The 573,379-nt window shown below is 37.2% G+C and overlaps 5 protein-coding genes and 1 long non-coding RNA gene across 25 annotated transcripts; 4 read left to right on the top strand and 2 right to left on the bottom strand.

Moving 5' to 3' along the window:
- Positions 1-40,205: 40,205 nt before the first annotated feature.
- Positions 40,206-62,439, bottom strand: DYRK2 (dual specificity tyrosine phosphorylation regulated kinase 2). 2 transcript variants are annotated; one of them, XM_026699931.2, is made up of 3 exons: positions 61,783-62,439; positions 60,867-61,012; positions 40,206-49,145 (listed from the first exon to the last, which is right to left on the bottom strand). In XM_026699931.2, the coding sequence occupies exons 1-3, from the start codon at positions 61,862-61,864 to the stop codon at positions 47,550-47,552; spliced, it is 1,824 nt and encodes a 607-aa protein (XP_026555716.1). In that variant the 5' UTR covers positions 61,865-62,439; the 3' UTR covers positions 40,206-47,549. The 2 variants fall into 2 exon arrangements, with proteins under 2 accessions (XP_026555716.1, XP_087790571.1); XM_087934445.1 differs by having other exon boundaries at positions 60,867-61,005; positions 61,779-62,437.
- Positions 62,440-100,790: 38,351 nt separating this feature from the next.
- LOC113438349 (uncharacterized) lies at positions 100,791-114,967 on the top strand. Of its 2 annotated transcripts, none has more exons than XR_015744000.1 (4): positions 100,791-100,867; positions 103,641-103,733; positions 112,402-112,514; positions 113,946-114,967. It is a non-coding gene; the product is annotated as an uncharacterized LOC113438349 (long non-coding RNA). The 2 variants fall into 2 exon arrangements; XR_015744001.1 differs by having other exon boundaries at positions 113,593-114,967.
- Positions 114,968-128,516: 13,549 nt separating this feature from the next.
- On the bottom strand, positions 128,517-156,826 carry CAND1 (cullin associated and neddylation dissociated 1). Its single transcript, XM_026699942.2, has 15 exons — positions 156,402-156,826; positions 151,609-151,752; positions 148,858-149,012; positions 147,169-147,292; positions 146,773-147,029; positions 146,576-146,681; positions 142,866-143,011; positions 142,309-142,601; positions 141,764-141,905; positions 135,368-136,861; positions 133,802-133,897; positions 132,297-132,466; positions 131,001-131,165; positions 129,659-129,766; positions 128,517-129,070 (listed from the first exon to the last, which is right to left on the bottom strand). The coding sequence occupies exons 1-15, from the start codon at positions 156,467-156,469 to the stop codon at positions 128,846-128,848; spliced, it is 3,693 nt and encodes a 1,230-aa protein (XP_026555727.1). The 5' UTR covers positions 156,470-156,826; the 3' UTR covers positions 128,517-128,845.
- Positions 156,827-204,220: 47,394 nt separating this feature from the next.
- GRIP1 (glutamate receptor interacting protein 1) lies at positions 204,221-490,901 on the top strand. Of its 14 annotated transcripts, none has more exons than XM_087935571.1 (25): positions 204,221-204,626; positions 399,522-399,602; positions 418,846-418,981; positions 420,628-420,773; positions 423,517-423,600; positions 423,946-424,021; positions 426,418-426,563; positions 444,094-444,241; positions 445,445-445,614; positions 450,934-451,089; positions 452,411-452,563; positions 453,914-454,100; positions 460,799-460,944; positions 462,975-463,055; positions 465,233-465,302; positions 465,545-465,699; positions 467,549-467,726; positions 469,241-469,380; positions 472,460-472,645; positions 475,442-475,598; positions 479,917-480,019; positions 480,160-480,204; positions 483,541-483,774; positions 487,731-487,877; positions 489,164-490,901. In XM_087935571.1, exons 1-25 carry the CDS (start codon positions 204,572-204,574, stop codon positions 489,398-489,400), a joined length of 3,417 nt encoding a protein of 1,138 aa, XP_087791697.1. In that variant the 5' UTR covers positions 204,221-204,571; the 3' UTR covers positions 489,401-490,901. The 14 variants fall into 14 exon arrangements, with proteins under 14 accessions (XP_087791697.1, XP_087791700.1, XP_026560857.2 ...); XM_026705072.2 differs by lacking the exon at positions 204,221-204,626 and adding an exon at positions 284,582-285,083 and having other exon boundaries at positions 465,545-465,690; positions 467,582-467,726; XM_087935566.1 differs by lacking the exon at positions 204,221-204,626 and adding an exon at positions 284,582-285,083 and having other exon boundaries at positions 465,545-465,690.
- A 14,095-nt stretch (positions 490,902-504,996) lies between these two features.
- Positions 504,997-514,304, top strand: TMBIM4 (transmembrane BAX inhibitor motif containing 4). Its single transcript, XM_026699952.2, has 7 exons — positions 504,997-505,124; positions 505,963-506,071; positions 507,236-507,341; positions 508,257-508,290; positions 509,324-509,441; positions 511,372-511,417; positions 512,864-514,304. The coding sequence occupies exons 1-7, from the start codon at positions 505,031-505,033 to the stop codon at positions 513,068-513,070; spliced, it is 714 nt and encodes a 237-aa protein (XP_026555737.1). The 5' UTR covers positions 504,997-505,030; the 3' UTR covers positions 513,071-514,304.
- A 1,042-nt stretch (positions 514,305-515,346) lies between these two features.
- LLPH (LLP homolog, long-term synaptic facilitation factor) lies at positions 515,347-520,122 on the top strand. Of its 5 annotated transcripts, none has more exons than XM_026699980.2 (3): positions 515,347-515,492; positions 516,272-516,473; positions 517,316-520,122. In XM_026699980.2, exons 2-3 carry the CDS (start codon positions 516,284-516,286, stop codon positions 517,477-517,479), a joined length of 354 nt encoding a protein of 117 aa, XP_026555765.1. In that variant the 5' UTR covers positions 515,347-515,492; positions 516,272-516,283; the 3' UTR covers positions 517,480-520,122. The 5 variants fall into 5 exon arrangements, with proteins under 5 accessions (XP_026555765.1, XP_087791713.1, XP_087791711.1 ...); XM_087935587.1 differs by having other exon boundaries at positions 515,486-515,561; XM_087935585.1 differs by having other exon boundaries at positions 515,490-515,623.
- Positions 520,123-573,379: the final 53,257 nt, after the last annotated feature.

Raw genomic sequence — 573,379 nt, 5'->3', positions numbered from 1 at the left:
AGATGCCTGTAGGAAGGGGTCTGAAGCCGAAATGGATGCCAGGTTGATGTGTGTGACTGGCGGCAAGCAGTGCAGATGAAGTGGCTACAGAAGAAGATGAGGCAGGTGTCGGGGTGTACAAGGCCTGGTAAGTAGGGCAGCTCCACCACCCCCATTCCCACCCTAGCTTATTTTTTACCTGTGTGTCTCACCCCAGGCCCTGCACCTCGGGGTGGGCGGGGTCTTAATTAGGGCTAATTTTGTGGGTGGGACTTAATTTGATCGCATGTGCTAAAAAACATTATAGGGCTTCTTTTCAAGGTGGGTGTAAGGCATCCAGAAAGTATCCATGATATCAATCACTCTGAGACAATTCTCTCCAATTGATTTATTTAGAAACAGGTCCTGCATGTCAAAGGCAATTTTCCAAGTGAAACTATTTTCACACGTTACACAGAATCCACCTTCTCTCATCCCTTCTCTCCTCCCACTTCTACACTTCATAAATCAACTAACTGCCACTGGAATTTCTTAATACGACATACAGAATAATCTTGAACTTTTCAACTCCTCCAACTCTCTTAAAAAAATGTGGCAGCTGAATTTTAAAGCTGACCGGGTCGTCTTTTTGGAGAAACATGATAGGAAGTTGAAATTTAATTCATTATTGTTTACACTGACTGATGACCATCCTCCTGGATTTCAAATCATGGCCTTTGTAAGTCTACAGATGTTCTACCACCAGAGGACACAATGGTTAGGAAAAAGAAGGGATAGAAGATAGTAAAGGACTAATAAAGTATCTGGCAGTTGATTAGTCTCTTTAAATCGGAGATTTCCAAACAGTACAACATTTAGGCTTAACTTTATTTGTTGCCCTTATGTGGTTCAACCAGTGGTGGGATTCAAATAATTTAACAACCGGTTCTCTGCCTTAATGATTTCTTCCAACAACCAATTCACCAAACTGCTCAGATAGTTAACAACTGGCTCTCCCGAAGTGGTGCGAACTGGCTGAATACCACCACAGGGTTTAACCCTTTAGTGCTCTTTATTATGTAGCTTTTAAAATCCCAGCCAAGAATTTAGGATGGGATCTGGATTTCCAGAAGTCTCTTTATTGGGGCATATTGCATGCATTCAAAGTAGATCAGTTCAGTGCACTGTGCCAGATCATTACCAATACCTGGCTTAAAAACTGATGTTGGCAGAAAAACTTTAGAGTGAACAATGGATGACACTCCAGGCAGCTTTCATGGAATCAGCTGTCAGAGAAATTATCAAGCCATGTATTTTCTCAAAATTAACATCAAAGTGATGCCAATACTATTATTTGCAAAGCAATTGTGATTGATGATGCAGCTGCTTGCATCTTGTCTGACCAATCCACATTCTGGTGGCCAACTAAAAGTTGCTGCATCTAGTATGAGTTTAAAACATGATTGCTTTTTACATATTAGATATATTTTAAGTAAAGTTAATGGTTCTTGTTAATTATCCTGTTCTATCTGAGAAAAAAATGACATTTTAAAAAGCACATATAAGAAGAAAAAGCCAGCTGCTGATATGTAAAAATAAACAGAATGTGCATATGGCCAACATTGGTAGTATGGTTTACTTTAAGAAATTATATAGGAAAATCTGTATACCTATGAAGACTTATAGCTTTCATTTTTTAAAGTTCTAGTCGTAGGTGTATTATCATAAGAAATTATATTACAATACTCAGCACCCCATCGAGCAGTATGTTAGCCTCCTGGAACCTTCTTATTAATTGAAGATGTAATCTTTATCTTAAAAACTGTTTATGAACTATTCAGTTGAATCTATTAAAGTAAAAAGAATTGAACTCACTGAGACAATTATACTTGGTTTTGTAAAAAAAGGAATGGAGAAGTTTTATACACATGAGATAAATTATTTTAAAGCCTTCCCCATTGAGCAGGTGATATTATCTTGGGGTGACCAAGGTGCATGTTTTACCTCAGCTGATTCAATAATTTCAAATCAGATTTTGCAATCTATAACACAGATGACAAACTCACAGTTGCTGTCATGTGATGTATCATTTCAATTTTCCCCTTTGAGGAGCTGGGGTGGGCATGGCATCCAGCCCATGGGCTGCCAGTTTGACACCCCTATTCTAGAATTACTCAAAGGAGCAATCATTTGCCTTTGAAAAAGCCAGAAAAAAATAATATTTGTTTTAATGGATGAGTAAAACAATTATTGTAAAAACAGTCATTGTAAAATGGACATATGAGCCAGATATATTTGCAGTGCTTTAATCAGAATGATAAAAGAAGCCCTTAACTGTTGTGCTGCAAATTCCACTCCTATCATATATGTGTGTGATGTCATAATAGACATATAAAAGGGGTAGTGCTTGTGATACATTGATGCTATGCCACTTCCATCATCACCCCCCCTTTGACTTCCCCCAAGGACAAGAACTGAGCTGTGATCATGTAATTTCCTTTCCTTATCTGTAGTAGATTGTAAACACTTGAAATATATAAAACACATGGAAATACTGCTTTATTATTCAGAATTACGATTTATGTGCCACTCTAATCACTACATCTGCAATTAACACAGTTTGTAGGTAACGTGAAAGGAATATTATCATTTAATATGACTATTATCATTTAATATGAATGTGTGTGAAGTGATGTGCCCAAAACAGAAATGCATCTATGAATGCACATAGGCAAAGGTATATCTGTGTACTTACTAAACATTTGACAAATTGTACTGGCATTTATCCTGGAATCATTGCTAGGTCAATTACAACATCCCTGGAGGAGGTATTGTTAGAGCAATTTTAAAGATATTACAAGACAACCTCTTGGGTCATCCTTTCAGAGATATTTCCCTACCAGACTCCTCAATGCCATAAAATATGATTATGATATTCCCAATTCATTGGACCCCATTTTAAAAAAGAGTGTAACTTTTATTCTCTTTTCTTCCCTTTGTTTCCAAATTGGTGGCTGCCATTGCTTTCTTACCTCTTCTTCCACTGCCACTAAAGCATAGGATACCTGTGACCTTTATGTCTTGAGGAACTACTGGTCAAGATAAAGGATGCTGAGAGTTCTTCTTCCAGAACATACAGAACACAATGCATTTTTATTGACATAGACTGAATACATTGTTTACTTTTATCGTGCATCTTGAAACGGCTCTTCAAGGTGTCAAGTGATGGCACTTGCACAATTTCCGAGGGCAAGCTATTCCATTGGTTGATTGTTCTCACTGTCAGAAAGATTCTCTTTATTTCTAGGTTAAATCTCTCCTGATTAGAATTATATGGAAAGGTTAGAATGATATGGAAAGGTGACAATTAGCTCAGCAGCAGCAGGAGAAAGCATTATGCTATGTTTCTGAGTAGAATTAACAGTTGAAATTCTACATAATTCTACAACCATCATTATGTTCAGTCCGTGTGGATGGATTGATACTAATATTTTTTCAGAGCTATTGCATTTGTACAGATGTTTATAGGTATGTGTATAAATCTAATGAAGGGAACTGTATTTAATTAAGAGACAAGCCTTCCAAAGTTCAGCAGCAAAAAATATGTCAATTGTTGTGGTCCGCCAGTGGCCTGTAGAACTGGCAACAGTGGGGAGGAACATGGGCCAATCCTGGAATCTGGGGACGGCTCGGATGAGGGATTTGCAGCCAGCACAGAAATGGGGCCAGGGCCATCTGAGAGTTATGTGCTGACTCTGGAGCCTCCAGAATCTGACATCAGTGAGGCAGAGAAACAGGCGAAGTCTGTTCCCAGTGCTCGATTGCACAGAGCTGCCAGAAGGCAAGAACAGTTAAGACAAAAGGGGTGACTCAGGAGTTAGGCTTGGAGATGATTGGCTCCTCCCATAAGACATAAAGGAGGAGCAAAGGGAAATGAGCCTTTGCAGGAAGCAACTTTGTACATTCGGGTCAGTTTAAACTCTGAGGCTCCATGTTGACTTTGTGCTCCATTTGGCCTTGTACAGCTAATTGGCAATTTAGTCATTGGCAGCATTTCAAGGGAGATAAAATTAGGTGCTTATCAGTCTTATCCTGAAAGACTGCGCCAGACTTCTGTTGGACTATTCATAAACTGTTTGGGACTCATCATGGGCTGTGAATGCATATAATTCACAACCGTTGAAATAAAAACAAAGGTTTTGGGGAACAGTGTATGATTGTTATTGTCTCAGGAAGCCTTGGTCAGAATATCAATATGTCCCTGTGTTGAATCTGTTGTTGAATTTGGGGAATTCAGTGAGGAGGTTTTATGTTGCTATTTTTGTAGCTCCTATTGAGTTTCAGCTTAATTATTTTGAAGCCATTTTTGGCTTTTAACTCATGGTGGTATACTACTGGTTCAGACCGGTTCAGCTGAACTGGTAGTAAAAAAAGCCAACTTTCAGCTGAGAGGAAAACAAAGAGAAAAGTGCAGGATCAGCCTTCCCACCTGCCCTTCTGCTTTTCTCTTCTTTATCCTCTCAGTTGATTGGCGCTGCAGTTCTCAGCTGGTGTGGGGAAAGCTGCCCACCAGCATTAGGCAAAACATGTTCACCAAGCCATGCCCACCAAACTGGTGATAAAACAATTTGAATCCCACCACTGTTTCAACTCATTAGATGAAAGTGTAGCAATAGTCTTAGTCCTGCTTAATGGATTTCTCCATCCACTGAAATGTAAAATTGGACAGTAATGTGATCTCATGCAGACCTGCAGTTTATTGCTCTGAAATAGAAATATTAAACAAAGTAACAATACATTAAAATATGTAAAACCCCTAGACTACAATAACCTCTATTTTTTCAATTTGCCAAACATATGTCAGTAAAATTTACACTAAATATATTTTAAGCATTTTCACTGAAATATATCATATTTATTTCCAAGCAAATTTGCTTTAGATTTCAATGTCACCTTAATTGAAATAAATACTTAGAATCCAACTCATAAACTTGATCCATTATGAATTTGTAAAATTTTCATCTCATGAGTGTTTTATATATAATAAATGTAACATAAATTTAAAGAATGACAATACTTTCCTACTAACTGCTCTGTTGTAACTAAATTGTAAATAACATTGCCTCCCCAATGTTAGAAACTAATTTTGCTAAGGAATTTCAGTCATTTATCTTTAAGACAGATAATGAAAATAAATTAGAACATCTTTCCTTAGTCTGGTTCTTATAGGAATAGGTTTATGCAACGGTTTATGCAATAGTTTATGCTAATATGCATGCGGAGAGACATAAAAGCAATAAAGTCATTTACAGAAGAATTTCTAAAGATTGATGCTTATCTTTCAATATCAGAAAAAAGTGTATTAGAAAATTTACATTCAAATAGAAAGCCTAAGTACCTGGTTTAGCTGTATCAAGGAAAAAATGCACTAATCTGCTGTACCACATGGTCTGCTAATTTTACATTTATTGTCCCTGATGTTAACAGGATGAGAAGATACAATTGATTTTTTTAGAGGCAGTGATTACAAAACATATATCAAAAACATAAAACAACTCTATGATAGGGTTCCCTGCTTGAAGGTTGGATTAAAATATCTCCAAGGTCCCTTCCAACTCTGTTTTTCTGTTATTCTTTCTTCCTTTTGACTATATTACTGCTGTGCAATTTTTATGTTTGCTAAATTCACCTGTAAAATTAAAAACTTGTTTTTCAGCATGAAAAAAGAGATCTGATAAAAGCAATTATTATTTAATATTTATTGAACAATCTGGGAAATTCTCTTTCCCTTTCCTTCGTCTAAATCTATCTCACTGGATTCTCTAAAGATATATGTGTAACTAAATGTATGAGATTAAAGAATGTATGAATGTATACATATATTTATTAGATTCATCTCTATTTTATTACAGCTAGGAGGAGAGAGAGTGGCTACCTAAAATTTCCATGACCAAAGATGGAATTGTAACTCAGTTCCCCTGTTCTAATCCAAGTTTCTCACTTGGCCTGAAAATAGACCTTTTTTATTACTCTGAGAATAGTTAATTCCAGATACATTTTAATAAAAAGTCAAACAAATACTTGTATTGATATATTTTTCATTAGTAATCCTTTAGGCTAGTTCACAGAATATCAATTCCAAATGGAAGATTAATTAGCAAACTTCTTTTCTCATGCTGTAATTTTGGAAGGTCTTTGATTTCTTCCAATATATAAATCCTGCATTTATATCTCGCTTTGAAATTGGATAGGAAATTTCTGTAGAGCATGAATTCATTAGCTCATGGAAACTTTATTTTAACGGAGTAATGGGGAATGGGAGTCAGCATTATTTAAGACTGACTTGGGATCAAAGAATGGGACACCACAGGAATTTATGTCACCGTCCTCATGCAAATGATGCAAATTACAGTATTATTCAATATGCAAATGATATACATTAATGCAAGATGGTCTGCCGTATGTGAAGCCTTCAAATAAATGTTTGAGAAAACTAATGTCTCATTTTATCTGTAGTTTGAACTAACATTCATAATATTTTTTATCTAGGGTTTGCACATTCATTTTTATTTATTCATACAAACAAATACATTCTAAACTGTCTTTTCAATTTCAGTTGAACATAAATGTGATTTATTTCTATTGTACAGCATATCAAAATGTTTTATTATTTTAAAATGAAGTCTGTAGAATAGCTGTTGTCCCTAAATCTTCTGCTTTATAATAGGTTGTCACTTGTCCTATTCAAATGTCCTATTGCCGCTTGTCCTATTGCCTTCTATGCAACATGAGAAAAATGATTAGCAAACTCTTACCTCTGTTAGTTGTGCTGCTGATATAAATAAAAAAATACCTTTCACATTTACACTTACAGGGAAAATCACATACCATCCCATATGTACTGGACTGTTTGGTTTAGGAAATTTGTAATAGAAAGTTCAGAAAATTTGGACATGATGGGCAGCACATAAATTTAATGAACAAACAAATGAATAAATGAATGTTAGAAGTTGCCTTTTCCTGTGTCAGGCCCTTAATCAAAATTCTATGCTGTCAGACATTTTGTGGAGTTTCAGACAGGCTTTGGTTTTTATTTTATGTTAAGTTCAGGAGAACGGTGTTCAGAGACGAGAGACTCAGTTTCAGTAACAACAGCTCTTTATTAGTAAGCTAAATCAGACTGAGGAGATAACAGCACCGGCAGCTCTTTTATAGAGCTTTGCCGACACTGCTTTGAGTCTCCCGCGCTTGGATTTAACCAATCGCGGCAGACTCTTAGCAAGCCAATCACAAGGCTGACCAATTAGGTAGCAGTTCAAACGGACCAATGGGAATGCAGGGTTTCAAGCCTGCTAATACGGAACATTTTCCTTATCCAAAGATGGTGGGGAATTGAACTATAAACCTCTTTATTAAAAGCTGCTGTTTCACCATTGAACTTTAATCTTAAAGCAACTGATTGGATTGTAACAACAGTTACAAAAAGGAATTTGAATGAAGCATTTTTATTCAAATAGTATATGGAACTTTTACAAGCCTGCTTTGGCCAATTTGAAAACCCAAAATCAATGTTTCATATTTTTTCTACCTCAGATATAAAGTCCAGAAACCATTTCTAAATTGAAACTAAAGTACTTGTATTTTTTCTTTGATCAAAGCAGTCAATTTGGCTATCTTTGCTAACTCCATCAACTTTTGCAATCGTTCACCATTGTAGAAATTAGTCCTTCCATTTTTGTGCATAAACTAATCTTGCTGCCATCAACATTTATAACATCGAAGTTCCAAATTTTCTTCAAAGTCTTTTTTGATTAAACCCAGAAAAAAGTTTCTGTTTTTATCTTTATATTCACTTTGAGAACCTTTTGTATTAAGATCCTACTCCAATATTTCTTTGCTTTATCGCTTGTTGATATCTCCCTTGTTGAATACAAGTTAGAATATGTATTTATGTTTCTTCAATTCCCTAAGCTTGATTGAAGTCATTTTCTAGACCATGTGGGGGAAAAACTATAGTGAGCTAAATAATGTCTACGAAAATGCTATTAAAATGAAGGCTATATTTCTAAGATAAGCAAATATAATGTCAGTTGTGAATCAAATTCTCCCATTCCCCTCACCCTGCACCCAAAAAGTTGTTCTTTAGTGTAAAGAAACCCTCTAAATGAGCAATGGAGTACAGCAGCTGTGTGTGTGTGTGTGTTGTAGGAGGGGAAATCAACAGATTTGGGTAGGGGCAGCAATTTGGAAGAGCAGTTATGCTTTCCCTTTATACAGTAAATGTGGATCTAACCAAGGCATTAGTTCAATGTAGATTATGGGGTTCATGGAATGAAGGCAATAAAAAGGGAAAATGAAGAAATGAATAATAACCTATGCATCTTCTACATGAAGATACATCATAAATTCCAATTGTATTGCCTCTATGTTAGCATACGAAGTTCACAAAAGACTGTTTAATTGATTGAAAATACAACTGGAGGCATTTCTGATTGGGACTAGATACTGAAAGGGACAACATAAGCAACTGTAGACTAGTAACTTACCTGCATCCTGCGGAATGGAAGCTTCTCACTCTACTGTAGCAGAAATTTCTTTTCAAAGTGCAAACTTATTTTTCAGTGCAGAGAAAGCTTTGATTTTTCTGTATGCTTGGCTAAAACAGTCGCTGACAGAAACATATCAAGTACAATGCAGACGACTTTGGAAAGTCATAAAGGCTGACTTTTTTCAAAGCCTTGAAATATAATAAAGTTAGAACCTGAGAATTCTATGCTGATCAGTCAACTAGTTTTCTTGATTTTTCTTCCCCCCACCTGAATTTTCTAGTCTTTGGTTTCATTGTTGTGAGCTGTGCAGAGTTTTGTTTTGCAAGATGGGTGACCATGTAAGTTTTAAAAATAAAATAAATAATAAAATAAAACATTCAAAAATAAAATAAAATAGTGGAGATCCAAATATAGATTAATTTTGTAAAGTTACCAAAAGTCCTATTTCCAAAGTGTTCTTTTCACTCAGCTCCCACATTCCATTCAATGAAACAGAAGTTCTTTTTTACTCCATATCAGTGATGGTATGCTACCAGTTTGGACTGGTTCAGCTGAACCAGTAGTAAAAAAAAGCTGAGGATCAGCTGAAAGGAGGAAAAAAAATCCTCCAACAATCAGCTGAGAGGAAAATGACAAAAATGCAGGATTGGCCCTCCCACCCACCCACCCCTGCCCTTTTCTCTTCGTTATCCTCTCAGCTGATTGGCAATGCAGGTTTCAGCTGATGTGGGGAAAGCGGTGCAATGGTGTTAGGCAAAGCACACCCACTAAGCCATGCCCACAAGCCACACCCACTGAACTGATGGTAAAACAATTTGAATCCCACCACTGCTCTGCATAATCAATCAATTCAGTACTACTTAAGGATAGATTTAGCTTTGTGCTCTTTGGGCAATGCACAAGGCAGCTGTTATCAGTTGTCTAAAAGAATTTGTTCAGAAACTCATGTTGAAATGCCTTAATGAAGCCAGAGGTTTACCCTGGGCTACTTACTTCTTTGCCATTTTCATGGAGAGAACTAGACTATTGTCTATTCAAAAATAATTTTCCAATCTAAGAAAAGACTCCAGAATTGTCATTGAGCATTTATCTTCATGTCTGGTGTATTGCAGTCTCCAGACATCACATTCTCAAGTCACATTCTCAGTATTTCCCCTCCTGGTATTGCTTGGATGAGTCAAGCAATTCTTGGGAGCAAGGAGGGACAGGTTTGTTGATCTCACCCCATCCCAATTAGGTTCTAAAGCTAAACTTGACATCTGCCCCCCAATCGATATCCCCTTTTAAAACTTTGCCTTGACTCCAGACTGAAGAGAAGAAGAAGCAAGCGATCAAGTAGAGAAAATCCTTCTGCAGCACTTGTCCACTGCAATTTTTAAAAAATCCATAAAAGTTGTGCCAGAAAATGGAGGATGCTGAGTCTTTGCACGCTTTAGCTGTACATCTGACTACCTACAGTATAAAGGTCTTAAAGGCTAGATGGTAGACTAGCCTCTACAGGCAATCAAACTTACAACTAAAACCTGTAAAGCATCCTTCATTTTCTGGTCCAATTTTTAAGGGTTTAAAAAATTATTATTATTTTGTGGGCCAGGGGGGAAGCTATAGAAAGATTTTCTCTCCTTGCTCACTTCATTCCTCTTCTCATCAGTTGGAGACAAGATAAGGTTTTAATCTATTGGTAAGATGTGTGGCAAATAATAAAATAAAGTAAAATAAAAATAAATAAATAAAAATGAAATAATAAAATCAATAATAAATAAATATTTGTAGCTCTCGGTAGTAGATGTTTATGGAAATCATGTATTTTTAGTAAAATGTATTAAATAGTTCTGAATTCAGTGCTTAATCCTGCTTCCAAAGTATTTTGGAACATGAGCTTCAGACCCAATACAAAATCTTGGAGAGTGAGACTAGTCTCAATTTTCTTTAGTGGTGAGAGCCAACCAATTATTTCCTTTCCTAACTGTTCGTTTGATCATTATCATTCAGAAGAGGCCCACACTTTATTCCATGTCTCAGAAGCCTTTCCATAGTAAAGTATGTAGGTAGCCCAGGACTGAACTGTTGCATTCTAGATGTTCTCTTAGTGTGTTTCCTGCAGCTGTTTCATTAAGAGGCTAAATAACATAATTTGTGCATGACGTTTTCTAGCCTGTTAATTTCCTTGATTGCAGGAAACAAGGTCGGAGAACACCAAGTTGAGAAGCTTTTCCTAGATATATCCTCAGATATATCGTCATTATTGAATCCCTTTTGCCAGTAGCGTTCTCAAACAGCATCAAAAGATTGATGAGGTAGGATTTCCCAATGCAGAAACCATGCAGGTTCTTCATCAACAAAATTTATTCTTCTGTTACTTCAGGTTTTTTTGGGGGGTGGGGATTAGAATCAATATTAAATTGGACACTTAAAAAATCAAATCCATTCAATTATTCATTTTAACTCATCAAGCTACAGTCAATGAACAGGATATTAAGATTACACTGAGCCCCTTCCTACATGGCTTAATGACACAAAACTGTCTCTGCCTCACATTAATACTGATTTTTTTTGCAGGGTCCTGTACCATTAGATGCTAATCCATTCTGAGGTTCTGACTTTTTAAATAGATATAAGAGCTAATCTAAGGGCTGTAACACAGCTGTGTAGTATGTGTGTGTTGTTGAAATAAATTTAAAAGTGTCCTTGATTCTTTTATAGAATCTGGAAGTTATGAAGCTTTAAAAATAGAAGTCTCCTGTATCACTGCTCCCCCCACCTGGTACTGTACTGCTTTGATATCCAAGGAAGGAGAAAGGCCGCAGGCAGCCTTCAGAAGCTCTGGTTTCGGTCCATTAATATCAACTCACAGGAATAGCAAAGGGTATCTAAGATGAAAGACAGGAATACTTTTTTAGTTCACACCCTTTAATTTGTTTAGAGACTTTTATACATGGGTTTCTTTTGGAAATTATACTACCATCCTCCCTGATGACTTCCAGACTCCAGCTGCTATCCTCCATAGGTGCCTAGTCATAGGAGCCAACTTTTGGTTGGAAGTGTAGAGAACTGTAACTAAACATAAGTAGAGACTGCTTAGTGTAGGAAATCTGGTGATAGTGGGCACTCATGTACCCCAAACATCATCCTAAATTCTCACTGGAGTCCCTGTCTCATTTAATTTTTTTTTTAAAAGTAGGAAATTAAGGAAAGCATGTGTCTGTAAGACTGCATCTGAGTCATTTGTTTAGATTTTTAAGAAAGAAAGAGTATGTGACTGACATCCTCTGCTTTGTTAGGAAATATGTTAGAAACTATGACAAAAATGCAAAGTTAGATGAAGTAATAGTAAAAAATGTCCTCAATTTGCTCATAATGGGAGTTTTGTCACTGGTCATATTTGCAGAAGGCAACATGTGAACAGAAAGTTTTCTGGTAACAATTTTTGTGAGAGCACCAACAACACCCATGTTTCCAATATTTAAATGGTGTTCAAACGATACTGAATTTTTCCCCTATCTCTGGTGTAGAAAATCAAGTATTTTTATCAGCCAGAGATAAGAAACATAAGGACTTTCTAACACCAACCTGACCATGTAAGAACAACCAGTCATGTCAGATCCCATGATAATTTATGTACAACACAGGGGCGGGATTAAAAAATCCTAACAGCCGGTTCACTGCCCCGTTGCTGGGTGGGCATGGCTGTCGCTTCGAGCGACCGGTCTGTTGTTTCGGCTTACTGGTTGATTGCTGAATTCCTCTCAGAGAATAACCCTAGCAAGGGTGAGATAAAGTAACCCTCGCAAGGGTGAGAAAATAGCCCTCGCAAGGGCGAGATAGCGCGGGACCCTCGCAAGGGTGAGGCTAGGCAAGACTCTCGCAAGAGTGATTGCCAAGCAAGCGCAAGAAATAAAACACACGAAACACAAGCGATCTTCAAATGAGGCAACACTTTGAGCCTGGGAGAGATCGGATTCCCCGGCTGCGCCTGGAACAGATGGAAAATGTCCCGGCTTCTCTCCTTCTTCGCTCCTTCTTCCTCCTCAGGCTTTTAGCTGTCCCCTTTTATTGTGCTAATTCAAGGGAGGAGGTGAGAGAGGAATTTTACAGGAAGATAAAGAGATACAATGTTAATCTTTTAGACCAGGCTACGTGACATGAGCAACGAACTCTGTAACTGCTACTTTGTAACTGCTATAGATAAGCATATCTTCTTTGAATACACATTCTTTGTCTGCGGTTAATCTTTTATTAACTCCCTTCCTGTCAGTGCTTTCCTGCTATAATGTTCTGAACTGAATACGTGCTTTTTAGCAAGATTTCTTCTTGTGGAAAAATACAGGACAGAGCCAAGGTAAAATAGTCACACATGGCCATGGTAGGCGTGGCCTACCAGAACTTCTGGAGGTCTGGTTTTCACCTTCCTGAGGGTCCAGAGGCTTCCCTTGGGCCTCTGGGAGGGTGAAAATGGCCTCCCCCAGGCTCTGGAGGCCCCCTGGAAGTTGGAAACAGGCCTGTTTCACAACTTCCTGTACTTCTAGTAGGGCCGTTTTTCCACCTCCCAGATCCTCTGCATGAACCCTGCACTTACTTGCAGAGTATATAATTGCAGCATGGATTGAATGTTCAGGTATCTAGTTTCTTCTTGTATCTTCTATCTTGGACCAAATAATTTTGGAACATTGCTTTGTGCATCTAAATCAATATAGCTCTCAGATGCTATTAGCAAAGGCCAATTTTGTTTTTGGAAATGGAGAAAGGATTATTTAGTCTTTCAATAATTTGTCAATAGTTGTTACTGACTTCTGCAAAGGAGGAACGGGAATATAAACTGAATCAGGCAGTGCACATATTCAACAACAATTGGTTACTCTTCTCTCATGTTTAATGTTCATAAGTGACAAATTATCAAAAATAGTCTATTGACGGCATTTTGTCCTAGATGTAGTTTAAACATTTCTGAGAAGAAAATTTTAATTTTTAAAAAATGGAAATCAATAAATAATTTAAGAATTTAGGTAGTCTGCAATGATTACTTTAAATCAATTGATTATGTGACATTTTATTCAAGGGCATGAATCTATAGGAAGAAAAAAGGTGCCAATAATACTAAAAGTGGCATTGCTGAATATGTGTTCAACTAAAAACTAATAAAACAACAGGATCATATCCATTAAAATTTTATTAAAATAGTATTGTAATTTTATTGAAATATCTATAGTTTATTAAAATAGTCTAATGAAGATCAGTGTTGTGTAAGGGTAAGTCCATATGCTGTTGAAATAGTGGTAGACATTGAAGAATTCTATAGGAAGCTGCAAGAAATACTGGATGGATATCAGGAAAGGACTTAATATTTGGTGATCAAACTGCCAAAGGTAAAGTCTTCCCTTAATGACAGACCCAGAAACAATTCAGAGTGGTATGAAGCAAGGGATTTCCTTCTCATAGTGAATTTATGTCACAATAGTTACTGCTTATTTGCCATGTATTCCAAATCCCTCCTCACAAAAGTTGGAAAGATCAGTGATATTCAGATTAAATAGAAGAGAAAGTATAAAAAGCCTCCAGTCAGACTGATATTCATTTAAACCCTATTCTCTTGCTCTAGCCTTGTAGACGTTGCAGATCGGAAGGCAAGGCAGAAGAATATAGGGCAGTGTTGATGAATCTTTTCAGCATCAAGTGCAGAAACAGGAGTGCGCAAGTGGAACACCAGAAACTGGAAGAGCATGCATGCCAGGGAGCTGCTCATCCAGTTTTTGGTGCGCATGCTGCATCTTGGGCAAGTGGAAATCACTCGTAAAGAAGAGCCAGGGTCTGAGTTTCAGAGCCCCAGGATGGACAGCAAAACCAGGGTTTTAATGCCTTGGAGAGGCTAGCAGGGCAAGCGGCGACCCCCAATCCTTTCCGCAGCTAGTGGCAGAGAAGGTGAGTGAGGGCTGAGCCATTGCCACTCAGCTCTCCCCCAGCCCACATCTCGCCCCCTGTCTGGAATCTCTGCAGCTGTTGGGCCTTGCCTGCTAGCAGGTGGGGGGAGGGGCGACCAGGGAGCTTGAGGCTGCACTGCCCACATCACCCCTCTGCCAGGTCGCTTTTAGGCCCTGCTCTGGGCTGCTACCTGCTTGGTCTCCCCTCCACCTCGGGTCCTATATCCAGCCTGAAAAAAGGGGTCATGCTGCTTCCAGCCCAGCTGGCAGATGGGTGAGCAGGAGGCCCTCAGGGGAGGCATTTCTCTCAGGCCTCCCACCTGGAGGTCCCACAGAAGCCAAAGCTGGGCTCAAAAGACGGCTGAGCCTCACCATGTCCTCCCCACACCAAAGCAGCCCTTCAGCTGAACGCAGCAAGCCTGGAGAAGATTTTCCTTCCCCACCGTCAGCCTTATCTTCCAGTCCACGGGGCTTGCACCATGCTCATAGCAGTGGCCCACACTCGGCTGGCAGAGTTGTGATGCAGGCAGCATAGCCTTGTGCTTCCTGGTTGCGGCACTGGCAGGCAAGGCCCTGCAGCTGCAGAGAATCTGGGTGGGGGGGCGAGATGCAGGCTGGGGAAAAGCTGATTGGCAATGGCTCATCCCTGGCTTGCCTTCCCCTCTGCCACCAACTGCGGGGGGAAAGTAAGGGCATGGGACAAAGAAAGAGTGGTCATGGGGGAAGAAGTGGGGAGAGTGAGTAAGGGGCCTCTGAAGGAGGGAAAACAGGACAGAGGTAAGCAAGCTGATTGGACAAGGGGTAAGAGACTGTGGTGGAAACATGCCAGAGCAAGTGGGGTGGTGGTGGTGGGAAATGTCCCTTTAGAAAGGCAGGAACTGGTGCAGGAACCTGAGGCGAAGGGTGAATGGGCGTCATCCACCCGTAGACCATGGGGAAGGCCAGAGGCAGAAACTGACACATCCTCCAACCTAAGGTGAAGGGCGAGCTGGCTGCATCTGCCCGTAGGCCCCGGGGAAGGCCAGAGGCAGGAACTGGTGCATCCCCTGACTTGAGGTGAAGGGCAAGCAAGCAGCACGTGGGAGGAAGTATAGCGAAAGCCAGGCCCAAAAGAGAGCTGAACCTCGCTGTGTACACCCTGAGGCGGCTTACCTTCATGGGCAGCTGCGGTAAGCAGAGTGGGCAAGGTGTGGAGATCATTTGGGCTGCATGACCAGCATGGTAGGCTGCGACAAAGGCAGGCGAGCAGGCGAGGCGTGGAGATCACCTGGGCTGCATGGTCTGGGCAAGCGAGCAAGCAAAGAAGCCAGAGAATAGCTGGGTATGGGCATGACTCTAGCCACTGGCCAAGGCAGATGAGGAGAAATAGGGTGGGGGGGGTATGGTGGAGTGGAGTGGAGTGGGTGTGGCCAGCTAGCGGTGGGATTTGCCAGTTCGCCAAACCGCGCAGAATCTTAACAACCGGTTCACTTTAACAACCGGTCTGAACCAGCTGAAGTCCACTTCTGGTGAGAATAAAATTTAGAATGTTGCCATGCATGTAAGCTTTGCCTCTAGTATCCCAAACAGTTTTCCATATCATGTAAGTTCAGTGCAAAGGGTTCTTTAAGTGCTTTCACTTATTATTGTATAGAGATCACATCAGTGAGAACTTTAAGAACCTGGAGCGAGTGGAGAAGGCAACCAGGAAATTCTCCTTGGATTCAGTTAAGGAGAAGGAATATGACTTGGTCACCATATAATCTTTTATAGGACATGACTGATGCTGTATTTAATACATTTGGAAGTGTTGGCACTAAAGGTCATCAGGTATCCATTTGTCCTATACAATGCATCCTAAAAAGAGACATGGGTGGGGGGAGGTTCTAGTGTTACAGAACCTGTTACTTCACCTTATCATTTATGGCATTCTCTTCTTTTAAAAATATTTAATCCAGAAATTGACTCAAAGCCCTGCCGGCCAGATTTAAGCACCCCGCGGGCCAAATCCGGCCCCCGGCCCTTGAGTTTGACAGCCCTGATCTAGAGCAGGATCTCATATACTGAATGGAACATGTGAGGGATATATATGAAAATGGCAATCTATGAAATCCACAGACACTATACCATTTAGTCTCTGTGCGTCTGTGTGTATACAGAGACTCTCATAAACTAATACCTTGAATTGCACCCACAAATTATTAGCTCAACAATGAAAATAACACAACTCTGGTCCTAACATCCAGTAATGAACAGGTCAAATACTTTTCAGAGACTCAGGCTGTGCTCTCCAACTTTTTCCTTGATTATATTTGCTAAGTATAAAAATGGATTATATGCAAAACTTAAGTATTTTTTCAAAAGAGAAATTTCTTGGATAACTTTCTTCAATAAATCTCTGGCAAACTGCTTGGGAAAATATCTTCCCATCACCTTTCCATATGGGTGTAATTTATTACAAGCAGGAATCTATTTTTCCACATCAGCCTCCATGGTTTGTGCCTCTGGCAGGTGAAAGTTGAGGGAATCCTAGTTCTATTTGCAACTGACCTTGAAACAAGCATTTTAGTGGAGAGAAAAATTAGTGAAAACAAACTTCCAAACCACTCTGGCAATTTCTGAACATAATTTTGTCACTGGATAAAAGACATGCAGTGTTTTTCTACAAACCCTTTTTGCTAATCATGCAGAGACTGATGCCATTTCAGATTCACAGAAGTAGATGATGTACTGTCTATGATTTTCTTGATGAATCATCTCTTTCATTTTGAGACACAGGAGAAGAAATTAGTGCTATATAAATAACCTGCCTGGATGTAAATATTTTAGTCTGATTTCAGATGTAGCTCTTGTGTGTAATGGCTTTAAGAAATAACACCATTATAATCATTATTTATTAAAGGATTTATTCTTCTTTCAAAACATGATAAGCATAATTATAGGACATAAAAATAAACTTATGCAGAAGGTCAGTTGAAGAACATTTTCTGTAGATTGCATGTGTCTTTGCCTTGCATTGTCTGGTATCTGAGAGATTTTTTAATACGGTTCTGCTTCCTGCCCAGCCCTGCTCATGGTTAAACGGTTATTCTTTGTGTTGCTAAATATAGTTCAGATGGCAAAGAGTTACTATGGATTGGACAAGACTCCTGATCTATTTTTTACACATACCTAATATGGTTCAGAAGCAGCCAATCAGGTGTTGGACAATCTCTCTAATGAATAAAGTGGGCTTGGTGCTCAGCCCCACCCCCCCTTCATCTGAGCTATGCCACGGAAAGGACAACAGTAGCAGCTGCAAAGCCAGGCACCTGAAGCTTCATTAACTGTGTGTGTGTGTGTTTGTCAACAGATCACCCTTTAAAGAAAAAGTTTCTTATACTTTCAAGTATCAGAATTTATCAAAGTGTGCAAGGTCCCAAGGAAATAGTCCTTAAGGCAATATATCCAAATGGATCAAATCCAAAATTCAGCATTGATGCTGTATAGGCACGTGTAATCAACAGGAGGCACATATAAACAAAGGCTTCAATCACATGGCCAGGTCACCATCTTGACTTTTTTATACCCCCACATCCCACTAAAGCCCTTGTTATTGCTGATTCTGCTTTCAACAGTCATGTCTGCTATATAAACAAAAGGTTACGTAAGCATGGTTTCAATATTTCCAATATAAATTTACTGGAATTTGATTTGAGCAATAAACAAATCTCACAGTGGTGGTCTAATAGGAGTGAAATTGTGTGCCCTGAATTCTAATATTTAGTATTTTACCTCCACAAGGTAGTTTACTTGAGCGTCTTTCTGTTTTCTTCTAGGTATGCCATCTGTTGGTTGAATAAAACTGTACTAATCCAAAAATTGTGATGCAGTTGGTAGACAGCTATGTTCAGGAATTCTCCAATTCCTAGAGCAGACTTATCAAAAATATCAGTGCACCTTTGGTAGTGTCTGGAAGAAAGAAAGTTCATTATATTCTACTAAAAAAAGAGGCAAAAAACCCCCATATCTAACAAAGATTTGGGTCAATTTTCTGTGTTTTTTTTTTAAGTTGCAAAAACTAAATATCAAGCATTATATACAAAAAGTCATGGTCCAATCTAAACATTTTGGCCCCTCTTCGGAAAGATGCACATGTGGATAATTTCTCCCCTATCAGTGAATCAGTTGATTTTTTTTTCTGATCAAAAACTGTCTTTCATTTTAGTTTGAAATTATTGATAGACTATTTGAATTTCTAATTATAAATGGAAGAGGAAAACTAAAGAATTGACTATCTCACCCCTTTTACCTGTCTAATAATAGAAACATACAGGCATTTGAAATAGCTCATGAAAAAAAAAATCATTGCCAATATTTAATATTGGAATCTCAGGTGAACTTAATGTCCCCTTGATATCCAATGTGCAATCTATTTCACTGTAGTAAATGTAGTTTTAAATGAATGAGATTACAGCCACTCAAATTTTTCCACAACACTAGCTTTCAGTTTGGATTACATTTTCAATCCAGTCTTCATTGTTCACTGTGAACGTGACCATTTTTATTCCAGATAAATATTTGCTCTGGTATATTTCATCCATAGAATTAAGGTTTTCTTTTTTAAAAAAAGTAACTTTTCTATTAATTATTAGCATCAAACCAAATTAATTAACTGTAGGGTGAATCATTCATCCTTATTGAAGATTATGAATTGGACTCCATCATTTGGTTCAATGCAGGTTAGTAGATTTTAAAAAAAATATTTGCTAGTAAGATTGAGATAGAATGATTGGTCCAAAGTCACCTGGCCAGTTTCTATGCCTAAGGGAAGATTAAAATCTGGATCTCTTAGTCTTACTCCCTACCCTTCAGTGGATCTTTCCCTATTAAACATGTTCTCCAAAATACTTTGAACAAACAATATCTTAAAATTTAGATTTTTAGAAAAGAAATATTTCTTTTAAAATATTATAGATTTCCTGGAATGTGATAGTAATTGAGGGGGAACATGAAAAAAAGCAAAGAGATCAGTATCTGAGAAGGACAATGTTTGTTCTGATCCAGTGCAGGTATTCATTAACCCAGACATCTGAAGCTGGATTGAGAAAGAACATGACCTTTGCAATAGAATAAGTGGATGAACTTATAACATGTCTATTCATTTTCCTCATGATTTCATAAAAGCCTTAAGCAATATTGCTGATATCTAAAGTACAAAAAAGACCTCTACTAGGTCAGATTCTTCCCAAAACTATTTACTCTATTGGTAGCTGTCTATCTCTTATTCCAGATGGCCTACAAACCATGTCATTCCCAGCTGATATTTCAGGTGAACCTCAAATCAGAAGGAGGTGTGTTAATAGTCCATCTAACTAGAGTTGTCTCCAAGAGATCCTACATTCTGGTACTTGTAATACATGTAATTAGATACGTAACCATGTTACATCCCTGTCAAAAAGCCCAATGCAACAAAATGGATTATTCCTGCATGTTGAATCGTTTAATACAGAAAAGGAGATTTCAGCCAATGCAGGGTGATTTTAACCCCCTCATTTAATTGTTTTCTGGCCTTTTATTTTATTTATTAATAAATACATATCCCATTCATCACACTGTCCAGAACTACTCCTTTCTTCATTTATATACATTCTTTGGAAACAAGCCATACTATTTTTTTTACAAAAACACACAAATACATATGTTACTTTTTAAAAAGTAAAATGTCTTGCCACTTGTGTCCTTGCAATAAAGTATTTTTTTTTTAAATAAAAAGATGCTGCAGTAAATAGTGTCAGCATATACTAATCCTTACCTTAAAGACAGGTTTTCTGCTTTGGAGCCTTGTCCTTTGGACTCTGCCTGCTCTAGTGACATTGCAAGGATTTTCAAAGGACTTTCAAATGCTTCCCTTTTAGTTCTACACCTTTACTTCAGTTAGCTGCTCAAGTTGATGACTACTATGGACCAGATCCTTAACAGCCAGCAATTAACAGTCTTCAGTCAAATAAAATCTACTTCTAAACTTACTGAGGCATGTTAGAATAGATCTCAGATGGTCAAGCAAAAGTTCCCCTATTCATTTAAACCCAAGAGGTTTCTAAGGATTGTGTGCTATGTGTTTTGATAAGGAGAGTTTTAAGTGTCCCAACAGTTTCCACGTTTGCAAATAGAGGTTCTTTTATTTTTGTAAAATAGCAGTTAAAATGTTTTTTTTTCTCAGCACAGAAGCTCTCCTGGGGAGTCTGGACCAATCTGTCTATCTCAGCCTAGGGTACCTCACAGGTACATTTGAAGCCTTTTTTGTCTAGAGAACTAATAAAGATGTCAATCTGGGATAAACTCAGCTATAATAAACACCTGCAAGGTGATACAGTAAATTTCTGTTGTCAAAAGGAAAAAATAAAAGGAAGATATACAATTTGAATATTTACAGGAAAACTAAAACATTTTGAAATAAGAAAAGAGAGCAAAAATAACACAAGAGAAATGAAAAGTATTAATAATAGAGACCAGGCAAACAAACAAAAAAGAAAGAAATGTGAAAGTAAAAACTGTTGGAGATGGGGAAAATGAAATAAAAATCCTCCAGTATTCCCAGATGGGGCATAATTAAATAATAGTGGAGACATTTTTTCCATCAGGCAGTTTATCCTGCTCAAAAAAGTAAAAAAAAAAAACATTTTAAAGACTTCTATTTCTTCAATTTAGATAATGTTATGAAAATAAGCTTCTCAACAGCAATTGAACCATAACACTCTTACAATCTTATTTCTTACTGTGCTTCTACTAAATCAAAAAGAAGTATTTGTGAAGGCAATATTATATACAAAGTAGGGGGCAATTCTTGGAGACTGTTGTAGCAACAACTAAAAATGTGACACTCCAGTCTTGACAATCAGTTTAATTTATTTTTGCAGATCAGCAATACCCATACTTTACTGAAATTTTATGTTTTAAATTATCTAAACTCCAGGGTGCATCAGGTTACAAATCTTTGGTGTGCCTATAAAGTAGAAATGCCCAGAGTATCATTCTGTGAGACAACACAAATCCCTTCTTAACAAGCTTCAATATATTTCTTTGTAATTTATATAACATGCTCAGCTATCAAACCTCTGTAAGAAAACTGTCCTGAATGGCTAATGGGATGGTGTTCACAAACTGGAGGATTTATTTTTCTCCCAAAGCTCACACACATTTTCATTTATCAAGAAGCATTTCCCTGTGTGCTTTAATTACATCCTAAAGGTATACCTTGTTAAATAGAGCATGAAAATCTCTAGTGGAGCCACCCTGCGGAGATATAAATAAATATTAAAGCATCAAACTGCCAGCATCTACTTCCCCCCTCTCTTTTTTCCCCTTTGGTGTTTGTACAGCAGCAGTTCCAGTTCTGTGTTCTGCTGAGAAAGATATGCTTCTGAATTCAGCTATTGCAAATTCTGAAAGGCAAAACTCCCATCCAGCTGTAATCTTCCAATCTCCTGAAATCAAAACATACAATGTTTGACAGACAAGTAGGCACCAGTTTTCTCAGTTGAAGTCAACCTGTGATAGAAGATTTCTGTTTCAGATTATGTATCTTTCTCATAATCATGCAAGACACAACAGCTTCTCTTAAGAGCAACTAAAAATTGTTCTTTGTTCTTATTTCCCTGCTGATATTTCATCTTGCCTCCTCTGTGGGTGACTGGATGTCTAGGGCTCTTTATCAGATTGCACAGCTTCCCCCGCCCTGGAAGAACCGCTCTCTGTATCATCCATGCATCTGCTGTCAAATCTGTTCAGCTTTTGCCTGAGAAGATGGCTTGTGCTAATAATACAAGGCAGGGGAAAAAATAAAGTTTATCTTAAAAAATAGAGGGAGGTGGTAAATTTAAGGAAGGGGAGACTGTCTTGTGTATCAAAGCTAAATTAAGAGTTGATATACAGATTGAATTGCAGGAATGTTTATTTTATTTATTTAGTAATCAATTTTTCACAGCTCTCACTGAAGTTGGCTGTGTAATTGGCCACAATCAATGCCAATTGTCTAAGAAGTGAATCTGTTTGGCAGAAGCTCATATTTCCAAAAGCCTGTTTTTCAGGGACAAGCATGATCTGTGATGGGATAAATATTCTCACACTTTATTAAAAATGGAAAGGCATCCTGAGAATATCAAATCAGTGACAGACAGATTGGAAGAAGCATATAGATTTTTCTCAGTATCACATCTTTTCAATTCCTCTGACCTCCTTTTTGAGAGAAAATGCAAATTATAATGAGATGATGTAGCACAATTTCTACATTTGAAAAAGTATACACATATACATTTTTGTTGCTATTACTGTTCCATTCTGATTACTTCAGTAATCTGATGTTCTGAAGTACCAGTAGAGAAACTGAGATAGAAAATCTATACATAAAATAAAACCTATAAATGATGGGGAGCCACATAAACAAAAAAACTTAGCAACCACTACCAACTGTGTGCACATGTCATTGGTTCAGTGGTGAAGAGAAGAAGGAAACAGACAGAACGCTTAATAATTTTGCCTGAGTTACTGCACTGACTGTTCTGTGGGGAGTGCAGTGGTGTGTTAAAATCAGCACAACAATAGACAGTGTCATAGTATAATCCCCACCTCTTTGCATTTCTGGATAGAAAGTTAGGAAGGCATATCCCCAGTGGTGGGAGTCAAATAATTTAACAACCGGTTCTCTGCCCTAATAACCAGCTGGATAGATGTGGCTGAATGGGCATGGCCAGGATGGGTGTGGCCAGAGAGCATGACAGCACTCAGCCTCCTGCAGCACTCTGCCAGCCAAAATGCGGTGCAGGGGTTCATTACAAAATGTGAGCTTTGCTTTGTGACATTCAGATCCAGCGAGCAAGGGGGATGAACTGCACAGAAAGTACACTTTTGTTTGATTATGAAGAAATATCCCCAAAGTCAGATATACACTAAATGTAGACTGACTTTTAGCTACACACCTCCCCAGCAAACAGCAAATTTTGAAGCTCCAGGTAAAGAGGATTCATTTTAGACTGAGTAAGCACAGTTTGCATGTTGGAGGTTCCTAAAGGAATGCTGGAAAACTCTGTATTTTAAAGAACATTTGAGGGAGGGGTACAGAATAGTTCTTTCCTGCCTGAGGCTGTAGAGACCCGGCACCAATCGAAACACTTTTTTTTTGAAAATTTTATTGATTTTTAAAAACAAACATAAATAACTCATAAAGCCTAAAAACATAAAACATATTTTTTGAAAGCAGCTTGATCCCGGGTTACATCTTTTCATACAGACACAAATGTTCATGCACATTTTTATATTCCATTCCATATCTTATTACCATTCTACATTTTCTATATAGCTTCTCCCCTCTTTTAACTTTCTTAATTTTATTTTATTTATTTCATCTCAATTCAGATCATTATACTTATATTTTTTGTCTGTCCTGTTTCAGCTGTCTATTATCTTTTCTCATTAAACAAAATTTCTCCTGTAATCACTGATTGGAGTATGGCGCCTTTATATCTTTCCCCTAAAATTATAACACTTAATATAATACATAACTTCTGTTCGGATTCTGCTTGGTACATTCTAGAACTACACACTGTATTTTAAAAAAAGAAAAAATTATGAATATATAATATAATTAAAACAAAAATCCACACCAATTCAATTCTATCATTAAAATTAATATTCATTTAAATCTTAAACATTTTACACATTACTTTTCAAATAAATATCATACTTCGATGGGAACACTTATAAACTTTCCATAGTTACTTCCCCCCCCCCACTTCACTTATATTTTATAAAACATTGAGTAGTTAAAATGTTCCCATTCCCTCCTTATTCAATTCTCTCATTTATTTCATTTTATTTATTTTGTTCACAAAAGTTTCACTGAATTACACTGACTATGTTATCCCACTTTTTAATCATATGTTGTTTCCAATTTTCTAACATTATTTCTAATACAAATATAACAATACAATCTTATGTACCTTTACAGAATCCCTTTTTCAGTTAAATATTCACCCATTATCTCTGAATAAGTCCTGTTTCTTTACATCTTGCTCCAAGCCTTTGTAACTTCTCTTCCCTTCCTTCTTCCCTTTCTTCTCTTCTCTCCCCCTTTTACCCCCTTGTCTCTCCACCTCCATTTTCCTCTTCTGTATTCCCCTTTTCTTTGCTTTCCAACATTATATCCACTTTTCACGTTATTTTTCCCTTTTTTGGCTGTTTTTTTAGGTCTTAAATTCTCCATTCTCTTTCCCCCCTTTCCCCTTTCCTCCCCAGATAAAGTTACTTGTTCATTAAAGATGGCTTCTTCTTTGTCCCAATCTTCTTGTTGCGCAGTCTTTTCTTGTAGTTTCTCATAGGTACAAATTGCCATTTCTAAGAATTGAAAAACGGAGCCAAAAGAGCCCTTCTCTTCTTGTGCCTATATTTTTAAAATTCCATTTTCAGTTCATCGAAAAGTGATGCCATTGTAGAATTCAATTGAAACACTTTTTTGAAGCAACTGATCAACACTGACAAGGTAAGCCACTAGTATATGAAAATAGGAGCAAATTCGACTCTCTTCTAGTACCGATGATGTTACCTAGTTTGGTAATGAAACATCTGCAAGAAAACCATCAAGCTCAGAGAGCAAAAAGGACCTCACAGTTCAACCCTGAGCTACAAATATTCTCTTCTATTGATAAACACTTTTTGGTTAGAAGAACTCAGAGACTGCATAATATGAGATGGCTCCCAGTGGATTTCATTCTAAATTTTGATATGATTTTTGTAAATAAGGAATGTAGAATTATCATGGCTGAGTCTTTGATCCCTCACACATCAAAAAAATACAAAGCTAAAGGATAAACAAATAAAAAACATTTGAAAAAGAGGAAAGAAAAAGAATGAAAGTGAAAGAAAGAAAGAAAGAAAGAAAGAAAGAAAGAAAGAAAGAAAGAAAGAAAGAAAGAAAGAAAGAAAAGAAAGAGAGAAAGAAAGAGGAAAAGAAGGTTCATATCACTTTAATCACTATTTATTAAGGAAACCACAACTGATTTATTTAATTGCACAAAACTCTAAATAAAACAGGAATGGAAAATCCTAAGCTTTAGTCTAGACCCATGCTTCTCAACTTTGGTAACTTTAAGGTGTATGGACTTCAATTCCTAGAATTCCCCAGGCAGCATGAAGTTCATCCATCTTAAACCTTGCAAGACTGAAAAATGCTGATCTACAGTTACAGATTTTTCCATTCCTCTTTTACTGGTTCCTACTTAGAGCAATCATAATGCAAAATCCACATTCCCAACTCTCCCTAGAGCAGGAGTTTGGGGCTGGAAGGCCTCCTGCACCACCCTGGAAGCTAAAATGGGATATGTGGGGAGGGTGAGAGGAGGGGTGGGTGGTGCCAGCCAGAGGTGAGATTAGCCGGTTCTCCGAACTGGGCAAAAAGTTAACAACCAGTTTGCCTGAACTGATGCAAACCGGCTGAATCTGCATATCTCTCAGCAGAGGAATTATCCAGCGGGAGGTCATGGTAGCTTGTAGCTTGGTTTGAATATTTTGTTAGCTGTTGCCAAAGGACCTCTCTGAACAAGATTTTCTTAAAACTCCTTAGACTTGAGCTGGTAGGAGTGTGAGGTAGGACCAGCTTAAGGATGCCATACAAATATGCATCTGCCCAAAGGGTAGTTGGTCTTAGATTTGGGGTAAACTAGCTGGTAAATGATGAATTAATTACTATAAATCTACCAAGTCATGGAAATAGCATGCTTCTCTTGGTAAATATTTCCTCTAGATGAGAAAATACTATGTCAGAGACATTTTTTCTTCATTTGTTCTGTTCAATATGATCAAGGCTGTTAATCAAATACAAACTTTTATTTAAGATCAAATTATCTCAGGACCTAAAAAAAATTGTTTTAAGGTTTGCCCTACTTGCTCAAGGAGAGAATGGACATCATTATTCTGATCTAACGACAATATAGATCTGGCATCTCAGTATTAGAAAACATTGAGTCACATTATTCTACTGTTTCTTTATAGTTCAAAATGCGTTTACTATTTATAATAAGTTCAAACTGAAAGCATTCGATTTATGATGATCACAGTGGAAATGCAGATGAAGATTCTTTAAGTATGAAATGAACATTGGTTGCAGTGAGAAAAGGATGACACAGTGAAAAGGTAGGCATATTTTTAAAAATATAAAGAATGACAGGTTAAAATAATATATAGCTTAGCAAACAGCATTGATCCCTGCAAACAAATTTCAATAATGGAGGATCCCTTCCATTTTATATCTTGCAATGGAATTTAAAGAAAAATGAAAAGAATAGTACTATTTCAGTTAAGGAGATTCCACTGATACCTATCATTCAGATTTTTTTAAACAAGATGTATTGAACATGTGGATGAGAGAATGTGTAGCAAATCATTTCTTTCCCCTTTCTTTTGTATGCCTTGGGGGAGATGGGAGTTTTGATATTTTTGGAGATGATGAAGCAGATCACTGATAGACAGCTGGTGTTGTTTTGCATTCTCTTATTAGTCATTTATAGGAAGCATTGATTGGCACATGATATTTTCTGCCTAGCTGCAGCATTTTAAAGTTAGGAAAAGTGAAACTCATTCAGAGACAGATTCAAACTATTTTTGAGTGTTTGGAAAGCAAAAACAATGATGATGTAGAGTAGGGGTGTCAAATTTGTGTTGTCACGGCATTGTCACATGACGTATTACAAATTTTTCCCATTTGCTAAACCAGACATGGGCATGGCCAGTGTGTGACACATCTGCCTGTGGGCTGTGAGTTTGACAGCCCCGATGTAGAGGTATCTGTGATGACAGAAACAAGAAGCTATGTTTAACCTTTCTTTCTTTTACAATCTACAAAGAAGTTCATTTATTGATCTATGAAATGGACGTTCTTTATTCTGGGAATGGTAAATCACTAATTTGGTCAATTAGCTTTGAGACAGATCATTTTCATATAATCTCCAAGGGACTATTCAAGCACCTGCCAACTTTTGCCTTCTATAATGTAGGAGATTTTCAAAGAGTGCTGAATTAGAAGAAAACATTTATTTATTAAGAGTGCTATGGCCAAACAAGCAAACAAGAAAAGCAAAAGCAAGCAAGAAAATAACATGTGGGATAAAAGCAAATGAGAGAAATTAGGCAATCTAAATTTAAATTTGGTAGACAGGAGACTGAAAAGAATAAACCCAGAGTTGAGTCTGAGATCAACACCAAACAGCCTTGTTGAGTAGGATGGACCAAGATCAGACATTTTAGATTCCAAAATGATTGGTGTGAAAGGACTGGCAAGTAAGTCACAATAATAAACTCATGAATATTAATAGAAAAGAATATATTGTAGGTCAGCATTGAATTGTGAAGTCTCTTTAAGGATTCCACAAACTTAATAATAGCTTTGAGTAAAACTTTTGTCCCTCTGAAAAGAAGGAAGATTTATCCTCATGAGAAGGATAAAAGGGTACAATTAAAAGGGTACAATTGTTGAATGCTTTAAGATAGTCAGATAGTGATAATAGTCAGATAACAGATAATCAGAGTTGGAAGGGACCTTGTAGATCATCTAGTCCAACCCCCTGCCCAAGCAGGAGACCCTACACCATTTTTGACAGATGGGTGTCCAATCTCTTCTTGAAAGTCTCAAGTGATGGCGCTCCCACAACTTCCGAGGGTAAGCTGTTCCATTGGTTGATTGTTCTCACTGTCAGAAAGTTTCTCCTTAGTTTCAGGTTAAATCTCTTCTTGTTCAGTACTCTCTTGCTCATATATTCCTCAGAGTCAGTCTGAGGAAGGAAGTCTAGTGGAATATGTGTGAACTTTGTGGATGCTGAAGTTCGGGGAATCTTACAATAAGAGAAATTGGGTCTTATATCTGAATGGAAAAGACATTTGTGAATTCTGAACCCGTTGAATGCTAACTGAATTTTTAAAAGAGATACAGAAGATAGAAATGTCAAAGCTATTGGTAGGGGAAAAATGGCTCAGGAAAATATACACGCAAATCTATGACAAATATAAAAATGGGATACTAAAATAATCCTTATGGATATAAAACTATACATCAGTACCATCAAGACTGGTCATGGACTATGCTTAAAGATGAAAACCTTTTTTATATCATATAATAATTCAATGCATTTTGCAACTTTATCAATGTCACTTATTTATTTAGCGTATGGCAAATACATGGATTTATAGTGGTTCAAATGTTAATGTTCAGTCCACCCAGCCATTCAAGGACAGGGTGCTCTATGTTGAAAAAATCAGACATTGCGCTGGTGTAAGCTCTTGATGGTGTAAGCTCTTGATGATCAATGTCATGCTTAGTATTAATTATACAACTTAAACAATATTAGTTCACTGATGCTTTGAAGATCATATTTCATACTGATGTATACTTTTCCCCTTATCTTTAAAAATTTAATTTATCTGAATCATCAAAGTGCTAAAGTTTTCTAGTTTCTATTGTATAAATAGTACTCAGCTATTATCTATGTTCTATAATGAATTATTTGCATTTTATAATACAATAATACAATTGACTTGAAAAAGAAAGTCTGTTCATGGAAAATCCAAGCAGAGGTAGAGATAAATTTTCATTCAGAATCTGTTGCAGTACATTACAGAGCAGTTGTTCGGATGTGGCAAGGATGTAGCACCTGGAGGAATTGTACAGGTTCATTATGCCTACATGATGTTACATCTTTGTTATCTGTCAATTCTAATTTTGTTCTTTTCAGCAGGAAGTCGCTATTACTTAGATATTTGTATTCAGAATGGTATGGATAAAACATTTGCTATCCTACTTCACTTTTTAAAAACAGAAACAGTGTTTCAAACGAGGCATTGCACAATTCTATTTGGAGAAGTAGGTTCCAGGCAAAGGGCCTCTGAGCACCCCTTCTCTAAGTACCTTAAGCCAACTTCTCTAGGCCAATCTATCTCAGAAATAGTGACATATAGAGCTTCATTTATTTATAATTAATTAGTTAGAATATTTATATCTCTTGCTTCAGTTGGAATGACTGCCAGTGCTGTGTGTGCAGAGCAATAAAAAGGCAGAACATAAACAGATAAGGACCTGCAGGAGGAAAAGAAAAATAAGAGTCTTCAGGCATAATAAAATGTCAAATTTAATGGATCATTTGGGAGAGAGAGTTATCTGTTCTTGAATTGTCATTAAATCATGCTGATTTACATCATTCACATAAGACCTTATGATGCAAACAATGCAACCATTTGTGTCAATTTACATTGTCTACCTACAGTCATTATGTCATTCCATAAATGACATATTGATGCAAATGATATAACTATATAATGACATTGTTACACAAATTATGTCAATAGCTATGAATAAAATAATTTGTTTTTAAATGTTTAAGTGCTCCATCTGGACTACTTTGGCGCAAAGGACATGTCTTTGGTGGGTATACCCATTTTGCCAATTGTATCCAAAGTCTGCTAAATGAAGAATCTCTAAGTTGAGGTCCCATTATGCATTTTGAAGTATTATATAGACACTTAATCTCTCCTTCTCCCTCTGTTGCAAATTGGTGGAACAGCTGTTGGTGGATCCTTAGGAGAAAAAGGAGTATGTAAATGTTATGGAGCTTTCCTTTCCTTTTCTCCCTTTGTCATAGCCAGATTGAATGGCTGCTATGTCCACCTTCTGTGTCTAGGAGGTTTCCTCTGAAATGTTAAAACTCTTTTAACAGAGATCAACTTGGAGTCAAAAAGAGAAACTGAAAACCAAGATACAATTACTTATGTTGATTACCCTTTAGTGTTGGCCTCCAAACATTTGAATAGCTCAAGTCAAAAGTTATTTCACAAAGTTCTTCATGATTTAGTTAATGTACTGCATTATTTGCTGTTTAATTATGGCTTATGTATTCTATTAAAAAAACCATAGTCAGTCCTATATCTGACCTTTGCAAGTGCTATTCTGAATGTGAGCAACCTTTGGAATGGACTTTAATATTTTTAATACTGGTGAAGCAGCTGCATCACTAAAGAGAAACACGAAGAACATTTTGCTATAGGCTTTCATATTTGCAGCTGTGTCTTATAAAAATAATCCCTGAAGGCGATTTTTTTTCATGTCACTGCTTTCTTCCAGAGGGAATAGGAATAAAAACACTACCAAAGTCATGTTTAATTTTCTTTTAAGTTAAATATTGATTCAATTTTCTTAGCAAGTGTACTATCCTAGCAATATTTATGACATAGAGTAGAACATTTTAGAAAAACAAATGAGTTCTATGAACAAAAGAAACCAATGATTTAGACTCTCTTCCAATTTTAATATAGTCCTTAAGCATGGTAATTGTCAAGATGAGAACCATTACTTATATTCTTTTCAGTAGTACTAGGCAGAAAAATGCTGCCTTTTTCTTACAAGTTCTCATTCAGTTTGATAAAAGACTATTTATTTTGAAAAATCCTTTCAAAGAAAATGATGATGATTTTAGTGATTTTTTTCTCAGTGATTTTTAGAGTTCTTCAACACAAGATGGGCAAGACTATTTATTTGAATCTTTTATTTTACAATTGTACGTATTATCAAATAAAGTATCCTTGGCTTCTCACTGTCCAGTTAAATCCCAAGGCATGGCTTTAGGAAGACAACTTCCTACAGAAATTTTCATACTTGGAAGTATGCGCAGCCATGGAGGTTTAAGAGTGATAGGAAGGTGTGTAACAGACTACAGCAAAACTAGCAAGATACATTTAAAATTACCTATCATGTATCCTGAGCATGAGATAAACAAACAGTAAGACTAAAGCAGTTCTGGTTTCAGACCAGCATTTTATCAAGTATGATTGTAAGCTGAGAATGGATGTATTATATAAATTAACTGTCGTCCTTTAGGCCTCCTCAAACTATTACTGCAATGTGTCCTTCATATTTTGCTCATATCAAGTTCCATCTCCCACCTCTAGATAGAAATAGCTCTACTTTTTAAAAATTATGCTACAGAATTCTATATTGGTCATCACTAATAAGATATACATCGATCTGTTAAGTTTGCCTATTGTATTTGAGTGCATGCTTGAAGGAGGAGGTAGCAGTAGATGGGAGCTGTCCAAAATGAGTCTTCAGTTTTCTGGTAAAGAAACATATTTGCTACAACCTTGTTTTTGTTCTATGGCCAAAAAAATTTCATGAGACTCTGAGAATAATAAATTCTAATAATATTTTATGCAGAAACTGCAATATTTTCACCGAATTTCCTTTTTAAGTCATAAGGTGTCCACCGAGCTATCCAAATCAACCACAACAATCGCACATATTCAAATGAAATAATTGCTTTGCTCATTATACTGTTTATTTGACTGAAGAAAATCTTTAAAGAAAAAATACAGAACTTTTCAGCAAATGATAAATTAGCAGAATGGCAGCAGAATGACAAAGAGATGCAACAGAACTAAATATGCAGTTATTGAGAAAATTGGTCATATACCATTTTCATTGAAAATAAAAATATAATTGTAATTAAATGACAAATTGATTCATTGAACAAGAGACTTTCTGATTTTGAACAATTACCTCAGAAAAAGTGTACAGATTTAAGACTGTTCGCCTAGACGGCCCTTACCTTTAAAAGAACCTTTGTTAATTAAATCATTAATTATAAACTGAGGACTTTAACCTTAAGCTGAGTTTGTTGCTTTTATTTACCAATTTGACTCTAAAGAATCATTATAAGCATAATCCATTCTATTGCAGTTTGAATCTTCTTAAGACTCTTCTTAAAACTGTCAAGATTGAAAAATGCCTAAGCATCTTGTGCCTCTTATTGCTTTTCAACTTGCCAAAGAACTGGGGGAGAAGGCAAGGTGAGATGGCAGGGGTGGGATTCTACTGGTTCTATCTGGTTCTATAGAACCCCTTGTTAACTTTCTAAGCAGTTCGGAGAACTGGTAGTTAGAAGCAATCTCCTTTTGTTTTTTTCCACCCTTATTACATTCTTGCCAGTACGCCTAGACTTCCTGTCTCTGGAACTTCTGGGGCTTGACTTTCTTAAAGGGGAAGGGTTGTTTTAAGATTTTTACACTGCTATTGGGAGGAAATACTTCCCTGGACAATCAGCACTTTGAAGAAATAATGGAATAACGAAGCAAAGTTTTTAGTGACAGAGAACCCTGAGTGACATTCAGCAAGGCTTCTTGGCTAGCTAGAAAGATTGACATTCAAACATGAGTTTACATATTCTTTCTGAGTTTTGGTCTAAAACTGATTTTTGGTGAAGGTTAATTCTGTGCTTGGTGACGTTTAATCCTGTGTTTATTGATGGGATAATTTTCCCTATTCAGCTTCAACAAGCAACAGCTACTGTTGTGATTTAATTATTTGTATTAAAAAAAATTTCCTGCCTCATGGTTTCTTTTTCTATCTGGGAAGGGGTCTTCCTCACTGCTTTAGTACTTTCTGGCACTAGTCCTTTTGGGGTATACTTCCAAGAGGCAGGATGCAAGCTTGGCACATTCTTTTTATTGCCTTTCTAGGGGGCATGTGACTTTTCCTTAAATCTGGATGATTTCCTTAGGATATCTTGTGAGGTGAGTGAGTCCAGCTTTAAGTGGTGCAAATGGATCTAAGGATTGCTTTTCCTGAGGGTGCTTTTTTTGGAGACCTTAAGTGACCTCTCCACTAAAGAGTTTCACTTTATGAGCAAGAGTTGGCTGCTTGATAGTTATCACTGCATTTTAACTATTTTCATTCCTCAAGGTGCTCTGGCACCCTGCCTGATTTGTAACTCTGGCTTGCAGGTATTTTTAATCCAATGATTGTATTTAGGGCAGCTTTTTGCAAGCAAAGAAGCTTTTTATATTTTTGTACAGGTAATCCCTGACTTACAATAGTTCATTTAGTGACCATTCAAAGTTACAATGGCACAGAAAAAAGTGACTTATGACCATTTTTCACAGTTATGACCATTGCAGCATCCCCACTGTCATGAGAGGCCAGGCAAGGAGAAGCGCCCCTTGACATGAGTGATGTTGAGTTAGCCATGCCCACCCAGTCACATGACAAGCAAGCCACACCCACCAACTAAGTCACACCCACAGAACCAGTTGTTAAAAAACCTGAATCCCACCCCTGTGAGATGGAATGTGGAGGCTACAATCTTCAACCATGAGAGCCAAGGACATGTCTCCAGCTGTCGGCCAAGAAGTGAACTGTTAACAGAACAAAAGGCTGATTCCTAATTGGATAGTGTGACCTGTTCCATGGGAGGAGGAGGAGGTGAAACTCATTTTTAACTATGCAGAGTTGCCTGTGAAAATTTACAGTTGGTTTTGCTTTCTTCAGTGCCAAAATGATGTACTCAATAAAGCTTTACTTTTGTGATTTTAAAGTTCCTGAAAATGCCTGCTTTTATTGGGCCATTAATTGGACAGTTGACAAAAACTATGAAATTTCATTGCAGTTTGAGTCTCAGGACACAGGACTATCTGTGTCTCAGGACACAGGATTGCTTTAGGCCCATCTTCAAAGTCACAGAAGATCATGAAAAAATGTAGCCCTCCTTTAAAGAAAGCTGCTGATATAAAATGATCAAAGCCTAAATTATGATTCATGCATATGTGAGTATACAGCTATACAGCTTATTATGATCCTGTAGAGATATATTAAATGCTTATATAGTACAAATGATATTGCTCTCCTGTAATATCTTCCTTGGCTAAAAAATTCTGAGGTTTGCTGACTGCAGCAAAGACATCACATTGATAACAAAGATGTATATTGTCAAAGTTATAATTTTCTCAGTTGTAACAAATTGCTATGAAATCTGGATCATCAAAAATACAGAATGAATACTGATGCCTTGAATTGTAATTCTGAAGAAAACTGTTGAGGACATCTTGGACCTCCAAATCATGAAATAAAACTAGATTGCTCACTGGAAGCACTAATCTTGGAGCTAAAGTTTATAGCTTTAGGAAGGCATTGAAAAAAAAACTGGAGGAAATTGAAAAAAAGAATCTGTCTCAAAATATAGCTAGATTCTTTGATGGAAGAGATAACCAAAACTTACAAAGTTTCTTAGCCTTGGAAACTTGAAGATGTGTGAATTTCAACTCCCAGAATTCCTCACCCAGACATACGCCCAGTCAGAATTCTGAGAATTGAAATCCACAGTTGACTTCAAGTAACCAAGGCTGAGAAACAATGATTCACAGGAACCCAAGGCAGTGATTGCTGACACACAATCCTGACAAAGTAGTCCATCATGTTGTCCTACATTTGGAAGAACAAATGTGGAAAACAGAGTGAATGTTGTGCCTAAAGATATATATGTCAACTTTTTATTCAATTCTATTTTCAATAAAATATTCTCAGAAAATAAATACAGTATTTGGCATGTAGATTGCTTGAATCAAATATCTTTTAGTCCATTAACTTATATTTCTTTATAGGATTAGGCTTACATTCTCTTAAGAAACTAAAGTAGACAGTATGAATTAAATATGGAATATTAGTCATTCCCAGTTTCTGCTAATTTTTTTCCGTGTCTTTTTACTTGTAATTATTGAAATAAATTGATATAACATTTTGGTTAAGGTAACAAAATAAATATTTAAGACACTGGACTAGTACAGAAAGTAATTTTCATATATCAAATGCTTTTTTCTCTCATAATATGAAGTATAGTATCACTTAGTATTCTGATTTCACTGTTAGCAGGCACTTGTGGATGACGTTTTCATAGCTTAAGAGATACAATTCAACGCAGAAAGGTGGGACTCAGGACACATATATTTTATATCAGGTTTATATACTAATACATTATCAAAAATGTAGGAAGGCACATTAAGCAGAAGGCCCATCCAGTCCATGAGGCAATCAAACGCTTTTGAGAACCTGAGCCATAGAGTATGAGGAGGATGGTCTACTTCTAGCTATTTCTTCTTAACTGGTAAGCTTAAATTGGTAGCCCCTAATACCAGAAGCCAGAAATTTGGCTAGGTCCCCAATTTAAATATTAAATAAATTGGTGACCACATTTAATTGCATCAAATTCCATAATTCAACTAAGAAAAGTAGGGTTTCCTTTTATTAGTTGAAACTCTCCACATTTTGTATCAATAGATGAAATCAGAGTTCTGGTTTAGAATTCATTGTTAAAGTCTGGCAGCATAGAATACACTCCTACACCCTGATTGGTTGCAATAGCTAAACCACACTTCCTACTTGGTCAGTGGATTTTTTTTTTTTTTTTCTTCTTTCATATAAATTTTATTGAATTTACAATTAAAAAAATAACATAACAACATTACATAAGAAACAGAGAGAGAAAAAGAAGAAAGAAAGAAGAGAAAGAGAGAGGAAAAAAAAAACGCTCGGTCTTGCGACCGAAAAAGGAGAAGAAGAAGTATAAAAGAGAGAAAAACAAAAAACAAAAAAACAAAGAGACAGAAGAAAAAAGAAAATACGTTAAAACCAGACTAATATTCTTTTTGACAGTCTACAAGATCCAATTCTCCTACCTTACTTTAAATATACACATCTTATCGCTATTTATGGATATTTATGCTTATTTATGCTCATTAAACAGTTTATCTCTGATATAACCAATTATACCAAATTTCATTCCCAGGATCCAGACATTCTGTAAATTAGCCCATTGATTACCCTAGTTCAATAATTGTTGCCTTATATCTCCAGTTTCGCCCAATTGAAGATAATAAATGGACACACAAGTTTTAGTAATACACAGCAAATAACAATTTTCCCTACTGTAGAATTTTTATTTTAATTGAAATAATTTAATTGTTCAACATTTCAAACTTAGCTTCATTTTTTTTTACATTGGGCCCCAGTTCTAATTATGTGGTCAAATATTGCCACCACCTGCGTCAACAGCAGATTCCTTTTCTTCATAACCATAGAAGTAGGAAGATGCAAACAAATACAACTTTAATTCTATATGTTTTGAGTGGGGAAAATTTCCCCAATTCATGAAAATGTTTATTAAGGACTTGGCAGTTACAAACAAAAATCAAGGATGCTGTGAGACATCCTTTTGGATGGTTGATGAGGAAAAATAACGCAAGCAGCAGGACGCTATTTCAACACCAGCTCCATCCTTATATATGATTGTGACATTGCATGCATGCACAGAAGGACCAGAGTTTGCATCACAATGGCAAGAAGCTGCCATTTTTACCAAAGCTTGCATCCTGCAGTGATCTCACTATAGGAAAAAATGAAATGGAAACTATCCATTTCATGATTAGATTTTCCCCATGTTTCAGAGAACACTGATGAGTAAAAGTTCTCAACAGTTCACTGTGGGTAGTTAACTGAAGATCAATCCATCCTTTATCCACTTTCCAGAATAACAATTTCCTTATGCAAAGCTCCAGAATCAATAGGTTATGAATGCTTGAAAGGTACCAGCCTCCTCTATCCAAGGATAATTTAATTTTCTTCTGATATCTTTGAAGCCTTGAACATTTGTGATTTTTCTTTTTTACTTAAGGGAGGAACAGCATAATAAAATAGTAGAAGAATTATAATCCGCATTTGTTACACCTCTATATATACCACAGAGATGAAGACTAAATCTGGGAAATAATTAAAAGCCATCCCAGAGAAATAACTGCTTAAGACAAAAATAGCAAGAAGGCTGGCATTTAATTGTATTTTCCCCTCCCTTTTCTGTCACTTGTTTGTTGTTTGTATTGAAAATGCTACTTAACACTTTTTGAAATGTGCTAATGAAGGAGTAAAATAAGAGGGAAATAAATGTGCTGTTTGCAAAAAGGAAAGCTGAAATGAGACACAGAATTAAAAAAGAAAAGAAATGAGAAATAGAATTCTTAAAACTCAACCAACAATACAATATTTTTTTTTCCTGGCATTGAAAAGAGTATAATAAAAATGGCAAACCTTTGATCTCTATTTATTGACATCAACATAGCTCTTAGCACCTTAGACCTAAAGCTGATTAAAGATGAAACCTTTGCTCAAATTCTATAGTCTGATAGGGGGTGTATAATAAATCCAAACAAAATTTTTAAAAAAACCACTATACAACAGACATCACACACACACACACACACACACACACACACACACACACACACACCACCACCATCGCCACCATACCACAACATATAACAGAACAATAGGAAAGGAAAAAGAAAACAGGAATCAATGGCAAGCCCAACATGCAGCTTCCACACCTCAAATTTAGTCAACAGCTCCCCCAACCAACCTAACCCAAGGCTAGGAATGTATTCAAAGGAAAATCTCCTAAATTTCATTCAAACAAAGTGTTTCACCAGCAGGCACATGGATGATATACTTCAATTATTAGCAGTCCATGGTCATGCTGATATTTTCCTGCGAAGCAAAGAAATTGGATTCTCCCCCCCGCCCCCCAGTTTTTTACATGATTGGAATCTCAGCATCAAACTTACCTGATTAACATAGTTTTAAATAAATGTCAAGACTTTCATACCACTAAGATTTCAACCAATTCCAGTTGTACACATTTGGGAAGCACCATTAATGCTACTGATGTGAGGTTTCAGTATATGTGGCTAATCCAAGACTTAAGATCTGTTTCATTGTCAGCTATAATTTGTGTATAGAAAAAAAAAATCTTCAGATTTTGAAAAAAGAAATTGAGCTTCGAACAGCTAGGTTCTGATGGGGACAAACTAGTTTTATTGTCATAGAATCATGTTGTTCCTTACTTTTAAATCATAGGTTTTCTGGATATGGCAGTTTTTAAGTTATTGGCCAAGTATTTGAAAACCATGGCTATTGTTGTTGAAAAGTAAGGTTACCTTTCATTCTGTTTTTAACTTGATAATTATTTTGAGTTTTTGGCATCTTATTTTGAGTAAATTGTGTGATGGCCTACAGATTCTTGCATTATAAAGTGGCTTGGGCAGAGAGCGGTATGGGAAGGAATATTTTAGAAAAGTGAAAATTGTAACTGCAATTGTGCAATTAAAGCCCAACTCCTTTTTCTACAAGCAACTTGAGTTTGCAAAAAGAGTTTCAATCATAGGGCCACCACTATGTTCTAAACTTTTTTGATTCTCCCATATTGTGGACATTCCTGGTGATGCAAATGCCATTTTCTTAGATATGATTTAATTAACTGAATGTAAATAATCTAAGCAGTAAATCATGTAGATCCATATTTTAAATTATTCCACAATCATGCAGTAATGTGCATTGAAGTTCAGCACAGGTTCAGCCAAGGACCAGCAATCTATATACTAGAATATGATATATAGAGCAGGGTTCCCAACCCCTGGCTGTGGTGCACACCAGCTCACTAATGCAAGGGCTGTGTGTGTGCACACATGCACACTAGCCCACCGCTCACACAACCCAATTCCCCCTTCCCCACAGTCAGACTGCCAAGCCGCAAAGGTTGGGGACCACTAGTTTAGGGGATCGGACAGACACTTGCAAATTACTTAGAACAAAGTTTTTGACAGCTGGGAAATTCCGAGAGTTGACATTCACATATCTTCAAGTTGCCAAAGTTGAAAAACATTGACATAGAGATCTAATGCTGTGGAAAGAATGTTTTACCAGACCAAACTGCCAGAATTTTTTTTTCAGAATCTATGAATAGCTGAATGCCTGAAAATCTTCAGTATTTAACAGGTTTTGTGTGAGAAAGTTATGTCACAGATAATTGAACATTTGTTAACTTTTCTTTTAAAATGCTATCTAGTCAAAAGTGTTTGTAGACACAATTTTTTAATTTTAAATTGTTGAATTAATTAACATGAATTATCAGATTGTAATAGTTCCACTGGGTTGAAAGACCTACTTTTGGGCACTTCTGGGAAGATGGCCAACTGAAATGCACACCCGGGCAGAGATCTCTGAAGGTTTTCCCCTGGGTTGTAGCTCTCTAGCTTTACAAGTGAAGGAACTGGCATATATACATATATTTGTGTGTGTGTGTGTGTGTGTGTCTTAAGTAATTCTTAAAGTAGGCAAATGTTATTGAAAATGTATTTGAGAGTATTTGTATTAAAAGAAAGTTAAAGAAAATGATGTATCCGTTTAAAGAAAACATCTCTGTTAAAAAGGATGTTTATAAAAAAGAAAAAAATTCTGTAAGGGCAGGGATCTAAATGCAATACTGAAGTTTAAAACTTGTATGTCAAGAAGTCAGAGAAAAAGATGCATTAGAAAGTTTTGACTTAAAATGTGTTTAAAAAAAGTTTAGTATTTTTTTAAAAAGGGTGAAAAAAAGAGATTTTTTTTTCCAGTAAGGTCAAAGAATTTGAAAGAATACAATGAATCCTGTTAATAAAAATGGTGACAATTAACAAAGATTATTTGGTGCAAATAGAAATACATGCTATTTCCATAAGAAGGAAGATAAAGAAAGAATGGTTAAATAGATTTATTTTTTTCAAAGTGGAAAATATTTTTTTCATTTGGGTATAACTTCTGCATTTTGTGCTTGTGATAAAAAATGAAACTTTGGGTTTGTTGATCAAAAAGATTTGTCGTTATAGAAATAGCGAGTTATATATTAATATTTAAAAGCAAAAAGTTGAGGTTGGAGTGCTTGTAACTTGTACTGTATTCTAAGCAGTGTGAGAAGTCAATGCGTTTTCCTACCCCCCCTTTTTTATATCTCACACCCCACTTTTCTCGCTCCTTTTCTTTCCTTAATTTCCTATTTCTATTTGTTTTTTCTTCATATTTTGTATAATAAAACATTTTTTAAAAAGGAAAGTGATATACTTTCACAGGAAAAAATTCAGAAATGCAGGGGAAGAAAAATTACATAGGACATAAAAATTTTTATTCTGAAATGATCTCTGGCCACAACAATGAATGTAACAAATATTCACTAAAACAGTCTTAACTCCTGTCATCAGCTATACAATACAGAAGTATCATACAACTGGCCACAAGAATTTGAATTAAAAAAACCTCCTACAACATATTCAATGTGAAGTGGCTATGACAGCAGCAGTGTCCCACATAAAAATTTTACATACATATATATATATACACAATACACATTCAGTCATTTTTCACATGTTTTCAGTACACAAGAGTTGCAGCATACCAATCACATGTCTAAATTGTTGCTCATTTTAAAGAAAGTGGAAAAAAGCAGCTATTGAGCTGAATGAATACATCTTTTTCATATTTTGCAGCAAAGATGTAAATATCCCCAGAAACAATACCATTAACAAATATTTTTTTAAAAAATCTTACTCATAGCTTATCCAGTTGATAATGCTCAATTTTCACCATCTTAAACCCTTTTTTCCTGACATAATGTTTAACAGCTACTTCTGTTTGGGAAAATCATTAGGAAAAATAGATGGATTCAAAAAATTCTGACATGTATTGAAAGGGTCTAATAATCCAGTTTGTTGCTGTTTGAGTAGACATAATTCCTTGAACTTTGCCACTGCCCAGTCCCTATGGATTTTCATGGCACCTGCTTCTGGTGTCGCCCAAGACTCATTCTAATCAACAGAGACTACTTGGCAATAGTCATGAAATGCTTTTAAAAAATAACAGTTAAAAAAAAGTCAGGAGTCCTTTCTGACCTCCTAACTAACCACAAGGTAAAAGTGGCATTAAATGCCTTGCACCCAAGTTGTAAAAATCCCTGGCCACATTTACTGAAGCCAGACACATAGAAAAAGGAATGCACTTTGGTTCATACCAAATGCCCTGGGATTAATTCTCACTATAAAATTAAACAGTTTGAGGTAATTTTCCCTTTATATAAATACAGTTGACTCTGTCTAGTGCTGTTATAACAGCCAACACAATATTGTTCTTAAAAAAAATTAATCAGATCTTATGATTTCAGCTAAGTAATATGTAACACCCTATTTAACCCCCGAATAAAAATGAAAATCTTTGCAACAGAGGTCTGTTCTCTAGTAAATAGCATGATCGCCTTATGATATACATTAAGGCCTTGAAAATAGCAGGCAAAATCAACCAGAAACCTTTCCAATTTCTGTCCAGTTTATAAGCTGGATATGTAGAAAACCCAAGTAGTCTTCTAAAGCAATCATTAATTTATAATGGTGTTTCCAGAAGAGGTTTCTGGTGAATTATGATCACAGAGGCATATTAAAAAGAACTGTAGTACTTCAAAAATAGATTTTACTCGTACTACATAACACAGTATTCAGAGGGTTAAAGAGACAAAGTTGCATGCTCCATCACATGGTATTGTTTATAACAAAAGGCACATTGTTAATATCAAGGGCACAACTTTATCCTTCACGGTTCTTTTGCATATCTATTGCCCCCTGACTATTCCAACACATTGACAATGCAAATTATCCAACCCTCTCATGGTGCAAGAACTGAGTAAAATAAGACTGCAGCCAAAGATATGACATATTTGTGTTATTACTAAATCTTCAAAGATACTCTGCATTCTCAGACAATTGTAACATTTATACTGAACAAAATTTTCAATCAATGCACCCAAACTAATTAAACCCCTTAGAAATAAAATCATGTCAAAGCAAGAGGCAACTTTTTCTTCTTCGTACTTCATTTCCTTTTCTCAGTTAAAAATAATGGTAGAGAAGAAACATGTAAGTCATTGAAACTGGCAGCCTCTAGTTGGCTAACTTTTTTTAAAACAACAACAACATGTGTTTTATTTTTAAAGCATATAGGAAGTTGTATTCTGATAAAAGCTTTTTAAAATAATTCTGCACATGGTATTGTGGCCAAAAAGTTTCCTGTAGAACAGTGAACATGGTCAATCATAAATGCAAATTGGCATTCTAAATCTCATGTATTTATAAGAGATTAAACTGGTGGATTCAACTCATGAGTCATTCATGAAAATTATGAACAATTTTTGTGAAACTTGTTACCATCTTCAGGTAAAAATGTAACAGATGCAACCATTTATTTAGCGCAATGATTGGGATTTTTTTTGATGATTGGGAGAAATATAGAAGTTTACCATCTTACACAGAAATATATTCCTGTGCTGATGAAACCCTCATCAGAGTAGAAATATCTTCATTAATTTCAGGATGCAGTTCTCTATGTATAACATTTTCATCTGGGAACTACCTTAGCTTTTAAGTAAATGGGAAAGTACAAATGCAAGAACTCAATCTCAGCTTTTATGGGTCAGTTGAGATTACTATTAGAGCCACAGATTGCAATGAATTCTATGACAGATCATGAATGATCCTATTTTACTTTTACTAATATACACATTGCATAGCCACACACTATTGAAGCTACATTTACATAAAAGGGAAATCAAATGTTAGGTGATTATTGAAGTTGTTAAAGATGAGTAAATAGTTTTCTAGCCAAAATTACTAATAGTGAGAAAAGGGCCTCTTTAGGTTCTCCTTCCCCCCAATAGGATATATTTTTGGCAAACAGGTTTTTGTTTATTTCCTGAGAATTCTTCATTTTTCATTTATGCCAACTTTCAAAACATAAAAGTAAAGCATGTTGCTTCTGTTTCTTTGTTTTGAATGAAAAATCTGCATAAAAAGAAAATAAATTGACCGGAAACTTTTTGACTTTCTGGGGACCATGTTTTAAGTTTTCAGCACTCTAATGAAAGTTGTCATTATACTAGCATCGACAGTCCTTTAAGCAGCCCTGTTCAAAAATTATCAATCTATATGCAACATCAATTTTAGCAACATTTGTTTCCTTTGAAAAACTATGTTGAAAAGGAAGTTGACATGTTTTCTGAATCATATTCTATTCGTCCCAATATGGAAATCTCAATCTGGTAGTCATTACCCCGGCTGAATTGTTGAGAAAAATGTTACATTGGTTAAAGCATGAGGAAGGAGAGTAGGAGTAAGGAGAGAGGGAAGAGTTCCCACCACTAGAATAGACCACTCACAAATTCTGCAGAGTTGCTATGCTTCAAGTGGAAAGACCAGCTTTTTTGTGATTAATCATATTCCACTGAGCCAGTAATAAATCATCCTAGGTTTTAGACAGCAGAAATGGTGAGATTTCACATTCTGAAGACCATTGATGTACTCCCTCTGCAAACTATCACTGACAAATCACCCTCCTTCTCATCTCCCATTCCTTTTATTTATTCAATCAATGCTAACACTGGATGTTTTCCTGTTTTTATTTTTTTAATTAGTAAATAGGTAATGACTAAAAAAAATTAGAAGGCAGGGTAAGTGAGAAGGCTGTGGTTTCTTTTAGTCATTCATACCTCTCTTCATCCATCTCAGTTCTTTCTTAATGGTTTGACTTTTGAAACAGAGCATCCACGAGTATAAAGGACTCTAAATCTACTTCAGCCCAACAAAGGACAATTTCAGCTTTATCTGCCACTTGTAAAATTCATACTCCATAAGACTCCTGGGTTATTGGGCAAGATATTGGGATAAGATTCCCGTTCCCCTTATAATTTTCTATTGAGATGATTCTAATTGAAAGTCTCCAATGCTCCACTATGACAAAGTAGAAGCCTGTGAACAGTTTGCTGGGCAGCCTGAGAAAGTCCCTTTACTCAAGATATGTATGTAGTTGTGCAGATGAAGATGTGTATCAGTGGCTAGATGAAAAGGATGTATTCAACAATAATTTATTTCTATATTTTAGAAATTGGGTATTTTATACTTAAATAAATTTAATAATAACACAGAGGGAGTAGTTCTAGTTCATATAAGTAGTTTTATACTACATTCTAGTATATTCATTTATTTTTCTTGTCTGAAACATTTTTTGGAATGTGGCCTTTGATGTTATAACTCAAGGCACCCTACACATGAAAGCCTGTATCTTGCTTTATATAAAATCTAATATTAATAGAATATAAAGAACATCTTGGCATTGTAAATTGTATTTTGATTTTCTGTCCATGTAGACTCTTTAAATAGAGTAAATATATAACTCAGATATTAATTTCATTTCATTTTTAAGGTTCTTTTACTTCTTCATTTGCTCTAGAAACGTAAAGACATAAAAACTTGTTTTACCATTCAGCAGTTAGAACCTTTGAAAAGACTGAAGGAATAACTTTAAGAAAACTGAGGCATTTTCATTAATAGAACGTCTCATGTATCATCTTCATGGGGCAATAAATTCAGATGTTGATGACATAGCTACACAATACAATTTTACAGGAAACAATGAGATGGAATGGGTGTTTCCAGTAACATAACACTTGAAATGTTGAAGTAATAATGATACTATATACATGGAGATTTAAACACCACTATATACATTGGAAGGAAGTTGTCCCATTTTCCCAGAGTATGGAATTTTGCATATATGCCTGGAGGGGAAAGCTTTGCTCCTGATATTCCAAAAATGAAGACAACAGAATAATTTCAATTGCAAGTGATAGGAAGAAAGTAAGAAAGAACAAAATATGAATGTCATGCTTTTACATTTTTAAAGTCCAGCACCAACTGCTATATAGAAATCTTTTTAAATTTTTGACCAGCATTCTCTCCATCTTTTCCTCGTGTTCCATTTGAAATAAGTTTGTGGGGAAAATGGTTTTTGTTCTCACAGTGAAAATTTATGAATTCTGGGAACACACAACCACAGAATGCATTAATTGGACTATATTAGTTGTAAACCAAGCCCCGGATTATTATTGTATAATAATCTGGTGAATAGTATAATGAACACGGGACAAAACATGGTATGTTAGATCAGTCTTGGCAGGAAATAATCCAGTTGGTCTACATTGTTTCTGAAGCAAAATCAATGTTGCCTCTCCATCCCTTTATATCTGAACTTTAGTTTTAAGTATGGAATAGGATAAAATTAGATATCGGTCAGCACAAGATTTTAGTTTACAGTGACTAATCAACTTTGTCCTTTATTTGATGCAGCTCAGTATTCATAGCCTTAAGAAACTTTCATTAAATGAACTGCTTCATTTAATTTAGAGGCTTGCAATTATATAGTGGGAGGGGAAGGCAAGCTTTTGTCAAAACAGCTTTGTTTCTTGTATCGGTAACTCCAAAATATGGAAAAAACCAGAAGAGCAGCAATACTACTTGGCTATCAAGCTGGTTAGCTTGGCAGTTGGCTTGGACTCACATTCAAAAACTGTCTAACTTTATTTCCCCAGTACAATCTACTTCTCAGCATTGTAGGAGGTAAAGCTCAAGATGTTTTGCTTTTGCTTTTCCTATTGTTGACTTTTTCTTTTAAATGGAAAGTTTGGAGAACATTGAAGTTGTTCCTGTGATATATTTTCAGTGTTGAAATGCGTGAAATTAAGACAGGGTTTTATGCATTTATATCATATTAATCCGTACCTGTAAGTTGATAGTAATTTTGGATTGATAGTATTTTTGGATGAAAGATAGATCTCTTATGTCCAGGCTAAGCCCTCGGGATGCTACAACTCCTACAGTTCTTAACCTGCATGACCACTGACACCTCCAAAGGGAATAGCTTGAGAATCACAAGGCTGCTGCAGACATATATATCATTCCAACCCAAGGCAGACTCCTACAGCTACAGCAAGAGCATCATCAATATGCCCAGACACCTTCTTTGGTGCCCAGAAGTTCTGTGTCTCCCCTAATTATATTTTCTAAAATGTGTGCATGTATGTAGGGGTGTTTGCATATATACACACAAAACACACACACAAACACAAATATGTGTGTGTGTGTGTGTGTGTTGAATGAAACTAGCATGCTGCAACGTGTGATTTTTTTAGATTTATCAGAATTTACAAGAATGTCAGTTTTTATAGCCCCATATTTTTTTTTCTTTTGGTAAAACAAAATTGTACAGGGAATTGAAATACTGTGCTTGGCTTGTGATCAGGCCATCCATGCAGGGGAAGGAGAAGGCAAGGCAAAGTTTTTGAGGGACTTGGGGATAGATAAGCATATTTCCCTAAGTTTGACTTTTTATATACATTGATGCCTTGTGGCTACCAAGAATCACATTGGCTGCTATCTGCTGACACAATTTATTCTGAAACATCCAAATGTTCCTACTGGCAGTTCTTAGAATATGTTACTGTTTTCTTCAGAACTTATTAGCTCTTCCCAATAAGCCTTCTTGGAAACAGAATTGCAAGTAATATCTTCCTATTCTTATTTGTCCCCTCCCAGGTGGCTGTTCTCTTTTATCTATGGTGCCAACTGTGACTCAACCAGTCTGCCACAATTTCTGTGTTTCCTATTTAGGAGTAAGTCTAACTTAATTCAGGGGAACAACTTGAGTTGCAGTCTAAAGTATTTAAGCTCTTGACCTCTATTTTTTGTTTTATTTTATCAGATTTTTATTATTTTTACAAATTCCATTAAAGAGTAGAAATTATTTCCAAATCAACAGATTCAGGACTGTTCTCTGAGGTTCATAAATATGCCAGATAGCACAATTTTATATATTTTATAAATGTTTAGTTTTACATTGGCCAAATAGTGGAATTTCATTTTTAATGTAAATATTGCATATTCACAAACTTTACGTCAATTTCAATATTTTTCTTCCTGGATATTTGACAAAGAATTGTTAAAGGAGTGTTATGAGCATGAAGTAAGCCCTTTGTGGATGTTCTATTAGAAAATTTTAACAATTATTATGTGGCATTCTGTAAATAATCCATACTACAGACAGAACCACAAACAGTCATGTAAAACCTCACTTATAGCCCTGAATATTTTCTAGATCATTGCATGAAAATATGAAGAAATGCTTATAGGAATGGAACCTAACTGCTATAACAAAAGCAATGATAAGAAAGTATTAAAATTTACTCCTAAGAAAAGCCATGATAAGGAAAAGGAATTTACTCCTATCCTCACCTAGCTAAAAATATCAAGCTAAGATAGTAACCAGTGGCCTGCCACTGACACACCGTTGTGCTATACTAATTCCACAATAAGGCTAATTGTTGTTTACAAGAGAAACATTTCATTTTAAAAAGTGTAAAAACTTAAAGCATTGTCCCCATGTTGTTTTTTATAAAATCAAAACAATGCTTAACACATTTAAAGTAATCAATGAAAAAATACAAATGTTTAAAGGTATTGATCAAATAAAAATAGAAATTTGAGCTTCTTTTTCATGTGAATAAGGCTCAGCAACATAATTGCGCACTCTCTCTCTCTCTTTCTTTCTCTTAATCAGCATTAGATTATTCAAACCTCAGCTCACAAGCTTTGGCAACACTGTTCTCTGCTGAATATTCCCATTGGCGTCTGTCATCTGTGCCAGATTAGTCCTCAGTTTTGAAGCTGAGTTTGAAGTTGGAGGTAACTTGGAAATGGATGTGATAGCACCAGTGCTTTCCGTTATTCTTTTTGCTGAAGTCTTCTCCCCAGTTGGTGGCTTTGGCAAACGTCTCCTGAGCCATGGATGCCGTAAAGCCTGACTGGGTGTCATACGCAGCATTGGATCCCACTCTAAACACTGTTTCAAGAAGTCAAGGAAGAGCGGATCATCACATCCTTTCAATGCGCTCCCCCATTCTCTGCTCTCTGGGGGGGCACGCAATTTGCCCCGCCTGGAACGGCTACCATTAAGCACAACAGAACCATCAGACAAGGTAGTAATGGAACAATATCGAGGGTAACCCTTGGAGCTCACAAAATTTTTTGCTCTTTTTGATGAATCCAGTAGCTTCTGGGAAGGCATGCCCAAGAGTTCTATCATACAAGCCAGCTGATCCCCTTCATCTTCTCCTGGTAAGAGAGGATAGCCTGTTAAGAGTTCAGCAAGAATGCAGCCCAGGCTCCACATGTCTATTGGCATCCCATATCGAGCACCAAGGATGACTTCAGGAGCACGGTAAAAACGTGATTGGATATATGTATAGACGCGCTGGTGCTCATAACAGCTAGAACCAAAATCAATCACTTTAATGCCACTCCTACCCTGTTGTTTTAACAGAATGTTTTCTGGTTTAAGGTCACAGTGAATTATTCTGTTTTTGTGCAAAGCATCCAAGCACTGCAAAATGGAGTGGGCAAATTTACGAACCAAAGGCAGGCTAAAGCCCTGAAATTTATTTTTCTTAATGAGCTCATAAAGGTTCATGCTCAGCAACTCAAATGTCATACATATATGGTTGCGGAATGTGAAGTTCTCCAGCATGTGTATAACATTCATGTTATTATCTTTGTCCTGTTTTTTAAGGTGCTCCAGAATTTTAATCTCTTCTGCAGCTTGGCGGTGAAAACGCTTCTCATTTCTCACCATCTTCAGAGCAACATGTTGATGCATCTTGTGATCATATGCCTTTACCACTTGTCCAAAACTTCCTTTTCCTATAACTTTAAGAACTTCATATCTGTAAGCTATATGATCATGGGGTATTTGCACATAAGATCCCTGGTCATCATCATATCCACAATTGTCTGGACCACTAATGACACCTTGCCTTTTCTTTGCGTTTGGACCCACAAAATATATTTCAGGGTAGCTGAAGATCTCATGATGCTCAAAGGCTGTTAGCTTTTGCATATATTGCTTCATTGCTTGCTCAGGAGTCATGGGAGTAGCTTTTATCTTTCCTGGCCCTTCGGTAGATTTCAAGGAGTTGTAGCTCCCTTGACGCCTATGACAGCTCTCAAGTTGCCTATCTTGTACCATTGGCAGTCCTGATTTTGCTAGTGTTGCAAGCCCATTTGGTTGTGTGGATAGAACTGTCCTTTTGTTACTATTATCTTCAAAGAGCTGTTGTATCTGCCCATGACTGGTAACATGTAGATGCTCATTCATGGTGTGCTTATTTCCACCAACCTAAAACACAAAGCATGATTTTTTTTATTAAAAAACTGCAGGCTGATAATGGTTTCCAAAATTCTATGAAAAATCAAATGAAATTAATTCAGGACTTATATGTCTTGCATGTCCTTCTCTTTCCTAAACTGTACATTGAGACCACTAATGGTCCAGATTACCAGTGGAATTCTTCTGCTGGAGCACAGGTGTCAAACTCACAGCATCACATTGTCATCATATGACATTTCGTGACATTTTTCTCCTTCGCGGAGCTGGGATGGACATGGCCTGCACGTGATGCATCCGGCCTGCAGGCCATTAGTTTGACACCTCTGCGCTAGAGGAAGACATCCCTGTGTGACCACTCAAAAGCTTCTTTAGGATCATAGAACACTCCAAAATAGTAATAAATACTATTTTTAGAGGAATTGTCTGCTGTACTGAAATTTTCATGGGAACTTCAATTAGTTCCCAATCTTTTTCATATTAATAAATTATAAATCTAGATCCAATCCATTATATCTTATGCACTGGCTTGACCTCCCAGGGTCCTTTCCTCATACTTGGCTATATAATATCACATTATTAGTAACTCACTGAAATCATTTTACATTAACATTTATTATTTCAAATTAACTCTCATAAGTTCTGCAAAACTACTAAAGAAATATATAATTTTAATAATTAAAAGTGAACAATTTTCTTTTTGAAAGAAAATCACTGCACACATTTTAGTCCAGAAGTTTAAAATCAGGTTAGCTTACATCAAAATAACAGCACTCTGGCACACTCCTCCCCTAAGATGGCTGCTGGAAGGTAAGGGAATTTTTCTCTCTTGCTGACAATCTCTTGATTTTGGAGCAGTTTTTGACAGCATTGTTTCCTGGATATGAATGGGAAGACTTAGGAATGACCCAAGACAATGTTAGGATGGCCATGGACCAGGAAGAAAAATCATGAAGACTGTAGTCCCCTATGGATGTGGCCACAAAGTCACCAATCACTTATTTATTTTTTTCCTCTTGGCAGATTGTTCTCATAAGCAAACCTGGGATAAATACACTTATTGAAGTTTCTGTTTGTTATGCTTTTTAATCTCTAAAAGTTAACTGGTTGCATGCAGATTTATTTTAACCCCCTGCTGGATTTTATTTGGAGGAGGTTTTTTGTCTCATGACTTATAAGGAAATCTACTGGGTGTTTCTAGGTACTGAATTTACATTTATATTGGACTTTCACTACAGGGATCTTGCATTTCCTTAACTTGTAAAAGGGTTTGAGATTATTTTTTAAGTCTTGGCTCAAAATATCAAAAAATATCCTCCCTGTTTTTTTATTTATATTTTCACTCTGAGGAATATTACTTCAACTTTCTATGCTCTCTGTCTCTGATGACTCCTCTGATCTTTCTCTGCTAACTTTCATGAGAGCAACAACATATCAGATTACAGACAAGGAAAACTGGCTGGCATTTGAAAAAAGACTGGTAACATACAAATCCAAATTGAAAGTTTGACAATAATAATAATGGTTGCAAAAAAAATACCCAGCTGCAAGTAACTGTAGATGAAGCAGATTCACAAAAGAAATTTTATTTGGAAGTAGATTCAATGAAGACTAAAAGAAATATGTCTTTTACAGGCTTAGAACTGAGTGGATTGCACACAACTTCCTGTAGTTCAGGCCTGCAATCTTTTACAACAGCAGAAAACTGACTGGGTGGATAAGAGATTGGGGAATGGATTTATCATATTAACCTGGAAAACAATTTTATCTGGACTCCTTTGGGAAGACAGATCAATTTTGGAGAACAGAATTTATTTTTTTAACCAAACAACAATAAATAAGAGAGGGCATTAAGAAGAAAAATAAATATTTGATCTAGGACAAATTAGTGTTAACTATTGGATTGATTTGGGATAGATAAGAACCTGTGGTGAATTTTCTACAAGTTGAATACAGTGTTTGTTAACAGAGGGTTTTGATATTTTACTCTTACCTTTTTTGTTGCTTTACTTGTTAACTATTTTTTCATAGGGTGATGACAAGCTAATAATTTGCAAACAAGTTTAAAATTTGGGGAACCTGTTTAGCAAGTGGTGGGAAATGCACGTTTTTGCAATATACTATCAGTATTCAACTAGGGAGGATAATACCAGTATGTGTTTTGGGGTTTTTTTTTTACAGTGCATCTTTTTTGTTTAATGTCTTATCTGTTTTGTTTTTTATTTTTTTCTCTTTTGGAGTTGTATATTTGGTAATAGAATAAAAATTACATGGATAAAAGTATTCTAATTCCGTAGCCATCATTTTTAAAAATAACGTTTACTTCTTTATATCCATTTTTGTCAATTCAATATTTCTTGCCATTTCTGAATTATTAATCTGATTTTCCTCAATTTAACTCTTCCAAATGGAACTGAAAATTTATTTTGTCAAGCTGTGTGAGAATTTGCAGAATAGTTCTGAAGAGGGACTAAAATCCTAATCTATAAAAATTAGATGGCCTATATATGTTTTTTTAAAAATCAAAGTGGTACTGCTCCATTGATATTTTATACATACATACATACATACATACATACATACATACATTTTTTCTCTCTCACACACACACGCACACATACACACTAAACAACCTGCATAATACCATAATATATACACCACACAGCCAAGAAGCCTATGAAAGGAACGTGTGAAAAACAGCATCCAATAAATATTAGTTTGTAAATGTTTCAAATAACTCTCTATTTTTTCTCACTAAGGTTTTTTTAAAAGCAGCACAACAGCTGAAATCTTAGAAAGTAAAAGACAGTGTTATACTGACATCATTTCATAAGGGCAAAATGGGGACTAGCTTCCAATGTGCCCAGACTGCCATATGAAACATAGAATCATATATTATGTGATAAATATATCACCATCCCCATGAACCTTGGCTGATAACTAATATAGATATAACTTACACAGCTGATTTTATAAATTACTTGTAATCTCCTGGTTTACTTTTCCAAGACTCTCTTCTATGCCAAACTGTCCCTCTATTATTACAAACATTAACTACCAACTGCTGTTTTTGAAACTTCCGTTATGTATATTTCACTTGCTAGCATGAATCTAAGTTCTACTAGAAGGTGCCGGAGGAGAGCTCTCATTCATAGGCAAAGTTCAATGCCACTATATATGGCGTTTGAAATAATCAGTGATTGGCAGTAGAGAAAAATGTATTATATTAGTTTGCTACCCATCAGCAAGCAGATTAATTTCAATGAAGTAAACTTCCCTAAAGGTATATTTTATTATGATTTCCAATACTGATACAAAGTTAGGATGTCTAGAATAATTTCTGTATTAAGCAAGATTAACAACTCTCAATTAGAAAGATTTAAAAAGTATCCTCATTCAAATGTTGTCAACATTTACTACTGAAATTGTAAAAATGGCTAGAGGAGAATTCTCTCTCTAAGCCAAAGACAGAGAAAACAATATGCTTTCATTCCATTCCTCACCCAAAACTTTCAGGACAGAAAACTTTGTGGTACTGTATCAGTATCTTGTCTCTATTTAATAAAAATGCATAAACAGTCTAGGAAACAATGTTTTACAATCTCAGGTATAAAAGTGATCTTATACATAGCAGCACCTCATTTTCAATATGCTCCTGATTAAATTTTCACAGTTGCATGTGACCACAAGGATTGTGTAGCATAGCAACTACTTGCACTATTGAAATATTACAGACTAGTGAGTTTATGTTATGGCCTGCTAGGAGACTAATTCATTCATTGTTGAATCCCTGTTTATCATGCCAGACCAAGAAAGAGCTGGATCCTAGCAAATATACAAAAATCATTGCAATTATTTTCAAATTAACCAGTACATAATTCTTCTCAGTTAAATACTCTTCAAGTATATTCTTGAAATGATGTTCATCATTCTGAGAGCATTGGCTATAAAACAGTTTACATGCTAAATGATAGAATGGCTAAATAATCTTCATACCCAGAAAAGCCCAGTAGTATAATTAAAGTTGGCCCATGCAATGTGCTTATATATAATGTATTTGAATTGATTAATTCTTAGTAAGTTCACAATATTCTTCTTTTATTATATAACCTAGATCTGTTAACAAAATCTATTGATTTCATTGCCACTCTAATGACATTAGTTGTTATTAAGATCATAAAATTACTGTCAGCTTCAATCAGACACTGTCTGCTAACATATTGCCAGCTCAAAAATAGGGCTCCTGAGTATCGCTTAGGTACATACATAGATATAGTAATGTAATATGATTTTCTTTTTTCTCTCATTTACACATATAATTTCTTTCTTTGCAAACAGTGTTGCAAAATATTACACTTTAAAGGGAAGAACAGAACAATAATTTATCTTTCCCAATTTATTCTTGCCATCTTCTGCCCTGATGTACTCTTAAACCACAGCCTAGATCACATACTTGTCCCATGGTGATAGTTCTTTTTGTAGAGTAAGAAATACAATAGGATCTAAATTATGTAGCCAAGAGAAAGTCTGGAAAACTAAACAACTTCTCAAGTAAAACTTGTCGATGTTTAGCAGGGATGAAAATGAGAAATCTGTAGCTTTCCTGGGGTTGTTGAACATCAGGAGTAATCATTCTGGCTGGGGATGAGTATCAGCATCTGGAAGGGCATATTTTCCACATTCTTAACACACCGAATACTTGTTAGAGAGATATCTACCTCTTTAATCAAAGAGATGCCTCAATAAATATAGAGCACGAAGAATAGGCAGGGGCACTCTGCTGATTCGTCTGATTAATATGCATTAATGCACAAATCTGAGTTTATATACGTAAGCTGTCATAGGAAGCCTGCTGAAACTATTCCTTTGTACAAAAGGTGCTGAAACTGAACTGGTCAGACTGTAAAAGGCAGCAACAGCTCACTGTGTTATGATGCTTCTATATCCTTCCCAATCTTCAGAGCAAAACTAACTACCACCTTTCCTCCAAGAATAAGGCATACGAAGCAGCATAATTAAGAGGAAAGATGACCGACTGGCAAAGGGTACCTTTTAAGAGGTACCTTCTCCATAAGAGCTAGGGTATTGTTTTTTGCTTGTTCGTTTAGTGCAGGCGTCCCCAACTTCAGGGCCATTGCCCTCTACTAGGCCGTGGTCTATTTGGAACTGGACCATATGAGTGGTGTGCAGCTCAACTTGTACGAATGGTGAGCCAGTGCATGTGCACACATGAAGCAAGTTTGAAAGAGAATGTTTGGGGGGATCATATTATGAAGCACCATTTGGAAAACAAAAGTAAAATGGCGAAAGGGGTGCAGTATACATCTGTGATGAAGTTGCAATGGAATTACACTAAGCAGACCACCATTGTCCCCAGGAAAGGGAACAAGGAGCCATGGCTGCTTTCTAAGAATCTTCTAAAAACTCTATTTTGTTGGTTAACCGATTATTTTAAGGCATGGATAAGTATCCTGGGGCCCTCCAGATGAGGGGTAGTGTAGCCTCAGCTTGAAGGCCCAGAGGTTCCCACTCTTACTCAGCTTTGTACTTAAATGCCTGCTTTGAACAATAATTTAGAAATAAACATATTTTCAGCTTTTATTAATCCAACCAGATAACATTATCAGTGCAAGTAAGTGTGCAGTTTATATATAGCAGCTTGTCCTGCCAGTGTTGGTGGGGATATGGTCCACAAAGAAAAAAGCTATCAGAAAAACATTAACCCAATACAATTATGTTGCCTCCTACAATGAATAACATTACATAAACATATTAGATTAAGGCTAAGGAAATTTGGGTTTAAATTCCCACTCAACTACGAAGCTCACTGAGTGGCCCTTGGTGGGGCAGTTAACAGTTCTCATCCTAAGCAACCCTATAGAGCTATTGTGATGATAACAATGTATGTCACCTTGGAGGAAATGTACAAAATAAATGATGATGATGTGGATGATGACAATTAATATGGATTGGATGCAAATTTAGGTAGTTGCAATGAGGCAATGAAGGTGAACTTCCATGTCCCTTCCTTCCAATAGAGCGCCTGAGGCAGTCCATCGAAAGTTGTACTTGGGTCAATTTTGGAGAATCTCCTACATCACTCCCCCTACATCAGTCGATCACATGACCACGGGATACTGCAACCATCATAAACATGAGTCAGTTTTCAAGCATCTGAAAGTAAATCACATGACCGTGCAGATGCTCAACAGTCGTAAGTGTGAAAATTGGTCATATGTCATTTTTTTCAGTACCATTGTAATTTCTAACCATCACTAAGCAGACTGTTGCAAGTCGAGGACTGCCTGTATATGGTTTGGTGATTTGTGTGAACTCAGGCAGTTATGATTTATTCAGTTAACAAGGGTGAAAGAAACAATGGTATAAGGTAGTGTTTGTATATAAACAGTGCAAGGAAGGTTGTTTTTACTGTCATACTTGATTATGCATAATTGGACTTTTTTACCATATATAAAGGATTTTTTTTAAAAAAAGAGCAATTAGTAATAATTGGATTTTAAAAATTAATCTGATTCCTTTTAAAATAAAATTAAAAATGGAATTCATTATAATACGGTAATAAACTGTGTAATATGAGAAACGAAATTAATATAATTGAATTTTATATTATACAAAGAAAAACACCAAACATATTTCTTTTGTCTACCAGGGTAAGCAAAACATTTTGTGTATGAAGGAGTCCATGCCAGAACAGCTGTTTTTGGGTGGTTTGATCAAGAATTGAAAATGCATGTTTCCATGCAGAGACAATAATGGAAACTGTTTTGCTTAAGCTAAGAGCAGTGGCTTAAGGAGCAAGGGAAATGCCCACGATATGGATGGCTTTGGAAGGAAGAAATAAGGGGAAGGACAGCACTGGGAAGACCAGGAGTGGAGACAGAGGGATTTATCAGACTGGGATAGGAGCAATGGGAGCTGAGAGAAAAGAAAGTGTAGGGAAGTAGAGTGGCAGTCAGCCCAACAGGATAGGCTGTGTTGAGACACTGGCAGCAATAGAGGAAAATATGCTGGGAAGATTGGGAAAAGGCAACTGGTTGAGGATATACAATGCAGTTGAGGAGAGGGAATGAAGGTCTTAGGAAAACTGGAGGCAGGTGGAGTAGTAGGGGGACAGCAACAGGAGTAATGAAGGAGGGGAGGAAAGGAAAGAAAAAATGCAATAGGAAGGTGATGGGTAGCGGGCTATACCATCCTGGGAGCTGCTGAAGGGAAGGGTGGGGGACATCTACCAGCCTTGTCCCATTTGCCTGCCTAACTCAGAACAACCAAAGCATTCAGCACTTGGGGAATCCGGAGTGGCCTGTCAAACAATTTGTCAGAATCCCTGGAATGAACTGGTTTGTTCCAGCTCACGTCCCAAGTGTTTGTCCACTTTCAGTCTCTACAGACCAAATGCGGAGCAGGTAATCAAGTTAAAATTTTTATGTCACAGGGGGAAAAAACCCAATGGGCGGGAAGGAATAAAATAACTTCAGTGTTTAGGTATAGTAACTTATTTTCAATAAATAAATAAATGATTTAGGATCATGTCTTATTCTCCCTTCAGATGAGTAATTGGATACAGGCACTAAGGCCTACTGGAAACAGAATGTCACAAAATATTGAATGGGATAGGGAAAAAATGGGAAGGAAAAGGAATGGGGAATCCCTGAAAAGAACAGTTGATGCAAAGGGGAAAACTAAATAGGAATAAAATGATGTCATAATTCTACCTGATATATAGATTAGGATCTCCTATTCAATCAAATGACAATAAAGTTATATTAGGATAATCTATTATTGTAGATATTCTTGTGTACGTCCACTTTATATCTTCTAATGACAGCTTCATAAGAGTTTTCAGATCTCAGATTGTGAATGTAACTGCTAGTCAAATGAAAAGCATTCACATTTTTTCCCAAGGAAAAATATTATGTGGCTTATTTCCACTACTCCCTGCCTCTAAAAAATTATGGGCAATTGTTATAGCTTAATTATGTGCATATTCACTTGGAAATAAATCCCACATTGAACAACAGATATTCTGAATAAATGAGGATTGCAGTTTTAATCCTAAACAGTACTGCTTATTATGCTTGCATTTATAGAAAAAGAAAGACTGTTACAATTGCTATCCAGGATCTGCTCTGTTCTGTGTTTCCAAGAAGGCATAACTCTTCAATGATAATATAATAAATGTGAATGATCTAAATCCAGAAGTTTTGGATTGTGTTTTTAAGTTGTATAGAAGTGTAATTTAATTGCAATCTGCTGTATTTATGTTGTTATAGTAACAGGCAATTACATATTCTATTTCAAAAACACTTTTATATAAGAAAATTATTGTTACCTGCATATATTTTAAAATAAATTAATCATTGTTTTGAATCATGTTTTCAATAAAATTAAAACATGATCTGGCAATGCTGAAACTTTCCTAGTACAAGCATACTATAAATGGTTTAAAAGATGATGAAGAGACTGATATGTGCTTAGACTGAATAATGTTAAGTTTTATTGTGATTGGGATGGTTTGGGCCGATGTAAAAATCCATTTTCTATAATTAGTAAAACAGAATTTCTTTCTTTCTCTCCCTCCCCCCTCTAATATTGACAAGTAGAAGAGAGAATATAGGGGAAGTCATTATTTGAGTGCAGTAAGTGCAGCAGAACCTAAGGATTTTGTTTTGGGGCAGCTATTGAAAACCTGATTCACATAAATGTTCACAGGACTCAGCTAGATGAATCAGTGATCAGACTCAGTTTCAGACAACACCCTAAGTAAACAAATAGATGCTGAATGACATTTTTGTGTGATTGTACAAAAAGCAGTGGAGAAGAAAGAGATAATGACCCACCCTACTGGTTTACGATCTTAATAAAGATTTAACTTGATTTTAATGATCCAATTTAAATGAACCCCAACTACCAGAGACCAAAGATAGGATTCTTCCCACTGGATCAAAGTAGTTAGGAAAAAAGAGCTGAATTAGAAATGAATGCCATGAAGTATAGCAACAAAGAAATAGAAGAATTTGCAACTTGATGAGCTACTCAGCGAAGTACGTTGAAGTTACATTGTAATGGAGATGTGTTAAGGTCTGGATAGAAGCTGTGTAGCCTGAGTTCACTCCATTTGTAATGGCCAGCTCTTACTATACAGTACGTACACTTCCACGCACATACTCACTTGAGCATCTGAAAAATCTTCCATTGTGTCTTCACACTCCCAAAGAGTCTTATGTTAGGAAACAAACCAAGGAAGCACCTATTCCACTAAAAGGATGAAACTCACTAAGTTACTTCTATATAAGGGGAAGTCTGTGTTTCATAGTGTATTTCCTTGTAATATCAGCCTTTTCAAATGTGCATATCTAGGGCAAATATATACTGTATCAACATGGTCAAATTATTATGTAAGATGAGCTAGACATATTGAAAAGAGGTGAGAATAGCTCAGAAAAATTCTCACAGAAAACTTTAATAATAGGATTCTGACAGTTAAGAAAACTTGGGAAAATCAAGAACAAGTTCATGTTTACATGTTGTTTATTTATCTTTAATTAATTATCAATGCCTACCTGATTTAGCTTATAACTAGCTATGCAGTGGTTATCATTGGATTAAGGCAATAGGTATATATCTTGATCATGCACATTTTAAAGTATTTTTGTTAGATTGATATCCTGTTTTTTATCCAGGAGCTTATGGTAGCATATGTAGCTTTTCTGCCTTCTATCCCGCCCCCCCCCCCCCTCAAAAACACCACATAGGGTGTGTTTTGAATCAACTGAGGATGGTTTTGAATCAAAGTCTCCCCATTGCCAATCCAACAGCACATTGCTTGTCATACACTTATACATTTACATCTACTTATGTATACATAACATAGTAATATGTCTGATGAGACAGCATTTCTTAATTACCTCTAGCAACCTCATGACATAAGTGCAATTCCTGTTGAGTATGTGCATAGTAATATTATTAGATTCTAAAGCTGATAACAAAAACCACAGGAGCATATGAAATCAGTGAAGCGATAAATATAGGAATTCATATAGTTTTTCTCTTGTTGTAACCACCTCTTGTTTTACTAAATACAAGTTTTACTAGATTAATTCTGCTACTGATTTTTAGGATAAGTGTTCAATACAAAGCATATGAGCTAATCAAAAGAAAGTCCCAGACAGAGCAAATTGTTTGTCCTCTTCTCACATCAACAACCAGTTTTCCATGCATATTGGAGAAAAGGAGCCTTTCAGGTAAACGGAAATGCTTTTTGTAAATAAGTGTGATTCTTAAAATCTTGTGGTATTTTAGGAGTAATGGTTTTAGTGACAATTAAGAATGTGTAACTGCCTTCCAATTCTATCCAGTTAGATTTGTCCAGGTATAAGCATCTATAAGGTCCAGTTGGATCTATAAGTATTCTCAAAAAAGAAACTTATTTGAATTAAATGTATAGGATTTTTTCATATAAAGTGCAAATTATGTTTTTTTTTTCAAGTTCAAATCTGGTGTTAAATACTTTCCTCCAAGCTATCTATTTATTCAAGTCTATTCTTCTTCAGTACCTCAAATAGAGCATTATACCTAGGTCAGTCCATCTCTAGCAGTAGAATGGCAATGAATGGAAGTGAGAAGCCTTTAAATAATACCACCAAGGGACATCTGATATCTAGTTAGATTGTAAGAGTCACTCAGCTCCCCATTAAATGCCTCTCCACTTGTACCCCATTCTTCTGAGTTACTCTGATAATTAAGGGAACTCTTTAAATTTTTTACTTTTGATGAAAAAGCACTCTTAATCACAAAATGAAGTGATGTTTATAGTCTTTTTTTTTAAGAACGAACTAACCATGCAACAGACTGAACAGAAATGTTGAACAGCTTATTATTAAAGAAAAAAGTGGGTGGTATGTATCTTCCTCAATCTTGGGTCCTCTGGCTGTGTATCTCTTATGCGTGTATGTATGTATATATCCCACATAGGTGCTATAAACATAAATGCATAAGGTATATATGCTTTTGTTGGTTACAAGGACCTATTGTCCAGGCATGGCAACTTTATCATTTTGTTTTGTTTCATTTCCACAGAGCTCAATTTGCATTAGCCTTCCAATATCAATAACCCAGAGACTTATTTCTCATTTGGGAAGCATGAACAACAGTTCCTACATATGACCCTCCCTGTTTTTCCCAGGGAGGAAGGCAGGAAACTCCATATTTACATCCTCATACAACAATATGGAACTACCACAATTGCACTTTATCGACTTCCCTCACCTAATTTGCACATTACTTTCATGGCAGACAATTCCTAAGTGGCTCTAAAAGTTGCCTTTCCTTCTCCTTAGCCCAAATACCTGCTGAAACCAGACCGGGAACAGGACCAGGACCTGTTGAGACATGCCAGGGATGATAATTAAGAGGTCTTCTCCACAACCAGCTGGTTTGGCTTTCGCTGCCTCATTCACAGACCCTAACTCAGACAGGCTGCCTGACTGTACCTAGCACATTTATTGCTATTAATGCCCGGGAGAGGAGGAGCAATTGAGGTGGGATGGCAAAGGCGGGGGATGGAAGGGGTTTAAAGGGCCGGCATAGGATTTAGAGCCGAGAAGGAGGGAGGAGCTGCAGAAATGGGAGGGGATTAAGAGATAATCCACATCTCCTCGCAAAGCCATACGGTTCTCCAACCCTCCCCCACCCACCCTTGACCCTCAGTCTCACCGTGTGGGCTGCGTTGCTGGACTTCAGCGGCGGCAAAGCGATCGGGGACGGCGGTCCGGTCCCAGCACCCGTCCGGGAAGTCCCTCCAGCGCCGATCCCCGGGGAAGGCTGGAACTGGCGGCTACTTTCTCCTCCTCCCCTGCTCCCTGCCGTGGGAGGCAAAAGAAAGCAGCTGAAAACAACGGGGGACCGAGCAGGATCCGGATCGAAGACAAGGGGGAGAGGAAATGAAAAAGGGGGCCCGAAGTTGTCCCTTCCCCTCTTGTTCCTCCGGCTGCCATCGCAATATTGTCTGAGGGATCAGCAGGGGTTGATCCCAAACCAGGCGTCGAAGCGCGGGGGGAGGGGGGGAAACACATCAAGTGTGTCCATAAGGGGCGGAAGACGTTCCCTCAATAACCCAGCTAAACCTTCCACAAATGCTTAACCCCCCCAGCCTTTAAGAGCGTCAAAGGGAAATCCAATGTGGCCGCAAATGGAGGAGTTTTGCAGTAGTCCTCCAAGCTAGCCGGCCCGCTGCCTTGCTCCGCTCCCCCAGCCACGACCCCCTGCTAGACCATTTCTACACAAAACCAGGGCAAGAAGCCGCTACTCTCCGGCACGTTTGCCTAAACTTGCCTTGTTCTCACGCCGAAAAGCTTGTCAACCGCTAGAAGCTCCAGGAAGCTCCCTCCGGGGGATTTTAAAACGGGGGTTCAAAGGGAGGCTGCCCGCTTTGGCAAGAGGGCCTTCAGTCCGGGAGGGGGGCGATCTTTCTTTCAGCCAATTGCGCGCGCCCGCGGTCTTCCCTCCCCCCCCCGGCCTCGGCCACGGCCACTCCGGCCTTGGGATGGGAGGAGGGGACCGGGGCATCCCGGGAGAAAGGCGGCAAGGAGGCGAATCCGCTTCGGTTGTGGCCAGCTGCTTCCCTACTTACCGGCTGGGCAAGCGGCGGCCGAGGCGGCCCCACCGGCACTAGCACCAGCGACACTGGCAGACGGTTTCCTGGTGGTTAACATGGCCGCTGACGGGGACGGAAAGGGGAATACATTTCAGGGCTGCCGTGACTTCTCCGGATTGTCGCCGCCTCTGTAGTTCTGTCCCCGCCGTCTTCCCGAAGGCAGCAGCCGTCTTCCAGAAAAGAGCAGCTACACCGGGCAGCCGCACGTTCCCCCGTGGCATCCGTCGCCGCCGAGCCCGGGCCCGCCGGGCAACAGCTATTCTCGATCCCAGCCCCCGCCGCCACCGCCTCTTCCTCGTCTTCCTTCTCCAGCGGTTCCAGAGACGACGGCGGCAGCAGCAGCAGCAGGAACGCCGCCGCCGTCCCCCGCCCGAAACACATCACCTCGCCAGTGTACAGGATCCCCGGTCTCTCACGTTAAACAACTGTGTGGTGGTGAAAGAACAGAAAACAGCCCCTCCACCCACCCACCCCCTCCTCTTCCTTCCCTCCCTCGGAGAGACGGGCACAATGACCGCCGGCTTCTCCCCTCCTCGCTCTCCTCTGGCCCTCTCCTCCCACGCCGTCGCGCAAGCCCTTTCAGACGCCTCAGCGCGCCCACGACACTTTCGCTTTCCAAAAAACGGGCTTGAGGCTCCGCCAAACCCAGTCTCCGCCCCACAGCTCAGCCGCCCGGCAGCCTGTCTGGGCCCTCCTCCTTCCCACCGAGGACTGCAGCTGTCCTCCGCTTGAAAGAGGAGCAGGAGTGACCGTTCCCTCCTCATCCTCTGCAGAGCGGGAGTGGAGCGAGGAAGAGTCTAGGAGCGCAGGCACTGCAATGGCAATGTTTGGCGGTCCTTTCACCACCAGCCCACCCGGACAGAGTTCAGATGGCCAGCTCATGTTTAATGCACAAGCGGAGGCTATCCCCTTCGAGGGTCAATATGTCGGAAATCTCAGCCTATTCTGTCTCTAGTCTTGTTTCAGGGCCTTTAGTGCAAATAGATCTTTGTCATCAGCTATGTTCTCTGTTGGTGGGACATAACAATGTCCAGCTTCTTTCAGAAAATGCTCCACTGGCATTCTTGCAAAGGTAAACCTTCCTTTTTTAGAGAGAGAACACCCAGGAAAAGAAAAGAATAAGAAAGTAATGAAAGAGAATACAGATGACCGCTAAGAAGGAAAGCAATGGAATGCTCTCAGGTTATGAGCAACAGTTGCCATAAACCCTATTCGGGTATTGTAAGTATTTAAGAAGCATGGGAGGTATAGCTGAAAACATCTGGAAAACATTAAGCCAACAATCCCCATTTGAGGAGAAACAACTGAAAGTGCTTTAAGTGGAGGCTAAGAAACACTGACCAGGAGAACATATTTGAAAGACAATGTGTTTGTACTGCTGTTTTTCAGGTGATAAGAAATTCTTAGAAAAAAATGGAACTTCTCTTCCAAAATCACTAATCTCACTACTGTATGTCCTTAATGTTCCTTTTTAAAAAGAAAACAGCTATGATGAAAACAAACATCTTTTGATGCTGATAAATTTATTATCTCTATGGTTAAAACAAACTCCTCCTCCTTAGAAAGCAAGGAGCAAAACACTCATTTTGACTTGTGGCTTCTGTGTCTTGCTGACTGCAGATATTTGTGAGGGGAAGGAAGATAATATTAGAATTTAGTTACAGTACAATTTGTAATGAGAGGTTTTCTCTTTTGAAGAAGAGAATAAGGGAGTGTCAACATATAAGTTTTGTTTCTATAGCATAATCCAATTTCTACAGTACAGTACAGTACAGTGCAGAAATAAATGTGCAGAGTGATCATTTATGCTATCAAACGAGTGTGTGCGTGTTTCAAACCAATTGATAACAGCTGTGGGAGTAGTAGTCAATGTAGGGTCAGGATTCCAATATCAGAGGGTAACAAATGTGTGCTGAAATAACTTCTCAAATGAGAGAAACAGCTGTCTGACCCAGATATGTAAGGCCAATACATGAATAGGATTCTTGAAGAAATAAAAAATTCCAACTTTATATTTTTATTAATGAAGTTTTATCACTGTATAATTTGTCAAAATATTAACAAAGTTCGTATGCATAAAATAGTTCTCACTGAACTTAATATGCTTTCAGAATTTCTTTCAAAAAGAAAGAGTCTTGTGGTTCTTGTATTTACTCAGTTGGACGAAAAATGTATATGAATATTCTGACTTTCATTATACAATAAGCAGTACAATGGCCTGCAGCTTCCCACAGTGCAGCTGAACCTCAAGCCATAGGGAGGAAGGCGTTGTGAGGGAAGTTCTCAAACTGGGCATTCTTAGCCTGAGAAATGGGGGCAGCCAGGGAGGTTTCAATATGATTTTATTTTTATTTAAAACATTTATATTTTAACAAATCTAAGACACAATAGGAAATAAAAACACGAGTCTTCAGGAATGACCTAAATTAAAAATACCATGAAGACCAAGCGGAAAGAAAAGAGGTAGAAAACTCTTGCAAAAGAACACTTTGGGGAAATGAAAGTAGATTTTTGAGATCACCTTTGGCACAGCATTAACTGAAACTATTCTGGGTAAATTCAAATTTACCCAGCTGTTGGTCAAAAAAAAATTCAGAGATCTGGAACAAAACATTTCAAAGTCTTTTAATGTCTTCTGAAATATGTAAGCTTAGTAATACCGTAATTGGACACTTATTAATAGTAACAGAGTTAACCCAGGATAAGAAGGGTGGCCAATAAATTTTACGAACAACAAATAATTGATAACTCTGCTGTCTTCACTTGGTTTAAATTTTAGAGCAGTGTAAAATTTGACATGAGAAGATCTTCTACTGTAGATTCTTTATATAAGGAATGATGCCAATCAAGCAGACATCAGGTTTGCCACAAAAAGGCTTTATTGTGCAAATTTATGCAAAATACTTCAGAAACACTAATGTTGAATACTGAGGTTTCTAATTTGTGTAACCTTTAAAACTTTACCTATTTATCTCTAAGGATTTCCTGTTTTTCAATCTTATTTTAACTGAATCCCTTCTACTTTTAGTTTTTAACCTTGGAACTTTCTCTGCATAACAAGTTCATGTATTTCTTCACTTCATCCCTCTTGTTCCTCACTCTTTGATTGTTTTTTTTATCTCTATTGCCATTTTCTTAACTCTTTCACAAATATCTTGGATTTTTATTACTTTTATTATCTTGAATAACTTTCTCTTCCCAAGGTCACTTGCTCTACTTCTTCCTTCAAGCTTCTGGCTTTGGGTTTAGTTCTTACAATAGAATACAGAAGTCATTCCTCCTGTTCCCCAGCCTTCATCATTCTCTTAAAGGCATCTGTGGGAATTTTCACCCTTGCTATAGTTCTAGCCCATTCCACACAGCTGTTTTATGACCTCCTTTTTTTGTTTGCCCCATTGTCACCATCCTTAATGGACTATAAATGGCAAAGCTCTCCTTTGAATATCTATTCTTCAAGTCATCTTTTGCCTGGGACACCTGACACTTTTGATCTGCTGGGTTACTGATTACAACTTCTCTGCTCCTCTTCTCATCTGCAGATACACACACCTCCAACAGCACAGTCCTACAGCTCAGAAGTTCATCTTCATTCATCTGAAATGTCTTCTGATTCTTGAAGTGATTATTTTCTACTGGGCTTTGTGACTTCTGACCTCTTTTTCCTTTTTCCCAGCAGTGATCTCCAACTACCTTTGTGGTGCTCTATCAGCTACCCCTCCTCTAACCCAACAGTCCCTCTCCACTATTAGATCTCAGCTATCCCTATTTAACACTCTTCTTTAATACTTCTCAGCTTTGCTGAGTTACTTCTCAGTGTGCCAGATATGCAGTCCTAGGAGACATTCACAAGTGACTGACAACTTTAATGATGGACCAGCAGGGATTGCTTTTTGATAACCCTCAAATCAGCCATGCTGTCTCAGAATATGCTTTTAAAAACACCTACATTTGGGGTTTGCTCTCCATATAAATCTTATACAAATTTCACACTCTGACCATAGTACAAAATGACATCCACATGAAAAATGACAGGCTTTCTTACATAATTTTTGCCTATTTGCAGATTTCAGAAAAAGATTCATGGGCAATGTGCAGTTCACAGCAAAAGGCAAAGCAATGTAAATAATGAAACATGAGACACATGTTCATATGTATTGTCTATGTCTGTCTGTCTGTCTATCTATCTATCTATCTATCTATCTATCTATCTATCTATCTATCTATCTATCTGATATGTGCTATCCATTTTGTCAAGAAGCAACTTGTTTGTGATTGGTTTCTTTGTAAAGGATTATGTGAGGCTTTAAGCTTACACTGATATGTGGAATATGCAGCCCCTAAAAATCAAAGAAATGATCACAAAAAAGTGGATAGCTAAATGTAAATGTGTTCTTATTGAGGATATCACATGCAGTATCTACCAAATGACATTTCATGGCATTTCCAGTACAGAATATGTGATATTCCAGGAAACATATAGCAATAATTTTGATAGATGAGCAACAACTGCAGCATCCTAATAATTGCCACTAGGAAAATGTTATATTCCTGAGATATAACCAGTTGTTCCAAGTTTTTTTCCTCCCCCCAGCAGTCCCCCTCAAAAGAGATCTGAGGAAAAGAGAATCTGCCTTAGTGGGAAAAAAAACTATATAATAATGAACATATTAAAAAACAGCATTGTGCAGCTATTTCATCTTTTAATATTTAATGGGTTTTTTGCTGGAAGGAAAAATAAAATGTGTACAAACATAGAAGGTGTCATTTGGAACCACCAGTCGTGTAAATGTTCTGTGATTTGGAGTGGATAATTACACAATACATTAATCATTTGAATAATCTTGCTCCATTTGCTTGAATCAGAATTCAAACTTGAAATAAATTCAGTTTGAACCTTTTGGATAGAGATAATTTCGCAGAATATATTTTTAATATATTCTTCATTGCTTCCTTATCATGATACTTCTAATTGATGTGCATCAATTAATTTCTTTAAAGCATTGGAGTGCTAGCAAATTCAAACTACAGCAACTATCCACAGTGATTTGGTCTTCAGAGAGAAAGAAGAAAAAGGAAATCACACATGTTGGGTGGCAACACCTGGTAATCTTATCTGTCAATAAATGTTTAGCCAAACAAGATTGGACCAAGAATGAAGCATAATGTCAGTTGAAACCAAAATCAAACTATAAAGTTATTACATAGATAAGGAACAGGTTGGAAATTAAAACTACTTGCTGCATTAATTTTTAAAATGATCAAGGCATGAATGTAATGGATTGCAACAATTGATGTTATTAAGGTTATAAATATTATCCAATAAATCCCTAAACCAGGAACTCATTGTGTACAAAGTACACCTGGGTGAACAGCTAGTGCAGTTCCGGCAAAAAATAAAATAAAATAGCAAATATTGTGCTTTGAATGAAACTTTTCATGCTTCTTGTCACGAGGTCACTTGTATCTGTTGCAGCTTGTTGACAGGGTAACCTGATGGTCTTTCAAATGTTACTGAGCTCAACGTCCAGCAGTCAAGCTAGTTTTGTCAAGGGATCCTGGGAGCTGCAGTTCAACAATATCTGGCAGACCTCCATGTCCCACTTCTAGAAAGCCAGAACCCTACAAGAATAGAATTATTTAAATGCCACTTAATAAATTCCAGTGGAAGCCACTTACAACAGAAATAGACTATGTTCTTTCACACACAAACACTCAGCAGTTTTACTAAAAGGAAGTTACAATGTCCAAATAAATGTGCTTGTACAGTATTTTATGTGCTGAAATATGTTCTGTTATTTTCATCAGTATAAACTGTATGCTCTTCATTTGTTTCAGTTTAGAAACTACACTCTAATCCAATCCTGTACAATTTAGTGCTGTATAAGTGCACCGGACTCTCATGAGAATGGTCAAATGATCTGGAGATGGCTACAACAGATCTGGAAGGCACCAAATTGAGGAAAATGAATTCTTGCTAAAGAAAAAAAAAGTATTTTGCTCCTTATGCCTCCATGTTTTAATACTAGGCATCTTTTTCTGAGAACTGAAATATAAATATTAATGGTTGAATTGATATGCCATCAAGCTAGAATCTGGAGAGAGATGTCCAAAGCCTCACTTAGAAAAAGGAACAAGCGGAAGAAGCCAATATGCGAAGCTTGCATATTTTAAAGCAGGAATATGAAACGTTGGACTAATAGTTACATTTAACAACTGACTATCATAGCAAGAGCCACATTCCAAAATATAAGCATGGATAGGATAATGAAATAGGCAGGGCAAGATAAAAACTAAATTTAATTAAAATTTAATTATTCAACTATTAATATGAATACTCTCCACATATTTAAGAATGTTCCCCTTCTGCCATAGCAAAAATTACAATTCGGTATCTTTTGCAGGACTTGTAGAGATTCCATGCAAGATTGCTGCACCTTTGTTTAAAAGAAAATGGAACGAAATACATTTGTTAGCTGGAGAAGGAGTCCCATTAGGCAACTGAGTTTATAAGCTCCAAGTTACTACTGAGGTAGAAGTTAAACTCTGTGCATCGCTTGTTCAGTCATCATTACTAATTCTGCTGAAATCTACAGAAAATACCAAATACCAAATCTACAAATCAATACCAAATGCTGTTTGAGATATTGTTGCGCTACCTGTGCTTTGCTATGAAACTATGTGGTCAGGCTTAGTTTTTGGGGAGGAAAATAAAGAGAAAAAATTCTGCCTCTGCCTACCAGCATCCATCAGTATTCATCTGGCTAGGGTCCTGTCAGTGTGTGTGAGAGAGCTGAGGGTTGTTTGGAAACTGAAACAGTATTTGCTGTGTGAGCAAAACTGAGACAGCAAGGAGCCTGGGCTCAACTGTTCTGTGTTAAAGCTGCTTGGTGCTGTGAAACTAAAACTGTAAATCCTCTGCTTGTGCTTTGCATTTGGAGCAGATTTCTTTTCAGGTGGGGAGTAGAACTCCTTAGCATCAGAGCGTGTGAATAATAATATATGAAATAGCAGTGCTCTGATGGTCATTTCGAAAAATCCTTTCTTAGTGAGCACCTAGAAGCCAAGAGGAACATATGTGCCAAATTTCAAGTTTGTATGTTTTATGGTTCAGGAGATTTTGTGAGTGGTATTTTGATTTTATATATATAGATTTAATATTGTTTCTGTCCCATTCTCCCCTTCCTGCTCTTTTTTCATGAAACATATAAAAACAAATCTAAAACAGTTTACTCTGTACTGGTTGAAGAGCAAAAAAACCTATAATCTGTTATTGTATCAAGAATCTTATGAGCCATTGCTCCTAGGCAATGAAAACCTTACTAATCCTGAAGGGATGAAATACACCAAATAGTAGAAAAATATAACTTTCTGCAGGGCAATCATTCACTGTTTTAGTGGCAGAGTGGTTGAGAGCCAGAGTGCATTTTCTCACATTTCAAGCTAATTTGAAAACTGTCTGTCTTGACATTTTAGAGAAGCTGTCATTTTTATAGCACAGTTGAGCTAAATAAGTATTTAACTGGTCCATGAGGACTCTCTAGAAACCATTATGTATGAATCTAAGATTCATTTTTGACCCTTCCAGGGAGCTTCTGAGGCTGCTGTCACGATTCAAAAACCGGGTGGCGAACAAACCCAGTCACAGCAGTTTCCCGTGATGTGGCCCCTTCCACACATGCGCAGTCAACCGTGCTTCCAGTCACAACTACATCGAGTTGTGACTGTGGTCCTGGAACAGATTACAGTCATGACCCAAGGTTCCACTGTACTTCACTGGACTGGAGACTAAGACATATGAAGAACGGTTACAGGAACTGGGCTTGGCTAGTCTAGTGAAGAGAAGGACCAGGGGAGACATGATAGCAGTCTTCCGATATTTGAGGGGCTGCCACAGAGAGGAGGAAGGGGTAAAGCTATTTCCAAAGCACCTGAAGGCCAGACAAGGAACAATGGGTGGAAACTGAACAAGGAGAAATTTAACCTGGAAATAAGGAGAAACTTTCTGACAGTGAGAACAATCAACCAATGGAACAGCTTATCCTCAGAAGTTGTGGGAGCGTCATCACTTGAGACTTTCAAGATGAGATCGAACTGCCATTTGTCAGAAATGGTGTAGGGTCTCCCGCTTGGGGGGGGGGTTGGACTAGATGACCTACAAGGTCCCTTCCAACTCTGATTATCTGTTATCTGTTTATAATTCCCATCTCAATGTCATTATTCTAAGCCAAGAGTAAGCAAACTACAGTTTGCCTGAGTTCAGCAATAAATGCTGGCTAACAGCAAAGGATTGTCGGGTTTTACTTCAAAAACTTATGTTACATATCTTTACCTCTGTATCAGTGTTTGTCAATCTTGGTACTTTTAAGATGTATGGACTTCAATTCCCAACATTCTCCAGCCAGCAGTATTGTTTTTTCCTTATTTCCAAAATAAATATTCATTCATTCTAAAGAAACTAGAAGTTGAGAAACTCTCCTCATAGAATATATTCTCCTCCTCCTCCTCCTCCTCCTCCTCCTCCTCCTCCTCCTCCTCCTCCTCCTCCTCCTCCTCCTCCTCCTCCTCCTCCTCCTCCTATTACACACACACACACACACACACACAACTTATTAGTATCCTATGACTATCACTAGGTGTTGTATCTTATGATTCTTGATGAATGTATTTTTTTCCTTTATGTACACTGAGAGCGTATGCACCAAAGCAAATTCCTTGTATATCCATTCACACTTGGCGTATAAAGAATTCTATCTATTCTACCCATATACAAATACACATAATAAATAGATAAACCTTTACCAAAGAATATGCAGAAAGATATATCAGTAAAAGAGCCTTTTCCTATTCTGATGCCTTCCAGATAAGAGTTATACTTCTAAGAATTCCCATTTTGGAGAACAAATAGTGGCTGAGAATCGTAGGAGTCATGGTCCCATGATATCTTATAGGATCTTAGAAAAGATGAGGCTGAAAGGATAGTAATGGATGATAAACAGCCTCAGTAATTAATTTACTTATACAAGTAACATATAAAGAACACAGAGGAATTATATTATTTTTATTCCAATTCCAGTAGTTGCTAAAGTTGGCCAGCCTTATCCAAGTATCTAATCATGCATTATTATTGTCACTACTGTATATTATATAAAACATACTATTCATTTTGGGGTAAACAATGCACAAAAAATGAAGAATGGGAATAAGAACTAGTAAAGCTTGAGAAAAAGAAAGCAAATAAACCTAGTTTATATCAGTACTGTTATATCCATCTCCATGCCTTTCTGTTCTTTTTGTGTACTACATAATATTATTTATCCCAAAGGTTACAGTGTGTTGGTAAAGTATATAAGTTACTCAAGAAAATATATTATAACTCTTTGAATTGTATCTTTGACTTATCTGGAGGGCATTAACCTGGAAAAACCATTTTATCTGATGCATCCCCCGGAATATTATTTTAAAATACTCTTTGGAGAAGGTTTATCCATTTTCTTATTTTTAATTGCACTTGCATCCAATTGAAATCATACACATTTTAACACGTGCAGATATGCACTTCTAAATCATTTTTTTCTATCCTTTCTAAACTCCTCTAGTCTAGAACAGTTGTGACTATATTTATTAGGTTTTTTCAGTGCCACATGTTAGTTCTAGTGAAGTTGATCTGATATCTACATTCTTTTTCAATTAGTTCCATTTCTTCAAATAAACTAATGGAGCTTCATAGAACTTAAACTTTTTTTAACCATAACTAAGAATTTATTCCCAAACTTGTGAATTAATCTGAGAACCCAGGTTGTTGAATGGTTGTCATTGTCCTTTGAACAAACAGATGTCAGAGTGCATGCTAGCAATAAAGATCTTTACATTCACATTTATCCCCAAAGTCATGTTAGAGCAATGAATCATTCAGGGCATCCTGGCTCTTGAGTTTTTCTGTTAATTTTATAAGAGACATTGGAGAGAGATGAAAAGTCTTTCTATGCACATCTGCCAACTGCTGTGTTCCTCAGCCCAAAGGGGGATTTGGGCATGTAACATTCCTCAAAAATGTCCAGTCTTACAGGAAGATTATTTTTTTAGATGTTTAATCCCATCTTTACATTTTTATAAATAGTTCAAGGTGGCAAATATATCGAATACTTCCTCCTTCTGTTTTCTCTACAACAAATTATCATGTGAGGTGAGTTGGGCTGAAAGAGACTGACTGGCCCAAAGTCAGTCATCTGCTTTGATCCCTAAGGTGGGATTTAGCTCAGAGTTTCCTGGTTTCTGGTCCAGTGCCCTGCCCATTAGATCAAACTGGCTTTGTGCCAATTGGAATTGGCACAAAGCCTGTGCAAAGTAATGCCACAATTCTTGTTTACAGATAAAGCAAAGGAAGGGCAGATGCAATAAAAAACACTAATCAGGTTCAACTAGGAAAGAAATTGACACCAGGATTGAAAGGTTAACTTTCATTTGCTGCTTTCATATTCTCTCTCTCTCTCTTTCTCTCTCTCTCCATATGCATGTATGTATCTCTTTAAAACCTTTGAACACTGCTTGCTTTGCTTTTCTTCAGCTATTGTCACATTATATTTTAGCAATCTATGTAAGCCTGCCTGCTTTCCAGAAATTGTTTTCTTCTTGTTTTTGTATGAATCATTTATACAGAATGGATTTGTGTGGGATTAAGAAAATATTTGTGATTACTCTTTCTTATTTCATAGTTCATCAGCTCAGGGGAGAAAGCAGTAAGGTATAACACTAAAGAAAGGCTGTGTCTTTGACAGCGGTAATATATCTTACTTTACAGTCAAAATGCTTTATAATGCTCTGGTTCCACTAATGACATTCAGAAGTGTAGAGGGTTTTCCTTGTACTTTTCTGAAATATGTTTTCTAATTCCTTAAAAATCAATTTCCACTGCAAAACAGGCCTCTGTTTTTCTTTCTTATTCTTACTGAGCTTTGAATTTCTTTCAGTGGATTTTTAAAGGCTTATTTGTTGCTATGAGAGGGCAGAGGCTATTGTTATTTTCTGTCATGTTATCTCTCTGTCCCCTTACAGCATCCCTGAGGATCCCCTTATGATGTCTCCTCTTGAGACTTAATTAAGGGCCAAGAGCCAGGGAAGCTGCAATTTGTTGAATACACGATTAGGTAGTCAAAGAAAAGACGTTACTTCATACCCCTCAGCCATCTCATCACAAAGATAAGCATAAGAACCCGTTACCCACCAAAGGGTTCTTCTCAGAAAAGCTCCCTTTTTCACCAAATGAGAATGGCTGAAAACTCAGTCAAAGAAAAATTGGGTGCAGCATTTGCTTTTCATGATAGCTATGGGGCTCATTAAGACATACCCTCTCTTTGGGGATTCCTCCATTTCATATATGAAAGGTAAAAACAGCCCTTGGTAGACTCTGATTCTTGATATATATCATGCAAAAGTTCATTTATTTCAGTGATGCAACTTAAAAGGTGAAACTAATATATGAGATAGACTCATTACATGCAAAGCAAGATAGTTCAAGCTGTGATTTGTCATAATTGAGATGATTATGGCTTACAGCTCATGAAAACCCCAAATCCACAATCTCAAAAAATTAGAATATTAGATGCAATCAATAAAACAAGGATTGTACATAGAACAATATCGGACCTCTGAAAAGTATAAGCATGCATGTGTACTCAGTACTTGGTTTGGGCCCCTTTTGCAGGAATTACCACCTCAATGCGGCGTGGCATGGAAGCTATCAGCCTTTGCCACTGCTGAGGTGTTATGGAAGACCAGGATGCTTCAATAGCGGCCTTCAGCTCTTCTGCATTGTTCGGTCTCATGTCTCTCATCTTTCTCTTGGCAATGCCCCATAGATTCTCTATGGGGTTCAGGTCAGGTGAGTTTGCTGGCAACTCAAGCACAGTAATTGCACTGTCATTGAACCAGGTTTTGGTGCTTTTGGCAGTGTGGGCAGGTGCTAAGTCCTGCTGGAAAATGAAGTCAGCATCCCCATAAAGCTCGTCTGTGGAAGGAAGCATGAAGTGCTCCAAAATCTCCTGGTAGATGGCTGTGGTGACCCTGGACTTAATGAAGCACAGTGGACCAACTCCAGCAGATGACATGGCTCCCCAAATCAACACAGACTGTGGAAACTGGACTTCGAGCATCTTGCAGTGTGTGCCTCTCTATTCTTCCTCCAGATTCTGGTCCTTGGTTTCCAAATGAGATGCAAAAGTTGCTTTCATCAGAAAAGAGGACTTTGGACCACTAAGCAACAGACCAGTTCTGTTTTTCTTTAGCCCAGGTAAGACGCTTCTGACATTGTTTATTGTTCAGGAGTGACTTGACAAGAGGAATACGACATTTGAAGCCCATGTCCAGGATCCATCTGTGTGTGGTGGCTCTTGATGCACTGACTCCAGCCTTAGTCCACTCCTTGTGAAAGTCCCCAACACTTTTGAATGGCCTTTTCCTGACAATCCTCTCCAGGCTGTGGTCATCCCTGCTGCTTGTGTGCACCTTTTTCTTCCACACTTTCCCCTTCAACATAACTTTCTGTTAATATGCGTTGATGCAGCACTTTGGGAACATCCAACTTTTGCAATTACCTTTTGAGGCTTTCCCTCCTTATGGAGGGTGTCAATGATGGTTTTCTGAACAACTGACAGGTCAGCAGTCTTTCCCATGATTGTGCTTCCTAATGAACTAGACTGAGAGAGCATTTAAAGGTTCAGGAACCCTTTGCAGGTGTTATGGCTTAATTAGCTGATTAGAGTGGGACACTTTGAGCCCAGAATATTGAACCTTTTCACAATATTCTAATTTTCTGAGATTGTGGATTTGGGGTTTTCATGAGCTGTAAGCCATAATCATCTCAATTATGACACATCATGGCTTGAACTATCTTGCTTTGCATGTAATGAGTCTATCTCATATATTAGGTTCATCTTTTAAGTTGCATTACTGAAATAAATGAACTTTTGCACGATATTCTAATTTTTTGAGTTTCACCTGTAGTATTTGCATGGGCACATGCATGCAATTGACTCGGAAACAGTACAGAAGGATTTGCCTTTTCTTCCTTGCAGGATATTTTTCCTTTATTGCCTCTTATTTCCAACGTAGTTTTGAGAGATCTGTAGCTGGTTCTCATAATGCCTCTGTCCTTGAAAGGGAGATGCCAGAATAGTCAGGTTCTTACACTGAATTGAAGCTCAGCAATTGAACTGAAAAATTACCTTTCTTTAGTCATTCTTAAATAGCATTCTTGAATTCTTGTTGTTGAATAAAAACCAAAGCCAAACCAGGATCCTTTTTTCATTTTTCTTCATTTTCATCAGGTTCTGAAAGGTAGACTGCCTAATATATTTGGTATGTCTCAACAACTTTTGCAAAAATGCTTCAGGAGACTTCATTTTTGAGTGTTTTGATTTGTGCATCTGAAGCTACATTAGTTGCTGCAGAGGGGATATCTTTGTCCAGTTGAAAATATCAAGTTAAAAAAATGAGTCTATAATGTTCACAAAAAAGAGAGGGATTTTTTGTCATATTCACATCACGATCCAAGAGATATTTACACAAAATAGGTCCATAAATGTCTGGCCAAGTATGGCCACAAATGATTGAAGTCTTTGTTAATTAGCCTTATTTTAGCTGGTATTATTGTATTGTAGACTGATAATTTCAATTTTATTAGTTTTAATTATTTCCACTTGAATGAAAATGGTTAAGAGAGATGATGCAAGCTGCAATATTTGAATAGCTACATTATAAAATAGACCAATTGTAATGCAAGAGCATTTTAGCCTCTAGAATAGGGGTGTCGAACTCAAGGCCCAGGGGCCATATCCAGCCCAATGGGGTACTTAAATCTGGCCTTTAGCACCACCCTAGAAACAGCAAAGGTGCCTCTGCCAGCAAAAACAGAGCTTGGGAGGGGTGTGCGTCGTCCTCCAAGGCTCTGTTTTCAGCTGTGATGGCCTTCTGCCACCCTCTGCCAGTGAAAATGGAGCTCAGGGGGCCACACACACCCACTGAGTCCATTTTTACTGGCAGAGGGCAGCAGAAGGCTGTAGCAGCTGAAAACGGACCTTCGGAGCCCTTTTTCGCTGGCAGCATTCGTGGGCCACCACAGGCGTTTCCAACATGAATGACATTAAGCTGACTATGCCAAACCTGACCATGCCCACCCCAGCCTCCAAGGTCAAACAAAATCTTGATGTGGTCCTGAATGAAATCAAGTTTGACACCCCTACTCTAGAGCAGTGATGGTGAACCTATGGCATGTGTGCCAAAAGTGGCACGCAGAGCCATCTCTACAGGCACGTGGAGCCATTGCCCATTGCTCTTCCCGGTTCCGGCATGCCGGCCAGCTGGACTTCATGTGCACATGTGCACCAAAACCCAGAAGAGCAGCATGTGCCAGAAAGATGGTCTTGTTTCGAGTGCATGCATATGGGTCGGCCACTTGGTCTTCTGGTTTCTGGTGCACATATGGGTGCAAAGACCAGCAACGGGAAGAGTATCAGGCACGCATGCCAAAAGACACAGAGAGGGGCAGAGCAGTGGGCCAGGATGGACAGGGCGGGCCTTCCCTCCCTTCTCTGCCCTAGTGGGCTTCTTGCGTGGCTCCAGCCCATGATGCATCTGGGCTCCAGAGTGCCTTGGGTGCCCCAGAAGAGCCAGCCGGCTCCTGCGCAGCCCCCCTTCCACCACTTTTGCCAAGGAGGTGCGACCGCTTCCTGGCCACTGCACTGTCTCCAGCATTCCTCCCACCTGGATCAGCTCCTGTGCCTCCCCAGAAGAGCAGCAGCAGCACCGATAGAGGGAAGGGCAGGAGTGACTAGCCAGCCACTGCAGCCACTCCCACACTTATGAGCCAGGCCCTCAGCGGCATCTCCATGCAGGCAGCTCGCAGCTCTTTCTCCAGCATCCCACCCAGAAGCAGCAGCACAACAGCTGCTGCTCTTGGAGGCAAGGGTGCAGTGAAGGCATGGACGGGCAGGCTGGGGCTTTCCTCCCCCACAAGCGGGCTTCTTGTGTAGCCCCAACCCTCCAGCCCATGGCACATCCGTGGTCCAGAGCCCCTGGCCAGCTCAGGTGCACAGGGCAGCATTTAGGTGGTTGGGTGGATGACTGTCTCATGCCTGAGCTGGCCAGTGCACCAGAACCCAGAAGAGCAAGGGGAGCAGAGCTGCTGGCCAGAACATCTGGGGCCATACAAGAAGGAAGAGCCCTGGCACTCCTGTCCTCACCTCTGTTGCACTGCCACTTCTGAGCAGGATGCTGGAAGAGGAGCTGCAGGTGGGGAGGCGAGCTGCCCACATGGCTTGCTGGTGTAGGAGCAGCTGTTGTGGCTGGCTGGTTGCTCCTGCCTTTCCCTATGCAGCTGCCACTGCTGCTGCTGCTCTTCTGGGGAGGCGGGGCTTCGCAGGAGCTGAGCTGGGTGGGAGGAACACTGGGGACTGCATGCCAGCCAGGAAGAGGTAAGAGATGCACCAGCCGGGAAGCTGTTGCGCTCCCTTGAAAGAAGTGGCAGGAGAGGGAGGTAGCTGCACTGTCTTGTTCTGAGGCCAGGAAGGGACTACAGCTTTCCAGCAGAGGGAGGCCACAGTGTGTATGTCCCACCACCTCGATGGGGACTGGGGGGGAGGGAGGCACAAGGACCCCAAAAAGGCAAGGCAGAGTCAGTGCATGCACATAGGACAACTGGACTTTGTGCGCAAATGTATGCCAGAAACCAGCAAACCAGGTGGCCGGTGCGCATGCATGCACCAAAAACCAGAAGATCTAGTTTTTGGCATGCGCATGCGCACACCCATTATGGCACTCAGTACCAAAAAGATTTGCATGCGCTCCTGTTTCAGCACTCAGTGCTGAAAAGTTTTGCCAACACTGCTCTAGAGTATGTGAGAGTAGATCGCTTTTCCCACTCTTCATTCATTGCATTTCAATAGTAGATGCATATGGAACCTCTATTTGTTCGTTGATTACAAATGTCTCTATCGTACTTCATTCATATGACTCTGAGTATTTTACAGCACATCATACAATACATGTTAGATGGGATAACTCTTTTCAGGTTGTTTGCTGCCTCTCTTTCTCTCACTTTCGCATTCTAACATCCCTTAGTCTTGTTTGTCCTTTCCAAAGAGAAAAGACCAATAGTATTTGCCAAGGATATGAACTGAGAATTTTGAGACATAAAGTCTCATATGTTTCTCTTTCTTCCTTAGTTTGGGTTTGAATAGAAGTGGAGACCCTTTGAGAGCTGTATGCAATCAAATTTCATTTTAATGTATGCCAGTTAGCATACATTCAAAATGACAAAGTTATTCTATTCTATTCTGGTTTGGTCTATTCTATTCTCCACATCAATCAATATTTCTTAACCTCAGCAATATTAAGGTCTGTGGACTTCAATTCTTTTTAGCTATGTTGATTTTATAGTATGGTGATAAAACCGCTGGAGTCTGCCACTTAAAATCTTCCATTTGCTATAATAAAATATTTTCAAATGATATTATGAAGTTTGCCTCTGAATATTTGCGTGTATGACCTAGGAACATTTTTATCCACCACCCCTTTTAAATGAGTACAGGATGTTAACTTGAATTATGAACTAAGAAAGTTGGCAGAAGTAATGTTATTACTATAATATGCTTAGAAAAAAATATGATCATAGCAAATGACATTTTAATAAAACTAGGAATTAAAAAGTTGTAACGGCAGCTTCATTCTATCATGAAATCGAAATTGTTTTTTCATATGGAAATATATTCAATGACTTGCATTGCTTATCTAGGAGCAGCAGTTAGAATGTCTGGAAAATAATTTTAGGAAGTGCTAGAAAATGTCATTCCCTAATATCAAATCAAAATGGTGTTCAAGGTCATAGACCCCAAAACCATATCAAAATAAAAGCAAAATAGAATATGGTAAAATGAGATAAGGAAGTAAGCAGGAAGGATAAACAAAGATGCAGGAAAATCAGATAAAAATGATGGAACACCCAGCTCTATAAACTATAATTCCAAATCAATCCAAAATTTATTTGCTATTAATTAGCAACAGTTTGTGTATTTTAGGATGTTTCTCTACTAGAAAGAAGATTGACACCGAATTCATCTAGTTCTCTAGGAAATGGCCTAATGACAGTACTTAACAGGTTACTATGTGCATCTCTATAGAAGTTACAAGAGCAACATATGGACCAGCGATTCACTGTTTTCAGACTGATATGAATATAAGATTTCTTTGCATAGTATAGCTAATAGCAAAATATGATATCAAAACATGGCAGAGTAAAGGCCCTATGGAATTTATTTACTGGTTAAGGTTCCAGGTGATTATGAACTTAACTATAACTATTTAGAATTATAAGCCACCCAAGTAACTTAGTTGAGTTGGTGGCAATAGAAATTGAATAAACAAATAAATAAATGTCCCAGTTTTATTCTTAGTAGAGGTCTAATAATGCAAAAATATAAATATAACTTTCCTCAATTGTGCACCCCAACTTGTGTGGTACCACAACTTCTAACTACTAGCCGATTACAAGTCTTCCAGAGAGCACAAAGCTGACACTTAAATCATCTAACAATTTGACCAAGAAGTTTGAAAAAAACAGAATTCATATTTTACTTTCCCAATAATATTTCATCTATATAATGTTTTTATAGAATAGGACAACTTGTGAAAACTGGTTGATTGAGCAAAGAATCACAGATCTTCTCCTAGAAGCTAGCTTTCTATACACAATAAAACTGGATCTAGTGCTCAAGGGAATGAAGAAACAAAGGAGAAGGAAGACAGTACTGAAGCAGAAGAACCAGATCATAACATCCATGAGGATGGTGGTAGGGCAAGTTATTAAATGTAAGTTGAGGCATTGGGAAGTAACACCCACCTTTTCATACTTTCATGTAAGGCTGGACTTGCAACACAAGTACTAAAGGGAAGAATTTGCATTGTAATGCCACTTTTTCATTTTGGTGTCACTGTGGTTTGGGATATATGCATGTTCTAAATGGTTACAAAGTTGTATTGGAATATGAAATTTTATGCATGCAGGTAAAATAGACAGTATTAATCTTATCTGGAATTTGCGTCTGGGTATATCTGTGCCTGTATACCTGTGATTATTTCCCTTTTCTCCTAGATTCCCTTTTCCATAATAAACTTTTACGTATTTAATGATTTGATTGCATTAATTTAATGATGACATTACAATTTTCCCACAGGAAACCTGTACATTTAAAAATATCTTTTGTGTTTCAGGACTGGCAGAAGATTGTTCAGTTTAGTATTGTTGATTCTGCGTGGAAGATCCAATACCATATTCCTTTCTATGTGGGAAGTATACCCAAAAGGACAGTGCCAGAAACCTCAAAGCACCAGAAACCTCAGAAAACAGTGCCAAGAAACTCAAGCCAGCCCTTTCCCCTTTAAGAAAACCAAGAATCACCAGCTGAAAGAGAAAACTCAGAGCAGCCCTGCTAACAGAGCTGACAATAGAAACAGTTAAGTAGAGCCATTAAGATAAGGAGAATCCGGAGAAAAATAACTCACCAACTCAGGAAATTTCTTCCAACACTATTTTTCCAAATGTTAGGCTAATGAGACAGAGGAATAGTAAAAGGTTAAGGATGCACCAGGATATACCAAGAAGTGCACTTGGTTGATGAAGCCTAGTTTCACTGGGGTGGTGTGGGGAGGCTTAATGATGTGGCTGATGTTTCTAATGTACCATTATACCCAGTTTGTTACAAGAGCCAATTGTGAATTCTGGGTGTTATAGACCATTATATTTAGAGTTTGCCTGATTGGGAAGGTCTGTATTATAAATCTATAGAGTATATAACCATAATCTGAACTAAACTCCCAATTTACCACTATCAGTATTTTAGCTTTCAGATTAAGATAGAGGCAATCCTGAAATATAAATAAACTAGTAAAGATTAATCTTGCAAAACTGGGAAGCAAAGGAAAGTGTGGATGTATATTTTGAGCTATGCTAATTTAAGAGAGGAATCTAACCTTGAGTCGTGTAATCTCCCAAGTGAGAGCCTTTCCATCACCTTCCTTTCCCTTGAGTGCTGATGTGAAGGCCTTGAAGTGACAGTAATTGCTGAAGAATAAAAAAAAAAAGTCCAAGGGCACAGCCAAAGACTTGGCCCTAAGGGCTTATAACTTGCAGGGGCTCTGAAAATGATACACACCAAACTACAAGCAAGTTATTCTTCCTTATTCCACAAATACAAGCAGTTGACAATTTGTAAACAAATCACTTTTACATTATTTAAAGACACTCTTTGCATAGTATAAATTTGTTTTTTTTTTTAACAATGAAAATACTCTGGTCTTCACCTAAAATACAGAATAACAATTATAACTAAATAACACCAATTTAAATGTTCATTTATTCATGAAGTCCATTTTTAAAAGGTTTTTGCAAGACAATTTTATGCAAAAAAGTATCAATTTAACCTAAGAAGATAGAACAATATCTCAATGATAAAACATATCCTCAAATATTTATTTTTCTTATATACAAGATTGCTTTAGATATTCTTAGGATTGTTTTCCTCTTAAATATAAAGCCATATGTATCAAGTGAGCTCTGATTTTACTGTGAATTTTTTTCTTGAGCAGTTTTTAAAACTGCGTGATTAAATCAGTGATTAAAGCATTGTCATTTTTATTTGATAAAACATAAATAAGATTTTAAAAAATCAACACACATTTTTTAAAGTGGTACTGATAATAGTATTAGTAGATCATTTGCTTGGGGATTTAGGCTATAATCCTTCAATGTGACCATATTGATGCTCAAAGGTGAAATGGACAAATGATCCAACAACCTGTCCATTTTTTCCTCTTCCTGGAGTAGGTGATTGGAGCTATTACAATTAACCAGAATAGGAATATGCTGCTCAGCCGGAATCACTTTTTATTTTGAGGTAATGTACATGCATCATCCATTTCCTGTTAACGTGCACTACAAATTTGACAATGACCATGATAGCATAGTTTCCAATAGCAGAAAGGACATTTCCATCTCTTTCATTTCTGTACTAAGGATCTACAAATATAGCACCATTTTTAATAGACTAGACTGTCCTATCTGAGAATATAGACGCATGATTACATTCTAATGTTTTTAAAATCCCTACCAAAAAGAGGACAAGAGTAATTGGCTGCAATCCTGGCGGAATGTTTTTCTTCAATGAAAGCTTTTACAAGAAAGATACATAACAAAAGCCATCTGCTTAGCACCATTTTTGCATCTCTTCCTTCAACTTATGTCCTTTAACTCCCATTCATGGTGGTTAACGAACTGATAGTGAAGTCAAAGAAGTTGAAAATCAACTTCTGCCATATTGCATCTGCTAGAGTTGATGCATAAAGTAACCTTAAAAAGGAATTCTGTGTAGCCATCTCTTTTTTAGGTGCTGTTGTCTTTTGGACAAGCCGTCAGCTGCACAGGACTTAACCCAGTGTCCATATGGGTTTTTATTCTATTGAAATGAAATGACATTATTTACCAAAACAAAGTCTTACCACATGATTTTTCTGTGCCTCTGCTGCCTACACATCAGAGGTGGTATTCAGCAGGTTCTGACCAGTTCTGGAGAACCGGTAATGGAAATTTTGAGTAATTTGGAGAACCAGCCGTAACCTTCCCTCAGGAGTGGGGTGGGAATGGACATTGTACAGTATCCTTCCTCTGCCACGTACACCAAGCCACACCACTCCACACCTGCCATGCCATGCCTACCAAGCCACACCCACAGAACTGGTAGTAAAAAAATTTGAACCCACCACTGCTACATATCATTGTACCTATTGCACAATGCTGACATCAAAGAAGCAGTAACATACATGATGTAAAAACAAGAACATGATGCAAAAACAAGAATGCCCACTGATTCAGGGCATTCATAGAAAACCAGCTTTTTAATTATATTTTTGTCTTCACACTTTAGCATCAGATGAAATGTTTCTTTCATCATGTTTCATCTGTGCTTGTCAGTATATTTGTCTGAAGACTGCCTGCCTTGTCTCTGCCTTCCAGCTTACATTTTACTCACACATCATTGTCTACAACAGTATTTCTCAATCTTGACAATTCTAAGATACTTAGATATCAACTTCCAGAAATCTCCAACAAGCCAAGGCTATGTGGGGAATTCTGGGGGTTGAAGTCCAGACATCTTAAGGTTACTAAGGTTGAAAAACATTGCTTCAGAAAGAAATTCTAAAATTGAGTTTTAGATTGCTGCTGAAACAATCTAAATCTAATACTTATTCAAATCTCCAAAGAAAGGCGCACACACATATATGGTAAAATACCAGAGTGGAAATCAAGAAGTATAAGCCTCGTCTAAAAATTTCCCACTATATTGCCTTCATTTGCTCCCAGTCTATGAGTGAAACAGTCCTAAGTGTTTCTCAAAGTTAGTAGTATTTATCTTCTTATTTTAACACCACCCAACTGTATTCTTTATTATATTCTAATAGTAAATTCTGTTAATACAGTTAATATTTTTATAAATCATAGAAGAGATCACCACGTTCCCTAGAAGAAATCCACTGTGTGGAAACATTGTAGGATGTTGTTTCGTTTTAAGAACAGGTGAATCATTCTCTTTGTGCTTGTCACATTATTTCACAAATTAACCCATTTATCTGTTTCATTCTATTTCTACATTAACCAACATTTTTGGAAGACTGTAGGGAAGTGACCTTTCAATATTTGTTTTAAGGTGTTTCCTGTGTTCTCAGAGTTTTCAGTGGGGTTTTTTAGACATTTATTTTTTAAAAAATAAAAACTGTATCGGAACATTTATAAAGATAGAAAACAAAAAATAATTGAGGTCTAATCCATAATGCCTATCTCAGAGATATGAACAAGTACCATGCTTTTCAGAATGTGAAAAGATCAAATTTGAAACTCATCCTTTCTTACTTATTTCCTGTTCTAAATCCACTGCCAATCCAGTTTCTTTGGATAATTCTATCTTGGGTTATGAGAGAGATTTCCCTCCCTCCCCTTAAAATTTATATTTGTTCTTAAATGAATATTAGGGAAGGAAAAATGCTTTTACTTCAAATCAGATCTTGCTAAAAGTTTAAAAAATGTTATATCCCCTCTTGCATTATAGAATTTTTAAGAGAGAACATTTTCCAGTGAAGCCTAGCTTCCTGTTGCTCCAAGTTTAATTTCCAAGTAATTACGAAGCTACTTTACTTTGAACAGACGGATTTCACATTGCATGATAAAATAAAATTACAGGCTTAAAAATGTGTCTGTGTGTGTCTCTCTGTGTAAGTGTATATATATGTGTGTATGTCTGTACATTTGAGTGCATTTTATTTTCTGAAATTTACTTTAGCATGAATCTGAATATTGGAAGAGTAAAGGTAAAGATTCCCCTCACATATAGGTGCTAGTCATTTCCGGCTCTAGGGGGCAGTGCTCATCTTCGTTACAAAGCCAGAGCCAGCGCTGTCCAAAGATGTCTCCGTGGTCATGTGGCCAGCATGACTAAATGCTGAAGGCACATGGAACACTGTTACTTTTCCACCAAAGTGGTCCCTATTTTTCTATTTGCATTTTTACATGCTTTCGAACTGCTGGGTTGGCAGAAGCTGGGACAAGCAATGGGAGCTCACTCCGTTGCACAGTGCTAGGGATTCGAACCACCAAACTGCCGACCTTTCTGATTGACAAGCTCAGAATCTTAACCACGGAGTGAAAGCTAATTCTTCTATAAGTGCGACATTCAGTAGAATGTAATGGAAAAACACTTATACCAAATGTCATTAGATGAATCTTGAGCCCTTTATTGGGTCTACACAGTATTGGGAAGATGCTGAAGAAATACTTCTTTTCCACCTCCATTGCATCTTCTGAAGTGTCACCTGAGCAGATTTTTTTTCACTGTAAGGGGCCTATTACAATCTGGTTCAAGAGTGATGTTGCTGTACCCTCGACAGCATGTTGTGAGAAATTTGTGAGGTACTTCGTTCACATTCACAATTATTTATCCTTTAGGTTAATGTCCATCCTGTCTTTTTCTATTGCACAAGTTTCAGTTGTTCAGGCCTGAAGAGGTGGCCAAGGTATTCAATATGCTCAGCCTACCACTTAGCTGCCCAACTTTTAACTTTCTTGGCTTTTCAAATCTAGCAGGGGATGTGTGGGCGGTCCAGCTAGGTCCAGGAGATTGCAAACATCTTGTTGAGAGAGGATGCAACTTTCACCCCTTTAAAAGATTCGGTGTTCTTGAAGAAAACAAATCTTGACTCAAGGGATAAAAACAGCTATAGGCCAGCAGCTAATCCACCTTCCTGGGTAAAATGCTTGTATGAATGGTGGATTAATCATTGGCTCCAACTCCAGGATCTTTGAACATGAAACTGATTTTTTTAGATCCATTTCCATTTCCATCTTCATCGACTAAAGAACAGAAATCACCTAGATTAGGATGACCTGTATAGGGAAAATGACAGGGAAAGTGCAACCCTGTTGATCTATCCGGACCTCTCAAGAGATTTCAATGTCATTTAGACAAGACAAATATATCATTGGTAGAGGGTATGTCAGCCAGTTGAGTGAAGGATTACTTTTGGACAGAGATATCCCATTTGTATATTAGTTATATGATGGGGTTCCCTTCAGGGGTGGGATTCAAATTTTTTTACTGTGGATGTGGCTTGGTGGGCATGGCAGGGAAAGATACTGTAAAGTCTCCAGTCAGAGATGGTATTTGCGGCTTCTCTGAACTACTAAAAATTTCCACTACCAGTTCTCCAGAACTGGTCAGAACCTGCTGAATACCACCTCTGGTTCTCTTTAAAAAAAAAAATTCACATTGACATTATTATGGAGCCAGGCAAAACCTTTATATTTTTGTAGGGTTATCATTTTAATTTTATTCAAATTTTATTTTAATTCTTATTGTTTTAGACTTTCACAACTGTCCTGCTACTGTCTATTTTTTAAGTTTGTATATTGTCCTTATTTTTTATTTTATGTTATTGTATTTGTTTTAAATCCAATTCCATTGGGATACATCCAAAGAGCTCTGTCTATTGGGCAATTTAAAGTTTTAGATAAATAAACTAGGTTCTAGTGATAAAATATTGAGGATCATTTCATATTTTTAATTAGCAGTATTCAGATTATAGAGAGGCCAGAGTCAAACTATAAATAAAGTGGTTAACTTTTAAATTTTGGTTGCAAGCAGCTATAAAACTCGGAACAATCAGAGGACCAGGCATGTGAATTTTATTAATAGTACCTTCTTACCTTTCTTGTCATAATTCAAAGCTATTTAATTAAGTGATACTTGTAGCACATTATTATCTATTCCATGTCCTGTGTGTGGAATTGTCCATTTTTAAAAATAAAAAGCCTATATGTTATTGAGCTATAAGTAGGACCATGCAGAATAAATAAATGGTTTAAAAATCCAATAAAAACTAATGCAAAGGGTTTTGTTTTTGCAGAAACAAAATGAATAAGAATTATACGAGTGCCTTGCATTAAAACCTTATTTATTTGTTTCATTTCTGTTCCTAGAGTCTGTTGCTCCAGTGTACCCTAAATGTGGGTATTTTAATTAGTTTATGGTCACTGCTTTATCTGCAAAGACTTTGTTCTGCCCAAGAGGCTTCTGTTATTCTGAATCTCACACCACACCTTTTAAACTATCCTCCCACACCCAGCACCAACTACTGTACTTATGCAGTGGCTGAAACCACTCACTTCAGAATTCTAAATTGCTCTGGTGTTTAGCTAGGTCTGGGCACAATTTGATCTAAAAGGACTCAAAACTTCTTGCAAGGAGAAACACCTAGAAATCCTCCAATAAAAGATATGATTGCTAGGACCGGGGCTGTTAGAGCAACAGAAAAATACTTTTTAAAATGTATCATTCCTTACATTTATAATCTATAGAAAGCCAACATCACATCCAGAACTCCGGGTGTCAAGTATTGGTCTAGCAAATGTTTTGTATGCTCTAGTTAGTAGTGTGATATTACCAGAGAAAAAGCTACGTAGGATTAGGTTAACAACTCTTAATGCCTTTTTGGCAATGTAGTTAACAGTGGGCTCTGTCACTTAGATCATTAGAGATGAGTACTCCAAGGTCCTTGACAGAGTTTGGATCATCAACAAGGTCTTGACTATTCAGCTTGTATTTTATTTTCTGGGTTTGCTTGGTTTTTTTGCCAATATGTAGGACAGAGCATTTATTTGTTGAGATTTGAAGTTGCCATTTGCTTGACCATTCTGATACATAGTCAAGGTCTTTTTGAAGGGTAGCAGCATTGTCTGTGGTGTTGAATAGCTTTACATCATCAGTGAAGAGACTGCAGTTGCTCTTAATATGATCACAGAGGTCATTTATGTGGAGTATGAAAAGAGTTGGTCCTAGAACACTTCCTCGGGGGACACCACTGTTGACAGTTACAGAATTTGATAGGACGCTCCCAATTTTGACCATTTGTTGTCTGTTTGACAGGAATGCTTCTATCAAGTTATGAGGTGTCCAGAGATACCATAAGATTTTAGTTTTAGGAGTAGTTTCTTGTGTACCACTGAATCAAAGGCTTTACAGAAGTCTATGTAGATTGCGTCTATTGTTTTGCCTAATCGAGTTGTGTAGTCCATATGTTTTTGCAATGTAAGAGTTGCAGATTGCAGGATAGTTTTTTTCTGAAACCAAATTGTTTATTAGAGAGTAGATTGTCTCTATGTGGAGGATAATGGATTGGTTAATAATTGATTCCATGACTTTACAGGTGACGCAGCATAAAGAGATTGGTCTGTAATTTTCAACTAGGCTGGGGGCTCCCTTTTTGAAAATGGGGATGACCGTGGCTTGTGACTTTTAAATAATGGAAAGTTAGCTGCTTGGTTTAAATGGTTCTTCTTTAAAGAAACTTATGTTTAATCAGTTCAGAGTTCAATTTTATGCTGAATGGGCTTTTAGGTATGACCTTCCCTAAATTCATGTGCAAAACACAATCAAATGCATAGAGTCAGCTTTTTAAAATATGTATTTATTTATTAAGTTTATATGCTGCCCATCTCACTCTGAAGGAGGGCATGGTGGCTTAGCAGTTAAAATGCTGGGCTTGTTGACTGGAAAGCTGGTAGCCCATTTTCAAGACCCAAGCATCACATGATGGAGTGAACTCCTGTCCTTGCTCCAGTTCCTGCCAAGCTAGCAATTTAAAAGCATGAGTAGATAAATAGGTACCTCTTCAGTGGGAAGGTAACAGCGCTCCATGACCTCATGCTGGCCAGATAACTACAGAAATATCTTCAGGCAATGTTGGTTCAATGGCCTTGAAATGGAGATGAGCACTTCCCCTTATAGTGATCAACAACTAGCAAAGTAAAACCTGCCGAGACTCCTTTACCTTTACCACCTCAGTCTGCAAAGTGATTCTGGGTGGCTAACATTAATTTAGTTTTTCATGTTCTTATCAGGCAATAAAAAAGAATAATTAAGAATTTGCTACAGAGACTTGTCTAGTCTGTGTAGAAAAGAGTTATGCCCATCATTATGATAACCACCATCACAGCCACAAATATTATCATGATCCAGATCTTGTTTTTTACTTACACACACAGACACAGAATGCTGGGATATCTGTGCAAAAATTGGCTTCACTTTTTGTAATGCGCTCTGAGAAAACAGCTTTGCATTGTTTACACAATTCAATTTGTAGAGGAAGAGGCAGCTCACACAGGGTGAGTTTTACATTGGTTTGTATTACTTACACAGTTGTCCCCAGCTGTGTACAAGAAACCTAAAGTAGAAACCTAATAGCTCTCCCCCATTGTTGTTTCCTAGCAACTGGTATATTCAGAGATCTAAGGCTTCACATCTTGCACTTCCTGCAGTTCCCAACTAAACCAGTAGGAATATTTTTTCCTGAGTTTGGAGCAAGCTATACATTATGCACAGATGTCTGAAATATCCCCACGACATTTTTTTCAAACAAGAAAAGATACCTCCTGGGATGTTAATGGGATTGGAGAAGTAACAGGGGAGGACCAGCTTAAAACAGATCAACTCTTTCCCATCTGTCATTCTGCCATTTTTAATTCCTGTCCCCGTAACAGCTTCTTTGTGGGTTCCCAGACACTGTATGTATTTGCTTATCTTTTGAGTGGGAAAGGGGCAGCAAGAAAGAACATTGTGCAAGCACAAAGCCTCTTTCCTCATCAACTTTTTAATTCTGGTCACTTTTCTAAATGCTGCTAATTTCTGTTTTTAAAGTATGAAATGGCGAGGGCATGACTGGATCACTGTCATTTCATGTAATGCCAGTGCACTTGCATTGACATTGCATTTGCACTTGCATTCACATACAATATGTGAGCCTTTATTGAATACAATATTTTATATACATGCTTCATGAAATTCATCATCCACAAAAGCCTTGATTGTATTCTAGGCATGGAACGGAATTTTTCCCATTGAATCACTGACAGCTGTACAGAGTTTGATATCTTTCTATTAGCCTCTAATCAGATGTTTTAAACTATGAACTATGAAAACAGAAATGAATATTTTGACTTTCCTAGGACAAGAATATTTTTCATGTTATTTTTGAAGAGCAAAGTGTAGTAACTCCAAATTCCTTCCAAATATAGATCAGTGCTGACTAGATAGTTGATGGCTACAGTACAAAGAATGGCACTGGAGATAAATGCAACAGGAGATAAATACAATGCCTAACTGGAATTGCCCTTATCACAAAATTAGCAGGCCTGGAGAAAACATGAGAGAGTGCTTGGAAAAACTTTATTTCTGTGAAGGAATAAGATTGCCATGTACTTCAGGGGGCTTTCAGTGTGAGACATAAAACATCATTGTATGAATGTTTCAGTGTTCAAGGGTAAATATAGTCTAATCAACATTCATGTTAATGACAATTCCCCTCCCATTTCCAGGCAATATTATATTTAATTGATCTCATGCCCAAACAACTAGAACCCAAACTTCCTTAGGTTGTTATACCAAATAAAGCTGAGAATTCTTTTTTTTCTCAAAATGTTTCCTCATATATAACTACTGAACATAAAACATCTTGGAAGGAGGCAGAGCTAAGACCAAGAATTCAAGCCAGGGGTGGTATTCAGCAGGTTCTGGCCAGTTCTGAAGAACTGGCAGCAGAAATTTTGAGTAGTTCGGAGAACCAGAAAATACGACCTCTGACTGGAGATTTTACAGTATCCTTCCCCTGCCATGCCCACCAAACCATACCCATAGAACCAGCACTAAAATTTTTTGAATCCCACCACTGACTCAAGCCATTTATAATAGTGGATATGTATCACAAAATTGCATACAGGTGGCACCTCTGGTTGGCAACCAAACACATATACGGCAATTTGCCGTTCCACGCTGATTTCCCCTTCTGCGCCGCGTCATATTTTTTTGTGCATGCGCTTCCGGGGATGTCAAAATTGGGTGATGACCAAATTCTCAGAATGGATTATTGTTATCACCTAAGGTTCCATTGTATTTTGAAATGCTATTTCAAAACTTCAAAAGTACTATTCATAGATTGAGTCAATATGAAGGAGATTTACTTACTTACTTATTTATAAAATTTATATGCTACCATCTTACCTCAAGGTAACTTGAGGTAAGTTAACCATGAAAAAACATCCCTAAATTTATACAAAGAGACAAATAAGTAAGCACAAGAAATCTGTACTTTTCAGAATACTTTGATACATAAGAAAAGGAAGAAAATAATCAAGCAATGTAATATAGTATAAGTTTACAAACAGAACAAAGTAGCCAATACAAGGAAGTGCATATCAGGGAATACATGAATATATATAGTATATGCAGGCTTTCAGGTGCAACTGACAGAAATAGGCATTCAAAGCCTGAGATACTTTTTTTTTTCTTCAGTTATTGCAGATTCACTTAAGGAATAAATCTCTTGAGGCTCAGTCTGCTTGCCTAGTCTTTGGAAAGCCTCTGCATATTCTAAATATATGTCTTTTTTTTCAAAGCCAGTGAATCATTCTGTAAACCATGGCAATTTGGATTACTGGCCTGTTTCTTTTTATTGCTCTTTGCAAGGCAGAACAGTACTGACCTTTTCTCAAAGTCCGACTAGAATAAAGATCAAATTGTATGCTGTATCATCTGATAATATAGAGTTGGAATGGCTTGTTCCATCCATCTCCTTTTTATTGCCATTAAATTATATATGTAACAGAGTAAAGCAAATAAATAGATGGAACTATGTATTTCATGTGCAGGAGAAAAATATTTAATCCTTGTTTCTCTAAGTATTATTTTACAAATATAAACATTTAAAAATTAATTGGCTTAAAAATATTAAACAGTCAACAAACAGATTCAACCAAGCCTATTTCAAAATGACATGAGGTTGATTCTCACATAGCTGCTAGAGCAGGGATCAAGCACTATTTCAGCACACTAGTGTATTGTATTGCACAACTGGTTAAATCAGTATCAGATAAATTGCTCCTAAATCCATATTATGAAATCTGTGTCTTTTGAAATAAATAATACTATCAGGGACATTTTTCCCCTCACTTTTCTTTTGTCATACTTATAAAGATTGCTCTAGGCAGGTCTTAGATGTGTGATTCTCAATCTTGGCATCCTGAAGTTGTGTGGACTTCAACTCCCAGAATCCCCAACAAGAAAGCTAGATTGAGAAACATGATTCTCTCAAAATGTCATTTGGAACTGCATGGAGACATTACCATAGGACAATATTTCTTAAAGTATGGTTTTTAGACCCCTGTCCTACCAAAACTCTCTAAGAATGTGTGAAATCAAAATAATTTCCCAGCCTATGTTCTGTTACTTTTTAATATTAAAATCCTGCCAAATAATCATGAGAAACAATACTGGCAACAAATGCATCATTTAAATTTTTTAATATTGTATGCCAGGGGTCTCCAACCCCAGTACGCAGACGGTACTGGACTTCAGCCTATTTGAAATTGGGCCATGCAGGCAACATGCGAGTATACAAAGCCCCATTTGCACAAGTGGCGGGCACATGCATGAAACCATCCCCTCCCCCATCCATTGACACTGCCGCTGCTGCTAGTCCTCAAAGCCAGAAACAGGGGTGGGATTCTACCAGTTCGGACCGGTTCGGGTGAATCAGATGTTAAATTTGCATCTGGTTATTTGAACCGACTGGTTGGCCCCGCCCACCCCTCCCCTCCCCGGAGTCTCCACGCGGCCCATTTTCAATGCATGGAAGCTCTGGGAGAGGGAAAAACAGGCCTTCCAGAAGTACCGGAAGTCTGGAAATGGGCCTGTTTCCAGCTTTCAGAGGGCCTCCAGGATCTGAGGCAGGTCATTTGTGCCCCTCCAGGGACCCTTGGGAAGGTGAAAAATGGCCCTCCCAGAAGTTCTGGTAGGCCATGCCCACCATGGCCATGCCCACCCAGCAACTGGGCAGCGAACTGGTTGCTGGGATTTTTAAATCCCACCCCTGGCTGGGGGCCATTGCAGTACACTAAATATCAATAAATATAACCTAGAAAAAAATAAATCTCTTTTGGGGTCCTCCATATTTTTAAAAAAGTAGGAGGGGATCTTGAAGGAAGAAAGTTTAAGAAATATTGCTATAGGACAATGGCAATTTTCTGATGCTGTTTCAAGCAGAGGTTGAGGGTATTCCTCTTAAATAAAGAATAAAAATTCTACAACCACCAGGAGACATACTTTTTCATTTCTGACCTTTGCCATTGTTACTACTATGTTTAGAGTCTGATTGAAAGATCAGAGCATGGATAGATACATAAGAGGATAGAACATTTGTAATGTACTGATTGCCTTCAGGATTTAGTCGCTTGATTGTGCCACTCTAATGGGGAATTGCTATAGATTCACTAAGGCAGCAGGCAATTGGGACATGGGAAAAATGGGGCTGGAAGAAAGCTAAAGTAAATATAAACAAGCTCAGAAAGTCTGAGTAGCACAGAATATAGTCAAATAGCTGTTTTTAGTTCTATAGTTAAATTTCTCCAGGCTGTGAAAAAAAAAGTGAATTATTCAGTATTTTTCTTACTTTGTTGGCGAGGGTTGATCATTATATAGTGAATAAGGGACATAACTAAAATAGGTATTGGGAGGCCTGGATGAGGTTTACAATATATTAACCCAATGGACCGTACTTGTTTGGTTTTTAATTTTTCCTCATTCTTAAATTGAAGATTGACTACCTGATCCCACATAGCTTCTTGATATGCTTCATGTCCAATGAGTGTCAGCAGTAACCTTTTCCCTTTCTACATGTGAAGATTAATATGGCATGCAAAATGGTAATCTTCCATGAGGTTTAACTTCAAAGAGTGCTTATAAAGAATACTAAGGATATTGAAGATATATTGCCTTATGAGCGCTAAGCTTCAGTGGAAACTCAAGTGTATTAGCAGAATGTGAGGTACATTACTATCAAGAACATAGAAAGTGTGAATAAATAAAGCAAAATGCCCAAGTCAATTCATCTCATTACAACAGAGTATAATTCACCTAACAACAATATATACTGCTAATTTATAAACTCTACAGAGATAAGATCACAACTGTGGATCATACCATTCTGTGTACATGTTGTATGCTGCCCAGAGCTTTTGAGGTGGGTAGCTATATAAATTGGCTTTATAAATAAATAAATAAGTAAATAACAGGGAATTTAATGAGAGGACACTATCAATCTAGAATCTCTCTCACATACATATGTGCGCGCACACACACACACACACACGCACACACAAACAACAAGGAAAGAAAAGGAAAATTAAGGACTACTTTAAGGTATTGGAGAGATTTAATAGCTGACCAGCTGTTGTAAGGCTGCTGACACAATGAGAATGAGTCAGCAGGGTATTGCTGCTTTAAGACTGAGGATAGGTCAGCAGGGAATTGTCACTTTAAGAAGCTGTCTATATAAGTGAGGCCATGAGAGGGTGTATCTCTCTCTCTCCTTGTGTTCTATCTTCATTGTAGTACTCTGTGCAGAGGAATGAAGATTGCTTGCTTGCCTGATATGTTCCTAATATGCATATGTATGTATATAGCAGTCTTGTATATAAATCACTTTTAAAGGACAAAGCCTCTGTAGGCTGTGTTGTGCTCCTGGTTATCTCACAATAGTGGGCATGCTACAAACACTCTGACAGGTTATGGGCCCAGTACAGAAAGAAGACCAGAATGACTAGAGAGCCTAGAAAGAAGAGAAACCCAGCGGGAGCTTGCACCAGAGCCAGAGGGGTTGTGTGACGTGGTTTAATCACGGTTAGCAGCTTGTGAAGGAAGAGAGGCAACATGGCCTCTATCAGCGTAATGGGAGGAGGTGTCTTGGGGTTTCAACTGAATGAGACAAACTACCTCTCCTGGAATGTGAAGATGGAGATGTACCTGCAAAGGGAGGAGTTGTGGATGATTATTACTAATCCATCAGCAGTCCTGGATGATGGGACCAGAGAAAAAACAAAAAGGCATTAGCCAATATAATTCTGGCTTTAGAGGACAGTTGAGGGGCTTCCAGTCTGCAAAAGAGTGCTGGGAGGCATTTCACATCATGTACGTGAGAGAAACTGTGTGCAGTAAAGTGTTGCTGACTAGGCGACTGCACAAAGCGCAGCTGAAGCCGGGGAAGAGTATGTTCACAACTGCAAAATATGAGAAGGACATTCCTTTAGTTAGAAGAAAGAGAAATGACATTTACTGAGGCACACAAGGTGTATGTGGTACTCAGTTCATTGGACAGTTCATGGGACGTTCTTGTGACCAGTCTGGAGTCTATGCAAGAGCGGGATTTAACCATGGCATATTTAACTGGTTGATTGTTAGAGGAGAAGCAGAAAAGGTTGGAGAGGTGATCAGGAAAGGGAAGAGAGAATGCTCAGCACAGACCAGCATCTACAACATTTCAGGATATTGGCAGAGCAGCTGAGACAGTTAACACCGTGAAGAGATGTTACAAGTGTGGTTCTACTGAGCATCTCCAGAGATGCTGCCCTGAGAGGAGAAACAGAAGAACAGTGAGACAAGGGTGCAGGACGACTCAGCACATGTGGAGCAATTCTCCAGCATCGTTTTCCCTGGCAGCATCAATGACTGAAGACATCAGGAATACTTGGCTGTTGGACAGTGGGGCGAGCCAGCATATCGCTAACAATTTACAAATGTTTTCTGGTTTGAAACCAGGAATGCAAACATGGGTTAGCCTGGCCAATGGTCAAAGAGCTGCTGTAAAAGGGGAAGGAGTTAACGTTTATGTATAGGAGAAACGTTGTACAATGTCCTATATGTACCTGTGTTAGATCATAATCTATTGAGTATATCCAGGTTAGACTGGCAAGGTTATGAAATATTATTTGCAGGAGAACAATACTCCATTAGGAAAAGTGGAAGGATATATGCACATGGGATTAAAAAGGATGGCCTTTAAATTCTAGGAAGTCAAGAACATAGTTGTGCACATGCACTTATGAATGCTCCCACACATGACAATTGTGTACATTTCTTGCATAGGAGATTGGGACATGCAAGTTTTGAAGTACTGCAGAAGATACCAGGCCTAGCTGAGGGACTTAGGTTAAAGAAATGTGGTGTGTATTTAGATTGTGTTGTTTGTAAGGAGTCAAAGTCCAGTCTTATCCTGTAAATAAGAAAAGCTCAAGGAAAACAAAGTGCTGCAGTTGGTGTATGCTGATTCGGTTGGACCTATGGCACTCTCTTTAGGAAGAGCTAGATATGCCTTAGTCATATTAGATGACTACAGTAGATATGGATTTTGTTGTCTGCTAAAAAGAAGTATTGCAACAATTCAGGCAATGGGTAACACTTGTAGAACAATGATATGGTTATAAGGTATGCCAGCTGCAAACAGACAGGGGAACAGAGTTTATGTCTGACAAGTTCCAAAGATGGTAAAGCAGTTTAAGTATAGGGAATAGGCAAATGAATCCATATTCACCAGCTGAAAATGGAGTTGATGAAAGAAGGAATGGTGTGATAGAGACCAAGAAGGATTCATTGCTTGCTGATGCAGGCATGAATAAAGTATACTGGGTGAAAGCCATGAAGACAGCAAATTATACTGTATAATTAACAGGATATGGAGTGTGACAATAAAGGAAATGGCATATTTCATGTTGCATGGAAGGAAACCCTCCTTGGCTCATCTAAGGACATTTGGCAGTTATGCCTGGGTGCATATTCTAAAAGGCACCAGGAGAAAAGGACAAAAAAGGCCAGGAAGCTTAGGTTTGTTGGATGTGAGCCAGAATCCAAAGGGTATAGCTTTACAGATGGAACTAGAAAGGTAGTGATTTCAAGATCTGTTAGTTTTGCGGAGCAGAATACTTGGGAAAAGGTACATGCTAATCGTGAAGTGTTCATGCCAATGCATAACACTAGTTTACCGGAAAGTCCCCCACCCCACGAGACTTCCCTGAGGCCCAGAAGGCCCAAAAATGGAGGGGGGTGCTGCAAAAAGCAAAAAAAAAAAAAAAAAAAGAGGCATTCCCACCTAGTCACATGGCTACACCCCCTAGCCATGCCCACAGAACCGGTAGTAAAAAAAATTGAATCCCACCACTGGTAAGAACACATTTGGAATACTGCACCCAGTTTTGGTAAATGTAAAAAAGATGTTGAGACTCTAGAACAGTGGTTCCCAACCTTTTTTTCACCCCTCACCCCTAAAGAAATTTCACTCGAACCTCACACCCCCTGAAATTTAGACTTTAGGAACTACTGAACGCGTTAAATATATGATAGGATTGAATCTTTTCAGCTATGTATGTGACAGCTACTAAATAATGATAGTTAACTCTAAAATGAAAACAAAGTTAATCCATTGCAAAAGAAAATAAAAATGCCAACATATAGCCAATATCCTATTATTTACCTGGACTTTTCTCGCACCCCCTGGAATATCGTCTCGCACCCCCAGGGGGTGCGAGCATCCCAGGTTGGGAACCCCTGTTCTAGAAAGAGTGCAGAGAAGAGCAACAAAGATGATTGAGGGATTGGAGGCTGAAACATATGAAGAATGGTTGCAGGAATTGGGTGTGTCTAGTTTCATGAAAAGAAGGACAAGGGGTGACCTGATAGCATTGTTCCAATATCTAAGGAACTACCACAAAGAAGAGGGAGTCAATTTTCCAATGCACCTGAAGGCAGGACAAAAAGCAATGGATAGAAACTAATCAAGGAGAGAAGCAATCTAGGATTAAAGAAAAATTTCCTGACAGTTAGAACAATTGATCAGTGGAAGGAACAACTTGCCTCCGGAAGTTGTAAATGGTTAAAAACTAGGCATTTTAAAGAAGAGATTGGACAACCATTTGACTAAAAAGGTATAGGGCTTCCTCCCTGAGCAGGGGGTTGGACTAGAAGACCTCAAAGGTCCCTTCCAACTCTGTTATATTGTTATTCTCTTATTTCAGAAAGGTAACAAGTTTTGGAATGATCTGATGTTCTATTCTAAGAATATAATGCAACCAAACTTTTTCATTGGAATGTCTTCAGGTGATTGCCACTATTAATAAATAATCCAACCATTTCATTTGGACAGCTTACTTAGCAGTCTTCATTAGGTGTCATTGGGAGCAACCCCACTGATTTCAGCTGAAGCCATTTCAAAACAGCCATGTTTTAGATAACATCTTGATTTACGATATCAGACAACCAGCTACATGACAATGTACCGGAAATATTGTGGGTTAAATTGCTATTGAAACTATAAATGAGAAAACAGAGACTTAATATCAATCATCCTTAAAACAAGAACTAAACATATGACGTAAATTGAGGCTGTTCTCTTGATGCCAACACGTTCTTATTTTGTAGATGGGGCCCTGGGAAAACAAGTCAGGAGTTTAGGATTACAAGAGAGTGGCTGGTGCTTTTTGGTGGCTCCATACTTCAGCAGCTCACTTAAGGGCTTGTCACCTTGCCTTTGCTATCAACGCTTGTTCTCACAGCTTCGATAACTCAGCTGGAAGGAACTCCATCAAGAATTCCCACACAACTCATTCTGCTCTGCATAATGCATTGCTCTCTGTTTACAGGAATACGTTCAGCAATATTGTATCTTCTCCCAGTCACATTTAGTCTTAAAATACCCTGGTAATGTCCACAGAAGCTTCTCTTGCTCCTTCAAATCTTGCTCTGATCCCTCATAAAGTATCCCTAAAATACAGTATTCCACAAGTAAACTCTTCCAAAGGGTACAGATTATGCACCATAGCATGCATGGCACAGAAAACATTGCTACAACCAAATAAACTGTCAAAAACTTGGCATTCCTTTAAAGTGATACCATACAGTTCAGGCTTGAGGTCTATCTGTACCTTCACACTCTCTCTTGGTATGTAATGGTTTTGGCTCTCTTACAAATGCATGGCATGCAATAATAGCAATGATAAAATTCACGAAAACAAAAAATATCATAGCATGAATATGAGAAATATTTATTTCTGATTCTATAGGAAATTACTGGCTTCTGCTGCTGAAGCTGCTTAAGACACAAGAATAAAGACCCTGTTGCTTTTTCCTGTAAAGTTGGCAAGAGAACATTCCAATTTGATGTTTGGGGTAAGCATGAAGCGGGGCTTCAGAGTCGATCAGTCTTCCCATGGCAGTGCCATTCAGATGTGCTGAGAAGTGGTGCCAACCACCAGGGAAATCAGGAGATTCAGGCATTTCAAATGAGTATAAAGATTTATTGCAAGCTTAATCTCTCTACAAGAATCTGAGTTACTAATGGTCAAAGTAAATCGGTGGTAGATAAAAGTCAAAGGAATTCAGGTGGGCTGGACTTAGATCTCTTGTGGGCATGGAAGGATTCATAACTGATGACACATTTGACTTCTCTCCCAGGCTCAGTCTAGTGGTCTCCTACACGTGGAAAGCTAATTAAACACCCGAATGCTGAGTGCGAATTTCTTTCTGCAGGAAGCTTGGCAATGTATATCATACATAGAGCCTCGGTGGTGCAGTGGTTAGAGTGCAGTACTGCAAGCTACTTCTGCTGCAGCCAGCTGCCTGCAATTTGGCAGATCAAATCCCACCAGGCTCAAGGTTGACTCAGCCTTCCATCCTTCTGAGGTGGGTAAAATGAGGTCCCAAATTGTTGGGGGCAATATGCTGACTCTGTAAACCGCTTAGAGAGGGCTGTAAAGCACTACAAAGTGGTATGTAAGTCTAAGTGCTATTGCTATATATCACATCAGCAAAAGATATCAGGGATTTAAAGCAGTTTAACCATTTAACCATTTATAAATTTAAATAGTTGCTTTTGGTAATTTAAATAGAATAATAATCACTTTTGTTATAATTGAGATGACTGTGCCACAGTAATTTACGTACCTGTTCAGATACTTACATGTTGGTGAATAAATGAGGGCCCTTCTGTCCCATCAAATGTCACAAAATATATAGACAAATGCTTAGCTGATGTCAAGGTATTTTATACTTATAGTATTCTCACAATCTAGAATCTTTTCAGGATTGTTTATTAAGCAATCTTACTGTAACAAGAGAGGAAAGAAGTAACAGTAGTCCCAAAGAGATATAGAGCAATCCATTGCTTTCTCAAAAATTTACTGTGAAGCTACAATTGGCATGTCTTGAATAGACCCTGGGTTCAGACTTGACTAGAGTATTCAGATGTCTGACATGCTATGATTCGGTAAAGAGTCAGACTAGAAAGAAGCCACCAAAAGAATTGCTTTCTGCCAACCTGTACATGCACTTTCTCTTTATTCCCACTGCAAACAAATGTTACTTCTTTCTCCTGCTTTTCCCATGGATTAAAGGACTTTTTGTCTATTCTCCTCAGCCTTGAAGTGGGCATCTATCTGAGAAATTCTAGTTCTCAGTGTGTTCTGAGGCTTGTAGCTTAAAAGGGTTAGAGGGGGCCCAATTGGGAAAGACTGATCTAAGAAATTGGTTTGGGGAGGGACCAGATACTAGACTCCAGTGGACTCCTGAAATATTTACTACCCAGCTGATGTGACAGTTATGTTAATTGTAAACAGATAATTGTCTGGAACAAGACTGTAGCCCAAGCCCTAGCAATAAAAATAAAATAAGTAAATTAAATGAAACAAAGATATAAATTTAGAGAGACTGCAGAAGCATCTGATAGTATCCTCATTCATGGCTGAAAGATAGTCTGCTATCGTTATGAAGTCAGTTAAGGATTTCATTTCCAAAAGGTCATTTCTGTGATGTAAGGCTATCAATTGTACAGCAGTTGATAAGAGGTCAAGATTGGTGCCTTAGTCATTTCCATGCTAAAAAAATGTAGTAATCATTTATTTATGGAAAGGGGAGTTAAACACACAGAACGTTTGAAAGAAAATTCAACTTTAAAAATATACTGAAGCTATTTACTTGATCAAAATATTTAATTACAAAACATTGTTTCTAAAGTTGTCAGTTATTTTGGAACCCCAAACAATGCAAGATTAATGTTAGATCAGTTTTCCCCTGGTAATTTAGCTGACTCCTTTCTTTGATACAATCTCATAACTAAGCATGCTGTTAAAAAAACAAGTGTGAAAGAACACCATTCTATAGAAAATACGACTTTTGGTTTTGTTTTGTTTTTAAAAATAAAGAACAAAATGGAAAAAATAGTTAGAATAAAAACCCAGGTTTCACTTGGGGTATAACAGACTAAAGAGTATGTTATTTTTACAAATTACTTTTTAGCATTTTTCATAAATAAATCCTGGCTTATTTGTCCCCTAGTCTTTCACTGTTTTTCTTGAAACATTAGCAGATACTTAACTGAATAGTTTTCACCTTGATTTACATCTTGTTTATTACAACTTCTTAAATGTATCTCTGTTACCTTTTCCATTATATAATTATGCTTCCCTCCATGTCAACATTTGTTGTGAGCCAAGCTTGCTTCGTTTCAAGCTTTCTATTTATGGACTATATACTTACCTCAGCTGAAATCTGAAACAGTTTTCTGTGTGGGAGATGACACTTTTAATTGCTGCAAACAGGTTTGTATTTTTTCCTCTCTGCTACATTTCAAGATGGGATTACTCCATCTCCCTTTTCTTAGGTATTTAAAGTTTGTAGACTTATTATTGCAATAATGGATGTTGCTCAGGAAGGAAAAATTCAAAACTCTGTGACAGATTCTGGTTTTCTGACATTTTGTGAAAAGTGTCTAAATGGATAATGTTATTCTGTTTGTAAGCTATTCAGTAGTATCTTAATAATTTATTCAGGCATAAATTTTATTTAATCTCCTCATTTCAAGAAAGGTGATGTGCACAATTACAGAGATAAAAATGAATAATTGCTGTGAGCCAGAATTAACATGTCAGAGGTGGTGACAAAGTTTGTTGTAGTATATTGTACTATCCTACATTGTAATATAGTATATTCACCATTTCTTTCAGTCTGAATGGTTGTCCAAGCCATTAAATGTTCTGCTAGGGATGCATACATCTTATCTTCTGCCCCCAAATTAGGCTGGGACAAAGAAAAACTGGATTGTCTAGAATAAGATTTGATACAATTTAATACACTTAAAGCTCGGTTCATTAAATGCTGTTGTTCGAAGAAATATCCTTCTGGGTTCAGTTCCAAGTGGGGAAAAAGATACTGGAACCATGGAAGTTGCTTGGAAAGAAGGTTTATTGATGAACAGAATCACATGCCTTGAAACTTCTGGGCGAAAGGGGAAGAGATGCTGAGAGTCCCTGGGTTTTATTCCCTCTCTGGGCTTTGCCATAAACTGTAAACGGTGCAGGACTTTTTCACACAGCTGTAGTTTCTTCTTGCTTTTTTCTTTGTTTTAATGTTCAATATTTCAGGGTCATTTTCCAGGGTCTCTATTTTATTGTTTCAAAATCTCAGTTCCTTTGTATCAAGTGAAGCTTTAGGACAACCAGGCTAAAAAAAACCCACACACAAACAATTTATTTTGCCACTGGATGAAACTTTCCATTATGACCAAATTTGACTCTTTTTTCCTCCTGCTTTTTCTCTCTATTTGAGGCTTTTTTGTTAAAATTCAAAAATCCAATAAGTCTGAATGTGAAAGCTGATGTAGACTCCACTCAGCTGACTTACAAAACAACTTTTAGTTTTTCTACCAACTGCACAGCATTTTTAACCACAGTTCTTAACTATGAACCAATTCCTATTAATTTGCAGAGATAAATAGGAAAATCAATACATTCAAATCAATAATTTTAGAAAATACCTTTTCAAATTTGGCAACTTAAGATATATGGACTTCAATTCCCAGAGTTCACTAGTCAGCATGCTGTCTGGGGATTTCTGGGAACTGAAGTCACTCATCTTAAAATTGCCAAGTTTGAAAAACATTGTTTTAAAATGAAACCTGAACAGGAAGGTAAAGGGGGGGGGGGTAACAGGGCAAACTGTAGATTTGCTCTTCATTACCTCCGAGTCAGAGGTGGCATTCAGCAGGTTCTGACCAGTTCTGGAGAACCTGTAGTGGAAATTTTGAGTAGTTCAGAGAACCAGCAAATGCCACCTCTGACTGGAGATTTTACAGTATCCTTCCCCTGCCATGTCCACCAAGTCACGCCCACAGAACCGGTAGTAAAAAAAAATTGAATCCCACCACTGCTCTGAGTCACGTTTCATCAGATTTTTGAAACTACATTTGATTCAAAATTATTTTTTTAAGAAGGACTCATGAAAAATATGCACCAGCCACTTTATTTCTTTTCTTTGTATCCTTCTCCTATCTGTTCCCAAATAAATTGCAGTTAAGAGGAATTACTAATTTACGAATGCAAATTAATAGGATGAGCTATTTTATTTGCAGTTAGATGCAGAGAAAAATAATTTAATATATACTCTGTTTACGTGTGCATCTATGTATGTATCTGTACATACACACACACACACACACACACACAGACACAGACACAGATTTGTGCCTTATGAGTCCCCAATCATTCTTCAAAGGTTTCTTGTCACTACATTTTATCTCACATTTTTCTGGCTAGCAACATCTAAATACAAAACCAAGCTACAGGCACCAATCATTTTCATTTTTTTAAGACCATCTCTGAATCCAGAGATATTCTCAAAAATAAAAATGTTAGAAGGGTATGTGGTTTTGTAGTATATCTATTCTTCTTTTAAAATGTGTAAAGAATTTATTAAAATTGTTTGCAATCAGGAGAGGCAAAGAGACAGAAAGGTGTGTAGGCATTTTTTTTAATGAAGAGCTATGGTGGTACACTAGTTAGAATGCAGTATTGCAGGCTAATTCTGCTGACTGCCAGCAGTTTGATCCTAACCAGCTCAAGGCTGACTCAGCCTTCCATTCCTCCAAGGTGGGTAAAATGTTGGGGGCAATATGTAACCCACTTAGAGAAGGTTCTAAAGCACTGTGATGAAGCAGTATATAAGTCTAAGTGGTATTGCTATTAGCCGTTGGTTTAGGAGATTCTGGAAAAGTGAATTTCAGGCTCCCTCTTTGCTACAAAGTTTGTTTTCCATCAATATAGGGGGACTTTGGACTGGTCCTATTCTTGCTCAACAAGTTTGCCAAATTGATGGAATATACCTGCTTGTATTTGATTACCCTGAACTCTAACTGAATGTAATGTTAATTGGATTATTTGTTTTGTTTCTCTGGTTCATCCACCAGTTTCATTTCTGAGTTCTGGTATTGCTGCTGTTGATAATATTCCATTTGAACTATAATTAAGAAAAAGCTGGTGCCGTTTGATCAGAGGAGTAATAAAGGGACAATGTCAGTTTTATTTTCTTCCTCTATAGGACTGCAGATGTATATTGTTCAACCAGGCATGCTTTGAAAAGTGTTGGCAAGAAGTGCCTCAGCCTAACATGGACACAACACTTCTCTTTAAGGTATTCAACCTTTTCATGAACCTGAAAGATGACATGGCTGCTTTAAGAGTTACATGAGTTGACTGCTAAAAACACAAGAAAATCTTTTTATTCAGGGTTGCACAGAAGCATGAAAAAACTAGATTGCTTTAATTGCAGGTAGATGCTGAATTTCTGTGATATCCAAAACACTTTTCCCAAATTATTTTTCAAGTCTGCAAAGCCCTAATATACAATCTTTCTCTAACAAATTGCTTTATGGAAATGTTTTTGTAAGAATATATTTCTTGGTAGCAGTTATATTGTTACAAGCTTGCAGTATCTACCTATTTTACCCCGTTCTTTCATGAATTACCTTTTACTGCTCATGTTGATAGAATAGGCAATGTCATATAATTTCAAGAAAACTGATGGTAGAAGGAAGTGGCAGTGGGTTGCTAAACCCTTGTACTGGGCTGGTTTACACTGAAGGCTTTACTAGGCCAGGTCAAATAGGCCTTTTCAAACTGGAGCATGGAGTCAAAAGACCATTTCTCAGCATGAACATTACCCTTGTATGCCCTTCCCATAAATGCACCCAGATGGCATCGTTTAGTTCAGCACATGTGCTCTCAATTGACTGAATTCAGTATTTTTTTTTTCAAATGCCACATTCAAATGCCTCTTAGAATGTAGTGGATGACAGATCATCTACACTGCATTGCTGCATTAGACCAAGACTATCATAAAGAAAAAGATTTTTCATGGGCACATGCAGTCTCTTTACAATGGTTATAAGCTGCACTAAAAACAAATAAAACAACTTTGATAAAGAAGTTTTATAACTCCATACTGATGAAGCTTGTTTTGGGATTTGCCCCCTCCCCTCCCCCGAAAGGTTGAAGAAGCCTCCAATTGTCTAAAATCATACATACAAAGATAGCCTTATAATTGACACTATTTCTTGACCCATAAATTTGAATAGGTGCTATGTCCTCTGGTTGGCTGGTTTGAGCTGCAATCAGTTTTATTATTCTGCCCTTGCTTTCACATTCTCACCTGGCTAATAACAAACTTTCAGAAAGCTCTCCCCTGGGCTCTCACAGGCCCCTGAAGGGAACTAGATGTCATCTGCACTTTGTGTTAAAATTGCTCAGGTTCACATGTAAACTACTAATTATCCTTTCCATAGAATTCTAATAACTCATTAGAACTACTTCATAATCAAGTGAAATTAATGACATGTTTAACTACTACTAGTTATTTTTTGATACTTAAAGCATCAAAATTCCCTCTAGTCAAACTTGACTTTTGGTGATTATGTGTTTCTCTGTAGCATTTAGAAATGCTTTAAAATGCTTTATTTGGTGATTTGTTTCACCATTTTCCAATTAACCTACAGTCCTGGATTGTCCTGCTTATTTGCCATGCAAATATTATCCAACTCCAAGCAGGGTTAATTTTTTAAAGATCAGTTAAAGTCACTTACTTGATACCACCTGCTGTAAACTTATTTGCTAAGAAAGAACAAGAAAAAAAAGCCATCAAACATCAGAATCATGCAGGGTTTTTTTCCCGAGACATTTAGAAATTATTCTGAATTTTGCTGAATTCAGAATTCATTAACAGAATGGAAATGGATCTACAGAAATAGAAGCCATGATCCTGATGTAGCTATCCATAGAATAGAACCATTGCTTTATTATGCTAATTGCATCTGGATCCAGTTACCTTCTGTGTGATATGAATGCTTTTCCATTGGTGAAAATAAGTTCTCTGAAAGGTGCTTGATTTTTCCAGAAGAGATGGGCTGCCTTTCCATTTTTGATTCATCATTACAATAAAAATTTACAGGTTAATGATGATTTACAGGTTAATTATGGGTTAAACAAGTTTATAGGTATATTCTTGGAGGCTAAGGAATGAATATTATACTCATCCACCCCAACTGAAGAAGGTAATTCATATTACAGAATTATTAACAGCCAAGTATTTTTGCTTTACCCAACAGTGGATGAGTAGCTAGTTTTGTCAACCAAAAGTTCAGTACTTCCACAGCACAGCTCAGGAACAGTGGGGTTAGTAAACCGACACCAAGGCTTATCCTTTTTGTTTTGAGAAGTTAGTAATTCTGATGGATTAACATTTGCAATAAACAACCTTATATACTAAATGAAATACATAATAGTCTGCCTCTCAATGTTTCACTCATAACCAGTTGTTAGTATGCAATTTCTACTTTTATCGATTATCTTATCTAATTGAGTGCTAAGATCATCTAATGCATGGGTGTCAAACTTGTGGCGGCGCATCACATTGCCATCACGTGATGTTTTGCAACATTTTCCCCATTTGCTGAGCTGGGGTGGGCATGACGCAGCCAGCCCATGGGCCGCCAGTTTGACATCCCTGATCTAATGATATTGACACAAGCATTTTTAAGGAAGTGCAAACCTTGAATGAGTCATTAACAGTATTTTTCCTTAGTTAAATAATATTCTTATTAATTCAGTTAGTTTATTTATGGTGAGTTGCTCTATCACATGTAAAAAAAAAATGGCTACTACGTTTCTTGATCTGAAGTTATATTTGCACTGAACAGGGTGGACAATAATTCTGAAAAGACCAGATAGTTACATTTATGATAAGAATTAAGAAATAAATATTTATACGTACAATGATTTTTGTCTACAGATGTAGCTTAATTTAGGCTAAGAGTAACACTGCAACTAGAAGCATGCAAGAACTAATGACACTTCACTTCCTACAGTCCTTGATAGAAATCAGATGCTCTTGGAACAATAAAACATCATTGATAAAGCTGCAAGTCCAAAGGTTTATTGCATTCCCAAGTTGTCTATCATTAAAATAGGTCAGAAACTGTTTTTGAAGGGCAGAAGCAGATGTCATTGCTTCCATTATTCCTCTTTCTCCATTAAAGCAACTTTTCCATGTTAGGACAGTTCAAGAACTCTTGTACATTTCAGATAGCATGCTCAGTTAGATGTAGTAGGCTAACTCCAGCAGTTCAGCAGTTGCTCATAGAATTCCTTCTCACCTGAATCAATGGTAACCATAGCCACTGATACCATTTATGGCAGTGTTTTTCAAACTTGGCAAGTTTAAGCCATGTCGACTTCAACTCCCAGAATTCCCAGCCAGCAGAGTTACCTTTATCAAGAATGCTGCAAAAGCACATTAGTTATCACTGATGTTTTAAATAAAAGGTTGCTGCTTCAAAACCAAGTAGATTTTTAAAATTATTACAGTATTATTTTTCTTGAGCTGAGCTTCCTAATCTTCCCTATAGTTTTGTTTTTAACAAAAGAACAATATCTTCAACAGTGCACCATTTCATCATTGTTCCTATTCCTCAACCTCAGATCTCAAATAGCAATAGCACTTAGATTTATATACTGCTTCACAGTGCTTTACAGCCCTCTCTCTAAGCAGTTTATAAAGTCAGCATATTGCATCCAACAATCTAGGTCCTCATTTTATCCATCACGGAATCAACCTTGAGCCTGGTGAGATTCTCTGGCCCATAGGCAACCATATTTTAACAATCTTTGAGAAAAAGTGGCATTTAACTACAGGAAATAATCTACATGTTGAACATAAAATAATTTATTTTACCCTATATTTGGCAGTCTTGGCCTTTTTCCAGATTCCCATCAGTGCATGATGACACAATGGCTTTGATTCCTATGTCCACCCTGCCCTATATTATGGCAATACCTCTGAGAGATCAGAACTAGTGTTTCTGGCTAAATAGGATTCATGGGAACTATGGGGCTCATATTGGGGAGATTGTAATTTTACTAAAATCATTATTGATTTATCTCATGTCTGGGTTTCTGCAATGGTTTCCTATTATTGTTCTGGACCTGCCTTGTGACTCTCATGTTTTGTTACACCACTGAATTCTACCCTGGTTCTCTATCTGAGCAAGAGTACAAATGATAGTCCTGGACCTTGAACCATCTGCCTCCTACCACAGGACTAAGAAGCCATATTTGCTCCTACGTCATGCTTGTTCCTTATGTTCTTCTTGGCAGGACTTTTTTTTTCTGTCTCTCATTCCCAGGTCACAATTTCCAGATATCTGGCCTTCAGAGATTTGACCCACCACTGTAGAATCACCCTTTTCCCCCTCCTTTTTGATAGCCTGAAGGCTTTCAAGACAGATTTAAAGACCAATTTATTTGGCTAGCTGGTTACTGCAGAATCTGCTTATCCACTCTGTTCTCATTAATAACAGTAGTTCCTAGGTTAGTATATGTTTTATATTAACATTTTAATTAACATTTGTATTAATTACAGTTATGCATATATATTATGTCATATTTCAGAATTCAGAAGTCTTGCCAAGAAAACTGCAGGGACTTGTCCAGGCAGTCACTAGTACTCAATATTGACTGGGAAACATGAATATGCACCTGTACATGTATACACACACCTGCCAGGAAGCTGGCATAAGATGTGGTGGTGGGGAGATGCAATGCTCCTACTAGATCATTTCACCTTTTCATATAGGTGTAATGTTTCTTAGGGCAGGAGTTCCCAATCCCTGGGCCATGGCCTATTCAGAACTGGCTGTGTGAGAGATGGGACAGTGTGCAAGTGCAGCTCCACTCGCATGAGCAGCCAACTGGCACAAACATGCAAGTTTGTACAGGTCCCACTGGCATTTGAGCTTTGGCGGTGCATATCTGTCTGCCTGCTGCTGTGAGTGGCAATGCACACATGTGCATGCAGACCCAATGTTTGCACACTCCAGTTCCCCTCTCCTCCCATCCCCCCACAGCCAGGCTGCCAAACCACAAAGGTTGGGGACCGTCTTAGGGTTTTCTTCTTTTAGTGTGTGTGTGCTTAATGTACTAATATCGCTATTATTGCAATAGGCATTTTGTGAAGACTCCTCTGAATAATCATAAAGGATGGAGTCAGTGGCATACATTTTTAATGGAGTGGAATCATTTTTAATTACTATTATTAGATTCAGTAAAGTAGAAATCAATAAGGACCACTTAATGAAGAAAATATAGAAAACTTCAGTGCAAAATGACACATAACTACACATAAGTGTTGAAAGAAAAAGAACACCCAGCAGGTCACCCACTCTCACACTTAATAGTTAGAAAAAGAAACCCAGATCTTTACAGGCAGGCAGAATAACTTAGTCTTGGGGTAAGTAAAGTAAGTAACCCCAATCCTAGCCCTCCAAAGGCAGGAGCATTTGATATACCATATTTATTACCTTTAATTTATCCTTTTAATTAACTACATACACAGGCTAAACAGGGTTGACTTCTATAAACAGAAAACTAATCAATATTCTGAAAACAAAATGTATAAAATAAGTAAGGAAAGAGAAAGCGACTACAGGAGCTAAAAATATTCAGGAATAAAAGAAAAAGAATTAAAAATTTAAACTCTCAATGAGGTTGCGCAGATCATTTAAACGCCAATCTCATTCTTTGCTGGAGCCAGTTTGGGGTAGAGGTTAAGATTAAAAAAAAAAAAACCTTGTAGGAGGCAGTTGCCAGGAGGCAAAAGTAACTTGAAAAGGCAAGTACTTTCCTCTGCTGGTTCTGTGCCACCAACTGCCAAACAACTGGTCAGCACTGGACAGCAGCAACCTGACTCTATGTTGATCTAGTGATTATGGCACCACTGGACACCAGGAGACTGTGAGTTCTAGTCCTGCCTTAGGCATGAAAGCCAGCTGGGTGATTTTGGGCAAGACATACTCTCGCTGCCCAACTCACTTTATAAGGGGAAAAGAGTATTAAATATAATTGTCATCTTGGGTTATTTATAAAAATAAAAGTAGGATAAAAAAATAATTAAAATAAATTGGCATTAGCCTCCTCACCTTTTGCACTGCACCCCCACCCCACCCCCTCTTTTTGCCGGCATTGAAGCAGATTTCTCCTTCCACCCTACCTTGGTCTGCCATCGGGTAAAATAAATATTTTGGTAATAAATGATAACAGCACATGCATTCAACTTTTGCATTGACATAGAATATTGATCAATAGGGAGTAATTGCATATTAGGATAGAAGAATGTCAAAATATTTACAAACATTTTCTTTGATGCCATGAGCCAGCAGGGCCAAAATATAAATTTACAAGATTGGTTATCTCCATAACATTTGTCTGCTTCTGACCTGTTAGTGTCTTATTTTTCCTAAGGCAGAATGGCCATATCAGATACTGTCCACAATCATCCAATTTTTCCTATCCCAGGTGTTTTTCTCCTCCTTATTTCAGTAAGATTTTTTTTTTTACCTAGGAAAGGAGGACATAGCATAATATGCAAGAATATATCTATATAATACATATCATATGTATCTCCCTGCATTAGTTTTTTTTAATGGCATTTAATAATAATATGCTGTTCAAGCTTTTTAAAAAAAAACAGTTGTGTGGGTTTACCGAGTAATTAATAACTAAATCTTATGGGATCTAGTAGCATCTTTTCTAAAATGTGTTAAAGTTTTATTTTAAGACATAAACTTTTGTTAGTCAGGCAAAGTGCTACCAGGCTCCTCCTAATTTTCTACCATAGACTAATACAATAGGAAAGTAATGGCACAGTTTTATAAAGATGGCTAAAGGCACAGGGAACTGCTGTCTTCCATTCAAAAGCAATAAAAAGGTTCATCACACTTATCTCTTTGGGTCTTGAATTGTGTTCTTGACTAGCCTTCCATGATCTTGAAGAGAGATAATTTCCAGTGGGACTCTGATCCCACCCCCCCATGAAGATGTCTATAATGAACCAGAAAACTTCATGAAAAGGATATGCTCTGTAAGGTTTAGGGCCTTCTCAAAGTTGTTGGTGTGAATTTATAGATTCCGTATCACTAATCAATTGGAAAAATTGTAGCACATAATGGCTGGTTCATATTTTATGCCTATGCTTCACCCATATAATTAGCTTGTATTGCCAAGAAGAAAAACTGAAAGGAGCTGAATTGAAGTCCCAAGTCCAACAATTCATCATAAGCTACACATCTTTTTCATTTTTGCTGTGGAAAATAAAAGCCCAGCTAGAAAAAGAAATGACTGTATCTAAAGCCAATGGATTTGAAGGGGTACAAATGGAAGAAAGAACAGCATTGTTTAGCTTTCATCTTTAATGGGCAAAGAACTTGGGCAACAACGAACCCTGGAAACTGTTGCATAAACAATCTATGTATCTGTTTGGAAGTAACTTGTTTGCAGTGAGGACCAGTCACTCAGGAGGGAACAAATGTTTTGCTGGCAAAAAAATCCCTAGTGTCTTTCTGAAAAAAAAAAAAAAAAGCTCAGGTAGTTGGCCTGGAATGCCTGAGTCTCAAATCTTGAGTTGCTGCTAGCAAAATTAACACTTCTCAGCACTGGTCTCTTTAGATCAGTGCTGAGAAATAGATGGGGGAGAATTTATTTTGCATTTAAAGAGGAACTTAGATCATTATGTGTGTGTGAGTTGAAATTGTGATATATATAGATTTCAGATTTATGCCATTTAGATTAACAATTAGAGGAAACTGTTTTTTAAAGCTTATATTCATGAAAAAACAGCAAACATTTATAGAAATGAAGATAAGCAGGCCAGATACATGTGCTTGGAGAATGTTCACAAAAATAATTTGGATTTAAAAAAAATTGCAGAGTTTGTTGCACTGAGGATGACATATTAAAAAAGGAGAAATGGAAACTGATAATGGTAGTAGCCAATTCAATAACTATTTCTGAGGCACTAACAACATTATTATTCCTAGTAAATATTATAATAGAAAGAGGCCCTGGTGTTCATGTAACCTTACTGTGACATCTTACTTGGAAAGGGATATCCCATGATGTACATTAGCAGAGCAGTCTGCCTTTAAAAACTCAGCAATTCTTTCCAATTGTAGTTAATATTAGTGCAGACAGGTAAAGATTCAACAGCTCCTTACTTAGGACTGTAACTATAATTTCACACTAGGATTCAGCTGAGCTTTCAAAGGCAACAGTTCACTTTCCAATGAATCCCTGTGGCAAATTATGGGAATAGTTACAAGTTAAATGAGCTCTTTTCATTTCCTATTTCTTATCTTGAGCAACTGTTTATTTTTCTCTCATTCTTCAAAAGCTGGGAAAATACATGTATTTATATATATGTTGAGTTTACAGACAAAATAAACCTAAGGATTCTCAGAAAGTGGGTCTCTGACTATGTCCAAGGGGAAGTTTCAAATTGTTTATGTAGAACTGAATGTGTAGTTTATACCTGAAATGGAAATAATAGGTCAAAGCAGGTGCCTCTGGAAGGCGTGTGGTTAAAAAAAAGAGTAAAGGGCTTCAATCCCACAATCACATATGCTGCCTTGATTTTTTTTGATCCCTTCCCCATTCACATCTTTTAAAACCGAAAGACCTCTTTGCTTGATGCAGTTTTGTTCTCACAAAGGTCTTTTAGGTTGATTAATTGGAACAAGAGTTTATTCAGTTGCTTCAGCAAGCAATTTTCCACCTAATTATTATCTATGCTTCTGTGTTACTTTCTTTAGGTTCCTTTGTATAGGATGGTCTATGATATTCCTTCAGGTTACACCATAACTTAAAATAGGTAGAGGAAAAAATATAACTTGCTTTCACTGCCTCAAAGACAGGTGCATTGCTTCCAGCATGAGCAGTCATAATGCATTCTGCTGTCATTCTGTTCCCTTCTTAAGATTTTTGTGATGAAGGAAAAAAAAAGATGAGGGAGAACTTGAGAACATTACAAAAGGAACATGATATTGGGACACTCCCACATCCAGTAAAGGTATATGAATGAAGCAGTGCAGTAAGTATGCTACTATGCTATTTGCTTGGGTCAGGGACAGCTGGGGATCTGTTTTCATCCTCCTATCCATTGTTCACATTGCAACCAGGATTTGAGGGGGGCAGATGCACAAGGGCTCCCAATTTATTTTTGGACATTGTTTCCAGAAATTCAAAACTATTGCTCTAAATATTTAAGCCCTTCAGAAATTTGGAAGGTGCCACTTAATGGATGTTATCTGCTCATGAGACTTTTGACAAGAGTGAGAGGAGTGTGTCCTTTTCAGCACTAAACTTCAGAACAAAATTATTTCTTTTCAGAAAAAGGACAAATCTGATTTTACTTCTAGTAAAAAAATAAGCCCAAGATATTAATTTTAGCATGTATTAAGAAGCCACAATTTGGCTGTTTCATCAGCTAAAGAGGAATTATTGTGATTTCAACGATTCCAATGAAAATGATATGATCTATGTTACTCTGAATCCCCGTGATGAGATAGTAACTCCAAAACTAAATAAAACAAAATAATAAAATAGATAATTTGGCAGATGGGCTAATAGCAGTTACATTAATAAAAACAGCAATGTACATTAGCCACACACCATGCATTTTTAGGATATGTTTTCTCAATAGTGATAATCACCGAGGATAATGAGCTTACCTTCAAGTAAATAAAGGTAATAACACTTTTCCTTTTCTTCCATTCATTTGTGTCCAATTCTCCAGGACTTCTGGATAAATCCTTGCAATTTTCTGGACAAGGTTTTTCAGAAGTAGATTTCCATTGCCTTCTTCCTAATCCTAGCCCTTAGTCACGAAGTTGGCTTTGTACCTACTGTAGTATGGGGCTAGAGTTCAGTCTTCCAGTTTCTAGCCTGATGCCTTAAACACTATTCCAAACTGACTTTTATCATGACATATAATTATTCTTAGTGGTTGGATCCACAGTATAGACCAACTAGAATCAATGGACACTAAATCGTCCATGGTCCATTTAAGTTTCATGGATTCATTGACTGTATCCTTATTACATTTTGATTCAGTATATTTTGTTTTTGTTTCCAGAAATGAAGAATACTTATTGGATTTTCTGTTTCAGGTATCATAATAGCCTGGTTGCTTTGTGAACTGTGCAATTGTTTCAAGTGAGGGCATTTGTTACTACACTTCAAGGGTAAACAGCTGCAATTGCACTGCTACAAAAAACTGCACCAAATAGTAGAAATGCAATTTCTGTGCTGCTTGAAGAGCCTGCCTTATCTTGATGACAAAAACAATTATCCTCTGGAGCTGAAGATACAGAGTAGATATAGTTCCAATCTCCCTAGTTTGTGTGCGTGTGTGTGATTAGTATAAACTGGTTAAGGGTTATATAATATTGTGTCACCTCAAGGCTTATAATTGTGAATGCTTATATTTTAAAGTTGTGTGAAATGTTCTTTAAATTCACAGCATTCTGAAGCACCTGGCGTTTGGGAAGAGAATGTCTATTAAACCACCTCCATGACCCTTGGAGTGTCTGCTTCCACACTTGTCATAATTTCATCATGTTGAAATTCCAAAATGAGTCTATTGTAATTACTGGCAATTTGCTTCTTTATCTAGTAACTCTGCCCCATCTCTTTGCAATTAACCTGTGCAGTTGGTTAATTAACTCTGGACTCATCCAGTTCTTCTATTTCAATCACTCTGTTAAACATATATAAATCCCAACCTACAGTTGCTTTAACTGTAGCATATGCTGAGGATAGCAGCAAAAGCAGAGGTAATCAGTTGTTGACCTGCAGGTGGAAAAAATATGGGACAAACTCTCCTCTACTAACTTCTAGTTAGGACAGACTGTTCCAGGTAGAGTAAAGCATAATATGTGGTGGTTTCGTTTCCATTCCAGTTTTCTCATTAGGGTACTCCATTAGTGTTATCTTCATATCCTTGGTACTCTTAACAGCAGCATAAAATGAAGAATTGGGATTTCAAGAGTAGTGTTATTGGAGGAGAAAAAACACATAAGGAATCTTGTATTGCAAAACTTCTCAAACCTGTGACCCCTTAAAATAATGAAATTATGCAACTCGCACACCTAGAATAAACTAACCATTTCACTGGGATTTTTATTACTTAATATCTAAGGCTGCGTACCTGTTGACATCTCCAAGCAGCTTATAAAAAGAATAAAATAGTAAAATGTCAAATATTAAAGAGTAACTCTGCTGTAAAGAAATATATATACCGTACTTCAGGGTCCTGTTGTATTACACTTAACTCAGCCTTTAAGGACAGAAGGTTTTAAGTACCTTCCTGAACACCAGCTGAATTGGAATCTTATAGTTTTATAATGTTGGCCAAGAAATTAACATAGCATTTCTTTCAGGAATTCAGTGTTGATCTGTATCTTCTAAAGATTCTCTCTCTTTGCAAATTGCACAATAAAAGCTCAAACTTTGTGTATGCAAGCCTGATCAGGTTTATAAAACTGCTGCAATCATTCTCTAAATTGCTCATGATCTTCTGCAATGTCACAATTCTGTTTGAGGATTCCTGTGGTGCTGCTTTAAAGATCATTGTGTGCTTTTTCTTGACTCAAGTTCACTTCTGATTTATGATGAATCTGTTGGTAGATAGATGCACAAAAGGATACTTCAGAAGAGTTCTTTGTGCATTTGCATGTGTATTTATGCATGTTAAAAAAGTAGCACATGTAGATTTTATCTATAAGTAAAGTTTCCTACTAGGACTATGAGACCACAAACCAGCAATGCTGCTGAGATATTGAACAACCACATCCAAATACCTAATTTTCAGCCTAGTACAACTTTTGCTGTACTTAAATTATATTTTCCTGTGCTGGGTGAAGCTTCATTTAATTCTTAGTTAAAAATATTATTAATAGAAAACACAGTCACTCCTTCTTGAGGAGTATGGGAGAATAAGGATCATGGATCTGCTTGACAGATTGCATGCTATTATGGGACTGGATAATAATATGATATTCCCTTGCCAAAGTAATCAGCAGTCTGCAATCCTATACTTTGATGTTTCTATCTTGAAAATCTATTCTGGGTGACAAGCCTGGGCAAGTGTTTACAGCAGATGTAAGCACCCAGCGTCCTCCAGATATTTGGGACCACAACCCTCATAACTCATGCTTGTTGACTACGGAGTTGGTACTTATTAAAACTATTTCTTCCAAAATCTGGAAAGCCCCAGGTTTGCTTAACAAGAAGCGTGAGATTAATTGAACAGGAAATGAATTGTTTTGCTGCGTGGAAAAAAACCAGCAGGAGCTTGCTATTTTTATTTAGCTAAATAAATCTGATTCTGACTAGGCTGCCCTAGGACTCCTTTCAATAGAAGCCCATAAATGAAAGTGGTGTCAGCAACATACAGCCCAATGGGATTCTTTTTTCTTTAAAGAATCAAACCTGGCATAGATTCAGATTTTAACATGAGCATGAGCTACAAGTTATTTTAGTGTGTGGGAATGGAAGTAAGAGATGAATTGGAACAATGTAGGACTTGCTTGCTTAAAATAACAAGGCAGTTCAGAGTCCCCATGTCCTGCCTGTGTAATTCTCTGGTGCTGCAAGCAAGATTAAAGCTGTTTTTTTTTCCACTGCATACCACAGACGATTTTGCACCCAATGGAAGACTTTTTTTTCCTATCTTTTTTCCACTGGATTCTAGCTGCATTTCACCAGCGACCTATTTTTTTCTGCATTGAAATCAGCTGTGTATTGTAGGAGGTCAGCAAATTGCCTCTCCCCATCCCCAGCTCTTTCTTTGGCCTTGGACTACAAGTTATTGATCCAATCTGTCTTCTCCAAAGCAGAATGTTATTTCATACCGATCTATATAGGGGAATGTAGAAGAGGGATATTCAGATAATCTGAACTGTTAGAAAATCTGCCAGACAGTACAAGCAGCTCAGATGACCAAACCTGGAAATAATGTCATCTAATTGAATTAGACTAAATTTAGCAGAACCCTGGACTCTTCTGTATGAAGTAGGAGCTGTTGCTGGCTGATGACTGATCTGAGGCTGGGGAAGTACATTAAAGAGAGATGTCCAATTTCATGAAAGCACCAGACTATATCAGACTTAATCTTCAAAATGTGCTTTCAATCTAAGATGACAACTTGAGAAAACCAGGAATGGCTCCTCCCTTAAATGCAGTTTTTACCTTTTTGTCCCCCACTATCACAGGACCAAATATACACAAGACAAGTCTTCTAGACAGAAAGGGTGATTTCTATGATAAATCTTTGCAGGGCAAGCTATTTACTTAACATTTATTAGATAATGTGTTCCTAGAGACATCAGAACAGAGTTTCTCAACCTCAGCAACTTTAATATGTGTGGACTTCCAGAATTCCCCAGCCAGCATGTTGGGTTTCTGTTTTAATTCTCCAGTTCTGCAGAAGCAACTTGAAACAAACCCAGGTTGAAAATATTGAATAAAAAAGCCAGTTGCATTTCTGGAAGAATATGAGAAATTGCATGAAATCAACATTCTCTCCCTGAGTACTGTAACAATAATCCCCTAAAGCAGGGCTGTCGGACACGCTGGCCACACCCACACCCAGTTTAGGGAAGGGGAAAAAGTCATGATATGTCACATGACACTGTGATGATGTGGGTTTGATAGCACTACCCTAAAGGAAAGACATTCCATTGCCAATGCCCCCCCTTCCTTAGAAGTGAGTGGCAGGAAAACACAAGGCAGATGTTTAGGTTTGTTTATTTCTTGTTGAGTGACATTGTTTCCTAGAATATGTTGTCAATTGAAGTGTTCTTATAGCTTCTTTGGCAGTGTGTCTCAAACTTGGCAACTTTAAGATGTTCAAATTTCATTGGAGATTCTGGAACTTGAAGGCCATGCTTCTTAAAGTTGCCAAGATTGAAAAACATTGTACAGGAACAGAAATTAATGGCAGTCTTGAGTTCAAGAACCATAAGGTGAAGTGATTCCTGCCAGTGAAAAATTGCTCAGAAGCACTGCATTTTAAAAGTTTTCAAAAGGAAATACTAATTTCAATGCAGTTAATTTGGGTGCGTATGTTTACTTTTCTTCTGTTATGTTCTCATCATATGCTAAATAAACACTAATAAATTTTAGTGCAGTTTCAACTGAGCCAGAAATAAATTAGCTAGCTTTTATCCACTGCTAATGTTGTGGGACTTGCTTAATTGCAGAAATCTAGATGGACATGATGGCCTAGGATAGGGATACAAAAAATCTTTCCTGCATCTAATGGCTGTCTGAAAGTTTGCAGCCCAAATATGGTACGAAAGCCAGTTTGATGTAGTGATTAAAAACACTGGATTAGAAACCAGGAGAATGTTAGATCTAGTCTTGCCTTAGGTGCAAAGCTACTCTTTCTCAGTCCAAGGAAGAAAGCAAAGGCAAACCACTTCTGAAAAAGTTGCCAGGAAAACATGCCAAGTTCATGTAGTTGCCAGGAATAAAAATTGACTTGATGGCACTAAATAAGTAAACAATATGCCAAGAAATGATGCAAAATTTATTAAATTTATTTCCTTGGGTTTGACCTATATTAAATTAACTAAATTTATATGTGAAAATATTGGGATAATCTCATTGTGAATCCCTTGGACCTCAGTAAGAACTGAGTTTGACTCAGTTGCCTACAAGTTGTATTAATTGAATGCAATGGATTCACTTTTCAATAAACATAAATAGGATTGTGTTGTGAAGTGTTGTAAAGAGTTTAATCTTGGTCCAACTAAGTACAATCAAAACATTAATATTTTAGTTAAATTCTATTCCACTGCTATTACAATAGTACTGAAATGCATTCCAAATACATTACAAGAAATAAACTATTACTGTATTTGGAGAGTTGTTTTGTTGTTTGCTGCCTCCAACAGGATGGTTCCAGAATTTTCTCAAGCATATAATAAAAACATGTTAATTGAACATGCAATAGATGTTAGAAGCAACATTCAGGAATTTTCACATAAATGCACAAGAGTAACATATCCTGCATTATTATTTGGAATGTCTCAATCCCTAAATAGACCAAAAAGATTAGGGGATCAGCTACACAGGAGGCATATGATGAATTTGCTACAAATCAATATATGCCATTGCTATGATATTAAGTGTCAGCGCAAATGTTCTTTATCTATCCTTGAAGATATTAGAAATAATACCCAAACGAAAATCACATCAAGAAGAAGACATTTTAAAAACCCTATCTCTATAAAAACCAATTTGAATATAATGGATGGGTCAAAAAGCAATCTTTCTATAATTCTTTTGATGGTGTCAGTGTATGCAATTCTTATTCTATGTAATTCCCACTGAGCAAAATGAACAAGAATACCTAAAAGAACTATGCCAGAAGGACTTCAGCAAGACAAAGAAGGAGAAATGACCGGAGAAACTGTGTGAGTTCTGAGGTAACGTGTCCTGAGTTGTGAGGAATAAAAATATCTACTGAATAGGTGATGTGGGAAAAGTAAGGTCCTTATATCTGGGGGTTGCAGTGTGGTGATCCTACTGAATAAGCAAAGACCAAAATAAGTAGTTTCTTGGGCAATAAAGCAGAGAAATTAGTTTGGTGGTAATGTTCAGCAGGGGAATTAAGTATAAGTCCCTCAAAGACATTCCCTGTAACTCACAAATTTCGGAAATGTCTTCTTGCTATAGTAGCATGGCTATAAGAACAATCCAGAACAATAGACCCTTTGCAACTTGCATTTGTTTATTGATGCTACATTACAGATATCTTTCAAATAGCAAAGACATCTAGAAAGAGGGATTCTCAGCAGTTACTGTACATATGAACCATTTATGGGGAAAAATCAATAGTCTTTTGATGAGATATTTCCATATGCTAGAATTGGAAAGGAGTAACTATTGATACTTCAAGCAGTCTTGGACTACTTTCATCACCCATGATGCTGAGGTACACTTTTTGGACTGAATGGTGCAAAATATCATCCTATCATCATCTGAAAAAGAGATCATTTACTTCTTCTCAGCAATTTTTTATCCTCTTAATGTTTTTTTTAATTGCCGAATGATGATATCTTTATAAGGAGAAAAATAGTAAATAAATGTCAATAGAAGAGTTAGATTTCCAGAATCAGAAAGACCACATTTCTGAATATTTAAATAACAGGTACAGTCTGGCTGGAACAACATTTATATGTGGTTTTCCTGCAGTACAGAATTTCATTTGTGACAGAAAGGTATTTTGTGTCTCTGTTGTAATAAAATAAAGCAGCAATCATTAACTTAATGCAACTGCTCAGGCAGACTCTAATTCCTTGTGTGGTGTCTAGGAAATGTTGAACATTGGGGTGGGATTCAATTTTTTTTATTGCCAGTTCTGTGGGCATGGCTTGGTGGGCGTGGCAGGGGAAGGATACTGTAAAATCTCCAGTCAGAGGTGGTATTTGCTGCTTCTCTGAACTACTAAAAATTTCCGTTACCAGTTCTCCAGAACTGGTCAGAATCTGCTGAATACCACCCCTGGTTCCCTTTCAAAAAAAAAATTCACATTGACATTATTTTGGAGCCAGGCAAAACCTTTATATTTTTGTAGGGTTATCATTTTAATTATATTCAAATTTTATTTAATTCTTATTTAGATTTTCACAACTGTCCTGCTACTGTCTATTTTTTAAGTTTGTATATTGTCCTTATTCTTTATTTTATGTTATTGTATTTGTTTTAAATCCAATTCCATTGGGATACATCCAAAGAGCTTTGTCTATTGGGCAATTTAAAGTTTTAGATAAATAAACTGGGTTCTAGTGATAAATATTGAGGATCATTTCATATTTTTAATTAGCAGTATTCAGATTACAGAGAGGCCAGTGTCAAACTATAAAGTTATTAACTTTTAAATTTTGGTTGCAAGCAGCTATAAAACTTGGAACAATCAGAGGGCCAGGCATGTGAATTTTATTAATAGTACCTTCTTCTTTCCTTTCTTGTCATAATTCAAAGCTATTTAATTAAGTGATACTTGTAGCACATTATTATCTATTCCATGTCCTATGTGTGGAATTGTCCATTTTAAAAATAAAAAGACTGTATGTTATTGAGCTATAAGCAGGACCATGCAGAATAAATAAATGGTTTAAAATCCAATAAAAACCAATGCAAAGGGTTTTGTTTTTGCAAAAACAAAATGAATAAGAATTATATGAGTGCCTTGCATTAAAAACTTATTACTTGTCCCATTTCTGTCCCTAGAGTCTGTTGCTCCAGTGTACCCTAAATGTGGGTATTTTAATTGGTTTATGGTCACTGCTTTATCTGCAAAGACTTTGTTCTGCCCAGGGGGCTTCTGTTATTCTGCATCTGTACATCCTAATTAGCTTTTTGTATGTAACTAATACTACATAGCAAATAATATAAAATCTGACTGTAGAAACAAATGATTGTGTTTAAAATAAGAAAGAAAATCATTAAATATTGTTTTTTAAAAAATCAGTCACAATCTGTCATGGTCATTATCTGGATCTAAAAGAACTCCATTCACTACAGTATGCCTTTGTGTTGCCCTGCAGTTACATGAACCTTTGCAGGGGGATCAAGCATAAATCAGTCCTCCTCTGAGCTTTAATTTTAGAATGAATGTGATTCTGTGACCAATATTTGCTTAACAGATGCATTAGGCTTCATAATGCATCAGTGACTTAAGTGCGCCATCTTCTGGTGGGGGAGATCAAACTGCTCCAGGAAGGGTGAATATAAATTAGATGCTAATTTTCATTTGACAGAATGATGAAGATTTTTTTCCCCTGTTTTGTGAGGAACACTTGAAAATTATACACATAAAAGGGCTACAGCCTATCCCATTCACAAAATGAATGCAAACACTAATAAAATTCAAGTTAATTCCTATTCCCTGCTATATAATCTTCCTCTGAGAGAAGATGTTTGTGCTCCATTTTGGTGAGATGACACCATCTATGAGGCAGCAGCACTCTGGGAACAGAAGTCTGATCTCAGGTGGCCAATTTCTCCCCACAGTCTGCTCCAAACAGAATTTAACACTCATCATTGTATCCTGATATTATGAGAAATAAACATCACATACTGTTTATTTCACATCTTCCAACTGGGTAAAAGACATGGATACTATGAGTACACTTACTCTATTCAGACATTGAATTGATCAAACAGAAAATTCTTTCCCTAGATAATTTGTGAGTTGAGAGAATTATCTTTCCTTCATACATAGAAGGAAATGGAAAGAATAGAAAAAGCTGTTGAAAATGAAAGAATGAGCGGAAGGTACTGCTTCAGAATATTAACCTTTTTTCTAAAAGAGCTTTTTTATTTCTTTTTGTTTAGTAACCGCGTCTTTGTTTTTGCTCCATCTTGTTTTGCCTCACACCCTCCTTTCTTCCCCCGAACTAGACTTCCATTTTATTTTTATTTTATATTATTATTTTACTTATTTTATATTTTATTATTTTTCTTTACTGTTGGAAGGATGAAGGGGGATTTTGTATACGTGTGTGCTGAATGGTGCCCACAAGCACTCACTGTTTTCATCAGATGAAATTTGCACCCTTTGGGGAATGCATGCGAAGTCATGAGGCATGCCAAAAAGGGGCTTGCATCACAATGCTGCAATGTTACTGATGTCAGTCTGACTCCTCTTTATCTCCTGAAGATGCTACAATATATACAGTATGTTTCCGGGAGAGATAATGATTTATGCGTGACGAGTAGTTGATATATGAAGATCGGGTATCTTAATTTAAAGGTAATTTCTTAAAATTGCCATCGTTTGTTTGTTTTGTTCTGATCAAAGCAACTATCTACTATGTAGTGTATACACCTACAAGTCCATCTGTAGATAACCAACCCTTGAAATTTTAACCAAAATGCTCCAAGGATAAGACAGCCCTTGAAATATTCATATATTTTAATTTTTACAATTGGCTTATCTTCAGCTTTAAAAGATTGACATTTTAGATGGCTAGAGAAAAAGTTGTATTGATTCTACTGAAAATTTTCTATCATATGTTTTAATTCCTTGCCATAATGCATGAAAACTAGAGTAGTAAAATAATAAAATTCTGAACAGGAATGTCAATAAGAGATCTTCCACACACCATTTCTTACCATTGAATTTCATTTTGTTAGATAGGGGCCAGTGTTCAAGTCTGTCAAGATCTTTCTGTACCTTGAGCCTATTTTCTGGAGTGTCGGCTACTCCTGCCAGCTTGATGTCTACAAATTTTATTAGTTCACCTTCTATCCCCTCATCTAAATCATTGATGAATGATATTGAAGAGTACTGGGCCTAAGGCAGAGCCTTAGGATACTTTCCTCCATGTAGGTACAGTTCCATTGAGGACTACATGTAGAGTGTGGTTGGTCACCCAGTTACAAATCCATCTGGTGGTGATGCTGTCTAACCCATGTTTTTCTAACTTACCAAATAATAGATTGTGGTCTACTTTATCAAATTCCTTATTGAAGTCCAAGTAAATTATATCCACAGCATTATTTGTGATGTCGATGCTTCACATAAATAACAGAATATAGCTTCAAATGCTTTAGAGGAGGGGTAGGTCCTTATGTGAGAAGTGCTAACAAAACATCATAAAAACAGTTTTAGCTAGGACATCTAGCCAACTTTGAAAGAGAAGGAAACATAAATGGCCAAGATAGATGGAAATCTGATGCTGCCTTAGGTACGATAATTAATGTTATACTGAACAACTTTATTTAAAAAAAAGCAAAAAGAGGGGAGGTTCCATTTTTAGAGCAGCTGGTTTAGTGACTTGACAAATCCAAGTGATTGCAAACTGACCAACTTGTCCATGTAAATATTAGGAGGGAAATGACAATAAAGCCCTGAGGCATCATATAATTTTCTCCTTTAATTACCATTGATTAAAATTGTTACAAGAGGAACACAGAATACTGCTATAAAATATTGTGTTCCACTCTACACCCATGTAATCATTCTAATCTAATGTGTACCACAATTGATAGTAACAAAGACTAAAAAAATATCAGATCACCTTTCCCAGTCCCACTGTCATCCACAAGAGAGATCAATGTAGTTTGGTACCATATTTTGTCAATTGAAGTCTCAGCAACTTCCTAACCTTTGCTATGAAGACAAGTTAAGAAATGGTACAAGAACTATTTCTCTGGTACAGTATGAGGATACCTGCCCTGGCAGGGCATTGGACTAGAAAAAATCTAAGACCCTTTCTAACTTTATGATTATACTCCAGATTGAACTGAATTGAACAATTATTTATTGAGGAACATTGTTCAGAGCTTGAAGCTCAATTTCCTGTCAAAGATACATATACTACTTTTCTAATTCGGTTTATTCCTTATCTCCCTAGATGCTTTCAGTAGCTAGGAAGAGTAGGGATCCAATCAACAGGTGGCAGAGCTGATTGTCCTATTCTAGACAAAACAATTACACCAAGGCAAGTTGCAATTGGCTTAATGATGAAAGTCTACTTCAAAAAACTAAAATAGTAGATACAATTCCTGGCTGAGCATTTGTACCCAGAGATGACCTTGTCTAGTAATCAAGGACTACTCCTGTTGGAATCAGTGCAGCTCCAAAGCTGAGAATTCAAATCCAGCGCAGAGGTCCAGAGACTTCTGGACAGCCATAACCATGAGAGACAAGAAGGCAGGAGTAGAAGGCAGGCAACCTACAGCATGCAGGATTGGGAAATCAGGTCATGACAACCGCAGAGAAACAAAAGTGGCCTGTTTCAGTCCAGAATTTAGGTCAGAGTTCCACAAACTAGTCCCAATCATATAGCTGAGACTTCATGAGCAGAGCAAGGATACAGGAATGCAGGTTGTGTGATGGACAGTAGTTTCCCAAGGTGTGCAGGGTCCTGCTGGCTGTTCTTAAGTAGCCCCAATTACAAGCATGGCTTAGTTAAGGGCCTTATCATTCTTGCTTCCCAAGTAGCAGGGTACATTGCCTTTGCTGTTTTTCTGATTTTGAAGGAAAAATACTGAAGGAACAGGAATGTTTTAATCACTACAACTGTAAAACATAAAGAGAACACAAGGCACTAATAGCCTGTGTGATACATTATTGCTGAATAATGTACAGTATAATGATGCCATTATAGCTGAAATTCAGTGGCATGATTTCTTGGTATTGTGAGGCAGAAAACAAAGGGTAATTTAAGTATTAAAATAGAAATATTGAAAATTAAACAAATGCCTTTTAAGAGTCTAGAATAGACTCTAGAATACTGCATGGGCATTGGTCATACCTATACTTTAATTTTTTCAGTTGACAATAAGGACTATACCAGTCAGATTTTAGTCATATTTAGGCCAAAATGCAAGAAGTGCAGTTTTAACTTAGCTGTGCGCACAACTGTCTAAGCAAGCAATGATCTCTAATCTGGAGACTAATTTATATTTGTAATACTGTTGCCTGCTTACCAAAGATATACATGCAGTACATCAACATGCTCAGGATGCAATGTATGAATGTAAGAAAGTAAGTTTATTAGACATTTGTTGATTTAGAATATATGATATAGTGTATGATAGACTTAAATTCTGGAACATTTTGCTTAATGAGTTTACAATTGGTTGTCAAATGCACGAATTATACAAGTGAACATGGAATGCCTAGCAAATGGTTCATTTGTGTAGGAAATAAAGGACATATGTTTTCATTGTTGAATGTATTTATGAATAAATATGTAACAATGTGTATGGTGAAGTAAGATAGCCAGCAATGTGAACACCCATGCATCTTTCTATGCAGATGTTGTGCTGCAGGAAACCCAAATGATATGCAATAAAAGACAGATGAAAGACTAAGTACTATGAATATGAAAATTGATAAATTGAAGGATACAAGTTCATTCTGAGACTATGTGCATATTATGTCAATAAAAACATTTTACGCTGGAATCTCTAGTTAACAGCATGCTACTATGTATTTTTACTTTAAACTATATAGCATTGGAGGCTCAGAGGAACTGTTTTGCAAAACTGTAAATGAACGCAGCCCACCTTTTTGTTCACACAATACAAAATGTAGCCAATTTTAGCAAAAAGCTAAAAAAAAAACCCTCTTAAACATTTCTCAATAATTATAATGGAAATTTAAACAAAACTCTCAATTAAAACTAATAAAGCTACAGAACATTTGATGTGTACTTTACTACTGCATTCGAAAGCAGCATTTCTAAAATCAAACTATTATACAGAGCATACTGAAATAAATAAAATCTGTGTATGACTTTAGATCAGGTCATTTTTTTAAAGACAAAAACAGATGTTAATAATTTTATAAGGCTTCCAAAATTCTTTGAAGTGCATGTTGGTATACTGCATTTATCTCTGGAATTCCATTTTGATCTGGGCAAGCAGCAAATCAGCATTCTTAGTTCATTCAGAATTACCCAACTAGTACGAGTATGTCAGCATATAAATATATATAAAGTTTTAAGAGTTACAAGTCCAGAGTGAACTATGAAAGATTTCTTTTTAGTCTGTCTAAAACATATATTTGGTCTATTGGTAGACTATGCTTTGTTATAGCAATATTGTTTTTTGTTTTCAAATTTAATACAATATTGGGGGGCAAATTACATAAAGAAGGTCAAGACCGTCAGCAGGATCTCCAAAAACTGAAGAAGTTTGATGCTGGAGAAAAAATAGCAAAAATGAGAACTGAGTTGAAAATGGGTAAGAACATTCCAGGAGATACCTAATGGAGAGGTACTTTAATATTGCCAATTGTTCTATTCTGGTTCACCCTGGTTCCTTCTATCTAATAGAGGTGGCTAACCGTTTTGGGCTCCTGTGCCAAAAATTATGTACGTGCTTGCATGCCAGCATCCAGGTGATGTGCACGTCCCCCCACGCCCCCTGCGCATGTGTGCGCAATCCCCCCACGCCGCCCCCTTACCTGCACTGTGCATCACAGCTGATATTCAGCCAGTTTGAGGCCTTTTTTGCCCTCTGAGAGGCTTGAAAAAAGCCTCTGAGGTTTTGCAAACCAAATAATAGGCCCATTTTGTCACTTCCGGTATTACAGGAAGTGACAAAACAGACCTATTATTCAGCCTGTAAAGCGTGCAGAGGCTTTTTTCAAGCCTCTAGGAGGCCGAAAAAGGCCCCCAACCTGCCAAAAATCAGCTGTGAGACTCATACATGCGCCGTGAGGTAAGTTTGCCTACAGCTTGCATGCCAGCACAAATGGCTCAGAGTGCCACCTGTTGCACACATGCCATAGGCTCGCCATCACAGACCGAATATAGCCAGAATGGAAGTCTGCTTCACAGTGTATGCTTACACACAAATAATGCCCCAACAGAAGGGGCGAACAGAAACACACAAACGCAAATGCAACATGTTACTGCATTACACAGAAAAAGAAATAGAGCCTCTTATAACCATTACTAGTAAAAAAAAAGTTGGAGTGAATCCCAGAAGCCATAATCAGCATGCTTTCATTGTTTAATTCTGGACAATTCATTCAGAGGAATGATGAAAACCTTTGAGTTAAAATCTAGCATTGTCTGTTGTCCTAAGTGAAGATAAAAATAAGAGCAAATTTTTATATATATCCATAAGAGCTGTTATTCTGCCTGCTAATTAGTTCAGAACACTAGGCTTGTTCATACTTCTTGGAGGATAGGTAATTCAGAGAAAAAAGATAAAAGAAATATTCCCCTCACAGATTTTCCTAGCACTGGGAATATAGAAGGATGTCAACATAGCTACAGAGCAATGAAAAAAAAAAGGGGGGGGGGAGATAGTTTATCTGCCCCCCCCCTCCTCCCAGTCACCTTCTAAAACAGCTCTATGTAATGCAAGGTACAGGAAAAGAAGGTACAGGAAAAGAAGGTGAAACCTTAATTCTCATAGCCTGAATTTTTTCCCTGCTATTGTACTTGTACAGTCAGGTCACTTATCTTATCTTACCCTCTTTTTAACTGATTCTATCCTTCCATTTTTTAGCGGCTCCGATACAAATGTAGATATAAGTGAAAAACTTGGCATCTTCATTGACAATCGCATATTTGGCAAACCTTTACGTTACAGAAGAAATCTAACTTTGGCCCCAAGTAGCAGTCCTCACTATTGCTAGAATATCACAAGATTTGTTACCAGAAATAAAGGCTGGAATGAGCACCAACTTTTTCATTCCACTGATAACTACTGTACCCCAACTATTAAGAGGAGGCCATAATAAATTAAAAATAATCACAGGCTGCAAAAGAATACCTAGGACCCCAATCAGCAAGCTAATGAAGCAGCAGCAATGCAGGAGCTGATGGCAGCAATGAGGCCTGCAGGCACTCATTGCCAGTAAATGTAATAACTTTTTAACAATGCTGGTGGGTCATACAATGAGACTTGATGAACCACACGCTGTGCAAGCTTGGTTAAGAATGTTCAATGTTGTCTTTTGAAAACCATTTTTAAATACCTTGATTTCGACTTTTCAAATAGATATATTAAACATCCAAATATATGAAAACTAAAAACAAGTTTAAAAGAATATCTTTTGCTCAAGTCAGCAGTTTCTCATTCCATTTGTATAAGCTGTCCTGCAGGAACTACCCTACCCGTATCTTTCTTTGCTTAGAGTACTCTTCGTTGTTAATTGTTTTGTATATAGCTGCTTATGATTTTTTCTGCTCATGAAAAATTGTCTTGACAGGATATATATGTAAATAATTGCAATGAAACAAACCAACTGCATTAGCTATGAAGGAGAGCACTGCCTATATCAATATATTAATCTGAATTTAGTTAGGAATAAATTGTACATACTGCTTTACACACATTTGTAAATTTCCTCATACAAAATTAGTGTGGACAAAAATTGTTTATTCCCACATATTTAAAAAGGACATTTACTTGCGTTTCCATTTTAAAATTGTACCTAAGATGTACGATGGTAACTCTTCACAGTTTTTTAAAGCCTATCTACTAGGCAAAGTTAGATAAAACACAAAAGTTATTTGGTTTGGTTTCAAGAAAAAAATGAAAAGAAAAATCATGGCCACAAGTTTTTAAACTTTTAATCCTAAACATTACAGGGCAAATGGATGTTGGAATCTATTTCCATACATCATGCGTTTTAACTTTTATTTCTATTTAATGGGTATCCAAATCCACTAAAACATGTGTGGCTTACAACTTTGGAGTTATGGAAATACATATTTTGGAATAAATGCTAAAAAAACAACAATGGGAAAAAGCCAAACTGTCTCCATAAAGGTAAAATGGAACATTGTGAAGATTCGATATTTTTCTGGTTTTTCTTTTAAAACTTGTAAATTCAGTGCATTGTACGGTTAAAATTAATGGTCCCTGTTTGAATATCTAACTAGTGTCCATTGATTCCAAATTAGTGGATGATGAATCTTTCTGGATGCTTTCGAAGATAGCTGCAAGCTCAGGATTAGAGCTTATCTGTGACTGAAATTCACTCATTAGTGGACTCTTTTCTGCTTCTGGAATAGTTAATAATGCTGCTACTGCCCTCATAGCTGATCGCTTCAGTTCATCTTGCTTTTCAAACTCTTGCTTCACAGAGTTTGCTTTTACCTGTTTTATTTAAACAAAATGATGTTTAGGTAATAATTCAACAACAAAATTAAATTAGAAAGACATGCAATCAATATAAATGCACCACACTATAAGTTGTTATACAGTATGATCAGAATAAAAGTTCCTCAGAATGTCTTGCAACTTTCATTATATGAAGAATTATTATCAATGACTGAAGGTTTTGTTTCTCTACCTTTTATTCACTGAAGCTGTTACAAAATGTTATCTTACAATTAGAAAAAACTCATGGTAGTGTCCTGATTCTATGCACATTAATAAAGATTAAAAACAATTTTGATTAACAGAACCAGTTGGAGGGGTACAATGTCTAGACAATGAACAGAAAACCAGAAATAAGGCTATTTTATTCTCATGTAAAAATAGAAACTGGTGATAGGTGGGAAACAGCCTGATAGGAATGATGCTTTTAAAATGTATCTTTCTTCTTGGAGAAATCATACAAATTACTCTCATAAGTCACAGTTTTAGAAAAAGCGAGGTGTGTTAAGCTTAATATGAGGGGTTGGTGATTCTGAATTAATGCTACACAAATTGTATATTAAGGTAAATAAATTCATATAGTACCTTGGTTGTACATGTAGCACGCAAAGGTTCAACCAGTCTATCCAGCCTCTGCAGTACCGCACTTGGACACAAAGTAGATAGTCTCACCAGCATTAAAAATGTTAACATCTGGTTAGGAGAAACATAACTTAAATAAACTGGACACTGCAATGAAATGTTGCACTCTATGTACTACTCTTCAGAAGATCAACCATTCCTTTCTATTTTGTCAACTCCTCCAAGTTAGTGCTCTGTACCCATTGAGTATGCTGTTAACATATGTAATACAATGTATAAAATGTAAGTAATACATGGCATAACATATGTAATATATGTGTGTACTCTTGTGTACAGGTAGTCCTCAACTTACGAGTACAATTGAGCCCAAAATTTACACTGTTAAGTGGGAAATTTGTTAAGTGAGTTTTGCCCAATTTTACAACTTTTTTTGCCATCTTTGTTAAGTGAATCACTGAAGTTGTTAAATTAGTAACATGGTTAAGTGAATTTGGTTCCCCCATTGACTTTGCTTGTCAGAAGCTTGCAAAAGGTGTTCACTGCAACTATCATAAACGCGAGTCAGTTGTCAAGCATCTGAATTTTGATCACATGACCATGGGAATACTGCGATGGTCATAAGTGTGAAAAATGGTCATAAGTCACTTTTTTCAGTGCCTTGTAACTTTGAACAGTCAGTAACTGAACTGTTGTAAGTCGAGGATTTTTCTGTGGACATGTATTTGTAAGTCTTATTTCTATTTTAACACAATTTGTCAACAACTATCAGAAAATAAAATAATGAATTTTATACTTCATAGGCCATCCTATCTAGACACTTAACACTGGTTCCACCTCGATGTATTTTTTCTTCAAGGCAATTATTATCTACTGCCAACTGCCACTTTTTGAGCAAGACCCAATGCCTTCATGCCTCCACTGCTAACTGGTACATGCCAGTGCTGATGGCATTTCTACACAAAGAAGTACCAATAGGATTGGTGCTGCTTTGCTTGCACTTTGTCCTATGCGAAGGTGGAAAGACAGGTCTCTTGTCAGGAGGTCTGAAAATAGCTCAAGCCATCTTCCATTAATATGGGTCTGTGTCTCTGCACATTTTCTCTAATTAAGGAAGATGTAGACTGAAGCAGTCTTGCTCAAGACAGGGCAGTTGTTTTAACCCATCTTCAATTGTTAACTGACACAGAGGAGCTCCCCTGATGCAATAACAAATAATAGAAACTGGCATTTGGTGTTAAAAACAGCTATTTAACTGCCCAATCTTTTTATTCCTAATACATGTGGCATTTGCACCAAAAATTATGTTACTATATTACATAGAAAGATAGATATATAACAAACTAACCTTAATATCATAGTGATCTTTCAAACCATCCTCAACGTGGTTTAGGAATTCAAAGATGTCTAGTCTATCCAGACAACTATCTAGCAGAGTATACATACACTCAAAAGCTGCCTTTCTAATATCAAGACCATCATCAACTGTATGTTTGAATGGCCCCATTTCAACCTGTAACCAAATCAGAAAATAGGAGCATTCATTAAATTTAATTATCAGTTCTTAATAATCTTTGGATGAATGTACTGAAAAATGATCACAAGGAAAAGTCTTTAGAAAATTCCAGAAAAAGTAAGGCTTTAGAAGTTAACTTCATTACAAAATTCCATTACTAATTCCATTTTCATGGCACTGTATTTCAGTTTCTAGTTTAAAACTAAATGGATGTTTACAATAGCCACTCATCAAGAATTAGATTAAGTTCTTAGCTGGCTCTCAAATTCTGCAGACATGTTTTAAATGATTTAAAACATTTAATGATATTCTAAGGCAGGTGTGTCCAACTTTCAGCTTGCATATGGCCCTGGGCAGGTAGTAATGCAGTCCCACAAAATTGTAAACTTTTACCATTATGTAATTTTGAATGATATTTATAGACATTAACTAATATTTTATATGCAGCCCAAGACAATTTCTCTTCACTCAATGCAGCTCAGGCAAGCCAAAAGGCTGAACACCATGCTCTAAAGAATAACAAGCAACATAAACACAGCTGCAATTCCATACACACACATGCACATACACCCAAGAATGAACAATAAATAAGAACAGAGAATCTAGGAATTATCCAAGTAAAAAAATAGACCAATGAATGGAAAATTATGTCTACTACTGAACTTCTTCCTAGCGTTATTCCTGTGCTAAGGCAGGGTCCACAGTATTGAACTATTCAAATGAAATTTGCAAAAATCAAATGACACCCCTGAATAAAATTCCTTGAATTTCACTAATTCCTAAAGTGGCATCACTATAGTATTTAACAGTTCTTAGTAATCAATCAGCCCCTTATTTATCAAAGAGTCAGCAACTTTTCTCAAGCAGTGGGGATGTTACATGATGGGCTTGTGTATGTATGTGATATAAAGAAATAATAATTGAAACTTTGCAATGTTTATTTAAAATATGTTGCACTTCATATATGCCATTTAGTGTGACACTACTGGATAATATGCCTGCAATTGCTATTGTAACAAAACAGCTGTCTTCAAATAAGAGGCCAAACTTAAGGATCTGAAACTTTAAATAGAAACAAAATTATTCTTTGGACACCACTACTTGCTTCAATCAGTAGAATTTACATACCTCTCTTATTAGTTCCTTTCTCACTTTTGTTTCATTATAAAGATGTGGAAGCACAGTGTCTAAAAGGTCTCTTATTAGTGATGGTTTATTGTGTGCTGCTGAATTAAATGTTACCAGAGCTACTCGTCTCACATTAAGATCTGGATCTTCCAATGTTTTTAGAAAATCACCTGTAATAATTAGAAACAATCAGTGTTTGGTCTTGTTCAACATTTTATGAAAAATAGAAACACAAAATGTGTACCCTGCTAAACCAAATTTAGAGCAAAACTGCGGCAAGCCTTAGGCACATGTCTTTCCCCTCTTATCCCCTTCATGGTCAAGAAGGTGATTTGGATTGTTGTATCTAGGGATAAATAGTGAGTCTTGGTTCAGATAAGAAATACAGCGATAACTTAAATCAAATATCTTCATTCTCAATTATATTTATAATTTATTCTCAAAATCTTCTTTACAATTGTGTACAATGCAGTCATAAATATATAAACTGATTTCAAGCAATATATGTAGTTTTTGTTTGCTTGAAGCCAGTTTATATATAAACTCACAGCTACTCTATTCATGCCTTAAAATACTCCTTCTTTTAAACAAATGCCACATTTATTCTTTTTAAATCACAGATCTGCATGCTTGGCTTCATGATTTAAGAACTTAATCAAGCAAATAAACAGGATGAACATAATTTTAAAAAATCAAATGGGAAAATGTCAGTAAGCATTGTATTTTGACAATTACTTTTGTAAGAATCTCTTTTTTTTTCTCCCTAAAATTGAGATTTCCCCAAAACTGTATTAACAGTTCAGAAGAATACATGAAGTAAGGTAGTTATACTTAGAAAACAAAAGTAAAAGTGGCTTCTTGTGACTCTGCCAGACATTTTTCTTTTTGGATATTTTAATATCTGGTTATTCACTCTGCTTTGCTATTACTATCCATATAGGAGTAACACATAGGGTCCACTTGTCGTTGGACAGCGAATAAATTTAAGGAAAGATAAAATAAAATAGATTGGCATCATATTCTATTGTTTGTAAGCTGCTCAGAGTCACTGAGACCGAGTGGGTGGCCATATAAATCTTATAAATAAATAAATTTTGGACTCAGAGAGAAAAAAAGGTGTTTTGGAATGTAGTAACTTAGGAAACATGTGTTGGCAACTCTAAGACCACATGCATTCCAAAGACCTTTGCCCTTTGAATCTGAAGTATGGCACAGCTCTAGCAATTAATGAAAATTATATATAGAGTTATTTCAAGAGCTAACAGCTGCTTCTGATGGAAGCATTTGTTGCTTCAAGGCATGAAAACAGGCGTCTGTATCACCTAGTATCTACCATTGTCCTGCATAAAAGTTCAGTATTCCCAAAAGACAAATTAAGCAAAGCACACCTGCTAATGTAATAGGGCTTTAATCAAAGTCTTCCCCATCCTTAAAACTATTCTGGAAATTATATTACCGTATATATGTTAAATACTCCAGTTAAAATTACTGTGATCTCAACTCACCTATACAATTCTTTAAAAGTGGGTCTATGGGCTGTGGGTGATCAGAGATAGTGAACTTCACGGCAGTAACTACCGAACTCCGAGCATATGATGATCCTAATAGTAAATAATTGGCATAGATAAAAGAACATTTTTATTTTCTGTGTACTGTACTGTGGAGTTATAGAAATTACAAACATGTTAGTAATAATAATATTGGTGATTTATCTACAAAATTCTATAGTATTTCCATATAAATAACAGAAATTACTTCATATACTTGGCACATGTATTATTATGACACCCTGTGTAGTATTATAGTTTAAAACTTTCCTCATTTTCAAAAAGTTATTCTTTATTTCACAGTGCTTGGCTTGATTTCTGTTTTTAAAACCATGGTGTTTTATCTTTGTTTCAATTTGATAGTTTTTACTTTAATTTCTAATAAGCATCCTGGGAACCGATTTAAAGAGCAAGGTATAAATCCAATAAACCTATTAGATTGGCAATGCCTCACTCCAAATTTCCCCAAATCTTTAGTAGACAATATTGTCAATCACTATTTACCTGAACTTATCTCAATAAGGAATAATTACATATGCTGACTTCAGCTATGAAGGAATAGTGAGAATAAACCAAAATGTACCAGTGCTTTTGAATAGAAGCCAACTGTGTATTGCCATTAGTGGAAGCAGTTTTAATGACAGAACAAGATAGGGACAATTATTCTTCCCCTGTTCAATATATAAAATTCATCAAAATGCTCTGAAATTATTTTCTTGAGAAGGGGAAAGGACAGAGAAGAAATTTCATTGTGCCAGCAGAACTTGTATTAATACATTTGATTAGATCTCTCATATCCATCAACATGGGTATAGATTTTTCCTACACATGTCTGCCCAAGGTGACTGTTCAGGAAGAAATAGAAATGATCAGGTGTCTTGTTGCTGCCAAGTATTTTTTATTCTTTACAAATTTATCCAAGTATAGTTTACTGGTTACAGCCAAAATAAATTAAATCTACCATATAATATTTTAAACCGTATTATTCCTTGATAGGGTGATCCTTTTAGAGAAATAATTAAGCTTCAAAAAACAGGAAAACCTTGAGAATTTCTTGCTCCACTGATCCTAACATAAATTGGACAGTTTTAATTATTCTGTAAACTCTTGTATAGAACGATAACAACTGTCATCACCCATTTTTCTAGCACATCTTTTCCAACAATATCACCTCTTGCATATTTCATCTATCTTCCATAAATATTAGGCATTGGATTGTCAACCTGTTCTCCAAATGATAACTTATTTTTAATAATATCCAATTTATCAGATATTGCATTTTGTCTGTACTAAACCTTACAAACCTCAAAACATTTTAACAGACACAACAAAGCTTTTTTTATGTATTAATGAGATCTATTTAAAAACTGGACAGTTGAAGACTTCCTCCTCTTCCTTTATCATTTAAACCAATATCAAAATCCATTTATTCAAGTCTGCATTCATTATTAGTATTGAATAATTCAATAATCTTCTGGATGTTATTTCCAAAAGAAATACAAGTATATTTGAATATCTACAAACCTGAGACCAAATATCCTTTGAGGCGTGGAAGCAGAGTTTCTGGATCTATTAAAGTAAGTTTCCCCAAGCATTCAGCAACAACATTTCTGGTACCCTCTTCTGCACACTCACAATGTTTGAGTAGCAAAGACCAGATGCTCTCCACATATGATTTGAGACCTTGCACTGTTGCAGAGCTAATTATTTCCTTTAAGGAATGAAGCAAAAGGTATTGTCTCTTAGGCTGACTAGTTATTTCTTGCAAGACAAATGGGAGATATTCTGGAAGATTGCCGACACTAATACTTCCCAATGCATATGAAGCTGCAGACTTTACTTCTTCACTAGGAGAGGAAAATGCTTCTAAAATTACAGATTTTAGTTCTATTTGTCCACTTAAATCAATATGATGTCCAACTTCCCCTAGAGAAAGCAAAGCTAAGAGACGAATGGAATCTGTAGATCTTGAGTTCTTGACATCCTGGATAAATTGACCTACAACTGCTGGTCCTTCTTTAGGACATGCTCGTGTAAGAGCAGCTACACATTTGGCAATTGAATAATAAGACTGCTTGTGAGTAAGTGCTGTACTTTGCGAGTACACTGGACCTGTTAACATGCGCAATAAATCCATATATCCTAAGTTGCTTGTTCCAGTCACAACCAGAGCTTGGAAAAATTCTAGCATGGCACTAAGTGCTCCACCTTGCAATAATGGTGACCGTACCAGCCCAATAAGTTCATTCAATATAGAGCCACTGATTTTTGACAGCGAGGAAGGATAAACTTTAGCTAGAGTAGTCAGAAAACTGATGGCCATTTGTGACACATGCATATCACTCTCACTAATAAGGGGTGGAAGTTCATCTAGGACAGCATCAATCATAGCAGCTGTCAAGCTATCACTGTAGTTTTTAATTAATATATCTAAAGCAGACAAAGTTCCAAGTTTCAAAGCACGTTGGTTCTTTCTGAGGAAAGAAGCAAGAATAGGAACACCTTCTCCTAAAACTGGCCTCAGATCAATCTTCAGAGGTGAACCAGCTATCAGAGTCAAAGCCTTCACAGTAGTTAGTCGAGTTATCTCATTTTTTAGTCTCTCTAGAAATATCTGAAGAGTATTAGGTAGATCAGAACCAAGATTGTCTCCAAGGCTGCAAATGATTTGGCCCATACAAGAAATTGCTCTCTCTTTCACTTCTTGATCAATGTCAGCAGCTTTCAGTCTCTTGATTGTACAAGTAAACAAATCTTTGATATATGGACTGGCATCAAAAGAAGAAGGCTGATCCAGAGGACGTATGACTTTAACCAGCTGTTGGGTAACTAGAAGTGCCTCAGATGTTATTTTATAAAATGGATCTCCAACACATGCCACAACAGGAGGCACCAATGCTTGAACATGAGGATGAAAAACTTGAGGAGCGTGATTACAGAGGATCACATACAAACAAGATAAAGCATCTATCTTCAGATTAGAAGAACTTGATTTGTCATTCAGTGAAAAAATTATGCCTGTAAAAGAATGTATAATTAATTTGCATAATTTAATACTTACAATATACTTTTCTTATAATTCCAAACATCTGATTTAAACTAAACCTGTATCAATAATTCTATGAATTTATATTTAAGTAACACAAAAATTAATAAGGGAAATATAACAAATTATCTCCATGTGCTACCCGCATCTCAGTAAATATTTTGTAATCTGTATTTCAATAAACATTTTTCTACTTTCACACTATGAAGTCTGAGAAGTGAGAAAATACTGAATTCTTACAGAATGGCACCTCTTCCTGAAGAGGTTGGTGGCTATCTTAGTAAAACTCTATGATGCAGCTATTTTTTCACCAAAGGCCCAGTGACTACAAAAGCAAAAAGTGCTGAAAAGTAAAAGTAAAGGTTCCCCTCACACATATGTGCTAGTAGTTTTCAGCTCTCGGTGGCAGTGCTCATCTCCATTACAAAGCTGTAGAACCAGCACTATTCAAAGAAGTCTCCGTGGTCATGGGGCCAGCATGACTAAATGTCGAAGGCGCACACAGAATGCTGTTACCTTCTCACCAAAATGGTCCCTTTTTTTCTACTTGCATTTTTACATGCTTTCGAACATTTGGCAGAAGCTGGGACAAGTAACAGGAGCTCACTCCGTTATGCAGTACAAGGCATTAGAACTGCTGAACCTTTCTGATAGACAAGCTCAGAGATCTTAGCCACTGAGCCACTGTGTCCCTATTATAAAGCGCTTACTGATATATTAATTGCCTATGATAATTTCTTTTTCTTTCTAATATCATAGTAAATTTTCCTTTTTGGAACAGTCAGATAACAGTGACTTTGTATCAGAAAAGCCATGTATCCAAACTATATATGGGCATCAGCAGATACTTAATCTTTCTGCTTATTTTCTAAGTAGCACATAAGATCAGAATTTTATTGCACCTATAATCCACTATCTGCATGAATAGCCATTCCTTTCGAAGCTTAGTTCAAAGTTTTCTTCTCACTTTTTGAGGCCTTTTTGAGGCCCTTCATTTACTGGAATATTTATCTTATACATGCCAGCCCAATCTTTATGACCTTTGAAATTGGCACAATGGTGGCATCAATGGTTCCATAGCCAACTATCCAAACTACAGCATTCTCAATTACATCATCCTCACTGTGAAAGTCCTACTCCTCAGAGATGCACTTCAACCACTTCTTCAACATTGCAATTTTATTAACTCGTTATTTCACATTTCTCTGCCAAACTTTCAGTTCTTTCATGATATTCTGCTAGTCATCTGTCAATGATTTTATCAAAAGAAAATTAAGATTAAAAAATGGCAATGATTACACACACACACACACACACACACACACACACACACACAAGTCTTGGCATGTTTGGTCTTTTCCCATGTAAGATTGAGAATATCTTGGCAACATTTCGACTAGGTTCCACTCGCCATCTTCAGGCTGGTGCTTTCAGCTTTGTGCTTGTGCGAGCAAAGCGTGATCGGAGCTGCCACAGCCCATTACTCAGGTCATTACAACACAGGAGGCTGATAGACAAACAGCCAATACCTCAGCCACACATATTCTTAAGAAAAAGCCAGCCAGACTTCCGGTTGGGCGCTGTGTCGGTGCGGAGCTGAGGAGAGGACCGCCGCTCTGAAAGATTCCAATTTTCGCTAGTTGGTGGCTTTGGGGAGCATGCCGGACCCCGGAGGGGTAGGCAAAAGAAAGGGGAAGACACGGGAGTTCTTGGGGAGGTGCTGCGATCCCAGAGACTGGAAGAAGAACCCCCTGAAAACCAGCGGCAGAAGAGGGAGATTGTGACAACTGTGACAATCAGAACCAGACGCAGCAGCCCAGCCAATTAAAAGGAGTGAAAAGAGAAACAGCAGGCTGAGCACTGGAAAGGCATATTTAAAGAAGATTGGTGTATACTGTAAAGAAAGCTCTGAACTGAGTGGTGTGGTGAAGCGGCGGAGTTTTTGACAGGAGCACTGACTGAAACAATGGCAGAGATTTATGCTGACTAATGGATCGTGAAACCTGAGGAGACGAAGGGTGAGGAGGAGTGAACTATAGAACTTTAATATCCATTTACTTAAGAAGTGGGGGAAGAAAGAAAAAGAAGTGAAAGTGATTAAGTGTTATAGGAAAACGAAAGGACAATTAAGAGTGTAAAACTTGGGAACAAACTTTTACTGCATTGAAAGATCGGAAGAGGAGGGGAAAAGAAACTTTAATCTGATAAATATTAATAGACAATCCTGACAACAAAATAAGAAAGACTTATCTAAGGTTCATAAGTGAAACTGTGACTGTGCGGGAATAAAAGAATAAAAGAGCAACAAGAAAATACACAAACGGAGAAAGTGACAGTGCAATTTGGAATGAGGACATTTTGAATTAAGACCTGATGTAAGACAATTAACAAAAAAAAATTGCTGGATCTGATTTAATAGATATTGGTAAGATACAAATCTATTTAAGTGAGGTTGGTAGAAAATTAATTTGATAGAGGTAAATATACGAGAAATTTGTATATATAATATTGCTTAATGCTGATTGAATTTTTTGGATTAATTGTATAATTGTTGGAAAGTGATTCTATAAACATATGAATTAGATGGTCAAAGAATAATTATATAGAATTATCATAGTATTATTATTACTCTCATTTTATTGTTCTACTGATAAATTATACCAACCAATCCCTGTTTAAAAGTATTATACAAGAAATCTAAGGAAAAAAAATTAGAATTACTTACTTTGATTAAATATATATTCTTTAAGGATAAACCCAGATATTTAAATATATTAATTAGCTGGGTGCTTTAACTATTTACAATATTTTTGTGATTACATAGATTTGATGTTCTTCTGGTTAAACATATTAGTATTTACTTGTATTTATAGTGGATTAACTAAATATATATTGGGTTAATATTTAAATCTCTAAACCTTAGAATATATGACCACTTAAGAAATTGAAATAAGATCTGTCTGGGATTACCTATAATAGAAAATTTTTATTTAACAACATATGTATAAATACATGTACAGTATTTAAAGGAGAAGACACTATAATTCTACTAGGATAGTTGATGGTAGATTGGAGAGAGCTTCTACAAATAGTTAAAATGGCAACAATAACTACAAATGTAAAATCAGGGAAGAAACCTACAACAGCGACACCTTCACCTCTGGGACAGAGATCGATTGACACAATGTTATTGGCAGAAAAGACAAGTTCCGCCCAAAGTTTGCAGGCAGTAGAGTCAACACTTGCCATGATGCAGGAAATGATGGTAAAAACCCATGAACTGCGAGGAATCACGAAGACATGAAATTAGAAATGAGAATGGAAACAGGAGGAGTGAAGAATGAGATACAAAATTTAGATAGTAAAATCGGAAGATCCAGGAGACAATGACAAAAAATGAACAAAAATTAAACATAGTAGAGGCAAGAACTGAGGTGGTGGAAAAGAGATCAGAGGAATCGGAAGAAAATTCCTAACACTAGCTGTCCATTTACTCAGAGCCAAGCTGCACTAAAAGCCTCCAATACAGGAACACAATGTTGCCAGCCAATCAAGACAAAAAAGCCACAAAACAGACAGAAGATATTAGAAACACCAATCAAGCAGAACACAGCAAACTCCAAGACTAATAAACACAGACCAAGACTCCCAACCAATCAGGATGAAGAAAAAACCATTCTGGCACAGCAGTAGGCTAGCCCCAAATTTAAAACTGAAACGGCTGTGAAAGTCAGACTCACAGACGAACACAATACAGAAGCCTGATGATGGCAGATGAGATTCTGCCGAAATGTTGCTACAACTTTAAAAGCACAGCTATAATGACGTGGGAAAATACCCGAACAAAGCTGAATACCATACACGTAAGTACCCGCGAAAACTTAAGAAAACACACACACACACACACACACACACACACACACACACACACACACACTACTTTGGTTCAATCATCTACCAAAACGTAATGCTCCAAAACCCTTTATACAAAGAATGCCAACATATTTAATCTTAGGTTGCTTCTGATAAAACAACAGCCTAGTTACTCTATATAAACAGAGAAAACCCATTTCCTTCTTGCACTTGAAGTTGTTACTTAGTTGGGTAATGAAATGTTTGTATGAAAACAAGTCAGGAAGCACCAAGGACTCCGCATTAGCTTCTCAACACTGAGCTACATGTTTTCTCTCCTTTTGTAATGCCATATCTTAGTAGCAACCATTTAAACCTTTACTTCATTTAGAGCTTGGTCTTAGAAAAATAGTTTGCAGCAGAGTTCCTATCTACAATTTAATTGTTGTCATGATTTTGATACAATTTTAACATAAAACCAACAGCTGTTCCATGAAATTGAAAAGATTTATAACTATTTTACTTAGAAACCTCTTCTCTCAATTCTGTCCTTTCCAGTCTTTTCTTTGCATAAATATTTACTTCCATTACTTCTCTCCAATTTCTCTATAGAACATTTCTCTAAATCTTATCCATGTATTTGCTCCTTTCAACAGATCAGAATAATAGAAAAATATTTCAAAATCTTTAGCATTAAAATAAGATATTCCATTTGGAGAAAAAAATTATTTCTTTGCTGCTCTATTATTATTTATCTTAGCTATGTGCTTTGTGTTCTGAAATTCAGGGGTCAAATCAATCATGCCAAGAAAGTCCAAGCATATGATTCAATTTGGATATTTAATTGATCCTATTTGGAGACTCAACTGCCAAATAGCATTTCTGAATTAAATTCTCACATAATTCTATAGCATAGCTGTACAATGGCTGAAGAAGACATAGTAGTGACTCAAAACTAAGCAGTGCTTAAAAATATGTTAAAAGTTCGCAATAGTTTTAAAGCAAAATCCACAAAATCATACCTGGAACAAGTACAGGAATGTGCTGTGTGAGAGCACCAGGCAATACATTGACCAATTCAGTTAGCATATTAAAACAGCACTGACGAGTCTTCACACTTTTTTCCTTCATCTGTTTATGCAAAGCTCTAACAATATTGGGAACCTGTAATTATATGTTCATAAAATAATCCAACCATTACTCTCCCTATACAAATATGCAAATTATGAATGGTTTTTAATATAATGATAGAAATAAGAATACAAGATGACCCCTGCTGGATTAGGCCAAGGGCTCACCTGGACTAGCAGTCTGTTCTCAGAATATTTCCACATTCAGACACTAAGTATCTTTGTACCTTGTATTATGATGCAGCAGTTAACCTCCACAAATCAAAAGTAGCTATCTAAAAGCTGGACAGCATAATGATTCAAATTCTGTATCAGAAAATATTTGTATTTGATCTAGACGGTTCATTACAATTAAGAGTAATATAATTGTATACTGCTTTGAACACACACGCACAGCACTTTGCATGTTGGTGCTATGGATGCTTTTCTTTACTAACCTGACTCTGAAGCATTGTTAAAGGTGTTTCTCCTTGTTCCATTGCATCAGGATCACAGAGCCAACTCTGAACAGGTCGAGTTTGTTTTAGAAGGGAGAGGTATGCATGGAACACATCTGCCTTTACATTTTCCTCCCGTTCTTTGAATCTTCCAATTAAAGCAGGGGATACTGTCTTATAGAACTCTGGCAGCATTTCATGTCTTGTACTGACTACAGCATCCAAGCATTTTGCAGCTGCACGTCTAACCTTCCAGCTCATGTCATCATCATCACTATATTCATCATCACTCCCTTGAAAAGAATAAAAGGATACCAGGTTATATGTAGTCATGATTAAAAATCAGAGATAACACTAAACTACTTTATGTCATATATGTGTATGTGTGTTTGTGTGTTACATTTAGCAACTGCTAATACAGATAGACTAATACTAGTTTGCATTTTACAGAATTTGTTTCAGTCAGTATAATTTCCTATTTACATCCATAAAAATACTGCTTTAGTAATATGTATGTTTACATTTAGCTATTAGGCTTTATTTCTAACGCAAACTACCTTGGTCATCATCATCTCCACCATCAGCATCCATAGCATTCTCATCTTCATCTTCATCATCGTAATTGTAATTGGGATCATAGGTAAGGTACTTAAGACAAATGTTTATAATGGTGGTTACATGAGGATAAACTTCTTTAGGGCATCTGTATAATAAAAGTAATAATTAGATGACTATTAATAATTAAGCATTATTACATTACTTAGCCATAGAAAGAGAATGTAAGTGCTGTTATTATGCTTATGCCCTGAAGCATTTATACATGGCATTCACATTTTAACATTATCTGTAAATGTGCTCCTTTTATTCTCCTTGAGAAACTGAAATTCTCAGGTCAAGCTGTTGGAATGGTACACTTTTTTCTAAAAGTAAGTGCCTAACATCTAGGATGAACTGAGAGGACGTAAGTTTTCTAGGAAAGTGTGTTTATTTAAAATATTTGCACAGCTGACCATATTGTATAATATATTTCTGGATGGCTGATCAAAATCTCAAGCAAAACTACTGGTTTAATATGGCAATGTGCTAAGCTGATGATGTCAGCTCTCTTTATTAGTTAATTAGTAAACAGTACCAATCTCTTATCTGTCCAAATAATTTGTAGTTTCTCATTTGATTTATTATAAGTGTAAAATATATACTTATATAAGAAAAAAGAACCTCTCTCTCTTCTGAGGAATCAGCTTTAGTTTTAAGCTTGGTATGGACCAAAAAAAAAAGGGGGGGGGGGAGACTTTCTAACAGAAAGTGAAAAAGTATCAAATTAATCTATATGGAACTTAACTCTCTTCAATGTTTAGAAAGATATACAATGACAGAATTTATGCATAAGAAAACCATAAGAGCTTTCTGGATGCAGATCAGAGACTCCAATGTAGCTCCGGATTAGATTGTGGGATCCTTGGTGCTCTTCTAGTTCTTGCCGACATTTCATTGCTAAACTAGGTAACATCATCAATGCTAGAAGGGAGTGGGTTTGCTCTTACTTTTATATACAAGTGGCTTGCCTTGTCAGTGTGGGCGAGGTGACCTTGGTGGTTTCTTGATTGGCTATTGTTTATTATTAGCTTGTTTTGTCTGCATTGGCAATCCTTGATTATATTGCTTGCTTCTTGATTGTTGGTCTAGTATTAATCAAGGTATTAATCTCTGCTCATGGAGTGTTGATTGCTGGTGGGAAGGTGCTTGTCATGTTTCCTTTTTGGCTTTTTGATTGTCTCTTTTGAGCATCATGTAGAAATTGTTTGTTTCTATGTGCCTGCTGATGGCTGACTTGTCTGAGTGCCAGGTTTCCAGGAGTTCTCTAGTGTTTTTGGACTTGGCTTGGTTTAGGATGGTCAGTTTCCCAGTTGATACTATGGTTGAATCTGTCCATATGTTGTGAAATTGCAGAGTTTTCATCATGTCTCCTGACTGCTACTTCGTATTCAGGGATGTGCTCTGCTAGTGTTATACCTGTTTGTCCTACATAGTGGCTTTTACAATCCTTAGTGTATATTGTAGATTACTCCTGTTTGGGGGTGTTTTTTTTTGGAGGGGGGGGCTGAGTTTTTGGGTTTACCTAAGATCTTTTGGAGGCCTTTAGTTGGTTTGTGTGCTACAGTGATGCCATGTACTGTAGTTGTAATAGTCAGTTGGTGGTTTCTGAGATGTTGGTATGGCAGCATTATTCTTTTTAAGTTTGTGTTGGTTGTACTATAGTAGACTGAGTAGTCAGGCAGTTTTTTATAAAGTCACCTAGGTATCCATTTTGTTGGAAGATGTTGTATAGATTATCTGATTTTTTCCAATGTTCAGAGTTGCTGTAGTGTGTTTGTGCTCATCTAAATAGTATTCTTACACAGCTTCTCTTGGGGGAGGTTGGATTTTTACTTTGGTAGTGGAACATTTGGTTGGTGTGGGTAGTTTTATGGTAGACTTCTGTTTCTAATTTGCCATCACTACCTTTATTGATGAGGATATTCAGGAAAGGTATCGTTGTGATTTTCTTCTTCTCTTGTGAATTTTATTCCTTGGAAGATGCTGTTGATAGTTTCATGTGTTTTCTCTAGTTGGTCCTTTTTATTATGATAAAGGTGCCATCTATGTACCGGATCTATATTTTAGATTGTTAGCGTGGGAGTGCTATAGATTCAAGGTGTTGCATTACAGTATCTGCTATAAGACTTGAAAGCCATAATCCTATGAGTGTTCCTTTGATTTGTTGGTATATTTGTCTGTTAAACTGGAAGTATATGGTTATAGGTTAGTAAAGGTTATAAAGTCCATGATTCTCTGTATTTCAATCCAGGGGTATTTGGTTAGGCCTGGTGTGCTATGTAGTAGTGCTGTCATGGATTCCTTTTCTAGTTCTGGGTCTATGGATATGTAGACTATGTGACATCAAATGAGACCATGATTTCATCTTCTATACAACTGGATCAAACTAGACAACCAAATCAAGAGAACTTTCAATGCCCTTACCAAGAAAGGTCAAATCACTAAAGAACAGTGGTCGATGAAATAGCAGGGGACCTGTCCTCCCATGCTCTACGGACACCCCAAAACACACAAGCCAGACATACCTCTCCATTCAATTGTATCGTTACTACTTACAACTTCGTTAAAGAACTGACAAAAAAGCTTGGACAACTCACAGAGAGAAGTAAATATTCCATCAACTTCCCACTATAGTGCCTCCAAAGAATCAAAGACCTAACTGTAGATGAAGATGAATTTTTCAGCTATTATTGACAAGACTTCTTCCCACCTCGTAAGACCAAAACAACAAAAACGCTCACTTCTTTTATAGATAAGAGTATAAATAGTAGAAACATTTCTCAGGTTTGATTAACACTTTTCAAAAGAACCAATTGGAAAATCTAATATAAAGAAATTTACTATTTTATATATTCTATATGATATTCTATTGTATATATTTTATACAGGTAATCCTCGACTTACAATTTATTTAGTGACCATCTGAAGTTACAATAGAACAGAAAAAAAGTGGCTTATGACTATTTTTCATTCTTACAACCGTTGTAGCATCCCCATGGTCATGTGATGAAAATTTGGATACTTGGCAACTGGTTTATATTTATGACAATTGCAGTGTCCTGGGATCATGTTATCACTTTTTGCAACCTTCTGACAAGTAAACCCAATGGGGAAGCCAAATTCACTTAACAACTATCCTACTAATTTAACAACTGCAATTCACTTAATAACTATGGCAAGAAATGTTGTAAAATGGGGCAAAACTCACTTAACCAGAGTCTCCTTAGCAACATAAATTTTGGGCTCAATTGTGGTTGTAAGTTGAATACTTTACAGAATTCTAAATATATGTCAGATAACATCTTAATATATAAATGTAATATTTTATATTAAATATAAATGTTTTATATTAGATTTTCCAACTGGTACTTTTAAGAAGTACCATTAAGAAGTAAATTTCAAGTCACAGCACATCTCAAGCACCAGATAAGCATACTCTATTAATTAATTTTGCATATTAAGAAGACAGCACTTTGAAATAGTTATATTCTTTACCTTACCAAAATAATTCAGAATTAGCAAAAGAACAAGGAATAAAAATTAGTTCAATGACAAACACTGGAAGGACTTCATGATTTCACAAGAAAATAACTTTTTTCTGTGACTCTACAATTTTTTTCATACTATACAGGTAGCTAGGAGAAATTAAATAAAGCAATGAACACCTTACCTCCTAACAAAAGATTCAAATGCTTGAATGCAGTATTCTCGAAGTTCATCATCATCTATGTTACAAAATTTTACTACTAAAGGGATAATTTTCTCAAGATATTCACCTGATGGCAGAAAAGTAAAAATATAATTATGAAATGTTTAACACATCACATGAAAATGAGAAAGACTGTAGTATTATATAAATTTATTTACCTATCCTATGACCTGCTTGCCTACTGATGGCAGCAATACATTGTATATAGGTTCTTGTTGTTGACATGGAATCATTTTTTGATAGCTCAGTCAAGAGATGTTCAATGAGGTCCACAAACACTATGTTACCACAGCTCATAACAAGATGACCAAGAGCAATGATGGTTCTTTTTCTCACAGCAAGCCTTGGACTAGTTAGCTGAGGAAGCAGACACGTCAGAATAGAAGGATGGAAGTTCACAAGCAGTCCTCCTTGCCTTAAAACATTTAAAAAAAAAACAGGGAAAAGAGCCAATATAACAAATTATATTGTCAAGACATTTTTGAAATAGGCAAACATGAACAGGGCAGTTTGCAGAAATACCGCCTAAGAGCATCTTTAATGTGTATGTTTACCTGCTCAACATGTCAGCCATGATGTCCAAAGCCTCTAACTGAACAGACACATCCTCTTGTTTTGCAATAGCACTAGTAAGTCGCCCAGTAATTTTTTTACAAACATTAGCTGCCAATGCAGAGCCTGAAAATCAATACAATGTCATCAATATTAAACTAGTAATTATTGGTAAAGATCTGTAATATTTCCAAAATAAAATGCTACTCATTTTGTAATACATGTAATTGAATAAATTATATAACAAATCTGTTTTTATTTCCTAGAATGGTATAAGCATAAGTGCATAGCACACAAAACAGCAGACCACATGCATGTGAATTTATACACAACTTCTTACTTAAGCTTCCAGTTATAACTCAGATCTTTTCGAGAACGATCTAGAAAAGAATATTAGAACACCACGCTGGTAAAAGTAAGTTGCACCATGTACAAATTATTTTACAAGCTGGACCAGACAAAAAGCTTTTTCTTCCCTCCTGTTCCCCGCTCCTTTACCAGATTATTTGTTCTTTTGAATACATAAAAATAGCACAATACCTAATGTCAAAAATAAGAGAATTATGACATCATACAAACTAAGTTTTACAAATCAATTATAAATTGCAAATATATGGGACTGCATAAGTGAGCCAAGTTATTCTCACTGATGTTTGTTATATCATTTGAAGACTAGTGGCACAGAAGCAGTAATACTTTTGCAATATTTAATATTCACTATTAATTGACAGATATTCTCAGGATCCGAACTGGAAAATTGTTAAATAAAATTAGAGTAGTCACTATGAATTATGGATACTTTCCATTTGAAATTGATGTTAATTTGCCCATTTCTATTAATTTCATTTTCTAAAAGTACTATTAATACTAGAACAAGAAGGATAATTTACTCCTTTGAAAGTGTTTTTTTATTTAAATGATCAAGAAAATATTTTCCCGTAAGAGAGATAATTCACATATCAAGTATATGGTGCAAAGCAGATACATTCAAATTAGAATTTTACCATTTATACAACAGGATAAGTGTAGTGTCATATCGAAATTTGGATGAAAATTTGTGTGATTTAACATCAAGGACAAACATTGTTTTAATTGTTGGTCAAGCTGATAGCTAGGATAATGAGACTAAGTAAGCAGAAGCGTAAGAGCAGATGAGGATTATAAAATCTTTAATTACAAAGTATCTATCTCATAATGGCTCATATGGGGATACTGAGAGAAATGAAAAGTTTTTGGTAAAGGCAATTTAGATGCACTACTGTAATAGACTGCTCTGGGTGAAATTTCATGTCACCTTATATGCTCACAAATGTCACACAGTTCAGGCAGTGTGTGTTATTAAAAATGAGCTGAGTTATAATGGAGCATAAATTTGCAGCATAAATCCTGGGCCATGCTGCACAACACAACCATGTCACACAATATCATATGGATAATATTAATCAGGGACTAAAATATCTATCGGCTTATTTTTTTAACTCTTCCTGTTTCCTCTTGAAACACATAAAATTCAAGCTGGAAATTAAAACAGTAATATAAAGATACTTAAACAGCAAAGAGAACCAATTACAAATCAAATATTTAAAAATAAAATAATTATTTGTTAGAACTTCATTTGTATTCACATTGACTGACTAAAATCAAGCAAGATAATAATGAATGATCAAGAGAAGGAAATAAGAAAGATTTACCGCTAGATGCAGGAGGAAGTTCTCCAATAACCGTTTTTAGACCAATGCTTGAAATATCACGTAGCTGCTCTTTGTCAGAAAGCATGTTGGTACAGAGAGTATCAACAATTGTCTCTACTTGGTATTCTTTCACTTTACTCACCAGGGGTCCAAGACTGCAATGAAATCAAAACAATTTAAATTGTAATTGAAAATGTTGAAATATTTATTCATTTGTTTTCTGAGGTTCTCGCGGGTATTAGTATGTGGATCTTTGGTTATTCGGGTTTTCTCCCGCATAAGATTGGAAGTATCTAGGCAACGTTTCGATGAAGTCTCATTCATCATCTTCAGGCTTGTGTCTTTGGCTCTGTGCTTCTCAGAGTGAATGTTGAGGAGCACAGAGCCGAAAACACAAGCCTGAAGATGATGAATGAGACTTCATCGAAATGTTGCCTAGATACTTCCAATCTTACGCGGGAGAAAACCCGAATAACCAAAGATCCACATTTATTCATTTATATTTATAAATAAAACTTAAGATACACATCAACACAAAGGTTTGTTTCCCTTCATTTAAATCAACCAGTTTCAAATCAAAGAATGTATTAGATTTGCTTCTCTTTGCATATTTCCATTTGCTTCTATTGTATATAGATATTAAAGTTATTATTTAGTTACTGATTGATCAAAGGTAATCATTTCAAGAAAAAAAGGGAGCATTGCTAAAAATATATTTGTTACATTTCTTTAGTGAATACCAAAGTATACATCATGTAATTTTGTGGGTTTCACAAAATAAGTTTTATTAAGAAAATAGTACTGGTAGTCATTGGTTAATTATGGCATTTGGACCAGAAACTCCATCACTAAGTAACATGGTCCTAAAATATACTGAAGAAAGCAATGACCAGTTTCATATTTTTACAAAACAACAACAACCCCAAACCCATGGAAATGTCTATAATGTTACCAATAATTGAATGTGACTTGAAGGAGACTACTCTACTTTAGAATTACAATCTATTGGAAATTTTTATATCAAATATTTGGGGGCTATAGACTGTATCTGAGACAGATAAACAAATTAAGTAGCTATGTGTAATTACCTAAATCTAAAACAGAAAATGTGCTTTGGCAGGTACACAGGCATTAACATTGTACCTGCTGCCATTTTTTAGGATAAGTTCATAGTTGACAGGATGCAAGTTTTAGTTAAGAAGGCACATCCTACAGTCACTTCCTGAATGCAATTGTCAATCTACCATCATATGAAAAGAAACCATATTTTTATCTTTAATCTGAAGAATAGCATTCTCTAATAGCTTTTAAAATCAAACATGCATATATTTTTAACATTAGTTAGCATAAATCAAGCAAACAAGCATTTACAATTTTTTGAATGCAGCTAAGAAATGTATCATTTTTGAAAGAAATACTTATTTTAGTAACTTTGCCAAGATTTTGTATAAAGCCAAGAAACTGAAATTAACCAATACACTCAAGCAATTAAATTATTTTGTAAAATAAAATCTAACAAAAAATAAATCATAAAAGAGAACTTATTAGCAAAGCCATTCATTTTGCTATTTTCAAATTATTACATTAACAACTGTCACTTTCTATAACAGAGACTACTGAAGAAACAGGCTGTTCCATGAATACTTATCATCATATTTCAAGTATAAATACAACCATGGAAAAACAGAACCGTGGTAAATTGATTATCTTGGGAAATATTAAAATTATTTAACAATGAATTTGTAGTAAAATCACTCAATGAAAGTTTATGTTATTCATGATTAATGATTAATTCAATTTGAATCTTTATTTAAAAAAACCATTTTTACTCAAAGATAAGTTTTGTTCCCATTTTTATTTATGCATAATCAACTATCATTACTTCTAAGAAATCATAATTCTTAGAATAAGGAAAATATCTATTTTTTCTTCAGTATAAATAAATGTAAGGTTTGAACATTTTTATAGAAGTTAAACTTTTTAAAAAAATCTATATTATGTTTACCAATGACAAAAATTTCATATGTAAAAATATGTAGACATCTGATTTATAGGTGATATATTCTCAGAATACAAAGGCCAATCCACGGTTGTAAATAAGCCAATGGGAATTTTTGCTATAAAAATCATTATACTTGGTTTTATTGTATCACTACTTCTGGATTCAAATAATAAAATAATTGTTTTTCTTTTATGCAATAGTCAATTACTATACTCTCTGTTAGCTAATTTCAAAATGACTGCATCTTCTCATGTCAACAAATAGAATTTTACGTCTTTTTGTAGACCATATGCAAGTATTATTTGGTTCTATATTATATAATATATTAAAAGGAATTACATTTAATTCTCCGTTAGTAACAACTATAATCGGATGTTGGCCTTCAAAGAGATGAGAAGGAATGAAATGAACATCTTTGTTTCCCTTTGTAGTATGTAAGATTTGACTGAAGTTTATAAAACTATCAATGACAGGATGTATGTGGATGTAATTATATACATACATTTCCAGTGAAATTGGATTCAAAAAACTGTTCAAAATAATCAACATAGATTCATACATATTATATCAAAACTGCTTCAGAGAAAAAAAAAGAATATCTTGTTATCTCTTACCATGTAACGTTGGAGATTGTAAGATCACTGGGCTTTCCTGACTTGCTCATAGAATAATGATAGAACAGACAAACCAACTCATATTTTCTCAGTATAAATCAAGACAACTGGAATGCCTGATCAGAAAATACGTACCATTTGACTGCTAAATTTTGCACTTCACCGTTTTTATCTTCCAGCAACTTCAAAATCATTTTCACAACCTTCCTTTCACTATCATCATCTAACTTGATAGAATCCTTTTGTAGTTCAGTCATCAAGTCATTTGTTGCCATAAACCTTTTTTTAAAAAAAAGTCATTTTAATCAGCCATCACTTTTACATCAATCTAATAATTAATAATCTCAATAGCTTCAAATATGTTAGTCTTTATGGGAAATAAAGTAATATACAATTCTGGAGAAAAGACTTCATAATAGAATGAAAAAATGGGGGGAAAGCGTGTTAGATCAAACTAATCTTCTCTCATCTGCACAAGACCACCAATTGTCATAAAAATGAAGAGAAAAAGAAGGCAAAGATAACATCAAAAATCTATTTTTGTTGAGCTTTTCAACCACCTTTCAGCCTAAATCCATTAAGTAAATATCAGCAATAGAAAGAAAGAAAAAAGACGTTAGCTATTTAGCTATCCAGGTAAATAGTAAACTGAAAGATTAATTATATCTGAAAAATTGACTAATTCATCATGTTACTAGCAAAATAATAATAATCACAAAACCAGAGAATTGGAATAGATCAAACAGAGTCCATGTCTTTGTTTTGAGGCATCAGTTTAAATCAGTGTTTTTCAAACTACATACGGAACTTTAAGATGCTGGCTAGGGAATTCTGGGAGTTAAGATCCAAATACCTTAAAGTTGCCAAGTTTGAAAAACACTAGTCTAAACTAAAGCACTAAGTCAGATATGTACCTGGCATCTATTTTAACACATCTAGCTATTTTAAAGGAAGTCTATCAACTCCTTCGTTAATCTGTTTCGTTCTTAGATTCCTATACATATTCCATTTATTTCACCATCATTATATATTACTTACGCACTAAATTTTAGATAATTCATAGGAATAATCAATGTATTACACCATATAAAACCAGTCACTAAAATAAGTAATACCAAGTTAAACACAGTGTTCACAATTGTAAGCTGAATAAAACACTGAGCTCATAAATGTACATACTGTTCAAAAAGTTTTTTAGAAATGACCTTATGTCATAATTTAGGATGACACCAAGATTTCAGGAGAACTTGACTCAGAAGGATGAAGCTGCCATTAAAAAGATTGGAATTCAGCCTTTCAATCCCCGTCTCCTGAGGGAAGGAATCTATAATGTCCCCAATTGGGCTGAATTCTGGAGAAGATGGTCTGAAAATTACGGTTACCATTAGAAAGCTCTTTTTCACCCTAAAATTCAACTGAAATTTGCCTTTCTGTAATTTAACCAATATTTCATGTCTTGTATACTGAGATGATAGAACTGATTTCGATAGAAAACAATAACCTTTTTCTACATGGAATTTCCCTAGATACTTGAAGCATGCTAGCATATTCTCAGTCTGTTTTTGTTTAAAGCTAAACATATATTCTCAAACTGTCTTCATTGAACTTAAGCCAAGTTTCTCTAAATCTTCATTTCAACCAACAAACTAATTTCAGCCAGAGAAGAATCATAAAATTTTAAAATCTGAAATAGATTAAGTAAACTTGAGAACATAAATAATGCAGATATATATTCCCATGCAATATAAAATCACATATAATTTGTAAATTAAATATTAAGTTGCATGTTCCAGCTATAATTAGTTAGAAATATGAAAATTGCATAAAAATATTAAACAAAATGACTAGAAAAACAGAACTGTTTACGATACCAAGAACTTCACATAAGCTGAATTGATAAAGTATCTTCAAAAAACAAAATTTTAATAGGTGATATTACTTTCCTTTCTCTGCATGACTCTTTTATAAAAGTCTAAGTGAGAAACTTGAGTTGATTCAGTCTTTTTGTCTAAATGAAGGTTGATCTAGCCATATGACAAACTGTGGATTCTAAGTGAACTTAAATTTTAGAAGACATTAATGAAGTCTACTCCTCAACAAGGGTGTGTGTGTGTGTGTTCCATTTCATATTTAATCTTAACACCTTGTTAAATTACTAGTAAGATATTAAATACTACCTCTAATATTATCATTAAAATAATGTTTGCTACTGTTACCTTCGACTTAATGAAACTAAAAGCTATTAAAAATTTTTTTCCTACAATGTGACTTGCAACTATTATAAATATCTATTTTGTTGAATAAAGGCTTAAAATAAGTTGCCTTATATACATATTTCAAGGAAATATTTAGGACAGCATTTTCCAATTTGCTGTTTTCCATACATACTGAAATTATAACAAAAAGAAATAAGGGCATACATAGCAGTAGTAGATATCACAATGCAAAAAGATGTCCAATGTTCTATTAAAAGGTGAAATTGGGATGTCTTTGAAGTGTTTTTTTAAAAAGATAAACATCTTCTCCACTATTAGTAGAAAGAAGCCAGAATGAGGAAACTGTAACAATATCATATAGGAAAAACAAAGGTTTAAAGAGCCCACAGCATCTGACCATGAATATGTAGTAATATCTGAAAAAAAATGCTAGTCATTACCTTAAATGTTTGCCTCATTCAACAATGAAAATGATACACGGGGTTTTAATCTTCTTATATGCACAGTATATAGAAGCATAGTGCATTTGAAAAAAAAGAGAGGACTGAAGTGGCCTGGAAAAGTCTGCTGCGTATGTGAGAAACATGTCACATTCATGCATTATTTAATTTTGTATTTACTGTTTCATTGTGTAATATTTTATGTGTATTATTATTGCTATTACCCGTCTTGAGCACTGCATGAGTGGAAAGGACTTGTAAACATTAGATGACTACTTCCATGCTTCTTTTACAAATATCCAACTTTCTTTTAATTAATGACAAAGTGGCATCACTTTGTATAATTATGCTTTAAATTTACTAATATTAGGACCTACACCTGACTGTTTCATTAAAAATTATAAATCTGACTCTAGTTTGACTTTGGTATTGACAGTGGTGAAAACACAAATGCATCATGACTAATACTGAAGCTGATGCAGTAGAGCTACACCATAGTTAAATTGAAATGGAAAATGAGAGTTCACGCCTGATAAGGAATTACAGTATGTATTTAATTCCATACTGAACTTCAGGAAACATGAAGTACTTTACAAGGTATGTGTGAGTGTGTATGCGTGTAAGTTGTATATATAACAAGTGAAAACATAAAATGTTAGAATAAATGCAGATAGTCCTTGATTTACAACAGCTTCTTTAGTAATTGTTCAGTTATAACACTGAAAATAGTGACATGACCATTTTTCACACTTATGATCATCGTAGCATCCTTGTGGATGTGATCAGGATTGAGACACTTGACAACTGACTCATATTTATGACAGTTGCAGTGTCCCAGGGTCATCTGATCACCTTTAGAAATCTTCTGACAAGGAAAGTCAATGGGGAAGCCAGATTCACTTAAAATCCCATACTTCCTTAAAAATGGCAGTGATTCACTTAACAATTGTGGCAATAAATGTTGTAAAATGTGACAAAATTCACTTAACAGTTGTCTCACTTAACAACAAAATTTTGGGGCTCAATTGTGGTCTTAAGTAGAGGACTATGTGTATTTTATAATTTAATGGAATCAATCTGCCAATAGCAAACTTAAGAAAATACCAATACTTAAGCCTTTTCTTTTATGTTTAACAATAGACCAACAAACGATCAATCATTGTCCCTCCATGCTGCTATATTGTGACATATTGTTGATGAATTTAACGTCCTTTACACATAGTTATAATTCTCTATGTCCTTATATGACTTAAATGTTGATGCAAATAAAGAGAACCATTTATTTCATTCATGCAAAAGAGGATTGACAGTATAAGCAGTAATCTATAATACAAACTGGGACTATATTCTGAAAAATATTAAAATGAATGACAACAGGAAAATGAACTTGCTTTAAACTATGCATCAGATACACCAATCCAATCTCATACTTTTATTCAGAGAAAGTTTCAATTAATTTATTAAATTATAACAGCAAAATTTGTAACAGCAAGATTTTCAGCAGTTTGCAAAACTTTTGTTTTACTGCAGTATTAAAAATATTAATGTACAATCAGTTATTGCAGCAGGCATGGACAAGATATACGCTTAAATCACTTTGCCTTTCATATCAAAAGAAAAAGCAGTAAGATACTGTAATATTTAACACCAGTGACATCAGTGGCTAAGCCAATGAATATTTCTAAACGAAAATTCAGTTTTTATTATAATATCTTAAGATATAGGCTTCTATTGAGTATTCGAGGAAAGTTATATTTATACTTTAGAAACAAATTTCAAAAAGAATAAAATTTCAGAAAGATGCAACATTCATCACAACTGCTTCTGGTTTAAAAAGGCATTTTAAGTAGGACTGCAAAAAAACTAAGAACAGGAATGGTTACAATCCTAACACAAGTAAGCGTCCTGCTGGTAGAGAACGGGCTCCTAGGACAAATTACGGGGCGTACAAGAGTCATAGAGAGCGTAACAAAAAGAGGGAATGCGGTTAACAAACTTCCAGACAACTTCTAGGGGAAAAGAGCCGCCTCAAGGCCGGGCTCTAAATCGCAGCCATAAGCGAGGCACAACAAGGCCAGGATCAGGGACGCAAGTTCTCCTGCTTTGACGAGCCTCAAATCAGGCAAAAGACAGGTTGGGTGGGGCACGAAGCAGCTCGGGCCTGCCCGCTCTAAAGCATCCCAGCGCAGACATGGGGAGAATCTCCTTCAGCCTAAGGAGGCGGAAAGCTATCCACCACTCAGAAGTAGGTAGGCCAGTCTCGGCCTCTTACCTGAAGTCCTTATCACTCGATGTCATTTTCTCCAGCAGGTTGGAGATGTGGTATGAGGCACTCGCCATGATGATGGTCCCGGTGAGGGAAGCGTTTGGCCGGCTCCACGTCGCCTAATGCTGTGTGCGGGGGAAAGAGAAGGTGAAACGGGCGGGGGGAGCGAGGGCTCTGTCTGGCAAGAGAGACTGGCGGCGCCTGCTTGGTGGCGACGAGCCGTGCTTTCCCCGAGGCTTTCCCCGAGGCGGGGGTAGGACACGATGACGGGAGGATTAGCGCGCGCGCGCCTATGGGGAGATCAGTATCATCGCCAGCGGCTGCTACTCGCGCGGGAAAAGGCGAAGGACAATCGCGAACGATCTCGCTCAGGCGAATGGAGGCGGACGTAAAGTCCCACCGTCTGTTGCCTCGCGCGAAGACCTAAGGTCAGGGTTCAAAGAGGGCCTCGCTAACGTCGCTCTTCCGAGCCTCCGATTGGCTTGCCGTGAATAGCGTAGGCGGTCCGTTTCGCATGACGTTGGCGACGTACGCGACGCAGAACGGCGCGAGCGGGTTGGTTAGAAAGCAAGAGGGGAGGAGGCGTATTCGGCGTCAGGCTTTCGGTGTCTTCGGTGGACGCGGACTAAGTTCTGGAAACTTGGCAGGGGGGAGGAGCTTTTTTGTGTCATGAAAATAAGGCAATACGATTTAAATTATGAACTATCATTTTAGATACGTATACAGTGCCCAGTAATTTGTATAATTGTATTTAAACAGTGGCACTTTATTATATTAATTTCTTTATTTTTATCTCACCTTTATTATTACAAATAACTGAATATCCAACACTTCCTATTTTTTTCTTCCTATTTTCCTCACGACAACAACTCTTGAGGTGAGCTGGGCTGAGAGAGTGACTGGCCTAACGTCATCCAGTCATTTCATAGCTAAGGCAGCACTAGAACCCAGGTCTCCTGATTTCTAGTCTGGACTATAGCCACTAGAACAATAGGTAAATACAATATACAAACACTTTGATAAAAGTAAACAGATGCACTTTGTTATGTTATACATTGCTGCAGTATTAAAATGCAGGCTATAACGCTTAAAATAAAACCAATTAAAATATATTTAAAAAGAGTGAGTTTGAATAGTGAAGTGACACTTTAAAAAAATTATATGCTGAATTTTTGTTCTGTTTTTCCTCTCAATAGGGCTGAGAGGTTTTTTTTGTGCTGTAGTGTGTTTTATGTTTTATTTAACTTTAATTTGTCTGGATTCACAAAGTATACTAAGCTACAAACCACAGTGGATGGGCTTATGTAATATGAAAATAAGAAGACCCTAGCCAAGACTGTGCCTGAAACTGGTGTCCTAGCCAAGTCACAGATTGGTCTACTTGCTCTAAAACACATTTTAATTTGAATTGTTTCCCTTCAGACTTTTTATAATATTGGAGACTGCTTAGTACACCTAAAAGGCTGGGTATCCCACTAAGTCTGAATCAGGAAAAAAAGCTTTAGCATAGTGAATAAACTTGTTACAATAGCTTTGCCCTAAATCTAATTGATTAATGATTTATTCTAAAACTTTTCTCCATCTCTGCTAAAGAACATAATCTAAAAGGGATAAGTCTTTGTGAACTGCATTTCCTATATGCATTGCTTTTTTCCCCACAACAACCCTGGGAGCTGGGTGGGCTGAAAGTGAACAACTAGCCCAAGGTCATTCAGTTGGCTTTCATTGCTTGGGGGCAGGGTGTGTGTTGTATATGCATACGCATAAACACAAACACACATATTAAAAATTAATAAAGGATTCAGCTTTTGCTTCCTAATTTTAGCTAAATATTATGGCTACATATGTTTTGAACATGTGCTTGAATAATGAAACATCTTTTTGAAATTGTTTTAAGAAGCCCTTGTTGACTCAAAAAAGTGAAGCTGCTTTGTTTCTATGGCCCCAATAATCAAGTGGTGATAACTTAAAGCAAGTAAAAGTTTAAACACTCATTTAATAGGTAGCAGAAAAAAAAAATAGCTTTAAAGAAAAATACTTCAAATTCTGTTTGTACTATGTTATTAAACAAAAAATTAATTAACACTTGCTGTACAGAAAGAAAGTTCTGCAACACTAGTAACAGGAAATGAAGTGATAAGAACAGAGATAACACCAATATAAGAACTCAAAGTTTATTAGTTTGAGGTAGCAACAGAAAAAAAAACTATCACCCAAATAAAAATATATCAAAAATATATATGCATTCAGTTTTATCATAATTTCCTTCAGCCTGTTCAGTAGCCAGAAAAAGCTTCAGCCCTGTGTTATGTTTTATTTGCCAGAGAGTGTTTAACACCTTTTTGGGTACATAATGTTATTGATGACATGACATGTAACATGTCCATGCTGCAAAGGACATCTCAGAGGCAAGTTTGGATATATTGTATAGGCCTATTGAAAATGATGATGTATTTAAATGAGGTTAACTAATGCTAACATAGTGTATTATACCACCCTGTATAAATACTAGAATCCAGTTTCAGTATCCTTAATCAAAAATGGAGACAAGAAGCAAACCAAAATGTAAGCAAATGATTAGACAGAATTATGGCACTTATCTTGAATTTATTTCTCGCTCCTTTTCCTTCCCAGGCCAAGATGACATTTATTTAAAGTTTTTTCATTCCTTCTTCAAGGTTGTCTTTGCTACATATGTATATCTTTATTTATAACTTTTGGATATCTATAAAGATTTTGTTCTCTGTCAAGTGTATTTTAATCTTTCATTATAAAATTTATTAAAATATATTACCACTTGATACATATTTATTCTGAGCCTCTTTCTCCATAGCTCTGTTATTGAGAGCTATCCAATCTTTTGCTGGCAGAAAACTACTGTTCTCATTGCCAGAAAAATAGCAGCCATCCTAAGAAACTCCAAAGATAAAATTGACCTGGAAAACCAAGGCATATATGAAGTCCCTGTGCATCATGTCCTGCCACATACATTGGACAGACCAATAAAAGAATAAGTACCCGCCTGGATGAACACAAAAATGCAGTAAAAAAGCTGGAACACACTTCCTCATTAGTCCAACACATGAAAGCCATAGGTCATAGCATCAACTTCAATGGCACCAAAACCCTAGCCACTATAGAAAACCCCAGCCACAGAATTATCAGAGAAGCCATAGAGATTGAAAAAAAGACCTGAAAGCATGAATAGAAGAGATGATTCCACCAGACTGTCAATTATTTGGAAGCCTGCACTCACAAACAAAAAATCTCCACACCACAAGCCAGGCAAACACCTGGGCACAAACAGATCCCCCGTGATACCTCCAGCTCAAACACACCCCAACCAGGCACCCAGATGAAACCCAGTTTCCTAATAAAGGATAGCCGTCCATTTACTCGGAGCCAAGCTGCACTAAAAGCCTCCAATACAGGAACACAATGTTGCCAGCCAGTCAAGACAAAAAAGCCACAAAACAGACAGAAGATATTAGAAACACCAATCAAGCAGAACACAGCAAACTCCAAGACCAATAAACGCAGACCAAGACTCCCAACCAATCAGGATGAAGAAAAAAACATTCTGGCACAGCAGTAGGCTAGCCCCAAATTTAAAACAGAAATGGCTGTGAAAGTCTGATTCACAGACGAACACAATACAGAAGCCTGATGATGACAGATGAGATTCTGCTGAAACGTTGCTACAACTTTAAAAGCACAACTATAATGACGTAGGAAAATACCTGAACAAAGCTGAATACCATATTTATAAATACCTGCAAAAACCTAAGAAAACATATCTATATATTTTCATAAATTTTCACAGGTACAGGTATGCAGGTCTTGACGTGTTCCGGTCTTTTCCCGTGTAAGATTGAGAGTATTATATGGAAAATTAAATATTCGTTTCTTTTGTATAATCCCCTTTTAACTCACTGATAGGAAGTTTTTTTTTAAAGGAGGGAGAGGTGTGGATCCTCCAATTCATTTTAGTTTTCTCTCATGATAATAAGGCATAGTAACATGGCACCAGGCTTGAAGTTTATTTAGATATCTGTGGCATGTACCGATTTTCTTCTGATCCTGACAAGCTTGGGAGGCTTGAACCTGGGTCCCCTATATAATTTGTTAACTTGTCTCTTTAGCTCGGCATTTTGTAGCCAAAATATGCCCACCCACTTCTGGAGAGCTTAAATGAACTCTCTGCTAAAGGGGTTCACTTTATGAGCAAGAGTTGGCTGCTGATAGTTATCACTGCATTTTAACTATTTTAATTCCTCAAGGTGGTCTGGCACCCTGCCTGATTTGTAACTCTGGCTTGCCGGTATTTCTAATCTAATGGTTGGTATTTAGGTCAGCTTTTTGCAAGCAAAAAAACTTTTTGTATTTTTCTACAGATAATCCTTGACTTAAAACACTTCATTTAGTGACCATTCAAAGTTACAATGGCACAGAAAAAAAGTGACTTATGACCATTTTTAACACTTATGACCGTTGCAGCATCTCCACAGTCACGAGAAGCCAGGTGAGGTGAAGCATTCCTTGACAAGAGTGATGTTGAGTTGGCCACGCCCACCCAGTCACATGACTACCCAGCCGTGCTTACCCAGCTGGTCATTACGGCAGAGAATTGGTTGTTACATTATTTGAATCCCAACACTGGAAGAGGCTGATCCAAAAGGAATATCCTCTATAGATACTTTTTTTCACCTTTCTCTTTTCAGGAAACAGTTTTTAAAATATTCAGGTTTTAATTTTTTAAAGTATGCTTCTCCCATCCAATTGAGTTTGGTGATAAACTGGTATTAAATATAAACAAATTTAGCATTATAATTGAGTCTTTAAGACAATAACAATGATAATGTATACTGTACTAAACCATGAATTTGGCCTATTTCACAAAATCTGTTAAGCAAAAATGTTTCTTTATTGTCTTGTTCACATACTGTATGATGATACACTCAGTTATTTTTAGTTTTATATGTAGTATAAATTTGAAACTCAGTAAAATTATGGACATTTTTGTCCATAATTTGTTAAATTAGTTAAATTAATACAGATTTAAATCCCTGAAATTAATTTATGCAGCCTATCCATAACATTAGCTCAGTTTTTCAGCAGCTTTTCCTTATGTTGCATGATCTGAACAAAGTAGATTGTTTAATTAGGATTTTCCCTTTGGTAGGGAAGAGAAAGAGATTTTGCTTTACTCATTTTCACTAAGAAAATGTTTTTCAAAGAGTGACATTTGGCTGAATTGTATTCAGGAAAAGGTCTACCTGCAATTCTAATTCAAAATAAAACTTCATCTGATTCAAAAATTTAGAAGATGGGCTCATTCAGAGAAATTATGTTATTTTTGCAGAACCAGAATTCTGGTCTAATTGCTGCTTATGTTGGTCTAATCCAATGGCTCAGGCAGCAGGCTACAAAGCAGGAGATCCTGAGTTCAAGTCCTGCCTGAGTCATGAAAGCCAGCTGGATGGCTTTGGACCACTCACTCTATTTCAAGCTAACTTCCTCACAGCCTTGTTGTGGAGAAATAGAAGGAGGTATATGTATTGGATATGTTCACCACCTTGAGTTATTTGTAAAAATAATAAAAGTGGGATACAAATAAATGAATAAAAAATAGAAGGCAAAATGAGTTGTTTGTGTAGTAATTTTGTGTGGTCTGTTCTCAGAGTTTTCTTATATAAGCCAGAGGTTCACAATCTATCCCAGTTCATGTTTTCTTAATGTCTTGGTATTTTTTAAATATAACCTTGTTGAAATTCTGTACATAAACAGAGGAGAAAACAATACATAAACATACTGTACAAAAACATAAATTTCCAACTGCAAAACTAAATACCCAATTTTTTAAAAAAACATAAAATCCATTTCTCCCATTTCCTTTCTTCATGGATCAATTACAATAAACATTTCTTATTTTATATCATTGTAATTACTATGGTATTTAAATTTTCTGTTATTGTCCCTTATAAAATATTTTATGACCAAGCTATTTCTGTTTCTGTAATAGATGGAATCCAGTTTTTAATTAGAGCTCCTATAATTTCTTGTTCCTGAGGCCTGTCACATTTTGCCACATCTGCCAAACCTAGGATTTTAAAAATCCAAACTCTTCAGCATTTGGAACTTCTTTTATTTTTCTATTTTTGTATGTATAATCTTGCAAACATAATCATACATAATAATAATAATATAACATGGGGTTTTTTACTCAATTCTTCTTTCATAAGTCTTAGTAAGTACAATTCTGGTTTCATCTGAATAGGGATTCCTATTATGTTCACCAATGACCTTTGGATTATCGGCCAATTTTTTTTTCACCATTTTAAAAGTCCAACACACAGTATCAGAGTAATTTTTTCTTGGTCCTCAAAGCGAAAACTGAACCATCCAAAATGGTTTCATTATCAGCACCTCTGTGAATTCACTTTGCTACTCTGGGTGCCATAGCTCAAAATTTGGGAATCATGAATATAAGCTTTTATAAAAGGAATATACAGCAGGTGGGATTGGATAGATAGTGGGAAGGGTGTTGTAGGAAAATATTGATAAAAATTGATCTGGGTATAAGTATTATTTTATGCTGAAACTGATGGCTTAGATCCAAATAAAGTTGCAATTCCTATTCCCAAGTATGTGTCTGTAAATCCAACTAGAATTCAGTGGTGCTAATTTCATAGTAAGTATGCAAAAACTAATTTTTTTGATTGCCAGATGAAAAGCTGAATAAATTATACTGAAATATTATTTGCTATTATGGTGTGCTTTTAATCAAAATAAAGATAAATTAAATTAAAATAAAGATAAATTATTGAAGTTACATTTGGGTATTTTGGCTCAGTAATTCATTTGTCATTTACTGTCAGATATTGTTAAAATGATTAAAAGATGCTTCTATTGCTTTCAGCAAAAAGCATTCTCCCAAGATTATTAATCATTATTAATCATTAAATGGTATCTTAAAATACATCAAATAATGAAAATTAAAGTTCACATAACAGATCAAATTAAATATATAATCCATAGGGCAGTTAAATAGTTTAACATGTAGCATAAAACAAGAATAATGCAAGTTTCTGTCAATTTATCATTTCAAGCAAAACCAATTGCAATAAAACATTTATAACTTGCTTGAAATACTAAGAAGGTACTAAATATACTTTTCTTAAGGAAGTTCAATACTTAAGGAATTCCACCAAATATCAAAATACAATAGATTTTTTTTAATTGTTTGTGTGCACCTTCTTTGATACTCTATTGAAGTTTTATTAAAGTATGATAAACATAATATTAAGGCAAGAATTTTCTGCTTTAATGGCAGCAATGATGTACTGTAGCAATGGTACCAATCACCATATGCAAAGATATTATTGAGCAGCTTAGATACTCATCTTTATAATTCCTTCTTTTGTACAAATCTCAGTTTTCATATGTACTGCAGTATTTCTTAAGTTAATATGAATGCTGAAAGGTTATTCTGACTTCTACTTCTGGACATCTAAAGCATCATGCTTAAAAGCATTGCTCAATTATCTTGATGTGGCAAAGCATCTGTAAGTACTGTTACTGAATCATATACTTTTAAAGAAATTGTAAATACAAAACAATATCTACATTTATGACTGACTGGAAATCCCTTATAGATTTTTTTGCATAAAATGGAAAAAATGCCCTCATGATATGTGATTTTGATAATTAGAAAAATCAGGATAATAGAAAAGAGTAAGCTTTCTTTTGTAATCTTGGAGTAAGGGAGAAGAATTACAAAATGTTATTTGTTATTGTGATGGTTTGTTAATTGATAAACAATTACAAAAACATGTTGAGACTGTGGAAAAGTGCAAAGAAGAGTAACTAAGATGACTAAGGGCCTGGAGACAAAAACATATGAAGAATGGTTGCAGGAATTGGGTATGGCCAATCTAGGAAAAAGCAGGACTAGGGGTAATGTTATAGGGGGGTCAACTTATTTTCCAAAGTACCAGAAGGCAAGACAAGAAACAAATAACATAGTTGGAATATTATCCCTTCCTTTATTTCGTCCATCCAGAAATGCATTTTAAAGGAGATCTGCTGTGACCCTCGATAGCAATGTATTTCTATTTCTCTTTAATCTAAATATAAAATTACTATTGATTGAATATTTATAAAATTAAGGCTGCTTGGTTAACCCAATTTAATGGTATTAGCAAGCCAAAAAAATGTAACAGCTCTTTTCCCCCTTTCATTTTCATTTTTGAAATGATGGGTTGTGCCACTTTTAAAACCTCATAATTGTGAAAGCTTACTTTCTCTGAAGACAAATTCATACCAATCAATAAATGTTAACATTTTGTAAGATCTATGTTATTTATTATTCTCTCTGTGCTTGCCTCTTTTCATGTTTACTGAATAGAATATGACTCTACAGATTCTGAAATGGGAAGGCAAATATTTAAAAAATCCTCTTAGTATAAAACTATCAGTTGTGTTTCATCTAATTAGCATCTCAAAATAGAGTTCATTAAAAAACTGCTCTGAAGATAATACTGTTGATTATTTGTCATTCTTTTCTTTTTCTTGCTCCAAAAAGCTTCTCAGTAGGATAAAAGTATTTATTCTTGATATACAGATAACCCATAAACATGTCTTTCCCTATCTGGTAAATGAGAATAAAACAAACTCATTTTCAGAGTTGTGATTTTGAGAACAGTTATTGTCAGATGTTGGTGAACATCAGCCAGAATGTCATGGTGTGTCACCTTTGATGTCTGTCATAGGTTTACCATCATTGACTTAAGCTAAATTCCAACACCAATGCTATTGTAAGCACTATATATGTTTAAGCATGTCATGTAGGGGGCAATGATTAACTATGGGTGCTCTATTTTAATATATTATTCTAAGCTATTTAATATAATCAAACTTAGATTCAGCCCATATGGTAATGGTACCAAAAAATCATGATTCTTGATGACATTGCACCCACTGAAAGCAAGCCAAAAATGTGAGTTTTCATATAGAGTTCTTCTATAGTCTGGCTCCAAAAATGAAGAGCTTGACTACTCTGTAGCTCAGTGTGACTCATTTGAAAGGAATATTGTGGATTATATCATAACTTTTGTGTCTACAATTAAAGCAGTACAGTATCCAAAGGTAAAATTTTGGCATAAGCTTGAGATGAGAGTGGAGTTGGATTCGAATCACCAGTGCTGAAAATTGCTCAGCACAACCAGCATCACTAAGCCTCTGTGCCACCTCATCCCTTAAAGGCAGTAAAAGGCAGCTATAAATATTCTAAAAGAATAATGGTTAAAATATCAACTTTGAACTATCCTGATTCAGAGCAAAGTAAGTCAGCTTCAGTGTTCTATGAAGTAATACGTATTTGATTTTTCTTAATGTGCAAGTACCATGTTTCTCCAACAATACGGCCTCCACCAATAGGAAGGCCCAGCATGATTTCTAGGCAGGAGGTGAAATTAAGCCCCACCCCCAAAATTTAGGCCTATTTAATCCGTGTGTTTCCCTGCCATTTCTCACATCGTTCGTTAGAACTACATGAGGTGAAGAGAAATGGGGGGAAGGGCGGGGTGGGTGGGGAGAAAACTTGCCTTTAGGAGTGCCCTGCAGGTAGCCTAGGCTAGAATACCCCGATCTACCGATAGAACATCAGCCGATAGAAGCTCCCCGAAGGCAGAGTCCCCAAACGCTTCGTGGCAAGGCATGGCTGCCTGGTAGAAGTGGCCTCGGGGCGAGCGCACACACACACTCCCCTCACCGCGAGGCCACTTCTATCGGCCGATCGAAGTGCTGGTGATTGCCCTTGGGGAGCTTCCATCGCCTGAAAGACACTGCCTAATGGCGCGGGAACACTCCTTGCCCCGAAGTGGCTGGGGACTCCTTGCCCCGAAGTGGCTGGGGACTCTGCTTTCAAGGGAGCTTTCGTCAGCTGATAGAAGCAGCCTCGCAGTGTGGGGAGTGTGCATGTGCATTCGCCCCGAGGCTGCTTCTACCAGCCAATCGAAGTGGCTGATGACTGCCCTTGGGGAGCTTCCATCCCCCGAAAGACACTGCCTAATGGCGAGGGAACACGGGCAGCCATGCCTCACCCCGAAGCGGCTGGGGACTCTGCCTTTGGGGAGCTTTCATCAGCCGATAGAAATGGCCTCGTGGAGAGGTACTTGCGTATGGGCCGCTCTAGGTGGGGAAGGAAATTAAGTCAACCCTGAAAAGATGGCCTAGCCGTCTTTTGGGGGCTCAAAAAAAATAAGGCCCGGCCTTATTTTGTGAGAAACACAGTAAGAAAGTTCCTTGCTTTTTTATTTTTGGTAGTACTTTGAAACTTACCATGATATGATATCAGTCAGTAGTGATTTATTCAATAAAAACCATATTTTATTTTTATTTATTTATTTGTCAAGCGATTATAAGATAACAGGTATAAGTATAAACATAGTTATGAATGCATGAAATGGATACCTATAAGAAAAAAAACAGTAGGACAGGGAAGGTAGGCACATTGGTGCGCCTATGCACGCCCCCTAAAGACCTCTTAGGAAAGGGGTGAGGTCAATAGTAGACAGTTTTTGGGGTTTGGGGAAGAAACCACAGAGTCAGGTAGAGTATTCCAGACACTGATCACTCTGTTGCTGAAGCTGTATTTCCTGCAATCAAGTTTGGTGCGGTTTACCTTGAGTTTGATTTCATTTGATTTATTTGATTTGTCAATCGCTTACAAGATAATAGGTATAAGTATAAACATAGTTATGAACACATGAAATGGATACAAATAAGAAAAAAAAAGAAACAATAGGACAGGGATGGTAGGCACATTGGTGTGCTTATGCACGCCCCCTACAGACCTCTTAGGAAAGGGATGAGGTCAATAGTAGACAGTCTAAGGTTAAAGGTTTGGGGGTTTGGGGAAGAAACCACAGAGTCAGGTAGAGTATTCCAGACATTGACCATTCTGTTGCTGAAGTCGTATTTCCTGCAATCAAATTTGGTGCAGTTAACTTTGAGTTTGTAACTATTGTGTGCTCTTGTATTGTTACGGTTGAAGCTGAAGTATTCATTGGCTGGTAGGACATTGCAATGTATGCTTTTATATACTATACTTAGATCGGACCGAACGCAGCATAGTTCTAGGTTTTCTAGGTCTAGAATTTCAAGTCTGGTGGCATAAGGTATTCTGCAACAAGTAAAGGAGTAGAGAACTCTTCTTGTGAAATATTTCTGAACTTTCTCAACTGTGTTAATATCAGATACATAATGTGGGTTCCAGACTGATGAGCTGTATTCCAGTATTGGTCTAGAAAATGTTTTATATGCTCTAGTTAGTAGTGTGATATTACCAGAGAAAAATCTATGTAGGATCAGGTTAACAAGTCTTAATGCCTTTTTGGCTATGTAGTTACAGTGGGCTCTAGCACTTAGATCATTAGAGATGAGTATTCCAAGGTCTTTGACAGAGTTTGGATCATCAACAAGGTCTTGACTATTCAGCCTGTATTTTATTTTCTGATTTTTTTTGCCAATATGTAAGACCAAGCATTTATTTGTTGAGATTTGAAGTTACCATTTGTTTGACCATTCTTATACATAATCAAGGTCTTTTTGAAGGGTAGCAGTATTGTCTGTGGTGTTGAATAGCTTTACATCATCAGTGAAGAGAATGCAGTTGCTCTTAATATGATCACAGAGGTCATACATGTAGAGTATGAAGAGAGTTGGTCCTAGAACACTTCCTTGGGGGACCCCACTGTTGACAGGTACAGAATTTGATAGGACGCTCCCAGTTTTGACCATTTGTTGTCTGTTTGACAGGAATGCTTCTATCCAGTTTTAGTTTTAGGAGTAGTTTGTTGTGTACCACTGAATCAAAGGCTTTGCAGAAGTGTATGTAGATTGTTCCTATTGTTTTGCCCTGATCGAGTTGTTTAGTCCATATGTTTTTGCACTGTAAGAGTTGCAGATTACAGGATAGTTTTTTTCTGAAACCAAATTATTTATTAGAGAGTAGGTTGTTTGTCTCTAAGTGGAGGATAATGGATTGATTAATAATTGATTCCATGACTTTACAGGTGACGCAGCATAAGGAGATTGGTCTGTAATTTTGAACTAGGCTGGGGTCTCCCTTTTTGAAGATGGGGATGACTGTGGCTTGTGATCATAGGTTAGGCAAGGAGTTGGTCCTGAAAGATTTTTCAAAGATTATGCTTCGAGGTTTGGCTATGGCAGTGGATAGCTTTTTAAAGAAGTAGGCACATATTCCGTCCGGTCCAATAGATAGAGATGGTTTTAGATTGCGCAGTGCTTTTTCAACAATGTCTTCTGTAAAATCGATATGTATTAGATCATTGTAGTTGTCTATGGTTTGACTAGAAAATACTGGGCATGATCCATTGCTGTTTACGAATACTGAGCCAAAGCATGTGTTAAAGAGGTTGGCTTTAGTGGTGTCATCATTGCAGTCTTTACCATTAGGTCCTTTCAGGGGAGGGATGGAACTTGAGTCCTTTATATTTTGTTTACAAAATTGCAGAAAGCACAGGTGGAATTGTTGCGTAGAAGGTTTTCCTCTTGTTTAATGTGATAATTGGTGCATTCAGTCTTTATCTGGTGGCATACATTTTTGTATTAGCTTTTGAAGTTGGCAACATGACCAGATATGTTTTTCCGCCAAAGTGATCTCTTTTTGGATTGAAGTTTCCTTATTGTTACGGGTAATCTGTTTTTTCTGGTTTTGGGAGTTGTTATTGATACATATAGTTTGATGACTCTTTTGACTTCAAGTAAAAATACATCGTATTGGTCTTCAACAGTATTGCATCCAGTGAATAGAAATTGCCAATCAAGGGATGAGGGATCATTTTCTATAAGATCATAGTTACCTTTTTTGGAGTTATAATTGGGGATCACATCGTTGTGATGATTTTTGTGTGGACGTATGTTGAGACAAAAGTCAATCATGTTGTGGTCACTGTTGGAAAAGGGTTCTTTAATTTGTATTCCATAAATTGAATTCAAACTATTGCAGAAGATGAGATTGAGGCAGTTGTTAAGTCTAGTATTGTTGGTTACTAATTGTTCCAGTCCTAGATTTGTTACTGCATTGTAGAAGGTTGCATGTATGGGTTCAGTTTTACATTTGTTTAAGGTCCAGTTAATATGAGGTAGATTGAAGTCACCAAGAAAGATAAAAGCATGTGGGCAGGATTTTGCCTATCTTAGTAGTGAATTTAGCTTACTTACATGTTCGATGTCATAATCAGGGGCTCTGTAACAGAGTAAGAATTGAAATGTGATATTTAAGGACAGTTCACAGACGATGGTCTCAGGAAGAGCAAGCTCCTGAGTAACTTGGATGTTTTTTTAGATGTAAGGACTTTTTATAGAAGATAGCACTACCACCTCCTCTATGGCTTTCGCGATCTGATTGGTAAACATGATGGTCTCTTACTGTAGTAATGGAGTCAGGGCGAGATGCATTGAGCCATGTTTCACAGACAAATATGGTGTCAAATTTAGCTGTATTTAGTAAGAGGAGAAATTCAGGTATTTTATTCACACGGCTTCTTGCATTGGGTAGGTTGCATTTAAGGCCAGTTGTAGTTGGAATTGAGGTAGTTAGGGGCATGCGTGCCGTGTCTTGGGTGATGGTGGATTGGTTGAAGTAGGGTTGGATGCTGAGTTGTGGGTTGTGTGACTTACTTTTGATACAGTCAGCACGGTAGTTGATGTACAGGTCCTTCTCTCCATTGTCTAGACGTTTTTTGAGCTCTCTGTGGAGTTCATGGGAGCAGGCACGTTGTTGTATGGTTAGGTCAGGGAGAGAATGTAGGTTCTTATGGTTGGTGTTGCTTTTGGTGACTGAATTTATAGTATAAATGAATTTACGTTTGCTTGATTCATTTTTGCAAATGACCCTGCAGAAGCGTGGGGCCACCGAGCCATGTTCTGTTTTTGAACTCTGGGATGATGTGGGAAATGTCAAGTTATCAGGGGAGATGGTTGATGCTTGATATTCACTGATGATGTTGCAAACAATTGTGATGTCATCATTGTCATTGATGTCCTCTAGACCAAATAAGATGGCATTTGGATGCTTTTGTTCACTCTTGACAGCTTCTCTGACAAGGATTGGGATATCATTATTTTTTGGATATATGTTTTTTTGTGGATTGGGTTGCAGTTGTTGGGTAGAGATGTGGTTTGTAGCTATTGGATGTTCGGGTTTTTGTGTTGTGTCTTTTTTTTCAAGGTTAGTTAATCTTTCTTTTAAAGTGTCTAGGGATGCTACTATGGTGTTAAGGGATGTTATTCATGTTTCTATGGTATCCACTCTTTCAAACAGAGCTATATATTTGTCCAGTTTGGGTCTGCATGATTGGCAGAAATATTGAAATGCATGGTTGGATGATTCTAGGAATTGAATCATTTGTTTGGGTAATTCCCAGCAGCCACGGTGAGCATAGTTGTCACATCGAGAACATTAGGTGGAATTTTCATTATCCTTTAGAGTTTCACAGCATATAAGGCATGTGCAAGAGTCTTATGGTTCATTGGTGGGGATTTCTTTTCCTTTAGGTTGTGGTTGGCATTGGATTTTTTTTCTTGGCATGGTAGGTTTATTGAGATAGTATGTTGATTAAATTGCTTAATGGAACAATTTTGGGTAATCAATATAGCCAATATCACACCAATTAATCAATTACAATAATCTCTCTAGTCAAATAATTTTTCTAAGCAACAATCAGCCTAATCAATTAATTACACCAATCACTAATCACACTGTTCAATTAAATTCACTAAATCACTAATTTTACTAATCAATTAAATTACATGAATCCTGCTCTTTTAAACTAATCAGTAATCACACTTCATTGACAGGTAGGACATTGTAATATATAATTTTATGTACTATACTTAGATCAGACTGGAGGCAGCATAGTTCTAGGTTGTCTAGGTCTAAATTTCAAGACTGGTGGTATAAGGTATTCTGCAACAAGTAGAGGAGTGGAGGAACTCTTCTTGTGAAATATTTCTGGACTTTCTCAACTGTATTAATATCAGCTACGTGATGTGGGTTCCAGACCGATGAGCTGTATTCTAGTATTGGTCTAGCAACCAATATTAAACAAACATGACTTAGCACTATGTCAACCAGTACTTTTGATAAGATAAACATTGCAAATAACCTAACATAGAAACTATATAACTTAATATATATCATGCATTCCTGTACATACTAGCAATCTTGCTGCCTCTAATTAAATATACAATTGGCTTAAAAGTATGGTTAACAGGTTAAAGATGGATGTAGCATTAGAGGTGATAATTGTAAGTTGTTAACAGAACATATTCTACATTAGAAAAATTGTTATAAAATAGATTCTGATTATTTAAAGCAAAAACTATTCTACTACAGCACTTAGTCATGATGAATATAAAACCATTTACATCTTGAAACTTTTAAAATAATCCATATTGCAATGAAAATCAAATGATCGTTATTTATATGAAAATTCAACACCTTGCCACTAAGAATTTCTCAGCTTTAGTTGCCACTTTCATAGATAATCAACTGAGTTCTGTTAGTGTCTATTTATTTATACATTTTAATTTGTTTTCAACTCTGTTTTAAACTGTTATTCATGTACTTATATGGGTAATGTTGTTTTAAACCACCTAGAATCATTTAGGTGAGATAAGCAGCGTAGAAATGTAATAACAAAATATTAATACGTTGATTATTTCATTGTTTTGATTTTTTTAGATACTTTTTGGTTTGCTCATGAATACTCAGGATTCATCAGATCGGGACAGTTTACTAATGCTGTTAAACAATAAATAAAATTTAACTTTAAGATATATATAAGCAAACTGCAACAAATCATAGGAACTATTATTATCTAAACAGGAACAATGCATTTTTTATTAAAGTAATGGTAAGCTGGGGACAGTATGTCAAATGGGGGGTGAAACAAGGAGAGTGAGAGCACTTTATATGATTAGCTAAAAACAGATCAACAGACAAAGGCAATGATATCATAAGTTCTAAGTAGCATCAAGAACAAGTTAAAGTAATATTCCCATTTTTATTATAATGTCACCTGTGCTCAGCAGTCATATTTTATTATCTGATGGGAAGGAGCAGCGAGAATAGTAGACTTTGTGTTCATTTACAACAACAAAGTTGGATGTGTATAGAGATGAGGATCACTTCAGTTGATAATTTTTCTCATATATTTCCATTCAAAAATATTTTTGAAACAATACATTAATAGGAAAGTGTGTGTGTGTGTGTGTGTGTGTGTGTGTGTGTGTGCGTGCATGCAAGAGAGGGAGGGAGGGAGGGAAAATCAACAAGACTCCTGGAGGAGTAGCTGAATTTTAAGTCTCATGTATAGTCTTCAATGTAACATTATATAAAACTGTCAATAGCAAAACCATTTTGTACATTTACCTCAAAACTTATTATTCCAATAATAAAAGCAAGTTTTCTCAAATCCTGTAGCTTTATTATCACTTCCAACAAACTCCAGGAACTGATTGTGAAGAAAATGTGGAAAGTCTGCATCACATTAGTTAATAATCTAAATCTAAATAGGAAATGATGTTACTCTTGAAGAAATACAAAGTTAAGACAATGTCCTTAGATATGACTTGTTTTTCTCTGAATTTAGAAAACAGCAAATGCATATTAAAAATGCCATGCCTTCTAGCAAGTTTTTTAAGCACAAAAGCATAATTAAAAAATGCTATGCCGTCTAGCACATTATCTGTCTCTTTACTAAGACAATAATTTAATAAAAAGATAACATCACTGTCAATAGTTAAAACTGAGGCCTCCGAGACATAACACTTACTCATTTTTATTTATTTTATTTTTACACAGCATCTTTAATAAATATCTGACTATTTGAAAACTATGCATACAACAACATTAATGTATATAAAAGACTTCTAAACATTAATTTGGAAATTGAAATCTCAAAAACCATAAATATGTATTTAATGCATATTATATAGGAGGCATCCCCAGGTGTTTGGGACCAAGTTTTTATCTATCTATCTATTTATCAAATGTAGACACTGCCCCTCTCACTATATAAGTGACTCTGGGTAGTTTTCAGATACAAGCAATAAAACGATATAAAGAAATAGAATTCAAAATAGAATTATAGGTAGACCTTGACTTATGTCCATAATTGGGACCAGAATTTTTGTTGCTAAGCAAGGTAGTTAATTGAGTCACACTCTATTTTATGACCTCTTTTGTCATGGCTGGTAAGTGAATCCAGTTTCCCCATTGTCTTTGCTGGTTGGAAGTTGGCTGGGAAAGTTACAAATGGTGATCACATGACCCCAAAATACTGCAACCATAGTGAATACATGTTAGTTGCCATGTTGCCAAATTTTGATCATGTGACTGGGGATGCTTGTAATTGAAAGGATTGGTTGTAAGTCATTTTTTCAGTTCCATTATGTTTTTGAACGGTCACTAAACAAATGTAAGTTGAGGACTACTTGTAAAACACAATAAAAAAACAAATAATTCCCACAATTTAGTAAGGCTGTATTACTATTATTCTTCTCATCTTTCCTATTTTCTATCTTCTTTTCTACTTATGACTATAAATTTTTGTTTGTGTCTTTAAGATTTATATTGTTTTATTTACTTTCCTAGTATGATTTATGTTGATTGTTTATTTGGTATCCTATGACTATCAGTAAGTGTTGTATCTTATAATTTATGATGAATGCATTTTTATGATGACTATGATCGTATTTTATCACTTGCAGCTTTTATGTATATTGAGAGTTTATGCACACAAAATCCTTGTGTGTCCAATCACACTTAGCCAATAAAGAATTCTATTCTGTTCTGTTCTGTTCTATTCTATTCTATTCTAAAAAAAAGGAAAAAAGAAAATGTAATTCAATGGTCTCTATAATTTTGAGAACATGCTTTAAGCATTCTTACATATTGATAGCGGTGGCCTCAGCCTGAGTTCAATTTATCAAACTTCTCAAGATGGTTTCATGTTTCATTTCTAGCCTCCCAAATGCTCAGTAAGCCCACCTTCAGTTGTTTCTTCTCCTCCTTCTCCATCTCCTTCTCTGTCTCTGTTTTCTCCTCCTCCTCCTCCTCCTCCTCCTCCTCCTCCTCCTACTACTACTACTACTACTATTACTACTACTACTATTACTACTACTTCTATAGCAGATATGTGGAAAGCACTGTGTTGTAGATTCCTTTCACAGGATTATTATTAGTAATAAAATAATAGTTTTATTTTATTTCAGTAAAATGCTGTAATAAAACATTTTTCCATTCTATTTTCTAAAAATGTCTCCAGTATATGTGAGTTGCTTAAAGCAATCTTGGGAAAAAATAATTGTACTTGAAGCTGGCATTTTATTTTTTAGAATTTTAGCTCCCCCACCCCCCCGCCACCACTTTAAAGTAGAATGAAATAAATAGGTGATGCCTGGAGCCAAGAAAATGACAAGAGGTTATTTGTATTCTTAGCTGGGGGAACTATTCTATATACAGTTTTGAATTATGAGCAAAAACTGGGAGGGAAGAATTTGGAATGAAATAATGGAAAAGATTTGAGGCAAAAATCCACAAAGCCATGTTTTGCCTTGAAATGCAACCTTTTTAAAAAAAGTATTCCTTTCATTTTCAATGCTGAATCTACACCTTTTTTTAAAAGTAGAAATTAAATATTAGCAAATGTAAGATTCTCCTATAACTCCTTAATCTCAAATATTATACAAGCAGCATATAAATTCTTGTGTATGCTATAAAAAGTTTTAAATGCAAGGTTTATGACAAAAGCCCTATATATGTTCACGGATGTATTTTTAAATCTAGTCACTTTCCAGAATAGGTTTATAAATTGTCAGTAAACCAAATTCCTATTCTGTTGAATACACTGTTTTTTTAATTAACAACTGGCAAAGTATGTCTAATAGGTAGCACTTCAAAACTCAACTTTATCATCAATCTACAAAATTATTATTTATTTTTTATTTACATATCATATTTGTATAGCCACTCATCTCATTTGAAAGTGGCTCTGGGCAGTGTACATGTATGTATTAATTAAAATACATAAAAACAGTCACAATTTAAAAAATGATTAGAAAAAAGGCATACAGCATTTGTCTGTCTTTGTCTGTCTACCATATTTGTATTTAATGGACCAGTAGGTAAAATTCAATGTAGATAAAAATGAGGTTTTAAATTTAGACAGGAAAAATCAACTATATACAGGAATGTACAGGCTAGATGAAACTTGGCTTAATGCCAGTAACAGTGAACAGGATCTTGGAATCCTAGTGTGCAACAACAGTCAAAACAGCCAATGCAATCCTACTTGCATTAATACAAGACCACATGAAGTTCTAATCCCACTTTACAAAGCCTTAGTAAGACCACACATCGAATGCTGCATTCAGTTTTGATCACCGCAATACAAAAAAGATGTTGAGATTCTGGAAATAGTGCAGAGAACAACAACAAGAATGATTAGGGGACTGGAGGCTAAAACATATGAGGAAAGATGACAGGAATTGGGTATGTCTAGTCTCATGAAAAGAAGGAATAGTGGAGACATAATAGCAGTGTTCCAATATTTGAAGGGGTCTTACAAAGACGAGGGAGTCAAACTATTTTCCAAAGCACCAAAAGCCAAGGCAAGAAACAGTGGATGGAAACTAACCAAAGAGAGAAGCAGCCTAGAACTAAGGAGAAATTTCCTTATGGTGAGACCAATTGACCAATGGAATAGTTTGCCTTCAGAAGTTGTGGGTGCTCCATCACTGGAAGCTTCCAAAAAGAGATTGACAGTCATTTATCTGAAATAGACGCAATCTACATAGACTTCTGCAAAGCCTTTGATTCAGTGGTACACAACAAACTACTCCTAAAACTAAAATCTTATGGTATCTCTGGACACCTGCATAACTAGATAGAAGCATTCCTGTCAAACAGACAACAAATGGTCAAAATTGGGAGCGTCCTATCAAATTCTGTACCTGTCAACAGTGGTGTCCCCCAAGGAAGTGTTCTAGGAACAAATCTCTTCATACTCTACATAAATGACCTCTGTGATCATATTAAGAGCAACTGCATTCTCTTCGCTGTTCAACACCACAAGACAATACTGCTACCCTTCAAAAAAACCTTGACTATGTATCAGAATGGTAAAACAAATGGCAAATTCAAATCTCAACAAATAAATGCTCTGTCCTTCATATTGGCAAAAAACAAACAAACAGAAAATAAAATACAGGCTGAATAGTCAAGACCTTGTTGATGATCCAAGCTCTGTAAAGGACCTTGAAATACTCATCTCTAATGATTTAAGTGCTGGAACCCACTGTAACTACATAGCCAAAAAGGCATTAAGAGTTGTTAACCTAATCCTATGTAGCTTTTTCTCTGGTAATATCACACTACTAACTAGAGCATACAAAACATTTGCTAGACCAATACTTTAATACAGCTCATCAGTCTGGAACCTGCATTACGTATCTGATATTAACACAGTTGAGAAAGTCCAGAAATATTTCACAAGAAGAATTCTCCACTCCTCTACTCTTTGCAGAATACCTTATGCCACCAGACTCGAAATTCTAGACCTAGAAAACCTAGAAGTACGCCGCCTTCGGTCCGATCTAAGTATAGTATATAAAATCATACATTGCAATGTCCTACCAGTCAATGAATACTTCAGCTTCAACCACAACAATACAAAAGCAGACAATACATACAAACTCAAGGTTAATCGCACCAAACTTGATTGAAGAAATAAAACTTTAGCAATAGAGTGGTCAATGTCTGGAATACTCTACCTGACTCTGTGGTTTCTTCCCCAAACCCTCAAACCTTTAACCTTAGACTGTCTCCTATTGACCTCACCACTTTCCTAAGAGGTCTGTAGGGAGTGTGCATAAGCGCACCAATGTGCCTACCATCCCTATCCTATTGTTTCTTTTATTTTTTTTCTTATATGTATCCATGTATTCATAACTATGTTTTTACTTATACCTATTATCTTGCAAGCAATTGACAAACCAAATAAATAAATAAATAAATGATATAGGGTCTCCTGATCAAGCAGGGATTAGACTAGAAGACTTCCAAGGTTCCTTCCAACTATATTCTATTTATAGTCACCCATGTCACATGAAAGTGACTCTGGAGAAATCATCCACATGTGATCAGATGTACAGCAGTCTATATCTGATCAAAGAGAATATCCCAGGAAATGTTTTTCAGGGTTTGGTAAATTAGGGTCAGCCGTGAACAAAAGAGACTAGCCATTTCAGGCAGTCAGACATTGGTGTTTAGTCAGCAAGGGTAGCTGACAGAATAGAAGGAAGCTAACAGGTCTGTCAGTACGTTCCCTGCTTGCTGAAAGCTACTGGTGATCAGAACTATTCTATTTGGACACCAAGCAAGTTTAACAAAAGGAAAACATATCTATTCTTGCTTCTTTAGTTTCTATTAAAAACTGGTAATTACCTTGAGCTTAAGCAATTTATTTAACTTGTTCTGCTGGGAAAACAAGTTTCCCCTGACAGCTGTTCATTCTCCTGATTAATTGCAAAACCCCATAGCTCCAGTGTTGTAATTTTTGTTCACTTTCTTTATTTTATGGTAAATCTCAGCAAGGTTAGACCTACAGAAGTTAATGAAATCAACTATTAAAGTTATGTAGCAAGCATCCAGTTATAAGCAAATAGTTTGCAAAGCAACCATTCAAGAAACTTGGCAGAAATACTTTAAATATGCGAGTGCGTGTATTTATTTATGTATTTGTAAAATATCTTAATAATGTAAGTGATAATGGGTTGCTTATGCATGTCTTAATTACTTAAATAGTGGAAATCCACAGATATTAGTATAATTAAATTAGGCATACGTAGTCTGGTTGAATTCAGATTTGGACTTCATTTCCCATTATCCCCGGCCAATATGACCACTGTTCAGGAATTGTTGGAATTATAATCCAAAAGTGCACTGTTATGTATATGTAAATAACGTAGTTGGGTTGACAATATATGAACTACAAATATATATGTTTGTAGCTTTAAGGGAAAATACTATAATGTATTATGCTGTGTTCTGATTGGTTAATTATGCTTCAAGTTGCCCTAAGAGGGAGCTATAGATCATGCTTTAATTCTCTTTCTTTTTCTCTTTTTCACTGATGATCTCTCTTTATACTGATACTAACTGACTAAGGACCGATACTGACTAACCCTGTTTATTTTAATATTCTGTTGATATTGAAGGTTATCTGTTGCATTATGGTTTGATATTTGTCTGCTGTAAAAGACGTGAAACTGGTAAGAAGACTTTATAATTGGGTATTTCTGGACTGTTAAAAACGTGTATGACATGGACTATTTTTTGGACTGCGCTATTTCTTCAAGTAAACATTAATACAACTTGTTCAACTCTGTGTGGCTGTATATTCATAACTGTTCTCATAAACCATTTCTGTGTGCATATCCTTTTTATACAAGGGTTACTCTGCACATATCCTAATATGCACCATGTCACATACCTCTACCATAAGCCAACAAAAGAGATCTGCAAAAAGTTTTATTTTTACTAAAACCATTGCTACTTCAAATTCTTGATTAATCATGATACTTATGAAAAGTATATCTATGAAAGAGAACAAAATACTGACTGATTTTAGAGTCAAAGAGATTCAGCTTTGGAGACATCTCTCTAATGGTAATGTACAATTACAGAAGATCAGTTATGCCTTTATCTGTGTTTATTTTGTTTACTTTAAAAAAAAATCAGATATTCTACAAATATTCAAAGAAAGCTATAATAAGAATAAAGGTTCTTCTGGACTCAAGGACATCTTCACGTTAACAGTTTCCAAGTTTTGCTTCAATGATCTATTGATAAAATACCCAGGCTTCTTCTATTTTATATACAATTACTCTAATTTCTGTTTTTTCTCTTGATTTTCTTTTAAGCTGTATTAGATGAGACTTTTTAAAATTATTTTTTAACAAAATGCTTATTTTAACTGAACTTTTATTTAACTGAAGATTAGAAGTGTAGATAAAGCCAATACAAACTTTAAAAAATAAGGTAAAAAATAGAAAAAGTGCACATACAAAATTTAAAGAGAAAGAAAAAATAACTTCCTCCTTTGATCCAGCAGATACAAGCAATTTTAACAACATCTCTTAAAATATAACAATCAATCCAGAGGTGGTATTCAGCAAATTCTGACCAGTTCTCAAGAATCATAGTGGAAATTTTGAGTAGTTCGGAGAACTGGCAAATACCACCGCTGACTGGAGATTTTACAGTATCCTTCCCGTGCCACACCCATCAAGCCACGCTCACAGAACCGGTAGTAAAAAAATTTGAATCCCACCACTGAAACAATTTCTTCAGCCCATAGCTCACTTAATTCTCTGTACAAACCTTCCAAAACCTCATCATCCATCCTAAATGGCAAATGCCCATTAAGGGTTACCAGAAATAACTACCTATTATAAATGTAATCTAATAAACCCAATTGAATTGCTTTCTTTTACATTACTATTTCATTTTCCATTATTAAACAGATCCTCCAAATCTCATCATTTAATTCTAATCAGTACAAATCTAATAAAAGTTACCAGAGATTGCAACATAACTATTTTAACCTTAACCAGAGAAATTCAAAATACAGCAAATGAACTCTTTCCCTTAAAACTTAATCTATGAATCTATGGGAAAAAAAAACACTTCAAACTTAGTCATCCAGTTCTGATAAAAGAAAATACATTAAAAAAAATCTCAGAAATAACAACCTACCTATTTTAATCTTGTTCAAATAAACCAACTTTATATTCCTTCCCCTTGCTTCCAATAATCATAATCTTTAATCTCTTCAAATCGTGTCCAGATACTTGGTTTCCTTGCATTTTCTCTATGTCTTTTCTCACAAAGTCACTCACACTGAAAGTAGACTTTTGTACGTCTAATATTAAAAAGGTTATCAAAAACACTCTGCTTTAACAAGTCATTTCTGTAGATCCAATATTATATCTATCTATCTATCTATCTATCTATCTATCTATCTATCTATCTATCTATCTATTTATCATCTATCTGTATGTCTCCAAGTCATTCTTATGGGCTATTATTTGTACATCTTTTTTAGTTACTAGTCACCCAGTTTCATCTGAAAATATCCCAGTTTCATCTGCATGTTCAGTATTTCATCTTTTTCCATATCCTTTGTATAGCTTATCTTTTAAGTCCACATTTAAATCATCCATCTTGTCAAATAAAATTTGTTCCCCTTCCATACCATTATCTAATTTATCAATAGTCAGAGATCTTTAAAACTAATATCTGAAACCATTATTCACCAATATCTTTCAATGTATCCTTTGTTTTATTTCCCTCTAGTATCCTCTAGTGCCCAGACTTCAATTCCCATCATGTTGTTCATCCTCCCAATGCAAAAGTATAAACAGTTTCCCCCAGAAATAGAATTTCCAAATTTTATTAAATCCATGGGCTTCTATTTATAACTTTCATTAATCACCCGTTTGCTGTTAATTCTGAAAAAAAAAAATATTTTTATAAATCCTTAAAACTTCTTATGTAGTGGTTTAAAGGAAACTCACCTACTGACATTCAATATTAAATGGCTAAATCCAAAGCAATTAACAAATGAGGATCGGCTGAACTTTTGATTCTAAGACTAATGAACTTAGATGCAATTCTTCAACTCCCAACCACCCAACTTACAAAAAGCAGGTGCTAGAGTGTATGTGGGCTATCTCACAATTTCCCCTTTCTCTGGGCAGATGTCAGTGGTGTGAATCCTGTATACAGCTGTGGATTTTAGCTGTAATATCCCAGTTTTTTCAGGCCAAGCAATTTCTAAACCAGTTGGTGAGTAAAGTTGATTTCTAGACAAAAACAGCTTTTTCAGAAGTACGTCTCTTGGGTGAATTTCATCTAGCTTTTTAAGTATCAGGCTTGCAGAATGAATACTCTACTTTGTGCAGAGTTATTAAGATGATAAGTAGACAGTAGTCCTAGCCTGTAAAATCCCATGTAATTGTTTACTTAATCTATTCTAGAGGCCTCCAGTTAAAAGTTGATTAATATATGCTTCTGTGCCTGCTGCATTTAATTGTTTTCAAGGAGAAGTAGCAATCCTTATTCCTGTTTAATTATGAGCAACATGCCTGTTTTGATTCATGGAAACAAATATTAAGTATTTCTGACTCTGAGCCATACTGCATGAATCTTAGAAACTAAGGAAGATTGATGATAGCTGATAATTGGATTGGAAATCGTTTGGGAATTTATTTATTAAATCTATATGCCACCCACCTGCTATCTAAAAGATCTCAATTCCAAGTCTGTAAGTTAGACTTGGAAATTAAGATCAACAGTAAAAATGGCTGGCAGTTTTGGTGACCAAGAGGTGGAGCCCTTGCCTCACAATCATGAAGCTGTGCGTTCAATCCTAGGTAGAGGCTAATATTTGGATAGTGGGCTGTCCACATGGCCCGCAGGAACGCTTCCCGCCCACACACTCCTTACCCGGCAAACTTGCCTGCTAAAATTGCTATTTTTCTTTTTTCTGACCATCAGCTGTTCTGCTGTGCCAGGGGATTTAGATTAGCTAGGAAGGAGGAAATGGTTGGATTTCTTGCTTTCTAGCTAGTCTTTAGATCTTTGGCTCGGCTTTTAAGCACAGCTGAACCTCCCTTAGGACTGAAGATTCTGTTATTCAGTGCAGACTCATGGCAAGCAAATTTGACTCAGCTAGCTGATGGCAGATAGATAGATCACTGAATGATTCTGTGAGCAACTCAATCTGCCTGCCTGCTTTGCCTGATTTTGGGTAAAAGTTGCTCTTTTTTATAAAAAAATTCAATATTATATAAATATTTAAAATATTTACATACAAGCCATGCCCAGCCACTCACATGACCACCAAGCCACACCCACAAATTAGGCCATGCCCACAGAACCTGTTAATAGTCCCTGGGATTTAAAATTATGAGTTTGGTGGTTGACGACCCCTGGACTAGATGACTTCCAAAGTCCCTTCCAACTCTATTATTCTATGTTCCTTGAAAGAAGGCAACAGCAAGTTACTGTAACACTGCCAAGTGAACTACATAGAAGCAGTTGTCCAGAGCTGAGCTGTTTAATTATTTCCTATTTATGTTATTTCTGATCACCAAGAGAATATTTTGACTTTATTTCTGAACAGATGGGTAATGATGTTCTTATGTTCAGATCTCAATACCTCAAATATCTCCCCAAATGGCAATGAGCCCACTGCTTCCTGCAATAAAGGAATTGCCAATTCATTTAGATTATTTAAGCAACAAGCACATACATTATGCAAAGAATGAATTGCCCTGTGTTTCAGACCTATTGCACAATGTCCACAGATAATGGCTAGTTCAGCTCTGAATGTAAGACATTTCCTTGAAATAATTGGTATTAGATCAATAATATAAAGGATTTAGTATTTTTTTCATAAACAATTGTACTGTACAAGCACTATATTTGCTTGCTATATAGATAGATATATTACTAACACTATATTGTTGGATATATTGCCTTTGTTTTTATTTTTAATATTTCTTGAATACAAGTAGTCCTTGACTTACAACAGTTTGTTTAATGACTGTTCAAAGTTACAATAACATTGAAAAAAGTGACTTATGACCATTTTTCACATGACTGTTGCAGCATCCCCATGGTCACAAGATCAAAATTCAAACACTTGACAGCTGACTCATATTTATGACGGTTGCAGTGTCCTAGAGCCCCGTGATCACCTTTTGCAAACTTCTGACAAGCAAAGTCAACGGGGAAGCCGGATTCACTTAATAACTGCAATGATTCACTTAACAATTATGGCAAGAAAGGTTGTAAAACAGGGCAAAATTCACTTAATAACTGTCTTCCTTAGCAACATGCATTTTTGAATCAATTATGGTAATAAATTGAGCACTAACTGTACAAAATAGCTTTTATTTTTCCTGCTTGTTATATACATATACATATGCGTATACATGTGTGTGTGTGTGTGTGTGTGTGTGTGTGTGTGTGTGTGTATTTCCCACATTATACTTTGAGCTACCTCCTCAAAGTGAAAGTTATGTAGGAAGCAAAGTCCTTTTTCAACATTATTTAATGAGGCATTCAGCAATCCACCCTTTCCAAAGAATACTTCATCATGGGGTTTATTTAAGTCTTCTTCCATTAGCCATTCAGAGATTAGAATGTACTCTTATGGTTTCACAGGGAAAAACAATAGTTTTGCTGACACTCTGCTTCTTGCACTGCCTGAGAAAAAGACTATTTTCCTCTTCAAAGATTATTTCCTATTCCCTTGTTCCTTCAGTGAACATAATAATGGGAAAGGGCTAAAACTGGGAATATGGTGTAGGCGTTCTTCTGATATTCAGTTGCCCCAAATGTTAGGAATGGAGGAAAGACTGTATTCCATAAGTGAAGAATTTTATAGCATACATTATTATTTCTTAAGTTCATGACATACATAAACAGGCAAACACACACTTACTTTTTGAAGCTATAGGAAGAGCTTGCTTAGGAAATAACTACTCATTGAACACATTTCTCAAAATGTAATTATGGCTTTTTAATAAAATACTTATGACTCAAAGATCCATTTCAGTTTTATTTTTACACTTTGGTCTGTAGTATTATTTCCTATGGTTATTAAATTCACTCTGATAATTACTTCAAAAGAATCATTACAATAAAATAATTTGGTTATGCATTTAAAATGCCTAGTTATTCAGAGATTAGTCAATTTTCTCTTCCAATTCCACTGGAAAAAATATTTATGTTATGTCCTGAGAACTCTAGGAGTTCTCACTCAGGTCCACTCACTTTGCGTGGGCGTTCTTCCCTTCACCCATTGGTTGGTTCTCCCCAGCAGCCAGCTATAAAAGCAGGCTGCGGGGTCCCACCAGTTGCTGATTGCTGCGAGCCAGTTCCAGGCGTGGCAAGCACGGTCAGCCCTTTATTGTTTCAATAAAGTATTCGTTGCATTCATGCTCTGGTTCAGCCTCTCTTTTCCCAAACTTAACAATTTAGATAGAAATGTTGATGAAAAAAGCATTAAATGAAATAAGCATTAAAGTTCATTTGCCACGATACTGTGCAGATATTTAGCAAAAGTTACCCTTTTGATTTGTTTATTCTCTATAAAACTGAAAATATGGTATGCTTCCCACTGAAGTCTTTTCAAACGTAACATATTATATTATATCTATGAACTTTCCAATCTGATTATTTTCTTCATGGAAATTAATTTCCTTCACTGAATTAGGCCATATAACAATTTTATTATAAACAAATATTTAAATATAATAATAAACAAATGTTTGTTTGTAGATGAATGATGAGGCAGCCATCCAGGACCTGATTCTAGAAGACTTATTGATTTCCCTTGTATTATAAAAATCAGGATAGCAAAAAAATTATTATCTCTACAGTTAATATTGTGTGGTATACAAAATTAATAGAACGATGTTTTTTTTTCCAGCCATGATCTATAGAACTTTATGGTTCCATGGAATCTGAGTTGAAAAAAGCTGTGCTAAATAATAACAGGAAAGAAACAAGATCATCCTACACTCTTAGTACATGGGGACAAAAACTAATTAAAAGTATAGATCTGGTAGGATAAATCCCATGACTGGAATATAGCAACTGGTGGATTCCATTTGTTCCAAAGGACCAGAAGTAATAGAAAGGGAGGAGGTCAACAGGGTTATTAATAAAACCAATCAGCGGACATGTTAGAGCTTCATAATATGACATCCCCAAATAAACAATAAACAGAATTAAATCTGAATGTTCAGAAATGTTTCTCCTTATTTAACTCCCCGTCCATTTTAAAACTGCTGATAAGATACAAAGTAAACTAATTAAAACAATTTTAAAAGCTTTTCTAGTTAAGAGACATCAGCTGCAATTCTAAGCTCGTATTTATTTTTAGAATTGGGTTGATGTAGTACAATTTGGGGACAAGCTGGCTCATCCAAGCATTACAGAAAAAAATGAGGTTCTAACTTTTAACTGTAATGTATGTGAAAATGTAACAGCCAATTCTCATGAACCGGACGGAACTGGCTAAATAACACTACTATGGGAATAGTTGCATTGTATATCAAAAATATGCATTCCTGAACTGAAATCAAATTAAAGAATTTGGCAGTGCAATAGAGTTATCTGGGATAAAATGAGTGATGGACCATATTAAAGTGATAAATTGTCTGCTATCACTTCCACAACCAAGGAGATTATGTGGATGATGCCTAAAATACAAATCTTTCAAAAAGACATAAAATCATAGTGATAGGAGGCTTAATTATCCTGACATTTGTTAGGAAGACTGACTTTGCCAGACAGGGTCTTTTAATGACAATTTTGTTTTATCCCACTAATAATAATCTTCTTCAAAGAGTGGTGGAATATAGAACAGAATCAGCTATATTTGATTTGATAGTAATCAATAGGGAAAATAGGGCTGAGCAGGTACAAGAAACAGGAACACTTGAGGAAGTGACTATGTAATGGTGTAGCTTCAATTTTAAGAGCAAAATATGGTCAAATGTTCATGTTCGACTTCAAAAAGTGAATTTTGATAAACTCAAAGCAGTGATAAGTAGGATTCTATGGAACATGCTCAAGAAAGGTAGGAATTTCACAATAATTCCAATTAGGACAAAATGGATGACAGCAAAAGAAGCCATTGTGTCAACATAAAAAATTTAGTGAAGACTAGAAAATAAAAAGATAAGGAAAGATCTAGCAAACTTCAGAACGGTCATTCTAACCCAGATTCTTGGAAAGATTTTAGAGCAAATCATAAAGGTAGAATCTGTAAGCACTTAACTCAGTGCAGTAATTACCATAATGTATCATGGGTTTTTCAAGAAAATGTTTTGGCAGTCTAATGTTACCTTATCAAATAATTTCCTTACCAGATTGTGAAAATGCTAGTGTCTATATGCTGGATATTGTAAAAATTAAATGGCCTGAAAACTATACAGAAAGAATTGTCTTCACTTTTTTTTTTTTTTTGCATAACTGAAGAAAAGTATTGTAAGGACAGTCCTGGATTATGTACACTTTGCTATTTCGTTAGTTAACAGAATGGAGAAGTGGAAGGAATGCTTATTAAAATTAGCAGACAGTACAAAATCGCATGAAGTAACTAATATAATAACAGCTAAAAATAAAATTGAAAATGTTTTTGATAGGTTGCAAGAATAATGATATTAAATTTAACAGAGATGAGGATGAAATTCTTTACTTTGGGAATCAAATTCACATATACAGATACACAAAGATAATACCTGATTTGGTGGCAGTATTTGTGAAAACATCTTGGAAAAAGTACTTGATTACAGATTGAGTAAGAGCCAACAATATGATGTGATTACAAAGAAAACAAATGCACTGCATCAACAGAAGTGTAATTTCCAAATCATGAGGAGAAATAATTCTACTTCGTTCTGCTCTGGTTCAATTCATCTGAGTATCATGTCCAGATCTTAGCACCAAACTCAGCTTCAAAGCTATAAAAGACGCATAGTAAGAATTAGTATATATTAATGCATTGTTCTAGCTATTTTTAAATAATTGTTGAATTAATGATTAAGCCTCCTTACATCCTGTGGTATCAATAAGATCTACGTAAGATAACTGGATATAGAACAGAACTATAATAGAATCCCAAAGGTGCTTTTTTTCAACGGCAACTGAATTTTGTTTTTCTTTGAAGACCTTTTGCTTCTCATCCAAGAAGTTTCTTCATTTCTGACATTAGAACTGAAGAAACTTCTTGGATGAGAAGCAATAGGTCTTCAAAGAAAAACAAACTCCAGTTGCCTTTGGAAAAAAAGCACCTTTGGGACACCATGACCTGATTGACTGAAAATCTCCATATACACCTGTATTAGAGCCTTTTTTCTCACAAAGATACTGTAAATAAAGTGAACAATTCTTTTCTATCAATTGAGTAACTAATACAATAGCTTACGGTTTTATTTTAGGGAGGATGAACATTTTTCCTCTGTATTACTGGTCAAGTGAAACCAGGAACAGATTTATTTCTGGGCTTACAATGATGGATATCTAAAGAGAGTCTTCTACCCAAGGCCTTGTAAGATGCGTTACCCAAACATAAAATATATGTCAAATTTAAAGTATATTTGTACAGAATCTCTTTAATGAGCAAAAATAGTCACTTCCATTGAACAAAAGCTTAGACAGCTCAGGATTACATGAAAAACCATTGCCTTGAAGCATAATTACATTTTAAGATTATAGGTTTTTTAGACTGTTATTTGTTTGTGAAGTGACTTTTTGGGTATGCTGTGTGAGGCAATCAATGTGTGCTGACATTTTGCTAGCCATGCTGCTAATTTTTCCAGAGCAGATCTGAAACTGAACTGATAGCAGACATCAAGTCTTTATATATTTTCTTGTGTCCAATAGAGCAGAATGACCACATTAATTACCAACTGCGACGAAGATGATAGCTGATAATTGTTCTTCCCATATAAATGATTATGAAATTCAATTGCTTCTGTGATAATTCTGGGGAGGTATCTATCATTGTGCCCAAATGTTAAAGTACTGTATTGTGGTTTGGCTCTTGTAATCAGTGTTGAGGTAATGCCAAGTGCCGTGTGTTTTTCAGACCAATGTTCCTTTCTTATGCTTTAAATCTGCCTTCTGTAGGGTATTTAGTTTGTCTAATAAAACTGTCTCCACACTGGCAATTTTGTTTATACTGTATAACTCCCTAGCTACTTAGTTTTGGCAGTTTATCTTTATTAGCAGGCTGGTATTGTTGCATCTTGTCCACTATCCCTGATCTTACTCTTGTGCTTTTCTTTCCAGTATTTTTGTTATTCTGTCAGTCATGCCTGAAATATATCAAAGATTTGCATATGGTATTGCTCATCATCTTTCTTTTCTCATTTACATTCCTTTTGGTTTGCTGGTTGCAGTATTTTGTCAGGCCTTTGTGACATAATCACTGATCTTTTTCTGTTGAGACTGGCACTGTGATGTGGTATACGTAAAACTGTCGGTTTGCAACTCCTACACTGTGTGGTTTAGATATGCCTTGTTAGTATCATCTGTTTGGTGTCTAGCAACTGATGATGGGCCACTGAACACAGGGAGAATGTAAAGAAATGATATCAGTTGCCAACTTCGGTTTCAGATCTGCTTTAAAGAAATCAGCAGTCTGGCTAGCAACTAAGATGTATTATTGTTTCATTGCCTAGAAATTATTTTACCAGCACACCCAGATGTTACCTTGTTTAGTAGCTTTGTTCCTATTCTGCCAAGTGCCAGCTTTTTCCCACCACATACTACTAACACAATAAACTTAACCATAACTTTAATATAAAAAGCAGGATGTCACACAGCTAGAAGATTGGGTGAAAAAGAAGGCTGAAAAGTTCAGTATGTGGATTAAGTTCTCTTTCTCAATGTGAATTTGAGGATATGACAGGTGCTATGGGGCCTTTAGCAACTTTCAAGGGTGAGAGGGTATTTGGATCAGATGTATTGTGATATACTTGATGCATTAGGAACAGAAACAATGAATGCTATGTTTTAGTGTACAGTAGTGAGCTTCTCCTGTGTAAAGGAAAGGATATGGTTGTGAAAAGCACTAGAAAAGAGGGTTTCACAATTGGTTCAAAGCATTCCTCCTTGAAGAATTGAAGCAAGCAAGCATCTTCCAGGAGGCTAAGTATGATTGCTACAAACCCTACAGATACACATAAAATGTTTTTATGTGTGAATGCAACTAGAAAGTCTTTGAAGCAACTATGCCAGGCCTTCTGAATGACATGGGTATTCTTCCCTGCCAGTGCATTTTATGAAAGGTCCTTTTTAAAGCTTTGCACAATCCCATCAAGAATACTGTTCTATTGTCTGAGATTCCTTAAAGACTGTTTGAAAAGATGGTGCATCTATATAAAATATATTTTAAAATTAATTTATTTTTTAAAAAAATTCTGAAAAAGGCACAGAATGATCAAATGACTTTACTGTTTCAAACTTTTTCTATCAATCTAATAACAATTAGTAATTATTTTAAAATAACTGGATGGGAAGAAACAAAATCTATTATATCATAGACATAGAAGAAATAACTGAGCAAATGAAGTTCACTAGATAACATATGTCCTTGCATCACCAATAGCCTAATAAGTTTCAGATGTAATAAAATGGTGCTATGGCAAGTGCTTACTTTAGCTTTTAATTTGTAACACTAGTGGATTAATAATCTATAATGATAAACAATAAATTCATCAACTCATTGTTGACTTCTAGGACAGTTAGCAGTCCAATTTAATTGAAGATAGTTCTTTATTTGAAGACATCTTCTATGTACAAGAAGAAAAAGCAGGGCTGTGAAGTTTATTTGCCACCAATAGAGGAGCTAGTAAATGATTGTCAGCAGGTGCACAGATTACTCTTTCTACCCTATTGTGAATGCAGTGTAGTTCCGTAAATTATTTATAGATTTACACAAATACACATATACATATTTATTACCATATGGTAGTTATAAAAATAGATACATTTTGCTCATTTCTTGTGATATGTAAGTAGGATGGAGAAAAGTCAGGTTCAACAAAAAATTCTTCTGATAAATATCATGTTTTCACAAAATAAGACCCAGCCTTATTTTGGCGGGGGCTCCAAAATAAGCATATTTTTTGAGAAACACAATATCAGGGTACCCTACCCCCGCAGTGTGAGCACAAGAAGTTGTTAGTGCATGGGGGTCAATGGTGTCCAGTGGCAGCTGCAGCCTGCTGGGCCCTTGGTCAGTGCACTCTGGTGCTGTGCAGCTTAGGTGAATTGATTACCTGTCCAAGCAGCAGACAGGGACAGAGGCGTGGGGAGGGAAGTCATGCAATCCGGATGCACTGTGCAAGCTATGGAAAAGCTATGGGAGGCTCCTCTTTATGCAGTAGCACCAGCAGCAGATGGAGGCAGATGAACAGGGGGAAAGCATGTGATCCTGACACACTGTGCAGGCCACAGGCAAGCCGAGAGATGCAAAGATGAGCCTTCCACAGCTGACCGGCCACTCTTAGCTTTCCCACAACCCTGCATGGCATGTCCAGATCTCCTGCCTTCCCCTCTATACCTCTGACTCTGTCTGCTGCTGGTGCTTCTGCACAAAGAAAAGCCTCCCGTGGCTATTTGTCAGCTCCAGACCACTTACTCTTGGCTTTCCTACAGCCCACATGGTGCATCCAGATCACACACCTCCCCCTGCCTCTGCCTCCTGCTGCTTGGACAGGTAATCAACTCACCTGTGCTGCCTTAGTGTGCTAAGGGGCTGGTGGGCTGCAGCTGCTGCTGAACACCATTGGCCCCAATGCCCTCGCTGCCTCAGATGCTGGGCATGCTTATCCACCCACCCTCAGCCGATGATGATCTTAACTGGGGCTTATTTTGCGGGTAGGGCTTATATTAGGAGCATGCTTTAAAAGCAAGCTAGGGCTTATTTTCTGGTTAGGTCTTATTTTGGGGAAAACATGGTATCTAAGCAATCCTATAAAACCAATATTTTCAGCTAGTACTCTTGAATATGTTGTTGATTCTTCAGTCCCAATATTGACATAAATATGAACAAATGTTAGGAAGGAGCTACTGATTTTATTACTTCATGTTCAATAGAGCAAGATGTCAGGATACTAGAAAGAAACAGCACAATCAGAACACAATTTCAATAAACATGGTTGCTTTTAGATAACATTCGTTAGGAGCTATTTTTGAAGAACCCTCTTGATTTCAACTTCAGTAACTACTAGACTAATTTATCCCTCATTAGAAAGAATACAATAGGGAATTGACTTGGCAGGGTATATGGAAAAACAGAAAGAGAAGGAGTTAAATATAGAGAGTACACTCTTGAGAAGATTACAGCTCATCTTTCAAACTGAGGGGCTTGGACTATTTTAAAATTCTTCACAGTTATCAAAATATAATGTCATTAAAATAAAACAAACTTTCTTATTAATGTTGTTTTTTATGTAAAGATTCTATGCAAATGACTGTGCCATAGTTAAATGAAAAAAAAATCTGATACAATTTATTATGATGAAATAGAGCACTATGTTTATAACATAACTTTAAAAGTGAAAATAGAAGTTTCTCACCATTTATTTGTGTAATTTCTAAATGCTTTTTACTTAAATCTTTACCTATATAGTTACTAATATTTTTCAGACTAATTTAATGAAAATTAATTAAATTAATTACATATCTGATGTAAATTTTTTATTGTTGTTTTTAAATGCACCATTCTCTTTTTTCACTTCAAAAATCAGGTGATTAAGGTAACATGAAATTCACTAAAGGTATATATTTTTAAAAAGCAATAGTGATTAATAACAATCTTTTAAAAGTCGCTTCAAAAATACGAATCCTCATTTTATTCACAGAGAATCCCAACAGAATTACTTCCAATTGGAAGTGTAAAATTGTAAGCTAAGTAGCTCTCTTATCAAAGCTCACACAGATTTAACCAGTGGTGGGATTCAAATAATTTAACAACCGGTTCTTCAACCTAGTGGCTGGGTGGTCATGTGACTGGGTTGGCATCAGTGGTGGTATTCTACTGTTTCAGCTTGGTTCAGGTGCACCAGTAGTAAAGAATGTTACAATTCAGCTGAACTGGTAGTAAAAAAAAAACAGCTACCGGTTCAGCCGAACTGGTATTTCTTTCTTTCTTTCCTCCTGATGATAAGCTGTGCCGGGATCCCTCTCGTTGTCTTATTGCTTCACCCAGGAGGCTTCCCTGAGGCCCAGGAGGCAAAAAACAAAACAAAACAGTGTGTGTGGGGGGGGTGCTGCATGGCCCCCCACACTCCATTTTTGGCCATCTTCTTGCTGTAACATCTGAAGCCTATGAACATCATGACACATATCTGGCAGTGTTCATCTTAGTGTTATTTTTCCTCAGAGTGTCTTTCAAAAGATGCTATTGCATAATTGTAGAACTAATGTGCTACTGAGTAAAATGTACTTCAGATCAGCACTGTTATAGCTTGTGTTTTCAAAAATCTAGTCGACAGAGGATTGCTAGGACCTCTGTTGTAGGAAAGGAATTTAAGATCAGTAAATTGTGAGGGGTTGATGGGTGGTAGAGTAAAAGCTATTTCTAAGATAGAGTTGTGTGCAACTGCACAATTAATGTTAACATTTTAAACCTTTCTACATAGATTGGCATGTTCACTATTAATAGATTAAAGAAAGAACATGGCAGCATTTGGAGTCTGTAGTTATAGTGCTATTTATTAAACATAAAATAAACACTTTTTATTTATTTAGCATATGGCATATCATACATGGACTAGCAATGTATATTAACATTCACCAAGATTAATAAAACCCAATACAATATAAATGTTAATAAGTTTTGCTTCAAATACCAATGTCTAAGTCATCTAATCATTGAAACTCTGCATTGTTTGTATAAAAAAATCAGATACTGGATTGATATATGCCCTCAGCTTACAGCCAGTGATAATGTGATCTACAGTTTGATGTAGGACCCCACAGTCACACTGAGTGGAGGATACTATGTCCCATTTATGGAGAGTCCTGGCAGATGCTATGTGAGGTATGAATCCTACTCAGATTGTCCATTGCTGATGTGGTAGTTCAAAACCTGGTATCTTTTTAAAGGATCATTTGTGTCTACTTACAGTATATCTGGGTGTTCAATGACCTACTCACTTTCCATTGGGAATCAGTGTTAAAGTAGTCGGGCAGATGTTGTGCAAGTGCCAGTGGGGCTTTCTGGATTTGGGGCTTCTGGCTGGTAAATGAGGAAGATCAGCATGCAACGGTAGAAGTGAGTTGTTCATATTTTCTCACCAGTGTATCTTGCCTTCATAAAGCTGGCAGTACTATATGGCTCAGAACAGGAAACCAGCAAGTCAGAGTGGTTTTACACTTATACACATACACTTATAATCCTCATGGTGTTGTTCAGTCTGTGTATAACTTATTAGTATGGCAGCTGTTAAGCTATACAGGGGCACAGTATTCTGTGGACTAGACCAACCCTAGTGCTGATGACCTGAGGGTGGGCAGCAGAAACTCCTCATTTAGTTCCACATAATTTCTGGAGTATGTTGTATTATTCTGAATTATGGAAAGTTACGTGTGGTTCAATCTGATTTGTGAGAAGTAATTATTAAATTAAATTATTAAATTATTGCACACATTGCAACTTAGCTGAAATTTACATTTATTCAAGCAGACCAAGAAAGAAAATCTGGAGCATGTCTAACTGCTGGAACAGCAGCCCCCAAGAGATTGGGCTATGGCAACATATATACTTGTTTTATGCTGGGTTTGGTTGTCATAGTATTTGTTGTCTCCCCATGCAGCCATCTTTTCTCTTTACATAATGTTTTTTTTATTATTGTTTGACTTTTTATGGTTATATGCCAAACAGAGATGTTCTGAATGGTCATCCAACCTACAAATGCAACGATTTCCATTGATTCCAAGACTTTCCAAGAAAGTCAGCTATAACGTTTATTTTAAATGTTAGCATCTGTCCTTGGAGGGTAATTATGTAAGCACAAATGAAAGACTCTCAAAGTGTGTGCACAGAGTATTTCCTGATTACTGAATTACTCTACTTCAATTAATCAACCATCAACAGAAAAGGAACAAGCATCAAGAAACATCCTGCAGTCAAGCACTTCATAGAGCAGTCATGAAGGCCTTGGAAAAATTTCTCAAATGCTGTCAATGCTTATAAAGATCAGAATCATGTATGCAATAGTTTTACATGTAATACTCTACAAAATGAAACCAAAATGGACTTTGAAGAAGCAGGAGAAGAAGATGACAGCTCGCAGCAAGATAGATGGACTACAGTGAAGATGGGTAGCATTGGAAAAACGGAAGAATGAAGTTGGAGACAGATCTTCCAGAAGAAAAGGGAGGATATAAATCTAACAAATTAATAAATATAAATGCATGTGCATATTATACTATCATGTTGGCTCTTTCTTGGGAGCTGGAGAGTCACACACTGCCTCTTCCCTGTTCTAGTGAATCTTTGTGCAGGAATGCAGCTCATTTGTTTTAAACAAACCAAAGTAGCAGCATATTTTTAACCTGGAAATTAAACACTGTTCAAAGAACCTTTTCTCATTGTACTTAACTATGGTACAAATATGCACCGATAACATTTTTGGAGTGTTTGCAATAATGCCATGTCTTTGTTTTTATCTTTTTCCTAGCTGAAGAGTGAGACTTGTTTCAAATGTTACAGAATTAAACATAATATTTTTCCAATTATTTTGATACTAATCAAGGATAACTTAAGATATATAAAATGTGTGAAACTTATCACAAAATCCTTGAATGATAGTTCTTTTTTTTCTTCTAGAAATAAAGATAAGCATCTATATGCCAGCTGATTTCTTTCATTCTATAATGGTTTGCAAAATGACTGAACAAGTATATGAATATATGAGTATTTACATTTATTCTATATTTTTCTGAATTGAGGTATTAGTATAATGTGAATCAGAATTTGGATACTTGAACAAAATAAATTGATTATGAAAATGTTCCTTTCAAAGGCAAATCTCTCAGTTAATATGGAATAATTTGGACATATTTTTAAACAATAAAGAACAGTAATATTTTGTTCTAGAAGTGAAGCTGTCTAAAACAAGAAGAGTTGTTATGGAAGTTGAAACAATTGCTGCAAGTATATAATGTAGGATTGGCAATTTTGGTACTTGATACAAAACTGTATTTGCTTCTGCTATGTGCTTTGTGTATATAAAGCAAATGTTCCATTTCTAATATTGGCTCTGAATAGTTCCTCATTTAGAGAAATAGAACATGTTGAACATATGTAAGCATTTGTGGATGGCCATCAAAGCTAATTTCAACTGCCTGGTCTCTCATCAATCGATTTATTGCAGACTAAAGTTCAATCTAATTTTATTTCTTTAAAAAGAAATAAAACCCTTTGAAACCCTTTAAAAAGGGTTGCAAAGTAGCTTTAGTGATTCCATACATTTCATTTGAATAATTGTTAAATATCTGGCACGAACTGTTAGAGCAGTTATATTTCTGGATAGGTAGTCCATGACTTACAACCATAACTGAGCCAAAATTTCTGTTGCTAAGTGAAACAAATGAATTTTGCCCAATTTTACAATCTTTCTTGCTACATTTGTTAATTGAATCACTGCAGTTGTTAAATTAGTTACATGGTGAATCTGGCTTCCACACTGACTTTGCTTGTCAGAAGGTAGCAAAAGGTGATCAAATGTCCTTAAGACTCTGCAATCATCATAAATATGAATCAGTTGCCAAGCATCTGAATTTTGATCATGTGACCATGGGAACGCTGCAATAGTCGTAAAGGTGAAAAATGGTAGTAAGTCGCTTTTTTCAGTGATGTTGTAATTTTGAATGGTCACTAAGTGAACTGTTGTAAGTCGAGGATTATCTGTATAACATTAGAGTCTGGTGTCATCTCTTAGTATATTCCAGCCTTCAACTGTCCTTTAATTTTCTCAGTTGGGGCTCAGCAGGACTTGAGCTCTTGAGAACATGGAAACTGGATTTTGGAATGCTGTAGCCACATCATATTTTCTCCTCTGAGGTATTTACTGAATGCCAAGCACTGTATAATAGGAGATAAAATGAGCCAGCTGCCTAGATTTATTCTTGTTCTATTACAGTATCATCTCTAAGAAAAGCCAATAGGAATAAAGATGAATGGCAACTAGAACATTGATGATATAGAGGAAAGTAGTGTGGAGGGAGTTCATTAGCTCAGAGGATGCCCATCAGCAGCTATGCTTGGGGTCTATTCAAATCTGGCATTGTATCTGCAATGCTCTCTGCATTAGCCCTTTTCTCTATTTCCACTCAGCTGCTGGCAGCTTTTTTAATAAACTACCTCACTGGTTAATTCTGATATTGTATAGCAAAGGTTTCACAGTAGTTTCTGCATGAATGCCCCATTTGATCTTATAGACAACGATCTCTCATTCCGTGATTGGCAATCTCTATTCACTGGATGCAATACTGTTGAAGACCATTACAACATATTTTTACTTGAAGTCAAAAGAGTCATCAAACTATATGTACCAACAACTCCCCCCCTCCCCCCCAAAAAACAGATTACCCATAACAATAAGGAAACTTCAATCCAAAAAGAGATCACTCTGGTGGAAAAACAAATCTGGTCACGTTGCCAACTTCAAAAACTGATAAAAAAATTTACGCCACCAGATAAAGACTGAATGCACCAATTGTCACATTAAACAAGAGGAAAACCTTCTACGCACCAATTCCACCCACACTTTTTACAATTTTGTAAACAACAAACTAAAAGACTCAAGGTCCATCCCACCCCTGATAGGACCTAGTGGTAAGACTGCAACGACGACACCATTAAAGCCAACTTCTTTAACACATTCTTTGGCTCAGTATTTGTAAACAGCAATGGATCGTGCCGAGTATTTCCTAGCCAAACCACAGAAAACTACAATGATCTAATACATATCTATTTACAGAAAACAATGTTGAAAAAGCACTACACAATCTAAAACCATCTCTTTCTATTGGACCGGACAGAATATGTGCTTACTTCTTAAAAAAGCCATCCACTGCCATAGCAGAACCGCTAAGCATAATCTTTGAAAAATCTTTCAGGACCAGCTCCTTGCCTAATCTATGGTCACAAGCCACGCCTAGTTGAAAATTACACCCCAGCCTAGTGAAAAATTACAAACCAATCTCCTTATGCTGCGTCACCCGTAAAGTCATGGAATCAATTATTAATCAATCCATTATTCTCCACTTAGAGATAAACAACCTACTCTCTAATAAACAATTTGGTTTCAGAAAAAAACTATCCTGTAATCTGCAACTCTTACACTGCAAAAACATATGGACTAAACAACTCGATCAGGGCAAAACAATAGGCACAATCTACATACACTTCTGTAAAGCCTTTGATTCAGTGGTACACGACAAACTACTCCTAAAACTAAAATCTTATGGTATCTCTGGACAACTGCATAACTGGATAGAAGCATTCCTGTCAAACAGATAACAAATGGTCAAAATTGGGAGCGTCCTATCAAATTCTGTACTTGTCAATACTGGTGTCCCCCAAGGAAGTGTTCTAGGACCAACTCTCTTCATACTCTACATATATGACCTCTGTGATAATATTAAGAGCAACTGCGTTCTCTTTGCTGATGATGTAAAGCTGTTCAATACCACAGACAATACTGCTACCCTTCAAAAAGATCTTAAATGGTCAAACAAATGGCAACTTCAAATCTCAACAAATAAATGCTCTGTCTTACATATTGGCAAAAAAAACAACAACAGAAAATAAAATACAAGCTGAATAGTCAAGACCTTGTTGATGATCCAAACTCTGTCAAGGATCTTGGAGTACTCATCTCTAATGATCTAAGTGCTAGAGCCCATTGTTGTAACTACATAGCCAAAAAGGCATAAAGAGTTGTTAACCTAATCCTACGTAGCTTTTTCTCTGGTAATATCACACTAACTAGAGCATACAAAACATTTGCTAGACCAATACTCGACCAATAGTCAGTCTGGAACCCACATTACGTATCTGATATTAGCACAGTTGAGAAAGTCCAGAAATATTTCACAAGAAGAATTTTCCACTCCTCTGCTTGTTGTAGAATACCTTATGCCACCAGACTTGAAATTCTAGACCTAGAAAACCTTGAATTATGCCGTCTTTGGTCTGATCTAAGTATAGTATATAAAATCATACATTGCAATGACTTACCTGTCAATGAATACTTCAGCTTCAACCATAACAACACAAGAGCACACAATAGACACAAACTCAAGGTTAACTGCACCAAACTTGATTGCAAGAAATACGACTTCAGCAACAGAGTGGTCAATGTCTGGCATACTCTACCTGACTCTGTGGTTTTTTTTTTCCCAAACCCCAAAAACTTTAACCTTAGACTGTCTACTATTGACCTCACCCCTTTCATAAGAGGTGTGTAGGGGGCGTGCATAAGCGCATCAACGTGCCTACCATCCCTGTCCTATTGTTTCTTTTATTTTTCTTATATGTACCCATTTCATGTATTCATAACTATGTATATATACTTATACCTATTATCTTGTAAGCGATTGACAAATCAAAATAAATAAAATAAATAAAAATTTTATTCGGTTTAGCCTTATCTCTAGGAAGACAAACTTTTCAATTATTTTATATACGGTAAATTTTAAAACCAGAGTTTCACCATGTCAAATATCATGGTCAAATCACTGTGAAAGTCAACCTTAAAAATAATATATGAGCTAGTTCCTAGTTGTCCTACCCTGCCCTGCTCTGTTCCATTGCACTCTAGGTCCAAGAGAAGCAAAGTACAATACACTAATCAGTAACACACTCAGAAATTCACATCAGAACACTGGAGTAAAGTAACATTTCCTACAGCTGTTGTCTTCTGAAAACTGACTTCTATGTTCTGATCTTGATCTTTGGTTATTCTCGAAGGGCATTTAAAGGTTCTTAAAGGGGCTGATTCTGCAGTTACTGATTCCAGGGATATGGAATGTGATGGGGACTAAGCATGCATTTTCTGTAGAATACAGACAAATCATTCTTCAGCCCTTAAGAAAGTGACAGCTTCCTAGGAGATGTCATTTTCTATCCTCCTTTGAAATCTGGAAGTTGCAAATTAAGGCCAGAGGCAGTCTAGTTTTATCTCTGTCCTAAATCCTATCTCGTTGTTTATCTTCCTGATTAAATTAGTGTTACTTTTTTCCTGACTTGCCCATGACATGATGGCAGTCTTCAGTTTAGATATTATTCTATACAGGACTTGCAGAATGCAGTAACTTTGTCTCTGTAACCTAATAGGAGCAAAGCATTTTCATCATTTCTGCTCAGAATAATAGTGCTAATGTAGCACTGACAGAGATTCAAGAAATCAACAAAATGCATGCTAATTTCAGATTTTGTCACATAAAATAAACTTGGCTGGTGAAACACTAAGGCTCCAAATTCACAGCTGCATTGCATTATGGATCAGTAATAACTAATTACAAAATTATATGGCATCCAGGAATTTTATTCTTAAAATGTACTACATGTGGATTTTTTAAAATAACTATAGTAAGAATAACCATATATTGCTGTTGGTTTGAGAACAGATAAACTGATCTCATATGACTGATACAGTTGACAGTTACAGGCAAATAGCTAAATAGAATTACAAGTTTGATTCTCAAATCAAAACTTTATAGACTAATATAGGGTCATCTAAATTGTACCCAACAACTATAAGATGCAAAGTTCAGTTTGCATTCCCTACCATTCCATTCTATTTGCTAGCTTTAGCAACCACATTTTCATTCTATTCTTTTTTCCACTCTCAGAATTCCTTTGATTTGACAGTTATACATATGAGAGGACTATACATGCCTAATAGTTTATGAAAAGAGCTAACTGGATTGAATTCAATCAATAAACGCTAACATTATTTATTTTCAGCAGGTGCCTAAGGATTCATATTTATTTATAGTTAATTAGAAAAATACTCATGCAACATTAGACAACTCTGTTATTTGTCAAAGTTTGAGCCCAACCTTACTTTATTTGAATCCTGTCCTGTTCACCAGAATAGGGAACACCAGACATTACTAGGTGGGAAAGTCGTATCTCAGTCTGAGCAGCTCACCTCAATGCTTTCAAAATTCAAAATTTCTTTAGTTATGGAAGACTCCCTGAACTGAAAATGAGAGCCAGCTTGCTTTAGTGGTTAATTCATCTGGCTAGAAATAGGAGGTGCAAGTTCTCCAACATGAAAGTCAGTTGGTTGATTTTGGGTCAGTCACTTTCAATCAACCCAACCCACCTCACAGGGTTGTTGTTTTGGGGTAAATCTTACAAGAAAGAAATATTAGTTTTGGTTGCCATCTTGAATTATTATAAAAATAATGAAGATGGAACATAGATAAAATTAAAAATTAAAATAATAAACTGTTCTGGTACTGTAAAGCCACTGGTCTCAACCTCACTTTCTGTGCTTGGATTTTAGCGTTACATAGACTATACACTACTGTTTTCTCTTAATGCATATGAACTAAAGTAGCTGAAATTATACATTGTTATTTTGAAAAGAAGAAGCCCTATGTCACATTTTACATCAGAGGAAGGTTATCTAATTGGTTTTTTTTAATGTGGTACATATTTGCATATCTCCAACTAAGTTTGCTTACTCTCTAGAACAGAGGTCCCCAAACTTGGCAACTTTAAGACTTGTGGACTTCTTGGCAACTTTAAGACTTGTGGACTTCTTGGCAACTTTAAGACTTGTGGACTTCCAGAATTTTCCAGTCAGCATAGCTTGGGGACCCCTGCTCTAGAATCTTATCATATTATTTGGAAATAGAATGTATTAATCAATTGAGTTTACAGACAACAATGAACACAGAGCATTAGTTTAATTACTTGAGCAAATTGTGAACACAGGAAAAATAATGTTAGTTACTCAAGCCAATTATAGGCTATAATGCAGTATAGCTTTGTAGAAGCATATTTTACTGTATATGTGAAATGTAGGTGGGAATTGACTTAGCCTTGCATCATTATATTTAAAACTATTATTTATTAATCTTATCAAGATAAGTATATGGTTTGAACAATTAGGCTTTAGGCTGCCATAATCCATAACATTCATGCAGAAAAATGTACAAGTGTATTTATGAAGTTATTTAAATCTACATCTATTTATCAGTCATTTTGGATTTATAAAAGTCAGTTAAATGTTAAAGGGAGGAGGATAAGATAGGGAACAATCAACAATGCCATTGATATTATTTTTATTTTCAATAGAAGTATCAATTGTCGCAGCATGAATACTCATGGTACTCTTTAATTCCTAGCATTCTTGTATTTAATTTAAACACCTTTATCTCCCTTGTCCTTTTCCCCAATACTCAGAGCTGTTTAATACTCTAATTAGAAATATAACTCACCACTGCAAACAACAAAGGGAAATGCATTGTTTTACATTGTCTCATCACATGATGGTTTCATTAAGTGGGTTGTTCACATGTTGTTTAATTGTTTAAATAATTAATTTCCTATAACAGAACAGTGACTAGCTTGTTCATTTTATTTTAATGATATATCAAAGTATACACTTGCTGGCAAGATGGGCCCAAGAATCAGAATCTGCTATTATGTTGCTATAGCTGATGTTCAAATAAGTGTTTGGCTGGTAACAAAAATCTATCTGGAATGTAAAGAAGTTATATTGTACAGGTTAAGTGGAGCAAATGGTCTGCTTTTATAAAGAATAAAAAAGATGTTACTTTATATATTTTATCTGATTAGTTTTTATTTCCTGCAAATGTTAGTATATCAGGCAATAACAAATGAATATTGTAGGGCAACTTTTCTTAAAGAGGTTACCTCAATATGTTTCAGGAGTTCAGCTCCTATAATCTTCATCAGAACGGAGCTGTATTACAAAAACTTGGGGAGGTTTATTTCACTCAGTTATCTCAGTGCATGGATATTCTTTAAAGAGTTATTCAAATTATCAATTTCCATTGCCTTTGTTCCTCAGGAATTCAGATCCAAGATCTACTTACCAGATCCCATTCTTAACAGAAAGGATGAGAAATTACATTTAGAAAAGGGGAAAATCCTACATTGCGTGCCTACCCGATCACTTTCTATAGACTGGAAAGGAAGTTCCCTTTGACTTTGCATGGAATCCTTGCAATCCTAATCTTCAAGACATTTCACTTTAATTAGAACAGTTTCCCCTCTTATTCTAGGAACTAAATGGATACTTTGTTTCTGACATTTTGCTTTATTTTTCTTACTGGGCACATTCTATCATGTAATGTTATTCTTGAAAAAAAAAGACAAAAAATGAAATAAAACCTAGGTCAACCTTTTTTTTAAAGAAGTAAACTTAACAAGCATCTGATTTATGATCTGAAAAATGCAAAAATATATAATTAGGCATTGATAATTTTAGGAACTTGCTGTGCATATCATTTCACTTGAGAGAAACAGAGTATCCCCTGAACCCTCTCAGTTAAACCCAGGATGATGAAACTTAAAAAAAGCCACAGTACTGCACACATTCAATAAATATGCAGAAGAATTTATCCTGTGATCTAGACCTTGTTGGGAATAATAAGGTGTAAGCCCTAGAGGACTAAATAAGAAATACGGTAGTTTTACTTCAAAATATTCTGTAGTCACCATAATTATCTTAATTAATAATAATAATATAATATAATAATAGTTATTATTATCTTCTTCATGCAACTTGTTTATGTAAAAATCTTACATACAAAACTGACAGAGAGCAATGTCCAGCATTAAACTGTGCCAGAAGCAACACATCAGCAAGTGTTTCATTCTGGGATACAGAAGATGAATCCTTATAGTTCAAATAAACTAGTCAAAAATATTTCAGTCATCTGGACACAAAAAGCAAGTGACACAAATGGTTTGGACAATTGTAGTGGCAGAATTAGGTTATCCTTGGAACTATTTAACTCTGGAAAGATTGTGCATTGTGTATTTGTGAGTTCAGATTCAAACAAAACACGTTGAAATAAATATTTTGTTTAAAATAAAACGAGAGGGATCTTTTTTCTTAATCCCCCAGCATTCTTTTTTTTTATTTTTTTATTTTTTTTATTTATTTTTCCAGCTTTTATTACTTTATAAGTAACTCAAGGCAACAAGCATACCTAATCTTCCTTTCTCCTATTTTCCCCATAATAGCAACCCCGTGAGCTTAGTAAGACTAAGGAGTGAGTAAGATCTGAGGGGAAGAAATCCTATTCACTTGTTGGATGGAGGGACAAGCTTTAATTTATTTGTTTATTTGTCAAACATGTACAAGGTAAGTATAAGTATGAATATAAACAAGAACAAAGGAAATAAATAAAGATAAATGGTGATTGATACAGTAAAGGAAGTAAATACAGATAACTGATCTTACTAGGGGTTAGCTTAACTAACCCCACAATTTTATGTCGTGTGTGTGTGTGTGTTCCATGGTTGTTTTAACTGACCTTGTAACTGCCTAAAACTGTACAGCAGATAGGCGGGATAAATAAATTTGTCAAAAGCAGTGTTGCATCACATTAAACTGTGCATTTTCTCCCAGTTCAAATGAGCAGAAATACGGGTGCAATTATTACCGAAGATCCAACTACATGGAAAACAGTACCGAAGGAGACCTGGGACTCAGGTGCAGGAAAAGCGATCGAGGGAAGAGTCGGGACTATGGAGGGAAAAGAGACGATATTCTCTTAGCTAATTAATGTTGACACGAGGCGAGGGCTGAGGCGAAGTCGCCTGGTACATTTTGGGTGCACCTTTTACCCAACGCGTGACCGACTTCGCTCCCGACTGGGCGCGAGAGGATCGGGGGCGCGCGCGCACGCGGCGCTCTTGACTTCCTCCTCAATCCGCGACTCCTTCTTCTCCGGGGTCCCCGTGTCCCGCTCTTCCCGGGCGTCGAGGGGAGGCGTCTCCAATGAAAGCAGCTCAACTGCTCATTCCTCCTTCCTTCCTTCCCGCCCTTCGTCCATTGTGCAGCCGGCAACTCCAGCACTCCCACCTGCTGGCAGCGGCGAGGCGAAGCAAGCGACGTCCCCCCCCCGTTTCATTCACCCCTCTGCGCGTCCGTATGTCCCCAGCTGAACCGGGGAGAGCCTCCTCCTCCTCCCGCCAGCGTGCGGAGTCGCCCCCTTGCCCTTCCTTCCTCTTCCCCAGCAGCACCTTCCTTCAAGTGAGGCAGCGTTGCAATCAGCAGCGCCGTCCCCGCCTCGCTGCTTCTCCTGCCCAGAAGAGCCGCCGCCGTCGCCGCAATTCCCCGGGAGTGCAAGCGGGGGAATAGGGGCCGGTGGTTGGACTGCCGCCGCTGCCGCTGCCCGCCTAGGGCTGTAATGTGCTCCCCGCTGCTGTTGTTAGTGCCGCAGCAGAAGCAGAAGCAGCAGCAGCAGCCCTGAAGGAGCCATGCCGGGCTGGAAGAAGAACATCCCCGTCTGTCTCCAAGCCGAGCAGGAGAGAGGTGAGTGAGCGCAGGGGGCGCCGAGCGGGAGCTGCGGGGGCGCCGCGGGAGGGAAGGGCTGGGCTGATCGGGACCCCCTTCCCTCGGCGCCCCTCCCGGGCCCCCCTCCTTCAGGTGCTCTCCGCCTTGCGCCGCGCTCTCCTTCCCCACCAAGAGGCAGGGAAGCGAGGCGGGGAGGCAGGCTGCCAGCAAACGGGGGAGTGTCTCGGCAAAGGCTCCGGTGGGCTGCGAAAGCAGGAGGGGGCGCCACTTTCTCTTCCGCGAGTTAACTTTTCTTTGCCTAAGCGCCTTGCCTCGTCCCTGGCTTCTACGGGGCGGGGAGAAGTGGGTGCTCCTTGAGACAAATGCTCTATCGGGCCTGGTCTCCGTCTCTTGATACCATTGGTCTCCTTGAGAAGTGTAAGGACTCGGCAAAGTTGAAGCCTCTGCTGGGGGATGACTAGGGGGCTCTAGTCGCTCCCATGCGATAGTGAAGAAGAAGAGATGGACACACACACACACAGAGAAGCTGCGTTTGGTTAGGGTGTTGGAACGAGGCTTCCAAATTGTCCTGATTTTGGGGGGCGGGGGGGGGGAAGAAGAGTTTAAGTACCTCCTTCTGGTTTGTGATTTTCCTTCCAAATGGATTGGCCTTTGGTTCAGGCCACCCATTCTCCACAACCAGTCCAGCATCCAGCCATAGGGTCTGATGCTCTCCAACAGGATGCTGGGCAAATTGTGGAATTTTGAGATTTCAGAACGGGGGTGGGTGGGGGTGGGCACAATCCTTGGGGTTCTGGTTCCTATAGGAGTAGATTTTGTAGCAAGGAAACAATGATTTTGTGCTTTTCTGAAAGTATTCAGATTTCTAGATTCTCCACCATTTCAAGGAATCTCTCTTTTTTTCAGATAAAGTTGCACCAGAGAAATCATGCTCCTGTTTTTGAGCTGGGGTCTTTCTTGGTCCATCATGTAATAAAAAACTTGTCCTGAAATAAGAGATTACTTTATATCCATAGCCTTAAAGTAGCCAACAGGAAATCCAGATAAAAGAAAATTTACAGATTTCAGTTAATAGGCTCTACTTAACTTTTTAAGTGTTGTGAAGTTAATAGATTTTGTTAAGCAGGGTAGGGAAGGTTGCAGAATGTTCATTAACTGCTATTAAGATTGAGCTATGTGCTTCATCCATGTTAAAAACAATCTGAAAAGAAAGACTGTGTGTGTTGGTGTCAGAAAGAGTAAAAATAGGACTTGATTAAATTTGCAAAACTATCATTTATCTTCAAAGACTATTTTTATTTCTTATTCAGAAATAATGCAAAATATCTACAAAAATTACATATAGAGCTCATCTTCAGGAAAAATTGGAATTGCTAAAACTTTTTGAAAAATGTTTCATAATTTATCTCTACTGTAACAATAATAGCTGCAGTGTGATTTACTGGGTGGGGAAGGTTGTAAGCCAATTTATTGAAAGACAAATTGACTGCAGCAAACAATGTTTGTAAATATGTGGTTGCTTTGGTTATTTACTGCACTGTATAATTGTAACACATTGGCCTTGATGTTTTCTGGTAATTTTTCAAAATCAACAAACTTTTAAATGCATTGCTCAATCAAACAGCTTTTCAAAAGCCACTGGGTTTACTTTATACAAACTGTGTGCTTGTAATATTTATGTGTGTGAGAGCTGCGGTATACTATATCTGCAGGCTTAAATGTATTACTGATCAAAATGTAGTTTATTTAACATGGGAGATCTTTGGTTTGTAAGATGTGACTATAATGAGATGGGGAGGTTATTTAAATTTCATTTACAAGGTAATCAATGCAATCCTATTTGTTTCTACCCAAACTAATTGTATTGAATCTTAATCCATATTGGCAACCTAAAATAAATTAAATGCAAAAACAATATACATTTGAATGAACTTAAATTGTTTGGGGGAAAAATCAATGACCATAATATTACAAAATGATACAGCTAATTTTTCATGGAAAAAATTCAAAAGGTTTCTGTAAAGTAAAGGCAATAAATCAATTTTGTGCATAAAAAATAGGATCGATGATACTGTATTTTATTTTTGCCTGTATTTTTTTATTTTTATTATGATAATGAAGTTCAACAATTGCTTTGACTATATTTTTATATGCTGTTCTGAACCAATAGGTACACTCTTTTTAAACAGTTTATAACCTTGTTTGCTTAATTTTTGCTTTGTGTTTATGCAATTATCATAGCATATTTTACCAATTTTTGTTATTTTTTCTCCTTGGTATAAATAAATAGTTTGAGTTCTGAGATGGTTCCATTTATAATGCTCTATCTTCATGAATGGGTATAGAAAAACGTCAGTGCTGTTTTAGATTAATTTTTTTCTCTTTCTGCCGAAACATACTCTCTCTATAAGAATAGATAAAATGATCAAAATACATAAATTGGTGTTGAATTAGGATTTGATGATGAGAGAAGATATTTAAAAAAAAACCTCAGAAAAATGGCTAGAGTTTGCATGTAATGAAGATCCAATTTCACTGTGGTGTTGACTTAGAAAGCAATTATAAATACAAATTCTGATTCAGAACCAGTTTGCTTATAACTCCCTCTGCTGTTAGTACATAATATTTTTATTCTGAAGATCAGTTTTAGAAATCAAGCCAACCTGTTTGTTCAAAGAATAAGTAGTCCTTATTTTAAATATGTGTATATTTATTGTGGGCAGTAGATATACAATAAACTGAAATAATGAAAAAATGTGTTTAACTGGTGCTTAGAAAAAGGTGTCTGAAAGAGAGAATGAATTCCAGCCATATCATTTTCAATACAACAAATTCATTCAGCTGGAAGAAAGAACTGTATTGAATTGCATTTCATTGTTAACACCTAGAAAGAGCCCTAAATAATTCAACAGCCAGCTTGAAGTTCACTACTGAAGTTATTTTCCTCATAATAATTTGTAGCTGTCTATCAGTAACTCTGTCTTGAAAAAAAAAGCTTATGATTTACATAACATTTGCCAATTCATACTAAAACATTTAAAATAAAAATAATACCAAATATATAATAATAAAATGAAATATTGGTATATTTACATTTTAGCCTGGCTTTGACTTATTTTAGAACATTTTTTTCCTGGACAAAAACAGAAGTATTTTAACTCATTGGGAGAAAATACTATTCTGTCTCTATAGTTCCAAACTCAACCTTTTAATTGAATTAAGTATGTATTTGTGTGTATATATTCCTATTGGATTTTACACCAAGATATTTAAAGTTACAGCCTCAATAATTTAAAGTTATTTGAAACAGTTTTAATCTTTTTTTTAATTTGAAAAGGCAACTAAATATTTTTTAGAAAAATGTTGTGTATAAAATATTTGAATTATAGTGTCTTCTGTATGTATGAAATGTAGCTTCTGAGATATAACCTTCCTGCTTCACAGATGACATTTATTAAACAGATTTGTTTAATAGCTGCCCAACACATGCACAGTGCTCTAGACAGCATATAATACTACAAAAATCTATAGTTTAAACCAACCCTACAGCACTAACAACACAATCAGGCAAACTTCTCAAGAAGCTCTGTATGGGTCCTCAAGAAAATTGTGTCTTCAATGCCTTGTGGAAAAGCAACAAGGTGGGAGCCAATCTTATATCTGGGAAAATAATGTTCCAAAGGCAGGGAGCCACCACAGAGGAGGTCCCACCAGATGTACAGTACTTTTTGTTGGGAACTGCAACATGCTCTGCCTTCCTGCTCTAATGGGTTGGGTAGATGTAATTGGGGAGAGGCAGTCCTTCAAATAACCTGGCCACAAGCCATATAAGGTTTTAAAGATGATGTCCAAAACTTTGAATAGCACCTGGAAGCAAATAGACAAGCAATGCAGCTCCCACAACTGAGATGATGCATGTACACATTTGTGAGGAATGTATATGGATCCTTATAAGTTGCACATGCAACTTTATTGCATCACCTAGCCCAGTGGTTGCCAAACGGTGGGCCGTGGCCCACTGGTGGTCCATGAGAAAATTTTGGTGGTCTGCAGAGAAATGTCATCCACAGAGCACCCCCCAAAGCAATTAATCCAGGCTGCACAGGAACACAAGGCTGTGCCACCCATATGGCCCCCAGGAACCCTCCCTGCCCACTCCTTATCTGGCAAACTTGCCTGCTAAGTTGCTATTTTTCCTTTTTTCCCCCCAACCATCAGCTGTTCTGCTGTGCTGGGAGATTTAGATTAGCTAGAAAGCAGGAAACCATTGGATTTCTTGCTTTCCAGCTAAACTTTAGATCTTCGGCTCTGCTTTTAAGCGGAGCCGAACCTTCCTTAGGACTATAGCTTCTATTATTCAGTGCAGGTAGCCGATGGCAGAATCATAGATCTCTAAGTGAATCTCTGAATCTCTGAGCAACTCAATCTGTTTTGCCTGATTTTGCCTGATTTTGGGTAAAAGTTGCTCTTTTTTAATAAAAAATCAATATTTACATACAAGGCATGTTGTGAGTTAATTTTGTGAGTTTGCTTGCTAGCAAATTTTATGTGACAGAGTCAGGTAGCCAATGGCAGAAACACAGATCTCTGAATGAATCTGTGATTCTTTTTTTTTTAATAAAGTTTTATTGAGTTTTAACAAAACAAATAAAACATCTTATTTGAGTACAGCATTGTTCCATACAGACACAATTTCTTATGCATATTCATCTTATGTATTCAACTTCATATCTTATTATTCTTTTTCCAACTTCTCACTATTTCTCCCTTTAATTCTCTTAATTTTCTTTTATGGTTATCTCATTTTCTTCTTATTCAATTGTATTTCTTTTATCTAAATTTCTATATCTTTTTATTCATTGTACTTATACTTTCGTCTGTCTTCTTTACAATTTCATATGTTCTCTTCCAACATTCTTAAGAAGCAAAATTCCCCCTATGATTGCCAATCGAAGTGCAACACCTTTAAATCTTGTTGTTATTATCATATGAAATCTCATTAAACATTGAATTTGTGCATTCTAAAATTATCACATTCAAATTTCTAATATCTATTTTATATCATGTAGATCTCATCATTCAGACTCTGCTTGGTACTTCCCCTTGAAAATGTAAAAAGAAAAATTCTAAAAACATAGCAAAAACAATATATATATATATATATATATATATATATATATATATATATATATATATATATATATATATATACACACACACACACATACATACACACACACACACACACACACACACACACACACATTAATAAACAAAATAGTTATTCAAAATCATTCCATCAGATGGAACACTGTTGTATGTTAGAGGGAGTCTTGATAAATTAATAAAAAAGCTTCCACACAAGGTGATGAGAGCTGGTGATCCAAACAGGGGAAGGGGTATATTTGACTATGGGAAGAAACAGGGAAAGAGATACTAGTATCAAATTGTTGAGATTTGTTTTCCTAAGTATACAGTGTCTAGTTTAAATATTTATAGTTCTGTTTATTCTGGTTTTTTTTAAAGATTTAAGCACATAAGAGTGGAGTGGTTGCATTTCAGATAATATATGGTTTTTAAACTTCAGGATGGGGAACTCTTTTCAATCTGATGGCTGCATTCCAGGGGTTGGGAACCAGTTCACCAGTTTGTGATCTGCATGGCATAGCAGTTCCTTATCTTCTTTCTCTTGTTCAATCTCTTTTCCCTGTTAATCCTTTTGTTCATTGTCTCATTTGTTCTGATTTTTCGCTCTTCCAACTAGTAATTAGGCTTTAAAACCTTTCATTGGAACAGTGGAGATTAAAAGACTATGTTGCAAATGAAGACAGTTATTTTAACCCTTATTTTTTGGCACAAAAGCAAGGTGGATGAGGTTTAGGAAAGGCAGCTGTAGGCCACATCTGCTCTATAGACTGGTGATTCCACACTCCTGCTTTAACACTTGACAATATTAAAATGAAGAAATGTTGGTCATTTTTCCCAGAAGAATTTAGTTGGGAAATTTTCCTTCAAAAAGAGTATCCCAACCATTCTCCATTTGAATATTTTTTATACTTTGACTTCTTTGCCCATGCTATAGTAAGTTTATGTATTGCTATTTTTTTTTTGGGCAAAGTGTTTTCACTTTGGAGAAAAGCAAGGTGATTGACTAAACATTTAGAATTATTGCTACAGTAGCGGGTTTGCTGGAAAGTAGTTTATGATTTTTATGCCACATCATGTTAAACTATTAATGGGTATGTATTGCAAATTAATGTAACTTATTTGCTAAAACTATTTAAGTGCTTAAATAAAAATTAGCATGCATAATATTGCAATATTAGAGATTCAGATTTTGAAGAAATATATGGTAAGAGTTAGCAATGCACTAAACCTCTACCTAGACATTTTATTTACATTCCTAAGCCCTTCAGTAATTTTATTATTTATTTCAGTATTTCCAGTGATTTGCATATATATGACCTACAATTCTGAGCTTCAATCTTTTCTGCATTTTTCTTTTACATTTTTAAACAATAGTACTCTCCATTCGCTTTTTTCTCTGGCTTTAATTTATAGCTTAAGTTTTTCTGGAGATAAAAGGACAGAAATACTTGTTCTAGGACTTTTTACACTGAATTTGCTCTATATGTCATAATAGTACACATTAAATTCTATAATTTACAGATATATGAATATTTAGTTTCTTTACTGAAAGATACAGTTTCTTCACTGTAAATTCCAAGATGATTTACAACATAATCAAAACCAACCATGTTAAGTAACAAGCCAACTACAATTCTGTCTTGTATGTGCTATTTAGATTCATTGCTGTTGTGGAAAGATTTGCAAGGAATGAGGAACAGGAGAGTGAGGAACATATCCTGGTCAAGAGTTTTGTCTTTGTCACGATGGGAACAGAATGGCAAACCATATAAGATAGCCTTCTCTAACCAGTATACAGTCCTAGAAACCGTTAATTTGTTTAACTATTGCAGATAATTCTAAACATTGAGTTCACGTTGGAGGATGGTAAGTTGGTAAAGTTGATTTAAAGAACTAAAGTTGAGTGTAAACAACTTTGGACTGATCTGCATGGATCTTCTTATGTTTTTATAATTCTACGGAAACTTGATCATGGTAACGAAGTAATTTTGCAAGTGAAATGCTGTGATTTAAAATGCTTTGTCCCTCTGTACTCTGCATCTCCATCTCTGCTTTGAGGATCTTAATTGAACAAGTTTATATTGGAGTAGCTATTCTTTATGTACCCTATTTTCAAGATCCGAGCCTTTGAAATAGATCAAAATAACCTGGAATTATAGTTAAGAAGCAAATTGGTGGCTAGTAAAGCTCTCTTTGTATTGGAAAGATATATTCCATTTAATAGCTTTACTGCTGTATTTGAACTAACAGTCTCCAAAGATAGACCATTTATAAAAATAAATACTAATTCAACTTGAACGTTGTAGTAACAGGTCTTGTTTTAAGATGATAAAAATAATAGTAGCAAAGAAATTGAACACCAATGTTTATATCAGATAATGTTTTGCGAATAATTTTGCAATGCAAATTCAATATGCACATTCCCACTGTTTTTGTTTAGCATATAAATATTTCATTAGCTTCTTCTAAAGCAGATTTGAGTGTGGAAATACAATACAAGCAACAATTTTAACTTGTACACCCAGATCCTCACTCTTTTCTGTAGGGTGGCAGAACAATAATCAGCTACTTCCTTAAAAGAGTCTCTAAAAACTCTCCAGTGCTGCCACTTTTGTCCTGTTTCCTCCCCCTTTCCTCCATAATAGAAAGACTATTTTTATATCAAGTAAAAAAAAAATTAACTACTTGGCAGAGAGCTGTTTTCTGAGAATAGTGTGAAACAAATTTGACTAATAATCTACTTCTTTCTTATCTAACTTGGGTATGCAAGTTAAGCAAATGCACTAAGCCAGATGCTAAAGCTCTTAGTGATTACCTTCACAGTTGTCCTTTTAGTCTAATGAGGAAGCTAGCAGCTGTTAGCTCTTATGCCCTCTTACAGTACTATCTCTGGCTATCCCATCCCTCATATTGCTATGTGTTGTTGACCTGCTGCCATTTTCCCCCTTCTACTTTCCCTAGAAATGAATCTTGGCCAGTTTTCAAATGGTCAAATATAATTTAGATGGGTGCCTTCTTCTTTTTCCATGGAGAACAATTCTGTCTCTCTGTCTGTCTGTCTGTCTGTTTCTCTTTCTGTTTCTCTGTCTCTCTGTCTCTCTGTGTGTCTGTGTGTGTGTGTGTGTGTGTGTGTGTGTGTGTGTGAGAGAGAGAGAGAGAGAGAGAAGGATTTTCCTACTACAATTGAGCAATTAGTGCCTGGATACAAGTTCCCCATCCCTGACACAAGTGCTTCTCTCACTCTCAAATATGAGTGAAAAAATTAAACTTCATTCATTTCTACCGGTAGCAATTTCTTTTCAGATTTGGAGTTTATTTTTGTTTTTTTTGTTTTACTTTCTGCCATATTACAAAATATGCTTACAGTCAGGGATGGGATTCAAATGGTTTAACATCCGGTTCTGTGGGTGTGGCTTAGGTGGTGACCACGCCACCTTGGTGGTCATGTGACTGGGTGGACGTGGCTTGGTGGTCATGTTATTGGCTGGATGTGGCCAACTCAATATCACTCACATCGAGACACGCATCGCCTCGCCTCTCAAGACTGTGGGGATGCTGCAACAGTCGTAAGTGTGAAAAATGGTCATAAGTCACTTTTTTCAGTGGCATTGTAACTTTGAATGGTGACTCCACACAAGCAAAGTACCAGCAAAAGAAGGAAAAAAAACTCCAGAGACGTTCCTGAGACAGGAAGTCTAGTCCTGCCAAGAATGTAATAAGGGTTAACGGAGAGGCAGTTTCTGTAAGCAACACCAGAATGTTTCCTTCCTGCCATCCTTACAGGAATAGGCCAGTAATTTTTTCTAACAACCAGTTCTCGGAACTGCGTAGAATGTTAACAACCAGTTCTAGTGAATAGATGCGAACTGGTAGAATTCCACCCCTGCTTACAGTAGTTTTCATCATGGATGTGAAGGAAGGAAGGAAGGAAGCAAGGAATTCCTCAAGATGTATTTTGCTGCATAGTACCATTGAAATCGAATGGCTCAAATTATATTTCAGTATAAAAGTTCAAGTAAAATAAGTAGTACATAAATAGTCTATAACTGGTACAATATGCAGATATATCTTCAAATATGTAAATATTCAGTAGAATTTTGAAATGTGTGTTTATAGAAAGTAGTCTATAGTTTTGTTTTCTAATAACTATGATCTTTTAACCATTTCTGCTTGGATGCATTTTCTTTAGTCAAACGCAGTGTTATGATGAAGACATGATTTTGTGGAAGCAGTGGATTATTTTACTGAGATTTTTCTCATCTGAAAAACTGCAAGAGAAAAACATTTCTGGCTAAATAACATTTCTGTCTGATATGTACAGTTCACATTTCCTCCAATGAGACTACTAGAGACTAATTAGTATGGCATGTCATTAATTTGCCATTAACAATCATGAACAGATTTATTTTTTGAATATTCTACAATCAAGTAAAATATAGATGTATTACTGATATTGGAATGATATATGAAGATATACTGATACTGACATAAGTTACTATTATCCTGTTATGTTATCTCATAGGGTTATGTACATAAGTTATATAAACTGTATTTCTGTCTTGCTTTTTATTCTAAAAAAGCAAAGTCGTTTACATAAAATAAAACAATTTTGAGATGAGATGCCGCTGTATATGCTATGTATGCCTGGATGACTCCCAAGGAAGAATAAAACTGAACTGCTTCCTGATAGTCAATATAGACTGCATGAAAATGAAGTTGGGAATTGGGATGGAACTGGAAGTTATATAAAGCCTAATAAATAAAGATTATGACATAGGCAAATCCATATCTCTCTGGTCCAAGATTTTAAGAAAGGAAAGATAGATTATGTTAGATCTGGGAGGATGGTTCAAGAACGGAGGCAAGACTCAGATAACAACAACAGCTCTTTATTAGTGACTTCAGATCTGAGCGAAGAATCCCAGCCGCAGCAGCCCCTCATGTAGGGCTGGCTGCAGCTAGGCAGCCAATGAAGGCGATTTGATTTTGCCGCTCTTGGCTGGGCCAATCGCGGCAGCCCGTTTACTAGCCAATCGGATCAGTCTGCGGTGACCAATCACAATCTGCTATTCGTGGGCCAATCAGAGTTGCAGGCTTTCGAGCCTGCTAGTCCGGAACAGATTATATAAATATCATTCTGTGGATACCCATATTTAGTTACTGTACCAGCTTTACCCTTGCCTTGCCTGGCATCTCCCTTTTGATATTCTGATGTCACAGATTTATAGGTAAAATAAAAAACTTACATTGTACAGAGCCCTAGGCCTGGCGTCAGTGGTAAAGTCAGAATAGATAATATGGTGCTGTCTTGTTTTCTAGTGCGCAACTTCCACAATTTCTGATACTAGGTTTAGTTTAAGAAAGTTGGATATTTTGACTTTGAAAGCTGGCCAGAAACTACTCATACTAGGTTTGAAAATTGCATCCTTTACTTTTCTCTTTTATGGGAAAGGATTGAACTAAACTAGCTCTCTTCCAGCTCTGAACTGAGCAAGATAAGAAACTAAGCATTTGTTTTTCATTATTTTTCAAAAAAAGGAAGAAAGGCGTGTGCATTCTCAGCATTCCAAGACACCCATTCCTTATCTTTTTTCAAAGGAACAGCATTGGATTGGGTAAAGGGTGATTTCTACCTGAGTCCTAATGGAGTCTCCATTCACATAAAACAGATTAAGCAACAAAATATACTGTACTTTCCTTGAGGCCCAAATCTGATGCATTTGTATTAAAAGGAAGAAAGAAGGATAATTTTATGGATTGTGACAAGTATAGAGAAGAAGTTAACTCCTCCTGAAATCCTAGAGAAATTCCTTTTGTGAAAATGCTATTTAAATAGGAGGACGAATAGGTGAAATTGTATTTTATGTTTGTTTTTACAATTTCTCTCATCAGTTGCATTTAAAAAAAATCTTTAAAGGCAAAGATTGATATATCTAATTAGGAGTAATTTTAACAAATTATCATTCTTAAGACCCATTACTTTCTATATGACATTATTTATAAGCATGACACTTATGAATACTTCGCTATTTTTGATGGACATTTTATGTTGTACTTCATTTTATGAAGTAGATTGACACAATCTACCAGTAGTTGTGGTTACCCATAATTTAATGAAAGACCATTTTGTGGAGTGAGTAGGTGACACCTGGCTGACCTTGTTTATTGTTGAAAGCTAAGCTAAATATGGCTCAGTACTCAATAAGAAATCTCCAGGGTACATCAGAGCTGGGGGAAAAAAAGAATCCCAAAAGAAGGCAATGGCAAATCACTTCTGCATGATTACGTAGAAAATGGTGATGATGTGTCTATGAAATTGTTAGAAGTCAAACAGGACTTGTAAGAAATTATACTACTTTGTAGGAGAATTTTTTAAAAAATGTGCTTGTTTTCAAGAGATCCTAGAATAAATGAAAGGTAAATTGATTCTTTGACGCTCCTAGATTAATCTATATATTATTAAAACTTTTATCATGACATTTAACTGGGTAAAACAGTGCATCATAGGACTTTTGAACCAAGGTATATCAAATGGACTAACTTATAGAATCTGTCCAGAATCTAGGACCCATGCATAACTCCCAAGAGAATGAAACCTATCTGACCTAGCACCGGGACCTGACTGATAACATCCCAGAGTTCAGAATCACTGTATCATATCTTTTAAAAATCCTGGAGCGCCCGGGAAATACCTGAGGATTGGAAGAGGGCTGGTGTTGTTCCTATTTTCAAGAAAGGAGCAGAAAACAGACTAAAGATAAGGGGGGGTGTCAGGTGATTATTCAAAGCACCGGAGGGCAGGCCAAGAAACAGTGGAAACTAATCAAAGAGTGAAGCAACCTGGAATTAAGGAGAAACTTCCTAACAATGAGAACAATTAACAATTAATCAATTAATTAACCAATGGAACATCTTGCCTTCAGAAATCGTGGGTGCTCCCATCACTGGAGGTTTGTAAGAAGAGACTAGACCAGGGCTGTCAAACTAGCGGTCCGCACGCTGAATGCATTACGCACTGGCCACGCCCATGCCCAGTTTAGTGAAGGAGAAAAAAGTCCCAATATGTCACGTGAGGCTGCCGTGATGACATGAGTTTGACACCCCTGGACCAGACAGTCACTTGTCTGAAATGGTATTTGTTCTCCTACTTGAGCAGTGGTCTGAACTAGAAGATCTCCAAGGTCCCTTCCAGTTCTATTCTAAATTTGGGGAAGTTGTGGCTATTTCGGTGCTACTGGTAGCTGCTGCACTACTGCTGCAGTCATGTAATCTTCATTTTCAACTTTCCATGACAGTTTCTCAGCCTTCGCTTCCTCCCTCACCTAGCAGCAGCCATTTTCTTGCCTTCTGTAGGGGAAGGAAAAGGGAATGAGAAATTAACTTTACATTTTAAGCTTGTTTAGTTTTTGCAAATCTTGATGTTTCTGTATCTCGCTTACATCTTTTTCTATATATCTGCATTTTTAATTCTTTAATGCAATTTCCCATAAACAATATTTTCCAGCTTCCACATTCACTTCTTTAAAGAATTCTCAAGTGAGATATTAGTTTTTATGCATGAATGGACTTTTTTAATGGATTGATATATTCAAATGCAAGTTGCCAATATTTTAATTTGTTGACTTCTCACAAGTTTCTCTTGGGACTGAGTGGAGAAAAATACTTGCCTACAGTATTCTATTTTAACTTCTTTTTGTTAAGACTTCCTACTGTACATTGGAGAAGGGACACTTCTCCCTTTCTTCTTTCTGGATATGGTCAGATGGCATTTAATTTACAGAGTGGGTTGTTTAGCAAGGCACGGAAACGCCTTGTGGTAGCTCCAAAAGAATAGCAGCTACATTTGTCAATCCTTGAGTATATGGCTCTTACAATGAAAGGGGAAATTGTAGCTACTGCTTCTGATAACTACTAGTTATCTACTAGTGTAATAAATAACTAATAAATTTATGAAATAATACTTAATTTCAAGCATTGGTTTCATCCCACATGTTCTCCCTCAATTAAATGATTCAGGAAGGTTCTCTGCTGATGCTTCCTTTTTTTCCCTATTTAGGGAAGTATGTTGCCAGAGAAATTCTGCAAGAACTGATGACTTCTGACAAGTGATTGAAGTGCATGCACATACACCATGTGACTGAAACACTTATGTATGTTTCCTCATGTGTATGTTAAGAACTTGGTTAATTTAGTTCATGACATATGAAAACTTATTCAGAGGCCCATTGATTCCAATATGCTTTCCTCCCACTCCAAGCGCTGGTCACTCTACCCACTTCTCAAGGTCAAGTAAACCTGTTTGAATCTTGTTTTCCATTTGATCAAAGGATTATTGTGGAAGTCCTGAATTTGGTTTTCCATGAGGCTGATCTTCTCCTTACTAAACTATCCCCTGCAAAAAGGAAGTAATTGCAGTTGAGTGTCTGCTGTCTCCTGTAGTCCAAGCCCAAATGGCCACAGAAGCATTCAGCTGAATAGCCAGATGGGAGGGGATAATCTTTTTGAGCTCAGCAGGTAACTGACCTCCAAAGTCCTTCTCCGTGCAAACTACAATGCCTGCATTTGAGCTTTTCTCACATGTTCCTAGGGCACACTCTTATCAAGCCAGCACACCTTAGGCTTTATTCTGCCTAGCAGTGGGCTGGTTATGAAATGAAGGCTCCATTGGGAAGACATGAACTTAGTAAATTTATATTGGGGTATCTGGAGGCTCTGTGGATGAGTCCATAGAATAGCAGAACATTCTCAGTTCTAAACAAAAGTAACATGAATATGATACAGATGTGTGCATGTATGTAAGCATAAAATTTTGTATATATATTTTAAAATCATTACATGAGAAACCACTCTTTTCCTAAAAGAAGCCAAATATATTCTGCTAAAGCTGCTCTATTCCTCAAAAAGATCTGATGGCAGAACAGTTTTTCCAAATCAGAATTTAACATATGCAATAGCTTGAAAGTACTATTTTCAAAAATAGCTGAAACAAGAAAGGTAAGTAGAGATAGAGAAAACTGTTTACAAAACAGCCATACAATTATGATGGTTAAATTGTTGTGTTTTTCTTTCTTTTCTTAGATTTCAAAATATTGCAGTTCAAAGAAGAATAAATTTATGTATCGACTAAGAAATTGGGCTTTTTTAGAACCCCTGAAAAACGCACTCCAGAAAAATATGAGATAAAGAGAAGTCATTAATTGATTCTCAAAAAAAGGAATCACAAAGTATTTTTCTTATTTAATCTTAGGGAATGAAATAATTTTAGCAGCTCTTTTTAGAAAGTAGAATGGAAAAGGATCATGTTGCTTTTTAAATTATTAGTTTATAATTATTGTTACAGTCTTGTATTGTTACTTAATCACTTTGGGGCATCTATATTTTAATCCATTATTTCTCTAGAAATGTCGGTAGACAGCTGACAAATCTTTGGACTCAAGCGCTTTCATCAGTAGAAAAGATCCATCATAAAGATTAATATATATCTGACATGTATCCTATTTTAATCATAATAACTGATCATTAATTAATTGTGTTCTAATTAAACTTGGCAGGACAGTACTGAAAGGAATAGCTCAGGCAAACATTTACTGCAATAGATTTTTATTAATTTGTATTCATCTAGAATGCAAAGAATCTAAAGTATAGTATGGTAAGAACTTGCTAGTTGGTCTGTAATTTTTTACTTTTTAACATTATAAGGAGCAAGGAACGGCTTTATATTACAAAATTCAAATCCATTAAAAGGCAAATCAAGCCAAAAATACAAAATCTCCAAGGATCTAGGTTTGAAGTAAGAGTAACATTCAAAAAAAGGAAGAAGAAAAGTAGGCCTAAGGTTAGTGGATTAGAATTACACTTCTCAACAATTTTCTGCAGTCTGTTCAATGGTCAGTTCAACCTGATGAACATAAATTAAGTTTGCTCGTAGGTAAGCAGTTAGAATATGGGAGCCTTAAAAAAAAGCTTCAGTGCACATTTAATACCAAGGTTGCACATTTTGAAAATGTTTAGAAGTGCTTTGTATCTAGCACAGAGTACATTTCTCCATAATTCAACAAATTGGACTTTTTTCAGGCTTCCGCATTAGCTTGAAAAAAACTAGGGCTTCTTTAAGCATCATATTAACTTTAGGCAGTGGACCTGAAAAAGCATCCTTTTTCAAGTTCATACTAAAACTTGAAGGAGCTGGGCATAATACTGGGTCCAAAGCACTGTTAAAGTGAGCCCTAATTGCCTAGGTAATGCCCAGGTTGGGGAGAGACAATTCTATGAAGGAAAACACCAAAGGCAATCCAATACAGTGTGATTGCATACATAATCAAGAGTATCACCACGATACCCTTTTATGCAGATCAGATGTCTCTTAATCCAGATAAGATATTGCTGGAGAATATTCTGCTCTAATTTGGAATAAAGCAAAAATATCCACATTCATATTGTTTCTGTGAAAGTTGGATGTGATAGAAAATGAAAGTTGTTTTCAAAACCAGAAATAATTCCAGTGATTCAGCACCAAAATAAAAAGAGACTGTATTGAAGGGGAACAAAAATCTTAAAAGAATTGCCCAGATAATTTTAATGTACTTAATAAGCCATTAAATAAGGCTCAAAAGCTCAGCCCATTGCATAAGGGCAAAACACATTTCCCTTTGCTCCTCATACTATAGTATAGTATGCTAACACGTTAGTAAACTATGATGGAGTAAAAATTACAAGTGACTGAAAAAAGCTTTGACACATATATGACACTTGAATAATTTAGACTAATTAATGTGTAAAATTAATTTAGTAAAGAACAGTCTCATTATTATACTTTAGTAGATAACCCGTGCCCTCTTGGGTTATTGCTTTAAAGATAGTTCCTTCCCTAAGCAAAAAAGCAGTCGGAGCAGGAGCAATTGATTACTTCCCGCTGGCTTCCCCACTGAGTTTCCTTGTGGAAGCTGGCAGGGAGCATCAGAAATCTCCCCTCCCCTTCCTTTCTTTCCTTTCCCTTCCCTTCCTTTAACTTCCATTTCAGGTTGTATTTTTTTTATGTAATCCAAAAAACAGTTTATGGGCAAATAAGCCTTCTGGTTCTTCTTGTAAGGGGAAATCTGTTGATTAGTTAAACAAGATGTATGAATAAAGAATGCCACCCCCACCCCCAAGAAAACAGAAAACAAAGCAGCTAAAGTGAATAGCAAACTTTCTTCTTGTTTCACTCTAGGATGACAAACCTAGAATCTCATGTTTACATCTCACATTAAGCTGATCTAGCCACAGGCAGCTCATTAATCATAGCCTCCCATGGACAGACTCACCATATGTGAGTGGGCCTGTTTACTGCTGAAATTGTTGGCTGCTAAGGTAGTCTTACAATTTAGATTTATGTGTGAAGATAGATAAAAATGGATCACCATGTATTGAGTAAGACTTGCATAGGAATGGATACAGTTTATTTTATCTACACATTACTATGCATGAGTAATACTTAAAATAAAATACTTAAAATAAAATACTTAAAATAACACTTATGTTTATTTAAATTACACAAAGGACTATAAAATAAGTGGTGCATGATATTTGCTGTATTATATCCCCTTTATCTATCACTATTGTTGAAATTAAGATCAAACTAAGTAATCAAAAGTCAAAAATTTCAATGGGTATTACTTTTTCACATGACTGCATAAGCAGTTGCTGTGAGCTCATCCCCATTATTGTCATCTGCCAATTTGAGTTACAGATCAAAACCTTTGTTTTTAAATAAGAAATCATGACTGCTCAAAAAATAAACTGATACTTTATAAAAATAATTAAATATAACTATGTTTCTGAAAATGAAGGATTTGATAGCAGCATGAGTTTTGAGAGGGGTGAAGTTGAATATTCAACTCTTGTTTTGAATCAGTGGATAATTTTATGCAGATCAGATGTCACTGTTTTTCTAGTTTCTCTGGAAAGATTTCACGGCGTAATTTCCTTCCATAGTACAGTTAGAATGAGTTTATACAGTATTGAACTTTTCTGCTACCAGTAATGATAAATAAAAAATTAAGAATAGTTTTTAAAGAATGTATCAGTTTCCACTGAAGACTTTTTAAAAATTTGAGGCTTCAAGAATAGCAGTTTTTTGAGTGATGAATAAGTCAGATATAATTTAATAAAAATTGTTCAAGCTGAATCCAGCACCTTACAATATAGAGTAACTGAAACAATGGTGCTTGAAAATATTAGTTTGTTGCTTCATTTTAACTTCTGAACAAAGCTCCTAAATTACAGGTGTTTTTATGGATATTTGCATCCTAGTTACTTTGCAGATGGTACTTCTCTGGTGTTGACAGTTGAATCCAAGTAAAGTTTTTAACATTATTTTATTTTAGCCATGAAAAGGGAACATAAGCATCTAGTTGAAGAGTCCCCATCCTCAAAATCTCCTTTTGGGTTGGGACGGCTCCATTAACTCTGTGATGATGTGAATAACTTGGAAGCTATATTTTGTCTTTCTGAGCTTACATTGCCACTCCAAAAACATTTTATTAAATCAGGTTGAATATTAAAATTTTTAAAAAGCCTGACTGTTTGAAAGTCATACAGTTTCATTGTTTTTATAATTAATTCCAGTGATATTCTCCATGTTTTCATAAAAATATTCAACTACATCTGCCATTTAAATTAAAAATCTCCAGTAATTCCTTATTGTAATAAATATACTATTATTATATGGTTTTATTAACACATACTTAACATTTGTTATTGTAATTAGATAAACAGCATACATCATACTTGATAAATATTTTAAACTGATTTGGAATGCAAATACACATTTCCTACCAATTGAATATTTCAGCAAAAGAGATAATAGCACACAATTACAATCACACCTTAGCTTTACTTTGTTCCATTTTTTCTGTTTATTATTTGTAATAAATTACATAATAACAACTTTCCTCAATTTGTGCCCTGAGATGTACTCTTCTTGACTGTAGATTCTAGGAACTGAAGTCTCAGCACATTTGGTGAGCATCAGTATACTCTGGAATATTGTTCACATTGCATTATGGAAATCAGTTGCAGTTGTGAATGCTTGATGGTTTATTACTTTCAAACAATCCCACTCCCCATAACTTAATAATACAATGTAGCATACCCATGCACAGGTAGTCTTCAATTTACAACCACAATTGGGATCGGAACGTCTGTTATTAAGTGATGTGTTAAGTGAGCTGTGCTCAATTTTATGACCTTTTTTTTGCTGTAGTCATGAAGCAAATCATCATGGTTATTAAGCAAATTGTGTAGTTTTAGTGTCATGCCCTCAGGGTCAGATGTGGTGCAGTGAAGGCTACCCAGGCGCTCACTTGGCACCTCATCCCACACCCTGCAATTCCTTTGGGAATCTCTGCACTTTGCTATAATGCATGACTTTGGGGCAAGCAGCAAGACAATTAACTGACCAACAAAGCTTAAGGAAAGATTGTCAGTATGCTGAGCACCTGTGCATGCTCAGCAGGGAGATAATTTAAATCTCACAAGAACAGGTTTCCCTTGCTAGAAGCAACTTGAGCATCTGGCTTTCTCCTCTGCAACAGTTGCCTGGAATCCTGCTATTTTAATTGTTTTGGTTTCATTTTTTAATGTTAAATTTATAGTACATGGATTGTATCCAGGAATGTCTTTCTCATGGCATAACCAAGTCAGGAATATTTCATCTTCCCCTGTGTTTTGGAACTTTCTGAAACAGATCTGGGAAATGAAAGGAATCATCTGGAAATCTGTTTATCTAATTTTGGATGTAGCTTTGTTCTTTTATTAAATTGTAATATACTGACATTTCTTAAATGAATTACTAATGTATTTTTGACTATTAATATTTATACATTTCTAGAAAACAGTTCTTTGATGAATATATAATATATTGTATTTTGTAAGGAATAGATAATGTTTTGTAATAATAAATGCAACTGAATATGCATTTGCTGTAGAATATGTGAAGAATATCATACACTTGTTAATTTAAAAGAAATCTATTTAATGTCTAGTGGAGAAAAATACATTCCATATTCAACATTAAAAAAAACAATTTAAGCATGTGCTGAGTTATTTCACATAAAACTATTGGTGAATTTAAATATACATATATTTCGTTTATCCCTTTTATGCATTAATTTAAACTGTTCTCTATTTGTTCATTCTTTTTGCAACAAAGAACCATTCCTATGGCAATATTGGTGTGTATATTCTTGAGAGAAAATAATACTAATATTTTGTCTTTTTTTTAAATAAAGTTTTTTATTTTTAAACACGTACACATACAAAAACATAAAATCCGTTTCCATTTTATATACATACAGTGTGTCAGTTGGTTACGTATCTTTTGTGCTATACTTTTGTAATCATTTACTCACAATTTATATCAGTCTTCACATTGTCAAACTAACATGTTTATTTATTTATCAGTTATTAATCATCCATGACTAAACTATTTATTCCATCATTTTATACAAGATGTTCCCAGTTTTATCTTAAACTTTATGTTATACTTTCAACCAGTGGTTATATATATCTATATTATGTTTTATATCAATCTATTAGATTTCTATCACAAAATTATCTAGTCTTATTATATTACCATGTCTTTTTATCTAACCATTGATAAAGCAAATCCCATATCATATAAAATTGCTTATCTTCTTGTTCTCTAATTTCAAATGTCAGTTTACTCATTTCAGCGCAGTCCATAATTTTTTTGATAACTTCCTCCTGCATAGGTATTTTGTCATTTTTCCAGTTCTTCACAAATACAATTCTAGCCACTGTTAAAACATTTACAATCAAATATTTCAGTTCTTTATTGTATATGTCCGGTATGACTCCCAATAAAAAGATCTCTGCTTTAAAGTCTATTTGTTGTTTTATCATTTTTACCAACCATGTGTGGATTTTAGTCCAATATTTCTTTGCATATGAACATGTCCACCTCATATGGGAATATGAACCAGGTATCTGATGACATTTCCAGTATTTATCCGATTTATTCTTAAACATTCTTGCAAGTGTCATCGGGGGTAGGTGCCACCTGTCAAACATCTTATACAAATTTTCTTTATATGCAGTTGACATTGTCATTTTATAATTTTGAGGTCACAATTTGGGTGTTGTTTCCATTGGGTCTTCTAATATAAATACCAGGTCATCTGCAAAAGCTTGCAATTTATACTCCTCCTTTTTAATTTTCATTCCTTTTATTTCTTTTTCTTCTCTGCTATTCCTGTTCAGCACTTCCAATGTTAACACAAACAGCAGAGGCGATAATGGACAGCCTTGCCTTGTCCCTTTTCTTATATCTATGGATTCTGTTAATTCTCCATTCACCATCACCTTTGCAGTTTGTTCATGATATATTGTTTCAATGGCTTGGATAAATTTCTTACCGAAGCCCATTTGTATCAGTTGCAGTAACATAAATCGCCAACTCACATTGTCAAAGGCTTTTTGAGCATCTAGAAACATCAAGGCCATTTGCTTCTCAGGGTGTGCTTCATAATATTCCATAGTATCCAAAATGATTCTCTCATTGTCTTTGATTTGTCTCTTTGGCAGAAATCCATTTTGATCAGTATGAATAAAATTATTTAAGTATCTTTTTAGTCTTTCTGTCAGAACTGAAGCAAAGATTTTATAGTCTGAGTTCAATAAAGATATAGGTCTATAATTTTTAACTTGCTGCAGGTCTGTACCTTCCTTTGGTATAAGTGTAATGTACGCTTCTGACCATGTTTTGGGTATTCTTCTCTTTAACGTAACTTCATTCATAACTTCTAGAAGATGAAAATTCAATATTTCCTGGAAAGTCTTATAGAATTCCACTGGCAACCCATCTGGACCAGCAGCTTTCCCAGCATTCTGTTTTTTTAAGGCTTCTGTTAGTTCCATCATTGTTATACTTCCTTCTAACATTGTTTCAATATTTTTGGGTATCTGAGGTAAGTTTGCTTTCTGAAGATATTGCTTGATTTCTTCTTGAATATTCTCTTGAAAGTATAGTTTTCCATAGTAATCTTGTATAATTTTTTTCTTCTCCTCATTTCCATAACAAACCCGTCCTTTATTTATCAATTGGCTAATTCTTCTTGCTTCTCTTTCCTTTCTCAGTTTATAAGCTAGCCATCTGCCTGGTTTGTTTGCATCTTCAAAGTAATTCTGTTTGGCATTTTTAATTTTTTGTGCTAATTCCTCTTTTTCCATTAGTCCCATTTTATGTTTAATTATATCCATTTTATTTTTAATGTTTTTTTTTGTGAGGATTTCTGTAAGTCTTTTTCCAGTCTTTTATAGCCATCCTCTAATGTCTTAAATGTCTTTTTCTGTTTTCTGTTTCTTCTCCTAGTATAATCTATTATCAAGCCTCTTGTGTAGGCCTTCATCATGTCCCAGAGATTCTGTGAAGAATGTATCCTCTTTTCTATTTTCTTTAAAGAAAAAAACAAGTTCTTTCTCTATTTTCTGTTTAAAGTCTTTTTCTTTCAGAATCATATTATTTAGAGTCCATCTAGATCTCCTCTTGCATCCTTTCCAAACAACTGATACTGGATTATGATCTGCCCATGTGCTTGTTTCTATTTCAATCTGTCTTACATTAGTCAATAATTCTGTTGACATCCATATCATATCTATTCTAGACCAGGATGTGTGTTTATTTGAATAGAAAGTATATTGCTTACTTTCCGCATTTCTCTCTCTCCATGCATCTTTTAAATTAAATTCTTCTGTTATTTGAAGAAAGGATTTTGGTAGTATCTTTCTAACTTTCTTTGTTGTTTTCTGTGTTTTGTAGTCCAACCAGTCATTAATTATTTCATTAAAATCACCCATCATAAAGATGTTAACATAGTCCAAATCAATTATTTTTGTATGTAATATCCTATAGAATTCTTCTTGTTTATCATTCGGGTCATAAATTGCAATTAAAATTGTTTTAACGCTGTTATCCATTATCTCCACCATCAAAATCCTTCCATCATCATCTGTATAAATTAGTTCTGCCAAAATTGTTTCTTTAATATATAATGCCACACCTTTTCCCCCCGATTGTGCCAGTGATGTAAATAATTTCCCTAATTTTCCTTGTTTTTGTATATATTCATATTGCTTTTTAATATGCACCTTTTGTAAGCAGATTATATCAAATTTTAATTTATCTAATTTGTGAAATACTTTTCTTCTTTTAATAGCCAAATTAAGTCCATTTATATTATTCATAATCAGTTTTCTTTCATCCATATTAAGCTTTATAAGAAGGTTTTATTGCTCTAGTAGATCTCAATTCTCAGTTCACCACCTATTGCACCTTCTTTTTCTTTTTCAATTACTGCTATACACTTCTCTTGGAATTCAATTAGTGACCCTTTCTTTCTTCTTCCTCCTTTCCTCTAAAGTATTCTAAGTAGAATAGCTAAGTAGAATAGCTCAGTTTTTTTCTAACTGTGTCAATTCTGTGTCTTTGTTCCTGCTAAGTGAACAAAAGGCCTTCTGGCATCAGCTATCTGTAGTTTACTCCTCTTTTAAGTAGCTCTTTAGTCAAGAATAAATATTCTCTTCTCATCTCTCTTACTTTTCTTGGTATCTGTTTCAGCACTACAATTTAGTGTTTTCACTCTTGCCACCTGGAGTATCTGTGTCTTAATAATCTTCTTAGTAAATCTGATGTGAACTTCTCTTGGTAGTCTATTCCTCATTACATATCTTGTGTAGACACGAAACACTTCATCCATCCCATCCATCATCTTTAGTTATTTCCAGTGCTTCTGCCAATATTTCTGCCATTATTTCAGCAAGGTTTTCACCTTTCCCTTCTTCTATATTTTGAAATCTTAAGTAAAATTCTGATTTATCTATTTCCCATCCTAACGGTTCACATCTGCCCTTTTTGATATCACTCAAACGAGTATCAATATCTTCAATTTTCTTATCTCTTTGTATATCTTCTTCAATTTTGAACCTGGCTTCATATTTCATCATCATCTGTTGAATATTTTCCACTTTTTCATCTGTCTTCAATTTTTTGCTCAATTTTCTGAATTCTTTGCATGATCGTCTGTAATGTCACTTCCTTCTCTTTCTCTTTTTCCTGTTGTAATATTGTCTGTTTAGATCATTGTCCTCCAGATGGTGAGTGGGTTGGTATCAAAGAAGCTGGGGCTGTTGTCTTTCTACTCATCTTGTAATGCTTATCTGTAAAGGAAGAGAAAGAAAAAAGAAAAAAAAGAGGAAAAAGAAAAAAACCCGAACAAACAGTTGCCACTCCAAAGGAAAAAAGGAAAAAGAAACTCTTCAGGCACTTGTATACCTTAATCCAATTATTTGCAAGGTAGATGTAAAAAATAAAAAAAATAAAAAGGCAAAAAGAAAAATATTCTATATGTTTCTCTTAATAAACAAAAAAATAAAAATAAAAGGTTTATATCGTAGTTCCTGGTTTAAAAAGTTAAAATCCAATTAAAAAGAAAAAAAAGAGCCCCACTAGTGGGGGGGGGGGGATAGAAAGGGCGGCAAAAGGTAAAAAGCAATTCTAATATAAAACAAGCCTCTGCCACCAAATATCCAAGGCTCTTTGATAAATCAGCTCAGAGTTTTTCAAGGTCACTTCAATCTTCTTTCTTTCAACTTCAACTCCAAACTCCAGCTATCTGTTCAGAAATGAGCACCTGAATAAACAAACTGCCATGCTCATCTCTATTTTTTCCAATACACAGCTCATAGTCCTTGATTATAATACAAACTAGTGAAAGGAAAAATAAACAATGTATCCAAGCCTCTGGGCCGCAGTGCAACTTACTTTCCTTCACTTTCACTTCCCTCTCCTCAATCTACAACCAGGAACTAAAAGGAAAAAAAAAGTAAAATCTCCCCCTCCCCTTTTTTTAAAGGGAGAAAAATAAATCTTAAGTCAAGCAGAAGAGTCTTAATCAAAAAATAATTTTCAAAAGGATTGTTAAAAAAAGAAAGAAATACAAACAGAAATAAAAAGATTAAAAAGTACCAGTCCAGCTTAAAGTAAAACAGCTTTGCCAAGTTCAAAATTCCAATAAAAAGGGGAAAAAAGGGACAAAACTTTCATTTTGACAATTAATCACGCCACTTAAACTCTTTCCTTTTCACTTTTAGTCCACTTTAATTTTTTCAGGGTGTTCTCTCCAAGAAATAATAAGTAAAACTTCATCTCACCAAGCTGACAAACTTTCTTTCAATCTCGTCCATTCCGGAGCTGTCTCAGCTTCAGCAGGTGGCAAAAAGGGCTTTTTCTGGATCAACCAGGGACTTTGCGATGTCCCTGGGATCAACAGGACGTGCCCTTGTCAACCACCGTCTCTACGGGACGGTTTAGATCCATGGGGACCAACCAGCAGCTGAGATATCGACGGTGATCTTGGAGAATCAAGATCTCCCGTCCAACTGCCAGGACACCAACTCTGCCCTCTCCCCAATATTCTTTTTGCCACAAAGAGGACCCATTCCTATGGCAATATTGGTGTGTATTTATATTCTTGAGAGAAAATAATTGATACTAATATTTTGTCTTTTTAAGGGTGTCGTACTTTCAAATCGAATCTAATTGAGAAATTTTAGGCACAGAGCATTTGATTTTCCATAGCAAACATAGCAAAATCTGCAATGTATCCCTATTCACTGGAATGTGTTATCATCGTGCTTTCAAATGTTAGAACAGTAGAATTTAATAATACAAATGGATTGAGAGAGTACTGAATCAGCAAATCATTTATGGAATGAAACCTCTATAGCCTTCATGCACTTTTAAGTGCTATATTGCCACCCACAATTTCTCAATCTACCCATCATTACTATTTCCGTCTCTTTTAGTATTTTAGAGAAGCTTTATCTTCAAAAAGATCAAATCAACATGCAGGCATTACAGGTGAAACTCAAAAAATTAGAATATCATGCAAAAGTTCATTTATTTCAGAAATGCAACTTAAAAGATGAACCTAATATATGAGATAGACTCATTACATGCAAAGCAAGATAGTTCAAGCTGTGATGTGTCATAATTGAGATGATTATGGCTTACAGCTCATGAAAACCCCAAATCCACAATCTCAGAAAATTAGAATATTGTGAAAAGGTTCAATATTCTAGGCTCAAAGTGTCCCACTCTAATCACTAATTAAGCCATAACACCTGCAAAGGGTTCCTGATCTCTCAGTCTGGTTCAGTAGGAATCACAATCATGGGAAAGTCTGCTGACCTGACAGTTGTACAGAAAACCATCATCGAACTCCTCCATAAGGAGGGAAAGCCTCAAAAGGTAATTGCAAAAGAAGCTGGATGTTCCCAAAGTGCTGTATCAAAGCATATTAACAGAAAGTTATGTGGAAGGGAAAAGTGTGGAAGAAAAAGGTGCACAAGCAGCAGGGATGACCACATCCTGGAGAGGATTGTCAGGAAAAGGCCATTCAAAAGTGTTGGGGACTTTCACAAGGAGTGGACTGAGGCTGAAGTCAGTGCATCAAGAGCCACCACACACAGACAGATCCTGGGACATGGGTTTCAAATGTCGTATTCCTCTTGTCAAGCTGCTCCTGAACAACAAACAACATCAGAAGCATCTTACCTGGGCTAAAGAAAAACAGAATTAGTCTATTGCTCAGTGGTCCAAAGTCCTCTTTTCTGATGAGAGCAACTTTTGCATCTCATTTGGAAACCAAGGACCCAGAGTCTGGAGGAAGAATGGAGAGGCACACACTGCAAGATGCTTGAAGTCCAGTGTGAAGTTTCCACTGTCTGTGTTGATTTGGGGAGCCATGTCATCTGCTGGTGTTGGTCCACTGTGCTTCATTAAGTCCAGGGTCAACGCAGCTGTCTACCAGGAGATTTTGGAGCACTTCATGCTTCCTTCCGCAGACGAGCTTTATGGGGATGCTGACTTCATTTTCCAGCAGGACTTAGCACCTGCCCACACTGCCAAAAGCACCAAAACCTGGTTCAATGACTGTGGGATTACTGTGCTTGATTGGCCAGCAAACTCGCCTGACCTGAACCCCATAGAGAATCTATGGGGCATTGCCAAGAGAAAGATGAGAGACATGAGACCGAACAATGCAGAAGAGCTGAAGGCCGCTATTGAAGCATCCTGGTCTTCCATAACACCTCAACAGTGCCACAGGCTGATAGCTTCCATGCCACACTGCATTGAGGCAATAATTGCTGCAAACAGGGCCCAAACCAAGTACTGAGTACATATGCATGCTTATACTTTTCAGAGGTCCGATATTGTTCTATGTACAATCCTTGTTTTATTGATTGCATGTAATATTCTAATTTTCTGAGATTGTAGATATGGGGTTTTCATGAGGTGTAAGCCATAATCCTCACAATTATGACAAATCACAGCTTGAACTATCTTGCTTTGCATGTAATAAGTCTATCTCATATATTAGTTTCACCCTTTAAGTTGCATTACTGAAATAAATGAACTTTTGCACAATATTCTTATTTTTCTAGTTTTACCTGTAAAACAAAGCTTTTCTACTTTTATTTTAAAACTTGGTTTTTGAAGCCTTCTGAAATGCAACCTCTCAATAAGCAAAAGAACCAATTATCCTCAACTTGACTGAAGTGAGATAGCTAATTTTATATACTATTAAGAAGCTATGTTTTGTTGTGTACTTTATTATTAATTCATAGTTTTAAATAGCATGTTTTGAACATTCTTTTACTGATTAGAACTTCTCATTAATAATTAGTGGTTGTTCAGACAGTCATACAATATTCCATGCAGTCATCCAGTTTCAAGTAATGCAAAAAGCGGAACGTATATTCATTATACATGTTAGATCTGTTTGATATGTCACTGTCTATGTCACTGTCTATAAATTATAAGGAATTCAATATTGTGTTACCTTGATGTATGAGTACATTCATTCTCTCTAATATGTTGATAGGCTCAAAAATAGGTCCAGCAATGTTGCACAAATTCAACCAATATATCTGTGTGATTAACTTTATCTCTTGTCCATTGTGGATCATACCTTACTTTCTCTATCTGGCTTTATTCAACAATAGAATGTATTACACGTTTTTCCTCCCTATAATAATGTTGCTAATAAAAAAGGAAGTAATTTTCTAGAAATAAAAAGCTGGAAAATCTTTTCCTTTGTAATGTAAATTTAAGATTTACTCCACTATTGATGTCTACTTAAGGCTGTGATCATTGTGATGATTCTAAAAGCCATTGTTATTCATTTTAAATCTCTTCTGTTAGGCAAGTACCATTTTTACCATTGATTTGCAGCATGTAATTCTAATATTGTTAAACAAAATATGAAATAACAAGTAGAATAGCTTTTAAATTTATTTTATTATGCTTTGGAAACTAAATATACTGTAGATAGTCCTCGACTTACGACCACAACTGATCCTGGAATTTTGGTTGTAAGACACTGCAGTCATTTAGCAAAGCATTCACATGACTTCCCCACTCAGCAACCGCAATCCAAGCTCTTCCTGTAATGGTCATTTGTTGCGATATGACACATCAGTAGGAAGTCACGTACACAGACAACCCAATACACATACAATACATATATAGGGTGACACTATAGGAACAGCTACGTGTAAAACCTGAGTCACTAGGGATTAGTCATATATGGCAATGTTTCCTGTTCCTGTACAAAATCCTGAGTCAGCTATAGCATAAGGATTAACCATATATGGCAGTGTTTCCTGTTCCTGTCTAACCTCATGTAACCTAAACCCACCCCCCTGCTTGCTGCACAATAAAAGAGAGGGGCAAAGTTTGCTCTGGGCTCTTTTCCTCTCACCAAAAGAAACCTTTGTGTCTGTCATCTTTGCCATCAAGAGGAGCCCACCCAGACAGTCTGTCTGGGTGCAGGTCATCAGCTGATTCATCCTGGTACTGGGACCCGCAACTCATCAACTGGTGACCCCGACGTGATCGCTTCTACGATACGTCCACTTCACAACGTGCTCCTTTTCTAGGGAGACGTCGCCTGACTCCCGTGCTACGCCACTGGGCAACAGCAAAGCGCATTCGTAAGTATGGGCTCCCCACTTTCCAAAGTTCTGTCCAAGCATGTGGATGAACTTCATTTTTAGTCAGGAAGGCCAATGCTCTGCAAAGAACTAATGGCATGACAGTCTTTCCTCTTTCAAGGAAAGCTATAATATCTTTTCTCCTCTATCTTCAAAAACATTGCCCAGCTTATTCCGAGGATGGCACTCTTAAACGCTCCACATGGGAGAAAATTGGGAAATGGATCCATCAACCTCCTCGGGCAGCGCCACATATTCTCTGTACCTGGAGAGCGCTCATGGCTGCGATTGATATTTTTATCCTTCTCCTGATTCAACTTCGAATCAACAAGATTCCCTCCTCCTTCTTCAAATCCCCCACTCCTCTTTCGGCAGCTTCCTTGCCCAATTCCCCCCTGCTCTTTCAGTAGCTCCTTTGTCTAATCCCCACCTCCTCTTCCAGCAGAAACTTCACCCATCTCCTCTTTGTCTTCAAACACCCCCCGCTCCCCCTCCCTCCTCCCCTTCAACAAAAGCCTTACATTCCTCGCATTCCTCTCCCCCTTCCCCCTCCCCTCCCTACAGCCTTTCAGCCTCAAAATCTTCCTTTACAAAACCTGACTCCTTCCCCTCTAATACCCCTCCCCCCTTGCTTCGTAACACCTTTCAGGAAGCTTTAGCTAATGGGAAGATTAATGCAGAAGATCTTTCTTGCTTCCCCATGATCCTTCAAGCCCCAGCAGCAGGAGGCAATCCAGTTGCTCAGTATGCCCCCATGGAATGGAATCTTATGAAAGATCTTAAATCTGCCACCACCAACTACGGTCTAAAGTCACCCTATGTGCGTGCCATGCTGGAGAATATCTCTAACAACCATAATATTCTCTTTTCTGAATGGCAAACAATGGCTTCAATGCTTTTGACGTCCTCCCAGCTTGCAGCGTGGCACAACGATTACCGCTTGGCCGTCTCCATGGCTGCAGCAGCAGGGCTTCCCCAGGGTGTCACCTTGGATCACCTTTTGTGCCAAGGAGCTGTGATCACCCCACAAGATGAGATTCAAATGGCTACTGAGGGCTATCCTATCATGCGTAATGCTGCTCTTAATGCCTTTCGTAGGGTTCCTGACCCATCTCAATCCTCTTTGTCTTTTCATAAAATTCTTCAGGGTCCTTCTGAACCTTATACCTCTTTCATTGACCGTCTATCAGATGCACTCAACCGGCAGATAGAAAACCCCCATGCGCAAGCTGAGCTTCTCTCAAAGCTTGCAGTGACTAATGCTAATGATGATTGCCAACAAATCCTGAAACCTCTTCAGTCCATTCCACATCAGACCCTTGCTGACTATATTAAAGCATGTCAGAACGTGGGAACTGAGGCGCATAAAGCCACTGCCCTTGCCTCAGCCATTACCTCCTCGTTTGCCATGACCACCCCCCGTGCAGGGAATTGTTTCAACTGTGGCAAACCAGGTCATTTTAAGTCTCAGTGCCGTTCGCCAGGAGGTGGCAGTGCACCCAAGGGAAGGGGACCTCCTCCTTCCTCTGTCAAGCCAAAAACAGTTTGCCCTCGCTGTCGTAAAGGTTTCCATTGGGCTAGCCAATGTCGCTCTAATCCACATCCCTCTCCAAATGCCCCTCGGAAACTAATTTCGGGGCCAGCAACTAGCCCTGCCTCCAAGGTTGCATCTACTTCGTCCCAGACAGCTTTCCCTGTTCTGCTTTCAACTGCTATCATCTATGAGGATCCTGGATCTGTCTTTACCCTCCCTCTCACAGTTACACTTCCCGCCCACTCTCACCTCACACGCCCATCTTGCTCATCCCAAACTCCTCTTTGATCATGGAAGGGTGATCGCCGCCCCTTTCTTTATGACTCATCCGCTCTTAACTGCCTCTCTCTTACAGCAGTAGGTGATAGACCTTTCTCATTACCTGCTAACACTATCGTAGCCACTCTTATTATTCTCCCCTCCTCCATCCCCACTTCCTCTTCCCCCTCCCTCATGGCTATTGACTGCTCTATAGAAGCTTCAAAACCTCTGCTAACAGTGTCTCTTAATGGTCGTCCTTTTACAGGACTGGTGGACACTGGAGCAGACGCCTCGGTAATTTCAACCACTGAATGGCCCCCAGAATGGCCCCTTGAACCTTCTGTCCAAGGTGTTGGTGGAGTTCAAAGCGCTCAGGTCAGCTCTAATTGGCTTACGGCCATTACCCCTAATGCTTCTGCTTCTGCTCTCATCAAACCTTATATCCTTCCCCTTGCTTACAATCTGTGGGGTCGGGATCTTTTAGAACAGCTTGGAGCTACCTTTCACATTCCTTGATTGTCATCATGTCTGTTTCTCTCCCTCTTACCCTTAAATCATCCATTCCTGTATGGGTAGATCAGTGGCCACTCCCCCAAGAGAAGCTGCTTGCTCTGACTGCTCTTGTCTCTGAACAATTAAGTGCTGGTCATCTTGAACCTTCTACCAGCCCCTACAATACCCCAGTTTTTGTTATAAAAAAGAAATCTGGGAAATACCGTCTCCTTCAAGATTTAAAGGCCGTAAACTTTATCATTCAACCAATGGGTGCTTTGCAATGTGGACTTCCCAATCCAAACCTTATCCCACAGCATTTTGACCTTTTAGTTATTGACCTTAAGGATTGCTTCTTTTCCATCCCTCTTCAACCCCAAGATAGGCTTCTATTTGCTTTCACTGTCCCAGAACTGAATAACTCCAGACCCACCAAAAGGTATCAGTGGAAAGTCCTTCCTCAAGGGATGCTAAACTCTCCCACTATGTGTCAGCACTATGTTGACATGGCTCTCCAACCATATCGCAACCTATATCCCTCCTTTCTTGTATACCATTACATGGATGACATCTTGGTCGCAGCTGAAGGCCCTAAAGGCACAGTTGCAAAAACCCTTCCCATCCTCACTAAACTCTTGACCACAGCAGGCCTCCACATAGCCCCTGAAAAAATACAATCTCACTATCCCTTCAATATCTTGGTCACAAACTCCTGTCTTCTGCTGCCACTCCTGCCTTACCTTCTCTGACTCTCCCTTCCTCTCCAACCCTTGTACAACTTCAACAATATCTTGGCACGCTCAATTGGGCACGGCCTTATCTTTCTGTCACTACTGCAACCCTTTCCCTCTATTCCATGCCCTTACGGGCTTGAAACATCCTTCAGATGTGGTCCATCTTACAAGACAGCACTTGGAGGCACTAGCCCAAGTCAACAATACCTTAAAGCAAGTGTGGGTGGATCGCATCATCCCCAACTGTTTGCTATCTTTGGCTATCTTGCCCACACCTGCTCTCCTCACGGCTATTCTCTTCCAAACAGCCCCCAAAACAAAGAAGCTGTGCATCATTGAATGGCTTCACCTTCCTCATACTCCTAGGACAACTATTACCTCTCGGGCCCTTCAGCTCGCCTTGCTCTGTACTAAGGGGCGTCACCGAGCTAAGGCCCTACTCGCCATGATCTCCAGGCAATACATGTTCCTTTCAAACTGTCTCAATGGGACCCCTTTTTCAGACATCTGATGTATTACAGGACGCTCTGGAAAATTGGATTGGTCCCATCTCTTGCCATCTCCCTTCTGACCCTCGTTTGCAGCTAATAAAACGGTACCTATTACCTTTTCCTCTCCAGTAGTTGCTTTTCCACTAACTCAAGCCATCACAATCTTCACTGATGGCTCTAAAACTCATGGTGCCTGTGTCTGGTATGATCAAGGCAACTGGCACAAGCAATTGACAAAGCCCCAATCTTCAGCACAACAAGCTGAATTGGCTGCCTTTAACTTGGCTTTGAAAACATTTCCTGAACAACCAATTAACATCATAACGGATAGTCTATATGTCTCCCAATTGGTCTTACATATTTTTGAGGCATATCTATCTCCTTCTATACAACCATCATTAATGACACTGTTGCTTCAGCTGCAAATGCTCATTCAATCTAGGACCCATTCTCTATTCGTAGCCCACATACGTAGTCATCAACATCTCCCAGGTTTCCTTTCTGAAGGGAACCAGGTAGCTGATACTGCTTGTAAAATACTTCCAATCAGTATTAAGATGCCTCAACCTCCCCCTCTATCAGCAGGGGAAAGTCATAGTTATTTTCATCAAAACAAAAAGGCTTTGGTTAAACAATTTGGCATTTCTCTGGAAGAAGCAAAGGCAATCATCCAACAATGTCCCACTTGCAGTTTGCAAGCAAAAACTTTTCCTCAAGGGATTAATCCCAGGGGCATAGAGGCTTGTGAGACATGGCAAATGGATGTCACTCAATTCTCACCTTTTGCACTTTGGAAATACCTTCATGTGTCTGTTGACACCTATTCAGGGTTCATCATGGCAACCCCTCAAAGGGGAGAAACGTCAAAGCATGTTATTAATCATTGTATTCGGACCTTCGTAGTGCTGGGATCGCCAAAAATTCTAAAAACAGATAATGGACCAGCCTATATCAGCTCTCAATTCTCTGAGTTCTGCTATCACTGGTCCATTATCCACAAGTTTGGGATTGCCTACAATAGCCAGGGGCAAGCTATTGTTGAAAGGGCTCATCAAACCTTAAAATTGGCATTGCAACGATACATGGGGTCAAAAGGCCTTAAAGGCCCCCCTAGCCTCCCAGTATTACAAAATGTGTTAAATGTTTGTCTGTATTATACGCTTAACTTCCTCAATCTCACTGGCACCCCTCCCCTGTCTGCTGCATCTCGACACTTTACTAAACCACCTGTTCCCACTTCGAGACCACTAGTCTATTATAGACAGTTACCTGATCCTGCGTGGAAAGGACCTGCCGAATTGATCACCTGGGGTCGAGGCTACGCAGCGGTCCAGCTTCCTGACAGAACTCTCTGGGTTCCTGCAAGGTGTGTCCGCCCATATCACCGCCCACAACCAGCGAAGCCATCATCCGAAAAAGATGACAGCACTCCTCTTCTTCCTGCTTGGCTGTTCGTTTCGCTGGACTGATGGAACATCCACCAGCCTTAACGCCCACAAACCACACAACATCACATGGGTCATCAAGGACGCTTATGGACAAATACTCAACTCTACAACTAATTACACCATGATTTCTTCCTATTTCCCCAAATTACATTTTGACTTTGCTGAAATGATTATGTATTATTGACAAAAAAATCATTTTGTATTCAGGTACAATTGTTTCCCAAAATTGATGTATATAATTCAGAAGATTTTGTTTCTTTACTAGAACCTAGACAATATAACCTTAGGGCAAAAAGAGAAGTAGTAACTGCTTTGATGCTAACTGTACTGCTGGGATTGGGGGCTTCTGGGACGGCCACAGGTATAGCTGGCCTTGTTACTTCTGATCAGCATCTTCGCCAGTTAAGTGCCACCATAGATGAAGATCTTAGAAGGGTCGAAAAATCCATTCTTGCCTTGCAAACTTCTCTTACCTCTTTATCTGAGGTGGTCTTACAAAACCGCAGAGGCCTAGACCTCTTGTTTTTGAAACAAGGGGGACTATGTGCTGCTCTTAAAGAAGAGTGTTGTTTCTATGCTGATAGCTCAGGAGTTGTCCTAGATTCCATGAAAGAACTAGACACCAGATTAAAATTAAGAGAAAGGGAACGAACTTCACAACATACTTGGTATCAAGGACTATTTAACCTTTCCCCATGGTTAACAACATTGTTATCTGCTATAGCTGGTCCACTTATCCTTCTCTTGTTGGCATGTACCATTGGACCATGTGTGATAGGTAAATTCTTAGAAATCCTTAAAAGAAAATTTGGCCAAATTGATTCGGATTTATACTCAAAACAAAAACAAATTAATGCGCTAATAGAGAAAAAGGCCCTCTTGCAATTCTCCTCAGATTCCGATGACTCTGATAACGAGTTCACCAAAGATGCTGCCAAAGGGGAACCACGAATTCTCATGAACCTATGACAGGATGAGTCGGAGGACCTAGACTGGACATAACAGTGAGGATAGTGAGTAAATAGCCCTAAAAACAAGATAAAAACAGAGGAGATGTTGCGATATGACACATCAGTAGGAAGTCACGTACACAGACAACCCAATACACATACAATACATATATAGGGTGACACTATAGGAACAGCTACGTGTAAAACCTGAGTCACTAGGGATTAGCCATATATGGCAATGTTTCCTGTTCCTGTACAAAATCCTGAGTCAGCTATAGCATAAGGATTAACCATATATGGCAGTGTTTCCTGTTCCTGTCTAACCTCATGTAACCTAAACCCACCCCCCTGCTTGCTGCACAATAAAAGAGAGGGGCAAAGTTTGCTCTGGGCTCTTTTCCTCTCACCAAAAGAAACCTTTGTGTCTGTCATCTTTGCCATCAAGAGGAGCCCACCCAGACAGTCTGTCTGGGTGCAGGTCGTCAGCTGATTCATCCTGGTACTGGGACCCGCAACTCATCAGTCATTAAGTAAATGTGGAAAAGGGCCTGAGGGCATGGCAAAAGCCCTAAGAGGCCTGGTGTCCACCGACACACTGAAACTTGCCATGGATGGGGAGACATCAGCCAGCTAGATCCACCCGTGTGCATATTCTCTCCCTCCACTGCTACACACAGGTCCACTTAGCTTTCCATCACCTTGCTCCATCCTGCATGTGGGCCCATTCTCAATATGGTTTGGAAGTCTCCTTCTCCAAACTTCATGATTTGGAGAAGCAACTTTCCAAACCATCGTGAGAATGATGGCAGAGTGTTTTCTCCTCTGGAGAGGAAAACTCAGCCAAGCATTCTGAAAGTCTCTGGTTCTCAATAATTCAGAAAGCCGCTGTGGCTCAGAGTCTTTACTGTTTTATCCTTTGGAATATCTTTTGCTAGCATCCTTCTCTCTGAAGGAGGGAACACTAGTGAAGCCAGGATTCTGAAAGGCTCTGCTCAGAGCCTTTCAAAATGCTGACTTTGCTAATGTCTTTGCCAGATTAGAGATCCTAGTATGCCAGCAAAGGCATCCCATAATTGAAGTTCTATTCCCAGGAATTTCAGATTCAAGCCTGTAAGTTAATTATTATTAAACATTTTCTTCCATTTCATAGCCATGAACAAATACTGTGATTTATACTCACAGAATTTTAACTTTGATATAGTCCCATTAGGCTTATTTATTGATTGCATTTATAATCTGTGTTCTGTCAGACACCTGTACAATATCTTGCTGAGGCAGTAATTTATGAACTAATTGGTTGCAAACCTTCAATGTTCAATGACCTGGTTACCTTTGAAGCAAAATAGTTATATGCATTACTTAGTTAAATTAGGGTTTTCTGGAGGTTGTCTTTCTTTTGTTATTTAAGAAAATGAAATGAATAAAAACATATGTAGATCAGCAAGAATAAAGCAGTGTCACAATGTTTAAATGTTGACTTGGACTACAAGAAGTCACTTTTTAAAACAAATTCTGCGACATAGAGTTATTGCTGTAGAAATAAAAGGAGAAATTCTAATGCAGTTTTTATCAAATTTGGCAGCTTTAAGATATGCAGATTTCATCTGCCAGAATTTCCCAGCCAGGTAAAAACATTGCCCTGATGTTTTTTACCTTGAGCTCTTAGAAAAAAGGTAGGCGATAAAAATATGGAACAAATATAACTGATACATATTCAATTTTTTTAAAAAAACCTTTTTGCTCAGCACAGATAGTCCTCAATGTACGGCCACAATTGTAAATCCCTGCAGTTGTTAATAACATGGTTGCTAAGTGAATATGAGATCCCCATCGTCTTTGCTTATTAGAAGGTTACAAAAGGTGATCATATGATTCCAGGAGACTGCAACCGTCATGAATATGAGTTAGTTGCTATCTGAATTTTGATCATGTCATTATATGCCTACAATGGTCGTAAGTATTTAAAACTGATAAGTCACTTCTTTCAGTGCCATTGTAACTTGGAACAGTCACTAAATGAACTGTTATAAATTAAGGAATACATGTATACAGTTCATGGGTATCAAACTGTAAGTTTGCATAAACCCTCTTCCTTGCATTCATGCCTGCGTCATTTGATTTCTGGTCTGTAGTGATATAGTTTATTAACATTTCATGTGCAGATAATAGGTACCACTAATTATGATATGTTTCCAATGAATCAGAAACCAAAGTTGGAAATTGTTCTGGTTTGGTGGTAAATCATTAGTTTAATTATAATTTATCCAATTTTGCTCCTCTAGGCCATGAATGCTCTGAATTAGGAGATGGAGGAAGAAATAAAGGGAAGGAAAGGAAAACAAGAGAAAGAAGGCTTTAGCTATAACCTGCGGAGAGAGGCAGAGCCTTTCTGAAGGGTTTATGGAATGAAATTGTACAAATTGCTCTTTGGAATGCTACTGCCTGTTTGACAGCCCCATTTAAGTCCACAGTTTCTCTTTATAGTGGGCTCCATGGAATTTTCCATTAGACAAGGAAAGAGAGGTCATACTATGTTTTAGCTTAAGAATAATCCGTGATTTCCTTTGATCTATGGATCACTTAATTTCAGTGTCACTATTGTTATATTAAATGTACACCTTGTTTCATTTCTAATTTTGAAATTGTTATACCTCAACCACAGACCTTTTTCAGTGAGGCTTACAACATACTGTATAAGCCATCCTTTCCTGTTTTTACATACCAAGCCTGAAGGATTCCTCAACCTGTAGAAGAAAACAAAAATCTGTCAAAATGATAGAGTCTAACTTTAAATCAGATTACGGCATATATATTTGTGTGTGCTCAAATACAGACACAGACATTGGTTTTAAAGGATGTTGTTTATGTATGTTGCTATGCCCTGCACATTCCAAGGGGACTTACAAGCGAGGGACAATATATGATCAACAGATCATTTTTGTTTTTACAAGCTGAAATAAGCAGGTTAAAACAAGATGCTGGCTCTTCTGCTGAACAGTTGAATATATTGGCCAAAGGTGAAGGCACTTGTGCAGAAGCAACATTTGGCTCTAGCTTAGTTTGGCTGGCTAGAGACATTTCTTAATTTTAATAATAGCCTTTCAGATGTATTGCAATTATAGCACAGTTATCAGAATTCTCAGCAAGGGTGTCCAGCACACTGGAAATCCTGGGAATTCTAATAGAATTTTACAGTATTGAAAGCAATAAATATTGTGATGCAGCAAATTTCTGTGTAAGAATCCTGTTTCAAGAGCTTTGGAAACTGAAAGAGTTTTAAACCTACCCACCCCAAATCCCTGACTTGCAATCAATAAATGGAAGGAACACTTGAAGCTTAAGAAAATCAGCTGGGAGGAACCAGTCAGAAACAGTAATGTTCTTAGGTGGGTTTATTAAAGGAAAGAAAGAGGGAGGCAGCTCAATTTGGCTTTTGTTTTTGTTCCCCGCTTGAACAAAGGTTGGAAAAGCCCTGGTTGGTGAAGCCAAAGAAAGGGATTTGATTTGGTTGGAAATCAAAAAAATTAAACAGCTGGCTAGAGACTAATGAAGCTAGACGTGAATTGGAATTTTGATTTATTTTATAGACTGTGATCTGTGCCTTCATTGTATGCCTAAATATGTAGTCTACAAATGGCTAACTCAATTCAGCCTGTTCAGATGTAATTATTTTTCTTCCTTGAAAAGAGATCTTGAGGTGCCACAGTTATAAGAGTTTGTGGCTGGTAAGGAAGAGAGAAGGTGAAAGTAAACAAGTCAATTGACAGATTATCTCATAAACAGCAACTCAACCCAGTTGTGGAAGTATCTGGGAAAAAGCATTTCAAAATATTAAGAAACACTGCTTTAATTAACATTCTGAGGCTGGAAAATTCTTAAGCGTTACCAAGATTCTGTATTAATCCCAGGCTAGCATAATTTACTGAATAATTTACTGAAATCTGTGTAATTCTTGCTTTCTGGTCATGCCAACTATGTGAGACTTGAAAAGAGCTGAGAGATCTTTGTTCTAAATCAGAGGTGTTAAACTCACATCATCATGTGACATATTGGGACTTTTTTCCCCTTCACTAAACCAGGCATGGGCGGGCCCAGCACATGATGCTAGTTTGACAGCCCTGGTCTAAATCAGCCACAGGAATATTAGTGCACTGTGCACTCATGCAAGTGCCATTGATTGTATGTATGAATGTGTAAGTTTTATATCCCACCTCTTTTCAAGGAATTCAAGGTGGTGTATGTGGCATATGTTCCTCCATTATTTCCCTAAACCAAGCAACTTGAGAGATAGTCACTCAACTGAGCTTTCATGGGGTGGGTGGAATTTAGCCTATTTACAGCCAAGTCTATGGTTCAACTGCTCTAGAGACACATTATGAAGCAGATGTTTTGCCAACCATTGTTGGTTCAGTGGTATTAGAAAACAAAATAGATTGATTCTCAGGAATGATCTATGATATGACAGAGCCAGAATGCCATTGTCACTATAGTTTTCCTTTAGCACAATTCAGGTTTTAATCAGTTGGTTGTTGTCCATTCTGAAAAGTGATACAGACAATATGGTGCAGATGGCCACCAACCTAGAACAGTTATTGACTATCAACAACAAATCTTGAAATGATGATATACATAAATACAATAACAAAATCTGGATAAATCTGAATAGCACAGCTTCCAAGCCTACTCTGGCAGTATAGGAGCTAATAATGTTCCTTCACAAAATCAGAGGATATAGCTGCTTATTTTCCATGTAATATATGTGATCATCTGTCACATACAGATGCCCCACAATACTTACATTAGACAAACTAGCCGATCTCTGTGACCTATCAATGCATCCATCCATCATCTCTGAATTCTAACAGCAATGACAATATCCAGAAAGTAATGGATTTTAATTTCAATTATCCAGGACTTGCAATCCTTGCCCTCAAAAATTGCCCCTTTTTAAAATAAGTACTAAGTACTAAGATTGGATCTTTGTAAGATAATTGAGATTGTCTTCCTTAAGAGGGTTAGTGTTTTAGTTCTCACAGTAAAAATATATATATATCAAGGTTTTATTTGCATTAACTAGCAGGATAAGAATATGCCACACCTATTTGCTTTTTTGATAATGGTAACTAGCCAAGGTAATTCTTTTTCACCCATCTTAATTAGCTGGTAGTCACAGCTCTAGTATAGGTAGTCCTTAGGTTATGACCAGTGGTGAGATTCAAGTAATTTAACAAGCAGTTCTTCCTAGGACTTGTTGGGTGGGCGTGGCTGGGGGGGTATCATGTGATTGACTGGGCATGGCCAACTTGATGTCACAGCAAGGTAGGGCGGTGCAGGCAGAATGATGCTGCAGAAACAGGGTAATTTCCTACATACATTAAGAGCCCTGCCCCCCCCTTGGACTGACAAACCCATCCATCTAAAGATTGTGACTGCCTACTGAGCCTTCTGGTGCATGCTGGCAAAAGGAGGCTACAGGGGGGAAAAAGAGAAAGGCTGACTAAAATGCCCCTTTTCCGCTTCTATTGGGCTGCCACACTGGATCAGGATGGGGTGGTGGGAAAAAAAGCAAAAAGCCCACTTGGTCCGTACTCACCAGCACAATGGCAAATCTGTCTTCCAGTTCACCCGTTCGGGCATTGGGAGCTTGAAGGGCAGATTGTGTGTCCTGAAGTCTGTCTGCTGCTCCTCCAAGCCCACCTCTGGCTGCATCCCACCATCCAGATACTCAGACACCAGAGGGCTAACAAGGCATGCAATATGCATTCTCCAAGCTTAAACCACCTTTTAACTTTGCAGAAGACTTTTGAATCCTTCAGCCAATCAAATCAGCACAATATGTCCCTATCAGACAGTAAACAAAAGTCTGAAGCTTTTTTCACTTGCTCCTATCTCTTCCCGGTTTCATCATACATAGATTAAGTGAAGGGTAGAAGCCAACTTTCTAAGATACTCGATAGCCTCCTTCCAGCCTTCTGTCTTAGTCCCGAGGCATGTCTTCAGAGTTGCAGGGATCTTGGCCTCTGGATATTGCTGCTTAATGCTGTGTCCACTTGTAATAAGTCCCACCTTATCCATGATTTTGGATAAAAAGATAATCTGGTAGGCATTACCAAAATTAGATGGCACAAAATATTGTGTGTGTCTCTTGTCAGAAATGTGATCTCCGAGGATTCAGATGTGGCAACAACTGTGGACCCAGGGCAGGTGTGTAGGAGTGGCAGCTGTCATCTGAGAATCTTTTCGGGTGCTGCTACAGACATAGCTGGATTTGAGATCCTGTTTGTGAAACAAGATCTTAAGACTCAGATGGGATTGCTGCTCATATACCAGGCTCCATTCTGCACAACTCCCTGCCTGAGCATCCACCCATCTATCTGTATCTCCCTCCCTCCCTCTAATTTCTATAGCTAACCATCTCAATCAAGTTGGCAATGGAGTTCTGTAGACTGGTGATTCAGGCAGATTTCAACTTGCATTCTCTGTGTTTGGAGTCAAAGGCTGCTCAGGAGTTTGTAACACTATGGTGTCCAAATTATTAATGGGTGAATCACAATGACAGTCACACTGTTCTGGGGTATGTTATCACCAGTTTCTGCCATTGGCAGATCACTCCATTCTACTGCAGAGAGAATGGATCTATTTGATTGATTGATTTGATGGATGGATTGATTGATTTGACCAAAGGTGAATGATGGACCCAATCAGGTTTCAGAAGAACTTGGGGTTGGTCCTAAACTCTGAGGTTTTAGTCACTGCCTGGAATGAGCAGATGATAACAGTCTTAGTTGTCCCTCCTGCAAACTCACTGTGGTTAGGGAACTTTAGGAGATGAAAAGATATGCCTAGAGATGCCTAGAGCACCACTACAGGAAGATGAGTGAGTTGAGAATGGGCAAGAGCTTTTGTTAAGACTTGCCTGGTGGCAGAAAGTGTGAACCTACCCACCACCCCACCATTAGGACCAGGATGCTAAGGGAACCCAGTATATGTGAATGTTTTATGAAATTATCAAGTGTGTTTTTTTTCCAGAAGGCAATTGGACTTTGTTTTTTTCCTTGAAGATGATTCTCTTCTCATCCAAGAAACTTCATTGGTTCTGGCAAGATGGGCAGGGGCAGATGGAAGGATTACTGCTGACAGGATGGGTGGGGATGGAAAGATCCTAGGGTTTTTGCAATCATTGGTTGTTAGTACTCTGAGAGCCATTGAGGCTACTTGGGGGTTTATCTGTGCCTTCAGGATCAGAGTAGAAGTGGAAGTGGAAGTGGAATCTTCTTGGAACTGCTGAAAGAATTGTGTTGTAGACAGGAGATAGGTGGTGTCATCTCCCTCCTCCTCTGTTGAGAAAGGACTGCTCAATTTTAACACAGAGGGCCTCATTTACCCCTCTTTCAAACCAATGATCTTCTCTGTCCAGAATGTGGACTTTGCTGTCTTCAAAAGAGTGATATGTGCCGTGCATTTGTGAAGTGGTTGTTTTGTTTCTCCAGTGTACAGATCTGCTCATGTCTCACTGCATTGTATTGCATATATAGCACATTGCTCAGGTAGTAGGAAGGCTAAGAAAAACAATAGTATGTTGTGCTGATTGAAAATCCTCCTGAGCTTCTCTTATATTCCTGCAATGTGTGGAGTGACAATGTTGCTTCCTTTGTTGTTCTCTTCTTTATCTGTTATGGAGGAATTCCTGTTGGGCCTTTGTCTGAATTTGATGAAGGCCAAGTTGGGATAGCCACACGATCTGAGGATTTCCTTTACATATTTTAGTTCTTTTTCTTTTCCTTCTTTCCCAGTAGGCAAACTTTCAGCCCAGTGATGTACGGTTTTGATCACTCCCATTTTGTGCTCCGGTGGTTGGTGAGGATCAAAATGTAAATATCTTTGTGTGTGTGTGTGTTTGTGTGTGTGGGGGGGTGGTATTCTGTAAATTTCAGTGTTACGGCTTCTGTCTTCCTTAACGTGCACTGCAGTCCAGGAAAGCCGGATTTCCTTTCCTTAAGAAAGCCTTCCTTCCTTAATGTGCAGTGCAGTCTGCACCAACTTGCCAAAACCAACGAAGCTTCTTCTTTAAGGAAAAAAAACCTAAAAATCCAGTTGCCTTTTGAAAAAAAGTACCTTTGAGACAAGCCATGATCTGGATGGCTGAGAATCTTCATACACGTTTTATGGAATTCTTTTGTTTTTGTGATTAGTCAGTTATTTAGTTGGTTTTTATATTGTAGTATTTAGTGGGCTAGGGCATTTATATTGGTTTGTACGTATTGTTTGCTCTCCAGAGTTACGTATTTAAGCTAGGTAAATTTTCTAAATAAATAAATGTGTGTGTGTGTGTATGTGTTTGTGTGTGTATATGTATATAAAATCAACATGTGTACTTTATGTTAGAAATATTTAGCACTAAGAGTCTAAGGCATTGACTTTTCATAAGACAATATGTTTATTAATATTTTATGAAGATATGTCTACAAACTCTTGATGTAGATATAAAAGCTTTTTTCCTATGAAAAATGAGAAACAATGTTTCCTGGATTGTAGGTTCATGAAAAATATACATAGCTAAGTTGTACATTGAAAATTAGCTTATAAATATTAGTTGTTTTTGATAGTAAAAGTTTCAAACAGGGGTAAGGGAATGAATGTCTTTGGTGCTTGCACGGAGGTAGTGGGATGTTAATTAGAAAAAAACAATGTCCAGCAACAAATGAACAGCAGATGGCACTCTTCTGTAACCGTGCAGTTATTTTGGCTATTATTATTTCAGCTTTAATATGTTTTTTATGATTTTTGAAGAAGTACATTTTGAAATGATATTTTAGAAGGATAGATAATTGCTATATTATGAAGCAGAATGATTTTTGCAATACCAACAAAAGAACGGAATAATGGTCAGATCAGATTGTAGTATTTACTTAGCAATAGAGGCTTTCTTGCTTACGAGCTTTAACTAAGGTGGTCAGTCATGAAAAGCAGTCTCTTCTTGAGATATTGCTTACCTCTGCATTAGATCAAACTATTTTAATTCTGTACTTGTTACAGGACAGGAAAGACAGAGACACTGAAACAAGTACACGGCCTTCCAAATAGTTTCAAAATGGATCTTCTAAAAACTAAGGAATGCGCCTGATTTTGAAATCTAGTTCTTATAAATAGCAAAGGAGATGAAAAATTGTACGATTTCACCTACTCTTTATAGATAGGGTCTGGGGAACCAAAAGCGTGGATTCGACAGCAAACTATACTGTGCAGACTAATGGCAAAGCTTATAGATGTTGAGAGGATTCCCAAGCGGCTGCCAGAAATTCAAAGTGCCTTTTCAGTTTCTCTGGTGCCATTAGATGTTAAGATGAATGGAGATCCGCCTTAAGTTATAGCAGCTGAAACTGATAGAGTCAGCATGCTATCTCAAAATCAAGATGTAAATAAAGCTGGCTAAGTATGGGAGAGAGTAGTGCCTTTAATAAAAGCTCTTAAGGAGACCCACCTCAGATATAAAGGACATTATATAAAATTAGTTGCTGGAATAGAAGGTGTTGTCAATACTGTATTTAAAAGAAGAACTCATTACTAATGCTCTTGGGTGTTTTTCTAAATGCTTGGTGATCTCATCTATCTAAGCTGTGTTTAGTATGAAGTTGGCCTCAGAAATAGATCACATGATTTTTTAACCCTTTCCTTAATTATGGATTAATGTAAACCTTTCCTTAATTATACAAAGAGAGAGAGAGAGAGAAATACATACATACATACATATATACATACATACATACATCTCCAGAACTTAAACTATATTATCCACTTAGCTTTCGTTATCCTCTGCTAACGTCGTCAGAGCGTAAAAACTACCATTGAAGAGATATTCGCCTTTATGCATCATTGATCAATTTAGCCATTGCTAAATATATCCCCATCTACTTGCTTCATTCTCTACTTCTGTGGAAAGACAAAAAGCACATCAGTATAAAATACACCAACTTCATTTGCTTTTAGATTTTTAAAATTAATATAGAAGGATTTATAATTGCATTTTTCACAAGTTTTTCTTTCTTCACAGGATAATTTTTAAGTTTTATGCTGTATACTTTTGAATATTTAAAATATCTCTAAATATCTCTCTAAATCAGGGGTGTCAAACTGCAGCCCATGGGCCGGATGCTTCATGCACAGGCCACACCCATCCCAGCTCCGCGAATGGGAAAAATGCTGTGAAATATCATGTGACAGCAATATGATGTGGCGAGTTTGACCCCCATGCTCTAAATTGTTTTTTAAATTAAGATTTACTACTTTACTAGACTTCTTCACTAAAGAATCTTGAGGAATTAGCATTAATGGCTACTTTGGTTTTTAAAAAACCCTCTTGTTTCTGATTATATCTCACTAGGCATGGTTTAAGGAATAGTGTTTAAAATTGGTGCCTGGTCTTAAATCCCCCCCCCCCTTTCTTCTTAGTCCTTTTTTCTTTTATTTAAAGTTTATTTTGGTCAAAGACTAATATAGAACATATTGATTAACAATTATTTAAAAGTAAAAGGGGAGGACCAAATATAAAATAAAATTTAAATAAATAATATAGAATATTATTATCACTGTTATTACCAATATATGCTGTCTAGAACTGAGAAGCAGAATGTTATTTGCCTAAAACTAAAACATAGAGCTAAAATTCTAAGATAAAAGTAGGTTAAAATGAAATGATATAACTCTATACATATACATATTTAATGTTCAAAAGTTAGCCATAGTTGCACTGAGTTGAGAAATGGAGCTTAGTCCATTTGAATCATATCTTACTAGCAACATAACATGATTTGAGAATATCACCAGGAGTAGAATCCCTTTGATCAGACAGCAGAATTTAAATCTAGAAAATATCATAATGACTTGGGTATTTTATCAGATGATGGGAAATGTAACAGATTCTAGTTTCTGTATAAAAGCAGCAGTACTTTTATAAAACATGGACAATAAATTCTACTGAATCTGTATCATATGGACATAACTGAGCAACATGCATTTTTAAACTGGTTTTCCTTTTTCCTTGTATATTGTTTCTGTTAGATTGTGGGCTTCAAAACAAAAATTCTCTTCTCTCCACTGATCAGACACTTCTAAGTTTTGGGATGGAGAGCTGTATGAGAATGATAATTTTCCAATACCATTTTGAAACTTTGAAAAAGTGAGACCAGGATGTACTACTTTATTCTTTGCCTGAAGTCAGATAATTTAATGGCTGCACACATGCAACTTCATAGCAGTAATATCTCTCTATGACCTTGGAAATTCTGTGGTCCAATGGATTATTTCATAGACATGTCAATGGACTTTCTGAAAGGATTAACAAACTTTATGTTGAAAGGCATTGACTTCTGAATATGTTTAAATCACAGCCAAAGAGTCATACTAACTCCATCAGATTATCAATTGTATGATTATCTTTAACAAAATAAATTGAAACAACACCCAGACCTTTGGTGAGGAAGTGTGAGGCTCTTTGATTCATTTCCATCCATTCTATCATTTTTGCCATCTTTTATATTTCATTGTTTTCTTTTTAATTGCTTTATGGTGATTTCTCTGCTTTGTTTGTTGTGAGCCACCCAGAGTTGTTGGGAGTCAAGCAGCATACAAGTTTGGTAAACCAATATATACATAAGTACATATCATAGGAAGGAACAGGATTTATCCAAACCAGAATATTTATAGCGAGGTTGAGAAATTTAACTATTTCCTTCCCCCAATCATGTATCCACGAATCATGAACCATGTGTTCATGATTCAATTTCCTATTATATGCACTAGAAAAGAGATTTGCACTGAAATAACTGGAAGCTTTGTTTCTAATGCAAAAGGTAACGGCAGGAAAACTCGTTTGGGCCTACCTGTTTCTGCAACTGACTTTCAAAATTGACATTTACACGGTTCTTACATGCATGACTGTTGTTTTATTATATTTGATTAGACTGTGGTAACTGGACATTACTAATAAATTTGTTATACATAAATTAGACCACAGCTAACAAATTTCTTGTGTTCTTCTCAGGGGACAAATTATTTTTACCCTTTCTTGATTATGCAGCCTAATACTTATGGAGAGGATACTTAATTTGCAAAATACCACAAAGCGTTTGGAAGATAATTTAAGCAATAAACACATTGCAATGTTACTTGTACCATATGCTTTATAGTTATTCCTCCACAGATATATGTAATAACTTCGATGGACAAATTATGTTATTATTGATAGATAGTGATTTTAAATTACAATTTTGGGCTGTTTATATGATTTTCATTGTACTTCAAGAATATTTTTTTTCCTTGCTGTGTAACTGTGCTACACTATTAGTATTTTAAAACCTTTTTTCTGTACTATTATTCATAAATTTATCTTTTTATATGAATTAGCAGTAACTGTATACTTTTTAGCTGCTTGATAAGAATTTTGTCCTTCCTTTACTTATTTTGTTGACCAATATTCTTCATAGTAAAGTCCTTGAAGATAGTCAGTTGGGAAGTACTCAACTATATATTGGATGTCACCTACATTGTTCATAGACCTAGTAAGTTCTTTGTCTAATCCAGTATTTCTCAACCTGAACTATTAGAAAATCCTGCAGCAATCACTGAAACTAAAGTTGTGAAGTTAAAACCAGGTATGCTGTTCTGAAAGCATATTTTGATATACATCACATTATTTTTACTATATTATTACAAAGCATTTGAAAGGGAAATGTTTGATATACAGTGTAGGAATGTAATACTCAGAACATTAAAACAGCAGCAGAGGTATTTTGTATGCATGGACATTGATATACTAATAACCAGTGAAAGCCTTTGAAGAGTATGTGTCAATTCTTCAGGAGGACAAAAGTTCTCTAATGCTTTGATTAGGGGTGTTTTTTGGATGCAGTAGGCTTTGTGAAGCACTCTTGTGTAATACTTTATGCAAATTCAATTTCAACTTTATTTTGCTCCATCTCTACAGACTTTACAGTAGCTGTTATTTGTAGTTGAGGATAGAATTGTCAAGTTCCTTGAGGATTTATTAATAAATGAAGCAACTGCAGATTTCCTGAAACAGAATTATCAAAATATTTTATTAGCTACCTGTTGATCAGATTGGTTATGGCATGGATGTCAAACTTGTTGCTTCACATTGCCGTCACGTGATGTATTGTGACGTTTTTCCCTTAGTGGAGCTGGGGTAGTCATGGCTGTGTGTGACACATCTGGCCCATGGGCTGCCAGTTTGACATCCTTGGATTATGGACTTCATAAATATATTATGCTGGTCTATGTGACTTGCAGATCTTTGCTTTGAAGAGCCTCCAGGTCTTGGCTGTTTGAATGTGCATGCTGTTGCTATATTGTTTGTATTTTTAATTATTGTTTTAATGGATTTTTAACCTACTGTTGTAAGCCATCCATAGCACCAAAATGGGAATGGCAAGCATATAAATGATTCAGATAAATAACCTGTTGTGGATCGAAGGAAAGGAGAGGCTGAGGCCAGAGCGTGCAATGAACAGACTTTATTCAAAGAACAAGGGTTGTCGCGTCTGCCAGCTAACAGGCAGACTTGCCAGCGATCAACGGCTGGCTCCAGCCCGACAGCCGGCTTTTATAGCTGACTGTCAAACAGAGCCAACCAATGGGAGCTGCTGGTGCTCCCGCTTAAAGAACGGACCTGGTTGGGAACCCCAACCAGTCCCAAAGACATAACACCCCTTCCCCCTAGATGGGAGCATGTATAGTCCTTGAGATACGCCGGTGGTCTGTGTTGGCGACCGGAGCGTCGTAGCTCAGGGGAGTCACTGGGTGGCCACAAGTTCGTGGAGCCCTGGTTAGAGGACGTTGGGGAGTGAGCTTGGCTTGGCGCAGGATCATGGACCCGGGGAAGGTCCCTGCCTTCGGGCTGGCATGGATAACAGTCTCTGCCCGAATGGCCGGTGACCACGCTGGGTGGTGGTGGTGGAGTCTCAGGCTTGCAGTCCCGGTCTACTGCCGGCTCCCTCTGCTCTGTTGGGAATGGCTGGTCCCTTTGGAAACTCTCGACTGGACTCTGGTGGGGAACTCGAAAACTGTCCAGTGGACAAGGCTCTGAGTTGGTCAGACTGCTCCGTCGCCTCCTCAGTTGGTCCAGGCGCCTCCGCCACATGCGACCGTCTTCGAGCTGGACCCGATAGGATCTCGGACCTGTGACCGCCACGACCTTTCCCGGCACCCACAGCGGATCCCCCGCGTAGTTCCTAGCGAAGACTAGGTCCTGTAATGCAAAATCTCTGACCAGACTGTCAGACCCCAAAGGGGTGTCTGGGCAGTAGTGGGGGTGTAGCCTGTCTAAAGTAGTCCTCAGGCGTCTCCCCATTAACAGTTCGGCCGGGGACTTGTTCGTAGTTGTGCAAGGTGTAGTATGCTGGCTTAGGAGGAAACGAGACAGTTTAGAATGCCAGTCTTCTTGGCCGAACCTGACCAGCGCCTCCTTAGCCGATCTGACTGCCCTCTCTGCCAACCCGTTGCTAGCAGGGTGAAAGGGGGCCGTGAGGATGTGTCTGATGCCCAGATTGGTGACATACCTGCTAAATTCGCTCAAAGTGAACTGGGGGCCATTGTCGGAGACCAGTGTGTCAGGAAGTCCGTGAGTCACGAAAAAACGAGTCAGGGCTTTAGCAACTGTCTGGGTGGTGGTCGTGGGAAGTAAGGCCACATCTATCCACTTAGAGTATGAATCCACGACCACCAAGAAAGTCTTGCCATGCATTGGCCCGGCCAGGTCGATGTGAAGCCGTGACCACGGGGCATTGGCACTTTCCCACTTGGTGGGTGTGGCGGCTGGCGGGGCTGCCCTAGATTCCTGACAGGGTCGACATGAGCTTACCCACTTGGCGATCTGATCGTCCATCCCGGGCCACCAGACGTAACTGCGAGCCAACGCCTTCATCCGTACGATGCCCGGATGGCCCTCGTGCAGCACCTTCAGGATGGGTATGCGAAGGGTGGTTGGGATGACGACTCTGGTACCCCACAACAGGCATCCCTGCAACTTAGAAAGCTCCTGCTGGCAAGTTTTAAATGGGGTGAAATCAACTGAATAGTTAGTTTCCGGCCACCCCCTCCCTACCCAGTCCAGAACCTGGGCGATTGTTTTGTCCTTTTTTGAATGTGACGTGATGTCGTCCGCAGTCACTGGCAGCTTGAGTTCGTTGACCTCGAAAATAGCATGCACAGGAGCTGGGTCCTCGACTGGGGCCGGCAAGGGACAGCGGCTGAGGACATCTGCGTGGCTCAGATTCTTTCCAGGACGATAGACCAGTTTGTACGAGTAAGCCGCCAGGAATAAGGTCCATCTAGTCATCCTGGGCGACAATACCTGTGGGGTTTGCTTGTCCCCTGATAATAGTCCTAGAAGCGGCTTGTGATCGGTAATGAGTTCGAATTGGTGCCCGAATAGAAATTCGTGGAATTTTTTGACTGCTGCTACTGCAGCCAGGGCCTCCTTATCAATTTGGCTGTAATTACGTTCAGTCGCTGAGAAGGTTCTTGAAAAGAAGGCAATTGGTGCCTCGGAGCCATTGGGGAGTCTGTGGCTTAAGACAGCTCCTATCCCAAAAGGGGATGCATCTGTGGCTAGGACCAAGGGGAGGCGTTGGTCAAATTGGATTAAGACAGCCTCAGAGGTGAGTAGAGATTTGACTGCCTTAAATGCATGGTTTTCTTTGGGTCCCCAGTGCCATGGTGTGTTTTTGTCTAAGAGTCTGTGCAATGGTTCAGCGACTGACGCTTTGTGTGGGAGGAATGAAGCGTAGAAATTCAATAACCCCAGGAAGGCTTGTAACTCGGTTTTGTTGGTAGGCGTGGGTGCCTCGTGGATGGCCTTGACTTTAGATTCCACCGGGTGGATGCCTGAGGCGTCTAGCCTGTATCCTAGAAAGTCCACCTGTCTAGTGGCGATGGCACACTTCTCCCGTTTTAGTTTGAGGCCATGCTGCCTGAACTTCTCTAATACTGCCCTGACTCTCTGGATGAGTTGGGGTCTGTCCTTGGCTGAGACCAAAATGTCATCGAAATATGGCACTACGCCAGGGAGGCCTTGGAGAATTCGCTCCATCAGTGATTGAAAAATACCTGGGGCTACACTTACGCCAAACTGGAGACGTTTACATCTGAATGCCCCTCTGTGTGTTACTATGGTCTGTAAGTCAGCCGTTTGATTATCAACAGGGAACTGTTGGTATGCCTGTGACATGTCCAGTCTGGCGAAAATGGTGCCAGGTTCGAATGTGTGTAACAGGTGCTGAATGACTGGAACAGGATATGCGCTAACCTGTAGATAACGTTTGATTGATGTCTTGTAATCAGCACAAATTCTTAAATTACCGTCTTTTTTTAGTGGGGTGACTATGGGGGTCTCCCACTTAGCGAAATCAGTGGGTTCAATCACCCCTTGTTTGAGGAGCTTGTCTAGTTCCGCGTCCAATTTGGGGCGGATGGCGAAAGGTACTCTACGTGGTTTTAAGCGGACGGGGACTGCCTGGGGGTCTACTGAGAAGGAGATGGGAGTGCCATTATAACAGCCTAACTCGCTACTAAAAACGTCGGAGTAGTCTGAGAATAAGGAGTCAACATCGGAAGTTGAGACAGCATGGATCCCTTTTATACTAAGGCCAAGAGAAGGGAACCAATCCAACCCCAAAAGACTAGGGAGGGCACCATTAACAACCACTAAAGGCAAATGGCCTTTGAAGGCTTGGAATTTAACGAGGAACTTGCCTTTCCCGAGGACAGGGATGTTCTTTCCTTGGTAGTCCCTCAAGGTGAGATGGCAGTTTTGAAGTTGGTTCCTTGTCAGTCTGGGCTGGATCTTCTTAAGCGTGTCCCAGGAAATGATTGAGAGTGCTGACCCCGTGTCTACCTCCATGCGGCAGGGATTACCTTCTAAGAAGACAGAAAGTGTAATTTTATTGGGGGTATAAAATGTGTGGTTAGCGTGGTAGCAAGTATAGCAGTTCTCTACTTGCCTTTGGGAACCAGGAGAAGAAGGAGATTTTTGTGGAAAAACGCGCGCTGCCTGGCAGACTCTTGCGAGGTGACCTTTCTTGTGACAGTTGTGGCAGCTGGCGTTTCTGAACCTGCAAGATGCCCGGGAGTGGGAACCTCCACAGGTTAGGCACAAAAGAGTTTGTTTTGGGCCACTGTTGTTTCTTTGCCTCGCTCCTACCTGTGGCTGTCTCATCGGCTTGAGACGATGAATGTCGGAGTATTCTGCAGGGTCATCTTCGCCCACCACTTCTTCAGAGTGGACGGTGGAAGTGCTGGGCTTGGGTGCGGTGCCCTGGATCTCAGCTGCTGATTGGGCTGAGAGTTCAGCAGCTAAGGCTTCCTCAACGGCCTGGGGAAGATTTAAATCTTTTCTGGCCAGCAAACGTCTTTGGAGCCTTAGATCTCTTATCCCACAGACGAGTTGATCGAGCAGCATATCGTCCAAATAGTTCTTAAACTCACAATGTAGAGCTGCTGTCCTCAGGGCTGCCATGTATTGGTTGATGGATTCCCCCTCGGCTTGCTTCCTCATTCTAAATGCGAAACGTCTAGCGATCTGGGACGGTTTCGGTGAGTAGTGGTTGGAAAGTGTTTCCAGCAGCTCAGTCCATGGGACGTTCCTGATCTCTCGTGGTGCTAAAAGTGCTGTGGCGGTGTCGTAGACTGCAGCCCCACAGTAGCTGAGGAAGTAGGATTTCTTCCTCTGCTCCGTAGCATCAGCCAATCCGATGGCATCGATGAAGTGGTTGAAGCGATTCTTATATGAATCCCACTTTTCCTCATCGGGTTTGAATGGTGGGAATGCCGAATTGACATTCATTCTGGATCCCTCAGTCTCTTAGCAGACTGGTTTGTCTCACTGGGTGTTCGTGGCCCTGGTTTAATGCTAACCGTGAGCGTTGGCGGCTGTGGCTACAGCGCCCTAACTCGCTCAGTGACTCCAGCCTTCGTGAAGGCAGTTTGTATTTTCGCGCTCTTTGCGAGCGTTTGGCGGCTGTGGCTACAGCGCCGTAACTGACAGCAATTCAAACTTCGCGCCCCCAGGAGAGCGTTGGCGACTATGGCTTTAGTGCCGTAACTGACAGCAGTTTGAATTTTCGCGCTCCCTAGAGAGCGTTGGCACTGTGGCTACAGTGCCGAACTTTCACTTGAGTGGTTGAATTCAAACGACAGCGGTTTGAATTTCGCGCTCCTTTGCGAGCGCGGGCGGCTGTGGCTTCAGCGCCCGACTTTCACTAACCGTAGTGTTCTAACTCGAGCGGCTCTAACGCTCGCGACTTTCACTCACAGCGCCTGACTTTCACTAACCGCAGCGTTCTAACTCGAGCGGCTCTAACGCTCGGGACTTTCACTCACAGACAGCAGCGATCTGAGTCCGAGCTCTGCGAGCGATACGGCTGCGGTTCAGCGCGGCGATTCTGTCAGCGTGATTCTTAGCTCTTTGAATAAGTGCTTCTGGCTAGCCTTCCGATCCCATCCTCGTCGCCAGTGTTGTGGATCAAAGGAAAGGAGAGGCTGAGGCCAGAGCGTGCAATGAACAGACTTTATTCAAAGAACAAGGGTTGTCGCGTCTGCCAGCTAACAGGCAGACTTGCCAGCGATCAACGGCTGGCTCCAGCCCGACAGCCGGCTTTTATAACCGACTGTCAAACGGAGCCAACCAATGGGAGCTGCTGGTGCTCCCGCTTAAAGAACGGACCTGGTTGGGAACCCCAACCAGTCCCAAAGACATAACATAACCAATATTCACTGATTGGTTGTGGAGATCTAATTTATTATTTTGCAAAGGTCAAACTATCTATACCGTAATTTTAAAAGCGCCTTGTTCATAATTTACAGGTTTAAAAAATGGAAATAGCATTAAGTTGGGGGGAGGTGATAATTAATGGTTTCAGAGCAGACATGGGAAAAAAATATTTTTTCTTGCATTCTGCAGTTCTAAGAAAATCCTTCTTTTACATTTGTGGGGAAGGTATTGGTGGGACTTAGTTCCAATGCAAATAGCAGGTAGTTATTCATTATTCATTACCACCATTTTATCTCTTTAGACAATTAGGAAGTCATTTAAAATGCACAGAGGCAAGGAAATTCACTGCCTGTATAACTTATATCTGCAGTAGTCTGCCCTTTTCTAGAGACATATATATATATGTTCATTTTAGTTTTTTAGCCAGTAAGATATCTAAATCAAAGAACTCCACATTTAGAAAAGCTCTAAATTTAGCACATTTTAATCTACTCCCAGTGCTGCTTTTGGAGGGAAAATTTTAAAAAGGTTTGTAGACATTAAGATTTAACCTTGAAGTGAAAGGACCACATCTATAGCTCATGTTCTGTTTTATTGCTCTTTTTTTTTTAAAGATGTGGGATTATATTTCATAACTTCTGTTTTCATGTTTTCATTTCAAGGCCATTCAAACCTTTTTTTTATATAGTTGCTGCTGCCTGATCAATATAGTTCTGTTACTTTGAGTGTGACAAAATTCTGCTTTATTGTTGTAGAACTTGCAATACTTATATCTGCTTTCATTTTTGTTTCTACTTAATATTCATTTTGTTGTCTATTTGTGTCACAGTACCTGCAGTTGAGAACATTATGCCCCCTGACATTAGGTTAGTCCCAACCTCATTGGCCTTTGGGAAGCTTTTAAGAGCTGGCTCTTTTCCCAGGCTTATAGGTTTATTTAGCCCAGATGGGTTTGGTTGCTGGTTTGCTTGGATGTCATAGCATGTTTTTCCTTGTGTTTTGATATTGTTTGTTTTTTACAGTTTTAAAATCTGTTAGCTGCCCAGAATGATATTTGCTAGATAAGTGCCACATAAATTGAGTAAATAAAAATAAACAAATATATATATCATTTGTTCTTGTTATGAGGTCCATGAGAAATTATTCTCTGTGGGTTCATTTTATTTCAGCAAAAATCTTTTGGATAAACAGTTTGAATATTAATCTCCCTATTCCTGTATTTAGACTACAAATCACTTCTCTTAATTAGCCTTCACCATACAAGTTGATCACAGTTTTGACTTCCTTTTTTCTTTAGCCTTCAGCAGAGCCACGTGGCCTTTCTGTTAGCCCATTATGGGCAAGTGCAATAATCAATTTTAATTGGTGAGTAGTGAATAGCAAAGAGCGCAATCTGATTTCTCACTATGCTTAGGAGCTTAATCTGGTTCACTTTATCCGTTTTCATATAGCATTTAAACATTTTAGATAGTTTAAAGTTTGTTTTAAGCCAATTTTTGTCTGCCTAGGAAGTTTTGTGTAATATTCCCTTTCTTTCCTGACTGCCATTGAAATAAAATAAATAGGGTTTGCTCTACTTCTGTTATACAGCTTTATAGGAAAAAAATCTGAAAAATAAACTGCTGTTAACATTGTATGTTTCATTATAATATAATGAACTATTACACCTCCATTTCTCTTGTGAGTTGAGTCACAGTCACAAAACTTTTCTGGTGATGTATTTTGTCATAATCCAAATAATGCAGATGCTCTAACCACCCAACCAGCTGTCCTTGCAGATGCTGGAAATTTTACAGCCTCAGAGACATGCTTTGTCTCCAGGGTGAACTATTTCCCCAAGAGATAATGCATGAAAGACCTGCTGGAGGTTATATTACGTTACATGTTGTATGTCAGTAGCTCAGCCTCTCTAGAGAAAAAAGTACTCTTGAATACATTTGGGTAGATTCATATATGACCACTTTCAGAATCAAAGTTACAGATAAATAATTTGACCACCTTCCACAAAAATAAATGTTCCTGATCACCCTAAGATTTTTCCTAAGTTATGATGAGGTAGGGAAAGTCATTTTTATTTCTGTTATTGGCAGCCAGAAGGAAACAAAAAAGCTTTGCAGATTTATCTATCACTATTACTACTTCATTCTAGATTATCTTAATGTTCCTTACTAGTTGCTATAGGAGACAGTTTTCCCCTTAAAAATACATATAATTGATCATAACAATAAATTTGATATGATCTTAAAAACACAGATTGTATCATCCCATTTTGAATCCAGGGAGAAAAAATGAACATTAATTTCTTTAAGTGAAGTTATTAAATCAATCCATTAGTTGACATTTCTTCCTATAATAGTCCTTTTTTTAGATTCCAGTTTACTCCAAAGTTGACTGTGTATATGTGTTTGCATGTAGATATAAATATAAGCCTATTACCTATAGAGAAGCAGTGCAGATATCTTTCTACTTCCTGTCTCTTAACAAATATATAATGTGGCTGCTCGAGTCAAAAAGCTGTATTCATGTCTACATGATTTGTATAATTTCCACTCTTATGCAGATGGTGTGAATGAGGCATTCAAAAACTCAAATTTTCATGAAAACATTTATACCGTATGATATCTTAGCTAAATTCCAAATAGGAGATCAACATGTCATTCAGTCCACTTTATTATGGTACCACAGATAATTTTAGTGTTGGAAAAAGTGTGCATGTGTGCATGACTGTCTGTATATATCTGTTTAGTAGAGTCTAGTGTTAGAATATAACATTAACAATAGCTGCCATTAACATTTCTGCTGCTCCTCTTCAACATCCACTGGGAAACAAATAGCTGAGAAAAAACTGCATTTTCATCCATTATTAATCAATTTTCATTGTAAGCATATACATTTTTTAAAAAAATGAATCTGTTTATGAATGCAAACATCCAGCATTAACTCTATTATGCGTGTTTTAGAAAGGATCCTTTGTTGATCATCCATCGATTTTTTAAAAAAGCATTTTGCCTATTAAGTTCATTGCGAACAATGTTTCCAGAGAAAGTGAACACAACTAATTCTGTATTAGTCTCTCAAGTTGGGCACATGCAACCATGGTGCTTGAATTAGTTCCACTAAGGGCAAGTATTTAGGACCTTGGACAGTTCCTAGTAAACCCTAATAGAATTGTCTCCTTATTGTAAAAGGAAGGAAGAGTAACAAGATTGTTTGAAAATCAGAGAACTTTTGAGAAGATAATGTTGATTTTACATTCCCCTTACCTGACTTTACATATGTCAGCTTCTGTGAAGACCTGGAGACGAAGCAGCTGTTGGCATGATGTACTTCTATAAGAAGTTTTCCATTGGATGAAGCAGCCTTTAACAGCATCTCAAGATTTTCTGGAGGTGATAATCCTTGAAAACTTAATATATATTTTGCATTTTGGTTATCTATACACAAATGCAAAAGCCTAATGATAAATATCCATGATGTGGGAACACTTAAACACTGCTAAAGTTCTTGAAGACTTTTCTTCAAATGAAATTGTTATCTTTTAAAATTTGCATTATCCTATTGTTCAGTGTGATCATTTTTAATACCTTATATCATTCAGATTCTGGTACAACGATAGCTAGTGAAATAACTAATGTAATCCATTTCAGTCTAAAAATAGGAGCAGGAAAACAAATTCATTTTGACTTCTTCTTTTTTGAGTTGACTGAAGTGCTGAGATATTGTGGTAACAATGAATTTGACCCAAGGTAATGGTCATGTGACCTGTCATTCCTAACAAAATATGACTTGGCAGACAACTGTGAACATTTGTGCAAGATTGTGATTCATTGCTTTTTCCCCTTATGTAGGTTCAACAAACTAAAAGATCTTTCAATTTGGTATAGATTCAACATTGTAACAAACACATAAAAAAAGTATTTATTTAGCATTAGGCATAATTTTTCATCTAATAAGAAACCCCATTTTGGTTTGTTATCTTTGTTAACTTTGTACCTTTTCTTTTATATTGTTTTTAATTATTTAAAATGCTTTTAACAATTTGTAAACCACCCAGAGTCACTGGGAGTCCAGTGGCACATAAATTTAATATATAAATATTATAAAACTTATCTAACCAAGCTGTAAAAACTGAGCCACATACATAAGGAAGAACATGATTTCTTCTTCCTTAGCACTGCTAAACAAAAGTATTTAGTAAACTGATATTTTTAATATATAATTTTATTAAATATTTTTAAAAGGAAGATAAAAATTAATACAAATTAATATAAATAAGAATCTTACAACAATATAAAGTAAGGGGAAACAGAAACAAATAAAGCTAAAATCCAAGAGAGGAAAAAAGTAAAAATAGAAAAAAAAGAATGAAGTAGCTTTCTATCTTTATAGCAGTTATAAGTACAATTATAATGCTTGCCTCTTACACTGTGATTACAGAATTACTCTCTTCTGTCTTTAACCTGCACAGTGGCACAGTGGTTACAATGCAGTACTGCAGACTACTTCTGCTGACTGCCAGCCGGTTGCAATTAGGCAGTTCAAATCATACCAGGCTCAAGGTTGACTCAGCTTTCCATCCTTCCAAGGTCAGTCAAATGAGAACACAGATTGTTGGGGGCAATATGATGATTCTGTAAATTGCTTAGAGAGGGCTATAAAGCACTGTGAAGGGGTATATCAGTTTTAGTGCTATTGCTATTGCTGTCTATCCTGTCTATAAATAAATTCTTGTTTTTGTGTAACATAAAAATTTGAGATTTTCAATTAGCAATAAATGTAGGTATTTTCTCTGATGAAGGAAGTCAATTTAGCCATCTCAGTAAGTTCTATCAACTCCACCAATTTCAGTGACATCTTCCATTCTGAATCTCTCCCCAGTGTTTTCTCTCAATGGAAGAGTACAGTGGCTTTATTCATTTAAGAAGTGAATCCAAGCACTTTTTATCTTCCAGAAAATCAGCAAATTCTTCCATCATGCCCCTTCATGGCTATAGCTTTATAATGCTATAGAAGACCTAGAATCAAGGGTAGCTTATAATCCACTTATGACAGTATGACTGTAACTTTGTTGCTTGTATCCTTACGATTTATATTGCTTGTTTGCTGGTATGATTTGATTGCTTATTTGTACCCTATGACTATCATTAAGTGTTGTTGTATCTTATGATTCTTGACGAATGTATCTTTTCTATTTATGTATACTGAGAGCATATGCACCAAAGACAAATTCCTTGTGTGTCCAATCACACTTGGCCAATAAGGAATTCTATTCTATTCTATTCTATTCTATTCTATTCTATTCTATTCTATTCTATTCTATTCTATTCTAGTCTAGTCTATTCTAGTCTAGTCTAGTCTAGTCTAGTCTAATCCATCTCAGAGTCAATATGTGAATATTAATTTCTTTCTCTTACATTCTTGATTTGTTTTAATAATTTTATTTGCATTTGCCTTAAAGCCAGTTTGGTCTTGTGGTTAGGTTTAGAAAGCAGGAGACCATGAGTTCAAGTCCCACCTTAGCCATGAAAGTCAGTTGGGTAACTTTGGGTCAGCTACTCTCTCTCAGCCCAACTCATCTCACAGGATTGTTGTGGGGGAAATAATATGAGGTAAGTGTGTTGGTATGTCCACCACCTTGAGTTATTTGTAAACATAAATAAATAAATTTATCTTGCCTCTAACCCAAAGGTTAATTCATTTATCCTAGTATCAGGTGAATATACAATATTTGAAATAACATCCAGGACTAAATATTTGATGCTCTATGTTAGAGATAGGTAGTGATTCCTTGTGTTCTCTAATGAAACCAACCTTCTTATTTTGTAAAATTATTTTTCCCTTGAATGAACGTGTTTTGAAACCACTTAGACTTCTTGCTTCCCTGCCTATGATTTTGTCTGTTCAGATCTCATTTTTCAGATTGCTCTTGGCAAATAGAATTTATGTCATCTTAAAAAAGACTTACATTAGTAACCCTTATTACTTGGATTGCTTTTATTCAGGACATTGCACAATTTTCAACCACGGTTCTGTCATTATCACTATTCACTGTTCCACAACATGAAACTATCATAAAACTTTGGGCTCTTATTTTCATATGCACCCTCACTAACCCTTGCTTTTTAACCTACATTTTAGCCCCTTCAGTTCATAATAATACACCTTCATTTCTATGGAAGGATTCATCAACTGTACACCAAGTGTATTATTTCCATATCCTTTTGTTTTTGTTTCATAAATATGTAATTTATTCATGGATCTTTACAATATACTCCTCTTATATTTCAAGTTGCACTCTTCCATATGCCACGAGCATCATGAGACAGACCATTAATATTGACCTCTACTGCTTATTAGGAGTTAGGTAGCAAAGGTTTTTTGCAGGGGATTCTTAGACAAAGAATGCAAACACTATCAATATCCAACTTCTTTCATAAACAGTTTCAGGGAGTGTTCTAAAAGAAATTTCTCTACATAAGGGAAGTGTGGGAAAAGAATATGAGAGACTTGAAGCAGGAGTGCTTATAAGTTCTGCATTATTTCTCCTATCTGCTTAGAGTTGGGCAATTAATTGCAATGGCTTCATTTTCTGAATTACAGTAAATGTTAGTTCATAGACAGATTTGGCCAAGTTTCTAAGAGTTTACAATTTAGTTCCTATCTTTCTTTGGCAGAGTGCAAATTTCACATAATGTTTTTAATTAAGATAAGGAGCAAATTGCATTGCCTGCCTTAAATGTATCCAATCCTCAGGTAGCAGCCCCTGCTCTTGGTAAGGACACAGTATAAAATTACCCCATGCACATTCAGTGCAAACTAGGATTTCTACAAACTTATTTTGCAAGCCAACAATTATTGTTGCCCTAACAATTTCAGGCTGGGATTTTGAAGAGGAGAAAAGCTGCTGCAAAGAGGAAAAAGTGGGAACAAATGTTTGTCCATGCAAGAATACTGTACACAGCACTTTGGAATTTGGGTGTTGTTACATATTTCAGCAGGAAAAATGTACAGTTCAGTATATTTGTTTTCCTAAAAGTTCATCTACTGTTTTGCTTAGGATGTGCAGAATATTTCTATTTCCAAAGATTTGAACATTAAAATTATTATTTCAAATCTGAGATAAAATGCATATGTTTTGAGAAATTTATTCTGTGGTTATGTCTTAAATATTATATAAAACTTGATTGTTTCAAGAGGCATCATCTTGACTGTTACAGCTGTTTCTAGCCTAGCCAGTATATTAGAAGGAAGTAATCATTCTGCTTTTGGTTTAGTTTGGATGAGTGATGTGGGAATGGAGAGGGAGAAAAGCACATAGCCAGATGGAATATGACTGTTTGCAATTGTATGCCTGCCAACCTGCTTGGTAAATTATGAATTCTTTTTTAGCTCACATGCAGAAATTAAGCATTCATGAACGTGGGACAGCTTTATGAATGCTGTTGTGTTCCACTTTACTGGCAGTCAGGCAATGCAAATGTATAAATGTGTTTAGACGTGTGTGTATTTGTGTGTGTTACACTATATGTATATATGTATGCATCAATTTGCTCTACACACATGCTGGTGCAAGTGATAGAAATATGTTTGATTGGCTTGCATGTAAGCTGATGCAAACACAAAATAATGACAAACATGAGAGTCTTCATTGCCAAGTTGTAAATCTTTTGACAGTAATGAAAAGGCAAGTATTTAGAGAGACAGCAATTAAGGTGGTTGGAAAAGATGATAAAGCAATATACAGATTTAAAACCTGAAATATTTCTGTTGGGGATGATACCTGAAAGCATAAAGAAAAGACATATTTAATTATTCATGTATTAACTGCAGCTATAATAGTATTTGCTCAAAACTAGAAAAGTGAAAAAATTCCGATAGAAGAGAATGTGATCAGGAAAACATTAGAATGTGTAGAAATGAACAGATTAACACTGATAATTAAAGAAAAAGAACAAACTGAATATTATATGATATAGGAACTATTTTATCAATTGTTGAAAAATAAAAATGGAAGTTAGAAATTAAATATATGAATATAGAGTGGAATGCGTAAAGAAGGGGATCATTATAATAATAAGCCATGTTATATATAGTAGTTTGAAATAAGAATAGAGTTATTGTTGTTATGGTAAGAAATTTGTAATAATTATAAATGTTCTTGCACTAGATATTTGTACTCAGATGACACACTGTTTAAATGAAAGATGGACTTTTTGTAAAAATTAAAAAAATATATGAAGGAGAAATGTTGTTTACACACAATATCCACACTATTGACCATCTACACCTTTGTTATTATTTATTTGATTGGTTAATTTATATCTCCCTAACATTCAGAAATTCAAAGTAATGTGTATGGGGCCTGCCTTCATTTTTTTTCTCTACATTAGCAACCCCAAGGTAAGTTGGGCTGGGAGAGACTGGCTGTAGTGGTCCAAAGTTACTGAGTTTCCATGGTTAGGGCTGTCAAAACAGCATAATGACTTTCTAAATATTTAGAATACATTTTCTCACCTTTTTAGAAAAAATGTAGAAACGGGGCTTCATATGTTCATAGTTAAAAATTGGTACACGCTTCCATTGAGAAATCTGATGAGTAAAAACCCAAATGTAAAATATGAATTGGTATATATTTGCCGTAATCCTTGCAAGAATCCTCTACGTAGATCAGTATTAAACTGATCTGAGAAAAGAATTGAATTTTGAGTTCCCAGGTTTAAAAGTTAGTCTCAGATAAATAATGCAATATTTGAAATGTGTATTAGCTTGTTCATTCTAAAAATATAATATTACAGATTAAACCAGTGTTTCAGACTTTCAGTTCTGCAGAATGTGCCTATTTCTTGTTTTAACTCTCTAAATGCAAATTCAGATAATTTATGCAGTGCATATAAATAATTAGTACCAATAATACAGAAAATAGCTTACATATGGAATAGTTTACATATGGAAATTGAATTTTTTATTACAAAACTTAAATTGGTTTCTTTTCTTAATTCAGTCATTTTCTGCACCCTCCTAAAAGCAAAACACTCTGATTCTCATCATTTATTTATTGCAGAAAGAACTTGTCTGCTGTATTGTTCTTTGAATTTCTTCCTACCATTAGCTTAAAAATTTTATAAGCAACTTTGCAGATGATCAGGTGAAAATAAAGCAGAACCTCTCTTTCAGAAAAAGACTGATTTTGACCTGTGAGGCATTTCTAACGTTGCCAGATGAAATGCCATTTAACTATTTCATTTATTTTTAAGGTTCAAAACAGCTGTGACTGAATGCAGGGCAAGTAGCCATATTTGTGGATTAGCCAACTATAAAGTGGGATGGGCAATCAGGTATAAATCCACCTATTTCTCTAAAGTTACACTTTCAGTGTATCAGAATCAACCTGGGAATAAGAAAAATCCCAGGGCTGGGCTGGAGAGATAATTAATGAGAAAAAAGAATATTTGGAAATGGGCAAGTAATAAGGCCATCCACAAAACAGAAATAACTTCTTGGTCATATTTGTTTGGACATCTATGTGTTATGTCTCCTCTTGGAAATTCAAACGAACAAACTCAAAGCAGCCGTTTCACAAACAAATCAAACTGAAGGAAAATAACAAGATAACGGCTGGCAAAAACTGTTAGGACTCCCATTCAAAATTCAAACAAACAGAGATCTCTTTGCAGTAACGTCCTCATTCAAAATAGACATTTTGTTTCTGGCAAAAGGCACCAGCTCAGCTGTGTCCTTTTATACCCATTAAGGCAACATGCTAATTAACTGGCTTGCCCTTCAGATTAACGTTTCCTGGTTCTGACGTCAATCCACGATCTAACAGTCATCAGATTCAAAACTCCTGACAGGACCGATCCTTCCAATCACAACACTATCCCCCACCGCAGGGCCCTTCCCCCGAGTCTGATGATTAACTTGACGATGTTTCGTTGACAACCCCACTCTGTCTCCCACAGCCAATGGAGGTGTCGCTCGTTCCAATTGTCTCAGGTGGTCTACACATTGGAGACTTGGAAAAGAAATACCGTTCTGCAACCAAGCCACCAACGGATTGTGCAAACGCAACCAGGACATTCCGAGCACCAAAGGGAGATGAAGGTTCGAGGTGATATAAAACTTATCGCCTCCTCATGATCCCCAATGATCATACGCACTGGCTGGGTGGCGAAACGAATGGGCCCAGACTTGAGCTCACGCCCATCCACGGTTTCCACCTTAATGGGTGGATGTACAGCAACCAATGGGATCCCATAGTGCTTAGCAAAAGCTCAGTCCATAAAGCTGGTTGTAGCCCCTGAGTCCACCAACGCAACAGCGGGAATTCCCTCCTTCTGTGACTGTAGAAAAATTCGAGTGTCCAAAAGTAAATGCCGAGGAGGGCCAGGATTTACTTCAGCAATTTGAGGTGGGGATGTGAAATGTGTCCGACCTAGGGTTTCCTTGAGGTCAGGTCTACCCTTTTTTCCTGACGAGCCAAGAGTGGTTTCAGGTACGGGTCTGCGGTTCCCTCTCCGTTTGCAGGAATTAACAAAATGTCCCAGACCCCCGCAATAAAGGCACAAACCTTCCTGGAACCTTCTCGTACGTTCTCGCACCATTAAGCGAGGGCGGAGTGCGCCTAACTCCATCGGCTCCTCAACATTAAACGTGGGTTGTGCACGAGAAAACGAAGATGGTTCCATACCGAGCCGTTTGCGTCCACGTTGCTGTAAACGAGCTTCAATTCGTAAGCACTGAACTATCAATGCATCCAAAGTTAAAGCCCTCTCTGCATGGACCAGCTCATCTTTGATGGCATCAGACAAGCCTTCCTGGAATGCAGCCATATGAGCCGGTTCATTCCAGTTGGAATCCAAACACAACAAACGAAATTCTGCCACGTAATCCTGCAGGGAACGTTTCCCCTGAGTAATGTCCCGTAACCGTCTGTCCACAGTTTGTATCTTAATTGGGTTCTCAAACATCACTCTCAGTTGTTGAAGAAAACCCTGGAAATTATTCAACAATGGGCTATCTTGAACTAACAAAGGAGTAGCCCAATTAGCAGCCTGCCCAGATAAGAGGCTAAGAATGAATCCTGTCTTGGCCCGATCATTTGGAAAGTTTTCAGACCTCAAGGACATAAATAATTGACACTGCCCCAGAAATGCCGGAAACATGTCCGTTTGCCCAGAAAATTTCTCCGGCATGGATACTGGGCTTTTCCTCACAGGAGGGGCAGGGGGAACAGCAGCAGGGCTTGGTAAGCTGGAAACATAATTCAGCAATTGTGTTACCTGATTCTGAAGTGTCACATTGCTTTGCAGTAGCTGATTTATTTGCTGTTGCTGCTGCTCTACCAAACGCTGCAGTTGATTTAAATCCATCTTGCTTGAAAGATGGTTTGTTTAGGCCAGAAACAATAATGTTATGTCTCCTCTTGGAAATTCAAACGAACAAACTCAAAGCAGCCGTTTCACAAACAAATCAAACTGAAGGAAAATAACAAGATAACGGCTGGCAAAAACTGTTAGGACTCCCATTCAAAATTCAAACAAACAGAGATCTCTTTGCAGTAACGTCCTCATTCAAAATAGACATTTTGTTTCTGGCAAAAGGCACCAGCTCAGCTGTGTCCTTTTATACCCATTAAGGCAACGTGCTAATTAACTGGCTTGCCCTTCAGATTAACGTTTCCTGGTTCTGACGTCAATCCACGATCTAACAGTCATCAGATTCAAAACTCCTGACAGGACCGATCCTTCCAATCACAACATCTATGCATGTTTCTATACAAGATTTTCAGCAAATTAATGGATTGAATTTTACAGCTACCATGTTTTCCCCAAAATAAGACCCTGTCTTATATTTTTTTTTTGCCACCAAAAAAGGCACCAGATCTTATTTTCGGGGGATGTCATCCACTGACTAACCTCACTTGCATGTATTGCCTCCAGCCTTCTTTTCGCTGCCAGAGGCCTTCAGGAACTTGTTCTGTGGCCGGCAAGGCTTTCCTGAGGCCTCTACAGCCGATAACAGAGCTCCAGAGCTCTGTTATCTAGAGCTTTGTTATCAGCTACAGAAGCCTTCAGGAAAGCCTTGTCAGTTGGCTGCAAAAGAAATGGGCTGGCAAGGCAGATGTCAGGGTTTGCGAGGCCTGGCTACAACTGTCCAAAAGTAAGTTCTAGGGCAGCTCCAACCCCCCATCCCCACTGTAGCTTAATTTTTACCTGTCCACTCTGGAATGAGCAGAATCTTAATTAGGGCTTATTTGGGGGGTAGGGCTTATATTGGGCACATGTGTAAAAATCAAGCTAGGGCTTACTTTCAGGGTAGGTTGTATTTTTGGGGAAACTGTATGTATATCATTTTTCATGGAATTTTTATCTAATTTTAGCAATATTTGAGGTGTATGTTTCCTAGAAAAAGTTTTATGAAATGTAAAATAAAATATGATCCATCCATTATCAGTCTGCTAAATTAAATCATATTTTTGTAATGAAAATGTTTTCCATAGAGCTGTCTCGAGCGTCCAGGTTGGGAGGAGCTCCAGTCTCGGCTCTTCCAGGCTGAGCTTGAAATTGAGGAACGCCCCCTCACCGTCACGTGGTCCTCGGGCGCTCCCCAGTTTTTTGCTCAGCCTCGTGGCTAACAGGCTGTTTTTCCCTTGCTCCGGTCGTTCAGCATTCTAGGCCTCTTCTCTCATCGCTTTTCACGTGGATCACCGGCAGGCAGCGCAGGAACTCAGGTTTGAACTCCCCAGGGAGTGTTTTTAATATCCGAGCCGTTTCTTTAAGGGGAGAAAACGAGCGCTTCGAGCGCTCCCCCCCCGCTTCGTTTGCCGCCTAATCGCTCCGCGTGAGGCCGCTTCGTTTCTGCCTGCCTCTCCTCGCCTTAGCCGCCGTTCCCCCGCGAACGCCTTCTAGCCCAGGGTACGCTTCCCTGGTTCTCCCAAAGGCTCTAATCTTCCCTGGGAGTTTACCGCCGCTGGGGCTGCCTCCGTTACTTGCGGCCTCCATCTTGGGCCCCCTGTGGCGTCCGCCATCTTGGGTGGGCCCTGGAACGGCCGCCATCTTGGGTGTGCCCTGGAACGGCCGCCATCTTGGGTGTGTCCTGGAACGGCCGCCATCTTGGGTGTGCCCTGGAACGGCCGCCATCTTGGGTGTGCCCTGGAACGGCCGCCATCTTGGGTGTGCCCTGGAACGGCCGCCATCTTGGGAGTGGCCGCATGGCCGTCCGCCATTACTAGAGGCCCTTTTACAGGCCGCAGCCTTAACTGACTATTAGGCAGCCTGGGATTCCCTCGTCTCAGCCTGTCTTTCATTCTACCAACAGGCCTCCTGCAGAAATAGGGCCCGTTGGCCCTGCAGCCTTTTTCCCCAGCAGGCGAAGTAGCAGCTCTGCCCCCCCCCACCCCTTCCCCGGTCCGTCCGGCAGGGGTAGCTGCCTGGCGTTCACCTTTCTGGCTGATTGGTCTCTGGGCTAGGCCCTGGTTCGTACCAAACCTCTATTTTAAACAGAAAAAATTTTTTTTGACTAAAAGGGGGGCGTGGAACGTGCGTTGGGATTCCCGGCCTCCCGTAGGCCGCATCCAGACCTGGTTTCAGCTTACATTATTCCCTTCTGCCTGCGGCCCCAGGGTCGTTGGTTTTTATCAGAGGCCTACCAGTAGGCCGCATTGTTTCCCTGACTCCTGGGCAGATCCTGGGACTGCTCAAATACCTTGCAATCCTGCCTAAGTCTCCCCAACTAAGGAGTTAGTTGCTTGCCATGTCCCTTCCCCGGTTCGCCCGGCAGGGACAGCTTGGCGGTTTATTCTGGCTGATTGGCCCCCGGGCTAGGCCCTACTTCCCAACACGTTACAGAACAATTCTGTGGCCTTGACAAAAAAGGGGGTGCAACACGAGCACTGGGAGTTCCAGCCTCTGCTTAGGCTGTACCCAGACCCGTTAACCGCCTCGCATTAACCAGAAAATTTTTTTCCTTTTTCTCTCCTCTCCAGATGGCAGACGACAATACCTCTCGTGGCACTTCTCTGAAGGCCAAGGCCAAATCCCACCACCTGCGCAAACAGGCACAGGAACCATCCAAAGCTTCCCAAAGGGATGCCCTCAGGCGACACAGGGCCCTCGAAAGGGAAATTGACAGACGCTCTCAGGAGTCAAGCTCTGTGCCCCGGGACCCTTCCGTTCCATCAACCTCCACCCATCCTCCTCTCCCCTCCCCTCCTGCTTCTGCTTCTCCCCCACAGCCTGGACAGGCCCCTGAGGTCACCTTGCCCACCACTGCTGTAGAACTGCGCCCGGAGGAGTCTCTCCCCATGGCGGAAATACCCGAAAACCTAATGCAGGCTATGGAGCTGGCCATCCGGCAAAGGGTAGCGCAACAGATGCAGCAGATGGCCGGTCCGGCCCCTCAGCCCAGCGCCCCGAGGCCCTAGGATCAGCGGCCTCGCATGGTCAGGCAACTCCCCAAGAGGACTTAACCTTACCTTTGGAGATGGAGGGAATGGAGGCCCAAGAACCCGGGACCCTTCCCTCTTTGGGGACGAGAAGGACCTTGACATGAGGTCCCTCATAGGCAGTGAACTCTTTTGGGAACAGGTCCCCTAGAAGGGGACATGTCGGAGGACGAGGGCCTCCTCCAGGTCAGCCCGCTTTCTAGGGCTCTTTAAACCGCACCTATTTAGGTCCCTCCTGTTCAAAGCCAGGACCACCTCGGGCCTGAACCCCCTCCCCACCCAACCCAGCGGCGGCAGGGGTTCCTCCCGACTCTCTCTTCTCTCAGCCCGTGGCGGAAACTGAGGTGATCCCTGTCCCGCCCATATTCTCAGACATGGTTTCTAGGCAGCTGGCCTCCTCGGGGCCCCCTCCCCCCCCAACGCCCAGGACAAGCGGTTTTTTAACCTGGAACCGCAGTTCTCCACCTTGCTCGATCCCCTCCCCGTGGACGAGCCCGTGGTAGGCCTGGTTTCCCGCTCTACTCCCAGCGACTCACTCGATGCTCTCCAGCCCGAGGACAAGCGAGCTGAACTGGCCCTGTGCCGCGCTCACCTCTCTGACGCTTGGGCAGTCAGGGCTTCCACTGCCGCGTCTTTTTTCACCAGGTCTTCCATCAAGTGGCTCCAGCAGCTCAAGCAGCATGTTCCCACAGCCAATCTCAGGGCGCACCAGGACATTGCCAAGATCCTGGCCGCGGCCGAGTTTTCGGCAGACGCCACCTTCCAGGCGGCAAAGTTCTCCACCAGGGCCATTTCGTCCCAGGTTACCGCCCGCCGTCTACTCTGGCTCCGCCACTGGCAAGCGGACGTTAAAAACAAGACTAAGCTAGCAACAGCCCCCATCTCTGGGGGAAGTTATTTGGACCGGTTCTCGACCCATTCCTGGCCGAGACCCGGAACAAGCGCAAGTACCTCCCTTCCCTCTCTAGGAGGTCCGACTTCAGAGGCTCCCCCTCTCCTCGCCAGGGTTCTTCCCATTCCTCCTCCTTTGCCAGATACTACCGATCCTCTCCCTATAGATCTCCCTACCGAGCGGAGCCGGATGGGTCCGGAGGTAATTCTTCCAGGAAGCCCTCCCGGGATCCGGGAGAGTTTCGCTCCGTCGTTCTCGATAATGCAGTCGCCCCAGGCGCTTGTCCTTTTAAATAACAAAAAAAAAAAAGAGAGAGGAAGGAGTGCGAGAAGGCCTATCTCTACTCCGACCTTTAACCCCTGCTTGCAACAGGCTCCTACTCCAGGAGCACTCTTGTCCTCCTCACCCTGCCCTGGGCAACTGGTCGGCAACACATCTACCCCCATTCAATACTAGCCGGGTCCCTTCTTGCGCTCCCGGGCCTCACACAGATCTCTGCGCCTCCCTCTCCTTCTCTCTGTCCCAGAGTTCTCCCAGGGGAATTCCCAACACAGGTCGATCTTCCCAGTTTCTTGAATCCCGGTCCCAGTGCACACCTGTTGGCCTCTTTGGCGGGACTGCCTCCCGGATAGCTCCGCCTCCTCCTTAGGCCCCTTGTTGAGACATTCCAATATCCAGGGTTTTCTCCTGTTGGGCATGCCTTCCAGCGGGTCATCAGGGTTCCAGGAGAGATTCTATACCAGACGGGGCCCCACCCGCAGGACTAGCCAAGCTTTGGTATGTCCCAACCTGACGCCGAGACAGCTCTATGGAAAAGGGCGTTGGTTCTTACCTGATACGCTTCTTTTCATGGAGCTGTCGAGAGCGTCCAGCCCCACCCGTAGGCCGTCTGGTGGGAAACCTGGCTGTTCGACCGAGCAATCTAATATATTTTTTTCCTGAGTGTGATGAGAACAGGACTTTCCTTCTCGTCTGTGCAAAAACCTGGGGAGCGCCCAAGGACCACGTGACGGTGAGGGGGCGTTCCTCAATTTCAAGCTCAGCCTGGAAGAGCCGAGACTGGAGCTCCTCCCAACCTGGACGCTCTCGACAGCTCCATGAAAAGAAGCGTATCAGGTAAGAACCAACGCCCCTTTTCTACTTAAAACTAATAGCATTTGATATAAAGTATAACAAACTAATTTATCTTTAATAAACTAATAAAACTAATTTATCTCACCTTTTTATAGACAATAGCTTGATTTTAAAAGTGGGGTGTGTGGAATTAGAATTATGCATATATTCGTTTCTAATTCTAACTATTGAGGATGTAATTCATAGCTATGGTCAACACACAATGTACAAAATAATAATAATAAAAAATAGTGAAATTAAACAACTTCTAACCTACAACCAAAGACAAAAGTTGGAAGTATGAGTATTGAGCTTGAGTTTTTTAAAAAATATGTTGAGACTCTAGAAAGAGTGCAGAGAATAGCAATAAAGATTATTAGAGGGCTGGAGGCTAAAATATGAGGAACAGTTACATGTGTAGTCTAACAAAGAGAAGGACAAGGAGTGACATGATAGCAGTCTTCCACTATTTGAGAGGCTGTCACAAAGAAGAGGAGACCTTATTTTCCAAAGTACCCGAGGGCAAGGACAAGAAGTAAATAGATGAAAACTTATCATGGAAAGGTCCAATCTAGACCTAAGGAGAAATTTCCTGACAGGGATAACACTTAATCAGTGGCACATTCGGTGTTCAGAAGTTGTGATGCTGCCTCACTGGAGCTGTTTAAGAAGAGATTGGAAAGTCATTTGTCCAGAATTGTATATAGAGTCTCCTGTTTAAGCAGAGGTCTGAATAGCAAGATGCTTCCAACTCTGTTCTGTTATTTATCTTCAAGTTTGCAAATCAACAATCTATGCTACCATAGATACCAACATCTTTGGTTTGATAGGAATGCTGTAAGAAGAATAAAGTTCAGACCCTTTGCTTGGAAATAGTTTAGAAGTGGTGTAATCAAAATACTTTAAAAGTGGTGTCCCTTTATAAAATGGGCAGAATAGAGAACCTAATTTAGCTTTTTCATCTCACTAGTATAACCAGGGCAAGAGATGCTACTCCAACAGTATATTCCGGTTTGTGCAGATCATATTAACTGAGAGGAAAACATGAAACAGAGCAAACATAAAAGTTCTACATTTCTTCAGGGCTGGGATATGGGAAAGATAGACAGTAAAGGCAAAGCTGTAAATTACTCTTGCATACCAATTATTGAGACTACTATTCCTTTGTAAATCTAAGTCCCAGATACATTCTTTTAGCATTTCCACATTAGTATAAAGAAAAAAAAAATCCTGTGAGGAAACTTCAGACTAGAAAATTTTCATCTAGATTTAAATTTGTCTTCAAAAATTGTAAGGGCCAAACCATTATAAAGATTAAAGAGCAACCAGATATGTCTTTCCACTAATTTCATCTTCAACCATAGCATTGTGTTTAATGCATATTTATTGGGGTCTATGACAACACCCCACAGCCAACTTGCCACGGCCAGCTTGCCATGGCCAACTTGCCATGGGACAGTTCACCAGAGACAAGTGTTACACTAATATTGAAGAAATTGGAATAGAATCATGAAAAAAGGATGCCAAAGAAATGAAATGTGAAAGACAAATATTAAAATAATTTTTGAACTATTGTAAATGATTAAATTGAATTGTTGAATTGACCCACAATTAGTTATCCTATGGTGAGTTGGCCGTGGAAAGTTGTCTGTGGTGGGTTGTCCCATTCCCATGTATTTTATTGAATGTACATCTCAGCTTACTATTAGAAAACAATCAAGTTGATTCACAATAATTTAAAAAATACAATCTGGGCTTTTAGAAGAAGAGAACTCAGGAACTAATAGTGAACTATCTGCAGTTACCCATCTTCTCTCTAGGATCGGATCTGGACTCAATTTTAACAGCTGAGGAACAGCCTTTGAACATTTTACTTTCTTTTCCACATGAGTTTTTAAAAAATGCATAGATATTGCTTAGCTCTCTGAATAATTTGAACATAAATCTCTGTGATGCATTTAATATGTGAATCATAATATATCTCACTGGTTCTCTTAATATATCACATAATAAAACAAATGTCCATTCTGAATAACTAAGATATACATTTAAATATAAATGAAGAATTTTTAAACTAATCCACATCTATCATGCTAGAAGATAACACATCTTTTCAAAACATATGGTACCCCCACTGCCACAAAAAATGACAGTAACATTTAGATTTATTAGAATAACTGTCATCAAATTGTAATCTTTATTATTCCATGCATACCTAAAATGGTGAACCTGGTGTCAGGGTTCCAAAAAAACCCAACTACAATTAAAAACTTAGAGACAGGCATTTTCTCAAAGTTTCCTTTTATTACAGTAGGTATACTGGAACATCTGGGTAAACCCGAATCTGAAAGTTCTGGGTTTTCCTCCAATAAGTAAAAATTACAAATCCACTCCCTGCACCCATCATTCCATCACATGCCCCAATCACCATCCGTTCCAACTTGAGGCATCCCCTTAACCACTCCTCAGCCAGGTGCAGGAATAATAGGACCTTGACTTTAAAGAAGAATGTTATTATGTCTAATCGTATACGTTCCATGAAATCCCGCCCTCCCAACTTCCCAAGCTCAAAAATGTGGTAGCATGGAAGCTTCTGGTGCTAATATGGCTTCCAAAGCTGACACTTGGATAGGAAAAATGGAATGTAAACAAAAGACACAAGTTGCTAGGAGACTGTAGAAAATTTAATAAACTGATTTAATTCAACCTCTCATTTTTATATGTGTGAAAAAGAAATATTGGTTATCCAAACTAGGCTTCTGATGACTTTTTTCTTCGTGTGGTAATAATTGTTCTGTATGATTGATCTGAATGGTCTACATACAATATTTTTTATATGAAAAGCAGACTGATTGAGGGGTGGTTGGTTTTCTGAAAGATCTCTAAAGCCCAGTAAACATGTTTGTTGATAGTTTTGGGAAGCACAGGTTGGTTCCTAAGTTTGTAGCTTTCTCTTTTTTAGATGCTAAAACTGTTTTTTTTTTTACTCATAATGGCCAGGAAAGTGAGAGTGTAAATATTAAGTATTGAATGGCAATCACCAGTGTTTCCATGTGGAGATCAAAGGCAGATAGCTTCTCTTCTTTTCTCCTCCGTAAGAAGAAAAGAAGTTCTGTTGAATGGATTTTTTCTGGAAGTCCCTTAAAGCCTTTGAGCTTTTTTTGTTTTTACATTCTGAAATACTATGATAGGAAATTGTCAGCTCTGTGAAGTAGCCAAAAAGCAAACACAGCAGGGTTTCCAGGGTGGCCTTTATTGCAGTATGATAGAATACTAAAAATTTGAAAGCCTGACTAAGTTTCTCTCAATCCCATCTAGCTTTCCTTTTATATGGTTACCTCTTTTTCAGGACTGAGTAATTTTTCTCAAACACCCTCCATAACAGTTCATTCATTTCTTCTCTGTCCTCAAGTTGAGATCTACATCCTTGATAGAAATGTCCCTACTTATTTTTAAATTAAAAACAGATTTACAGATATGGGAGATTGATTGGATTGTTACCATTATCCAAAGAACTAACAGAATATATCATTCAAAATATCTATTTATTTCCTATTTTAAGACAAATATTTTATATCCAATATTTTCAAACTTTGGCATATTGAAACTTGTTTGAAAGCCTGTGAAGAAATCCTAGAGTTGTAGGTTAGATCAGCGGTCGCCAACCAGTGGGCCATAGAGAAATGGTGGTCCATAGAGAAATGTCACCCCTGAGCACCCCCCAAAGCAATCAGTCCAGGCTGCAGGGAACACAAGGCTGCACTGCCTACATGGCCTGGGGGAACCTTCCCCGCCCACTCACCCCTTACCTGGCAAACTTGCCTGCTAAGTTGCTATTTTTCCTTTTTTTCCCCTGACCATCATCTGTTCTGCTGTGCCGAGAGATTTAGATTAGCTAGAAAGCAGAAAACCGTTGGATTTCTTGCTTTCTAGCTAATCTTTAGATCTTCAGATTGAAGCTTCTATTATTCAGTGCAGGTAACCAATGGCAGAGTCATAGATCTCTAAGTGAATCTGTGATTCTGTGAGCAACTCAATCTCCTGCCTGCTTTGCCTGATTTTGGGTAAAAATTGCTCTTTTTTATAAAAAAATCAATATTTACATAAATATTTATAATATTTACATACAAGCCATGCCCAGCCAGTCACATGACCACCAAGCCACACCCACAGATTAGGCCATGCCCACAGAACCGGTTGTTAAGAAATTTGAATCCCACCCCTGCCTGTGTGTGTGAGAGAGACAGAGGGGGAGAGGGGGAGAGAGAGGTTAGATCAGATCTCTCTCTCCTATCTCCCTCCCACCAATGTCAGCAAGCCACCATCAGTCAAAATTCATATTAGTGGTCCCCGGGATTTAAAATTATGACTTTGGTGGTCCCTGAGGTCCAAAAGGTTGGCGACCCCTGGGTTAGACTGCAGAATAAAAAAAGAAAAAGGAAATATCAGAAGAAGGTTGCAATGCCAAATCACTTCCATGTTGTTTTCAAGAAAATGCTTTGGATTTGAGTCTTCCTAATTTTAGAATTAATATGCCTGAAAAAGAAGATATCCTCCCTTGCAGTCGGGTTTTGGAGCAAAAGGAAAAATAGGAAAGCAAGCATAAAGGAGATGGGATTTTTCTAAGAGATAAACTTGTTGTGTAGAGCCCATATTTGGTTAAATTGTTGTTAAAATAGTGATTCTGATCTTAACAGAATAATCAAATTTCCTTTAAAAATTCAGTTTTCTTTCCATACAGATTCATACTCTCTGAATTGCTGTATTTCCCACCTCTTTCCTCCCCCTGCACAAGATTTAAGATGAATAATTGCAGCTTCCTTGAAGCAAGCGCTACACAGAATTTTAGAAAGTACTTGGAAGATTTATTGAACCAACCTCAGTATACATTATGCGTATGTGTTTCAGGCTGTAAAGTTCTTCTTTGGGGAAAAATTATTTGTCAAGTGTGGCTACATCGAACATTCATTAGACATAAATGCCTTAAATTAGAACAGTTCTCTGTTTCATGAATCAGAAAGAGCTGCATTTCCTGGAGTAGTCAATGCACATGCTGAAGGTGATCCCAGGGTATTGAATGAATGATCTTTTTTTGTTTTGGTGGAGAAGAGATTCTTGAATGTAGGTGCATGCTATATTGCTAGGCCAATGGCAAAAAGAAATGCAAATACTACATTACAGTGTCTACCAACTTGAATTATTTACAATAGCAATTTATCTCAATAACTTCTAATGTTTTTCTTCCTGTAGAAATGAAAAAATGCTTCTACTGGAAATTATCTGAAATAATATATTCTTGTAATTTTTAAAATTAAAAATAAATGACAAGTACTACTTTCTCTTTGACTGAACTCATACTCAAAAACTAAGGAAATCTTTTGATAGTACAATATTACTTGATCGTAGTTCTCCTCTTTGTTTTTCTTCTTTAATTTCTACTATTTTATTTTATATGTTAGATTTATATCCCACCATGTTTTATTTTATCATGATAAATCAAATAATTGTTTCCATCTAACAAAGCAGCTGCACTATAGGGAAGAGGTAGACTAACTTACAATGGGTGTGAGCAGTTTGCACTGCTGTAGCTGAGGATCTTTGACAACTGTATCACCTTGAAGAGTTTGAATATAATGCTTACAGTCCTCCTGTTTGGCTGCTGTGTATATCAGAATGCTTTTTTAGAACAGCCATCAGGAATGGCTTATATGAAATCTCTTTTCAAGGAGCTGTAATGTTATTGACTGGACTATATATTTAGAACTTTTTGATTCTAGGAGAAATTGGTCAGTGAGAAAGATGACCTTTGAAATGGTGGAATTGATTTTTTAAAAAGAAGACAAGCTATTAGGAATAACTTATACCCTAGAAATCCTTCCACTGCATAAAGATTGGATCAGAGGGCTCAGAGGTCACTATTCCATCTAATATGCAGTATGGGTTTAAGGTAACAGTCATGGATATGATACAATAGATATGATAGATATATGCAAAGAATGTTGCTTTCTGACTGTTTAATTATTCTTTGTTTACACTAATTAATTATTTAATTTAATTTAATTATTCTTTGTTTACACTTTTAAATGTATATTTAGACCTGTCCAGGATGTAAGCTGACATTGCTTTTTAAATACAATTACCCTTTCTTCTAAGGATAAGAAAAATCTTAATGTCTAATGTACTGGTAAATACTGCATCTGGGGAGGAGGTGTTCAAGTGTACGCTTAGATCTAGAACTTGGATGGGTGATTTGGGGCTAGTCACTCCAACTAACCTGTAGGAGTGTTGTTGTTCTAAGGATAAAGTTAAGGGAGATCTCCATATTAGCTGCTTTGATATCCTGGCTGAAAAGGGGATAAGAATTTAACAAATCTGACAAACCTATTGAGTAACTATTAAAGAAATCTAGAGAGCCAAACAATTAATAAAGGACTCCAGTGAATTAATAAATGCCAGATCTTTATTTTATTGAAAAAACCTGGACATCTATAGTGTGTTAAGAAATTGCATATAAGCTTGTTATTTTTATCCCTAAGCCAAACATGCATGCTTGAGCTCACTAGGAATAAAATCCTTCAATTTATCATTGTCATCACTGTGCAGCAATAACTGGAAGAAGCTTTATGACTGCAGGCTATTTCTGCTTTCAAAACCCTTCTTGGGATTTTTTCAATATTTTAACCTGAGTTTAACATTTCCCTTAAAATTCTTGATGTCTTTTATGAGACTGAAGTATAATATTTCAAAATATACCCACTTTTAAGACAGGGTTTCAAATTGAAGGTACATGGATTCTATAAGAATACAAACCTTTTACTGAACTCATATTCTTTATTCTTGGAATATGATGCTTACTTCCATCATTTTGAAGAAGAAAAAAAGAAAAGATGATTACAGGAAATACAGAGTTATTATGAAACCTTTTATGAAGGGAATTTCAGACTTTCCAGTATAGTAATCACCTAAAATAATAAAAATGTTTTGTGACTCTTCCAATGAGTAATGCTGCTGTTGCTGACATCAACAGCAGCAATAATAATAATTGTGTTGGCACTTACTGGAACAATTATGTGTGGTCTTTTGCACTGTACTTTGTAAAATCAAGATGCCAATTCCCATCATTCCAGTCAGGTGGCCTGCGATGATGGGATTGAATTTTTGTCATCTGGAGGCAAGCCAGTGGGAAGAAAGCTCCTACTAAAACCTTTTTTTGTAAAAGATCAGCCTCTGATGGCAGTTAGTGAGACTTCCTTCAAAAAGCAGCATACTTCACTACATGCTAATGAATGGAGATGCCTCCAACACACTATTCTATTAGATGCAGTTATCTTCTGCTAAAAATGCCACCATGGCTGTGGTGACCCTTCTAGAATGGAACAGATTTTAGAATGGCCTTTCTAATCTCTAATCTCTGTGGCAATGGTTGGAGCCTCCCATAGGGGAAAGTAAAAATATTTCCAGAAACAGGGTTTGGGTGTCCTTTGCCTTTGGAGGAAAGCTAGGAACCTCAAAGTGCCTGTGATGACTCGGGGCGTGGCCCAAAGGCAACACAGTCACATAAATAAGAAAAGTCCCTTTAATACCTCCAACTTTGCCCCCATTGTCCAGTTATCTTTGGCTGGAGAAAAAACTCTCCCAAATCAGTCTTTAAGTGGAAGAAATTCAGTCCAAAAACAAAGTACATATAAACTGTAAATAAAAATCCACACAAACCACACTGCAGCAATTAACAAGGCAGGATAAGGAATTGCAGACAAGGCAGGATAAGGAAGGATAAGGAATTGCAGACTTCAAAGGCTAACAAAATACACACAGTTGGGAAGATGGCAGGAACCCAGATAAGCCTCGACCATAAAAGATAACTCACGATTTGCTTCCCATGAGGAGTTGTGCTCAGACTCCCTTTTAAAACACCGTGTTCCCAGCTGCAGCTCATGAAGGGAATCAGGGCTCTTTCCTCCCCCATAAGCCACGCAATTCATGTTGCTCCCTTCTTTGTTCCTCCCTGTGTGCCCTAGGATGAAGGGGGGCCTGGATTTTCCTCTGAATTCCCTCTGCCTTGTTCTACCTCTTCCCTGCTCTGCCCAGCCGGACTTTGCCCTTCCCCAATTTCTTCTACAGCCACCAGAGCCACACTCGCATTCCCTATCAGCTGCTTGGCCTCCCCCTTGGAATCAAATTCCGTCAGGGGCATGACAGTGCCTGAAGAACCTTGCAACCTGTCCAGAGTCCTAACTACACATGTCCAGCTGGATAAGTATAAGAAACTTCCTAGCTGAGAGTGAGTACAATAACACTCTTCTATTTATTTTCCATAGCAGTTTGTATTCATTGCCATGCTTTGACTTTATGGTGATGAGAGATAGGCGGATAGTAAATAAAAGCTACCATGAGTTATTGTGCTTGCATGTTTGAAGTCAGTATGATAGCTTGATCTCTCATATTGTCTAAAATAATTTGATAAGGTAATTGACATTATGCTGTACAATACTTGCAATCTGCTGGTATCTCTATTCTCTTCTTCCTGAACTGGAAGTACAGATAATCTCTGGGTTATGAGCGTTCCCTTAGCAAATGTTTGAAGTTATGCAATAAGCGCCCCCTCGCATTTACGAACAACTCCTGAAATTACAAATGTTGCAGCACCACAGCAGTTGTTCGCTCTTATGAATGACCACAAAGTCCCATCTATCCCCCCCCACGTCAAGCCATTTGGAAGTGAAAAATGTGGACTGGAAATGTGCACAAACAGCTTGAAGAAGCTTCAGCGATGAAAAAGGAGGTACAGAAGGCTATGCGTGGCCTCCAGGCCTTTCCTGCCTCCAGAGCCTTCATCAAGCCATTTGGCAGCAAAAAAATACAGATCAGAAGTGCATGCAAACAGCTTTGGCCATGAAAAGGGGGTACAGAAGACTGTGCATGGCCTTCCAGGACTCCTTTCCTACCTCCAAACCCTCCTCAAATCATTTAGCAGTGAAAAATGCAGATGCACATGAATGGCTTGAAAAGGGCTCTGGAGGAAGAAGGGCCATGCTTTGTACTTGAAGCCTTCTTCAAGCTGTTTGCATGCACTTCCAGTCCACATTTTTCACTGCCAAATGGGTGCTAGAGGCGGGAAAGGAGGCCCCGGAGGCCGTGTATGGCCTTCCCTGCCTCCTTTTCATCGCCGAACTCTTCTTCAAGCCACTTACTGACAAGAAAGGAGGAAGCAAGCAAAGAAATAGGCTGGAGAGGAGACAGATAAGGTAAATCACCAGGTGTGGCAGGGTGGGGGAGGAAGCAATTGTGGAGACTCCAAGGGAAGATAAATGAGGTATCTGTGGGTCGGAAGAGGCCTTGGGTGGTCTAAAGTAGGTAGCCTGTTCCATTACTAGGCCCCTCATGGCCTTCCCCACCCCGAGATACCTCATATTCACTTAATGAGCTACATATTTGATTAGCGAATGCATGGGCGAAAGGAGGAGTGATTACGTTCATTGTATGAGATTCACTTTTACAAATCCTCAGGCTCCATTACATAGGAATGGGCAGGCTCCATTACATTTGTAACTTGAGGACTACCTGTAGTTGTTGTGTTCACAGACTGACGGCAGTCCTCACTCCGGTCCGCCGCCTGGGCGGGAGCGTCGACCGCTCCCATTGGCTGATGCCGTTTGACAGCCGTCTATAAAAGTAGCTGTCAAATGGCATCAGCTGTTGCCGCCAGCTGACTGCCAGTTAGCCCCGGCAGCCGCGGCAACCCTTCGTTCACGCAAATAAAGCCTTTAAAAGTCAAGCCTGTGTCCGCCTCATATCTGCCGCCGCTCTACAACGGTAGTCTTCGCCAATCATTATATTTACTAGCTACTTATACTCCATGAATTAGTTTTAAGTCTTCCCATATGAAGACCAGCACCACCTATTTTGTTAGCAGCTTTCATAATTTAATATATATTATGTGAAATGCTTCCTTTTTTTCTGTCCTGAATTAGTTATATTGCAAAAAATATTAATAATGGTACTGTAGGTGTTGGTGAGGGTTTCAAAATCATTTATTGTATTTAGGTATGTTTTCAAGGAATAACTTCATAGCTAGCACATGCTTTTTTAAGTTTTGAAACTAGGGAAAAGATTTTTAAATAAGTAACTTAAATCAACTGAGACATGTTTAGTTCTAGTTCCCTTTGATAATTTCTTTAAGCCTCCTTGAATTCATAAGAATACAGATTTTTATATTGTAATATTTGTTCACATAATGATTGAGATGTATCAGTGCCCAGTGTGTAATATTTTTTTTATTTAAAAAGTCTGCCAGGCTTTCCTCTTGCTGCTCCAATTAACACATTCAGTGCACGCTTGCCATTGAGTGGTCTGTGTATATGGGTTAAACCACTCTGTTATTTGTTCAGATTGCATTGTTTTGTAGCAAGAATGAGCTGTGCACTGTTTGTTCTGTAAACCAAGCAAGCAAAAGAAGAAAGCAAATAAAAATATATGGAATCTTAAGTGATCGGAGGTTGTGTGGCTATAAATAACAAGCAGTAATTATTAGGTTGGAGAAAACCTCTTGTGTTTTCACATGTGGTCCAGTCCATTGAGTAGCATTTATCTCCTCCCCTCTGGCCCCACTTCAAATGATGGAGAGAGAATAGTGAAATCCTAGTGCTAGGATTCCTCTTACTGTCAGGTCCATTGTTAACTTTATTTCATTTATTAAAGTGTTCTTGCCATGAAGATCCTATCTTTTTAGCTTACCATTTCTTCTTTTTAAGCATTTGCTTTAAGGTATAGAGATAGCAGCTTTGATTATTTTAATGCAGAGTCAGATGAAGGTAAAGCAGTGTCCTTTTATTGCGAGAGCTGAAGCTGATTTTTGAGTGGTGGCAAGCTGGCTGGTCAAAGGGGCCAATTCTCTCTCCTGGCTATTAATTCTTTTGCTACCGGCTGTTTGTGAAGTGTAGCTCTGGGCAATAGCAACAAAAGATACACAGACCGGAGCCGGTGGGCTGGTGAATGAGATGGAGCGTTTCTTGGGGTTGGTCAAGCAGATAAGGAGATCGAGGAGAAGAAAAGGCAAAAAGTACCGTCCAGAGGAAGATTATCATGAGGGCTATGAGGATGTATATTATTATGCCTCAGAACACTTTCCAAGTAAGGACTGTACAAATGTTTTTCTTCTGTTACTATGACAAAGGGGGTCACTATTGTTTTAAGCTTTAAAAAAGGCATTGCAGCCTCTTTTTCTTTTTAGACATGTTGAAGGTGGTGGCTACTATATTGTATGAATGAAAGGAAAGCTCTGAAAAAAGGATTAATATTTCAAGTGCAGTTAATTGATTTCTATTGTGCAAGACTTTTATTAAATTACTCTAGTGCTTTAAACTCAGACTGCAGACAATTTATAACCGTACACGTGTGTGCCTGTGTGTTTGCTTCAGGGCTCCGTCTATATACAGTATTATAAGGAAATATCATTTTAAAGCGCTCTGAAAATGGGCTTGCTTACAAAAGATTAAGGTTGAAGTTAAAAATAAAACTGAATATAAGTCATTCTTTTAACATTTTTTAGCATTTGTTAATGTTTTTCAATAGAAAGTAAACTGGTTTATTTTTTCAGGTGTTTGTTCATAGTATTGTTAGAGAATGAAAGAACTATTCTGTTAATTTATTCTGCAGCCATGTGCCTGGAACTGCATTTTATAAAAAATTGAAGCAATTCAACATCAGTATTTGAAGCTAGAACAGACAGTCTTCATAATATTCTTTGTGCCTGTATATTCCCTCATTTTTTTGTCTTGTACCTATTCGAGTAGATTTAAAATGCCCACAAATTCCTACAGGAACAATGGGCAAGGGAACGACACATTGACTTGTCTGAATTTACTGTGCCATGCTTAAGCTAAAAAAATTGATAATATGAGCAGCCATAAACTAACAAATGTGTAGGAAAGACCATCTTTGTAACCAACAGTTCCTGTTTTGTTTATTCAAAAACATAATACATTTCTTTAAAAAATGTGTATATCAGTCTATGCTTTTTTATTCATAAATATAATGGTGTATAGATGGCTTATAGTCTACTTTGCTGTGTGTTGCAGTTTATCTCCTTTTCCGGGAGGAGGAAGAAACAGAAGTTTTGCAGTTTTGGAAAAGTACATTGCTGGAATCATGTGGCAATGCTATATTTATCAACAGCACAGTTTTTGATATAGTATTGTCATTTTTTAAAAAAGTTGATAGCATTGTATTTGCCAATCTGTTAGTCCTACATGTAAAGCAATGAATTCATGATAGGATTAATAGTATAACAGTATACTTAAATATACAAATATATATATATACAATATATCAACATAAATATACTATGCAGAGTACAGAATCTGAAAGTGATTAAAAAGGTAATTTGTACAACTTCTGTTCTTGTACAATTTTAGAGTCTACAACTATTTAAACTATGTTTTCCTTTAGCCTGGAAAATAAAATCAAAAGAAACAAGTAGGCCACTTAATTCTATCAAAGCAGCTGTTTTTTGAATAACTTTATTTTGCAAGAGTCTCTTCATTTAGAATGAACTGACAGATTCTTTTTCACATAATTTTCCAGGTTATGAATATAGTCATTCCAGGTGGATTTATGTTACCAACTAATTTGCCTCTCAAAAGAAATCAAGAAAATAAAAAATGCTTTTGCTATTAGTAATTTATTATACTTAGTTACAGAGCTGTTATAATTTGGTTTATAACATTTACAGATTGCAAATGAATTTTTGTTTTGAAGTTGGGAAAGACTTTAACAAACAAAACTGATTTTAGTAAGGTTCAATTATAAATATATGGTTAGTCATAAGTGATCTTAAAAGTAACATTTCTAGGATATTTCATAATTGTCAAAAGATTTGAATGTTTTATCATATGATTTCTGGTACTCTGTTGAGTATTGGAATACGTAGTTACTACTGTATAGAAATGTCATCTCTCATACTTTACTTATTTGTACAGTAGTTACATTAAAGTAATTTATTTCTATGGTACAATTGTTATTATTTTATGTTGATATTTTCTCAAAAAACAACAACAACCCCACCCCACAACCGCAGAATACCCATTACCTTTATATTCATTTTAAAGTGTGAATCTTTGTGTCTTCTATTCTATTGGAAATCTGCCAATTATTTTAACTTATTTCCCCTTCCCACTGCAGGCATCTTTAGGTGTCTACAAGCATCTATGGGTATCAACCCTCTCAAGTAAACCAGCCAAGAAATAATAGGTGAACTAATTCTATTTTATTGTAAAGTTAAATTTGCAAAATCTTGCAAGTCTGAAAGTACAACCTTCCTGCCCATGACTTTTTTATGCCTGATCCATTCGGGCGAGTCCTTTCTCAGTTTCTTTCTGTGACTGTTCAGCAATTCTGGGCTCCCGCCCCTCTTGTCTGATTGTTTCCAAGGCATCGTCTCTCCTTATTCCTCAAGGTTCCCCATGCATTCTATTATATTGAGTCTTTCTTTAGCAGCAGTGAGAAAACATATCATGTATGTTTATGTATGCGTGAAATGAGAAAGCAGCCAAGTTAGAAATAGTTAATTATATATTTTTTGAGAAAAATATAAAATAAAGCACCATATCGGATGGCCTTAAGCACTATGTACAATGTTGTTAATAGCTCTGTCCAAAACTTTGTTATGCAAGTGTAGTATTGCTGCTGGTCTCTCAGTCTTAGCATCTTCAAAATCTTAAATATTAATTACCTTAAAATGATTAATTATATATCACCAAATTGGTATAGACTCTTTGTGACCATATGGATAGATTTTCTCTGTGACAAGGACAGATTGTCACAAGGACAGATTATCCTGGTCCTTCAGGTCTTCCAACAGTGCACCCATTTACACTGTAATTAAGTCCATCCACATTGCTGTTGGTCATCTTCCTTTCCTTCCTTTACCATTCCCAGTTTTAGAGCCTTTTCTAGAGAGCCAGGCCTTCACTTAATGTGTTCAGAATAGGATAATTTCAGCTTGGTCATTTGTGCCATGGTGGCTTAGTGGTTAAGATTCTGGGCTTGTCAGTTGGAAATCCAGCAGCCCAGGTTCGAGATTCGAGCACCATACATTGGGGTGAGCTCCCATCCTAGCCCCAGCTCCTGCCAACCTAGCAGTTTGAAGCATGCAAATGTGACTAGATAAATAGGTACTACATCAGTGGGAAGTTAACAGTGCTACATGATGTCATGCTGCCCATATGATCACAGAACTGTCTTTGGACAACACTGGCTAAATGGAGAAGAGCATTGCCCCCTACAGTCGGTAACAACTAGTGGACTAAAATCTGCAGGGACTATTTGTGCCTTGGGTGAGAACTCTGTTGATCTGTTGATTTGCTTCCATAGGAATCATTGTCACTGGGAATACAATTGACTATTCTAAAATAAAAACAGAGGTTTAAAACATATTGTCTGGGCACACATGGAGCTAACTTAGGTAACACTGGCTTAAACAAAACATGAGAAGTTTGTTAAAGCATTTCAAACGGTGTTTCAAATTGGACATTTTTCAAGTTTAAATGGAATGTTCCAACCTTACTAGAAGTTTTCTGTCCCAACATTTCCAAAATAACTGAAATTGCTCAAATTTGAAATGCATTGCATACCACTATTTGTAAATATAGAGAGCATTTAAAACAGTGAACATATTTTGTTGCTACTCTGAGCAGTTCCAATGGGAAACTGCTGCCCAAGCCCTTTTGGGGTGGGATTCTACCGGTTCTATCCGGTTCTACAGAACCCCTTGTTAACTTTCTAAGCAGTTTGGAGAACCGATAGTTAGAAGCAATCTCCTTTTGTTTTCTTCCATCCTTATTACATTCTTGGCAGACAGCCTAGACTTCCTGTCTCCGGAGCTTGGGAGACTTGACTTTCTTAAAGGGGAAGGGTTGTTTTAAGATTTTTACACTGCTGTTGGGAGGATATACCTCCCTGGACAATAAGCACTTTGAAGAAATAATTGAATAATGAAGCAAAGCTTTTAGTGACAGGAAACCAAGATGAGTGTCATCCAGCAAGGCTTCTTGGCTAGTTAGAAAGATTAACATTCAAACATGAGTTTACATATACTTTCTGAGTTTTGGTCTCAAATTGGTTTTTGGTGAAGGTTAATTCTGTGCTTGGTGACGTTTAATCCTGTGTTTATTGATGGGATAATTTTCCCTATTCAGCTTCAACAGGCAACAGCTACTGTTGTGATTTAATTATTTGTATTGTTTTTGAATTTTTTCTTGCTTCATAGTTTCTTTTTCTATCTGGGGAAGGGGTCTTCCTCACTGCTTTAATAGTATCTGGCACTTTGAGGGTAAACTTCCAAGAGGCAGGATGCAAGCTTGGCATTGATTTTTTTTTACTTTCTGGGGAGCACGTGATCTTTCCTTAAATCTGGATGATTTCCTTAGGATATTTTGTGGGGTGAGTGAGACCAGCTGGTATATTTAAGTGGTGCAAATGGATCTAAGGATTGCTTTTCCTGGGTGTACTCTTTCTGGAGAGCTTAAATGACCTCTGCTAAAAGGTTTCACTTTATGAGCAAGAGTCGGCTGCTGCTAGTTATCATTGCATTTTAACTATTTTAATTCCTCAAGGAGCTCTGGCACCCTGCCTGACTTGTAACTCTGGCTTGCAGGTATTTTTAATCTAATGATTGGTATTTAGGGCAACTTTTTGCAAACAAAGAAGCTTTTTGTATTTTTGTACAGGTAATCCTTGACTTACAGCAATTCATTTAGTGACCATTCAAAGTTACAATGGCATTGAAAAAAATGATTTATGACCATTTTTCACACTTACGACCATTGCAGCATCCCCAGTGCCATGAGAGGCCAGGCGAGGAGAAGCGCTCCTTGACATGAGTGATGTCGAGTTGGCCATGACCACCCAGTCACATGACCACCAAGCCACACCCACCAACTAAGCCACACCCACAGAACCGGTTGTTAAAAAAACTGAATCCTACCCCTGCTTTTGATCGTGGAGAGTATCCAAGTATTATTGTTTAGAAAAAGGAAAGGAATGCATTTCATTACATTTCACACCCTGCTGTAATTCTATAAGTGAGTCTGAACAGTGAACCAAATTATATGTTATTGTATATATGAATGCAATCTTGTTTTTGTGGGGTCCTTGGTGCTCTCTAAACCTTGTGGATTCCTGGGAGACGTTTCATTACCAATCTAAGTAACATCATCAGTCTAGTTTTTCTTAATAAATCTGTAGCTTTTTAAAATAAAATGTTATGACTCTGGCAACTTGATTTTCAATAATCACGATAATAGGAATGCACCATTATATATTTAATGTTATTAAAAATTTTAAAAACAAAGATTAAAACCAGTACAAACTAATAGATATCAAGGAGGAAAAAGGGAGAAGGAAATCTTTGCGAAAAGAAAAATGCAAGAAAAAAGGAAAATGTAAAGGAAATACAGAAAAGAAAGAAAAAAAGATATAAAGAAGTGGCTCCTTTACAGCAGTTATAACTGTAATTATGATTTTACCTTTCTCTAAAGTTATACCATTATTCTATTCTTTCTATAACTACCCAATATAATCATCAAAACCATACCATAAATTATACATTTTTTCTGTCTTAAGCAAAAAATCCATAAGCCGTATAAAAGGAAAGCATTTAAATAGATGCTGCTTTACCTTAGTCTGTGGCAGATCATATGTTGTTGTTCACTGTGTCTATATAACCTACTTATATGGATTTTTAACAGATTACACTTTCAAATAGAAAATTTGCTAATCACAATTGCTTAACTTATGTTCTGATATCTACTTTGACTAACTACACTAAGTTACATCACTTAATATTTTGGACACATTTGTTAAATCTTGAAGAAATGAATCACATTATCATTCAGTAAGCAATTGCCCCAAGTCAGGCATCCACACTGTCCAATTATGGAGCTTCCATTTCAATATTTGTAATAATTTAAGTAAAACTCATGGAATCACAGAATTTGTGGGAACCTTGAAGATATTATATGCATCTAATGAAGTGTGTGTCACCCCATGAAAACATATGCCTTTTAATAAAATTTGTTAGTTGAAAAATGTGCTACTAAGCTCTGGCTAATGTCTTGCCAAGGGCAGGAATCTTCAGTGTATCCCACACAAATGACTGCCTAACCTTTGGCTGAAAATCTTCAGTGACAGAGCAGTCATGACTCCAGATGACTGGTTGTTACACTGGCTGATTGTTCTCATGGCTGGGATATTCCTTCTTATTTTCAAGATTTGAATTCCTTCTAAAACTACATTACTTGTGATTAAAATTAACAAATGAGACAGTAAGAAAGGCAGTGACTATATGAACTTATGCTCTATTATTTATATTTATTCATTTAATATATTTGCATCTCAGCCTTCGCCATGTTAATCTTGCAACAATTCTGAGTGCATATTCCAAAGTCACCCATTGTGCTTTGTAGATATGTAAAAAGTTAATCAAGTTAACATTTAAATCATGTAATCAAGTAATTTATAAACACTTATTTGTTTGTATTTGTGGTAAACATGAATAATTGATTGAATTTGACATTTATATAATAAAATGCTGTAAATAATCATAGGCTCAGAAAATAAAATTTTGAAAGAACTATACACAATGTAATCATATAGCTGTTGATGCCTAGTTAGAATTTTGATTTCAATTTTCTGTCAATCCACCTTTGGATGTAGGGTTGCAGTTTCATTCGAAGTCATTGCCCAGATTTCATGGAAACTTTTGTACTCAAAGAAAGCCAGTGTGTTATCTTGGTAAATAATCTGGTGGGTTGGTTGATATATGTCTTTTAGATTCTCCACAAAAAATAACAGAGCAATTGTTGTTGTAGCACACAGCAGGAAAAAGGAAAAAGACTTTGCAGCCTGCTACATTCTATAATATTCCTGAAGCTGTTTCACAATGTTTGGGAGACACTTAATTTTCATATTAATTATGATAATGGCTGCAGTGTTGTGAGTAAAGGATCAAAGAAACATTCTCAGAGTCACGAACATTTGCTAGAATTTTAAGTAAAAACTCGAATATAGACTCTGATTTCTAAACATTTAACAGAAATCTATCTTAAACGTTTATATTTTCATGTAGAATGTATTTTTCAAGTATTAAGATCAGAGGTAAGGACTACAGTTCAGAATCAGAGGTAATATCATGGAAGTCATCATTTCAAAGGTAGAATTGCCAAAGGAAGAAAATAGTAGTAATAGCATTATTGACTTTTGTCTCAATATACATCCACACAAAAAACAACACAACGATGTGATCCCCAATTATAACTTAAAAAAAGGCAACTATGATCTTATAGACAATGATCTCTCATCCCTTGATTGGCAATTTCTATTCACTGGATGAAATACTGTTGGAGACCATTACAACATATTTTTTACTTGAAGTCAAAAGAGTAATCAAACTATATGTACCAATAACAACTCCAAAAACCAGAAAAAAAGATTACCCATAACAATAAGGAAGCTTCAATCCAAAAAGAGATCACTTTGACGGAAAAACAAATCTGGTCACGTTGCCAACTTCAAAAGCCGATACAAAAATTTATGCCACCAGATAAAGACTGAATGCACCAATTATCACATTAAACAAGAGGAAATACTTCTACGCACCAATTCCACCTGCGCTTTCTACAATTTTGTAAACAACAAACTAAAAGACTCAAGGTCCATCCCACCCCTGAAAGGACCTAATGGTAAAGACTGCAATGATGACACCATTAAAGCATTAAACCATTAAAACAAACAACCTACTCTCTAATAAACAATTTGGTTTCAGAAAAAAAACTATCCTGTAATCTGCATCTCTGACACTGCAAAAACATATGGACTACACAAATCGATCAGAGCAAAGCAGTAGGCGCAATCTACATAGACTTCTGTAAAGCCTTTGATTCAGTGGTACATGACAAACTACTCCTAAAACTAAAATCTTATGGTATCTCTGGACACCTGCATAAGTGGATAGAAGCATTCCTGTCAAACAGAAAACAAATGGTCAAAATTGGGAGCATCCTATCAAATTCTGTACTTGTCAACAGTTGTGTCCCCCAAGGCAGTATTTCTAGGACCAACTTTCTTCATACTCTATATAAATGACCTCTGTGATCATATTAAGAGCAACTGTGTTCTCTTCGCTGATGATGTAAAGCTATTCAACACCACAGAAAATACTGCTATCCTCAAAAAGACTTCGACTATGTATCAGAATGGTCAAACAAATGGCAACTTCAAATCCCAACAAATAAATGCTCTATTGGCAAAAAAAAAATCAGAAAATAAAATGCAGGCTGAATAGTCAAGACCTTGTTGATGATCTAAACTCTGTCAAGGATCTTGGAGTACTCATCTCTAATGATCTAAATGCTAGAGCCCACTGCAACTACATAGCCAAAAAGGCATTAAGAGTTGTTAACCTAATCTTATGTAGCTCTTTCTCTGGTAATATTACACTAATAACTAGAGCATACAAAATATTTGCTAGACCAATACTGGAATACAGCTCATCAGTCTGGAACCCACATTACGTATCTGATATTAACACAGTTGAGAAAGTCCAGAAATATTTCACAAGAAGAGTTCTCCACTCCTCTACTCGTTGCAGAATACCTTATGCCACCAGACTTGAAATTCTAGACCTAAAAATCCTAGAACTATGCTGACTTTGGTCTGATCTAAGTATAGTATATAAAGTCATACATTGCAATGTCTTACCTACCTGTCTTACTTTCAGCTTCAACCATAACAATACAAGATCAAACAATAGATACAAACTCAAGGTTAATTGCACCAAACTTGATTGCAGGAAATACAACTTCAGCAACAGAGTGGTCAATGTCTGAAATACTCTACCTGACTCTGATTTCTTCCCCAACCCCAACCCCCCCCCAAAAAAACTTTAACCTTAGACTGTCTACTATTGACCTCACCCCTTTCCTAAGAGGTCTGTAGGGGGTGTGCATAAGGGCACCAATGTGCCTACCGTCCCTGTCTTATTGTTTCTTTTATTTTTTTTCTTATATGTATCCATGTATTTATAACTATGTTTTTACTTATACCTATTATCTTGTAAGCAATTGACAAACCAAATAAAATAAATAAAAATAGCACTTATATACCACTTCACAGTGCTTTACAGCCCTCTCTGAGCAGTTTACAGAGTCAGCCTAATGCCCCCAACAATCTGAATCCTCATTTTACCGATCTTGGAAGGATAGAAGACTGAGTCAACTCTGAGCCGGTTAGGATCAAATTCCTGGCAATGAGCTGAATTAGCTTGCAATACTACATTCTAACTATTGTGCCACCACAACTCAAAATAATGCTTTATTTTGTTTTTCTACTTTTTTAGAACTGAGTTCCCCAACCTTTCCAGCTTTGCGGATTGGCGGGGAGGGAGAAGTTGGATCTGTGCAAGCAGTGAGCACATATGCACACGTGCAGCTCCACTTCCGCAGCTCAGTTTCGAATGGTTCACGGCCCAGTAGTAGGCCATGGTTGGGGGTTGGAGACCCCCTATTTTAGAAGCTTCTAACAATGGGTAAATTAACAATATTGTCTATTATTATTAAAGGTGGATGCTCAATGTAAAGTTATAAAAACCAATTGAAATGTTGACAATTCTATTTAGCTCTCCTGCAATTGGAAGGATGAAGTTAATAATTATCACCAAATGGTGTAAAGTCTCACAATACTTGAGACATAATAACTGAACCACAACAGTAGTTTTTAATTTCTCAACTATTCTTAAAAGGTAGTACTGGTTGTTCTGAATTCTGACTACATACAGTATATCACAGATATGAGAACGCCCCCTCACATTTTGTAAATATTTAAGTAAATCTTTTCATGTGGCAACACTGAAGAAATGACACTTGGTTCAATGTAAAGTAGTGAGTATACAGCTTATATAACAGTTATACAAATGTATAATTTTTGTATATTTTCTCAGCAAAAAGAGCTTGGGGGCGGATAGTGACATTAAAAGTACCTGCATTTTGCAAATAAAAGCTTAAAACTATAGTTCTAGTATTTACTTACATTTTTCAATGTAAGAGCTGTTGTGAATAAAAAACATAATATCTCAAAGCAGTTTCCAACTTCATCTTAAAATTTTTGATTCTACGGATATTATTAGCCAAGCAAAGAAGGCAAACAAACAAATGTAATTCACTGAGCACTGAATTGTTAAAACTGTTCCTGGGCTTGTATTGCTTCAACCCTCAGAGCTGGACTCACAGAAATCAGTGCTTGTCCACTAAAAGAGGTAGAAAATGTACAGTGAAAATTTACTGAGACAGGTGGGGTAGAGGATGGCAGGCAGGAGTCAGATCAGAAATCACAGCATACAGAAACTTAAACTTAGAACAAAATACATTTCATGCTCTGGGAACTTGTTTTGGGGAAATGTGAGATAAGGCAACTCTTCGATTGTGGAAGTGTTGCAATTTATTATGATTTAAGAAGCATTTGGCAGCTGAATTTCAAAGCTGATATCATGGATACTGTTTGGATGCTTGACAGCATTGTGCTGTGTGTATGTATGTTCATGGTTTTAAGAAAAGGCAGATTTTACTTCCTCCTCTGGATATTTGGGTAAATTCACTTGTCTGGTTAAATGTCCCTAGGAGACTATTTCAGAGGAAGTCGGGGAAAGGGTTAATCTGGTATATTCAGTTACCTTATCACAAAGATTATATTATAATATGATAAATAGAGTAGTCCAGGCTACTCCTAGTGAAACCTACAGGAGCATCTTCAGGGGAATAAAAAAGGTCAAGATGTCAATCATATCTTTGTGATCAAAGACTTGCCCCATTTTAATGGGACCCAAGTGAAAAAGAGGCCAGGCTTTGACTGCACAGTCGTGACTTTACATTCTAATTGTTTTGTTCTTTTTTTTATTTAGTATGTTTGTTCTTTTGGATTTTTTTGGATTTTTTCATAGACCTTCTACCTATAATCCAAATAATGAGAATTCTGTTATGTGTAAGGTTCTTCAGCAGTTGCCTGAATAGAAAGATTTAACGACATGAATATAATAGCAGATACAAGATCAAAGTATTTTTGATTTAGAAGACACTACTATACATTAGAGCAAAGCCTTTCTAATTCTCTGTCTTTCTGTAAGTAACAAAAAGGCAAGACACTTAAACTGATAACAGAGAATTTTGCAGCTGATTGTTTCTATAATAATATCCTTAATCAGCCTGTGAACCTACTCTAACACAATGTAGCAAAACCACAGTGGATCCTTTGGAAAGGATGTGGGGAAACATTGCTCTAAGTGAGCCATTTTGGTTTAATGTTAACGCCATGAAGGTACAAAAAGCTGGTGCAAATTACATATCCTCTTCAGTTCTGAAATAATTGCTGCATAAAATAAAATCATGTATAATATTTTTCATGGCATATAAGCAATCTTGTGATAAGTTCATGTATATAACCTCAATATGATTCATAAAACTTTTATGGAATAAAAACAGAATTCTGAGTCTGTCTTTTCCTTTGTTGAACATTGTATATTGAATGACATAGGCTCTACTCAGTCAGGAAACTAGTTTAGGCAAACAGAAGTGTAGATTGTTATATGGATACAGATTTATGACAAAACAGCATCTAGGCCATATTGCATATGCTAGATAATAGTTCAAGCAGCTGTCTCTACGTTTCTGTTCAAGTCATGAATGCAGTTTTTATAACAGCCAGGCCTCATTAGTTTTTAAGGTCGCAGAAAAAAAGAGCACAACCCTCTTAATACTTTTATAAATGTGATGAAATTAATAACTTAGTTCAGAATAGAGGGGAAATTGTTTTTCTCGGATATGCCATTTCAATTGCAGAAGACCCACCTGTATACATAGGTTGCAAGAGGAAATGGACAAATGATGAGATGTGATTTAGAAACTTCCATCTGATGACAAGATGCAAATGTGAATGGTCACATTTTGCACTGTGAAATAATGATGCAAATTTCATCAAATGTTTTTTAAATTTTAGTCTGTAGTAGAGATATATGTCTGAATGAATTATGCTTCTTTGAAGAATGACTTTCTCATTAAAAAAATATATCAGGAAGTTGTCATCATGGGAGTGTACCTTGGAGGGTTTGTGAGAACTGGGGTTGCTTTGTAATGTTGTTGAAATAAAAAACATTAATTTAGTTGCATGTCTGGAGACCTCTAGGTACCATCATTTGATTCTGAATGTCTGTCTCTAATGCTGTACTGGTTTAAAGTACCTTCAGTAATCAAGACTTTGAAACATTATTCTGCAGAATATTATTAGCTAACAAGTTAGCTGTATAAAATAAAATGAGTGTAGAAAAATGTGCACAGGAAAATAAAAAACAACCAAACAATAAATAACTTATCCTTGAAGAGAATATTTAAAAAAAATATTTTATTTATTTTGTCAAAAGCTTACAATACAATAGAAATAAGAATAAACATAAATTTCAATATAAGAAATAGGAACTAACAATTGGGGACAATAGGACAGGGACGGTAGGCACAATTGCACACTTATGCATGCCCCTTACAGACCTCTTAGGAATGGGGTGAGGTCAATAGAGGTTAGTTTGAGGGTAAAGGAGTGGGGGTTTGAGCAGATGACAACAGATCAGATAGTGAGTTCCAGACATTGACCTCTCTGTTGCTGAAATCGTACTTCCTGCAATCAAGTTTGGAGTGGTTTACATTAAGTTTACATCTGTTGTGTGCTTTTGTGTTGTTGAGGTTAAAGCTGAAATATTCGTTAACCGGTAAGACATGTAACATATAATTTTATGTACTATGCTTAAGTCCAGTCTTAGCCAGCATAGTTCAAGGTTGTCTAAGCCTAGAATCTCAAAACTTCTGCAACACATTGAGCAAAAAAAAAAAGTATACTGTTTGTTTATAGTTCCTGCTGTTTTTGTTTGTTTGTTTGTTTAACCAAATCCTTAATGGTCTTCTTTTGAGATATATTCATGTGTCGAGAGGAAATTTAGGTATGATACAGTTACAGGATTGAATCTCCCTTTGAGAATGTCCTTGGATTTCATAGGCTAAACAGATGTAAAATTCATTTTGAAAACTGACAAGTTCACTAAATTATTCCATACTCAATATGATATAACAATAACTAATGGCATCTAAGTCAAGAAAGGTGAAATAGTTGGACCATGAGTTCTCAATTTCAATAAATTCTGATTAGATTGTGAAAGGCTTTCCAATCGACCACATGAAAAATCAATCCATTTATTACTTTGTGTGATTTCATTCTCCTTGTTTAATCACCAGTTTCCTTCTTAAATTAGTCATGACATAAAAGGGTTTCTTAACTAATACTGCTAGTATAATGGCTCTCTTACATTTTTGCTTTTGGAAAATGTACTTCTCCGTTTTTCTTTTTATGGATATCTTATTTTACTTTAAAAAACAAAGGTTAGCCGGTTAAAAAATAACCCAGGCTGTAGATGAATGTTGTAGAGCAGTGGTGGTAATGGTGCTACTGTTTATCAGAAATCTGCTTCAGTCGGTTTGGACCGGTTCAGGCAAACCAGTAATTATGAATTTGTACTGTTCGGAGAACTGGCAAATTCCACCACTGTCTGGCCCCTCCCCACCCCACCCAGTCACTCCTCATCTCGTCCGCTCACCTGTCATAGCTGCTGCTGCACTCTGTCTGGCTCCCTCACTTGCCTCAACCACATGGTATCTGAGGGCCAGCCAGCTTGCCTGCCTTCGACTGTATCTCATGCGGCATGCTTCCCATGGCCCAGCTGAGCCGCCTTGATCTGCCTGGCATCTTGGTGAGTGACTGCAAACAGCGAGGTCTGAATCCCAGCCTAGCTGCCTCCCATGTGGCCCAGCCAGCTTGCCTTCCTTCCTTGCTGCCTTCCCTGTTGTCCCCAAGACCCAGCCTGCTTGCCTGCCTTCTCCACTACCTTCCCTGTGGTCCCTGAGGCCCAGCCCGCTGCTGCCATGGCAAGCAATGGATGCTGCAGAGATTTCCTGTGTACCATTCGGAGGCCCTGCCCTTGGGTTGACAAAAGCCCATCTAAAGATCATAACTGCCTGCCGAGCCTGCATGCTAGCAAAAGGAGGCTAGGGGGAAAAAAAGAGAAGGGCCAATAGAAACATCCCATTTTCTGCCTCCATTGGGCTGTCTGCACCATGCTGGATCGGGAGAAGCAAAAAGCCCACTCAGTCCGTATGTACTCAACAGCACAACTGAGAATCTCTCTTCCAGCTTGCCAGTTCGGTCATTGGGAGCTTGAGGAGTAGATTGTTTGCCCTGAAGTCCGTCTGCTGCTGCTCCAAGCTCGGGTCTGGTTGCAGCCGACCATCCAGTGCTTGTGCCGGAATCCCAGGCATGTTGCATACTTTTCACTCCAAACAGCTTGAACTGGAAAACGGATGGCTGGGGGGGTGGGGGGAGAAGTGGTCCACCTGAACAAGCTCCAAACTGTTGCTCCTACTCCAAGACTGGGTTCCCCGCACAAGCGCTGGAAGTCTGTTACTACTTCTCCAACCAGTTAGCCTGTGCTCCCCTCTCACTACAGGCACTGATTCCCCTGGCACTCCAGGTGTGCAACTCCCAAATTTTTAAAGAATTAGAGCTGTGGGGAGGCAAGGCACACTCATCTCTGTTTCCCTCTATGACCAGCCTTGGAAAAGCCCACCCTCACAATCACATGCCTGCAGCCAGAGCCAGGCTTGGAGCAGCAGCAATGGTTTGGAGCTTGTAAAGGTGGACTGCTCCTATGCCCCAGCCACGTGTTTTCCAATCTGGGCTGCTTGGAGTGAAAAGCATGCAATATGCTGCCGCTCCTGGCATTCCCTGCATGAGCACTGGAAGAAAGGGGGTCTGAAGAGGGTCACCCAAACAGAAGCCTCCACCGCATCTGGTGCTCATTCCTCAGCCAGCCTGGATTTCTCAAAGGAAGAAAGAAAAGAAGTAGCGAAGAGCCCCAAGGAGAACTTACTGTCTTGGCCCAGCTGTGGCTTTCAGAGAGAGAGAGAGAGAGAGAGAGAGAGAGAGAGCGCTTCTTAAAGCAGGCCCATCCCACTCTCTGTCATCCCTCCACCTGGATCCCATTCTCACCCCACCAGCCCTCGTGTTAGGGAAGACGATATCAATCACAGCTGGGTTGGGCCAATTTCTTGGGGCGGAGAGGAGGTTGCGTGTCTCCCAAGCAACTGAGGCATGCCCAGCACCAATAAGGGCCGGAAGAAGCTCCAGGAAGAGTGAGATGCCAGAGAATCAGCACCGGCTGCTTCTTGATCCCCCACAATCACCCTTACCTTCTCAGGCCAGGCGAGGAAGGAGAGGGGCAGGGCCAGCCAGTGTTGTGGTTAGCTGGCAACAGGTACAGACAGCTGAGGAGAGTGAGGACTCAGATGAGGGGCCAGGACCATTAGGGAGTGGACTGCTGCCTTCAGAGACTGTGAAGGCTGGCAGCAGTGAGGAGGTTCCTGAGGAGCCTGTGCCAAGTGTGCGTGCGTACAGAATTGTTCGGAGGAAAGAGCAGCACGGGTGACTTGGGAGTAAAGCTGCAAGGTAATGAACCCTCCTTCAGGAAGATAAAAGCCAGCTGTGAATGAATGTACTTTGCAGAAGGCAAAAATGTTTTGAAACTCCAGCCTCGTGGACATTCCAGTATCCTGAGTTTGTATTTGAAGATTCTTGTATTGCAAATTATTTCTTGTCTGTGATCTTTTGGCAAGTCTTGCACAGTTTGGCAAGGCTTGTGCTTATCACAGCTAATTGTTTTGCAAAAGCATTACAAGGTTTCTGTTCTATTTCGATTGTGTTTGATTTGTTGGAAAAGGGCATGGGTCAGAACAGCCAGTGATGGGACAGAGAGCCGCAGCAGAGGGCCCAAAGAGCCACATGTGGCTCTGGAGCCATGGGTTGCCGACAACCATACTAGGAGAAATGGTTGTTAAATTATATGAATCCTACCACTGAAGTAACCTACCCATCCTTGCAAATGCTTTAAGCATTATAAGCTGCCAATGTCAAGCAAGGTGGAGTTATTCTTCCTCACCATATGTGGAAGTTACCAGCCAATAGTGGAATTGGTGCTAAAGAATATGGAGCAGAAAGCATAGAATTTGAATGTAAGATACAGCTAAATTCAGCTTTCTAAAATCACACTATAACTACAATGTGCCATACAATGATTATCTGTGATTTTGCATTTTTTAAAAATATGTACTTATTCCGATAGGTTTAGTAAATGTATCTGGTGTTTCTATAACATGTTTTTTCCATGAATATGTGAGTGAATCACTAAAATGAATTCATTTAAATAATTGTCAGCTAAGAAAACATCTAATTTTTTTCTTGCTTGTTATTGAATGCTGTGAAGCAGCTTAGAACTGACATTTATTACATGACACAATATAACAAAAGTTCTTTCAAAACTGAATGTGAATAATAATTTGCCTTTATTGTTTCTTTACTTCATCATGACAAATAGAATGTGTATTTTATTTTATCTTTAATGCATGGAATTTAGTGTATCATAGAAAAAGGAGAAGGCAGGATATTGCACAATTTGAGAAATAACTTATTGCCCTCACTGAACTAGCACAGTTGTGAATGCCTTCATTTAAAGTTAACGCAGAAAGCAAATTGCTTTAATGACCTGTGCAGGATTATAGTATTATAACATCATCTGACTGGCAAATTCAGCATTTTTAATTTGTAGGCTGCAGTTTGTAATGAGTGCATTTTGAAATGCAAACAAGCACTACTTTCAAAATGCAAAAATTTTGATTAATGAAAGAAGGTAAACAATTTTAGAGAATCTTGTAAGAACACTGTTGTTCTGTTTGAATAGGTTATCATTTTCTTTTAAACAGTTCCTCATTTCAACATTTGTATATAAAGTCACATTTTCTCTTAAAATGTGAATTAATAAAATAAATTGTGATTGCTCTGTAAGGATGGATTTTTGGTACACCTTGATAGATATTTCAAGATTTCTTTTCATTGCCTTTTTTATAAATGGAAAATAACTATCTAGCTTAGCATTTGAAAACAGATTTTGGTTATTACATACAAATATTTTTCTTCCCTTTCCCTATATCTGTGATGGCAAACCTATGGCATGCATGCCAGAGATGGCACACAGGGCCCTCTCAGTGGGCATGCACACCATCGCCAGCTGCTCTTCTGGTTTCTGGCATGTGTCAGCCAGCTGGTATTCAGAGGTGCCAGAGTGCTGGAAAATGGCCAAAAACCAGGCCATTTTTGGCACAAAAAATGGCCAGAAAACAGCCAGAAAACCAGCCTAAAAATGGCCAAAAAAACAGGACGTTTTCCAGCCATTTGGGGGGGCATTTTTCATGCCAAAACCGGCCTGAAAACCAGCCTGAAAACGGCACCAAAACCATCCAAAAATCAGGCATGCACACACCAGTTAGCCGGTCTTCAGTTTTCTGGCACTCTGGCACATGCACATGCACGTACGTTCATTTGGGCACTCGGTGCCAAAAAAGTTTACCATCACTGCCCTATATCATTGTTTCACAACTTAACACGTGGGATGGGATTCTATGGTTTGGACTGCTTTGGGTGAACCAGATGTTAAAGTTACATCTGGTTTGCTAAATGGTATTTCAACTGACCCGCCCACCCTGCCCCTCCCAGTAGTCTCCACACAGCCCATTTTCGATGGAGGTAATTTCAGGGCCCACGCGGAGGCTCTGGGGGGGGGAATGGGTCTTCCGGAAGTTCAGAAATGGGCCTGTTCCTGGCTTCTAGAGGGCGTCCAGAGTCTGGGGGAGGCTGTTTTTGCCCTCCCAGTTGAGCTGTTCCTCCAGGCGAGCCTTGTTCCTTTTGTACAGGCATCATGTCTTTGGCTAAATGTCCAAAAGGGCCAGAGCTAATAAACCAGCAGGGAATTCTGGGAATTGAAGTCCAAACATCTTAAATTTGCCAAGACTAAGAAATCCAAATAATGCATGTTTCAACACTGCTTTCATCATTTTGACAAAAGCAGCCATATTCTGCAAACATGGGCATTTAGGCAATTGAATGCAACTGTCTGCTTGTTGCAGAAATCTAAATTAAACTATCCACAGCAGATGATTCTTTAGCTTCTGGCTGAATGGTATTTTTCTTTCACCATCTGGAATTGCAGTCACCTCTATTCCATTCAGCTAAAAGTAGGAAGTTGGACAAATGAATAACAGAAAGTATAACAGAATAACAGAGTTGGAAAGGGATCTTGGAAGCCTTATAGTCCAACAGGCAGGAGACCCTATACTAGCATTGGCAAAACTTTTTGGCACCAAGTGCCAAAACAGGAGCACTCATGCAAGCTCTCACTCGCCCACGTGCCGGAAACAGAAAGAGCAGATGAACTTCCAGTTTCCAGTGTGCCTGATCTTCCAGTTCCTGGTGCACATGCGCTCGCAAAGACCAGCTGACCAGCTCCACCTGGCCTTTCAGTGGTCGTCACACCTCCCTGTCCACCCCCTGGTCTCCATTGGGGTGGCAGGACATCCTCACTAACGACCTGGTTCTACAGCCCCAGATAGGGAGAGCTGGAGGTCTTCCGAGGTCAGGAAGGGGTGTTGTGTTCCCAGGGCTTGGGTTGGGGTGCCAGCAGATGGGAGAGCTTCTCCCTAACTCTGGTGGGGAGGAAGCACCCTGTTCCAGCCCACCACCAAGATCAAGCTAGTGGACCCCCCCGCCAGTTTTGCCAAAGGAGCATGATTGCTTCCCGGCCAGCGTGCCTTTTAACCCTGGCGCTGGACAGACGTTCCTCCCATGTGGATTCAGCTCCTGCACAACCCCACAGCCCCAGAAGAGCAGCAGCAACAACCACAACACAGCGAGAGACAGAAGCGAGAACCACCTCTGCCCTTTCACCCCCAGTGGCGGCAGGAGCAGCAGGTGGGGCAGTTGACCACCCAGCCAGCAAACGCTGCCCTGCCTGCTGCTCCTGCCAGTGCTGGGGGTGAAAGGGCAATGGTGGTTGTCACTCCTGCCTCTCACCCTGTTGTGGCTGCCACTGCTGTTCTTCTGGGGTGGCAGGACTGAGCATGTGAATCACCGCCACCCCCTCGACCCCGGAAGAAGTAGGAGCAGTAGGCAGGGCAGCATTTGCTGGGTGGGCAGTCAACTGCCCCCATGCCTGAGCTGGCTGGCATGTTGGAACCTGGAAGAGCAAGGGGAGCAGAGCTGCCAGCCAGGACGGGAGGGCCGGGGCTTTTCTTCCTCCCCGCTTGAGTGGCGTTCTTGCACGGCCCCAGCTCTCCAGCCCACGGCACCGACACGTGTCCGCAGTCCAGAGCAGCTGGCCAGCAGCTCTGCTGGGAAGATGATCTTCTGGTTTCTGGCATGCATGCACACCGGCCAGCAAGTCTTCGTGCACACATGATCTCCAGAAACGAAAGGCCAGGTGGCCGGCATGCATGTGTGCTCTGGGAACCAGAAGATCATCTTCTCAGCATGCACATGCCCATTGGGTGGCTGCTCTTCTGGTTTTTGGTGGCATGTGCATGTGAAGTCCAGCTGGCTGGCATGCTGGAACCCCGGAAGAGCAATAGGCAATTGCTGGCATGCCCAAAGAGATGGCTCTGCATGCCACTTCTGGCACACGTGCCATAGGTTCACCATTACGACCCGATACCATTTCAGACAAATGATTGTCCAATCTCTTCTTGAAAGCTTCCAGTTTCACTGATTAACTGTTCTGTCAGGACACTTCGTCTTATTTCTAAGTTGGTTGGATTAGTTTCCATCCACTGCTCTGCCTTCGGATGCTTTTCAAAACAGGTTCTCCCACTCTTCTTTGCGGCAGCCCTGAGATATTGGAACACTTCTATCATATCACCCCTAGTTTTCTTTTCATTAAATTAGACATATCCAATTCCTCCAACTGTTTTTTATATGTTTTAACCTGTTTGTCTTTAATCTGAGCATTCAGCCAAGGCCACCTGTTAAGATAGGCATGAACAACAGTTAAGTTTTTGCCTCTATACTCTGCCATCAGGTTCAATTTACCAAGCAAGATAATAGAATGAAAGCAGGAGGTAAAACCAGAAATTTTTAAAAATACTCCCTATTCTCAAAAATGCTGTCATTTCACAGGACCCAAGCCGCCATTTAAACATCAGTGCTCACAGGATAAGCATAATGTTTTTTTTAATATTCAGAAAGTGAAGACCCCCTCTTTTCCCTTTTAAATAAAACATAAATATCTTCCTGTGTTTGTTTACATTTGGCTTTTGAATCTCCCATTTCTCCCCTGCTACTGTCTGTTTTGAAAGTACAAATGAAACTCCTTGAAAATTAACAATTTATGGAATGTCAACGGGACTTTTTCACATATCAGTGAATGGATAGGAAAATTAGATTTTTGTTGAAATTATAAATACTTCTTTTCTAAAAGGAGAATGAAGAATGTATTTCACTGTTATCCAAGTAGCCAGTCAGATACTAATTTATAGTAAAAACAACATTTTTGAAGTTTTGTAAGGGGTTTTCATTTGGGCCTCAGCTGAAGAATGGGAGAGTGGTCTTTATGTTTTAAGTTGCCAGATTAAACACAAGCAAATTTCAGCTTTTTTTTCTGCTACCCACTTGTGTAAAATCATATATTTTAAATACACTGAATAGTGTTTCCAGGGGACTAAGTTAATTATCATGCTGTTCTACAGTAAATATTGTTCCTAGTGTTATTTGATGAGAAAGCAATGGTTTAAGAAAGAGAACTTATTTATTCATTCAGTCAGTCATTCTGAGCACACAGCTATAGTTATGTTCCCATGAACAAAGGGTTTCAGTTTCACGTTGATGACTGATGAGAGGCTTGATAGTTGATATCAATTGTTTTACAAACTCCAGACTGTTTCTGAATGTATTAATCTGTTTATTGCCTGAGTTTATTTCCCATCTTTTATACTAGAGCATTCAGTACAGCTGTCAATTCTATGTAAAGCAGGTACACTTTTAAGTTGTTATGTTCTTGATGATTCTCCTATAGTGAAAGAAAAAAATCAAATTTCTGTGAAGCAATTCATTTTGAACAAGCTATTCATTTACAAGGCGCTGCAAATGAATAATAATAAATATTTAATTATTTTCAGTGCAAATGTATTAATTGTTTCATAATATCTGCTGTGCTTTGTTTTTAATTGATGACACAGATAATGTTATGTATACTAAATCATTATGGTTAAATAAATGGCTGCTTCCTTCTAGTTCAATATGCTAAATTTCTTTCTTAGTATTCCAAATTGTTCTTTAATAGGTTACTTCATACATGAACTTTTGTATTGAAGATTTGGCAGGGTACTTTGCATGGAATTAAATTTGACAGAGTTTGACATTCTGAAAGTAATTGGTATAGAAAGGAAGACAATATTTTGGAAGTCTAGAGTGCAATCATTTGGATGCATGTAAAAAAAAGGTATTTTCAATAGAATGCTTAATACATGACACTAAAACAGTAAAGAAGGGAAGCTAAATGAAGTTACTGAGAGATTTAGATTGTTCTATTTGTTCCAATAAACCAGTACAAAGGATTAAACATAGTTATTAATGTGCTGGTAAAGAATACATTTCTTCCTTTAAAATATAACAAGTGTGTTTAATATAATACTCTCAGCCCAACTCATTACAGTATTGTGGGAAAAATAGGAGGAGGAAGAACTATTGGTATGTTTGCTGCTGTGAGTTGTATATGAAAAAAAGGCTGTATAAAAACTTTAAAAAACCTCCTTACCTAATGTGAGAAGATTATAACTTCCCAATATTGTTTCTTAATTCTTCAAGTTTATAAACATATACATAGTCCATGTGCCATGTAATTCCATGAAATATTCTCTAATGATTTATGCTCATGTTTGAGAATAATATCTAATGTTTTATTCATAGCAGTGGCTGATTTTTGTACAACTTTATACAATAAAACGCTTATGTAGATTAAGCCTCAATTACTCCTGATGTATTAATGATTTAAATCCAATTTTTCTATGGCAAAATAGTTAAAATGTCTTACACATGTAAATCTTGTAATAAGATTTTAAAAAGATATAAAGTGCAAGTGCTCTAATCCACTCATATACTGTAATATAAATAATCCATACTGAGTCGTGCAAATGTTCCATCTACAGTTCAGTTCAAATAGTTTGGAAAACCACTGCAATTGTTCCCAGACAATATGATCCCCCCCCCACTTTTCTTCTTCCGCTGAAGAAATGACAGATACAAGGATCTGACATGATCATTGGAGAATGGCAAATTAGTAAACATATTAATTTGGTGGACACTATATTGGGAAAGACTTGTTAACACTGATTTTCAATGGCTTAAGTTAGTGATTATTTTCCAGAGATTCTTTGAACTGAACATGTCATGAATAGAATGCAGGATTTTATTAATGCCTACTAAAGATAAATGTCTATGAACCATAGCTCATAAGAGTGTTGCCTCTTCCGTCTTCCCTTCTAGTTGATTCACATATCATATATAGCTAGTAAATGTGCTACAATTAGTTTCAAGGTGATAAAGGAATTAATTCATGTTGATTTAAAATCCAGTGAAGATGGTATGTCTTTGTAGGGTAGCAGGGGTTCTATTTCAGGTGCTGACTAATAGTGCATAGTACCTTAAAAATCGACAGGCCTAAAAGTATTCTAATCTAGTGGTTTATTTATATTAATTGGGTTGCTATGAATATAAAACAATTGGTTGCATTTTAAGAAGTGAAAAATAAATTTAGAAAAAACATAGAACAGTCGAATCTAATCAAACCATGCTGTGCACTGATAATTCCAGATATTTCAGCACGGTACTTTTTTGGAATATTGTAAACATATTTTGTATGCTTGTTTATAAATGAGCAAAATGTGACATCATTGTTCATTGAAATACTAATCTACTTTTTAGCGGAAGCATATTGTAATTTTATCATGCACACCTTTCCCACTTACTTTTAAAACTAATTTTGTTGTATGCAATGAAAGAAGAAAATAGGAAAGTGGCTGATAACCACTTTTAAATCACTTTACTAAGTATATTTAAGAGCTCCGAGAAAAGAATTGAGATAGATTTTATTCCAGTAACAAGATTTTGGGCTCTGAAGGCATAGTGGCTGCCAAAGCCTTAATTTGCCCATGTCTGGAAGTACTGAGTGCCTTTTTGCTCCTTTCCCATCTGAAGCAACAATTATTATTGACCTACTTTCTTACACAAGTAACAAACAGCCTCTGTTAGTTCTTGGCCTTTAGAACAATGAATTTTTAGGACAATTCATTTCAAATGCCACATGATTAAGGAAATAGTCTTTAAATTGTGACATAATATCTGGCGTAGTTTTCCCATTCCCTGGCTTTCTGCCATAGTGTTTATATAAATTTCATTATACAAGAATATAATAGATTATGTAATATTTAATAGAAGATTAATTATAATAGTTGTCATGAGCTGAATATGTTTTTCTTTCATTTTGGAATGCCAGCTGAAAATACCTTTGTGTGGAAACTTTCTGTTGTTATTTGGCAATTATATGATTGTGGTTTATGCTTTGGTGAGCTTTTATATTTATTATTGAACAGAGTGTGAGAGGGAAGATAGACTTCAATATAGCTGCACTCTAAAACGAAGAAAATTATTGCCAAGAAAATTGAGACTCCTCCAAATAGTCAATCATCAACACTGACAAAGGGACCAAAAATAATTTATGTTAAGTCATATTGGCAGTATTCTTTTCCTGGAATATGGCAAGAATAGATTATTATAGTAGATGTTTATATTGATCTGCATTTTTCTATTTAGAAGGCATTGGTATTTTTAAAAGACTTTTTAATATCAGATTAAATCAGCCCATTGCATCTGATCGTGAAAACAACTATATAATATTCTCATTAATGAGTAAGCTTTTCAAACCACTTGACTCATATAGGTCTTGTAGGTATGTCAAATCAGCAGTTATTTGACCAGTGGAAGATGTGGACATAGAGGAAATTGAATTGAATTACCTAGTTAATGGGGCGTTTTTACATATAATACTATTAATAGAAGAATGTGACAGGAGTCTTTCGGGCTGTTTTGTAGCATTTACAAAGTGTTTAGAAAAATATTAGGAATGATATGCATCTAGAATTTTAAAAAGAAATAGTTAACAGGATAAGTGGATAAGATCCTTCTCCCTGAGGATGATTATGAAGTGGAGAATCTAGCAGAAACTTAGCCTGTAGCTGGGAAGTCAAAATCTATCAGCTGGCTGGTGAGGATGACTCAGTTTCAGCATAAGTGATAACTGATTCAGAGAACAAGGAACTGGATCCTGAGTTTGGAAGACTTCCAAGACTTAAAACATGCCATCAAACTAAGCGGGAGTGAGGAGCAGAGATTGGCAACTCTCATTTAGAAGAATGGATTTCAATTTCTCTAATTAGGCAAGTAGTCAAACTCCAACCATTCTTTCCCCAGATTCCCTCCCCTTGTTGGAAATAACTGTCCGCTTCTGGATCTGCTGCGTTCCCCTGGCTTTTCATTCTTGGTTTCTCCCAAGTCTTTGCCCAACAAATGGATCTTTGGTTTATGACTGGTTATTGTGAACTATATGTTTTAGGTTGTTGGGCTGCATCCAGATTCACTCTTTTTGGCTTCAGTCAAGTCACATTTATGAGCTTCAGGCAAGAATTGGGTGACTTTGGGCCAATCACACTGTTAAGTTTGGGAAAAGAGAGGCTGAACCAGAGCATGAGTGCAACAATACTTTATTATAACAATAAAGGGCTGACCGTGCTTGCCACGCCTGGAACTGGCTCGCAGCGATCAGCAACTGGTTGAACCCCGCAGCCTGCTTTTATAGCTGGCTGCTGGGGAGAACCAACCAATGGGTAAAGGGGAGAAACGCCCCCGCAAAGTGAATGGACCTGAGTGAGAACTCCTAGAGTCCTCAGGACATAACACACACCCTTTCAGTCCTAGGAAGCGGAGAATGGCAAATACCTTCTTTTCTTGCCAATAAAATTGTAGACACTAGTCCAGGCAGGATTTCTTTGCATCTCTTTCCCTCTAAAATTTTAGAGGGAAAACCCATATTATCTGGTAACTAATTTATGATCAAACTAATAAAATATTTGGAAGAGTGTGAAATAACTCCTGCTTGTTGCCATTTGGTGTAGTGCAAGTTAATAGTAAACATAGTACCTAGCATATAGGCAAGAGTACTGTTTTCAGGGGTTTGGAATTATTGAGGCATGTGACTATGTGAATAAGTATAAAATAATTATAATTATTTATATAATTATAACATAATTCTGTTTCTTCTGTTGGAGTTAGCTCTTTATTTTGTACCTTACTTCCAAAACATTTTCGTTTCTTCGTTTCTATCAAAATCTATATTTTCTCCTCCTCTCTTATCTTTGCAGTTTGATCTTTCTCTTTGTCTACCTTCTTTGCAAAAATATTTGCAATTTATAACATGTATCATAAAATATTTTTCATCATTTCTTCATTTTCTACTCCCCTCCATCACATCATTTCTCCACAGTACTGTGAATTTCTTTTACCATGCTGTTCTTTCATATAGCAATTGATTGTTTCTTCTTTTGTCCTGCTCTCCTGCCTATTTTCCTATAGCCCTTCAGTAGTTCTTAAAATTTTGTGAACCCTTTTGGATTTTCATTATTTCTGCAAAAATTTGACATAAGATGTTATCTGATGTCCACATGTTTCAAAACTAGATAAAGTGAGAACCCAGTTAATTGAATGAGCAAAAACATTATACTTGTTCATTGATTAAAATTATGCAAACCTACACATTCAGTGTTATCAAGCAAAGAATGATGTAAGATAAGTGATCTATCAAAGCTTGTAGAAAAATATTACTGGGTAAACTAGGTCTCTTAGGTCAAATGGCATCTACACATTACAGAGGAAGAGCTGAATATCTTTCAATAGTGACATTTATGACATGACAAGATTAAAGATTTTGGGAAGTTTAGTTGCTGATGGTGCCATGCATGAAAAGAAAAACCAAAGATGGAAAGACAGAATTGCAGTGGGAAAATGGAACATAGGAAGTATAAATATGGAAAAGCTAAATACAGTAAAAGATTAAATCAATTGACTATATTGACAACTCAGGTGATAGCAAATTGAAGTGGACTAGAATTGGACACTTTTAGTGAGAAGATCATACCATTTACTAATCAAAACATGAAAAATAAAGAAGAAATGGTTTTATATTTATGAACATATATCAAGAATAGTCCTTGTCTACAATGCAATAATGATTGAGTAATGTCAGTTAGAATTTGTAAGCAATCCTTCAGTATGATGATGATCCAAGTTCATGATCCAATCACAGAAGAAGAGGACTTGCTGAGTTTTATGGGCAAGTTGAATTTGAAATTCACAGAACATGCAGGCAAGATTTGCTGCTTGTGATTAGAGGCTAGAGTTCCAAAGTTGGAAATCATCAGGAAGAAAATGTAACTGAACTTTATGGATTAGGAAATACCTTATCAATTTTTGTAAATCCAATAAAAGTAGTCCTCAATTAGTGACAGTTTGCAGTTATGATGATGAAAATGTAACTTTGTGACCAGTCCTTGTATTTACGATCTTCACAGATCTGAAAAGCAAAGGAAAACTGAAGAAAAATTGCAAGTAGTTGCAGTTTCCCTTAACAATGCCTTCACTTAATGACCAGGTTGCTGGTCCCAATTGTGATTGTTAAACAAAAAATTGCTAATAAAAGAACTGTGTTTTTTCACTGCTCACACAGCCATTAATCAAAATGATGCTTATATATGTGAACTTCCCTAGATGGAGCGCACAGAAATAAAATTGACTGTATTGTTCAAGAATGAGGTAGAAGAGTCTAGCTATAACAGCAAAGATATGGGAAAGGTCTGACTTCAGAATATGTTACAAAGTGCTTATGTGCAAGTTCCAAATTCAGCTAAACCAGAAGAAGAAAGTCAATCAATTGCCACAATATGATTAGTACATACCCTATTGTCAAGGAGATTATTAGCAATCACTTTGAAGTCCTAAACCTTATTGATGAGAAACTGTAGATTGAATTCAAGACTTTTAAAGAAATGAATGTGAAAAGAGACTGCCAAAGACCAAGAAACAAAAGAAAGAAAACTAGATGTCAGAACAGATGGAGGAAATTGCTAGTAGGAGAACAGAAATGAAAGACATGGAAAACAACTCCCAGGAAGAAACTTAACAAAGACCTGTCAAAAGAAACAAGAAGCAATATTCCAATGACATATGTAAAGACATTGAAGATTGAAACAGATATAAAAAAACAAGGAAAGTTTTCCTGAAGATCTTTGAACTCAGAAGTAGATTGCAACCTCATATTGGATATGTTAAAGGATGTTATTGAAATTCTGCATAGTAGAAATGTCCAGGATACTCTAAAATTTCCCGAAATGTTTCCCCTTTTGCATTTGAGCATGCAAGAAAGGAGAAAGGGAAAGAGGAAAGACATAGAAAAGGAAAGATGGGAATAGAGCAAGGAAGGAAAAATAAGGAAAGAGGGGAAGAAGAAAGGAGAATGAAGAGGGAAGGAAAAAGAAGAAAAGGAAGGAAGGAGATTATAATGAGAGTGAGGGAGAGTGAGTCTCAGGGAAGTCCTGCCTTAGCTCTTGGCCACCACAGGTGCTCCCGACACAAATTCCATGTCATGCCCACCATGGCCTTGCCTGCTCCTGGCCACATCCACCTTGGTCATGCCCACCCCCCATCCCTCCGAGGTCAAACACAACCCTGATGTGGCCCTCAATAAAATTGAGTTTGACTCTGCTGTTCTAGAACATTCGTCCTATCAGTTGTGTCAGTTGCATAGGATGCACTGTGGGTATATCTCCTAAACAATACAAAAATCTGATTTTGTGATGAATTTTAAGCATAAAGTAATGAATTATAAAACATAGTATTTAAGAGGAGAGTCGTAATGGGTATGGATAAATAGGTACAACATGAACTGAAATTCTGAGAAATTAAAAACAGAATGAGAAACTGTATTACACCAGATATTCCGATCTTCTAACACGCTGGATGATTTTGGCCCATTCTCTTTTGACCCAAGTCACCTCACAGGGTTTTTATTTTGGGGAAAATAGAATGTGGGGAGCATTGGATACGTACACTGCTGCCCCAGGCTGACTACAATAAGGGCAGGACAGAAACAGAAAGGCTGAAGGTATGGGAATCATTCTGTAATAAGTAGGTTATTGTAGATGTTTTATATTTTGAGCAAAATCATACTATTCCCATTTCTTTTAAATATTTTCCCATTTTAGGTCTGAGATAAATGAATCAGCCCAGAAGCTTTATATTTCATATCAATGTTTTACTGCTCACTTTATAACGGTAACAAGAATTACTTTAATTTTTAGCACTACTTGCACTTGTGATAATAGGGAAGTCAACACTGAATCACTCTGTGGGTACTTTAAAAATGCTGCAGAATATAATTTGCTGAGTTGGGCATTTATTCTATCTAATGGAAGGTGTACTATAAATTAAAACAATTCCTTATAAGGAGGGAAGTAAATATGAGTATGTTTTCTGTTTCATTTATTTCCCTTTTACTGCTTGTCAATTTATCTGAGTAATTAATATTCAGGTAGAACAGTGGCTTAAGAAATAACTTAGTACAAAGCTAAGTACAAAAAACCCAACTTTTTGTAGTATTTTATATATTTTTTAAGATCATCTTAAATAGAAGCATCTTTTTGGTGGAAAGGAGGTAAAGTAGATACTGCCAAAAAATCAAGGACTGAAGAAAAGCATGGACACTAGAACTACTGAATGCAAGAATAATGAAGGGGAACTTTACAAGCAGGACTTATACAAATGTAGGATTGGGGATTGATAATCTTAAAAGTGCATTAAGAATGAAATCCTTAGGGATACCAGTTCTAATTACAATAATAATTAAGGAATATAAATATTATCTTGATACCAGTAGATTAATACCAAGATATGTAATAAAATGTTCTGATATAAAAACTGGCTAAACTCCAAGTAAGGATAGTTTTGGAGTTGATTATTTAAAAACAATTAATAATCTTGCTTTAATTGATTAGATAATAATATTAAATGGAAAAACACACTTTTCATTACTTATACCAACCCCACCCCCATTGTTTAGATTAGAAGATAGTTCCCAGTTTGATTTTTAGTGTTAATGCCAGGTTTGATTAGAAATATTAATACAAATTAATATTTGCAGTAAATACCGTGTTTCTCACAAAATAAGGCCGGGCCTTATTATTTTTTTTGAGCCCCCCCAAAATGGCTAGGACGTCCTTTCAGGGGTGAATTAATTTCTTTCCCCACCGCACATCAGCACCATCTCCAACAACAGCCTCTGAGTCACTCCCGCTTTTCCCCCATCCTGTAACAACAGAAAAAAAAAACATTTTGAGGTACCTGGGAGCGCCGCGTGCTGCATTTTGGTTTAATCCCGAGTGGCTGGGTGGGCGTGAGAAGAGCCGAGTGAGCATCTCTTCTGCTGCTACGCTTGGTGCTCCAGCCTCGGGCTCTGCAAGTTTGCAAAAGTCCCGGTGCGCAGCCCATTCCTGCATTCCAAGCGCCCAGGCTGAGCAGTAGGAACTGTGGAAGTTACGGAGGTGGCTCCCCCACCCAAGAAGCGGCTGAAATGCTTCCACGGTAACAACCGTGAAGATGGGGATGACCATGGCTTATGACCATAGTTTTGGCAAGGCGCTGGTCCTGAAAAATTTTTCAAAGATTATGCTTAGAGGTTCAGCTATGGCAGTGGATAGCTTTTTTAAGAAGTAGGCACATATTCCATCCAGTCCAATAGATAGAGATGGTTTTAGATTGCATAGTGCTTTTTCTTTCTTTCTTTTTTTTTTTGACTTTTGTTATATATAAATTTTATTGAATTTACAATTAAAAAATAACATAACAACATTACATATGCAACAGGGAGAGAAAAAAGAAGAAAGAAAGAAGAGAAAGAGAGAGGAAAAGAAAAAAAAAACGCTCGGTCTTGCGACTGAAAAAGGAGAAAAAGAAGTATAAAAGAGAGAAAAAAAACAAAGAGACGGAAGAAAAAAGAAAATACGTTAAAACCAAACAGATATTCTTTTTGACAGTCTGCAAGATCCAATTCTCCTACCTTACTTTAAATATATATTGCTGACCAATTTTCTTATTACATAGACTAGAATATTGTTGCAGATATCTATTTATGATATAGGGGAAAAGACTGTGGAGTGAGATATAAAATTGAAATACGTGAATAGTCTTTCAAGTACAGGACCCAAATACTGAATGGTGATTTGGGATAATATATTTAAAATTGTGCATCAACAAAAACAAATACTTAGAGAGATGACATCCACAACAACTATGGCCTTAAAAACAGGAAAGAAGGCTATCCCGACCCTATCGACTACGTTGACAGCCACCCCACCAACATCTCAAAAAACTATCGAGGAGTCTTTAATAGGGGAAAAGCAGCCCAATGTCCCCAATATTAATATACAAACTTCCATATTAGCCTTGCAGGAAGCTATATCTAAAATGCAAGAAATGATGATTAAAAATCACAAAGAAACTAGAGCAGATATAAGCGAATTGAAAGATGAGATGGGGAAACTGAAGGCTGAAATGAAAGCGGATATATCGAAGGTGGAGGGTAAGATAGGGTCTCTACAGCAGGCCATGGAGAGAAACGAAGTGAAAATAAAAGATATAGAGAGTAGAACAACACGCATGGAGACTAACTTTGAAAGGATGGATGAGGAATTTAAAAATGTACTTAGAGAAACGGAAGACTCTCTGGTCCACCTCGAGATGGACAAAGCAATGGCGTATTTAAGATTCCAGAATGTGACGGAAGCCAAAAATGAAGAATTGGAACATTTGATGGCAGAAATATTGGCTGAATGGTAGGAAAGGAAAAAGATGATCTAATTAAAGAGTTTGATGAGGTATATAGGGTTAGCACAAGCTACGCCAGGCGTAACAACTGTCCAAGAGAAATTCATATCCACTTCTCTAGGAGATGTCTGAGGGATTTAATTTTGAAAATGTCTAGGGAGGAAACAATATCATATAAAGGCAGAGAAATTAGGATTTTAAAACAAATTCCAAAGAGAGTGAGGATGATAAGACAAGATTATAAATTTTTAGCTAATGATTTAAATAAAGAAGGAATCCATTTTAAATGGTTAATCCCGGAAGGGATGTTAATTACATGGAAAGAGAGGAAAATCAAAATAGAATCGATAGAACAGGCCCAAGTTTTTCATCAACAGCTCACAGATAAGAATAGTCAACCCACCAAAGAAGAACCCAAAACAAGACCACAGGAGGTCCGATATTATCACAGAACCCAAAAGGAACGACTTTCTCCAATTTCAGGAAGTGATAATCCACAACATGGGAGAGAAGAGCAAATCCCACAACAACAACAACAAGAGAACCGAATCATTACTAGGCAAAAATCTAAGCAGAAGTAGATAAATGGTGGAGGGGAAGAAGTTGCTCTCCATCAATATAAACGGATTAAATTCATTATCAAAAAGAAAAAGGATATTCTCAAAACTTATTCAACATAACGCAGATATAATATGTCTTCAAGAGACACATATTTCGAAAAATGACGAAAGACATCTAATTTGTCCAAAATTAGGTAAACTTTTTACAGCACCGGCCGACAAACACAAGAAAAAGGAATTGCAATTTACGTAAAACAAGATGTAAAGGCAGAATTAATCTGGTCGGATCCCGAAGGAAGAACTCTGGTTATACAAGTTTGGATAAACCACATCACATTTTTACTTGTAGCAATCTATGCCCCAAATGATGACCAGGGGAAATTTTTAAACACCTTCACCAAAAAATAGTAGGCTTTGAAAAAGAAACATTTGCTTGATTGGCGATTTTAACTCCATTGCAGACTACCAGAAAGACCATAGTAATATGGGGAAAAACAAGAAGGGGAAAAGGGAACTTTCTGCGGCATGTAAGGAAATGTTGAGAGAGCTAAATTTAAAAGATCTATGGAGGGAACGGAATCTTGAAGGAAAACAACTTACATACTATTCTAACCCACATAAGACTTGGACCAGAATAGATATGGCTTGGATGGATTTGGACTTGGCTAATGAAATAAAAGAAATCAAAATCCTACCGAATGAATGGGCTGATCATAACCCAATACAGCTAATTTGGAGAGATAGGAGACGAATAAAAAAAAGATGGACACTAAACAACCAAATTGTAAACGAAGAAGAGTATATTAATAAACTGAAAGAGGAGCTAAACTATTTTCTAAAAGATAATAATAATGAAACAACTTCAAAACAGAACATTTGGGATACTATGAAAGCAATTATAAGAGGCACAACAATTTCCTATAATGCTATGAGAAACAAGAGAATTTATGCCCAACAAAAGGTGTTACAACAACAAATCCAAGACTTAGAAATACAATTACAAAAAACCCCTAAGATCCAAGGACTACAAAATCAGTTAATACTAGCCAAACATAAGCTGAATTTAATTGAACAAGATAAAATAGAAGTTAGCTTGAGAAGGTCCAAACAAAATTATTTTGAACACGCCAATAAACCAGGAAGATGGCTATCTTATAAACTTAAAAAAGAAAAAGAAAAGAGATTGATACACCAATTAATAGACGAGAAAGGCATCCCACAACATGAGATTGAGAAGAAAAAGGATATTATATTAAACTATTTTCAAAGATTATATAAAAAAGAAGAAATCAATGAGGATAAAATAAGAACTTATCTGGAGAATACGAATGATAAAACAATAGGGGAAGGAGACAAAGAATTACTAAATAAGGATATTACATGGTCTGAGTTAAAATCTGCAATGGAAAATCAATGTAATAATAAATCCCCTGGTCCAGATGGGATTCCAGTAGAATTGTATAAAGCCACAATAGATTTAGTAGGGCCTCTGATGCTGGAAGTGTTTAACGAAGTACGTTTGGCTGCCAAAATGCCAGACTCATGGAGGGAGGCGTTGATTGCGTTAATTCCGAAGGAGGATGTGGATGCCAGATATATCAACAATTATAGACCAATCTCACTTTTAAACGCCGATTATAAATTATTTACCTCAATTATAGCGAATAGAGTAAAACAAGTTTTAAATTTATACATTCATGAAGACCAAAATGGTTTCCTTCCATTCCGCCAAATTAAAAACAATTTAAGAACCGTTATTGACGTCTTAGAATATTATGAAGCTCATCCAGAGAAACAATTTACACTCATGTTTCTAGATGCGGAGAAAGCATTCGATAACTTACATTGGCACTTTTTAATACAAAAAAATCTATAACATGAATCTGGGCACTAAATTCGAGAATATTATCTCAACAATTTACAATACCCAACAAGCCAATATACTAATTAATGGTGAACAAACAGGCCCACTAAGCATTGAAAAGGGCGTTAGACAGGGTTGCCCTCTCTCACCCCTCTTATTTATATTTGCTTTAGAATCATTGTTAACGCGGATAAGACAAAATTCTGAAATCCAAGGAGTTAGGGTCAAAGCAGAGGAATATAAATTACAGGCATTTGCAGACGATATGGTTTTCTTCCTAGAGGATCCCATGGAAAAAGGACATAATCTAATAAAAGAACTAGAACAATATGGCTCAGTAGCAGGATTAAAGATTAACAGAAATAAGACGAAATTACTGACTAAAAATCTAACAGAGAACCAGAGGAAAGAATTAGAAAAAACCATGGGGATACAGGCAACAAAAAAGGTCAAATATTTAGGCATATGGTTAACACCACATAGTAAATCACTCAAAGAGAATAATTATGATAAACTGTTACAGCAAATTAAGAAAGATCTAGAATCTTGGAATAAGTTGCAGCTTTCTCTACTGGGCAGGATTGCCACAATCAAAATGAACATCTTACCAAAACTCCTTTACTTATTCCAGACAATCCCAATAAAATTACCAAAAATTTTTTTGATGATATAAATAAGGTAACTCTTAAATTTATTTGGCAAGGGAAAAAGCTAGAATCAGTATTAAGGCCTTACAAGATGCAAAAAGTAGAGGTGGGCTAGCGCTTCCAAACTGGGAATTATATTATTGGGCAGCCAACTTATTATGGTTAAAAGACTGGGTCAATTTACGGAACAAAAGAACTCTAGTCTTGGAAGGGCACGACCTTCAGAGAGGATGGCACGCATTTCTATGGGATGTGGGGAAAACTAAACAGGCGTACTTTCATAGACATCTTATTAGAGATTCACTATTAACTAATTGGAAAAAAATATGTAAAAACATTATTTAAAAATTCGATTTGGCTTTCAACAATGGAGGCAATGGTTCATCCCAACAATTTGGATATAACAAAAACAACTAAATATAAAGATTTATTAGACCCTTTAGGAAAATTAAGAACTCGACAGGACTTACAGGAACAGGGATTTAAAATTGATCAGTGGTTATATATACAAATCCATAGTAGATACAAACAAGATATCAAAGAGTTTGGAATCTATAGCAAATTACAACACTTAGATAAAATCTTATTAGGATCAAATAAAAAGAATATCTCTAAATTTTATAAATATTTATTGGAGGTAGAATTAGAGCAAGAGATAGTGAACGGGAACATGATAATGTGGAGTAGGAATATTGGAAGAAGCATTACATTAACAGAATGGGAAAAGATCTGGAATAGAATCATTAAGATTACGAAATCTGCGGCGTACAAAGAAAATATGTATAAAATGTTATATAGATGGCACTTATCCCCTTCGAGGTTAGCGAAAATGAACCCAAACTCTAGTCCAAAATGTTGGAAATGTAAAAACATAGAGGGAACCTACTTTCATATGTGGTGGACCTGTAAAGAAGCCCAGAAATACTGGCAAAAAATTAGAAAATGGCTGGAGGAGATAACCAAAGAACAAATCGAATACAAACCAGAGTTCTTCCTACTAGGGATCTCTGATAAACATTTTCCTAAAAAGACAAAATATATAATAATTCATATTCTAACTGTGGCCAGATTAGCATTTGCCCAGTGCTGGAAATCATCCTGTTTACCTACAGATCAATTGGTCATTCAGAAAATATGTGACTGCGCAGAAATGGACAATTTAACCATAGCTCTTAAAAATAAAGAGTCTTCAGCATTTGATAATAATTGGAATGCGTGGTATAATTGGTTATATCAGAGATAAACTGTTCAAGGAATAATGGGTAATTTATGCATAGTGCTTTTTCAACATTGTCTTCTGTAAATTCGATCTGTATTAGATCATTGTAGTCGTCTGTGGTTCAATTAGGAAATACTGGGCATGATCAATTGCTGTTTACAAATACTGAGCCAAAGAATGTGTTAAAGAGGTTGGCTTTAGTAGTATCGTCGTTGCAGTCTTTACCGTTAGGTCCTTTCAGGGGTGGGATACATACCTTGGTATATGGAAAATTGTTTTCATTTATTATTATAGGGAATCTTGGATTGGACAATATAAAAGTATGTTGATGGCTTACAGTAGATTTACTGAATTTGGAATACTATTTTAAAGTCTTGTAAAGATCATTCATATTATTAGAAATGGCTTCTAGTTTGTGTGCAAATATTCAGTGGATACAAATAACAGTGGACTTCTGAACAGTTAACAGTATCAATCAGAAACTAAAAGCTGCCACATTTCATATCTTAACGTAAAACTCTCTCTAGATATTTTAACAACATTGAAACAATTATTTTCTCTTGACCTCTCTCCCCTTCTCTCATTGCTTGATTAATCAGCACTTTGTGAAGATAAATTTATTCTAGATTTACTCTAGATATGAGCTTTGAACTTCATGAATCTTATTGGAATCCTCTATCCTCTATCTATTTAAAGAATCTACTATGAACATAATACAAAGAAGGCATTACAGTTGTTTAAAATATATAATAAAATTGTTTTATGAAGTATATATTTTGATAAGGATATAAACAGATTGGTTACTGTTTCTACTCACTGAATTGTTTTTGTGGTTGATACTTTCTGAAGAAATTGAGAAAATTTCCAAATAGTCTTTCCACAATGAAACATGCTGTCAATCTATTCTTTAATGTTTATATGTCAATGCAACAAAAGAAATTAAAATTTTACTACTAGTATTGTAGTGAACAAACACTGGAAAACTGAAATATATCTTTCATTGGATCATGATCTCAAAAAATATGGAAAATTATATTAATATAAAAATTAAAACAAGGTATGAACAATGAAAGTAAAATTTTGTCATCATATATTACTGATATTTACAATATATTTCATAATACACATTTTGAGATATATAAATTTTGTTTTTGATTTACATTCAGAATATGAATAATTTTTTCTCAAAACAATGTTTATAGTTCTATCCCCTTTCAATTATATTTTATACTGGATTTTCTTTAGATACCATAGTGTATAGTTACTCTACATTTTTTATTTGAATTTACTTTTTAAGCAAGAAGTGGTTGTACCGATTTGAACTACTGTAAATAGTAGGCTTTATAAACTTTAAGTTAAAAGGCAGTATCTTTATTAGGTAAAAGCATGAGATATTCCAAGCAATATTATTCATAGTCATACAAACTATTGGATTTAATATTGTATATCACTTTCTGATTTTGCCTGTATAATTCAAAATAACAAGTGTTAGAAACAGTTTAGCTGCTTTGAATTTCTAACAAAAGCAGTCAAAATTCTGATAGCTCTGCAAGCTTATTTCAGAATTACAAATTTCTCAATTTCTTGAACTGAAGCCAAAATTATAGCTCAGTGAAGTCCCTAAATACTGCAATATCAGTAATAATTAATAATTGGAATAATAACACAAGTTGTTATGTTTCAAGCAGCAAATGTAGCCAGTGATACACAACACAGCACCTAAAGAAAGCAATAATGTCTGTCAAAATATATTTTGGTTTTCATTTTCCACCAGACATCAGTAGGCTTTTAAAGAAGTTCTCTTCCTGTGGTGTTTTTGCCCATACATTTTCTAGTTCTTCAAAACATTACTGATCGGTATAAGAAATAATTGCAGTTTATTGCAAATCATCAGACAGATGTGACATAATAATAATTAATTGCAGCAGCAAAGAATCTGCTTTCACAGGAAGGATTCTTTTCATAGGCTAATGTCCAAATAATCTCATAAGACTATAGTAAACAATATCAAGTATGTCATCTAACTGGCCCTCATGTCACTCCTTAATGTCTCTAGAGAAAAACCTGCCTGTCCCTTAACTGCCTCTCTGATGTGTTTTTTGCTTTCTAACACCTGAGACCAAAGACAAGGGGGAAGGGAGGTGGTGTTTGTCTTAAACCTCCTTAAATTACTTATTACATTTTTTCAGAGGTGATTTAACATTTATAACACCATTTCTTAATTAGAATGTTTAGACTTTTCATTTTCTGGTATTAGGGATTTTTTCTTGATGGGCAAGAGTGAGAGGCATCATACTCTATGCAGAAATAGGCAGGGCTCCTAAGAGTCACTGCTTCTTAAGCATTAATAAAGACTAGAGGCAGCAGCTTATGTATAGCAGTAGAACATTTGTGTCATGCCAGATAAGGAGGTTAGCTACATTTCTTAGAAAATTGAATTCTCTAGGGCAAAGCTATTTAATACTTCCTTTTCTATAGTATATATATTTAAGTTCATTTTAGAAGATAAATAAAATTAAGGAAAAAGAGAAGAATAATTAGCCAAGAGTTTGCAAATAAGGAGTCAGGTTAGATAAAACACACTTGCATAGGATCAAAAGGAAAAAGGAAAATAGCAGACATTTTACTTTTATAGATTAGAATAGAATTCTTTATTGGCCAAGTGTGATTGGACAAATAAGGAATTTGACTTTGTGCAACTGCTTTCAGTGTACATAAAAGAAAAGATACGTTCATCAAGAGTCAAGAATCATAAGGTACAATACTTAATGATAGTCATAGGGTACAATAAGCAATCAAATCATACTAGGAAACAGTCAATATAAATCATAAGGATACAAGCAACAAAGTTACAGTCATACAGTCACAAGTGGGAGGAGATGGGAGATAAGGAGTGTTGAGAAGATTACTAGTAATAGTAATGCAGACTTTGTAAATAGTTCGACAGTGTTAAGGGAATTATTCGTTTAGCAAAGTGATGGTGTTCAGGAAAAAACTGTCCTTGTGTCTAGTTGTTCTGGTGTGCAGTGCTCTATAACATTGTTTTGAGGGTTGAAACAGTTTATGTCTAGGATATGAGGGGTCTGTTACTTTTATAGGATGAGGTATCTAAATATACGACTTTACAAATGCATTTGAATAACTGGGGATTCAACTGAATTTTTTAGAATATTTCAATTCTAGTGCCTCTAAAACTATACATTGTAAAATTAGGAAAAAAAGTATAATGTTCTTCTAAAACTTTGCAATGTAAAAATCATATATCTTGAGTTCCAGCTGATCGGTTGGGTCTTCTTTTGTTGCCCTGCACAGGAGAATGGAGCTGGAAAGCAGGTTACTGGAGTGGAGAGGAAATGGGATTTTGCAGTAACCTTCCCCCAGGAGTGGGGAGGGAATGGAGATTTTACAGTATCCTCCTCTTGCCACGCCCACCAAGCCATGCCCACAGAACTGGTAGTAAAATTTTTTGAATCCCACCATTGTTATATAGTCACCTATCTTCCAACCAACTCTGGGCGGGTCCCGATCAGGAGCTAAAACAACACATAAAGCCATATTAAAATTATAAAGATACAGATACAGGCAGGGGTGGGTTTCAAATTTGTAACAACCAGTTCTGTAGGTGTGGCTTAATTTGTGGGTGTGGCTTGGTCTTGTGACTGGGTGGCCATGGCTTGGTCATGTGACCGGGTAGCCATGGTTTGGTGGTCATGTAACCGGATGGGCATGTATTGGTGGGCGTGGCCAGGTGGCCATGTGACTCACAAATCAAGTGGTCCTCACTTAATGGCTGGTTGCTTAGCAAGTGTTCTCGGTTATAACTGATTTCCCCAGAGCTACTAGGCCTGTTTTTGGAGTTTTGACAGCTATGCGCGCGTGCGCGCGCACACACACACACACACACTCCCTTCTAACCCTACTATTCTTTGATTCTGTAAGGATCTCCTGCTGGAGCAGGGGGTTGGACTAGATGACCTCCGAGATCCTTTGCAGGCAAGCCCTAGATTGCTGTGCTGCTTCAAAGAGTCTTCTGAAGCCAGAGTGTCATGCCCCTGGTGGAGACTGACTCTGAGGAAGAGGAGGAACAGTCAACAGGGAATGGGAGTGTGGCTCCAGAGGTGGTGGAGGAGGCTGGAGAAGGGCAGAGGCCGGCTGACCAATCAGAGGAGGATCCAGGCCCATCCCCTATCCATCCTAGGTCACGTGTTCCCCGGTGGAAGGCAAGTGGTGGTGGTGGTGGGGGAAGGCGACAGGCAATGGCGGCAAAATACAAGTGGTGGAGGGAAGGGTGAAACAAAAGGCAAGTGCTGGGGGAAAGGTGACCAGGGCTTGCACTCACCCAGGGAGATCATCACATCGGGAAGGGTTGCAGCGAAAGGCAGGCAGCAATGGCTGGCCAGGTAGGCAAAAGCAGCTGCAGGCATGTTACGCATGCACACGATGTTGCACATGCGCAATAGGGACTGACCGTGCAGGGAGCAAAGAAGCAGGCGGAGAGAGGCGGGTCCACCCAGAGGCCTGATTTACCGGTTCTCCGAACTATGGAGAATAATAACAACCAGTTCTACAGAACCAGTCCAAACCAGTAGAATCCCACCCCTGGATACAGGGCCACTGAAGGGCAACTTTAAAAAAAGAAGACTAAATTTATAGAAATCCAGATTGGAGGTCAGCACATTGAAAGCCAGCAGAACTTTAAGTAGTATAGATTTTTTTTAATGGATTTTGATCTATGCTGTGATACTTTGTTTCATTGAGAGACATCCTGGACTGACAGAGCATTTTGTGGCGGATTCTTTGGAAAAATGGTATATGGTATAAAAAAAAGTAGTGTCAACTTTCCCGTGTTTCCAGGAAGGCTTTTATTATACAAATTTGATTAATAAACATAATTTTTAACTTATCACTTAACTGTTATTATGTATACTGTAGGTCTGTTCCTATGTGTTGTGTATCTAAATCCTAAAGATTTCTATGCAGTCCTTGGCTCCTTTAACTCATAAGTGTGCTTGCCTGATTTATGATTAATTATTTAACACAACTTAGCCACCTTGGAGTTAATTGGCTTTTGTTGCTTACTAGCCTTTTGGAATTATCAACTCAGCACTGCTGGCTGCAGCTTTGAACTACTGCCAAATATTGGCTTTGCAAAGTCTTCCAATCTGTGTGGCGAGGTCAGGAGCTGCTGACTGGCTGTAGGCTGTCAGGGTCTCCCCTGCAACGGAGTGGCTGCCAGGCTTTGCTTCACCTTTCAGCTCTTCTGCTGTTGGGTTGCTGGAATCCATGCCCACTCCTCCCTTTCCTTCAGTCACTTTCTGTACTGTACTTTATCCTGGTGTTTGCTTCCAAATTTCTTATCCTGTTCTTCTACACAATAATGATCTTCTACCTCACCCAGATGCTAATGGTATCTTCCTTTTGTATTTGGTACCCTAGGCGTAGTCCAGAGGTCCTTAAACTCTGGGAGAGGAGACAATGAACAAAGTTGCCCAGAGTCACTTGACAGTGAAATTGGTGACATATAAATTGAATAAACAAATAAATAAAAGGAAGGCCTTGCACTAGCCACTGCAAGGTTCTCCTTCCATATTACCAGCAGAGATCAGTGTCTTCTGAAGCAATTGTTCTAACCCTAACCTCTTATGCCTTTCAACTCCTTTCTGGTTCTTTCTATATGTAATAGATAAGTTTTCATAAATCCCAATGCTTATTCTGTAGAAAAGGACTTTGGAACATGTACTCTTGTCAGGTCAAGCTCCTGAAGGAATGAGGAATACTGCTTGCCTCCTTCTGAGTCAACCAGAACAGACAGGTATTCATTGGGAAGGAAGTAGCTTGTGACAGTGATCGTTACTTTTCAGAAATAGTTGGGAGACTGTAATAGGGTTATGGGTAGAGAGAATTTAAAGAGCCCCTCGGATCTTGCTAGGGGCAGCTGATCACTACGAGTGCATGAGTGTATTGCACCCCATTAATGCAATAATGAAGAAAATATAGGTTGTTAGGGAAATAAGTAGAAATTGCCAGGATGAGTAGATTTAAAGTCCTAAAAAGGGTGTAAAAGCTTCTTTATTTGTTCAGGCTTTTTCATGATCTTCTTTTTCCTTAGAGGTAAGAATCTGTAGCTTCCCAGATTGTTAAATCACAATCCCTAAAAGACTCATAATTCTGAAAAACATTGGAAATTACAGTTTATAATTTTCATGAAAAATTGATTTGTACTGTACTTTTTGCACTTTTTCTTTTTGCCTTAACATTTTGGTTTGCTGATTTTTGAAAGTTCACAGTTTATGCTTCAAAAAATATAAACAGCAGTAAATAAGCTCTTTCTATTTAGCAAAGGGCATAATTTATGGTAAAGATAACTTGGCACTTCAATCACAATTCTAAGCACCTCCAGATTTCATATACATGTAAAATAGGTATCCATTTACAACAGGTAGACTCCACAGATTCTGTGGCTGAGAATAATATATCCACAATTTTCAGTTTTATATTAAAGATTAACAAAATTGTATTCCTACTTCTCTCCTGCCAGAGGTCATCCATTAAAGTGCCAGGCATATATAATTATGGTATGTGGAAAGCCTATAGCTTACCTAAAAACTTGAAATATAAATGAAAACATTTTAATTGTTATAGAAATCAACTGGGAAATACGTATGTTTAGAAAATATATAAACTACAAATGGTGAATTTTGTGGAAACCACAAATTTAAAACAAACTTAAATCATAATCCGTTTAAAACTATGACAATGCTACTCTCAGGTATTAATTTTTGAAAGGGACAAAAACAATATTGTAAGGAGATTATACTGAAACAAAACAATGATGTTTTTACTGCAATAAATTCGTACTCTTCAAAGTCCAATCATCCAGAAGCTGGATAAGAATTTCATGCTGTGTTTAATTGGTCAGTAACTTATTAACTGCAGGTTTCTGGAACTTAGTGAATATAACAAGTATGTCAGCTTTCAGCAAGTATTCGCAGACAGATTGTCTTTACTGCTCCCCACTATGCATCAACTGACAGGTACTGAAGCTATTCCACCCCCCAAAACAACATATTGAAGGTTTAAGATCCAAATTACAATGCTATTTTTTCTGCAAAATATGTACCTTGCAAAATTCCCTTTGAAGGAGAGGAATACATTCTACAACTAACAATAGCAGCAGGTTATTTAACAAGTTTGTTCACACTCAAGGTAGCCCTACCTGTTTTGAACAAAGCACAGAAACGGATTTTCTACAAACCACATAGTGACTTGTAACTATGTATTGGAAAGTTTTAGCCATATCTCCCTTTTCCTGTAGATTTATTTTCTACCTATGTGCTTTTTCTGAACCCATTCTTTCATCTTACATAGAGAGAGTTGGAACGGACCTTATAGGTCATCTAGTCCAACCCCCTACCCAAGCAGGAGACCCTACACCATTTCTGACAGATGGCAGTCCAGTCTCTTCTTGAAAGCCTCCAGTGATGAAGCTTCCACAACTTCTGAAGGCAACCTGTTTCATTGGTTGATTGTTCTCATTGTCAGAAATTTTTTTCTTATTTCTAGGTTGAATCACACTTTGATCAGTTTCCATCTATTATTCCTTGTTTGGCCTTCAGGTGCTTTGGAAAATAGTTTGACCCCCCCTCGTCTCTGCGGTAGCTCTTCAAATATTGGAATACTGCTATCATGTGGTCTTTCTTTCACTAGAGAACTACCAGCTACTATTTTTATTTATGTTTATTGCACATAAATAAAATAAGCAAAAATTATTTGATGGATCAGACTTTCACTGTTCTGGAAAAACAAAAATGAAGGTGAAAAGGTGATTCTTAGTCTGATAAAGTAGAAAATTATATTTTAACGTCCTGTTCCTTAAATGATGGAGGGGTTTTTTTTCATGTTGCAAGCCTGCCTCTAAGGGTGAAGTTTTATAGTGGACAATGTTATCACTAGAACAGCTTTATGAAAAACATGGTCAATATATATCTTGAGCAACAGAAGTCACAGAGAAGATGAGATGAGGGAAGAGGTAATTCAAACTAGCTTAATTTCTATTCTGGAAAAGTTGGTAGAAAGAATTATTAAAGATAAATGATCAAGATTACCAAGTACATTCAATGTACATTGATTACATAAACAAACACAATCATAAGATACTGCTTAATTTTTTCAAAAGCATTTTGAAAAAGTCCCTCATCAAAAACTCCCAAGCCATTTTAATCATTATATTATAAGAAAAGAATACCATCAAATGACTAAACAGAAAGAAAACACCTTTAAGCATGTTTATAAATGATCATGAATTAGATAATATTAGCAATCAGGTTTATAATAGGGCTTATATTAAGGTTTATAATGCAATAATAGCAATTATTTAAAATATATTTTGAATTTCATTTGTCAGCCTTGCCTGATCTTGTCTTCATAATTCAACAGATAAGTCTGGGAACAGATAAAAATTACTTTACTTATTCCTAATCAAATTCATGCTCAGTTATGATTCAGATGATAATATTACTTCTTATGTTTAATATATCAATATTTTAGTCTATCAATATTTTAGTATATCAATATTCATGCTGGAAGGGCAATAATATTGTTTTAAGTTGGGCGCACAAGGAAGGAGAGGCAGAGGCTTGTGGAAAAGGTTAACAGGCTTGTAACCCAGCTGGGCGTACCACCGCTAACTCGGCAGCTGGCTGACAGGCAACAGCTGAGCCTGTTTGACAGCTCCCTTTTATAGCGAGCTCTCAAGAGGGCTCAGCCAATGACTCTGATTCCTGCTTAAGCAATGGACCAGAGTGAAGACTGTCGCTGGATATAACACTCCTACCCCCTGGAATCGTGCATGCGTAGCGCTCTAGGTAGGCAAGGTGACGCCTCACTCTCTCAGATTTTCTCAGTCTGGCCAGAGTCACTGATGGGGGATGATCGGCTGCGGTGCTGGCATCTTCGATCGGGGCTGATGTCGGCTCTCTTCCCTGGGTAGCCTCCGTGGGTGACTGGTCAGTTTCACTGGGCGGCAGGCAAGCTTCAGTCACTGGTGGTACATCTGGCTCTGGTAAGTTCCTTGCACGCAACTGCTGTTCGGGTGTTGGCCTGTCGTCCTCGGTTGGGTCTTCAATCACCGTGGCCTTAGCGTCATCTTGGGGTGGACCTGCAGGAGTACTCCATGACTCCTTAGCTGGTCCATGTATCGGCGCCATAGTCTCCCATCGGCCATTCGCACCCTATAGGGGATAGGACTTTGGGCCTGTTATTTTCTCCACCCAGCCTGGCAGCCATAGGGGATTTCCCACATAGTTGTGGGCATAGACGGGGTCCCTTAGTTTGAATTCCTGTGTTTTGCTATTGGAGTCCAGAGGTGTACTGGAAGCATAGGCTGGGTGGAGTCTGTCCAGAATCGTTCTCAACCTCCTGCCCATTAGTAGTTCAGCTGGGGATAGGTTAGTCTGGGCATTTGGGGTGGTGTGCTGTGTTAGGTGGTATAAGGCAATTTTAGAAAGCCAATTCCCCCCAGTCATCCTCTCCAGGGCTTCCTTGGCTGATCTCACAGCTCTCTCAGCCCTCCCATTAGCAGCAGGGTGGAAAGGGGAGATTAAGGCATGCCTGATGCCCCTTTGGGCCAGGAATAGTTCAAAGGGAGAGGAGGTAAACTGTGGGCCATTGTCTGACACCAGGCTGTCAGGATAACCATGGGTCCCAAATAGAGCATCTAGAACGCCAGACACTTCCTCCACCATGATGGACTTAAGGAGGGCTAGCTCGACCCATTTCGAGTAGGAGTCCACTACCACTAAAAAGGTTTTTCCCTGCACCGGGCCTGCTATGTCAATGTGGACTCTAGACCATGGAGACTTCATGTCTTCCCATTCGCTGGTGGCAGCAGCAGGAGGTGCAGGTCTTGATAACTGACATTCCTGACAGCCCTGCACCTTCCTGGCAACAGCCTCATCGAGACCTGGCCACCAGACATAACTTCGTGCTAGGGCCTTCATCCTAGTGATGTCCGGGTGCCCTTCATGTAATACAGATACAATTCGGGGCCTCAGGTCTCGAGAATGACCACCCTTTTTCCCCCACAACAAACAACCTTTCAGTACACTGAGTTCCAGGTGACGTGCTTTGAAAGGGCGGAGCTCCAGAGGGACAGGGTCTTTGGGCCAATCCCTTCTGACCCAGTCCAAAACTTTATTCAATTGAGGGTCTTTGGAAGAGAAATGGGCAATATCATTGGCATTCAAAGGTAATTGCAGATCTTCAATTAGAAAGGTGGTCGTTGTAGGTGCAGGATCATCAACCAAAACAGGTAAGGGGCATCTGCTTAAAGCATCAGCATGGGCTACTTGCTTCCCGGGTCTGTAAAGCAATTTGTAATTATAAGCAGACAGAAAAATAGTCCATCTTGTTATTCTGGGTGACATAATTTGGGGGCTGGGTTTGTTACCAGACAGTATACCTAGGAGAGGCTGATGGTCAGTAATGAGCTCAAAATGGTGGCCATATAAGTACTCGTGGAATTTTTTGACTGAAGCTACAGCAGCAAGGACCTCTTTGTCAATTTGTGCATAATTTCGTTCTGTTTTACACAGCGTTCTGGAAAAATAAGCAATAGGGGCTTCTTGGCTGTTAGGCAATCTGTGGCCTAAGACTGCCCCAATGCTGAAAGGAGAAGCATCACAAACGAGCACTAAAGGAAGGGCTTTGTTAAATTGCATTAATACACAATCTGAAGTGAGTAGGGCTTTAACAGCCTTGAAAGAGGTCAGTTCATTTGGTCCCCAAGTCCAAGTAATGGTAGAGTCCAAAAGCCTATGTAATGGTTCAGCTATAGTGGCCTTGTGAGGCAAGAATGAACTGTAAAAGTTAAGTAAGCCCAAAAAAGCTTGCAGCTCTGTCCTATTTGTAGGAGCTGGAGCATCCTGGATGGCTTTACCTTTGGATTCAATGGGGTGAATCACTGCAGAATCAATATGATAGCCTAAAAAGTCAATTTGTAAAGTGGCAAAAATGCATTTTTTTCTGTTTAGTTTGAGTCCAGTATCTTTAAAACATTGGAGAACTCTTTGTAAGCGCTGTAAATGTTCTTGTGCACTATCTGGGGTGATGAGAATGTCATCAAAATAGGGGATGACTCCTGGTATGTTGTAAAGTAACCGCTCCATTATTGATTGGAAAATGCCAGGGGCCACACTAACTCCAAATTGGAGACATTTACATTTAAAAGCGCCCCTGTGAGTTATGATGGTTTGCACTTCTGCAAGTCTGGTCATCTACAGGGAACTGTTGGTAAGCCTGTGTCATGTCAAGCTTTGTAAAAATGGAGCTTTTGCCCAAGGCGTGTAGTAGGTGTTGTATGATGGGCACAGGGTACGCGTTGGGTTGTAGACCTTTGTTTATGGTCGATTTATAGTCCGAACAAAGGCGAACTGAACCATCTTGTTTCAGAGGTATTACTATGGGTGTTTCCCATTTGGAGAAATCAATGGGTTCTAGAACCCCTTGGGCTAATAGTTTGTCTAGCTGGACATCCACTTTTGCACGTAGGGCTAATGGGATTCTTCGTGGGTTGAGCCTTATTGGAGCCACCTGTGGGTCTAAATTTAGGGTAATGGGTGTACCATTATAGCAGCCAAGCTTATCGTTGAAAACTTCTGAAAAGTTTGTAAGTAGTTGTTCTAAATTGGAAGTATTGATGGAATTTATGCCAGTTACTTGCAATCCTAGGGAATTGAACCAATCTAGCCCTAATAAGCTTGGCAGGCACCCATTAACTATTACCAGAGGTAAAAGTCCATTAAAACGATGGAATTGAATGTGGAACTTGCCTGTCCTGATGACTGGAATAGTCTGGCCCTGGTAGTCCCTCAAAGCCAACTTGCAGGGTGTCAGCTGTTGCTTGGTGATGTCTGGAACCAGTTGCTTCAGAGTGTCCCAGGACAGCATGGAGAGGGAGGAGCCAGTGTCCACCTCCATGTGGCATGGCTTTCCTTCTAAAAGAAGATCAACATTAATCTTATTAATATTAAAGCATTGTGGTAGTGACTCAGCTCTGGAATATGCTTTGGTAACTACAAAGCAATCCTCTTTGGATCTGAAAACTTGTCTGTGTTTGGTTGTGGGGTGGCTGATTCAAATTTCTGGCAGCTTGGAAGATTCTTGCCAAGTGCCCCTTCCTCTGGCACTTCAAGCAGATCATGTTTCTGAAGCGACAGGTGGTTCTTAGATGGCTTCCCCCATAGCTGAGGCAGATGATTTGTGGCGTGCTTGGTTTTCTCTCAACTGGGTTGCTTTTTCTTTGGGGTATCAGTGGCATTCTTAGACGGTTCACTTCTTCTTTCCTCTCGAAGTACTTGGCTTCGAACGTGTCTTCATAGTGGACTGCTGCATTTGCCTTGACACCTGGGAGGCTGCCTGAGTTTTGGAGTTCAGCCGCGGATAGATGTGACAGTTCCACGGCTTGAGCATCTTTGATCGCTTGCTTCAGATTAAGGTCTGCTTTTGCTATGAGGCGCCTCTGTAATCAGAGGTCTCTTACCCCACAGACCAGCTGATCCAGTAGCATGTCGTCGAGTTGGTCTCTGAATCCGCAGTGAAGGACAGCCGATCTGAGTGCCACCATGTACTCACTGATGGATGCTCCCTCTGCTTGGGCTCTCCTCCAAAACGCATGGTGGCAAGCGATGCGGAATGGTCTGGGAGTGTAGTGATTGCTGAGGACCTCCTGTAGCTTTTCCCAGGTTACAGCTTTCACCATCTGTGGAGCCAGTAGGGCAGTGGTGATGTCGAAGACCATAGCTCCGCAGAAGCTTAAGAAATAAGTTTTCGTTCTGTTCGCAGGGATATCTGTCAGGTTGGGGTCATCCATCATGCACCCAAAATGATTGATATATGATGTCCATGTTTCTGAAGCTGGGTGGAACGGTGGGAAGTTGGGAGGTGCCGCTGTCATCTGGGATTAGCTTAGTGGCAGCCTTGTTAACCCTATTAGTGCTTCAGCTCTGTGACTTTTCAGCTCTCTTTGTTGTCTCAGAAAATGCCTCACTTTGCTAACATCCCATCCTCATCACCAGTTTTAAGTTTGGCGCACAAGGAAGGGGAGGCAGAGGCTGGTGGAAAAGGTTAACAGGCTTTATTGGCCACAATGTAACCCAGCCGGGCATACCGCCACTAACTTGGCAGCCAGCTGACAGGTGACAGCTAAGCCTGTTTGACAGTTCCCTTTTATAGCGAGCTGTCAAGAAGGCCCAGCCAATCAGCGATGGCTCTGGTTCCCGCTTAAGCAGCGGACCAAAGTGAAGACTGTCACTGGATATAACATATTGATTCATGTATTAATTTAGGGAAAACCCTGGCACAATTATTTCTACTCTGTTTTTCCAAAATAAGCACTAAAGCTGTTGTTCCACTTGTATGTTGTATAGAGCATTGGTGAGCCTTCCATTTATAATTGTGCCTGTCAAAGGAACTTGTCCCAGGCAAATCACTCTAAGTTGTTAGGAAAGGTAGCATGTGACATTCTAGTTTTCTCAGTTTCTAGAATTGATAACTTTTTGTTATATGCTCAATTCCTTGGGTTTCATAGAAACATCCATGGACTTTTCTCCTCAACAAATTAAAAGTGGTTTTTTTTCCCTTGTTCCAAGATTTTTCTTCAGCTTCCTAGTCCAGCCCACAATTTTTTAATTTCCTGTAGTCTTTCATTTAAGTACTGGTCATGTCACTTCTTGCTTAGTTTAAAAAATTCAAGAATTTTCAGATATAGCTATGTTGGCTAAAAATTCTGGGAATTGAAGTCCACATATCTGGAGGGCACTTAAAATATTGTCAATGTGTATTAGCATATAATCCCACCTTCCACCATGAGAAATGAGTTAAACACATTCTCAGTTGCCCCATAATTATTTTTCTTTGTTTGCACATGTTATACACAGATGTGATCCTGAAGCTAAACAATGTCTAAGCAGACCTGAAACAATACAGCTCAGCAGCATGATTGAATAGACGACTACTTGGAGTTCTCACTTAAGGCTAATTTGCATTATCTCTGTTGGCATATGATTTAAAAAGTCCTTTGTAATATCGATTCAGTGTGCACAAATCCCCTGAGAAACCCAAACTATTTATTTCATCTTATACATTCAGTAGGTTGTGCATGTCAAATAGGCATTGTGAATTACTTTTACATGTCATGACTAACACTTCCCTTTTCTTACTAAATAAAAGTACAGTAAGAAAGAGAGAAGAAACGGAAAAATAATGGTTGGAGTGGAACACAGGCAGGTGCAGTTACAGATACACTTTGCATGTAAGTTAAATGTTTTTCACTGGCTAAATTTGCCAGGTTGTGTCTCAAGCAGCCCACCAGCAGAGGTTGAATATGGATTTCTTTCAGGACAAGACTTCAAAACTATTTAGTTAAGTGGTTCAGGATTCTTCCAGTTTTATTGACAGTCCAAAATGTATGATACATTCTGCTTTGTAACAGAAACTAAAAGCAGAAACAATTCTGTAACAATTCTGAGGCTAATGTTATACTCTTAAAAGTTTGGTTGAACTTGAATTACCTTAATCAATTAGGCAAAAAATATTTATTTATTTATATTATATGTACGATATAATATAACCGATAAGTAAAATAATATTAAAAATTAACATTAAAATTAAAAATTAAATTAGAGTTAACATTTTAATATTATAGAATACTGTAATGATGATTAAACATCAAAAGAGGAAAACGTCCTAAAATGGCCATTAACATTGGATTATTACAAGCGGGGGGCAGGGGGCAGGCTGTCAAGAATTAGCTAGCTTTATGGTTGCTTGGTCCTCTGTGCCTCCCACTCACCCACCTGGCAGAGCCAAGTTTTGACCCCTTCGAAGAAAGCCAAGAGATTGGGGGACCTGCTCACCTCTGGGGACAGGATGTTCCACTGAGCAGCACCATTAATACTCAAGATTAATACTCAGTATCAATTTACAACTAAGACTTCACAAAGGCAAGCTAATGCAACTTGCAAAAAAAAAATTAGTTTCTTCAAGTTTTCTTCCATAAATATTAATGACATAATGTTATGGTTGTCATTTGTAACACATAATTGGTTTCTCTCCGTCCTGCATTCCTTTTAGAAAGTAGCAATAATATTTTGCTTCAAATTTCTGCTGCTTAATATTTTTCTGGGAATAAATAACTTTGTCTACCAGAAATAAATCCTACTGAATTTATTGAAGCTTATTCCCAGATTAGTGAGACCATGACCATGAAAGAGATAATAGTAAAGCCATAAATGCAAATTTCGTCAATCGGTAAGAGTAGTTTTTATTAAATCTGCGGAGAGATGAGTACTGTTGACTGTTGGTTTGAGTATGCTGCCCTCTGTCTACAAAACTACATACTTTTTTTTTAAAAAAAAACCCTGTGTTATGTTATTTTATTCCCCATCCACCATGTTTCAGTTGTTTCAAAATTCCTGCTTCCCCCTCATTATAAAAATATTTCATAAGTTTTTTTTTTTATAAGGTTTGGAATTCCATTGGAAAGCGTTCATTTTTTATTGGTTTTCAAATATTATTTCTAAAATGTTAATGCTATAGTGCAATAATATAAAATTTGACTTCAATAATTTATGCTTTCAAGCGATAACTTTATAATATTGTTAAAATGGCAGCCAATGTTTTTAATCATATCTCTTACATTTCCAATGGAATCTGAAAGAATGCTTCTAGGTAAGCTAAAGAAGTTAAGGATACGGCATGCTTTTCTGATTTAGGTCAATTCTGTACAGCAGCCTAAGCTGCTGCTTTTCCATGCAGCTCTTGGTTTTCCCTGAAGCTGATTTTTAAAATATCCAGTTAAGATTGCAGTGACTAGTGCTGAATCTAGATTGGTTGCTCTAGGTTCTAATTCTCTTGCTTCTTGTTCTTTCCATCCACTTGCTTGCTGTCCCCTGTGTGTGTGTGTGTGTGGTGGTTGGTAGGTGGGTGTCTCCCGTGTGCTTCCCCTTTTCTTTTAGGGATTATTTCCTCCTCAGTAGTCTGTTCTTTTCTTTTTCTTTCCTGGACTAGTTTTCCTAGACATTTACATACATGGATGCCTTCAACTCCCTTTCTTATTCCCCTAAGAATGGGACGTGCCTTCACTTCCCCTTTGACGCCAATGCAGATATTTTCATCCCCCTTTCCTTTTATTAGATACAGTAATGATTAAAGTGCAATGAAGAGGTTGCTCCTTCATTCCTAGGACCATAAGAGGCAAAGTAAAATTCACTGGAACTTTATACAGGCAGTTCTTGACTTACAACAGTTCATTTAGTGACCGTTCAAAGTTACAATGGCACTGAAAAAAGTGACTTATGAACATTTTTCACAATTAACAATCTTTGCAACATCCCCATGATCATGTGATCAAAATTCAGATGCTTCAGGTGCTTGGCAACTGGTTCATACTTATGACCCCAGTGTCCCGGGGTCATGTGATCTCCTTTAGTGACCTTCTGACAAGCACAGTCAAGGGGGGGAAGCCAGATTCACTTAACAACCAGGTTACTAACTTAACAACTGCAGTGATTCACTTAATAACTGTGGCAAGAAATATCATAAAATGGGGCAAAATTCTCTGAACAAATGTCTCACTCAACAACAGAAATTTTGGGCTCAGTTGTGATCGTAAGTTGAGGACTGCCTGTAGCTCCATTTCAACTTGTGTACATTGCAATTTAAAGATTTGGGTAGGAAGGAAAAGGGAAGGGAAACATTAAGGTATAGTAGGTGGGGATGAGAAGCAAGGGAAATATACTTTACTCAGAAAACAAAATGGCATTGCCCTGTTTCAGGTTTCAAACATAAGCATAAAGTTACTAGGTCATGGCTGAATAAATAAATAGCAGATGAGGAAAAGAATGTAAATCCAAATCCTGGAAAGAAAGTTTGCCTGCTTAATTTCACTTTCAACAAGAACATTTTTTTTATTTATTTATTTTGTCAAGCATGCATTTGATAATATATGTAAGTATAAACATGATTATTAATACATGAAATAGATAAAAGGGAACATTAAGACAGGGACGGTAGGCACATTGGTGCACTTACGCACACCCCTTACAGGCCTCTTAGGAATGGAGTGAGGTCAACAGTAGACAGCCTGAGGTTGAAGTGTTTGGGGTTAGTGGAAGAAACCACAGAGTCATGTCAAGGAGAAGTCAAAATCCAACCTGAAGTTCAGGAAGCTGAGTCAGATTTATCAGCCAGTCCAGTGGTCAGACATTCTTTTTTTAAAAAAAATACTAGCAGAATATACAAGAACTACACCTCAGAACAGGAGATCAAACCATATTTTCCAACGGAGAACAGCCCAGGAATAATTGGCTTCATGAGGAGGGGTGTGTGCCAGACTCTATAGCCAGTTGGAAGTTAGGACTGTCACTAAATCAAAAGGAAGCTCCATGGCCTTAGTTGTCTTCAGAGGGACAGCAACACTTACAATAGTCTGGGACAAAGTGGGTGACAAAAACCATCCATTCCTGCACTCCGAAGTAGTGGATAGCCCCTCTTGATAAACCAAGCAGCAAATGCAGATCTTAATTGCATATTTGTTTGATTTATATTATATTCCTAGAATTTGGTCTAATGGTTAAGGCACCAGGCTAGAAAGTGGGAGACTGTGAAAGACTGTGAAAGCCATGAAAGCCAGCCGAGTGACTTTGGACCAGTCACTCTCTCTCAGCCCAACTTATATCACAGAATTATTTTGTGCGGAGGAGAAAGATGTGCTGGATGTATTTTTTGCCTTAAATTGTTTGTAAAAATAGTAAAGGTGGGATTAAAAATAAATAAATAGAATATTGAAAAGCAGCAAGTGGATCTGGTAAAAACATCGGAGGATGGCTGGGAAAGTGCCGCTGAAGCTGTGTCCTCCTTTGATCATGCCATTTCAACTACCTTCTTGATATGTTTTAATCATAACTGCAGTCATCCTTGCAAATTATCCTGACAGGATAGCCCACATCTGTTTAAAAAATGAGCACTTTTACATAATGTCATCTTATTTGTAAACATAAATATGATAATTTGGCCATTTAGTTATTTCAAAATTTATGAATGGAATTTTGGCAATTTGAAGACATAAACACAAACAATATGCTAGATTATAAGTAACTATTGTGTCTAATCCTTTGAAGAATTCAATTTTTCTAAAGCCATTTTCCTTCCTGAATTTCTGCTATGCTTCACAGAGGGAGAAGACCTTCCCTTCAATTAAAAAGAAATTTTCTAATTACTTCGAGCAATTCAAATTCACTATAGTTTTCTAAAATACATATAATACAGGGGATGCAGCAAATCCATTTTATTTTATGTTTTTAATTAAAATAACGTTTAGGCTGAATCAATCCTTTACCACACTCATAGACCAGAATAAGAAGGGTAGAATACAAACAGTTAATAATTTTAAAAGCTAAAAAAAAAAATACAAAATTAAAAAAACTAGTACATGCACACACACAAATTTGAAAAGCCTACATCTAAAAAAAAAAGATGTGTGGGTATGTGTGAATAAATTTTTATGCTTGTTTTCATGGATTGTATGTTTTTAACTCAATATCCTCTTTAATAATAGATATAATGTATGAAGACAAAACCGTTGCCTTATGCATAAACCTCAGCATACAAATATGTCATTAAAATGAGCTATGAATTTGCTTCTCCAATTTATTACCAAATGCCAAGGGCAGATCCTTTCAGTAATGAAATCACAGCCTAGAATTCTAGCTGTATTCACATAACATCTTAGTAGATATGTTCAAGTATAGTTTGCATTCTTTTGCATTCAAATGCCTTTTGAAGTTTCTTAGAAAAAAAAGAACATTACTTATTTGTTTATATTTGAAACTAACAAAAATCAGAGATAAATTCTTATTTTTCATGATGAAATATTTTTGTTTCTACCTGTAGAGGGAGTGTAGGAACACCAATTTAGCTTTTGCAAGCATAATTTTAAAAGAACCTCTTTGATTTATGGATGTCTTATGTTAGATGAAATACAGTATTTTTCATAATTTTGAGATTTTAAATATTTTCCTAACATTTTCTAAATGTGGATCAATTTATAATGACTGTGTTCTGTAACTGTATAAGTACAATGTGTTTAATTTTATGATGGCCTTGACATAGTATAAGGCTGCTTTTCAAATGGTGTTCTTCTTGTAGCGTCGTTTAATATAATGTCTTCTATTTTTGCCCTCTAAATTTTTAGTATTGCATCACCTAACACATAACAGATCGTTTAATTAAGCTGTCAGATATAATATTCAATAAGCAAGAAAACATGAGTTGATGAAACTCATAGTAACTCAAGCTGATCAAAAGAGAATAAAAGAAGGGCATTCAAATTTAATTTTTTAGGGCTATCCTCTTAAACAACTGGGAAATTCATGAATTTCAAATTATTTTAGTGAAAATTGCCAAAAATTAGAACCCTGCAAGTAGTTTAGTGTCATGTAACAACTGAAGACAGTATAATTGCTGTTCTCTGAATAGCACAGGAATACAACCATTGTTTAATATAGAATCTTAATATTAAAAGAGTCCTCATAGCCATCAAGTGCAACCCTCTCCTTAGTGCAGTAATCCCAATCCATATGAAAACAAGCTCAGCAGATAAATGTCTAGGGTCTCTGAACACAGTGATAGTGAGCCAACCATCTCTCTCTAACTCATTAACCGTCAAACTCTTTCAGTTAAAATAAACTTTCAATTAAAATTCAATTAAAAGCTGCCTTCCTGTAACTTACATCCCTAATTTATAGTCCTGTGCTCTTGAAGGAGAAAGAATATGGTTTGGCTGCTTTTACGTGAGATCTTGAAGTCTGGTGTCATATATCCCCATTCCATCATCTTTCCTCGAAATTAAGCATATTTAATGCCTTCATTTTCTCTTTATGGGACTTAATTTTTAGCTTCAATGCCCTTCACTGAGTCAATTTAATGTCTCTGAATCAGTTTTTGGGTATGGTACTCATCCTGATGAAAGCAAGCATGCTCCTTTGGATGCCTAGGTTCCTTCAGGTTGGTCATTCTACAGTGTGCATGATATGCTTGAAGTCTTCCAGTGTTAATTATTAGAGCAAGATAGAATCCTAGATATTTCTACCCCAAGATAGTTCATGGATTTTTGTAATATCTGTAGAAGCATCAAGCGGTGAGAGCTACTCTAGTCAGCTTTGGGGAAGCTCAAGTAATGGCCATACATTCTTGTTCCGCTTAGAATAGACAACATCTGTTTATTTAAAATATTATTATCCTACTTCTGTATTAAAAATGTTGGATGAACCTCATCTGAAAAGAACCAATTTTACCCAGTTAATAAATGTTCTGTGGACATTGCACTCAAGTTGACATTAAAAACGGCTCGAAACATTCAGTTGCTACAGAGTACAGAATTTCAATATTGATGGGATTTTAGTCAGGTACCTAAGAGATGGTTCACTTAACTTTATTTCCATTTTGTTACCTTTTTAGATATATGAATTACCAGCCAAAACACACATTGATAATTATTAAAGACAATGACTCCTTAATCATTTATATAATGTAATCTTATTGAATCATTCTGAAAAACGGAATTGTAAACCTGAAATGAGAATGCACAATGTAGTTATTAACAACTTTTATGTAAGGGTTTGGAAAGCAAGTACTTAAGAATGAATGATCTAAGCCTACAGTATTTTTATTATGCAGTAAGTATGATCAGAGTTGTTCATAACTGAATCTCTGCAATAAAAAAAACCTGCATTTAAAAGAAATTTACTGCTTCTTGCAACTTAATGTCCATCATTAATATTGCAAGATACTCTGTGGAAATAATCTTTTATCACTTATACTAACGTATCATGAAATAAATTTATGTCATATTATATTTCTTGCCTAAGGTATCAAAAAGCTCTTATTTTTTTCTGCTGTGAAAACATAACAAAGCTAAGCTTCAAGTAAATACACAAATATTTTTAAAAGCATACAAATATTACATGTCTCCAGCTTCTTGAAAAAAATAACTTTTCTAAATTAATGCTGAAGGTTAATATATGATTATTATATAAGTTGTTCTCTAATTTGTAATTCATTTTGAAAATGGATACAATGGCCACTGACTGGACTCAGCTTTGTGTTTTGTGATCAAATGGCAAAATTGTATTTCATTCCAGATTAATACTGTTCCCCTAAAATAATGTTTCTCATCTTTGACATCTTTAAGATGTGTAGACTTCACTGGAATTTAGGAAGTCAATAAATTTAAAATAACAACAATGTAACTCCCAGAATTCCCCAGTGAGAATTCTGGGAATTGAATTTCACACATCTTAAAGCTGACACGGTTGAGAAACAGTTCTAAACTAATAATTTATCTGGCAGTCCATTATATAATTAGTGTAATTTCTACATCTGTTATCTGAATTAATAATTTGTATAACCACTCACCTCAAACCAGTGACTCTAGAGGGTGAACAATCATAAAAACAATTAAAAGAGTTAAAATACACTACAAAAAATAAATTACATAACAAATAGCAGCCAAGAGGTATTATAATCTATTGTTGTCAACATAGCTAGGAAATGGGATTCTTCACACATCCCAGGGAGGGCACAAAACCTGATCATCAAGATGATATAGAAGATGAGCCAGGGTTATCCTAATTTCAGGAAGGAGAGGTTCCAGAAGGCAGGCACTATGACAGAAAAAGAATGTTTCCTTGTCCCCACCAGCCAATAATCCTTGGTTGACAGGACCTGGAGCAATATACAGGACATTCCTAACAATGAAGAAAATATGACATGCTGAAAAATTGTAATAGTGGAATGGAAAATGTTTTCTCATTTTTAAACACTTATTCTGAAAATCTGGAAATAAGGACCTATCTTAAAAATTGAAATGCTGTGTTAAAAAAGGCTTCTAAAGCATGAGAGCAGATAAACTTGCTTCAGGACAGAGAAGACTACAGTAAAAGGAATTTTCTAAAGCAGACCATTTAGAAAATGTGTGTGAATTGAAATGTGTCCACCTCTTACTCTTAGGTCAGAATGCTATTGATCAAACATGTGTCTTTTTTTGGGGGGGGGGAGATTCATTAATCTTTACGAAATGATAATAATGTCTTCTATTCCACTCTGTTTAAGATTTTGAAAAGGCAATTAATGTATATTATGGTGTATCTTTCTCATTGTAACTTTTAATTGAGGTTGTCTTTATGGCCCCAGCACTTATTGCCATCTTGTTGTAAGTCATTTCTTTATAATTGGATGCATACTGTTTTTGAAATGCAATTTTCTCTGGGCTTGTAAAATGCACACAGCAACCAATTTACATGTTTCCTTTTGTAGGAATATGTGTCTCACTAAAAAATAAGATGCCTTAAATTGTTGCCCTAAGGATAAAATTTTATTCAATAAGCAAAGAATAAGTAGGAAAAGGTGTTTCTAAGCAATGGTGTATTAAAAATGCAAGAGATCAAATTTTGGCATGACATATTGGTGAAAGTTATCAGAATTGATTTACCAAATCAAAATTGATAATATGGATCCTCTCGGAATCAAAAGAAAATCTTCCACTATCATTCTATTTCAGGTTTCATGTCAACTTTAATTTAAACTAAATAAGTTTGTTCTTAGAAATGATGGGATTTTTTAAAAAATCCAAGTCCAGCTATAAAGAAAATGTTCTTCTAGATTAAGCTATAGGAATGTATCTGTCATTTAAAAATGTCCTTGGAAGTGAAATAAATGGAGATATTGCATTTGTCAGCAGTTAAAAATCTATTATTTTGATTACCATAATTGCAATGACAGGAGACTGTCACTGTGATGCTAATTTAATTGTTTTTTAAATTAGCTATTTTTATTTCACAAAATCTCACAACAAAAGGGATTAAATTTCACCTAAGTGATATAAAGCTACAATAAACCACAATAGGAAGGAACATTGGATGACTATATTAAATCTAAACAACACACACACATACACACAAAACTAATAAATTTACAAATAGAAATTATATACTAAGTTGTAGTCTTTTCCTCTGCCATCTTATTAGAAATGTTGAGGGTCAGCAAGGTTGGATTATTTCTCTCTTTAAGTTTTTGTTTCGGACAAAGAGTGGTAGCTTGTAGTCTTTTAGATATTACTGAATAAACAACAGTCAACATCCTTTACCATTATGCTGGACTTCAGTGCCCACCACCTTCAACTAGCAGTATCCCTTGTGTAGTTGGATATCATAGTCTAATGGAGTGGTCGCCAACCACCGGGCTGCAGCCCACTGGTGGGCCATGAGAAAATTTTGGTGGGCCGGAGAGAAATCTCACCCCTAGAGTACCTCCCAAAACAATTAATCCAGGCTGCACAAAAAAACAAGGCTGCGCCACCCACATGGCCCACAGGAACCCTCCCCACCAACTCACTCCTTATCTGGCAAACTTGCCTGATAAATTGCTATTTTTCCTTTTTCCGACCATCAGGTATTCTGCTGTGCCGAGAGATTTAGATAGCTAGGAAGCAGGAAGTCATTGCATTTCTTGCTTTCTAGCTAGTCTTTAGATCTTCGGCTCTGTTTTTAAGCACAGTTGAACCTCCCTTCGGACTGAAGTTTCTGTTAATCAGTGCAGACTCACACAAGCAAATTTTTTTTTACAAAGTTTTTATTTTTTACAACAAACATACAAACAAAACATAAAAACATAAAACCCTCTTTCAATTGTATACATACAGTGTGTCGGTTGGTTATAATCTTTTGTGCTATCCTTTTTTAACCATTACTCACAAGTTATATAAATTCTCACCTTATCGGTCTAGCTTGTGCTTATATAATATCAATTATTAAACATTCATTTGACTATTTTTCCATCATTTTATACGAGATATTCTAATTTTCATTATGATTTAATGTTATACATTCATCCAATGGTTATATATTTTATATTGTATTCTTTATCAGTCTATTAACTTTTATTGTAAGGCTTACTAATCCATTTCTTTACCATGTCTTTTTATCTAACTACTGATAAAATAAATCCCATATCATATAAAATTGTTTATCCTCTTGTTCTCTAATTTCAAATGTCAATTTACTCATTTCGGAACAGTCCATGATTTTCTTAATAATTTCCTCCTGCATAGGTATTTTTTCATTTTTTCAATTCTTAGCATATACAATTCTAGCCACTGTTAAAACATTTACAATCAAATATTTTAATTCTTTACAATATATTTCTGGTATAATTCCCAATAAAAATATATCAGGTTTAGAGTCTGTGTGTTGTTTTGTCATTTTTTCCAACCATGTGTGGATTATAGTCCAATATCTTTTTGCATCTGAGCATGTCCATCACATGTGGTAATATGAACCAGGTATCTGATGACATTTGCAACATTTATCCGATTTATTCTTGAACATCCTCGCAATTCTCGTTGGGGGTAAGTGCCACCTGTAAAACATCTTATACAAATTTTCTTTATATGCAGTTGACATTGTCATTTTATAATTTTGAGACCACAATTTTTGCCATTTATCTAAATCAATCCCATATCTGAAATTTTTCCCCCACGCAATCATTGTTTCTTTTACTTGTTCTTCCTCTAATTTAAACTCTAGCAAATATCCATAAAGTTTTTTTTATTACTTTTTCATTAGTCCCTGTCAAAATTTTATCTAAATGAGTCAACTTATCATTGATACCTTCTGTTTTAACATCTTTATCAAATCTAGATTGTATTTGCAAATATGAAAACCAATTCATTTTTACAATTTGTTCTTCCAACGCTTGCATAGATTTAAGTTCACCCATTTCATTCAATATCTCACCATATCTAACTGTTTGTTCCTTTTTATATATTATTGGATAGGAAAAAGCTTCAATAGTAGATAACCATAGCAGAATTTTTTAATAATATTGTTTTTTTATCTTCTCCCAGTTTAGAAACAATGCTTCTCGAATATAATACCTTCTAAAATACCCCTGTGTTTTAGTTCCCTTATACCAGAGGAAGGCATGCCACCCTAACAGTAGATCATATCCTTCTAAATTCAAAAGTCTAGTATTCCTTAGTGTTATCCACTCCTTTACCCACATCAGACTTGTCGTTTGGTAGTATAATTCCCAAGTGGGCAAAGCAAATCCTCCTCTTATTCTTGCATCTTGTAGCAATTTAAGTTTTATTCTCACTTTCTTCTCCTGCCAAATGTATTTTAGCACTATTTTGTTTAAATTTTCAAAAAATTATTTCCCTAATCTGATTGGAATTGTCTGGAATAAGTATAAGATTCTGGGCAATACATTCATCTTAATTCTAGATATTCTCCCAATCAGTGATAATTGTAAATTTCCCCATTTTATCAAATCTGTCGCAATCTGTTGTTTAAGTTTAAGATAATTGTCCTCCTTAAGTGTGCTGCACTTTGGTGTTATATGTATCCCTAAATACTTAACCTTGTTTGTGACCTGGATCCCCAAAACTTCCTCCAATTCTTTCTTTCGTCTTGCTAACATGTTCTTTGCTAAAATCTTTGTTTTATCTTTATTTATGTTCAAACCTGCTACTTTCGCATACTCTTCTATCTTTTCTATCAGTTTAGGTGCAGACTCCAATGGATCCTCTAATATAAATACCAGGTCATCTGCAAAGGCTTGTAATTTATACTCTTCTTTTTAAATTTTTATTCCTTTTATTTCCTTTTCTTCTCTGATGTTCCTATTCAGCACTTCCAGTGTTAACACAAACAACAGAGGTGACAGTGGACAGCCTTGTCTGGTCCCTTTTCTTATATCTATAAATCTGTTAACTCTCCATTTATCATAACCTTTGCAGTTTGTTTATGATATATTATTTCGATGGCTTGAGTAAATTTTTTACCGAAGCCCATTTGGTCCAATTGTAACAGCATAAAACACCAATTCACATTATCAAAGGCTTTTTGTGCATCTATAAACATCAGAGCCATTTGTTTTTCAGGATGTGCCTCATAGTATTCCAGTGTATCTAAAATTATTCTCATATTATCTTTAATCTGTCTCTTCGGCAAAAATTCATTTTGATCAGGATGAATAAAATTGTTTAAGTATCTTTTCAGTCTTTCTGCCAGAATTGAAGCAAAAATTTTATTATCTGAATTTAATAATGATAGGTCTGTAATTTTTAACTTGCTGTGGGTCTGCGTCCTCCTTCAGTACAAGTGTGATATATGCTTCTGACAATGTTTCGGGTATTCTCTTCTTTGTCTTAACTTCATTCATAATTTCTAATAAGTGAAGATTCAATGTTTCCTGGAATGTCTTATAAAATTCCACTGGCAAACCATCCGGTCCTGGTGCTTTCCCAATGTTTTGCTTTTCTAAAGCTTCTGTTAATTCCATCATTGTTATATTACTTTCTAACATTGTTTCAATATCTTGGGGTATCTGGGGCAAATTTGCTTCCCGTAAGTATTGTTGAATTCTTGTTTCCTGAACATTCTCTTGATGGTACAGTTTTCCATAGTAATCTTGAATAATTTTTTTCTTCTCTGCATTTCCATAGCATACATGTCCTTGTTTGTTTATCAATTGATTTATTCTTCTCGAGTCTCTTTCCTTTCTCAATTTATATGCTAGTCATCTGCCTGGTTTGTTTGCATCTTCAAAATAGTTCTGCTTAGCATTTTTAATTTTTTGTGCTATTTCTTCTTTTTCCATTAGCCCATTTTATGCTTAGTTACGTTCATTTTAATTTTAATGTCCTTTTTTTGTGGTGATTTCTGTAGTTCTTTTTCCAACTTCTTGTAGTCATCTTCCAATATTTTAAGGATTTTTTTCTGTTTTCTGTTTCTTTTCCTTGTACAGTCCATTATCAAATCTCTTGTATAAGCCTTCATCGTGTCCCAGAGGTTCTGTAATGATGTATCCTCTTTTGTATTTTCTTTAAAGAAAAAAGTCAATTCTCTCTCAATTTTCTGTTTAAAGTCTTTTTCCTTTAATATCGTGTTATTTAAAGTCCATCTAGATCTCCTTTTTTGTCCTTTCCATACAAGTGTTATTGGATTGTGATCTGCCCAGGTACTTGCTTCTATTTCAATGTCTTGTATGTTAGAAAGCAATTCTGTTGATATCCATATCATATCTATTCTAGACCATGATGCATGTCTATTTGAATAAAAGGTATATTGTTTATTTTCCGCATTTCTCTCTCTCCATGCATCTTTTAAGTTTATCTCATCTACCATTCGAAAGAAGGATTTTGGCAATGTCTTTCTAGTTTTCTTTGCTGTTTTTTGTAATCCAATTTGTCATTTATTATTGCATTGAAATCTCCCATCAGACAGATATTAGCATAGTTCAGTTCAATTATTTTCTTATGTAATTTCCTGTAAAAATCTTATTGATTATCATTTGGGGCATAAATTGCTATTAAAAGTGTCTTTAGATTATTGTCCATTATCTCCACCATCAAAATCCTTCCATCATCGTTTGTATATATTTGTTCTGCAGGGATTGCATCTCTAATGTATAACACCACTCCTCTCTTTTTACAGTGTGTCAACCCTGTAAATAATTTCCCTAATTTTTGTTGTTTCAATATATAATCATGTTGTTTTCTAATATGTACTTCTTGTAGGAAGATTACATCAAATTTTAATTTCTCTAACTTATGAAATATTTTTCTTCTTTTAATAGCTGAATTAAGCCCATTTATATTAATTGTAATCAGTTTTCCCTCATCCATTGTAGACTTTATAAGAGGGATTTGTTGCTCTAGTAGATCTTGGTTCTCGTTGTTCTCTGGCTACACCACCTATGGCTCCTTCTTCTTTTTCAATTATTGCTGTACATTCCTCTTGAAATTCAATTAACAACTCTTCTTTTCTTGTATCTTCCTCCCTTCCTCTAAAATATTCCAGATAGAAAAACTCAGCTTTTTCAACTGTATCAATTCTGTGTCTTTGTTCCTGCCAGGTAAACACGAGACCTTTGGGTATCAGCCATCTGTAATTTATTCCTCTCTTAAGTAACTCTTTGGTCAAAAATAAATATTCTCTTCTTATCTCTCTCACTCTTCTTGGTACCTGTTTCAGTACCACTATTTCTTTATCTTTGTACTTAAGTGTTTTTTCTCTTGCTGCCTGCAGTATTTGTGATTTAATTATTTTCTTAGTAAATCTGATATGAACTTCTCTTGGCAGTTTATTTCTCATCGCATATCTTGTATAAACACAAAAAAACTCATCCATTCCATCCATCATCATCTCTTTAGTTACCTCTAATGCTTCTGCCAGGATTTCTGTCATCATTTCAGCAAGTTTTTCACCCTTTTCTTCTTCTATATTTTGAAATCTAAGATAGAATTCTGATCTATCAATTTCCCATCCCAATGATTGCAGAGATCTGCCCTTGTCTCTTTCCATTTCACTCAATCAGGTATCCATATCTCCAATCTTCTTATCTCTTTGTACATCTTGTTTTTCAATTTTCTTGATTCTTTCCCCGCATTGCATCATCACCTGTTGAATATTTTCAATTTTCTCATCTGTCTTTTCAGTTCTTTGCTCAATATCCTCTGTTCCCTTTTCAATATTATCTGTTTTTACTTGTATCTTTTGATTTCCTTGCATAATCATCTGCAGTGTCACTTCTTTCTCCTTCTCTTGTTATAACATCACCTGTATTGATCGTTGTCCTCCAGATGGTGAGGAGGAAGAAGTCGGGATTGAAGAAGCTGAGGCTTGTATCTTTCTGCTCATCTTAGAATACTTAATAGGAAAATTAAGAAGAAAAAGCAAGAGCAGCCAACTGCCACTCCAAAAAAATAAAATAAAATAAAATAAAAGCAAAAGATAAAAATAAAAAAGGGAAGGGAAGGAAAAAAATCTTCAGGCACTTAAATACCTTAATCCAGTTGGTTCCAATTATGTAGGAAGAAAAGAAAAAATATATAAAATGGAAAAAGGATGAAAAAATAAAAAAAATAGGAAAAAATTTAAAAAGACAGAAATCTGTATGTTCTCCTTGCTAAAAAGGTAAAACAAAGGGAGAAGGGAAGGAAAAAAGTAGTCTTATTCTTGCATCAAAGGACTCAAGTCCAAATATAAAAATCCAACTGGGTGGGGGGGAATAGAAAAAAAAAGGAAAGAGAAAATGCAATTCTGTCAATAAGCAAAGCACTGCCACTATATGTTCGAGGCTCTGTACTAAATCAAAAAACAAAATTTCCAGTTCTCTTTTCAAGGTCACTTCAAACTTCTTTCTTCAATTTCAAATCCAGACTCCAGCTATCAGTAGTTCCACAGAAGAGCGCCTGCAAACAATCTACATGCTCTTCCCACTATCTTTTCAATGAAAAGCACAGAGTCCTTGAATGTAACACCAAATATATCAACAAGAAAGAAAGGAAAACAATGTATCCAACCCTCCAGGTGGCAGCGCTACTTGTTTCCCTTTCCTTTCCCTTCCCCTCTAATATTAAAATCAGGAATAAAAAAAATTAAAAGAATCTAAAATTATTAAAAAGAAAAAAACAAGAGAAAAAAAGCTTTTCCAAAGAGTTATTTTGAAAAGAAAAAATTAAAATTAAAAAGGAAAGACCAGTCCAGTTGAAAAGTTGAAAAGTTTTAACAAAATCCAAAGTTCCAATAAGAAGAAGGAAAAAACCTTCAGGTTTAATTTGTGCTTAATCTCGCCGCTTAAGCACTTTTATCTTCACTTTTAAATTTAATTTTTAGTCTTTTAGGGTGTTCTCTCCAGAAAAAAATAAGTAGAAAATTATCTCACCAAACTGACACACTTTCTTTCCAGCTTTCTTCCGTTCCGGAACTGTCCCAGCTTCAGCAGCTTTAATGGCTGCCTCTCCACCGTGGGAAAAAGGGGCTTCTCCTGGATCTGCCAGGGACTTTGCGATGTCCCTGGGATTGACAGGATGTGCCCTCCTCTGTCACCATCTCTACGGAATGGTTTAGGTCCGTTGGGACCGTCCTGCAATGGAGATATCAGCAGCGATCTTAGAATTTAAAGATTGCATGCTGTACTGCTGTGATGCAAGCTCTGCCCTCTCCCACACAAGCAAATTTGAGAGACTGAGCTAGCAGATGACAGATAGATCACTGAATGATTCTGTGAGCAACTCAATTTGCCTGCCTCCTTTGCCTGATTTGTGGTAAAAATTGCTCTTTTTTTAAAATAAAAAATTCAATATTTACATACATGGTGTGTTGTGAGTTAATTTTGTGAGTTTGCTTGCAAGCAAATTTTATGTGACAGACTGAGCTAGCCAATGGCAGATAGATAGATCTCTGAATGAATCTGTGATTCTGTGAGCAACTCAATCTGCCTGCCTGCTTTGCCTGATTTTGGATAAAAGTTGCTCTTTTTTAATTAAAAAATCAATATTTATATAAATATTTATATATTTACATACAAGCCATGCACAGCCAGTCACATGACCACCAAGCCACACCCACAAATTAGGCCACACCTACAGAACCGGTTAGTAGTCCCTGGGATTTAAAATTATGTGTTTGGTGGTCCCTGAGGTCCAAAAGGTTGGTGACCCCTGGGCTAATGCATCTTGGGTCTGACACATCTAGAGATCATCATATTGAAGAATGCTATCAGATAATATATGGTGTATAATTTTTTGCCTGCACTTAGCCTCATTGTAAACCACAATGATATTTATGAATCCGTCATGTTTTGTGAGCCAGACAATTGAGGAACTCTTCTCCTTCTCCCTTTCTGGGTCTTGGGGGCATTGGATGCCAGTAGAGATAAGATTTGTATTCATCAGCTTTTTTTAAGCATTAAAAAACTAATTAAATAAGTATTCACGAATCTTTGTTGACAAGTATTAAGAACCCTGTGAAAAGTTTACTTCAGTGACTATGGCAGACAGAATGCATGAGGCTTGTTCACTGTTCAAAATATTTTCAGAAGGTATACTTTTATCAACAGAACTGCATTATTGTATCATTTCCAGCATTGTCTTTTAATCAGCTTTAATGCAAAAGGTATTTATCAATCTACATGATATTATAGAAGTTTGAACATCTGGACAGTTTTTTTTTGAATAACTGCTCATACTAAGAAGGCTTTAGGTTCCTGGAGTTGGTCCAGCATTGAACAAATGCACTATCAGCAGGATAACATGCCAGTTTCAGAAACCTCTCATGGTCCTTGCTATTTGATGGCCTCCATGGGTTCCCACACTGCACTGAAAAGCAAATTGCTTCCATGCCATCACAACTGTCACATTCATGCTGAAGAGGTTACATAGCACAAGTCTTCTCACAAGTCTTCTGTCCTCCAGTGAATTACTGTCTTGAAACAATGCACCAAAAATTTGCTATGTTTTAAATAGGGATAAAGAATTTCCATTGTAATTTTATGTACATCTTTTGCCCAGCTGATAGGCAATCTTAAAATGCAGAAGAGTAATGTTTAAGTCTCAACAGCAAAAGATGGGATATGAAAACCAAAATCCAAAGTAGCTGTGCCAGTATTTGATTCTGATATGTTTTCAAATGAAAAATTCAACTTGCTTCTAAAAAATCTTCAAGATTACATTGCACATCCAACTCTCTGAATAAAAATACAGTATGAACTATTGTATCCTCTATTCACAGATCGACTTTGATGAAATATGGAGTGGAAATGAAAAGCTTTTTGCAAAGGAGCTATGAGCATATAGTAGAGAGACACACTAGGAAATTGGGGAATAACTCTTTTGTGGGAATAAAAAATAATTCAACCAGTTACAAATCTGTTTTGTTGCTTACATATAAAGTAGAGGCATGGCAAAATAAAAGGAAAAAATTGTAACTATTTGACTGTTTACTTACCTTAACCCCTAACAGAAAGAGAGAAAGAGGTTAATGTTTCTGAAATCAATGGTGAAGGGAAGTACAATAAAAACAGTAAACACAATTTTGGAAGGGACAGTATCAAACAACTGAGCAGAGTTCAACAATATTTCTACACTAGTGTAAGATGAGTCTATGTAATATTGAAACAGATAATCGCAAGTTTGTATCTTGTTTCTTCTGCTCCTCCATGCATACTTGTCCATTTTGGACACAATACTGGAGTATGACAGTGGAAGATTTGAATGACATAAAATTTAGCTAGCATTCTTTATTGTCTATGCTATTCTTTTGTTTTATATAAAACTCCCAATTGTTCTTTCCAGCCTATCAAATAATTCACTGTATTTTATTCCATGTTACAAAGACTTGTAACTGAGCCTTCTTACCATCATCTAAATCTGTGTCTCATTTATACAACTGTTTTAACATACTGTAAGCAAGTTGAGCTAAAGAACTTGCCATTGAGATTGAATTGATTTTTGCTTCAGGTGTTCAATCCTTATTTTTACTTATTTGAAATGTGTCTTTAGCTTTCTCAGATTTTTAAGTGATAGCTGTACTTGTATATAATCATAAACATTTATTACACTGTTTCTACCATGACCCCCAAGAAGAAGAAAAAATCAGTTTAGAATAAAATGACATCCATATGTTTTGTATATAGGTAATTATGGCCCTGCATATGAAGTGATATTGCAACAAAAATTTTGTCTGAAAAGTAATAATTAAAAGGCAGGACATTGATTTTAATCGGAGGCAGCCAGATGACAGTTTATTTGATGAATGGAATTGCTAGTACAAGATCATTTAAATTTTTCATTCTTTTATCCAGCAGTAGGACTGCTTATAACCAAATATTGCTCAGGAAATCTAGGAGAGAGAAAACATATCCTCCCTGTTAAAGGATCCATAGGCATTGACCCTTGCATAAATTAGAGACTTAATTCCCTGGCATTCCTTTTCTTTTCCTGTGTATAATATGCACTTCTATATTGGTGCATTCCAAACAGCAGCTAGAAAGCATCTTTATCATTTTAACAGTTTTATAGTGCTTTTCCAAAAAGCACTAAATTTTAAAGCTTGGTGCAATGCATTAGCATATGGATTCTGCAAAGAAACACATCTTTTGTGACTCCCTTTTGATCAATTATGTGTATATAGGCTTCTTCAAATTATTTTATAGAAAAAAACATGATCTTCATAAACAAAGACTAGGTTTATACTTCTAGGTTTATATTTTAGTTCCATAAATATAATCTGTAAATAAAAATGCTCTGCCTGTTTTTAAAGTTACACTTTCACAAAGATTGTGACATTAGCTAATTATGTGCTAAATGTCTTCATATGTATATTTGTGGGTTCATAAAATATATTGTTGCACACTCACATATATACACATATATCATGCAAAGATGGTCATGATAAAGAACCAAAATGGCAGGGACTTAATAGAGGCAGAAGAGATTAGAAAGAGATGACAAAATACACAGAAGAATTATACAAGAACGAGTTTAACATCCCTGATAACCACAATGGGGTGGTCACTGACCTTGAGCCAGGCATCCTAGAATGTGAAGTGAAATGGCCTTAGGAAATCTGAGCAACAACAAAGCTAGTGGAGGTGACAGTATTCCAGCTGAGCTATTCAAAATCTTCAAAGACGATGCAATATAAGTGCTACACTCAATTTGCCAGCAAATTTGGAAAACTCAACAGTGGCCACAGGATTGAAAAAGGTCAGTTTACATTCCAATTCCAAGAAAGGCAATGCCAAAGATGTTCAAAACTACCACACCATTGCACTCATTTCACATGATAGTAAAATTATGCTTAAAATCCTACAAGCTAGGCTCCAGCAGTATGTGGATTGAGAAATACCAGAAATACAGGCAGGATTTCGAAGAGACAGAGGAACTAGAGATCAAATTGCCAACATACACTGGATCATGGAGAAAGCTTGGAGTTCCAGAAAAACATCTTGTTGTAGTTGAAGGAAAGGAGAGGCTTAGACCAGGGCATGCAGTTAACAAGGTTTATTTAAGGAACGGTGGTTGTCGCGTCTGCCAGCCAACAGGCAGACTAGCGTGCGAACAACGGCTGGCTTGGCTTGACAGCCGGCTTTATATAGCCGGCTGTCAAACGGTGCCAGCCAATAGGAGCGGTTGGTGCTCCTGCTTAAAGAGCGGACCCGGTTGGAACCCCAACCGGTTCCCAAGACATAACACCCCTTCCCCCTAGATGGGAACACGTATAGTCTTTGAGATACGCCGGTGGTCTGTGTTGGCGACCAGAGCGACGTAACTCAGGAGAATCATTGGGCGAAGACAAGTTCGCAGACCCCTGGTCAGGGTACGTAGAGGGGCGAGCTGGGCTCGGTTCAGGAACTGGAACCAGGGAAAAGTCTCTGCCTTCGCTGGGGATAAAAAGTGGTGCTCCCGGCGGGCAGTCCCGGTCTACTGCCTGCTCCCTCTGCTCCGTTGGAGATGGTTGGTCACTCTGGGGATCCTCGGCTGGACCTTGGTGTGGAGTCCGCAGCTCATCTGGTGGAGACGGGTCTGGGCTGGTCAGGCTGCTCCGTCGTCTCCGCAGCTGGTCCAGGTGCCTTCGCCACACACGACCGTCTTCAAGTTGGACCCGATAAGATCTCGGACCTGTGACAGCCACGACCTTCCCTGGCACCCACAGTGGGTCCCCCGCGTAGTTCCTAGCAAACACTAGGTCCTGAATTGCGAAATCCCTGGCCAGACTGTCAGACCCCAAAGGGGTGTCTGGACAGTAGTGGGGGTGCAGCCTATCTAAGGTAGTCCTCAGGCGTCTCCCCATCAGCAGCTCGGCCGGGGATTTGTTCGTAACTGTGCACGGTGTGGTATGCTGGCTTAGGAGGAAATGAGACAGTTTAGAATGCCAATCCACTTGGCCGAACCTGGCTAACGCCTCCTTGGCTGATCTGACTGCCCGTTCAGCCAACCCGTTGCTAGCGGGGTGGAAGGGGGCCGTGAGGACGTGTCTGATGCCCAGATTGGTGACGTACCTGCTAAATTCGTTCGAGGTGAACTGGGGCCATTATCGGAGACCAGTGTGTCAGGAAGTCCGTGAGTTACGAAAAGGCGAGTCAGGGCTTTAGCAACTGCCTGGGTGGTGATCGTGGGAAGTAAGGCCACATCTATCCATTTTGAATATGCATCCACGACCACCAAGAAGGTCTTGCCGTGCATTGGCCCGGCCAGGTCGATGTGAAGCCGTGACCACGGGGCATTGGCACTTTCCCACTTTGTGGGTGTGGCGGTTGGCGGGGCTGCCCTAGATTCCTGACAGGGTCGACACGAGCTTACCCACTTGGCGATCTGATCGTCCATCCCGGGCCACCAGACGTAACTTCGAGCCAACGCCTTCATCCGAACGATACCTGGATGGCCCTCGTGTAGCATCTTCAGGACGGGTATGCGAAGGGTGGTTGGTATGACCACTCTGGTACCCCACAATAGGCATCCCTGCAACTTAGAGAGCTCTAGCTGGCGAGTTTTAAATGGGGTGAAATCAACTGGATAGTTAGTTTCCGGCCACCCCCTCCCTACCCAGTCCAGAACCTGGGCGATTGTTCTGTCCTTCTTGGAATGTGACGCGATGTCGTCTGCAGTCACTGGCAGCTTGAGCTCGTTTACATCAAAAATGGCATGCACAGGAGCTGGGTCCTCGACTGGGGCTGGCAAGGGACAGCGGCTGAGGGCATCAGCGTGGTTTAGATTTTTTCCGGGACGATAGACCAGTTTGTACGAGTAAGCCGCCAGGAATAAGGTCCATCTGGTCATCCTGGGCGACAATATCTGTGGGGTTTGCTTTTCCCCTGATAATAATCCTAAAAGCGGCTTGTGATCAGTAATAAGTTCGAATTGGTGCCCGAATAGAAATTCGTGGAATTTTTTGACTGCTGCTACTGCAGCCAAGGCCTCCTTATCAACCTGGCTGTAATTACGCTCAGTCGCTGAGAGGGTTCTTGAAAAGAAGGCAATTGGTGCCTCGGAGCCATTGGGGAGCCTGTGACTTAAGACAGCGCCTATCCCAAAAGGGGATGCGTCTGCGGCTAGGACCAATGGGAGGCGTTGGTCAAATTGTATTAAGACAGCCTCAGAGGTGAGTAGAGATTTGACTGCCAAAAATGCCTGGTTTTCTTTGGGTCCCCAGTGCCATGGTGTGTTTTTGTCTAAGAGTCTGTGCAATGGCTCAGCAACTGATGCCTTGTGTGGGAGAAATGAAGCGTAGAAGTTCAATAACCCCAGGAAGGCTTGTAACTCGGTTTTGTTGGTAGGCGTGGGTGCCTCGTGGATGGCCTTGACTTTCGATTCCACCGGGTGGATGCCTGAGGCGTCCAGCCTGTATCCTAGAAAGTCCACCTGTCTAGTGGCGATGGTACACTTCTCCCGTTTTAGTTTGAGGCCATGCTGCCTGAACTTCTCTAATACTGCCCTGACTCTCTGGATGAGTTGGGGTCTGTCCCTGGCTGAGACTAAGATGTCATCGAAATATGGCACTACGCCAGGGAGACCTTGGAGGATTCGCTCCATCAGTGATTGAAAAATACCTGGGGCTACACTTACGCCAAACTGGAGACGCTTACATCTGAATGCCCCTCTGTGTGTAACTATGGTCTGTAAGTCAGCTGTTTGGTTATCCACGGGGAACTGTTGGTATGCCTGTGACATGTCCAGTTTGGCGAAAATGGTGCCAGGTTCGAATGTGTGTAACAGGTGCTGAATGACTGGGACTGGATATGCGCTAACCTGTAGATAATGGTTGATTGACGTCTTGTAGTCAGCACAAATTCTTAGATTACCATCTTTTTTAGTGGGGTGACTATGGGGTCTCCCACTTAGCGAAATCAGTGGGTTCAATCACCCTTGTTTTAGTAGTTTGTCTAGTTCCGCGTCCAATTTGGGGCGGATGGCGAAAGGTACTCTACGTGGTTTTAAGCGACAGGGGACTGCCTGGGGGTCTACTGAGAAGGAGATGGGAGTGCCCTTATAGCAGCCTAACTCACTACTAAAAACGTCGGAGTAGTCTGAAAATAAGGAGTCAACATCAGAAGTTGAGACAGCATGGACTCCTTTTATACTAAGGCCGAGAGAGGGGAACCAATCCAACCCCAAAAGACTAGGGAGGGCACCATTAACAACCATTAAAGGCAAATGGCCTTTAAAGGCTTGGAATTTAACGAGAAACTTGCCTTTCCCGAGGACGGGGATGTTCTTTCCTTGGTAGGTGAGATGGCACTTTTGAAGCTGGTTCTTTGTCAGTCTGGGCTGGATCTTCTTAAGCGTGTCCCAAGAGATGATTGAGAGCGCTGACCCCGTGTCTACCTCCATGCGGCAGGGATTACCTTCTAATAAGACAGAAATTGTAATTTTATTGGGGGTGTAAAGTGTGTGGTTGGCTTGGTAGCAAGTATGGCAGTTTTCTACTGGCCTTCGGTGAACAGGAGAGGAAGGAGATCTTTGTGGAGAAGTGCGCGCTGCCTGGCAGACTCTTGTGAGGTGACCTTTCTTGTGGCAGTTGTGGCAGGTGGCGTTTCTGAACCTGCAAGATGCCCGGGAATGGGAACCTCCACAGGTCAGGCATAAAAGAGTTTGTTTTGGGCCACTGTTGTATCTTGGCCTTGCTCCAACCTGCGGCTGTCTCATCGGTTTGAGACGATGCACATCGGAGTATTCTGCAGGGTCATCCTCACTTACCGCTTCTTCAGAGTGTACGGAGGAAGTGCTGGGCCTGGTTGCGGTGCCCTGGATCTCAGCTGCGGACTGGGCTGCAAGTTCTGCAGCTAAGGCTTCTTCAACTGCCTGGGGGAGGTTTAGGTCTCTTCTAGCCAGCAAACGCCTCTGGAGCTTTAGATCCCTCACCCCACAGACGAGTTGGTCGAGCAGCATATCGTCCAAATAGTTCTTGAACTCACAGTGTAGAGCTGCTGTCCTCAGGGCCGCCATATATTGATTTATGGATTCCCCCTCGGCTTGCTTCCTCATCCTAAAGGCGAAGCGCCTAGCAATCTGGGACGGTTTTGGTGAGTAGTGGTTGGATAGCGTTTCCACCAACTCTGCCCATGGGACATTCCTGATTTCTCGTGGGGCCAGGAGTGCTGTGGCGGTGTCGTAGACTACAGCCCCACAGTAGCTGAGGAAGTAGGATTTCTTCCTCTGCTCCGTAGCATCAGCCAGTCCAATGGCATCGATAAAGTGGTTGAAGCGATTCTTATACGAATCCCACTTTTCCTCATCAGGTTTGAATGGGGGGAATACTGAGTTGACATTCATTTTGGACCCCTCAGTCTCTTGGTAGACTGGTCTGCCTCACTTGGTGCTCGTGGTCTTGGTTTGATGCTGACTGTGAGCGTTGGCGGCTGTGGCTACAGCGCCCTAGACTCGCTCAGTGACTTCGGCTTTCCTGAGGCACTTGTATTTTCGCGCTCTTTTGCGAGCGTTTGGCGGCTGTGGCTGCGGTGCTGTACTGACAGCGATTCAAATTTCGTGCCTTTTGTGGTCGTGGCGGCTGAGGCGCTCGCAATTTCGCTTGGTGGCTTCAGTTAGTGACAGCAACCGGAATTCGTGTCCTTTTTGTGATCGAGGCGGCTGAGGCTCTCAGCGCCGTAGCTTGCTCTAGTGGCTGCAGCTCAGTGACAGCCGTTAGAATTTTCGCGCCCTTTTTCTGCGCGCGCGGGCGGCTGCGGCTTCAGCGCCCGACTTTCACTAGCCGTGGTGCTCTAACCTTCGCGACTCTCACTGACAGCGCCCGGCCTTCGCTAACCGCGGCGGATCTAACCTGAGCGGCTCTAGCACTTTCACTTCCCGATGACAGGATTCTGAGTCCGAGGCTCGGTAAGCAAAACGGCTGCGGCTTCCGTTCCTTGAGTAAAATGCTCCTGACTAGCCTTCCCATCCCACCTTCGTCGCCAGTGTTGTAGTTGAAGGTAAGGAGAGGCTTAGACCAGGGCATGCAGTTAATAAGGTTTATTTAAGGAACGGTGGTTGTCGCGTCTGCCAGCCAACAGGCAGACTAGCGTGCGAACAACGGCTGGCTTGGCTTGACAGCCGGCTTTATATAGCCGGCTGTCAAACGGTGCCAGCCAATAGGAGCGGTTGGTGCTCCTGCTTAAAGAGCGGACCCGGTTGGAACCCCAACCGGTTCCCAAGACATAACACATCTACTTCTGCTTCATTAACTGTGCTAAATCCTTTGATTGTACAGATCACAACAAATTGTGGCAAGTTTTTAAAGAGATGGGGGTACCAGACCATCTTATTTGTCTCCTGACAAACCTATATGTGGGTCAAGAAGCAACAGTGAGAACTGAACACTGATTGGTTCAAAATTGGGAAAGGAGTCCGGCAAGGCTGCATACTATCGCCCTTCCTATTTAGCTTATATGGCAGAGCACAGCATGAGAAAGGCAGGGCTAGATAAATCAAAAGTTGGAATTAAGATTGCTGGGAGAAATATCAACAACCTCAGATATGCAGATGATACCACTCTAATGGCAGAAAGTGAAGAGGAACTAAAGAGCATCTTGATGTCGGTGAAGAAGGAGAATGCAAAGGTTAGCTTGAAACTCAACATTAAGAAAACTAAGACCATGGCATCCGGCTCTCTCAATTCCTGGCAAATAGATGGGGAAGAAATGGAGGTAGTGACAGATTTTATTTTCCTGGGCTCCAAGATCACCACAGATAGGGACTACAGCCAAGAAATTAAAAGACGCTTGCTCCAGGGAAGGAAAGCTATGGCAAATCTAGGCAGCATACTAAAAAGCAGAAACATCACTCTGCTAAAAAAAGTGCATATAGTCAAGGCTATGGTTTTCCCAGTTGCAGTGTATGGCTGTGAAAGTTGGACCATAAGAAAAGCTGAGCACCAAAGAATTGAGTCCTTTGAACTGATGCTGGAGAAGACTCCTGTGAGCAAGCCTCTTGGACTGCAAGGTGATCAAACTGGTCAGTCCTAGAGCAGATCAACCCTGACTGCTCTTTAGAAGGCCAGATCCCGAAGATGAAACTCAAATACTTTGTTCACCTAATAAGAAGGAAGGACTCACTGGAGAAGAGCCTAATGCTTGGAAAGATTGAGGGCAAAAGAAGAAGGGGACGACAGAGAATGAGGTGGCTAGATGGAGTCACTGAAGCAGTAGGCGTGAGCTTAAATGGACTGATGGTAGAGGACAGGAAGGCCTGGAGGAATGTTGTCCATGGGGTCATGATGGGTCAGACATGACTTCGCAATAAACAACAATATATATTGTTGCACACTCACATATATACATATCTAAAGTGAGTGGATGTGAGAAGTAAGATTCAAAATGTTATTTTCCATTGGCCTGAGTATGTCTAGTGGGATTTTTGCAGCGGACCAGTGCTTCATATAATAAATTTATGAAAGCTCTCTCTGTTTCAGAAGTAATTTACCATGTGGCAGCAGACACTATTGTTTGAGAAACAAACATAAAACCCTGTTGGCTATACAGAAATGATTATGTGGTTCTTTGATTTCCAGCTTACCTTGAAACTCATAATTCCTCCAGTCTTGGACATTATGAGGCTGTTACTTAAACGTTCTAGTACAAGTAAAATAAAGACATGAGTTTCTAATATATGTTGTGGGATGATATCAGCAAAGAGCTGTCCTTTCTTTTTAAAATAAATTAACTATAAATGTAATTTGATTCATAAGAAGTGGTATGATCAATTTGGAAATGAATTGTTTAAAATTTTAATTCTGGCAATGCTGCATTGTTTACTGTCTTAGGGAAATGCATACTAAGGTGATCGACAGGTTTCAGTTTTCTTTTATTTTAAATCATTTTGGCCAGTTCTGTCTTTCATATATTTGGTAAACTTTATCACTATCTTCTCTGTAATGCCATGATATGTCATGCATTTAGTATAAGAATGAGCAAAAGAATTACATATCTATATACTCTTAGAAAAAAACAATTAAATTTAATAAACAGCATTAACCATAACATCATTTAAATAATTCTGACTTATATAGTAAGCGACTGATGCAAACTATACAAAGAGTGTATTTTTAAACAAATCTTGCATTTTTTTTGGTTGTAATATTGATTCCCTCCTTCCATATGTTTAACTATTTTTTCTATTTAAAATGGCATATTATTGGAAATGTATGGCCACACACATTCATTAATATTACAGTTTCTTTTAGCTAAAAAGCAAACAAGGAAATACAAAAATAAACCACAAACTAAATCTAAAGATTCATATATTAACATTTCAGTCCTCTTTAAATCATTAATATCATAGCCAAATATCAAAAGCAATTTAAAATATCAATTTGAAAACAGGTAATTAACATATTATAAAAATCAAGGGTTGTTTTTCTTGATCTTTTTTAATTTTTACTTTCCTGAGTTTTACTTCGTGTCATTTGTGGGATAATTTTAAAATCAATTGAAATGAATTTTCATCTTTCAAGAAAAAGAAGTTGCTTGCTGCTATTTACATAACCATTAAGGTCAGAGGTGGTATTCAGCAGGTTCTGACCAGTTCTCAAGAACTCGTAGCTGAAATTTTAAGTAGTTCAGGGAACTGGCAAATACCACCTCTGACTGGAGATTTTACAGTATCCTTCCCCTGCCACGCCCACCAAGCCACACCTACAGAACTGGTAGTAAAAAAAAATTGAATCCCACCATTGATTAAGGTAGAAGAATCCTTACCTTATTTTGAGGTCAAGAAAGGCAATTATAATCTGAACTTCAAGACTTTGCTATTCAGGTGCAAATTTATTGTTTTCCTTTTGCTCAACCACAAAAAACCCACCACAAAAACTTGAAAGTGTCTTGATTTACAACATATAAAATAAAAATCCCACGGTTGTCTCAATGATCACTAGCTTTCTTATGAGGTAAGGAGAAGAAAGTTTGAGAGAAATGTTTTATTTATTTTTATCCTGCCTGTTATTTATGTAGATAAACCAAGTCAGCGAACGTAACTAATATTCTTCCCTTCTCCTATTTTCCCCACAACAACAATCCGGTGAGGTGGGTTGAGCTGAGAGAGATAGAATGGCCCAAAGTCACCCAGACTTAAACATTGCCAGGAACCCTTTTGATTTCCTGGATCCTAAGTCTTTTTCATTTTCCAGCAAGTCAGACCCATCATTTAGGTCCTCTGCTTGTTAAAACTTTCCCCTTTACAACAAATACAGAACTTGGGAGATCCTTGAGTTTAACAGGGCATGCATATGAAAAGTAGGCAGAATTTTTTTTTATAATGTGTCACAACTTTGCGTAGATAGCAGAGATCTTGTAGATTTCAGCTGAATGGGATTAATTTGTGTAGTCTGTAATTTGTGGATAAAATGGTGGGAAGAAGACAAAGGAAATGAAAATGGTATCTTCCTTCCCTGCTTTACAGTTGTAATTCTTTGAACCTTCAATTAGTGTCCACCAGAGACCTGGTTAGTACCATCATTGTATGCCGTGATAAATGAGGTTACCTTATATTTTATTCAGGCTATCTTTGAACTATCAAAGTTTTTCTTTATTGTATCCACATCCTAAATGAGAGTTGAAAGTCAGAGATGTTCTTCACCAACTGCTTTTCTTACGTAGGGCTAGAATGATAGATCAGTCCATTTCTAGGTTCTCAGCCATGCTACAAAATTGGGGTAGTTTGAAGGTGAATCAGAAAGGCGAGATACCCACTTTACAACTCTCTCTGTTATTAGGGTAACTATAAAATCTCCATGGGTTTGGTCAATGGGGTAATAATATGCCTCAGGGAAACATATAGTTCATACTATACAAAGCATTAGATTGGCTTTGATTCTCATAATATTTGTCCGGCAGGGAAGCAGGTTCTTGGATCAGAATAGTTTTGGTGACTGCTGCTATGTTAGCTATAGGATCAGCTTGGATCCCACTGAGAAAAGCTAATATTGGTTAATTCTGTTCTACCTGTTGGGCTAATTGGTTTATCCTCTGAGCTAACTGATCCATTTGGATTGCTACATGGTTTTGATACTGAATAAAGCACTGGTGAATAGGTCAACATTATTTCTAACCATTTGGCTCACCCTAGCTCAAACATTTGAATTATCCTCTAGCTGTAGCTTGCGTGGCACTCAAGTAAGTTGACCTCTTTGCTGCTGCAAAGGGATCCTTCAATGTGATTGATACATGCAGTTGTACTTACAAGTTTACATGCCCTGGCAGAATTTACGATTTCTTGGCCATTTTTCAGATAATATGAATGATAACACAAAAACTTTTCTTTCACTCATGGTTAGTGGTTGGCTGAAGCCATTTATTATCAATCAACTGTGTTTACTCTTTAAATCATAAGGACAACAGAAACTACCCAAATGACCTTGATCAAAAGTTTACATACCTGGTGATTTTGGGCTGATAACATGCACACGGGTTGACACAAAGGGGTTTGAATGGCTATTAAAGGTAACCATCCTCACCTGTGATCTGTTTGCTTGTAATTAATGTTTGTGTATAAAAGGTCATTGAGTTCCTGGACTCCTGACAGATCCTTGCATCTTTCATCCAGTACTGCACTGACATTTCTGGCTTCTGAGTCATGGGGAAAGCAAAAGAATTGTCAAAGGATCTGTGGGAAAAGGTAGTTGAACTGTATAAAACAGGAAAGGGATATAAAAAGATATCCAAGGAATTGAGAATGCCAATCAGCAGTGTTCAAATACTAATTAAGAAGTGGAAAATGAGGGGTTTTGTTGAAACCAAACCACGGTCAGGTAGACCAACTAAAATTTTAGCCACAACTGCCAGGAAAATTGTTCGGGATGCAAAGAAAAACCCATAAATAACTTCAGGAGAAATACAGGACTCTCTGAAAACATGTGGTGTGGCTGTTTCAAGATACACAGTAAGGAGGCACTGGAAGAAAGATGGGCTCCATGGTTCAGTTGCCAGAAGAAAGCCATTACTATGCAAATGCCACAAAGTATATCATTTACAATACGCCAAACAGCACAGAGACATGCCTCAAAACTACTGGCACAAAGACATTTGGAGTGATGAGACCAAAATTGAGCTTTTTGGCCACAACCATTAACGCTACATTTGGAGAGAAGTCAACAAGGCCTATGATGAAAAGTACACCATTCCTACTGTGAAACACAGAGGTGGATTGCTGATGTTTTGGGGATGTGTGAGCTACAAAGGCACAGGAAATTTGATGAGAATTGATAGCAAGATGAATGCAGTATGTTATCAAAAGATACTGGAGGAAAATTTGCATTCATCAGCCCGGAAGCTGCGCATGGGACATACTTGGACATTCCAATGTGACAATGATCCTAAACACAAGGCCAAGTCAACCTGTCATTGATTACAGCAGAAGTGAAGGTTCTGGAGTAGCCATCTCAGTCTCCTGACCTCAATATCATTGAGCCACTCTGGGGAGATCTCAAACGTGAAGTTCATGCAAGACAGCCCAAGAATTTACAGGAACTGGAGGCTTTGTGCCAGGAAGAATGGGCAGCTTTTCCATCTGAGAAGATAAAAGCCTCATCCACACATACCACAGAAGACTTCAAGCTGTCATTGATGTTAAAGGGGGCAATAAACCATATTAAGAACTGGGGTATGTTAACTTTTGATCAGGGTCATTTGGATAGTTTCTGTTGTCATTATGATATAAAAAGAGTAAACACGATTGATAATAAATGACTTCAGCCAACCACTAACCATGAGTGAAAGAAAAGTTTTTGTGTTATCATTCATATTCTCTGAAAAATGGCCAAGAAATCATAAATTCTGCCAGGATATGTAAACTTATGAGCACAACCATAATAGGATGCTCAACAGGATGCAAATGTAAATGCAAATGTAACTTTTATTCTGCAGACATATATATATATAAGAACCTTCTGGTTCTTTCCATAGCTATGTGCCATGCTTTTCTGTTCTATTTTAGATACAGTTCTTAACATGCTTTCTTCTTAGCATGCACCATCTCCCCAAAGTGCTAAAAGTATTTATCTTCATCCTCCAAGCTGCTGCTTAAGAATTTTTCAAATGGAAAATGGAAACTATCTGCTGAGAAATATTATGCTTCCTTCCAATTTGCACTCATTCCACAAGAAGTACAACATTAGCAGCCTTCCCTCAATGCAATACCCAAATAGAATCTGTGGAACAGCTATACGTGATCATCTTCCACCTTAATCCAGCTTTCTAGAATACACATTTGCTCACACACTGATGCAGCCTTGGAAAACTCCATTAGGTCACCTTATGATCACATTCTTTTTCACATCCCAAAAGGGTATGTTTGTAATGAGGAATGCACATTCAAAGCTATGGTTTATATACCCGTATAGAGCCTTACAGAATTGTAAGGTTAGAGGAATAGGTGGAGCTCTTACCAAACTCCTTCTGAAACAGCAAACTTGAAGGAACAATGAAGTCTCCAGAGATTAGGCAGGCTGGGCAGTTAGATTACATGAATTCTATTAAGGAAGTATAGTTTCAGATAAGTATGCAGTGTTGTATAAAATTGTCACATAATAGAACTGCAAAATTGTATGAAACTATAACCAAAGAGAACACTACACAATACAATATAATAACACTCATTAATGTCATAAACCCATTTGGTACTGTAGGAACTAAAGGCAGGGGCTTTTACCATCCCTACTGTGTGAAATAATTTTAATTGAAAAATCAAGTTTTCAATCAAACTAAGAGAGTAATTATTTATTTTTAAATTGTCCTAGCCTTTAATAGCAGATCAACATTATGACCAGCTGAAAAATACAATATCTTACTAGAATTACATAGGTTTATGCCTCTACAACAGCAAGTGAAACCTCTTCTTCAGACAGAGAGATCTGCTGCTTTGGGGATTACATTAAATCCCAGAGCCTTTAATTATATGCATGTTGCTAGTAGAAACAAGCAGTCGTTTTCCTGTATAGATTTTTTGCCTTATTTTTGCTTAGATTCTGTCATGAACTATATTGATAGAATGGGCAATGCATAATGCCTTTTCTTTTAATTGCACATTTTATTCTTTAATTCTGATGAAGAAATACTTACTATGGTTTATTTCATTATATAGTATGATCAAGTTGTTTAAGTCCTTTATTAATCAGGCTGACAAAATACTTAGGATTCTTAGTTGTTTTCAGAAGATTTTTGCTTGTTTTGCCACTTAAGGTGTTCCACAAGTTAAAACTGAGGAATTTGCCACAACTGCAAAATTACCACATTATTAGTATATAAGAATTGGTGACATTTTAAAAATTACTGGGCATATGTCTCCTAACACTGCTGCTAAATAAAATCTATACATTTCAGCTCACCAATATCAATGTTATGAGCCAGCTTTGTTCAGTATATAGATGTACAATTCTGTGATTGAGTTTCCAGAAAACTGCTGTATATATGCAAAAACTATTAAAACTATTAAAATAAAATTCCTTTAGCCTAACATAATAATTTTCAAGATGTAGTTTATGAAACTGTGATTTTGAAGAATTTTATCTGACATTCAAAAATCCCTTGGTCAAGTTTTATATTTGTTTTGTTCTGTTTTGCGTTTGTGCAATGCCATAGGGAATCTGAGTGTCTATCTAAAATAACCTTCCCAGTGTGGCATCCTCCAGGTGTATTGAATTAAAACATCCATCATCCAACATGACCATGCTAGCTGGCAATGGTGGGAATTAGAATCTAACACATCTAGAGGGCATCAGGTTGGAAAGGGCTGATTTTCACCATTCTCCAAATTCTTGGTGCAGTTGGTGCAGTTTCTTATGGTTGAAGGACTTTCCTTTAATTGAAAGGTTGAAAATCATGTCATAATATATTCATCTTTGAATCTACTTATCATAGCATATAAATTCAATTACACTATTGTTACTGCCATGGACATAATTTTAAATAATTTGAAAAAGAAAGATTGAGGATTTGTATAATTTTTACAAAGACTATGAACATGTTAATATGACTGGTATTGAATAGTCTTAATATACCAGGTAAGCTATCATAGTTTAGATTTAAGCAATAGAGCAATGGATATTATTTCCTTATAATATTTCAAATCATTCAATGTTTAAATTATTTAAATATTAATGCAATTTTGTATCTTCCTGTGAAAATAAGCAGTCACTATTTTTAGCCATTTTTGCAGGATACAATAGTCACAATGTTATATGAAAGTACAAACGTAGCAGAAAACAGTCAAATGACATCACTAACTCATCAAACCTTGATATTCTCCCTCAGGCTCATAAGTAAGCTATGAAACAACATTATTTCAGTTCTCCTTACATAGTGTATAAATTAGATAGTTTCACTGGTTTTACTACAATAAAACAGTGGAAGGATATTACAGTTATCCTTACTGCATAGTCAGCATAGTTTCTGAAAAGGAATGTTAAAATACAGAAGATAATTGTGTTCTCTGGAGAAGCTTGCAGTAAAGTATAGTAAATCAATCACATATGCTCTGTTGGATTGCAAGATAAGGTAATGTGCGTTGGGAGGTCAATCATATTTCTAGGAAACAGTACTTGATCTTAACCAAACTATTTATCCAATCTGATGGTGTCTAATTTGGGAAGTCTACATAACCAAGGTGGAAATGGTAGTAGATGAAAGTATTCAGGCAAAATCGGTTTTACATATGTCAGGGCATAGATATAGGACAGAAATGATCCCCAACCTGATCTGAATCTTAGAGAGAGTAAATTTTAATAATTTAATATGACTAAATTAATTTGTTATGCATTGGTAAATTTCAACAATAATTTAGAGAAACAAGCCAGCTTCAAGCCCTACCTTATGATTCCTAATTGTTTTCCTGAATGATAGCTACATTCCCCTTAATAGAAGGGTTAGATAAAATGATGAATTGTGGTTAATTACAAATAAAAGTAAAAGTGTTTAGTCCCTTTGCATCTGTGTAAGAAGAGGATATGCATCTGAAATTTTCCTGGGATTCTTCATGTAGTATTAAACTTCCAGAAAACCATTCATTGGCAGGAAAGAGAGTTATCTCTGCTGTCATCTTAATGACTGATTGGCAGTCATAAAGGAAGTCCTTAGATTTTTTACTACAATTGACCATACCCATGTGGCCAGACTGATTTTATGAACTATTTTATGGTAGCCATAAGGTTGAATCATGCAGTCATTAAGTATATCTCACACTTGTAAATTCAAATCTATACTCCTGAATGGGTGTTGTTTTTTTCTGGAAGCTGACAAAAAAATGTTTGGAATTGTGACATGTGACCAAGGGACTCTGTGACCATTTGTAATTATGATACAGTTGCTAAGTGCCCCAAATCTGTGTGACATTCTGGTGTCCTGAGTCAAGAAATGCCGACAACACAGTTCAGTGTGGTACTTTTTATCTTGCAGGAGATAAACTACAAGTATTTGTTGACATCCGGCACAGAGTGCCAACAACAAAGTTGTTGACAATGTGTTCATGTGACCTAGAAGTGTCAGTGTGACATTTTATGGTGGCCAGAAGTGCTTTATAGCTATTTTCTCAACCTTTTCTCAAACTGTTGTAACTCCAACTAGTCATGTAACGACTGTTTGTAAGTCAACAAATACTTGTAGTCCTAAATTATATTAATCTGTTACTTTCTTTTTTGTATCCATTTTGATCAGTAATCCTAACACGGACTGGCTTTGATTATCTTGGTCTTTATTTGATAGGTTATTATAATTTTATAGTTTTAAGAACTGACAACATAAAATCTTTAGTTTTTATTTCCTGATTGAGGAATTGGAACAAATATTATGTTGGGGGCTTTACCTATAGGTCAGATAATAGATAACAATCATAGCCCTTATTGTCTAGTATTCTTAGATTGTAAAGTACCAGTCTAAATATAATGGAATGAAATGTATGACATATTCTCCCATGGTAAGATACGATCATTATTATTTGTGAGTCATTTCTACTTTCTTTAACCTCAAATATTTGAAAATCACTGACTGCAGAACAGTATTATTGAATGTGAGATATACTCAAACTATATTTGATAGATTCTAATATTGATCCAGAGTTTAAGAAGTAGCAAATTTGAAATACTATACATATTGTTACACCTATGCGAGGAATATTTTTCAGTCTTTGGGCTGATAAAGAACCATCCTTATTTTCTCATTGGAACTTGGCTGTTTGATCTGTGAAATATGTATTGCAGAAGATAGGTCACAGCTATGATTTTTGATCCCTTTTTGATATTCCACTTGATATAGATTATATTCCTTATCTAAGAATAGGCTTGCTCAGTGTAAAGCCCCAAAAGTAACTTCCAGCTGCCAATAAATCGTTTTATAAAATTTCAGCTTATCAAATGCTTATCAGATACAGCAAATTCTTCATTTAATAGAAACAATTTTTATTATTAGTGCCCAATCCTAGGAAAAGATGCAGCTGCTTTACAAAGTTATAGACAAATGCTTTGTACTTTCCCTGAATGCCTGAAGCATCTTTTTGAATCACTCCTCCATGAATTGTTAAAAACAATTCTTTTTGATGCCTCTAGAAGTGCACCTGCTTTTTTTCTCCATTGTGAAAGTTAAGTTTTTCTTAGGATGTTTAATTTCTGACTCAGATCCTTCTCAGATAATTTTATTTATTTGTTAAATTTATTAGCTGCCTATCTCATTCTGAGGCTACTCTAGGCAAAGGCAGGAGATAGAATTTGTCATCAATACTCAAGCCTGGAACTCCCGCCTTGAACCCCTAAGGGGTTATTTAAATGCTTGTCTTTTGGAGTAAATGAGGAATAGAGCTAAATAATGAACAACATAGTTCCAGGGTTTAGTCCATCATTTCTTGTACCTAAATTAATTATTTCTACAACCGCCCATCTCAGTCAATGACACAGGGTGGCTTATTACAGTTAAGAATACTAAAAACAATAAAAATACTAAAAATAATTTATTTTTCATTAGATTTCTTTCTCCTGCCTTCTTTAAACAGAACAATCATCTCAGACCATGGATCAGTATCAGGTCACATCCTGTTGGGAACTGGTCCACACAAGTGGCAGTTGAATGCATTAAGCTTCATTTGCCCATGCATGGGACTCGGTTTCATGTGTGAAACCCTCCCCTCCCACTGCCACCACTGCCATGGAGCCAGAAAGGTTGGGGACTGCTGATCTATGGACTGCAGTCCCCAATCTTTCCAGCTATGGACTGATCTATGAACTGCATGTGGATAATCAGTAGGTAATAACCAGGGGTGGGATGCAAATTTTTTAATTACCGGTTCTCTGGGCGTGGCCAGGTGGTCATGTGACTGGGTGGGCATGGGTGGGTTTTTTTGCCTCCTGGGCCTCAGGGAAGCCTCCTGGGCGAAGCAATACAACCGCAAGGGGGGTATCAGCTGTGGCATGTGATTTAGATTAGCTAGAAAGCAAGAAATCTGACAATTTCCTGCTTTCTAGCTAACCTAAATTGTGTGGCACAGCTGATCTTCAGAAAACAGCTGATCGGTGGAGGGGGGAAAAAAAATACCTTGATCTTCGGAGTGAACCGGTTAGCTCCCAGCTGATCTTCAGAGCTACCGGTTCGCCCGGACGAGGCCAAACTGGTAGAATCCCACCCCTGGTAGCAACAAAACCAAAATGTAGCCCTGTGTTTAAATGTTTTATAAAAATCAACCTGCAAGGTATAATCTTTCAATTTCACCAGTGCATCGTATCCACTGCATGGACAAGTCACTGCAGATTTCTTGATACCATTTTTCTGAAGTGGTTTGCCATTGCTTTTTTCCTAAGGCTGAGAGAAGGAGATTGTTCCATGGTCACTCAATTGACTTCATGCCTAAAGGTGAACTCATTATCTCTAAGTTTCTAACTTGATGTATTAAGCAAATTACTGCAGTTGTTAAGTGAATCATGCAGTCGTTAAGCAAATCTGGCTTCCCCCATTGACTTTGCTTATCGGAAGCCAGCTGGGAAGATTACAAATGGTGTTCACATTACCCCAACAGTGCAGCTGTCATAAATACATGCCAGTTGCCAAATGTCTGAATTTTGATCACGTGACCATGGGGATGCTGCAAAGGGCAAATGTGAAAATTGGTCACAAGTCACTTTTTTAAGTGCCATTGTAAGTTTAAACAGTCACTAAACGAACAAAGAACTGTGGTGGTGCAGTTGTTAGAATGTAGTACTGTAAGCTAACTGCCCATAGCCAGGAGTTTGATCCTCACCAGCTCAAGGTTGACTCAGCCTTCCATCCTTCCAAGGTTGGTCAGATGAGGACCCAGATTGTTGGGGGCAATATGCTGACTCTGTAAACTGCCTAGAGAAGCTGTAAAGCACTGTGAAGCCGTATATCAGTCTTAAGTGCTATTGTAAAGCCGAGGACCACCTATATTTTGAGCCTGGTTCAAAAAGGTTCCTTATGTCCAAATGTCAAGGAAGTTACATGGAGATTTATTTATTTATTATCTCTTGCGGTAGTCTATATGAAATTATTTGAACCAGTTTGGGGAAGAATGCTGGACTGATCCCCCCCAAAATTATTTGGTGCTAACAAACACTTAGAGAGTGCTTGTGGCTATGACAGTTTTGCTCAGGCAGCTGCACAAATTATGCCAATGTTTCAGTTAATTCCTAAATTAAACTGGCAAATTCTGTAATTCTTTTGCCATGTTTGTCATTTGATTGTTTATTTTTCTCTGATCATCTGTATATGCAAAATTGTTTGATATCATTTTTTGCTTTTATAAAGTTTATCTTTGTTATGATCTAAGATTAAAACAAAGATTTGATTATGATCTGAGAAAAACTGGGAGAAATAATAATAACTGTAACACCAGGGACTTTCAAATTTCTTCATTTTATAAAAGAATTGAGAAAGAGAAACCAGTGTTAAAAAGTGAGTGCCAGTCAGCTTTGAAGTCTTATAATGGGATCTTCCTAATTGTTTTGACCACAAAAAGAGATGCAGTTGGCCAACAAGGATCGAAAAATGTTGTTTTATCTCATTGTTTTATGATAAAAGTATAAATAGGAAAATTTATTTGCTTGACAGATAAGAGGCTGTTAAAAAAAAACTTGAGTGTTGTGGAATCATGTGCAAAATTTGGTAATGTTATAGTAGATTATTACTACAAGGCTAAAAGGATAAATGTATAGACATAAGTTAGAGCTTATGTTCTTTTCTCATTCCTGGCTCCCTGTGTGTTGCCTGTTTTAGCATCATTACTATGATTAATGACTATACCGTCTTAGAAAGCCTCCTCTGGGTTTCTCTCCTTTTCTCCTCTTTCCCCTTCATTCTCAGGAACTGTAAGGCATCCTTTGAAATTATCTTTAAATTGAAAATCAGTTCACTTTTTTGGCTATCTGCAGTCAAGAATGAGGATATATTTGGTGCTCAATAACTCAGCACACGATCCTAACAGAGAGTTAAATATCTGAAGGATTGAGAAAGCAGGAGAAGGGGGGTGAAATCCCCTGATTGTGCTAAAATGCATGGCTGTTTGCCTGGAACAGAAGCCGATGCTTGCTGTACAATACCATACCATAGTGGAGGAGATGGCAGCAAAGCCGTGTTTAGCATCTTTGTTGGGATCTTAACACCATTTGATGCCTTGCTGCTGTTAAATACTGCTTTTTAAGCTATTCAGCTGATTCTGCAAGCGGTGGCAGTCGTCGGAGCAGCACTGAATGACATAGCTTTGCTCGATGATATGGAGCTGATCTCTGCATCAGCCAAGAGAAATTAAGCTTTGTCACTCCCCACTGGGACTACCTTTCTTTCCTCTGGTATGTGGATGAGGAATTCATATGCTTCTACTGCATCCTCTGAAGTGGAGCCTTAGGAGTATACTTGGCCTCTGAAGGCGGTGAGCAAGAATGATAGCTGTCTCGTTTAAATGCCGATGTCAGATTCTGAGGAGACTTGTAAAAGGTATACTGGGCTTTCTTTGTTTATTAATTTAGTGGTGTATTGCAGCATTCTATAAAGACAGCTTAATGGTTACTTTCAAATTTGCCTGTCTCTTTGTACAATGTATTGCTAGCAAACAAAGAAAAACTCAGTGAATGCATGCACTGATAGAGAGAGAGAGGGAGGGAGGGAGGGAGGGAGAGAGGGAAAGATAGAGAGAGGTATAGCTAAAGGCTTGGATAGCCATGCCCAGGTCTTAATACAGTGTGATGCTGCTTCAGGATTTTCATGATTTCACTGGGTAAAGAAGAATTTGTGCTCAAGTGCTAAAGTTATGGTGGGATATTTATTACCGGTTTGCATTCCAGGTAGCACTGATCAGTCAGTGTTGCCTGTGTCATCATGTCCTAGGCATTAGGTAAAAACTAAAGGGAAAGAATTTTTAAAAAGGATGTTGTTCATATTGTTAGTTCTTAGTATCTTGGTATATTCACCTTGAAATACTAGAGAGCCTTTTCTTGTAGAGAGAAATGCCACTCATCTTTCAAGGCAAAGATGATGAAAACAACAATTATGATTTGTGCATTCTTATGAAAATATTAATTTGCTTGATAAAGACTATGTTTTAATTTTATTTCTTGCATTGTTGTGACAAAACATTACATAGTTTTTTTAAAACTTTGAACTGTTGTTTCATTGCCAATAGAATTTTAAAGCAGTTTCCCCTTCATCCTTTTTCATCTTTATTATTATTTATTATTATCATTATTGCATGCATTACAACATAAGTTAATAATATTAAGCTTGCCTACCTTCTTTCTACAAATCAAAATTAAAACATATAGTTGTACAGTATTTAAAGACTGTATCGGAACTTTTAGAGGCTTTGATGAAGAGGAAAATAATATTTTATTTTTTGCCTGCAATAATTGCTTGGAAGCAAATAAAGGCATGTAGTCTATTGAACTGATACACGGAAGCCTTGTGTAATTGTCAGTTGTTATGATTATGCTAAATGACAGTAAACTTGCACAAATGATAATGAATGTTTCAGGATTATCTTAGTTTGTAAAATTATTTCTCCCCACCACCAGAAATCCTACAACTCATAATCTCTGTTAAATGATGCTGACATTTGTAGGTAGGATCCTGCAATAGTAAGAGGGAAAGAGAGATGTCACTAGAAAGCTGGCACAGTTCATTTACTTGCTAATAGGTGGAGTAACTATTCATTGATACATTAAGATTGTAATTCTATCCATATTCAGCTAGGAAGTAAATGCTATTGGATACAATAGCACATCCGAATATACTGTATGAATGGAACTGTTCAGTTAAAGAGAAACTATTTAAGAATTCCAAACATATTTATTAGAAATCAGATCCATTCAATTCAATGAACCTTGAAAATATATATATATATATTTAGTATTGCCTTCTGTCTCTGTGCCATAATATATTGTATATTTTATTCCTAATGCATATATATAGCTTATTTTATGTCAATTTTGGAAATTCCTGCAGTTTCTTGCTAAAACAACTTTCTTTGTATGAACTTGGATTTTGCATTAGAAAAATTCAAGTCAACAGTGTAATATCTTTATTATTGTGTAATTTTAATACAATTTCTTAAGGACCCATTTTTAAAAAAAACTTATCCAAGAACAGTAATATTTTAAGTTCCTGCTAGCAGAAACACATAGCAGAAACACTGATCATTCATACTGACCCTGAACCCTACTGCTAATGTAACAATCAGTATTTTAAAAGTATATTAGAATTCTTTCTAGCTGTTTACCAATGTGCCATTCTGGGCCTGCATTCCCTTACATTTACATTTCTAAATATTTGCATAAGTATGCCATGAATAAATAAGCACAGCCTCAATTTGATTGCAGTCCCCTTTCCAGGTTTTGTGAGAAAAAGCATATTTGAAATTAATACAATTAAATAACATTTTATTGATTTAAAAAGGCTTTCTTTAAGATTGTATCAATAAAACTTCACTTCTTGCATTAATTCACATAAAGCTTTTTCAAAATATGGTAATATATGCCCAATAACATAATGATCAAATGTGCTGTAATCATTGAGACTATAGTTTAACGCCGGGGAATCTAGGAAAGTACACTGTGTACTGGGGGTTGCATGTAATTTACTAGCTGCCACCAGGTCAAGTAGCAAATTGTACCTATTGTACTCCCACTGGTGCTTATAGCTGTCCCTCCTAGGGAAAGATTTTAAAGAACATTTATATATGTACTTAGAATTCTGACAGATAAAAAGCCATACATTTGGTAGAGTAACAGTATAGGCTATTTTCTATAATCTTTGTTATTTGTCTTTTCATTTTTCAAATATTCTTCTGTGATGAAATTATATTCTGATTTTTAAAGATAAATTTCCAAAACAAGCAAGTTTGTGTTGTGTAACGCATTGTTAAGTCTTTATTTGGGGATAACAGATGCACATAGATGTACAATAGTTCAGGGGTGCAATTCAACCAGTGTAACAACTGGTTTGGTGAGCACATGTGCATGCCAAACATGAGCTTTGCACACACGCAGAACATTTGCTAATGACCTTCTCCAGCAATCCCTGTCTGTTAAACAGCTGACACATGGCAATCTGCTGTGCCGCGCGAATTAGCTAAGCTTGAAAAGCAAGATATAAAGTACAGTCTAGGGCCCGGGCAGGCGGGTGGGCCAAATAGCTGATCATTGGAGCAAATTGAACCTGTTCACTCTCAGCTAATTCTCGGAGCAACTGGTTCACCTGAATCAGACCGAACCGGAAGAATCCTACCCCTGCATTAGTTCCTACATAACAGTGATAAGTAGGGACAATAGTAATCATTAGGCTATTGGAAATGCTCAGTTTCCTTGTTCAATCAGATCAGCTCTCAGTAGTTTACAGTTAAATACAACAAAATGGAAGTAAAATATTCATTGGTCAAATCAGCAAACAAAATAATCTAATCAACATACAGTTCTGGTGACTGGAATTTAATAGTCACAAAAGCCTAAAGAGCCCTGCAAAATTGCTCTGTGTTCACAGCCTTGTGGAAAGATTTTGAGGTGTTTTTTTTTGGAAGCTTCAGTTTCTGAGTCTATTTCAAAATTTATCCCCTAATTGACTAATAATTATGTATTGTTGGTATGATCACCTCCTTCTTATTTTTTAGACTTTAATTTGTGCTTTCAAGTTAATGTTGATGCTTGGTAACCGCTTGGACTAACTCCTACAGTTTTCTAACCAAGATTGTCTGAAATGGTTTGTCTTCTTCTCAGAAATGACAGAGAATTCAGTTGGCTTTGTGATGAAAGCAGGACTAGAACTAGTCTCCTGGTTTCTAGCGCAGCACCTTAACCACTACACTGAACTGACTTTCTATACAATGTATTAAAAATCCAGCATGTGCTCCAACAATAGGGCCACTACTCATGTTTCATATAATGGAAACTGACCCTAAGCAAACCAGCCTATTGAAGTATTGTCATGGGATAAAGATATCAAATTCCACAAAAAGCCTTACTCCACAGAAGCTGGTACAATAAAAATTCAATTTAATAGATAACTGATTAATACATAGAATGGACTATATTTCTTTCTCAACATTCTCAGAAATGGGATGTATCCACTGAAATAGTCTAAATAGTCTGGATTAAAGCTTTTAAAAACACACACATTAATTTATGTTATTTGTGTCAAATTAAATAAATTGGTTAATGACAGTATGACCTAAACAATGAAAAATGTTTTTGTGTTTGTTTATGATATTATGTAACTTATATTTTATTATTTAATAGACATTCAGAAAAAGCAGCTACCCTATCCCTCAAATAATGTTGAATCAGGATTTTCATTATAAGTAAAAGTGGTTATTTAACAGACATTATGTTTGCCTTGATTTCTGGGAAATTGAATAACTATATTATAGTGGCCAGTCATTTACAGACTCAGTGTTTATGTTTTTTTCATCATAGTTGCAATTACATTCAAAAGGAAGTTATTTCAAAATAATGCCAAGACTCACCTTTTTCATCAGTTTTTTAATGAACCAAAGATTATTAATAGATAGCTACGTATTTGGTATTTGGGAAGATACTGTACATGTTGCATTAAGTCATAATGAAGTTTTGTTGTTTGGGTTTACCATGTTTTAATTTGATTTATAAATCATGCTTAGACTGAAAGAATCATTCTTTAGACTGAAAGAATCCAGTCAATACTTCCATCAACAGCAAGCATTTCATTACAAGATTTTCCATTTCTGAAAATAAACAACTGTTTGACTTTTGGGGGTTCCCATTAATGTGTGCTGTGTTATCATATTCATGATTATTTATTTAGGTTCTACAAACCATATGAGACTCCCTTTATGCAAATAAGATTTGACTATGAGAAACCATATAGATCAGGTACCTTAGGCCATATGTAGCCCTGGACAGATATTGGCCTAGGTGCATAGTGGCCACATATGGAGCCCAATTTGGCTCATATGGAGAGGAGCAAATCTTTATACTCTTTCTCAGATTTTTGATGCAAACTATGCAGTGATGGTGATTGTAGAAAATTATACTTTATCAATTGCTAAGAAACTAGGAATTTAAATTGAAAGGACGGATCAGTCAACCAATCTTATAAAATAGCATACTAATAAAATATGTAATTTGATGATTGAATTTTACAGTTACCATATTTTAAAAAAATCAGGAAATAACTAAACAAAGCATACTGATCATCCATATTCATGAAATCAATGCTAATTGAAACAAGTGAGCATTTTAAATCGGTTTAAGTAAAGTTTGCACATGTCTAAAAAGTAAAAGCGTATCAGCTGCTATTCCATCAAACCAGCAAAAATTGAATTGCTTTATTTTTTCTTTTGCTCTGTCAGTATTGCAGATGATTATTTTTGTCTCATATTTTCATTTTTTATAACCAGATTTCTGTAAATGTGATCCATCGTCTGTGCTTCAGAGTATGCAAATGTTGATGTGAATTGAAATGGAAATGTCCTAATTATCGTGTGTGCAATATAAAATCACAATTCTTAGAAATGGAAATCCATATTCATAATTCTGTGTTGATATTATAGAAAGTCTGTCAATTTATATAAGGTGTACATACTAATTTCACGGATCAGAATAAGTGTTAGGATTGCAAATTGAAAGTCTTTGTTTAAGAGGGAATAAAGGTTACACTTTCTCACCTATGGGATTCAAATTTTTTTTACTACCGGTTCTGTGGGTGTGGCTTGGTGGGCGTGGCAGGGGAAGGATACTGTAAAATCTCCAGTCAGAGGTGGTATTTGCCGGTTCTCCAAATTACTCACAATTTCCACTACCGATTGTCCAGAACTGGTCAGAACCTTATGAATACCACCTCTGATGAAAATCATCTCTTTGCTTCTTAATAAAATGTGTGGCCTGCAATGATCATAAAACATGAAAAAATATGTGGTATCTGTTTTTATGTGTAGTGTTAAGGCATCAGGCTAGAAACCAAGAAACCATGAGCTAGTCCCACCCAGCACAATTGGGTGACCTTTGGCCACTCACTCTTTCTCAGCCTTAGGAAGCAGGCAATGGCAAACCACTTCTGAAATTTTGCCAAGAAAACTGCAGGGAGTTGCCCAGACTGTAGTCAAGAGTCAAGACTGACTTAAAGGCAGAAAAAAATAGGGTTTTTAAAAACTAACCATTATATTTTGTTATTCATTAGATATAATAATCACTTTATTGTGCATGGATGCTGTTTGTCTTTGTTCTCAAAATATCCCAGCTACATTTACTCCTTTAGGAGATATTCACACATATAATTCTGGTACAATGAAATTCTAAAGAAGAAATTGTAAAATATTGTACAATCACAATTGAGTCCAAAATATATGTTGCTAAGTGAAACATTTGTTAAGTGAGTTTGCTCCATTGTACGACTTTTTTGCCACAGTTCTTAGATGAATCATTGCATTTGTTAAGTCAGTAACATGGTTGTTAAGCGAATCTGGCTTCCCCATTGACTTTGCTTGTCAGAAAGTCACAGAAGTTGGTCACATACCCCAGGACTTTGCAACCGTCATAAATATGAACCAATTGCCAAGCATCTGAATTTTGATCATGAGGATGCTACAATGGTCATAAGGGTGAAAAACAGTCATAAGTCACTTTTTTCAGTACCATTGTAACTTTGAACAGTCACTAACAGTCACTGTTGTAAGTTCCTGTAGTCTTTGTCTGCAATCTTCAGTAGTTGAATGTGGATGCAACATAACGTAAAATTAGGCATGTATATAAAATAGATTTTTAATGGATTTTTATGTTGTTCAATCCCTGAATAAATCATTATACACCAGGAGTTCTACTGAACTTTCTGAATAGAAAATGGTTCATAGTTTTGTCCCTCAACCCCCCGGTTTTATCTACACCAAACCATTTCTGTTCTGAAATAACCATTTTTGGTCTGTATCTGGAACAAAATATTCCCATTTAAGCTTGTCAGAGACGATCCCAAACCAGATCTTTTATGATTGAAAGTTTGTGCACCTGTTTGTATATCCCTGCTTAATATAGAGATACACTGTATTTAACTATTGAGGTTATTTTCTTTCTTCTCCAACATAAATGATTTGGGTATTTAATACAAAAATCATTCAGCCATATTCACAAATCTGATTCTGAGTATAAGAAACAAATATTTTCTTATATGAGTTTTGGTTTTGCAGATTTTCTTGTTCTTTTAGCTTTCCTGTTTCATATCAAATATATATCAAATATATTAAATAAGGGGGACTCAAAAATAAACAAGAATTGAGTGATCAAAGGATTGATTTGACACAGTATGCACAACTGCAGATACATTCTAGATATGAAAAAGATGCAAAGCTATATGGTTTTTATACAGAATTAACTGAACTAGATAAAATATTAACAGGGGTAGAAGAAAAACTGATTTTAAAATGTATAGTTATTTACTATACATCAAACTGGAAGAGGGACAAGTAGAGGAAACAGTGATAGCATGGGCAAAACATTTTGGTTACACAATTGAACTAGATAAATGGCAAAAATTGTGGGTCAGGAACTACAAATTAACAATGTCAACCGTATATAAAGAAAACATATATAAGATGTTTTATAGATGGCACTTTGCGCCAGCGCATTTGGCAAGGATGTTTAAAGATAAATCAGCTAAATGTTGAAAGTGCCACCAGATACCTGGGACATATTATCATATGTGGTGTTCAAAAGCAAAAAAATATTGGACCAAAATACATACATAGTTGGAAAAAATGATAAAACAACATTTTAATTTAAAACCAGAGATATTTTTGTTAGGGATTCTATCTGAAATTTATAGTAAAGAGAATGCATATTTAATTATTTATGTACTAACTGCAGCTAGAATTGTATTTGCACAAAATTGGAAGAGTAAAGCGATACCCACAGATGAGAATGTGATTAGGAAAATACTAGAATGTGCAGAGATGAATAGGCTAACATTGTCAACTAAGGAGAGAAGATCAAACTGAATATTATATATGGTATGGGACATATTCTACCAATGATTAAATAATAAAAATGGAAGTTAGAAATAGGGAAACAAAATAACAATGATGCGTTAAAAGAGTTAAGTTAATATGATGATTAATATGTTGAATACTACTATTTTAACATTGTATAATTGATTAGTATAATTAAAAGATGGACATTATTATGTTAAATATTGCATAATTAATATGTAATGGAGGATGTTGTAATTTTGATTATCGTTTAACAAAGATGTTGGTAGTCAGACAACACACTGTTAAAACTGAAAATGGAATTATTGTATTAAAAATAAAAAAAATAATGGAAAAAAAGAAAAGAAATAAGACTTGAGTATACTGTGTCCATAGAGGCTATATAATGACTTAGCTTATGTGAACTACCTCAATTCCTGGCTGCTCAAATATCATGCTACCTGCAAAAACCTCAGTTTCTGCAGTCTATTAATGAGAAACAGCTGTCCAGCTGGTGCGTGATCTAACAATCTTTCCTATTTCCTGAGTGCTGATCAGAATCCACCATTTGTCCGTCAATCTCCATCACAATGCTTTCCATCTCCTTCAGGAAATTTAGTTTGCCATGTCTTCACCAAAAGTGCTGATCAAGATGTCCTTTCAAGTAAAAGGGCAACATTGATAGTAGAAGCTATTATTAAGTTTTCTATATTTGTTTCTCCTTTTGCTCAGAGTTTAACTAGTAAGTTTTCCACAAGGAAATGAATTTCTCCATGTTCTTACAGCTGTTAAAATGCTGATCTTAAAACGTTAGTATAGCAGTGTTTTCAGGTCAAGGCTACAAATGGTCAAGATACTATACTTCCTAATGATAATATGACAGATCAAATGTTTTAAAAAGTTTTGTTCTTGTTCTGGTACTAAAAGTAAGAATCCATAGGTTTAGTGGCAGGAACTATGACCAATTAACAAACTATGGCCACTGCTTTATCATTTGGTGGCACAGTAGTATAAGTGCAGTATTGCAGTCAAATTTTACCCACAGCCTGGAGTTCAATCTTGGCAGGGCTCAGAATTGACTCAGCTTTCCATTCTTCTGAGGTCTGTAAAATGAGATCCAGATTATTGAGGGCAATGTAAAAATAATGCTTCTATATGTAAACCACCCAGAGAGGGCTATAAAGCGCTGTGAGGCAATTTAAATGCCATTGCTATTTAAATCAAAGATTGCTTATGGATATATCTGTAGCTTTCAAACTACTTATAAGAAATACAATTTCTTGAAAGATTTGGATTTGGATCTTTCTCATCTAAAGAATTTCATCCCTATACTACTAAAAATCTTGTATCTATTTGTAATGTTCAATTGGGTAAAATTAGAACCCCACTGGGTCACAGATTGTCTGGTAGCTAATTAATTTTTAGAATCCACAATGAACATTTGTCAAGGTTTTCCAGCTTGTATTGCTGCAAACAGAAACAGTGTGAAAATTGGTTTAAACAAGAAATATTATTAGTTTTAGTGGAAAAATCCAATTATGATGTATTCATCAATAAACATAATCAATCATCAATGAATTTTGCCTTAAACAGAATTTTCATAGGCTCAAATGTATGGGAAAAACCACGATTATTTCTCAGACACAGAATACATATTTTTTGGCTTGAGACATTTCTTAGAACAATATGGATATTTTCTATCTACAGTATGTTTAAACTATATTTTATCGCTTGAAAAGTATTAGTTCTGTAGATTAAGCATTCATTGCTATTTGAAAAGCCTTGAGATATGTGATATTAGGGACTGTAAGTAATAATTGGCTTCTACTTCTAGTGGCTCTAGTTGCAGAATTTCCCCTGCAATTTTTGCTCCAATTATCACATTTGAATTTTTTTAAAACAACGTTATGCAATTTGACTGAAGTATATAATTCAAATATCATGAAATCTACTGTTACCATTTATGATCTAAATGATTTAGAATTTTTTTCCTTTTACCAGTTTTACAAAACGAGTTCTGTTTTATTGGGAGGAAAGATGCCAGAGCCTTGGAAACAGGCTGATACAAAATTAATACCTAAATGGGGACAAGATTTGACTTTAGCAACAAATTACAACCACTATCAGTATTGAATAATGATTGTAAGTTCATTAGAATGGTTTTAGCTGAATTTTTTTTTTGCAAGAATTTATTTATGGGATCTATATGAGCATTTACCTAAAAGACCTTTGAAGAATGGTTTTCTCTTGGATATTTTGGAATATTTGGAACAACGTAATGAAAAACTATCAATCTTCTTCTTCTTTTTTTTCAAAAATGAATTTTAGAAAATTTTTATAAAATGAGTGACATTGATTTATACTTTATGAGTACTATACATGTGAGAACAAAAAAGGACAAAGTTGCCCAGTGTCCCCTCTTTCATTTATTTTAGTGTCCCCTGTTTCATTTATTCTTGAAATACTGAATACAGACATAAGTTAAGAGAATTGTGGCCATAAAGTTTAAAACAAGTTGTACAAGTTAAGAGCTTTTATGGCTACTGCTTTTGGCAAACTCTTTAAAGGGAATTGAACTTTTAATAAGTAAATTAAAATAATTTGAGGCATTAGCACATTTTAAGATTACAAATAATAAGACAGTGCTGTTAACAGAAAACAATAACATACAAGATCAAATAAAATTGACGAATGTAGTGGATTTAAAGATTGAGAAGAAGATAAAATACTTCTGTGTAACTATGACAAATATGATTTATATGTTCTTCAAAATAACTATTAAGTTAATAGAATAAATTTTATGGAATTAATTTTAAAAAGATGTATCAAATGTGGATAAAGTCGAGTTTTCTTCGTTGGGTAGAATTTATGTGATTAAGATGAATGTTTTCCCTGGAATGCTTTTTTGTTTTAGACATATCTGGTTTCACAATTGACAAACCATTTGAACAATGGCAAAAGGATATGTCTAAATTTGTATGACAGGGAAAAAACAAGTTAAAGGTATGCAAGATGCAAAGAAAGAGGACATTTGAGTGTTTCCATTTTGAAATTATACTTTGCTGCCTGCTATTTAGCTTGGATGAAAGAGTGGGTATTGCTAAGAAATAGAATGCTATTGGAGTTAGGCCGTGACCTGAGATTTGGGTGGCATGGATATCTATAGTATGACAAAGCTAAGTAATATTAAGAACCTTTATACTGCATGAGCCAGAAAGAGGGCTGAGAAAATATCGACAGACCCCTCACATCCTGAACACAACCTTTCAACCCCTTCCCCCAGGAGGCCTCTATAGGGCATTGCATACCAAAACAATAGACACAAAGGCAGATTTGGCCCTCATGCCATCACTCTGCTAAATACCACAGCACTGTTTTATGCCTAAGAATATTTACCCAGATAGTAGGGCTGTATTACTATTATCCTTCTCATCTTTCCTATAACCTTCTCCCACTGATACCTTATGATTTATCATTTTGTTGATTTTATCTTATGATTTACAGTTGTATCTTATACAGTATTTATGATTTATCACTTTGTTGTTTGTATGTGCACTGAGAACTTACGCACCAGAGACAAAGTCCTTGTGTGTTCAATCACACTTGGCCAATAAAGAATATTCTATTCTATGTAGATTTCAAAAATAATTATGTCAGTTGGGCTATTGTAAGAAATTTGTTGAGTAAGGAATAAATATAAATTTAGATGGTGCCCAAAAACACTTCTGTAGCTTTCAGCACAAGAAACCTTTTATAGATGAGAAATGATAAGCAAGCAAAAATTGTTAACTTACCTTGATGTACAGCCAACAGGATTGTAAAATAAAATTGAGGGAAGATTTGAACATAAAAGGTCAATGCTTTTTATATACAATTATGAAAAAAGTTTAAAGCAAATAAAAGATTTTATGGTTTCGAACAATGTAAGACTGAGTTTGAAAAGAACCCATTAAACTTTTGTTAGATTATGAGACAAAAGAAGAAAAAGTGAAAGAATATATGATAAAATGGGCCAAAAATTGGTTATAATGTACAAATGGATCAATTAAAAAATGTGTGGTTGAAAGGCTTGAAATTTACATAAAGTTCTAATCTTAAAAATACTTTTTTATAAAATAATGTATTGTTGGGATTTGTTACCAGAGAAATGTCTAGAATGAATGAAGATATTTTGAATATTTGCTGGCAGTAGAAAGAGTAGAGAAATTTTATCATGTTTGGTGGCCATGTAAAAAACAAACAAACAAACAAAAAGGATTCAAATACATACATTAGAATGGAATAAAATGGAATGGAATGGAATAGAACTGTAAGGGACCTTGGAGATCTTCTAGTCCAGCCCCCTGCTCAAGCAGGAGAACTTACACTATTTCAGGTAAGTGGCTGTCTAGTCTCTTCTTAAAAACCTCCAATGATGGAGCGCCCATGATTTCTGAAGGCAAACTATTCCACTGGTTAATTGTCCTCGCTGTTAGGAAGTTTCTCCTTAATTCCAGGTTGCTTCTCTCTTTGATTAGTTGTTTTTATCCTACCTCCTGTTGCTTTGGAGAATATTTGACCCCCTCTTCTTTGTGGCAGTCCCTTTGTGGAATATTTCTATCATGTCATCCCTAATTCTTTTTTTCTTTGGACTAGCCAAACCCAAATCCTGCAGCCATTCTTCATACGTTTTAGTCTCCAGGCCTTTGATCATCTTAGTTGTTCTTCTCTGAACTTTTTCCAAGGTCTCAACATCTTTTTTGTAGCATGGTGACCAAAATTGATGGCAGTATTCCAGGTGTGGTCTTACTAGGGTTATATGAAGCAGGACTAATACTTCACATGATCTTGATTCTATGGCTCTGTTTATACAACCCAGGATTGTATTAGCTTTTTTGGATGTTGCTCATATTCAAGTAATCATCTGCTTGGACTCCAAGGTCCCTCTCACAGTTACTGTTTTTGAGTCAGGTCTTGTTTAATCTCTACTTATACCTTTGATTTCTCCTGCCTATTTACATTTATAACTGACAGGAAACCCCTTGTAGACTTATTTCCTGAAATGCACTTAATGTCTTACTGTTTCAATGATTAGGAAAAATGGATAATCAAAAAAGTGAACTTTTTTATAATCATAGAGTAACAGATAACTTGTTATCATATTTGTATTTGCAGCAAAGAAATCAAAACCTTCTTCTATTTCTTTTTATCCTTTCTTTCTGTACTTTTTTCTTTCCTTCATTGTTTTATTTATTTTGAATTAGTTGGTGGTAAGTTTTATGTTTTCTTTAAAACTGTTTTAATAAAATTGATATAAATAAAAAGCTTAGATAAATTCATTATGACAAAGCATTTTGCTGACCTATAATATGGTTTGGGTTTTGGCTTAGAATCATATAGTTTATTCAACATATTGTGTTGAAAATACTCTGGTTTAGTGTTATGTGTGTCTACTGCTATTGCCATGATATTTGAACAAGGTCAAAAATCTAATATGCTTTGATGATACTTAATAATATTAAATGAATTGTGACACCTCACCCTATGTCCTTCTGCATGGAGTCAGGATGTAGGTATAGTAAAATAAATAAACAAACAACATTATGTATTTTTGTTTGTTTTACAATATTTATCACTTGTCCAAATCCAAAGGGACTCAGAGTGAGTGCAACAAAATCAAATCAGGGGCAGGGCATTTCTAGGTTGTAAAAAAAAAATCAATAATAGAAATTGAACATGTCTGAATGCCAGTCAGTTAAAATTAACTTCAGGGTCAAAGACCTGCTTTAATGAGTTTTTGAAATGTCAGTCAAGTAAGGGGCGTCAGTAAATCCAGGAATCAAGTGCTCCATAATATTAAGAAGGGGAACTTTAAATAGGCCCTCTCTGGAGGACCAGAACAGACAGGATTTTGGAAAGGAAAACATTGCATGATATATCTCAGAAATGTGCTGCAAGGGGTTTTAAATGTGATAACCACCACTTTGAATTCAGCCTGGAACTAATGCAGTGACTTCAAAGTAAGCATTATGCTCACTTGATGTGTTTGACCTATCAGGAGTCTAGGCTAGCCACCACATTTTGTGCTATTTCAGAAAGGCAGATTATATTTCTAGAGTAAAAAATATAACTTTGTAAACTGCAAGAGTAACTACCCCCAGGAAGATTTATAGTAAGTCTGTTTGAAAGATCTTCTCAAATCTTGCATCTAGGCTTGGTTGCTTTTTCTCACCTAAACTGCCTTTGTTCTCCAAATCTTATGCAAAGGTCTGTCCCTTTTCCATGTAATGCACACAGAAATGGGTGTGGTTTGAAAAGTTAGGGATACCTTTGCACAGTTTCCTCCCATGCACCAATGCTCATTATCACTCACACCTTGGTCACTTCTCTGTTGGACTACTGCACTCTGCTCTATGTAAGACTGCTCTTTAACTTCAAATGAAAGTTACAATTGGTCCAAAAAAAAGTAATGTGCCATGTTCAGCAGCCCTGGTTTACCAATATTACACCTCTTTTCTGCAATCTGCATTGGTTCCTTTTTAGGTGCAATTCAGGGTGCTGATTCACATATTTAAAGCTCTTATATGACATGGGGACAAGTTATTTGCTGGATTGCTTCTCCCTAAAATCATCAGTTTATTCCATCAGATCAAACAGAATGTGCAGGCTCCAAGTCTCCCTCTTAAACATAGAAGAAGAGTAGTTGCTTTTCAATCTGGGATAGAGTGAGGTTGAAGTCTAAAAATAGTAGAATTTGTTGCATTGGAGAAGAATGGTGGTGGCACCAGGTTTTTGCTTTTATTCCTGTTACTGCATTTTGATTTTTACTGCTGTTGTGAGCTATCCAATGTTTTATCTTTCCAGATGAATGGTTATTTAAGTCTTTTAAATAAAGAAATCAATAAAACAATGTGGAGTTGAAGTAGCTCATTAAACCATTCCAAAGCGAAAATAGTTTCAAAATCTCATGTATACAAATGTTCCTAAATCCTCCATCGGGTACCCTATTTGGACTTAAAAAGCTGTGAGTATCAGTTGCTGTGGTCTGTATCCTTAAACTTGACATGCTCTCTTGCACTATGGAGAATGTACCCCATTCTGTACTGCACCATAATCAAAATTGGATAGGGGCAATCATTGGGTTCCAGTAGCAAAATGCCTTAGACCACAGATCATGAAACAGATGACTGATGCATGAAAAGAATCTCCAGAATACTTTGGGACACAGTATTGTAGTGTCAGAAGGGAGAAGATATTAATATTAACAATATAATATTAATTACACTGCTACTTCCCATTATAGGTTAATGATAAAGTTAATAAACAGTTCTTGGAGAATTGGGTTTAGGTAAATTCAGTAGGAGAATCTGACTGCTCAATTTCTAATAATTTAAAACATCAATGAAGCAATTATAAGTCCAAAGCTGTCATGAGTTGCTACACATTAGTGCTTCATATATTGTTATGCTTGATTGTATGTGGATATTGAATTATCTACACTGTTATTACAGCTACATTTTTTTCCATTTCATATATGATTGTCAACAGCTTGAATTACTATAAAGATTATTTTGCCTTCTTGTCCCCACATGTGGCTACTTAATGCATAAATTGTTATTGAGATGCACTGCTTCATGGATTTCAATCTTAAAACACAATGATGTGGCAATATGGCTCATTCATGTAGTTAACCATTAATTTGAACTTGGTGTAATAATTATTTGTCTACATATATTTTGTCCAATTGATTTATAATGTTGTTACTGCCTACCTCTAATATATTCATCACAATAGAAACACAATATGCAATCCAATTATTGGCCTACAGTTACTTTGGATAACTGTTAGCTGGAATTGCTACGCCTGTTGCTCCTAACATCTTATTGTGCAAAAATATACCTTATGAGCTTTGTTCATACTTTTGAATGGAACAACTAGTCTGTAAGTAAATATTTTGGAATATTCATCTAGATTATAATTATAAATAAATCCTCCCTTGGGAATTGTTTTTATTTTGCTTTTTATAAGTAATAAATAAAATATTACAAGCTAGTATTGTGCTTTTCTGTTTCCATAATCTTCATCAGGTGGAGTTTTTAATTTAATTTTAATTTGTGACATTATCACTAGCTTTGGTTTTAGTAATTTTATACTGAGTTGAACTTTTAAAAATAAGTATGCAATTTACAACATAATGCCTTTTACCCCTAAACCCTGATCCCAGGAATTTATTGTCAGGAAATTTCCAACTGAAAAAAAAAATCAAATATGCCCTTAGGACAGGGCATGCATAAGGCAAATGTGACCTTTAAAAATCTAGAGCTGGTCTTTAAAATGAAACAATATTTCATTTATTAATTTTTGCCTTATGAACCACATACAACAAATCAATGTGCGGAAGAATCAGTAGGCCATCAGGGCATGCAATTATAGGCAATTTACAAAAATCAGGCTTGCAAGAAAAATAGGAAAAATGAAATGCACTGATTGCTACATGTAATTTGATTCCATGGAAGCATTCAGGGGCATAGGATTTCTGGCTTTTTTTTATTGTAGATTTTCTGTGGAGCAACTCTGAAAGCAAAGATCAGAAGAATTTGATTTTCCCACTAATAAATTCCATAAAATGGCTATATAATATATGATCATTTTAAACTCTGCACTTCTCATAAATATGAAATATATTTTGCAATATAATGTTTGTTGAGGTAATTCCCCGTTAGGAGAATGAGCACACATAGGGAGACGTAGTGAGAGTGATGAAGAATAGCACACAACCAGCACACAGATACACTGTATAGTAAAATGTAGGTTTTTACTTCCAGTAAAACCGTTAAGCAAAGTTCAACAAAGCAGTCCAAGTCATTCACGGTTAAAGCAGTCCAGGGATAATCCAATAACAAAGTCCAGTATCAAAAACAGTTCAGTAAAAGACTCACATCAAATCCAAGAATAACAACGATCAGCAACAGTCAATAGGGAAATGAAGGAACCGCAACACTCTCAGCAACAACAGAACAGAACAACCCAGGTTTCTGGCTCCATCTTATGGCCATTTGAGGAACCACACCCAATTACAACTTCAGCATTCCCTTAAAGAGCCAATATTAAAATATCTGTCCTGGTGTATATATTTTCCAACCCAACTGTTAGGTGACTTACATTCCTAACATTCTCCCCTTTGGGTAGGACAATATATACAACCTTACATTCTAAGTCCATAATCCTCACAGCAAGCCTTATGCTTTACTGATCCTTGGGCTTTTGTAAAATGATCTGCAATGTTATTTTCTGACATACAGTATTCCAGCTTAATCATCTTACTTTGCACACATTGTCTCACATTTAAATATCTTAAATCTGTATGTTTTGATCTTGTCTTTACAGCAAGATTTGAAGCCATCTGTATTGCTGATTGGTTGTCTTTATAAACAATAATAGAATCTGTTACATCAATTCCCATATCAATCAATAGTTGCTTATAATAAACTAAATCTGTACATAATAGAGATAAACATGAGAATTCAGCCTCCATTGTTGACAAACTTAGATGTTTTTGTATGAGTTAATAAAGTATGAATTAATAAAATTATAGATAAATGATTTCTTAGTGATGATATTGGGTTATACAATTATTGATTGATAATATGAGTTATTATGTAATATAATTATATTAGCATTTAGGAAATGGATGCACAAAAAAAAGTGGTAAACCAACCGATACACTGTTTGTAAATTTATGAAGAAGGATGATGTTTTTATGTTTTATGTTGTATGTCTTATGTTGTTTTGCTTGTTGCCAAAATAAAAAACTTTTTTAAAAAAGAGCAAACAATAGATACAAACTCAAGGTTAATCGCACCAAACTTGATTGCAGGAAATATGACTTCAGCAACAGTGGTCAATGTCTGGAATACTCTACCTGACTCTGTGGTTTCTTCCCCAAACCCCAAAAACTTTAACCTTAGACTTTCTATTATTGACCTCACCCCTTTTCTAAGAGGTCTGTAGGGGGCGTGCATAAGTGCACCAATTTTGCCTTCCGTCCCTGTCCTATTGTTTCTTTTATTTTTCTTATACGTATCCATGTATTCATAACTATGTTTTTACTTATACCTATTATCTTGCAAGCAATTGACAAAAAATAAAATAAAATAAATAAATAGTTCATGGAGCTGCTTTCGGAGCTGAGCCAACAGACCAGCTCAACAGCCACACTTTTGTTTCCATTCCTTTCGCTTTCGCTTTCATTTGCACCTCCCTGACCTGATGACAATCCACGGAGATCCTGGAAGCCTTGCTATGCAGTTTGGTATGTTGTGGGACTGCTGAAAATCACTGGTAATCTCGGATTGACTTGCGAGCCTGATGTCTAGCAGCTCTACATGTGTGTAAGCAAATTTTGCTCCTTGTTTTACACTGTGCACACACATCGATACACATGTCATTCCAAACACCACACACTAATACCAGGAGCTTGGGGCCGCTGCGTGTGAATGTGCAGCCATCTTGATGGCAGAAAGGCAGGATCAGTAATTTGGGGGCGGGGAAGCAGCCTAACTGCCTGTTTGGTGACAGAAAGGCAGGATTAGGAACCCACCATACATCCTAAGTGTTGCTGGTGCTTATTTTTGAGCTCAGGACCAGAAAAGGCAGGAAAACTCAGAGGCATCGGCCATCCATGCCCTTTTCTTGTCCTGCCAGAGTAAACAAGGAAAAAAGTTTCTCTTGGTGTATATGTGAATCGGGAAGAGAATGGTTAATTTTTCTCTAACTGATCCCCTCCGCTAATTATGCATGCATATTGTTGCTGGTAATAGGAATTCTGACTCTCTTCTTTAAGTATCTCCATTATCACAGAGATTGCTGTAAAAGAGGAAACACTTTGAAAGCAGAGAGTCTTAATATCCTGACCTGCTTGACAGTGTTTTTCTCCCCAGCAGTGCAGAGTACCTATTGCAATTAGCCACATAGATATTTTGATTGCATTTAAAAAATAAAGCAAAACAGGGCACCCTTTTATTTCTCAGGAAGCAAACTTGAACTTTTAGCTACCGTTGATCAGTTTGCTAGAAGTTCTTTTCACTCAATCCATATATACAATGAATGAATGTATATGAGGGAGAAAGAAAGGTTTGCAGAGTGTGAATAAATAAATATGCTGACCCTTTACATTTACTTCCCAATCATATTGGCAAATTTATGCACACAAGGAAATATGCACACAATCTGAGCATGTTGATTAGGTGTTGGGAACTATTGTTGGGGACGATTGTTCCATGTTTCATCCTCAGTGCATCTTCCTGGATGCATGGTTTGAAAAGGGCTGGAGTTTCAATTTCAGTAAACTCTCACTATAAGTTAGAAATAATACCTGGGATCAGAATTCAGATAATGTGTGTTACTTATTTTCAACTAGTTTATATTGCTCGCTAGATATTTATGGAATAAAGTAGTGGCTGCACCTGGTCAAATTTGTTAACCTTGAAAATGTACACGGGTAGGAAACCACCAAAAAATCCCCATTTGATGACTAGATCAAGAAATTCAAGAAACCAAACCAAGCCAAATGAAAAGGACATGTTGATGTAGTCATATCAGGTGCTGAACTGGACTTGAACTGAACTTGAACTGAACTGAACTGAACTGAAAATCACACTCCAAATTCCTCCTTGTGGAGGAATTTGGAGTGTGATTTTCAATGAAATGCTTCAATATTCCTTATCTACCTAAAACCAGAGATTTGAATCATGGACAGATTAAACTTTAGCATCTGAACTAAAGGACAATCCCATAAAATAGAAGTAGGCCATCTGGTATCTTCCAGACATTTTGGATTACACTATCCACTGGTAATCATAATTTGGCATGGTGATTTAGAAGTTAGCTATAAAAATATCTTCCCATTCAAAAGGTCGTTAACATTGCCGCATGGCTGAAAAGAACAGTTCCATTAGGGCCTATTACCTATGCTTCATTCCAGACTGAATACAGCTCAGTAGCAGCTATTTGTGCATATTTTTCATCAAATGACTATGGCTTTCATTGAGATGAAATAAAAAGTCACAAAAAGGCATTGTGAAGAATGTGGAAGATCTTTATTTGAATCATCCCTTTTTCCATATGCAACTCATTGTGGTGAACATTTTACTTATGTCTTTATGACCCACCTTTATTATTTTTAGAAATAACTCAGAGTGACGAACATATACCCTCCTCCTCCTATTTTCCCCACAACAACAACCCTGTCAGTTGAGTTTGGCTAAGACAGTGATCACCCCAAAGTCATCTAGCTGGCTTTCCTTCTGGGCCAGCACTTTAACCACTACCTCAAGATGGCTTTCCTTTCAACATTTCATAAAATAACGCAAAAGAATATAGTGCCCAGATTCAATATTAGCTGACGTACTGAAACATTACTATTCAATAAGAATGCAGCTAAATGGAATTTGTGTCTGATATAAAATAAATTGGAAATTCTCTAGTTCATCTCCATTTACAGAAATGTACAAATATAATAACTTGCAGGCCAGCTTCTCCAGATCTTATATATGGTCTAGTTAACCATTAAAAGGAACCAGTTATGCTAGATAAGTGTTAGACCTACATTAAAATCCACCATTGACTATGAAAGCTAACTGGTTATTTGCTTTGGGTTTCTGCAAATTATGGAGTAATTCTATCTTGTACAAAGGATTCTTGAAAATAAAGGTCTTTCTCTTTGCTTCTTCATTCTATTCCTATACAGTATACAATTAATTGAAAAATGTGCTTCTTTAATTCTGTTTTATTCTGTCCTGCTGGGAACTTTTAATCAGTGTTGAAATAACAGCCAGATGTTTCTGCCCCTTCATAGAAGAAAACAAAATGTTTCATGGTACTATATTTCACCTCCCAATTGTTCTCAGAAAAGAGAACAAATCTTGCTCTGAATCTTTGTATGCTAATCATTTTACTTTAATTAACATTTATTTTTAGGTTTCAACTGATTTCTGTTATAATTAATGAAACAATAAGCCCTATCGCTGAAAGCTAATTGAACATTTAGAAGATCTTCAAATGAAATGTTGAGTAATCTATGACTAATCTGGCAAAATGTCAAGGAAGAGTTGGAGGCAGCCCTTAAAGTAATGTTTGGCACTTGACATTACTATACAAGATACATCAGTAACTTCATAATAAAATTAATACCCAGTGCCACATCTAAATCTAAAATATATGGTAAACCTTTACAAAATTAAAATCTTGCTAAACTGTTAATCTGTCTTTCCCAGTTTGGTGCCCTTTAGATGTGTTAAACTTCCAGATGGGAATCCTTTAAGTTGTCTATAATGTTATAGCTTTTAAAGAATGATTCCCTGCCCCCCCCCCAAACCCAAGAGTTTGTTTTCTTCCTTTTTTTGTTTTCTCTTTTTTCTCTTTCCTATTTCCTCCTCCCTCCCTCCAATAAAATTGACTTGAACAATAAAATATAGCAATGTTGAGGAACCGGAATAAGCTTCAACTACAGTACTATAAAACAGGGTTTTTAGATTTCTAAATATGCTATTTAGAGTGACTTTTTGAAATGTGTTAGAAGCCACTAGTGATTTAATATTGGATTCTTTGAACCATCGAAACAAAAGGTGACTTCATTGACAGTTTGTCCACTAATTCTCTGGCAAGTCTGTGAGAAAGGGCAGTTTATGTGCATAACAGATTGTTGACATTTTATAAGTTTATGAAGCAGATAATTCTCGCCATCTACATTATGCATCTGAATGAAATGCTGTGCCTATATGTTCTTTTTGTATTTTCTCCAGTATGGTAGAGATGTTAAGGCAACTCACCACTGATTTTTGATACTTCAATTTTTTCTTCTTCGGAAAGCATTATCCACTTTTATTTCCTTGTCTGGAAATATAGATACAGGTATAATCTTAAAATCATCTTTGGCTCATCATAATATAGGTAGCTTTTCAACATATTTCAAGGAAAGGTGTTATAAGTTGTTTTTGGTTTGGTATTTCATCTACTTCATAAAGCTAATATTTAGTCTTTTACTTTTTTCCACAGCAGTTTGCATTTTTATGGCAAGAAATGTGTACTTTGATTAAGATACCATACTAAAGCTCCAGCATAAAATATGAAGTTACCACCATGGCATAACATATTTTTATGAATATTAGCACTAACACCGAATAAGCACTTGAATAAATATTCAGAAATTTACAAGCTGTAAAATTAGATAGCTGACAATAAGAACTGAAAAGGGAAAAATGTCTTGTATTGTCTTCATTAATATTATTATATAGAAGCAGCTTACTGCTTAATGCTGGCCTCTAGCTTACATGCCACGAAACCCTCCTGCAAAGTCCAGGCCAAGTTTCACATAGTTCCTAAAGGCTAATTAAAAAATCCTGGCTCAGTGAGATGCCAGCATGCATGGTAGATTGCAGGATTAATCCATGTTGGTCGTTGTCTTTCTGTGAAAGAATTAAAGAATGGAATCTTTATTAGACACAATCTTAAGAAAGTTTGTTCAGAAATAAAATATTCCCTGATAAGCAGATGTTAGACCTTATGTAAAATTAAGAAAATATCCTGGGACCATGCCTTTAAATATAATATCAGTCCTAAATTACAGAAAACTGTTTTCTAAAAGACAGAAAGTTGGTATATGATACATAAAGAGTGGCTGTGGGTATTTGGGCTGCCCAGATCTTTGAATCTTTAACCTTGAATTGTATGGCATTTACAGCCTGAGAAGCTAGTGTCTCTCTGAGCCGCTTTCTCTGCCCATTATGCAATTGCAGTCTGTATTCTCACTTATCTGAGGGTAGTAGTAGGCAGTATCTCTGCCTTCTCCCCTCTTCTCTGCCTCCCCTCCCATGTGTCCCAAGATCATTTCCACATAGCATTACAATGGTAGGGAGTCTGGTTACTTGAGGAAATGTCTGTGTCCCATAGTATCTACGCAGCTGATGCAGTGTGAAAGGACTGGTATTCTCTTAGTTCCGTTGATTAAACAATGCCAGGTGTCAGAACTCTAGAGACTTTCTATACACCCTCTGGAATGAGGTTCCCCTGAGATCTGAGTGGATTTCAGAGGACCCTGAAGTTCTTTGTCTAGAACTTTGGCCAGAGTGATTGAAAGCCCTTTTATATTGTGTAATGTTTATTTTTATTTTCTAAGTATGCATCTGACTTTGTTATTTTTGCCATCTTTACTCTCTTTTTTGTTGTTGTTTTTAACTTTTAAAAAATTTACAAACTGCCCAGAATCACTGGGAATTAAACAGCATGTAAATGTAATAAGTTATTATTATTTTATTACATATATCAAGGCTTTAAAAAAGAAATTGCATTATTCTATTACTGTAATGTATATTTAAGTAGAAAAAGATAATAGTTCTGGGCTTTTGTTCCTTTCTGTCTGCCACATTTTTGCCCACCAGTAAGTTTTGTACACCAATTGATTATGTCCACTTATTTCATTTGTCTCGCGGTCTCTTTCCCACCAAATGGATTAGGGTTATTGATCATTGTTTGATAGTTACCTCTGTAAATTTATGTACCCGTGCCATAATCACAACAAGACTATTGCACAAATCAATTGCATCCTTGGTAAGCAAACATTTTTTTGGCCATGATATTTTAAAATTAATGCCAGGCAAAAAAGGCACATGAGGTTCATTTTTTTCTCAGATTATAATATAATCAGGCTTAAGGTTTAGACAATAGATAAGGTACCATTATTTTACATTTCTTGCATGGTTTATCAAGTAGAAATACTAATTATAAAAACTTTATATTGAATAAACATCATTGAGCAATCTCTCTATATTGTGCATGTACAACATTCAGGCTTATTGCTTTGTCAATAATTAAAGGTCTATATGGAGCTGCTAAAAGAAATATAGTCTGTAAAGAGTTGGGGAATATTTTTGAAAGAAACAATTAAGCACAGAATCATTGTAACACAGACCTAACTGCTGTATTTTAGGGTATGATAGCCAGATTTTAAAACAATAGCTATTGTATACAGGTAGTCCTCGACTTACGACCACAACTGAGCCCAAAATTTCTGTTGCTAAGTGAAATAATTGTTAAGTGAGTTTTGCCCCATTTTCGACTTTTCTTGCCTCAGTGGTTAAGTGAATCTGTTTCCCTGTTGTCAGTTCTCAAAAGTTGATCACATGATCCCAGGACTCATAAATATGAGTCAAGCATTTGACTTTTGATCATGTGACCATGGAGAGGCTGCAACAGTTGTGTGAAAAATGGTCATAAGTCACTTTTTTCAGTGCCAGTGTAACTTTGAACCGTCATTAAACAAACTGTTATAAATTGAGGACTACCTGTACTTGGTCTTCAAAAGAAACTACTTTTATTAGTCATATCTTTGTTTCAGATTGTATAAATCTTTTTGTGTTTTATTTTTGTTAATCTATTTCTTTGAGTAAACTGGAACAGTACAATACTAGGATTGGTTGCTACAGTTGAAGTTTAAAAGCTGATGTAAAAAATGCACACAATAAGCACAAAGACAGAGACGCTGCCTCTGAAAGCTTCATATTACTGAAACCTTTCAGGAAATAATGCAGAATTATGGAAGACACTCAGTCTATATTGTTAAATATGCATGAAGGCAGCACGGTGATAATGTAGCTAAATATAATATTGCAGGGCCACCAGCAGTTGGAAGTTTTTGAAAAACATGCAGTTCAATTAATGCATTTCCACAGTGATTTTATTTCCACTAGACAAAGATGCAGACATCTGCAAAATAATGTCTGTGTGCTTACATGTGGTGGGCTCAGTAAAATAGTTTCATTCCTTAGTTTATTTTCTGTTTCTTATACTGACAGCTACATCAATTCAGTTAAAACTGTCAGCCTTTGAAAAAATAGACAACATTGCAAAGAGTGACATATTTTGTGCTGTTACGATTGCCTTTCTTGCAGTAGTCAGTGATATGACCAAAACAAGGAAGGTTTGTCTGAAGGATGTGCACTAGATATCATAATTCCCCCAGCATAGAATCAGGCTAGCCTGAGAATTCAAGACAACGGAAAGAGTAGAGAAAGAGAATAAAATGAAGGTTGTATGTTTGCTAGGACTGAAGACACATATAAATTAACTGTGTGTGTGTGTGTGTGTGTGTGTGTGTGTGTGTGTGTGTGTGTAATTTAAAGATCATTCAAAGTTATGATAAAGTTAATTTTTAAAAACCTTCACAACCAATTCTTCCACTTACTACTATCATAGAATCCAATGGTAACGTGATTGCTATTCTTGTGCTTCACAGTTGGCTTCCAACAAGGCAGAGCACAGAACAAAGGTGGTATTCAGCAGGTTCTGACCAGTTCTGGAGAACCCGTAGCAGAAATTTTGAGTAGTTCAAAGAAGCAGCCAAAACCACCCCTGACTGGAGATTTTACAGTATCCTTCCCCTGCCATGCTCACAGAACCAGTAGTAAAAAAAAATTGAATCCCACCACTGGCACAGAAGTAAAATAATAAGTTGTGAACCTGTAATGCCTTAATGACCACGATGACTTGCTTAAAAACTGTTTGAGAAGTGATATTGTATGTCCATTGCCTCATGATTTTTCACTTATCACAGGGCTTAGCAATGGATTTGCCAGTCCCAACTGTGGTTGCTAAGTGAGATCTATACAATATGTCAGACATGGGTGTCTAAGCCAAACTTAACAACCCACTATATGACTTATCAGAATGTTTGCTCCCAGTGGTATGGAAGAATTTCAAAGTTTATGGGTTCTACGATATATATCAATGTATATCACTAATAAAACATTACACATTAGGTATGTGTTGCTATAGGAGATGATCTGACCAAAAGAAGGGACAAATGTGTCATCAGTTTGAGTCCCTTCACATCCACAAGAAATCAATGTCCAGCCCACCTTGAATTCTGTTGATTCTTACCTGCCACCAATTTGCTTTGACCATTAGTAGTGAGAATACAGTTTTATTGTATGCTAATGTCCTCTACAACAATCTTTAGAGAGAGCACTAGCATGCAATAAATCTGTATTCATTTGAACTGCCTGGACTCTTGTTTTTCTGCACTTAACAATTGAACAGCAATAGGGAAAGACTTATTTGAGGCAAATCTCCAGGTGCATCAGGTGTTCAATTGTACATAATTCATTACAAAAGCAATGTCACTGTTTCATATCAGTGAACTTGTGGCAGTTCCTCAAAAAGACAGATAACAGAATCCAGGCATGGTATTTTCTGGAACAGGGATGTGAAGAAAGTCATTCCTATTGCTATGATAATGAATAATCAAATGCAGATCCTTCATACTATATGACTTACTAATATCTTCATTTAGTAAGAAGAAACTTCATTCTAGGATGACTTTAAAGAGCTAGCCTCTGCTGGTGGAGAGCATTTTTCCCTCTTAACTAAAGGATGCCCTTTTGCAGTAGTAGTAATAAATTATTTATTCATGACTTTATGTATTGTCCCATTCTTGTGTAATTTTGTATGTAGATTGCTTTGAGGTCTTGACATTTCTTGGCTGAGGGCCCAGTTGCAGATATCTAATAATTTTGTCTCCTTGTAAGACTGAGAAACCTTTTCCGTAAGAATGGGCAGGAAAAGTGATAAATGGATACAGCTCTATAATAATTAAGCTAATTTCCATAATGGCTTTGCTACTTTGAAGTGATTTCCAAAAGAATTCCAAGGCTTTAAACAGTAAAGGGAAAAGTTACATTTCCAAGGGTTTTGTAATTTTTAAAATAAATATATTCCTATTGTTATTGTTATTTGTAGCATCTTGTTGGAAGATCTGAAATAATCTTATTCCCTGAGATTCTCACCCATTTTTCTTTAAAACACGTAAATATGCAAATAGTAACTAATAGGCCTTCTGTGTAAATATTTTATAGTATGTTAAAAGCTGCTTCAGAATGTTCTATTAACATTCAACATTTTTTTTCTTTCTTGTCCCTGTGCAGCAACAATATAGTACAATGATTGAGGATTTCAGCTGAAAATTATGCCCAGCCTTGAAAATGAAATTGTCAGTGTTTTCTTTGTTTCAGATGACAGTCCATATACTAAATCTGCAAGCCAGTCAAAGCCACCCGATGGAGCACTAGCTATAAGAAGACAGAGCATTCCAGGTATACCACTATATACTACTAAAATTAGCATGTCTGTTTGATTTTTTGTAACTTTCAAATAGGTGAAATGGTGTATTCCGGAGCAACAATTTTGGCATCAATGCACCTCAAATGAGCTAACTTAAAAAATTAGTCCAAAATCTGCAACTCATGACACCTGGAGGATTGAAATTTGGTAAAGTTGTGCTGCTTCAATGCTGCTGTGCCACTACAGTCAGCCATGGTTATATGATTATCATTTCTAATACCTCCTGCCAGCTTTTTACAAGAAAAGTCAGTGGGGAAACCAAGGGGCATTTTATCTCTATTATTTTTTTTACCCAAATTAGTGTTTGCCATTTGAACTGATCTTTTGAAAAGTAAGGTTCCTATCTGAAGTTTAAAGATGGGGTTCTTATTAAATGAGTTTTAAGTAGTGATAAGGTTGTAATTATATTTTTTGTACTGAATTTCATAGTTAGCTGCTTTGATTCATGTTTGTGTGTGTGTGTAAAACTAGGTTTCAGATATATAAAAGGCAGGCAAACTTTTCTGGACTTAAAATAACCAGGATCATAGGAACATTTACATTAAAGAAAAATTAATACATGGAGAATTTTAGTTGATTAAAATCCAGTGAAAATAGATTCAAGAGAATAAAAAACTAGTGAAAACAGAGGATAAAGCTTCCACATTATTCAATTGCATTGGTTTTAATCACATATATCTTTTGGTTTCACACACACACACACACACACACACACACACACACACACACACACACAGAAAGTTTATGAATGTTACAGACCTATAAAAATCAATGAAAATAATGGAACCTGAAAGCACCATCAAATTTAATTGATGGACATGAAGTGTAAAAGCAAGACAGGCATGTAATTTAATTGTGGATTTAACAGATAACAGATAATAGAGTTGGAAGGGACCTTGTAGGTCCTCTAGTCCAACCCCCTGCCAAGCAGGAGACCCTACACCATTTCTGACAAATGTCAGTCCAATCTCTTCTTGAAAGTCTCAAGTGATGACCCTCCCACAACTCCTGGGGGCAAGCTATTCCATATATAATTAAACTTTCCCACATTTTACATTTCTCACTGCTGCAGGAGAGCAAAAATCTGCAATCCTCCTTGCCCAATATTTTGCTCATTCTCATTTTTTGTACTCTGTTAATTGTACTTCTGCCAAACACTTTTCTAGCCATACTTATGAAATTCTTTTTTACTTATTATATGCATTCTTGCTAACATTTCCTTTGAATAATAGAACAATAACAACATTTGTTGCATTGCATATTCAACTAGTTAGATAAGTTGCGCAAGGTATTTCATAAGCAAACTACATGTATATTTATGTGATTACTCTCTCTTCTTTTTTTAAAACAAATTTTATTCAGTTTTTCACATTAAAAACAAAAATCTCTTTTTAGTTGACAACATATTTCTGGGTCATCACCTTTACATACAAATATGACAGCAATTATACATTCATATATGCATACTTAATTCTATTATTACCTTTTCCATTCCAAATTTTCAGCAAGGAGAGAAACGAACACATTAATTCTAGCCTCTTTCATTAATCTCAATCAAAACATCTTTTTGTTTCATTTCAATTAGTTCAAATATAATCCTTTAATATTTATTTTAAAAATAAAGATAAACAATATGTGTTTGCGTAATAATAATTTAAAAAGTTACCAATGTCTCTCCTTACTTTTAATAGTCTATATTAACTTATTAATTTAATTGGTTCTTTCATCTGTCATATTCCCTTTCCATTACACATTCTTTTTATAAATTCTAGATTAATACAAATTTTAACACTAAAAAAAAAAACAAGTGTAGGTTTCCCCCCTTTTACTGTTTTGAGTATGACACCTCAATGATTAAAATATACCTTTATTCCCTCATCTTGATTCCCAATAAACCATTATTTTTAAGAAGTTACAATAATCATTACAACGTTTCATTTAGATTCCGCAGAATATTTTCCCCACTTGATTTTTAATAAGAGTTATAAGTATCTATATTACCCTATTTTTTAAATATTTTAATTGCAGAAATATTATTACCCCTTGTCACCCTGCAGAATCCCCTTTTTAATTCATCAACCATTATCTCTGCAAAAACAATCTTTCAATATTTTACTATTTCCGTATTTCTTTATTTCGTGCACCTGTTTCTTACTGCTTCTCCTCCCCCACTTTTCCCCATATCTTTTCTCATTCCAGTTTATATCCCTCTCTTTCTTAATATCTTCCTTTTCCCTTTTCTGCTGGGTCTTTCTGTCTTTCCTGACTTCACAGGTATTCCCCCTTTTGATTGCCTTCTTAAATTTCAACTTTTTAACCTTCCTTCTTTCCCCACTTCTTTGTAGTTTTCTTTGTGTTAATTGTCTATTTAAAATGTCTTCTTGAATCGATGACTCCTCCTCTGAAGCTCTTTCTTCTTGTTCTTCAATCGCCATTTCCATTTTTTCTAACACAGAACAAAGTGATTTGCCTCTTTCCTGTCATAATTCTCTCATATTTTTAAGTTCCATTTTTAATTCGTGAAGAGATATCATCCTTACACACTCTTATATTTTATGATCGTTAAAGTTTGAGCTCAAGTTTTTGTCAAAAGGTGGCACTCTCCATTATACAAAGTCTTCACCTTTTCCCCCTATTTTTTTATTAAGGGTTTTTCGAACATCAATATTCCAGCACAATCCAGTCTCCAATTTGTAAACTTTATTATTATTATTTTTTGACAATCTTAAGTCCAGCTTTATTTTATGCCTTTTTATTCCCAAAATATTTTAGTCCAATTTAGTTAAATCTTTAGTTCCAGCTTCTTCCTTTCCCAGTTCGAAGCCCTGCTTAGCTTTCAAAAATATTTTCTTTTTTTCCCCTGTCCCTTTGTAATTTCACCCCTCACTTTTCTTTTCTTAAAAATTCCATGTTACCTTAATCCAGGGTACTTTTGTCTAGTTGTATTGCCCAGTTGTCCCGGTTCAGATGTTATCCACCTCTTTCTTCCCTCCTGCACAAGTCTTAATCCATCTGAGTCCTCCTCTTCGGGGTGGCCATTTCAAACCACCGCTGCAGTTGTCTTCAGGGGAAAAAAGACCAAGCCCAGGTGGGGAGATGCGACTCCCCTCAACCTGGCTTGCGGCTTCCCCTTACTCCGCCACCCCTCCAAGGAAGCTTTAGCCCCTAATCATAATAATCAGGGCTTTCCAACAAAAGATCAGAGACCATAGCCACGGACAGTCATGGTCTACAGTCTGTCAGTGAGAAGGGCTCAACCTGGAAGCTTTTGTGATACATGTCTTGATCCATCTGTCTATGGTAGATGGTGAAACCCTTTGTCCCAACGAACTCAGTCTAAATGAAACAAACAATTTTTCTAATGGGCCTTGTTCTCTTAATATAAATGCGTCTAGCTCTCCTAACATCCAAGGAGTGCCACTTCCTTTCTAGGCTATGGACTGGTTCTGGGCAGAAGTCTGGTAGTACTAACTCTTATGCCCTATGGAACGTAGAATTGATCTTTGGGATTATAGGTCGGGTCTAATCTTAATACTACCCTATTCGGGTGAACTATATAGAGGTCCTCCCTCATGGATAATGCTGCCAACTCTGAAATTCTTCTGGCATAAAATAAAGCTGGACTTAAGATTGTCAAAAAATAATAATAATAAAATTTACAAATTGGAGATTGGATTGTGCTAGAATATTGAGGTTCAATATTCTAAATAAAAAAAATAGGGGGAAAAGGTGAGGACTTTGTATAACGGAGAGTGCCATCTTCTGACAAAAACTTGAACTCAAACAAAAGGGAAAGCATCCTGTTTCTGTATGAACTGGTGTTGATATAATGTTAAAGAAATATTGAAACAAAGTAAGAATCTTAGAAGGTGAAAGCTGAACCAGAATAAAGAAAGAAGCAAGGAAAGACTGACTGTGGGATTGACGTTTTTGGTATAGACCCTGGGCTGGAACAACTGAGAATTTTAGAAAACTGGAAGAAGAAAGAAGGAAAATAAAAGTGTTTTTTGTGGACTTCAACAATTATAAAATATAAGAATGTGTAATTGATGATATATCTTCGCGGATTAAAAATGGAACTTAAAAATATGAGAGAACCACCTCAGGAAAGAGGGGAATCACTTTGCTCTGTGCTAGAAGAAATGGAAATGGCGATTGAAGAACAAGAAGAAAGAACTTTAGAGGAGGAGGAGTCGATTCAAGGAGAAGCCATCTTAAATAGACAATTAACACAAAGAACACTACAAAGACTTGGGGAAAGAAGGAAGGCTAAAAAGTTGAGATTTAAGAAGGTAATCAAAAAAGGGAATACCTGTGAAATTAGGAGAGATAGAAAGATCCAGCAGAAAAGAGGAAAGATATCAAGAAAGAGAGGGATATAAACTGGAATGAGAAAAAATATGGGGAAAAGAGGGGGAGGACAGGCAGTAAGAAACAGGTGCATGAAACAAAGAACTACGGAAATAGTAAAATGATGAAAAGAAATTGTTTTTTCAGAGATAATACTTGATGAATTAAAAAGGGGATTCTGCAGGGTGACAAGGCGGAACAAGAATATATTTGCAATTTTAAAAAAATACTTAGAAAATATGGTAATATAGATTATTAAAGTAGGGATAGATACTGATAACTCTTATTAGATGAAAATATATCTTTATTTTTATTCTCAAAAGAAAAATTAAGGCTTATTGAAGAAATTGAAATGGATGTGAAGATGTTTAAAAATGAGGTTAATATCAGTGACTAGAAATTGAATAGTCATTTTTTTCCCTTTACTTCTTTTGAAATTAGAAATAAAATTAAGAGGGGAAAATATGTTGCGGAATCCAAATGAAAAGTTGTAATGATTATTGTAACTACTTAAAAATAATGGTTTATTGGGAATTAAGATGAGGGAATAAAGGTATATTTTAACCACTGAGGTGTCACACTCAAAACAGTAAAAGGGGGAAAACCTATACTTTTTTTCTTTTGTATTAAAACTTGTGTTAATGTAGAATCTATAGAAAGAATGTGTGATAGAAAGAAAATATGACAGATTAAAGAACTACTTAAATTAATAAGCTAATACAGACTATTAAAAGGAAGGAGAGACATTGGTAACTTTTTTTTATTAGGCAAACATATATTGTTACTTTTATTTTTAAAATAAATATTAAAGGATTATATTTGAAATAATTGAAATGAAATGAAAAGATGTTTTGATTGAGATTAATGTAAGAGACTAGGATTAATTTGCTTGTTTCTCTCCTTTCTGAAAGTTTGAAATGGAAAAGGTAATAATAGAATTAAGTATGCATATATGAATGTATAACTACTGTCATATTTGTATGTAAAAGTGATGACCCGAAAATATGTTGTCCAATAAAAAATGCTTTTTGTTTTTATGTGAAAAATTGAATAAAATTTCTTTAAAAAAAAGACATGTATCACAAAAACTTATGAAAGCCAATCATTGCAATTGCTGGGTAACATAATGACACATTCAATCAGGAGTGCAGCCACATCAGTGGCATGGAACACACAGGCCTCGATTGAAGAGATCTGTAGGGCAGCAACGTGGTCATCATCATCTCCATTCATCAGAAATTATAAACTGGATACATTTGCATCAGCAGAAGCATCCTTTGGAAAAAGAGTGCTACGAAGAGTTCACATGGAGATGGGGGCTCAGGACAAGGAGTTGGCCCACCCTCAGGACAATTAGCTTGGGTACATCCCACACTTTGGATTCTCCGACCTGTACAACTGAGAAAGAGTGTTGGGCTTACCTGAAACGCATCTTCCAGTTGTATGGGAGGAGAATCCAAATCCCACCCCTTAGATAGTTAGTCCCAAGCAGTCAAGAACGATCACCAAGGAAATCTCCAAGTCAATCTTCAGCCTTCATCAAAAACTGGGCATGCGCAGTGGAAAGGGGGCTGGACTAAACTTTGATTGACTCCATCTTTAAGCAAGGAAGCAAGAGACAGCCCACGCTTTGGATTCTCCTCCCGTACAACTAGAAGATGTGTTTCAGGTAAGCCCAATGCTCTATCTGCTTCGGGTAAAAAAAGCAACACATTCATTTCAATAATATTCTATACATTTTTCATATATCAGCTTATCCAAAATTGAATTTTTATAATAGTTATAGAACTATGACCGGGAAAGTATTTATACTAAATCTTTGAGAAAGTACATGGTAGAATTTTATGTACCCCTTTTTGATTTTTTCAGTATTTCTGCAATTCAGTTACATTCTATCCCTTTAAATCACCTTTAAAATGACTCATAATATTAATGAAGATGAAAGTATTATTCTGCAAACCAGGAAATAGATAGATAGATAGATAGATAGATAGATAGATAGATAGATAGATAGATAGATATGCATACATACTTATACAACATACAATTTTTATTAAGTACTATATATGGTGGGATCTGCAAAACCAATATCCCTGTCACCGTAAACTAGATTTTTTTCTTCCAAATCTGACTTAGCTGGAAAGAGTAAGCATGCTGCATTTTGCCTGTACTAGGCTCCAGCTCCCAGGACAGTTATGCAAACTGGAAAGCATCCATCCACAGTTTTTAAAGCACTATATTCAAAACTGAATTCATGGCATGCTCCTTTCTTAAGAAAGCGCATTCACAAAAGAACATATCTACTAGCTTGTGTTATGCTTGTCCAGACACAAATAAAATGGGAATCCAGTTCAGACACCGTGCTAAGCTAATAAAGGAATGGAAGTTTCCTGGTTTATATAGCTTTCTTCTGCTGTGGCAGGAATCAAGTGATATATAGAGCAATTTGTTTTACTAGATTTACCTGGAATAAATAGAGATTTGTGCAAGAATTCATCTATATGCTTAACGTTAGTCTGTGAAGTAATCTTGTGAGCAACAACTGCTTTCTTCAGCGTCTGCTTTTGGAGGAGCAGGCAAAAGCTCATGACATGTTGGATTCATTAGGGAGAAGACCATTTCTGCTTCCAGTCTTTACAGAAACTTGTAAGACCTTCACTGCCTGCCCCAGACCCATGGTCAGGGGTGGGCTGCTGCGGGTTCCCAGGGGTTCCGGAGAGCCACTAGCTAATATTCTGTGCAGTTCACTGAACCCCTGAATCCCACTCCTGCCTGGCCCTACCCACCCTTCCCCTCCCAGGAGTTGCCATGTGGCCCGTTTGGATGCAGGTAAATGCAGGGCATGCATGGAGGCTCAGGGAGGGTGAAAAACGGGCCTCCCGGAAGTTGGGGAAGGCTGGAAATGGGCCTGTTTCCAGCTTCCAGAGAGCCTCCGGAGCCTGGGGAGGCCATTTTTGCCCTCCCAGAGGCTCGAGGAAAGCCTCCAGAATCCAGGGAGAACGATAACAGCCCACCCCTGCCATGGTTAAGGAGGCTGACTAGGCCACACCCACCATGGCCACGCCCACCCAGCAGCTGGGCAGAGAATCCATTGCAAAATTTATTGAAGCCCACCCCTGCCCACGGTCATTGGAGTAATTACTTACTAGATCCCCAAATCCCTGCTTTAGGAATAATTCAGCAGCACAATTTTTGATGTCTTCAAAATTTCCTTTTAGCTTCTTATTTTAGAGCATTCATGAGAACTGTAAAGCAATCAACAAAAGTGAGTGACCTTTCATTCCTCCAGCTGTCATTGCTCCTGTTTTCCCTTCTGAATCTGAATCATTTCCGCATGAAATGAGAGATTGGTGAAAGACCCCTGTACAGTATTATTGCTAGAGAAATCTGCTTTCAACTGAAAAAACACATGATGAATGGTTCTGTTGCATTCTTTTTGATCTATACCTTATCAATACCTTATGTCATCAGACTCGAAATTCTAGACCTAGAAAACCTAGAACTACGCCATCTTTGGTCCGATCTAAGTATAGTATATAAAATCACACATTGCAATATCCTACCAGTCAATGAATACTTCAGCTTCAACCATAACAACACAAGAGCAAACAATAGATACAAACTCAAGGTTAATCACACCAAACTTGATTGCAGGAAATACGACTTCAGCAACAGAGTGGTCAATGTCTGGCATACTCTACCTGACTCTGTGGTTTCTTCCCCAAATCCCCAAAACTTTAACCTTACACTGTCTACTGTTGACCTCATCCCTTTCCTAAGAGGTCTGTAGGGGGCGTGCATAAGCGCACCAATGTGCCTACTGTCCCTGTCTTATTGTTTCTTTTATTTCTTTTATTTTTCTTATATGTATCCATGTATTCATAACTATGTTTTTACTTATACCTATTATCTTGTAAGCAATTGACAAAAATAAATAAATAAATAAAATAAAAAATAAATCTACCATCACCAACATTCCTTTTTTGAAAGTTCTCCGAAGCAAAAAGATTACAGCAATTACATGTTTATATTGTATAAAGATAACATGCTCTAGACTATTCACAAAAGCCTGCTTCATATCTTTTGGGTATATTAGTAATAATCCTTGGCCATTCACTGGGAATTCTGGGAAATTTAGTTCCTTAGAGTTTATGTTTTGGGGGTAATTTATAGACTGAAATATAAATGTTTCAAATTAATTGCTTGTATTAATTGTATCAATTATGTAATACCCAGTACTGAGTATTTATTCTAAATATTTATTACATATCTGCTTTATACTTTTGAGATTTATATAATTACTCACTCTATCGCAATTATTTGCATTTCCTCCAAATAGTCAAGAAGATGCACATTTTCTTCCTGCCTCCAGTCTGTTTATAAAACAGGATAATGTTGAGAGGTAACAGCTGGCTAAGTAGGGGTTCCCACAACCAAACCTGTGCTTTCCTTTCCCAATGAATTCTTGCACATCTATAGCTTGCTTTTGTGTTCATATAGATCAGGCTTGTCCAACCTTTCACCTTCCCTGGGCCACATTAGAAGATGAAAATTTGGTTTGGGCCGCACATAAAATAAAATAACAGTAACGATACCTGATCATTGAAAAAAAACATAGAAAACATTTTTTTCATAAGATATCATAAAAAATAGTCAACCAGGGAGAAAGGAATGTGGCGGGGGGGAGAAAGCTCGCCCGCCTCGCGCCTACCTCTCCTCCTGCAAATGGCCCGGCTGGATGCGGAAGGACTGGAAGGCAAGGACTGGGAGGCTCGGTGCAGCAGCAGCAGCGGCGGCGGCAGAAGCCGCTACAACAGCTCCGGTGGCAGCAGTGGCGGCAGCGGCAGCAGCGGCGGAGGCGGCAACAGCAGGAGGTGGCGGAGTGAGACTCTTGGGCTGTGGCTGCCTCAGCACGAGGAGCGCTCTGACAGCGCCCACCTTTTCTGTTGCTGCTTGGTGTGGCGCTCATCTCTCCCTGCCTCACGCCTGCCTCTCCTCCTCCTCGCTGGCTCTTGCACGAAGGTTGGGGTGGGCACTGGGCCGCATTACGAGCCAACCTGGGCCGTGGGTTGGACAAGCCTGATATAGATCATCCAGCATATAACATCTGACTTCCTATCTCTGCATTGATTTAATTACTGTCCAACATTTCTAATCACTAACCTATAATTTTTTGCTATTCTATGCACCTTCAGTTATTTATTTTTCTAAATTCAGTGGTTAGATAGTGTGGATAAATTGTCAATAATATTCAAATAAGAATGTTGTTAAGAATTTTATAAGTCCAAAATGGGGCATGCCATTCATCTTTAGCCTTTTTGCAATATATATATATATTTGTTTTCTGAGGTTTTCGCAGGTATTTGTATGTGGATCTTTGGTTGTTCGGGTTTTCTCCCGCATAAGATTCGAAGTATCTAGGCAACGTTTTGATGAAGTCTAATTCATCATCTTCAGAAGCCTGAAGATGATGAATGAGACTTCATCGAAACGCTGCCTAGATACTCGAATCTTACGCGGGAGAAAACCCGAACAACCAAAGATCCATATATATATATATATATGTATGTATGTGTGTGTGTGTGTGTGTATATATATATATATATATATATATATATATATATATATATATATATATATATATATATATATATATATGGAATTAAGTATTGTGTAGATTTTGGTATAATCCATATGTGTCTTATTTTCATCCATGATTTGTTGTAGAGAGCAAAGAAGACAGAAATAGGCCAGATCATTACCAAAGCGGCAAGGATAAAAACATAGCTTAAGTTCCAAACAAGTATAAAATATGCATAAACGGCTCAGATAGATAACTCTCTAATTCACATAAGTATAAAAAGGGGATGAAACACAGAATAATCAAGCTTCCAAGCTTCAGTTAATACAGCCACTCTCAATAAAAATAATCTCCACTTTCTTGTGAAGTTGATTCTTGGACTGGTCTACTTGGTGGGGCCAATATGTGGTTAGCTCTCTGTGTATGTCCTGTCCTGTGTTGTTCTTGTTGTTCAGAAGGATAGAATCAAGATCATCTGAAGTGTATATAACACCCTGGCAAGACCACACTTTGAATATTGCACCCAGTTTTAGTTGTCTCAATATAAAAAGAAAGAATGTAGCAAAGATCAAAAAAGTTTATCACCGAGGGGACTGAACACTAAAACATAGGAATAATGGTTGTAGAATTGAGTATGCCTAGTTTAATGAAAAAAACCAAAAGACTAGGAGTGACATGATAGTAATGTTCTAATATATAAATGGTTACCACAAAGAAGAGGGGATCAGCCTATTTTCAAAAGCACCTAAAGACAGAACAAGAAGCAATGGGTGGAAACTAATCAAGGAGAAAAGCAACTCAGAATCAAACTAAGGAGAAATTTCCTGACAGTTAGAACAATTAATCAGTGGAACAATTTGCCTCCAGAAGTTGTGAATGCTCCAACACTGGAAGTTTTTAAGAAGAGGTTGGACAACCATTTGTCTGAAGTGGTGTAGGGTTTCCTGCCTAAGCAGGAGGTTGGACTAGAAGACCTCCAAGGTCCCTTCCAACTCTGTTATTCTGTTTTTCTGTTAATATTGTTGAAAAGTTACAAAACAATTATTTGCCTGTCTTCATAGCTAAAATATCTTCTAAACTTTTCATGGCAGACATCCATTTTGGCCCAATGGAAAACTTCTAGAATCAGAACTGAATTTCACCAATGCATATGGTTATGAAATTTTACTACAGTCTGATGTTTGTCGAGATAAATAAATAATGCGACAATATTTTTTAAAAAATGATAATGGCAGCGGAGTTGATCACAAGTCATTCTGTCATCAAAATTATATGTTCCTAGTGACATCATTACACAACCTTATACAAATACATAAGCTGCAGCATTTGTGTAATGATTTCATATACACGTGTCATCTGCTGGTGCAACACCTATGAATAAGATAAAAATATTCCTAATTATAATAATTATCAAAGGAAGTTAAATATATATTCATTGGCAGCTACTAGTATAAATAGTCTGATGAACTAGGCATATACACATGTATCCAAGTAATAATACAGTATATACTTAGGAGCAGGATAATAAATTTATAGGATATGTGGATTTTCAATTATGCTGCTGCATGGCATTTGATATTCTTTTTTTTCCTGATGGTGTACGTAAATAATTTGTGTCAAATCTCACTTATTCAGGCAGGATCAAGGAGACAAGAACCCCACAGATTTAATTAAGATATCCTAAGGCTGTGCTAAGGTACCCACAGAATCTTGGAAACTGTAAGCATTTCCAGTTCTTATTCATAGCCAGATTTTTAGATAATTTGAAATGCTTTTTCCTAGGCTTCTTGCCATCTGGCTGAGATGCCATTTGTGAGAAAAGCTGTCAGATAACTGACTTGTTTCTGGATGACATGTATTTTTATTTTATTTTATTTTATTTGGTTTGTCAATTGCTTACAAGATAATAGGTTTAAGTAAAAACATAGTTATGAATACATGGATACATATAAGAAAAATAAAAGAAACAATAGGACAGGGACGGTAGGCACGTTGATGCGCTTATGCATGCCCATTACAGACCTCTTAGGAAAGGGGTGAGGTCAATAGTAGAAAGTCTAAGGTTAAAATTTTTGGGGTTTGGGGAAGAAACCACAGAGTCAGGTAGAGTATGCCAGACATTGACCATTCTGTTGCTGGGTTCCAGACTGATGAGCTGTATTCGAGTATTGGTCTAGCAAATGTTTTGTATGCTCTAGTTAGTAGTGTAATGTGCCTATTTTCCCTGTCCTTTCTTTCTCAGTCTCCCTGTAATCTTTTAGTTTGATGGGCAAATATTTGAAAACAACAAGAGAAATACTTTTAGTTATAGTTAATTGGCTATTAGAGTCATGACAGGAAATTTTTTTCTACTAAATTATAATTGTTACATGTTTGATACATTGTATCTTCTGGTTGCAGATCACATTCCTACTCAAAATAAAGGCAATAATGATTGCCTTTAATTTAAAGATTAGATCCTATAATCTATGAAGAGAAATGGAGTGATCTTAAAAAAGGCACTTTTTAAAAACATTTTTTCTGGATTGACTGTTCAAAATCCTGTTTCCAAAAAAACCAATTAGAACTTTAATTGTCCTTTCATTTAATGCTGTGCACAATCATTATGTCTTAAAAGTTTTCTTTTTGGTTGCATAGTCATCCGTAATCTGTTTTCTTTTCTAATTAAGAAGACATTATGGGTGCAAACAAGAGTTCTGCTTTTAAAGGGAATGTTATATTTTAGAAATTGCAGCTTACTTGCTTGTAAAACCTACTTTGGAAGAGATCCACAGGAGATATTAATAAACAGTGGACTTAACTAATACATCTAATAGGTGTATCATTCTTCAAATTAATTTTAAGGTGAATTTTGAAGGTGAAGAAAGAGAAGTGCAAGATTGCTGTCACCCAGGTCAAGTTCCTCAGATACCTCATTGATGCTTTGGGATTACATCCCACACAAACAAAGATTCAAACAATCAAGGAAGGGCTGACACCCAGAAATAAGACAGAGCTCCAAACATTCTTGGGACTTCTTAACTTCTATAGCATATTCTTGTGGCACAAAGCATCAGTCTCAGAACCTCTTCACCAGCTGTTAGATAAGAAAGTGGCATGGTCCTGGAGACAGAAGGAAGCCGCAACATTCAGCAGGGTAAAATACCTAATCTCCTCAGACAGCATCCTCATGTAATATAATGAGAACCTTCCTCTGGTTCTCATTTGCGATGCATCACCATTCTGGGTCGGAGCAGTTTTAAGCCATTGTTTTCCAGATGGATGAGAGGCTCCGATCGCATTCTTCTCAAGAACGCTATCTTCGGCAGAGTGGAATCACAGTCAACTGGATAAAGAAGCGTTGGCTGCAGTCACCAGGGTCAAAAGATTCCATGAATATGTTTATGGGAGACCATTCAAGTCAGATCACAAGCCACTGCTGGGCTTAATCTCAGGGGACCAACAAATGCCGCAAGTCCTGTCCCCTCGAATGACGCATTGAACTGAATTCCTAACTGCCTACAACTACCACCTCACACATCAGCCGAGCAAGTCACTGAGCCACGCTGACATGCTCAGCTGATGCCCACTCCCACTCATAGTAGAAGACCTGGCCCCCCACATCATCAGTGTTGTTAATTGAAACCTTACCATCTGACCCCATCACAGTGGCCAAAGTCACCAAACACTCTAACAAGGACCAGGTACTCGCACAGGTACTCAACAGGGTGTGAAGGGGTGGCCCAAGAAGCCAGTAGGTACAGAATTCAAGGCATTTTACACCCAGCAACATGAACTGTTCATCCAATGGAGCTGTTTACTTTGGGGAAACCAAGTAGTGAGTCCCCCAAAGCTAAGGCAATCTATATTGGAAACATTACATGAAGGCCACCCCGGAATCATAAGAATGAAGGCACTGGCTCGCAACTACATATGGTGACCCAACATGAACAGTGCTATTACAGAATAGGTCGCATCTTGCCAGCCTTGCCAAGAATCAAGGCCAGCAACCCCATCAGTGCCAGCACGAGAATGGGAAACACCCAAGACACTGTGGTCAAGGGTGCACCTCAGTTTTGCAGGACCATTCCCTGGACAGACTTTCCTAATAGTGGTCGACGCATACCCAAAGTAGCTTGAGGTGGTGCTGATGAAGTCAACCACCTCAGACAACATCATACTATCATTCTAAAAGAAGTTTGCGACTCACGAGCTTCTAGATGTCCTAGTGTCGGACAACGGGCCACAGTTCACCACAAAGCAGTTTGAACTGTTTTTGGCCAGCCATGAGATTCGCCATGCTATGCCCATTGCAGCATTCTACCCCACTAGCAACGGTCTTCATGAATACACAGCCTTTGTGTTATATGAAAAATCAATCAATAAAAGATAAAAAGCCAATGAGCTAACCAATATTGATTTGTTACTTAACTTCTTGTATAATATTTTGTAGTATAAATGACAGGTTGCTACATATGTTATATAAAAAAGAATACAGGAGAAAAGTTTTAACTCCCAAATAAGCTTTTAAATATTTTTGTTTCTACTTTGATTCAATCTATCCTGATTATTAAGGCTGTACATACATGCATAACCAAGAATAGCTTCCAAGGCAGCTGAATGAACGTGAAAACAGATGCAGCTAATGTAGACATTTCAAACATTGTGCTTGGTAGACACTTCCACATGTATTGAAGTATTTTGTTTGAAGGACTGACAAAACCATAATAATTACATTTGATAATAGAGACAGTTATTGCTTCAACCAAGATGTTGTCATGGTCCCAAGAAATCAGCTGTCAGTGGTTGCCTCAAGCAATAATTGATAGAACTGGAAGAGAAATGAATTCCATGATGAACCATGGTTTGGTTCAATACTTTTCATTTGCTTACTGTCATGACATTTCTGGATTGTTTTGTTATTGCTTACTTGCTACCATTATTACTATTCATTATTAGTACAACAAGAAATCACAGCTGCCAGTTCTTTAGCTGGTGTTGGCTGTCATTCACATCAAGTTTTTCCAAAGAACCTAGGATGTTGTAATGTATTGGCATTGTTAGGTGCAGCCCAAGCAACATGACCTCTGTAATTTCATCTGTAACTGACAGATGAAAATTTGGTTAATACACAGATATTTGTAAGAGTTGTTCAAAGCTTTTTGATATGGCACCCAATGTGCTAATAACCACTGGGACTATCATGGCTACTTTATGCCATAATTTTTTAACTTTTCCAATCTTGATACTTTGTGATCTTCTCCAATTTTTTTTATCTTCTATTCTACTATGTCCTGATATTGCCATGTCAATTATCCACACTTTGTTCATCCACAGTTAAATCTGATATATTGTTATGTACCAAGACTTTATCAGTTCATGTTTTGAAATCCTACAATATTATAATCCACTTATTTTCTAATACTTCAATTTCAGCTATATGTTCCCACCAATTTTTCATTACTGGCACATGATAATTTTTACAGATGTTTCAGTTAATGATATTGACAGCTATGTTATGTTGTTGTTTATAATCAGTTTATGGAAGTATACTGTTATTGTTAATTTATGCTGTTAGAAGGCAGTGTCTCTAAAATTGAATTAGCTAGATTCCATGTATGATGGTTTTCTATAGAGGTTATATTTTGAATTAATTATAGGTACTAAGGCCCTGCTTTTCCTTGAAACCGATTAAAGGGTTAAATGAAGTCTAAAGACTTGTGTTTACAAATTAAGTACAAATATATTGTCTTGAGAAAAATCTCTATTCTGAGAGCAGACAAGTCATGCTATATAAAGTAAAGTAAATAATTAATGTCATCTCTTGTGACAGACCAAATTGAGCTCTAATAAAACCCTGTTCAGAAGTAACTGAATTTCTGACAATGTTAAGAGTATAGGTAAATGAAATAATGACCAAGTTTAATTGATGACCATAACATGGTAAAACATATCAATTACACAGAATGTCAATAATAATAATAATAAATAACAATATCTGCCCATCTCAGATCCTTGGGAAAGATTCAATAGGTAAATAAAAATGCCAAATCCAATCTAAACATCTGGCTGATTGTGTGACAAACCATAATATACTACCAATAGTAATAGATTCATTGGGTGCAAGATTGAAGAAATTAAAAGAGTGGAACTGAAGAATGTTTTAAATGTTAGGAATCCACAAAAATGTGAGCTGGCAGTGTAACTAAAGAATGTTAAAATATGGATATGATTTGCATGTGAGTGCCTGTGCAACTTGTTTGATGTGTGCGTGAATAGAACATCTGTGCCTGATGGCTGGAAGATTGCCATGACTGTTTTCCTATACAAATAGAAAGATAACAAGAGGGAATGCAAAAGATAGAGTGGGATTAGTTTGTTAAGTGTGCCTGAGCAGGTGTTTGGCAGCATTCCAACTGAAAGCTTACAAGAGGTTACAATGAGAAAAATTTAGGAAGCGGTTTTATGCTAGATAGGAGGAATCAGAGGCTTGCTCTTTAGCAAGCCATTGAGAAAGTCTTACTTGGAGTTGATTCTCAAAAAGGAGAGAAGTGAGACCTTAAAGAACATAAAATGTTATATGAAGCATGTGTAGATGTAATAGAAAATCTGGGGAAGCATAATGCATGGTTTCAATATAAATTATTTTGTTATGTCTCCTTTTCAGGGGTGGCATTCAACCCGTGTTACTACCGGTTCGGTGATTACGTTTAGTATTCCTTACTTCTTTTCTGTACTCTCAAATGTTTGCTTCCATATGAAAAGAACCACTGTATGTATGTATGTATGTATGTGTGTGTGTATATATATATATATATATATATATATATATATGTGTGTGTGTGTGTGTGTGTGTGTGTGTGTGTGTGTGTGTATGTATGTATATGTATGTATGTATGTTTTCTGAGGTTCTCACGGGTATTTGTATGTGGATCTTGTTGTTGGGTTTCTCCCGTAGATTCGAGTATCTGTGCACGTTCTGATGAAGTCTCATTCATCATCTTCAGCTTCTGTCTCCGGCTCTGTGCTTCTCAGAGTGATGTGAGATTGCAGCTGCTTCTTCCTTTTAACTGCTAGTGGGGTGGGACTTGATTGGGTGGGGGCTTGGCTGTGTTCTGATTGGGTGGGGTGTGTTCTCATTAGTAGGGGGTTTGGCTGTGGAAACACCCCCACCCAATCAGAACACAGCCAAGCCCCACCCAATCAAGTCCCACCCCCACTAGCAGTTAAAAGGAAGAAGCAGCTGTAATCTCACATCACTCTGAGAAGCACAGAGCCGGAGACAGAAGCCTGAAGATGATGAATGAGACTTCATCGAAACGTTGCCTAGATACTTCGAATCTTACGCGGGAGAAAACCCGAACAACCAAAGATCCATATATGTATATAATATATATATGTGCGTGTGTGTGTGTTTTAGCGCATACGGTATCTTAAGATACAGTAAGTATCTTACGACTAACCTGTTTTCCATTTGAAGTACAAATTTGTACCCAATTTAATTTAAGTATTTTCTCTACCAGTTTTAAAACAGTCAAGACTAGGGCAGAAAAACTGTAGACTGTAGATATTACTAAATAACATATCCCAGCGTTTCTTACCACTGGCTGTGCTTCTTGAAGCTACTGGAAAATTCAGTTCAATGATACATTTATTGGCATATTCCCATTTCTGGAACAAAGTATCTACTTAAATCATATCTATTCCTTCAAAAGGGATGGTGGGTTTTAAAATAAACAATGCTTTCAGTATACAAAATTCTATTTTTATTTTTTGTCTGACTGTGCATGTGAGAAACAAGTTAGAAAAAGATATGTCTCTTAGTCTTATGGTAACTTTAACTTTTAAAAAAGCAGTGTAATTGAAAAATGGGCTGCAATGAATCTGATCTTTGAGAAAATATTGAAATATCATTAAATAACATTTAAGCTCAATGTCTGTATTTTATGTTGTTTATTTGTTTGATTTGCTAGAGGAAGTGTGAAAGGGCAATGGATGCAATGTCATAACACATGTTTCATAATTTTGGCATCATCATGGTTAGAAATTGAATACTACAGAAAAGTCCTGTAATCTCAATTCATCTTTTGGAGAGATGGTTATGCCCTTTTAGAAGGTTTTCCTCCTGTTGTGTGTGTAATCAACAGTTTTATAGTAGGAGATTCTTATGGCAATCAATGGAATTTAGATCTGGCCAAGAACTATCTTGTGTATTTTCATATAAAACTCTAAAGTATGCATTTTAATAATAAATTTGCTTATATTTTGGCTGCAAAAAAGAAAACATGATAATCATTGTTGGAAATTTCAAGTGTGAATTCTTGTAATCAAAATTTCTGCATCTTTGGAGTACCTTTTTCCATTTATCCTTATATATAAAATGGCCACTAACCCTTAGGAATCAGAAATGCAGAATAAGAATGCTAACATTCTTTTTTGAATCAATGTTTATAGTTAGTCATGTGCTTTGAGCTTTTATATGTAACGCACATTTTTAAAATAAATAAAAACAAATATAAATGATGAAATAAAGTAATTATTAGGAAGACAATCTGAGATGTGCTAGACATCTGTACACAAAAGATATTTCAATAGGCACCAGCTCTCCAACTTTGCAATTCTATTTATAGTAAAAGTAACTCCTATTGAATTGGATTATTTCATTATAATTAAGATTAAGATAGAAAACCTTAATGGATTTCATTACTTAGGACAGGATTATGCAAGGCTTGTGATGGGGGGGGGGGGTCTGAAATAGGAAAGCCTATCCTTGAGTTGTTCATTCGATGTTTTTCTCAAAGTAAGAAGATTACCAGATTAGCAATTTAAGCTTTTGTCAAAATATTTTTTATTTTATTTATGTTCAGAGTAATGTATATTTATTTATTTATTTATTTTGGTTAAATTAAATGTATTTTGTCCATTGATTTCAACAGGTTTAACCACATGTAGTACTATGTTGTATATAATCTTTAAAAATAACCTACTTTATTTCCCTCTGCAAGCTGCAAACAATAGATCTGTTTACTGATTTATTTCTCAGCACTAAGTCATTGTTATGTCATTAAAAACACAGATAAGTGTACAGATCTTTTAAGGCATACAAAATTCTTACAACAAAATGATAGTTTAAAGGCCAGCAAATATATTGTGAAATAAACTTTGGGGCAATAGAATCAATTTTGTCATTGTATTTGAAAAAATTTAAATTAAAAATATTTTTTAATCTTTGTGGAAATTACAGTATTTCTGAAATTATAGCTTACAATGTAAACCTTTTTAATGGTAATTTTTTTTTTCAACAGAGGAATTCAAGGGATCAACAATAGTTGAACTAATAAAGAAAGAGGGCACTACTTTGGGGCTTACAGTATCTGGTGGAACGGACAAAGATGGAAAACCAAGAGTGTCCAATCTTCGACAAGGAGGAATTGCTGCAAGGTAAAGACTTTTCAAGACAATGAACACACACACACACACACACACACACACACACACACACAAAAGATAGCTTCAAGTTCCTCAACAATAAATAATAGATACCTTTATCTAAGTTAGCCATGAGAGAAGAAACACAGAATGTTGATAATTTTAAAAGTGGAGAAACTTTAGAAATATTGCAGGATGCAATATTACAAATAAAGAATAGGTTTGGTGATATGCAGAATAGATTCTGCAGTCAAATGATGACAAAGAATCAAAAAAATTAAATAGACTGTACTGTGACTAATTGTTAAATTGGCAACTTATTCTACTTGTGAACAATTCAGTTGTATTTCACTAAACCTAATGTTGGTAGAAAACACATCTCACATAAAGCAAGATGCAGGTTTAATCACTGTTCTCTCAAAAAGATCTTAAGTGAATGATTTTCACATGACACTCTGAAACATTATTCTCCTATCTAGTTCATTCCTGAGAGATCGGTGTCATTTAAAGTGTCAAATTATAGAAATTTGGACATGTAGAGACTTTGTCAATCAAATAGCCAACGGACTACATAGAGAAACAGTTTGACTTGCTTCCTAAAATAGAGACCTATTTTTGCTTTGTAATACTTTTATATATGATGATGATGATGATGATGATGTTGTTGATGATGATACACAAATAAAGGAATACTATATTGCTAAATATAGAATGTCTATTTTGAAAATTAGCATTAAAATAATACATTTTTAACTTCTAAATGAGGGATCCTTGGTGTTCTTTGAGCTTGTTTGTTTTCTTACAGATGTCTGGGTAATGTTTTATTCCCAAACTAGGTGACAACATCTTAGATCAGACGTATCAAACTCAAGCCCCACAGGCCAGATGCAGCCTACGATGTGTTTGGATCTAGCTGCCAGGGCCACCTGGAGACAGCGAGGTGCCAGCCCCTTCTGCCTTAGCCCCAGGCCATCTCAGCCAGGCCAGGTGCTCCCCCTGGGTGCTTGCACAGGGATAGCGAGAGCACAGGGATTGGCAGTGCCCAGTAGCACCTGCAATTCATTGGCACCTTAGCTGCTCATTGACCAGAAGCAATGGCTAGCTGGATGTGAGCCCAAGATCCAATAAGCCACACTTGGTCCCGCCCCACCTGCACTGCACTCGTGCACCTTGGGGTCCTGCAGCCTGTGCAATGCAGGTGGGTTCAGATGCCACAGTGGTTGGGCCAGCCCTTTAAGTGGCAAGCAGAGGCAGAAGTGCAGGGTAGAGGCATGCAATGCAGCTCTTCAGATATGCTAGGTGGCTACATAGAACACTTGGTGGCCGTGGGCAAGTACAATGAGGCAGCCTAGCCATTCATTGTCATTGCCAAATTATGGCCCCTGGCCACTCGGCCTCTGCCATCCAACCTCATCCTCCAGCTCAAACTGCACTCATGGGACAAGCTTCTGGCCTGCCGCTACACCTCCAATGTCCCTGACAAATGGGAAGGGTGGGAAGTTCCCGTCCCAAGAATATGAGTAATGAAACAACTGCAAGAAAAAAAATCAAGTTCAAAGAGCACCAAGGACCTCTTATTTCAACCCTGAGCTACAAACATGTAAATGTTATCAGATAAATAAAATACAGCATCACTGAAGAAGAGATGTGTATTGCAGAAGTGACCAACTGGATGTGGGGGATTACATCAAATCTGTAAATGGAATCAACCTGACAAAGTTTCGGCATGATGAGATCATTAGTTTGCTCAAGAATGTTGGTGAGCGGGTTGTATTAGAAGTGGAGTATGAGCTGCCACCTGCTTGTAAGTAATAATTGATAAAATAATAATCCTGTGTAAAATGTTTTTACAAGAGTAAAATTAATGGGTATTAAACTGATGGTATGGTACAATTATGGTAATATCTTTTTTCTTATATCCTTCTCTTCTGTTTCACAAGCTCACTGTTTTGTTTTTTAATTTCCACATTAGCAATGCTTGTTTGTTAGCGTCATTTATCTAGGTTGTCATTTGCAAAATGCTTATTACAATGGGTGGTCTGTGTACCAGAAGACACCCTGGGGAGAATATTGCTATTGATGAAGATGGCAGGGTTCTCTCGTACTATGATGGTTTTGCCGAATTAGACATTATTTTTAATAGTAATTTTTCCAGTATCAAAAAGTGTGTTACCTAAGTTAGGATATTGAGTTTAGTATCTGGAAATTTAGAGTTTAAATTTAATAAAATGTACAATACGCCAGAACACACAGTTGTAGTTGAGTAGTTAGAGAGTTCTGACTCATTCATGATGCAATCTATGCTCTGATTGGTTGCTGTAAGTATAAAGAGGGAGTTTCCCTTTTCCCCTCCTTTTTCTTCTGTGCGTTCTGGATACTGTTTAATTTACCTTTAATTTGTATCAAAGGCAAAATTGAACATTTAAAAGTTAGCACAATTGTCTTATATACACTATAACTGAAAAGCCACATAATATCTCTCCGATTGTATACTACAGCTGATATTGCAGGAGCTGTACATAATAATGCAAAGTTGCTTGCAATATATGCCATCTAATCTCAATTATCCCATTCATAGCAATCTGCAACATCACCCTTTTCTGGTGCAAGATGAATTGCCATTATTTTCAGTAATTTCTGTGCTCTATCCAAGAGGATAACATCCTACAGTATATTCATGATGCAACGAAATCCAGGGGGGAGATTTTTCTATTCTCCGTTACTGCCTGAGCCTCCGTTAAATCTAAATTTGCACTTCTCCTGTCAAGATCAATTTTGGTGTAATGCTTTATATTATTTGAGAATAAAAGTAATTTAGCTTTTGATGCTCCTTCTAGTGATCATCTTAACATCTATTTCTCAAAGAGGATTTTGAGCTCATATATTTTGCTATTTTTGGTGTACTGGTTAGAAACTGGGAAAGGCTAGAAACTGGGAAACCATGAGTTCTAGTCCCACCTTGAGCACAAAGTTAGCTGGGTGACCTTGGGCCAGTCACTTTCTTTCAGCCCTGGGAAGGAGGCAATGGCAAACCACTTCTGAAGAACCTTCCCAAGTAAAATTCAGAGATTTATCCAGGCAGTTTCCAATTATTAGACACAATTGAACAGAAAGAAAAAAAATGCTATAGTGGCCCCTACATGGTCAAAGGTTGAGATAATTGTTATATTATTGGAAACAGTTTTTGGCCATTAAATCCGAAACAGGATTTCAAAAATGCTTTATAGCTCCCATTTCCCCTCTGTCCTACCCCTTCCTCAAGAGTTAAAGACTCTTGAGTTCCCAATCTGGCTGTGTCAGCTAATACTAGAAGTTTAGAGTTAAAGAAGTTTGAAATCTGATCTACATACCATAAAATTCTTCCAAGTCTAAAACAGGAAGATTAGAGGCCTCTGCAATGCAAAATTGGTGGTGGTGCCCGCAGCAGAAGTTTTTTTTATTTGCGCCCAAGAGAGAGAAAAACATCTGCCACTACCTAGGATTGAACTCTCAACCTTCCCCACACAAGGTGATCAACTTCACTGCTAGGCCACCTTGCCCCTTGCTACCTTGAAGGGAGTTAGTCCCATGCTACTGTGAACAGCATTATTGTATGCGACCTCCATGAAAGGCAGGAGGTCCGCCCAATTGGCCTGCTGATAATTCACGTAGCACCCCAGATACTGCTCTACCATGGCATTCAATCTCTCTCCACCCCCATTGGTGCTTGGATGAAAGGCTGAGCTAAGACCTGGGATGACCCAATAGGCCACAGGAACCCCCTCCAAAAGAATTTACAAGAATTTACCTTTAATTTCACATTTTAAAAGTCTTTCATTTGATATTTAGCAATTACTGGAATTCTTTCTTAATGACTGCCTTAGTACTTAACAGAGACATTGGGTCCTTAAATCACCGTGTATATGTTCCAGCTTCAATATCAGCCAATTGAAGCCTGTCACTAACACCAGATAATTTTGAAATATTAAAAGAATATAGCTCATTTATTATGCTGAATTGTCTATTTTAAGTTGCTTAGACTTTAGAGCCTCATAATCTGCATTAGAGAATTTTTCCTCCTGCTTTTTATTTATACCTAATTTTCATTCATCATATTACTGCTACTCAAATTCTATCCTTGTATTAATCTCCCAGATAATTTCAATATTTTACAGTGGAAAAAACGGTTATCATTAGCCATAATATAAAATATAAATAGTGGACTGTCTTCAAATTAGCAGTTAAATAGCTTGCCTAGTAATCAAAAAGCAGTATATTATCTAAAGTTTAGCATTTGTGGTAGGAACTAAAAAACAGTTACCCTCTCTATATATATCTTAAGTTCGTTCCCCTGGCAGAAGACATTTCTGTGCATATGCAGACGTACTCAATAAACTTGGGAAAGTTCTTGAAAATACTTCTCTGAACCTTGGAGAAATACATCCTCCTCAGTGAAACTTCCAAAAGGTTTGCTCAGCTCAAATAAATGATACATTAATTATTAATAAATTTTAAAGTTTAGTTTCATTGCAAACAGTATAATTAGAAGGCTTTATCTTATTTTTCAGCTGTACAAGGTTCAGGTGTCATTTTTAGAACTGTGGAAGTTACTTTACATAAAGAAGGGAACACTTTTGGATTTGTAATTAGAGGTAAGTTCTCCATAATAATTTCTTTGTCAAAAAAAATTAAGCTGATTTTATGTTTTCATCCATTATACACATCCTCTCAATGTTAATGTGGCTGAAATTATTGTATGAAAACTTAGTTGTAATCAAATATCATTATATAGTTTTCATGGAATTAGTTCCAACAAATATAACTGGATTCTGCTCATTATATTTATGAACCAGCCCCATGAATATTTAAGTAACATTAAAAATAGGAGTGGGAAAGAAAACTTTTGTTCAAATATTCTAAAGATATTCCAGTTAATAAATGTAGATGTAGATTTTGATACAAGTGTAAGAATGTGTTCATTTCATTGCCTTTCCTAGGTGGAGCACACGATGACAGAAATAAATCCCGTCCTATTGTAATAACATGTGTTAGACCTGGAGGTCCTGCTGACAGGTATATATTCATTTTCTGGAATACACTTATACATATTGACATTCACAAATAAAAAGAGATATAAATACAAAAGGTCAAAAGTTGAATCACTGGAGGAAGGTGCAAGTTAAGATCAAAAACTACAAAGCGCATGAGACACCCTCATGTGTAATCATCCAATTTATCTTAATAAATTACACATTTGATTATTTGTGTTATAAACAAGCATTGCATAAGACTGCATGATGTGAATTTTAAAGAAACGTGGCTTCTTTAATTAAATAGAGTTTAGTACCTGAATGTTTACGAAGTGTTTAAAGTAGGACACAGAGAACAAAATACAAGTTTAATCTTCTGGTTTTTTTGTAAAATTTCAAAAAAAATTATTTTCTTCTAGGGTATTATTTTTTTCCTATTTGAGAAAAATGTCCTTTTTAAAAAAACATACTTGATGAATGGCTTAATGTCCTTTGAACATTTATTCATGGTACCATTAATTCTATCTATATGTCCTCCAAAAAACCTCTAAGCAACATTTACTTTCGCCCTTTCCTTTGGGAATTCAAATGCATCCTTTGGGATGTATAGACTTTTGTCCTACTTTATTCTTTCAATATCAACCCTGTTAGATAAGGGTTAGAGAAAGACAGTGATTAGCCCAAGTTTGCCCTGTGTACTCCAAGTGGGAACTTGAACCTGAATTTTCCAGTTATGGTACAACACCTTAACAATTACACCAGTTTCCTATTTTAATCCCCATGAAAACTCATGAGACAGTTCAAGTGAGTGGGTGACTGAATAAAGCCCATCCATTAGATGATTTAGCTAGAATTTATTTCTTTTTCAATAACTGCAAATGTAGACATGTTCATATTAAGTCATTAAGGTCATACTATTTAAATAGTGATGTATATTGCTTTCCTGCCATTAATCTGGCTGATAGAGTGATGCTTCGTGTTTCCTATAGCTCATTTAAAACTATGTTAAATTGTATGCAATTTTTTTGGCATGGAAAAGGTCCATATTAGTTTTTTTAGAGGGAAATTCTGCCGGTATTTGAATCCAGAGAAATGTTAGATATCCTCCAATTGTGAAGTGTACTATTTTTGTTTTTCTGTTTGTATATCTAGCCACTCAAGACATTCTAGGGCTGTTATTTTGACATAAACCATCAATGTGAGTGAGGGCAAATCAGCAGAGATACTTGTTTCTTTTGTTTAAATAAACTTTATTGAATTTTTATTACATTAAAAACATAAAAAATATATCACTCAATAACAGCTATTTGTGGTGCTTAGCATATAACAATCATTTGTGCAATATTTACAGGTATTAATTTGCGCATAATTATATTCTTATTCGATCTATATTCTATATTTAATAATTACCTATTCTTAATCTGTCTCCGATTTATCCAGCTATACCATTGTTAGAGATGCTTGTTTCTATCTGCCATACAGTTGCAGAACTACAAGCCAGTTATTGATGAGGAAAATCTTGTAGCTTTTTCTCCCCACCTCCTTGTTTGTTGACAGCTCATCGCTTCCTGTATTTTGTTATTCTCTCCAGCCTTACATGCTTTTTTCATGAATGGAAAGATAACAGTAATTCTTCTATAGAACTGAATGCATTTTTATATGGATTCCAGAAAAAAAAGATTGTTCCAATATCTGTCATGCTGAATTTTAAAAAAGCAAAACCTTTTGTAAGAGAATAAAAGAATGATCTTGAAACTTGCACATTTTTAAATGGAAAGTATGAGCAACTACAATTTCTAAAGACTATTTTTATAGCTGGCAAGCACATAATAAGATTCAAAGGACAGATCTAAATATGCTATGATTGCCAGTACAGTACAAAAAAACTTTCCACAATACTGGTAGTCCTTGTTTAGCAACCATAGTTGGGACTGGCAATGGTTACTAAGTGTTTTTTGCTCAAGGCACTCAAATCAACTCTCAAACTTGAAACATTGCCCCTGTCTTTCCAGACTATCTATCTCATGTCCCAAAGGTGCTTTTTCAAGAGGCAACTGGACTATCTGGTTTTTCTTTGAAGACGTTTCACTTTTCACCGAAGAAGCTTTTTTAGCTGAAGAGGCTTCTTGGATGAGAAATGAAACGTCTTCAAAGAAAAACCAGATAATCCAGTTGCCTCTTGAAAAAGCACCTTTGGGACAACCATGACCCAAATGATTAAGAATCTTCATAAATCTATCTCATAATTAAACTAAGACAATCTTGAAAATGTTATGCTTAAATTTTTGAAATGAAGTATTTTATATGCATACCCATAGTGAATTTTAAGAGAATAGCAAGTTATGTTGGATGTTGAAAAAAAATACTAGAAAATCTAGATATTTTCTAACCGTTTCTAAGAAACGTTATATTAAATGAATAATGAATGTTCTTTTTCAGAGAGGGTACTATCAAGCCTGGAGACAGGTTGCTCAGCGTTGATGGAATTCGGCTTGTTGGAACTTCACACAATGAAGCCATGTGTATCCTCAAACAGTGTGGGCAAGAAGCAACTCTGCTAGTAGAATATGATGTCTCAGTTATGGGTATGTTGAAATACTGAGGTTTCATTCTAGAACCTATCTATTACATTTTATAGCCCATCTTTTTAGAAGCTATTCAAACATGTTTCTTGGTCTGTTCCTCTACTAGCTCAGAAATTCCCTTATTGCTAAATCTCATTAATTTCTCTAGGTTCATGAAGGGGTGAATTTGAAGTCTGATTATTTTATGACTTTGTAGATTGAAAGAATCCAAAAAATGAAATCAGAATGGTAACATTTATGAATTCACGTGAAGCAATTTTTTCATTCGAATGGAAATAAAGATTTGCATATATTTTGTCACTTCATTAAAAATGGTCAACGCAAACTCTTCAGTGTGTTTGGTGATAGAAAATGGCAGAAATTGTAAGCACAGCATTGATCCTGAAATTCTCCTTCCCCAAAAGGTTAATGGAGAAATTCTATAAAATATACTAGAATAGAATAGAATAACAGAGTTGGAAGGGACCTTGGAGATCTTCTAGTCCAACCCCCTGCTTAGGCAGGAAACCCTACACCACTTCAGACAAGATGCTATTCCAACATCTTTTTAAAAACATTCACTGTTGGAGCATTCACAACTTCTGGAGACAAGGTGTTCCACTGATTAATTGTTCTAACTGTCAGAAAATTTCTCCTTAGTTCTAAGTTGCTTCCCTCCTTGTTTAGTTTCCACCCATTGCTTCTTGTCCTGCCCTCAAGTGCTTTGGAGAATAGCTTGACTCCCTCTTCTTTGTGGTAGCCCCTGAGATATTGGAACACTGCTATCAAGTCTCCCCTAGTCCTTCTTTTCATTAAACTAGACCTACTTAGTTCCTGCAACCGTTCTTTATATGTTTTAGCCTCCAGTCCCTTGATTATCTTTGTTGTTCTTCTCTGCACTCTTTCTAGAATCTCAACATCTTTTTTACATCATGGCGACCAAAACTGAATGCAGTATTCCCAGTGTGGCCTTACCAAGGCATTATTAAGTGGTATTAACATTTCACGTGATCTTGATTCTATCCCTCTGTTTATACAGCCTAGAACTGTGTTGGCTTTTTTGGCAGCAGCTGCACACGGCTGGCTCATACTTAAATGGTTGTCCACTAGGACTCCAAGATCCCTCTCACAGTTTTCTACTATTGAGCAAGGAACCACATATACTGTACCTGTGCATTTGGTTTTCTTACCTAAATGTAGAACCTTACTTTTTTCACCATTTAATTTAATTTTGTTAGATAGCGCCCTTATGCAAGTCTGTCAAGATCCTTCTGTATCTTAAGACTATCTGCTGGAGTGTTAGTTATTCCTGCCAGTTTGGTATTTATTGTGCTGGAATGACAATGTACCTTATTTGTCCTCTACATAAATAACTTTTGGTTAAGAATATTGTGATTTGCTAGTAGTTTTAAAGGTGATACGAGTTTCTAAGTTTATGTGATATATGACAATTTATGTGATATATGACAATTTAATTTGTCTAAATAGAGAATAATATGAAAATCTTAGTTTAATAGCTGACATAAGTCACATAAAATAGCATGAATTTATATGCTTATATATCACTTTGAGTGTACGTATATTTGTATAACTTCATACAAGACCTTCTACAGAAATTCTAATTGCTTTTTCTTATCAGTAACAAATTAAAATGCTCAACTTCCAGAAAAGCAATAACAGAATAAAATGGCTTCACTTTTAGTGGAGCCGATGATTGCAGTGGAAAGTGGAGCTGATGAAGCTTCTTCAGATGTTTTGGGATTGCCCAGAGTGCTCCTTACAGCTGCTCCCCATGATGGGACCATGAAATAGCAGTCTCTGGCAGTTTGTTGAGCTTTGGGAGTTGGGAGAAACAGCTTTTCCCAAGCAGCTGTTCGGAGCCCTTCAAGAGACGCTGAGTGGGTATGTGGGTATATGCATAATAGTTATCTTTTGAGAGAGGAATGCAACTGTTGGAAGAATTATCCTTCTGGGTTCAGTTCCAAGTGGGAAAAAGACACTGGAAACATGGAGGCTGTTTGAAAAGATGGTTTGATGATGGACAGGACCACATGGCTTGGAGCTCCAAAGAAGGAAGGGGTGAGATTCTGAAAGTGCCTGGTTTTATACCCTTTGTTGGGATTTGAATTTGAGCTTGTATTCTGATTGGTTGTCAAGACTCCCAGGGGGCCATGCAGGGGCAACTCTGTAGTCTGTCCAGAGTCCCAGGCTTGGTTGAGCCTTGCTAGATGATGGTGTAATGAAAAGGGCTTTGGGCAATTCCTATAGCTCTACCTGGAGATCTTTGTTATGTAAAATACTCTGCCCCAGGCCTTAATGACCCACCCATTAACAAAGGTGGGGGTAAGCTTCTGCTTCTGAGTTTCTACTTTTATTAGGGGAAATATTCTACCTTTTAAATATTTCCCAGGATATTTCATTTTTCTTGGAGGGGGTGGATGCTAACTTCCTACACAACAAAATTGCATATTAATATATGCTGATTAATGTACATTTAAAATGACAATAAAGTTCTATTCTATTCTAGTTCACCTACTTCCCTCTTAATCACTTTTATTAGAAATGGCTTGTAAATTGCTTTTTGGACATTAAGAATCTTCAGAAGGACAAGTCTTATTGTACTAGATGATTTTCCTCCAGTCTACAGTTAATGAAAATTTATGTAACTTTAAAACTTAAAGAAAAACTTTTTTTAAACTTGGAAATAAGCAGCAAAAGGTTGATTAGAATACACATTTCTGAAAATTTTCAAACAAACTAAAGGGCAAGACTTTAGACTTTTAAAAAGTTTTAAGAATAGTTCTGTAGTTTGTTTAAAAGTTTCTTTAAAATTTATGAAGATTTGTGTCCAAGTGTGAGAAATCTCTTTTTGGGAAATTGTTCTGGATAAGAAAAAAACAAGATAAGAGACATTTGAAGATTGGCTATCAAAGGCAACCAGAAAGAAGTAAATATTGTAATAAAAGGAGAAAACCCATTAATACAGTACGGAGAAAAATGTTTTAACTCTGGAAGAATTTAAGGATATTTGGCAACAATGTCCTCAGAACTTAATCTTACGCTGATACAATAAAAATGGATTTAAAAGAAGAGATAGAAGAAAATATAAATGAAAATCAGGCTGTTTTGGATATGAATTTAAAATTGACAGGATACAAGAACAATATTGACAAAGATGCTATATAAGATCTAGAAATGAAAGCACTTTAAGTCTTAATAATTAAAAGGATCACACAAATAAATTGTCGGAGTACTTAGATATGGGGATTTCAACTCAGAAAAGTGACTTGAACAAAATTCTAACTTTACAAAAGAGATGTATTATACTTCTAAAGAAATTCCTGAAAAACAGAAAAGAGGGAAGAAATCACATTTTGAGACATTACCTAAAAGAAATAAGATATTTAAAACTAAAATTAAGGTTTATAAAGCTGGGTTATTTGGTCAAGGTTAATGTGCATGTTTCTGTTCTCTAACAGCTTTTAATAGATTTTTCTTAACTAGGCCTGACTGATAAAGCTTCAAAGTTTTGTTTTTAGATATGAGATAAGATATGAAAAAAAATATTCTTCTTTGTATTTTTAGAGGAAAGGATATAAAGGAAAGGAAAGAAGTATGAAATGGAGTTACTTGTTTAAAATTAATGTGAGTGTGTGTATTTCTGGTAATTCTTAATGAACTTTTGCAGTTTATGATTGAAAAATGAGTCTTAATTACTTCTCAATAAATAATAGATGAAATATGGGATGAAGAGATTTTTGGTTGAAATATTAGAGAAGATGTTGAGTTATTGAAAATGTTTATACTTGAGGAAGGCAGAGCCTCCTCACTGACGGACCGTAGATTGCGACTCTCTGCAGCTATGGTCCATGCTCTTTCGTTGGAGAGCCCCGATTATTACGATTAGGGGCTGAAGCTTCCTTGGAGGGGCGGCGGAGTAAAGGGGAGCCGCAAGCCAGGTTGAGGGGAGTCGCATCTCCCCCCCGGGCTTGGTCTTTTTCCCCCTGAAGACGACTGCAGTGGTGGTTTAAAATGGCCACGCCAAAGAGGAGGACTCAGCTGGATTAAGCTTTGTGCGGGAGAGAAGAAAGAGGTGGATAACATCTGAACCGGGACAACTGGGCAATACAACTAAAGAAAAGTACCCTGGGATTAAGGAAACATGGAATTTTTAAGAAAAGAAAAGTGAGCGGCGAAATTACAAAGGGACAGGGGAAAAAAAAAGAAAATATTTTTGACAGCTAAGCAGGGCTTCGAACCGGGAAAGGAAGAAGCTGGAACTAAAGATTTAACTAAATTGGACTAAAATATTTTGAGAATAAACAGGCATAAAATAAAGCTTTATAAAGCTTTGTCAAAAAATAATAATAATTAAGTTTACAAATTGGATACTGGACTGTGCTGGAATATTGAGGTTCGAAAAACCCTAAATAAAAAAATAGGGGGAAAAGGTGAAGACTTTGTATAATGGAGAGTGCCACCTTTTGACAAAAATTTGAGCTCAAACAAAAGGGAAAGCATCCTGTTTCTGAATGAACTTGTGTGGATATAACATTAAAGAAATATTGAAACAAAGCAAGACTCTTAGAAAGTGAAAGCAGAACCAGAATAAAGAAAAAAGCAAGGAAAGACTGACTGTGGGATTGACTGATGTTTTTGGTATAGACCCTCAGCTGGAATAACTGAGAACTTTAGAAAATTGAAAGAAGAAAGAAGGAAAGTAAAAGTGTTTTTTTTTGTGGACTTTAACGATCATAAAATATAAGAGTGTGTAATGATGATATCTCTTCGCGAATTAAAAATGGAACTTAAAAATATGAGAATTACTACAGGAAAGAGGCAAATCACTTTGCTCTGTGTTAGAAAAACTGGAAATGGCGATTGAAGAACAAGACGAAAGAGCTTCAGAGGAGGAGGAGGAGTCGATTCAAGGAAAAGTCATCTTAAATTGACAATTAACACAAGAACACTACAGAAGTGGGGAAAGAAGGAAGGTTAAAAAGTTGAAATTTAAGAAGGCAATCAAAAGGGGGAATACCTGTGAAGTCAGGAAAGACAGAAAGACCCAGCAGAAAAGGGGAAAGGAAGATATTAAGAAAGAGAGGGATATAAACTGGATTGAGAAAAGATATGGGGAAAAGCGGGGGAGGATAAGCAGTAAGAAACAGGTGCATGAAATAAAGAAATATGGAAATAGTAAAAAGTTGAAAAATTGTTTTTTCAGAGATAATGGTTGATGAATTAAAAAGGGGATTCTGCAGGGTGACAAGGGGTAATAAGAATATTTCTGCAATTAAAAATATTTAGCAAATAGGGTAATATAGATACTGATAACTCGTATTAAAAATCAAGTGGGGAAAATATGCTGCGGAATCCAAATGAAAAGATGTAATGATTATTATTGTAACTTCTTAAAAATAATGGTTTATTGGGAATCAAGATGAGGGAATAAAAGTATATTTTAATCATTGAGGTGTCACACTCAAAACAGTAAAAGGAGGGAAACCTACACTTTTTTTTTTTAGTGTTAAAATTTGTATTAATTTAGAATTTATAAAAAGAATGTGTAATGGAAAGGGAATATGACAGACAAAAGAACCAACTAAATTAATAAGTTAATATAGACTATTAAAAGCAAGGAGAGACATTGGTAACTTTATTATTATTATTAGACAAACACATATTGTTTATCTTTATTTTTAAAATAAATATTAAAGGATTAGATTTGAAATAATTGAAATGAAACAAAAAGATGTTTCGACTGAGATTAATGAAAGAGGCTAGAATTAATGTGTTTGTTTCTCTCCTTACTGAAAATTTGGAATGGAAAAGGTAATAATAGAATTAAGTATGCATATATGAGTGTATAATTGCTGTCATATTTGTATGTAAAGGTGATGACCCAGAAATATGTTGTCCACTAAGAAGAGATTTTTGTTTTTAATGTGAAAAACTAAATATTTTTTTTTAAAAAAAGAAAATGTTTATACTTGTCTTTTCTATATTTTTTGTTTTCTTCCTTTTTTATGTATACTTTTCCTTTTCCCCTCCTGTTTTTCCTTTTTATTTTTCCTTTTTTATATGTTTCTTCATTTATATTAATTTTATATCCTTGTATTTTTGTACTTCAATAAAAATATATGGGGAAGAATTCTCTTTAGGAAGAGGAAACATATGAGGTCAATTGGTTTTCTGAAATAATTACTATGGGATGGTTTTTAAAGTGTAATACATTTCATTGACGCTGATTATTCTAGACAGCAATTTTGGTTTTACTAGATAAAATTTTAAGTAGGAGTATTGTACAAGATCTAAGTGTATTGATCAATGACTAGTTATATATGTTTAATCATAAATGTGGATTAAATATTGGAATGTTTTGACATACAGCTGGATTAAATTTTATATCCTAAATGATAAAAAGAACCTATGATTATTCAGTGCTGCATTCTAACTTTATTCTGTATGTCACATTTTATTGGTTTCAATCAAGGGCATCTGCAAAGGGAGTAACCAGCATCAAAATAGCAAGGGGGACTAGAGTTCAAAACCCTACCTGTGTGTGTTCGTGTGTGTGTCTGTGTGTGTGATGTATGCAATACATGTGGAAAAAGAGAAAGGGTTCAATTACTCAATCAAACCCATCATTTTGTCATCTCCCTCCATCCTGGTTTTATTGAACTAACTTTTAAAAAGCCTAGGAATTAAGTGATTATACTTTGAAGTTCCACGTGATATATTGTTATTCTTACAATCTCCAAACAGAAAGCAATAAAAAAGAAAAGGTGATGCTTGTAATTCATTTACTGGTAAACTTTATCTTTCAGATCTTCCCCAAAGAAATATAAAGATAATTTAGTTTGTATATTACAACTTTGAATTGGCTCTAACAGATCCAAATGACATTTCTTTCTAGCACTTTGGAAACAATGGCCTCATTAAAATCAGTTGCATAAACATTGGCATGTCTAGGGAAGAGGCTAAAGTGAAATTTAATTATTATCAAACAAATACTGATAAAGTTTCGTTATCTGAATCAACAAGAGAAAAGAAAAGTTCATATTGTTCTAAAAGCTATTCATGTTAAACATTCATGTTCAAATATTTTTTATTTCCCAGAGTAGTGAAAGTCCAGGAACGATAGTAAGGGCCTTAGTTTTATCAGATGAAATGTCATAGCAGATTTCATGGCCACAGTCTGATAATCTCATCCCAGTTTAACAAAACTACATATCCTTGATTTGCCTTTGCGTGAAGAACTCTTTGTCACACTTTTTGATAACCCATGAAGCCTTCTAGGAACCAAAAATACCTTGTTTGACACAAATATAACCCCCAGGAAACTGTAATTATCATCACTTGGCTTTTAAAACAGATTATGGTTCTATTCTTTGGCTGGTTTAGAAGCTGCTATCCAACATTTGCTAGCTTTTGATGAATTAGACGGTATCAGTTTTGATAAGGGTAATGAAGGGAGAGGGAAGTGGGCTGTTTTTGTCTGCAAAATATTAGTTGCAGGGGTGGGTTGCTGGGCATTTGCAGGGGTTTGGGAGATTCTCTAGCTAAGATGCTGCACAGTTTGGAGAACTCCCAAATCCTACTCCTGGCTGGCCCTGCCCATCCCGCCCTCCCAAAAGTCCCCAGGCAGCCCATTTTGGATGCAGATAAGTGCAGGGTGCATACAGAGGCTCGGGGAAGGTGAAAAATGGGGCTCCCATAATTTTTTGAAGGCTTCAAAATCCCCAGTTCCAACATTGCCCCAGAGCCACCACCTGCTCACCGCCCGCTCACTACCTGCTCTCCTTTAAGCACAATGCATCGCCCATTTTCTCCTCCTTCAGAAGACCTGGCCCTTAATCTCCTCGCTTCCTCCCCTACGACTGCCTCTTTAGCTGCTGGGCTCCCTGCCAGCCTGCATCTCATCCCCCTTTCGTGAGATGCCTGCAGCTGCTGCCTGTTTTTTTGGGTGTGAAAAGCTTCCTGGCTGATGCCTCTTTGACAGCTGGAACCGAGCTGGCTGGCTGGAGGCTTCTTGCACCAAAAACTACCGTCCTCCGCTTTTCGAACACACCAAAAAAGAGCTTCAGTCCCACCGCCATCGCCACCCTGTTCTTCGCACTGGCCATGCATGAGCACCCCATTGCCTGCTGCACCAGAGGGACTTGCCTGGGCAGCCAGAATTGAGCTGGTAGCCCATGCGCCATCTCCTAGCAGAAGATCCCAGGACCTCACAAGTGCACACATGAGGCCGGGACCTTCTGCAAGGAGACAGTATGTGGGCGAGTCCCTGTGGCACCGTGAGATGCATTGCACATGCTTTGTGTATGCCCGAGAAGGAGGAGAAGACTTGGGTGAACTTTGCTGCCTCCCTTCACTTTGCTCTGCTGCTACTCAGAAGGCAACTGCCCCAACCTGTCCCTTTAAGGTACTTAGATGTGGAGGAAGGGACCAAAAAGGGACAGTGGGCTCAATGGGATGGACCTGTGTGGCTGGTGCCTAGAATGTGCCTGTGCCAGCGTGTTGGAAATGCAGAGCAAAGCCAGAGGTCAGTAATGCAAGAATCCTACAGCCACCGTGTCTTTTTTTCGGTGCCGCTGGAGTCCAGCCGCACCGAAAAAAACATGTGGCAGCTGCAGGCATCTCATGACAAGGGTGAGATGTGGGCTGGCAGGGAGCCAGTGACAACAGTGGCTCAACCCTGGCTTGTCTTCCCTGGCAGCCAGCCATGGGAGGAAGGTAAAGTCACAGCCATGGGATGATGAAAGCCATGGGGAAAGAAATGGGGCCAGGGCCTCTGAAACAGGGGAAACAGGATGACGCGTGTGACTGGTGAAGGGAGAGCAGGCGTCATGCAGGATTAGGCCAGGCCTTTGACAGATTAGGGCAGGCCTGCCTAGGCAAAAAAATAGGTAGATAGGTAGAAATAAAAAAAAAAATTCCTACCGGGTTCTGTGGACGTGGTTTGGTGATGGTCATGTGACTGAATGGTCATGGGCATGAGTGCCATCAAGTTGGACACACCTACTCAGTCACATGATCCTCCCCCACCAAGCCATGCCCACAGAACCGGTAGGGAAAAAAATTGAATACCACCACTGGTATATTCCATAGCCATGAGTTTGAGATCTCTGGTCTAAATAAAAATTTGTATTGTTAGCCTTAGCAATTCAAAATCTATTTTATTCATTTTTATGCCAGTATCAGAGGTATGAATAAAGTATCTATAATATTAAATTTAATTGTTCCAATTACTATACTTTTAGAGCTGTAAACTATGTGCCTCATGAAGACACTATTACTTTGAAATACTTAATTACTGCTGCCTGCTTGAGAAACATTGTAAAGTTTTCATCCAAAATAAAAATATGTCTGTCATATTTAATTTTTTCAGACTTGGACTTGTCATGTATATAGTTTAGCCGTGATATCTAGGACTTTTACTAATCTCTGAATGCCAATGAAGTAGTAAGGGTGCTCTCTAGAATAGCTTCTGCTATATGTGGGAATGTCTCTCCTGATGTCACGCCCCTGGTGGAGACTGACTCTGAGGGAGAGGAAGAACAGCCAACAGGGAGTGGAAGGGTGGCTCCAGAAGTGGTGGAGGAGGCTGGGGAAGGGCAGAGGCCAGCTGAGCAGTCAGAGGAGGACCCAGGCCCATCCCCTATCCATCCTAGGGCATGCAGGGAGGAGAGGATCAGGAAAAATGTGGTCTACTCAGGAGGAGAGGGCCACGATCCTTTTCATGGGTTGCAGGTGTGAGATCTGCATAAGAGTTTGGACCTGCGTGCTAACAAACACTGGAGACAAATGAGTGTTTTTCCTGGATGAGGTTTATTTTGGTTGGCGTTCTTCCAATGGACTGTACCTGCTTATCTTCCTGAAGTTTGTAATTATTTATCTTGGCCTGTTGTGGAACTTTTTTCAGTGTGGTTTGTTTTTGGTTTTTGCTTCATTATCTGCTCTTTGAATTTGAACTGTATTTCTTTCGTTTGGAATGTTATTTTGAAAATAGTTTTTAATTGTTCAACTGTGAACAATTAAACAGTGAAGCCAAGTTGAAGGCATTAAAGGACCTTTAGTTACGTTTTGTTTTTTGTTATATTTTTGATACACTCGGGGTCATCACACCTGACTTCTTTAAGAGACTATGGTGATATTGCCAATTATTGGTGATATTGCCGATTATTAATAGCTTAATTCTAGATGGAGGCTTGTCAGTAATAAACTTTCAGTTAGGACTATAAACTTCAGTTTGTTTGGATAACTACTTCTTAGACTTCAATCTTCCCTTTTTAGAAGAAACAGATCATTAGAACTCTTTTTGGTCAAGATTCAGGCCTGAGCATGGGCTTTCAGTGGGATTGGGTGTGTAGTTGGTGATTTGGGAATGAAAGGGAAAAACTAGACAGGAGAAATTCATCTTTCCGGCTACTATCCTTGACTTTTCTGCTTGGTAACAACCTACTAATGGAAACTAGATTTCTCCCCTCTCTAGTTTTATTCAAGTAATTATTTAAAACAAAACCTTTTGGAGATCATTTCTAACTGAGAAAATTTCAATTAAATTGATTGATAATGGCTGATGGAAATGGGATATATCCTATTTGTTGCATTGTTTATATCTTTAAAAAATACAGTGAATATTTTTCTCTATACTGTGGGTGTTTTAAATTATTATGTTCCTTGCTAGGAATATTGATTGAATTATAGTCATATATAAGTAGAAAATATGATACTAATAGAAAGGACTTATGGTCTGTCCCTTTTCCTATGTCAGTGTCCTTCCCAACATGGCTGACTTCCTGTCTATCTTCTGTAACCTTTCCAGCTTCCTTTGGCAGCAAACTTTCTGCCAGCTTCATGTCTGTTATCCATAGCCATCATCCTCTTCCTATTACAACATGTCACATACCAAACAAACACCAAGTACTGGAACAACATTTTCATGTTAAAGTGCGTCGAGTACCAATTTTGACAAATTTTGAAGCAGTGAAGTACTCTGAGGTACTACTGTAGCAATTTGAATAATATGAATCTGTATATGCAAATTCACACTTGATTGATTAAAGTATCTAGAATCTTTCTTCTATGCAGTAATAGAATTATTGACCTTCTGGTCATATATTTGGTCAGTATTTGACCTAACACCAATACAATACTTCCGAAGTTAGGTATAGTTTACCTAACTATATTTATTTGAATATTGGTATAATCCAAATGAAGTTTCTTTTACTTGGATCTCTTAAATAATTACTGACATTTGTATACCATCTCAAAAGCTTGCACACATTCTGAAGTGTTTTTATAATATTGAATAGGGCACGTAATAAGTGTCTTAGTCAATAGCTTCAAAGCTAATATGTGTATTTAGGATAGTAGTTTAATTTCTTTTTATCATTTTCATGGCATCTCAAAACAAAGCACATCAAAGAGGCTTGTCAAGGGATAGAAAATACATATGCCTTCAGAAGATGTTGGACATTGTTCAACTTAATTGATCGTGCTAGAGAGTGCTTATGAGAATTGAAATTTAAATGTAAATATAAAGAGCTAATTACCTGCTATTAAATAATTTGTGTACACCCATAAAATTTACCTCCTGCTTGATACATTTAGTGCTTTGATTAACTTGTTTGAAAGCAGCAAATAGTACTGCATCAGCCTTTTTTTTCTCTACACATACAGTAAGTATTTCAGTCAGAATTCAATGAAACATCAAATGATCCTTCCCTCATTACTGTCAGGTTAGAAAAGAAACTGTCAGAAATATGAGGAGTGGGGGAAAAGGAGGAGGATAGCACAGAAATAAAGTAGAAATAGAACTAAAGTCTTTGTCTTTACATACTATTTCAGCTACCATAATTGACCAAGAGGCATCAAATTGCCTTGTCCTTCTCAGCTATACTCTTTGTTCCCCTGAAATTACAGTGAAAATTTTGATTTCTGTAAAGCCTTTTCTGAAAATCTAAATTTTAGATTTACTTTTCAAAGTAGAACATATTCATTCTTGTTTTTTAATTACATAAGTTAGGCTAATTTTGTTCATAATCAACAGACCATGTCTATTTCTTAATTATTATTTTATTAACTGTACTAGACAACCCATGCCCTGTTGGCTTGTCATTTTAGAGGTATTTCCTTACTTAAGGGGCGGGGGGAGAATGGCCACCAGTTAGGCAAAAAAAACAAACCAGTGAGAGTGGGAGCATTGAGTTTCCTTGTGGGAAATTGACAGGAAGCATAAGAAATCATCCTCCTTCCCTCCCTCCCTCCCTCCCTCCCTACCTGCCTGCCTCCCTCCCTATGGTTCGTTGCAAGGATTGAGCCTCATGTGCTCTGTCCTCATTGTAGTATATCTGTAGTCATATTTTCCACTGTCTTTTAAAACCCCACAAAACAACTATAGTCAAACTATTGCAATCTATTTGATTTAAGCCAAACATTAACTTACAAAATGTACTATTCTGCCTTGGGGAGTGCCTGGACTAAATTGCCAGTCATCAAGTAAGCACTCTCCTAGATTGTGAAAGAAGATGACATTGGGAACAAGGAACAAAGGAGCAAACCATTCAGAAGGAACTTTCAGAAAAGACTTGACAGTCTGTTGAAAGAGGAAAGTGTAAGAAAGAACCTCAAAATAACCCTGCTTGATATTGTTTGGTATAAGTTAGGACAGAGGGACATCCTTTCAAGAATCTGTCCTTCTACCTTTCCAAAATAAAAAACATTTTTGGGATACCTGAAGGGTTGATTTTATTGGTTATGAGGTTTTATTGTGTAACTTATATTATGGCTTTTACAGCCAGCACTTGTAAGAATAAATCTAACTTTGAAATATTTATTTATTGTATATATTCTACTTAGAGTCATATCTGATTCTCAGGGGCAGTGCTCATCTCTATTTCTTAGCCAAGGGAACCAGCATTATCTGAAGAGTTTTCTGTGGTCATGAGGCCAGCATGGTTATGTGCTGAGGCACATGGAACACTGTTACCTTCCCACCAAAGTATTTATTTACTCGCATTTGCATGCTTTCGAGTTGCTTGGTGGGCAGGAGCTAGGACAAGTAATGGGAGCTCACCCCATTGTGTGGCACTCAGATCTCGAACTTGGTCTGTCAGCAATTTTGCTGACAAGTTTGGCCTGTTTAACCTCTGAGCCATCACACCCACTGATATATATCCCTTTTAAATATACTTGAGGCATTAGTTTCACATTTAATTAACCAAGTGAAATAGATAGAATGCAAACTTTTGATAGTGAATCAGCGATAGCCTTGACATTTCATCTTCTACTTGCTCACTGATAAGAGTTTCTGATTTTTCTCACAAGATCTGAGATACATAAAAGGTTACTTTGATTTTTGAAGCATGAATTATGCCAAGTATGTACACTGTTAAATTGGCAAAAACAAATTCAAACAAAAAATACTATACATGGACACCAGTTCCCCAGAAATGGTCAATATCAATATCAAGTACCAGTAATAGGGTAACACAGGTCTATTGTATAATATCTAAATGCTTCTGTAGTTTTTTAAAGAAACTAACTTCTTGGTTCCAACTTAATTCATCAAGACCTCTTTAACTTCGGAGAATATGGGAGTTTGACACAATGATTTAAACATGCAATGTATGTTTAGGAAATTATCTTTGCAAATTGACTTCTAATTGATGAATAAGTATATTTTTCACACTTCTGAATTACTTTGTATGCAGTCTTATAGAAAATATGTGTACATAATACATTAAAATATCTAATGTGTTGAGTTTCAATTTTAATCACTGCAGTTTTAATCACTTCAATGTAATCCATATATATTTAAAGTTTGAAAATAGTTTCATACTTGTTAGAATGTTTATAGATTATCAACAAAATTACCAGTAGTTGAGGGAGCTATAAAATCCTGCATTAAGTTCTCCAAATTGTTAGCCCAAGTCATAAGCTAGCACTACATAACTTTATACATAACTCTTATTCCTGTGCAGCTGAGCATGAAATGCTGCACACTCTACACATTGCAAAGTAGATGTTTTGTTCAGTGTTTTTGCTTGTAAAAGAAATGCAATCTTCAAAAACAATAGATGAAATAATTCTAGTAGCCTTGGGCAATAGTGGCAGAGAAGAATAAATGGACTTTGTAACAGGACTTTCCCTTTCATCCAAATTCTATAATAAATTCTGTGGAGCACATTCATCTGGGAACAGAGCTTTGAATCTATCAAGATAATTTTGTTTATCCACATATCATATATCAACAAATAAGCCTTCTTTCCAGAATATTCTTCAAAGGAATGGAAAAGGCCATTACTTTGTTTGGTTTCACAGAAATGAAATATACATTCTAATTCCTATTTGAGTGGAATGTATTTCTCTTTGTTGAGATTAGGTTTCTTAACGGAAAAAGTATTCTGTTGTTTGATTAAAAAGCCCAGGTTGTTATTAGTGAGCTGGAAGCAATTACAGGATCTCTGGGAAGCTTTAATCAAGTCTTGTGTGCTGATTGAGATGTAATGTGCAGAAGTAGGAAAACTTAATAACAAAGTAAAATTCTATAAGTACTTTCCATTCCCATATCTCATCAGCATATATTATATAATTAAAAAGCCAATACACAACATGGTATATGAATGCTTTAGTCAATCTGTAAATATCTTAATAATGTAAGTATGTTTTGTGCATTAGTAATTTATATATTAATTAATGTTTACAGTAATGTTTTACTTGTACATAATTAACTAATCTGTCTTGGCTTTGTATTTTTTTTTATATTTGCCACTTTTTTCTTAATATTTTGGTAGTCTGCATTTATTTCTTGCATTTTAAAAGACATTAGAAACATAGTCTAAACTTAACACATTTTTTAAATTTCTAGGAAACCCTGGAAATACTAAATTATGTGAAGCAATTTATGGTTTCTTTTTTGTCACAGTTATTGTGGAAAGGTTTACACATTCTGCTGAGCTAAAATTGAATTATGCCTCTATCTTTTCAATTAAAACAAGAAGTAACCATCTTTATCATAAGAAAAATGCCAAAATCCATATCAGGATAGTAAAACTTTGTCTAGCAAACTCAAAGATCACAAACCCAATACCCTAAAAACTGGAGGTCAAAAATTGTAGCCAACTTTTTCCAGTGATTTAATTTATTATCTCAACTAATACATGATCTGTCCTGCACATTGGCAAAAAAAAATCAGAACATCAAATACAAGTTGGGCAGTAATGATCTTGTAGACAACCCTCACTCTGTCAAGGACCTAGGAAGACTCATCTCAAATTATCTAAGTCCCAGAGCTCACTGTAACAGCATTGCCAAAAAGGCATTAAGAGTTGTTAACCTAATCTTGCAAAGCTTCTTCTCCCGTAACATTGTAAATAGGGCATACAAAACCTTTGCCAGACCAAGTCTTGAATATAGCTCATCCACTTAGAGTCCACACTGTATATTGGACATTAACACGATTGAGTGGGTTCCACGAGAAGAGTTCTCCACTCCTCTACTCACAATAGAATCCCTTATGCCACCAGGCTTGAAATTCTGGGCTTGGACAATCTGGAACTGTGCCGCCTGTAGTCCGATCTAAGGGTAGTACATAAAATTGTGTGCTACAACATTTTACCTGTCAATAACTTCTTCAGCTTCAACCACAATAATACATGGGGGAACAATTGATACAAACTCAAGGTAAACTGCTTCAAACTCAATTGCAGAACATACTTCAGCAACAGAGTGCTCAATGCCTGGAATGTTCTATCTGCCTCCATTGTTACAGCCTCAAACCCTTACAGCTTCAACCTGAAACTGTCTACCATGGACCGCATTCCTAAGTGATTCGTAAAAAAGTTGTGCATAAACACACTAGCATGCCTACCATCCATGTCTTATTGTCCCCATTTATCTGTACTTACTTCCTTTGTTTATGTCTATACCTATGCCTGCTCTCTTGTACATGTTTGACAAACAAGTAAATAAAATATTACAGCCATATTTCCTTTGACTGTCTCCCCTTCCTCCCAAAAGGACTTTTTAAATGAGTAAGATTCTGAGATGCAGAGAACTTCGTGGCTAGATGGTAAATAAAGTCAGGGAGAAAAAAAATCAGCATTATAGAGTTAATATCTTGTATGCTATTTTGTGACTTTTGGAAAGGAATATTCTAAGACATTTTCTGCTTGTTGACTATGGTGATTCCCAGTCATCCAAGTCATGGTTGTCCCAAGGGTGCCTTTTCAAGAGGCAACTGGACTGTCTGGTTTTTCTTTGAAAACGTTTCCTTTCTCATGCAAGAAACTTCATCAGCTCTGACTGAATGATGGGGAATGGAAGGATTTATACTCCTTTCAGACAGCTGGTCATTTGCATTCTTTTAGAGAATCTTTGAGGCCACCTAGAGGTTTATCTGTGTTATCAGGGTCACCCAAGTAGTGCAAATGGGTGTGGAGCCTTCTTGGAATTATTGAAAGGACTGTGTTGTAGACTGGAAATACATGGTGTTATATCCCTCCCTTCTGTTGAAAGAGAGCTGTTCAATTCAAATTCAAAATTGCATTATTCTATACATTTGCATTATTTTTGCCATTGTTTTCACTGCAACCACATAGAATTTGGTTACTGACTTGGTGATAGCATGGGTGGAATCTTAAAATATGAAGATTGGGATAATAGATACTCTTCAGTCCATCCTGGAAGATGTTTCAGCAGGATATTGTATAATAAGTGCAAATATGTAAAAATTGCCGTAAAACAATACATGTTGGATGATTTCTGTTTTTCCAGAGTTATATGTATAAGCTGTATATAATATGTAACTTAATCTTTCATTTTAAGCTGTTATGCATTGTTTGAAATAGTTCACAGACAGAATATTAAACAGATATCTTTCTGAGTTTCAGAAGTATTGATTTAATATAGTCACTATATAGGCATCTTTTTTTTTGCTAGTGCTAATCTAAATAACATACTTGGCACTAATAAGATGATGATAATTGGCACTGGTTAAAATAGGCAATAATGCAGACATATATTGATTGTTACCTTGCGGATTTAGAACTGCAAATCCAAGTGCTAAATACAATATAATAGAATTATTAGCTGTATTCAAGGCAGTTGTAATTGTACTTTCAATTACAAACACTAGAAGAGCCAATTTCACAAATCTTGTTTCTGATATAAAAGCCATTTTAAAATAGCAAGCCGAAGTATTTTACTAATTGTTATTTGGTTAGAAGAATACACCTGCTATTTTAAAATCCATTTTGGAAATTACTTATTGGAGGTCTTCAAAATGAATTAAATATGGCATTCTGAAGCACTGACATTTCTTTTTTTTAAAAAAAAGTTTTTTATTTTATATAAACAATAAACAGTGTGTCATCTGGGTACAAATATCTTGTGCAATAACAATTACAATTAATACATATTAATTACTATAGTATTAATACTCTATTCTTACTTTATACTACTATGCATAATATATCTAATTATTATGACAATCCCAATCTTAGCATATTTAATTCTTATGAAACACTGACATTTGTTTTTACAGATTCAGTAACAACAGCTTCTGGGCCATTGCTTGTAGAAGTTGCCAAAACTGCTGGTTCTGCTCTGGGTGTTGCACTATCTACCTCAATGTGTTGCAGCAAGCAAGTCATTGTTATAGATAAAATAAAATCTGCAAGTATAGCAGATAGGTGAGTTGTAGTACACCCTGTTATGTCATTCATCTGCATACAAATCATATGGAACATAATCTGGCACTCAGAAGAACAATTCACACACTAAGAGTATGGATAGCAGAACCATCAGAATGAACTAAATTGTAGACAGATCATGTTTGTAAACTCAAAACTTCAGAACCAAAAATGCTTTCCCTCAGTAAAGTTGTCCCTTCCCAAATATCTGCTAAATCTTTAATGCTACATTTCATTGGTGGTATTCAGCTGATTCGCACTAGTTCGGGCGAACCAGTAGCAAGGATTTGGCATGAGTCACCAAACCAGTAAGTAACTTCTGACTGGCCATGCCCCCGACCTGGTTGCCCAGTTTCTGCTCACTGGCCACGCCCGCCTGATGCTCGCTCATCCCACCCGCCTGACACCAGCCCACCCAGTCACTCCTTAACATATTTCTTTTTTTCCCCTCCCAACAATCAGCTGTTCCTACGATCAGTTGTGCCGGGATTCCCCTCGCTTACTTACTGCTTTGCCCAGGAGGCTTCCCTGAGGCCCAGGAAGGCAAAAAAACCCCTCCATCTCCCCTCCATTTTTTGCCTTCCTGGGCTCCAGGGAGGCCCCAAAATGAAGCATGGGGGGGTGCTGCGTGTTCCCCCAGGCTCAGTTTTCTGCCTTCCTGAGCCCCAGGGAAGCCTTCTGGGAGCAAAAACGCCCCCCAGGAGGCTTCCCTGAGGCCCAGAAGTCCCAAAAAACCAGGGGGGGACTGCAAAAAGCAAAAAAGCCACACCCACCTAGTTACATGGCCACACCCCTAGCCACACCCACAGAACCGGTAGTAAAAAAAATTGAATCCCACCACTGCTACATTTCCTTCAAAAAATTCTTCCCACTATTTAGTTGAGTTCAATTTACACTTCTTTCAATCTATGCAATTCTTTGGTGACTCTGGACTCTGCAGAATTCTGGGAATTATAGGCAGGTTAGCTACTTGCCTGTTCTAGACTTGCAGAAATGGTAACCAAAATTATTATTTTTTTCTAAGCACATTGAAGAAAAGCCTCATCAAATAAAAATAAGCAAGGATTCCATATAGGTAATCCTGCCATATCAATCTTATAATCAAATAAAGAAAAATTCTGGAAGAAATAACTGTAAAACCAATGAATGATATACTTCAAAATAATAGTGGACTGTTTTGAAATGTTTTCTTTTTTTCCATAGATGTGGTGCATTACATATAGGTGATCATATTCTGTCTATTGATGGTACTAGCATGGAATACTGTACTTTGGCTGAAGCAACACAATTTTTGGCTAATACGTCTGACAATGTCAAACTAGAAATCCTTCCCCATCATCAGACACGTCTTGCACTTAAAGGACCAGAACATGGTAGGATGATTGTATTTCTATTATGTTTATGGAATTATTTTCACTTAGCTAGAAACACTATTTGAGTTCATTGGAACTAGCTTGAAATAAATGTTCATCACATGAATAGAATTTAATACTGAAGTGAAATTAGTTGGGAAAGTGCCTTTACTTATCTGAGAGAGGTTCTGAAGACTGAAGATTTGCATATAATTTTATTTTTATTGGTATCCATCATCAACAATAAAACTCTGTGCTGTTTTAGCTACTTTATTGTTGCTATGTTCAACAAGGTAGTTCTGTACGTACTGAATATTCCTCTGAATATAACTTTGGAATCATTTTGAGCCAATATAAGACTGGCTAATATTTAGGACTTGGTTAATAGGACTTCAATTGATAGGAAGTAGCTAAAATTAAATTTGCTCAAACAAAATTTCATGCTACTGTGTTAGTAGCAAGAGTATTGCTTAGCTATCCAAGGTGGATTAAGAGAATTAATGACATCTTGACCAAAGCAGTGTTATGTTATGTTATCTTAATTAATAAATCAAAAGATTTAGGGTGGAGTGAAATGCAAGTTAGGGTGGTAATTATAACTAATTACTGTCAGTAAACAGGCACTAACAGGCAAAAAGAAAAGAAATATCACATGAAAGGAATACTTCTTGCTCTTGTATTTCTCACAAAAGACATATCTTGATATTACAATAGGACTGGAGAATAAAGTAATAACTTTGGTTTTAAGAAAAAGTCAATTGTACAGTAACTATTTTTTTTAATTATATCTAAGAGTCGAGATAATAGAAAAGGGTTATGAGGAAACTTCTTCAGTCCCAGAATCCTTTGTGCACAACTTTCAGATTTTGGTATAATTTCTACATTCCTATTTGTGGTGCTTTCCTGGAAAGATCAGTGTTCATAATCATAAAAGGAACTTTCACAAGTAGAAAAGGTTCTTTGCTACAAAATGTATCCTGAAACAGGGAAGCATATGCTGTATTTTATGGGCTAGGCATAATCTAGTTCAGTGTGAAATGCATGAATAGAGATGGTGTCTCTTTTCATTGAGAAAGTGCTCAATCATTGTCTTTCCTGGATGATTAAATCTGCCAAGGTTTCACTGGACAAGAGAATTGATCAGTCCCTCTCTGAGTGTGTATCGGTTGCCATCTGCTTAAGAAGGCAATTATAAGATTGTTAACTGCAAAAATCCTTTGATTTGGAAGATCTCTGTCATTATAAGTCATACTCAAGCATTCTGCTCCATGGGTAGAGTGGTTGAGAAAGTAGTAATCTTACAGCCCCATAGGATTTAGATAAAATTAATTATCTGCACCCATTTCAGTCAGCATTTCATTTGAGGTGTACCAAGAGTGATTCAGTTGTGCTGGTGGATGTCTGTTTCAGAAGCTAAAAATGGGGAGCTCTCATATTCTTAAGGGCTTTTGATGCTATTGTCCATGGTACTGAGGACGATCTAGTGGTAAGGTTAGGTAACTTTTGTGATACCCAGGTTGTTAATCTCAGTTATCTCATAGTGATAGGTTCTACCTTGTTGCCTATACTGTTTAATGTATATGTGAAACTGTTGAGGAAAGGATGCAGAGCTTTGGAGTGGAATATCAGAATGCTAATGATAGCTACTCTGCTGTTTTGTATAATCCAGTTCCCAGGGCTTAATCAACACCTTTAAACATTACCTGATTTTGATAATAGTCTTGATGAAGGACAGAAGGCTGAAATTAATTTCAGATAAGGCAAAGACACTACTGATCAAAAGAAATTTGAACTCAGGAACTGAGATAAAATTTGTTTTGGTTGGGGTGTTTTCCCCCCAAAGAGCAGTTGTATACTTTGAGATTACATCGTGGTCCCTAGCTGTCACTGGATTTCAGGAAAAAAGTGGAGTAAGAGCACAATTGCACAAGTATGGACAGTACATAAAACCGTAACCTGAGCCACCCAAATGTATTGATAGATATACACACTTTTACTGCAATCTCTCTTGATACTGAAACATGCATTATTTGGGGGTAAAATGCTTTTGGTGCAGAATGTGATGGCCAATCTGTTACCTGGTGCAAGGTACTAGATTCAGGATACAGGCTTCAGTCCTGTATTGAAAGATAATGAAAGCCAGTTGCCTACTAAGAACAAATGAAGATGCTGGGGTTCATGTTTAAAGCCCTGACAATTTACAGCTTGACTCTCTGAGAGGCAACCTATCCCAGTACTGTAGGAACCCACCTGGTCATAATCAACAGGAGAAACTTTTTTCAAGATACATTGTCGGAGGTTCACCTATTTGATATGTGGGAGATCTTCTCCTACGAGGCTCCCATCCTGTATTATGTACTCCCCAGAAAGGAACTTTTGATCCTACTCCTCAAAATTAGAACAAGAAAAACGTATTTTTTTCAAGCTTATAATTGTTAATATCATTGTTACTGATTTTTATTTTGACTTTTTGTATATTTTATTTTATTCTAATCTATTTTAAGTATCTGTACAAAAGAAATATAAATTTAATAATAAATAAAGGATTGTATTCTTTCCAAATTACTGGTGAATAAGAACGTGTTCTGTTCAGTGTTAAAAATTTAACACTATTTAACCCAGGAGAAAAATATACAAATATGATTGATAAAAGAATCCAAGAGGAAACTTCCTTTCAGTCCTTATTGAATAAGCAAGGAGAAATTTGAAGCCTATTTTATGTTTTTTTCCATGTTTTGTGTCAGTATATAATAATTTAACATCTTCACAATGCAATTGTCAGGATTCCGGGAGTTACTCCAATTAAATCACGAGCCCCGAGCCACACTCCCAAAACTAAAAAAGATTTATTTGAAGGTAACATTCTACATCCGGCATTTACCTGGGCATAGCATTTTGTATACATGTTTTATAGATGACAGCAATGTAAGAATAATTGAAAATTCTCATAGATTTTAAAGAATGTATATTTAATAAATTTAGGATTACTTTACCTCCCTTTTACCTTTTGATGGATGGAGGGGAGTGGGGAATCCTTAAGGTAAATTTGATTCTGAAGTGACCATTACAAAGAATAGCATTTGTTTCCTTTCTTGCATTTGGGATGAAATATAGTCTGAAGAAATTCAGAGCAATAAATTATGACTTTGAATTTCTGTTTTTTCTTTTAATAATTCTCCAACATTGAATTTTTGTTTTGATGTTTAAGAGATAGAATTCATTTCCCTGAATAATATAACACCAGTGATAAATGCTGGTAAAATTAAAATGTCAAAGTAATAAATTGAAATGACTGACATGTAAACAACTCTAAATTACTATGAAAAATATAGAGCCTCTTGGGTTTTATTTTTGTTTTTTTAATATATACACATTCATTTCAAGGGGGGGATATTTTCTAAATTTAATTACTAATTGTACCTTATTTATGATGATAATGTTGGATTAAATGTCTTCTTGAAAGGGTTTAATAAAGGTAAAGCTAAAGACAGGGGCAGATTAAAAATTGATTGAAGATGTTCAGAATTTTTTTGAAGTCTCAAACTCATCAGTGTTGGCATTGTGGAAGGCTGTGGCATACATTCTAGGATTTGCTTATCACCAGAAAAAGGAAGATGGTAGGAACAGGATATTTTTCCAATTACAGGTGAAACTCGAAAAATTAGAATATCGTGCAAAAGTTCATTTATTTCAGTAATGCAACTTAAAAGGTGAACCTAATATATGAGATAGACTCATTACATGCAAAGCAAGATAGTTCAAGCCGTGATGTGTCATAATTGAGATGATTATGGCTTACAGCTCATGAAAACCCCAAATCCACAATCTCAGAAAATTAGAATATTGTGAAAAGGTTCAATATTCTAGACTCAAAGTGTCCCACTCTAATCAGCTAATTAAGCCATAACACCTGCAAAGGGTTCCTAAGCCTTCTCTCAGTCTGGTTCAGTAGGAAGCACAATCATGGGAAAGACTGCTGACCTGTCAGTTGTTCAGAAAACTAGCATTGATACCCTCCATAAGGAGGGAAAGCCTCAAAAGGTAATTGCAAAAGAAGTTGGATGTTCCCAAAGTGCTGTATCAAAGCACATTAATAGAAAGTTATGTGGAACGGAAAAGTGTGGAAGAAAAAGGTGCCCAAGCAGCAGGGATGACCACAGCCTGGAGAAGATTGTCAGGAAAAGGCCATTCAAAAGTGCTGGGGACTTTCACAAGGAGTGGACTAAGGCTGGAGTCAGTGCATCAAGAGCCACTACACACAGACGGATCCTGAACATGGGCTTCAAATGTCACATTCCTCTTGTCAAGCCACATCTGAACAACAAACGTCAGAAGCGTCTTACCTGGGCTAAAGAAATACAGAACTGATCTGTTGCTTCTGATGAGAGAAATGTTTGCATCTCATTTGGAAACCAAGGACCCAGAGTCTGGAGGAAGAATGGAGAGGCACACACTGCAAGATGCTTGAAGTCCAGTGTGAAGTTTCCAAAGTCTGTGTTGATTTGGGGAGCCATGTCATCTGCTGGAATTGATCCACTGTGCTTCATTAAGTCCAGAGTCAATGCAGTCGTCTACCAGGAGATTTTGGAGCACTTCATGCTTCCTTCCACAGATGAGCTTTATGGGGATGCTGACTTCATTTTCCAGCAGGACTTGGCATCTGCCCACACTGCCAAAAGCACCAAAACCTGGTTCAATGACCGTGGGATTAGTGCTTCACTGGCCAGCAAACTCACCTGACCTGAACCCCATAGAGAATCTATGGGGCATTGCCAAGAGAAAGATGAGAGAATTGAGACTGAACAATGCAGAAGAGCTGAAGACTGCTATTGAAGCATCCTGGTCTTCCATAACACCTCAGCAGTGCCACAGGCTGATAGCTTCCATGCCACGCTGCGTTGAGGTAGTAATTGCTGCAAAAGGGGTCCAAACCAAGTACTGAGTCTATGCACGCTTATACTTTTCAGAGATCCAATATTGTTCTATGTATAATCCTTGTTTTATTGATTGCATGTAATATTCTAATTTTCTGAGATTGTGGATTTGGGGTTTTCATGAGCTGTAAGCCATAATCATCTCAATTATGACAAATCATAGCTTGAACTATCTTGCTTTGCATGTAATGATTCTATCTCATATATTAGTTTCACCTTTTAAGTTGCATTACTGAAATAAATGAACTTTTGCACGATATTCTAATTTTTCGAGTTTCACCTGTACTTTCATTTTCCTTTTTAATATATTTATATTACCCAATTATTTTTCCCATTTACAAATTTTCTGATTTCTTTTCTTTTCATTTTTTAATATGTACTTTTTTTCATTCCTTCATGTGGTCAGTAAAGGTTCAAAGGAGCAACAAGCAGATTCTATGGGATCCTTATGCCAAGAGCCACAGCAGTGCCCTCAGTTACCACCATTATAACACCAAACACCCTGATCATTTCAGGATGCCAGCTTTGAAATGCCAGAAAACACCACCTCAAAACAGTCTTTGTAATGTTCCATACTTTTTCCTTCAGACATCTGTTATTGTTGTGTTATTGTTGTTTTCCTAATAATATCCTGTTTCTCATATTCTTTTCCTATTTCTGGCTTTAAAACCTTTTGGATTTATAGGGTCTCAGTGTTTGTCACAAGCACGTTCAGGTTATTTCTGACATAGATCTTTTCCTGCTTTAATTCTACATTTTCATAAAGAATGAAAATGTTTGAAAACTACAGAGGTTCCAGTTTTCCTAAACACATTGATGTACAGTTAAGTACTTTTTCAAGGAAATACTCTTAAATGCAAAATCTATGTCCGAAATTATCTCTTTCAAATGCTAGATTTGAAAATGTGATTTCTAATCACATCGGTATGTATTATTTCATATAATTGTGTTTCGAAATGGTTGAAGTAATTGTGAGAATAATTGCCTGTTTATTTAAGAAAAACAAAGTTATGCTCTTGTTCAAGTAAGAGATTTTTTTAAATACCATATTTTGGGGTGTATAAGATGCACTCCCCCACAAAAAAAAGTGGGTGGAAATGTCTGCGTTTTATACAGAGAATGTTGCTGAAGCCCTGCCCACCCACCGGCCCCTTCAGCCTCTGCCTCCCAGCAATTTGCCTCCTTGCAGCAAACAGCTGGTCAGCTTCAACAGAGCCTGATTATCACAAGCAGTTGTTTGTCAGTTGGATCTGCCTCCTGATGAGCAGCTGTTTCAGGCTGCAGGGATTGCCCACTGCTGCCTGCACGCACCCTGTTTTCAGCCTCTGCATCCTGTATTTTGCCTCCGCATGCCCCATTTTTGGCCCATTACGATCTCCATCACCAGGAACAGGCCAAAAATGGGACGTGGAGGCCAAAAACGGGGCATGTGGAAGTGAAAAATGGGATGCAGAGGCCGAAAATGGGGCATGTAGAGGCAGCAATAGACGATGGCAATCCCTGCAGCCTGAAACAGCTGATCATCAGGAGGCCGATCCAACCAACAATCAGCTGCTTGGGTTAATCAGGCTGTGCTGAAGCTGTCCAGGCTGTTTGCTGTTTGCTGCAAGAAGGCAAATTGCTGGGAGGCAGAGCCAGATTTGTTTTTCTTGTTTTCCTCCCCCAAAACTAGGCGTGTCTTACACTTCGGAGCATCTTATAGTCTGAAAAATATAGTAGTAGACTTCACCCTAAAAATTGTGATTTGATGCCTAGATTTCATTAAATTTCTGATTTGGTTAGTGGAAACCTATAAACTTTAGGCAATGTCCAGCTTATAACAGACAGTTACAAACACCAATTCTAGTATGCTTTGCACCAAATGTGCCCTTCTCTTTCAACAGCCTTGGTATCTTCATCATTTTCTCCTGCCTCCATGAGTGCATACAGCTTGAGTTCACTAAACATGGGAACTTTACCGCGAAGCCTCTACTCTACTAGTCCAAGAGGAACATTGATGAGAAGAAGAATGAAAAAGAAGGACTTCAAAAGCTCACGTAGGTGATCACAAAGATTATTTGTTTTAGATCAGAGTTATGAGTCACATCTATATCTATACTGTATTCTACACTGTAAATAAGATTTATTTGGAATTGTAAATAAATGAATTATTTTATGTCTACATGATTGTTCAACTGCTTCCAATTCTTTGCATACTAACGGACAGTAGATAGACAGGATTCTTTGTCAGTAAAATCTTCTTTGAGGTCTTGTGAACTCATGTTTATGGATTTGGAAATCTGCAAGGAGCCTCAAGAAGCAGTCTCATAACAATCAGCAATTAAAGAGGCAATCTTGCAGCAATCAATCTTCATGAAAGAATATCTTCTGGTACTTTTTTATTGTTGCTTTTTTGGTTTATGAGTTTCTCTCCTTAACTAAACATATAAAAATCGTAGTCATTTTTATCTGCTAAGTAGAAGCTTGACAATTTCTCTTATAGAAACTTGTAGCCTTGTATAATTATTTATAAATCTGTTATTCTGATTACACTTGGTGGGTTGTATCCATCCATCTAATTGTGTCCAAAATGGACAAGTACTGGTCTGCAGTCGAACCAGGCCATGCAAGTGAGCGAAGCTTTATCTGCATGGCCTGTATGGGATCTAGATAGCACGCAAAACCACATACTCCCAGTCCATGGAATAATTGTTTTCTACGGAACTGGTCCCAGGTGCTCAAAAGGTTATTACTGTTTTAAAAGGTTGAAATAGTTGCTGAACAAATTTTGAGTAGAATGGCCAGGGTAGAGAAGCATAAAAAAGTTTCCCTGCATGAGAAAAAAAAATAACTTTTGTGTCAGAGCATGTAACCCAATATTATTATTTTCACAAATATCTACTATACACAGCTTTCCTTCTGTACTGTAGTCAGACTTTTTTGTAATAAATATTTATAAACAGGACACTTAAAATACAAAATTTAATACAGCTATCTTTTTAAAGAGATCTAGGATATATTTGACTGAAGGATGTATACAGTTTGCATTACCCTTTGTATTAAAATAGTATTACAAGCCTGTTAATAAAACATGTCAGTCACATGGCTGGGACCTTCTAGAAGTCGAGTATTTAAGGACCAGAAAATTGACTGGAGTAAAGACAGCTAATTCTCTGATTCTGTAACTGAAATAATGATCTACAGGGTTTTAGATCATCTCTTTTAGATCATCTCTTGCTAGGTTTAGCTAAATACTACTGTATGTTGATTCTGATTTTTAAGTATTCTAACTGAAAATGGTGACACTTGACGTTTTATTACAGTTTTTAAGGTAGTATTTGTATCAGAAAATGAATTCATTTGCTATCATTTTGAATGTCTTTGTTTCTGTTTGATATATTTTACAGTGTCACTAGCCTCTAGCACTGTTGGCTTGGCAGGGCAAGTTGTCCACACGGAAACCACCGAAGTAGTGTTGACAGCTGATCCAATTGTAGGATTTGGAATACAACTTCAGGGCAGTGTGTTTGCTACAGAGACATTATCATCCCCACCTCTGATTTCCTATATAGAAGCTGACAGTCCAGCAGAAAAGTGAGTTTCTTTGAAATGATTGGTAAAGTTATTAGCCCTATTTATTGCTTAGAACAACTTGGATCACTTGCAGTAGCTATTTTCGTGATTCAGATAATTTCTCAGGATTGTTCACTAAAAATGTGAGACATACTGTGTTTCCTATTTTGATTTCAAAAGGTTTTTTTTTAATGATCAGAGATGAGAAAAATAACAATTGCACTTTGTGTTATCTAGATGATGACCTTTGATGGACAATTGGACTTAAGATAATTAGATAAGTTTTTCCTAATGGAATATGTGAAGCTTAATTAAAAACTTACTATTTTAGTTTAGCAGGAAAGTATAAGGACCCGTAGAATGCAGTATTGCAGGCTAACTTTGCTCATTGCCAGGAATTTGATCCTAACTGGCTCATGGTTGACTCAGCCTTCCATCCTTCCAAAGTTGGTAAAATGAGGACTCAGATTGTTGGGGAGAATATGCTAATGTTGTCAGAGAGTGCTGTAAATCACTCTGCAGCAGTATATAAATAGTGCTATTGCTATTTCCTGGTTCAGTTATAACTGATATATGATACTTTTATGTTGTAAGCAGCTTTGAAACAAGATGAGTGGCAAATAAATTTAAATAATAATAAGTTGAACAACTATGGAGGAAGAAATCAATGATTGTACCAATAGTCATAGGAGCCCTTGGATCAATACCCAAAGGACTGCCTAGATACAGAGAAATTTTAAAATTCCTGATTTTGCAAAAACCCACTGTACTTGGAGCTACCTATATACTCAGACTCTACTTTAATAGTTCTCAGGTTTTTGATTAGGACTTGGTTAAGTTTTTACCAGTCCCAGACTGTGAATTGAATTGAAGATTAAAATAATAATAATAATAATAATAATAATAATAATAATAATAATAATAATAATAACAACAACAACAACAACAACAACAACAACAACACTAATTGCCATGGGCATGGGCAGTTAGGCTGCTTTCCTCCCCCCATTCCACATTTGATCCTGACTTCCTGACACCAAATGGGAACATGGTAATCTCCTGAGTAGACCTCACCTTTCCCTGATCCTCTCCTCCCTGCGTGACCTAGGATGGATAGGGGATGGGCCTGGATCCTCCTCTGATTGCTCAGACGGCCTCTGCTCCTCCTCTTCCTCAGAGTCAGTCTCCACCAGGGGCATGACAGTGGGCTCAATACTTCAAGAGATTCAACTTTATCATGAAATATATCCCAGGAGGGAAAAACATATTGGGAGACGCCCTGTCTAGAAAATCCCAAATTGACAATCGCCAGGAAGTGAAAACTATGATATCAGAAGCCCAACATGCAGGCCAAGTAATCACCTGCAGCCAAGCCAACCACAGATCCAGACACCTAGAAGACAAACTGATAACTGAGTTGAAAGCAGCACTTTTAACTGATCCATGGTTTGTTGAACATCAAACCAATTTGACAATGAACGAAGGATTGTCTTGGAAAGGAACCAAAATTTATGTACCCAATACTCTAAGACTGATGGTCCTGAAACATAGCCATGACTCGCGGTTGGGGGGACACATTGGGTTCTTAAAAATCCTACATTTAGTCAGGAGAAACTTCTGGTGGTCAAAAATAAAAACTGATGTCGAGGACTATGTGAAAAGCTGCTCAATTTGTGCCACAATAAAACACAGAACTAGAAAAACCCCTGGCCTCCTTCAACAAGTAGCTGAACCAACAAAGCTGTGGGAAAAAATTGCGATGGATTATATCATAGAGTTAGCTGAAAGTGGAGGAAGTACCCTGATTTAGACTATTATCGACTTATTTTTTAAGCAAGCCTACTTTACAGCATGTAACGGACTATCTTCGGCCAAGAAACTTGTGAAACTGTTCGTGAAACATATCTGTAGGCTCCACAGAATACCTCGTAGAGTAATCTCAGACCGAGGTGTATAGTTTACTGCTAAGTTCTAGAGGGAGTTTTTAAAGTCCATTCGGTCATCCCAAGGGCTTTCCTCAGCATTCCATTCTGCGTGCAATGGGGCAGCAGAGAGAGCGAATGCCATGGTGGAACAATACATCAGATGCTATGTAAATTATCAACGGAGAACTGGGCAGAACTGTTGCCATTTGCAGAAGCTGCTTACAATAATGCAGTACACAGCAGCACAGGCTTGACTCCATTCCAAATCAACACCAGCATGGGTTTTGTCCCAATGTCGGAGTTACCTAGGGAACCCCCCAACATCCATGTCTTTCGCGGAGTGGATGGACTCATTAAAGAAAGGTTGGGAGGATACGAAAAAAGCTTTAACTGAAGCTGCTGATGAATATTAAAAAACAAGCAGACAAACATAGATCCCTTCAACCACCATTTAAAGTAGGGGACAAAGTGTTTTTGTCAACTAAATATCTCAAGTTGAAACTTCCCAGTAGGAAGTTGGGCCCTAAATTCTTGGGTCCATTCCCTATATTTAAGATAATCAATCCAGTGACAGTCCTATTAAGTTTCCCTCGGCTGTTGGGGAAAATACACTCAGTGTTCCATAGTAGTTTATTGAAAGCTGCTGTAGGGTCAAATCTAAGGCCAATACCAGCAGCTCCCCCCAAACCTCTGATCGTACAGGGTGAGACACGTTATGAAATAAAGAAAATCCTCAATTCTAGATTATACCGCAGAAGATTACAATATTTGGTGTTATGGAAAGGCTACCGTTTGTCAGACACTACCTGGGAAAAAGTTGGGATATACATGCAGATAAACTGGTTAACCAATTCCATGACAGCTTCCCTGACAAACTGAAGGGTCCCCTTGGAGGGGGGGGGTTAAGGGCATCACATTAACCCCTGGTTGTGTTTTCTTTATTATCTCTTCCAGGATGTGATTTTTTCAAGGGGGGATGCCTGTCAGCTTTGGAAGCCATATTGAGATTCGATGCTCCCATGCTGCCACAACCTGAGAAAGTGGAAGGGGGATTCAATTGAGTAGCTCTAAGTAGACAAAATAAAATTCTTTTGTTAGTTCAAGGTCATTGAGAATGGTGCAGAATGAAATAAGGATCTTTCTTTAAGATGGATCATGATTGGGCCATGTGATGTGATGATGGCCAAGTGGGGATGGATTTGTAGTTTTGAATATTGCAAGGAAGCCCAAAAACTTTCAGATTCGGGATTCCACAGATGTGCCCGTCTATTATCTAAATAAAGATACCTTTGAGATATGTCTGTCTCAGAGTTATTGATTGGAATGGAGGTTTGCTGGAACGCTAACAGACTGCCTGCCATTCGCAAAGTATATATAGCAAATGAGTGAAAGAACTATTAAATGCTGTGAACAACATTTTAACTTCCATCCCATCCAGCACACTATGTGAAACTAACCAATTAATGTACAGCACAGCTGCCATTATAATTGCAGAATTGGGTTATAAAATGGCAAGAAAGAAACCACTGAAACACCAAAGTGAACAATTCGACTTGAAAATGGAAAAAGTATGAGGAGATATCAGCAATTTGAAATATTTGAAAGAAGGAAAACTAAAGAGTGAAAAGCTGAAAAATAATTTATGCAAAAAATACAACCTTAAGGAAAAACAATAACAGAAATCATGGAAGAGTTAACACAGCATGTAATAGCAACAGCAAAGAAAATCGAAAGGTACAAGGTACAAATAAAAAAATACCATGAAAATTCATTTCAGAAGAAACTAACATGTCTTCTACCGATCACTTAATGAAATTTTAGTGCAAACCAATATTCACCCATGTAAAGAAAAAACTTGAAAATTTTGGAAAGAACTGTGGGAAAACCCAGTGGAACACAATAAAATTGCCTCCTGGATCAAAGATATTCAAACATAAGCAGCACAAAACAAAATGGAGAATATTGTAATAACAACTGATATGATTGCAAAACAAGTAAAGAAGGTCAAGAACTGGAGTGCACCTGGCCTGGACGAACTGCATGGATACTGGCTAAAACACCTGAGCAGCCTCCATCATTGCATAGCCTTTCAATTTGATGAAATGCTTCAAAATGAACAAGTGAAGAATGTTAACAGCTGGTCGAGCATACTTGATAATGAACCATCCAGGAAAGAGCACAGAACCAAGCAATTATCTCCCAATTACTTGTCTGCCAACAACATTCAAACTTTTTACAAGAATATTGGCAAATTCAATATTCAATCATCAGATGGAAAACAGTTTGTATCTGGTAGAACAAAAAGGAAATTATAAAAAAATCAAGAAGAACAAAAGATCAGCTGCTCATTGACAAAATGGTACTAAAAATGCAAAATGAAGAAAAATGAATTTAAATACGGTGTAGATTGATTACAAGAAGGCATTTGTCTCATTACTCCACAGCTGGATTAATGCCTGTCTGGAAAACCTTGGAATCAGCAAAAATATTTATACATTTTTGAAAGCAAATATGCAAAAATGGAAATCAGTTCTAACAGCAAATGGGGAGAACATTGGTGAAGTCAACCTCAGATGAGAAATCTTCCAAGGGAACTCACTTTCACCACTATGTTCTACATCACATTAATTCCACTGACAATAATCCTACAAAACACAACACTGGGATACTAAATCTCAAGCCAACATGGCAGGATAAACCATCTACTATACATGGATGGCTTAAAATGTATGTGAAAAGCCCCACTGAACTTAAATCAATACTCAACCTAGTTCAACTGTTCAGCAACATCAAAATAAACTTGAAAAATGTGCTATATTATGAAAAATGAGTGAGGAAAAATGGAAAAAAATAGAAGGAATAGAACTGGGAAATGGAAGCATAATGAAAGCATTAGGAAAGGATGACTGGATACAAATACCTAGGCATATTGGATGTAGGTAACATTTTGAATGGAAAAGTCAAAGAGTCAATGCAAAAGGAATACATCAGAAGGATCTGCAAAATATTAAAAACAAAGCTGAATGCTGGAAACATAATTAAATCCATTAATACATGGACAGTTCTAGTCATACGCTACCCAGCTGGAATCATCAACTGGACTTTGGCTGAACTGAAAAACTTGGACCAGAAAACACACAAACTTTTGAATATGTACCATGTTTTACATCCACAAAATGACACTGACTGGTTGTACCTGCCAAGAAGAATATGGGGCAGAGGACTATTGCAAATCCATCAAACTGTAGAAGAAGAAAAATAAAGTATGAATGTCTATGTGAATCAAAGTACAGAAAAATTGCTGCAGACTGTGAAAATGGAGAACATTATAAAAACAACAGAAACAAAGGCAGAATACAAGGAAAAACAGCTGGATGACAGATTAAATGGATGGAAAACAAAGCTTTTGCACTTGAAAAACATTGAAAGAAAATGTGATAACAACTTGACATGGGAATGGCTTAAGATGGGAACCATCCAGAAAGAAACAGAAAATTTAATACTGGTTGCTCAAGAACAAACACTACAAACCAATGCCATGAAAGCAAAGATCCACTGACAATCCAAACTGCCAACTTTGCAATGACAAAGTCGAAAATGTTTCACATTTAATATGTGAGTGCAGCAAAATTGCACAAACTGACTACACAGTTAGACACAATCAAGTTTCTAAATTAATCACTGTGTCATTGTGTAAAAAATACACCCTACCAGTATCCGAAAAGTCATGGGAACATAAAGTGGAAAAAGTTATCGAAAATGAGAATGTTGAGAAACCTGTGGGATTTTCGAATACAGGCAGATCATCATTTGGAACACAACACACCAGATATCATAGTTGTGAAAAGCGAAGCATACAATTTATTGCTATCGCTGTACCAGGAGACACCAGAGTCGAAGAAAAAGAACTGGAAAAAATCACAAAATATTGAGACCTGGCCATCAAAACTACATGGTTATGAATGAAACAAGTGATAGTGATACCCATTGTCATCAGGGCATGTCCAAGAATTTTATAAAACACATCAAGAAATTGCAGTTTCCTGCAATAACACCTGCAGAACTGCAAAAAAATGTGCTACTCGGAACATCATATATTTTAAGAAGATACTTGGTTGATACCTAGGACACAGGCAGCAACCCATGTCAACCATTAGCACCAGTCACTGGTATTTGTGATACATTTTTAAATGTTCAATTGACTGAATTTAAGGAATAAAAGACATGATGATGATGATGATGATGATGATGATGATGATGATGATGATGATATCAAGTCTTTAGATATCAGAGCTTAAAATGTTTTAGTTTGGGGAATATTTTGAGTCATTAAAGCAATAGTACTGGTTTTCTCTAAGAAAACAGTTCTACATACATTTCCTTGCAAAGTCAGGAATAGTTTTTAAAATAGCTACACAACCCTTGTGAATATACATCTGCTTTAACAATTGCAAGTGAAGAACATTTTTCACCCACCTGAACATTGAACCCTCTTCCCTTTTTAAATTAAATCGAAAAAAACACACAAAAAACACTCATTATCACCACTGTTTTTTAAACTATTTTATGTTAATATTTTATGCCAAAACCATGCTGAACTTAAACATAATATAATATAGTTTAATATAATATGGAATAATATAGTTTTCTTGGAACAAAATTAGATCAAATTTCAAATTTTGGGATATGATAATTGAGCAAGCTTTTAATGAAGAACATGTAATTTATAACAGTTGAATTGAGTTTATTCCTTTTCCATGTATTAGAATCTTATTTGCTTCATTTTGTGTGAAGGTGTGGCATCCTACAAATAGGAGACAGAATACTGGCTATAAATGGGATCCTAACTGAAGATAGTACATTTGATGAAGCTAATCAGCTCCTCAGAGATTCTTCTATCACTAGCAAGGTGACTCTGGAAATTGAATTTGATGTTGCAGGTATGAGTAGTTGAGTATTCCATATACTAAAATGGTGAGAATTTAATCCATTTGAATTAGTTATCACACATACATAGACAAATTTCTTTTTTTTGCAAATAATTTTTTAATTTTATTTCTTTAAATACATCTTTAGGTGAACAGTGTGGTTCCAGACTTTTTATTTTTTAAATCAAACCTGACCATAATCACAGATACAGCTTTCTTGTCTAATTTCGCAATTATTTCACAATAGACAATTTTCCTTTCCTACATTACTTTAAATCGTTCTCTTTATTCTTAATCATTCTCTATATTCATTGATCATATATTCTTATATTTGTCATATTTGCAAATTTTATCAAATCATGTCATTCACAAATCCATCTTAATTTATATTATCCATTATTTTATCCTCTTTTTAATATTACTTTTGCCACTGTTATATATATCTCATGCACACCCTTCCTTCTAACTTCATATATCTCATGCACACCCTTCCTTCTAACTTCATCACATTTACACAAATTATATTTTCTATCTTATTTTCATTTAGCCAATTATATAAACAAATAACAATATAATCATTTTATGCTATATTACCTTATACAAACATTATCTTATACAAACAAGCAACAGATTATATAATCCATTAAGAATATTATCATATTATATATATATATATATATATATATATATATATATTTTCTGAGGTTCTCATGGTATTTGTATGTGGATCTTTGGTTGTTCGGGTTTTCTCCCGCGTAAGATTCGAAGTATCTAGGCATAAGATATTTCGAATCTTACGCGGGAGAAAACCCGAAAAACCAAAGATAGATAGATAGATAGATAGATAGATAGATAGATATTTTCTCTATCAGATTCCACATGGTATTTCCTTCCCCATATTACTTATAAATTTCTTTTTTAAAAAAATAAACTTTATTGAATTTTATTACATTAAAAACATAAAAAATATATAATAACAGCTGTTTGTGGTGCTTATCATGAGTCCAGGTTATCTGAGAAACGACTCACTCTGACTGTATTAGCCCAGCCACTCATGCCAGCAGAAAGGACATGATGTGGCCTCTGTCAACAAAGGAATTTTGGCAGGCTATGTCCAGTAGAAGAGTCTATTCTGCTGTTGGCTCTTGCATTCTGGAACATCTTGCCCCCAAGTCAGATCCACTCCCATTCTCTGGCCTTCTGAAATTAGTTTGGGCTCTAATTGGGATGTGGCATATTGAGGGTGTATAATGGAATAAAAAATACCCCACTTTTTCTCTGTGTACATTTTGCTCCTTCCCTCTCCATCCTGCTTAGTTTGATTTCAATTGAACTTTAAATTTAAAACTTTTATTTATTGTTTGAATGCTTTATTCTGTATTTTATTCAATATCTATAAATTGCCTAGTAACCTTTGGCAAGATAGGTGGCATACAAGTTTCATTGATAAAATAAGTAAGTAAATAAGTAACTTTAGGTACTGCTAAATATGAGCTAAGAATGGATAAGATTTAAAATATATATAAATGAATAGGATTAAGATTACTTTTTAACCTATAATAGTATATGAAATAATATTATAAATGTTTATAATAATTGACTGAATTATCATTAAATTCAGACTGCTGATGTTTTGTAGCATCAAAATGTTAAATATTTGGAACGTACTGGTTATCTTAATTCTTTATGCAACAGTAGTAACATTTTACTTTTAGATAAGTATTTCAGTATGTTGAAAGGGTTTTTCTAATAATTACAGTGTACAATTAATTAAATCAATGTTGATCTTTAAAATGTTTAATATTTATGTGATATTATTATATGTTAAAGTTTCCTTTTCTACTTTTCAATCCTTTACCTTAATAATCTATGATATATGATATTTTATATCACTAACCTAAAATATAGTTCAAGATTTGCTTTATTTATTTTTTTGACTCAGAGTTGTGAATTGCTTGAATAAGTATATTATATATGAATTATGAAAATGCAATGAATGGAGTTCATTATAAATGAATAAATGAAGCACCTTTTAATTACAGAATCTGTCATACCAAGTAGTGGCACTTTTCATGTAAAACTACCAAAGAAGCATAATGTAGAACTTGGCATCACCATAAGTTGTAAGTGAAGTAAATTTCTTTTCATCATCTTTTCTTTATAATATTGCTTTTCAGTAGAGAATTGTAACCTGGTGCTATATAATTTATCTTGCTCTGTCAGACTAGAGTTATTGTTGCTATTGTTGCTATTATTACTGTTATTATTGTTATTCAAGCTGGAATCTACTATATCTTTCTTTTTGTAAATATAGTCAGTGTTATTTCTAGCATAGATGAAATGTAAAAGAAATTATAAGCTTAGTCCTGCTGGAGAAAAGTTGAGGCACAAAATATTGATACCAAGAAACAGAAATTTTCACTACTTCACTGATTTTATTTTATACATGCACACAAACACAATGTTATATATAGATGTGTGTGTGTGTGCGCGCGCGCGTGCGCACACACACACACACACACACACACACTGCTTTCCAACATGTGGAATAGGATAGTTTGAAATTTAGTAAAAAAGTGAAAAAAGTGACTTATGACCATTTGTCACACTTATGACCCATTGCAGCATCCCCACTGTCATGAGAGGCCAGGTGAGGAGAAGCGCCCCTTGACATGAGTGATGTCGAGTTGGCCATGCCCACCCAATCATATGACCACCAAGCCACACCCACCAACTAAGCCACAGCCACAGAACCGGTTGTTAAAAAAACTGAATCCCACCCCTGCATGAAAGCCAGCTAGATGATCTCGCTCAGACCACAATGTCAAGCTCATTCAATTCCTGTTGCAACCAATGGATGAACCCTTGATTTATCCAAAAAGTGGACCCTTCACTTGTGGGAAAATATTAGGAAGGAAAAAAATTAACATAAATAACATTGATTGTAAAAGACATATCTTCTTACCATGTTCCTAATTACTGGGAACTACTTAGAAAATATACTGCATAACCCAGAGACCACATAGGAACCATAATCACTTTAAGTGTGCTTGATAGACTTTTGCAAGATACTGCAATTTCTATACAATGAAACATCTTAACAAATCAAATATCTTTTTCACATTCTTACCCAGAAATAACATAGCAAGATTCAGCAAGACTTGTGTTGAATTAGACTGCTGATGTATCCTAGAATATTTTTAATGGCTATTTTCAAATGAGAAGCATCATACATTTTATTACTAGAAGGAAACAGGAGCCTGTGTAGGTACCATTTGCAGTACAAATTGTGGTGTATAGTTTAAGAAATTTTAATGGAGAGCATATAATTATTTAATTCTTTAACCTAAAATAGGAATAAAATGTCCAACATTTTTTTCTGGCTTAATTCTATACTTTTCTAGATAATTTCTCAATTATAGAGCTATTAGATTATGATTGCCAAGCTAGTGTTTCTATCTAGTATATTCCACAAACTGGATCATCCTAACCAGAGTTCCTCAATTTTATGGAGAACACTAAGCTGGGTAATCTTTGTTTAAGAATGTGAAAGGTATGAGCCATGCATATTAATGAATATATCTGTTTTAAATGAATTGATGTTTTTATGAGTATGTATGGTAGCAAACCTTTAGAATTTCAAGAAATAAAATAAAGGAAACCTTTCCTGATATATATCCACAGAATGGATCAGATACGTATGCCAAGATAACATGTATAATATATAAAAAGAAAATTGCCCTAGTATAAAACACCAAATATGCATATCCATTTAATTATGAGATGTTCTTGCTAGCATATAAAGATATATGTGTAAATGTTCTCCATAAAACATTAATGATAGATAGGGTAGCACAAAATGAGTACCCTGAAGTGCTTTAATCCCATAGAGAGAATGAATGAGGATTTACAAAAGGGAGAATGAGTAAATCATAAAACAAATATATGAATAAAAAGTGAATGGATTAAAAAGGGGAAGATCAAAATATTATTCTTAGTTGAATAAAGTTGATATCTTCAAAAACAAGACAAGTGAGAAGTTTAATGAACAAATGGCAATATGTGACATGATGTATAGTCATAGTGAACATATAGTTATTGATGTTGATGGAAACTGTTTCTAGCCAGATTTCTTTTCCTTCATGACTTCAATTTGTTTGGCTTATTATGTCTAATTTCTTTTTTACGTCATATAAAATAGCTTACCCCAAAGAGAAGGAAGGAGCATGTGGATATGCATATATGGATAGTTATAGGGGGATTATTTTGACTGCAAATATTTGTGTATTCTGTATTTCAGCTCCATCTAGTCGAAAACCAGGGGATCCTCTTGTTATTTCAGATATTAAGAAAGGAAGTGTTGCCCATAGGTGAGTGCTTACAAGGTGACAAAGATTATGTTGCGAGCTCATATTTCTCAAACTCCCTGGATTTTTAAATGTTCTGCAATTGTAAAAGCAAGTGCTTCCCTTGAGATAAAATGCTTTTATGTGCTACCTCATATATGTAAAACAAAAATCATTTTCATTCTTAAATTTTAAAAACTTTGCATGAATATCCAAATCAGCTCATTCAAAACATTAATCACATAATGTATTCCACTTATTAATAGAACTGGGACATTGGAACTAGGTGATAAATTGCTTGCCATAGACAATATTCGACTGGACAACTGTTCCATGGAAGATGCTGTTCAAATCCTGCAGCATTGTGAGGAACTTGTAAAACTAAAAATTCGCAAGGATGAAGATAACTCTGGTATTCACAGTGAGCTATGAAACATTTTATGTATATATAAAATGCCTTTGGGATGTAATATAAGTAAAGTATTCAGTGGAAAAAGTATTCAGTCATTTTCTACTATAGGATAATTTAGTACAAGCCAGTGGCTTTGGTGTTCCTATCTTGTCAGAGATTGGAGGAATAAAACCTTCTCATTAATTTCTGATGAAGGAAGAAAGTCACTTTGCTTGGATCATGTATATTTATCGCAGTTCAGTACCCATAGAAAAATGTTATACTGAAAAATGTTGCCGCAACAATTTCAGATTTTTTTAAAAAGCCAGCTATTTTATAAGACACCACATTTATTCAGATCCTCCCCCATATATACACGTGTATAAACATATACATATAACTATTTAACTCCCTTGTCAAAATGTAAAGAACCATACTAGCTTCACATTTGAGTATATTGGAATAATTAGGTGGACAGAAGATTGTAAAATATGGAGTAATTGAATCCACAATAATCTAATATGTATGTTGTATTCAAAGAAGTATAATTTTAAATATGTATATTTTTAAAATTTTTACAGAAATAAATAAATTCAGAGTAATAAGATTATGCAAGGTCTTTCACTGTTATAAAAAAAGATTGATGAAGTATTTATAACAAGAATTTTCTTCATAATGTAAATAAAAAATAATTTTTAAAACAATCATATAATACATACATGTATATGCATACAAGTAGTCCTCAACTTATGCATGATCTCGACAGCATAATCTTGATCTTACTACAGATACACAGACACACACACTCACACACACAACGTTCATGTGTTTGCAATTTGAGCACTTGGCAACTGGTTCACCTTTATGGCTATTTGCAACATCCCAATGTCATGCAATGTTCAGTTTCTGCCATTTATTTCTGGTTCCCAGAAAAAAAACATCCCTTGGGTAAAATGAATTAATTTAATAAACACAGTGTTCACTTAACACCATTGGCATTAATTTAACAACAGTGGTAATCCCTTAATGACCGCTTCAAAAAATGTCATAAAGTCAATTCCAGTCATGTGGTGACCCACTTAACAATCACAATAACTTAGTTATAACTTAGTTATTGGATTCGTATTGGAACCCATTGGTCTGATCTGCTTTTATCCCAATTTTTAAAATAACAAGAAAAGATACCAAACTAAATCCAGTTCTGATGCTGAAATCAAAACTGGTGTTCAAGTAGCAATGGCTGTCGTGTTTGGCTCAGCTTTATATTAAATTGTTGGAATAAAGGATTGTTGGATGCATTAATGGAAAATAGTAATAGCACTTAGACTTATATACCACTTCACAGTGCTTTACAGCTCTCTCGAAGTGGTTTTACAGCATCAGCATATTGCCCCCAACAATCTGTCTCCTCATTTTTACCAACCTTGGTAAAGGATGGAAGGCTGAGTCAACTTGAGCCTGGTGAGATTTGAATTGCAGAATTGCAGTCAGCTGGCAGTCAGCAGAAGTAGCTTGCAGTACTGCATTCTAACCACAGCACCACCACTGCTCAAGATCTTTGCTTTAACTTCTTAAGGACATTTCGTTATTTTAGGTACCTTTTACTGAGACATTGCATTAGCCTATTCACCTACTCCCCTGATTGTCATCACATCTAGAAAGAAATTGTATATATATTTTACAGATATATTAGATTTAAAATCCTGGCTTTGCTTCCACGAAAAAGGAAGATTTGTTGGTGTACCTGTGACTTCACCTGTAGTCATCAACATAAAGGGCAGTAATAGCTTAGATATGTATCTGAAACATAACAGTTTGAGGATGTGTATGCTGATCATTTTTCTGAATGTATTATTCTTTTCATTCCTTCTTTTATAAGAGACCAATTGCATCCTCTTGGCATGTATTGCAGATGAACAAGAGAGCTCAGGAGCAATTATTTATACTGTTGAGCTCAAGAGATATGGAGGACCACTTGGGATCACTATTTCTGGTACTGAAGAGCCTTTTGATCCTATTATTATTTCAAGTCTTACTAAAGGTGGATTAGCTGAAAGGTAAATTGACATAAAAATATTTGTAATATTCAAGTGTAAGAGGTAGTTCAACCTATGTAATAATTCTTAGGAATATATAGATTTTTTACAAGTATCACAAATGAAATAATTACCTTTAGCCTTTTTCTCTTGATATATATTATGAGATGAAGATGGTGATGATAATGGTGATAACAACAATGATGATGATTTTTGGAACATGACCTACTGTTACCGTAAATCATTAGAGATCCATCAGTGGTAAAAGAGTTTGACTAGGAATAGAAAAACCCAGATTTTAGTGTCCTTGGGCAAAAAGCCAGTTACATGACTTTGAGCCAGTCACTCTCTCTCAACTCAAAAACAATATCAGAATCTGTGTCAGACTCTGTACAAACTCCCTGAAGAAACAAGTATCTTGCTGAGTTGACAAGAAAACTAAATCACACTAGCCCTATTCCCTCCCTCCCCCCCCTCTCTCTCATACTTTCTTATACATTAATCTATTAATACATTAAACAACCAATATGATATAAGATACTCTTGTCTTATTCTGTCTTCAGTAGTGAACCATTACTAAGCATTCTGTTCTGCAGATTCTTTACTTGCATCATACTGGGTTCAACAACTAATCTTCAGTTACTCATGCAAACATTCTATATGTCATGCCTAATTCATGTTATTATACCCTTTCTCAAAATCAACAAATATACCATAAAATTTCTCACATTTATATTTTTCTGCCAAAGAGCAAAAATCTGTTCTGTACATCGTCTGCCCATCTAAGACCACACTGCAATTCTGAAATCTTGCCCACTGTCATTTCTCATATGGATTCAATGACTATTCTTCTAAACATGTTCTAGGCACATTTAACAAACTAATCTTCCAGTGGTTTTTGCATTCACATTGCTGCTTTTGAGGATTAATAACAGTGTTTTTCCTCTCTTTTTGGATCTTTTAAAATGATCACACAGTCACTCCATAAGCAAGCCACTTCTATGTTACAACATTTGTTCAGATGCACTATCTATTCCTGCACCTGCAAAAGGGAAAAGATAACATTTTCACACTGGAGAGTGTACTCCATGTCAAATCACTCATAGGAAAAAATAATGCATAAGGTTCATGATAATATCAGAGGTATTACTACTCTGATTGTTACTGCTAATTGTCTCTCTGTCCACATCAACAACATTCCTATTCCTTCCATGCTAACACATATCTTGAAGTAAAAAGTTGCATCCTTTAATATTATGTACTGATACAAGTACAAAGTAAAATAACTGTTAACTTTAGTTTACATATTACTTTGATAGAAACTGAGCTCTTTGCTGGTACAAAGATAGCTGGTTCTATGTTGTCTATCAGCTTACAGTCATAATGACAAGATCTTTAAAAGTATAATTAATGTTACTACACATACATAAATTACATTTTAAAATAAAAGCAGGGGGAAATTGTGTTTTTTTCTTAAATTATGTTAAATGCTTTGCTCAGATTATTTTTCATGTTTTATTTAACTCATGTTTCAGGACAGGTGCAATTCATATCGGAGACCGAATCTTAGCAATAAATAGTAACAGTCTGAAAGGGAAACCTTTGAGTGAAGCCATTCATTTGTTACAGATGGCAGGAGAGACAGTGACCTTGAAAATAAAAAAGCAGACAGATGGTGAGTATGTCAGGTATTCCACTTATGCTTTTTCTGCCATATCAGGAATATATTGTGCATATATTTTATGAAAGTGACATTTGCCCGTAGTATCTATTAGATATTTAGGACTATAGAAATAAATCCATGTTACATAAAATTAGAAATGTGGTGATTTTAAAAAGAGCATTTATTGCAAAGGACAGCAAAAACAATGAGACAGCGTTGCCCAAAAGTTAATCCCATTTATTGTTTATAATTTTTGTGTAATATTCAACATTGGAAAGCAGTAGTCTTGCTCATTTTGATACCTGGTTAGTTTTCAATAAAATGGTTTCTAAAGAACATGAGAAAAAAGAAAAGGTACAATGATGGAATAAGCTTAAGCACCTTATACAGTACATGTTCAACCTAGAAAGAAGAAAAAAGTACAGCAATGAATTATTCTTTTAAGCCTTGTTAAAAAGAAAGAAAGGAGTCCTTTTGGGGAACTGCAGAAGGCCCTGTCCCTTTATAAAGCACACAGAAAGTTGGGAGTATCTAATTGCCCAGAACCGCAATCTGTCTACTGGACCCAAAATTCATAATAAAGTTAATCAAGATAAGCCTTTTCCAATATTTACTAAGTTATAAAATAATGAATAATAAAGGAAAGCATGAAGAGTTACCTTATTAACGCTAGAATACATAAAATATTTCAACCGTTTATTTATAAGCTGTAAGAACTAGTAACAGGATATCAAGTCAGTAAAGAATATGGAAAAATGTTTCTGATTAATAAATTAATGGACTTGCTTGTTGCTACCTAAGTTCTCAATATTTATCTAATATACTTGTATTTACTAACTTTCCAAACTGTCTCAACAGATATTTGAACATATTGCTTGCACTGATTTCACCCACCATTCTATATTATGCTGCTTGTGCCATGCATTTTTAAAGCAAAAGCCTCTAACAATAGTAAATACAGTTAAACTAGTAATAGCTTAGAAACCTCTGGGGCTCAATGAGGATTTGTAGTTCATTTGGTGTTTTCGCTGACTTTTTTTAATGTGTATTTTGTAGTATTATTCTACAAACTTAATATCCAATCATCAGTTATCTAGTGGTGTTAGACATGTAGATGTATTCCTTACATTGCACTAACTTTTGGCTCTGTGAATTGTTGCTTTTGATACACCGATATTAATTATAGATATCAGTTATTACAATGTATTGCGAGTTCCAACAACATTTGTTGTTCAGATAGATTAAAACAGGTAGTATAACAGTGTATGTTTCTGGGTAGCTGCTACAGACACACACAAACACCATGCACACACACATACCATGTATATCGGGGTAAGATTCTACCTGGTTGCACCAGTTCTATAGAACCGGTTGTTACGATTCTGCACAGTTTGGAGAACTAGCAAATCGCACCATTGGCTGGACCCGCCCTGCCCTGCCCAGTCACTCCTTACCTGGCATGCACGCCATCCAGCTTGCCTGCTAAGTTGCTGTTTTTCCCTTACTTTTCCCCCGACCATCAGCTGTTCCGACCATCAGCTGTGCCAGGAGATTTAGATTAGCTAGAACGCAGGAAATCAATGGATTTCTTGCTTTCTAGCTAATCTAAAAGCAGAGGTGAACCTTCCTAGCATCTATTTTTCAGTGCAGACTCAGCAGATTGCAGAAATGTAGATCTCTAAGCGAATCTGTGATTTTGTGAGCAACTCAATCTACCTGCCTGCTTTGGCTGATTTTGGGTAAAAGTTGCTCTTTTAAAAAAAATAAAAAAATCAATATGTACATAAATATTTACAATATTTACATACAAGCCATGCCCAGCCAGTCACATCACCAAGCCATGCCCACAAATTAGGCCATGCCCACAGAACCGATTGTTAAGAAATTTGAATCCCACCCCTGGTAAAATATAGTGTGCTGTTCATCCGGGTTGCGAATAAGAGGGAAACAAGCCCTCACGAAATCCTCGACATGAGAGTTTATTTGTTCGTCCACTTCTCCAGTTTGGGTAACAGCGAACAAGCTTAATTAAAGTCAGCTCTGGTGCACACCGCAGCCAGAGCTGTATTTATACATTTATTGAAAAGATAATTAGTTTAGCTACCATCCGGTAGCATCTGCTGCTCAACATCCGGCAGTTTCACAAATCCGCATATTTCTTCCATACAGTTGTGCCATGACCACCCACACCCCTTGTAGCCATATAATCCCACAAAACCTCATCACCACGGTACATATATCATTTTTCCCCCCTTGAATCTGGTACAACTTCCACCACCCAGCATGTCCGCCGCTCTGTTATCCGCTGCAGCAGGCTGGCGTCTGACGTCATTGGCAGGATCCTGCTGTTCGTCAGCAACCAGGATTCCACAACATGCCCGCTATCATCCAGGGTTCATTCCAAACGCTGCAGAGGGTGGACAAAATGGCACAGCTTCAGAAGTCATGACATATAGTTTCTGACCTTACAATGTATGCCTTTTCTAATAGAATTGACTACTGCAGACTAAGCTGCAGGATCAACTAATATGGAAACAGGTTCTTTCTGTATTATACTGTACCTCATCTTTGTTCAAATACAAAGAAAATAAGACTGTTCAAAGCATGTGAAAAATGTTCCTTGTCATGCACAGAGACCAAAAAAGTACTTGAAACACTGAAGCAGCTATGTGCTTTAGAAAACTTACATAGCTGCTTTAAAAGCTGCTTCTGGCCAATTCCCCATGGCTATTCCCATCAAAGCAAAGTGGCTGGCCATAGATATATATGTGGAGACTGTTGACAGAAACTCTGAAGCCACTGCACAAGCCTTGCTAAAGATCCAGCTGCTTTAATGGTGCCAAAAGAGTTGTTTTGCTTATGCACATAAGTAGTGTGATATATCTTATTTGAATGTGTTACACAACTCTGTTAGATACTTGACTCCCATCAAGCTGACTGTGAGTCAAGGAGAGAGGGCCTTTCCATAAATATAATTAATGAGACTCTACTTGTCTAAGCTTTCTATTGGAAAAAATGGTTTTCTATGCACTTAAGATGAATGTATATTTAAATTTATAATGAATGTATAACACGTCTTCCTTTCTATCAGCATCAAGTCCCAATAAATTTTCTGCCTCTGGTCATACAAATGAATTAAGCGATGCTGAAGATGATACAGCCACCACACAAAAACCAGGCAAGCTATCTGAAATCTATTCCACGACTGTCCCAAGTGTGGACAGTGCTGTAGAATCATGGGATGGCTCTGGAATGGATAACAGTTATGGAAGTCAAGGTAGGAATCATGTGTTTATTCTGATGTACTTAGTATGGGAACATTCAGGAGTGAGGCTATTAAACCTTCTTGCTATGTTTGAGAGGCAAACTCACCTTTTAACTGTCTTATGAAAATCTCATTAAAACTGCAGTTTTAATGTGCTAATTCTTGTCTTCAGCTGATCTTGATTTCATGTCACTGTGACAAGTTTTAAACATAAAGTAATATACTAAGAACCTTCTGCTGGTTTTACTAATGTTTCAGTGACTAGCTTATAGCTCACCCATAGCTAAATGGGTTTATCCTTCAAGCTTAAATTAATATAAGATGCAGAACAGATTGAAGGTATTCATTGATATGAACATCTGAGGCCCATTCATTGTTCTTTTTTAACCTGACTAGTAAAGATTTATTGTAAACTGCCAAAGGGGAGCATAAAAAAACATCATTGCTTTGTTGCCCTTTTATTTCTCCTTCATCCTTTTGACATTAAGATGTCAAGAGGCTTTCTAAGTAAGAACAGTTTTCAACAGTAGCAAGATTCTTTTAAAAGAAATATACATACTTAGCATTTAGGATTTAATTATTATTTTAACCATTGTCATTTAAATTTTGAACATAATTTTGATGCATAACTTGAAAGTCTTGGTTTGGAAATGTACAAATATTGTAATGTTTTAGATGGAAAATCAAATAACTGTTTTATATATTGACTTTAAAGTATATTAAGATAAGAAATGTCAAAAGGTTGGGGTTTTGGGGTGGGGGTCGCTGCTTTTTAGCTTCACACATTTCTTTTCATTATTTCTTAAAGCAGCATCAAAATGAGCTGTTCCTTATAAAGCTGAATGTCTAATTTTTTTAGTCCAAATTCCCAATTTTGTAAAAATACATTAATAGATTTGATTTTTTAAAATTTGGGTAGAAATTATGCTGCTTTTAAAAAACATGTTTATAGGTGTAATTTACAAATACTTCGTGGTGGTGGAATGGTTAGAATGCAGGATTGCAGGCTAGTTCTGCTGGCTGCCAGCAGTTCATCAGTTCGATCCTCACCTGCTTAAGGTTGACTCAGCCTTCCATCCTTCCGAGGTTGGTAAAATGAGGATCCAGATTGTTGGGGACAGTATGCTGACTCTGTAACTCTTAGAAAGAGCTATAAAGCACTGTAAAACAGTATATGTCTTAAGTGTTATGCTTAAACAAATTTAATTTAATAACATTATCATTGATAAACTGATCTTGCAATAGGGTCTGTCTTCCAAACAGATACACTTAATTTTATGCAATTCAGAAATTAATGTAGCAGGAAATTAATATATCTAAAAACACTGAGATTATAATACCAATTATATATATATAACAATGTGAAATGCCATGGGAATACAGGGGAATTTCACAGGGATGCCAGGGGAAGGAAGACTTCCTATGAGTACAGAGGGGCTAGGAGACTTAACGTTGTGACTTGCAACCTTCCCTAACAGCTTCCCCATTGACTTTGCTTGTGAGAATCCAACAGGGAAGATAGCAAGGTAGTGTGACCATAGGGCACTGTAATCATTGTTAAGTGTGAGCTGGTTGTGGAGTGCTAGAATCACAATCACATGACCATGTGGATGGTGCAATAGCCAGAACTTAGAGGACTGGGTGTAGGTATCACATGTTCGCAACCTCAAACAGTGAATAAGTGATTGGTAAACAAAGGCTACCTGTATATATACAGAAAAAATATCAATTTGATCAGAAATAATTAAAAGCCCTATATTTAAAGGATTTGAACTTGATGCCAGCAAAATAGCAGAAACCTCTCTGAATGATGTGATATAACCCTCATGCTGAACATCATGCAGGCAAAACACTTATAGGAAGAGAAATATAGGAAAAGAAATATAATGAAATATGATTCTAATGAGTGAATAGGAATAGCAGGATACAATTACAAAGAATTTGGAAACAACAGAAAAAAAGAGTTACTTAGGGAATATTGGCTCTACTAGAACAATCAGACTAAGTACTACCATAAACTATATACTGTATTTAGTTCAAGCTGCCTAGAAGTAAATAAATAAAGTGTATGTCTCTGGCTATTCTATATAGTAATAAACCCCACAAATAGATCAAGATAGACAATTCTCAATCTATTTGTATTGCCGTAGTATCTTGAAATTGCAAGATAGATTACTTTTGGCAGGAGGACTTTTTCCTTTAAAAAAACATAAGAAATCAGAATAAGTGGCCTTTAAGAAGCAAATCTCTCCCATTCTTAAACCACTAATACCATCAGGATTTAAAATTATATTTTGGGCCATCCCAGAAGGGTTTTTAAAGTGTAGACACTGAAGTGATTTGCTCTCAGAGATTTTCCATGAATGAAAGGGAAGGGAAGGGAAGGGAAGGGAAGGTCGCCACCACTTCTGTTAATATTGCCTGCCAATTTCCTTCTGGTCAAGTGAATTGTGGCTCCCATAAAACTTCCCCATACTTTCTATATGATGAAAAGATTTCAAATAGCATTGATTTCTTGGTAGTATTGTGTACGACGTGCAGAAATGAGAGCAGTCAACATAGCCTGAAATGGAAACATATATTGTTCATAATAAGATTGTTTTTAAGAGTATAACATAATTTCAGTTTACCCTTCCAAAAGAATTCAGGCATATAACTACAAGTTAATTCTAGCTGATATTTATAATCCACATATATTTGATACAATAAATAATAGCTAAAATCATACAATGGTTGAAAGAATAATTTGACATTAGGTTTTTTTATTCTACATAGTCAACTGTAATCAACAGATGGTTACTTTTTTAGGTTCCAATTATCAGGCTTCAGGATACAACTTCAATACCTTTGAATGGAGAAGTCCAAAACAAAAGGGTAGTTTATCTCCTTTGAATAGGCCCCGGGTCAACTCTTTCCATGATACAGGGTTAAGTGATGATGACTGGGATAAACCAGTAGCAAGTAGGTAAGTACTGTGCTACATACTGAATTATTTACTACATAGTAGCACATTCTTTTGTTGGTGTACTTCTTAGCTTCAGATATGGAGGCATGTAGGTGTTTTTAAGCAGGGACCTGTTTGCAACTCTAGAAGAGGTACAGCCACTTCAGAGTTTCAGGCAGATGCAGCATTTGCCTTCCCTCAAAGCACCTTTTTTGTCTCTGAAACTAAAGTACTAAACAGACTTATCACAGATTGCCAAGGACTTCAAAATGCCCAGTTATCAATTTATCTTCAAGTTGCTAAGATATATTGACAATTCGTGCTATATGATATTAGCAATATTCAAGACATGCGGTAAGGCTGATAGCAAGTTGTGTGCAGTTAGTGAACCTTTATGTGTAATAGTATAGGTCATTAACTGTTGATATTAATTCAAAACTGAAAGAGCTCTGTGTATTGAAGGAAGTTTTAGTTTACATCTCTTGTCTTGATGGATCAGTCTCAGATTCATCCTTCAATACTTAGGAGGTTTCACTTTGATTTCCGCATAAATCAGTAAATATGATACTGTGGTATAATACTGTGAAGAAGGGACACAGAGACAACTAAAAGATATGGCTGTGTTGATATCAGTGCTACAATTTTCTAAGGGGCAACCTTTGGATGTGGTTTCAATTTTTAAATGTTAGTAGTGATAGTATATCACTTAGACATTTATCATCACCAGCTAGAAGTTTAATTAACCTTATTTAGACACCTGATTTGGACAAATTTATATTCAAGCTTTGACTTCTTATTTTGTTAAGATAAATACATGAGGGTCTCTTGAATCAGTATTCACATTATGGTAGCAGAGCCATATCTTTAAATATAAATTTGTCACATTTATATATCAACATATGTGGCCTTTAAGTCAGTATTGACTCCTGGTGACTACATGTACAGGTCTATGCAGTTTACTTGGCAGGATTTTCCAAAAGTGGTTTTCCCTTGCCTTCTTCCTAGGGAGATAGTAACATGGACCAAAGTCACTCAGTTGCTTTCATATCTAAAGGAGAATTAGAACTTATGGTCTCCTGGTTTCTACCCTGCTGCCTTTAACACTATACCAAAATGGCTCTCTATATGATAGCGGTAAAAAGATTTACACTTCAAGGTCCTGAACCAATCCCAATATCTAACATTTTGTAATGCAGCCCCTTCCATTGACAAATTTTTCCTTGCTAGGTTTCTTCTAATATAACTTCAATTGAGAATTAAGCCCAGCTGAGGAAAAAAAGTATCAAGAGTGATTTAGTGCTTCTGCCCATATGATTTGGCTATTTTGCCATATATTAGATATAGTTTAGATCTATGTAAAAAGATTTCTGTGTTCTAATTGTCATCATTCTTAATATATATTCAAAATTCTATTGACACTTCAGCTCTTTCTCCACTCCTTATGTTGCTTTAAGTTTTACATAGACATCACTATTGCTGATTTCACCATTACAGTCAAATCAGTACAGTTAAATATAGAAAGTGTTGATATTAATTATAGATTAATGAACTATAAGAACTTACTTTGTGTAATTTTGGGATTCATATATAATTTCTGCTGGTGATGACAAACACTTTTGAGTCAGATCCAAACTCTCGACAAATAGAAATAAACCAAGATTATTAATCCTGGCATTTATTCCAATGCTATTGCCGAGTACTTATTTATTATATCATGTGTCTATCAGTTTAATCCACTAGATACTAACCAGCTTACCCACATACAGTCATAAAAACAAAAATCTAATTAAGATCATATAGCAAAATTAAAAACAAGTCCAAAAGGCATGTATTGCAATTTCCATACCTTATCCAGATTTGGCATCTGAGTAGAAGAGTTCAAAAACATCCTCTTCATCTAAAATTTTCTGTAATTGCAATCCAACCATTTCTTCTAAAATATTCCTTAAAAAGGAGGAGTGGAGAGTAGGCTGGAATAGTCCAACACTATTGGAGCAAGTGATGTCTTCTTTAGAAGGTAAGAAACCAATGCCTCTAAGACAGAAGATACCATCCTGTCTCTGTTCAAATCACTAGGTTAACATCACAAATCTAATTATACTCACATCCTCAGCCAACTGAAGGACACATGGAGCCTAGAACGAGCCTACAGGTGAAGGAAATCATACAAGGAACCATGTCTACTTTCTAAAAAAACTGCAAATTGAAATGAAATCTCAAATAATTTTACAAGATGATGGTCATCTCCCTAGAATATGTTCCTTCCTAATGGAGTTCAAGTTTGAGCACATTTATTTATTCTACTTTTATGCTGCGATTCCTAAAGATACCCAGAACAGCTAATAGTGTCAACATGGAATAAAACAATAATCCCCAATCTGAACACATATGAAGAGTAGAAAAATAAAAAAGATTTTTGAAGTAGATAATATAAGTATCATTGGACTAGAGACCCCAGCTTCATGTATAATACACCCTCTTTCTGTGCCAGGCAGAACAGGTTAGTCTTCAATATTTTCCTGAAGCTTAAGAGAGACAATGTTGATTAGGACTCTGTCCAGAGGGGTTCCAAAGAATAGGACCAGCTAGTGAAAATGTCCATTTCTGAGGCCATACCATATGACAGTCCCATACAGACAAAATCTGGATGGAGTTATCCAAATTTGATGTTAGTTGAACTCTATGTAGGGCCTTAAAGGTGACAACCAGCCCTGTAAATCACAATTGGAAGCTGACTGACAAGGTCTCAAATTCATCCATCACAGCCCAGATTGCTACTTTCTGTACTAGGTGCAGTTTTCAAATGCTCTTTAAGGGCAGTTCCTTATAATAATACCAACAGGAAGTGTGCAGGGCATGAATGACTCTGCACAGGGCTTCTGGTTCAAAATGATCATAATTGGGGCACAAGATATAGCCATACAGAAAGTGTTCTAGCTAGGATGCTAGGAGAAACCCCAAATTCAAACTTCCATACTCAGAATCAGTAATAGAATTTACCTGGAATTGTTACATCCACGAATCCAAAGAAACACAGATTTGGAGGGATTCCATGGAGTCTATTCTTCTCCATTCAGAACCTGATAACTTCCAGGCTTTGGATCAGCACTTCTAGCATAGCGTTTCTGCCCAGGATTAAGATGTAAAGCTGGTTATAATCCATATATTGATGACACCAAGTCTCATACCATTAGAATACCATTAGAATACCAATGGGATAAACCATGTTAAGAACAAGAAAAATGTTAAGGAAACAATTGGTCCATTAGTGGGAGAAAGTAGCAAGAAGGTGACAAGCAACAGGGAGAAAGCAGAACTACTCTACAGAACTACAGAACTTTCTCCCAGGATTTCCTGTAGTTGTTAAAAAGGAATGTAAGGAGAGAACTATGAGGCACTCCACAAAGTAGAGGTCTCATGGCAGGTCTCTCTTCTCCCACTACCACCAACCTTTACTTCAGGAAGTAGAACAACCAATACAAAACAATACCTCTCACTCCAATTCATTGGAGATGGTCCAGAAGAATACCAAGCTCTATGATACTAAATGCTATACAAAGTCAAGGAGGACCAAGAAAGTTATACTCGATCTTAGCCTTTCCAATGGTTATCCATAAGTGCAGTCTCCATTCTGTAACCTGACTTGAAACCTGAATGCCAAGACTCTGGACATTCTACTTTCTGTAGGGCTTTGTGAATTTGCAGGACCACCACTTTCTTCACAATCTTCCTTGAAAGGAAGGTTAAAGATAAAGTTACCCAAAACTTAACAGATTGAATGAAAGATGCTTGATTAGGAGATGTAGCATTCCTGATTCAACAAAGCATTGATAATTGCTCAAATGCCTGCCACCCCAAATATGACTTTGCATCTTTCCTTATCTTCATAATTTCTGCATGCTTCTAACTCCACAATGTATAGCAGGTAGAATGAAAGAATGCTAAGAATAAAAGCAGTGAAAGTGAGTGCCCAAAAGAAAAGCAAACCAGAGGCTTGTTATTTTTGGAGATCTGATCATTTATCCATTTGTCTTGCAAGATATTGTTACTCATTTTATATTTCACATTTGTATAACTGGAGACAGAGAGAGAAAAACGGAGAGGAAGAGATTTTCAGTACAATTATTTTTTTACATTAACAGCAGTTTGGGTCAAGTCAGCACAGACCTCTTATAAATTCTTATACCAGTCACTCCACAGTCCAGTTCAGCTGTGTCTCCTCTGCCTTGATATCTAGCTTCCACCTGAAAATCCTTGTTGTTATTTTGCATTGCAAGCATTTCTTGTGAAACTCATTGTGTTGTTCTCTATAACTTTAGAAACCTTTCTCTGAATCTAGCTTTACAGGTGTCTCTCAGCCTGACCAGGAGGAAAACTTCTGGTCCCAAGCACTGGAAGATTTGGAGACTTGTGGACAGTCAGGAATTCTGAGGGAATTAGAGGTAGACGCAATCTACTCCTTCATAATAGACCAATTTCTTTTTTCAATTAACACTCATTTTTGTTGGGTTTTTCCCCTCCTTTTTTCTAAGTTTGCATTAATCTCACAAAATCATTTTAAAGCTTTAACCCCTTTCCACAGGACAAGGTTGACAGGCGTCTGTATTTGAGAAACATGGCTCTCTTGGTACTTACCCTTTAGTGTTTATATTTTTGCTTGCATAGCTGCCTTTGCTAACCCCACAATCAAGCAATTATCTTCCATGGATCTGCTGCTGAAATGTGTGTGAGCAAAAGCTTCTCCTATGCTACTTCTGGCTGCATTTGTTTGCAGGCTTACTTTGCCTTACCAGCACACATCCCATTCTCTTCTAGCTGCTTTTATAAAAGTTTTCCTGGCATGTATCTCTTGCAACAGAACTGAATTTGAATTATAGGGAACATAAATGAAAACAAAATTTCTACACATTTTTACAATTAGATTCACTTCATGAACTAATATAGCTACAAAAGATTTATATATTCTGTGGGATTTTTTTTTTGCTGTTGCAATCTGATGTTAATCACAGTTACATATGCCATATTAACTCTGCACTCAGTTATTTTACTTCAAAAAAAGAATAACTAGAAGCTTAAAAAAAACTTGGCTATACAGGTAGTTCTCAACTTACAACCACAATTGAGCCCAAAATTTCTGTTGCTAAGCAAGACATTTGTTAAATGAGCTTTGCTCCATTTTACTACCTTTCTTGCCACAGTTGTTAAGTGAATCACTGCAGCTGTTAAGTTAGTAATGCAGTTGTTAAGTGAATCTGGCTTCCCAATTGGCTTGCTTATCAGAAGGTCACAAAAGGTAATCAAATGACCCAGGACACTGCAACAGTCATAAATATGAATCAGTTGTCAAGCATCTGAATTTGGATCACGTGACCATGGGTTTATAAGTCATAAGTCACTTTTTTCAGTGCTATTGTAACTTTGAAGGTCACTAAATGAATGGTTGTAAGTATATTCCTTAATTACATAAAAAAAAACATCCTTAGTTTAATTTTTTAGAAGGTTGAGTCTGCAAGAATTTTCTTTTATGTTCTTTTAAATTCCCAATGTTGCAAAACCGTAAAAGTCTCGTTCCATTGTTATGTCATATGGAAATTAGAGAGTCATCACAATGAATGTGAATGGTATTGACAAGATAAAAATCATGCTACTCAAGTTGGCTGCATAGCCTCAGATCCGTAGCTTCCATATTGCATGCCTGTTATTTTAATGTGGACATGTTTTATATTTAATTGACATTCTGAATACTTTGGAGAAATGGCTTGTCAGTTTGGTTTACTTCAGCCTAAGGCATGTAGCTCAAGCTTCTCTTATGGATTTTCTTCCTAAGAGCACAGCAAATGGATATGGAAATAGAATGAATATTTCAGTAAGTTGAGAATTTTTTTCATTTAAGAAGCCCTTTAAAAAGTGAAAATTAATTGGGTATAGGTATTATCTTACTTATATTTCAGTCTTTGGGACAGTTTTGCAAATTAATCGTTTCCTACCAGTCTATCCTTAACTTTCATTCCTCTCAAAGTAGATCTAATGTTTTTTAAAATTATTATTTTGGTAGTAAGGAATAATGCTTAAAGAATACATCAGAAACTAAACATTTTTAAAAAATAAATTAAACACTAAATTTATCGCTTTATTACAAATCAGAGGAAATACTGGAAATAAAAATACATCTTTATATATGTAATGAGAACTTTGGTTGCTAAATACAATTAAGACAGTATATTATGAAAGTGTAGAATAGATAAGAATTTTAGTGAATGGTTTAGCACTGAGCAGGGAGTAAGACAAAGGTCTGCAATGTCTTCTTGGTTGTTAATGTTTTCGGTTCATAGCTCTGAAAATTAAAATACTGAAAAGCAAAGTAGTTGTGTTTGTTGGGGAAATGGAGTGAATGATTACAAATTATATGTAACAAGAGTAAATTGATAAATGTGTGGGAATTATATAGAAACATTAAGATTACAAGTGCTGTTGGAAAGCTAATGAATAATATATTATGCATTATGATAACCAAAGGTTTGCCAAAGGAAGCAAAGTTGACTATATATAGGAGTGTGCTTCTGTCAACTTTGCTATGCTGAAGTGAGAGTTTGATATGTCAGATGAAACACAATTTAAATGTAGTGTGAATGGTGATGCTACCAATGTCTTGTCTGGAGGCTATGGAGGAGGAACAAGCTAAAGTTTAAGCCTGCCAAGACTAAGAACTTGTGAGGTTTTGGACACGTACATACCCCAAACTGGAGTTATTTCATATTTAATCTTGTTTGGAATGACAGACTACCAGCACCACCCAAAGAACTGGTGCACTACTTCTTGGACTCAGTTACTGTTCAAGGAGCAGGTGGCAGTGAGACAAAAAAAGGCCTTTATCCTCAGAACCATTTCCTCTGCTATATGGAATAGGAGGTCTTTCAGAAAGTCACTTTGGTTTGATTGTCTTGTGCATGTCCTATCACAAAATGTTCTACATTATGCTGCTCTTGAAACCTACTTAGGAGATGCAACTGATCCAGAATTCAACAGCAATTATTTGTATGCCTTATTAGGCCCATGTATTTTTTTCTCCTTGAATTACACTAGTTACCAGAATTCTTTCTAGTGAAAATTCAAAGAATTGGTTATCATCTATGAAGCCTTAATGGCATAAGACCTGGTTATGTAACACCATTTTTTGTAGCTGTTGCCAAGCCTGTACAATTGGACAAAGTGAGCATTGGCATTCATTATGCCGTGCTACTTGATGGGACATAGGAAGTTCCCTGTTGTTACTTAAGCAGGTATGGTAAAATAAACTGAAATAGAGGTACAAACGAATGGATGCCCAACAAATGTGACCTGAATACAACAATGAATGAACAGTGTAGAACAAGCATATGGTTGGTTAGAGAGACTGAATGAGGATCAAATTGCCAAGCAAATATATAAAGGAAGTGTATATAGATCAGAAAAAAAGGAAATGTTGAGAAAATTGTAGTTGGATAGTGTTCCTCAAAAGAGGCAGATTTTTTTTAAAAATAAAAAGACTGTATGAAATAGTATGTGTGGTGATGTAAACTACTTTTTTTACTTTTTTTAAATCATGACTTATTTTCTTTGCCTTACTCTACTTCTGCTACTGTGCATAATTTTGGTTACTCCAAAAGGGGAGAACATCATGATGTGTGTCTGTCTGTCTATCGATGTATGTGTGTGTTTAGGTATAGTTGGGGCTTTATCTGGAAAAGTTCCACTAAACATTTCTAATAAAATTTATATACTTTTATACTGATCCACTGGGGATTCTCGGGGATCTTCCCCAATTTCCCAGACAGATTGTTCATCTATTCTCCAAGCCATTTGCTTGCCCTGAGCAACTGTATTTTGACAATAACAGCAGAAAAATATGCTACTTTTCATTAGTAATATACCTTCTTCATTATGTTATATATCATATTTTACACTGTGTTTATTAATGCTGCAGGCTACTATTATGTCAGGGAGTACAGTGAGCCTGAATCATGATAACTCTCAAGTTCGCAGCCATCTAGGAAGACAAGCCAGCTTTCAGGAAAGAAGTATTTCCAGGCCACATTATAGCCAGACCACTCGAAGCAACACATTGCCTTCAGATGTGGGAAGGAAGTCCATAGCCCTTAGGAAAATGAAGCAAGAGATGAAAGAAATCATGTCCCCAACTCCTGTGGAGTTACACAAGGTAATGACTTTTTGATTTCACCTTCTGGCCAAGCTCTGGATCATGAAGTTTGCAACCTCACTCCTGCCCCTTTCTCCACCCCAAAAAATATTCCTTCCTAGGACACAGAGATTAAGGATGGTAGAAAGAGAAGGAGGAGAGCCTAACTAACTGTTTTGATTTTTTTTCTTCTTTTGTAAAGTAAAGCAGCACAACAACATGGAGCAGTGCAATATTTTCAATTCTGCAATAAATGTGGGTGAATAATAGTTTTTTATGCTACTACTCTGGTAGTATTCAGCTTAGACTAACCATAAGATTATATCCAATATAATCAAGGGGCATATTAAATTAGCATTCACTACCAGTGTTCAGCATTTTCTCTGAGTTGTATATTATTTGTTCCCAATGGACTGCTTCAGCAAATATACTCCCCATTCTTAAATGCATACAGAGGTAAAATAATTAAATGAATAACCATACAAACAGCTGAAATTGATTTAAATGCTCTGACATTCATATTATTTTAACTGCATCTAAACTCAGCATGAAACCAAATATTTATTCATTTACATTTTATACTTCTGAACTGCACATCTCTATCAAAGAGTTACAGTTCCTATGGAAAAGATATTTCTGTTAATATTCAAAGTGGGAAGGGAACTATCCAAGATGCATGTTTTAATCAAGAACTGCGGGGAGGAGAGGGATGGTTTCGCGCGAGCAGCCTGCTGCTTACACAAATGGAGCATGCGTGCACATGCTCAGACCTACTCATGCAAGTGAGGATGGATTTGTGCGTGTGCTCGTTGGCCATTTCTGCAGCCCAGTTGAAATCCTTTCATGGCCTACTAGTGGGCTGCGACCCACAGGTTGGGGTTTCCTGCTCTAGTCAGAAAGAATATGGAAGAGAATGCTTAAAGACAATATTTCATGTTTATATTTTATATTTTTACACATTTTTCCTTCTAAAAATGGTGGTAATGAAACTTTTTATAATTGCTAGATTCTTTGACATTTATGTTAGTGTAGAATTTTGGAGTATATTATTCCACCCATCAAAATTATCAGAAAGATGCCTATTGATATCCCTCCATGGAGATACAGCAAGAGGTAAGTTTTCATCATAAGTAGTTGCTTCTTTTTTTGTTACACTGCAATAAGGTAGAAAAATTTCTATTAAACATAACTTCCCATTATGGTTTAGCCAAGAAATTATAGCTATCTTTTAAACAAATCAAATTTTGTTTAAAACTGAACTTATGATTCCAGCTTGCTCCACATCTAATGAACCCTGATTTCAGCATAGCAGGAGAAAGTACTTAAAGGAAGATTTCCCATCTTATTGCAATGTAGCAAAGTAAATGTTTGCTTGTGCTGATAGGAGATGGTGGTAACAGAGACTCAACAACAAAGCTATGGTATCAGCTATCTTTTTTCTTGAAAATATGATTCTCCTTGACACATAAGGTTGGAATCCAAATTGTAGCATCTCCGGGAAGTGGCTGCCTGGCTTTCACTTCTACTCATTCCATGAAAGGTAGCCTACCTCTTTTTTCAATAATTGGTTCCATCATCAAATTGCTGCAACTGCCAGGATGTTTTTCCCCCTAGCATACAATTGGAATATGCATTCTTGCAACTTACCATCCATTACTCTGTGACCTGATTCTGGAAGAAAAGAAATAGGGTTTGATTTTCTTCTACATCATATGTTTTCAACTATTTAAAAAGAGTACAATCATATCAACTCTCAGTTATGTTTCCCTGGGGATAAAAATATTAAACTCTTTTTATTGTATCACTAATATTTATTTTTTGTCTAATGATCCTTTCCCGAACCTTTTCTATTTTTGCCCATGCTTCTTAAAGTATAATGCCCAGGACACAATATTGTAGGTGGAGATAATAGAATAAATAGAATATAGTGAAATACTTCTAATGATTTAAAAATTACGCTTCTATGCATGTGTTTTCCTTTTATAGCCACATCAAACTGGTGATTCTTAGTAATAAAAAGTATTCAATATGCTACTATTCCAAGATGTTTCCACAAGTAGTTACCAATATCTGTTAATCCTATATCTATGTAGAATTTTGTATTTCTGTGTTAATTTTATTGATATTTTCATCTCATCTCTATAATATATTAATATGATTTTGAATCTTATTCCAGAATATTAACTATCTGCTATTTCTTACCATCTACAAAGTCAATAAAAATGTTGGAGAATAGAATTCAGGATAAATTTTGTACTACTTCATTTAATTCTTTTCTCCAGTTACATGAGAAATATGGTGAATTTGTATTTTGAGTCAGCCATGCGTTTGCCATGACACTGTGCTCATACTCATAGTGTGTCAGCTGTTTTGCAGCATATTATGCTTATGGTACTCCCCAGCAAGGAATCTTTCTGATTTCAAAAATGATATAAGATTAATCTGTAAAGACTTTTCTCTTCTAGATTTTTTTTAACATATAATCAGAGTTGGAAGAGACCTTGTAGGTCATCTAGTCCAACCGCCCACCCACTCAAGCGAGAGACCCTACACCATTTCTGACAATTGGCAGTCTAATCTCTTCTTGAAAATCTCAAGTGATGACGCTCCCACAACTTCTGAGGGCAAGCTGTTCCACTGGTTGATCGTTCTCACTGTCAGAAAGTTTCTCCTTATTTCCAGATTAAATCTCTCCTTGTTCAGTTTCCATCCATTATTCCTTGTCTGGCCTACAGGTGCTTTAGAAAATAGCCTGACCCCTTCCTCTCTGTGGCAGCCCCTCAGATATTGGAAGACTGCTATCATGTCTCCGCTGGTCCTTCTCTTCACTAGACTAGCCATGCCCAGTTCATGTAACCATTCTTCATATATTTTAATCTCCACCTCCCTAATCATCCTGGTTGCTCTTCTCTGTACTTTTGCTAGTGTCTCAATATCTTTTTTATAGTGTGGTGACCAAAACTGGATACAGTATTCTAGGTGTGGTCTTACTAAGGCTTTATAGAGTGGTATTAGTACTCACTTGATCTCGATTGTATCCCTCTGTTAATGCAACTTAGAATTGCATTAGCTTTTTTGACTGCTGTTGCACACTGCTGACTCCTGTTTAGCTGATTGTCCACTAAGATTCCAAGATCCCTCTCACAGTTACTGCTATTGAGCCTGGTTTCACCCAGTCTATATATGTATTTTTGGTGTTTCTTGCCTAAGTGTAGGACTTTACTTTTCTCTACATTGAATTTCATTTTGTTAGATACACCCCAGTGTTCTAGTCTGTCAAGATCCAGATGGATCTTGAGCCTATCTTCTTGGGTGTTAACTATTCATGCCAGCTTAATATCATCTGCAAATTTGCTACATTCCCCTTCTATTCCCTCATCTATGTCGTTAATGAAGATATTAAAGAGTATTGGGCCTAAGACGGAACCTTGTGGCACCTCACTGCTTACTTCCCTCCATGCAGACTTAGACCCCTTAAGGACTACTCAGTGGGTACCATTTGTCAGCCAGTTGCAAATCCATCTGGTGGTGATGCTATCTATCCCACTTTTTTCTAGTTTACCAAGAAGTAGGTTGTGGTCTACTTTGTCGAATGCCTTGCTGAAATCTAATTATATTATGTCCTCAATATTTCGCTAATCTACTAATTTCGTCACTATGTTGAAGAATGATCTGGCATGATCTATTTTTAACAAACCTGTGCTGACTGCTAAAGATTTACCAAATTAAAGCCAAGTAATTTATAATCTTGGTATGATCTTCCCTAAGTATTCTAGATCTTGATGCAAACTCTTTTTTTCATTAACATGATTTTTTTCATTAATATATTGAAAAGGGGCAAGGAATGGAAATGACTGGAGAATACCAGAAAGAAACTATTGCTCATGCTTAGTGTATGAGAAAATGTGGGAAGATTAGGCAAAAAGTATTTCTGAATTTTTAACAAAGTTATGAGGAATTTCCTTATCCCTTAACAGATAACTTTATACAAGGATACTAATATGGAAGACTTTGGATTCAGTGTCTCCGATGGCTTATTGGAAAAAGGGGTATATGTTAAAAATATTCGGCCAGATGGACCTGGAGATATAGGTGGTTTGAAGCCATATGACAGACTACTACAGGTAGTGTGAAACATTATACAATTCTGAACTCAATTAATAGAGAGAAGTCATTTAGTAAATATAAAGGGATTTATGTTAAGCAAACATTGAAGCAGTTAAGTTCAACATACAGACATTTGAGGATGTTCTATATGAAATTGTGCAAATGTAATTCTGCTTTCTCAATCACTTATTTTGTAAGCCAAATAAGGGAGAATATATAGTACTTTGTAAAATTCCACTCCATCTATTAATACGATAGGAATCAGTGTCATTAAATATCTGATAGAAAGGTGTTTCTTTGTCTAATATAAAAGTATATAAAAAAATTTTTAAAGTTGAGTGGAAAAGAATGAAGAAAATGTAAAAAAGAAAGGAATGAGAAGGAGATATACATGGGATTGTAGATGTAGCTACTTAAAAGTGGGATTCCTTTGCAGATTAACCTGAAGATTAGTTATAGTTTAGGTGGAGCTACTTTTCTAATGAAGTTTAATCAGTTTTGGAATACCTTCATAGGACGCACTTCTCTTTTCATTCCTTATCTGTCTAATTTTTGGTTCCTCTTACCTTATCTCGCTTTGTTCTGTCTCCCCTTTCGGTTATAGATTATTCCCAATACAGCTATCCTTATTGTGCATCCTGTCTTTATCCTATTTTTCCCTTATTTTTCTGCTAAAAGGAGGAGTTAGCTACAATGTATGTGTAGTTTTGTGTGAGAAAACCATGTATGAAAAAGAATAGTGATAAATGCAGATAGAATTCTCCAAATTAAGATCCTTATTTTAGGCAATTCAACTTAAATAATTCAACTATACCTGGCAGTTTTTCTAAAACATCAGGGGCCCTTGTGCAGTGGAAGTATATGAATGCTGAAAAGGAATGGATGAGTGAATGAATGAATAAGGCAGGGATTGTTACTATTTTTTGTTGTTTACTTTTCTTTTGGGAAATAGTCCTAAATAATTCTAAATTAGAATTAGAATTATTTAGGTAAATACAGTATCTCTGTTGCACAGCTGCAACCATGTATTCATTTTCTTTAAATAATACTGCTAAACACTGTGAGACTTCTGAATCAAGTTAGATAGAATGGGGAAAAATCAAATTAAATTTATTAGCTTACAAAATTACATTGTTTATTTCATTCTCTTGCAAATATTTTCTTCTTTATTTCAAGCTCTTTATTTATCTGAGTCTGAACTGTCTTATATTATCCTTCACCTAAAACATGTAAGACCATCTTTTCTTGGCTTGCTTGACTTGTCTTCTTTGGTTGAAAACATTCTCTCTTTTTTCCTTTTCAGGTAAATCATGTTCGGACAAGAGACTTTGACTGCTGCCTAGTTGTACCCCTAATAGCAGAGTCTGATAATAAATTAGAACTTGTTATTAGTCGCAACCCGTTAGCTTCCCAAAAGAAGGGCTCTGAGCATCAGACTTTCTCAACAGGACAATGGAGCCATCCAAACAACGCGTTCCTTCAACAAAGCGGACATAACACAGGTTCAGAGATGAAATGGGAGCCTATGAACACTTTATAGCCAAAAGCTGTATCTGTGCAAGAGATTTAAATGGTGCTATTTTTTTTAATATGTCTGATACACTGGAAACACAGATACTATCTAATGTTGAGAAGCACACAGGGAAGGTTCTGATTATTTCTCAAGGCTCATTCTTTGCTGCTTTCTTCCCAATTGAGTTTTCTTCTCACTTTTTTTATAACCACAAATAGTGCCATTTCAAGTTGAACTCCATGTGCAAGAGAAATTAATGAGAAAAGTAACTGTTTTCATGTAGATTAATTAAAAAAATTGTAAATGAAACTGAGCTCTTTTCAACCCCATCCAAGTCTCTGAAAAGAGTAACCCCAGCTTGGAACATGAGTTTTTTTTAATAAAAAATTATATTAAAAGATGAGCTAATTGAAGGAATATCAAAATATCATCGCTATGCCCAAAAGATTATTGTATCATAGTTATTGTTTAACAAAATGTGTTTCTGTTACCTCTAAACAAAAGTGGGGGAAGGTGGAGGGGGACCAAAAACTGTTACTTGTTCTGCAATCATTTCAACAAAGGTGCACACAGGATCCTGGAGTGTAAAACTTTAGATTCTGTTGCAATATGATTTATTAGAAATTATATTATTCCCTATGCAATGATATACTGACTAGGATATGTCATGCAGCCTGTATGAATTTCTTACTTTTAGGTATTTGGAACGTATAATGATTTGTTTTAAAACAGTAAGTTTTACAGAAACAAGGTTTAATAAGAAAAACATTCAAGTAAGTTTTTTTCTTAACTGAATTCCAGTAGCAAAGTAATATTGATGCAAAAACATATGAACTGCTGTGTTTAGGAAACACATGTATAAATAAACTTGTACAGCAACACAGGACTCTTTTTTAAAATGAAATGAAATGTGCATTGATTTAAAGTATCTATTTAAATAGCTTTGTTGGAGCTCTCATTGACTCTTGCCATTTTGAAGACTTAATTTTAAAATGTAAATATGTTTTATCCACATATTTCCAAATTCTGCTGTTTTTCATTCAAAGCAATAAAATGCTGCTAGTTATTTTTGAGACCCACCAGCAGCTGCTTTGGTTCACTGTATTATCTTGATAATTGATGTTACTTAGTGACTGGAAAGACACCGGATTTTTCTGTGATAACATTGAACCTTTATATCTTAACCATAATTTTTTTGGCCTCTTTGAATTGTCAAAATTCATAATACTCTTTTCTTCATCTATTAGAGAGCAAGTTTCTATGCCCTATGCACTCACATGACATTTTCTCATATTCCAGCACTGCCAGAAAGAAAAAATAAATGAAAATGAAATCCATATCATGAACCACTTAATACGTATTTTTATTTGTAACAATGAGTATTAAACTAAAGTATTTTTGTACAAATTTAATACTTTAATAGCATGATATTTATCATCTTACAGTATGTATGGTTTCTGGGAACTCAAATTGTTAAAAATTTGTATGGAAAATGTAAAAAAAAACTAATAAACATATTTAAAGACAATAGTTTGGATCCTAAAAGTAGAAGCAGAACAAAAAGTGTGGAACATGACTAATTTTACCACTATGGAAGAGTGGAAACAGGGAAAAATTGAGTCAAAGCAACTTGCAAAGGTGGAACTGCAAACTTCATCATAAAGTGTAAAAAATATTTAGACGAACAGTTTACATGGGTAAATATTCTACAATTTTAGGCAAGAGGAAAAACGTTGTTGTACTATATCATCCAATCCAAGTTGTGTGATCATTATTTACCCATTGAAATTTTAAGATTTAGTTCAACAAATATAATTCATAAAGAAAAGCACCTTCATTTTTTAAGCGTTCAAGGATACGTGTGTATATTATGTCATGCCTTTAATTTTTTCAGACATTCTTATTAGGTTATAAAGTATTATAAAATGCAAAATACAAAAGTAAATAAAAGAACAGTGAGAGAGGAGGGGAAGGGGGAGAGAGAGAAGTGAGGAAAGGTAGGTAAAAGAGAAAAAAAGGAGCATTGACTTCCGACTCTCTGTTGCAGAATAGGCCATTAAGATCAAATCACAGCTTTTAGTTTTTCCATAATAAGTCCTTTCTATAAAGATCTATCAATCTATAAAACCCAAAGTCAAAGTTACATTCTTTTCCACACCAAGCACAAAATTCAGAAGGTGTTTCCATGTGGAAACGAAAGTACTTATGTTTTTTCTTTAATCAGAGTAGTCAGTTTTGCCATTTCAGCCAACTTCATCTTTGTATGAGCAAAATGTCTTTCCATTTTTGCGTATACAATAGTCTTGCTGTTGTCCTTTTAATCTTTAATCCAGCTAGTGTACATAAAAAAAACTATTGCTATTTACCTGCCTTCCATTACTCCCCAGTTGTTTCTTGGATACCTTCCAAACTGGAAACATATTTTCCAGTGAAGTGCTGTCAGGGTCTTTTTGGCAAATATCTATTACTTTTCTTGGTTTAAATATCACAATGGTTTGCCTGTTCTTCTCTAATGGATCATGTTTAGTCTGATTGTTTGTTTATGAACTTCTCCTCATGGGTAAACATTATGGTGATCTGCACTCTTCATGATATCATTGGGATGTACAGACTCTTTAATCACAGTCTATGAGAGTGAAATCTAGCATTATCTACATAAATTAATGGTCTGGCCAGGCTTCAGTGAAAGCGAATATTCCACAATATTGTTTGAGTTATGAAGATACTTTTATTCTTTGCATTTCTGATAAAAACATAAACCATGGAACTGAGTGCATTTTTAAAATAGATTTTAAATGTTTCCCTTTATCCATCTGTTATATTGATTTACATGATAAATAACTGGTTAATGCTATTAACATCACTTGGATACTTGGATCTTCTGAGTAACAAAGAAGAAGATCTTCTGCTTGTAACAAAGTTTATTTATAATTTTGTAGTATTTCCTATAATATAAGCAGGGAAGTCAATATTTATTTTAATTTTAAATATATCCAAAGATTCAGAATAATGAAAGCCAAGTAATTTTTGGTCACAGTCTTTTGACTGACTATAAACTGACTGACTATAGACTGTATCCATGTTAGTAAATCATTTTCTGAGCTATTGGCTTAAATTAAATGTTCTTACTGAAAATGTGCATTCTGCAAGACTTCCAAGGGACTCTTTCAGGATGGTTCACCTTCTGAACCAAATAGGCATGTTCCAATCCCAAATCCTCCAGGGATAGGAGTAATTCTGTTTTGCAGACCAAAAATGAAATTTAAAAGTACAAAATAAAATATATAATAAAAATGATGCCCCAAACCAGGAGGAAAACATTCTATGAAATGATTCCAGACAAGAAAACTTTCATATTCTATGAAGTTATTCCAGACAATAAGAAGGAAGAAAGGGAGAGGAATCGTGAACTCCACAACATAAGGCTGGGGAAGGAAGGAATGGGGAAGAAGCTATAAAGGTCAAAATGTCAACACTACATTAAAAGGAGGAGTGGGCCAGCTGCCCTCAGGTAAAGGAAATTCACATTAAACCTTTCCTATTTTCTCTTGAGCCTCCCAGATTATCTATCTATGAATATGATATGCAAAAGTGCATAAGAGGGAGCTCCAAGAAATACATTCTGAAGTATTCACTTGCCAAAAGTGTTGATGTATCAACACTTGAAATGCTTAAGAAACCAAGAAGGGGCTCATTCATCCAGTACCGGGATTGTACCTCCATTTAAGCATATTGTTTTTACATTTAGGCACTCCAACTCTCAACCGATTCAGGGTCCTCCAAGTAGTATAAGGGAGTACAATTTAATGCAATGTTATTAGAATATCAAATTCAATGCTAATTAATATAATGAAGAAATTGTGATATATTAGTTTATGAGACAGTGATGATAAATTCAAGGTAATACTAAATTGAAATAAATATTTCTGTAATTTATGGTAAATTATCTCATAAATTTACCTCGTAAATTCAGAAGAATTACTCTATTGTAAAGATCCCAGAAATATGTGCACACCTCATTCACTTGACCCTTATGTTAGCTTATTGTTGTAAAAGAGATCTCTCAAAATAACTTCCTAGAATTATAGATTTGGATCAAACATTAAAAAATAAATCTAATAGCTGTAAAGTTAGAGGTCATTAGATGTTGGAAGTCATACATTCCAACTGCTTGTTTAAATTCAAAGAGTGGGATGGAGCCCATCATATGTTGGGGGGGGGTGATTTTTTTTGTTTTTGTTTTGTTTTTCAGATTTTGTTCTACTATATTTTATTAATTTATTTGATTCTTTTTGTTAGTTTTTACTGGGGTTTTTTTTAAAATATGGTTTTACATTCTGTAAGCTGCCTTGAGTCGCCATGGGCAAATAGGAGGTAATATAAATTCAATAAATATGTTCTCAGTGTACATAAAAGAAAAGATACATTTGTCAAGAGTCAAGAATCATAAGGTACAACAGTTAATAATAGTCATAGGTACAATAAGCAATCAAATCATACTAGGAAACAGTCAATAAAAATCATTAGGATACAAGCAACAGTTAGTCATACAGTCGTAAGTGGGAGGGGATGGATGAAAGGAAGGATGGGAGGATTGATAGTAATAGTATTGCAGACTTAGTAAATAGTTTGACAATGTTGAGGGAATCATTTGTTTAGCAGAGTGATGGCGTTCAGGAAAAAATTGTTCTTGTGTACAGTTGTTCTGGTGTGCAGTGCTCTATCAAGTTGTTTTGAAGGTAGGAGTTGAAACAGTTTATGTCCAGGATGTGGGGGGCCTGTAAATATTTTCACAGCCCTATTTTTGGCTCGTGAAGTATACAGTCCTCAATGGAAGGCAGGTTGGTAGCAATCTGTTGTTGTTTTTTTTGCAGTCCTAATTACTCTCTGAAGTCTGTATCTGTCTTGTTGGGTTGCAGAACCAAACCAGACAGTTATAGAGGTGCAAGTGACAGACTCAATAATTCCTCTGTATCAGCAGTTCCTTGGGCAGTTTAGGCTTTCTGAGTTGGTGCACAAAGAACATTCTTTGTTGTGCTTTTTTGATAACTTTTTGATGTTAGGTGTCCATCTTATGTCTGGATTTATGATAGAATTTAGAAATGTGAAGGTATCTACTGTTGATACTGTGTTGTCTAGTATTGTAAGAGGTTTACCCAGATTATCATTAGCAACTTCTGGATTTCCTCCATGCCTTCCAAATACTATTCCACTTTTGAAGATGCCTCATCGGACATTTCCCAAGTTTTCTTAGTTTCTCAGCCATAATAAAACATAAGAAATGTAGCCAGCCTTTAATATAGTTCTGATTTTATTTTCCTGAATGACCATTACACACTAGCTACTTCTTTTTTTATTTCCTAAAAATGCTACTGCTGTGATCATGTTTCCCATATTTATTTTCATTCTTCTGCTAGCATAAGAGTTCTTAATTCAGTGTAGAAATTCATATATAAATTATCAATATACTCCCCAAACTATTTTTATTGTCCCAATTCAATCTTTAATCTTGTCTTTATCATACTGTGATTTTAAGTAGTCATGAAGTACCTGATATTGCTGCAGTTTTCTTGGCAAGATTTTGGAAGTGATATGCCCTTGCCTTCCTTTTAGGTTTGAGATAGTGACTGGCCCAAGGTCACCCAGCTGGTTTCATGTCTAAGGTGAGATTAGAACTCACACTGTCTTGATTCCTAACCTAGTGTCCTAACCACTATACCAGACTGCCTCTTATTACTTTTATAATTTCATTATAGCTTTTAAAAAATCCCAATTACTTTCTTGATCCTGATTTTAAAACAATTCGGTTATTCTAGTTCTTCAGGTTTTTTTATTTCAGCCCCACAAAAGCTGAAACATGTTCATTACAATTCATTTTAATTTGAAAATTTTCACATTAGCAATGGTCTGAAATGATGCAAATTCTAATCCAATCTTCAAGTTGTCAAGGTTAAGAAATACTTCTTTACCGAATGGACATTCTAAGTTGCATGGAAAAAAATTAGTGGAAAACTTCCTGGCAAATGATTATCTCTAATTAGATATCCTTGTTTTTCAGAACATTTTATGCTGGCCTGTAAAGTTACAAAAGGACTGAACAGCTGAAGTGTGGTTATTAATAGCCATGACATTGTAATTCAATGTATTATTTATTGAGCAGAATGCAGCTGCTTCACATTTAAGTACATGGCACTGCAATTTTTAGATATTTCAATAATAAGCTGTAACTTGGAATAAAGACAAAAACATTTAGATATATTGGAAAAATAATAAGATGCTTATAATTTTCCAAGACCAAATAGAAACAGAATGCACTAGTCCTCTATCCTTCTAAGTACTTTATGATAATTATATTTAACAAAATTTATACTGAATTTTTGAATACTGCTTTGCATTCAGTACTTTTCAATAATTTATTTTTAAATGTAAAATTTACATTCTAGTTGAAATATGATACTGAACTACAAAATTTAAAAGGCTGTGCCAAAGAATAATTACATTTCTATGAAACTAAAAGCTCCTTAATTATTTTATACTTATTGTTAAGTTCGGAGGAATGAGAGACTTAGCCAGGACATTGCAAGCAACAAATACTTTATTATTAGAAATAAAGGGCTGATTGAGCTCGCCAGCCTGGAACGGGCTCGCAACAACCAGCGGCTAACCGAACCCCGCAGCCTGCTTATATAGCCGGCTGCTGGGGTGGTCAGCCAATGGGGAGGCAGTAACGCCCCCCACAACTTGAGCGGACCTGAGTGGGGACTGTGGAGAGTCCCAGGGACATAACACCCCTTCCCCCCAGATGTGAACATGAGTAATCGTTCAAATAAGCCGGAGGTCTGTGCTGGCGCTCTGAGCGTCGTAGCTCGGGTGCGTTGACCACTGGCCCGGAGCCCGAGGGAGATGGTTGAACTGATGAGGAAACGCGGGCATGCTCAGCGGACTGCGTTGGTACGGGGGTAGAACAGCCGACTGGCAACGGTGTGTCCTCGTACGTTGGTTCGGGCGACATACCCTCTGCGTGGTCTCTGTCTGGCTCCTCGCTCAGTGGCTCACGTGGAGGTGGTGGAGTATCTCCCGGGCTGAAGTTGAAGGGAGTCTGGCTTGGTGCCTGTGTGTTGGGTTGTGCCCATGGTTCTGCGCAGGGCGTAGTGACTAGGCACTTACGAAGCTGGTCCAGGTGTCTCCTCCAGATGCGACTGTCATCTAACTGGACTTTGTATGACCTGGGACCGGTGATGGCAATGACCACTCCAGGGATCCACAGTGGGTCTCCCGCATAGTTCCTCGTGAAGATGCTCTCCTGCAAAACAAAACCTCTGCTCCCCGCTGAAGAAGCGAGGGGTGAGTCAGGGCAGTAATTAGGGTGAAGTCTATCTAACACGGTTCTTAGGCGTCTGCCCATCAGTAGTTCAGCCGGGGATTTATTAGTGACTGTGCACGGGATTGCGTGTTGACCCAGCAAGAAACGGGATAGTCTATGGTGCCAGTCTTCATTGCCGAATCTGGCCAATGCTTCCTTCGTGGTTCTAATGGCTCTCTCTGCCAACCCGTTGCTGGCGGGGTGAAAGGGAGCCGTGAAGATGTGACGGATGCCCAGATTTGCGGCAAAACGGCTGAACTCTGTTGAGGCAAACTGGGGGCCGTTGTCAGAAACTATGGAGTCTGGAAGCCCGTGGGTCACGAACAGGCGGGTCAATACCTTGGTGACGGCTTGAGTGGTGGTGGTGGATAGTTGGGCCACATCAATCCACTTAGAGTATGAGTCCACCACCACCAAGAACATTCTGCCGTGAACTGGACCCGCTAAGTCAATGTGCAGTCTGGACCAGGGTGCGTTGGCGCTTTCCCACTTTGTGGGGGTGGTGATTGGAGGGGATGGTCTAGACTCCTGGCAGGGTTGACACGAGCTTACCCATTTGCTGATGTCGTCGTCGAGGCCAGGCCACCACACGCAGCTGCGTGCCAACGCCTTCATCCTGACAATGCCAGGGTGGCCCTCGTGTAGTGCTTCCAAGACTCGGGTGCGCAGTTGGGCCGGGATGACCACTCAGGTGCCCCACAGCAAACAGCCCTGCAAACTAGATAATTCTTGTTGGCGTATTTTAAAGGATGTGAATTCGTTAGGAATACTCGTGCCCGGCCACCCCCTCCTCACCCAGTCCAGTACCTGGGCAACCGTTTTGTCCTTTTTGGATTTAGTGGCGATATCAAGGGCAGTGACAGGAAGGTCGAGCTGGGTGACCTCAAAGATAGCATGGACCGGGGCCGGGTCTTCAGCTGGAGCAGGCAGGGGGCAGCGGCTGAGAGCATCTGCGTGGCTTAAGGTTTTTCCTGGGCGGTGTATGAGTTTATACGAATAGGCTGCCAAGAATAGGGTCCACCTCGTCATTCTTGGGGACAACACTTGTGGGGTTTGTTTGTCGCCGGCCAGGAGACCCAGGAGAGGCTTATGATCCGTGACTAGTTCGAAAGAGTGGCCGAACAGGAATTCGTGAAATTTCTTAACTGCTGCTACGGCAGCTAAAGCCTCCTTGTCTATCTGGCTATAGTTTCGCTCTGTTGACGAGAGAGTTCTAGAAAAGAAGGCGATTGGTGCCTCGGAGCCATTTGGTAGTCTGTGGCTTAAAACAGCTCCAATCCCGAAAGGGGATGCGTCAGCTGCCAACACTAGTGGAAGGTGGGGGTCAAACTGAATAAGTACTGCGTTAGAAGTGAGTAACGATTTGACTGTGTGAAAAGCAGTGTCTTCCTTGTGACCCCAGTGCCAAGGAGAGTTTTTATCTAAGAGCCTGTGGAGAGGCTCAGCTACTGAAGCTTTATGGGGCAGGAATGATGCGTAAAAGTTCAATAACCCCAAGAAGGCTTGTAACTCTGCTTTGGTTGTTGGTGTGGGTGCTTCATGGATTGCCTTAACCTTGGATTCCAGGGGTGAATACCTGAGGCGTCAATTTTATAGCCCAGAAAGTCCACCTGTCTAGTGGCAATGGCACATTTCTCCCTTTTAATTTGAGCCCATGCTGTCTGAACCTGTCTAACACTGCTCTGACTCTCTGGAAGAGTTGGGGTCTGTCCCTGGCCGAGACCAATATATCATCGAAGTAGGGTACTACGCCAGGGAGACCCTGGAGTATGCGCTCCATGAGGGATTGGAAAATGCCCGGGGCAACGCTACGCCAAATTGGAGACGCTTGCAGCGGAAGGCACCCCTGTGGGTGGCGATGGTTTGCAGTTCGGCTGTTTGATTGTCAACAGGGAACTGCTGATACGCTTGAGACATGTCCAACTTGGCGAAAATGTTGCCGGGTTCAAAAGTGTGCAATAGATGTTGTATGACAGGGACTGGGTAAGCGCTAACTTGTAAAAATTTGTTGATTGTGGTTTTATAGTCCGAGCAAATTCTCAGACTGCCATCCTTCTTAAGGGGGGTGACGATTGGCGTCTCCCACTTGGCGAAGTCTGTTGGTTCAATGACCCCTTGCTTCAATAACTTGTCTAGCTCCGCATCCAGTTTAGGCCGGATGGCGAATGGGACTCTGCGGGGTTTTAGTCTAATTGGAACTGCCTGGGGGTCTACTGTGAATGAGATGGGGGTACCGTTATAGCATCCCAGCTCATTGCTGAATACGTCTGAGTAGTCAGCGAATAAGGAGTCAGTGTCAGAGGTGGAGACAGCATGGACTCCTGTTAACCCTAGGCCGAGATGGGGAAACCAATCAAGCCCCAATAGAGAGGGAAGGTTGCCGCTAACTACCACTAGAGGCAGGTAACCTTTGAAAGCTTTAAAATTAACATGGAACTTGCCTTTGCCAAGTACCGGAATGTCCTTCCCCTGATAGTCCCTCAAGGAGAGCTGGATAGCTTGGGCTGCAGCTTCTTGAGGGTGTTCCACGAAATAATTGAGAGCGCTGACCCCGTGTCAACCTCCATAAGGCATGGTTTACCTTCTAATAGGACAGAGAGCGAGATTTTACTAATGGCATTGCAGGTATGTTTAGCAAAATGGCGAGTGCGACAGTTTAGTACTTGCCTTTGTGGACCCGATCGTGAAAAGGAGGAGGGGCCCCCGTGCGTGGGACAGCGAGCAGCTTGGCAGACTCTGGCTATGTGCCCCTTTTTGAGGCAATTGTTGCAGGTGGCTCCCTTGAACTTGCAGGTGGCCCTCGGATGAGATCCGCCACAGGACAGGCACAGGGTGATGTGCTTAGGCGGATGGCTGCTTTCTTGCCTGGCTCCTACCTGTGGTTGTCTGGTCTGAGCAAGGCGGTGGATGTCAGCCTGGTCGCTGGACTCCTCTGTGTTGACCACCTCTTCTGAATGGATGGTGGCAGCGGGTTGTTTGTGCATGGGGCCTTGGATTTCCATGGCTGATTGGGTAGCCAACTCTGATGCCAAGGCTTCCTCGACGGCTTGGGCGAGGTTGAGGTCCTTCTTGGCCAATAGACGTCTTTGGAGATGGAGGTCTTTGACCCCGCATACGAGCTGGTCGAGGAGCATGTCATCAAGGTAGCTCCCGAACCCGCAATGGAGTGCTGCAGTCCTCAAGGCAGCCATGTATTGGTTGATAGACTCTTTTTCAGTCTGCTTCCTCATGCGGAAGGTGAACCTCCTGGCAATCTGTGAGGGTCTAGGAGAATAATGGTTAGTGAGGATTTCTAATAGTTCGGTCCAGGGGACGTTTCTTAACTCACGTGGAGCTACCAGGGCTGTGGCAGTGTCGAAGACGATGGCCCCGCAATAGCTCAGAAAAAATGATTTCTTCCGGTGCTCCCCTGCATCAGCCAGCCCTATGGCATCGATGTAATGATTAAAACGATTCTTATATGACTCCCACTTCTCCTCATCCGGTTTGAACGATGGGAAGGCTGGGTGGGAGTTCATGATGAAATCCTCGTTAGATGACCTGTTGAGAAAATCTCTCTGGGTAGCAGCAGGAAAGGTTTTTTGTGCCAGCAAAAGGCTAGTGACTTCAGCTCTGGAGAGGTGTTTTTACAACTCTCAATTCTCTCTCTGGGACTACTGGTGTTTTGGCTGCAACGGCCGTTGGCAGCGTTTTTTAAATTTCGCGCCTGACTTCAGCTTACAGCACCGCGCTGTTACTAGACGGGAAATTCAACTGACAGCCGTTTGAATTTCGCGCCTTTTAGAATGAGCGGCTGCGACTCGCAGCGCTACACTTCCTTCTGTAGCAGGCTAGCAAAACGGCTACAGGCGTTTCTCTCACTTTCATTAGTTCGCTGACCGCTTTCTCTCTGGCTGCGGCTCAGCGTTCGCTGCAGGCTAGCAAAACGGCTACAGCGTTTTTCTCACTTTCCCTAGTTCGCTTTCGCCGGCTGATCGCTTTCTCTCTCTAGCTGGGATCAGCGGCTAGTGACTCAGCGGTCGCGTTATGCCTCTGGAAAGAATCCCATCCTCGTCGCCAGTGTTAAGTTCGGAGGAATGAGAGACTTAGCCAGGGCATTGCAAGCAACAAATACTTTATTATTAGAAATAAAGGGCTGAATGAGCTCGCCAGCCTGGAACGGGCTCGCAACAACCAGCGGCTAACCGAACCCCGCAGCCTGCTTATATAGCCGGCTGCTGGGGTGGTCAGCCAATGGGGAGGCAGTAACGCCCCCCCACAACTTGAGCGGACCTGAGTGGGGACTGTGGAGAGTCCCAGGGACATAACACTTATAATACTTAATATTATTAATACTTAAAATACAGAAAATAAACTATATATAAAATATAAAATAAATATGCAGAAACAATTATTTAATTTAAAACTGTAAGTGCACTAATCAGGAAATTTCTAGCCATTAATATTTGACCTAATCTTATTTCTTTTGAAATTTTATTCTCTTACAGAACTATTTATGAAGACATGTGACTGAAACTGAGGCTTTTAAATCAAATTATTGTACGTTCGGTTAGCATGACCATTAAGAAAATTATTTCAATCATATTTCCTGATGCAGAAATTTATGTAAATCTTTTTGCCCAATATGTGCTGAAATAAATACATATTTCACTGTAAACATTTATTAAAAAGAAAAGCCATAGCTTTGATCCATATCCAGAATGTGAAATTTGTTAGCAAGAAGGAGACTGAATCAAAACATATTTATATTTAGAACAGACCCATGAAATCAACAGAATCCATTACAGATAGTCCACAACTTACAACAGTTCACTTTGACTGTTCAAAGTTATAACGGCACTGAAAAATGTGACTTATAACCATTTTTCAATTATGACCTTTGCCAGCCTCATGTGATCAAAATTCAGAGGCTTGTTGACTAGTTCATATTTATGACGGTTGCATTTGATCCACTTTTGCGACCTTCTGCCAAGCAAAGGCAACAGGGAAACAGATTCACTTAACCGGGTGACTATTTTAATCAACTGCAGTGATTCACTTAACAACTGTGGCAAAAAGGTTATAAAATGGAACAAAATTCACTGAACAAATGTTTAACAACAGAAATTTTGGGCTCAATTGTGGTCGTAAATCGAGAACTACCTATAGTCACATTCCAGTAAATTGAACAGAGGGCAGACTTTCCCATTCAGCATGGAAAGTTAGGCAAAGAAGAGTAGTTTACCTCTATAACCTTGTTGACCTTGTTCAGACAGAAAACCTGAGTAGCAGTCTCAGAAGAATATTTATGTTGGAAGAGAAATGTGAATTTAACAGACTAGGAAAAATGAATGTTGTAGTGACCTGTCAAGAACAGATCAGGGAGAACCAGCTTCAGCTTGGAATGCAGAACATATGATTCTCCTTTGTATTAGGAAATGATAAGAACAAAATACATTGAAGAATGTATGGTTTATTTATGCTATTTTACAGTAGCAATACATATATTATACTATACATATACAGAAACAAATAGCTTGTTACATATTCAGATTACAGAGAGTTTTTGGTCTGGTTTCTTGCTAGTCATCAATAAGTAATCTTTCAGTGTAAAATTATGTCCTGCTTGTAGACTTCACGCTTTCTGTAGAGGAATTATGGAATTCTTTTTACTTTCTCTGAAAAATGCATTGTGAATTTTCATGAAGTATCAAAACTGTTCATGTAATTTCTTCTGTTAAAGTCTTAAGCAAACATTATTCTGTCATCTTACATTGTCAGTTTTGAAGCCCTGCAACTTGCCCTAAAATACAAATATGAGAACTAGATGTGTAAAACTTGTTATATCTTCTTGCTGCCTGTGATTTTTCAGATTTTTGCAGCCCAGGTTTCATAATTCTGCTTTATGGGGAAAGGTTCTATACAAACAAGTGGCTCAAAGATGCAAAAATATTGTTTTGCTCTCGTTGGAAGTTAAAACCTACCCCTCTCCTAGAAAAATGAAGTATTTTAGGATATATTAAAAAGCCAGAATATTTCCCCTAAAAGAGAAATAGAAACTCAGAGAGGCAGAAACTCACCTCCCCCCCCTTTGTTAATGAGTCATTAAAGGCTGGGTCAATCTATTCTACATAACAAAGATCTACCTCCTTCAGGCAGAGCCATTTAATTGCCCTTCATTGCACCACCCACCAAGTTTCAACCAAACTTAGCATACAGACAACTACAAAGCTAGATATGACCTCTGACAGCAACCAATCAGGATGCACTTCCTGTGCCCCAGAAAATTCAAAGCAGAGAGGGTATAAAACCCAGGGACTCTCAGCATCTCTTCCCTTTTCTTCGACCAACATCTCTAAGGCATGTGATCCTGTTCATCAATAAACCTCCTTTCCAAGCAACTTCCATGATTCCACTGTCTTTTTCCCCACTTGGAACTGAACCCAGAAGGAAATTTTTTTGATCCAACACTAATCATTGCAGGATGGGACAGATAATAATTTCTTAGTTGTGTTCAAAAACTCTTGCCAATTTTACTCCATCTCTTTGGGTTGTCTGTAATTTGATTGTCTTCTGCTCCCAATCTTGACTTAGATTGAAATCAGTCAGTTGGTCAACAGTCTGCTGGGAAAGTCTGGTTCTTTTGTATATTTGAGGACTCATGCTGGCAGAAAGGGGGCCAACTGGGGATTCCATCAGCCAAGGAATTTTGGTTTGTGGGATCCAGGAGAAGAGCCTTTTCTGCCATGGCTCCTACTCTTTGGAACATCTTTCCATAAGAGCCGCTCCTTCTCCTTTAGCCTTCAGGAAAAGCCTTAAAACCTGGCTATGCCTACTGGCATGGGATCTTGAAGAAAAAGGTGTTGGCTAGAGTTGGTTGGTGTACTAACACAGAAGGCACCTCCAAGTCTCCACTCCAAATCCATATTTTTAGTTTGGGTTTTTTTGTATTTTTAATCAGTTTTTATATTTATAATTGTTTGGATTTTTGTCTACTGGTAGTCCTCAATTTACAACCATAATTTAGTCCAAATTTTCTGTTGCTGAGTAGTAGTTTTTCTTACAACCTTTATTGCCAGAGTTGTTAAATGAATTGTTGTTGCAGTTGTTAGGTTAGTAACATATTTGTTAAATCAATCTGGCTTTCCCATTGATTTTGCTTGTCAGGAGGGTGCAAAAGGTGATCACATGACCCCAGGATACCTCAACTGTTGTAAATATGAGTCAAGCGTAAGGATCAGAATTTTGATCACAAGACCATGGGGACATTGCAATGAGATTGTGTGAAAAATGGTCGGAAGTCACTTTTTTCAGAGCCATTGTAACTTTGAATGGTTACTAAACAAAATGTTGTAAGTTGAGCACAATGCGTATTTTCTCTAAGGCGGTCAGAGCCACCTCAAATTGCAAGATAGGAGGCAAATAAATGTAATACTAACAGGACTAAGATCGCTGAAAGTTAACCTCAATGTAGGTTGAGATTTTAACAGCTGAAGAGCTAGCTCAGTAACAGTGGGTAGACATCACTTGATTCATAATACCAGGAAGCCATAATTTATATTCAGAACTGACTAGCAGAAGAAAAAAAACCCAGACTAATCCACGGTAAAAATAAAATAAAATATCGGGGTTGCATGACATTTAATGGTTTATTGTGAAGGGGCCAGTACGATCTGATGGAGATTCAGTTTTTCTTTTGTTCCCTAAATTGGGTTATTCAGAAATAAATCTTGCTGTTTCTTTTAAGAAAGCTGGGCTGCAGTTTGAGTCTAGGATTAATCTCACGGGGAAGCAAATATGCATGCTTCACTGCATGCAAACTGTCTCTGTCTCTCTCTCTCACACACACAAACAAAATCCTACTGTACTTTGCCAGTATATTGTTAACCTTTCAGAGGTTCGAGGGAAGCTATCTCGAGGCCAGAATATTCTTAGTCCTCTATAAACCCAGCCTAGGACTGTTCCTCCAGAAAGTAGCCACTGTTTTAAACCTAACAATGTAAAACTCAAGGGGCAGATTCCCGCCAGCAGCCATGAAAAAAGGCTAGCTGAATGCTAGGGCAGCAAGTGGGCGAAGGAGACCACCTGAAACCAGACCGCGAAGCTTTAACATCACCAACTTGAAAAATCAAGGCGCTCAGCGCTCTTCCCGCCTTAAAACGCAACCATTGGCTGGCGATGACATCACCGTTGGGAATTACGAGACCACGACCGCTCCAGTTTGAGCAAGTACAAACCGGAAGTTGCGAGCGACGCCCTTCGGCCCCCGATTTGGAAGCGCAGACGCGGAAGTTCCGGGACGGAGAGCGGCTGCGATGATGGCTGAGGAGAGTTATCCGAGGTCGTCCATTGAGGACGACTTCAATTATGGCACTAACGTCGCGACGGCTAGCGTACACATCCGCTTGGGTAAAGAGTCCTGGTCAGCCCTCTCTCACCCCTCGCCTTTTCCCCTTTCCATTCCGAAGTCGTCGCCTTCGCCACTTCCCATTGAAGCTTCCTTTTCTCCCTCTTAGCTTAAAACCTTCCTTCCCCTGGCCTTCCAAGACGACATTATCGCCGTTTGTAAACAGTCTTCGCTCCAGGCTATATTGCCTATAGTGTTCGCTTTAGGGCCCTGACATTACCCTAAAGTGACAGTGCTCGTCGGAAAACGTAGCAACCATAGATCTTACCAGGCCTTTTCTCGAAGAGGGAATGCAGTCCCAGAACGCGAGGGCATGCGGGGGAGGAGTAGAATGACACACTTTGTGATTATAGTTTTTTCGATGGTACTTGCTTATCAGAAAAGTGATTTTGGCTTCCACGTTCCAGATGCTTTCCTTTACAGATGAAACATTACTCTCCTTTAGCAAAGGTAGAACAAATCAGATGATGATTTTCTAATCTACAATGAACATCTTGCTATGGGAAGAGTTGTGTGGTGTGAACAACATTGCAAGGGTTTTAAATCCGTTTTTAATAGAGCAATAGTGGAGACCATCCTTGATCAAGAATTCTACATGCATGGCTCTGGGGGATTTTTATCATGTAGTCACCACAATATATTGGTTTTTTGGGTGATAAACAACTGTAAGGTCATAGTAATATGATGAATCCCCTGATGATTCAGCGTTTATTGTAATGGATACCATTAAAAAGCTAAAGATTAAATGAAATGTAAAAATAAAGAAGAACAAAGTGTAGGTATTTTATTTCAGCATAAATCTTGAAAATAATAATGAACTGCTTATTTTCTGTATTTTAGCTTTTCTGCGCAAAGTCTATAGTATACTTTCAGTTCAGATTTTGTTGACAACTGTGACCTCAGCAGCTTTCCTCTATTCCACCACAATTCGGACATTTGTACATGAAAGGTATGATCTGTAGTAAGTGAATGATTGAATTTGCTTCATTTTTAATACAAAATAAATACAAATCCAGTGCCTTTTTATATTTTATGATTCTGCAAGGCAGTCTAGAGCTGTTTCTCAACCTTGGCCACTTTAAAATGTCTGGAGTTGAGCTCCAAGATTCCAAGCCAACATCTTACAAGTTGCAAAAGTTGAAAAACCCTGGTTTGGAGAATTGTTTCGAGAAATATGTTCACTGAGAGTGGGGGTAGGGGAGGGTAGGAAACAGAAGATACTTGTTCCATCTGAACAGAGTTACTGGGGAAAATTTATTGTTAAGTAAATTACACCATTTGCTTGGGAGAGAAAATGTATAAGGATTCCACTATCTGTGGGCATGAAAATTTGCTTGTAAGGCCTAATATTACTTAGCCATGGAAGCAAAAATTTGGTTTTGCTCCTACCTTTAATAATACCCTTTTTTTCCCCTCCTTGCCAGTAAGTAGCATGTTCTCCATTTAGTTTGAATGGAGCAACTAATCTGAAGCAAATATAATCATCCAGTAACTAGCATCATCACCCAGAAATAAATTGCTATTGTGAATATGTATATTTAAAAAGAGTTTAAATATTTGAATTTTTTTTTTATAAAATTTTTATTGTTAATATAATTCCATCTTCAGTTGAAACAGTGTGTTGTCTGGGTACAAATGTCTTTGTTGAACAATAATCAAAATTTGCAACATTGATATTAATTCTACAATATTAAAATAGTAATGTTCCACATACTAATAATATTTGCTTATCTCTTTTAACATATCTTTATTTTGTTTCCTTTTCTAACTTCCATTTTTATTATTTAACCACTGATAAAATAGATCCCATATCATATAATATATTCAGTTTGTTCTTTCTCCTTAATTGCCAATGTTAATCTGTTTATTTCTGCACATTCTAATATTTTCCTAATCTCATTCACATCTGTAGGTATCTCATCACTCTTCTAATATTTGAAATATTGATAACCTGCCATAGATGTGATTCAGTTTGACTAACGAAGGTGTTTTAATACTTACTGAAGTATTTTAAATATCAATAAGATTGTTTTATACGTTATATTGGGGAAAACAAAAGAGATTAGAATATTATTTCCTAATATTAATTATGTTGTCATACTTAAATTTACAGTCCTGCTTTACTTTTGATGGCCTTGCTTGGTTCTTTGGCTCTGATTGTGGCTTTAACTCTATATAGACATCAGTATCCAGTTAATTTATATCTTCTCTTTGGATTTGTAAGTATAATGCATGACTCACTCTCTCTCTTTGGTAATTGCAGTTAATTTAGTGAGGTGAATATTTTATTGTATATTTCTGATTTTTTTCCACATGAGTTTTTTTGTTTTACCTTTGTACTTCTAGTAGTTCTTCTATTAATACATCATACATACATACATACATATATTCATACATATATATGGAAAAGCATTTTAGTACTGGTAAACATCTGTGGAACATATGCTGTCCCTTTGAAAATGATACATACAATTTCCTCTTGAAAAGCTTTTTAATGTGCATAGCAGAGTAAGTTTGCATGTATCAGAAAAAATATTTTAGAGACAAAGGTAGCTGACCTCTTTTGTTTGGAAACTGGCTGATCATATCAGTATAAATAGAGTGGTTGACAATGATGTGAAAATGCTTGCTTTCAAAGGTATGTCTGTGTGTAATTTGCAGTGGTCAATAGGTTCTGTGGGATGATGCAGTGATCCAACAACATACGAGATCTGAATTTTCAACTGTTACTTTTAGAGGAAATGATAAAAAATTGTAGAAAGTACACAAAACTTTTAATATACAGTGTATGTCTTTCTGATTATAAAAAGAGAAAAGCTGAGTTTGCAAAGATTATCACAGATTATCAAGTATTCTGACAGTATATTACTTGGAGTTTTGAGGGCTATTAACTTAGAGTGGTAAGTAACATGTAGGCTGTGTACACATAACATTTCTCCATTTTATTGAGGCAAAGGAAAGGATAAGTGAAGAAAGTCCAATACTCCTTAGTATAAGACACTCCCACCCCGTCATATACATGGGGCCCAATTTAATAAGTCTAATGATATAGCTCTTGTCTATACAAATTTCTGTACTTTTGCTATTAAGGTTTAATTAGTTGAGTGATACTCTTTTTTCTTTATTTCTTATAGACTTTTTTAGAAGCAGTGACTGTTGCTATTACAGGTAAAGTTTATCATTTTGATTAACAGCATCAGACCTTTGGTAGCTGCCTGAACTGAAAGTATATTTTTCCAAGCCCAGTGAGAAATTTCTTTAACAATCTTAATAAGATAAAAGCAGTAGCTTTTTCTTCATAGCCTCACTGTACACCAGAAGTTTTCTGATAAAGAAGTAGGGTGCAGCTACGAATTATTTATACAACAGTTGCTTATATTCTTATAATCTGGGAAGCAACTCTTGTAGAGTGCATGCTAACTCAGGAATTCTGGGAGTTGAACTCCACAAGTCATAAAGGAACCATCATTCCCCACCTCTGCCCTCGGGGCTGACAAAATTATACTTGTGGATAGAGAATGTTTCTCCCTTAACCCAACAAGTGTCAAGCAAGAAAGGAGCAGTGTTATTTCAAAGTACTTATAGGCTGTTTCTGAAGACCATTAGAGTGAAAGGAGACATATCATCCCAAGATAAATGGCTAACAATGGCTATTTATTTCCATGGCCCCTCTATTAGAAAAACCTGGTACTGTCAGTAACAGGTCTATATTGGCTTGAAGGCTATACATATCTTGAAATGCATGAATTATTTGTGTCATAATTCAGTCTAGAAATGAGGAAGATGAATAATGATGCCCTTGCACTCAAAGGTTGAAGAGAGAAAGCCTCCAGCCATTTTCCAAAGCGACTCAAACCTCTTCCTTTTTCTTACAATAAGAAAACATATGACTAAATCCAGATTTAATTTCTTTTGGAGTAAAAAGAAATCAGGAATACATTCGTCTCTGTGTTGTTACCTTGTGTCCCATTCTCCCCCCCTCCCTTCTGTTATGAAATATTAATAGAACAAAATCTGTATTTTAAAAATTATACAGCTTATTACTTGTCATTCACATGTCCTTGGCCTGTGAAAAGTTATACCAGATTTTAGAATTACTGTATGGTTTTATGTATGAAAAATATGATCCAGCTAAGACAAAGCAATTGCATCAAAAATTCTCCATATTGATTAAAGTTATTTGTTTTTCCCTCATTGCTAGTGACTTTCTATGAAGTATCAGTTGTGTTACAAGCCTTTATTCTGACAACAGCTGTATTTTTGGCTCTTACTGTGTACACATTGCAGTCCAAACGGGATTTCAGCAAAGCTGGAGCGGGGTAAGCTAGTTTCTGTTACTTACATTGGCATTTGGGCATTTTGAGTGACCCTCTTACTGGAATAATAATCAGTGATGATGTCTTCTTTTAAGATTTGTTTTTTTTAAATATTATTTTATTTTACAACAAATCCATCTTTCAGTTATACAGTGTGTCAACTGAGTACATATATCTTGTGCAAATATTTATGTTTAGTATACATGACTACATTCATATTAAAAGCTACTCAACCTTATATATCTTATCATTATAACAATATTCATTTAACTTCTTGCATTTTCCGATCATTTATAAAATAAATCCCATATCATATAATATTCCACTTCTTCTTGTTACTTGCCAATGTTAATCTATTCATTTCAGCACATTCCTCTATTGGAATCTTTTCATTTTTCCAATTTTGAGCAAATACAATTTAGCTGCTGTAAATATGTGTATGATTAAATATGTTTTTCTTTACTATAATTTTCCCAATAAAAATATCTCAGGTTTTAAGTCTATGCATTGTTTTATCATCTTTTCCAACCATGTGTGTATTTTTGTCCAATATATTTTAGCTTCTGTACATGTTCCCAGTGTCTGGTGACATTTCCCATGTTTAGCTGATTTATCTAAACATCTTTGCCAGTCTTGCTGGTGCAACATGCCATCTATAAAACAATTTTATACAGATTTTCTTTATATGCTGTTGACATTATTAGTTTATAATTTATATCCCATAGTTTCTGCCTTTTATCTAATTCTATCCCATAGCCAAAGTTTTTCCCCCAAGCTTCACTTGTTCTAATTTCATTCCTAATAAATAGCTATACAATTTCTTAATCATCTTTTCTTCTGTTCCTGTTAGGATTTTATCTAATTCTGTCAATTCATTATAAAACCCTTCTGCTTTGAGATCTTTTTTCATATCTAGAATGTATTTGCATATATAAGTACCAATTCATATCAATCCCTCATTCATTCAGTTCTTGCTTTGTTTTGAGTTTACCCCTTTCATTTAAAATTTCTTTATAACTAACAATATTTCCCATTTTAAAAACATTTGGATATATAAATGCCTCCATCATAGATAGCCAGACTGGTATCTTCATATAATGTTGTTCCCTTATTTTATCCCATATTGACAATAAAGCATTTCTTGCATAATATCTTTGAAAGTAACCGTGTATCTTATTTTTCCCATACCATAAACAAGCGTGCCAACCCAATTGTAAATCATGCCCCTCCAATGTCAATAGCCTTGTATTTCTTAATATAATCCACTCTTTCATTCACATCTCCTCTGGTTCTTCCATCCTGTAACAATGTTAATTTGATCCTTGCTTTTTTCCCCTTACCATATATATTTTAATATTATTTTATTTAGGTCATCAAAATATTTTTTCTCCAATTTTATTGGAATTGTTTGGGACAAATATAGCACTCTTGGTATTATTAATCCACGTTCAATAAAGATATCTGTCTATAGTTTTTTATCTCTTGCAAATTAGAATCTTATTTCGGTATGAGTGTAATGTAAGCCTCTGTCCAAAAGTTAGGTACTTTCATTTTCTTTAATACTTCCAACATTGTATTAGAAAGAGAGTCCTGTAATGTTTTATATAATTCTGCTGGTAGCCCGTCGGGGGCCAGATGCTTTCCCATTGTTTTGTCTATTTAATGCTTCTGTTAATTCCATCAATGTTTTCTTTTTCTTCTAGCATTAATTTGATTATTTCTGGTATTTTAAGATTTGTTGATATATTGTGATTGCAGCAAAAGAACGAAGGCAGGGAATTTACAAGTGTGCTTTGTGAATAAGTAAAAGAGAAATGGCTGATAATTATTTCAATATGTGATTTTTGTATTTAATATATAGGAAATATGTGTATCTGCATTTTTAAAGGACTAAATTAAAAGCATATTACAAATAATGTCTGTGCTTTTTTAGGCTCTTTACTTGCTTATGGATTCTTCTTCTGGCAAGCTTTTTAAAGGTAAGATGATATTTTAGATAATTAAAATTTTGGAGGTCTCCATAGGATGCTAACTTTTTTAAATAGATCAATTAGGAACTAACTCCCATTTTAAACGCTTGATTTTTTAAACTGATAATTGTGTTCTTTTTCAATGCAAGTCATATTAGAATTATGAACATGCAACTTATTAATGAAAACTGGAACGAAGTTGAAGTTAAGAGTTTTTAAATAAATGCTTACTATTAAGATCAAATTTAAACTGCTTTTATCTTTTAATGCTTTTATCTTTTATTTTAATTTTTGCTCCACAAACTTGAAGAATCTCAACATTACACTCTCAAACATAACATCTTGATTCAAATAATTTTACATAAAAATAATATTCTACAGAAATCACAAAGATGCCAATATTTGTAACTCAGAGGCCTTCTTTTAATATTCTGTTATTGGATTTTGATCGCTAAAATAAAGGAGCTTTCCTCATTTTGAGGCTTGCCAGTCCAGTAATGATGATCAGTAGATGTCATGATCTGTAAATCTTTGTTTAACCATAGTTTCTGCAGTTCAGGCATACATTCATTAATCCTGAGTCAGCTTGATAAACTGCTATGCAGGTGCCCACTTACAATTATTTGTTGCTGTTCCTAGGACTGTGTCTAATGAACAGAGGGTATGATTGCAGTCCTCTACAAACTTCCTTCGAGAAAGCTATACTGAATAAATATATAAAAATTATGCTGGAAATGGCCCCAGCAGCTGAGAGATTGTCATATTTGTGTCCATATAACTTTGAAGATGTGGTTCATAGTAAAATGGGAAAACAACTGTATGCCAATACAGTTTAAAAAGCTGGAGTGCATTTTGTCAGAGATGGTGACACAAAATATACTGACAAATAAGTTATAGTTTAATAATAACATAGTAAATCTCTGAAAGAAGGGGAGGGGGGGAAGCTCTCAGATTTCCTCACAGTGCAGAATCCAGGTGGTCTAATACAATTTCTTGAAGAGTTCATTAAAGTATTTTTCAGATTGACTATTTTGTTAGCAATACTATAGTGAGAAAACACCCAATTACTCTTTAAAAGAGTTACAGCATGAGAAGCCCTTTAGAAACACAGTATTCTCAGTGTGGTTGATTTTATTCATCCAAAGTGATGCCCATATACATTAAATGAGAAAATGCAGTTGCACTGAAATTTAAAGATTTATCTAATTTGAACTGAAGTTAGATCTGTTGCTTTAGGAAACCACAGACAATCATAGGATATGACAAGATCTTATTTTGCTGGTAACAGGGGAAGTCATAGGAATGACCTTATCTACAATCTAGAAAATATTAATTATACTCAACTTCTTCATTAAAAACTGTTTTTAAAGTTTATATTACAGATAACTAATTTTTAATATGCTTTTGTATTAAAAAAATACATTAAATCTGCATTTATCTGCTCCTTGTTTCTAGTTATTTTTCAATAATGAAGTAATAGAGCTGGTATTTGCTGCTGCAGGAGCGCTTCTGTTCTGTGGATTTATCATCTACGACACTCATCTATTAATGCACAAACTCTCTCCGGAAGAATATATACTGGCTGCAATCAATCTTTATTTGGACATCATCAATCTGTTTTTGCACCTGCTCCGTTTGCTAGAAGCATTTAATAAAAAGTAATTGGGAGTTTTAATTCAAATTTGAGATAATTTATACGCAGTATCTAAAGAGTTAATTAAGACCTAGAAAATCCGCAGTCTACTTTGACACTGAAACTTGGTTTTACATTCTGTGCTGGCTTCAGTGTTTTCTGTATAAACTATTTTAGAGAGGCGATTCTTACTGAATCTATTCTGAGATCAGTTAATTATATACTGCAGGCATCTTGGCTGTTTGGCAAAGGCTTCCTCCATCTATGCATATTAGTATTGATTGAAAGACTTGCTCATCAACTCATTTGTGCCAATAAGTACAATTAAAATTCTATTTTATTCCTGCAGTAATTGTCACAGATGTGTCCTTTGAGAGTCACAATTGTTGCTGGTTCGATAGCATACATCTCCTTGATTTCACTATTGAACACTGAAACTTTAAATAAGCTAAAATTCTATTGTTTGTCTTCTTTTACAAAAAAAATATGCTCATTTTTATTTGAAGAACTGATCCTACATCATTTTGCTTTTTCTAATAAATATCTGTACTTCCAAGTATGTTGTATGGGGAAAAATAACCTTTGGGGAAAAGTAATCTCTTATGGGAAGGATTCCTAAGATGTATCATATGTTAAAGTAAACATAAAAAGAATTGGCTGGCAGTAGTCTTTTTCTAATAAATATCTGTACTTCCAAGTATGTTGTATGGGGAAAAATAACCTTTGGGGAAAAATAATCTCTTATGGGAAGGATTCCTAAGATGTATCATATGTTAAAGTAAACATAAAAAGAATTGGCTGGCAGTAGTCTTTATTCTGAAAGTTTAGTTCAGAAATATCATATAATGTTTTCTCTATAACCTTTTTAGAATGTGGAAAGAGTCTGAAACTTTTTTGAGTCCATTCTTAGGACCTTTTCACTAATGGTTGTAAGGGGTGAAATGTTTTTATGCAGAAGAATATTTATTAGATGGCCCTTCAACTGAAGCAATAGCAAAGTTAGTTAGATTTCATCTGCTATTCTGGCAGGTGATTAGACACTTATAAAATAAATACATTTTAATAAAATGTTCATTATGTGATCCCTTTTCTCTGTTTCTTTGCTTTCTATTGTTAAGACTTGTAGATAATTTTTGTCAGCGTTAAGCAGAAAGTTGTATTATGTAAGTGTAATCTCAGAGATCTCTGCTGATATTTTTTATCAGTGTCATCCCATTTTATTTTTATAATTTCAGCCTGTTATTAAAATTCCAAAATTAAAAATTGTTTCAAGTGTTTATTCAAAATCTGTATTCAGAGTTCAACTTTTAATTATAGAGTCCCAGTTCATAATACTTAGGTACAAAACACCTATATACAAAAACTTTAAAGTTACAGGAAATTATTGTAATAAAATAGAACTTGCTTATATTACCTTAGCTTCCCAAAGAATTGTGTGACATAGTAGAATTTATCTGTTAGTTTAGCTTCCCCAAAAAATTATTGTGACATCCTTGGGTTTATTTAAGTTAGCTTAGTTTCCAAAAAAACCTATAAGCTCAGGTTACAGTTATTTTGATCTGGTCAGTCATGCTACATGCTACATGTCTTTTTTAATCAACTTTGATTGAATCAACAGTTGCATCTTGATGACAAAAGACCTTGTTTTATGATTTTAATAATTTGTAATAGCCCTCAGAGATGTTCACAAATTATATCTCATCCAGCAATGGCAGAACAGGGACTTTGCTGAATTCATAAAAAAAACATCTGTGAATTTATTGGTTGTCTGTGAGATGTTAAGGACTGGGCATCATAGAAATACTCTAATTTTTTTAAAAAAATTAAAAATACTATGAAACCTTAACACATTCATTTATAGATGTGAGCTATTAAATACCATAAATACAGATATAATTTCCAAATGTACCACCAGAATCTCCAGATGCTAGCATAAAGTCTGAGTTTTGCCCAGAAATTGAGCATGGCCATCACTGTTTTTCATTTACCCGAGGTTGATGTAACTTTGGGACCCCCCTCTTGCCAACTCACTCTGATTCTGGCCTCTGATTGTATTTTTCCTCTCGAGGTGAGCTGAGTAACCTCCCTGGTTATTACCTGACGGCGTTGCTAAAGCAGGAAGGGAATATTGCTCGAGGAACTGCGCCTAAATCTCGTTAGGTGTGCCAGGAGAAGAAAAGACGCCCGCTGTAACAATCCAAAAAAGCCCCGAGAACCGGTCCTCCCCTGGCCGTAGCAGTACCGGGGGAGCTCGCAAGAGGGCTCTGTGGGCCAGCGCGAGGAGACGCGACTTCTTGGAAAGCGACATCCCGTCTTCCATTGCCCGTTTCCTCGTGGAAGCCAAAGCCTTTCAATTCCGGAAGAAGCGCGGTGGCGGGGTGGGGAGACGTTTGTTGCACTCACGTCCGGTGGAAGCGGGGAGTGGAGAGATATATAGCACCGCGTGCTCAGGTACCGGGGGAAGGGCTCGGGGAAGTCATTTGTAGAGCAGCTGCTGTATTTCGAGGCCAGGCTTCCCAGGTCCTGCCATAAGTCTCCCGAGTTTGTTTCAACTTCGGACCATTGCTGAAAAAGTCCGGCAGGTAGTCTTGGCAACAGCACCGCAGAGGTTGCTTGGTCTTGGATGTCGGTTCAGCTCTTCGGCTAACCAACAGCCCTGGGGTTTTCCTGCGCAAAGACTAATTAGATTTGACACATTGGCCCAGAAGAAAAAGACCAGCTTGGTGGCCATGGCTCATCTTGATAAGATAGCAGGAATCCTTGGATGTGGGGCAACTCATATTTCACCTTGTTATCCTAAGTGTAATGCTCGTGATTTTAACTAGACTGCTCAGAATTGCCACAGTTTAGAAGAACAAATGAGCCTTGGTGGCTCATTGGAAGTTTTACTATAGATTGCCTCTGCTGTGGGGGAAGTTCAGGAATATTTGTACATGTTTTGTATTTCTGGGATTTTGTGTAGCTTTGAAAAGCAGGAAAATATTATTTAGAAGTAAGGAGCCATCGATTCAAATTTGTTTATGAACTAAGCCGAAATCTGTTTTAAACAAGATGGAAATTGCTCTTGAAGAACGTTTCTGAAGAAATATATTTTAATCTTATGCACAAATAGAAGATACTGTCATTGTAGTTGGCTTTTGTGGGGAGCCACAAGTTTAGGTTTACACAAGCCCAGGAGCTTCTGTTCTGTTTTGTCATACTGGTGTTATGCATTATTTTCCCGTTTATAGAAGCAAACAGAAATGGCAAAAAGCCTAAGGAGCAAATGGAAGAGAAAAATGCGAGCGGAGAAGAGGAAAAAAAATGCTCCCAAGGAACTGGCCAGATTGCAGAGCATTCTGAAAACCAACAGTGATGTTGTAATGGATGAAGTGAGGGAAGTCGTAACTGTGGTTGCTGCTGAGAAAATCTTAGAGAAAAAGGATTCAGATGGTGAGTTATATTATTGCTAGGTATGGCTCTAAAGCAAAGTTTCCCAGTCTGGGCAACTTGCAGATGTGTTGTCTCTAATTCAAGAATTCTCTATCCAGCATAGACATTGCAGAGAATTCTGGGAGTTAATGCACGGGTCTAAAAATTGCTTAGACTGGGAGGCATTGTTCTGAGATTTGCAACAAACAGGCTCTGAAAAATTGGAATCATGGTACTGTATATCCGTCACCTGATACTGTTCTGTATTCATTCTTTTGGTTTTTCTCATATTTCCCTTGGCTATGTAAATCTTCCCTTTAAAAAAAAATCGTCTAATATCACCATATAGATGAAACTGCTTCTGTGAGTTGATAGAGCAGAAATAGGCTATGTTATGTGTCTATCTTATTTAGGCATTAAACATGTCCTAGCAAAAGTTTGGCTAACTGGAAATTCTGAGAGTTGAAGAACAATGGTGTTAATGAAAATAAGATGGAAGGAGTGTATGAGGATGACCTGTGGGACTGGTACATATTCTTTTGAAGATTGACAGTGGAAAGCAATAGGGAAACATTGTAATCAGAATGATCTTTTCACTTGGCTGTTTCTCAATAACTAATATTTTTTTCCAAAAAAAGACTATACTAATAAATTTGAAACTCTTTTTAAAAACCATCATAGTGCAAGCATACATGTGCTTGTAGTGCCTTCCTCATTTCTGACTGGTTGTTCTTCACTCTATCAGTATTAGAATAATTTATGCTGCTACTTTATTCCTACAGTTTCTTTTTTATTCACTTTTAAGTCTACTATGTTCAGGTGATAATAGCAATTTACTTCTTTGTGTGTGTGTGTTTTGCTAGATGGAAATAAGATGGACATGGATGCTAAAAGAAATCAGAAAACTCTTCTGGATCAACATGGACAATATCCAGTATGGATGAATCCCAGACAGAGAAAAAAGCTAAAGGCAAAACGTGTCAAAGGAAAAAATAAGTCTAAAGCACCAAAAGGATTAACGTGGTAGACTCTGGTAAATGTTAAGAAATAAAAAGGGATGGATGGGGAACTTAATGGGTTATGTCATCAGTCCTAAGGGGCATTTCTTTTTCTTGTTTCTGATGTTCAGACTCATTTAATAAAGTTCCAATTATCTTTGTACAAACTGGACTATAATTAAGCCAACAACTGGAATTACAAATAAGCTTAATACTGGAGTATAAAGTGTTCAGATTTTAAAGGAGATATTTCAGAATTTCTTAGATATTTATGTGTTTACTACTAATTTTGAAAAACTAAATGTAATGTGAAATGTAATTTATATTATGGAATGTCTCTATTTCTGTATAAACACTGAAATAGATTTTAAATTTAGAGTTAGCTACATAAACATAAATAGAACTAAATAATATTTTATAAAACTCTACTAAAAACCCTCCAAACATACAGCAGGGATGGCTTAAAGCTATTGAATGTAGCATGATTGGCATGGTTCAACTTTTTTTGGCTACATGGGGATATTTTCTACAATCTGACATTTAATTAATAAAATAATTTTATTAATCAAATATATATAGCTGCCCATCTCACTGAGGCAATTCTGGGTAGCTAAAACAATAGATAAAAAATATAAAAACAAGGAATGCAAATTTAAGAAGCCCCAATAATACCTTTAAAAAACCCAAAATACAATACAGGTAATCCTTGACATAGGGTCACAATGGAGATCCACATTTTTGTTGCTAGGCAAGACATTAAGTGAATTTTTGCCCCATTATATGACCATTCTTGCCACAGTTGTTAGGTGAATCTGGCCTTCTCATTGACTTTGCTTGTCAGAATGTTGGAAAAGGTGCTCACATGACCCTGGGACATTGCAACCATCATAAATATGAATCCGTTGCCAAGTGTCCAAATTTTGATCACATGACCAGCGGGTGCAGCAATTGTAAATGTGAAAAATGGTCATGTCACTTTTTTCAGTGCCATTGTAACTTTAAACAGTTACTAGATGTAAGTCAAGGACTACTTGTAATTTACAATCTTATAATTTCAACACTTTTAGGTACCTACTGGAAAGTTTTCTTATATCCCAAAACAAATAATCTTGCTCTATTTAAATAATCAGAAATTGTCAGGACTTCCATTTAAATCAAGAGTATTCTTGTCTCTTAGAGGGGCATGTTGAAGAATGCACTTTAAAAAGTGCAGTTCGTAGCAAGCCCCATTTCTTATTTAAAAATATATATGAGAGTTGAAAAAAGTACCTCCACTTCCATAACTTTAATTAGAGATGTTTTAAAATATGAAACAAGAAAATAATTATTGACATAGCTCTTTTGATACTTGCACATACTTTGTGTAAACACCACCATTCATTACACATTTCTGGTAACAATGCAGGAATTTCTGAAAGTCATTAATAAAGAAGTCCACACATCTCTTCAATCTCTTCAACCAGATCATGACAATCCTCTCCACCTTTTTATTTGCGTCAAACAGATGTCTGCAAAAACATTCCTTCAAATTTGGGGGAAGGTAGAAGTTGTACGGTGCCATATCTGGACTGTATGATGCATGTGATAAGATGGTTAGGTCCAACTTCACAATGGCCTCATAGATAATTGTGAAATGCTATACCTAGCATTGTCACGGTTCCAACAAAATTTCCTTCTTCCAAATGTTTTAAAGTTCAGAGTGTTGAATTGCTAATGATGTCAAAGAAATCCATGGTACTATCTACATTTTTTAAAAAAACCTATAACCATGAGCTTTTGTGATGAAACCAAGGTCTTTTTTTCATCCATGAAAAAATATTATGAAATGATATTCTGTGGATTAATCTTTGTTCATTAATGATGCCAATATTGTCTTCATCACAATGCTGTTAATAAATTCCTCACTTTCATTCTGATAATGTGATAACAATTGCTGACAGCACAGTTGAACTCTTGAATCTTTCATCTCTATTTGATCATGACTAATAGGCTTACAGAATAGAGAGCAATTATAATATTTCAAAGATTCTCCTATAAAATATGTATATTTCTGCCAGTCAGGCTGAATTTCTGGATGCACTCTAGTCTGTCCAGCTGGGAAGATTTGGCTCATTTTTACGGATCTCTTCCCAATTTAGTCCAGCCCTATTGAAAAAATAAAAAGGAGAGCCTTTGTAGTTCCCTGCCCTAAATATAGGAATATAGATCTTAACAAAATTTATGTATCATCCTAGGGTTTCTTTTGGTAGATGTATAGAAATATAAACTTGTTTAATAGAAGTAAAATAAATAAAACGTGTTCCAGCTCTAAAAAAGGTTAGAAAATATTTTAATGAGAAATTCTCTTATTAAACCAACAAAGCCAGTTTATGGTAAAGAAAAAGAAAGGAAGACAATGATAGCAAAGGGAATTCCAAATAAAATATATATAGTCAGCCTCATTAAATGAATTGCTTTATTACTCACTTGTCAGAATGTTTTTAGTTGTTTGGAGTTATTTGAGAATAGTTGGAAAAGTCATCAGTATCTTCAAATTGTTCCTTTCTAATAGTATCAGTTTTATGGTAATTGGGGGATGTTTCAAAATAACTAGTTTTGTTATTGGTTGTAAATTCATATTCCTTATTATTAAAGATTGAGGATTTATATGAAAAATTAAATATAAATTCCTTTCATTGGATTGTCATCTTAGCAGATTCTTAAAAGAGTACTCTTCTATTATATCAAAATACAACAGAATATTGGAGGGCTAACACTGAAATTTTAGCCCTGTTAATTATTGTGATAACCACACATCTCAAATATTTCTGATGATGTTATTTTTGTTGTTAGTTTGGCACAAGACATGGCTCAACTGATACTTGCATAACATTTCTACAGCTGAAATAAATGCACCCACAGCATTGATTAATGGGAAGAAGATTTTAAATGTTGCTCTTCCTGTTTCGCCAAGCTCTTATGTTCTGAAACTGAAATATTCAGAGCAAAAGTTGCTTGAATGGCTGGCGCAATCAGTAAATGGAGGGAATTTAATTTTTCTTCTTTAGGCCACTAGTTCAAATGGAACCCAATAATGAAATGTGATTAACCTCTGATGACACTTCAGTTAATAATCCAGCAGCACTTGGGGGAGGGGGTCTCCATTTAGTTTCCTGCCAATTGTTACCTAGGACTTAACTGACACTAATCTGAATTTTTATTGGCATCCAGAATGAAGTTCAAAGTGACTGATTTCTTTCTCTCTAAAAAATGATGTTAGAAATGAGGATCTGGAAGTTTCTCTGCAGGAAGTCTCCTCTCTACTCATTGCAGAATACCTTATGCCACCAGACTTGAAACTCTAGACCTAGAAAACCTAGAACTACACCGGTCCGATCTAAATATAGTATATAAAATCATATATTGCAATATCCTACCTGCAAATAAATATTTCAGCTTTAATTATAACAATACAAGAGCACACAATAGATGCAAACTCAAGGTTAACCGCACCAAACCTGACTGCAGAAAATACAACTTCAGCAACTGAGTGGTCAATGTTTGGAATACTCTGCCTGAATGTGGTTTCTTCCCCAAACCCCAAAAACTTAACCTCACCCCTTTCCTAAGAGGCCTGTAGAGGGCTTGCATAAGCGCACCAATTGTGCCGCCCTGTCCTATTGTTTTATATTTTTCTTATAAGTATCTATCTCATGTATTCAAAACTATATTTATTCTTATACCTGTATCTTGTAAGCAATTGACAAATCAAACAAATACTAAACACTAAACAAGTTTTAGTTGTTAGAAAATTAAATAAAATCTATGTAACCTGTTATATCCAGTAGATGGCACTGTATGAATCTGTTAAACTCAAGGAAATGTATTTTCAGGCATGTAGCAACAGCAGCCTGCATTTGATCTGAAATTTGCTTTACTCTATCCAGTATGTGAGACAGATACGATTAAATTAAGTTTACACTGTTAGCCTACTCTTGGTTATGCTGTACATAAGAAAATGATAAATATTGATTTAGGACTGATTAATAGCAACTAATCTAAACAATATTCATAAACATATTCATAAATTTCTGGAGGGGCCATAACAAATTTAAATAGATAGGTTTGGGCATGCCAATTTGGAATTACAGGGTGTTAATATGTTCTATTTGATGGCTAAATTTTCTTCAAAAACAATTGTTATTCAAGAAGGCTTTTGTAAAGTTACTACCTATAATTTAAAATTTTCACAGCAATGTTATTTTTATATCAACTAATGTGAAGTTCCCAAAGATGTTTTGGATGTACAATTTTTCCTGGGTAGTAATGCTTAAGGCTCATTATCCCAGAAAACTGGAAAAAGGAAAAGTGAATCTCCCTCATGAATTAGTTTATTAATAATGAAGCTCAAAACCTGAATTTTAAAAAGTGATAATTAGATATACATTTCAAGCAATTTTGATTAATACAAATCCTATTCTCTAGTGCAAAAAATAAATAAATCTGAGAGCTTCCTTATATAACAGAAACATTTCCTTGAAAAAAGGCACTTCTGAACTTTGTTATGACACAGACAACGTCTAACAACTGATACTCCCAATCAAGACATGAGGCAGCTTTCCCCAAACTTGGCATTTTCTATATATATGCTAGCCTATAGTTCCCATTATCCTCAACTAGTATGACACATGCTTTAAGACATATTTTGATAATATTAAATGATATTTCTTTAAGAAATCCCCAGAATATAATATACTGCGAAAACAAGCAGCACTTGACTTCTTTTTTCCAAACCACATTTTTAAAAAATGCAAGACAGTCCCACTTCATTACAAATTTGTAGGGAAGTATATAAATCATTGCATTAAAAAAAACCTTCCTTCTCACCTCACTTATGAGGAACACGTAAATTGAGGTGTATGTATTTCTCAGTTTGGGGTCTGTCTGTCACATCAGCTATTTGTTTATGGTATGTCCTGTTTAAGGTCTTCTCTTGCAATGGTATTACCTCTGCTTGATCTTTCTCCCATGTCTGTTGCTGTTTCAGACATTCTTTTAGCAGATCATCTTTGGATGCCATCTTACTGTTATACTTCTGGATGTCCTGGATTCCATCCAGTACAATGGCTTTGATACTCATTAGTCTAGACCAGTGGTCCCCAATCTTTTTTGTGCCGCGGCCTGGTACCGGCATCACAAAATCATCCGCGGCCCGGTACCGGCATCAGCATGCATGGCAAGGCGAGCTGAATGACCGGCCAGCCAGCCGTCCCCCGCTTCTCCCCGCCACCTTCAACTCCTGCTTTGTACCTGTGTCGATGGGCTTCGCGATGGCTTCGGGACGGTCGCTCAGCTTGCCTTGCCATGTGTGCTGAAAGAATCCTCGCGCCTTAGTTTTGTTCGAAGCTGCCCCCCCTTCAATGAAACTAAAGCGCGAGGATTCTTTCAGCACCCAAACGCCGCTTTCTACCCGGAAAAGCTCACCGGAAGCACTTTTTCATCAAAACAAGATGGCGGCGCCCAGCAAACCGGCGGCCCGGTAGAAATTGTTCCACGGACCAGTACCGGTCCGGGGACCAGTGGTTGGAGACCCCTGGTCTAGACAATATCGGCCTGCTGGAAATCACTGTACATTGTGAGGAGCTTCTGGTTCTTTACATCAACACCTCCCTGTCCTCGTTTGGCTAACTCACTATACTGGCACGGTGACTGGCAGGGCATACATGTTGATGACATGGATCTTGTTATTCCAATTGAGCTCACTCTTCAGGACCTATCCTATCCTTCGGTAGTACTGGGATGTTGTCCTTTCCTCCTCATTGTGGTTCTGATGTGACTGTGGGATATAAAGGTACTTGGAGTTAGTCTGTATGTCTGCTGTGTGGCCTACTGGTGGTTTCACTTCATCAGTCTTAACTATTTTCTCTCTCTCATCTACCATCCTGCCCAACTTCTCCAATCCAAATGATATCCTAGTGTCCTCACTGTAGACCCATGCCAGGTGGATTAGCAAGTCAGTGTCTCATTCATTCTTAGTATACAGCTTAATGTATTTAATGTAGACAAGGTGGTTGACAGTAGTTCCACTCTTGAGCTACATCTGGATGAGTGGGTTCGTGCCTATGCAGAACAGCAGCAGGAGAATGTTTCACCTTGGTATATGCCAAACCTAATGGCCACGTGTGTGATTTGTCCTGCACTGACAAATCAGTGTTTTCTTCCACAGCCCCATTGAGTTCTTGAGGAAGGTTCTTAAATGTCTGGTTGACTTTGTATGATGCCAGGTATATACAGATCTGTGTATGTGGAGTTCAATTGTAGCCCTTCCTATAGTCAGTGCAGGCTGTACTTAGATTGGCAATGTACTGCTGTTCTTGATCATATAGCCAAGCATCTTCAAGATAACGGGCTATATTTTATGCCAATTCATTGGTTTGAGTTATGGTGGTAAAAGGGATTGTTGCGAGGGCTCTATTGGCCTCTTCTAGCATACTATCTGATGATACGTCTCTACTGAGACTTGCAACTAGTCTGACTATAGCTATTTTATTGGTGATCCTATGCCTCTTATCAGCTGCTGTACAATTTTTAGGCAGCAGTCATTATTTTATTACATGATTTCACTTCATGTTGCAGTGAAAGATCAATTTAAAAATAAATTACATTTAAAATAATTTTAAAATATTTTAACTGGAAAAACTAGGATAAAGAAAAGGAGCTAAATTCTTGCATTCTTTGTAAAATTTCAAACATTTTTCTTAATATTAATAATCAATAGGCATTGTCTTCATAAGTGACTGGTATTTTAAGAGTTACAACGCAGCCTGTCAATTTTTTCTAACTACAATTTTAGGGCATCGTGAGCATAGCAGCTACCTTGTATCACATTGTGTTATTTATCTCTGTATTGTTTTGAGAACATATTTTTTAGTTCTGCAACTTGATTTAATAACTAACTCTGCATTATGAATTTCAATTTCTAAAAAATGGATTGTTTTCTACTTGTATCCTTTTTTCAGTAGTAATATTTTTGTGAATGACAAACAGAAATTCTTCCCAGAAACACAGTGAATGCTGAATGTGGAAACATCTGTGATGCTAGTTATTATATAAGATGAACGATGCTATTATTTGGTATTATTTGCTGGGTTTCTAACATAGTGGACATTGCATCTTTCATTGCAAAGGGCCCTTCAATCTTTTTTTGTTCTGTTTGCTTGGAGTCAGTGTTTCTTAATGAAGCAGTCTGCTTATTCAAATGGTGATTGGATCATGTCCAAATATGACTCAGTGGGAAATCCGTTCATTTTCTTCCTTAGGTTGCTTTGTGATAGCATCCGGGCATCGCTAATAAATCCAAATACTTTCTAAAAGAGCTCCTGTTAGCTCCAAATACCCACCAAGAAAGTATTTCTTTAGAATATGTTAGTAGACTTTGATTTTTTTTGAAAGTCTATTGAGATTATAGCTACTGCTAGATGGTATAGATGGACACATCCGGAGGTGGTATTCAGCAGGCTCTGACCAGTTCTGCAGAACCGGCAGTGGAAATTTTGAGTTGTTTGGAGAACCGGCAAATACCACCTCTGACTGGAGATTTTACAGTATCTTTCCCCTGCCACACCCACCAAGCCAGGCCCACAGAACCAGTAGTAAAAATTTTTTGAATCCACTGGACACATCCACATACAAAAATATGCAAATACAATATGCATGAACATCGCCATGCTCACTGCAAGAAAATATCCATTAAAAAAAAAAGATTTATTTTTAAAAAGTTGCCTTTTAAAAATGAAATTGGAATTCTTTCAAACATTAGTATTTGAAGCAGTTTTCTAAGCCAGGGTTCTGAAACTCTGGGTCAACAGCTGGGGGATTCGGTCACTAGCATATCGGGGGCTGGTTGAAAGGGGCAGTTGTCCCTGTGAAGTTTTGGGAGGTATTGGTCCTATCCCTGTCTGCCTGCACAAGTCAGGAGCAAGAGCTTATGTCTCCTGGCCCCTAGTCGCCAGTCTAGGCTAGATGGAACAGGGAGAGTCCTAGAGGTGAGCTGAGCTGCAGTCGTGTTTCTCATTTTGGAGCCAAGATTGAAGCCGTCCTCCGGTATTATCGGGACTGTATACTGTTCTGTTTTTCAAAAAAAAATACTGCTACAGCCAAACATGCTCGGAAGGCCTCTTTTTCTTCTCTGTGGAAGCCTGGCTAAGTCACAAAGGAAAACAATACATTGCCACACCAACCCTCGAAGTGGAGGGAAATTCATATAGAAAGGAGACAGATTAGAACTGGATGACCTCCATTTCCTTGGTGGTTGGAGAGCAATGAGATTGTGCTGCAAGGCAGGGCACCTCTGTGTTCTAGAAGGCTGAGGCACTACTGGGGAGAGGCACCCCCAAATAGGATGAGACCAAAAGGGACAAGGGAGGGTTACATTGGCCACGGAGAGGAGAAGGGGAAGTGGTAGGTACAAGGAGAAAATGGCATATGGGAGGGAGTGATGGGTTTTGGAATGCAAGATAGTTGGGCAGGATGACCTGCAGACAATTTCCTATAACCCACATCTTTTTAGGTTAAGGTTAGGGTTCATGCTCAGTACTACCAAGGAGGAGGTAATAGCCTCACTCAAGATGCATTTCACAAACATGGCCATGAAGTGAACTGGCACTGCTGCCTTCAATTTCTTCCTAATCTAAAGTGGTGGTCTTTCCCCATGGCCTTGCATCTAATACTAATTAAAGTAGCCAGCTAATCCTGGCTAGCTTTCTGAGCTCAGCCAAGATTGGCTAGACAGTGCCACGTAAGCTGGGTCTTCACACTTTTAACAAGGAAGCAGCATAAAGCAATAGAATAACTACCGACATAATTTCAACTATTGTTGCTGTATCCAGAGACATAGAAGTTTACAGACACAATTCAAAAGGAAAGGAAGATGAGGAGGGAAGAAAGTAAGATGTATGTTCTGATAGAAGGTCTAGAGTTTTCTCGTTTCAAGCCAAACATCATACTTTAGTTGAACTGGTGGATGTCATCCTGCAGATGGGTGGCATTCTCTGCAATGGAATGGGTGCATAGGGATGTATGTAGCACCTGTCAGCAATTTAATATGTTTAGCTATTAAACCAGGGATAACATTTCTGGGTGCAGCAAGGAGGGCAACTGCATGATCCTTGGAAAAGAGCCAGCTATTTTAAAGAATTGGTGACAGGTGCTATATAAGGGCTTTCCATGAATGGCAGCGCAACATTTTCCCTTCTAAGGTAAAGCATTGCAGCCCTAATAAATATTATTAAATGCAATAACTAATTGGATTAAAAGGTAGCAGGGCACAGTGGGTTGTATGGTCTAACTCTTTATTTGGGAGGTCTCCAGATTGATTGATTCAGTTTGTGCACCACTGAATCCAGGTAACTCAATATCATTGATTAAGAGTGATGATGTGTTTTCTTCATGGCCCAACTGGTCAAAGCAGCTGGAGCTGGAATGTACCATTAAAAGAAAATCCTAGAAGTGTAAGTGGTATGCAAATGAATCAATTTGATTCTGATTTTGGGAATGTAGAGTGAATGAGGAAGCTGGCATAGTGGCTGGTCATAGTATCCTCACTGTCAGCATGTCCATAAAAGCAGTGATTCTCTTCACAGTTGTCACTACAAATTCTTTTTTAAAAAAATAAGCATAGCAACACAGATGACTTTAACTGAGTTTAAACGTGCTTTGATAAAGACATGTCTCTCATCTGACCAAAATTTAATAAATAAATAAAAATAAAAAACAAATAAAAATATAATTTAAAATAGTAAATTGATTAATTAAAAAGAAAAAAAGAAGAAACTCAAAGGACACAGTGGCTGGACTATTGAGTCTTTTTCTGTTGTCAGTTTTCTGTGTTTCTATCCAGCAAGCTACATGTGACTGACATCTGGATAGCACCAGCCTGAGAAATTATATTGTAAAATAAGAATGGTCAGTTGATTGTCTTGGTCTCGAAAGCAATTCTTCCTACCTTCCATGGATTTCTTTGCTGTATAACCCATCCCATTTTGCTCTGGAAGGTCCAAGACACAGGCTAAAGGCTTTCTAGCTCCCTCCTGATTCCCAGACCATCTCCTGCATTTGTCTGAAACCGGTTGCTCCATGTATGATCTAAAATTCATTAGTTCAACAGTTAGAACAAATTTTAAAATGTATTTCACCTTCCGCAGAGGCAACTTAGGGTCAACTTTCTAAGATGCTTCCATGTCATTGGCACCAATTGCCCCGAAAATTCTTCCTTTTCAAAGTGGAACCGGCCAATTTTGCCTCAAATGGTGATTCAATCATGAGTCACATTCTCTAGCTGTCTACTTGAAAGTTGTACTTTGAAATAAATTTGTACTCTTGGACACTGAGGGAATTTTATGGGTTACTCAGTGCATTTTTTAAATATAAATCACATGTGAACATTGAAAATTGTTTAAGTCCCCATCTAGGAATAATTTCTTTTCTATGAGTGGATGTTTTGTTTTGTTTTAAAAAATGACTTCACTCTCAGGAAATGCATGTAGAAAAGTACCTAAGAAGATAGACAAATAAAACAGTTTTGTTTTGTCAAAATTATATGACAGCAGGAAGGGAAAGTATGGTATTTTATAACTCATCTTTCTATTCTAAAATATAAGAATTAATTTGGAAAAATGATTTGAACATCAACCTGGTATTCTTGAGATGAATCCATTCAGCTTCCCTAATCCCAGCATTCTAGTCAATACATCTGGAAGGTTGAGGAAGGATAGAGAGGAAGATGGAAAATGTGATTATACATGGATCAAAAATGTCTGCACTGTTATCTTCATTTCACAAGGCAACAGTATGTAACATCGGGGGTCTATTTTTCCCTCCAACTGTAGTTTCCTTAGGTAATCCATGATTCAGTGGTTGATTTTAGAAGTTAAATTATTAGAAGCAGTTTTCTATAGCACAGTGTTCCTATAAAAGTAAAATGACTCATAAGAATGCTAAATACAAACCAGATGATCTTAAACATTAACCGAAGGGGGGAAAAGATATTTAAAGTTCAGTGTAGAGTTTAGAGTTCCTCTCATAAAAATGAAATTATTTTCTGTACCAAGAAAACAGTTGGTTATATAAAATAAGAAATTGAGAGAAAAAGGTAATTATTTTTAATTGTCCCAAACTGTTAATTGGTATTAGCATTTCCATACGTTTTCATTTCTGTTCTCATTTGAAAAAAAGAAAGATCAGTAAGTAGTTGTTGATTTTTTTTTCTACAATGCAAAGATATTTAATCCTATATCAATTATAATTTCAAAAAATATCTGGAGTGAACATTTAAACGGGAATGGCTCTGACTATAGATCAGCATAATATAGGAATCTTCATTGTGACAGGAATGTCACAGTAACTTTGTGATCGATCTTCACATTTACCACCTTTGCAAGTCTATAAAGCAAAAGAAAGCTGAAGTAAGACCATAAGGCCAGTCCTGGTTTCATTTAGTGACTGCTTCACTTAGTGACCAAATTGCTGGTCCCAATTGTGGTTGTTGAATGAGGACTACCTGTATTTTAAAAATAATTACTGATCTTAGATCCCTCAAAAGTCTTGCCCTTCTGTACATTGTTTTACATATTTATATTAGGATAATAGTACGCAACATATGGGATGCGGTGGCTCAGTGGCTAAGACGCTGAGCTTGTCGATCAGAAAGGTTGGCAGTTTGGCAGTTCGAATCAATAGTGCCATGTAAGATTGAGCTCCCGTTACTTGTCCCAGCTTCTTCCAACCTAGCAGTTCGAAAGCATGTAAAAATGCAAGTAGAAAAATAGGGACCACTTTGATGGGAAGGTAACAGCGTTCCGTGTGCCTTCGGCATGTACATGACCACGGAGATGCCTTCAGACAGCACTGGCTCTTTGGCTTTGTAACAGAGATGAGCATTTCCCCCTAGAGCTGGAAACGACTAGCACGTATGTGTGAGGGGAACCTTTACCTTTTAACACGTCATATGATTAGGAATGGCGTTTCATAGGAGAGACTTTCAAATCTAGCTGATGTGATGTAACAATGTAACCTAAAAAGAATAGTAGATATTTTGATTGTGTTGTTATGTGGATGCCTTTGAGAGTGACCCATATTTACTTATTCATAGCACAATAAGGTTACATAGCGGTTCCTCTGAGTGATCCTATATATTAATAGTGGCTAGTGTCAGAAGTAGCACTGAACTTTGTGTAGCTTTGTGTAGGTAACCTATTGCCGGTTGTATTTTAACGCTGTTGCAGCATAATTAATATAGTGGTATGTTTTCACAGCATCCATTCCACAATTAGTACTGGCTTTCCTAATCATATATTTATAAATCAAAACTCTATAATTAGTATAGTGGTCTGTTTCCACAGTATCCACCACATAACTGCTATTAATAATGGCTTTTATAATTAGATACTTAAACATTAGAACATACAATTCAGTCTTTTTTAAAATAATGAAGTTTGCATTACTATTCACAATTGCAAATCCAACATCCGTGATAAGGCAGCATGGTAAAGAGCAGGCTACACTTTGATTTATCAAAATAAAAGCTGAGTTCAAACAAATTTCCTTCCTTCCTGAAATTGTGGTTGAAATTTTAAAAAAAGAACTACATGATTGTATAAATATAAAATTTCAATTCATTTAATCTACTATGGTTTTCCATGTGTATGAGATTTCTGCGGTTGCTGGCATCTTTATGGGCTTTTGTGAAATAAAAATACATTTGAAGCTCCCTTGGCAAAACAATTGTATAAAACTTCACTGCTAAACTAGAGCTAGGCAGCTTGATTGCATATTTTATTGGTTTTTTTGATCACCTGGCATTATTAAGGATGAAGATAAAGATCAAAAATAAAAAATGGAGTATTTCCATATTTTATAATATGTTCCATGTTTTATTGGTTAAAATATAAGAAATAGGCTTCAATCCTTCTCCGAACCTGGAGAAAAGAGAGCGACTCTAGGAAAGAAACTGCAGAGAAATCTTCCTCTCATTGGGTGGCCAAGCTGAGAGAAGCTGAGGTTTTTTTGACTACTGAGCTCTCCTAACATTAACTGTAGCCAAAGACATTTTCATTGGGCAATGACCCCCCCCCTTTTTTTTTCTCCTCTCTGTCTATCCTTTCTTCGATTTCAATCTCACTTCTTGCCCATGGGACACTTCTGTCTTCCTGTCTTAGCTCATGAGTATCCTCTGTTGTTCAGATGTAAAAACAATGGGGATAGTGGTATTAAAACCTATCGGACTTAATGCACCCAATATTATATGATAGCTCATTTTTAAAATATGATCAGTATGCCACTGCTTTTATATACTTGAAGCCAATGATAGCACTATCCTGGATAACATTCTGGGAGTCCCCTCCCCAATGTGAGTTGTCTTATCTCTTCAGCTAGTACAAAATGCAGTGATGTAGGTAGGCTGTTATGTGCACATCTACATCAATGCATATTACATCTCTGCTCTGCAAGCAGCATTGATTGGGTTCAATTTAATGTGCTAGTAATGACTTATGGTATAAAGCCCTAAATGGCAAAGGTCCAGTTATTTGAGAAACTGCCTCCCAAGTCACATCTATCCATCCCATCAAGAGCAGCATAAAGGGCATGTTGATGTCTTTTCTGCTGCAGTACCTGGTCTCAGGAGCATCATTGCCCCTGGAAATAAGTTGGCCCCAACCCCAAAGATATTGCTTTGGCATCTAGTCTGAGGATCCAGTAATGGTGGTATTGAGCCTGCAGGGTGGTTGTATTGCAAGAGAAATTTGTGGTGCTGCCCTGAAAATTATGTTTTTTTCTGGGTTTTAAATAGCTTTTTAAACTTGTTTTTAATGTTTTGATAAGTTTCTGTTATTGTGATGACTCGGGGCATGGCATGTAAGCAATACACCCAGAGAACAGGTACAAGTCCTGGAGCAAAGCTCACAGATGCACCTTCAGAAGCCTCTGGCTGCGAGTAGTCCAGTAAGCAAAGTTAGCCACATAGCAACCAGGAGCAGCAGTCCAGTAAGCCAGGTTAATGAAACAGCAATCAGGGCCAGCAGTCCAATAAGCCAGGTTAGCCAAACATTAACCAGAGCCAGTTGTTCAGCGAAGCAGGCAAACTGGTAAGCCCCACAAGGCACAGCACAGCAATCTCCAAGTTTTGGCAAGTGCACACGAGGCTCCACCAATTCAATCCTTGTTCCCAACAAATGCCACTCCCACCGATATCTCCTTTCATCTCAGTACCCAGGTGTGCCTTGTGAAAGCGGGTGGGGCACTCTCCTCCCTTGTAGCTGGCTCAATCTGCGTTGATCTCAACGTCTCTCTTCCCATCTTGCTCTTGATCAGGAGGAAGTAGTCCTTGCTCTTCTCCTGAGCTCTCCCTTGTCTGCATGCCTTACTAATTACTTACTAATACTAAGAAAAGCCTTGCCTGGAATGACTCTGTCCTTCCCAAGTTTCCTCCAAGGCCAACAGAGCAGGCCTCTCAATCTCTATCAACTCTTGTTCCAACTCATCTTCCCCCGCAGATTCAGACTCCGACAGGGGTATGACAGTTATTATGGGAGGGGGATTGTTTGTCTTTGGTTTTAACATGGTTTTGTGCACAGAGTCACAGAACTGAGATGGATGGCTATATAAACTAAATTAAATAAACAATAAATTAATTATAATACGTAAAACTAGAAGTTGTATCAATCTCATAGGTTTCATGCTGGAACCAGGAACTTGCATCTCATCCTGGATCATTATTTTCCTATCAGGATAATCTACAAAATCAGACAAAAATGTTACATTAAAGTTAACTGACCATTTCAAATATTTAGTAATTACAAATGACTAAAATTAGTCAAATTATAAATATCAATTCTGCTAATTGAATAATGTGAACATTTGCTTGTCCACCTCACTAAAATAAAACAAAGTAAAAAAACGCACACACAAAACATTGTTTTGGTCAGAATTAGTACAAAGGGAGTAAATACTCTGCATAGGCAAACTTTTTTGAGCTATGCCCAGTGTTTCTATTGTTTAGATGTATAGCTTGCACATTTGTTTAGTATATTATTTATTTAGTGTAGCATAATATACATGTTTTTCAGAAGAATACTCTTATCTTAAACCAGTTGTTTAAATTATATAAATCTTCCTGACAAGTTGATGAACATTATCAGTAATTTTCAATACAAGTAACAGTAGGCTGACTATAAACATACATAACTATTTCCTATAATTTTCTTCATTTGCCCCTTAATGAATCAAGTTAGAATGTACTGGTGAGATATAAGACTGGAAATAATTCAGTGATAAAGCATGTGATTTTCATTTTGAATCTTCTTTCATTCCATCCACCCCTTGATTTGGTTTGTGTTCCAGCGAACTATCCAAAGGGGAATTTAAAAAAAAAATCAGATACCTGCTCTCAGATTCATTTTTTCTTTCACATTTGTTTCTCATGGCAATAAAAGAACACATAAAAATGCTGGGAAGCAGCAAAGCCTACTCCCCAAAACAGCAACAAGTATTTGGAGACATCATAACACTGTTGTTCCAATGGGAAAATGGAATTCTCAGAAGCTTGGAGAAAGCACTGGTGATGTTATCTTGTTGGATAATGAAATGTCTGCAAACAAATAACCACTCTCGAAGAGCACCAAGGACTCCACAGTCTGGAGAAGAGCCTGAGAAATATCTTATTAATGGAAAATGTTCTCTTGTCAGCCTTTTCTTTAGGATAGCAGCTGAGCTGGAAATTAATGATTTCAGTTTGCAAACATCTTCATGAGCTCACTGTATTGCAGGTCAAAGAAAAGCTCTTACTTGTAAAAAGGATTTCAGATCACAGCAAAAAAGGAAGATCAAATCCCATTTCCTTACAAATATTTCTCTTTTTTTGGTTAATTGTAGTACCCTTGGCATGAGGCCAAATACAAATCCATTTTTTATAATTTACAAATGAAGGATAAAAGTACTTCAACTTTGTTCGGAATACAGCAAACAAAAGTGTCTTGATAGTTTTTCTTTGGTGCATGTTGGATGGGCCTACATCTTACCAACAGATTGGTTGGAGAGTCATTTGTTCTTTGGTATAGATATGCCCTTATCAGGCCTCATTCCTAGCCTTGAAAACATAACCAGTGGTGGCAAAAAGGTCCTCCCAGGAGGCTCCCCTGAGGCCCAGAAGGCCCTAAAACAGAGCAAGGGGGTGCTGCATGCCCCCTCCAGGCTCTGCTTTTTATTCCTGAGCCCCAGGGGAGCTTCCTGGGAGCAAAAATGCCCCCCCCAGGAGGCTTGCCTGAGGCCCAGAAGGCCCCCAAAATGGGTGGCTGGGTGGGTGGCTGCAAAAAAGCAAGCAAAAAGAAGCCACGCCCACCCAGTCACATGGCCATGCCCACCTAGCCACGTCCACAGAACCGGTAGTAAAAAGTTTTGAATCCCACCACTGAGCATAACATCATACTGATTAATACTCTTGTTTATGAGTATCCATGCTGGACCTGCTCTGAATTCTGATGATGGCACACTGAGATCTGATTTGTGAAAAACCACACAACATTCTGGTTTGTTTTTAATTCTCTTCCAATGACCAAATCAAATTTCAGAATTGAAAATGGTCAGCTGGGGGGGAAAGAGGTTGTCTCTCTTGACAGGACAGTTTTAAACTTAAAACAGAACCCTAGTCAAAATCTGAACAAAACATAGTTGACTCATTATTATTTTTATGCATTGTTCATAAACTGTGGGCCAAACTCAGAATAGAAGGAGACAGAATTAAACCAAGCCTGGCGTCTTTAAAAACATTCAAAGTGCTGCTTGTTATGAGACATTTGTACCTTTTTGCTGCCAAGTCAGTGATTGGTGAGTTAGTCATCAGAATCCCTAGAGCTTCTATATGAGAAAAATTCTGAATAACCTGCGACTCAGCTTATAATCAACCTTAAGCAAACATTAGTAACTCTCAACTGCCTCCTCCATCTCCCACACCCTTAATGGTATTCATTCCCACACTAAACCGGATCTGAGCTGCTGCCAACAATTTTCATAAGTTGTTGCAGATAATATACTATGCTCTTCAGCCACTTTCCAATCTCTTTTGGAAACCATAAGTGCATGGTAAGTTTTCAAAGACTGGCTAGCTGTCTCATTACTTACTGCCTCACCATGTACAGAGACAAACATTAATTCCTTCTTTGCCCTCCTCCTCCTCTTGTTTATAGATTTTCTATTGGTTTCTTAAAACCAATAATCAATCACAAAAGTAGAATTTACTTCTCCACTTTGTTAGATCTATCCATCTGGGAGGCGAATCACGTATTTTTCAGCAACACTTTGTATTTCAGAATTTCCATTTTCTAAATGTAACTTTTACAAATTAATGTTAAGCACACATGCACACCACAGTTTGATAAAATATACCACCAACTTTGCTTTTTAAGAAGCTATAATTACAGCCACACAGGATTCTCAAAAATGTATTGGCTATTTAATATGATTAAACTTCAAAAATCAAAACAATGACACCTACACTCCAATATAGCTGAACTTTGTAGCAAATCCATGGAATCCACATCCTGTGTGTATTTTAGTTGAGGCTCAATGTTAATTTTTTTCACCTTTTATTTATCATGAATTATCTACTGGATGTAAACGAAGAGTGGAAACTGAGCCCTCAGGTGATTTCTGTGGTAAAACGTTTATGCTTTTTCTTTAATGGAGAGAGGGGGAAATACTTTATTTCCTTTGGCATTTTGTAGATGAAGTTAATGGTGGGTGCAGGATCCCAAGGAAGGAAATGTGTAGGGATTAAAAGAGAAAAAAGGCAATTGTGGTGGGATTTCTACCCTGGAGGGCAAAAGTGGAAAAAGTGAACAATAGTCTTAATGTTTCGGCTCTGGCCCAGGAAAATCACCACTTGCTAGAAAAGAAGTGGAAAGAATGCCTTATGTGTAAAGTTTCTGCAACAGTAGAATCATAGAGATGGATGGAGATGGTGAGGCCAATGCCCAACTCAGTGCAGAAATTGAACCATCCCTTCCATGCTGGCTCAGGAATTTAAGAAGTTCAAATCCACAAATCATAAAGGCGACATAGTCCCCCACCTCTGCTCTAAATTCATCTAGCCAAACAGAGGCTGCTGTTCTTTAGGAATTGGTTCCACAGTAAAAATGTTCTTATTTTTTCTAACACTCATTTGGAATCTGGCTTCTGTACTTTATATCCCTTATTCCATATCTCTGGATAACCAAGAATGATATTTTTCTGCTTGACTTCCTTTTGGCTATTTGAAAAATGCTGTAATATTCTCCTCACATTTTCTGTTCTTAAGGCCAAACCTTCTCAGTTCCTTCAATCTCTCTTTATAGGACTTCATTTCTAATACCATAATATTTTGTTGTTATTGTCGTTCTTGGAACACGTTGCAGTTTTTCTGAATCTTTAGTGAACCGTAGTGTCTATAATTAAACATAGGAGGCAAAGTGGAGGCATTTTGACGTAGAATAAAATGGGGCTACATGAATACACTTTGAGCACAGTTTTCAAGCCAGGTATGTATCCAATTAGTTATCATGCCATCCTGGCTATATTTAATTAGCGGGATAATCAGAAGGTCATGAGTTCTTTTGTCAATGCTTTGCTGAAATTAAGATGTATTATCTCTAATGCATTTTCCAGATTACTACAGGAAGTAATCTGATCAAAAGATGGTATAGTCTGGCAAGACTTGTTCTTGAGATATCTATGCTGACATATAGATTTATTCTACTATACTGTACTACTTCCAGAAGAAAACATAATAAAATGAATTAAGATTATCATAATGTTTCCTTTGATCTAAAATCTTTTTGATCATTCCATTAATTGACTGATTTTTAAATGCTGATTTATACATTTAGCCCTTTTTAGCAACTTAGTGTTCACTGCTGTGAATCAAATTTATAAACTATAATAAATACATATTTATTATATGAAATTATAATAAATGAAATTAACATCAACTTGTTCCATAAAACTTTGTAGTAAAATTATATTTTCATGTTTAAAATACATATTTTCATATTTAAATCAAAGCTGTGAAAAAAGATAAATCAATATCTTCCTGAACTAGTCCCGAGCATGATAATCTTTGCAAGGTCTGCATCTTTTTCACTATAAACATAGTAAATGAGAAAAACAACTATACACACATAAACACCCCACTGCCAAAATCTCAAGGGAAAGATGACTTCTAAGGCATTGGTCCAAACCTTTAAGGAATATTTTTCACATGTCCAGCAAGTAAATACATTCAAACATTACAACTGGCCTATCTATATATGTACTGTTTTTAATTGTTCCTGAGTTAACCACACAGCAACAAAATAGGCAAACAGAATGAGGATTATTGTAACTTGCTGTCTTTCTCTGAGTTAAGTTCTGAGCAAAGAATGGAGACTAGGCCAGAATGATTTCTAACAGCTCTTTATTCAATACTGTTTGTGAGGCAGCTAGCCGCCTGGCTGATACAGCTCCTTTTATACGAAACTGATCAGCCAAATGACCAATAGGAGAGAATATTTTCTTGCTCCAACAGAGAACCAAAATGAGAAGTTCAACTGACAACTATACACTATATACAGTGGTGGAATTCAAATTTTTTTACTACTAGTTCTATGGGTGTGGCTAAGTAGGCATGGCTAGGTAGACATGGCCATGTGACTGGTGGGCGGGTTTTTTTTGCAGCAAACCATCCCCCCATTTTGGGGGCCTTCTTGGCCTCAGGCAAGCCTCCTGGGAGGGTGTTTTTGCTTCCAGAAGGCTTCCCTGGGGCCCAGGAAGGAGAAAATGGAGCCTGGGGGGCACACAGCACCCCCTGCTCCATTTTGGGGCCTTCTGGGCCTCAGGGAAGCTTCCTGGGTGAAGCAGTAAGACAACGAGGGGAATCCCAGCAGAGTTGATCATAGGAACAGCTGATTATCAGAAGGGGGAAAAAAAAGAAATACCTTAAGGAGTGACTGGGCAGGGAAGAACACAGTTAGCAAGGTCGGGCATGCATGCGATGTTGCACATGTGCGATAAGGACTGACTGGGCAAGGAGAGGAGGGGTGACCATGTCTGGGACGTGGCCAGCCAGAAGTTACTACCGGTTCAATGACCCACGCCAAATCCTTGCTACCGGTTCATCCAAACCGGTGCGAACTGGCTGAATACCACCACTGACTATATACAATATATAACAAGCCTCCCCACCAAGATGGAGCATTATGGTGATCAAAATAACAATTTAACCTATGTAGTCTTTTAGATAGGTATTGCGTTCTGAAAGGACTGAGCTGAAGTCTTCACTCCGGTCTGATCTTCCAGCAGGAACATGGACCATTCCTATTGGCTGACGCCGTTTGACAGCTGACTAAAAGGGAGCTGTCAAACAGCATCAGCTGTTGCCCGCCAGCTGGCTGCCTTGTTAGCGCGGCAATCGCAGCAACCCTTTATTGTTATATTAAATTTAAAGCTGAAGTTTGCTCTGCGTTTGCCTCAGTCATTCCACCGCTCACACAGAGCTGGCTTTAATGACCTCCACAACTTCAGAAGCTGTCACTAAGGCCCTAATGAGAATATTCGCCACCCATGGCCTCCCTGACACCATTGTATCTGATAATGGCCGCCAGTTCACATCCTGTGAATTTGAGGTTTTCCTAGCTAACCAAGGAATCAGACACGCCCTAACAGCTCCTTTTCACCCTGCCAGTAATGGTCTGACTGAAAGGGCAGTCAGATCTGTTAAAGAGGTCCTGGGGAAGCTTGGGCCCATAGATTGGCACTCCAAACTTGCTAAGTACCTCCTAATCCAGCACACGACTCCCTGTGCCAGCACAAATAGGTCTCCAGCTGAACTCCTCATGGGTTGCCATCTGAGGACCACTTTAGACAGACTCCATCCAAATTACACCCCAGTCACACCCCTAGGCTCAAATAGACTAGGAAGTTTGCTGAAAACGACCAGATTTATGCCAGAAACTAAGCTGGTCACGCTTTGTGGATTCCTGGGTGGATTGTGGCAGTAACTGGCCCTAAGTCTTACAGAGTCCAATTGCAAGACGGTCGCATTTGGCGCCACCATGTTGACCAATTAAGGGAGCGTTGGAGTACTTCCACAGGTGGCCCTCCGGATGTTCTTGCTGCAGCGAGACCACCAGCACCCAAGGAAGCTCACCATGAACCCGACAGCGACACAGTCTACCTGGACAGTCATTGGTGCCGCACCCCGAGCCATCTGAAGCCATGACGCCTGCTCCTGTATCGCCAGAAGCTGCCCGCCAATCAGAGGAGTCCCATCCTGCAGAAGCCCCATCGGAGCCGAGAAGATCTGGTTGCCTGCACAAGCGCCTGAGTTATCTAGGCATGCTCTGTTTGGGGAGAAAGGTGTGTTGCATTCTGGAAGGACTGAGCTGAAGTCTTCACTCCAGTCCGTGCTTCCAGCGGGAACATGGACCTTTCTTATTGGCTGATGCCATTTGACAGCTGACTATAAAAGGGAGCTGTCAAACGGCATCAGCTGTTGCCCACCAGCTGGCTGCCTTGTTAGCGTGGCAGTTGCGGCAACCCTTTATTGTTATAATAAAGTTTAAAGCTGAAGTTTGCTCCACGTTCTCCTCAGTCAATCCGCTGCTCACACCACAGTAGGCAGAGCGGCAATGTGTCTGTCCCGACCTACAAGGTTCCATCTCAAGACCAGTAGCTCCGGATCTGCTTCAGGTACAGCTTGCAACAGCAAAGGCTCAGTCACTGGTGCTCCTAACACAAGAGGAACCAAGTCAGTAGGCATCTATGACTCACCACAGTCCCTTGTCAGTACTGTTTTTTGTGATGGCTGAGCTGGCATGTTCTTAGCCAGGTTGTCTCTGGTGGAGTCCATTCTGGCTGGCAGCAGATGGAGGTTCTGAGGTGGCCACACAGTTGTTCAATGTGGCAGCACCACAACCTGCCATCTTCGAGCACCACCCTGTAGGAATGTGGCCCAGTAATGTTCACTACCTGGGCAAGAATCCAGGAAGGCCCCCCGGTATGTTCAATGAGAATGAGTGGAGCTGGCTGGTCGAGTCTGCAGAAAACTCTGAGGAGTAGTCAGGGTGCAGCCGGTCCAAGTCAGTCTGCAGCCGGTGATCCATTAGGAGTTTGGCCAGACTCTTATTGGTGGTGGAGCTTGATGTGATGTGATGGACTAGAAGGTATTCAGCTATCTGTGTTTGCCAGTTCCCTGGGCCCATCCTTGCTAGTGCTTCCTTTGCTGATTGAACCATCTTCTCAGACTGCCCATTGGTAGCAGGATCGAATGGTGCAATCAGGGCATGACGAATGCTGCAACCCACCAGGAACAGCTCAAACTGGCTTGATGTGAGCTGTGGCCTGTTGTCCAAAATGAGAATGTCTGGCAGTCCATGGGTTTCAAAGGGCCTTGATCACAGCATCCAAGGTGATCAAAGTCATGAGTACCACCTCAAACCATTTTGAATAGGCATCCACCACCACCATAAAAGGCTATCCATGGAAAGGCCCCACTCACATGCTGGAGCAGATGGGCAGGCTGGTCTTGACTCTTGGCAAGGCTGACAAGATGCGACCCAATCAGTGATGGCCTTGTCTAAGTTGGGCCACCAGACATAACTGCGGGCAAGTGCCTTCATCTGCATGATGCCTGGGTGGCCTACATGAAGAGCTTCCCAAACTGGCTGCCACTGCCTCTGGGATGACCACCACATGACTGCCCCAGAGTAGACAGCCCCATTGAGTGGGCAGCTCATGTGGTCGGATGTTGAAGGGAAGGAACTCTGTGCTGACTGTCCCCTTCGACCACCCCTCCACACCCAGTTGAGCACTTGGGGGACATGATCCTTGGGGGAGTGTGCAGCAATCTCTGATGCCATAATGGGACTGGATGGCAGATCTTCAATGAATAAAACAGGTGGTGCTGGAGCCAGATGGGAGTGGGCATTAGCTGAGGGCATCGACATGGCTAATGTCTTACCTGGTTGATGCAGGAGGTGGTAGCCGTATGTAGCTAGGTACACAATCCAGCACAGCATGCAAGAGGAAAAACTTGTGGCATTTGGCAGTCCCCGGCAAGCAGTCCCAGTAGTGGCTTGTAATCAGTCACAAAGTCAAATGGTTTGCCGTAGAGGTATTCATGGAAGCGTTTGATTCCTGCAACCGCAGCCAAAGCTTCCTTCTCCAGCTGGCTGTATTTTCATTCACCCAATGACAAGATCCGTGAGAAGAAAGCGATTGGGGCTCTCTTCCATCTGGGAATCAGTGGCTTAAAACAGCACCGACACCGAATGGAGAGGCATCGCAAATGAGAACTAAGGGAAGGTATTGTAGTACTGCACCAGAACGCTGTTTGAAGATAGTAGCTTCTTGACAGCGCAGAAGGCAGCAGCTTCTTTTTAGCCCCAGGACCAAGACATCTTATCAAGCAAGTGATGGAGAGACTCAGCTATGGAAGCTTTGTGTGGCAAGATGCTGTAGAAATTTAGGAGTCCCAAAAATGCCTGTAGTTCAGTCTTGTTCTTGGGTGTGGGAGCTTCCTGGATGGCTTGGACCTTTGCCTGTGTAGGGTGTAACCCAGAGGCATCAATAAGGTAGCTGAGGAACTCTACCTGTAGAAAAGTGATCGTGCACTTTTCTTTTTTAACTTTGAGGCCAGCTTCCTGGAAACGGGTGAATACCACTCGCAGATGGTCAAGGAGTTCAGCATTGTTGGCCGCTGACACTAAGATACCTACAAAATAGGGGACGACACCTGGGATGCCTTGCAAGAGATGCTCCATCAGGCTCTGGAAAAGTCCTGGTGCCATGCTCACCCCAAATTGCAGTTGGTGATATCTAAAAACTCTTTGATGTGTTACAATCATCTGAGTCTCCACTGTGGTGTCATCAATTGGTAACTGTTGGTAGGCTTGGGCAAGGTTCAGTTTAGCAAAGACCTTACCCTCACCCAGAGAATGCAGAGATGTTGAACCATGGACACCGGGTATGCATTTTGCTTTAGTGCTTTATTTAATGTACATTTATAGTCTGCGCAGATGCAGACAGCTTCACAGGGGTCACAATTGGAGTCTCCCATTTTGCGTATTCGACAGGTTCCAAGATTCCATGATTGATGAGCTTGTCAAGTTGCTCATCAACCTTTGAGCGCAAAGCGAATGGTACTCTTCGTGGCTTCATTTGGATTGCAGTGACCTGGGGATCAAGGTTGAATGAGATGGGTATGCCGTATACCTGCCCAGGTTTCCATCAAAGACATCTGAAAAATCAGAGATTAAGGCCTAGATATGAGAGTCACTGATGGAATTGATGCCAGTGATTTCCAGACCCAGACCCAGGGAGGAGAATCAGTCCAGTCCTAGGAGACTTGGTAAGGAGCAGTTGCAGTGGGCCTGAGAAGTCCCTGAAAGATACTCTAAAGGTGCCAGTTCCAATGACAGGAATGCTGTTCCCTTGGTAATCGTAGAGATGAATATGGTGGATGGACTCTGGTTTGAGCTTCTTCAGTGACAGACCGAAATCGCCTCTCTGCGATCCATGCTCGCTGCTGGAGCATCCCAAGTCAGCTGGTTTTGGGGTTAAGCCACCCCATAGAGATGGTGAAGAAGGGGGAGACTGCCTGCAGTTGAGGAGTTGAGGAGAGTTGAGGGGTTGAGGAGAGCCGCATCTCTCCTTCCCAGCTGGCCATTACCCCCTTTCCCGCAGTCAGTTGTAGGGGTGGTCAGAAATGGCCACCACAAAAAAGAACTTGACTAGAAAAGAATGTGCAGGAGGAAGATAAGAAGAGAAAGTTTTGGTTGACCGGGTCAAACAGCAAAAGCAACAAATAAGGTACCCTGGAATTGAAACTATTAAAAAAAAACAATAACACTGTTCCCTAAGATTTCTAAGCTGTGATGGAGAGAGAAAAGGGAAAGGATTTGGGTTTTTTTTTCTCCTTTTCCTATACTGACAGCTAAGCGACTTAAGCAAGAAATTGGGAAAAAATCTACTTTTACATTAATAGGCATTTAATGCTGAAAATAAAAAGTCAAGGGGTAATAAAGATTTCTGGATAATTAAAAGCTTTTGAAAACAGGAAAGGAAAGAAAAAGAATAAAAGGGCAGGATCTGGAAGGGAGGAGACTACCTGGAATTAAAAAGAACTTACAGCAAAATCTCAACAAGACTTCCAAAAGATACATCTTAGCTGAAACATCGCAACAAAATAGTAAAACCCCAGGAAGAGAAAATGAAAAAAGAAATAAGAAGAAACAGCTTGGGACTATTTGGATTACTTGGTGATCTCTGGATTCTTGGTTATTGTTTTGAATGACTAAAATCAATCGGGTGGTTGTTTAAAACTTTTTTAAATGGCTCCACTTTTAGAAGAACTGAAAATGGAACTTAAAAAGTACAAAGAAGATGCACAAGAAGGGAGAGGTTCTTTTGGCTTCGTATTTCAGTTCTTAGAAATGGAGATTTGGAACTATGAGAAACAACAAGAAATGACTGGAGAACAATAAGATTGGGACAAAGAAGAAGCCATCTTTAATGAACAAATAAGCTTAGGTGGGGGGGAAGGAAAGGGGGAAAGAGAATGGAAAGTTTAAGATTGGGAAAAACAACCCCCAAAAATAATAGAGTGAAAAATAAGTATAAAATCAGAAAGCAACAGAAGAGGGAAATGCAGAAGAGAGAATTAGAAGTAGAGAGACAAGGGGGTAAAAGGGGGAGGGAGAAGAAGAGAGGGAAGAAAGAAAGGAAAAGAAGTTATAAAGGACAGAAACAAAATATAGAGAAACAGGACCTATTTAGAGATAATGGGTGAAAATCTAATGGAAAAAGGGATTCTACAAAGGTACATAAGATGGTATTGTTATATTAGAAATAATTTCAGAAAATATGAAACAATGTATGATTAAAATGTTTGATAAAATAGTTATTATAACTTGGAATGCTTGGAATAACTTGGAATGCTTGTCAATAAATAAATGTAACAAAATGAATATTTAATGATTTACAAAACATATGTGAAGAGAAATAAGGGAAAAATTAATTATGGAGACTATATGTGTCTTTAAGGAAGTATGATATTTAATTGAAAAGAAATGTTAAAGATGTTAAGACTTTAATGATTATTAATGGTAGAACTGAATTGGAATGGAATGAGGGTTTATAATTACATATATTTATAATCCTTTTTAAAAAAAGAATATAGTATATATTATAAGAATGTACCAATATGGAATGGAACACAAAAATGAGCATGAAATTGAGTTTGTGTCTGTATAAAGAAGTTCAACCCGGGACCATGCTATTTTCAAAAAAGATGTTTTACTTGTATTTTGTGTGTGTGAAAACCCAAATAAAACTTTATTTTAAAAAAAAAGAGATGGTGGAAGTCCAACTGTCTTTTTGAGATTTTTGGCACCAATCTCTTTAGTGTACTCCTAAAGAGCTCCCATGTCCATCTTCATATGGCAAGGAGACCCCTCAATCAGGACAGCGACATGGACCTTCTTGCAAGAGGAGAGACTGGTTTGACCGATGACTGCTTCTGCCTTGCAGGTGCCTCTGGAGATGGTGAAGCAGTCCTCTCGATGACTCTGTTGTTTTTTCTGCATTCTTTTTGGGCAGGTTTCTGGGCTCACAGTGGTAGCTGTCAGTTGGTTTGCATGACAAACCCTGGACAAATGTCTTTTATTTTCATATCTTTGACAGATGGCATTCTTGAACTGACACGCCATTTGTGGGTGATTGCCGCCACAATCAACACATGCTGGTTGCCTCTTTTCTGTGGCCACATTCCTCCCCTTGGAGGATTTGAGGCATCCTCATCTGCTGATTCAACGTGGTTAGCATCTTCATGGTGCACAGTGACTGGTTTCCACGATGCTGGAGGGCTGTTTGATTTTTGAATCTCAGCCATTGACTGATTGCACATCTTGGGTGCTTGTGCCTTGTTGAGCTCCATCTGCAGGGTGAGATCTGTTATGTCTTTGGGACTGGTTGGGGTTCCCAACCAGGTCCGTTCTTTAAGCGGGAGCACCAGCAGCTCCCATTGGCTGGCTCCGTTTGACAGTCGGCTATAAAAGCCGGCTGTCGGGTTGAGCCAGTCGTCATTCGCTGGCAAGTCTGCCTGTTAGCAAGCAGACGCGACGACCCTTTATTCTTAGAATAAAGCTTGTTCCAACTATGCTCTGGTCTAAGCCTCTCATTTCCTCGATCTACAACACTGGCGACGAGGGTGAGATTTGAAGGCTAGCCAGAAACACTCAAAAGAGCTGAGAGTCACGGAGTCACAGCGCTGAACCGCAGCCGTATCGCTCACAGGGAGCTCAGGCTCAGATCGCTGCTGACCAAGAGTGAAAGTCACGAGCGTTGTAGCCGCTCGAGTTAGAACGCTACAGCTAGTGAAAGTCGGGCGCTGAAGCCGCAGCCGCCCGTGCTCGCAAAGGAGCGCCAAATTCAAACCGCTGTCGTTTGAATTCAGCAACTCAAGCGAAGTTCGGCACTGTAGCCACAGTTGCCGACGCTCTCCAGAGGGCGCGAAATTTAAACTGCTGTCAGTTACGGCGCTGTAGCCGCAGCCGCCAAACGCTCGCAGAGAGCGCAAAAATACAAACTACCTCCTCGAGGCTGGAGTCACTGAGTGAGTTAAGGGCGCTGCAGCCACAGCCGCCAACGCTCACGGTTAGCGTGAAACCAGGGCCACAAACACCCAGTGAGACAAACCAGTCTGCCAAGAGACTGAGTGATCCAGAATGAATGTCAATTCGGCATTCCCACCATTCAAACCCGATGAAGAAAAATGGGATTCGTATAAGAATCGCTTCAACCATTTCATCGATGCCATCGGTTTGGCTGATGCTATGGAGCAGAGGAAGAAATCCTACTTCCTCAGCTACTGCGGGGCTGCAGTCTACGATACTGCCACAGCACTTTTAGCACCACGAGAGATCAGGAACGTTCCATGGTCTGAGCTGCTGGAAACACTTTCCAACCACTATTCACCGAAACCGTCCCAGATTGCTAGACGTTTCGCATTCAGAATGAGGAAGCAAGCCGAGGGGAAATCCATCAACCAATACATGGCCGCCCTGAGGACAGCAGCCCTTCACTGTGAGTTTAAGAACTATCTGGACGACATGCTGCTCGATCAACTCGTCTGTGGGGTAAGAGATCTAAGGCTCCAAAGACGTCTGCTGGCCAGGAAAGATTTAAACCTTCCCCAGGCTGTTGAGGAAGCTTTAGCTGCTGAACTCTCAGCCCAATCAGCAGCTGAGATCCAGGGCACCGCACCCAAGCCCAGCACTTCCTCCATACACTCCGAAGAAGTGGTGAGCGAAGATGACCCTGCAGAATACTCTGACATTCATCGCCTCAAGCCGGCGAGACAGTCGCAGGTAGGGACCAGGCAGAGAAACAACAGTGGCCCGAAACAAACCCTTTTGTGCCTAACCTGTGGAGGTTCCCATGCCCGGGCATCTTGCAGGTTCAGAAACGCCAGCTGCCACAGCTGTCACAAGAAAGGTCACCTCGCAAGGGTCTGCCAAGCTGCGCGCGTTCTTCCACAAAAATCTCCTTCTTCTCCTGGTTCCCAAAGGCAAGTAGAGAACTGCTATACTTGCTACCACGCTAACCACACGTTTCATACCCCCAATAAAATTACACTTTCTGTCTCCTTAGAAGGTAAACCCTGCCACATGGAGGTGGACACGGGGTCAGCGCTCTCAATTATCTCCTGGGACACACTTAAGAAGATCCAGCCCAGACTGACAAGGAAGCAGCTACAAAGGTGCCACCTCACCCTGAGAGACTACCAAGGAAAAAACATCCCCGTCCTCGGGAAAGGCAAGTTCCTAGTCCAATTCAAAACCTTTAAAGGCCATCTGCCTTTGGTGGTTGTTAATGGTGCCCTCCCTAGTCTTTTGGGGTTGGATTGGTTCCCCTCTCTTGGCCTTAGTGTAACGGGGATCCATGCTGTCTCAACTTCCGATACTGACTCCTTATTCTCAGACTACGCTGATGTTTTTAGTAGCGAGTTAGGCTGTTATAATGGCACGCCCATCTCCTTCTCAGTAGACCCCCAGGCAGTTCCCATCCGCCTAAAACCACGTAGAGTACCATTTGCCATCCGCCCAAAATTGGACGCGGAACTAGACAAGCTCCTCAAACAGGGGGTGATTGAACCCACTGATTTCGCTAAGTGGGAGACCCCCATAGTCACCCCACTTAAAAAAGACGGCAATTTGAGAATTTGTGCTGATTACAAGACGTCAATAAACCGTTATCTACAGGTTAGCGCATATCCTGTTCCAGTTATTCAGCACCTATTACACACATTCGAACCTGGCACCATTTTCGCCAAACTAGACATGTCACAGGCGTACCAACAGTTCCCTGTTGATAATAAAATGGCTGACTTACAGACCATAGTAACACACAGAGGGGCATTCAGGTGTAAACGTCTCCAGTTTGGCGTAAGTGTAGCCCCAGGTATTTTTCAATCGCTGATGGAGCGAATTCTCCAAGGCCTCCCTGGTGTAGTGCCATACTTCGATGACATTTTGGTCTCAGCCAGGGACAGACCCCAACTCATCCAGAGAGTCAGGGCAGTATTAGAGAAGTTCAGGCAGCATGGCCTCAAACTAAAATGGGAGAAGTGTGCCATCGCCACTAGACAGGTGGACTTTCTAGGATACAGGCTAGACGCCTCAGGCATCCACCCGGTGGAATCTAAAGTCAAGGCAATCCATGAGGCGCCCACGCCTACCAACAAAACCGAGTTACAAGCCTTCCTGGGGTTATTGAACTTCTATGCTTCGTTTCTCCCACACAAAGCCTCAGTCGCTGAACCGCTGCACAGGCTCTTAGATAAAAACTCACCATGGCATTGGGGACACAAGGAAAACCATGCATTTAAAGCAGTCAAATCTCTACTCACCTCTGAGGCCGTCTTAATTCAATTTGACCAATGCCTCCCATTGGTCCTAGCTGCAGACGCATGCCCTTTTGGGATAGGAGCTGTCTTAAGCCACAGACTTCCCAATGGCTCCGAAGCACCAATTGCCTTCTTTTCACGAACTCTCTCAGCGACTGAGCGTAATTATGGCCAAATTGATAAGGAGGCCCTGGCTGCAGTAGCAGCAGTCAAAAAATTCCACGAATTTCTATTCAGGCACCATTTCGAACTCGTCACAGACCACAAGCCACTTCTAGGTCTGTTATCTGGGGACAAGCAAACCCCACAGGTATTGTCCCCCAGGATGATTAGATGGACCTTGTTCCTGGCGGCTTACTCGTACAAACTGGTCTATCGTCCCGGGAAGAATCTGAGCCATGCAGATGCCCTCAGCCGCTGCCCCTTACCAGCCCCAGTCAAGGACCCAGCTCCCGTGCACGCTATTTTCGAGATCAACGAGCTCAAACTGCCAGTGACTGCCGATGACATCACGGCTCATTCAAAAGCGGACAAAACAATCGCCCAGGTTCTGGACTGGGTAGGGAGGGGGTGGCCGGAAACTAACTATTCAGTTGATTTCACCCCATTTAAAACTCGCCAGCAGGAGCTTTCCAAGCTGCAGGGATGCCTGTTGTGGGGTACCAGAGTCGTCATCCCAACCACCCTTCGCACACCCATCCTGAAGGTGCTGCACGAGGGCCATCCGGGCATCGTACGGATGAAGGCGTTGGCTCGCAGTTACGTCTGGTGGCCAGGGATGGATGACCAGATCGCCAAGTGGGTAAGCTTGTGTCGACCCTGTCAGGAATCCAGGGCAGCCCCGCCAGCCGCCACACCCACCAGGTGGGAAAGTGCCAATGCCCCGTGGTCAAGGCTTCACATCGACCTGGCCGGGCCAATGCATGGCAAGACTTTCTTGGTGGTCGTGGACTCGTACTCTAAGTGGATAGATGTGGCATTACTCCCAACGACCACCACGCAAGCAGTTGCCAAAGCACTGACTCGTTTTTTTCGTGACTCATGGACTTCCTGACACTCTGGTCTCCGACAATGGCCCCCAGTTCACTTCAAGTGAATTTAGCAGGTATGTCACCAATCTGGGCATCAGACACGTCCTCACGGCCCCCTTTCACCCTTCTAGCAATGGGTTGGCTGAGAGGGCAGTCAGATCGGCTAAGGAGGCACTGGCCAGGTTCAGCCAAGAGGACTGGCACTCTAAACTGTCTCGTTTCCTCCTAAGCCAGCATACCACACCGTGCACAGTTACGAACAAATCCCCGGCCGAGCTGCTAATGGGGAGACGCCTGAGGACCAGCTGGCCAGTGTGCACATGCACTCCAGGGAGATGCTCTTCCAGTTTCCGGTACTCCCATGTGAGTGAAGACCAGGTGGCCAGAGTGCATGCGTGTGCCAGAACCAGGAAGAGCAATGGGCGATGGCTGGTGTGCTCGGAGAGATGGATCTGCATGCCACTTCTGGCATGCATAGCATAGGTTCGCCATCACAGCTATAGAGTCTTCCCAGTTTGACCATAGCAATGGGCTTTACATAGGTTTGCCTGGAAACAAAAATCTGGAAACTGAACTTGGGCTAGAAGGCAGTGGTACGAATACACTTCATTTTACACATGTATGTGAGCTGCACTGGCCTTCTAGTAGACTTCCTGATTTAAGGTGCTGATAGTCATCTATAGAATTCCACACCAGCTCTGATGGCCTAGAGGTGGAGCTCTCGCCCCACAGTCAGGAGGCTGTGAGTTCAATCCTAGGTAGAGGCTAATATTTGGAATAGACTCTCCTGCTTGAGCAGGGAGTTGGACTAGATGACCTCCAACGTCCCTTCTAAGTCTGTTATTCTATAAAGCCACATGTCACATGGCTAGCTTATTTGTGGATCCATCTGTCCCCAGTTGTGCTCGTCCATCTCAACAGCGTTACCTCTGTTGAAGGTACATTAAATCCCTTCCCTAAAACACAAGTCCTCTAGCGTGACTGAGAAAGCATGATTCACTTGCTTTACTTAAGGTGCTTTGGTTTTAATTGGTGATGCTGTGTTATTGTAATAATCTGTTGGTTGTTTCTCTTTTTGATATATGGTAGTGTTCAAAAGTTTGCAGACCATTTACCATACTGGGCTTTGAATTTTTTTGCCAGTTCCTTTAAATGCTGACAACTAACAAAGATTTTATTCAGTCATCTTTTGGGGGGTGTATGATAATACCATGTGGTGATCTTGGCAAAAATACATACCAATCATTTGTATTGTTTTCTCACTTGACACTACATCCAGTTCTTAGGGAAAGAACAGCAGAATGCAGGAGAAGAGGAAAATCAAGGGCATAAAGAAGAGCATGTATCCACATCATCTTGCAATAGTCTAAAACTGTGTTTCTGTTTACACTGATTTCAATGCAAGCTATTGATAATAGAATTCACCTCCATAATTTTGCACACTATCTTCCTAGATTTGCATCTAACCACAGCACAAATATATATGGCTAATATCTCTCCACCTCCACCCCACTTAATTTCCATGATATTGTCTGTTAAATAAAGCCATTCTTATTTCTCTCTTTCTCTCTGTCTGTGCATGTGTTTTTGAGTCAGTATTGATTTCTGGCAACTGGACAAATCCCTGCAGTTTTCTTGGCAAGATTTCAGAAGTTGTTTGCCATTACCTGTATTCTAGGACTGAGAGGAAGTGACTGGCCGGAGGTCACCTAGATGGCTTTGTACCTAAGGGGAGCATAGAATTCACAGTCTCCTGGTTTGTAGCCCAATATCTTAACCACTGCATCAGACTAGCTCTACTATCCTTACTAGAGCTAAAACAGTATCTCTCTCTGTAGTTAACACTGTCCAAGAATAGCCTCAAAATCTGTTCTTCTTATCAATAATTACTTTGGAGGAAACTCAGATAACTGTAGTGTCTTGAAACAATAGAGACAGAAAAGCAGTAGGAGAATTGGTAATGAGGACAGGAAATGTTGTGTCAGTATAGATTTCTGACAATGCAGGGATGAGTAGATTGCACCAACTAATTTTTAGGAAAAAATGTTCAAAGGTCAGTTTGTAATATTCAGGCTTCAGATATCTGAACAGCAACAAAATAAAACAAAAGAGAAAATTTAGCTATAGTGATTTCCTAGATTTTTGCTGCACAGGTATTAATGGATTAATTCCATTATTATTCAGGAAAAAGGAAAAAGAAACAAAATGTCAGTAAGTGAATATGTATATAAAACATTGAAAATATATTTATATACCTGAGTCAAGATTATTCATGGTTCAGAAGCTGTGATATTATATGTTTAGAAGTTTGATACCCATGTTTCACTATGAAACTATGTGGTTGGGCTTAGTTTCTGGGGAGGAAAATAAGGGGAAAAATTCTGCCTCTGCCTACCAGCATCCAGCGGTATTCATCTGGCTAGCCTCCTGCCAGTGTGTGAGAGAGGTGAGGGTTGTTTGGAAACTGAAAGAGTATTTGCTGTGTGAGCAAGAAGACAACAAGGAGCCTGGGCTTAGCTTAGCTCAACTGTTCTGTACTCAAGCTGCTTGGTGCTATGAAACTAAAACTGAAACTGAAACTCCTCTACTCTGCTTGTGTTTTGCATTTGGAACAGATTTATTTTCAGTTAGGGAGGGGGAGTAGAACATATTAATAATAATATATGAAATACTAGTGCTCTGATGGTTTCAAAAAATCCTTTCTTAGTGAGCACCTAGAAGCTAGAGGAACATTCATGCCAAATTTCAAGTTTGTAGGCTTTATGGTTCTGGAGATTTTGTGATGATGCGTGAGTGGTATTTCACTTTTTTATATATAGATTTCATATATTATATACAGACATATAGAGAAAAAGATTGGCATATACTTTGGCATATGATGAAAGCATACACCATACTGAAAATACAGAACCTACCTTTTCCAAAATACAATATTTATGTGGGCTTAAAATTAAACAGAAACTATTAAACTTTAAAAAGATAGGTATTTTCTGCAAATTGTTTAATTAATTTTTAATTAATATATTCTGGGTTGAAATATATTCCAGTTAGATATTTTTAAAACTGAAAGCTAGGTAAACTCCTTCAATAATCAAAACAAATTTCTTGTCTCTTCTATATCCTGCTGTGATTTGATGGAGGATATGGTTTTTCACTTGTGAGAGAAAAATTTAATTCACTATGTTGCCAGATGTTATCCCCTAATTCTTCAACCTCCCCGCTTACAGAGTAGGTGGTCTCTTGAGGAAAAACTAAGTATATATACACAGAGCTGAGGATATGTTTAGCTAAATGATTCAGAAATATTAAAATCACAATGGTGGAAATAAAAAGGCAAAGAGTACATTTAATTAAATTTCATTTATATAAAGCATTGGTCTTGCTATAGCATTCATAAAGTATCAAAATGAATAGCTCTTGCAAAATGAAACATTAGCAGAAAATATATGTCTGTGTTTCCTGCACCCAAAACAGCTATCACCATTAAAGGTTGGAAAAATGGTGGATTCAGCAGAAAATTGAGCCTTCCAGTGTTCGTTCAAAGGGAGGGAGGGAGGGAAGCAGGGAGGCACGATTTGATTGGGGTGGGATTTTATTGGTTCACACCGGTTCAGTGGAACCGGTTGTTACGATTCCCAGTAGTTTGGAGAACCGGTAAATCTAGCCTCCGGCTGGCCCTGCCTCTCTCCTCCCACTTCTCTGCTCTCTGCCCAGTCAGTCCCCATTGCACAGGCACAGCATTGTGTGTATGTGCGACATGCCTGCAGCCTGTTTTTGCCTGCCTGCCAGGCCAGCCATTGCTGTCTGCTTTTTGCTGCGGCTGAGCGAAAAGCTTGCAAGTTCCCGGCCCCTCCCTTCAGGAAATGGCTCCTGTCTGTTCGCAGGTAAGCCTGTGAGTCATGCTAGCCTCTTCCACTATCCCCGGGCCTCCTGCACACTTCTACCCAGGCTACCCAGGCCTCCCACACCTATCTCAGGGGCTCCCCAAGTCTCCCTCGCCCATCTCTGGAGCTCCCCAGGCCTCCTGTGCCCATCTCCGGGGTTCCCCAGGCCTCCCACACCCATTTCTGGGCTCTGCAGGCCTCCCATGCCATCTCCGGGGCTCCCTTGGCCTCCCATAGCCTACCGACCTGCCCCTGCTATCCCTGGGCTTGGCTGGCTGGCTTCCCCACCGGCATGGCCCCATCCCACCGGCGGTGCTGCCTGGGGACTTCCTACCTGCCCACCTGCCCCCCGCATCCCTGGTCTCAGCTGGCTGGCTAAGCCACCACATGGCACTCTGCCAGGTCTTCCTACCACATGACAGCCTCCCGTAAGAAGCACCATCGCCACTTATGACCAGTTACAACATCCCACACAGTCTTGTGACTGAGGTTTTCTATGTTTTTTGCCAGTTTCCAACAATTCCTTCTGGTTTCTGGTTAAAAATGCCCATTGGGGAAAATGGACTTGTTTAACAACCAGTGTTTGCTTAATGACCACAAGGTTCACTTAATGATCATGTTGTTTGCCTAGCCCAGGGGTCTGCAACCTTAAATAATCAAAGAGCCATTTTTCTATTTTCTTTTAAAAAGGTCTTTCTTTCTTTCTTTCTTTCTTTCTTTCTTTCTTTCTTTCTTTCTTTCTTTCTTTCTTTCTTTCTTTCTTTCTCCCTCTCCCTCTCTCATCGCTCTATCTCTATCTCTTTCTCCCTCTGTTTTTCATTTCTTTTTCTCTCTCTCATCTATAACTGCTAAGATTGGAAGCTGTATTTTCATAATCCTATTTCTTTGCAGTTTTTTTTCACATACATTTGTGTATATGTATCCAATTCTCTTTCTTCCTTTTTGCTATGTATTCAAAATGGGCAATGATTTTGTGTGTGTGTGTGTGTAACATGTGTATATGTGTGTTATGTATGTGTATGGATATGTATGTATATTTCACTTTTAATGTGTGCCAGTGTACTTACAGTAAACAAAAATGACACTAAAAGTTATCTTATCCTATCTTCCTTGTTTCCTTCCCAACCACATTCCTCCCCACACTCCATTTTGTGTTGGCTTCCCAGCCAAGTACTTTCCAGGTCTGATCCTGTTTAGCTTTTTTAAAATCAGCCTACTGAAATAAATACCAAACCAAACTGCCCAATAATTTGCCTACCATCACTTATCTTGCACCTGATTTCAATGTAAACTGCCAATCTGTAGTATTACTAAATTTTGCTCGGCATTTGCTGCATGTTATGCTCTCTTCCTTGATAATCTAGTCGAGAGCTCCCCAAACTTGGCAACTTTAAGACTTGTGGACTTCAAGTCCCAGAATTCTCCAGCCAGCTATGTCCACAAGTCTTAAAGTTGTCAAGTTTGGAGAGCCCTGTCATAGATCAACCACATGAAGTAAATACAAAGCACTTCCACACCATACAAATGGGTTACAAAGACAAAATAATGAAAAATGGGAGACACTGATTACAGCACAGACCAAAAAAAATCACATATCATTATTGGGTAGGGGATGATAGCAAAAAAGTAACATAAACCACTCATGGTTAGAACTTGCTTGCTTGAATCCCAGCACTTCAGGATTGTGCAGTCCCTCGGCAGCTATGCAAAGCCATCCAGTCCCTTAGAATTATCCATTCACTCGAGACACACAAACACACACGCCCCTTATCCTTGCACGAAGGCGTTGAGCTCCGAGGGAAGTTCACCTGTTCATGCCCCAGGTAAACTGAAAGCCCTGCAGGGGTTGGGGGATGCAGCAGCAGCAAGGCGGTGATGGTGATTCCGGCGGCATAGGGGCTTCCGGGATCGTTTCCCACCCCCACCCTGCCATCCATGCAGTTGCACACGTGGCGCATCAGGGCTTCCAGGCTCTTCTCCCCTCCCCCCAGCCACTGTCAGCTGTCCTGGAGTTGATTAAGGGGAGCCTTGCTGACATGAGCCTCTGGCCAGGGAGAGGCGAGAACGTTCTCTTCTCTTCTCTTGCTGACAAGCACGGCCCCAGCCCCACAGCGGCTTTTCCGTGGCCAGCGGGGGGCAGGAGAATGCTCTCTCTCCTCTCTCTGGCAAGCACTGCCCCAGCCCAGGCAAGCCCGGGGATGGGGCAAGGTGTTTGGAGACAGTGCAGCAGCCTAGGCTGGCCCGGGTTGGGTGTCAACTCAATTGGGGCTTGCTTGTAGGCTCACTCACCCAGGGAGATCAGGGCCACAGTGGAAAGCAGGTAGCAATGGTGGGCAAAGGCAAGTTAGCAATGGTTGGTGAGATGAGGAATAACTGGGCAGGGTGGGGAGTGGGTGGGCGGGCAAGAAGGGGTGGGGCCAACCAGGGGCGTGATTTACCGGTTCTCCGAACTGCTCAGACTCATAACATCGGGTTCTATAGAACCGGTCCGAACCAGTAGAAACTCACCCCTGTTCTCTGCCTATTTGTTTTGTATGGCCAAGGAGGAGGAGACCAGCTGGCCAGTTGGAGGAGGATTTCTGCCCAAAAGATGTGGCTGGAGACCGAAAAAGAGTCACCTCCCGCAGCCGTCCTTTAGGCCGGCTGTTCTCCTCCCCCCCTGCTTTTCCATCCACTGAAATCTACCTGGGGTCCCTTCCCATAAAATTATTTTTCCCACTTTACCGTGTCTTGATTGCATCCTTGCATATGTCAGTTAATTTGGGGGACTTCTTTTAAACATAGGTTTTACTGCTGTTTCAGATTATAAAGCGCTGTTACAGATTAACACTAAATCCATGTCAGAAAGGAAGTTAACACTTGTTCAAAACCAGATCAGATTTTGAGAGAAGGCTGAACTCAACAGTTTAGACATCTTTTAAACTCACTCCCTTTCCAACTCTAACTCCATTCTATATTAAGAAAAATGACTGGTCAATCCTTCTTTCCCTGCCTCTTCATCCCCACAACCAGATGGGTGATGTTTGCTAGGAAGGCAAAAGAAGCCAAAGGAATTTATCAATTGCTTTCCTTAATGTATCCTGCATTAACACTCTTCCTGATGTCTTTGGGAGGGGGGCAAATCAGACTTAGTGATGAGATCAATGTAGTTATCCAGCTTATTTTTCTGATGCTTCAAGGACTGGAAGAAAGCACAATAAACATAACCCCATCATTGTACATTCTATCACATACCGATTACTAAGTTTTAGGTGTCCTAATATGTACTTCAATTAGTTGGAATAATATAAGTGATCAAGTGATGTTAGAATAAATAAATTCATTCAATTATTATAGATAACAATACTGGTGTGCCAGATGACACTTTCCAGGCACTCTGTTGCACCTGGTTTAATTTTATGTTATACATTTCTTTAGTTACAAATAAATAAAAGGGAAATTAGAACGTGGCAAAGCAAATTTCCAGTTTCAAGCATAACCTTTATAATTAAGGATGTTTCTTGGCTCCACTCAGTTCCCAGAGGCAGTCTTAAAACATAAAATACATACTGTCTGCAGTTCAATGTTTTCTTTTGAAAGTGTACTCCTTTTCCCTCCCAAAAGGCAGAGTTAAACTAAAGTAAACTAAAGTAGTCTCAATAAATTATAAGGAAATAGCAGGAAGTCAATTCACCAATTTTATTTTTGGTAAATACTAGAGACCCTTCCTCCTAACATCATATCTGGCCTTTTGATCTCATTGATCTTTTATTAGTATAATTAATCCTATCCCAATCTACAGTTAGAGAAATTGAAATATTGAAATATCTAAAAAGACCACATAATTCTTTGCTTGGCCTGTTGCATTTTTGATGGTTTTACTAAATGATTGACCAGAAACAGATAGTGTGAACCACTTTCCCTATGTGTACTGTACATAAATCTCAATATAATTTTATATTTTTACATAATAGTTCAGTAATGTAGTGCAGAATTAAGTAAATATATTTTTGAGTCACCAAAGGGACTTATACTTTCTTTTGTCTGTCCTAGATAAAACATCTGTAGGATGTAGGATGATTTTTCTCATCTTCAATCCAATTAACCTTGAGAAGTAGATACTCCTTAACTTTGAGATGGTCTCATCACCACCTGGTATAAACAAAGACTCCTTAGCCTTTACAGTCTCATTCTTGGCAGAAGAGCAAAGCATTCCAAGATAAGATAGACTTATCCTCCTTGTCCTTGGTGAAATCCAGTGAGATAAGACCATTGAAAAGCAGATGTGCTTAATTATGGTTCAGAGACTATATAAGTTAGTCAAAATTCTCAGGGTATAAAACTTTGATACAGACCTACCTTGGAGGGTGCTACATGTTTGCTGGTTTTGAAGAAGTTGATGCTTTGTCATCTTTCTGGGGTTCCCTGACTGGTAGAAGGGATGTAAGGTCTTTTTTTATTGTATTCTTGTATTTGAATGTTTTAATTGCCGTCTTGGGTTATGTATATTCTTCAGTATTCCCAAATATTCTTTGATTGCTGTATCACATACAGTTATTTTCTTACTACCTTGGAGTAAAATTTTAAGTACTCATATTGTGTCATCAATGCATTGAAATCCAATGACAATCTTGTTGAGCTGGAAACAGAGCAATAGACCATTGCAAACCAGGTCCTTTGCTCTACAACCAGGTAATTCAATTATTTTGCTTTTCCATCTTCACTTACTCTAGGCTCTTCCACCAATCTGTGCAAAGGACGTTGACACTTCTACAACACTTTTTACATTCTGCTGAGTTTTATTCATCCTGCTCCTTTTGTGTTGGTTTTTCTGTACACTAAAAGTTGCAGCTTGTATCTTTTTTACTTCTTTCTGATTACTATATAATTTCAGTGACTTGTACACTCCATATGCTATTTGTTTTATAATTAAAATAAGTTATTTTGAGAGTGCCCCCAACATGTTCCTAAGATTCCAAATGTGCCCACCTGCCCAAAAAGTTTGGGAGCCCTGGCTGATTAAAGTAGTGACTGGTGTAGGAAGTTTTGTTAATGAATTATCATTGAATGGATTAATGATATTGTAAAGAATAAATGCTCCTTAATAGGTATTTTTATGAATATTTAAAAGTTTATAAAGATTTTTAATTAATTTGTTCAGGTTGAAATCTTTTAGTTTCTGTACCTCCAATTCTAGCAAGAAAAACTTGACATCAAGAGCCTCTTAAACACTTACCACCCTGAGGCTGGCTAATTTCTGAAGTCAAGTTAATATTTGACAGTCAAAAGGAGATTCATTTCAAAAGCTCCCAAACTCCCAATTTCCTCAAATCAGTGGAAATTTATACTATTTCTAGAATTTCTTGCTTAAAGGCTAGCCTAGAGTAGGGGTGTCAAACTAAAGGCCTGGGGGCTGGATCCGGCCCACGGGTGCTTAGATCTGGCCCGCGAGCTGCCCTGCAAATAGTAAAGGACCAGCTCTCAGTGTCTCTGCCAACAAAAATAGAGCTTGGGAGGGCCATGGGCTGCCCTCCTGTGCTCCATTCTCACTGGCAGAGGGTTGCAAGAGGCTGTCACTGCTGAAAATTGAGCTCGGGAACCTCTTTTCACTGGCAGAGCACTTGGGCCGCTACAGGCACCCCAACACAAGTAATGTCAAATTGGCCATACCCATCCATGCCCACTCTTCCCCCGCAAGGTCAAACACAACTCTGATGCAGCCCTCAATGAAATTGAGTTTGACACCCCTGGCCTAGAGGAATATAATATTCCCTCCATCTTCCAAAAGTTTAGTGTGATTTCTATAGCAATTTTTTTATTTTCCCCACAACGATCATCTATCTATCTATCTTCCATCTATCTATCTTCCATCTATCTATCATCTATATCAGGGGTATCAAACCAAGGCTCAGGATCCGGCCCATGGAGCATGTAAATTTGGCCCTCAGGGCAACCCTGGAAACAGTGAAGGACCAGCCTGTGGTACCTCTGCCAGCAAAAACAGAGCTTGGGAGGGCCATGCATTTTCAGCTACATCAGCCTCCAGCAACCCTCGGTGAAAACAGAGCTTGGGAGGGCCACTGGTAGAGCGCTCAGGCCACCCCCGACATGAGTAACATTGAGCTGGTCACTGGCCACTCCCACCCTGTCCCCTGAAGTCAAACACAACCCTCAAGCAGCCCTCAATGAAATCAGGTTTGACACTCCAGATCTATATCATCTATCATCTATCGATCAATCATCCATCTATCTCTTATCTATATTATCTATCATTCTCTTTCTCTCTCTTTCTCTCTCTTTCTCTCTCTCTCTCTCTCACACACACACATCTCTCTCATATATACCTATTTTACACTTCATAACTGCTCCTCTCCCACAGAAATGGCCCCTGGATGGCGTACATTTTAATCAATAAAATTAATCATTAAAATCAGAATAATTTAAGATTGCATAGGTTGCATATTAAGAGTACATTACTTTCTGAACTTTATTAAGTAAGTGTCTATGGCTGGGAGTGACCTTGAAACAGGGTCTTCTCTTCACAACAACGTTCTGTTTGCTTCTCTCTCCTAGCAGGAGTGTTGAAGGTCCTAGATATTGCTAAGGATCACACATGGAGATACTTCAAGGACAATTGAATAGCTATGTTTAAATATAAGTATTTCCCAGACAGTCATTCTAATCATTTAACCTAAACAAACAACTTGAGCAGTAACTGAGACATACTACCTATTCTGAAGTAAATATCAAGTTTAATGGTGTTTCCTTCAAAGTGAATAAATAGAACTTGAACTTCCTTGAGGGGCCTATCCTTTCAAGTCAAAATAAGAAAAAAACATGGAAGAACTGATTGGAGTTTTTGCCCAAGGCTTTGCACTGAAACAAACATACTGATGAGTTAGCTATTATATGGTTATTTCTTTCATCTTTCATGTCTATATGGGTATTTCTTTTTGAATCCTGCCACCTGGGCTTCATCACACAAAAGGTAAGGGCAGGAGGATTCAACTTGTGGTTAAATTCACCACATCAAAAGTAATTAACCTCTTGGACCAAGTTGTTTGAGTTACTGACATTATTTTTAGACTTCCTCATTCAAAATGATGAACCCCTACTGCTAATTTTAAATATGAGCTCATGAAACAGAAATAATTGTAACAATGAAATATTTTTAGAAGCTGAAAAACTGATTTTTTTTCTTTGTCTATTACATGATATAGTTATTCCTGCTTCCTAGAAATAATTATTTGGATCCAGTTTCACATTTGATAACACAGATATACCGGAAGGACCTAACCATCAGCTGGGACCCATTGCCAAGTTCACAGGAGAGATATGACACGTGCACTGTCTAAAAAGGATGTGTTGCATCCTGTTATTATAGTAGCCCTCAACAGCTTTGCTGAAGTGATGGTTGACAAGCTATTATAAATGCTTCCTTAAAAGAGTTCTACTCCTCTGAAGTTATCATACACAAAGCCTCACATAAGCAATAGGAACTGCATGGTGGGGTGGGGTTTTTTTTTTGTTTTTTTTTTGCTTCTTTGTTTCAGTGGGGATATGTAGGAAAATGTCCCAGTGGATTGTAGCATCTATTTTCTTATGGGCTAGATTTCCCTAACCAGGTGTTTTTCATATGGATTGGACTGTCATAATTCTCAGCCATCCTGGGAGCACATCTGGAGAGCACTAGGTTGGGGAAGTCTATTAACAGCCAATAGAAGATTACTATCTCTGAATATAGGAACATTGAGTCATTTAATTGCATCACCAATGATGTTTCGATTTCCCTAGAGTTTTGGCTTATGAGTTAAAGTACTTTTCTGAAATTCATCTGCACATCTCCATCTGGATTCTTGGCTTTTAAAACTTTCGTGAAAATAGGGATTCTCCATTCAACTCTGTGGAGATTAATATGTTTATCCAGATATGAAATTGTAGCAATGGATCAGTAATAATATTAATTCACAGAGGAATACTCATCTTGGAACCTGATTCAGTACTTCTTGGGCGGGAGGGAAATTACAATGTCTTCCATGTGACTCAATTCCTTTTGTATGCGTAGGATTAGGTGTCAATATAATTTCAATCTCAGATATATTTTTAATTACTTTAAATAATAATTTATAATTATACAAAGCACACTAAAATTTATGCACTTAGGAATGTTTTACTACTTTGTTTAGTCTTTGTTCAGAGATTCAAAGACCTCTGATCTAATTTGCATTTTATCAGCTAATTTATGTATAATCTAGGTATGAGGGGAGAATTTTGCTTTGAATAATTTCCTGAATTTTGGAATATTTTCTGTTTGCATGTGTATATGCTTGTGAATAAAATTTATTTGTGATTAATTTATTTGTGATTAATATGTATAGAACAGCACATATGGTCCTATGTTATTTATACAAAATATATATTCAAAAGTAATGTTCATACAAAGACATACACTTAAAACACAAGTTGCTTTTTTTTTTTAAAGGAGAAATTGCAGATTGAAGCAAGTCAGGATGGAACAGACTTATGAGGGAATGCATATGAAATTAATATGGATGAGAAATATATTGATCTAGGCCTCATTTGATGAGGCACTATACAATAGAAAGTAATACAATACTTGGGTACACATAATGTGGTAGCTTCAACAATGAACAAGTTGGTTTTGTAAAACGCAACTACAGATCAGACAGATTCAACTCACATGAATAATTTGAATAAAGATCAACAGGAACAAGGTGCAGTTATATTACTAGATGATGTAAAAGTGTTAGCTAAATTTATAAACAGCATATGTTTACCACTTTATCTAAGTTTGGATTTCCTGAAAAATTTATACATTGGATCTGGATTCTATATTCAGCTCCTATATCAAAAATAAAAGTTAGTGGTACATTTTTCATCCATTTTTTTCAATGGCAAGGATGCCAGCTTCTCCCTTTGATCTTTAATATTTGTTTCAAACCTCTGCTTATAGTACTTAATAAGATTATAATAGACACAATATATTTTTATAATTATCATGATATAAATTAGGCTTACACGAATTACATTTTATTATTTAAAAAATGTTTGAAAAATCCATTAATTAATTAATTAAGCAGTTATCAGTTTAACATTTATTATGAATATTATTATGAATACCTATAGCTTTTATTCTGTGTGATATTTTGAAAATACTCATTTTAAATAAGAATAAAAACATGTAAGATATCTTTCAAACTCAGCAGATGTTAGTCTTTTAAACTTATTTTTTAGTCAAACGACTTATAATATGAACATATTTCCTGGAGTAATATAATAGAATAATATCTGTAATATGTAACTGCAACATATTTTCAAACAGGTAATATAATGTTTTGGAAAATTATTTAATTATTAAAAATTACATATATTCTTAAAACATAATTTGAATTAATGAAGGAAGACTTGCTTTTCAAAATCTTGAATTATGCCATTTTGTATATTTGGGTGGTTCCAAATTTTGAAGGACCACCTTTTTTGAAACTTCTTCATTTGGCCTTTTAGAATAATTATATATTGTATATTTACTTAGTTATACTGTCTTTAGTTAGTTGTTGATCTGCTCAGTCAATCCTTAGCCAAGACTGTACTCTTACATTTGGTTCAGAATTAATATAAAACTATTATATGATCATCTAAATGGAAACCAGGATTTGTACATTGGATCATTTAATGAATGAAAATGATGAATGCTTATTATGTTTCACATTCAAGGACAAACCTTACTCTGTCCAAAATGTAATTATATTTACAATTACGAGTACTGACATTCTAATTTGGGCTTCGTGCATTTTTGATTTTGGCAAATTTAATCTGATACAAACAATCATGACATCCTATGACACAACATCCCCCTGCAACTATAAAATTTTGTTGATGATGAATCAATTTGATATGAAGTCTTTAATGGCTGAATGGAATAAAGAAATAGATTTCTATTTTGCTTCGGCTCTGGGAAGATATGTGAAGATCAATGCCAAAAAAATCTCAGTAGAACTTAGATCACATCTTACTCAACAAAAATATAATAATATTGCAGCCTTAATGTATTTAATTGAATTTATATAGAAAAAACTTAGGTAAATAATCATGTTGGAGATGTTGTAAGATTAATTGAATCATTGAAAATCATTGATAGTTTTAATATTCTCAGGTGGTCATATTTTTGGAATTATTTTCCTATCACATGAAACCCTGTACTTCTGGACAAGTAAAGTAGAGTTTTCATGCTCTCCTTGTAAGACTTGTTCTTCAACCTTACAAAGATAAAAAACAGAAGAAGGCAGAACGGATTATATTAAACTAAATGAAAGTCTGATCAGTTTAGATTAGTTATGATTATTACAAAGAAAAATAGCTATTATGCATTGAAAAGTTCCTGTTTTTTCTTCAGTTCTCTTCTTTTATTATTATTCCCTTTTTTCCTTTATAAGTTTATCTCTCATTTGTTTCTCATTCTGGGTTAATTTTGTAGTTTTTATTTGTATAATGAAAATATAACCCAAACATTCTCAAGGAAACAATGTAGGTACAGGATATTTGTGTCAATCTTAGAAATTAAAAAAAAAAATCTTATGGATTAGAAAGCAAAGCTCAACAAATGAGATATTCTCAAATCTGAGCAACTCCTTAAAAAATAGCTCTTGCCATTTGTAATCTGAATGGAAAAAAATGGAGAAAATCAGATGTCTACATAGACGAAAAAGGTCGGAATAAATACAGAATTGTTTTCTGAGATTACATAACTGATTTTACTTTCTGACCAGTTCCTTTCTCCTCTCTGTTTGGCTGCTAGCAGGGTTATTTTTAACTTTAACAGATAGAACTTTTCTTGGACATGAGGTTATTTATGCTGTTGATATTGTGGTAAACTTGCCCATTGAAACTCTTCTCAACAGAGCAGACCAAAAGTTACACATTAGCTTCCTTCTCCCCCCATCCCCACCTAGAAACATTGCAGGCCTTCACTTTTGAATGTAATCAAGACAACATGCTCAGGACTCTATTGTCCTTAGAAAGCAAAGTAAAAGCAGATGAAGGGTATTTACAGACTCATCGGCAATGAATGGATGAAAAAGAAATTAAGAAATTAATGGGTGTATCTCAGCACAAAGAAGGAGGTTTTGGACATGTGAAATTCATGTCCAGACCAACTATTTGGAATTAATTCCAAAGGTCTCTTGATTTACAAAAGTAGAAGAAGTGGCATTTTATCTGCAGTTAATTTTAAAAATAAAAGAAAGGAAAAGCCTGGCTGGTTGAGATTTTAAAATCAGATCTGCAAATGGTTGAAAAGGAAGGTAGCAATTCAGGCTGGCCAGCTAAGCATATGTGTCTTTGATCTGGAGTTTTAACATTTAAAAAATAGAAATAATTTGAAATGAATTGTAGTCTATTTGCATCATATAATATCAATGTAAAAGAGAATGGGTGGAAGAAAGGGGGAAAGGCTCAGTTAGTCTCCACCTGTCAGTGGGAAGATAAACTTAGTTCTGTCTTATTCTGTAAATCTTTTTTCCCATCATAAGCCAAAACAATTTCACATGTGAAAACACTTTTGAACTCTCTCTTGGAGTTGGTGTGCATGTGTGGGAGAAATATAGTTTTGAATGCACTTGTGTCAGGTTAAGCTTGTATAAAAAGAAAGCATTCATGAGGTGTTGTGTCAAGAAAGAATAACCTTTCCTTTTGAAGAAAAGTAAAACACTTGTAGCGCGAACAATATTTTTTCCATTTCTAAATCCAGAATCAATGGGATAGTGAAGAAATCTGTAACCAATTGGTGGACAATAATACAGAAAACAGGCTAATGCACATTGTCATATTGTTCCTATTCTGCATACTAATGAAACTGTATCTGAAACCTGGTCTTTTTCTAGCTGGAGAATAGAAAATAAGAGTGCCATTTTGGGAAATTGTTGGTTTTTGGCTACTTCCCTGTATGTTATCCCATGCTAGATTACACCACTGAAATGGTTCCATAGACCTTCAGAAGCACTTTGGGAGTAGGGATTGTGACAGATGAGAGACTAAAGAAAGGTTGGGTATAAAAGTAACACCCTACTCTTTTGTGCTTGCATATATAGTTCTACTAACATTCTTTTTTACCTATATACATAATTTATTTTACTTCTGATTGCTGTATTTACATTTACATTTGATATTAGTCTTGCATCTACAAAATCTAGAACATTACCCTTTTAAGCAAAGACAGATGAAAAATCATGATCTTGAATTCTGCCTTTAAGATATATAAATTGCTGTCATGTGCTCTTTCTTAACAGCTATAACATGGAAATCTACTTGGAGACTAAACTAACTCTGATTATTTTCTAACTACTGGTAACGGTAATCTCTGTAATTTAATTACAGAGATCTTTTGTAGTTGGAATGTAAGTATGTGTTTCAACTTAAAGCAAGTGTAGGATAGTCCCTAAATACAAAGGGGTGCATAATTGGGTTTACACATTATTCTAAGTATAACATGTGCAACACAAGTGTCCTTGCTAAGCAATCACAATTGGGACCAGCAGCTCAGTCCTTAAGCAAAGTAGTCACTAAGTGGGAAATCATGTGACTCTGATTATGCTTTCCATTTCCCCACTTTCAAATATTCATCCTGGTGCTAGAGAACTGAAGAAGTTTCTTGGATGAGATGTGAAATGTCTTCAAAGAAAGTCCAGTTGCCTCCTGAAAAAGCACTTTTGGGACAACCATGACCTGAAATCTCCATAGACAAGAAATTGAATGTTTATATTTATAATGTTTTTGAAGGAAGGGATTACAAGAGAGAAGCCAGCACACATAATAAACACATTACAAGGGATCCAATGACACCAGCAGCACCAAGAATCAGATAGCTCAATGTACACTGCTCAAAAAAGTACACTTAAACAACACAATGCAACTCCAAGTCAATCACACTTCTGTGAAATCAAACTGTCCACTTAGGTAGCAACACTGATTGACAATCAATTTCACATGCTGTTGTGCAAATGGAATAGACAACAGGTGGAAAGCATAGGCAGTTGGCAAGACATCCCCAATAAAGGAGTGGTTCTGCAGGTGGTGACCACAGACCACTTCTCAGTTCCTATGCTTTCTGGCTGATGGTTGGTCACTTTTGAATGCTGGCAGTGCTGTCACTCTAGTGGTAGCATGAGACGGAGTCTACAACCCACACAAGTGGCTCAGGTAGTGCAGCTCATCCAGGATAGCACATCAATGAGAGCTGTGGCAAGAAGGTTTGCTGTGTCTGTCAGCGTAGTGTCCAGAGCATGGAGGTGCTACCAGGAGACAGGCCAGTACATCAGGAGACGTGGAGGAGGCTGTAGGAGGGCAACAACCCAGCATCAGGACCGCTACCTCCACCTTTGTGCAAGGAGGGACAGGAGGAACACTGGCAGACCCCTGCAAAATGACCTCCAGAGGGCCACAAATGTGCATGTGGCTGCTCAAACAGTCAGAAACAGACTCCATGAGGGTGGTATGAGGGCCCGACGTCCACAGGTGGGGGTTGTGCTCACAGCCCAACACTGCGCAGGACGTTTGGCATTTGCCAGAGAACACCAAGATTGGCAAATTTGCCACTGGCATCCTGTGCTCTTCACAGATGAAAGCAGGTTCACACTGAGCACATGTGACAGACATGACAGGATCTGGAGACGCCGTGGAGAACATTCTGCTGCCTGCAACATCCTCCAGCATGACTGGTTTTGCAGTGGGTCAGTAATGGTGTGGGGTGGCATTTCTTTAAGGGGCTGCACAGCCATCCATATGCTCTCCAGAGGTAGCCTGACTGCCATTAGGTACCGAGATGAGATCCTCAGACTCCTTGTGAGACCATATGCTGGTACGGTTGGCCCTGGGTTCCTCCTAATGCACAACAATGCTAGACCTCATGTGGCTGGAGTGTGTCAGCAGTTCCTGCAGGATGAAGGCATTGATGCTATGGACTGGCCTGTCCGTTCCCCAAACCTGAATCCAATTGAGCACATCTGGGACATCATGTCTCGCTCCATCCACCAATGCCACCTTGCACCACAGACTGTCCAGGAGTTGGGGGATGCTTTAGTCCAGGTGTGGGAGGAGATCCCTTAGAAGACCATCTTCCACCTCATCAGGAGCATGCCCAGGCATTGTAGGGAAGTCATACAGGCACGTGGAGGCCACACACACTACTGAGCCTCATTTTGACTTGTTTTAAGGACATTACATCAAAGTTGGATCAGCCTGTAGTGTTTTTTTCCACTTTAATTTTGAGTGTAACTCCAAATCAAGACCTCCATGGGTTGCTAAATTTGATTTCCATTGATAATTTTTGTGTGATTTTGTTGTCAGCACATTCAACTACGTAATGAACCAAGTATTTAATACAAATATTTCATTCATTCAGATCTAGGATGTCTTATTTTTGTGTTCCCTTTATTTTTTGGAGCAGTGTATTTCTCAATGTGCAGCAGATCACTCTCTTATAATCTTTTGCTTTCCAATCTATTTGCGATACAATGGGTGGGGGGAGAAAAACAATAGATCAGTCACAGGATAATTCCTGATTATAATGGTGATCACATGAATGAGGGACACTGCAAAGGTTGCAAATGAGGGCATTGGTTGTAAAATAATTTTTTTAGCATCATTGTAACTATGAACTATCTTACTGAATGACCAGTCAATAAGCAAAGTTTATTGTATCATTTATTTAATACACTGCAGTTGAGTTATTTATATAAGGCAGATCGCAAGGACTATATTTTTAAAATATAATTTTGGAACTGTCAGTAACTAATATAATATATAAATATTTTAGTTTAGAAAGATAAGCATTATAGAGAAAATAGGAAGGAAAGAATAAAGAAGAGAAAAGAAAGAGAATGTAGCTGGAGGTGAAAGAACATAACAATATAAGGATAAAATATATTTGCAATCCATTTCTATGAAGTAAATAAAATGTGGTGGAATTTATTTCTAAGCATATGTTGGATTGTGATCTAATCTACTACTGACTTCTGTATCTTAAAAGTTCCTTGCCAAGAGACAATGAAAGTCTGTAAATTGAAACATGAATGATCTATACCAAAGGCCTAAATAAATGTCCATTGACCATGTGTCCAGTGTACATCATTTACATCAGGGATTCCCAACCGGCGGTCCGCAGCCCGGTTGGAACTGGGACGCACAAGTATCAGGCACACATGCTTATGCGCACAGGTCCATTTGCATGAGCGGCAGGCACTTGTGCGCACCCATGAAGCTCCATTTGTACAAGAACAGTGGTGCTTCACGCACATGTGTGACTCCCCACTGCTTGTGCAAATGGAGCTGTGCTCGCAAACTCATACACTTGCCACACACAGAGAAACATTTTTTCTCCCCTCACCACCAGTCCACAAAGCCGGAAAAGTTGGGGACCACTGATTTACATTATTACAATAAGGAAAGTAATGAATCTCACATTCCACCACATTTTCAGTAACTGCAATCCCAAAGGTGGTTTTTCAGGAGGTAACTGGACTTTCTTGTTTTTTCTTTTACTTTTTTTCTTTGAAGACGTTTCATTTCTCATCCAAGAAGCTTTGTAGGATAGTGTCAGAGCTGAAGAAGCTTCTTGGATGAGAAGTGAAACGTCTTCAAAGAAAAAAACAAGGAAGTCCAGTTGCCTCCTGAAAAAGCACCTTTGGGACAACCATGACTGAGAATTTCTATAGACTTCCAGTAACTGCAATATGATTATAAAAATTACATTGCAATTAATTTATATAAATGCAAGCCAAATTTTGCATACTGCTCAAACCGCAAACTCCATGCATCAGAAATCAAATAATTTTAGAGAGAGAAAGAACAACCGAATTGCCCATTTTTTGCTTACCATATGCTTTGTATAATATTTTTTAAATCAAAATGCAGCATGATTGCTTTATCCAAAGGTGAAAATTTGGTGACAACTGTGTAGAACTTACTTTAACCATTTCAATCTGATCCATAAATTTAATTTATGAGCAAATGTTTTGATACAAGTGTTATCTGATGCCTTTCTATATGCACATTTAATTTGTCACAGTAACATTTTCTTGGCATTTTAAAATAAACAAACCTTCTAATTTCACAAAATAAACCTTTGTTAATACAGCTGACCAAAAGATAAGTGATGAGGGCCCTATTTGAGAATGGCAATTACTCTGCTCCCCTCCATAATAGATGAATCTATTATTTTCATTGGAAAGCAAGATAATTACGCTTTAAAATATAATCCTAGGAGTTATTTCAATGTATTGGTTTTCCCCATATATTTCAATTTATTGTGTCATTGACATCAGCAAGAGAAAAGAAAATTATATTGACAGATATCCAACTAGAAGAAAATGGGTGGGAATAAAATAAATAAACATTTCAATTTATGGTTTATCAATATAATTAATTAGTGTTAATGCAGTTCATTGTTTTGGCCTAATTTTCTCTCTTTTTCTGTATGTTATAATCTAGAAACAATCTAATCTTTAAAAAAATGTTCATAGTACCATAAATAATGCTTTCAACATTTTGCAATAATTTGCATTATTAATTAACACATTAATAATTGCACAGAGCAGAAAGCAAAATCTTCACACCTTGTTACTGGTGAAGTAAGTGTTAGAAAACACTGCTAGAAAATTAGAGGCTAGATAAAACCCAAAGCAAAAGAATGAATAGTTTCAGGCAATAATCCTCTTTTAGAGCAGATCCTCAAAACTTGCCATACATTTTGTTTCCTTTCCAGCAGCATAAACATCTTAGAACCTCAAAATATGGGGCCTATGAAATGTCAGCTGAGTGGGAAATGAGATTCTCCTTTAGCGGCTGCTTCACTTAGAGCCAATTCACATGATAATCAGCACTTTGTAAATGTATGTTAAGAGCCACCCTTGCTCTTCCCCTTTTAACCCTGAGTTTGGGAGGAAAAATAATCCTGATTTATTAAGGATCTTTTAGGTTTTATCTTTGGGTTTTATAGTAAACAATCCTGTATTTCCCTCTGTTATACAACAGCCATGCTGTGAAGCATAATGTATCAGACTGGTACTTTGTGCCTTTTTTAAAAGGAAACCACAGTTTGAATTCAGGGAAGCTGTCTAAGGGGTCTTCCTCACAGATGAGTTAAAGAGCTATCCATCAGTTCTTGAGTTAGGAGGGGGAAAAACTACATTGACATAAAATTTGCTGCCCCCACCAACAATCTGTATTCTGTCACATACACCATTGTGCCAAATGATGCTGTCCTGATTTATATAAGCAGGCACTATTAGGGAATGGCAGATTCTCCCGTGTTTGCTTCCCTCCCATACATGTCACCAGTTGATTGCTTTCCTTTATGTGGCATGAGGATTGTGTGAAGAGGGAAGTTTTGACCGATCATTAGGCTTGTAGTGCAAATATCTGCTGAGTATCAGGCTGATAAGACTTTGTTTGTCCTGGGAATAGTGTTCCTCTGGAAGACTGCTAATCCTGTGTACAAAAAAAGTCTAATAGTTGACATCAATTTAACAATTGGACTTCTTTCAAAAACATGTCTGCAAAACACTTGTGCCAAACAACAGCTGATTATCAGGTTTTTTAAAAGATGTAAATTTGATGTTATTTTTGAAAAACATTAAATTGATATCTAAAAGAAGTACAAAGAACAGCCAACAAAAACAAAGAGTTTTGCCAGCCAAGAAACAGCCACCTCTTTATTCCATTTCACAATGCTTTTTCCCTCCTTACCCCTTGCCCCATGGCCACTATCTTGCCATCACCATTCTCGACTGCTGTTCAAGTTCTTACACATGTATGAGCCAGAAATTGGCTTGGAAAATGGTTCAGTAAAAGGGAGTAGAATAGAGTTAGTAGGGACCTTGGGGGTCTCCTAGTTCAACCCCCTGCACAAGTAGGAGACCCTATCATTTCAGACAAGTGGCTACCCAGTCTCAAAAGAAGTTACTTTGAAAGAATTGGTCTTTCGTTCTATTCAAAGCAGCATGGAAGGAAGAAAACAGTGAAGAGACGAATGAAGAAAAGAATAAAGGATGGACATGATGAGTGGGAAGGAGGGAGGGAAGGAAGATTTCTGATGGTCCCTGCCAGCTTCTCTCAAGGAAATTCAATGGGGAATTCAGCAGGAAGTCAGAAGTTACTCCCATTTTAACAGGTACTGATGACAGGATGATTAAAAAATTATATGATTATTTACTTGGAGTGAAATTAGAAGAAGAAAACGTTAAAGAAATAATGATTGCTTGGGGGATATGGAATAGATTTTAAAAAATGGCAGAAATTATGGTCTTGAAATTATAAATTTACAATGATGACAGCATATAAAGAGAATTTATCTAAGATGTTTTACAGGTGGCATCTACCCCCAGCAAGAATAGCAAAGATGTCTAAGGATAAATCGGCAAAATGTTGGAAATGTCATCAGATACCTGGATCATATTACCATATGTGGTGGACATGTGTGGAAGCCAAAAGATACTGGACTAAAATTCATACATGACTGGAAAAAATGACAAAACATCACATAGACTTGAAACCAGAGATATTTTTATTGGGTATCTTACCTGAAGGATACAGTAGAGAATTGATATATTTGGTTATTAATGTTTTAACAGCAGCTAGAATTGTATTTGCCAAAATAGAATTGGCAAATTGTCTTTCCATGACTTTACAGGTGACGCAGCATAAAGAGATTGGTCTGTAATTTTCAACTAGGCTGGGGTCTCCCTTTTTGAAGATGGGGATCACAAGCCACGGTCATCCCCATCTTCAAAAAGGGAGACCCCAGCCTAGTTGAAAATTACAGACCAATCTCTTTATGCTGCGTCACCTGTAAAGTCATGGAATCAATTATTAACCAATCCATTATCCTCCACTTAGAGACAAACAACCTACTCTCTAATAAACAATTTGGCTTCAGAAAAAAACTATCCTGTAATCTGCAACTCTTACACTGCAAAAACATATGGACTACACAACTCGATCAGGGCAAAGCAATCTAGATAGACTTCTGTAAAGCCTTTGATTCAGTGGTACACAACAAACTACACCTAAAACTAAAATCTTATGGTATCTCTGGACACCTGCATAACTGGATAGAAGCATTCCTGTCAAACAGAGAACAAATGGTCAAAATTGGGAGCGTCCTATCATATTCTGTCCCTGTCAACAGTGGTGTTCCCCAAGGCAATGCTCTAGGACCAACTCTCTTCAAATTCTACATAAATGACCTCTGTGATCATATTAAGAGCAACTGCATTCTCTTCGCTGATGATGTAAAGCTATTCAACACCACAGACAATACTGCTACCCTTCAAAAAGACCTCGACTATGTATAAGAATGGTCAAACAAATGGCAACTTCAAATCTCAACAAATAAATGTTCTGTCTTACATATTGGCAAAAACAATCAGAAAATAAAGTACAGGCTGAATAGTCAAGAACTTGTTGATGATCCAAGCTCTGTCAAGGATCTTAGAGTACTCATCTCTAATGATCTAAGTGCTAGAACCCACTGTAACTACATAGCCAAAAGAGTTGTTAACCTAATCTTATGTAGCTTTTTCTCTGGTAATATTACACTAATGACTAGAACATACAAAACTTTTACTAGACCAATACTCAAATACAGCTCATCAGTCTGGAACCCACATTACGTATCTGATATTAACACAGTTGAGAAAGTCCAGAAATATTTCACAAGAAGCATTCTTTCATTCCTCTACTCGTTGCAAAATACTTTATGCCACCAGACTTGAAATTCTAGACCTAGAAAATCTAGAACTACGCTGCCTTCAGTCCAATCTAAGTATAGTGTATAAAATCATACATTGCAATGTCCTACCTGTCAATGAATACTTCACCTTCAACCATAACAACACAAGAGCACACAATAGATACAAACTCAGGGTTAACTGCACCAAACTTGATTGCAGGAAATACAACTTCAGCAACAACGTGGTCAATGTTTGGAATACTCTACCTGACTCTGTGGTTTTTTCCCCAAACCCCAAAAACTTTAACCTTAGACTTTCTACTATTGACCTCACCCCCTTCCTAAGAGGTCCATAGGGGGTGCGCATAAGCGCACCAACGTGCCTACCATCCCTGTCCTGTTGTTTCTTTTATTTTTCTTATATGTACCCATTTCATGTATTCATAACTATGTATATACTTATACCTATCATCCTGTAAGTGATTGACAAATCAAATCAAATAAATAAATAAATAAAAACTGGGAAAATGAAAAAATTCCAATAGAAGAGGTGATTAAGAATATAATGGAATGTGCAGAGATGGATAAATTGACATTGGCAATTAGAGAGCAAGAAGAAAAAGAATATTATAAAATATGAGACTTATTTTATCAATGGCTAGATAGAAAAATAGGAAAATGAAATATATTATAATATAAATATAATTGAATAGTAAATATAATACAATAGTAATGATACGCTATAATTGATCATTATAGAAGGAATTATAATATGAATTAGAACTTGTAAAAATTGAAGTGGGCTTGAAAAGAATAATGTGAATTTGCAATTAAAGTCTAATGATGATGTAATAATAATATAATATGACATGGAAAGTTGATTAATATAATATGAATACAAATTTAAACTCAAGAGGGAAAGACTACTGATATTGTGCACAAGAAATATGTACCAACCGACACACTGTACAAATAAGGTTTTATTTGTTGTTTTGTGTTTGTGTTTATTTATGTTTGTTGTTAAAAATAAAAAAATGAAAAAAAGAAGTTACTCCCACTGCCATTGCTTTTTTTTGCCCACCTATGATTATTCTGTTTCTCTGTTCAGATATGTCTGAAATGGTGACACACCAGGGCCTGAGATATCTAGTTGTGACTAAATCAGCACAGGTACCATAAACTTATTTTCTCATACATTCACATAACATTCTGGAAAATAAATAAATCTAGTCTGCAGAACTCCTGGCCACATTAAAGCTGAACTGTGCTTTCCAAATTTGCCTCATTGTTATTTCTTGATATCCTTTCAATCACAGTTAAGAATCCTGTTCTTTGGAGCAGCTT

This window comes from Pseudonaja textilis, chromosome 5, assembly GCF_049901715.1.
Source record: "Pseudonaja textilis isolate UNSWEBS1 chromosome 5, rPseTex1.2, whole genome shotgun sequence".
In the NCBI taxonomy this organism is placed as follows: domain Eukaryota; kingdom Metazoa; phylum Chordata; class Lepidosauria; order Squamata; family Elapidae; genus Pseudonaja; species Pseudonaja textilis.
This window is presented reverse-complemented; position numbering and strand designations above follow the sequence as displayed.

Bases quoted from the DNA above. Each gene is read 5' to 3' on its own strand.
- DYRK2 (XM_026699931.2), bottom strand. From the start codon at position 61,864: ATGTTAACCACCAGGAAACCGTCTGCCAGTGTCGCTGGTGCTAGTGCC. The intron at 61,013-61,782 runs GTAAGTAGGGAA...CTCCCACGGCAG, and splicing joins GGCCGCCGCTTGCCCAGCCG to GGAGCAGGGGAGGAGGAGAA. The intron at 49,146-60,866 runs GTGAGACTGAGG...TTTGTGTTTTAG, and splicing joins CCAGCAACGCAGCCCACACG to GTTGGTGGAAATAAGCACAC.
- CAND1 (XM_026699942.2), bottom strand. From the start codon at position 156,469: ATGGCGAGTGCCTCATACCACATCTCCAACCTGCTGGAGAAAATGACA. The intron at 149,013-151,608 runs GTACGTATTTTC...ATTTCATTGCAG, and splicing joins CAAAATTTAGCAGTCAAATG to TCTTGGACCCCTGGTGAGTA. The intron at 146,682-146,772 runs GTAAATAAATTT...TTCTGCCATCAG, and splicing joins GCAAGCAGGTCATAGGATAG to GTGAATATCTTGAGAAAATT.
- GRIP1 (XM_087935564.1), top strand. From the start codon at position 284,951: ATGGAGCGTTTCTTGGGGTTGGTCAAGCAGATAAGGAGATCGAGGAGA. The intron at 465,303-465,544 runs GTGAGTGCTTAC...ACTTATTAATAG, and splicing joins AAAGGAAGTGTTGCCCATAG to AACTGGGACATTGGAACTAG. The intron at 487,878-489,163 runs GTAGTGTGAAAC...TTTCCTTTTCAG, and splicing joins CATATGACAGACTACTACAG to GTAAATCATGTTCGGACAAG.
- TMBIM4 (XM_026699952.2), top strand. From the start codon at position 505,031: ATGATGGCTGAGGAGAGTTATCCGAGGTCGTCCATTGAGGACGACTTC. The intron at 507,342-508,256 runs GTAAGTATAATG...TATTTCTTATAG, and splicing joins TATATCTTCTCTTTGGATTT to ACTTTTTTAGAAGCAGTGAC. The intron at 511,418-512,863 runs GTAAGATGATAT...CCTTGTTTCTAG, and splicing joins TTCTGGCAAGCTTTTTAAAG to TTATTTTTCAATAATGAAGT.
- LLPH (XM_026699980.2), top strand. From the start codon at position 516,284: ATGGCAAAAAGCCTAAGGAGCAAATGGAAGAGAAAAATGCGAGCGGAG. The intron at 516,474-517,315 runs GTGAGTTATATT...GTGTTTTGCTAG, and splicing joins AGAGAAAAAGGATTCAGATG to ATGGAAATAAGATGGACATG.